Below are 508,642 nucleotides of genomic sequence, written 5' to 3'. Positions count from 1 at the left end.
GTTGGCATGTGTTCAGTGAGGGAACCATCAACAGAGGAAAAGCAATCTGCGTTTTAGCTACGGTGAGGTCAGTCATTACCAGAGACCTGACACTGCCTTTTTACATATGCTGGAGAAACAAGGCAAAAAGAGCCTAGCTCTCAAGATGGAGCACATCACCACTGCGCCAAGGTGGGCTGTGTCACAAACCACACATACACACACCTGGAACTCATTCACGGATGTTAAACATCACATACATATAGGAGCGGGAACACACACAGGCATGGTTGCACACATACACATGTAAACTAACGCATGCACCTCTATATTACACAATTCGTTTTATAGAGATTTATGAGGGAATGTGTTTGTGCTAGACACTACATCAGCTCTGTCAATCACATTTGGGCTTGATCTCGGAAAATCAGGATCATTCATTCATTGAAAATCATTTTGAAAAGGAAAACATGCTTTATGCTGTAAACGATTCAGGAGCCTTTTATGTATAATGGCAAAATTATCCTAATGATGGAATAAATTAAAACAAAGGTCTGCCCTTGGCTGCGTAAATGTTAAATGAAAAATACAATTTAACATTCCTCTAAATAGGTTTATTTATTCTTAGTAACGAACAATGTTGCGGATAAAGTGTGTTTATATTAGAACCAGCATTAATTGATGATTACTTTGGTATATTTGCTTCATGAGCCAAATGAAACTATGAATGTTATTTCAGGTTAACTCTGTTGGCAGAGATTGGCTTTTAAAAAGAGAACAATGACGTTCCAAGGAATTAGCTTATAAATCAATCTGCTTTCTAACATACTTTTTCAAATAAATGGGGAAAAAAAAACTAAACAGAGTGGGTAAAATATTACATGCCATAAAGCTTGCATCTTGCACTTTAAATGCACTCAGGGTTCACTCCATAGTAACAATGATTTTCATGGAGTACTTCAAATGGTTATGAAGTTAAAGGAACTTCTCACCAAGAATGATAATTATATTGCTATCTACAACAACAGGATAATGTTCTATCTGCTACTTTAAATACTCAAGCTCTTTAAAGTTGAGTGAATTCTGATTGGCTGTCAAAGTTTTTATCCTTCCTCAGTAGGAAATCAGTTATTCCAGTCTTATGTCCTGCATGAACCTATATAGGTTTGTAACAAATTTGCATCTCCATGCCTTAAAATAGCTTTAATGTAACTCTAAACCTTTCACTTAGTATACGCGGATATATGAATATGCTAATTAGCCCCGTCTCCACACATTCACACCATCTCACAGAGATTAATTTACTGAGATAAATGCTGCACAATGGTATCGCTCTTTGCAAGTCTGACACATAACGGTAATTATATGATTAGCCTTTTGCTTGACTATGTTATCAAACATCTAATAATGTGTTGCTAATGTTACAAAAACCATGTTCCCTTTCAAGGGAACTCAAGCTGTGTCAAACGCTGTGGGAACGCTCCTGCGTGAGTGCGTCCTGAAGCACGTATGAATCAGTCCAATGGCAAGACGAACGGCATAGGCAGGTGACGTCATCGACCAGGAAACTATAAAGCACCCCAGAATCACAACCGCGTCAGCTTCTGTGCTTTCAGCAAGCGCTCTGTGTGTGAATCATTGTCCCAGTTTTTTGTCTGTCTTTAGTTCTACTAGGCTGGAGTTTTTCTAAAAAAAAAACCCAACTATATATATATAAACATGACGAGTGAACATTCATATAGGAAGTGTGTTCCTCCCTGCACTCGCTATCTTACAGGTGGGGATACACACCAACTATTTGTTGTTTGTTTGGGAGTGCAGCATGCCCAGTCAGCTCTCGGGGGGCTGATTGCGAGCATTGCGAGCGTTTCGCACTAAGAACGCCCTGCTCCCCCCGATCACTCTTTGAGGAGAGTGGTTCGGTTCGTGCTCCCGCGGCTCGGGTCCCGCTTCTGTCGAGGTAGAGCGGCGGCTTCAGTCATGGGGTTCGCAGATGGATCTGACAGAGGGGTTTAAGACGGGCCCCGCCCTATCTCAACCTTCACCTGTCAGATCCAGAGCCTCAGTTCAGGGTTTGGAAGCTTGTCTGCGGTTTCTTCCGCCCAGGCTGAGGCTCCAGTATTGCAACTATTCAGTTCCGAGGAGCTGGATGTTGTTAGAATTGAAACAGGAGATACTAAGGACTTGTCACCTCAGTCTCCTGAGAGTGAGGAGCTTATGGAGGTGCTTACTCGTGCTGTATCAAAGCTGAGCATCGAGTGGCCAGCAGTTAGGCAGGAGTCTAAAGCAAAGAGCAAATTAGATGAACGATTTCTGCCTTCCCGCCTGCAACCTCCAAGCCGGTGCTTGCCGTTTTTTCCGGACCTCCACACCGAGGTGTCGAAGTCCTGGAAGAAACCGGTGTCATACCGTATTTTAAGCCCCCTATTTTAATATCGCTTGGGCTAAATACTATGGTTATGGGGCGATGCCTAAGGCGGAAGAGACCCTTGTGAGCCATCTCTCCTCTGAATCGGCACGTCCTTCAAAGCACCGGCATTACCCTCCAAGCTACTAAGAAACACCTCGGCTTTGGTGTGTAAAGCTTATTTGGAGGCAGGTCAGGCTGTGGCATGCCTGCAAACTATGTACATACTGCATGCATACCAGGCCGACCTACTAAATGACGTGAGCGAGAGTGAGGAGGTCAGCACTGACGTAGTTCGAGAACTGCGTCAGGCAGCAGATTTATCTCTACATGCCACCAAGAAGTCGGCCAAGCTAATGGGCCGTACTATGGCAGCCCTGGTGGCCGCATAGAGACATCTCTGGCTGAACCTCTCAGGGATGAAGGAGAAAGAAAAGACCTTCCTTCTGGATGGCCCGCTTTCCCCTGCTGGTCTATTCGGTGACTCTGTCAATTCAGTCATCGATAGGTTTCAAGAACAGAAAAAGCAGGTGGCGGCGTTCCAGAAATTCCTGCCACTCCGCATTCACGTCCCAGGGGCTGCTGGGCGGGAGCAGTCCCGGTCGTCGACAAGCTCCTCACACAGGGCGCAGCAAAAACAGAGTGTCATGTCCCGCGCTCCCCCACCAAAAGAGTGGGACGCGGCGCGGCACTCTCAGGCGAAGTCTTCTAGCGGTAAAACTGATCTGAGGACAGTTATTATGGCCAAGAAGGCTTCGTCAAAAAAGAAGTCCTGACACCACCACCGTCAGGATGCTGAGGGTAGTCCCCACCCTTGGAGAAAGGAGTTCACCGCATTACACAGTGCCCATTCTCTCTCGGTTCCCTCAGGGGCCCGCTCTGCCAACCATGCCTTTATACCAGGGCGTAGACGGTCCCAGCGAGCGTTTTCCCGAGGGGTGCTCGCTCCCGCTGAGAAGGGATTTAGAGCAGTCAAACGTGTTTGTTGCACAAAATACTCCATAGGCCAGCCTCAAAAGGCTGATATCCTTAGTAGATTTTCTGGCAGAGTGGAAAAGCCTTCCAAAAATATCTCGTTGGGTCCTGCAGTGGTGTGGTGGGCCTGAGCAGGCTCTGGTAATGGAACAGGAGGTGAAAACACTCCTGCAAAAGGAGGCTATAGAATGGGTTCCTCCTCCCAGTCAGGAGTCAGGTTATTACAGCCGATATTTCATCATTCCAAAGAAGGATGGGGGGTTGCGTCCAATTCTAGATCTGCGCCTGTTAAATCACTCAGTAGGGAAGCTCAAGTTCAAGATGCTCACTCTCAAGCAGATTGTGTCACAAATCAGATACGATAACTGCTTTGTCACAATAGATCTGAAGGACTCCTCCCACAACACAGGAAGTTCCTGAGGTTCACTTTTGGGGGCAAAGCATTCCAATATCGTGTTCTTCCGTTCGGTCTAGCTTTATCACCTTGCACATTCACAAAGTGCATGGATGCAGCGTAAGTCCCACTGCGCCTCCAGGGCATTCGTATCCTAAACTATATCGACGATTGGTTGATTCTAGCTCAATCGGAGCATCAGGCGGTTCGGCATCGAGATGTCGTCCTCCCCCACATCAAAAAGTTGGGGTTGAGGCTAAATGCCAAGAAAAGTGTGCTATCTGCATCACAGAGGACCTCTTTTCTAGGCGTTATATGGAATTCGACAATGATGCAGGCACGCTTGTCCCCTGCTCGTATCGCTTCGATCCTCCCAGCCGTGAAACAAGTGAAGCTAGGCCAGTTGCAGTTTCAGAGACTGTTAGGTCTGATGGCAGCAGCGTCCAACATTATACCTTGCGGCCTGCTGTACATGAGACCATTACAGTGGTAGCTCAGGACCAAGGGGTTCTCCCTGAAGGAAAACCCACTCCGCATGATCAAAGTCACGTGGCGCTGCCTTCAAGCTCTGGTCATGTGGAAAGAACCTTGGTTCCTGTCCCAGGGACCCGTATTGGGAGCTCTTTGTTTTCGTGTAACGCTAAGGACAGATGCGTTCCTCACGGGCTGGGGGGTGATCATGAGTGGTCTGTGGCAGGACCCTCATCTCTCGTGGCACATAAATTGTCTAAAAATGTTGGCGGTCTTTCAGGCTCTGAAAAACTTCCTCCCAGACCTGAGGGGCCATCATGGGCGTGTCCGGTCAGACAACACAGCGGTGGTCTCTTATATAAACCAACAAGGGGGTCTGTGTTTGCGCCCGTTATACAAGCTGGCTCACCAGATCCTCCTATGGACCCAGGGGAAGCTTCTTTCATTGAGGGCTATTTATATCCGGGGTATTTAAATCAGGGGGCAGACTTCCTGTCAAGGCAGGGGCCGAGGCCCGGGGAATGGAGACTCCCCGAAGTGGTGGAGCTCCTATGGGAGAGTTTCGGTTTCGCCGAGGTGGACCTATTCGCTTCCAAGGAGACATCACACTGTCGTCTGTGGTTCTCCCTCAGTCATCCAGCCCCACTAGGGCTGGACGCTATGGTGCTCTGCTCCCAGGAGTTCTGAAAAGGGTTCACCGAGATGAGGTCAATCAACTGTTGGTAGCCCCGTACTGGCCAACCCGAGCATGGTTTGCGGACCTAATATCCCTCTTCAAACGGCTCTCCTCTGGAGATTCCGATCAGGAAGGACCTACTCTCTCAGGCGAGTGGGATGATCCTTCACCCCCACCCAGAACTGTGGAAACTGTGGCGTTGGCCTCTGAGGGGGCCCAGCTCATAAATTCAGGTCTCTCAACCGAGGTTGAGACCATCCTCCAATCCAGAGCACCGTCCACAAGGAAGATATATGCCTTTAATTGGAAATTATTCACTTCTTGGTGTGGAGAACACCGGCTGGACCCAGTTAACTGCCCGGTGGGTGCAGTGCTGGAGTTCCTGCAGGAGCGCTTCTCCACAGGGCTATCCCCCTCCACGCTGAAGGTATACTAGCTGCTTACCACGTCCCTTTAAGTGGAGTTTCTTTGGGGAGACACCCACTAATAACACGCTTTCTTTGTGGCACCTTGAGGCTGAGGCCAGCAGTTCGCACGAGGGTGCCGTCCTGGGATCTGGCCACCGTATTAGAAGGTATTAGTGCGTATTAGAAGCCCATTGAAGAAGTTTCTGAGAAGTTTATCACTCTAAAAATCTTTCTTCTTGCAATCTCGTCTCTCAAGAGAATTAGAGACTCGGTTTCTCCCTCGTGCCTGGAATTTTCCACTGGTATCGCAAAGGCTTTTCTCCACCCTAGACCAGGCTATGTTCCTAAGGTCCCTACTAATACTGTTAGACCTATAGTTCTGCAGGCCTTCTGTCCTCCTCCCTTTCTGATGTCGGACAAGGAGAGACTCAATCTGCTCTGCCAAGTGAGGGCCTTAGATGCTTATGTCCACAGAGCTGCCCTGTGGAGGAAATCTGAACAACTGTTTGTCTGTTTCGGGCCACCCAGGAAGGGGTGTCCCGCATCTAAGTAGAGGATGAGCAAGTGGGTGGTCGAGGCTATCTCACTCGCTTACGAGTCGCTGGTCAGCCCTCACCATTGGCTGTTTGAGCTCACTCGTCTAGGAGTATGGCTGCTTTTAAAGCTCTATTATCAGGAGTTTCCCTTCATGATGTTTGAGATGAGGCAGGCTGGTCCTCACCGCACACATTCATTAGGTTTTATGACCTTGACTTCAGCTCCACTCCAGGGGCGCAGGTGCTTTAGTCTGAATGTGCGCTCTGACTTCACACTACGGACACTTGCTCTATAGGCGACGTGGGTATTAGCGTTCCAACAGCATTTGACGCAGCTCGAGTTCCCTTGAAAGGGAACGTCTCGGTTACGTATGTAACCCTAGTTCCCTGATCCCATCCCGCTTCACAAAATGGGTCTACAGGATGACCCAGAAGCTTTCCTCAACCTGTTTGAGAGGACGGCCGAGGCCTGGGGGTGGCCGCGCGTGGACTGGCCAGTGCGGTTGATCCCGTTGTTGTCCGGAGAGGCACAGATCGCCGGACAACAATTGCCAGTCCAGAACCTCCTGGTCTATGGAGATCTCAAGCGCGCCATTCTACAGCGGGTCGGCCGGACCCCGGAACAGAGCAGACAACGATTCCGGACCCTCGAGCTCGGGGAATCTGGCCGGCCCTTCGTCTTCGCGCAACAGCTCCGGGACGCGTGCCGCAAATGGCTGATGACCGAGGGACGCGACGTCATCGACCAGGTGGTACTGGAGCAGTTCGTGGCGCGGCTTCCCCGGAGGACCGCGCAGTGGGTCCTGTGCCACCGCCCGACGTCGCTGAACCAGGCCATCCAATTGGCGGAGGACCAGATGGTGGTGTGCCCAGGGGTCGGCGAAACCCTTCCAGCAGCTTCTCTCTCTCCCTCTCTCCCCATCCCTCTGTTTCTTCTTGGGCGTTTTATCGATCAGTACCAGTGATGGAGGTGGGGATCCTGGTCAGGGTCCCTGACACACCACAGGCCGTCCCCGAATCAAGCTGGGCTGTACCAAATACCAGTGAGTATAAGGGGGGGGGGGGGGTACTTTCAGGCTTTGGTGGATTCAGGCTGTAACCAAACCTCCATCCATCAAAGTCTGATTCAACCTGGGGCATTGGATAATAGCCGCATGGCTAGGGTAAGGTGTGTGCATGGGGAAGTGGTGGATTTTGTCTTGTCGTGAATGTCAGTTGGTAAACCCACGGCCAACCCAAAAGCACCGTTGTGACCTCTTCCTTTAGTGGAGGTCCCCTTCGAGAGAATTGGCATGGACCTCATCGGGCCATTAGAACGATCCGCACGAGGGCATCGCTTTGCATTAGTCCTAGTGGATTATGCAACGTGGTACCCAGAAGCAGTGCCGCTCCGCAATATTTCCGCCTAGAGCGTAGCGAGCGCGCTGTTTCAATTAATCTCCCGGGTGGGAATCCCAAAGGAGATTCTCACCGAGCAAGGCACGGCGTTTATGTCACCCACTATTCGCGAACTTTACGAATTATTGGGCATTAAATCGATTTGCACCAGCGTCTATAACCCACAAACAGAAGGACTGGTGGAACGCTTTAATCGCACGTTGAAATCAATGATTCGGAAGTTCCTGCAGGAAGATGGCAAAAATTGGAATAAATGGCTAGAACCCCTCTTGTTTGCTGTACGCGAGGTCCCCCAAGCCTCCACGGGGTTTTCCCCCTTCGCGCTTCTTTATGGGCGTCAGCCCCGCGGGGTGCTGGACGTGCTTAGGGAAACTTGGGAGGACGGACCTTCGAATAGCAAAAATTATATTCAATATGTCATGGGCCTGAGAACAAAACTCTACACTTTGATGCGGCTTTCTATGGAGAATTTGTTACAGGCCCAGGACAAACAAAGTCGGCTATACAACAGGGGGGCTAGAATATGCGAATTTGCACCGGGGGATAAAGTATTTGCATTACTCCCCACGTCCAGTTCTAAATTACTCGCGAAGTCGCAAGGACCCTTTGAGGTCACACGGCGAGTCGGGGATCTCAACTATGAGGTTATTTGTACGAACAGGGAAGGGGCACATCAGATTTACCACCTCAATCTCCTTAAAAAATGGATTGAGGTGGAATCAGTGATGTTGGCAACGGTAGTGAGTGGGGAGGAGGAGCTGGGCCCAGAAGCGAATTCAAAGTCTCAATCACTCGCTCTAGCCATTGGTGGAGACCACCTCCCACGTAATTTACAAACAGAGCCCTTGCCCGGCCGAACAAACCTCATTCATCACTACGCTGAGACCGAGCCAGGTGCAGTAGTGCGCAGCCGGCCATATCGCTTACCTGCACATAAAAAGAAAGAAGTTCAGGATGAATTAAAGGCTATGCTGGACATTCGGGTAATAGAAGAATCCAACAGTGACTGGGTAAGCCCGATAGTTTTGGTACCAAAAACCGACGGCTCGGTCCGGATCTGTGTGGATTATCGCAAGGTGAATGCTGTGTCGAAATTTGACGCGTATCCAATGCTCGGGTTGACAAGTTACTTGATCGGCTCGGCACTGCTCGATTTTATTCGACACTGGATTTAACGAAGGGATATTGGCAGATCCCCTTAGTTCCAATCTCCAAAGAAAAAAACGCCTTCACAATGCCGTTTGGATTACACCAATTTGTCACTCTTCCTTTTCGGCTTGTTCGGGGCTCCGGTGACCTTTCAGCATCTGATGGACAGAATTCTCTGGCCGCATGCTGCATATGCCGCTGGTTACTTGGATGATAATATCATCTATAGTAATGATTTGCAGCGTCATATGCAGCATTTGCAGGCTGTCCTCGGGGCGCTGCGAGGGGCCGGGCCCACGGCCAACCCAAAGAAATGTGCGATTGGGCGTGTGGAGGTTAGGTATATGGGGTTCCACTTGGGTCATAGACAGGTGTGTCCCAAAAATTGATAAGACGGCAGCAGTTGCGACCTGTCCGAGACCTAAGACCAAAAAGGAGGTAAGACAGTTCCTGGGGCTAGCTGGATATTACAGGAGGTTTGTGCCTAATTATTCGGACCTCGCTAGCCCACTGACTGATCTAACTAAAAAGGATGTCAGCAGATAAAGGCTGCTCTACCCAGATAAAGGCTGCTCTGTGTGGTGGACCGCTCTTACAGGCTCCTAACTTTTCTCTCCCTTTTATTCTGCAGACTGACGCGTCAGACAGGGGGATGGGTGCACACCTGTCCCAGGAGATAGAAGGTGAAGGGCAGCCGGTGCTGTACATTAGTCGTAAGCTCTCTAAGAGAGAGACTAAGCACAGCACCATTGAGAAAGAATGCCTTGCCATCAGACGGGCTGTTCTCACCCTCCGCTATTATCTCTTGGGACGGGAAATCACCCTCTGTTCGGACCATGATCCCCTCCAATGGCTCCACCGCATGAAAGATACCAACGCGCGGATCACCCATTGGTATCTGGCGTTACAACCTTTTAATTTCAGGTGGTCCACAGGCCGGGGGCGCAGATGGCTGTGGCTGACTTCCTCTCAAGGAGGAGGAGGGAGGGGAGGCTTCAGGCCGGATGGCTCCCTGGCCTGAGTCGGGCGGTGGGGGTATGTGATGAGGGGGGCATAGTTTTGCTGAGTTTGCAGCGGGAGAGTGAGGGAGGAGCCGAGCAGTAAGTAAATAGGTCAAGTGCAAAATGACGAACACCTGTGTCTGATTGCAGTAATTGGCGTGGGGAGACCGCATAAAAGCCGGCTGGTGCGAGAGAGCGAGAGAGAGGAGGACTGGGGACTCGTACCAACACCCGCGACTTGCTGGCTGACAAATGGACTGAGTTTACACATCGGGAAGAGTTTTATGAATGGACTGAGTTTACACATCGGGAAGAGTTTGATCAAATTGGACTGAGAGCTGAGTCAGCGGGAAAGAGTGTTTTAGAACTGTGCTGTAGACGTGTCTAAAGGTAAAGGCGCATGTGGCGCACCTTTTCTTTTCCGTTTCTTTATTTTGCATTTAATAAAGTGTACGAGTCCCCGTTACGCCGACCCTTGTCTTCTTTCATCCCCACACAAACTGAACCATCGTTTAAACCACATATATAAACCACATTAAAAACTTAATTCTTGAAAAACTTGAAGATGTACATGCATCTTTTTTTTTTAACGTTAGCCCCAGTGCTGAAACTCTTTTGTATTTTGGAAATTGTGAGTTTCATGAATTTGTGAAAGAAAAAAAAGAAGATAAAAAACAGTGGAAGATGTTGTCATGATCCACAACATTAACTTTAACATGTTGCGCTGTCAGAAAACAACATGGTGGTTTTGGAGCAATTACCTGGCCGCTGCACATCATCAAACGCACTGTACCGCAGGCACTCAGAGACTGACCATAAAAGAGGAAGAAGTGAGTCAGAGGAAAGCCAATTTGTATAATCCTAATTTAAGGGGATGTTGGTTTAGTGTTTCAAGAATGATGCCAGCCTGGGCAGCACACGACAGAGGCCTGTGTCTCCTGGCCCCGTCCCAGTCACCTCGCGCAAAGATAGAAAACAGAAGCCGTGTTTTTGTTGGGAATGATCCTGCAGCGCATAAGCAAGATGGATGTTTTAGCCACGTCTGTTTATTTGTGCAGTCTGAAGGCATAAGAAAGAGTTTCTGTAAGCACGTGGACCTCTGATTTGGACCGTCTATACAATCAACATCTAAACAAGATTAGAAATTATGAATGAGGAATGAACAGGAGAGAGAAATTGCGCAGAATTACACGCCTACAGAAAAGGAAGCTAGTCTTGATTAAGCTGACTACGTCAGGCCGTCTTGTTTATTCTCTTACATCATAGCTCAACTTAAAACGGCCTGGCAACGGAAGCCATCAATCGCACACTTTCTGTTTTGAATTTGCGCTGTAGTCCTAAGCTTGATTTCTGGGCAGCAGGGTTGCTGAATGCTTAATATCATAGTCTGACCATTTATGGGCTGTAATCATATTGAATTGAGAGAGCAAAGGGAATATATTGCTCTTTATGCAATGACAGTCCAAAACATCCAGTGCAAGACTGATGATCTGTGCCTTGGGGTAGTAAGTCTAAAAATAGTGCTGGGGTCCATTTCTTTGTTCTAAGCTTTCAAGAACTGTGAAACCTCACACTCATTACCGTACTGTATCAAGGTCCAAGGACAGGTTCTGTGGCCAAAGAGGCTGAGAAGACAGAAGAACTATAAAAAGAGATTAATTTTTTTTTTCATATAGTATGCCACCCCATGATGTGATACGAGAGAAAGTAGTGCCGGTTTTAGTTGAGAGGACTGATATACTGCGTTCTCAATGGATGGCCAAAATTTAAACACGTTTCTTCACATGAGACCTTTGTCAATGCCAGGGTTCTAATGTTTAGTGCAAGAGCCAACTTAATTTAAGGAGCGACATGGTTACAAAGATCACATGATCAACCAGGCCAGACTAACAAATAATCCAAACAATTAGGCTATTTAGTACAACAGTACCCACACACTTTTTCAGCGGCCTTGGTTCCAGAAGCATTTTATTTATACTGCACATATATATTATATACTGTAAAAAAGTTGCTTCCTTAAATTTTTAAGTACAATCAACTTGGATGCTTAAGTCATTACAACTTAAATTACATTAAACTGATTTAAAAAGTGAGTATGAATCTTGTTTAACTTAAAAAAAAGTAGAAAATTGCTTAACTTATTTTGATGAGTTAAAACGATGTAAAAACACGTTGACAAAATCATATAATTTTTTTACAGTGAAATATATATATATATATAGATTTATATATACATACACACTATACAAATACACACTAAATATACTAAAGTATTTTGAGAACAGATTCTTAATCTACTACCTCATTCGCAGTGCTTCATAGGATTTCTTTTCAGATTCATGAGTATTTTTCAACAGAAATTCCACTGTTAAAAAATGTTGAAATAAAAAATATACTATCAACTAACAACCTTGTATAGATCACAGTAGGTCTGTCTTAAAAAGTTTATTGTTAAAAACCAGTTCCCCTCCGCAGAAAATAAATGGGATTTTTTTTAACTTCCGGAGCTGTTTGCCACAGCTGACCAATAAGAATTTAGTATTCCAGAAACCTGTGTAATAATAAGTACAGAGTAAAAATGTTCTAACTTCTATATAAATAATACTGACTTGATAGCCTACTCAGGCTTGATGGTGGTCTCAAGTAAAAACAGTGCTCTATGTGGGGGTATAATAACACAAACCATTTCATTAAACACAGCAGACACTGCCAGATCATGCATTTGTCTTCATTTGTTGTAACATTTGGGAAGATTTTGAGTGCAGACACGTTGAAATACGAATGACCCTGAGGAACAACAGTGAAAGGAAAATTACTTTGAGACAAATGCTGACAGTGAAGGAGCTATAAATGTAAAACAAGAAAACCATTTGAAAGAAGACATAAAGCACATATGCAAGTGATTTAGAAGTGATGTTGTCTTTCATTCTTTACAAGTCCATTGTGTATGCCTTCTATCAAAATTGTGCCATAGGTACTTCATCCGTCTCTTTTCCTCCATGTCTAGATCAGGTCTAAACACTGAATTATGAAAAAGGATGCAGTGTGGATTTGCAGTGTGTGTGACTCCTCTTTGATGCTGGCTGTAGTGAAATTTGTTCTACATTAAACCGGTGATAATCTGATTATGGACTGCGATCCATTAAGTCTACTGTTAAAATGCACCAGTTTTGAACTCGATACAGGGACGAAACTCGAGAGGCACTGTGGAACATTAAAGGCTCTTTGATGTAATATTTAACCCATCTGCACAAGAGGGGAGAGCTACATAAAATGCGCTAGGGGCCGTGAAAGCTGGCGATGTGAGAAATGGGATGTGTGATTCTCTCTTGTCCGGAGCCGCGCAAAAGAATGAAACAGCAGACTCCGGTGTGACCGTTAGCTCGTCGCACTTCTATCGGAGCAATAAAACTAAATCCATCCAATTGTTTCGCCGGGGACTGGGGATCCCCTTGGAAAAGGAAGCATACTTTCACAAGACAACGAAAAACTAGGAGGGGCGAGCCCGCTGTCGTTTCCTGCGTCAGGTAATAAATTAAAGCCTTTTTCTTTTCAATCTGCTTTCTAGCGATGACCTGGACCGTGTTGCTTTGGTTCAAATTAAATTAAAAGGAGATAATTTTTCAAGAGTAAGTAAAACAATAATCTTTTGACTGTGTGATAGGTTAGCCTACATCACAAAGTTTATGTGTGATATTTTTTTTTTTTTTGTGATTTTATAATAGGCCTACTTTAGGCTATAGGCTATCCTATAGAGACTGTAATTTTAAAGATTCACCTGTAAAGTTAAAACTACACTGTAAAAAAAAAAAAAAAAAAAAACGTAACACTTTATTTTACAGTGTTCTTGTTACATATGTTACATGTAATTACCATAATAATAACAGTAAATTATGCATAATTACATGCAACTAACCCTCAACCAAATCCTAAGCCTACCCTAACCCTATAGTAAGTACATGTAGTTGCGTAATGTTACTCAGTACTTAATAATATAATTACACTGTAACAATGACATCTTAAAATAATGTGTAACCAAAAAAACTATTGTTGGTTTAACAACCTGGTTGCCTTAAATTTGTAATTTCAATGAACTCAAAATGTTGAGTAAATACAATGAGGGATATTGGTTAAATCTACAGAAACTCAAAATATTATGTTATCTGAACTAATTGAATTTTCTAAGTTGATTTGATAAATGAAAAATGTTGTGATAACATATCATGACAATATTTTTTTTTACACTGTAACTGGGTTTACATCCATGTATTTTTATGCAAATATTTGGATATGGCATAAAAAGGCTTAAATGAAACACAGAGATGCAAATTAATTCAACTGAATTGAATCTCAATATTAAAATAAAAACCTACAATTTTAATAATTAAAAAAAACATGCATGTGAACTACAATGGAACCACATTTACTGTTTTTTTTTTTTTGGACGCACATAAAAAAAGTGACTGTGACTGAATCATTTGCTCTTATAATTGGCTACTATTACCTGCCAGATTGTCTTATTGAGATTTGTTCAGAAATCAAATTCGGAACAATGGAAACAGCAGCTGAATCCGAAATCGCATACTCTCTTGACTGGGTACTTATTTTGAATAAGTAATTACTTCAAGACCGCTAAAAATGTATGTTCTATATAGTATTAGTGTCTGTAGTATGAATGTTATCCAGACATACTACATTCGTCATGTTGTCATAATCAAGTGACCTACCAGCATCAGTTGAATGATTTATGAACCTCCATTCTTAAATCATACTTAAAGCAAGTAAAGTAATGTATGTAAAGTAATGTAAACAAATGCTGTCATAACTTTTTGATCATATAATGTTTTACATGTAGTGTATATAGTAGTGAAGTATGCGATTTCGGATGCAGCCACTGAATTTGTAGCGCTAAAATCGGTCAGTTGGAGCCTCCTGACCAACCTGACATAGCTGGGTCAACCAATGGTATGAGTTTGGGGCGGGTCTATCTGATTGTCCAACCAATAATTGATCGGGGATGTTCAGTTGCCAAACAAATCGTACAACTTCATCTTTGAAGGCTTTTAAATGGAAACGGTTAATGTAAAGCAAAGATGAAGATAATAGTATATAAAAAATATACGTTTTTATGATAATGCTCATTTTGTCCAGATTTAATTGAGGCCTATTTAAAAACTACGTACTTACTTGAATTCCTCTTATTGTCACATTCCTCAGTCCTGTCACCACTGCACTACATTTCCCATGATCCTTTCTGGCTCCCACCTGAACACACTAATCAATCATCCACACCTGCCATCATTCACCTTCATCAGCTCGACTCAAGCCTGCTTTACACACACCAAACTTCTAGCTGACTACCCGCCTGTGGATTACCTTCGCAATACTGTCTCATCTTCTGTCTTCTGAGAATCATCCAGTCATCTGATCTTACAGTCTTCTCTCATCTCAGCCTGCAACAGATACGACCTGTCACTTTCATGCCAGTTTCACCATAACGATCTGCCATTCAGAGGCTTCCCTGGTAACATCCTGTGTTTCATTCAATAAACTCTTTTCCGATATTACCTGTGTCTCCATTCTTCTGTTCCATCACATTTATGTGATGGAACAGTTAAGTTCTCAATTCAAATGTATTGTGATAATGGTAGCACTTTATTTTACAGTCCTGTTCCCCTTTACATTCTTATTACAGTAGTTACATTAAATGGGTAATAAGGTACTAACCCTGAACCTACTCTTAAACCTAACCCTAAACTCTGTTACTCTATATTGCCTATACTGTAGTATTTTCTTAGGGAAGTACACATGTATGTGTGTAAAATAAAATGCAACCGTGATGTTTTAACGTTTGTTTAAAAATGATGTAAAAGTGTTTCTTAACTTTTTAATCTTGGATACTCTCATTTGTCACATGCCCTTGTATCACATGCACAAGATGACTTTAGTCTCTTTGGAGGAAAGCTAGAACAAACTTCTGTTTTGAAAATTTTTTGTCTAGATAAATGCTAGTAATTGCATTCTCTGCAGCTGGCGCTCTCTTTACCCGACACATTCTTGAACCTCAGAATGCATAGGCCTACTACATTTTGGACCGGATGATGTTGCAAACAACTGGTCTCAATGGGACTTCTGCAAGGCATTGCTATTCAGGAATGTAATACAACAAAAGGACCCTCATAATCATCCCAAACAGTCCACTCACAGTTCAGACCTAGGCCCCATCCACACTACTACGTTTTAGTTTAGAAACGCAGACCTTTTGCTACGTTTGCACCTCCCGTCCAGACTAAAACGGATAAAACGAAGACCTAAAACGGAGAAGTTTAGAAACGCTGCCGACCCCGTTTTGCGTTTTGAATCTCCGGAGGGCGTTTTAGTGTAGACGGGTCAAAGCGGAGGACTTTAGAAACGATGACGCAGAGGCTCACGCTCGGCTCTCTGATTGGATGTCATACAATGGAAGAAAACGCACAACAACAGCCTGGACTACCAGTTACGTTAGTGCAAGTAAATTCAGCATTTCACAATGCTATAACTGCCTACAAGCGCCGGAGGCAAGCTATTATTCCAGCGATCTCTGACAGTTCCCGTGTGCAGCGGCGGTATCGACCGTACATGGAGCGTCGGTTTTGAGTTAAGCCGGGAAGAACCAGCGCATGGTGGCGCATGGATAATTTTATCAATGAAGTTGTAGTTCCTGAAGAATGGTGCGAAAACTTTTGAATGTCCAGATCGGCACTTATCAACCTCAGCGAAATCTGAGGAATAGTCAATCCGTTTCCTGTTTACACCGGCACGCGCATGCCCAGTGTAGGTGAATGGTGACGTGATGTGTCGTTTTAATGTGGACAGAGATCAGTTCTAATACGCAGCTAAAACGCTGGTGTGGACGGAGATCGTATTCGTTTTAATTCTCCGTTTCTAAACTAAAACGCAGTAGTGTGGATGGGGCCTTAGGCTGGGCTTAAAGTCTTTTCCCCTAAATTTGCCTGGAAATGTAGTGGCATGGATCCGCTATGAGTGAAAAACACAACCATGACATCACTCCAGCCTCAAAAATCTAAACCGTTCCCTTATTAGCATACATTCTCCACCAAGCATTGTGAATAATAATGTTTTCTGTCTCCCGCAGCAGGCAATTGGGCTCTGACACTGACAAACAGCAGCCAAGTTAAATAAAAGTGAGGAGAATGACGGTCGGAGCACCTCAATTAAATGGGTTTGCTCATGTGCTGGACTCGCCAAAAGGACCCAAGCTATAATTTGAATGAAAAAATGTTTTCATTTTGTTTCATGATGTTTCACAAAGCCAAAAAAAAAAAAAAAAAGTATGGAGAAAACGTTGTGGAGTCTGAATGGTGTTGGTTGGGTGAGGAATGTTTAAAAAGTTAGGTTATATTATATAGTTAAGGTAAAAATTTGGGATATAGCTACACTAAACATCAATGATGTGTCTAACTGAAAGGAAGCACAGGAAAATGTGACCATATCAGTGGGCTCATCTAAAGACATTAACACATTCAGAACTGTGCCTGAACAGTCCTTGAAAAAATAGTTTCCAATTGATAAAAACACATTAAGTAAATTTATTTAGTGAATTTTACTCACTTTAACAGCATTCCAAACCCTTATGAGTTTGTTTATTCTGTGGAACATAAGATATTTTCTTTTTCTGTGCAATTAAAATGAATAAGCATAGCTTTCAAGCATAAAAAGGTATATATATATTCTTACAAATAATAGTTCTTTATTTGCAAATGGTTTCATGAATAACCTTTTTAACAGCCATTGAACTTTTCCATTCCACAAAAGGTTCTTTATAGTAGAAAAAGGTTCTTTAGATTTTTTAAATGTTCTTCACACTAGGAAAAGTGGTTCTTTTAATAACTGTTCACTGAAAGGTTATTTAGTACTAAGCCCCTAAAGGGACATGAAGGGAAAAAATTAGATGGAGGAAAACATATTTGTCAATGCTTTTGCGTTCTCTCGCAAATGTTTTGCATACCCTAAGAAATATGCGTTTGCTCTCAAAGAGCTCAAAAGGTTTTGCGAGTGAATGCAAAGTTTATAGGGTGAACGCAAAGGTTTTGTGAGCAAACCAAACTTTATCAGGGGACCGCAAACATTTGCGAGAGAACGCAAAGTATTGGCTGCATCCAAAAACGTATACTTCCCTACCATATAGAAGATGAAAAACAGCATATGGAAAAATGAGAACATGGCAAATGTATTAGGGGCTGGATTACATTCATACTATATAGAACATACCTTTTTAGTGGTTGTGGAGTAATTACTTATTCAGAATAAGTACTTGTTCTAAGACAGTATGTGATTTTGGATGCAGCCTTTGACTTTTCCTCCCATCTCTTATTCTGTCTCTGTACTTTAGGGAACCAAAGAGGGTTTTTTTTTTCACTGTGAAAACTCCTTTTGGAACCTCTATTTCTAAGGAGTGTAAACATATAATGAAAGTATAGGCTACTCTTTAACTAAGCCTAAGTATTCAATGATAATCTTAAAACAGTGAGCTGTTGGCTGGCTGGATCTATTTGAACTGAAGAGTCCGATTCTGATTTGTTAATGAATCAAGTTATTAATAGAAAATATCTGTCTCAATTCAGAGCTTTGGAATTTTGGAGCTTGACTGACCCACATCAGGATCTCCATTAACATTTTTTAATGTTTTTAATTTTTTTTCCCAGATGAAAGAAAGTCATTCAGGTTTGGAACAACATGAGAGTGAGTAAATAATGACAGATTTTTTTTTTTTTTGTCAACTAACCCTTTAATTATTTCTGGACATTGATGCTTGATGTTAAAACCGAAGTATATTGCACAGTGAAGGAGAGCTTGTTATTCATTGCACTCATGGGTATCCAACTGGTTCTCTCTAAGGCCCCAGCATTAACAAATTAGCTTGCCATGTGACATCCACAGCACGACTGAGCTATGAATGATGGTGATTATTTATCATTTATGGACGTGCTGAAGGAACAACATCACTAATACCACCCCTGGGTCCACTATGGGCTTGATGAAGACCTAGCTCCCCGATATTAGAGACTAAGACCTCAGGGCCTACGCAGTAACTGGACCCTTTCCTGCCTGTTGGGTCATTAATGACAGTCCCATAGCACCTGTATACTGCGCAGCACTCCTGTAGGCCTAGTGGTTATTTATGGGGCTTACAGGACCCTGTCGCATTACTTCAGCCCTGTGGGTAGGTTGAGGTCACAAGTAAAATTTTGACTCTTTAGCTGATCGGGGACCAGCGTTCTCAGTCAAACTTAATCTTAGCCAGTCAAAGAGCAAAAGCAGTAGGCTACTCAGATCAGCGACACCTTTGAGCCATGGATTTCACTGGATTTTTTTTTTTTTAAGAAGTAAAAGCTTAAGCTTGTTTTGCAGTGAAACAATCTCCTCAATGTTACAAGAAAGTGCTTTTGTTAGTCCACGGTTAACCAATATCAATACATTCATATTAATGATTGGAAAAAGACCATACAACCAAAACATCAGTAATATCCACAGGGATCAATTTTAGGAATGGCCAGATCAGACTGTGTCTATCTACTAAGACAACATTTTTGGGCATCAAAGAATTAAATAGTTCTAATTCCCAAAAAATGCTGCATGTCTATGATCCCCCCAAATGGCTGGTTTACACTGAATTGCTTATAATGCCCAAATATATGGTGTCCAAGTAGACAGCTCAGTAGTTTTTGAGACACACACGCCGAAATGTAGGAATTGAGACACAGGCGACATGTAGGTATTCCCACCCTTATCCAGAAGATGTCAGTGAATCTTCATGGAACTGATCCTAAAGAGTCCTCTCTTTGTTTTTTAAAGACAGTGCAATGCCCAGACTTAATTATCATAATGACTTCTCTTCAGTAATTAGGCCTACTTTGTCGACGCCAAAAGTTCTTTAGATTCTATTTAAAATCAATAAACACGTGACATGAAAAAACAAAACAAAAATAATCGTTATAACGTCATATCAATAATTTCCAAAAAGCAATATAAATTCGTTTGGATGTCGCTCTCATATTTGGGTTTAGCCTACAGCAACAACAATATAGAATTAAAAAAATAATATTTTGAGCTTTAGAATCATTGGCATAACTATAAGCAAATAAAGAGGTATGTATAGAAAAACATTTATTTAACAGTGGTTTCGGAATTCTGACTCTTATTAAGAAACGGAAAAGCTTGTTTTAAAACATATATTTACACACACACACACACACACACACACACACACACACACACACACACACACACACACACACACACACACACACACACACGTTTATATTAAATGTGTAAGTAAGAAAATATTAATTTTGTCTGAAAGAATATGTTGCATGGAAAACTTTTAATAATAGCCGGATGATGATGACGATGATGATAATAATAATCAATTTACATCTACTTTTAGGCTATATACAGTAAATATCACGCTATAGCCTATGATACAATTAATTTACCATTCATATAAATTCATATAAACAATATTTATGTAATGGTATTGGATTATTCCACAACTGTATTGTCTGTCAGACTAATGAATTTTATGAATGCGTTTGCGGATGCCACATTAAGTAAATGTAAATGTAAAACAAGTAAATGTTTTCACTAAATGCGGATGCAGCAAACCATGTATTTACAGGCATTGCAACGTTACAAAATATAGAGCACATTTTAAGTCGTCTTTATCAGACAATTTCGATACTACGAAATTCAATTCGATACTACGAAATTTAATTCGGATATAATTCAGTTTAGCGCGCTCATCTAAAACTAATATTCCATAAATATTCTGAATAAACAATGTCATTTTTTTGTTGCATTTTATTTATAAATTAGTTTTATTTATTTGCCAAGTTTGTTCAGATGTAGCCTATTCTAAAGGGTTGTCATGCGCTTTAAATCACATTTCCGTGATTTCCGTGTCCGACACATGTCGCATAATAAACGCTGAATTGTTGTATTTCTTTTTTCCCTGTCGGAACAGAAATATGGGGGTTATATGACAGGGAAGTGGTTCGTATGGGGTTATATGACAGGGAAGTGGTTCTTTGTGGTTAGGAGGCCGCGCGGCTCGTCATGTCACCGCCACACACTGAGCGCGCGCCGCATGGGGCACAACTGCAAACGCAGAGGAGACAGCGCGAGCATATCCACGTCTGTAAAGGCAATATTGAATTTCTATAAACATGATTGAGCTTAGTTTAAATGTCCCTCGTAAAAGAAAGTTAAACAAATATGCATAAATTAAACTATATAGCTTATTCGCACTTATAAAAAATATATATATAAGATGTAAAGTTGTGCTTATTGTTATTAAATTAGCCTACCTGTGAATTTTTGCGCAGCTTCGTATTGGCGTTAAGTAGGGTACAATGACCAGAATTGTTCAACATTCGATGCATGTGCTTGTATAGTTTCCATGTGCCAATTTACAGGCCAGAGATGATGTAACAGAATTTGTTTAAACGTGTAACTCAGCGAGTTTTTTGTGTTATGTTGTTGTGTCTCGTTGATAAAATAATCACATTTTTTCTGCTACAAATTAGTTTACAAATCTACAATTTATCCCTAAATGAACGTCAACATACAGAGTGATGTTGTTTACACTCTTGTTTGTTCATAAATTTATATAAATTTGAATTGAATTCAAAATGAATTCAAAACAGCATTTAGCCTGTGTGTGTGTGTGTGTGTGTGTGTGTGTGTGTTATGCCATGCTGATTCAGATATATAGGCTACTATTTCTGTCATTTAACAATCAAAATGATAAAAAAATATTTGTTTTTGTTCTTAAGGTGGAATTTTTTTTACCCTGTAAATGCTTTATCATTCTATCCTCTATAGATTATGTTAAACTTCTGTACCTAAGTCTTCCTGTCTTCTTGACTATAAATAAAAAACACAAATCCCTGTGTATCTATGGTTTTGCCAATAAGATATTTTATCTGACTAAATACACCAGTATTAAACTTCCTATTCATGTTTCTTTAGTGAATTCTTGTTTAATTGCGGTGCAAGAGGAGCTCTCACCTGCCGCTTGACCTGTAAGAGATGGACTAATGCTCATATTTAATGATTTTCACAGAACTCCTGAAGCATGACAGCCGGCCTTAAAATCTGCTCTCACTTCCCCCTCAAACCAAATCAATCAAAAAGGATATTAAAGGCTATGCGTCCCAGTCCTCGTGTTTGTATAAGCTTGATTTTCACAACTGGAAAGTGATAGCCATCTGCTCAGACAGGCTGGAGGGATATCGAGTGCGAGCAGGTAACTGACAGCTATTAAAGCCTCAGTCTGCTTTGTGACTACAGTCACACTCATGATTAAAAGAAGAACTGGACAGGGAAGGGAGGTGAAAAAAGGCTTGAGTCAGCGCAGGCGCCTCGACCGCACAAAAGAAAGGCCTGACAAAAGGAGCGCCATGATGGAGATTGGCAGGTGTCTGTCTCAGCGAACTCTCGAGGATGTGTCTCACGCTGGTTTCAGGTTAGACTTATTTGTGGTCCGGAAAAAAATCCCCCATCACCAAAAGGTAAGGATGACCTTGCGATGACATGTGACCCCATCAACAGCTCTGTCTAAGCCACATCTATCATTTGCACAATGCTAACTCCTATTTTCATCACGCGTAAAGCTTGAAATTACAGGAAAGAGGGGAAGCTTCCCACGTCAAGTTCAATTACGCCGAGACTTTCCCATGTGGGTTCATTGTTTATTTTAAACAAATAGAGATGATTTTAACTACCCTGATTTTGGTTTCTGTCATTGCATTCTTTACTGTGACTTTGTGTGCCAAATTATATATATATATATATGAATATACAGTATGATACACACACACACACACACACACACACACACACACACACACACACACACACACACACACACACACACACACACACACACATTTATAATGATAAATATATAATATACAATGAAGCATATTTTCAATTATACTAATATACTTTTAGTAATATTTTCATATTTGTGACCCTAGATGACAAAACCAGTCTTATGGGTCATTTTTGCGAAATTGAGATTTATACATCACATGAAAGCTGAATAAATAAGCTTTCCATTGATGTATGGTTTGTTAGGATAGGACAATATTTGGCCGATATATGACTATTTGAAAATATGGAATCTGAGGGTGCAGAAAAATTGAAACATTGAGAAAATCGCCTTTAAAGTTGTCCATTTATGTTCCCGATTGTGCTGCATTCACTCACAAAAATAAATGTTTTATACATGTACGGTAGGAAATAATATCCTAATGATTTTTGGCATAAAAGAAAAATTTATAAATTTGACCCATACAATGTATTGTTGGCTATGCCCACAAATATATCCGTGCTCATTAAGACTTGTTTTGTGATCCAGGGTCACATTTGTAGTTTTTGCATTTTAAGTATATTTCAGAATATCTTTACTTTACTATATACATACAGTATATATATATATATATATATATATATATATATATATATATATATATATATATATATATATACACTGTATACATTTCATCTTGAATTTTTGTATTTTGCATATATTTCAGAATATTTTTACTTTACTAAATATAGTAAAGTAAAAATATTCTGAAATGTATGCAAAATGCAAAAATTCTAGATGAAATGTCATGGCCTTATTCATAACATCTGTGTAACATTTGGCGCTTGTAGAAACATATCCAGATGCCACTGTAATTACTCTCGCTTGTACTTTCTTTAAGTTGAGGCACTAAAAACTTTGCCATGTTGACCAAACACAGATTTAAGTGTTAAGTTTCTTTCATTTCTCGATGACATCATCAACAAGCATCAAACAGCCTCTTGAATTTGCTTGTGGAGCAAAATAAATGCTGTGCTGGCGAATTTACACCTTGAGTCTTATTCAAAGTAAATGAAAGGTAAGCAAAATAGACTCTCTTCAGAAAGCTGTTCCACAAAAATTAAACGGTTTTGACGAGTAATAGTATAATTTCTCTTAGGGGGGAAAAATGCCTGAAAAAAACTGATGGCTGTATAATGAGGCCCCAGTTGAGAGAAGATTAACATAAACCTTGGTTTGATATGGCTCTTTTGCTTTGCAGGTCTCCACCAAAACCAGAACTTCCCCATCTGTGCAACACCTAGTGAACCCAGACGGAAGCTATTGAGGTGGAAAATACAGGAGAGGACCTGACAAGATAAAGATATCAGGGGCAGACAAGGGCAAAGTAACATATTGATGGAGCGGGCCTCAGTTGGCTGACACCAGATACTTGCTATTTAAAAACAGTGGTTTCGCTTGCTCATGGATTTGCTGCTGCCTCTGTCGTTCTCTTTCTCTTTCTCTCTAGCTCTCTCTGTCTAAGTCTGGATCTCCATCCCCCCTTGCTATGTAAAGCTGCGACCCCCTTTTACAGTGTGTCAAACAGACAAATACTGTCACCCCTATAACCACTTTTGTGGCCTCCTTCAGGTCTCTTTCCCAGCTTTGTGAATAAGCTCTCCTGCTAATGGAATTTCAGGCTGCACCAGATTATAAGAGGACAATAGAATATTTGTTTGTCCAATTCACTTTTAAGCACTAAGATTCAGTGGAGCATGAGGCACATGGAACCCCAGATAACTCTCACTGGCTGTGCGCCACTTTTTTTTGTTTTTGTTGCATTAATAGCACAGTATAAAACAGCCAGTAGTCTGTGCTCATTTAAACTTAGGCCAACTGAGCAGAGAAAAGCTAACATGGTTAAGGCGCGTTCATATTAGCTACATTTCTGAGAAATATTGCCAACAAAAAAGGTCCATTGTATATTTCAATAGTGTAGCGATGTGTGAAGCACCACTCACATAGAAGTCACTTTCAAACCAAGCAGTTTTCTGTTTGTCTAGCCAACTTAAACCCACAACGAAATCTGAATGTTAAAATCTTTCACCCTCACACGAAATTCCTTATCGCGTGGATTCCGATTGTGTGTGTCCGCACCTTAATGCTAACATTATACCTTGTGACCATGCAGCCTGATCTCTTGAGAAAATGTAAGTATTTTACGAGGTAGTGATTTCGATCGAATTAATTTGTACGATGGGATTCCTATACGGAATCATACGATTTTTTGAAAAAAACATAAGCGTGAAGGTCCAGCCCTAAACCTAACCATAAGTGTGTAAGCAGATGAAAACATTCAAATGAGACTGCAAAAATTAGCCACCATACTCTGCTACCGCATTTACTTACAGGTGCAAGTCTCAAAGTGTCCTGTTCAAACAGCAGCTTACAGTAGCGTCTCAAAACTGTATAGACGTGCAACAGGAGTCAAATGTATTAAGGATTCAAATTCAGAACTGACAACCATATTCTGCTGCTGTGTGAACATAGAAGCTAGAGGTATAGTGGTACTAGGTATACCAATAGTTCACCTATAATGTGTATGAAAGTACACTTTGAAATATACTCTCAGTAAACTACTAGTTTAGTCAAACTGCAAGTATACTTGTAAGTTTTCTTTAAGTGAACCAAAAATTAAAATTCTGTCAGTATTTACTCACCCTCATGTTGTTCCAACCCTGTAAGACCTTCGTTCATCTTCGGAACACGAATTAAGATATTTTTGATTAAATCTGAGAGCTGGATCACTCCTCCATAGGCTTCTAAGGAATTGACACTTGCCAGCCCCGAAAAGTTATTAAAGACATCGTTACAATAGTCCAAGTAACTACAGTGGCTCAATCTTAAGTTTATCAAGCGACGAGAATACTTTTTGTGTGCAAAAACAAACAAAAATAACGACTTTATTTCAACTATTCATTTCCTTCTCTGTGGGCCTCTAGTCAGTTAACGTAATGTGATTGCGTAGAGCTACATCACACGTAGGCTCACTATTGGCCGACGCTGGTCATGTGTGTGATGCGTGTAACGTACAACAACAGAAGCTTACGCTATTATACTAGTGAACTGACTCGAGTAAATACTGACAGAATTTTCATTTTTGGGTGAACTATCCCTTTAACATCATAATTATACGCCCTGTTTCACAGACAAGGCTTAAGCCAATAAATAAAATGCATGTTTGAGCCCAGTTTCAACTGTTTCAGTTTTAACTGAAAGCAACTTGCACTGGCATATCTTTACTATTTATATATTATTTTTGCACAAAGTATACTACAAATCCTATTCAGGTATTTATTGTTATACTTGAAATATACCCTTAACTGTACTTTATCTTTTTCCCCACCATAGTTTTTTTTAAATTATTATTTAAATATACCATATAACAGTGAAAATATTGATTGCTGGACAATTTGGTCAATGGTGGGAAAGCGTTGTGTCATAAATTAGGAAAAAATCTGCCCATGGCCGAGAAAGAATAATGTAGATTTGAAGTAAATTATAATATACGGTACTAGTCTACTAGACTAAAATTCACATACTCAGAATAAGGACCATCTGTATATCAACATCTTGAAGGACATCTCAATTCTCTAACTGCACCGTGAGGAGGCGAGGATCGAGGAGGCTTCCAGAGGAGTCATGAGCAAGGATACACGGGTGTAGGCTACCCTATGCGGAAGAGTTTTGTAGACTAAACGTGATGCACTTAAAAATTCTCCTTCCCCTTACATCGGTCACAATCATTTTAATTTATACTTTACCTTTGCAGTTTATATAAACCACATATCTCACATATTTCAACAGGATATCTTGCTTTGCTATTATTTATTATGAATTTCTTAAATAACCAAACATCAACAACATAAGGGCAGATCCTTTGAGCGCAGCTGATGACGCTGTGAAGTGATGCTCGAGTGATCAAGTATTCCAATTAAACAAAGCTTTCATTCGATTCCTCCATCCTCATTTTCTTTCCTTGCAGCCTTCCCTCGCATCTTACAGGGGTGGAGCTGAGATGCGAGGAAAGGAAGCGAGGACAGGTAACGAGGATGCACAAATAAGAATTGAGAAGCACCCCAAGAAACCAAGGTGTCGATGATGGTGGGAGGAGCCAGGAGCAAGAGTAGCGAGGTGGGGACCCAGAGCGCAGCCAAGATTAAGAAAGTTGATGGAGGAAGGAGCCATGGTTGAGTTTTGGCTGATGGAGGTGAAGCCATTGGCGCAGACGGGGAGCAGATAGAACTGGACAACACCGATACTCATGGAGGCCTGGAGGCAATGACAAGCGTTCGAGGTGGAGCCAGAGTACCTGAGTACTGAGGTGGAGCCATTGAGGCAGAGAACCGAGGCAGAACCAAAGGGAAAGTGGAGACAGACAGAGTGGAAGTGGTGGAGAGATGGAGCGCAGCAGATGGAATGTGAGTCCATGGCGTAGTAAGGGTCCCATCTGACCAAGGCAGAGCAAAAGGGACGAGGGAACCTGGTGAATCCGTAAGGACAATGGTATCTGGTGGAGCCGAGGGAGGAAGGAGCTAAGGCGAAGCCGACAGGTCGACGAACCGAGGTGGAGTGACGGGATCAGCGGCTGGAGGTGAAGCCAGGGGTTCCATTTGCCAGAGCGAAGCTGTAGACCTGAAGACCCTAGGCAAATTCACACAATATTGTGTTGTTAGAGAAGAAAAGGGGCTGAAGAAAACCAATGGAGGCGGGACTAATGTCTGGCTGACTTTTGAAGAGGAAGCGGGAAAGGGAGGCTGGGCAGGAACTCTAGAGATGCAGGAAACTTTGGGCTGGGCGGAACCTGTGGGGAAGCAGGAGATTCAGAACTGGGTGGAACCAGCAGAAGATGGGCTGACAGACTGGCTGACTTTGAAGAGGAGGCGGGAGGGGGAGGCTGGGCAGGAACTTTGGAGATGCAGGAGACTTTGGGCTAGGCAGAACCAGTGGGGACGCAGGAGACTCTGAACTGTGTGAAACCAGGGCTTAAATACAAGGAACAAACAAAGGAAACTAGATGAGCACAGGTGAACAGAATCTAATAATCAGTGATTAACCATAGCAGCAAACTAGAGAGTAAATCAGTAACTAAGGGAACTAATAGGAACAAGCAAACAGGAACAGAGCAAACAGAGAGAAAATTAAACTAAAACAGATCATACATGTTACACTCTCTGCTGATATATATTGGGACACTTTTCTGATGGGGGCCAGTACCTCAGAACTGATAAAAGACTAGAAACATCCCTAATTGGACCATCTTCTAACCTGTATTTAGCTAAGTTTGGAACTGATTATTGGTATAAACTCCACTGAACATGCATGGAATCCTTCTCATCTGTCACTCAACTTTGAGGCTCCGCCCCCGAGTGTCTGCGACTGGCTCCCCTGTCAGGGAAGCCTGGGCCTGATGGATGTTGGGGTCAGTGGTTCAGCTGTGGGGTTCAAGCCTGCAGGCTTGCAGGCTCTCCCTCTCCGCTGCCAGATCAAAACAAGAGGCAGTAACCCAAGCACAGCACTCAGCTGAGAAAACTCATAACTCTGGCCCCTCAGTCCCCTCCTGCCCTCACCTCACCAACACTCAGCGTTAACACTTTCATTCCTCACCCCGCCCTCAAATAGCACCAACTCACAGGCCCACATAAATCAAAAGGTAAGAGCATACTGAGGGGCGGCACATCAACCTCTTGTAGAAACTCCATTATTAGGTTCATCACTGTCTGTCATTGGTGAATAATGGCTTTTGTGATGCCCGCTGGCTGTTTCATTAGACTAAGCACTGGTTGTTTCTTTACCCAGTATGGGCATATTAGTTATGCTAGTTTTCGGGGAAATGTGACCAGTTAGGCACATGTAAATTAAAGGAATCATACAAAATGAAAATCTGTTATCATTTACTCATCGTCATGTTGTTCCAAACCTGAATTACTTTTTTTCTTCTTCTGTGGAACATGGAAGAAGTGAAAGAAGAATCATGTTTCTATTACATTACAAAAGAGGAAAAAAGAATCATAATTATTAGAATATTAGAAGTATAGTGTTATAAATGTACATTAAGAAAAAAAAATGATAATACTAAAAAAATTTAGCTAGATTTGCGATGCTAATAATGCGTCATCACAGTCTGTGAAAAGGGTCCATGGTGATCTTCATGATTTTACAGTTAAAATTGCTTAAATATTGGATTTAACACCAAAACCGATCGGAACATTTGAAAAACATTCAGCAAGCCAGATGTACTTTTTTGTTGACTCTCTTTTGGGTGCTTTATTAAGCATACTGCATTGTATTGAATTCACCCATATATATATATATATATATATATATATATATATATATATATATATATATATATAAAAATGGGCAGTTTTCAAACTATTCATACAGTAGGTGCTTTGGGTGACCCATGTTCGGGTCTCGGCTTGAGGTCCTTTCCTAATCCTGTTATTTTACAGTCTCTCTCTGAAGCTATTGTTCAATTAGGAAAAAATACAAAAACGAAAGACCTAAGCCTGATTAGTACACAATAAAGAAACTGAGCTCGGGTGGAGAAGGTGAGACAGAGAGTAAAATAAGGGGTAAAGCTCAGAATCACAGGGAAGTTTGACACCTTGTAGAAGTTTCCAACCACTACAATTATGAAAATTACTGTCACTCTTGACCATGCCCAGAGAGAAGATGGAAATGGCGGCAATCAGGCCCCATTTTTCTCAAAGTACGGAGCTGAGGGCTGGACACATCCCAGAGACACTCTTTTCCATGAGGACTGAAAACACACACTGTATCTACCCTCTGACAGATGGAGACAAGGCAGCCGGGCCCACAGCAATGTTGCCAAAATTGTGCCGGGATTGCCTAACAATTAAGATATCAAAAGAGATCACTCTAGCTTACTGACAGCTGTTACAATTGTTTGCACCTGTTTCTCTTGTGTTACACATGTGTCTGGAGTGGATTATGTTGACTCGTGCTGGCCACATTTCACCTTTCCACAAGTGATTTACCCCCAAACCATCTTCTTAACCCTGCCTGGTAATGGGAATCAGAATGTGCGACAGCTAACTGCGGCATTAGTCTATTCTCTACACTGACAATTGTCATTCCATGGGAGTGTGACAATGTTTACGTTAGTTTTTGGTGGCTTTAAATAGACGCTCTATTTTGTCAAAACAACCTGCTCCTGTTGTCACAGTCGAGAAGCAATTCATAGGTATCACTTGTGGCATGGCATGCATTGTCATCCACAGGAAATGCTTCTGGGCTCATGACCATTTTGGTTAGCTGGACTGACCGTTGGTCAAAGGAGCCATTTCACACCCTTTTGGACAGTCTGTTTCCTCTTTGCTGGGAATGACACATAAATTCCGCTGGATCCAGTAGAGTGCATGTCTCTTAAAGAGAGAGCTCTATATGTAAAGAGAATAGGAGAGGGGGTTGTTGAATCCCAGGGGTCTTTTTTTACATTTGTGATTGACTTTTCAGCACACTTGCAGAGGATCTTGATAAGCCTGTGAAAGCTGAACTCTCAGAGAAGGCTGGAGAGATAAAAAGACTCATTGTCCTACTGGCTGCCGGTGCCCAATCCCATTGGAAGCCAGTCTAGTTCCTGGATAGATGGGGAAGAAACAAAGTAGAGCTAATAGACCAATCCAAAGCCCAGCACAACAAACCTGTTATTCTCTCTTTTTCCTTCTCACCGAGCGAAACACATGGTCCAAAAGACACCCGGCCAGGTCTGCTGAGCACAAGCAACTATTTGATTATCCTCCAGCATTCCTTTATTGACAAATACAAAGCAGTCAGAACTAATTTAGGCCAGTTGGTCTCTTAGGCCTGATCAGCGATTGGTCAATGGCATATAACAGATCTCAGAGATCTAAAAATAAAGAAAAGGGACAAAATATTTTACATTGAAGGAAACATGTAGTTGTAAACAAGTTCTTATACTTTTGGTATTTATCTTTGTATGTGGTTTCGAGAAACATTTATATTTAAAAATGCATATTTTCCTTACATCTTGAATATATGTATGTGCATCTTAAACATTTTTATCCAACATAATAATGAGTCACATCATTGACCCAGATGGAGAGTCATTGCTATGACTTCTGTCAGTTGTGTTGAAGGTCTGCTAACGGAACAAAGGCAAGCTGACTGTTTGCGTAAGTGAGTGTGCGTATTGTTAATGGACAGGTGGCTAGCATCTTTGCCTTTTGTCCGTGAGCCTCTGTCTATGGGGGAAAGCAGCTCCAGCTGGCCAGAGGACATGATCACCTGGCTGTTAGTCGCTGACCTTAGATCGGACTCGCTTGCTCTCCCTCACCAGCTGTAGGCTCTCGGGACTGCGGTAAACGGTCCCCGGTTGCCTCCTGTCGGCGTGTACAGGATAGAGGGCGGGGGGTGTTGAGACATGAGAATAACAGAGGAACAGAGAGAGAGAGTCCAATTCTTTGGGTTTTTTAGACTTGAAAGTGGGCCAAGAGTCAGAGGGGCAGTTTCCTGAGACCAATAGCTTCCTGTAGGCACCTCATACCTGAGAATGAACTCCAAAGCCATGCTAAAAAACGGAAAGTGAGAACACCAGGATATTGGCAGTGTCAGTGTGAGGGTTGGCGTCCCCGTAAGGTGCTTGTCCTTAGTGCCTGGCTCACTTTTTGCATGCTCCCCCTCAGATGTTATTCTACCCATTATCAATGACTCCATTGCTCAACCTATTAGATGAACTTAACATTGTATAGGCATTTCCCTAGTGGTCTAGATTAAGAGTGTCTTGTGGAAATGCTGATGCTCAATTTAGACTGAATTTCTTTTATTCTTTATTTGCCTCTTATATATGCCTCTTTCCTTACGGAAACCGGATAGTAGAGGAGATGTAAACAGCTTGTATAGTATAGTATAGTTGTCACGATCACCTGTCACCTCCTGCCATCCAGTTTGCATCAATTAACACCTACAACGATAAGGACTGTTATTCTCAGCTAAGTGTTTGCTGCTATTAAATGAATTCAGTCACTCACCTGCTTGCATCGTTTGTTTCCTGCACTTACGTGCCAATAAACACCCTTTGTTAAAGTGCCCTTTGTGCTGTGTTCTGCTGTTTGCTTACAATAGTATGCGGAACATGATTTCACCAAGTACAACATGTTCCTGGATCAACATCTTTGTTGATCCTGAAACAACATTCCAATCAACCATTCAGATTTGAGGGACAAGATTACAGTTTATGTCTAGTTTAGGCTTACAACCAGGGTTAGGTGCTTCTACATCAGTGTTATCCATCTATCATTTCCCTCTGATTTTAGGGATAAGTTATGGGTAGGTTAAGGTTTGGGGTAGGGATAGGGATAGGGATAGGATTAGGACAAAATTTTCAACAGGAATGTTGTTCCAAGATCAACAAAAATGTGTTAACCCAGGAACACGTCTAACTCTGCAAAATAGTATAGTATAGTATAATATAGTATAGTATAGTATATAGTATAGTATAGTATAGTATAGTATATAGTATAGTATAGTATGGTATAGTATAGTATAGTATAGAAGTATGGTACGCATTCTCAAAAGTAGTCCTATTTTTATAGTTTTATATAAAATACATTATTTAAAAAATAAAGAGATAAATAAAAAATTAAACAATATATTCATTTATTTCAAGATATAAGATTCAACAATGTGCTAATAAAGCTAAAAAGCTTTTCCATTATGCTCAAGGATACAAAATGTCTTCTAGGGAAATTGGTGCAAATTTGTGAATATTTTTTATGAAAATAAATATTTGATTAAATGAATTTACATATTAATATAAATTAATTAATATATTTATATACAAATAAAATAAAATAAAGGTTTAGAGTGTGCAGACAAAATGCTCTGGCGAACATAATGTTTGTCAGCAAGTGCAGTAGATGCCGTGTCAGACAGTTCTGGGGGATAATACAGTAGCAGACTTTTTTTAATATATATGTATATTGATCATTTTGTTTGCATTTTATATTACATATTGGTTGTATATTATGATATTTTTATAGGGGCATACAATGTGTCTTCATTATGAACTGTCCATATTATTATAATGACAAGCAACAACGTTAGTGCCATAGCACGTGTCAGCCATTTTCAGGGCCCTTTCCATTGTGCCACATGTCATCTCAGGCTGCTGCTTAGGAATTAATGCTATTAATGGCACGTAGGCCTCCTCAGAAGCCTTCTACTGGATAATTGATCACATAATGACACATGAAGTGGTTCAGGTTTTAGGCTTGGATGGCGTCACTTGGCGATATCCAAATGGGGAGCTTTCCTGAACCAGAACTTGCCTCTAGAGTACTTAAATAATTGAGTTGGAACTGTCACCTGCATTTCTAATCATGAATCATTTCTTAGGTTTGAGCAGTGTGTATAATTATCATGGAAGCCCAGGAGAGGCATGTACAAAATGTATGCCTTCAGAGAGCTCTATAATCTGTTCGTGCGACTATCAACATTAGTACTAATGGAAAGTCCAGCGAGACAAAAAGAGATATGTCAAACATTCACGATAATAATTCTGGAAGTGAAGAAACAAACAGAGTTGGGCAGTAATTATGGCGCTCTGCAGTAACCAATCCAGTAAATGAAAAAAGTAATAAGCATTCTTTGCTGGCATGGCAGTGTTTATAGGAAAGCAACTCGTGCATGTAAAGAGAGAGGAATGGAAGTTTTTGTGGAAGAAAGCCATTTAACGGCCCTTTTCTTCCCTCTGCGAAAAACTTTCCACATGGCGGTCGCTCATCGCCAGGCAACTTGACATTCTGACCTCTAACATTTAATTTATTGATCTTCATTTTATTTGAATGTGAAGAGCCTTTTGCTCCCTTAAATTAATCCAGGTTAATTTGGCCAGGCCTCCATCCCACCCAGTATGAATGGCCCCTCTGTTGGCCTGGGCTGTGGTTGGCCACCCAGTTTTATGAGAATCTGCAGTGAATTAGAAAATCTGTCAATGCGGGAGGAGCGGCCGGACGCGGATATGCCGTGTCATTCCACCTGTAAAAGAAAATGCTCTTTGTCCATTATCTCCCAGGCTTACCTGACATGAGTTAACCCAGAGGTCAATAACATCTGTGGAGCGTTGCGGGAATCGCTGGGCTGGAGAGAGAGGAGGTAAGAGAGAGCTTTGTTTTGGGCTGCATGCATGGATTCCACCCTGCCCACTAACTCTGGTCTGCTGGATGCACAAGTGCCTCGAAGAAATTTCCCTGTCTGAGCGGCGACTTATTCAAATGGCGTCAAAGGGCATTGAGGCAGTGTATACCACTATGGCAAGAAGCTATTTTACCTTTTATTTATGTACACACACAAAAAAAAACAAGTTTTTTTTTTTAAGATTTATGAATTTCAGTTGTATAGTAAAATTCTTACTCATTCTTACAAGATTTCTACTCATTTAAATTTTTTCATTCATAATATGAATATTTAAGGATTATTCAATTCAATTTGAATTTTATTTTACAATTAAACTTTGTAAAACTTAAAAGAAGGCTTAATTTTTTTTTGAGTGATAGATTTTGATGTTATATTTTAGGGAGACAGTTGCAAAACAAGATCAACAAAAACCTTAATATACTTAATATCTGGATCAATTATGTAATGCATAAAAAAATTGCTATTCTTACATACAATACCTTAAAAATACATCTCCTCTATAATGAGCATGTTTTCTATATATTCATAGTATATATTTCTAAATATTTTCTATATTCAAGTATTTTTTACATTTTTTTAAATTAAATTTTTTACATAAAGTTTATATGTAAGTATATATATATATATATAGTCTTTTTAAATATCATGAATTATTAAATAGTAAAAATGCTTGCTTATATATATATATATATAATCAAGCATTTTTACTATTTAATAATACATGATATTTAAAAAATGTGTGATTACATGTATTAGAGTCATTAAAACTTTTAAAACTCTGGAAAGTGTGTGTTTTAAACTAGACCATTAAACATTATTTTCAAACGTCACTGTCCCATCTGTATCTATCCTCACTGTCACTGATCATGGGTGTCAATAGTGGAATGCCAGTCAAGGAGTGGTTATGGGAACGTTAGCAGGAAGTGTGCGTGTGTGTGTGTTCCCGTTTCGTTCGAGCAGCTGTCCGGTGCTGGTCAGATGGCCTGGGAAGGCTGTGATTATGAGCTGGTAATTGAAGGATGGCATAGTGTTACTCTTACTCTCTGTTCTTTTTCACCTAATTACTCTCTTTCAGAGTTTGGGTTTATAGTTAAAATGTTCTTATTTAATTATAAGTGCCTCTGAATTTTGTCCAAACACAGTCTACTACCTCCATGTAGTTACAAAAGTAATGAAAAAATTGTTGGAAAATATTTACTTGGGACTTTTTCCAAGACAATAAGAACAATGTTTTCAATCAGGTACTCGATTTTTTTTAATCCATCTCTTATGAATGAAAAGGAAAGTATTTTGTTTGTGGTCTACAATAATACTTGCAGCGTTGCGTCAAAAGTACAGGGAAACATTTATCATGTATTTTCCTGTACTTTTGACGGAACGGTGCTAGTCAAACAAGCAAGTAACTCAAGCAAAAAAAGAGCTTTAATGATACGGGTATCATTTGTATCACTGGTGTTGTCCACAGTCTTCATTGGCCCCATTAAGAACATAAACAAATGAAGGAACAAACAAAGAACACATTGTGGGATTTTCAGAGTTTTTTTACGTGCCTATATAGATCCAGGCTGATTTGCATAGTAATAGACGGCCATGTAAATGTTCTTTCATGGACAACAGAAAGACTCGCAGGTGCCCTGTTCACGTGAATAGGGAAAATACTTGTGTGTTTATACATTTGTATTTGTTTTTGGGTGTATCTGTGTGTAGTTTGACACATAGTTTCCATTTTTATAAATTGTCAAATAAATGTAAAGCTTTTATCAAAATTGTATGTCCTTTTTCCATGCTTGCCCCATTTCAAATAAGTTATTCCATACAACAAGTGAGAGAGGTGAAAGGATTTGCCTAATTTGAGTGGATATTTCCGAACCATCCAAGCGTATTTCAACAATACCAATCACCCAAGATGGACAGCTTTGCATTCATTCGGCTATACGCAGAGTGTCTATAAACAAAAACTTGGTCATAATTACCCAGCTCTCTGCATCCGTGCCAGTTCAGATGAAGTAAGCCAAAAGCAAAAACAAATGTCTTCAATAAAGTAGGAAAACATGTCGTTCTTGTTTGTGCACCGCAAACACAATGCTAATCAAGTAGTGCTCCATTCTTTTCCACAGCCTTCCTTTTAGTTCCAGTTTTATTGTTATTTGAGCCCCTCATTCCATTTATTTGATTCAAAAATACAGTAAAACAGTAATACTGTAAATATATTAGAGTCTTCTATTGTGATATATCTTAAAACGTAATTTATTCCTGTGCAGGGGCCATTACTCCAGTCTTCAATGTCACATGCTTCTTTAGAAATCTTTCTAATATTCTGGATTGGTGTTTTTTTATTATTATCAATGGTGAAAACAGTTAAAAAATGTTTGTGGAAACTGTGATATAACTCCTTGTTCCTTTTCTTGGAAAACAATGTTGCCGCTACATTCATTAACTGCCACAGGAGAGAAGGAAAGCAGGAGAAAGTGTGTTTGCCAAGCGGATCACCTGTTCTTCAACCAAAATAGGACACAACTTGAGATTCAATTTTAGCTGCCAGAGGGATTGGGACAGTGTGTGTGTGTGTGTGTGTGTGTGTGTGTGTGTGTGTGTGTGTGTGTGTGTGTGTGTGTGTGTGTGTGTGTGTTAGTAAGCACAGGCACATACAGTAACAACTCACACTGAGTGACAGTCACAATCTGCCCCATAATGCTTTGCTCCTGTCCCAGTTTCGTCGTACCTGCCCTGGGGTGCTGGGCCTAATTATAGTTTACCGCAGAAATTTCCACTACTTTTATAACGAGACCTTCCTGTTCTGATTATAGGTCAGGTCAGCTGTCAATCAGTTAATTTCGGCTGAGTAGGGAACATTCATTTTCATAAGACCATCAGTATAATGTAAGAGATGGAAACTGAAACACGCATATTGCTCTTTTTTTCCCGAGAGAACTGAATTATTAAATAGTTTGAGTATCAGTGAGGCAATAAAATTCATCAGCAATATGACATTCCTGATTTTTGCAGTGTATATGGTAATGTAAATGCAACGGCGTACAGTAAAATAAATATTTGTGTTTGTCCCTCTTGAAACGGCAGGACTTTGAAAATAATATGAGCCGGCCGAGAGCTCATAGTAGAGCTGTAAAATACGAAATGACAGGAGAGAAGATGGCTGTTTTCAGAATGCATACATTCTTCAACCTGTGAATCATAGCAGATGGCAGACTCTCTCACCATATGGAAAACATATCCCCTGCTTTCTTCACCCCTTACAGACCTAATCGGTTCTGAAGTCCTGGAGTAATGCGGTTCTCAATTAGGCCTACTCTCATTAAGGAATATTGCCATTACATGAATCAATTTCTCATGGTTGTTTCTTAGGCATCGGCGCTGTCAGGCTGGAGTGAGTGGTGGAATTGGGCTGGAGAGGGAGCCGTGTGTAATTCGAGTACAAACAGGAGAAAGGACGAAACTGCAGATTACAGAAACACACATGATTACAGAGACTGTTCATATTGAAAATGCCATAAAAACAAGGGTGAAATATGAAAAACCTCCTTGAAGTATTCTTTTTATTCATCAAAGAACATTATTTCCCTTTCTTGTCTTGTGCTTGGGGGGAAAATATGCCTGGTTTGATGGGAACAGTTTTAAGTAAAATGCACATAACAGATCTTTAATGTTTATAACAAATATTCAATATTTAATATACAGTAAGATTTGTATGTAAAATCTATAAACCAGTTTCCATAATAAGATTGAAAAATAAATTACATAATTTATAATCATTAATTACTTAATGAATTTTAAGGCATTGAACATGCAGAGTGATGTATGTTATTATAAGTGAAGAAAGTTTAATTGTAAATCTTCCATGCTACGAATCTTCTATCTTAGTCGCTTTCCCTATTTTTTTTACAGTCTATGGTGACTTTGGATAAAATGTTAAAAATAAAACTTCTGTTTAATTGCATAAATGTAAATATAAGTTCCCTTTCAGTCGCTCACGTTCCACGTAGTCGACATGTCGACTGATTGGGATCATGCTAGGGAGCCTCATCTTCGAGTACTGTTAAAACGAGCCAATGCACATTGGCATGCATGAAATGCATCACACACTCCGCCCCCGCGGAGCGGGTATAAATACGGAAGTGGATGCACGCATTAGTTGTCTTTCGCTTCGGAGCCAATCAGTCATTCCCCTGTGTGCTCCGGCACTGGTGACGGGTCCCATTTCCTGAAAGAGCAACACGGGTGCATTTGCGTCTTTTTCAAGATGTCATTCCATCCATGCGTTTCTGGATGCGGTCATTCTCTGTCCCTCTCTGACGGTCACAATGGTTGCATTACATGTAAAAAAATAATAAAAAATAATGTACTTATATATATGTATAAAAAAAAAAAATATATATATATATATATATAAAAATATATTCAGCACGCTGAAGCAGCTTTTGTGGATAGTTCATGTTCTCATCGCGAGAACATGACTATCGTGGTGTTGAGATCGAGACTCGCCTTCATGCGTGAAAGTGGAGTCCCCATTACCACGCCCCGCTACGGCGCCGTGTGGGATGGGTGATCAGAGGATCATAGTGAGGCTTCCCCACCCGGTAACCAATCCCTGTGGGCCCCTCACTCCTCTATCACACCGCAGTCAGTGGAGCCCCCGTTGAGCGCGCTGGTTCTTCTGTAATGGCCGGACCAGTCATTTCATTCGGGGCCCCTCCAGAGGACAGGATGCCGATTGCAGCATCGAAGGGTGAGTGTACCCCTGGGAGTGTAACGTTGCCTGAGCCAGATCCAGAAATGTCAGTTATGCTGAAATGGGCCGCAGAGGCTGTTGGGCTTGAGTGGAATCCTCCATCGTGTCCTGAACAGTTTCGGTTGGATGATTGGTATCTCGGAAAGGGCCGCGCTGGTTCTCAGCTCGTCGCCCCAGTGCCTTTCTTTCCCAAAGGTCATGGAGAACATACCAGGTCGTGGATGGCACCTTTCTCTGCCAGAAATGGCCTGAGTAGCTCCTCCCCCCTCACTATCCTTGACGGAGGAGAGGTGGTAGATTAAAAGGCTATCCCTCCAGTAGAGCGGTCTGTCGTGTCACAGGTGCACCTGTGCCCAGCGGCTGCTGCCTTTTGGACGGAGGATCCTCATCTCCCCCCTAAGGCCTGTGAGTTCTCTTCCGTTCCAACGGGCAGAACTTACTCAGGCCAGGGCACTCATGGACATGCATGAGGGTAGCCCAGAGTGTCACTCGTAGGTGAGCTCCGCACTGCATCCGACCTCACCCTCCGGGGCACGAGCGTTGTGGCATGCGCTATCGGTCTGGCGATGTCCACTTTATTGGTCCAGGAGAGCCATCGTTGGCTCAGCCTGGTTGATATGGCGGATGCGGACAAGGTTCGGTTCCTGGACTCCCTAATTTCCCAGGTTGGGCTGTTCGGCAATGTGGTGGAGAACTGTGCCCAACAGTTCTCTGCCGCCCAAGCGCAGACGGAGGCCATTCGGCACATCCTGCCCTGGTGGTCTGCTGCTGCCTCCACCCAGCCGCCCGTGGCAGTTCCTCCGCCTGCTCGTCGCTGAGGGCGTCCCCCTGCCGCCGCTCGTGCCTTTGCTGGGCCTCCGCAGCAGCCTCCATCCAGCCCTCTGCATGGAGCCAGCCGCAGGCCTGTGTCAGACGCTGCCAATCTAGGTGGTAAGTGTAAGCCCCTGACACAGGCCACCCAGGGATGGGGGAATGAGCCCTTCAGATGGTTACAGTTCCGCCGCTGGCTCCCCGGAGCCCAGCGGTACCTGACACAAAAGAAAGAGCAAATTCCTCTGTTCCTGGGTTACAAGAGGGCCAGACTGGTGGTGTGCGACCCTGTAAAGCCTTGCACCCCTCAGCCCCCTCTTGTTCACCAGCACAGCAGTTCGGTGCGGTTTGAGGACCCGGTCATCCGCCTTCTCACGCATCCCTGGCCATCTCGTGGAGACAGGTAAGTGTTGTACACCACACTCAGACCCTGCTTCGGGCCGCCTTCGGGCCTTCCGAGCCGGGTCCCTGTCCTCCACCTCGCTGCCCCACCTTGTGTACGTCTATAATCACCTGGCCCGGTTCGTGGAAGTCAAAAAAGCTTCCCAACCGGTCCAGATGGCCCCAAACTATACCATCAGACTCGGCTAGCGATTCCTTTTCACTCGGCTTCTGCCCAAGCTCAGTGATATTCATCACACTGAGGTGTTGAGCAAATATTCTACTAAAATTAGTGACTTTAGTCACATCTAAGTGTTGAGCAGTGCTCCTGTTTTGTGTGCGCCGGATTCTATAAGCCCGTACTTCATTGTACCCTAGAGAGGTGTGTCACGAGGTGGGATCTTGGTACTGTGTTTATTGAGACGGGCCCTTTTTCAAAAGCCTCCATTCAATTTGTTACACAGGGATGCATTTCCAAATGCTCCGTCCCCAAGATTGGTCTGCAAGCGTTCGTCCTGAGAGACAAAGACATGTTTGTGCGTTCGAAAGTTGTGAAGTATCAGTACAAAGTCCTACCATTCAAGTACCAATAGCTAGTTGGGTCCTCAGGCCAACTGGGAAAGAGTAAACTCGTCCAAGGGCTGAGGATCTCTTTTTTAGTTTGGAGATGGATTCGGTCCACCACATCTCTGAAAAAGAGTGTGTGGGTAGTTACTGCTGTGTAGAAGTGAGAAAGGGTCCCAATGAAACTCTTCAGAGGCTCCTGGGGCATATGGTAGACGCAGCCGCTTGGCTTCTTCCATATGAAGACCGCTTCAGCACTGACTTCACGGCCGAATCCCGAAGTGGCCATGGCAGAGCGTCATGCTCCGTCTGAAAGCACCCTGATCTACCGCCAAACCCTCAGTCCATAACAGACTTTTGTTTCTCCGTGCCAACGTTCCCTAGAATGAGTGTCCATTGTGGTAGATTTTCCCCTAAACCTAACTATGTACCTGCTACCTGGGCCTCGTCTCCAATCAACGTCCCCCAACGTCTCAAATCGACGCTTAATGCTACATGGGTCAATTGACGTCCCTGAACGTCTCCAATCAATGTTTAATTCTATCACTTGTTCCCCTAACTAACTTATTCGCTTCCCTATCTGACTTGCTTCCTGCGCTGGAATAATCAGGTTTTATAGGAGAAAAGACAGACACATCAAAATAAGATCAACGTGACTAACATGGCACCTTCTATCAATACGATTGGTTCAATTGGTAAAGCAGAAATATCTCGAATCCTCAAAAAACATTGTTTTACGTAATACCAACAAAGTCCAGATCGTTCTGGTACATTGTCCAAAGTTTATCAGAGTGTTAGACCTAGAAGGGGAATTTAGGTTTTGGGTTAGTTAAAAATGTTAGGCCTGGAAGGGGAAGTAAGATTTATTCTGTTATATTGTTAGACCTAGAAGGAGAAAATCAGGTAAGAGTTAGTCATAATATTAGAACCAAAGTGGAAGCCAGGTAAAGGTTTATCATAAGGTTAGATGATCTAAAGTTCAGATTTTTAGAGTCAGAAACATGATTAGTTCCAAAAGACTGTTTACTATCTTATCTATTAAAAATCTATCACACCATCAATACCGGCTGAGGGGCCACGTACAAAGGGCATGCATTGGAATCCATTGTCTCGAGTTGCAACATTGCGACTTTTGCGTTACACTTCCCTCACATGTCGCAACTACCCCCGCCACCACTTCCTGAGAGACAGAAGCTTCTGAGGTTGCTTCATTCCACTTAAAACTTCTGGTCTGCTCAATCGTGCCGCTTACGAGCCTCACGACAGCCTATGGCCAGGGAGAGTGGAGTCTCCGCCCCCGGGCGGTCCAGCTGTTTGGGACCACTTCAGGTCCGCACAGTTACATTTTTTGCCCCTCCGCGGAGGTTCTGGTTACTACCGCAATAATGTTTATGCCGTAGAGACCATCACTTCTGTGAAAGCACCCTCTCAAAAAATGAGGCTTGCTCCCCTTTAGAAGTGGAACCTATTTGTTGAATTGAGTCTTCTCTCCGTGAGGAGATCCCGAAGGTGTTCGATCACTTCAGTGCTGTCTTTTTTGCTAATGGGTTGGAGAGAGGGCTGTCTCCTCCACCTCAAAATGTTGTTGCCTCTGTTTTGACGCACATCAGGATGCAGTGGATATAAATCCGTAGGAAGCACGACTTGATCGTCAGGTTCCTGAGGGGAGCAAGGAGACTGAATCTGCCTTGCGCCCCCTCTTTACCCTCTTGGGACTTATCTCTGGTGCTACTGCACTGCAGAGACCTCCCTTGAGCCCTGCAGGCAGTGAGTTAAAAATCCTGTTTATAGAGAAACAGTTCTCCTGCTTGCTTGGTTTCTATCTAGAGGGTAGGGTCTTGCAATCATTTTCGGTCAACGAATCGTGCCTGGAATACGTGCTGGCTAACTCTCATGAAATCTGAGACCCTGGCCTGTATATGTGCCCATGGTTCCCACCTCTCCTACGGGACCAGGTGGTGAGCCTGCAAGTGCTGCCCCGGAGGAGGCAGACCCAGCCCTGGCTTTTCTCTGTCCGTCTGCTCCATTGCAGTTATTCATGCTCAGAATACAAAGCCTGGACCTCAGACAAGCTCTTGTCTGTTACGGAGACCAGCAGAAGGGAAGGCTGTATCCAAGCAGAGGTTGGCCCTCTACATGTGGTTGCCTTCATCTTAGTGATTTCCCAAGATCCACATGCCCACCTGAGTGGTGAGCTCCTCCTAAATGAGAGTATTGCTCCCTCCTTGGCGTTAACACAGAGTGCCTCGCTGAACAGATGTTAATAGAGTTGGGGGCTGGCCGACACCTATAACGTTCGCTAGAGAACTAGCCTATGTGTCGAACCGCTGCTTCCCGTTGCTCCCTTCACATCAAGCCAGGCAATCCCATATCTGTATTCTTCCACGGTACGGCTCCCTGCTGCGAGCCCATGTCTTCCCTTGGCAGAGCCTGCTCTGCCGTCCCTGTTCGGTTGAGTCTCCCCCGTCATAGGCTGGAGCCACCCCAGTGATATTCCATATGTTGTACTACCCGGTCATCCACCCAGTCCATATGTGTATTCTCCACATGTTACCTCCCTTCGGGCAGGATGTGGCTTCCGCAGCGTATTCCTTTCCAACGAAAGAGAACGCTTTCCCAGTGATCTTGTGGAACAGCAGTGACTTTTGGCCTAAGCCTGCCCCATCTCTGCCTTAAATAATACGGGGGGATCAGAAGGCTTTTGTCTAGGCACTGGAAGGCGGCAGCACTAGTGGCGTTTTAATTGGGATCCCAATCAGTCGACACGTCGACTACGTCGAACGTGAGTGACTGTAAGGGAACGTCTCGGTTACGTATGTTACCCTTGTTCCCTGAAGGAGGGAACGGAGATGTAGTCCCGTCGCCACTATTGCTGGACCACCGCTGACTCCGAGTTACGCTCGGCTCCTCAGCGAAAAACAACTAGTGCGTGCATCCACTTCCGTATTTATACTCGCCCCGCGGGGGCCGAGTGTGTAATGCATTTCATGCACGCAAATGTGCATTGGCTCATTTTAACAGTACTCGATGATGACAGGCTCCTTAAGCGTGATCCCAATCAGTCGACACGTCGACAACGTCTCCATTCCCTCCTTTAGGGAACGAGGGTTACATTCATAACCGAGACGTTTCTCTGCAGCAGGCATTAAATGATCATAACGGTTTCAAGAAAAACGAATGGATCTGTAGACAAAAAAACTGGATGCAAACTACTTGAAACAGGTGAATACATATGTGTGTGTGTGTGTGTACACATATGTTCAAACCTATGTTATTTTAAGATTAAAAAAATACAAAAATACAGTAAAATAACACTGCGAAAAATTATTAACATTTAAAATAACCATTGTCTTTTATAATATTGTGTGTGTGTCTGTGTGTGTGTGTGTGTGTGTGTGTGTGTGTGTGTGTGTGTGTGTGTGTGTGTGTGTGTGTGTGTGTGTGTGTGTGTGTGTGTGTTTGTACATATATGTTCAAACCTGTTATTTTAAGATTTAAAAAAAAAAGTTTTTGAAAGAAATCTCTAATGCTCCCCAATACAGCATTTATTTGATCAAAAGTACAGTAAAATAACAATGTAAAAATTATTAACATTTAAAAGAACCCTTTTTTTTATAATATATCTTAACATTTAATTAATTCTTGTGATGGCAAAGCTGAATTTTTAGTGTCACATGATCCAGAAAATAATGTCTAATATGCTGATTTGGTGCTTAACAAACATTACTTAATAGTATCAATGTTGAAAACATTTGTGCTGCTTTATATTTTTGGAAAACCAATATACTTTTTTACTATTTTAAATAATTGTTTTGAATTTACTCATTCCAAGCCGACACCTTATTATATTTAATTAGGCCTAATTTGGTGAAATATCTGGATTTTTTATATTGGCATTTTAAAGTACAGTATCTATTAATGACAAGATAAGTAATTGGACATTTTTATGTTTTAGATGCACTGCATATTTAGAGACAATTTATGGATATTTAGGTCAATTATTTAGCCTGCCCTAAATGATGCACCTGCCCCTCCTATCAAACACTAGCAGACAGCCACAGGTATGTCTAATGGCTTTCTTATATAACACCACATTGTGTTGAAAGGTCATAGTCACCCTCATAAACAGTGAGTTCTTGTTCAGGTCCCAGCTGCCTGACGCCTGAAGCTCCTCTGACACTGATAGCACAGAGGTTACTCTACAGGTGGGTGAAACGACACTCCACTGTCACCTTTACTTTGTTTCATAGAGCATCCCCACCTTTCACCTGGGGGCTCTTTCCCAGAGCTAGCCTTTTTACACCATGCTTTTACACAATGCTCCCCATGCCCCCCGGATACCAATACACCCCTCGTCTTTGTTACACATCTTTCTTTGCCGCCGTACAGGTGACACGCTGATCGACTGCGAATATTTAGGAGAGTCGCCGATTATGAGCAGAAGTGTACGGCCCTGAGGACAAATGGATGATAAAAGACAGTGAGTGATGGCATTGTGTGGCAGTGCGTTCGCGTGACAATGCTCACAAAAGAGACATTTCGGATTACGTTTCTGAGCGCTGGAAGTGTGGGATAATTACAAACAGATCGACCATTTTGATTGTGTTAGTAAATGTTGCACGTGAACTATATCTTCATGTGACGACCTTATGAAATCAAGCGAAAATGTCATCACATTCACACTGTCATTTCATTTGAAAGTATTTGAATAGTTAAGAACAGAGGAATGATGATAAAGCGGCAGCTTCACAAAGAACGCAATCATTTTGATTAAAATGTTGGAAGGGTGAAATATTGGTCTTTAAAATCAAGACTCCCTCCAAAATGTTGCTTAATCTCAGGCTTTTGGACTTTAATTGGACCATATCTATTTTTTAAGCAACATGATATGAAATATCATGCTTTTGCGCATCTCTTTAATGTAATAATGCTCATAAAGAGGATGTTGCTTGAAGGGCTGTATTGTTGGCTAAGCTCTGGTTTAGATGCATTCATTTTGGCCTGCATATTGGTGTCTCCTTGATGCATTTACATGGATCCGATTCCCCAAAACGGCTTATCCACAACTGGCTCAGACAATGTTCGTGATGACATTCCCCCTCTGAAGTCCAATCACTCAAAGTCCTGTAAACACCGATGTGCTTTTATGTAAGCATAAACTACACAGTGGGTACTGTCTAATAATGCATATCAATTGCTATTGGAAAAATGAGGGAAGATTACAATTTAGTCTCTAACAGGCCAAATAAACAGGATCAGGATGATTAAGGCCAGATGTGCATGCGTGTGTGTCAGATTCAGAACTTTCTAAAAAAAAAGAGTTAGCATGCTAGAGTACGTATTAAAGGGGTAGTTCACACAAAAAAAAATTTATTATAATTTTCTGACACTCATGTTGTGCCAAACCTGTATAACAACAGACATTATATGAAGATATAGAATAAGTTTTTGTTCATACTATAATATCAGGCCATTTGACGCAGTTTGTTGTGGTAATTCGTAAACAACAATGGGTATTGGGTGCAAGAATCGATCGTTTCATAGTGTATATATAGTGCATCATAGAAGATGACAACATAAGCGTATGTAATGTGTTCTGTCACATCTGTGACGTTGACCAATAGGAGCACAGAAGCTCTTCCGTACACAGCTTTCAAACATGGCCAAACGTAAGACAGGCGATGGTATTGGTGCTGCTAGGTGGAATTATGCAATGCAGGAAAAGTTTCTGGAGCTATGGCAACAATACTCCTGCCTTATGACTACCATGAAAGAATGAAAAAAGATAAATGCTGGTGAACGATAGCGGAGGCAAATCGGCAACTCAGTGAGTACTGGAATTAGCAATAAGCTAACACTCCGCTTCGGTAGTTTGTTTATGCTCTTGTTTCCCAGAAGTCAGTCGCTAGTCCCGCTTTCTATATGACATCATGCTCATCATTAAAGACAGCATGCGATTATTGGTGGAGAAGCAATGTGTAATCTGACATGTTTCTTGTCCATGAAACATCAACAATTTAGGAGTCAAAAACTCATAATCGCAAATCAAAGGCAGAGAAGCATGTGAACCATTTGTGTTTTTGGATCTCTTGTGGTGAGTCTTCACTCGCTAATCACTGATCAGAGCCGACAGCATTTGAGTTACTTGCATAATGACATTTGCAATCGGTACAGCAGTTGAAAATTAGAACTCAGGCAAGTAAATTCACTGCAACAATGTGTTATCCATTACAAAGTTATGCAAGAGAGTCCAAAATGCATTGATATCTAAGAAGAATCAAACCAGACTACATTGATGTGGGGAATCTCTCTGAACCAATAGATGACAATCTCATTTGTGTTTTTGTAAATCAGTCTCATCCACAGAAAAATAGAACAAGAGCAATGGCATAAACATGGAAATGTGTTGAGTGAGCAAATAGACACTGTTGTTTTAAGCTATTTAAATGTTGTGCACAATGGCAAACAAACTTGACTGGCTTTTGCTCCCTAATTAGGTGGGTTTGTTCGACGGATGATGCAAAGTCTCACACACAAACATGAACACGAGCTTATGTGCGCACATGCTCCACTTATATCCTCACTCTACTGACAGTTACTCTCAAAACATTCACAAAACAACACAGGGCGGCACAGGAAATCAGAAAAAGGTCTATTCAAGAAAAATGTGTTTGTGTGTGTATTTGGGGTATTTGTGTCTTAGTGATCCAGTAATATTTCTTATTTTAGAGAGAGAGAGAGAGAGAGAGAGAGAGAGAGAGAGAGAGAGAGAGAGAGAGAGAGAGAGAGAGAGAGAGAGAGAGAGAGAGAGAGAGAGAGAGAGAGAGATTATTTCAATCAATCAATCAATCAATCTGTTTGTCTATCTGTCAAAAGTTTGGAATAATTACGATTAATTATTCACCAAAGCTACAGTATTTGATAAAAATACAGTAAAAACAGTAATATTATAAAATATTGTAACAACTTTAGAGCTATTTTCTCTTTTAATATATTATAAAATGTAATTTATTCCTTTGATGACGAAGCTGCATTTTCAGTAATAATTACTCCAGTCTTCAGTGTCACATGATCATTCAAAAAATCATTCTAATATGCTGATATCAGTAATAATCAGGTGTTATTGGTGCTCATTTATTAATAATGGTTTACAAATGTTTATATTTTTATTACAAATGATGAAAACAGTTTTTGGTGCTTAATCATTTTTTGACATTGTTTCAGGGTTATTTGCCAAATAGAAAGCATATAGCACATAGCATTTATAATAGCAAATAATAGCATTTATTTGAAATAGACATAACATTATAATTGTCTTTATTGTAAAATGTAATGCATCCTGCCTGAACAAAGTATTACTTTCTTTTTTTTCTTTAAATCTTACTTACCCCAAACTTTTGAATGGTAGTGGTATATCATGTAATGACAAAAAAAAAAAAAAAAAATTAAGCAGCAAAAACTGTTTCAATATTGATAATAATAAGAAATGTTTCTGGAGCACCGAATCAGCATTTTAGATTGTGATATGATTGCGAAGACACTAAAAAATATATATTTTTTATGATTTCTTATCACAACTTTTTTTCTTTTGTCAAATCAACTAATTAATGTGGTTCAGATAACATAACTAAACAGTTTTATTTCAGTGAACTCAAAATTTTAAGGCAACCAGGTAATTTACTTTTTTTTAAGTTAAACCAACAATAAACAGTGAAGGATCATGCGACACTGAAAACATAAAGCATTTTAAAAAGCAATATTAAAAAAATTAAAACATTAAAAAAGTGTTAAATTTTAAATGAAAGTAAAATATTTTTTACGATAAAAAAAATAAGAAATGAAAAATAGGTTAACCCCATTTTTAAACCCATTAGCTGATAACGTCTTTGTGTAGAGAATGCAACCATTAATTGAGGTAGACGTGTAAATGCAACTGCACATGGAGCCAGTTAAACCATTAGAGACCTGCTTGCTGCTGTATTAATGTGTGTGCGCGCGTGTGTGTGTGTGTGTGTGTGTGTGTGTGTGTGTGTGTGTGTGTGTGTGAGAGAGAGAGAAAGATGCAGTCTGTCTTTTATCAGTCTCCATTAGAGAGGACAGCAGCCTGGCCTCTGATGGCTCATTTGTGTTTGCCACATTAATCTCTGTGAGTAAGCAGCGGCAGCAGGTGGGAATTTCTGCTCACGCTAATCACATGACAACAGAGTCCCTGCACCTGGATGTGACTATGACACCTGGGGCTCTTCCTCTGGGGTCGCTCTTTCTTTCATTCTCCCTATCTGTTTTTATTGGCTGTGTCTAAAAGCTTGGACAGTTGCCTTGTTGCCTCGCTGCCCTATCAGGCAACATTTGTGTACCAAAGTACCCCCCCAAAAAAATTGTGTACCCGAAAGTAAAAAAAATGTGTCACAATAACCATTTCTTATCGAAATCCCATAATTTAATAGGAATCCCTTCGAGCATGAGTTTTGCATGAAAGTTCTTATGCAGATTTTGCTCATGTTCAAGTTGGTCATTCTGTACATTCGCTGTGTTCACCAAAAGAAAGCTGCTTGGTTTGAAAGTTACTTCTGTGTGATCTGTGATTTACACATTGCTGCACTAATAGACAATGGAATTTTTTTGCCTGCAAAAAAAATCAGTCCGTCAGCTGCTTTTTATGCACTGGTCTGAAGAGACAAATCACATGCGAAAATCAATTCATTATTTTATTTTTTAATTTTTTTATGGCGCTTAATCGGCCTGCAGAAACTGATTTCACCAAGTACAACATGTTCCTGGATCAACATCTTTGTTGATCCTGGAACAACATTCCAATCAACCATTCAGATTTGAGGGACAAGTTTACAGTTCCTGTCAAGTTTAGGCTTACCACCAAGGTTAGGTGTTATGGATACGGTTATGGAACCTATGGATACGGTTAGGTTTAGGGGTTGGTATTGTCAGGCTTCTGTCACTTCTGTCTAGTCTATTTCTTGGTTTTGTGACAGAGCCCTGACACTCATGTTTGTCTTGTGTTGTGTAGCACACAGCTTGTGTTTTTACTAGATGTGTGCTATCATGTTGTCATGCTTTCTGTGAACACGTGGCTTATGAGTGTTCTCATTGGCTGCATGTTCATGTCTTGTTTTGTGTGAGCACATGGCGTGTGATTTGTTTTACTGGCCATGTGCTTGTGTTTTAGTCATGTTTGGTGTGAGCACATGGCTTTTCATGCATGTTTCCTTGTGCCATGTGCTCTGCTGTTAATTGTCTAGTCCTTCGTTTGTTCTCCCTATTTAATCTCCTTGTGTTTTCAGTCCTGTGCTGAGTCGAGTCGAGTCGAGTCGAGTCGAGTCTAGTCGAGTCTAGTCTAGTCTAGTCTAGTCTAGTCTAGTCTAGTCTAGTCGAGTCGAGTCGAGTCGAGTCGAGTCTAGTCTAGTCTAGTCTAGTCTAGTCTAGTCTAGTCGAGTCGAGTCTAGTCTAGTCTAGTTTTATAAATAAAAGCCCTTATTCCTCTGCACCTGAGTCCTCGCCTCATCTCCTCTACCCCACACCTGACAGGTATATGGTTAGGATTACATTTTTGGACCGGAATGTTGTTCCAGTATCAACAAAATATTGACCCACGAATCTAACTCGACAAACTGCTCCACCCGTGGTCACTATGAACTATGGTTGTATAGCAAGAGCTACATAACGATTCTAGAAAAAATGCCTAAAGTAGTTTTGTTTTCCATAAATAAATAAGATCACACTGGTTTGGATGAAGGGGTATGATGGTGAGTAAGGACAGAATTTGATTGATTTTTGGGTAATTTTGGTAAACTGTCCCTTTAGATGTCTGTGTTTATATATATATGTGTGTGTGTGTGTGTGTGTGTGTGCAGCCAGTTAACTGTAGGCTTATTTAATATTGCAATGTTTTAGTGATACGCTGATTTAGTAACCCAAGTCACCAATACTCAGAAATATGTCCTTGTCTAGGATATCAATGAGCAATCTGTAACAATGTGCCCAATTGATTGAGGACAATCCATTTCTCATACAGTAAAAATATAAGATGACATTATTGTCTTGAAGGGCATCAACAATTCTTCTCTCCAGGAGCCCTTAAACCCAGAATAGACTCTGGGATCAGATTCAGACAGTCTATTCTCCATGGAAATCATTACTCCCGGGTCAACTTGTGATCTCGGGCCAATCTCTGATGGTTTTTCAGAAAGGAGACATAAAGCTCTCTAAAGCCCACAGGCTCTTTGGCGGTGCTCATCTGGCAGACTGTGGAGATGATTTGGGAAGGAGTTGTTGGAGAGTGACGCTGGCCTGAAATCAGTCGGATCTGACCCAGCAGGATTGAGACACGGCCGGCATGCCACACGCCACAATCTCAGAGGGTCAACGCCATTGAGCCCTGATCATTTGCTTAATTATTTGGGGTTCTGATATCAATCCAAGTAAGGTCAGCCATTCTACTATACCGCCCGGATGTGGTGGTGTGTTGGGGCTAAGAAAAGTGCAGGGAAGAGAATGATAAAGCGAAAGGGAAAAAGAGAGAGAGACATACAGTGGTGTTTATTTTCAGCTAGAGGTGATGTTGGCCCAAAGCAAAGTTACCTAATCAGTAGTGGCAGTTCTCGGAGCTGCGGTCCCCAGGGGCCCGGGCTGGTGGAGGAGCTGTCATCTTAGTAATGATTTCTTTATTTTGCAGGAAAAGCTTCTCGCCAGGGGAAAAGCACCACTTCCGGCCCGGAGGGAAACCTAAACCACCCCAGACCGACCACTCCAGTCCGTGTCTCAAGCTCCATCTTAAGGGACCGCGGCAGCACTTTCATCTGGCCTCTTAGCCATCAATATCACCTCTCTTACTACAGCCATTCAGACCCCCTGAGACTACTCTTTACTTTTCACCAAAGAAAAAAAAAACTAATATTTTGATTTTGTTCTAAAATGGGACAGGGTCCATTTGTTATTTTTTAGGAAGACTTGCATATGATATAAGCCCTGGTGGGTCTTGCCTGAAGATACATATCTTGTAAGCTGCGCGCGTGTGCCAAAAGTCTGTGTTTTTGACCAATGTAACACCTTGAGGTAATGGCTATGACACCTAATTTATCTGGAAGCAATTCGATTTGTGTGTCAAATATTTTTGTATTTGACATTTTCAATGATGACCAAGTAACCAACCTTTTGCTTGCTATGGTGTACAGTTGTGTTTATTCAACTATAAGGACTTTTGGCCATGTTAACTACTCTTAAAACAGATTTTTCACAAGAGAGTTATCATTTTTCTGAAAGTCAAGATAATTTAAACCACATTTCTCAATTGTGTTTAATAGCATTCTGCTGAGAAAATTACATTTTAAAAACAAATTTTCCCCCGGCTGATTTCACAATTAGTATTTTATGTACAATTCAAATGTACAAATTTCAGACTGTAAAAATATACTAATAAGTAATATTTACCTTGAATCTTTCTTTGTTGAAAAAAGCTTTTCAATTATACTGTTGCCTCCTTGGTAAATAAGTACAATAGATGTTTTGTACTTTTTTATTATTATTTATTATGGGATAAAAAAGTGTTCATTGTGGTGGATATTGTATCACAGATTTTCTAAAAATATAAAAAAATCATAATAAAAATATAAATAATTTTGTTGATGTAAATTAACATATTTAAACATATTAACATATTCAAAATTAATACAAGTGAATAAATTTTTTTTTAATTGTTCATAATTATCTCTTTGTTTTATATATACATACAATATTTAAACATTGCATTTAATAATATTAATAAATGTAACTATAGTTAATAACATTATATTTTTAAGATGGATCTTTTTTTTTTTAGATTGCAAGTCTGGGCCTGGGACAATGGTAAAATAATAAAATCCATGCATCAGGAGTTTTGAAAAGTAGCAAAAATAAATAATGAAGAAATTATGAAAAAAATGACTTTCAAACTAAACTAGGAACCCCTTAAAGGGATAGTTCACCCAAAAATTAAAATTCTGTCATCATTTACTCACTCTCAAGATGTTTCAAACCTGTATGAATTTCTTTCTTCTGCTGAACACAAAAGTCTGAATGTCTGTAAATAACCAAACAGCCTAGTTAGGTCTAGTTGTCCTACCTAGCCTAGTAGGAAACAAAATACTATGGAAGTCAATGGGGTCCATCAATTGTCTGGTTACTAGCCTAGTTAGGTCTAGTTGTCCTACCTAGCCTAGTAGGAAACAAAAAACTATGGAAGTCAATGGGGTCCATCAATTGTCTGGTTATTCTTTAAAATATCTTCTCTTGTGTTCAGCTGAAGAAAGAAACCTATACAGGTTTGGGACAACTTGAGAGTGAGTAAATGATGATAGAATTTTCAATTTAAGGTGAACTATCCATTTAAGGGACATGGTGATGTAAAAAAATATATTTCATTTGTGTTTGCCTGGAAACGTCACTAACAAAGAACTAAAAAGGTTTGAGTGAACCCAAAGTTTCTCGGGGGAACGCAAAGCATTTGCGAGAGAATGCAAAAGCATTGACATATAAGTTTCCTCATATCTCATATTTTTTTACATCACCATTATCCTTTAGGGACTCCATAGAATTTTTATTAAAAACAGCCCCTGGGTCAGAAAAGTGCAAAGTTGAAGAAACACCAAAACTGTATTAAATGTAAAAGTTTTGATTTAAATCCGGCAATAGTAAAAATGGGAATAGCAGAGATTACTCTTTGTTTATTTGTTAAATGTGCTTGTGAATAAAGTGAACAGCCCATTAAAATAACATCTCCTAAATGGATATTATAGCCAGACTTTGCTGGATCTGTGTGTTGTGTTAGTAGGATGGTGTAGACCCTCACTGTGCTAATATCTCCACGTTGAGTGAACCTCAGTGAAAACAGACCACTGACAGTGGAAAACAGGCAGTTTGAAGGGTACCACAGGTCCAGTGAGCCCAACAGAAAAGAAACAAGGCCTTGAAGAAAGGCAAAAAAAAAAAAAAAATTCCACTTGAGCTGCAAATAATCAAGACCAGCCTCCAATCACAAAAAACTCAAGCTGAGCAAGAGTCTCTCTCTCTGAGCAATTCTGATTGTTCCAGAAACAACAGATGGAAATTCTGAGCATAAACATGTAAATATTCCAGTCATCAGCATATATTGACATAGACTGATGTTTCAAACAGCAGGAATACTGAAAAAACAGGAGCATATTAGCATCAACCAATAGAAAAAAGAACTACCTAAAACATGAAAAACCCTATTTCTAGAAAATCCCTTTTCACAAACTCACCAAAGATGATGTAACATAATGACATTGAAAATCGAATCAGAAACTGCCCACAGTTCATGATGGTGGATCAGAACATGTGGATTTTAGCAATTGTGTGGAAACGGCTTGGCCTCGAGCAGTTTGATAAAAAAATAATAATTTGAGCTTCTTACACGGGTCTCTATCTAAACAAAGCGACCCTGCTCGTCAGCCTCATTGGGAGGGTGATTGGCTTAAGGAACTCGTTCTTTGATTGTACGTTGTTAGCAGAGGGGCCTCGCTTGGTGCATTTGAGCTCTGGCTAAAATCAGGTCGTATTCACTGCCCTATTCTGACACCGTCGACTCCAGGCCAAGCTTTTCCCTTCTGATTGCTGCAATATGACACAAACCATCATTATAATCACCCACAGTAAATCTCAACAAACCTCATTTAGGCAAATCAGAGATCATGTAGAGAGACTGCAGCACGCCTCTGGAGTTAGCATAGCGCTGCAGGAAAACAAATGCTCGATTCCAGTTGGCAGGAGCTTCGCTCGCAAAAAAATAAATCAGATAGTTAATACATCTCTGATCACGGGCTGATTGCGCATAATTGAAATGCTCACGGCCATGAAACGCTGCTGGGAAGCTGGTTTTTGTACAGCGGTTTTCAACAAATGGCAGTTATATTTCAATGCTAGCTGCACTGTTCCCATTTTTTTTCGCCCTCTGGTCTGACACTACAACAGCTGCTTTTTAGCGTCTTTATAGCTACCCAAGGAATTAACAAACTCGAATGCTGTCCGATGGCAAGTCCAGGGGCACTAAACACCTATGACTGGAAGTTGCAGCGTAGCTGGGTTTAGCAGCTCATGGACTTAAGCCCAGATGGAAAAAGAGAGCGAGAGTGTGTGGCTATGCCCTGTAATTTTCGATTGGCAGGTGGGCGATGGCTCTGATTTAATCTGGGCCTTAGCCTCACCATCCGCATTATTGTTACGGGATTCCCCCAGTCCCTCGCCTCCGGATCTTCTGTCACATTCTGTCATGCCAGCCCTGTGCAGTGCCAGCTGGAGCTGGGGGCACTAGAGACTGCAGATTAAGCATTATCCCCTACCGCCCCCTCCTCTTTCCACATATACACCATCCTGTCGATCATGTGTAGTGGCTTATGGATGTTGGCTTTTGGAATGAGGTTTAAGTGCTGGAGGGTGTGAGATTGGAATTACTACTTCATGTTCAGGGCCTTTGTGGACAAGTCACATATACAATAGAACATGTTGTAAAATTGGATTCTGGTGTTATCAAAACATTTCTCTGTTTGTTTGAGAATCCAGACCAGGCTCAACCAATAGTGAGAGATTGGGGCAAGGCTATCTGATTTTGGCTGACCAATGACAAAATAATGACAAATGAGGGGAGTGTTTGGAAAACCTGCTTGGAAACAAAAATTATTTTTGCAATTCTGCTTTATGCCACCCAAATTACACATTAATTTCAACACAGAATGCAAGACATATTGAAATTTCTTTATCCCAGCAAGAACTTGAATTTTAAAACCTCAAAAGTACTAGCAACTGTTTGCTCTTCAACAGCTCCACAACTATAGTAAGACTCTGCTGTGATAATTTAAACCAAATTTCAGACCTGAGGGCCAGCATTTGTTAAACATATATCATTATCATAATTACGGCTGCTTTGTACCATAAGCAACATGCACAAATTTGACAATGTCATTTGATCACTGGCTGGTGATATGGTGTCCTGCGGTTGTCTCCAGACAAATGCACATCTATGTCTCCTTGCTCGATTTCGATTGTTTCATTGTAGAGGCATTACGCATTTTATTCTGTATTTGGCATCTTTATTTAGTGCCTTTGTTTAGTATGATAACTTAGATTAACCCTTAAATGCATGAATGTTTCGTCAATCATTATTACATTTTCAGGTCTTTAGCGACCCAGATCTAACACGGATGGATCTCTACCTGTCGCGATGATATAAAACTCTCCTGATATATGAGTAATAATAACAGAAGACTAAAATAAAGCATATTTTGTTACCTTATGGAGATTGGAAGGATTCAGCTTGAGCAGCATCTGCATCTGGCTCATATTCACAATCTCAAACATATTCTCAAAACTATAATTTATAACATCCTCAAAATCAATATTTTGATCACTGACAGCTTCTTCAGCAGATCCTCCATCCAGAGACAGTGAAACTATTTGATTGAGTTCAATACTTGCTCTGCAGTAAATCGTTGAGCCATTTCAAGTTTTGCTGAGGATACTTCCTATTCTTTTGTTTTCTGCCTGCAGTAACTATGAGTGAAACGTCACTTCATCATTGTGTATCAGACATTGCCACCTTTTGGAATAAAGGCAAATTGCACTTATTCAGTCATCAAAGATTAAATTATTATTGTACAGAAAAAAAATATACTATATACAATAATACACAGTTACACACCTAGGGTCATTAGGGACCCTATATATAATTGATTAAGGAACACTAAGATGGTTGATGTCTAACTTTAAAAAATGATGAGGAGGAGGGCAGTGAATGACATCCCGGGTAAACTTTTGTCCTTAATTTGATCAGTTTTGCCTAATTCATTTTGATGTTTAGTCAATAATTATTGCTGACAAATCAGTTTGAGACTTTATTTAGATGTGATTTAATTTTTTTTAAACATAATTATAAATTAATATGAAATATAACATATAAAGTTTAAACCCTTTTACTTAGCATTTGTTGAAAAAACAAATCAGGCCCTATTCATGGAAATTGCCATAAACTTTTTTTTGCAAATGCCTTCCACAACGTGTGGCACATTAACATTGATGAGTATTTATTTTTGTTCATAACCACTGTGCTCATGACTCAAGAAAATGTCTTCTCCAAGTTTGTAATGCCAGTACAAATTGTACACAACTCAGTCACCCGCACAGATACTGCAAACCATGAGCAATAAACTCTTCTTGTAAAAGCTAAGTATGAATATAAACTGAGCACAATAAAACAAAGAAAAAAGTCCAGATTTCTACTGAAGAAAAATCTATGCTGCCCCCCTAAAAGCAACGGTTATTTGTTCAGTCATGTTAAGATCCGGAGACAGAGAACATGAAGAGTGGCTTTTATCCGCAGCTCGTGAGTTGAATTGGACTGGTTATGGCTTTGAAGTGAGGCCAGCGTGTTTTGGACGGGAGTGAGAATGGTGATGAATGTGCTCTGGGATTCCTGCGTCTCGCCCGGCCCGCTTGTCTCCCGCTGAACCACATCATTTCTTGTGGCCTTATTACTGAAACCATGGTGTGAAGACCCTGCCACAGGGTTGAGAGACAGGGAAAAAGAGAGAAAGACAGAGGGATTTTCCATCCCTCAGATTCTGTATATTAGAAATGTGGGGTTTCAGATACCCTCCAAATTGTGTGAGCAGTATCAATGCATATGAGACGCAACACATGCCAAAACATACAGCTCTGCAGCAGGGGGCCCGGCCGCTCTCAACACATCTGTCATTTGCAACGCGTAACAGCCATCTGCGTGAAAATCATCAAAATCATGACGCTTTAAGATCATCCCTTACTGACAAACGTAACAAAACATAAGATAAAGTGAATTTAAAAAGAGAAAAGTTTAACTTGACCTTGCCAAGTTCACATCCTGAAAGAATGATGATATAATTATGACAAAGATTTTTTATTGGCAAAAATATCATTTAAAAAAAAAAAAAAAAAAAAAAAAAAAAACATTTTCTCCAATGCCTGAAATTAAAATTTGTTCATAATTTACTCACCCTCAGGTTGTTCTAAACCTGTTTATTGTTTATGAGTTTATTTCTCATACACAAAAGAATATTGATAACCAGACAGTTGACCATTGACTGAATAAAAAAAAAAAAAAACACTATGAAAGTCATGGCTACCGTCAACTTTATGGTTACCAACATTCATCAAAATGAATCGAGAAAAACTTTGCATATTGACTTGACAACCCTGTTTGATAGCTTAAAGAGGTCTTAAAGTTTGAAGGTTTTATAGACCTAAAAGACTGGCTGGAAGAACACTTCTTTTTCCCAGAATGCCATTGCTTATTGTTTTTATTTCCTGTCATTCCAATTCAATTTCCCATGGAGTGTGTTCAGTTAAATTTAAATTCAGCAGATACATTTAAAGGGAATGAATAATAAAAAAAATAAAAAAACTATTGTTGTTATACATTTTAAATACATATATCTAAAAGCATAAAGCCAAAATGCTAGCTAGACAAATGTCTCTATGTGACTGACTTAAAATAAAAACAGTGAGCATGCTGCATTTGCCAGCTCTAACACATAATAACAGGAAAAACATCAATCCAAGTCCAGGTTATATGTACTACTGTTAAACTTCAATCAGTTTTCTACTTTGCAATAAAGTAGCTATTGTACAAAATCAATCAACTTCTCAATTCCATGGTCACTTAAATCAAAAGTGGTCACATTAACCATAACAGCCAAACATATTCTTAGAGTTTAGCTTTACACAGCACCCAGCTGATTTCCAGCAGCCTGATATGAATCCAAATTCATCTACAATCAAATTCCTGATTTATTTAATTCATAAAATCTCCCATCTGATGTTTTTTATGTGCGTTTCACACAAATCTCTGGTGGATGAGGGCTGATTCTCCCTACAGCGTAACCACACTAAAAGAGCCCTCTGTTATTTCTCCTTGCGCGCTGGTAGATGTATCACTTATCTTCCCTAGACTCCAAAATGTCTGCTTTACCTTTCCCCCAATGTTTGTTTAAATAAATATCCTACTCTGGGGCAAGGATCCAACTAGGGGCGCGACTGACAGTAACGTCCAAATTCCTCTTTTACGTCCAAGCCATCTGACAAGAAAAAATGCTGTATGAACTGCCACCTTACACTCATTCGGACGGATGGCCAATAGCAGACTGGCAATAACATTAAATCCAATCGGCCTGCTTGCTGCAAACCATCTTTGCAGATGTTCAATGTAATATGAAAGCCGTTCACCCACTCGCCATGGCTAAGTCCATTACTTCACTGCCTCATGCTTTTCTTTATAGCTTCAACAGGTATTAAAGAAGAAGAAAAGCTATTTGATTTTTCTTTTGTATCCTGGGGAGCAAGTCCAACTACTAAGGCCAAAATTCTTTTCAATTAAGGATTCATCCAGGCAGATGGTATTGGCATTAGAGTTAAAGATGAAAAATAGCCCAGACTCTCAATAAACAGCCCTTTCTTTCTTCATGCAGAGAATATGTAACTCTTTTTTGAAATATAAGAAATATTGAAATATTATTGTTCTATCTATCCAACTCTTTTTTTTAAATATACACTACTGTTCAAATGTTTAGAGTCGGTAAGGTTTCTTAGGTTTTCGAATGAAGTTGCTTATGCTCACCATGGCTGCATTTATTTGATCAAAAAAAAAAGTTAAAACAGTAATATTGTGAACTATTATTACACTATTATGATACATTTTAATTTCATGTTTTTTTGAAGAATAGAAAGTTTAACAACAGCATTTATTTAGTAACAGCATTTATTATAGAACATAACAAAAACAGTCTTTAATTGATCCTACAGGGAACACGCAGAGGATCACATGGAATAATAGTTACACAAACACATAATCCAAAACGACATGGAACAAAGAACAGAGGAAATTAAAGGTTTAAATACAGACAGAGTAATCAACAGAACAGGTGAGAAACTAATGAGTAATATGAAAACTAATAATGACCAGAAACACAGGCAAAACATGGAACGTGCCTTAGATTGCTCGCTGGGTCTAGTATAGTAGAAGACTCAAAGCAAGCGATATGGGTAGTGGGTGAGACATGGCAGATCTAGGAAGTCCTTGGTGTGGTCCTTGAGGTTAAGCTGCTTCTGATCTTAACAGAGCAGGCGATCCGCATGGAAGTCCATTAATTTTTTTGTCGGTTCCGTGTTCTGTCACATATTGTCGCTGTAGAAAGTGTACTACGCAGGAGAAAATAACAAAAACATACAATATAGTACACAACCATGCAAACCAAAGTGACACGGAACAAAGAACAGAGGAAACTAAAGCTGCGTTCACACTACACGCGACTTTGTCACTGCATGTCGCCAGTGGCTGGCGATGAGGTCGCTAGTGGGCGTTCCCACTACTGGTTGCCTTTATGAATGACATCCAATGATGTGGAGAAGGATCATGCTCCTATTGGTTGTCGCTTCCGAAAGTCGCTCTTAATTTGCATAAAGTTAAACAGATCTCAACTTTGTCGCGTCGCCAGACACACCCCATCCGGTAGCCAACGGTTGCGACCGCGCGTGTCATTGAAAATGAATGGTATCGTTCCGCTTGGTCGCGTGTAGTGTGAACGCAGCTTATGGGTTTAAATACACAGACAGAATAATCAACAGAACTAATTGCTTGATAAAGTTTGTCACCGAAAAAAAATAAAAATAATAATTAATTCTACTTCTGCACATTTAAATTTGAATTGCGTCCTGTTTTCAAATTCAATTCAATATTTGGAATTAAATTATGAATGATGCACAACCCTGCCCAGTCATTGATATACATAAAAAAAAACATCCCGCGCAGTCAAGTGCAAGCGCGTCAAATTGGCCGCGGAGGAGTAGATCAATTAAAAGGATTGTGGGGGGTTGAGAGGAGAAGCTTTTGTAAAATGGATGTCCTCCAAGAAAGCCAAGCAGAGTGCGTTTAAAGCGTGAATAATTTATCCCGAAACTCTATCACGCTGTTGTATCGGTTTCCATCATAAAACCTGGCAACGGGAGAGGGAAAATACATCAGCATCTGTGTGACAAGCCTCCGGTGAAGAGGAGAAGGCTTTTTAGGTAGCGGTGGCACAGTGAAAAAAACTTCTAATAAATTAATTCAGCGTCAAGGCTGAGGGACACTGAGGAATGACAGCATATGGCGAGGACCTGTGTGTCACCTCTGGCTGCACAGGGAGCAGACAGCACATGTTCCTGTGATACCACACACACACACACACACACACACACACACACACACACACACACACACACACACACACACACACACACACACACACACACACACACACACACACACACACACACACACACACACACACACACACACACACACACACACACACACACACACACACAGACTGTCTGGGCTTCTGATCCAGGCCTCTGTTTTTTTTTTTTTTTGCCAGCAAGGCGAAGAATGGAAGAAAAACAGGAGAAAGACAGTGTGAGGAGTCTGGCACACTCTTCCAGCATTACATAGCCTCCAGCGACAATTTTAAAACATCATTTCAGATTTGGGGGTGAATATACTATGAAGCAACGTCTCAGCCCATAATGTGTGTTACAGGCTCTGATTGCTTATCAAAGGCTAACGTCGAGCGTGTAGGAGTTTCTCATCACTACCGAGTGAGACCGGGCCTCTTTTTTTGAAATATGAGAGTATATGAGAGAGTCGTGGCCCAGACAGAGAAACTAGGGAATGTGTAGAATGGCTGGAGAATGAGAGAGCACAAGAAACAACAAATACAAAAAAAGACAAGAAAATTTTTTAGTTTCCTTTCTACCAGTTGCTACGGTCTGGGTGAAAAAAAACAAACCCCTCCGGCCAAAAGAATAATCTGTTATGACAGTGGGGGGAAGAAGATGCTGAAAGATTTTGTTTCCTGTTCCTGTACTCCTGATTTTATGCTAATGAATCTCAGATGCCGACTGTTGTGTAAACACTACCTCACAGTTTTGAGTGCAGGGTGGATTTGATATTTAATCAGTGAATTCATCATCTGCCAAAATGCATCTTTACGCTTCGGTTCAGTTGAAGTGCAAAACCACCTAAATACTGAAAAATGTTTTGAGATTGTATTTTGATGTTGTAGAATTCACAGATTCATGCAATCATGCATCATCAAACACTTTTTTTTTCTTAAAAAAGAGAAAGAGAGAAAATTCATCATTTACTCACCCTTATGTCGTTCCAAACCCATATAACTTTTCTTTGCATGTGCAACACAAAAGAAGAATTGCCCCCTTTTGATTCATGAGTTGGAGTGAGCATGAACAGAATTCATGGAAATGCTGGATTACAATTCATACAATTTCTTTAACCCTGCTCCATTGTTAAATATAACATAAAATAAGTGTACATTTCTATAGGTGACTTTTCAAAAAGATCGATCAAGACTTCCTAAACTTCTTTGTATTTTTACACAAGCCATCATTAAAATAAAAACATGTATTGCAAGTATATGTTAAAATTGCATTCTGTTCATTTTAATTTAATTACTCGAATTGCAATTTTCTCAATTAATATTGTCAATTAAATTCTAAATGCCTTAGGCCCCATCCACACTACTGCGTTTTAGTTTAAAAACGGAGACCTTTTGCTACGTTTGCACCTCCCGTCCACACTAAAACGGGAAAAACGAAGACCTAAAACGGAGAAGTTTAGAAACGCTGCAGCTCCGTTTTTCGTTTTGAATATCCGGAGGGCGTTTTAGTGTAGACGGGACAAAACGGAGGAGTTTAGAAACGATGACGTAGAAGGTCACGCTCGGCTCTATGATTGGGTGTCATCACCCATGACGTATCCTTCCCTGATTCGTCAGCCACCCATCACATGTCCCGTCACCGGAAGAAAACAAACAAAAACATCCTGGACTACGTAGCTGATGTTAGTGAGTGCAACATGGATAACGAATTACAAGCGTTACTGACTTTGATATCTTTGTTAGCAGCTGTTGTGCAAGCAAATTCTGCATTTTACAATGCTATAACTGCCTACATGCGCCGGAGGCAAACTATTATTCGAGCGATCTATGACAATTCCTGTGTGCAGCGGCGGTCCATGAAAACAAATCTCTGGTCTTCGACATTTTCTAATCTTTGCAGAGGTAGCTAACGTTACTTGCTTCCTCGTCAAATCTGAGGAATAGTCCATCCGTTTCCTGTTTACACCGGCACGCGCATGCACAGTGTTGGAGAATGGTCACGTGATCCGAGTTTTCAGTCGTTTTAATGTGGACGGAGATCAATTCTAATACGCAGCTAAAACGCTGGTGTGGACGGAGATCGTTTTCGTTTTAATTCTCCGTTTTTAAACGAAAACGCAGTAGTGTGGACGGGGCCTTAGAGCCTGTACTGCGTACTCTTTTCATGCATTTATAATGCTGCTAGAGCTTTTAAAGGTGCAGTAAGTGATTTCTGAGAAACGCTGTTGATATTTGAAATCACTAAAACAAACACGCCCCTACCCTAAAGGATCACACCCTTTTCTTGATAGCTCCGCCCCCAAATTCATGAACACTATGTGCAGCACAGGCACCTCCCCCCTCATGAGTGGACATGCCCCTAACTGCTGATTGGCTACAAGCGTGTTTTTGTGCTCAATGCGATCCACAGAAACAGTGTTTCTCAGAAATCGCTTACTGCACCTTTAAGGTTGACATCATATTCAGCGCCGCCGTTCCCATCACGCGCATCAGGCGCTGTGCGTAGGGCACCAAGTGCTGAGGGGGCACCAAAAAATAGCCTAATGAAAAATCAATCATCATAACATAGTCATAATAATTATAATGCTGATATTATTTCAATATAGAAATATTATTAGGCACTTTTTAGGGATGTATAACAAAACAGGCGGAACAAGAGTATTTAATTGCTCAAAAAAAAAGTAACAATGGTGCCACCGCCGCCTCCGTGTTCCTTTGGATTGCACGTTAAAAATAAAGGAATCATGCTTAGGGCACCAAAATGGCTAGCAGCGGTACTGATCATTTTAATATCTAAAAGTTATATAATTTATATAATAATACCATATAATTGGTATGCTATATTCCAAGTCTTCCGAAGCCATACAAACAATCAGATCAAAATTTAAGTAATTATTCACTGATAATCTTTCCCTCCATTATGCTATTAACCACGATGACTGGATAACTGAATCAGTGAGTTGAGCTTGAGAACTGGATCCGTTTGATTCATGGGTGATTCATTTAAACAGGATCTATGAACCGAATCAACCGACTCATTAATTGCATGAAAAAGGCAACAAACGCAGCTTAAAAAATGTCTTCTTTGGTGTCTGTCACGCCCCCCCCCCCCACCCCATCGAAACACACACACACACACACACACACACACACACACACACACACACACACACACACACACACACACACACACACACACACACACACACACACACACACACACACACACAAGGTTTTGGGATGAAAGTAAATACAAGATGACAGAAATCTACCTTTTGGGTGAACTATCCCTTTAATTACTACACAGTTTAGCCCAGCTGTCTGCAGGGTGATTTGGTACAGATAACTAAATCATACATGATTTACATTCTTTTCATTCAGCAGCCTTGAACACGGGTAAAATCAGAGGGCTACATTTACATTTATGTATGTTTCCAAACTACATAAAAATTACAGAGTATGTATGGCCTACATGACTTCTGCATGCCAATGTTTGCCTTTTTTCCCCCCTCCAGACATTCTCTTGAGGGCTTGTGGGGGGTGAGGGAGGTTTCTAACGTGAAGACTTCCATCTGTTGGTGGCTAATTGTGTCTGAGTTCAGTCTGTAGCCATAATCACAGCACCATCATTTCCATCTGCTGAGAGAGCGAACTCGGCTACCGCACGCTCGCCGTCGCACTTTAAAGTCGGCTGCCAAAGGCCGAGCCTCCCAAAGGAAGGTGAGATTTTCTTCAGAGTGAATGTCCTGTTTCAGCTCCAAAATTAAAAATTCCAGATTGTTAGACCATTTCTCCTGTGGCCTGGGAATCTGAAGGACGGTAGAGGAAATCTAGCATAATTATAGCTGAGCCTTAAAGAATTCAGGCAGTAAGGGACTGGATTCATGTAATGTGCTCAAGACAGGAACAAAGATAACCTGTGCTGCTCAGCCCCTGTTAAGTCTTTATGGGTGAACCCATGTGTTAATGGGAAGTTTTTATAGGCTTTCATCGACTCCCATTCTACATTTTTTTACATTGCGTATATTATAAATGACAAACTGTTTTGACCTGTTTCTACCTCACTGTACTGCTGACAGTAATGGACATTTAATTGTATTTTAGCCTGACATAGAGCAGAAACTGCTGGGGCTAGTTGTCACAATAGCATTGGTTGTATATATTTGTTTCAGAAGCATATAGATATACTCCAAAATTCATTAATATTATATTTTTATAATATCTTTTGGGCATATAAAGGATTTTCATCAAAATGCTGAACTATATTTTTAGAACTATTATTACTCATAAATGTCAGGTAAGGGCAATTTTAACTTAAGGGCTAGGTCCTAATGTGACAATGTGCATCGACTTGTGTTGAATAAACTATGTTTTTATATTCAAAAGCATTTTAAGCAGGTATTTTTTCTAAAATTCATTAAAAAATAAACATAATAATCACTGAATAAAAAGTGTGGCAGCTACCCTGGTCGGCCTTTTGTGAATTGAGTAAACCAACACGTAAATTTACCTCAGAAGTGTCCTAATTACTCACTGTCTAAGGAAAGGAGGGAAAGCCCAGAATGCACTATGACACTATGTTGTTTTGAAAAGAAAACCTGAAGACACTTCTCTGCTCACTTCTCACTCACGGATTTTAACAGTGTCCATTTCCTTTGCATCTATAAATAGAGAACTTCAGTGTTTCCTTTGTGGAGGTGCACACAGATCATATTTGCCTTGTTAAGGAGGTGCTAATCTGCCGCTGGCTAACATTCCCTCAAACAATACATGTTACAGTGAGGGGAAAAAACAGCCTGCAAAATTAGATCATGACTGCACCTATTAGACGTAGCAGCTCTGCAGCTGTGTACACTGTGTTGGTTAGAGTTATGTTTCACGAAGTGAAGAAATGAACATGTATTATTCTCTTCTATCTGCACTAACTCTGAATATTATCTCACATATCACATATACTGGTTTATTTAATTTAAATGTTGTGCTTTGTTGTGCTCTTTTTTTTTCTCTCGCTGTACTCCACAGTTGTTTACACTTATGAAGCTTATTTTTAGTAACATTTAAAAAGAAACTGTAACTATAGTTATGATAAATTATAATACTTGTGGTTACATCTTAAATACAATAAAATAGAAAGCACTGCATTTTATGTAAATATTTGAGGTAGAAAAAGGCTAACAAAAAAGATTGAGAATCCCTTTTTGAACAATTGTGATTACATGTATTTAAAATAACATTTATTATTTATAAAGCATTGTAAATAATATTTGATTCATTCTAAACAGTCATCGAAGTAAGTGTTACCAAAAATTATATAAATGAGAAGATACTACACTTATGGGGGAATTTGTACCACATGAAAATCCTCACAACACATTCATCAAAGTGATACGTTTGACTACTTTTACCTTGTTCTGGCACATTTTACTTCGCTACGTGACTCACGGCCCCCTCATCAGTGCAGACCACCTGTACGGATGACTCAGCGCTGGCCTCAACTTTACCTGCATCAAAAGAGCAAAACCTGTGTAAACCAGAGCACTTCCTCAGGCCTTAAACAACCCGCCTGCGATACCGCTAACAGGTCAGGCTTCCTTCCGAAACACCTACCTCAATCCAGTAAAAAACTCCTAGTCTGGTGCCAACAACATAAAGAAGATGAGACAACTAATATTGTCTTGGCTACCTCTGCATAGCCCGCAGTCACAAGCCCATTGTTGCCATGCTCTTTTGAAGCCTGGGAAAAATATCAAAGTGTTACGGCTTGACAGAGCTTTGAACACTTAGGTACTGGCCCGATGACAATAAAAACCTTAGACAACAGAGAGAAAGAGTGAGGGAGAGGAGAGCGAGAGACATTTCTTTTCCCTCCAGTCCTTTATTTCCCCACGTCACACTGGCCATAGCATTTCTCCAGTTTCAAGCCCTGACTTGATTGTTTCAGGGTTATGTGAATGGCCTGCTCTTAACAGAGAGACGCTGGCTCTGCAGCCCCAGGTAAGGCTCTCCTGCTACATGACAGCTTGACAAGTGATCTTCCATTTACTCTCTCTCAGGAAGTGAGGGCCAGAGTAGCGCACAAGTTCTGGCACATTAAGGCTTGACTCTCTTCTTTCTCAGTCCTCTCCTCACTCTCTCTCTCTCTCTCTCTCTCTCTCTCTCTCTCTCTCTCTCTCTCTCTCTCTCTCTCTCTCTCTTCTCTCTCTCTCTCTCTCTCTCTCTCTCTCTCTCTCTCTCTCTCTCTCTCTCTCTCTCTCTCTCTCTCTCTCCCTCTCTCTCTCTCCCTCTCCCTGTACAGTATGTCTGTCACCCGTATCCCCATATTCACCCTCCCGTTCCCCGCCCCAGTCTTACACACACAGCCATATAGGGACAATTATTTTTTTTTTGTCAGATGATGGTGTATCTCACTCTGCAGCACAAAGAAACGAGGGAATGCCAAATACTTCCAATCATGCCATTTCCACATGGAATGAGCCTGTCAAATTGGTATCTTCCATCTGACAAGCTGACAAGCAATGAGAGGAAGAGAGAAAAAGTGGAGGGAGAGAAAGAAGAAATGAAGAAATAGGATCACATGAGAGAATGCTGTCTAAGTCCTTGATGAAAAATGTTCTTCTTAAAGGAATAGTAATCACCTATATGCTGCTCCAAACCTGTATGTCTTCAGATTAATTTTTAACAAATATACTGGTTGCTGTTTTTATGTTTAATTTGACACAATTACATATTCAAAAACTATGCAAAACACCTACAAAGTATTATAAATCACCACTTGTGCACTATATTCCAAGTCTTGAGAAACACATAAATACATTTCAATTACTATTTATTTTCCCCTCCAATGAGTTGTTATGATTGCAACCAAATCAAGTCAGTGAGTCAAATTCAAGAACTGGAACAGTAAGATTTGTGAGTGAATCATTCAGATTATTTTTGAGAAAAGGATCAATAGATTTAATGAAAAGATTCATCTCAAAAGAACAATTTATGTACAAATCAAACTACTTCTCTCATGTAGCCTACTCCCATGATTGTCCCATCCAGTGAGCTGTTAACCACTGTGACTGGATTACTGAATCATCTGAGAACCAGATCACACTCTTATTCAAATAGGTTGTTCAATCCAATTCATTGACTGAATTTGACTCGTCCATTCGCAAATTGGACATTGCAACTTCTCTCACGAAATCGAAAATAAAGAAGTGAAGATTTTCAGTGAATTGTAAATTTTTGCATCTGTTCTCCACATAAAGCTATCATGCAATTTCAGAAGACTTGGAATATAGTCAATATAAACCATAAACCACTTTTATGGTGAAGCTGGAAGCTTTTTGAAGCATGAAAATTTCAGTCCTCATTGTCAGTGATCTTCAAAAATTTTCTTTCTGTGTTTCATGGAAGAAAGAAAGTCATGTATGGAATAACATGAGTGAGTAAATGACAACATTTTTTTTTTGTATAAACTAATCCTTTAATAGTGTTGGCCAGAGTCAGCATAAGGCATGACTTCTTCTTTTCTCAATAAATAAATGGTAGATGGAAAAATACAAAATGCTGACAAAATAAGTATTTTAAAACATTACTGTCAAGAGTCGTTAAACTCTCTTTAATCTCTTATGGCTTCTGACAGGTTTTTGCAAGTATTTTTGCAGTCAGCTTTTATTTAACCATGAACTCATGGATTAACAGTTACATCAGACATTCTTTGAGGTTTGAGTAATTGTATTGACTGCATGTGCAATCTCTTTCACAGAATTAAGTAGCAAACTGTGAAATGACTGATTCACTCAATAAACAAGATATGAAATGATGATACATCATCTGAAAAGCATTTAGCGATCCATATTCGCTATAAAAGGCTGAGAAGAGGCTGAGAACTTGGAGGAGTTGTTTAAAGAGCATTATTTTGCTACAGCAGGGGTCCCCTCTGTAATATTGGAGCTTGATTGTGTTTGGCTGTGTTCCATCTTCCTTACAGTGAGCCAAACAATATCAGCATATTCGTAAACTATGCTTCATTTGAACATTTTAAGGGGAATTCCACCCAAATACCACCTTCTGGTAAGTCCAAAATCTGTCTGTCTGTTGTTTGGGTAAAAAGGCCCTTTTTTTGGTTCATTTTCTTGACATTTACAGACCTTTTTTTGTATACGAGCCTGTATCGGCAGTTAGACTAATGTTCCCATAAATCTCCAGTCGGTTCAAAACACAGGGTACAATATAACGCATGAGAATATAAACCTACGCTTGGCGTAGGTTGTATTTAGCGCTCTCTATCAGAGTCTGAGTAATCACGCCACATGGTCTGGTACCCCACTGTTTTAAAAGTCTAATAACAAACACCATGTTTTACACCCTGGCAACGAATCAAACACGTTTATATTAAAAAATACCCTGAAACCACATCCAGTAATTACATGAAAATGCGTGACTCCTCCATGACCTGGAAATGTCAAATTTTTAGCTTGTAATCCAAGTTATGGCTTTTGACACGTAATGGAGGGGCTCTAACTTTCCAATCAGTTTTAGAGTAAAGTGGGTTTTTGGTCTCTCTTCCTCAACTCTCTTTTCTAAAGAGCCTGAAATCTCATAAAGCCATATGAAGTGCTGAAGGTGATGTAATGTGCTCTTAACATCAGCAAGAGGGGCGGACTGGTGATTTACTGAGCGAAGAGGGAAGACATGACAGAGACTAATTGCTCTCATTTATCACGTTTGTGCGCATATTCACAGCGTAAACTAATTGAAATCCTCTTACCTGACAGGCAGCCAGGCGGTGTGGAGGAGTGTTGGAGCATGGGTGGATAAAGGATGGAGGAAGAGAGAAAGTGAAGGTCCAGACAGGAAATGAAGCTTTAACTCCAAATAAACCATGTCTTTGTCTAGACAAATCTCCCTGTGAATGGTAATGCCCTCTGAAAACGTGTTAATGTCATGTAAAGTCTTTCTGTGGAGGCAGACTCATGGCCAAAGCCCAGCACAAATGTGGCTCGTGAAGAAAGGCTCTTTTCCGGCATAAAACACCAAATCAAATTATTCAGGCTTATAACAGCTGCCACTGCCGTCTGAGGGAGGCACGTTTGTACTCTAAAACCTCTGTGTGACAGGAACCATTAAAAAGCCTTAACCATGAGGAATAGAGACATCAACATCACCACAGACAATACTGATACTTTTGTAAAAATACTGAGGGCTGGATTCACAAAACAGTATTTTCTGTGCCGTATTTTTAATCACAAATTACTCACAATTTAGTTTAATCAGGCACTAAACACTGCTTTTAATATAAATTAAATAAATGCATAATCAATTCCATGTAACTCAGATACGACTTGTTGACAGAACTTTTTGTCTGACACAATTAACATCATAATTAATAGTATACAGAATTTAATTAGATGTTTGTGATGGGGAATTACAGTTACCTGATTTCAAACAGGTTTCTTAAACCGTCGCCGGTACGCGATTTGTTAAAACAAATAGATTGCCCCACCCCGAACTCACAGCATTGGTTGAGCTGTTGCTATGCTGGGGTGCATTTCCCAAAAGCATCATTAGCCAACGATGGTCGCAAGTTATGTCGTTTTCAGCATAGTTCATTCCCGAAACGTCTCGGTTACGTATGTAACCCTCGTTCCCTGAGTAGGGAACGGAGACGTTCCGTCGTGACGACGAATGGGGTTTCGCTTAGAAAGCCTATCGACTTTGAGTATTACAAAACGAGCCAATGGCAACGAAATGCCATGGGTCTGCGGAATTTGCATGGCGCAACTCCGCCCCACATCGTGGGTATAAAAGGAGGATGCCGGCAACATGCAGATATGTTTCTTCGCTGAGGAGCCAAGAATGAACTCAGGCGATCCCTGCGGTACGGCGGAAGTGGCAGGAAGACGGAATGTCTCCTTTCCCTACTCAGGCAACGAGGATTACATACGTAACCGAGATGTTCCCTTTCATAGTCACTACGAGTTCCGTCGTGACGACGAATGGAGTTCCAGTTTAATCGTGCCACCTTCACAGCTGTCTTCCAGCGCCCTGTGTAAGTCTGAGCTCCCTGTCGTGAGACTGGCATGGATGAAGGACTCCTACTTAACACAGGAATACCAAGGTACACTAGGAAGCATATCACAGGGGAATATGCAATCAGTGCCTGTCCGAAAGGGGGGGACTTACATAATACACACAGAGAACATTGGGGTGTCCAGCCCACAGGGTGGAATATTTCAACCCCAGGGATGGCAAGTTGGCTTACCAAAAAGGTCCTTCCTCAGGGGAATTGGCCAGGGAGGTGCTTTCGCGAGGAGTACAAGTTCGGGGAACCAGGTCCGGGTGGGCCAGCGGGCGCAACCAAAATTACCTGCTCCTCATCCTCCATGATCATGCACAGGGTCTGTGCAAGAAGGCTCACTGGGGGAAATGCATATTTGCGTAGGCCCCGCGGCCAGCTGTGCGCCAGTGCGTCCGTGCCGAGCATGCCCTCGGTCAGGGAGTAAAACAGGGCGCAATGGGTCGAGTAGTGGGAGGCAAAAAGGTCTACCTGTGCGTCCCCGAACTGGACCCAAATTAGTTGAAACGACTGGGGATGGAGTCGCCATTCTCCAGGCAGGGGCTGAAGCTGTGAGAGCTGGTCGGCTGCACAGTTCAGAGCTCCGGGGATATAAATGGCTCAAAGCGACCTCAGATGCTTCTGACTCCATAGGAGGAGGTGGCGGGCGAGTTGCGACATACAGCGGGAGCGTAGACCATCTTGACGGTTGATGTACGCTACTGTGGCGGTATTGTCTGTTCGGACTAGTACGTGTTGACCCTTGAGCAACGCAAGAAAGCGGTGCAGAGCAAGGCGTACTGCCAGCAACTTGAGCCAATTGACATGCCCCAGAGCCTCTGAAATAACTTCAGTGGAACCGCACTCTTGCCCTCGAATTGTCTCAGGCAAGTCAGCAGTGACTGCGCGCACTCGCTCATAAGCTGCGTGGACATGGCGACCGATTCGATTTCCATACCGAGAAAAGAGATCCTCTGCACGGGGCAGAGTTTGCTCTTCTCCCAGTTGACCCGAAGGCCCAGACAAGCTAGGTGCCGGAGCACTAGGTCCCTGTGTTCGCAAACCTGGTCTCGAGAGTGAGCTAGTATCAGCCAGTCGTCTAGATAGTTCAGGACGGGATCCCGGTGTTCCCGTAGAGGAACAAGGGCTGCCTCGACGACCTTCATGAAGACGCGAGGAGACAGGGCTAGCCGAATGGGAGAACCGCGTACTGGTATGCCTGCCCCTCGAAAGCAAACCGCAGGAACAGTCTGTGTCGAGGGAGAATGGATACATGGAAGTAGGCTTCCTTCAGGTTGATCGCTGCAAACCAATCCTGCAGCCACACACATTCGAAGATGCGTTTGGCTGTGAGCATCTTGAACGGCAGCCTGTGAAGGGATCGGTTCAAGACGCGCAGGTCCAGCATTGGCCGTAACCCACCGGATTTCTTCGGGGCAATGAAGTAGGGGCTGTAGAACCCGGACCTCATTTCGGCTGGAGGGACAGTCTCGATCGCACCCTTCGCCAGTAGGGTAGCAACCTCGGCTCTCATGATAAGGGCCTTGCCACCGACCATAGTGGAGCAGACACCCCTGAAGCGGGGAGGAGACTGTTCTAAATGAATCGCATAGCCGAGCCTGATGGTTCGAGCGACTCAGCGGGACAGGTTGGGAAGCTCTAGCCAGGCTCCCAAGAAATGTGCCAGCGGGGTCATGTGAACCACAGACGTCCTCTCGGTGGTGCAGCGAAGCGGAATGACCGGCCCGGACATGGACGGCATAGCGGCCCGGTGTGGGGGCACAGTCATTAACCGCATCCTGACAGAGGAGGCCAGGGAAGGACTAGCGTTCCGCGGGGGCCTGCTCTGCCAGGGGTCTGGCGACAGAGGAGGATGAGAGTGGTGCGGCCCGGAGGCGCCAGTGACGCCTTCATGCGTCTCGACCGTAATGACGCGATGGTCATGTTCCCGCAGAGAGAACATGAGTCATCCACAAACGCTGCTCAAGCGTGATCAATGCCCAAACACGCAGAGCAGAGAATGTGCCCATCAGAGTCGGAAATGAGTGGAACCGCAACCAGAAGTGCACGGGCGAGGCATCTTTAAAAAGACGTGCCACGTGCAAGCTCTTTTGTGAGAGGAAAAAAACTCAGCGGATGTTGAAGCGAGCAGGGAGAAAGACACTCACTGGCAGATACTGCACAGATCAGCAGGTAGTGTGAACTCGCTGGAGATCGCCGTCACACCAACACCGGAGAGTCGATCGTCTCGTACAGTGAAGTCAGAAATGGCTGTGGAGTGAAGATATACTCTTGGCTCCTCAGCGAAAACATATCCGCATGTTGCCGGCGTCCTCCTTTTATACCCACGAGGTGGGGCGGAGTTGCGCCATGCAAATTCCGCAGACCCATGGCATTTCTTTGCCATTGGCTCGTTTTGTAATACTCGAAGTCCATAGGCTTTCTAAGCGAAACCCCACTCGTTGTCACGATGGAACTAGTAATGACTACGAAAGGGAACCATAGTTCCAACGAACATTCGCAAATAGCATCGCAAAGTTGTGTGGTTGGAACGACAGCTCTTGACCTTTAGTTAGAAGCCTAGTTTCTTGTTTGCATGACTTGTGGCTTCAGTAAATCCTAGTCTTGAGCCAAATAAAAAAAATCTATATCTTTTATTTAGAAACAAACATCATTTACGTCATTTAGTTAGTCAAGAGATTTAAAGCGTCGTTTTTGAAGAGTGCACATGTGTGAACATGCTCTAGTACGATCATCCTATGACTGAATCTGGAAATAAAGCAAATTAACTGAGAAAAATGAGAAATAGTCCTCAGATGCCATGTCCATAATTTATAGCAAAACATCTATCATTAATTCGATCTCAAACAGATTCATTAAAAGTAGTTATTACTCCACCACATGCATGACATCATTAACCAACGTGGTTGAACTACCAATTTGCGACACTGTGGTTTCGGGAGACAGTTGTGAATAGCTAGTAGATTTCTTCTACGATGCAACGTACTATGGTAGTTAAGCAGAGAGTTACGTCGTTGTACGGGAAACGCACCCCTGGTCGGAATACTTTCCTCATTACTGTTTTCAAACAGGTTTCTTGAACCCTTGATCATATGCCATTTGTTAATACAAATAGATAGCCCCTCCCCAAACTCACAGCATTTGTTGAGCTGTTGCTATGCTGGGTTGGTTTAAAATGCTCAACCATCTATGTTTTGAAAGTGCCACAGATCCAAAATGTTCTTTTTTTTTCGGAAATAAACCAAAAAATACATTTGAAAAATGTGTCTCAGCATATTAAGCTGGGATATAAAGTTTTTTAATTTTAAAAACACTAAAAACATCGGCCTGAGGCCATGATTATGATTCACCATTATCAAACGACCCCTGTGCCCACTGACCGTGATTTAATAGTTTTCACTGGGCTGTTTTAGGTTTACACCCACTTCTGTTGTTGTGAAAAGGGAAAGAGAGGATAGGAAGGAGCTTTTATACCAGTTAAAGACCAGTGCTTAAAGGAAAGGTGCAGAGGAAAAGCGTAAAAATTTTAATCCCATTCCACCCTCTCCGTCATCCATCAAAAATGTCTTTTGTTTTCTGTCCAGGGTTGTAATTACTCAAAATCGGTAGGTGTACACGAGAATGAGAGGGGAGGAGGACAAGTGCATAAAAGAGAGAGAAAACGGAAGAAAAAAGGAGAAAAGAACTTGTTCTTGTTCACGAGCAGTGGGATTTACCCTCCCCTAAAAAAAAAATCCTCACACAAACAACGCTGTTCGGAGGCTAAATTGAAAGGATAGGTCATTTGTTTTGCCAAGCTCACAGTGTACACCCGTGGCCCGGCAAGGCATTCAGGAGATGCAGGGGACAAATTCAAAAGTGATTGCCGTGTGAAAAGAAATCCTCCTGCCTTGAGAGCGCAGATCGAATTTCGAGGTCAGAGACAATTAGAGAGAGAGGATGGGACCTGGCCTCCGTTGTCATGGAGAGAGAGAGCCCGCTGCAGCTCAACACGCTCACATGCAGTCAGCCAGCCAAGAAGCCACTAAGTCACCCATCCTACACGCACAAAAAAAAATACACACATTTGTGATCCACCCTCCAGTGACCTCTCCTGCTGAGTTGAACTGGCCTTGGGCTACAGGGTGAATGTGTAATTCAAGGTGCAGATATTAATAAATTCCCCCCTGACAAATATTATCTGTTGATCTGGCAAGTGTTAGTCGCTTCCTGAACATCACTTGTCATTGGTGTGGTGTGCTGTGTGGTGAGAGACTGACTTTAGATGTTATCGCGAGTTTAATCTTATTGGGTTACAGCAATTTTTTAAATGCAGTATTCCAGAAGACGAGACTGTATTCACAACGAGTCTTTTATGATCTGTTTTCCCTCTCTCATTGTCAATGCTATGTCTAAGAGTCTGGATGAGTAGATAGTGCTTCAACAAATATTTTATGTCTATGGACGCCAAACCCACACACACACACACACACAACAAGAGTTATATTATATAATAAGGTTTTCATTGTTTTATGCCATATTCTATTTTAGGCAAATGACGACAAGGATGTGAGGGATAAATGTACAGTTCGTTTAATGGGCTGTTCTGTCTTCAAGGTAAAATCTGTATATTTTTTGGTAATACTTCATTTTGAAGGACCCTTTTGAAAATTCTGTAGACTATAACTTTGCAGCTAGACTGTCTGCTTAATATCTGCTAACTCGACTGAGCCATCCGGCTGCTCTCAAATTGCTCTCGCGGTACTTTGATGACATTAGTCACAGTGATGTCGCGTCGGCGCTGTCTCAAGTCGGACACAATTTGTAAGCGGTATTTATCGCTTCAAGTCAGATGGCGATCGGTCTGCGTACCGCCGCATGAAGTTGAACATACACACCTAGCATCTGTTGCCCTGTTCAAGTAATCTTGGAAAGATTATATTAACAAGTTAAATGCACATGAATGTCACAACAAATAACGAGTGATTTTGCGAGTTGGGGGCATGTCAGTGAGAAAACATGGTGGACACAACGAAGTTTAAATTTTCAAAATATGATAGTATTGCACATTTACGATGGAATATATAAAAATTCAGTATACAGATAATTAAATAAAAACTTAAAAGCAAAAACACAAATGAAGCTCATTCTTTATTCATCATTTTGTAGAAGTTAGACCAAAAAAACTTTGACATCGTTTTTGTAGAAAAGGTGTATCGCCATCTTGCTTTTCGACCAAAGTGATTTGAACACACCTGACGTCATAAACACACACTTATAAATACAAACTTTTTAGGAGGACTCGAACGCACCATATGTCCTTTTATTACTTTTGCATGTGAAATAAATGTATCATGGCCGACTGTAAATAGTGCATTTCTACAAATCCGTCTGTGATTAAAAACTAAGGCTACCACTAGATGTCTGTATAAGTCAGATACAAGACGAGTACCACATTGTCCAGTAAAAACAAACCAATAATTTGATTTTATTAAAGCTTTATTGGACAGATATGGCATCTGCCCTGATTAAAATCCATTAACAGACTGTTATGTTATGTTGGAAGACATGGAATTCGAGCTGTCAAACACAGAGGCACAATATCTACCTTCCATACTCATTCCATATTCATTTTATAAGTTAAAAATTCATAATTATTTATAATCATGGCAGTTATGCACAGCAAGACAAACTGGATTTGACAATGGGAGAGTGTTTCTATTACAAATGCAGAGTTTAAATAGCCAGCGAGGGTTCGTATTGACAGAGGGACACTGAGACATCCACAGAGAGTTGCTGGCTGCCCAGAGTCAGGGGTGAGTGAGTGATGCAGGCAGTGTTTCTTTTGCAGAAGTGAGTTTGTGGTTTTAGGACACATTTACACAGACATGTAAGCGCTTACCTGCTCAGAGAGAGAGAGAGAGAGAGAGAGAGAGAGAGAGATAAGGAGAACTGGAAGGGGAGAAAGAACAATAAGGAAGTCCTAGACAAAATACAGGAGGAGTACAATGAGGTTTCAAACAGAGCAGTGCGAACAATTAAGGTGTATATTGTTTTTACGGGGCTATGAATCACTGTTGACTGCAGTTTCAAATTAGTTACACTAATAAGTAATACTGTAAACAGGACCAAATAATTAAATGTGACTTGGTTTTTTGTCACTGCCAGCACATTTAAACCTCTGAAGATCTGTGACTGTAGAATGAACTAATTGAGAAAATGTTTTGGAAATATGTCAGACACAGATGTGTAAAATGCCTCCTTCAGCTCTGTCTTAAAGTCAGCATGAAATCAAAACAGACACTATTTACAGTACTTGCTTAAGTTCCTGGTCTTATTTGAGAACAAACTATTGGTTCATATTATTTTAAAGTTTACATTAAGTGATTATAAAAAAATAAAAATAAAAAGTTCCCATTTAACCACCTGTCCTATAGAGAGCACTTTATATGACATAGAAATGTTGGCCAATGCCAATAATTATGATTATTTATATTTTAAAGTCATTAACCGATATATTGGCCGATATAAGATATCAAATTACATTTGGTAAAAAAAAAATCTGTTCTTATCCCACAAACATCTTATTATAAACCATTGGAAAAAAGATTCGGCCATCTTCATTTTTTTTATTAACTTTAAATGGAAAATATAATTTTCACAAAAACATAACAGCTAATAAATAAATTAAATGCCCGAGTGCCATGGATAAAAAAAAACTTTCATGCTTAAATATACTTTTTAATACAGATAACATTAAAAAGTCACATTTATTAGCAAAAACTATGACTGCCAATATATTCCTAATTCTGATGGATAAAGTCATGCCTCTGCCTCCATTTCTTCTTCTTTACGCATTTGAATATCTTGTTTCGCTTCAAAATGCTACATAAGGAATTAAAAAGGTTGCAAATGGCATTTCATGTTGACTTTAAATTATCGACTTAAACATATATTTTAATTCATCAGATTAATACAGATAACATTAAAAAGTCACCTTTATTGGCAGAAAGTATGATGGCCAATATTTCCTAATATTAATGGATAAAGTCATGCATCTGCCTCCATTTCTTCTTATTTACAAATTTTAATAAAATGTTTCACTTTAAAGTGCTACATTAAGTAAAAAGTTTACAAATGGTATTTCATGTTGACTTTAAGCATGTCTTTGATAACTCTGAACTCTTAATCGAACAAATAAACCCACCCAGAAGCAGACGCTCCCCTGCACAGCTGAGAGGGTATTCATTTCTACCGTGAGCGCTTTTAATGCTTTAAGGTGATGGCTTGGTCAGTGGAGAGATAGAGCGTATGAATTATTGAACAAGGGCAATGGATGGTCCCTGTGTTGCCCAGAGGGATTATAGCGCTCATCCTGGACTCATTAGACAATAATGCAGAAGCATTTTAACACTGGACATTTCTGTGAAATTAATAGATGCGTATAATGTTACTAGTCAAATGATCTTCGAGTTGGATATTGAATGCATTGACTTTTTATAGCACTTGACTAGATTAGTTTGTGCATGTTTTTTGGATACAAGCAGGCACGGTTAGAGGACTGACTGATGTAAAGGAAGTCATTACTAACTTAAAGCCTTCTCGCTAATTGTACTGAATTATAAACTACGTCTGGGCGCTCTCTAACCTGTCTGTGATTAAATATACATGAGCGAGTCATTGTGTGCCCTTGTCCCTAGCGAACCCTGACCCGGCAGTGACTCTGCCAGCTTCCTGTGTCTTGGGGCTGGCTAAGTGGCGGGCAGGGGCCGCTGGCGCAGAATGCCATACTGTATGCACTCTCTGTTGTAGGGCCTTAGGGATGGAGGGATGAAGGTGGGGGGAAAGGCTGTGGTTTCCTGCTCTCTGAATGCTTAGCTCCTGTCTGTACGCAGGTATACAAAGCCTTCCTTCAGCTTACCGGAGGAGCAGCGGTCAGATGAAAAGGACTCGCTGATGGCTAACAGATCTGTCCCCCAAGATTCCCTCCCCCACCCTCACAACACCGTGTTTGTTTACACTCTCCCAGAGCCTTTTTAGCATTTTCAGGCCTGGCCCGGGACTTGGCGGTCCTCCATACTGCTGATTGCCATATTCCCAGACCAGAAATGTCACTTACCACTTTGCTTTCCTTCATCCGCCGGCTTAAAGCCTTTGTAATCCCCTGGCCGAGGGGAGTCACAGAGGAAATCAAATATTTTTGCTTGTCCGAAAAGGCTGATTTGCTGTTTTTTTTTGGGCACTGATAGCAAATGAAGGTTTGAAAAAAAATTTTTTGTCCAACATTAACATTCCTTTAGAAGAAATAAAGAAATACAAGAAAGTGAACACAATGCAGTGAAAAACACATTTTGGGTACACTGATTTTTTTCACTTATTAAAGAGGCAAGATTTGGTAAAGATAATTAAAAATATAAATATATTAAATAAATTTTACATCTGAATTCTTCCTGAAAACAAGTTGTATAGCATATATTTTCAAATGTAGTGTAACAAAGAGTAAATTACAGAAATTAATCTGTTCTCAATTTTGTTCTTAAAAGGTGGCCAGCCTTCCGTGACAGTTGTGCATGTGTTCTTCTAGCATCCTGACAGCCAAAGCTGGATTCCAACATCATATAGTTGAATATGGTGAATAACTCAAATGAGCAGAGCAAGCTGGTACACACACATGGACACAAACCAGGAAATTAAAAAACAAGGGTGCGTAAACTTTTGAACTGGGAAATTTATGTACACTTCATTGTTATCATGCCTTATGGAATATATTGTCAATTTTGTTCATGAATCATTACTACTGGTCACCCTTTACGTCTGTCTGTGGGTTTTTTGCAAATATTTAATCAATGAAAATTATTAAATGAGTTTGTGACTAAACCTCTTAACTCCATTGGATACTCAAACTGTTGGTAAAACCTCATAACTCCACTCGTCCTCTATTGTGAATGAAGTGCTTCATGCAGTTTGGACCGTCTCTGCTTGTTTGCAATGCAAGGGTAAATAAGAACTGGTTCTTTAAATAAGTACAGTGTTTTCTTTACACTATGTATAAAGGCTAATGTTGTATGTATTTGACGAGAAGAGAAGAGTGTCTTAGTCTAGCATTTCCTAACCAATACTGTCTTTAAAAAGCCCATAGCTACAATACACTGTATAACATGTAAGTTGATGAAAACGTAATGCGATGCACTTACTGCCTCAGGCTCAAATGACGGACAAAACACACGTCGGAAATTCTCAGAAATTCACTGGTCAAAAACCTCGAAACTCCATTTGAGCTTGATGGCAAAATGTTAATAATATAATGACACAAGCAAGTGTCTAACCATATATAAAGCCACAATATCAAGTTTGACAACGCAGTGTTTAATTATTTAAAAAATACAGTGTTTTTTCCATTTCCTGAATATCACGGTTTTGGACATACAACCCGACAGCAACGATAATTAAATATCTTATATATCTTCATAAGGGTAGTGCTTTTTATGTTCAAAGAAGTGTATCCGACATGGGAAGCCATCTCTGACCCTTTGAAGAACACATTACCTCAGCTGAAGCCAGAGTAAGTGTGGTGTATCTGTCAGCTACCCGTCAATGACATCAGTCTACATTCACCAGTATAAGAGAGTCAGCACCGCTCAAACATCAATCAACAAACCCAGACAGAAGAGAAAGAAAACTGCACTCCCACTTCACTGGAATCCAAGAAGAAAATGAAGTGTTTTACAAATGTAAAGTTGACTTACTTTAATGCTTTACTGTGGGACCCAATGAGCAGGTCACGATAGAAGAATCAGGCAGTAGGAGGAGATACATTTTTATAGAGAGAGTAAACTATCCATGATTCTCTTCACATGGAGAGTCTTTTAGCCTCCAAAGCATTTCTCTGAAATCGCCCGTGGAGAGAGACGGTGTGCGAGAGAGGAAAATTCGAGAGAGGAAAAATCCCATGACTTATCGAGGAAAAACAAGCCAAGGCGGGACACAATGCTGTTTTATTAACCGGACGACATAAAGTTTATTAAACTCACAGAGAGGTTGGAACGCGGGCCAGCCGAGAAAGGGCTTGGAGCGAATCCGAGCCATAACGGGAGAAAGTCTGACCAATTAACACCAGACCGGGAGGTCTAAGCGCAGCTCGCTGGCCAAATTAAGTCCCGGGAGATGCAGAAGCTCACATCTCAAAGCAGGGGAAGCCGGAGTCATCGGCTCTGTGCTGCCAAAACGAGCCCTGAGCCGTCCATATAACTCACTGCCACTCACTGCTTGGTGGGCCTACAAAAGAGCACTGAGCATGCAGTTTGACCGCAAGTGCAGGTGAAGGTTGCGAACGGGAGAACGGAAAGCCAAAGCCAAGCTCTCTCGCAAATATGACTAACAACTCCTTAATGACTGGGGCCAACCCTCTGCTGCTATAAATCCAGGACCGGCCCATGTGATAGGCTGCAATGTTTACACAGCGGAGGATTTGAAGGACACGTCTTACAAGGCACTACTTTGGTGTTGCACTGAAGATCATCCCTCTAAAATTGGTAATAAATCATAGATACTTTCATTGAGCCAATTGGAGAGACATTTTAACACCTTCAACACAGATATGTTAAATTGCACTTAACTCGAAACATCTATATGGAATAATGTGATAAATGAATGCTTTAGAGCCAAGGTCCACATAAACAGGAGTGCAACGATAAGCATCTGAACACTTTTGGTGTTAAAGTGGAATGACCTCTTCATGATCACTTACTTTGTTCCAAAACCTATTGAGCTTCTTATAGGCAATATTTTATACATTTGTATAATAAACTGCTGTTCCAAAAGGTAGGCAGCAACATTATACTGCCTTCTAAAACAACTAATTTTGGTTAAAGGCATTGTCACATGAATTGTTGTGCAGAAGGCAGTCCCAGAATGCACTGCGACAAGCTCATTGAAAAATCTTATGGCGGACAGACTTTTTGACAGAGACGTTTTAAATAAAATAATTGGTAACACTTTGTAATAATAGTACATGAATAATCATGTACTTATAACTGAATTAATAATTACTTTACTGTGAACTAAAGATGAGTTAAGACATATACTAATGAGGAACTAACCTTAACTACGACATGAGTCATAAGAATTCCTGCATGAATATACCATCTTAACTACACATTAGTACATGCTTGTTAATTAATGCATTAATTCACATTTCGGGGTAAACTAAATCAAACTTGCTCTAAAAAATGGACACATTTTGTGACCCAAAAGAAGAAAACCCTAACTGACTAACATCCAACTGCATTATGATATAAAGACAGTAAACCAATCCATAAAATAACCCACATAAATAATCATCATGTGTGCTAACACTGATTTTAATTTAGCAAATTGCATCTGTTAATGAATATGTTAGTGTAGGTATTTCACTCTTGATGGCAGCAGTGGAATCACTTAAAACAGAATGAGATTAAATTGTTTTTAATGATGAATGCATCATTGTGTGTTCAATGAGTAAGGTTAAATGTAAACATTGCAAGACATCTAGTGTCATTCACTGATGTTTGTGACAGTTGCTGGAGTCAAATTTATGAACAATTTTACATTTTGCCCTTTTAGAACATCTTTCTTCTAATCTAGAGCAAGTTTGATTTAGTTTACCCCGAAATGTGAATTAATGCATTAATTAACAAGCATGTACTAATGTGTAGTTAAGATGGTATATTCATGCAGGAATTCATATGACTCATATCGTAGTTAAGGTTAGTTCTTCATTAGTACATGTCTTAACTCATCATTAGTTCATAGTAAAGTAATTATTAATTCAGGTATTAGTACATGATTATTCATGTACTATTATTTTAAAGCGTTACCAAATTATTAAATAGCCTAATTAAATTAAATAATTAAAAATATGCTCAGTAACATTTCATTCCTCTCTTTATATACATTCCTGAGTAATTTGTTTATTTTATATATAATACTTTGTACTCAAACTATATAACCATACTACTGTCCCGTTAGCGGACGCCTTAGTTTACTTCATTATATTACAATTAAATCCTAATCTGATCATGACGAACTATACATCGTTGGAAAGGTCTAAGACTCCTAAATAGATATTTTAGCACTGTTTTTTTTTCAAATGATGTAGGGAACAGGAATAAATGAATTTATGACAAGAGTGCACCTCAAAAAATCTACATCATACCAGGAGTTCTGACTTTTGTCACAAAAAGTCTAGGCACACACTTTTAATAATTGAAACTTTGGTTTTCATGCTAAAAGTTAATAATAAAACATATAATCTAGTATTTGTCAATAAAAAATTATAAAATAATATTATCCTCTAAAAAGTATAATATATATATATATATATATATATATATATATATATATATTATATATATATATATATTATCCTCTAATATATAAACTTTTTTATTGCTTTTTTATTACATCACATATTTTAGTAGTTGTAATAAATTAGGTATCATTTGAAAGCTTACGAACTCAGAATTCATCCTGTGGAAACCGAAATTGAAATTTTTGAAACTGGAAGTTGCGCTACCATAGAAATGGTAATCTAAATTATTTTATCGGGCTCCCCCCCTTTTGGGCATCATCATGTTTCATAATTTATGATCAAAACCTTTTCTAATCTTGACAAAACACATATTTTCAGAAAGGTCTGAGTCTCAAGGTTCCATATTTTGTGACATAAGTGATATTTGAAAATGTACTGTATCCATTTGTTACGGCAGAATGCATACAATTAAATTCAATGGAATGTATGTCAACCGGTGGCTATTTTTGGTATTACGCTTAAACAAAATCTCATGGGAACTTCAATTTTTGTGATATCAATTTCAAATTTGGAACACAACTTATTTAGATATATGACTTTGATTTTATAGTAATTTTATAGTAAAAATATTTTCAGTAAATATATATATTTTATATAAAAGGAAAAATAGTAAATACAGTATATTTGATTTACTGTAAATTTAAACTTCCATAACCTTTTCATACTTTAATTTTTTTGAAGTGCTTTCACTTCAGCAATAATCTGTTGAGTTTTTTCAAGCATTCTTGAATTACTACTAAGGGCAGTTTGAATAGTGCATTTTAATGTCCCTTCTCAAAAAGGGGGGTGACAGTTCAGGGGTTAAAGAGTATATTTTACTTAGAAACATCAAAGTAAAATACAAAATATATTGCAAAGGAAACTTCAACTAAGTAGAAATTACTCAACCTTTTACTTGCAAGTAAAAATGACTTGTTTTCTTTGTTAATTTTATTTATAGCCCAAGTGCCTTGGAACGCGCAGCTTTGTATAATGTGTTGACGTAATTTCCACTGAAAAAGGAAGAGGATTGAATGGCTCCTCCCACTTTTCAAATAGCCAATAGCGTTTAGTTTACCTCACAGACTACAATTCATACTTGACAGCACAATGGAAGTGAATGCGAGCGCTGATGACACGTTGGATTCAATAGTAGAGGTGTGAATAAATTCTAGCCATTTCATTCTTAACCAACGTACAGTTGGAAAATGAAATAAAACTCGAGCGTTTGAGCAATCGAACACACATCTCCAGCCCATATTGCTCCACGACGTGTCAAAGGTCGCTTTGGCCAGGTGGTATTTATAGCATAGGGGGCGGGACGCTTTAGATTCGAGCATTTGATTGGACAGAAGATGTGATGAAAAGCTGAAATCCGTGGTGATGTCATAAAATCCATGATCCATTTTAGTGGAAATGAAAGCTTTAGCATAAAGTTCTGCCTGGAAGACTTAATTACTACGTCACTTATTACCTTCACATCTATCCAATCACGTCCTTATACTCACTGTATAAAAGATTGTTACTTACACACGTTTGAGTTCGCAGATGCTGACGCGACAACTACATCCACCCTCCTCACCACCACCAGGATGGTCCTGTCCATACCTCCCAGAGGGGTCGGCTGCGCCCCTGCCTTCGTCTTCAATCATTTTGATTTCAGGGGCCTTTAACTTACTTAATTCCATTTGTGAATTTTAGTTATTGTTTTTTTCACTGTACTCTGCAAAAATATCTTTCAGATAAATTTGGTTTGTCTTTCGTCAGCAGAACAATCCAAAAACACATTAAATAACAGTTCAACCCACTGAAGAGATGTATGTCTATCCCTCACAGCTTCGCTTTCATTCCTGTTAAAAATTAAAGATGGCGCTGCTGTGAATAAGGTCTATTGCAACTTTTGTTTCATGCTTACTTTAATCAAGCTTTTGAACTTGAATAAGAACCTGTAAAATGTATTCAGTGCTCCTTTAAATCATTAAATCATACACAAAAATCCAAAAACCAACCAACCAACCAATCAATAAGCCCAGTATGGCAAGGCCCACAGCTGTGATGGCAGGTCAGTCGCTACCCGGGTGAATTGAAGTCTTTACTCTGAGCAGTAAATCGGCCTGTCCAAAACACACCATGAAAAGAGGCAACAATAACTTCAAATATGTTTTTCTTCTCCCAAAGACAAACATCATAATTAAAGACGATGCCAGTAAAATGACAGGCACCACTGACTTATGTAGTTTCATATTGTTACTGTTGGAGGAATGTGAATTTCAAGTGCTTTATTAGAGCCTCTCTCTCTCTTGTCTGCAGTGTAAAGGTGGAGTGAACTCCCTCAGCTTGAAACACATTAGCTACCGCATCTGTGGGGAACAAGGGCCTTTTAATAGACCCTCTGGTTGTAAAGTAACTCATGTGGAACGAGTTTTTAATGTTTGATATGTATGTAATATAATATTAGTTCACTTACGATGCTCCAGGAAGGGCTCTTTCTGTGTGAATCTGCATGAAATAGGTGTCTGGGCTCAGGCAGTAAATCACTCTGGTGCTGTTTGTCAAGGAATTACTCACATAAGAGTGTAAAGTGATTTTCTTTTTCCTTTGCATATAATTTATTCAAATTCTATTTATTTTAGAGGTGTCAAAAACACATAGCATGTACTATATTACTTGTAAATCTATGAATAATCGGTGAGAATAACTTACAACAGAAATATGACGCTGCATGGATAAGTTGGTGTGAGATGATAGATAGATAGATAGATAGATAGATAGATAGATAGATAGATAGATAGATAGATAATTAGATGATAGATCGATTGTAAATTATTAGATAGATAGATAGATAGATAGACAGATAGAACGATAGAAAAGAAAATAATGTCACCAGTAAAAATGCTTCCGTTTTGTTTTTTATATATTTGATCAGTTTTATTATCTTAATTGTTTTTATTATAATTATTAAACAAACAAGTATACAATTATAATGTCAATAGTGAAAATGATTCTATTTTCCTCCCTTTTCAAATTATGTTTCATTGTAAAAATCCCAGTTTTTCCAATGTGGTCTCAGACTTTTGGATCCATTGCATATCAAAGGGAACAAAACCCATTCTGTCCCGATGTGGTAAATGAGACTCAGACAGAATTCTGGCTTCTCCTTCTTTTTCTTCTTCTTTTTTTTTTTGCATTCCAATGATAACAGCCCTATCAGCTCTTCCTGGCAGCCTTTAAATCCCTTGGCATATTGCTTAGATGCCATCTGAAAACATAATTGACTTGAATATTTGTAAAATAAGATTCCATGAATGCTTGATTCTTCTGAGCACTTGCAGGAACGCCTCTATTCCTCTGCCAGTCTCTAGTTACATCTTCATTTTGGCCACCTCATAAAATCAGCCTCATACATATTTTTCATGTGTTATATAAACCAACTCCACTCACAAATGCAAGTGGCCGAACTGTGATTTTTTAGAAAAACACAGAGAAACATTTGTGGAGAGGAGCTGTTATTGGAAGCATTTGGCTGTTCTGCAAAGAGAAATCACAATTAGGTGAGGGTTTCACCTTCAACTATCCCCAAGAATAACACAAACCGCCCGACTGACAAATCGCCGGTGCCTATGTAGCATGATTATAGCCTATTCCCCTCATCTGAATCCAGAAATACAGCTAAAACAGAAAATCAATGCTTCTATCTGTCTCTTTATAAAGAATATCATCAGACAGTATTCATACCAAAATAAAATTTTCTGTCAATTTGTGATCAATTTAAACATCTAGCATTGTTTTTGCATCATATTGGGCCCTATTTTAACGATCTAAGCGCATGGTCTAAAGCGCACAGCGCAAGTGCACTAAGGGGGGGGCCGAATCCACTTTTGCTAGTTTAACGAGGGGAAAAATGGTCGGCGCGCCCAGCACATGGTCTAAAAGGGTTGTCCCTATTCTCTTAATGAGTAATGGGTGTTTAGGGCGTAACGTGCAATAAACCAATCAGAGTCTCATCTCCCATTTCCATTAAAAGCCAGTTGCACTCGTGCCATGGCAGATTCCCTATTTACATGGCGGAATTTACAAGCGGAAAAACGGAACGCTTTTCTAGCGAGTAAACGGATCTTTTCGTGCACGAGGTTAAAAAGCGCAAGCAGACCATCTACGGGACAAAGTGTACGCATGTTGTGGACCCGCCTATAGGCTCACATTACTAACGCGCTCTTTCAATAACAAAAAAATAAATACTGCGCCCTTGACTTTAGATCAGGTTTCAGACGGTCAATGGTGCAGTCCATTTCAGTTGCCTCAAAATAGCAATGCACCTGAACACACCTCGTTTTCAGACCAGCACGCCCATGGGCGCTTAAATGGGTGCAAATGCATTTGCTATTTAAACAATGTGACTCAGGAACGTGAAAAATGTTAACTGCGTCTGGCTGAAACTAGCAAAAAAACCCTTGCGCCGCGCCTGGCGCTGCATTGCACCGATCCTGGCGCTGCATTGCACCGGGTGTATGATAGGGGCCCATAGTCTGGAAGCAAGTCCCTAAAATGAACTGAACATATTGATTTTAAATGTACTTTGAAATCCCACATATTGTTCTAACACTTGCTTTGCACAGAGATGAGAGGAACGGAGAGCTTTATATAACATTACATCAGTTATGATGTTTTAAACAAAAGTGCCATACATGACGTGTTGTCTGAGAATCTGTTGCTGGGGGAAATGCTGAATTGCAGACCACCAAATGACAAAAGAGGCCACACAAATACTACATTCCCAATCCCAATTTAAAAAAATACTTTTATAACGTTATCCTTCTGTGCGTGTGTGTATGTATATGTAAAATGTTAATATAATGATCTCTGGACACGCATCAGTTGCTCATGTGTTCAGAAGACCGCCATTCCAAAACACTTAATTTGGAGGCATTTGATCATAGGACCAAACAGTCAATAAATACAAACTCCATGGCAGAATATTGCAAAGCCACCATTTCAATCACTCGCACAAAGGGGAAATGTGTAACAGTTCACAAATCAGTTTTTATTAATTTAAACACAATCAAATAATAAATGTCAAAAACATCTGTACACATCTTTTTTTGTAGACACAACAAACTGTGTTTCACAATGAGGCCCACATATTGTAAATTATTTCCAGTTTGCATTATGATTGCATCATTTATTTAAAAAAATGCTGTGTTAAATCTAGAAAACATCTACTATTACCATGATCTAGCAGCAAAATGTGATTCCCCGGTAAGGGGGGTGAGGGGGCTGGGTCGGTGGTGGGTGGTGGGCGACGCAATAAGAGGGGTGAAATTGTAAATGTGGTGAGAAAAACTAGGCCAGAGAAGACGACCTCACCTGCAGGAGTCGAACATCATCATGTGCCGGGAGGGAAAATTAGAAACAGATCGAGTTAGCTGGGGAAATTCACAGTCGATAGCACATGTATGTTCTAAACTCCATTGTGAGTGTGTGTGTGTAGGTGTGAGTGAGTAGTGGCTTTCTTTCTTAAAGTCTAAGAGCTAGAGTTTCCAGTCCACAGTTACCTTAGAACTACCAATATGCATCATGAAAATCCGACTACAGTGGACTCAATCAAAATAAAAAGACTACTTCATACAAAAATTACACTTGCTGTACAAGACTTTCTGCTTTAGCGCCAGTACAAAAGATAATAAAACCTATTTAAGCTTAAATGCCCGGTTTAATGTCCAGCTCGGGCAGGAGATAGTACTGGGAGATACAGACATTTACACTTAATTTGAAGCTTGACATTCAGAAGATTATTATTCTTATTATGCTGTTTATGTTCTTCCTTGGGAGTTTAAGCTACCGTTGGGACTTAATTCACTCTATCCGGTATGAAATTCTGACAGAAAGAGTCACATTTCATTGTGGAGAAAGTCTCTACAAGTTCTCACCACCAGAAGCATACAAAGGAGGAAACAAAACATCACTGAAGAAAAATACGAAATTATTGACACTTGACATCCATGCTTTTGGTCATGACAAAACAATTATCACAAAAAAAATCCTTATCTACATTTATTTATTGAATGAAACCTCGAACACGTCAACACTTTCAGGCTTTGCACGAGCTACTGCGGGCAACGCCTTTACGAACTTCCATGAAGCGCTTTCCACAGCATGTACCTTAATCAATATAGGAAAGAATAGTCCAGTGATTACAAATTTACACACAAAAAAATGTCTGTACACGATTGTCTCTGCAATGTAAATAGTGTTTTGTTAAATTTTTTTCCTTAAATTACTTAGAAAATCCTTTTTTTTCTTCAATAAACTTCTTGGTGTAGTGGAATCAAAGTACTTTGTAACACGAAAAGGCACAAGTCTCTTAAACAAAGCGCCTTTTTTGGGGCCGGGGACGGTGCCGCTCCACAAAGTCTCTTGAAGATTATAAATAAGAAGAGCAGGACATCCAGGGCGATGGGGCTGGAGAAACGAGAAAAACGAGGGGGCCATGCCCGACTGTCTTTGTACCATCGATTGAGAAAGATGGAGACATAGAGACAAAAAATTACACCAAGTCGCAGTGGGATCGGAGTCCTGCTGAGTTCCAAAGGCATCGGTAGCTCAGTTTTTGTCACAGGTGTGAACCCTTGCCGAGTCCCCCGTGTAAACAGGGCTGTAAAACATTTTGATGGCTTTGGGAAAAAAAAGCCAATTCACAGTAACCAGGGCCAGCAGCTGCAGTGCCATAAATTCACTCTCCTCCACTTCAAAAAAGGTTTAGGGTTAAGACGAATTGCGGCCATGTGTCAACACGCTGAGAGTGTCGCTCTCTCTACGTTGTGTGTGTGAACGATTTTGTTTTTGGTCTGGTGCTGTTGGAACGCAGACGCTCGGGCGACGATGCAGGCTGACGGTGCTGGGTTTGGGTCTTCAGGGCCCTCGCATGCCCTGGGACAGAGCCATCACAGTGCTACAAGTACTCCAGGTCCAGAGCGTGGTGAAGGGCCATGAGGTCAGAGTGACTAGAGATTCTCCAGAAAGGCATGTTGTGCTGGAAAAGACACAGAGAGCAAGAGTGTTTGAGGGTGAAAGAGAAAATAAAGAAACACAAAACCTGCAATGAACACTTCACTTAGAAAAACAATCACGCCCATGAGTGCCGACTGAACAGCCTTGATGGCCCGTAACATCACGAGACTTGAGAAGAGGAAGGACTTGTAAACTACAACCACTGAAGTGGCACCATACCATTGAGGTCACTCAGTAAATATCAATTTAAATAATAGGCTAATAATAATAAAAATATCATATTTTGACAGTTAGCTTAATGACATATAAGAAAATAAAGCAAAATCTATTTTCTTTTAAGTTCTTAGCCATGTAGCTTTAGTATTCATGATGGTTTCATATGGTTTTACAAAAAACATTTAGACCTTTTAATTTAATGTAAAAAAATGTGGTGTAACCATCAAGTGAAAAAAAAATGTCACCTTGAATAGATGTGTATAGATTTTTAAATATATCTGCACAGATATCACAAATGATTAATTCATAAATATCATAACAATTTTGAGAAGTCGCACCACATGACATTTTACAACCTGAGCTAATTTTGCCTTGTCATAAAAAGATTAAATGATCTGATATTTTAAGAAACTTGGACCTTGACACATAACCATTAAGGTATATAGGGGTCCTGTTTATCATTTTCTTTCTTGCATGTTTCTGAACGATGTTTTGACAGCTTATGTTTAAATATTAATAGGCAGTGAACAATTTAGATATAAAAAATATAATAACATTTTTTTTAAGAATATTTTTTATACATTTTAAAAGTTGTTGAAAAAAATCTAATTCAAAATGTCTTCAGAAATGTTAAATATTTAAAAATATAAAAAATAAGGAGTCCCCATAAACTCCATAATACTCCTTAGGAAAAAGAATCTCCAGGTGGGAAATAAAAACTATTAAATGTACTATATATACAGCACCTGTGCACAAACTTATCCGGACACAACGCTGCAAATGAGGCATTGTTCCTGGGAGAGGCCACAGGGAAATATGATTCTGCCAGAATGAAAGAAGCTTGTCAGCTCAGAGACGTCCACACACAAACCATTACTGAGTCTTATCAAAGGTATAGCCTCTCTCAGGCATATGTTCCGCTTAGAGAAGCTTGCACTGACCCTTAAAAGACTCTTTTCTTTTGTTTTGTAAATTGTCTTTGCTTTTAACTTTAAAAGCCAGAGATGGTATCTCCCTTTGCCTTGGTCGGTTATTAACTAGAGGGGAATTGTTTCTGGGATACGATGGAAAAAAACAAAAGTATACAAAGGTTTGTCTTTGCTTTGGTGGTTTAATACAATGTCACCCTTGACACTAGTGTTGTATCTGACAAAACTGCAGGCTTCTTAAGTGCCAAGGACTTATTAAAATCCCCGGTGTAACATCTAAACACTTTGTTTCAGAGGAAATGGGGACTGACATGTAAAACTTAAACTTGGTATTGACGTCCTACGTTCACATTCCTTCTATGATTAATTGACATTATGGAACTAATCACTTGGCACAATATAATAAAGAATCACACTCATTCATCTGTTTGCAACCTGTCTGAACAACAATCTGCTTTGATAATTACATGATGAATAATTTCAGGTTTTGTGGTTTATAGCTTTGGATTTACATGAAAACTTGGCAGACGTTCTGAATACACAGGCAGCAGGTAACATAAATCTTTTGGTTTGAACAACATGAGTCGTGGAAAACAACACTAAGGTGTTTGGCTGCCCCTCTGACGGCTCTAATGTTCTTCTGAATATCCTCAACTTATCTAACAATGATTTAAGCCTCTCAAACGCATGTTATATTTATGAAACGGGCTCTCTAACATGCCTGAGAGGACTTGTCTAGCATTACAAATGGTGAAACGGCAAAGTCAAATGCAGGGACGTGTAATTATGTCATCTTGCCTCCCTTTACATTTGAGCTGTCAAAAGAATTGAGCTGATTACAATGTGAGATTTATTCTCTCGCTGGTCCAATGACATTTTTCAGAGAATGGATTGAAGGTTTGAAGGAAAAGTGGTGTAGAGTTCTGGGTGTCTTCGTACCTTTTTCGACCCTTGCTCCTCCTCCACACCGTCCCCCACCACCACATAAACAACTTTCCTCCCGAACCTCTGGATTACTCTCTCGAAGCAGCTCTCTTTTCCTGGGGAGAGGAGAAACAGGTTAAGTTTGCTGCGGAAAGCAAGGAAGCAACATCCAAGACCAAGCCCCGGTGAGTGGCTCTTTAAATACGCAATAAGTTACACAGAATTACGCAGTGTAAACACTTTGCCTTGGGTTGGAGATACGATAAGGTCGATGCTAAGATAAAAGTAGTCTGAAAAGCATTAAGTGTGTCTTATTCCTCCCAGAACGTGGGACAAATGGCTAAAACAAGACAAATCAACCTCACATGCAAATGCCGCAGCGAGGGAGGTGCAAGAGCTTTGCGCAAACGAAAGTAAAGGATGGTGTTTATTTTGCATTCGAAAAAGTGCAGAGGCCGAAAAGAAGAAAAAATAATGTCAGTGGAATGACATAAATTTGCCGAAGTGGTTTCATATGTGGACCTAAAAAGGAGAGGCCCAGTTCAGGCTTAGCTCCAAGAAAATAATCCCAGCCTGATTAGACCTCTTCCTGAACATCAACCCTCTCGTGTGTCCGCCACTTCTGCAGCCTAACCCAATCACACGCCATGTGTCCTGCGCTGTTTACACATAATATCGTAGTAATTACGGCCACACTCCAATAGAATCCATTCACACACAGGTAGTTAATACTGAGCTCACACTTACCTATTTTCGTGGCGCTATAAATGTTTTCAATTGGAAATACTACTCCCAGTCCGTACAGAAGGACCTTGGCGAGGGCAGGTATGAGCTGTGTAGTGGTCACTAAGATGTTCACACAGTTTGATCTGTAATTTAAAGGCAAATTATGTCAAGTTAAAGCACACATGGGAGGACAAGTCTAACAGGCGTGTCATTTGTCATCTAAAACACCCCGTGATAAATGGACCTTTAATAGTTGCAAATAATCGGTGCACTAAAATGATATATTTTTTTTCAAAATAATACAGAGAATAAGTGTTCTATGAGGTATTGGGGTATAAAGAGCACCGTTATTCATGCCTCTCCCTGATTTATGTGTATCAGTGATGGGCTCTATATAATTTGCTCGTGCTAAGGCCTACCTTGAGTGGATTAATGTTAGTGCTTTCAGTGCCAGTGTTAACCAGGAGTCAGTCAGGGCTTCAATTTCTGCTCGCAATTGCAACCAGGCTTCCCTTTTGGCCGGGCCAAGCAGACCTGAAATGAACAGAAACATTGTTTAAGTTGGACTGTCCTGCGAATACTTTGAGAAATTTTGAAATTTACCCAGACCAAGTGGTTTCTGCATAAGGGATTATTTGAGAAACTTATGAGTGCTTTTGTTGATGCACCACCCCTCTTCCCCAGCAATTTTAGAAAAGCAGTTTATTGGGGGATTACCTCCGACGTTATTTTTATAGGTGGTGTAAATTTCTTTTACTCGTCTGTAGCGGAAGGCAAGCTTTCTCATCCAGTCCACACCTCCTCGTACGCCGGTGGCCAGGCACAGGTTGGCACTAGTGGCAGCAGCGTGGAATCCGTCTGTGCTAAAATTATATGTACTAAACAGAGAAGAGAGAAAGAGAGAGGGCTTTTGTGCTCAACTCCAGCCAGAGTAAACTATGAAATGGCTAGTATGATGCCAACTCTACCTTAGATCCTGCCCGTTGTCATCTGACGACACATCGTCGATATGGACTTGATCGCACTCCTAGAAACAAGCAAAACAAATGATGGTGAGCCGATTGAAATTAAAATATACTAATTTGATTAATTGTTTTCCTGTGCAAATTGGGTTTGATTTGGCAGCTTGAATCCATGAAGTGAATAATGTCAACAACGGTTGAATTCCCAATTGAAAGCTCTTTCCTAAAAGCTCAAATCAACCCTCAACCACTTTCAGCCCCTAACCCCCCACCTGCTAAATCTTAACACAAATAAACACCACCATCAGGGGACCAGGGATCCAACCCATTTGGCCACTACCACTAGGGGGATCTTTTGATATGCACATCTGCTGGTACGGAAAGTCAATTGGGACGGGATCGGTAGACTATGGGAAGGTAGAGGTGGCCTCTCTGTGTTAGGTCTGCTAGTCCAGAGACTGGTGCCTGAACAAAGAGATAGATGTGGGATAATGAGTGCGTCTGTGCCCCCTTCAGGGTCTCCACTTCTTGGAGAGGCTGAATGATTCTACAGCTCAAAGCTGATTCAGCCAGTGTACACAGTAACACAAACCAGACTTTCTGGTAAATGTAACGTACTAGAAAAATTGAACCTGATGCTAACCGCCAATGAAATTATGACCTCTGATTGCTGCTGAGCCACACACCAACACAGCCTGAGGCCAGCTTTTTGGAGAAAGCAGACTGAAAATCTGTTATTAGTTTTCCATTTATAGTCGTCCTCTCCCACCTCCTTTCGCAAGAGCCCTAGATATTAGTGAGCAGGACCTGAGCATTCAAATCAAAGAAAAATCACATGGAAAGACAGAGTTGGTGGCTTTGGTGTTCCAAAAATCATATAAAGATAAAGAAATACATTTAAAATAATACATATACACACACACACACACACACACACACACACACACACACACACACACACACACACACACACACACACACACACACACACACACACACACACACACACACACAAACACACACACAAACACAAACACAAACACAAACACACATATATATATATATATATATATATATAAATTATCTGACCACCATTCAAATTCAAGTTTATTCTAAAAATTCACTTGGTGGTAGAATTTTAGAAGAGGGTATTTCCTTTTAGCCATTCCTTAGAATTTCCTTTCCGGAACATTAAGCGTTTTAATTAAGTTTCAACTGACTGCTAAGACACACAAATAAAAAAAGGACTTCCTTGTTTTAACTCAATCTGAACGTGGCCAAATGCTGACGTTATTGCATTCCTGTCTAAAGCTACAGAAGGGTAGGGGTAAGCGCTTTAGACCGTAAACCTTTTTTATTTTACTGGTTCCCCTCTGAACAAATTTTTCATCTCTCTGGATTTGTGGGGAGAGGGAGGGGAAAGCAACGTGAAGAGAAACTCAAACCAGCTGTTCTTTAACAGAATTAAAATCTTGACCCCCAACCCCTGCTCTAATGCAGCCATTCTATCGCCAAGCCTCTCCCAGCAAGCCTCGAGATCCAAAGAGGAAAAGACTTTGACCTGGTGCCCTGCTCCTCCTCTCCAGGGCTCCACAGGCTCAGATAAGGGGGAGGGGGCTGGAGGCGGGAGGGTTTGTGAGGGGGGAGTCGGGGTGACCTCACATGGAGAACTCGGAGTGTTGCGAGCTAAAAAAGATGGACTGCCAATTGCAGCCGCGGCTCAGGAACACCTCCAGCTATTTGTGTAATCTGTTTCTAGATAGTCAGCAGTGGATCTGTAATACTTCAGAAGTACCAATTTGTTTTTCAAAGAGGACCTATGGACAGGCCAAAATCATTACAGAAAGCTTGGGCCGCCGCCATGACGTTTAATCCTGAGTATTAACTGTTATGATGACAAATGCGGCATTTCAGATAAATAAAACATGGAGTACTTGAAATTTCCAACTAAGAGTGATTAAAACATCCAAAAACATAAAAACACATTCCAGCAGTTTTACCCTTGTTCAATTGTGTGCAGCTGTCTAGGTCTCTTGAAACGTTACCATCTCCCTTTGACAGAATCACCGCATGTTTACATTGCCTTTTAATTCTCTGGTTATTACGACACACAATTAACAGTCTTGTTGTGGGCTTCCAGACCTCCGGGATAAAAGTGAGGGCAGAGAAAGAATGCACAACCTCTAGCAATTACTGCACACAGCTGGAGCCCACATAAACCACTTGACTGCCACTCTCGTAGCTGCACCCAGACCCTAATGGAGCCGCCCGGTCCTAATGTCTTACAGTAACTCATGAGACTCATTAGGGCAGCTTCTTAAGCGCTCGTAAACACCGTTAAGCCTAACGACCGAGGATGGGCCAGCTTTAAGTGGTTAAATACAGCATGTGGTTGATCTTTAAGGGTGGCTGTCTGAAGGCATCTTCGAGAATTGACTATGTTGAAAGGACGAGATACTGTAAATATTGTGAGGTATAGCACAATTCAGCTTGTAGTAGGAATTCAATTGAGATAACGGAGTCAATGATGTATAAGAGAGTTCATGATCACAGTTTCCAACTGTGATACTTTTATCCAACTGTGATACTTTTATTCTGTGATACATATATTTTTATTTTTATTTATTACTTATAATTTGTAGTATTATGTTTCTTTTTGTATTTGTATTTGTCCACTGGAAGCCTCAGTACCAAAACAAATTCCTTGTGTGTGCAAGCACACTTGGCAAAAAAGCTCTTTCTGATTCTGATTCTGATGATAGCATGTACTGTAAAACTTACTTTTTCTATTCGTGTTGGTTGCATGCTTTTGAAATTTTATACTATTTTATTCAAAAGGAAGGTTTACATTTAATAAACTGTAAATGTCATGTGGTGTAACCATTAAGTAAAAAGTGATAAATATACATATACTGTACATATTTAATAAGAAGTGAAGCAATTGAAAAAAAATTAAAATAAAAGATTATGCAACAATCTCATTCCTTTAATTATTTTTCTGCATTGTAATGTAAAGACATTTATGAATTTTTTGACATTACCGAAAACATAATAAAAAAAACAACTAAACATTAAATTGAAAATTTGAATGAATGTATAAGAAAAAAAATGTCATGTTGACCCTCAGATGGCAATGAAAGTTGAGTGTGATCCAGCGTAAATAGGTCTGTCTTTGCTTCATTGTGAATCTCCTTGTTCACCAAGAAGTGTTTTTTACAAACCTAAAATCACTCCTAACTAACACCAGATGTTCCTACTGTAGGCTGTGTAAAGATCCTCCTCTGCAATCCATACATAATTACGTCTTACACAAACACTTTTTCACTGTTTAATTCATCAATTTTCTGATCCCTTCTATTCGTTACACTATATGACGGCCCTGGCAGACGAAACAAATGTGTAAATGTGTGGGAAAAACTGTGGGAAACTGCAAGAGAAGCCTAACAAACTACAAAATAAACACCTTGAAATCAGCTCTTCTCTATTTCCATTCACTCGCTCTCATTTTCTTTTCAGTTCCTCCTCTGACTATCCAGGCCTAGAAAAACCTTTTCATTTATGCGAACTATCAGAGCCTCCTTTGTTCGGCTGGCATCTGTCATTAAGCAATCAGGCTGGACTGGCTGATTCTTCCTGTTGGCCAGAGGAAGGGCTTTGCTGCCGACTGCACAGAAGCAAATGCTGCAGAACATCAAAAAAGAAAATTATTATTTAAAACTACAAACCTCACTTTCTCTCTCGTCTTGAGCTGGAAACATCCGTATTGCATTACTCTCCCTGGCTACCTCCGTTTCTCTTTTTTCCCCCCTCTTTCTCTTTCTCTCTCTCTGCTCAGGCTTTCATCCCTGGCCATGCCTTTGGGCCAGACCCTAAACTTTGCTGAATCTCATTCTGGAGAAGGAACCAGCTCCCCACACAGGTGAGTGGCCCAGGTAACAAAGGCACAGTGTGAGTGATTACAGCCATCATCACAACATTCCTCCAAGCCTACAAGCTAAGTCCATGTGAAAAAGCCCAATCCATGGTTCGCAGGTTCTCAATGCTGCCACTCTATTGGCAGGGTCTGTCATCCCCCGTCTGTGAGGGGGGTTCATGACCCCAGTGTTTGCCCCCCCCCCCCCTCCCCTTCACTTTCCCACCACAGTTGGCCCACGCAAAGGGTGAGAGAGGTAAAGGGGAAAGAGGGAGGGTGCAGCTTACCTGTGGGTCGGACACAGGATATGGAGAACAAAGAGAGTTCTTCAGACCCACTTCATTCCAATCCACAGTTTGTGCTTGAACAGTCATGGAATTCAAACAGCCGAGTAAAACAAAGCTCTCTGGAAGCGCGACTTTCCTAAAACCGAGGCTTTTCGCACTCTCTCATAAGAAGATAGAAAAATGCAGGGGCCAGATTCATGAGAATCATCTTAAGAAGATTCATTCAGAGAAATTCATAAAAACATTTCTAAGTACAATTTTTAAAAGTTATCTAAAAAGAACATCTTATTCTTTTTCTTAAGAAAAAAATGAAAGGCTTTAATATTATTTCATTGTATGGCAGTTCTTGCCGAAGACAATACACCAAAGGAAGTCTTTTTATGTTGGCTGTAGATTACCATAGTAATCATAAAAATAATGCATTTTTGGTTTGTGTGGTTGATGGGAGTGCAGCACTCAGAATCCCACTTTTTAGGGTGCTTAGGTTAGGGCCATGTATTTTAAATCTTTTTTTAAAGAGTATGTCTCAAGATTGAGCAGAGATGTTGAATTAATTTGCGCTCCGTTATTTTACTATGACTTTTAAGAATTATTTTCAGCAATTCAAATTCTTCTCAAGTTGTGTCTTTAGAACAATCTTAAGGAAAAAAATAGATAATAACAGTCTTAAGAAATGGTTTTGGGAATTAAAATTATTCTTAAATTATATAAAAAAAGAGCAATGAAGAAGATTTTCAGTCTTAAGTATGTTTTGTGTGTAGTAAAGTAAACTTGAGTAAAGTAAGTATGATGGAGAGATGATAATGGAAAATATGGTTTGAATGTGGTCAAACATGGTCTAGTACATCAACACCAAATGTTCCACAGCGTTTCTACCTTATAGATGTGATGCAAGTAAAAAATAAAAAATAAAAAAGGTTTGTCCAAATAGGACCACAAGCAAAACCTGGTCTTTTTAACACCCTAAAGGTTTGAGGATGATATCAAATGATACATTATTTGCAAATTTTGTCTTAATTGAGGGACTTCATTTAAAACACAACCTTGCTTTAATTAAAAAAAACTTCTATTTATACATAAGGGTGAGCAATCAGCTTCTAAACCATCTTTTGTCACCACATTGTTTGTAACACTACATTTTCCACAGATGCATAACCTTTATTGCTTTTAGGCCCCATTACTGAGGGCTCCTGGGTAAGAGAGGGGCCGATGCTGAGAGAAGATAGACAGGCCGACTTTAAAAGCTCTCCTTTCTCTCTTTAGTCATTCCAAAACACATCAGGGCTCCTGCCTGGGGACCTCTGGAGCTCCGACAGCCAAAAGACACTACCTGCGTCTAGACGTGAAAACACATTAAATCCACGAGTCAATCGTGTTCCCGAACACACAACACGTGCAGGGAAAGTTATGATAATGACTTATTTCACTTTCAAAAGAGTCACTCCTCTATTTTGGTTTGCTCCAAAGAGCTCGAGGAATTGTGATGTGGAGCATTTGCTTGTGGTATTGGCCAGAAATACAGTATATCAAATAACAAAGCTATCTACCTAAATGACCGGGAGGACAACTGGAAACTAAGATAGTTGAATTGCACTGGAAAGATGTTAAAGCGCTGTGTTGTTAAATAAAAAAATGTCACAATAATGCATTTGTAAAAAAAAAAAAAAAAAAAAAAAAAAAAAAATTTCACACCTCTACTTGATTCCAGCTGTAAACTGATAAGCGAAGCCCCTCCATCCCGGAGGTGCTAAACCCATCCCGTTTGCAATGTCACCGGGTTGGCCTCAGGTATGCATCGGCCGAGGTACGGCCGGGGATAATTGAAACCGTTCCCACCTCAGCAGAGCCAGGGAGCAGATCTCTGTCCCGCAGACGGCTCTGTGTTGTTTTCTCTCCCAGCGAGCCGTGGCCCTTCCCTGCTGAGATGGAGCACGGCCGGGCCCCCAGAGACGCACATTCCCACACACCAACCCACACTCCACCTCTCACCCAACACACAAGAATGCTTTCATCCCATGAACATCCTCACACTCAGGTACTGCACACAGCATATCTCACAAGCTGGGTAATTGCATACAAGAGTTATGGTATAACCAGTTGTGGTATAACCAAAGAGAACAATACCAACAAGTCTCCGTGTGCATGCTGTACACATGTTAAATGTGTGATTTGTACAGTAAAAATACTACTGTATTTCTTGTGCCTTGTTCTGTCCTAAAAATAACTTGTTACAAAATATTTACATTTCAAATAAATGCTATTCTTTTGATTTCTATTCATCAAAGAATCCTTGAAAAAAAGTATCATGGTTTCCATAAAAATATTAAGCAGCAAAACTGTTATCAACGCTGATGATAAGAATAATCAATGAGCGCAAAATCAGCATATTAGATTATGATTTCTGAAGGATCATGTGACATTGAAGACTGGAGTAATGATGCTGAAAATTCAGCGTTGCCATAACGGCCATACATTACATTTTAAAATATATTCAGATAGAAAAGATTTATTTCAATGTTACTTTTTTTCTGTATTTTAAATAAAATAAAAGCAGCCTTGGTGAGTATAATATACTTATTTTAAAAATGTTTAATATTTTATTGTCCCAAAACTTTTTAATGGTAGTTTACTTGATGTTACATGTAAATAAATTTGATAAAATATAGTGCAGATTGGGTTAAAAATGGTTTTATAAATATCTTTATATTTATAAATGTAAAAAAAAAAAAAAATGGGCATCGAGATTTTTAAGAAAAATATATTTTTAAATATACAATACATTTTTAAGCAATGCATGTTTTGATCAACCATTCAATAAAGTTATTCGTAAAAATGGCACAGAACATTCTGCACACTCTATTTTAGTATAAAACTTGTGGTTCCTGAAATTTTCCTCAGTCATGAAGAAATTTTAATCAATATACTGCAATCAATACAAGGATCATATTGCTGACAAGCATGAAATATATTCTGTCATTGTATAATATTAATAATTAAGTGAGCAAAAAAACAAAAACAAGACAGGGTTTTCTTTTTCCCAAAGACCTCTCTTTATGTGTCTTCTCGGCCACAGAAGTGTGTGTTTGTGTGTAATTTATAACCCTTAAGACCAATACGACATGCCTCATCCTTTTCATTACTTTCCTCTATATCAACATTCATCTGTACTTATTTGAATATATCAAACTCCCATCAAACACAGGTGCAAGAAAGCGGGTGGAACGACAAATAAATAACACAACCATCGACTGTACCGAATAGTGTAACACAACACAATGCAACATGACCCCACACATCCCAACACAGACCGACGCTTTAATCAGACAGGATGTGACCGCGAGAAAATGTATCCATGTGGATTTATACACTAAACACTGATAATTATAGATCATAGTCTTGTTTTATTCCCCAAAATGAGCATTGTAAGTGCTTGGCACAAAGCAAAAGCTGAGAGGCTGATAGTGTATTTCTGGATTGTGCCGGCTGTCCTTTGCACATTTGTCTAAGTTACATAGTTGACAATCACCAATCACCATTAGGCATTTGTATGTGCAAAGCCAGAGGGAAATCCCTTTATGGCTTTGACTAAATTAGACTGAGCATGTGCATTTCTTCAAGGTCTCAAATACATATCTGCTGTGGTATTATTTACAGTTTGAAACTCTCCCACCGATTTTGTGCTGCTTTTTTTTTTTGTTCTGTACTTCTGAACACCCCCTTTAGTTCAAAGAAAACATTCTGTTACGGTCTAAAGTACAGAAAGTGAAGTATTCAGCTATTGCATGCAATTGTCGTTTTAAGAGAAAGGTCCTTAGCTTTAAAGTGTCAAAACGAAATGTAATAATTCCGTTGCTGAGATATAGCAGAAAGGAAAAACTGCACATTGCACAATCAAATCATTTTACAAGATGCCTCGACAGGCGAATCAAACGCAAGCGGTTTAAACACATGAAACGAAATCAAAATACAGGACAGATGTTGTGAAAAAGCCACATTTAAGCTTTGTCACAAAACTGTCATATTTTTTTTTCAAATGACGGGGGGCATATCCATTATATAAAGTGCAGCGGGCACAGTTCAGTGTAGCCAAACATACGGAAATATTTAACAGCCAATTGCTGCCAATTAACTTTGATCAAGATGAGTGCGATTGGAATCTCCCCGTCACTCGAATGTCTCGGGCAGCACAAACATTTTCTTTCTCCCTGGTTCTTGTGGCAGGAAAAGCAGAGCGAGGCCGTTGACTAATGAGACTTGGCAGGCTCGCAACAGTTCTCCTCACACTTAACTATCAAACAAAACATTTCCTCCTCCGCGAGGTCAGCCACGAGCAGGACACGGAGGACGGGTTCTGGGACGAGGGAAAGCGGCTCGCCAGCGGTGTCTGGGATCGGGTGGGTTCAACGGGCTCGGTTAGATCTGGTCTGCAAAGTCTGCTACTTAGGGATAGTTCAGAATTCTTTTATCGTTTATTCACCCTCATGTCGTTTCAAACCGGTATGAATTTTATTCTTTAGTGGAATTCAAAAGGATAAAGTTTGAAGAATGTTCAAGCTGCTATTTTTTTACGCAATTACAATCAATGGCAACTGAAGCTTTTAAGCTTCAAAAAGAGTGGTGTATATGACTCAATTGCTATATTCCAAGTCATACGATTGCTTTGTGTGGGAAACAGACTGAATTTTTCAATTTTGTTATGATTCATTGATAATCTTACACTGCAACCGGATCCATGAATCAGTGAAAAAAAAAAAAACTCAAATTTTTGTCAGATTAAGTTTATTGAACCAAAATATTAGAAAAGAGAAATCTGATTTTTTTTGTTGAGTGTTCAATATATTTATATATTTTTTATGAACAAAGGTCTGTAGTTTTTATTGTGGAAGGTAAAACATATAAGTGAATTCAATGCTGAGAAATGTACACTAAAAAACGTCGCTGCGTTACATTTTTAAGTACAATCAACTTGGATGTTTAAGTCATTTAAACTTAAATTAAACTGACTTTAAAATTTGTTGAATCTTGTATAACTTAAAAAAAGTTGAAAATGTATTAACTTATTTTGATGAGGTAAAGCAATGTAAACACATATGTTGCCAACTTATTGATCATATATTTTAACATGATTTTGGCCAAGACCTGAAGGAGATGCTTTGAGAATTAAATTAAAAGGCCTTTTAAACTATCAATCAAAAGACAGAAGGCATGTAGCAGATTGTGTACAACAGGTTTTGATAATTTAGAGGCCTTAGAAATAGGCATACCAAAATATGATACAGTCAGCTTTATAGGGTTAAGAACTTAAGGGTTAAGGACCAGATCGGTAGATTTGTGAATGAATCATTCATAATAGTTTTATCTGAAATGAATCAACAGATTCATTTAATAGATAAATAACAACTTATAGTTTGGTGGTCTCTTCTAACACAAAGCCATGGTACAACTTCAGAAGACTTGGAATAAGAAAGAAAGTCAGGTGAATAACTGTTAACTGAAATTTTATTTTTGGATGAACTGGCTTTTAAGGGTTTGTTGAATTATTAGCATATTTTTAGACCTGAAGCTATTTTAACAAGCCATAGATGATCTTTTTAAATCACTAAATGATGTGCTAGATCGAGCAACACCAGATCTGGTCAAACTGAATTACACTGCTATGAACACATGGAACGCTGCCAGTCACGAGTAGAAGTGACCCCACCAGTTTCGTTTTCACCCCTCACCAGGCGGGGCAGACAGACACCTAGATACCCTCTCAGTAACTGCCCCCGGGGGCAGATTTTACACTGATCCTACATGAATCAGGCAGAGCGGGCAGAGCAGCCGTTTTCAGACCGTGACTGAGAGTCAGAGACACCGAGCACAAAGCATGACACGCAGACAGTCAGAGCACATACAGAAATATTAGAAGCTGACAAATTGGCCTGGGCGGCAGGGAAGGGAGGGGGACGGTGGTGGGCGCAGGCCGGGGAGACTGACAGCACATGTAAAATTCATAGTGTCCCATGGGCTCCGAGGTAATACTTCACCACTGAGGGACGTTAGCGAGAAATAGGCACCCTGCTATTAAATGGTTGTTGATGCTATGGCTTAAACTTTAATGGACTGCTCTTGTGCTCGTAATGTAATGTATACACTCTGTTGTGACTTATCCACATCTTGGGGCTGGGTTTTAAATATGGCCGCTAAAAAAGCAAGCTGCAGAAGTAATCACAGTATTAGAAGGCTTCCATTAAGCTTCATTGAAGCTAGTGAGAAAAAAATACAAAATAAAAAAAGGAATCCCCAAAGCCACAAAAATTGATGGACCTACTTCCAAGTCGTTGAAGAAGAAATGTGTGTCGGCCAAGTTGAAGATCATCTCTTCCATTCTAAGTCCCAATGACACCGACGTTGGTGGATCCTGAAAAAAAAAAACACAGAAAAAAAAAAACTCTCAATAATTACTTATCCTTTCTACAAAACAATATAAAAAATATATCGGAAGGCCTAATATTCAATCCTAATATGATTCAGCTCATACACGATGATGCTTCAGAATCAGTAATATAGTATCTTTAGCTCTGTTTAACGCATTTCCCCATATTTACTTTGGATGATGTTTATTTAATAAAATGGTATATGGCTTAAAACCAAATAATAGATAAAAACTATCTATCTATCTATCTATCTATCTATCTATCTATCTATCTATCTATCTATCTATCTATCTATCTATCTATCTATCTATCCATCCATCCATCCATCCATCCATCCATCCATCCATCCATCCATCCATCCATCCATCCATCCATCCATCTATCTATCTATCTATCTATCTATCTATCTATCTATCTATCTATCTATCTATCTATCTATCTATCTATCTATCCATCCATCTATCTATCTATCTATCCATCTATCCATCTATCTATAATGCATACTTTAAAAGTAATTAAATAATTAATAAAATATCTATCTATCATGCATACTTTAAAAATAATGAAATAATTAATAAAATACATAATAAAACACATCTCTGTGCGATACTACAAGGCTCAAGAATTAAGAGCTTCATTTTTCTCTAAAAAGAAACCGGGCTTAATTTTATACTCTGTAGGCAGTAAAACCCAGTCTTAGATGTGTTATGCGTTGAAATGAGCTTGAGGTCAAAGTGTCATCATAAATATATCACTGTTCACATACCTCAGAGCCAAGATCATCTTTCTACACATTACTACTGATGCATTTCACCCCATTTCCCCCGAACAATCTTCTAACATCAGATAAAGCATTTTTCCAACTATTTGTAAAAGGCTCAAGTTGGGAATTTAATAGAAACTTCTAGGAACAGGAAGATGCACATTTTCCTACACAAAACAGCGTTAGCAAGTGATGTTTAAACCTGTGCATTGGCAGTAATCAAAATGGATTACTCACTTAAAATATAATGGACTCTTTTTTTAAAATGTATTCAATGTATTCAGTTTCCACGGTAATGCAATACTGGCAGTAATGGTGATCTCATGGTTGTGTTAGAGCTGACACAAAAGATTGGAGTGACCACTCTCTAAATTGTTAATGAACCAGTTGCAGTGTGTTTTTCTCTTTAATACCTAGTCAACACTCATTAAGGAAGCTCATTACAAAATCACACCTTTTCATGATTACAAACTTGTGTTGGTCTAGTTGTTCCATCCATCCGTCAGTCCATCCATCCATCCGTCCATCCATCCATCCATCCATCCATCCATCCATCCATCCGTCCGTCAGTCCATCCATCCATCCATCCATCCATCCATCCATCCATCCATCCATCCATCCATCCATCCATCCATCCGTCAGTCCATCCATCCATCCATCCATCCATCCATCCATCCATCCATCCATCCATCCATCCATCCATCTATCCATGCATGCATCCATCCATCCATCCATCCATCCATGCATCCATCCATACATCCATCCATCTACAGTATATATATATTGGTTGATTACTATCTTAACTAAATTTAGGAGTCAGTGCATTTAAAGTGACAGTACATAGTGTTGAGACAAAGAAACACTGTATTGTAAGACTAAAACAAGGCCACCGGGTTTATTAAATTAACGTTTAGACAAGTATTCAGTTTAAAATCATCTTTTTGTAATCTTCATTCCACATGGGCTTATTTTTCTAATCGGAGGCCACTATCCCATTGTTCATTAAGAGGATAAAACGGGTGTGCAAATGAGAGAGGAAAGCAAAGGAGGGGATTAATTCCAGTGTCTGTATAGCCGTGCTGAGTCAGAGAGCTCTGCTACAGGGATTAGAGCTTAAAGCCACCTGAAGAAACGGCTGAGCTTTTTACTGATTACTTATCACACTCCACAATGAACATGTTTTAACTGCGGACAGTAGGAGGGGAAACCACACAAGGAGAACAGAACCAGCAAATACAATGATGAGGTTTTTAAATTGGTGTTCACACACTTGAGTATCAAGAATTGTGTGTAATAAATATACAAATATGTATATTTTTGATGGTACAGATAATATGGTGGTACAGATAAGTCTCTTATGCTCACTTAATTTATATGATCAAAATTTACAGTAAAATAGTAATAGTGTGAAATATTATTACAATTTTAAAAAAAACTTTTCTTTTTGAATATATTTTAAAATGAAATTTATATCACTGTGATGCAAAGCTGAATTTTCAGCATCATTACTCCAGTCTTCAGTGTCACATGATCCTTCAGAAATCATTCTGATATTCTGATTCAGTGCTTAAGAAACATTGTTTATTATTATTATCAATCTTGAAATCAGTTGAGCTGCTTAAAATTTTTGTGGAAACAATAAAAAACAGAATTGTTTGATAAATAAAAAGTTCAAAGGAACAGCTTTTATTTGAAACTGAAATCTTTTTGTAACATTATAAATATATTTACTGTAATTTTTTGATCAGTTTAGTGCATTCTTGCTGAATAAAATGATTTTTTTTTTTTTACTTACTGATCCCAAATTTTTAATCATGTTCTCCTGAGACTGTGTTTTTGAGACTCCACATGTTATGTACATGTAAATGTAATAAATTAAACCTCTAATTCTTCCATCAAATACTTGTAATATGTTCCTCTGACCAATCAAAAAACAATTAGACAGAAATTATTAAGTGTGAAACATGGCTTTTATATACTATAGTAACAATTGTAACTTCCAATTTGGGGTCGGTTTGATTAGAGAAAAAAAAAAACAGAGAAAAATCCAATAAGACAAATTAAATTGGCTGGAATGCATTTCTACGGTCCTTTTTGCATGTGAAAATCCATTGCAATTATTCTTTGTTTATATCTGAGGTCTCTGAGACTCCAAACTCAAGTAATATATTTCATGGAGGTCGTTGGATGCATGTTAGCAAGTTAAAATTATGTTTATAATCAGTTCTCATGAGTGCAGGAAGTCATCAACCTGATACTTCAACGTTAAGTATGTTTTCTAAGCTATAAAAAGAGTCATGGAGTCTCTCAGACTCCCAAACAGAACATGAGGGTTAATGAAAAAAATGATCAATAATTTATACTGTATACACCGAGCTGCTCTCATTTTACTTTTAATTATGAAAAACACTTTTAAATATACAGCCTAATCTAAAATAGGTCCATTCTTTGTTAAGTGTTGCTTTAAAACAACACGTCTCAATATGCCTCCCCTCCCATCTATTTTGAGCCAGTCAGTGGACTGAATATAAACACCTGTGTATGTATCTGGAAGTTAATAAAAGCAGGTTTGGTAGTGAGCGGTATGCAAAGTGCACTTCTCCGGCCCGTCGAATCCTCTCCAATTAAATCTAAACAATCATTCAGCAGGAGAGTTAAGAATACAAGCAGGCCGGAGTGCCAGAGGGTCTTCTGCTCTCGCTGCCACCTGTCCCCACACATCAGCGCCACCCGACGGGCGCCAAGTCCTCCCCTCTGAAACCCCCTCACCCCACAAGCTTTCCCTCCGGGTCTGACGGCCACACAGCTGGCCCGAACCATCAGCTTTATGGGAGCGAGCTGCCCTGATGCCAATTAGGATAACTGAGAACCACAGCAGCGAGCTCTCCAACACGGCTCTATTTATAGAGCTCTTCCTCAACGGTCTCCCTGGAAGAAATGCATTTCGCTGGGTTTTCTTTCTGTTTATGTCATCTACGCCTCATATCGGAGAAACGTGAGGCACCTTGGTTTTTAATGTAAGGGTTTGAGATGAGTGTGCTGATATGATTTAAGAGAGCATTATGCGGTTTGTGATGTTGCAGGGTAGATGGGAAAAGCATATTTCTGGTAGAAGGGCAACGCGTAATCAGATTTCGAGAGCAGAGAGGAAGAGAAAGAATGACGGGGGCTCGTCGTCACATTATAAATGAAGGTCGGTTAAGGAAAAAGACCTTAAAATCAGAGGAGCTTATTCTTATTTACAATGTTGAAAACGGTTGTGCCGCTTAATATTTTTGTGGAAATACTAAGTAGCAGGATTTCAGGATTCTTTGATGAATAGAAAGTTTAAAAGAACAGCATTTATTTGAAATTTAAATATTTTGTAACAATCTAAATGTCTTTACTGCCAATTTTGATCAATTTAATGCATTCTTTGCTGAATAAAAGTATTCATTTACTTTATAAAACATTCTTACTGACCCCACACTTTTAAACGTTTAAAACTGTGAAAGCACTAACAGAAAATTGTAAATTAAACCTCTAAATTAAATTATTATAATATGTTCATCTGACCAATCAAAATCAGAAATTATTAAGTGTGAAAAAGGCAACTTGTAATCAGATTTCAAGAGCGGAGAGGAAGATAAAGAATGATGGGGGCTCGCCGTCACATTATAAATGAAGGTTATTTTGAGAAAGAGGCCTTAAAATCAGAGGTGCTTATTCTTATTATTATCAATGTTGAAAATAGTTGTGTTGATTCATATTTTTGTGGAAACCGCAACACATTTTTATTGAGGATTCTTTGATGAACAGAAAGTTCAAAATATCAGCTTTTATTTGAAATAGAAATCTTTTCTAACCTCATAAATGTCTTTCAATTTGATGCATTCTTGCTGAGTAAAAGTAGGCTATTAATTACTTTAAAAAAAAATCTAACAGAGCCCAAACTTTTAAAGTTTTCAAATTGGAGTTTAGACTCCAATATGTATATGTCTAAAAGTAATAACATAAAATTGGAAATTAATTCTCTAATTCTCCATTCAAATTCTTGTAATATGTTCCTCTGACCAATCAAATCCCAGTAGACAGAAATTACAACATGTGAAAAGGGCAACTTGTAATCAGATTTTTAGAGCAAAGAGGAAGAGAAGTTCTAATGGGGACTCGCCATCAAATTATAAATGAAGATAGGTTTGGGAAAAAGACCTTAAAATCAGAGGGGTGACCAAAGGCTCGGGTGAGTGTGTGTGTGTGTGTGTGTGTGTGTGTGTGTGTGTGTGTGTGTGTGTGTGTGTGTGAGAGAGAGAGAGAGAGTGGATGCAGTTGAGGCTCTCAGAGTTTTGCTTCTTTACCCAGCATGCTCAGCCAAGATAAAGTAAATAAACAGTGCAGGGTCGAGGGCCAGGGCTCCCTCACCCTTAAAACAAAACACCACCCCCATCAAACACCCTGCCTGAGGAACAAAGAGAACAAACCAGCCGCCGGGCCCCGTTCCACTGACATCCGAGCGCTGCTGTCATCTACACTCACCAAAAAGAAAAAACCCTTCAAGAAGCTCAGCCAGAAAATGCCAAGTCTGTGATTTATTCCCTCAAACAAGGAAGCAGCTTTCTACATTCTTCAGACACAAAGCGGGTTTAAAAACACACACATGTTGAACCCAGACTTTGCGATTTTTGTGAAAATATAATCTGGTGAATTAAACGAGCAGTTGCACAAGTAAAATAAAAGCATGAGATCATTGACGAAGCCTGAGAATTTCAGATCGCCATATTTCCCAAATTGTTTGTTTTGAAAGTTCAAATATAGCTTATGATGGTTCATATAAAAATAACAAATACAATGACCACAGAAGTAAACTAGTTCTTATTGCATGTTCATAACCTTTTTGAACCTGCTAAATTTGTCATTATGTATTAATACAATTATTAGATTTAAAGATAAAAAAAATAGATTTAAAATACCAAATATATATATACATATTTTTGTATTTACATTTTGTATGTATATATGACATGCTTTATATACACTACAAAACGTTTGGGGACAGTAGATTGTTTTTTTAAGAAATTAATACTTTTATTCAGCAAAGACGCCTTAAAATGAAGCATAAGACATAAATAATGTTACAAAAAAAGTATATTTCAAATAAATGCTGAAATTTCTAGTAATTAAAGAATCCTAAAAAAATGTATTACAATTTCCACAAAAATATTAAACGGCACAACTTTTCAGAGCACCATGTTTCTTTAACAGAAAATCAGCATATTAGATTATGATTTCTGAAGGATCATGCGATTCTAAAGACTGGAGTTAAAGATGCTGAAAATTCAGCTTTGCCATCACAGGAATAAAGGACATTTTAATTATATATTTAAACAGAAAACAGTTATACTAGTTAAACTTTCCTCAACTTTGCTATAATACAGTACATTAAGCTCACTTAAAGGGTGGTTTCGGCAAACGCTTAATTAAACCTAACAATGAAACATTTCTGAAGGACAAAAAACCCTTAAGAAGTGTCAATGGACATTCTCGGTGCAACTGGTTTGTAATCCATGCCTGTACCAGCCACATAACTCAGACAGCTGCGGGCCGAGCTGAATGCCTGCGAGGCCTCGACGATCATATTAAAAAAAGAAACAATTACTCTGAACTCTGAGTTCCTCGAAGCTGGACGCTGTACCCAAACAGACCCCTTTTCTGTGTATTTTTCTAAACTTTGCCGCAATATTTGCCTGTGTTTGCATTCAAAATACATCACTCACCCTTCCGAATCTGTTGGCGTAAGATCCTGTGAGCAAGGAATGGAAAACGATGATTGTTTCATCCAAGTCCCAAATGAACACGCGCTGAGAAAAGAAAGAGCAAAATCAATGGCTCACTCAGCATGCAAGATGATCTGATTGTCAATAAGAAGGGTGCATGGATTCATGTGCCCTGGGAATGGTAGATATACAGCCCTGGTGGTCACCATAGCACCCCGCAACTGCGGGAAGAACCACCACCGGACCATCCATCCCCTGCCCCTGATGCATTAACACAATCGATACCAACAAACTAATTAACTAGATTTGTTAACATGCTATGATGTCAGCTTGCTAATGGTGGCCGAAACCTTCCTGAGATTCAGATCATGTTAATGAAAAGACCACGACCTATGATCTGAACTGTGCAACTCAAATATGATCAAGATATAAATAATGCACTTCTACATGATTCAAAACCAAACTGAATTCTAATTTTGAGCTCTAAGTGTTTTTAACCGCACAACTAAATGCTGAAATTTTTTTGAAATCTGCTCATTCTAAAAACGTAGCCATGCAAGAAAACTGTTAACAAGAGATTTGAAATGATCTGTTTTTTTTTTCTAGTCTTCATGTCGAAGCATGTGACGTGCACACTAAATAAACTGACAGAATGCCGATTAAGGTGTTTGCATGCAAAGCGAAGCATGCAAAGCAAAGCTTTCACCAAAAAAAACTCTGTTTAGGCCATTTACATGTTGTAACATGTAAGATTGAGCATGTAAAAGCACACTTTAAACATGTCGATGCGTTGTTTTTAAGGTAAAGCAGTGAGCAGAACAGACACTTCTGGATTATCAAAAGTATCTGGATGGTAATGAATTCTATCACTGCATTTCCAGTCAGATACACTGAGAGAGCGGCAGTGGTACAATACCTCAAGGTCAGAGTCAGGAGGTGGGGATGGGTTATTGTTCCTCCTTCCCCGGCCACGTGACTTTCCATCCGAAGCTCGGCGCAATCGATCTGATTCTGAATCTTTAATGGGCGTTGATGGACTGTGGATTGTACTGTACTCTCCTGCAAGGAAAAAGGAAAGGCAAAAAGTATATCAAAAGATGAAAATAAAAAAGGCTTTCAGCTTCACATTGTGGCTGGATCCGTTTACCTCATCTGTAGCTGCTGCCCACATGCTCTAATATCATGCTGTTTATCTGATCTCCTTATACCCTAGATACCATTTCAGCTTTAGTAATGGCAATGAGGGTGTTATGCACTATATCATCCTTTCTTAATTTTGGGTTACAAGCTTTTAGAAATAAATGCGTAAATTAAATACTGTATAGTTTATAGTAGTTCGGTCCTCGACTTTGATTGGCTGAACATCATTTCAATAGTGCAGATACATAGTCCAACAGCACTGAAATGTTGCATCGTTTGTATCAGACTGTCTGCGTTTGCAGCATTCCAGGGCAAAATAATTTAAAAAATAAAACTAAAATTAAGTATTTTAACTGCTACAAGTGAATTTGGGCATCATTATAATGAATATATATATTATAAAAATACAATTTATTATAAATATATAATATAAATAAAGGATATTTATTTTGAAAGATTTGCTTCACTAAAATGTGCTAAAGATTTGTATTAAATATAAAATGAATATTTCTAACCTTTATAATAATTTATATGTTTACGAAATATAAATGTATACGATTATTTAAGTTAATTTTTAAAAAAAAAATTTCAAAGATTAATTTAGATGACAGCACAGGTAAACTAAATGTACTCACAACAATACTGATATTAAGTACAGAAAATGAATAACTTATCTAAACAATGATAAGCTACAGAAGTGTCACACTGTAAGTAAAAAAACATAGAGAAGTGGAAAAGTACTGGCACTTTTCTGCCAGTATATTTTCTCTTAAATTTACGAACATTTCCTTTAATCCCCGGTTTCATAGACAAGGATTAAGCCTAGTCCCATACTAAAATGCACATTTGAGCTGTCCTAACTGAAAGAAACATGCACTGACACATCTTAAAATATGTCAGTGCCATTGTTTTGTCTCAAAATGCACATTAGTAATGTTTTTTTAAAGGCACATTTATAAAAGCTACTTAAATGCCCTAATTGAACTAAAGCCTAATCCTGGCTTAATCTAAGCCCTGTCTGTGAAACTGGGCCAATGTGTAATTCAAATTACAGGTAAAACTCTTGTGAACAAAACTTTAGGGGAACCCCAATACATTATGGACTTATTTAAGTGCACCACCAGTGTTTACGGTTTCAAAATCAGCCAATCACATCTTGTCTTTGCATAAACTTTTAGGACTTCTTTTTATTCCCTACCTCCTTTTTCCCCAAACTGAACTCTCTTACCTGCCGGTGGCTCTGAGAGGGCCTGGCTGGTGATCGCTGATGGAGGTTCCTGTAGGGTGTAGGTGGCAGTGGTGGAGGGTGTGGTGGGGCTGGTGTTGTTACTGGTCATGTATGGAGAGGTGTAGGGGCTACTATTGTAATACTGCGCATACTGAGTCTGGCCAAAAGCTGGGTAGGAGGGGTAGTCCTACAGAAAGACATCAAGGCGGTAATGTGAGATAGCAGCACACAACGCTGCTACTTTACAGCGCAGATTCCAAAACGTAAATGTGAACATATGTCTCCTGTGTGCTACATCTGGACAGCGATCTGTCTTCACTTTTTTTCCCCTCTGCTCGTGGCATAATTCATACGCGAAAAGAGCAAGAGGTAATCCTTGCGTACAGTGGTCGAAACATTTAGAGTGATTCATATCATGTGAGTAATATGCGAGCGTACACATGTCCTATAAAGACTTACAGGAGGAAGGAAAAAAAAATACTGAGCCCATGTGCCAAATGGAGGAAATAAAATTTCAACATGTGCTACAGACTAGATAGTCAGAGATAGAAATTCAATTACAGCTACCTGTTGTGTACTATTAAATCCAGTTGAGTTTGTGAGGGAATTGCTTCCAGCGTACAGCCCTGAAGTTGTTGTAAAACTGCCTCCTACAAGAGAAAGAGACATAATGGTGAGAAATCACAATGCAAAACACACAGAAAGACTGAATCGAATGAGGCTTTGGCTATGTCTACATTAATCAGGACACATTTGAAAACAGTGTTTTCATTTTAAAACACTCTTTGTCCACTCACGCTTTCCAAAAGTTTCTCGTCCATACTGAAACATCGAAAAACACTTAAAGGGATAGTTCACCTAAAAATTCTGTCATCATTTACTCACTGTCAAGTTGTTCCAAACCTTTATGGATTACTTTCTTCTGCTGAACACAAAATAAGATATTTAGAAGAATATGGGTAACCAAATGGGTAACATAGTATGGGGAAAAAATACTACGGAAGACAATGTGGGCCATCAACTGTTTGGTTACCAACATTGTTCAGAATATCTTCTTTTCTGTTCAACAGATGAAAGAAATTCATACAGGTTTGGAACAACTTGAGGGTGAGTAAATGATGACAATTTTCATTTTATGGTGAACTATCCCTTTAAATCATCTTACTGCGCATGCATAAAACATTATAAAAGCTCACTGAGATGATACAAAGAGACAATAGATAGTAAAGTTCTCTATTCTTTTGGAGTCACTTTATTAGCAAAATATCCCACCACTACCTAATGCGTCAAGGTTGCACTCTATAGCCTTATGGTCTATAATGCAGTTGTGTACATTTACTGCCATATTCGCAGGAATGTTATATGAAGATTGTACAAAGTGACATGTATCTTTAGCAACACTGTGAAAGTAAAAAAAAAACACAGCAGAGACATAAGGTCAATTCACACCGCACAGACAAACTGCAAAAAACACGTTTTTGGGGTTTGTCAGACCCCTGTTGGCATTTGTCTGCGTTTTTTTTTTTTTTTCACCCGACCGAACATGTTCAATGAGAGTTTGCCAGTATCTGTTTGGGCATAGTGAACATGAACATTCATAAAATTCTAAATCCAACGGCCAAATTTTGTTGCCATTTTTTTTGTGCGGTGTGAACTGGCCTATACCGGTACAAGCATAGATATCAATGGGTACAATATGTGCCACATGACTAAGCATGTGTCATCGTTTTTGAATATCGCTGTTTTGCACAATCCACACTACAACATGAAAATGCCGTTTTCAAAGTTATGCACTTGGGAGAGTGTCTTCAAAAAGCATCTTCGTCCTTTGGCAGGACAAAAACGCTGCCTCAGTATGGACGGAGAGACAAAACTTAGAGATAATTATGCTTTTCAAATGTATCCAGATTAGTGTAGACATAGCCTTTGTTTGCAACTGACGTAAGAGACATCATTCAAAATAAACAACATTTTTAAATGGTAGATGGGGGCTGAGCCAAGCATGACCTAAACTACCTCAAAGGCATTTAAGACAAAGCCTTGCAGGTACTATAGGGGCATGAGGGGTTGTGTGTGTGTTGGTGGGTGGGATATAACAGTGGCTCTATCTTTTCTCTCTCCATATCAGTGATTGGATCTTGGCTGATGGTCGGAAAGAAAGAGGAAAGGGGGTTGGGTCTATTATTTCATCCATCGCTACCTTTACAATGACAGACACAGTGCCACTGTTGTGACCGAGGGGGAGGGAGATGGGAGGTCTTTTTTACCTGACATCCTGCCTCAATAAATATGCATATCTGTATGCATATCTGTCTTCTTTTCAAGCTGCTCAAAGAAGCACCTTCTGGGTAATTAAATCTCTCTATGGAGAGATAGCATCTAATGACTTAATAACATACATGACATGAGTTATAGGGGCCGGGACAGCCTGGAGGTACGTCGTGTTTCGATGTGTTTCTTGGAGTCAAAGTGCTCTGGTACTGGTGTAGAGGATTATTCTGGGTTCAGTACAAGCTAAGCTCAATCAACGGAAAATTATTTTGAATTGTCCCTCTGGGTTACAGTGAGGCACTTATAATGGAAGTGAATAGGGCCAATTAGTAAGCATTAAAATACTCACTGTTTCAATAATATAGCCATAAGATGCCAATAATATGTCTTAACGTGATTTCTGTAAATTGCTTACTAACCTTGACAACATAACCCTAAAACCCCAAAATGACCGTAGAACAGTGTTATGCTTTTACTCATCTTTTTTTAAATGTAGCTTTTATTTTTATAATTTCATTTTCAATATATATATATATATATATATATATATATTGCTATGTGATTTTGTCATTTTTATTAGTTTTTTTTATATTTCTATTTTCTTATTTGCAAAGGCAACATCTCTAATTTTCAAGTTTTTGGTTTATTTCATGTTTATTTCAATTAACAAAAACTATTTTATTGGTGCTAGTTTTAGTGAATTATAACAATACTGTATAAATTATAACAACTTTACAGCTGAAAAAATTCACAGGTTTCAACAGAAGAAGTAAAATATTCTTATTTCTTTTAAATCCTCCAGAAACGTGCACCCTTCACTTCCATTGTAAGCCTCTCACTGTAACCTCAATGCTTGCTTCTTTACAGAAATAAAGGGACGATTAAAAACGGTAATCAACATGCTGCTTATCGTGTATTGAACCTGGAATATTCCTTTTAATCCTTTTTAGCACATTTTCCCAGAAGTTTTCTTTTGTAAACTAACATAACCTGGCGATAAACTAATGAAGACAAGAGTAGCTGCTAAGAGTTGTGGGTAACCGTGGAGGCATCAGTTATCTCTTGTACAGCATTCATGAAATGGGCACAAAATTAACTCAATGTGTTTAAATAAAAAGGTAACTGAACAGAAGCTATCAATAACAAAAAAACAAAAACAAAAAAAAACAGAAGCAAAGTCTTTCATCTTCTGGTCTTCTGGAAAATGGGGGGTGGGGGAGGCGGGGGGGGGTGCTTCAGACTGTAACAAACTGTGACAAACAGCTTTACTTGTGGACTACTGTCTGGCTCAACCAGCAAGTTTGTTTCTTTTGTTTCAGTTTTTTTTTCTTCTTGTTTTCTGTTAAATAACAGTAAGATGTGCTCTAAAATCTGTTGACTTCCTCTCCAGACTTAGGCTGTCATTTAAAGCGAGACGCATCAAACTCCCATTGCACAACAAATTAGCTAAATCCACAGTTCAAAAAGTCATAAAAGCCAGAACTCGTAAGAAAGCAGTTGACTCCAGAGAGAGTCCGGAGCCACATAAAAGCCAAGCAAGACCCCCTCCGGTCCCAAAAGAATGACTCCATGCTGGGGAGAGGCCTGGTTTTTCCCAGGGGCAAAAAACACCCCCATTCCTCCCCCTTCTCCGCTCTGTCTTGCTCCAGTTAGTTCACTCAAGACGAGACACTGGCTCTCCTTATGGCCTCACCAATTGGGAGTCCATTTGCTGTGCTTGATCAGTCCTCTTGCCATGGGCTATGTCTATCATCAGTGCACAATATTTGTAGCAGAAGTTTTGTAGGCCTCTCTAGGGAGCAAGCGATCAAGTCCAGATGGGCTTCTTTAAAAAGCAGTCTGCTGCTCCTCTCACACGGTGTGCAGAATGGAGGGAGGCACAATTGTTGCTGTAATTATCATCTTTTAGTGAAAAAATCCGAGAGAGATGCCCCTCTCTCGCTCTACTCTTGCTTTAGAGCCGTTATGTTTATGGAAAAGGAAGTAGTGCTCAAACAAGTGTGAAACTGGAAAATTAAATCCTTTTCTGCTCACCAAGACTGCATTTATTTGATCCAAAATACAGCAAAACAGTAATATTGTGAAATAAAAATTTTTAAAGTTAAAATATATTCTATTTGAATATATTTTAAAATGGAATTTATTCCTGTGATCAAAGCTGCATTTTTTCAGGATTCTTTAATGAACAGAAATTTCAGAAGGACAGCATTTATCTGAAATAGAAATCTTTTGTAACATTATACATGTCTTTAATGTAACTTTTGATCAATTTAATGCATCTTTGCTGAATAAAAGTGTTAATTTCTTTGATATCTTTCTAAAAATAAATATTATCTATTTCAGATAAATGCTGTTCTTTTTAACTTTCTGTTGATCAAAAAATCAACAATGAATGATTTCTTGAATATTAATAAATGTTTCTTGAGCAGCAAATCAGCACATTAGAATGAATTCTGAAGGATAATGTGATCATGTGACTGAAAATTCAGCATTGCATCACATGAATAAATTTCATTTTCAAATATATTTAAATAGAGAACAGTTATTTTAAATTGTAAATTTTTTTTTTTACAATATTACAGTTTTTCCTGTATTTTGGATCAAATAAATGCAGCCTTGGTGAAGAAGAGACTGCTTCTGAAAACATGAAAAAATCTAACTGATCTAAAACTTTTGAACGGTAGTGTACAGTATATATGACATTACTTGATATCCATATTAATGCATCAAAGGAAATAATCACAATATATAGTGAGAAACTCAATGATTATAAAATTTGGGCATACCGTAAAACAATTTAATAGACATCACAAGAAGTAGCTTAAGAAGTCAATATTATTTGTTTTATATCCATAAAATTAAACAAAAGCCTGACCACTGACACTCGAATTTTGATACTGTCAGATTGTTCAGAATTACCATATTATCTCACTATTTTGTGATATTTATGATAATCCCACAAAATCTGACGACTCCAGACCTCACCATTTTAAGCCAGGACGGTTCTTCTGTGTTACATTTCTGGATCGTGATCAGAGATAGCCAGTGCCGTTCCATTAGACATGAAAGAGCACTGTAAAAATATTAATTTAATTGTATTCCCTCTGACAGCTGGGTGCAGGCTCGCTCTACTAGGGTTATGGGACAGCAGTTGGTATATCGTATAGATGGGGGGTCTACATTTGGCTACCGTGTTGAGACTTTTCCTCTGAGTCCAGACCTGCCTAATCGATGAGGCACAGAGAGGAAGCCAATAGAGACAGACTGGCCTGGTTAATGGTCATCTGTCATCTGCTCTTGCAGTTAGTGGCTAATGTGTTTATGGCTGCATGGGCTTTGAAAGGAAGACTGAAGGCACCTCAGTTTCTGATGAACAAAAAACTCAATGCACAGTGGCATTGTTAGATGATAGTTAAAGTGATATTTTATGCAAAAAAATTTTAATTCTGTTACCTGCATTCCAAACCGGCATGCTGGTATGTTTAGTAAAAATGTAATTTTGAAAGACATGGTCTTATTTTTGGAAAAGAGCTGCGTGAAGGTGATCATCAGGTTTGGAATGACATAAGGGTGAACAAATTATGGCGTAATTTTCATTTTTGGGTTAACTATTCTTTTTGAGGACTATTCATACCAAATTTTGGCACAAAAACAACAGAAGTAACAAACAAAATTAACATTTCAACATTTTTAACATGAAAAAAAAAACATCTCTACAAACTCCCAAGTCCAAAATATCCTATTGCGATGAGCATTCAAGTGCTTTTATTTGATAACTAGGTTGATTTTTTTTTATCATCTGGATGCTAAACAAGGTCCTTATTCTCAAAATTATTCAAAAAATGTCTCAGATTTGGTATCAGACACCTTGTGAATAGATTTGATGCACACTTTGGGTTCTATATACTTTCATGACATTTAGTCTTATTGGACTTGAACGGTGTGAACAGGCCTTTACACTTCTGCGGTCGGAACAGGGTAACACTTACAACCCTAGTGTTGAAGCCGCATCAGCAGAAACAGAAAGTTTCTACTTATTAGGAATGGAAAAGAAGCTTCCACAGACCACAAATGTCACATTATTTATTGTGAGATGCTCTGGAGAGATTTCAAAAACATGGAGATGTTTCTTCTGTCACACATTATTTGGAGATTAGAGAGCTCAAACCAGCACTAACTGTTGGAGGCCCGAAGGAAAACACTAGAGGGAGAAAGACGGGAGAAACGGAATGACAGAAAAAAACTGTTGGCTTTGGAGCTGGGACAATGTCTCAGAGAAAAAAGAAAGAAAAAAAAACACTGGGTGGCAGGAAATTTGCTTGATGCACGTTTAATTCCCAGTACGCAAGTGTGACTTCCATGAACTGACCTCAAAGACGAGAGTACTTGAGAATGTACATGGCCAAGTGCGAAGGAGAAAAAGATTGGTCTTAAAGAGGAAAAAGGGATTTTTTCCATCTGTGTTGTTTCTCTTCAGGCCTAATGCAAAAAAGACTGTGTCCAACTACAACCTAATACAACCATCTGCTCGGGGATGTTATGAATTGGTCCGTGTCTGCCATTAATTGTGTCCTCTTTTGAAGGGGGCCTGAGAGGAATCACGGCTCTATTTTGTCACTCCATTGGGAAGAGCAAAAAGGGAAAAGAGAAGAGGGTGATCCTGACCTTGCATCTGGTAACTGTAGGGTGCTTGTCCCGTCTGAGGCGTAGAGAAGCTGGAACTGTAGCTGAGGAAACCGCTCTGGCCTGGAGACTGGGCCTGGGTCAATCCACCCTCTGTCTTGATGCCTGCCCACAATGGACCTAAATCAGTTAGTGACACCAGAGCAGTATGATGCACAATCCTCAGTCTTACACTTTCCACTTCAATCAAGAATGAAAGATAATGGTGGCTTGTTTCACACAGGGCCATGGTTCAAGCAACCTTTGCATTAAAGTGTTTGCGCCAAACCCAGCACAGATTTCCAAGAATTTGATGGTCGGAGTTAAAACAAACCTGTTTTTTGATTAGATTGAATCAGGCCCAATGAAGGTTTGCGTTTTGCTTCCACTCAAACAAACATGTGAACTCTCGGGAGCTATTCGAGATTGTTCTACCTAAACAACATTGTCACTGCACATATTTTCGCAAAGGTTTCACAACGTTCAAAACCCTTGGAAAAACATTTCTAGCTTGAGTTGCGTTCAGTGTGTACACAATGAACTGAAATCTTTATATCTCCCATATCTGTCGAACTAGCATTAAATTAGCAACTGTCAGGAGGAGTCACTGAGTCTGCAAACGCAAAATAAAAGGTCAGCAGAGTCCCAAGTTTCGACTGAAGGTGGGAAAAGGAGCTACTAAGGGCTGAGGTAAGCGTTAGCATAATCTTAGTGATCAGTACATTGTTAGCTAAGTTTTAGAATTAATCTTAAAGCTACATGCTAAATATTGAACTAAATGCTAAACTGTGTCTCATTTTATGATTTTCAGTTCAATTAAATGCATCAATGGAGCCAAGAAACATTAAATATTGGCCTGTTTTCACCAAAAGAAGGAAATATCTGAAAACTGAGGTATGCAAAATAAACCTGGTAGTAAGGTTTAAAAAGGTAGGTAATGTAATGTTAGCTAAGTAGGCTAGACATAATTGACAAAAAAAACATGAAAAAGTTTATAAAGAAGTTCAAATTTCATCACTGTCTGTAAATAAATAAATAAAAATGCATTTTAAAAATGACCAAAATTATGAAACATTTGCACACCTTTTAATAAAGATTCCATCATTCCATATTATTGTATTGTATTGTATTTTTAGAGTATGGCAGAAAATACAGAAATGGGTCCCATATATGGGTCTTTATATTAGGTACCTTTAACTACTATGTACTAACATTTGAATTAATCATTTGACACAATGCACTTATTATGTACATACATCTTTTTACAGAGAATTTATATGATTATAATTACCTGTATTTAATTACATCTGTAATTAATTTCTGTAATTACAGCTATGATTACACCTTTGACCCTTCCTTTCTCTTTTAATCCACCCAACCTTTCCCTAAACTTATCCGTATTCCACCTCAATAGCAGCACAAGTGTTTTGCAGTACAGCATCAATACAATACGTACATTGTAGTTATTTTTGGATGCAAGTACATAGTGGTTAAAGACACCTAATATAAAGTGTGACCCAAAAATGTCTTGTAAGGGTGGGAGTTCATCTGCTTGAGTGAAAAGCAAAGCCCAACCAAAAGCTTTAAAGCATAGAAAAGAATGAAGTGAATCAATTACCATAGGCTGGAATCCCGTAGGGCTGGCCTGGCTGAGAGTATGTGCCATAGGCAGCAGCCTGCTGCATTCCTGTGGTGTATTGCGTCTGTCCGTACGCGGCCATATTTTGGGCGGAAGGAGTCGGAAGAATGTGTGGATAGGGTCTGCTATTTGAGAGCAAAGTAAGAGAAAAGTGAGACGTGTAGTTTTACCCAAAAGCCCATATCGTAAAATTTGCTCAAAGACAAATTCTGTGTGATTCTGCTACTTAATCATAAATATTTGGCCAAGCTGTGAAACGGAGAAAAATCTAGCCATTAAGCAGCTGATATACATTGCGAAAGAAAAATAAATCACAAGGGAAATTTTCGCAAGATAATAATTACAACAGAATTTGGAATATGCAAGCTGCAGACATCAATGAAAACAAAGCAGCCGGAGAGTCCAGAATCTGGCAGAAGGATCTAATTAAAGGCCCAAATGAAGTTGGATGCTGCTTATTTTTTAAAGAAAAAATAAAAGAAGCCTTACTTGGAAGGATAAATCTGGGGAGAGAACTGGTGAGTTTGTCTTGGGCTGAAGCCACTGGTTCCAATGGCTGTGGAGAGTTAAAAAGAAAAGAGGCAAGCACATTCAAACATTAAAAAATAAGGCAAATATTATTCTTTGCCAACAGAACTTCTGGAATCCAAGGAAACAGTAATTACATTGCATTACACTATTTATTTCACTAACCTTATTTTAGGTAGATAAATTAAGGGCAATAACGAAGGAAAATAATCAGGTAATATGGGAGCGTTTTTCTGCTGACTTGTATACATAAAAAAAAAAAAAAAAAAACTACACAGGATGGAAAGGCCTAGTGTCCACAAACACGCACACACCCAGAGCTGGGAATGATGTATAGCTGTGCACACTGGAGGGTCTAAAGTGGACTGTACAATGAGAAATCATCAGGCCTGATTACAGGTAAGTAGTACACATAAGGAGCCTTCATTAGACACATACCGGCCCTGTGGTTCCCAGCCCTTAATGACGGTGTGGAGGGCCATTCAGTTAACTCACACAAACACCACAGAGCAACATGAGATCTTTTGATGTGCCAGTGAATACATGGCTTAAGTCCGAGAACTTGCGCTCAAATTGTAGTGCCCTTAAAAGGTACCTTTCACCTTTCATTATAACTAAATAATTTATTATTATTCCTGTAATGCATTATTATTATTATAGAAGATTATTTTTTATTGTTTAATTTAATACTGTAATATAAGTGATGCTAAAATACAAAAAATATACATAAATAAATATGTAATTTTCTAAATATTTTATTATTAATCATTTACTTTTTTTTTTTTTTTTTAATAATCACTACTAATATTACTAATAATAATATTATTAGGCTGGCTATTGCCTTTTATAGATTGCTATAGATATAAGCCTAGGTCCTTTGTGCATTAACATTTGTAGGGTTTGGATGTCTTTCTTTAGGGTGAAGGTATTACGAATGTTGTGATTCTCTTGCCTTTTGTGAATAATTGGCTGTGACATCTAAAGTAAGGGCTAGTTAAGTAGCTCTTTCTCAAAGTAACTGTATTCTCAGTGCCCTGAAAACGGGTCCTTTTCCCCCACACTTCAGCACCTGGTCTGGGCAAACACCGAACCTCTGCACAACTGCATCCCCTGAGTATAAAACAGTTTCAAATGACTTAATTTCATTCATATTCTCAGAGATAGAAGTACGAGCCATGATTTATATGAGTCTAACATAAAGGTATCAGGTACTTAGTCAAATCGGTAGGGAAATAAGACAAATTAGCAGGAATGTAATACTCCATGAAGAGTTTTTGCATTTGCTTAGTAAGTAATGTGAGGAGTCTATAACATGGAGTAGATCTATCTAAATTTGTATGCACAAGTTTGAAAATAGACCATTGAGAGTATAACGTTTTTTGACACGGTGGAAGCAAGCTGTTTTTTTTAGCTCCAAAATGTTCAGTTAAGTTTCTTAGAAATAGAGTAAAACGGGCACTTAATATCAATCAATTTAGACTTCACGTCTTACAGTTATCGAAATTAAATCTGGTCCAAAGTTCTGTGGTTTAGAAAGGCATTTCACAATGTAGGGGACTTAGTTTTAAAGCATGCATCTAAAAGTGTGAGGGCCACGGGGGACGGGGTGTCACTCGATTAGGGCCGAGAAGGGGGCTGGGAGGGTTATAACTCAACGCCTGTTGGCATGGGAACTGAGACAGAGCCTCATGCTACTAGAGCCCCAGCCACAGGGACAATTCCTGGGTCTCTGCTTATCAGTAACCCAACTCTGGGATCATCTCCCACCAGTCAGCTCTACAGCTTTGAGTGTGTGCGTGTCGTACCTGATCCTGAGAAGCTGTCTAGAGAGCCGTCTGCTACAGAGGTGGCGATTTCACTGCTGCTCATTGGCTCTGTTTTAACTGCAAACAGAAGGAAAGCAGAGTATTTGTGACACAGCACTTGCGGCGTCTGTTGTCAGTCACACTACAGGCAAATGCCTCTCTGCTTGTAAAATCAACATACTTAATCTCAAGGTAATGTGCAAATTTAAAGCATAGCAGAAAAACAAACTTCTGTAAATGTCAAAGTGCTCATCCAGATGGTTTCATTGGCTCACAATGTGGAAGCAAAATTAGGAGGTTGGGTTTTGTAAAGGTGTAATGAACTGCGGTTTCTATTGTGATAATAGAGATTTCAGGTTTCGACAGTTCTGTCCTAGCTAACTCACAGGAGAGGCCAACAATTAAAGCTAATCTTTTCAACAAATAAGACAAGGACAATTCCCTTCCAATACACACAGCTGTGGTGTTGATTTAAGGACAACAGCCATTATAAAAAGTCTTATTTAAATGCATAAACCTCTCCAATCTACTTCTGACAGAATGACATGAAACAATGTTCAAAAGTTTGGGGTCAATACGTTTTCTTTTCTTTCTATTTTTTTTTTTGAAAGAAATTCATACAAAATATTTTTTATTTCCAATTAATGCTGTTCTTTTGAACTTTCTAAAACTTTTATCAAGGTTCCCACAAAATTACTAAGCAGCACAACTGTCTTCAACATAATAATAAAATAATATCATAAAAAACGTTTCTTGTGCAGCAAATCAGCATATTATGTGACACTGAAGACTCGACTAATGGCTGCTGAATATTTAAAAATAGAAAACGGTTATTTAAAATAAATAATATCCCACAATATTACTGTTTTTACTCCATTTTTTATTTTTAAAAAAAGCAGCCTTGGTGAGCATAGGAGACTTACAAACACCAAAATCTTACCAACCCCAAACTTTTGAATGACAGTATGCATATGGTTTATTATTATTATTATTATTATAATTATTAAGAGTTTTACTTTTTCAAAATTGACCTTTAATTTAATTCCAACTGATCTATTCTAAAGGGTTAGTCACTTGGTTTCTTACCGGAAGGATTTTATGTAGCATCAAGGGAAAACAGGCAAAAAAAGGTGGAATTTAATGGCAGGAATAAACTGTGGAATGCATGGACGTGCAGCATAATTGATATGTCAAGGCAATGCATGGTGTATAAAAAAGTGTTTGACCCAACCGCTCAAACTACAATGAGGGCAACCGGGAGACGATTTCACAGCGTTTAGACAGGCCCGGATCTTTTGAAATGAATCCATCTCTGTCTCAGGAGGGGGTGGGGTGCAGGTTTACATTTATGAAAACAAAATTCTCTATGTGGGTACAGAGTCATGCCCACTGAAATCCCTCATGGCTGAGGTAGCCATCAGCTTGTCATGTCGAACATGTTGCAGCTATGCTCTCCCTCAAAGGAACACATGTCGATGGGGAGCGGTTTGAATACGTACCAACGCTCCCCCCACCCCTCCTTCTCGAAGGGATACGGGAAAATAGTGGCACGGCACATGCAGAAACTAGTGCAGTCAAGTCTTATCACATACCACACATAACCATAAAACCGTCCTGCAGAACATCAAATAAAAAAGCTAAACGCACATTACGCGTGCCCACAGCTTTACCATTCATTGACAGAATGGAATCAAAGCCAAAAGTCTCAAACCATGCTTTCAACAGATTCACCATAACACAACACAGAATGCCAAACAAGAGTCCAAATGAAAGGCACAATAGTTGAAGAGATGTGAGCACATCAGATTGCCTTTTCACATTCGTGAATGTAATCAGATTTGATTTGTTAGGATTGCTTCAAGAGTGAAATTACTATAAAGCGTGTGTAGTTTCACATATGACGCCAAGTATTGTCCTTTCATTGTTTCGCCAGAACTGCACAAACCTGCAGCGGACTGTGAACTAGAACTTAACAACCAGTCAGCTGTGGTAAGCATAGTGATGTTATCACCTATAGGGAGAAAGAATGGGACAGGACAAATGACAATCTGCACTGTCACAGGTTGGGGCTTATCACTACAGAAATGGAGAAAAACCACAGTCAAGATTACATTATGTAAACTACTTCAGAGCTGAATACAATTCTTATGGGCTGTAACATGATCTGTGAAAACACAGAAAGATCTACAGTTTATATAGTGCACGTATTCATGTAGTCCTTAAAGTGCACTGTTGCATAAAGAAGAATTTATTTAAAAATTTAGCATTAAAATATTAGAGCAATAAACTTGAGGTCAGGGAAACAGATTAACATATATTCATTATTAAGAATGTTAATGTTTGACCAGATTACAATAGCTAAATTGGAGTATAGCCTATCAGCCTATAAATGGAAAGACATGGTAAGGATATTGCATATCCATCGGAGAAAAAAAATTTGATGTTTAACACAGATCTAACTTTTCCCAAGAGCATAAATGCTATACAAAGGGAATGTGCATGTTAAAAACAGTGTGTTGTAGCACAGTAATGAAGGTATAAGACCAACGGGAGGCTGAGAAGACGTACCTTCAGTGCCATTTGGTGTCATGGAATTGTTATTTATATGTGAGTTGTCGATGTTGGGACCGTTCGGGGACTCACTGCTTCCACTTACTCGGCTGTGTGGACTAGCTAGATCCTGCATTTCCATAGACCTGAGAGGAAGAAACACACAGACAGTCATATGCTATTGAATGACACACGCCCACACACACAGACACGGACAGACACGGACACAGACAAACACACACACACACACACACACACACACACACACACACACACACACACACACACACACACACACACACACACACACACACACACACACACACACACACACACACACACACACACACACACACACACACACACACACTCAAACTATCAACAGGAGATCTGAAATATGAGTACTCACTAAAATAAATATTAATGTATCGCATTTACTAAAAAAACAATTAAATAATACACTTTTAAAATTAAAACATATACAAATATGTCTAACCACATTTTTGGCAATTATTTGTACGTAGCTAGAATATATATTTTTTCCATTTTAGCTACATGTAAAACAATATGTATTCATTATGAACAACATACAATTCCAGAATGACAGCAAATAAGAATGATAATAATAATAATACGAATAATTATTATTATCATTTATAAAAACTACATTAAACAAGAACATTCCTGCAGCTCTCCAGAGAAATACGCTGAACATGGACTTTCCCCTGAGGCACATCAAATGACATTTGACACAAATTTAACAATTAATGAGACATCTGATGATTGATTGACTTTCTCATTTTAAGCATTAAAAATTAACCACCATTGGCCCCTTAGCGCACGCTGCAATTTACATACGTTCATTTCCCCCAGCGATCTCTGATCTGAAGCAGCAAGAGCTGGAGCCGTGTGAGAGTGATGTGTGATTGCGAGGCCTCAAACCTCAACGAGAGCGACTAAGAGTTCACTAAAGCATGCTGTTTGCTCTGGCGAGAGTCTTAATTGTTTCTTTGTTTATGTACTGAGGGCCACGCCACTGAAAACATTATTCTACTGGCTCCATTGCGCACTCGCGGGATTTTATTATGCACAGCAAATGGAAGGTCAGGCCAGTGTGCGTCTGCGGTCGGATGTATGTTACGGGTGTTTGTGTGTGATGTGAGCATGGCCGCAAAACTAAAACACACATCAGTCTTCAGAAAAGCATTATTGCGCTAATTGCGCCAAAAACATAATGCCTTGCGTGCCGCTCTGCCAGAATCAATTAGGAATGGTCGTGTCCCTGCTATCAACAAACATTTGGATTTTTATGAATAACAAAGAGGAGAAAACAAGAAACGTTTTATCAGAGTAGATTATCATACCTCTTTTTCTTGATCGGCTATAAAATATCCGTTACAGCTGGTCGCAGTTAAAACAAGGGAAAAATAATCCATGCCATGGAGATGTTAAAACTTGACATCCTTTTAAAAATAACGCCAGTTTCTGACACAAACCTTATTTGTCAAATTTGTTTTCCTTTTCTGACACTCCTAAATCCTCTGTCCTGTTTTTTTCACAGGTCCAGCAGTTAACAAAAACTTCCAGACACTTTCTCCTGAAGTTCTGAGCGTTTCAAAGCTGAAAACCGGTGCACTTTGCTAAACAAGAGGTTGCTTCTCAGTGATGCTGCTGGCAGCAAATCAACTCCCTCTTACCTGAAACTGGACAAACCTCAACCATCTGTCAAACAGTGTTTTTCCCCCTCCCTCTCTCTTTTTCTTTCTTTTTTCTTTCTTTCTTTCTCTCTTTCCACCTGCCAGGACCCTAAAACCCCTCCTTGTTATTTCAGCTCAGTGTCTCTATGAAGAGCCATCCGTGACCCAATAGACGTTGTCTGAGAAAACATTTTTGTTATTCTCACGCAGGATGGGAAGAGAGAAGTCTGTGGAACAGAGAGGCACATTGTCTGGTAGGCTCAACCCCTCCACCGTTGTTTCCTCCTTCCAGGTCTTCCCTCCTCCCGGCCGAATGACGGAAAGGTGATTCATCATTGGTCTACGACAGCTGCAAACTGGATTAGTCCTCCCCCAATCAACATGCAAAGCGGCTTAGCCAAGGTAAGCAGGAAAGGGGGGGGGGGGGGGTTGTTTTGGGTGAGCAAACTGGGGGCGCCTGCTTGAGGTCGCCGTCGCTGTAGCCTCGAGAAGTGTGTGTGTGTGTGTGTGTGTGCTGTGAAAGATGGGACTTTGTTGAACAGAAGCTAGTCAAGCATGACACCCCTAGTATCTTTCATCTGCAATTGACACTATCTGAAATTCATCTACACTCCCTCTCCAGGCACACTGACAGTTCCTAATGATGGTCAGGGGGATGATTGGGACTTCGCCTGAGGGTTTAGGGAATACCGGACCACTATAGATACCATCCTGTACAATAAATGTGTTAGTGTATTGAGTGCATCTTGTACAATAAGTTGAATTAAAAATTTTGAGTGCATTGCAAGCTATATAAAAACTTTGGATTAACATAAAAAACTAACAAATATTATCTTTATATTGTAATATTATCCTGATATAGTTTTAAGCACAAGTTGTAATTGCTGTCTAACACGTTTGTTGTGTCTGCTTACCTGAAGATATGACATTAACTATTAATATTACATGTAATAAATATTTGTATATTTCTGCTATATGGGCATTACTTTGACACTCATCTCTGGCTGATAACAGAAGCACTGAAAAAAGCATTTTCTGTAAAGCTGCTTTGATACAATATGTATTGTGGAAAGCACTGTAAAAAAGGTGGCTGCCTTACATTTTTTAAGTACAATCAACTTGGATGTTTAAGTAATTTCAACTTAAATTACATTAAATTGACTTAAAAAATGAGTTGGGTCTTGTATAACTTATAAAAAAAGTTGAAAATTGCAGTAACAAAGTAACAAAGCAGTAAAATTGCAGTAAAAAGTAACAAAGAGTTAACGCAATGTAAAAACATATATTGTCATAAATTATTGATTATATATATTTTTTTACAGTGTATAAATAAACTTGAATCGTGTACAATCAGTTGGACTGGGACGTATAGGGCTACATGTTTCATATGACACTTCAAATGCCGCTATTACTCTTTTTCAGTCGACAATTACGTTTCCGTTTCTGTCCACTTCTCCACTGATACCTGCGGCGCTATTTCCCAATATCAGACCGGAGCCGAATTGTTGGATCTAGGTCACAGTGATCTGGCCTTTCCACCAAAAATGTCTGAAAAATCCCTGCATGAATTTTTAATGCTGGGCTGTTTTCATGATGTAGTAACCCGAGCCGTTTGGTCTTGGTGTTTTTTTTTCGCCCCCCCTTCTCACAATGGCCGAGTCGTGATGAATAATGGTCAAGTTTTTCAAATTTCTCTTTCGGTCTTCTTTCTCTTTCTAGTCACATTAACACACTTTCGTGCCCTAAAGTCGTTCCTTACATCACCTGAAGCTTGGGAACATTACTTTGGCTTTCTACAAAAAGTTCAGCACAAGTTGTTTCATTGCAAGAAAAAGGGAGATGAAGGAGGGAGAAATAAAGACCTTGCCACAGCCTGCATTCAGCGCCCTGAGCTTACGAAGCATTACGAAGCATTACGCATGCCGGTCCCACGGCAGAGCCCCTCATCCAGCAGGTGATTTTCACCAGGTGAACAGGGAGGGGCTGGTGGGCTTTTAAAAGCAAAAACAAGCCCTTGTCCTGTACTGCTAAATATTTATTGTTTAAACAGAAAAAAGAAAGAAGTGCATTCAGCATCTTTGATGTGTGCTTGAATTCAACCTGAACTGAGCCGTCTTTGAAGCTCTCAGGAACAAAGAGCTGCGTTGGAAGTGTCATCAAAAAAGCCAAACACGCTTCACTCATGACTGTTTGCACGGCTTTTTGTCTCGCTTTGCTTATTTCAAGCGCTGCGTTTCCATCGGCAAACACCGCCGGGCTTTTAACATTGATCATTATAGAGCACGCGGGCTGTCTGAGCCGATCTGGCATGGACGAGATTCACCTGAAAACTTAAGCTCTGATGTAATAACACATATTTGGTAGCATTTATTATTGCATTTATCTTTTGGTCAAATATATAATGTGTACAGTTTAGGGAATAAGCCAATTATATTTTTCTAATTCAAAAATTCATAATGAAACGGTGTATTCTGCTTGCTTTCCAGCCACGGTTTACAAGATTTTAATTTTATAAGGCAAGACATGCATGTTCCTTTTTGAATTTCATAGATTATGCAAAACATGTGTTGTAAGTTTCTAGTTTTGAAAAAAACAATGCTTTAATCAAAATAACTTTAAAACAACTAATCCCAACTTAAGCTGGTCAGCTGAATCCACATGGTGGCCCAGGAAAAATAAATCCACATGCAAAGAATGTCGATGTAGACAACAATTGAACACAGATGTGACTAGAATTAGACACAGTTAACAAAATGCTACACTTCACTGGACTCTGTGAACATAGAGCAAAGAAATGTGCACCACCAACAAAACACTGATTACCTTAACACTGATATATATATATATATATATATATATATATATATAAATATAAAAAGGACAGAATGAGAAATGTGTGCCTATAATATAAGGCTTCATTTTATTGCAGACATTCTTTCAAGATTTTTTTCCCTCTGTAACTGAATTATGGATTTAAAATTGTGAATGTACTGAAATACTAATAATGCATTAATAAAGTGTGACATAAAAAATATTCACTCAGGATAATCAATATGCATTGATACATGAGGCCCATAATATTAATTATCAAATTACACATTTATGCGCAAACGCAGACTTGGACACATACTTTTAATTTTTAATTTAAACAGACCGTTTAAACTTTTAGAATTTTGTGTAATTAAAATGTAAATTCCGAACACATGCTGTGGTTTGTTGCTGTGCAATTTGTCCCTTCCATTTTGTTCAGTCTGACATGAAGCTCAAGCGATGGACAGCGCAGCTACATTAAATCTGTTAATTCTGAGCTCTTCAACCCTTAAATTATTTCCAGAAGTCCGTCCGCTTTGCGAGTCCATCAGAGAAGATTTAAGGTACTCATCTGATTGAATTTTCCCCACCACAGTCACAGAAAAAAAAAGCGATCACACTGCAAACACGTAAATTGATACTGAAAAACCATTAAATTTTAATGCATCCTTTATTTTATTGTTTTCTCGGCTTTTAATTTTGCATTGTAAAAAGCCTGCTCTACAAATTCATTAAATCTTAAAAAGAAAAAGAGAAAAAAAAACTTGAATAAAAACTGATATTTATTGTTGGGCATTTTCATGTTACAGTATTTATTTATTTATTTTCCGCCCATTTTCTTTTATTCGGTATAGTAAAAACCTGAATCTACACAAACATCCTAAAAGCAAAAAAAAAAAAAGCAAAAAAAAAGACACTCAGGTTTAGCTCATCCTCTGCTCTCCTGCTTAAGTAAACAAACTCCTTGATTACATGTAAACAAACACAAAGGAATTGTGAATGTAGAAGAGCCGTGATCAATTGAGCTTCTCAGCCCTTATTTCCTGCTCCCTGAGCGACGTTTTCCCGAGACCAACAGTGGCATGTTAACAAAATAACATTCTACTGTATTTAGTAAACAGCTAATCGCCACAAACCGTTTCCGCTGTCTCTATCTCATAAACAGTGGAGTGCAGCAGTTTCAATTAACCCTGTGTCTTTCACCGCGCACGGTTTCCAGCTCGGCCGCACACACACGGAACGCATTGGGCCTTCGGCAAACAACGGCACGTCATGAGGCTGAACGCATCAGGGCTTATCGGAGAGAGCTTAATGCAGTCAAACGTATGCCTTATTAAAACAAATACAGTGTGTACACAGCCCAAATCAAGCAGCACATTATGAGCTAATTAGATAAGAAGAGGTTATTGTGCGAAAGGAACACAGAGAGAGGCAACACAGTGCTCACACACTCTGTAAAAAAACCAATGCGAGTCAGGGAAACAGCTGCCGTGGAATGACTTTACAATTATTACAACAAAAAAGCATAATTAAACGCCATTTTTTTGGTGTGTATTTACTGGACAAAAAGTGAAAAAAAACAACCTGTTCTGAGAAATATTTAAGTCCTGCATAATTACGCATTTAACCGTACAAAACAAAATACTGAATTCTCAAAGAAACTGCATCCCCGGATAGAAAACAAGCCTTCCAAAAATGTACGGGTGTCTTGGTTGTGGTGGCCGTCTGCCGATGTCTTACAAGACAGCAATCTGCCTGTCTGTCTGTCTACCCTAAAACATTCCTGCCTGCAGCAGATGGCATTGGATGTCAACTGCTAAAACTCAACTGGTTTTATTTTATTCTGCCAGCTGAATGGAATCTTGGGATTTACTTACTGGATGTAAAATTATGGAAAACTTTATTATCTTAGACCCAAAATGGGGTCATTATTTACAATGGAATCTCTTTTTTCAGTGCCTCGTACACCTGTTTTAAAGTACCAAAATAAGGTAGTTGTCACCTGAGGGCTGAGGAGAGGCAAAAAGGTGAATTTGAAAAGGGTGAAGGTGTGAATCAGGTGCGTAAGAGAGAGACAGAGCCACTGGGGATTTAAATTTGAGCGGCAAACAGCGACATGATGCCTTTAGTGCAGTCTTAAAGACTTTAAACTTAAACGCTGTTGCTGAATTTTACAGGGAGTTATATGTTAATAAAGACTGCGAGTGTATTTATCAGAAAATGTTTAATAAAATTGAAATTTGTAGGAACGTGAACTCAAAATACTATACAAAATATAGCTTTTAAAAAAAATATTAAATATTAGCAATCAACTTTTTTGAACTTTTATAAATATGTTTTGGAAAATGTCAAGTCAAAGTATACTACAGCAATTTTCACTTTTAGACATTGTGCAAATTGCTATTTTAGTCTTTTAAGGAAATTTAACAAAGTTCAAACTATTGAGGTTTTAACAGTAAATTAGGCAAAGATTAAAAACATATATTTGGTAAGAGATAAATGGCTGACAACTTTAATAGAATAATTTGTCAGAGGTTTCAAATGATTTTAATTTTGTCATTTAGAAAACTCCTTAACTGTCTTTCATAAAAATATCAAAAGGTGTGAATTCAAAAAGACATTCAAAAATGTCTCAATATAATTTAGAGCTTGATTATGCAAAGTTAAGACACACAGCTGTATTTAGCCATGTTTAAAACTGACATAAAAGGTTTAGCACGGGACACGTAAAATAACAAACGTGGAAGCAAAGACCGTTAAAAGATAATCAAAATAGAACTCACTACAATTATGGTAGAATCCTTGCACTTTTCTTTTATTCCTCCTTTTTTTGCAATCTTCCGTTGAGTGTCAGTCTGTTCCACAGCAAATAAAGAACAAAAAAAAAAAAAAAGAAACTTCTCTCTGAGTTGACTTTAAATGCGCAGACTAGCGATAAAAGACAACTTTTTTCTTTTTCATTTTAAGGGTGAAAAGTCATGGAGCCCCGTGCTAGATCTCAAGAGACAGACTCCGAGCAAGAACGAGAGTTGTCCGATTACTGCTGCAGGCAGTGACTAGCTAGTGTCTGAGGAAGAGAAAAAAAAAGAGTGAAAGAGAGAGAGAGAGAGAGAGAGAGAGAGAGAGAGAGAGAGAGAGAGAGAGAGAGAGAGAGAGAGAGAGAGAGAGAGAGAGAGAGAGAGAGAGAGAGAGAGAGAGAGAGAGAGAGAGAGAGAGACGGTAGAGAGAGCGAGAGGGAGAGAAAGAGAGAGAGAGGGAGGGAGGGAGCATGTAGTTTGAAAGCGCCGAAAGTTGCTCACTGCTCTCTCTCTCACAGGAAGACTTTAGTTTAGAGGAGGCACTGGGGAGTTTTCTTCACACCAGTCCTCCATATGTCATTCACTCACAGCTTTAAGCAATATAGCCTTCCTTTAGATTGTATCAGTGATCCTAAGACAATGAAACGGCAGATCCTGCATGCATCTCTGCTAGTCTGCTGGATCCCGTGGCTCTGCACACACACAGCCCAGGGGCACAGCTTTTTCATTTTCTCTCCTGTTTATTTTTATTTTCTCCTTTCTACAAACCGGTTCTTTTTTGTGGTTTGTCCCTGACAAAAGGATCCTAGTAGGTATGCATTAAGTAAATATAGTTTGTAAATGATGGAGCTGATTTTATTGGAGCAAACTGGCTCGTCCGATCAGCGTTATAGTGGAAGCCTTCCATCAACAAGTAGACCTCTCACTGCTGTTTGCAAGGTAATGACTGGCGTCTGTCTGCTCCAGCTTATTACTTCATTTGTTTCCAAAATGTAGCTCCATCCCTCAAAACGGACTACTACCAAATGCAAATTACATAAAGAAATACATATATATTAAATATGTATTAAAATTATTTAAAAATCTAAAATCTTAATTTAATATATATATATACACATACCTGCAAACTACAAATGTAAAGTAGTTGTAAACATAAAAAAATATGTACAGTATGTACTACATAAAAAAATGTAAAGTAAAAATTTCAAATGTTTAATATACCTATAGAATTACACATGAAAGTTTACATTTTCATAGGAACACACAATGTGGAGATAATATTGTCAGATTTATAAATTATTTTTTAATAAGTGTCTACAATTCTATAATGAACAAAAGCAGCATGTGCCTTATTTTATAGACATACAGGCCTTTATTAAAAATATATCTTTGCCTTCATCTTTTGATAGGCCCTAAAGACATAGTCCTAAATATCATTCTAAATATAAAAGAATAGCAGAGTCCACACCTCAACAAAAATGATAACGACACAGAGAAATGATATCGTTGGAATCACTTTCAGAACTATATTTTCCAGCTGATGAACCATAAAACCCATTAAAGGGTTAGTTCACCCAAAAATGAAAATTCTGTCAGTATTTACTCACCCTCATGTTGTTCCAACCCCGTAAGACCTTCGTTCATCTTCGGAACACGAATTAAGATATTTTTGATTAAATCTGAGAGCTTGATCACTCCTCCATACTAGTCCATAGACTTCTTGAGGGATTGAACTTGCCGGCCTCGAAAAGTTATTAAAGACATCGTTAAAATAGTCCAAGTGACTACAGTGGCTCAATATTAAGTTTATCAAACGACGAGAATACTTTTTGTGCACAAAAAAAACTAAAATAACGACTTTATTTCAACTATTCATTTCCTTCTCTCTGGGCCTCGAGTCAGGTTACTAGTTTAACAGCGTACGCTTCTGTGTTGTATGTCACACGCATCACACACATGACCAGCGTCGGCCAATAGTGAGCCTACGTGTGACGTAGCTCTACGCAATCATACTAAGTTAACTGACTAGAGGCCCAAAGAGAAGGAAATGAATAGTTGAAATAAAGTTGTTATTTATGTTTGTTTTTGCGCACAAAAAGTATTCTTGTCGCTCGATAAACTTAAGATTGAGCCACTGTAGTCACTTGGACTATTTTAACGATGTCTTTAATAACTTTTCGAGGCCGGCAAGTCTCAATCCCTGAAGAAGCCAATGGTCTAGTATGGAGGAGTGATCCAGCTCTCAGATTTCATCAAAAATATCTTGATTCGTGTTCCGAAGATGAACGAAGGTCTTACGGGGTTGGAACAACATGAGGGTGAGTAAATACTGACAGAATTTTCATTTTTGGGTGAACTATCCCTTTAACAGTCAATCAGAAACCATCCTGCTTTGAAGAGCTTGAGCATTTGAAGTGGCAGACGACAAAACAGTAGCGCACTTATAATAAACAGAACGTTATCATCCACGCTAATATCGCTATCATTATAGTTATCATTGTAGTTATCGTTCTTGGAGTGAACGGCCCTAAAAATAAGCTAAAAAGTGGTCAAAAAGACTAACCAACGCTCACAAACTCATTGTGCACCTTGATGATGTGTGATGTGATGAAATGAAATGGACTTGGCAGCCATATATGGGGCAGCAGGTCAAACCTCTGCCGTCCTCCTCAGTATAAATAGACCCGAGCTTGACTTTTCCTCATAGATGTGGCGCACTACTAAAGCAGTTGTCATGCAAATGCACAGGCGTTTACGCTACAGATGTGCCTACAGGTAAAAGCCGGCGTTTCACATTACAGCCAGAGAAAATTAAATATATTGCATTTTGAAGAGGCTCTTGATAACTCAATAGACTAATAAATGCTGAGGGGATCTCAAGTAACTATTCACCATAGCTGAGGGGTTTATACGCCAATCGAGTTATAACCCCCTCTCTCGCACATAAAATTAACTTTCAATGTAATTTTGCAGTTATTTTAAAATTGCACAGCATAATTATCCCAAGTAGTTTATGTCTCTCAAGAAAACACTTTCATTTTCCCCTAAGCAAAGGCATCATCGTCAACAGAAAGGTATGTTTCACATTACTGTACAATATAACTATAAATAGTACAATATCAGGTGAAAGATTGCTTATAATATTCAATAAGACTGAAATTAAAATTCTGAAAGACTCATTAACATGGATAGTAAAACTGAATTCATATCTTGGGAAAATAAAGAAGTTGATAATTATTTAAAAAAAGTACATTTAAAAAAAAATATATATATATATATGCTAACCCTAATTCTGAGAGCCTAAAGGCTTTAACAGCCTTGTTTTTCCCCTAGACTTAAGCACTTAGCAAAACTGCCCTTTAGAATTAGACAATCAAGCTTGCAATGTTCCTATTATGTGCCCGTGGTGGACTTAACAAAGATGCATTGATAGTCCTAGACTGACATCAGTGCTAAAACATTACTTGCCAAAAACTATATCAAGCTAGAAATATGAGAAGTGGGTAAGATTAAAAGTGAAGCCGTTCTTTATTAAGGATTATCTTGATGGGACCCTGCAGTCTTGGGAGGCTGCAGAGATGCCTGCTTGAAATGTAGACACATGGGGGGATCTACAGTGTCCTGCGTTGCACTGGGGGTTATCATGAAATTATGTCACAAATGCATAATTATGCTATGATTCATGCTTTGCCCACAGCTGAGCCACTAAAAGCAACTGGCTGAAGTTGAGCTACTCATTACTCACTGAAGTAATTCAGCTGAAAAACAATAAATGAATGCCCTGCTGGAATGTCATTATAGGTATTGTATAGCACAATTATACTTCTTTAAACTATGAGCAATACCTGCTCAGAGAAAACGAGAAAATACACAGTGATTGTGATGCTAATAATGCTAATGCTATTAGACAACAAACTAAAATCACAACGTCACCGGTTGTTTGCAATCTGCTACCAAAGTGTTTACACAATGTCACAGTTTGAGGGGATCGAGTTGCTTCTAATAAAAACAACTTTTTATACATTTTACACAATATTTACCTGTGCTTATAACGTGTAGGGGAAAAAATGTAGGCCTTTAAATTCATGTTCCTGATAGGTAGAGGATGGGAGAGTTGGATCTGTGTTGATTTTACCGAGCAGTTGATATTGGATATTTTATTCATTCTTTGAAGGACTTTTGTCATGGTGAGTGTATTTTCTGCTTTGAATAACTGAGCAAAAATAACTTGTCTTAAATGACTGACAATGTAAAAAAAGACAACCAGGTGAAAACTGAAGCGCAATTTTCATGTGCTAAACTGACGCAGAATTGACTAATGATACCTATGGTATAAATCAAAACTTAAAACATTTTCCTATAATACTTCCGATAATTCAACAGTGAGAAGCACTAAGAGTTATGTACAGGTCACAGACAATTTCATGGCATATTTAGCAAGAGTGTATATAGCACATTGTCTTATATATTATTATTCATAACAGCCAATGGCCCTAGTAGTTATTCACCTGTAAATTTAACAGTAAAAAGTAGTAAAAAAAAAAAACTACTTGTGGGCTTGAATAGAATATTCTTTGTGCAGTAATTATTGTATTCAGCAAGGACACATTAAACTAATCAAAAGTGAAAGTAAATACTTTTACAGTGTTACAAAAGATTTCAATTTCAAATAAATGCTGTTCTTTTGAACTAAAGAATCATGGGGAAAAAAACTATCAAGGTTTCTCCAAAAATAGTAAGCAGCACAACTGTTTTCAACATTGATAATATGTTTCTTGAGCACCAAATCAGCAAATTAGAATGATTTCTGAAGGATCATGTGACACCGAAGACTGGAGTAATCAGCTTTGCCATCACAGGAATAAATTACATTTAATAATATACTAAAATAGATACAGTTGCAATAATATTAAACAATATTACTATGTTTACTCTATTTTTTATCAAATAAGTGTAGTGTACCGTATCAACATTAGTTTCATACAGGTTTAGGTATGACAAATAAAAAGGATTCTAATTGTTAATTTGAAAAACTCCATCCAATACAGTTGCATTCAGAAAAAAATAACATTTTATGGATTATACGAGTCCGTCAGTGGGTGTTTTTCTCTCCTCCTGCCTGATCCCACAGACTGCACCATCAATCTCCAAAACTACATTTGCTGATCCAACCTGCAGTGCTTAATTTCACTGATAGAGAGGAGAACCAATCAGATGGAATCTGCTCGACAGAGCACCATCCCCTATTCCAAAACCATCTTTATTTGACTCCGGGGCAATCTTTGATGATGATGACGAATTGTCACCACAATAAAGATTTCGACAGCACAGACAGATAATTTTAAAGCCCTCTAAGGTAAATTAGTAGCAAGCAAAGTGCTTTCAAGTGGTGAATAAAAGCTGCAGTGAAGCTCCATTTCTCTATAAACAAACATCATGTTCATCTGCTGGAAGAACTAATGGAACTGAAGTATGTTCATATTCATGCCTATGAAATACAACTGGATTTCTCCTCAGAATAATTCCGCTGGTTAACCTCAAAAGGACGGTGAATAAATCGAAATTTGCAATCACAGGCAAGATGAACCAAAAAGATGATACATGTGTTTCCTATTACACAGTTAATTACATTTATTCTATTATAAATTCGTCAGTATGAATTTCAAACTACATTCATGTTTGTACTTTTAGAGATGAAAAAACATCAATGCCGACAGAGTGTTTGTTTAAGAGCGGCACAAAGGACACTTCTGCATGAGTGCACGGCAGGCCGCGCTTTATGAGGATTCAAGCACACCTGGTGAAGTTCTATGAGGGCCCTCTGATCCTCAAGAAGGCAGTTTATGACTCTCCAGGGCTCTGAAAAAACAGCAAAACAAGCAAACTACAGAGACCTATTACTCAGAAAGAGACATCACAGAGGATTGTGCTGATATACAGGACATACTCCCTACTAGAGTGTTTATTTAAATGCTGTACTAGGGTCATTGGGTGTTGTTAAATGGAATGAAAAATGGCAAGGACTGAAGCAACTTCAAATGTTTATTTTTTCAATCAAGAGTACATTCTAGAAAGTTTTTTTTTTTTAAATCCACCATTTTGGCAGTGTTGATGTTGACAAACTCAAATGCAAGTCAAATGTAACCCCAGAATGCATCAGTGTAGAAATCAAGTGGCGTCGACATCAACTAAAACAGTGGCATTATGTGCCATAACAAAACTGTTGGTCAGGGGCATAAGCAAAAATACTACTTAAAAATATACATTAATTAAAATTAAAATGTCATATGTGCATATTTTTTTTAAAGAAATGAATACTTTTATTCAGGAAAGATACATTTAATTGATCAAAAGTGACAGTAAAGACTTTTTTATTGTGATAAAAGATATCAATTTCGAATAAATTATGTTATTTCTATTTATCAATGAATCCTGAAAAACACTATCCGTTTCCACGATAATATTAAGTAGCAAAACTTTTTTTTTTTATTTGATATTAATAAGAAATGTTTCTTAAACACCAAATCAGCATATTATATATATATATATATATATATATATATATATATATATATATATATATATATACATACATACATACATACATACATACACACACACAACCTTTTATCCATGGGTAAACCATAACTAAAATCTTAAATTCTGGAATGGTAAAGGCTGCTGAACTCCACTAAATTTAAGTCAGCTGCACCCTTAAATACCAATATGTTTCGTAATAAATTTTCAGGCCCCTTTCTAATGACTCCAAGCAAGCATGCCTGGCGTCCATAGGAACATTTGTCAGCGCTGGCCCAACTGTCTTGGTTTTGGTCAGAAATGTGGCATTCCCAGCCTTCACAGCTGCCTCCCCCAGTTGGGTCCAGGTCAGCAGAGTGCCGGGGCCAGACCGCTGCTCCCTGGCCCCCGGAATGGGCTCTCCCCTGCAGAGAGGACACTTCGGCTCTCAGGCGGAGGGATTAGTTTCAGCCCAGCAGAACTCCCAGTGGGGGAAGAGCACTGAAACTAGAGGTTAGAGCCACTGCTTCCTTCAGGCCGGCTGACATTTGTGAAGCCAGGAGTCCACATAACAAAAACACATTAGGCAAATGTCTGGTTGGGGTTGTCTGTTTAAATTGGCCAGATGAAAGCCACTTTGACTGGGGCATTGCCATTCTGCACAATGGCAGTGGGCAGATCCAGTGAAGGGGAAGGCGCATGGAAGGAATGCAAGAGGGAGAATGCAACTGTGTCTCGGTGTAAGGGAGAAATGGATCCGTGTGTGCCTCAGCGGGTAGTGTAAATGTGCTAGATGATACCAGAGCTTAGAAAAGTGCAGCCTCATTGATATGTAGGCATCACAGGTTAAAGCAACGCAGGCATTGTGAAATATATTTTTAAGAAAAAAAAATGGTTTTGATTTTACCCTGGGAAGTGTCTTCGGCCTCCCAACTCTGAGGAAGCAACTAAACAATCTGTCCTAAAAATATTTCCACACTTGCTCTTCAGGAAGTATAATTAAATCACTCAGGGCTGCTTACCATATATAATGGCAGGGTAGCTATTGGGCAGCGGATTTCATTTTTAACTCTAGTTTAGACATTTAACAGCTGAACTTCCCTGGCTCTTTCTTTCTCCTACGTACATGCATTTAAAATAACGCTCGGATTATATGGATATGGAATGGCGTTCATTTTATAGAACAGGAAGATGCTGCAGCGGCCCCTGAAGTGTGTGAACTATTAGCAGCTTGCTTGGCCAGCGGTTGCCTCCCATCATGCTGGCGTCATATAAAGTGACTTGAAGCATGACCAGAAGTTCAAAAATAACCAAAGGTTAATAACAGTTTAGGACTATGCATGAGAGAGAGAGAGCAAAGACACATGCTAATAGCATCCCCCGATGAGGCCTAACTCTCCGTGACTTTGTACTCGGCTCTGGGTCTCGTCTGCTTAATTGACAAAACTCACAAAGACAGTTGCCTTTAGTTAAAATAAAAATCTATCACCCCTACTTTTTTGCAGAATACTTTTTCAAGGGCAAGTGCACCAAATGCACTTAACATCAAAACACTGCAGAAACAAAGTCAACGATTTTGGACTGACATGCCAACTTTCCATGTTTATTTCCTTTTTGTGCGGTGCTCAGAAGGTGATTTCCTCTTTGAGGAAATGGAAATTGCCTAGTGGGATTTCAGCCTGAACTCTTCAAAAATATGTCAAACCTTGTCTTATATCTAGGCCTCTGAATGATTGACGTGATGGCCAAAAATCCCATCCCAACATCAGTGGGGTGTCGTAGACATACTCAAAAGAGTAACAAACTTAAAAGTAAAGGCTCTATATGCAGATGTTCATTTCCAGATGTATATATCACGTCCAGTCCGTTCTGAACTTTCATCACAAACACATTTCTGAGATCCAAAACCGCAGGGAAAGGATTTTTATTGCTCGGTTGCATGTAGTATACTTGCTCCATGACTTCACTGGGGTGTCTCATATCACCAGGTCTGAATGGGATGTACAGGGTGGATTCCTCGTAATGGATACGCCGGGGAGAAAATTTGTTTCAAAACAGCATTTGAAGTTCACCTGATGACACATCCTCTTTACGGACCCTATCGACCTCTTCGTATACACAGCCTACTGTCAGCTTATGGAAATATGACAAGAAAACACTGACAGGAAGCAGTAATCAAGGCGAAGGGACATCCGTCATTGGTGACGCAATGGTTCTGGATTGAAATGTGTTTCGACGAGCAAAGAACTGAAGTAAAAACAGGCCACGATGGAGGTTCGACCATTGTTAAAAAATGCTTCCATTAAAACACACCAAAAAATGAGTTCACAGAATCCCTGCTGCCCTTCATTTGATTCATATGACTAAAATGTTTATGGGAGACGTTGAGTCACACTTTCATTTTGTGGAAAAAATACACAGGAAAAGAAAAAAAGATTATGCCTGGCCAACTTGAATGCTTTCAGACAGGGTTATAAAATCCTCTGCATCCAATAACATTAGCAGGCTGTCCGTATGCAGAGGGTTTGGCTTTAATAAATGATGATAAACGAAGAAAAGGATGACTAACTTTGCACTCAGATGGCTAACATATGATTCAGTTTACCCACAGCCACAAACACCTAAATAGACGTCCAAGGCATATTGATTTGTCATAAATTTTAACTTTTATAAAAACAAGAGTATTGAGGGACTTTATAAATTGTGTTGTTTTATTCTACTCATAATCTTGCAATGCTGTACTGCATTATCATGGTCAATTCCTTAACAACAAAACAGTGCAAAACACAATTTTTAAAACAAACATTAAGTAAAGCGATATCCAAAGTCTGGTCGTCAAACGTCTGTGGGGTATAACTCACAGCTCACAGCGAGATTGATCTATAAATAGAGAAGCGTACCATGGTAACACTCCCTGCCAAGTCTCGGTTACACGACTCGCAACTTTTTATAGGCCGCAAAACTTCCTGTTGCCGTGGATACAATGCAGAAGAATAGTCCAGGATTTGGATGTGAAACAGGTAGGACTGGTCAGGCCAATTAGAGGAGCCATTTGCTTGAAGGAAAGCTACCAGAGGGACATTCAGGGTAATTGGAGGTTTGTTCATTCACTAGGCTGGAATTGTTCTCCCTCTCGGCCGCACCTGGCTTAGACTCACTAGAAGAATGGAAATGACATCCAGCTTCAATTTTAATGGCTACTCGGCATAGACAGCTGCCATTTCTGTCTTTAGCCGCATATTAGAACAGTGGATTAACGAGACGAGACACGTTTGGAGATCGAAAAATAGAAATAAAAGATTAATCTATCAGTCAAAGACTGTAAAAATGTTATGGCTGCACAATTAATCGAATTTCTAATCGCGATTACGATTACGGATGCCACGATTACGTAATCGTTCAAAGCCGCGATTACAAAAGAAAATCCACTCTGCGTGTGTGTTTAGAGCATAATTATGTTATGAGGCGCGAATCACGACTACTTCAGAAAACACAGCACAATATGACATACCACTCAATGACGTAAGTGTACGCTGAAATAAAAAGACTTTCACCTCAGAAAAACGGACTTTACTGTCCTGTCTCGTTATACTGTGCTCGTAGCGCGCACTCTTCAATTGCACGCGCAAATGCGACGGCGCGCGCTGTGTATCACTCCACTGTATAAAGTGCAAAAGAAACTACGAGCATGCAACGTCGTTACAATGTAAATTAGTAAGCCACGAAATAAAAGTAAAATACCAATAAATCACGTGTTAGCTGAGAAGGATTTGCATGCAGGTATGATTTTCATTCTATTCACCAGGAGCTGTTTCATTAACAGTTCTTGTTAGTATTGTGTATTCACCATAGTAACTGTCCTTTCCATTACCCCAAAATGCCACTTTATTTTCACTTTGTGTTATTTTTTATATTTTTAAATCACTGTGGTGGCTCATATCAACATTGTATTAACAAAAACTAGTTTGGGACTGCTATGTAATTGCTTTAGCATAGTCCTAATGTTTATCTATTAGTAGTCTTTACTATTAGTCATTCTTACAATTGATTTGTATGTTAAGTAAAGGGGGACAGTACTTGTGTGTGTGTTAACAATTTTTGTGTAAACATGTATTATAATACGCCTATATATATTCAATGTAAATTGTGATAATCGTAATTAATAATCGCAATTACAATTTCAAGGGAATAATCGGAAATTATGATTTTTGTGATAATCGTGCAGCTCTAAAAAATGCTATGTTAAAAACCTGTTATGTTACATACAGTGAAAAACATGTTTTTTTTATATATTTATATTTATGTATATATGTACAATGGGTTTTATGTTACATCTTCTGTAAATTCTGGTAAATTACAGTTTATTGCATTATTTTAGAGTTGTGTGCTACCATTATGGTGTTTTTTATTTGTTTGACACTGTGCACCTTCTATATATTAGTATTTACCTCAGCTTGTGGAAAAGCTGATGAACTTTAATCATCACGTGGCTTTCTCTTTAACACAAGTTTTATTTTAGCTCCAGTCCGTAACTTTTTTGGGTTAAAAATGACCTAAAATAAATGTTTGAGCAAGTACATAACCAGCCAGTGTTCAAAACTATCTGCTTGCCTTAGCTCGATTCAAAACGGTAAGCTTGTAATAATGTTTTTAATTCCAGTGGTACTGGTGGTTTTCCGCGGGAAATTTGAGCGTTTCTTTGCGTTATTACATCCCATCTGTACACATAAAGAAGGTGTCTCGGCTAGTAGGCTATATTGCGTCTCATACGCATCCTCACGATGTTGGATGTGGAGATTTATAGCCTTTTCTCACAGCACTTGATATAATTAAACTTATTAATTTGATGGCGGATCCAGAAAGGTTCAATTGATAATCATCAGTGACAACTGGAGATTCACCTGTTGTAAAAGGCAAAAGACTTCGTTCAGACTTCGGAGTGGCTACAGAAAAAAGAGACTGCAACCGGGCCCATGCGAAACAAGGATAATATCGGAAGGGCATAAACGCAATGCTGATGTTGTTAAAATTAACAATTTGAGAACAAAGTATAATTTGCACGGTTTGACGTGATATAACAAGCAATCGAGTTGGGGAATAAGCGAATATTTTTAGTAAAAAAATATTTTTCACTTTTTTTATCACTACAATTTATCTAAAGTGTTCATTTAAGGTGCGAGTTGTTCTGTGCAAACAGACCAAAATTTATGTTGTTATTCCCTGATAAACTACCCACATTATTCTAGATCAGACTGATTTAGTAACAAACCATTCAGACTGCTTTTGAGAACCGAATCAACTGATTCAATGTAAATGCTCAGAAAATTATTCATTCAGAATCTGACATATGCCATTTCTCATATAAATTTTCGGTGAATAACGACTCATATTTCAGGCTGTCGCACAAAACGTATTGTATGAAATAAGATAAAATAGAATATAGTGAACATTTCGTATAGACTTTTTTTTAAAACTTAATAGAAAGCTCTAGTGTCCATTCATTTGTATAACTGCATGGAAAATAATAGCCACTACATTTTTAAAAGTGTCTCTTTTTGTGTTTCACAGTAAGTCATACAGGTTTAGAACAACATAGGGAGTCAATATTTTCGGATGACCTATTCCTTTAAGTAAATTAAGTCTTTGACAAAGTGAAACCTCACCTATTGTCTGTCTCCTGAGGATCTTCTGCATTTACTGGCATGATGAATGACCCATCACATGATGACTATGCTATTTACGAAATTACAAGCTAGCTGAAATTCTGTCTCACCAAACGGCTGCTCTGGGCCTGAATAATTGATCAGATATCGAAAAGCTCTAATAAAAGGAGGCAGCCTGTTATGCAGTCGACATTCTTGTCTTCGGCAGCTATAGACACATCTCTAATATATGAAGGAAAGGGCTGATTAGGCAGAAGAGGGCAAATGTTGTTCCTTATTTTTATCCCTCCAGGAGGGCAGAATTTGAAATACAAGATTAGGTTACCGTGGTGCAATCAGTCATGCTAAGGGAACACGCCCAACCAGAGCCAACACACAACTAGTTAAGAGCTTCCTGCTGCATGAGTAACACGATGAGAACAAAACAGCATATTTATGACATACTGTAAACAGCATAATGCACAGATATAAACAAACTTGTCTCATTTTTTCTAAATGATAAGATGAAAAGATGTATAGTAAAACGATTTTTGTTTTGCCACAAAAGAATAAAGAACACCCAGCCAAATGGATAGACCCCAAAACAAAACAAAAAACACTGAATTAAAGATTACTGAGCCATGCCATCTCATAAAAACAATGCCTGCTAGAGGGCAATGTCTCCTAAAATATCAGATAATTTAACTTGATGATATTACAAGGTTAGGTCAGGTTGGAAAATGTCATGTGGTGTGATGTCAGTAATGTAAATGAACAATGCTTTCTCGTTCACTGTGTTACCTGGACCGAGAAATTCATGTTTATTTGTAAGCAAAAGGCAATTTTTGTATCCCCCCACGGACAGTCGGATCGACAGAGTGTTATTCACAGAACAGTTATTGTAAGGGTTGGTTATCTCTGAAAATTGTATCATACTATGTCTACTATTTAAACAGCATTATGGTAAAAATGGAACACTATGGCAACAGCTTTTTCACTTGTATGAGACGGTGTTATGTGGGGGGTGGGGGAGGGATCTAACAGAACGACAGCCATTTGGCCTAAAACAGTGTGTTAGTGGTCATCCATTTTGAAATGTTGACTACAAACCTGGAGGTTTTTCAGATTTTCCACCACAGTGTTCTCTATATATTTACAAATCTTTGCAGCCTTTAGCCGCTGCCTACAAAGTGCTGGATCCTTCACTGGATACTGAAAGTTCCTCATTCCTGCTAAACGTTTACTCTTTGAATTCTTGCACCTGGGAACAATACAAGTCAACACCATTATAACTAAAAGTTTGCAAAGTAGTATTTTTTTACAAAAGCAAGGCACTTTTTGACTCTGGTAAGCATAAACATAGCATACACAGCAAACCGGTGGGTGTGGCCTTAGATGGCATCATGCCAAGTGGATTATGGGTGTTGAAGTAGCTATTTGGCAAAAGGGAAGACAACAGTCTTTTTTCTTTTATCTCCAGTCAGGTAGCACAAATTAAAAAAAACTATATATATGTATATATATATTTCATATTTTAAATATTTTACAATTAAAAATATTTCAAATATTATGATGTGTACAGGTGCAAGGAAAACAAACAAAAAAGCAAATTTTACTTGATGGTAAACCCTTGGTTTTCAGTGGCATTGCATAGGTTGTAAATGCAACATTTCTGAATTTATCTTTGTTAAATCTTTTACATCACAGACACCAGATGTTTTAACAGGGGTGTGTAGACTTTTTATATATACTGTATAAACTAAATTTTCCTTTCATTGGCACTTGTACATCATTAACCCACAGTTTTGCTTATAAACCATGCAAAGCGACCAATTCCACCTCAATTTGACCTCAAGGGCACCTACTCCCAGCATCCCTGACCCCCAACACCATCAGCTGTGGTCTCTTTAATAAATTGTACCTTTTACCAAAGCGAAAGGTGATGAATTGAAAAAATGTTTAGCAGTACGATCAATTATTTATGCTGTCTTTTACTCAAATCAGCTCTTAATGAATAATTAAAATTAATCTCATTACATGAGATTTCATTAGGAGATAATTTAATTAAATGAAAGCCCAAGGACCTCAGATGTGTGTGAGACTCGCAGTGCTGTCTTAATAGGCTGAAGGGGCACAGAAGTGGGAGGTTACACACATGGGCACATACATGATTTATTGGCTTCTAAATAAAGACAAATCAATAATAAGTTGTCATCTAATCAATATGTTGAAAGCATTCCAGAGCCACGGCATATCAGCTGAGATACTTCACCCCTCTGTCATTTAAAATATAGCAATAGTTTAATTCTTTAAAACGATATACCTATGCATCAGGGCTAAATGCACAGACGCTGACTGAAAAACGACAGCAATGAAAAGAAAAGGCTACTTTTCTATCGAGGTCAAATGTGCCTGTACAAATTATGAAGGGTACAACTTGTACATCTGATCTGAAAAATACATGATATCACGGTCTTGTGGGAGCCATTAGGAAGCTTTCTTTGTGGAGAGATTTTTTGCATGTCTTGTCTTCAGGAGCACTTAAGAAGCCGAGGAATTCCTCTGAGCCTGTGATACACATCTAGGTAATGTTCCGGCTCAAGCCATTTTGTGCCATCCAGATATCAAGTGTTAAAGGTTTTTCACACACTCACACACGCTCGTCCACATCACATTATATCATATCACAGGTGGATTTATTTTGAGTCCCAGAACTGCACATAACTGAAATAGTGGAGGAATGTTTGAATGAGTCACGCGTGACTGTTTGAGAATGTCACGCCATGACACATCACAATACCTGGATTTTGTTACAGGTAATGTTAATCACGTACAGGTTCAAAAGAAAACAACAATGAAAAGGGTATTTGGCCTGGTTTCCTGTTTGAAATTGTATGCTCAAAAGTAAGAAAATATCTTAGCATTATTATTACTCAGCTTCTACAAATATACTGACTGGTCAAATGCTGCGTTCAGGGGTCGAATACTGAATATTTCTGAATACTGACTGTTATCCATGGCAACAGTGTTTAACTGACCGATCCAGGAAACTGGTTTCATATGCAGCTGAGCTCTCCAAGACAATAAAATTATTTCAACTCAAATTAATAATTAGTTTAACATCATGTTTATTTACTTGTAAAATTTACAAATGTCTGACACAAATTGGAGGTTTAGTTCATCTGAGGAAGAGACCTGGAGGAGTATGTGGAGGAACATGTCGGCATCAGATGCTAACGTTGGCATCATCACGCTCATGGCGGAGCTTTGGTTCGGACTTGACAACTAGAGACAGCTGGTGATGCCGTGGGGAAAGTCCTACTGTAAGTTGGCTAAGTACATCAACTTCACCCAATGGGTCAACGGATTATTATACTGAGGGCGATGTAAAAGAGGATCCCAGCGTCCAGCCCAATCCACAATCCGTCACCACCCCAGAGGTAGACCCTGCTCCCACGTCCACTGCGGATAAGGAGCCAGAGTCAACCACAGACTGGGAAACCTAGCTACCGGGAAAGCCTCAGCCAACGCCAAGTAAGGAATCAGAGCCAGAAGCCACAATCGCCCGCAGGAGAAGCCTGAGGTCCCGGTTGACCAGGTGTGTGAGCCTGCCATAACATCCGTGACAGTGGGGGTTTTAGTGGACCTGGATTCAAAGGAATTGATTCAACCTGCCCACAAACCTCTGCTGCTGGTCTGCAAGAACCCCTCTGTCTTCATCATAGGTGCTGGTCCTGTCCAGCCCTAGTTTGTGGTCGACACCAGCCCAGTCCATCACAGTGTGTTTTTCGTCGCCACCACTCCATCCATCACAGAGTGATCTTTATCAACACCATAATTGTCCCAAGCTCTGCCTTATCCCTTGGAGACCTTATTTCCACCTCGGATCATCGACCAATCAGCTCTTCATCCCCTGGGGTCCACCTGGGTCCGTCGTCCCTTTGGCTTCACTGGGCTCCCTCGTCCCACCGACTACACCTTGGTCAGTTGTCTCCCCACCATCGCCACTGACTTCAGGGCTGTCTGCTGCGCTTCATCCCTCCACCCCGTCAGGCTCCGCCATCCCTCAGGCTCCACCGTGGTTCTCACTCACACCGGCGTCATCTCAGTCCTTCGGCTCCCTAGACCCACCTCGACCACTCGTCGCCTGGATTTCGCCGCGGTCTCCCAGTCCTTCGGTGTCACCGGGTATTTTTGCCCCACGGACTCCATCTGGACCTCTACATCTCCAGGCATCATTGCTGTCGGTTGGGCTCTAAGTACCACCTTGGCTCCTCTCTCCATCATGCTGCCGTGGGTCGCCTCCCTCATGGCCGTCTTGCTCTAGGATCTCGTTGGCCGTCTGTTCCTCCCTGGATCCTACCACCACCCACTCCTCCATAGGTCCTTAGTTTTCTTAGTTGAGTTGTCCGGTACTGTTTGGGTGTCATGTCAACACGCTGTTTCAATGCCTTCTTCATACATGTTGATTACCTGAGTTTGTTTTATTTAATAAATACTTTGTTTTGGAACCTTTTGCATCTTTGTCATTTTCAACAGACCAAAATGTTACAGTTGCACTCTTATTTTACAGTAAACACACATCTTAAGTAGTTAGAGCGAGGTCTTGAACGCATTACAGATCCTTATCACTTTGCCAAATTATTGCAGGTATTTCAAAGGTCCTTAAAGCCAACAACAGCAAAAGAACCAAAAACCCAATAAAAGCAAATAAATATAACAAACAATAGGACAAAAGTGACAACCTATTTCTATGTTTTTCCAACTAAATTACCTTTTATTATCTATGGAGAGCACACCCTCTTTCTCCTGCTCTCTCGCTCCCATAAAGACACATACGCACAAACACACGGAAACATTCACATGCATAGAAACTTGTCAGCACTGCCCTGCAACTTCATCAATAAAATAGTTTTGCAACTGAAAAGCTGCAACATTTTCAGTAGCAAGCTAGTAACATTGCTGTTCTTGAAGCAAAAATAACATACAGATTCACTATTATTAGAGATGCTGCTGCTGCACACGGCTGAGAGATGCACAGACTTAGGTAATTCACACATGCTTAAGCAATCTCTCTCTCTCTCTCTCTCTCTCTCTCTCTCTCTCTCTCTCTCTCTAGTAACTAATAACTCCATTAGTCTACATATCAGTGGCTCAAGCCTCAGTTACTAGCTCTAAAATGTTTTGGAATCAGCAACGGAGGCTTGGTATGAGATGCGTAAGAAATTAGTCCTACATAAAAGAGCGTTTTAAGGACAAATATCTGACAAATGTCTTGAAATAAAACATAAACAATGCCTTAAGATGTGGTAGCTGTAGTATAAGTTGAATAATTGACAATAACTTTATATAAAGTTAAATATATACTATATTATTAATGCATAAAGTACAAATGCATTTATTTTATTCCTCATAACAAGGTATTGTAAATGAAAATCCTTGAATGATATGAGACGAAGGACAATAAGCTTTTGAATTTCATTTCAGCATAATGTATATTCAGGCACAGGCTTCAATTTAAAAGAGGAAACCATGACCATAAACATTAGCATTTTGTGCAAACAACTGCGTAATTTGTTTAGCCTCATAATAAGCTGGAGATGGCATACAATGAAAGAAAGCCTTTTGGTTTTAAAATGAATAAAAATTGATTGCGTCCCAATAAAAAACGAATTGGCAGAGTGTTAACTGAATTGCACTCAAACGTCTGTAGCAGTCCCTGGTCGCTTTATTGTGTGCTAATGCAATAGAGCACACTTAGCAATAAATGCATCTTTCTGATGAGCTCGGAGAGGTTTTCCAAAATGGCCTGATGAAATTGTCCAAATTAGATTAGGCTGAGCTGCTAATGACTCTTAAAACAAAGGAAAATCTCCAAATAAAATTAGCCGAGCCTCTTGTTCTCTAAATAAATCATATGTAAATTACTGTCATTGGAAAAAAGATGCCTGCCTGGAGGGTAAAGGTTTCATTATCTCAATGGGTTTGGAACTCTAATAAGGAGGCTCCTCCAAGACAATTAAAACTTGAAAATAAATCACAGGAAATGTATCTAACTCGAAGAAAGCCTCTTTGAATCCTGATACTATATTTATACTCGAAATATTCTGATTTGATACTCCTTGGGCAGTTGCTCTGTGAGACTCCACTTGTTCGCCAAGACGTCTTATTATATCATGATGTGACGGTGTTGAGTTGCCTCTGCTGTTAAATAAACTTTCCAACTCATTCCTTTTCGTTTTATTTGAAATCAGATGAGGTTGTGAAATTATTGAAAATCATTAAAATGTTTGAGTTTATCTGAATAGGTTCCCGTCACTTCTTTGACGCAAATCAAACAGCCTGATATGACAAGTCTGCAGCAATTACTACAGCAAATAAACAGAATGAATGACGTTTGAGAACAGCTTGAGCACGACTCAATACAAACACAGGGATTTCAGTTGCTTAGGTACACGTAACCGCTCTAGTCTTCCTGCCATTCAGGTAATTCTGTGTATTGTTCGCATTGTATTCCTGTTTGACTCGCTAAGCTTTGGTGGAGAAAACGTCACAGAGACCTGAAAACACATCATTACAGGTGTTCTTGAAATAGGCAAGGATTGTGTGGTTGTTTTCTGTGATGCAGATACTGCTAATTCACTAAAAGCTCAATTAGAGAGGAAATAAGGAACAATGACAGACATAAGGAGAATGCGATAAACCACAAGCAGCTGTGTGTCACAGTGACTTTAAACTCTTAACCATGGTAAAATCACTGTAATGTACAACCTTGAGTGGGTTATTGCTTTATTTTTGCGACGGCTTCAAATGTGGCTCATCCAATTATAATTTAGAGTTTTTATTTCCACATTGTTTCTACTTATTTACTGTTTTTTTGATCTGTCTCTAAACAATGAAAATCTCTCAATAAAATGGTTTTCATTTGACCAATCATTATTATACTAAAAACAGTAATATTGTGAAATAATATTACAATTTATATTTTAAAATGTCATTTATTCCTGTGATGGTAAAGCTGAAATTTCAGCATCATTACTCCTGTCTTCAGTGATCCTTGAGAGATCATTATAATCTGATTTGGTGCTAAACATTTCTTATTATTACCAATGCTGAAAACCTTTATATTTATATTTTTAAGCTTTATATTTCTACTATTAAGCTTTATATTTCTATAATATTTCATAAGTAAAATATGTTATATATATATATATATATATATATATATATATATATATATATATATATATATATATATATTTTTTTTTTTTTTTTTTTTTTTTTACAGTGATACAGTTTCAGGATTCTTTGATGAATTCCCAATATCAGAAAGCAGTCAGATAGGCTAAGTCTACGCATTTACCTGAGCTCATTGATACAAGTTGTGATAGACCAAGAATGCTCTTCAATACTATAAATGCTGTTGTGATTCCACCAGCTTGTAATAGTTAGTAGTCAGTAGATATATGTGAAAGCGTTTGTCATTTTTTTGTAGATGAGATGAGTAAAATTAAGACAGAATATCAGGCCTTCTAAATATGATCCTGCTGTTCCTTCAAATTCTAGTGCTATCTTTAGCCAGTTCAATTATGTTTCCTTTTCTTTTCTACACGAGATTGTTAAGCAACTAAAGCCGTCTTGGCCTCTTTGTGATGGCATTCCTCCCTGCCTTTTTAAAGAAGTATTTCATGTGGTGGGCACTGCTTTTCTAGTTTTTATTAATTGCCTGGAATCAGGAAGTGTACCTGATTGTTTAAGCATGCTATTGTTAAACCCTTTTTTAAAAGTTCTAATCTGGATCAAACAATTTTATCTAATTTTAAGTCCACCTCAAATATTTCCTTTTTATGTAACATGAAAGTGGTTCTTCATCAGCTGCAGAGCTTTATGAATGACAATGAGGGTTATTGATGTTTTTCAATCAGGTTTTAGAAAACTTCACTCTACAGAGACAGCACTCTTTTTTATATGATGTTTTAATGGCCATTGACTCAGGTGACTATGTTGTACTAATACTTTTATATTTAAGGGCTGTGTTCGATACAGTTGATCATGAGGTCCTGCTTTCTCAGCTAGATCAAGTTGTGGAAATCAGAGGAACTGCTCTGATTTCAGTCATACAGTGGCTTAAAAATAGAAGCTTTTCGATCAGTATAAGAGAATACCACTTGGGTGTGCTCGCCCTGACTTGTGGAGTGCCCCAAGGCTCTGTTTTGGCCCGCTAATTGTTTTCTTTTTATATGCTTCCTTTAGGGTTTATTATTAAAAAGGAAGGCTTGTATTATCATTGTTATGAAGGCGATACACAACTTTATTTGCCCCTGAAGCACAGAAATGGCTTAGTCTCTCTAAATTTCTGACTTTCCGATGTCAAAGCCTGGATGCCGTCAATTTTTTTTATATCTAAATGAGAGTAAAACTGAAATCAGTGTGTTTGGCTCTTCTGAAGTCCCAAACATTTCTCAATTAAATTCTGGTGTTTTGTCTTCTTTAGTTAAATTGTGTGTAAAAAAAAAAAAAAACTTGGGCGTCTTATTTGATAGTGCACTTAAATTTGATGAGCAAATTAATGTAGTCAAATCAAGTTTTTACCAACTAAGAGCACTGGCAAAAGGGAAGACTTTTCTTCTTTTAAACACTTTGAAACTGTAATTCGTGTTTTTATTTCTTCTAGAACTGACTATTGTAACTCCCTGTATTTGGGAATAAACAATTCTTCCCCATCTAAATTACAAATGGTCCAAAACACGGCTGCAATACTTTTAACCGGTGTTTACAAACATATTACTCCTGTTTTAATGTATTTACATTGGCTACTAGTCTGCTTTACGATTAATTTTAAAGTGATTCTGCTTGTTTTTAAATGGCCTTGCCCCCTTTTACCTTTATAACTTGTTGTGTGTACACCATCCAGTGAGAACTTATAGGTGTGCTAACCAGAGTGTGTTAACAGTTACAAAGTCAAAGTTAAAATCTAGGGGTGATCAAGCTTTTGCCATAGCCGCACCTAAACTCCGGAACAGTTTACATATCCATAGTAGAACTGCACTAACAGTAACAATTTTAAAAAAAAAAATCAAAGTTAAAAACATATCTCTCCACTTTAGCCTATAAGCTTTGATGTCCTTTTTTGTCTGGTGTTGTTTTGTTTTTTATTCATTGTTTTTTTTTATAGGTTTTGGTTTGGTTATTTATAAATCTTTTTAGAACATTATACAGCACATTGGTCAACGGTGGTTGCTTTTATTTGTGCTTTATAAATAATTTAGATGAGATGAAAATAAAAAGTAAAAAACAGCATTTATTTGAAATAGAAAACTTTTGTACCATTATAAATGTCTTTACTGTAACTTTTGATAGATTTTTTTTTGCGATGTTGCTGAAAAAAGTATTGATTTCTTAGATCAAATTATAATATGAAAGTATTAATTTCTTTAAAAAAACACACAGACCCAAAACTTTTAAACAGTAGTGCAGATTTACATAAGAACGTGCTAATTTCATTAACATTTGGCAAATTATAATATAAAGTATGATTGCATCACTTTCATTTAGATAAACAAAATGCACCAATTATACTTCAAACATTTTTGTGTCAGAACATGTCATTTCATTTCAGCAAAAGTAAGGCACATTAATTGCTCCAAGAGTTCTTAAAGGGGCTAGAAAACACATTACCATAATTGAAAGTCCATACTGTGGTAAAAATAACTGTTCTCGTGTTAAGCTAGACCCACTGGTGCCTTTTGCTGTCTGTTGGTGAGAACTAAATATATTTTCTGCATTCTGAATTGCATTCCAATCCAAAGTGTACGTGCCAGTAGTTAACAGTGTATGATCATAAATAGTTTTCTCAGCCAAAGCATTTTCAAGACTGAGATGGGCCTTGAAGAGACGAAGTGCAACTTTCAGAGTTATTAGCGGGTTTTTTCCTCTTGCTAAAAATCACACTTTAGCAAATGTTATAATATCAGAGTATTCATTTGAAATCACTTTCTGGCAACATCATGGTGTTGTAATATTGCAAAGTCTCAACACTGAGCCAGAATTATGTCACTTGGACCACCTGTTCCTGGAAAATGTGATCACCCTTAAGCAGTTCCGACTGGCTTCCAAAAAGTGAACTTCTGAACTGCTGCCTTTGGTACTGATTTGTGAGTAAGCAGGCAGCAACAGCCACTCTAAGTTTGTGAGTGTGGTTAGAGGGGTTCCATAATTTATGGACGGACTCTGCACGTCACTCAACATCAGTGTGCATCAGTAATGTGTATTTGCCCAATTAAATAGCTAATGAGAAGAACACACATGCTTACAGTTAAAATGTGAAACTAATGTGAGCTCCTTAATGTTCTGCATTTGATGCTATCGACCACAGCATTATTCTGAATAGACTCGAAAATGATGTTGGCATTCGTGTAATTGCAATGGCATGGTTCAAATCATACTTGTCTGACCGTTATCAGTTTGTAGAAGTAAACGAAGAGGTGTCATATCGATGATATGTTCAGTATGGAATAATGCAAGGCTCAGTACTAGGACCATTACTTTTTATCCTGTACATAATACCCTTTGGAGATATCATAAGGAAGCATGGCATTAGCTTTCATTGTTACGCTGATGATACTCAGCTCTATATTTCTTCGCGCCCCGGCCCTGTCACTATTAAACATTGCACCCATTTAAAAATCTAGCTAATTACTTACAAGGCATTAAATGATTTAGCTCCCCAGTACTTGAGCGAGCTCTTAACGCATTATACTCCTTCACGTCTATTGTTATCTTAAAATTCTGGCCAGTTGATAATACCTTGAATATCAAAATCAACTGCAGGCGGTAGATCCTAAACTCTGGAACAGTCTTCCTAGTGTTGTTCGGGAAGCAGACACACTCTGTCAGTTTAAATCTAGACTCTAAACACATCTCTTTAACCTGGCATACACATAACACATTATCAATTTCTATAATTCAAATCATTTAAAATGATTATTAGGCTGCATACATTAGGTCAGCTGGAACAGGGAACATCTGATGTACTCGTTACAACCTAAGAAGAAAGGCATCTACGCTAATATTAGTCTCTCTGTTTATCCCGAGGTTTACCAAAGTATGCCGGATCTTGGCCATATACAGATCAGATTAAGGACCTGTGCCTAGACAAGACCACAACGCAGCTCTGAAGCGTCAGCAGAGACTGTGTCAACTGGGCTATCCCCTGCGAAGGCCTCGTTGACACGACAAACGTTTTTTTTTTTCAAAAAAAACAAATAAAAAAAAACACTCCTCTGTACAGATAAAAACATTATCAAAATGATTCCCGTTCACACGGATCCACGGCAATGACTAAAACGCTGTAGTATGCAGGTCAAGTAATTTGGCGATGTCACTTTGTGAAGAAAGACTACGAGCCCATGCACATATGCATTCAAACGCACATGCCTATAGGCTAAAAGCGTAATACGCATGTACATGCTGTCACCGTTTTCACAGATTCACTTTTTAAAAAGTTTACACAGAGATGATAACGGTATCGTTTTCAAAAATCATTTTCAAAATCTTGCACATTGAAATCTATTTCAAAGTGTGTGTTCTCATTCCACCAAAACATCATTGTTGTGTAAGTGAATGGCTAAAACACATTAAAGGTTTTCTGATAACGGTTTTGTGTAAGCGGACCCTAAGTTAATAACTAATTATTTTTAAAATGGAAATGAATCAATCAAAAACTTACTTAAGATGGACAATGACTTTCTTCTAGAGCTGCTGTACAGCCAAAACAATCTTTGTTGCATTAATGTCCTATTATCAATGTAAATCTGCTTTGAAACAATCTGTATTGTAAAAAGTGCTATGTAAATAAAGGTGACTTGACTCCAAATAGTTTAATATTAATGAGGATCTGTTGTCTTGTGAATTTTGAAAGCCTTTCATATCATTTATAGATTTTGAAACAATGGGAAATTAATGATCATATCCCAACAAGTACAACATAAAAGAATAGTACAAATTCTGCCATTATTTACCCATGTCATTCCAAACTATTTTTTAGACACAAGCTTTTGCAGAGTGAATACAAATCAGTTTATAATACATTTGCATATCAGTCATATGACTAGAAATACTATAGAATGACATGAAGGGGTGTAAATAATGACAATTTTTTAATGAACTTTTCCTTCAAAGATGTAGCCTGACGTCGTCATACTCAGATTGTAGTCAGAATGTGAGTCTGATACTGCTCCATTGGGCTGTGATTATGGGGCGTGTGTCAACCGAACCAGGAAATAAAAGGCCTCTGCACTCAATTGGATAGACCTAGAACCAATCAGAGCAACGGAGTAAGTGACGTATGTTGAGTGAGCACATGATTTTTTTCCCCAAAATCACTTCAGTGGAAATCCCACCCTGCAACCGATTCTAAAGTTTTCATTGGTCATGTCAATCACTGTACTGATTCCCTACACCAAACACTGATCCCTAAACCTAACCGTCACTGTAACCTAAACCAATGAAATCGGCTGCAGGGCGGGATTTCCGCTGAAGTGGTTTGGGGAAAAAAAAAAATCACGCTGAGAGATAGATTAAAGTTGATAGATTAATCTTTTTCCGAATCCCGTAGGAAGGACGGCAAAAACATCTTTCCCATTGACAAATGCCTTGATCGGGGTTCTCTGTTCCTCTTTTAAAATTAATGTGCTGTCTATATCTTCTATAACACATGCGATAGCGGAATATACACAACACAATTCTCCAGCAGCAGCCATTAATTCAACCCAAGCGCTCTTTGATGACGTGGATGGTTAAGTTACCGTTGCTCATCTGTCCATCATCGTATAAAGCCCGCCCTGACAATTTGATTGGTCCGAACAATTTTTGTTCGGGCAAAATAGCTCCTCAACGTATCGAGTCCAGACCGAACTTCCCGACCTAAAAATTTTGTGGGCGGGGTTCGGGCTGGCATCCAGGCTATCAAAGATGTATAAAGATAGTCTCTTTCTAAGTTGTGGGTCTCTTTCTAAGCGACCCACAACTTAACCACATTAATATCATGTACAGTATTAATTAAGAGCATACTTTTTGATGGTAATGGGAACATTAGCCAACATTAGCTGCTCACACTCAATTTTATAAAATCAGAAAAAAGTTGAGAAAAAGTTTAAAATATAGTTAAAAAAAAGTTTAAAATATAAAAAGTTGAAATGAAACTAGTGCAATACTTCAAATCCACAGCTTAACAGCTGTAAGTGGTAACATTAAAATAGCATGCACTAATTCACCTTCTGCCTGGTGCTGACTTCAATATACCCACATTTTGTTTGTCCACACTTTGCCGAAAACATTCTGTGTGACTAGATGGAAATTACATTTATTATTTTGGGCAAGCTCCCGTTTTAAAGACTAAATGTAAAGAGAAACACAGTCTTCCAGCCGAGAGAGTCCATGGTGAAATCACTTCACACTTTGAGAGAGGTGCTGACAGTAGGGATCAGGGCTGCGTAAGTTATTCCAGAGGTCCCAGCAGGATAGCAAATGATGTGACCTAAACAAGAAGCCGATAAGCCTGTGACATACAGGGAAACAATCCCTGCTCTACCTCCAGCAATATATTCATCCACACGTGTTGATTGCTTCACGAAAGGCCCCGGGGGCCAGTAGTGGGGGTCATCGGCAGGCCCACACAAAATCTGCAGACTTTTCTTGTATGTTCTATATTAATTCTAATGAAAAGTCTTAGGAATTCTGCAGATAGATAAATCTGATGCTGCGGTAATCCGCACCCACAGATTGTGTATGGCATAAAAACAGTGTTTTTTTAGTATTATCTATATACACTCTTAAAAATTAAGATTCTTTAGTGCCATCTATGTTTCAATGAAGAAGCTTTAACATCTATGGAATCTTTCCATTGTACAAATTGCATATCTCTATATCCATTGATATATGCATATATCTATATCCATTGTAAAAATGTTTGTTATAGTGAAAAAAGGTTCTTTAGATTTTCAAAATGTTCTTACCACTATTTTTTTTTTCTTTTTTTTTAAGAACGGTTCACTGAAAGGTTCTTTGAGGAAACTAAAAATGGTTCTTCTATGCCATCGCTGCAAACCCTCTTGGAACTTTTATTTTTAAAAGTGTACCATTATAGTTTTATTTTTTAAAGAATTATATTTTTATATTTTCAGTTTCCATTTTAATTTTAGTTATTTTGTTATGTGCTTTTGTCATTTTTATTAGTTTTTCTTTTTTAAAATATTTTTCGTGAGATTTATTTTACCTTTATCTAAATTAAAAAATATATTTCTTAATACTTTTAGTTGATGATAATAATCCTGCATACACACTCCATTATAGATCGACTTATCCAGTTGAATAAAAAAGCATTCAGGTAAGATTTTATGTTTATATTTTCAGTATTCATTTTAAATTGAGTTAAAATTTTTAGCAATTTTGTTATGTGCTTTTTTCATTTTTATTAGTTTTTCTTTTTTAAATACTATTTATGTGTAATTTATTCTGATTTTAGTTTTAGTTTTTTTTATTCCCAGTTAGCAATTTTAGTGCTTCAAATTAAACGTATTTCAGTTCGTTTTTCATCTATAATTTATTTATGTACAAATAAATTTTTAATAGTTTTAGTTAATGATAATGATAATAACTCTTGGAGATCAATGTCAATAAAATTTTACAGTGTTCAGGTTACAAATAATCAACAAGGCATTTTAAAGCAAAGCGAAGACACTCCAAAAACTGCTGAAAATGTTTCAACAACTGTCAAAATTACAGAAGTGCAAGTAAACAGCAAGACTGCAGGAGTGTATAGCTTTTTTATAAAGAAAAAAAAAACACATGACATAATGGGCATGAGATTGGAGGCTAGGGGCACTATATCCACATTGACTTTACACACCTATTTAAAAACAGCAGCCCTTCACACCAAGTTTAACAGGAAGAGGCTGTAAAATGAAATGGCCGAGACCTACAGTATTTCATAATTAATAGTTAGCGGCGAGGGAAAGAGGTCTGCAGTGACGTAAAAAGGTCAACAATAAAACGTTGAAAAAATAGTCATCAATCTCTCTTTTTAGATAATTCAAGATAATTACGAACTGGATAAAATCAGTAGTGGCCAGGAGCGAGACACGGTAGCAGTGCTTTGACTGTACACGTTTCCCTGCTAGCAAAGAGTTTCGTCAGTTCCTACGGTGGTCTCTTGCTCAGTAGGAGGCCACACCTGCAAACCGTAGAGTAAATTACTCTGCAGGCCCACTTGCCCTTGTCTGCTACACTGTGCTAACTCTATTGTCAAAAGCTTAATCACCACCACAAGATTTATATCCTAGGGTTGACTCGTGGGAATGACTCAATAAAGCTGCGAGTTATTTGTTCTTTTTATAGTCAATTACATCTCTACGTTTAGAAGGAGCAAAAGAACTTGCAGCGATACACCAACGCCAGGTTCCCACATTGCAAAAGGCACTACATTTAATCTGATTCATTATTTATGCTGAGCTTTATGAAATATGGTTTAGACACTTGGAGAGTAAAACAACTTTATAGCAAAAAAGAGCAGAGAAAAAATTGACACTTACCGATTAAGGGATATTATTTAGCCTCAGCTCTCATTGACTTCGGTAGGGGGTGGAAACTCCTTATAAACCTAGGTGAAACACAGTAAGAGAGCAGTTGAGTCATTTTCATGTGTCCATCATACACGTTTTAAATATTTTCCCGCCACTGACAACGCTTCCTTGCCATTAACAAGTTTTACCAAAATGTCCTGCACCCTGTATTACAATGACATATTGGATTAAATCCAATAAATACACATAATTTTTCTCCAAACACTTTAAGGTTCCCTTTCAAGGGAACTCGAGCTGCGTTGAGACGCGGTGGGAACGCTCTGCATGATTGCGTCGTGAAGCACGTGTATAATCAGTCCAATGGAAGAGCTAGATATCATAGGCGGGTGATGCCATAGACCAGGAAGCTATAAAGCACACCTGAAAACAGACCGCGACAGCTTCTGTGCCTTCAGCAAGCGATCTGTGTATTCTGTCCTTGTCATATTTATTGTTGTCTGTCAAGTTGCAATATATATACAATATATATATATATTATGGCAAAAGAGAGCAAGCAGCTTCGTGTTGTTCCCTGCCCACGTTATATCACGGGTGGGGACACACACATCAGCTTTTTGTTACTATTTGGGAGTGGAGCATGCCACAGTCAGTTCTCGAGTGGGCTGACTGTGAGCAAGCGCGTGAAGCTGTCCGTGAGGACGCTCCGCTCCCGCCGGGCGTTCTTCGAGGTAAACGGTTCGGTTTGCGCTCCCCGCGCGGGTCCCGATGCATGACGGCGACTCGCATTTTGGGGTTCGCAAACGGATCTGACAGTGGGGGTTGGGACGGGTCCCGCCCTATCTCAGCTTTCACCTGCCAGATCCAGTGCTGCCGATTTCCAGTTCCGAGGAATTGGTATCGTTAGTGTTTTGTTTAGAAAAAGAGAACAAACAAATTTTTTTTCTTAAAAAAAAAAGATATTAAGAAAAAGACAGATGTTTGAGTTTTCAGTAATGAATAAATAAGTCAGCTCATAACTCTGTTGAATAAAGAGGAGCTTTAAAAGGAGGTTTATCTAGTGCTGTTGCTAGTTAAATATTTTCTGGCCAGCTGAACATTATGAGAGTGAAAAAGAGAGTTTATTAGATGAAATATATCTAAAAACAGAAAAACTCTGTATCAGCCTCTTCGTCGGGGACTGCCATTTTTTCCCTATCTCCACACCACACTGAGGTATTTTATGTGTTAAACACACTATTTTATGCCCAAACGTCTAAATATAGTAATGCTATGGGTATTAAGTATCATGGTATGACAGTGCCTTGGGTTAAAGAGACGCTTGCTAGCTTTCTCTCTCCCGAGTCGGCATCATCATTTTTAACCCCGACGTTACCCACCAGCCATCTTAAATAAAGAAAAAATTTATTAGGCAGCGCTGGTGGATGAATTATAAAGACATGGATGAATGTGAGGTTGTCAGCACTGACGCTATTCGAGAATTATTATTATAATTATTATAATTAAATATTTCAAAAAACTAAGAAATAAACCATTCAGCAGCGTTCCAGAGGTTTCTTCCTCACCAATCTAATGTTCCTGAGACTGCTGGGCGGAACAGTCTCGCCCTACTAAGCTCCTCGCAGCACAGAGTGCAAAACGAGCATCGCCATTTGGGCTCCTCCACAATCGAGGGGGACTTGGGTGGCGGTAGCAGTCTAGCCAGTTAGAGATATGCAAGATCTGAGGACTATTTTATCTCTAAAAAAGCTTGGACAAATAGGAAGCCCTGGCGCCGAGACTATCAGGCTTCTAAAGGGTGGTCCCCTCCGGAGTAGGGATGGTTTTATGAAATCGTTTCTCCTCGGTGCCCTCTGGGGTGCGACTCTCTGAGGAGGGTCGCAGCGCTGCCAGTTCGGTTGTTCCCTGCCGGTTCGCCGTTCAGGGCACCGAGGTGTCAGCGTCCCCATACGATCCTCCGAGGAGGGTCATAGGAACTAAGTTATTTAGAGGTAGGCAAGATCTGAGGACTGTCGCCATCTCTAATAAAGCTTAGACAGGAAGTCCTGTCGAAAAAACTAGGCTATCAGGCTTCTGAGGGCTCCTCTGGGGCAGGGACGGTTTTGAGAAATCGATTCTCCTCGGCGCCCTCTGGGGTGCGACTCTCTGAGGATGGTCGCAGCGCTGCCAGTTCGGTTGTTCCCTGCCGGTTCGCCGCTTCAGGGCACCGTAGTGACTGTTCAACCAAATCCAGAGGCCAGTCTTGAGAGACTGGTTCCCCTAGTAGAATTTCTGGCAGCGTGGAAACTACTGCCACATATTTCTCGGTGGGTCCTGCACACTATAGAAAAGGGTTCAGAATTCGGTTCTTGTCCGCCCAGATTTCTAGGGGTCCTCCCCACTGTGGTGGACCCCGAGCAGGCTTTGGTTATGGTTTGGTTTAGCACGTATTTCTGCGATTCTCACAGCCATAAAGAATGTAAAACTAGGTCAGTCACTCACTGCAAAACAGTCTCTGAGACTGTTGGGGCTCATGGTAGTTGTGTCCAACGTAGTTACTTTTGGCCTTCTGTACATGAGACCCCTGCAGTGGTGGCTCAGGACCAAGGGGTTTTCTCCGAGGGGAAATCCGTTTTCGCATGATCAAGGTCACGCGGCTATGCCTTTGTGCCTCGGTCATGTGGAAGAACCTTGGTTCCTCGCCCAGGCCCAGTGTTGGGGGCTTCTTGTCGACGCATAATGCTATCGACGGATGCTTCCCTCACAAGTCGGGGGCAATCATGAGTGGTTGCTCGGCGAAGGGTCCGGACAACACACTGATGGTCCCTTATATCAGAGCAGATATCCTGTTGAGGCAGGGGCTGTGGACCGGGGAATGGAGACTTCACCCCGAGGTGGTGGAGCTTCTTAGGGAGAACTTCGGTCAAACTACAAGTCGACCTTTCGCATCGCTTGTACAATGCATTGCCCTTGTGGTTCTCCCTCACGCATCCAGCTCCGCTTGGACTGGATGTGATATAATAGGTGTGGTTGCCTCTACACCTATACGCTTTTCCCGATATCTTTGCTCCTGGGAGCTCTGGAGTTGTGGATACTGTGGGCTCAGCCTCTGAGCGGGCCCAGCTCATAGATTCAGGTCTCTCGACCGAGGTCGTGGAGACCATACTCCAGTCTAGAGCTCCCTCCACGAGAAGACTAAATATGCTGTTCTCTGCCTGGTGCAGAGAACGCCTTCTGAATCTTGTTTCTGCCCCGTTGGTACAGTACTTGATTTCTGTATGAATGTTTCTTTGCTGGGTTATCTCTGAGGAGAGATCCTTAATTTCATCTTCTCCGTGGTACATGAGGCTGAGGCCTGCACGTACTTGGATTTGCACCTGCTATGGTGATAGTATTTCTTCACCCCAGGTCGGGTTGTATTTCTAGGTCTCTACTAAACGTGCAGGTCATTTGTGCAGCAGGCCTTCTGTCCTCCACCTTTAATACCCCAGATCGACTTGCTTCAGGCTTATCAGAAGCTGTCGCGGTCTGTTTTCAGGTGTGCTTTATAGCTTCCTGGTCTATGACGTCACCCGCCTATGATGTCTAGCTCTTCCATTGGACTGATTATACACGTGCTTCACGACGCAATCACGCAGAGCGTTCCCACCGCGTCTCAATGCAGTGTCTCGTTCCCTCTCAGGGAACCAGGGTTACATACGTAACCTGAGACGTTTAGGATGTAGGGTAGATATAGGGATTAGTATTATAGCATTGCGTAGGCAATCAGCATTGTGATTGACATCATGAAATCTTCATCGGCTGCAGGGCAGAGTTTGCACTGAATTTGAAAAAAAAAAAAAAAAAAACATCCACTACATATTGAATTTAATCCAGTATGTCATCATGCTACAGGCTGCAGTGAGGATAGGCAATCCATGTTTTGACTATCATACGGCAGGGGGCGATATTACACATCTTCTGAAATAGTAAAGAATGGCTGCATTCGAAAGCTTAAAAAAGCTGCCTTCGGAGGACACATTCCAAGGTCGGACGGCATCAAGGCACGTCCGATTTCAATGTTAGCTTCACTTCCTGTCTCCTGAGATACCTTCATCTGATCGATTTTTGAATCCAGCAAAGATGTATCCCTAATTACCTTTGATATCCCACAATCCTATGCGTCCCATTCGGTAATTAAATAATTGTTTAGTTCTCACCAAAGCTCGCTCTATTTTGCTGTAGATTGTTCAACTGTTACACTGCCACAGAAGTCTGTCCGAAATCAGTTTTGTGAACAAGGTCCAAAAACAAGCAAAGAAGAAGCAGAAACAAGCGATAGAAAGGCTGTGTCCAAAATCGCTCCCTATACCCTCATTCACTATTCCCAACATTAGTCCAATAATATAATCCACTTTAAAGAGTTGATGAAAATGAAAATGAGCGAGTGAATTCAGACACTGAGTACACCGAAAGCCCTTCCGCTTATGCACAGTTTGTGCTTGCCATTTTTTTTTTTTTAAACTTAGCAAACTGGCAGCTCCAGTAGTAGGCTAAGATGAAAAGATTTATCTTGAACTCTGTCATTTAAACTATGTATAAACTTTAATTAAACAATTTAATAATCAATTAAAAAGGAATTTATACCTGTATGATATTACGCTGAAGCCGCATTGGACTAGCGGTTTGGAAAATGAGTGGATGGATTCTGTGGGCCATCTTCAGGTCAGACACGGGAATTCACTCAGCGAGCAAATCTCACAGTGCATTATGGGTATTATATAGCCATACATCAGTTGTACACTCGTTATTATGGTGCATTGTAGGATTGAACGAGTGCACTCGATAAACTCCACTATGTTTTTGGATACCACTACAAAATGGCTGTGCCCTCAAATAGTGCCCTATTTAAGAGTATAGGGGCGATTTTGGACACAGGCCTGATTGATTACGCACATATAAGCTAATGCAATCCTCAAACATTCAACCGCACATAAATAAAAACTGCGTTACACCAAATGATACGTTGACCCAGGAAGAGGTAATGACTGCACAAGCTTTAGATGATCTACTCAATCTATGTTCTGATTTTGTTTGTCTTTGAAAAAAAACAAGATTTTCTTTTAAATGTCAATTTATTTTATTTTTTTACTTACCATCATTCAAGAAACAGAATTAAGCTACAATATCATCAAAAATGCTGGTGCTAGCTGGCAACTTTTTAAAAAACGCTGGTGGGGAAAGAGTTAATATAGTAGATAAAATATTAAACTCCTTTTTAATATGGGAGTCATTTTAGTTGGTTAACTTTTATCAGAATATCACAGTTAAGTGAGCATGACTTGAGATAATTACATTACTTTGGTTCAAGCGGATGTTGACATTTTTCAATGTCCAATTTCTGACATGAAAAATTTGGCAATTCATAAAGAAATATTCCAGGTCTGATTAATTGATAAAAAAAATATTTTTTGACCTTTCCATCCTGTTAGACTTTCGTAATATCCCTTGCCAGATACTTTGCTTTGACTGCCTTTTTTGAAACTGGATGATAGATTGACATGACAATCATAAAAACATATCAAACATTAACACTGGATGACAGTAATACATAAGGACCAATGTAATAAACAAATAAATAAAGAAAATGATTGAGGAATTCAATAAGAAAATTAAATAATTTTGGGTGGGAAAACAATAGCACAGAAACAAAAGAGCATTAGCAATGGTTTTGATTAATTACGTGTGGAATAAAATTTGGTCAAAAACATTTTTAAACTCTACAGTTCAAAACAGACAGCAAACAAGGAACGAGTTAGTTGCAGATGGCAACTTGGTCATAATGAGTTAATGGAGTTCATTTCAGAGAGTTAATCAGTAGAAGATTAAAACAAGTGACTTAATATTGTATAATCAGTTTGTAAAAGCCCCAGGTTTCAGAGTAGAAATAAAGCTGAAACCTCAGCCAGAGCGTTCATAACCTGTAAGCATCCATCTTAATCATTCACTACATTAATGGCCAAAAGTGTTTGTAACACTCAGTTCATAAAGAGAGTAGAACGCTTAGCTAATTCATCGATGCACTCAAGAATCAGGATCTGTGTAGGAGAGATAGAGAACAGCGATCTGGCTGAAGGGATGTGGTCTGTGTGGAGATGTCAGGAGCATAATGGCCAGCTGAGTCATAGGTTATAAAAAGCTGTCATTAGGGATTTCAACCCACTGCAACTCATGACAGCGGAGTAGTGAATTATTTATTAAGGTGGAAACTTAAGTGCCCCTAACTCAAGGCTGCCTGTTTTTTTGTGTGTGTTTTTTTTCCTTCAGGCTTGTTTAAACCGCTTTGCCAATAATTGTCATGTACGCAAGTTTTAATAGGGATGATTTATTACCATGACATTCGTTGTTATTTCTTTGCTGCCAACTAATTTTGTTACATAAAATAATAAATGAATACATTTAGAAACTATGCCTTTACGTTGCTGGATGTGATTAACATTGAGAGATGTGGGTAAATACAACCAAACATAAAGTAAAATAAACTATTTATTTAAATGAAAAAATGCATTATATTTATTAGATTAAATTACAATTTTCCATAAGTTCTTGGCAGATATTTTCTTACCAAAACAACAGAAAAGTAATGTGTTTGTGAATATTAGAATAAAAGTGTAATACTAATTACAAGACTAATAATAATATATTATTTAATCAGTGCATTATGTAAATGATTTATAATAACAAATAAATACATATAATAATAATTTTACTACTAAATATAATAATAATTGTATTTAATAAATAAATATAATAATTTAAATACAATATATATTTAAGTAAATAAATACATTTTAGAATTTAAATGTAAATGGTGATTAAAATTGCAGCTGCATATCAAAAGATGTTGTTCTTGATCATTCCGGCCCAATTTAACCCATGCAATCCCAAACCCAAATACCCAGTAATCCATTTCCAATTTAACATGTGTGTGATTCATTTCTGTATTGGGGTAAATGCACAATTTTCTCAGATATTCTACCTAGTTATATCTATTATATCTCCACACACAATTTTTTTTATTTTTTTGACAAAACCCCCAAAATATCTCACATTGCTCTCATTGCCTTTTGATTGCCAACTCCACACATATCAGTTAAGGCATTTGATCTTTGTTTTGTCCGTAGTGTATGAAAATGGTTAAAAATCCCATGGGTCAATGAAAATGATCTGTTCATTCCAGTTGCCTGTTTTAAGTCAGTCAAAACATTCCAGACTTCAAAAGGGGGCTTTGCCTTCTTAGGCCATTTCTGTGTCCCCTTCTCAATGGCCCAGGAGGGCTTGGTTATTTGGATAAATTAATTTCTGGAGTCTGCCTGCTATTGCAAAAGCACCAAATGTCTGACAGCAAATTAGTCTCACTGAAACAACAGAGACTTTAAGACTGAAAGAAAACACCACAGAAGGAAGGTGGCACGGACAATACAGCGACTTGAGATATAACACAATATTGAAATGTACATCTGTCGTGTGTATGCGTTTTTTTCCTTATTGAACATTATAATGGTAGTTTGAAGCAATTATGTGTGATCACTGATCACATAGATGCGTTAAGCTACAACTAAGACATGTAATGGATACTGAATTTCTCTTGCTTTGTGCAAATGCTCTGACCTCACCTCAAAAATGCAGAAAACATCACTCGAAAAACATCCAATCGCAATAAACATCTCACACACTCAAAACTTGTACCCTTAAGGCCCGTTCACACCAAGGACATAGTTCTAAAATTCATTCTAGATAAAATAATAGCAAGGTCCACACCACAACTATAATGGCACCGAGAAACTGAATTATTGGAATCACAGAAAAAATTTTTTTCCAGCTGATGAACGATAAAAACATTGACAGCCAATCAGAATCCATCCTGCTTTAAAGAGCTCAAGTTTTTAAAGCAGCAGAGGACAAAACTGCAGCGTGCTTAAAATAAACAGAACATTGTCCTCCGCTGGTTTGGATGCTAATATAGCTATCGTTTTAGTTCTCTAGTAATCGTTCTTGGTGTGAACAGGCCTTTAGGGGTACAACAGCTTGTCACAGGGGTAGTACCTTAAAGGGACACCTATAGACTGAACACGTAAAACACATGTGCATGACGTCAACGTTTTCACAAATTCACGTTTTTGTAGCTTACACAGAAACGATAACGGTGTAGTTTTCAAAAGTTGGCATTTTCAGGCCCCCAAAATGCTGTTGTCGTGTAAATGAATGGCCAAAACGAATAACAGGTTTTCTGATTTTAGTTGAAAAGTGTAGTTCACTACATAACTGTGGGCATCATGTCAGTGCTACTGATCTCTCCGCCATTAATGTGCTCATATCAGTGATATTTACTCAAAAGTCTGAATCATATCAGTTCTTGATGACAGAAGTTGATGAAAATGTCTTCATAACATCGACTCAGACTCAAAGCCACAGACTTAGGGTTGTGCGGAGCAGAGGTCTTTAAGAGCGGAGGCCTAGACCTCAGCCAACACATGAAGACAATTCAAGATAAATGGAGCATGCTATTTTCACAGTACATGAAAGGCTGCCCAAGGACACTGCTCTGAAAGAAAGAACACAGCTAGCCAGTAAAAGCGGAAAAAGAAGAAACTTCAAAGTAGTACCAAAACACATTTTGATTTAGGATAATTCATTTGATGAAATGCTTTGTGGGTCTTGGAATTGATGCATTTACCACTCCAAATGCTTAAAGTGTATCGCTCCGCAACACTAAACTACACACCGTTTGAAAATAACACCATATATTAGCCTTAATGATAATGTAACGTAATGGTGCATAATGCAGATAAAGGGCTGAAAACATAAATTACAGTTGGAAGTGGGTTAAATCTAAATTTAAAACTGGCATGCATTCGCAGATGACACAAAGAATTGAAATGGCTGTATCACTATGAACTGAGCTCTTATGAAGATTATTATATAGTGTGTGACAGTGTCTTACACAACAGGATGCAAAAATGAGTGGAAGCTAAAATAGGTGTATTTTGAGTATATAAACCTGACATGACTAAGCATTGATTAACAGTGTTTTATTCATGTCCATTAGTGGAATGCAGGTAAGTTGTGCCAATTTGTATTCAAGTTTAGTCAAGGAAAAATGAGAGAGAGCCAAAACAATTATGCCTAATTATATTTTAGGATGTCTGACATCTACTGTACTTAAATAAATAGAACACAAAATAGGGTGAGAAAAAAAACATCTCAAATTAATTATAAATAACTAAATATAAGTGGCTCTAAATTAAGCATATTTTCTGGTTTTACACAAACCAGTCAAAAAAAAAATCACCTTAGATATCACTTTAGAAAACATTAAGAAATTTCACATTTCATCTATTAAGGTTGCAGGGAAGTATGAAATTCAATACATAATATAGTGGGGGAAATCTATAATAATATATTTAAAGGTAGATTTCTCTTTTCAGTCATGCTCTGACAAAAATAAAATTTAGTTCCCAGGTTTTCCACCCCTGATTTTTCCAACTATACCAATAAAGGTAATAGTATTTCCTGCAACAGATTGAGTCTTACCCCACATCTTACCCCAAAGCATCTGAAACAATTTACCCCACAGATGCTATTTTATGTCATATTTTATTTAATATTTGACCTTTATACATGATGCCAACACATTTACTGTACATGGTTTTATTCACTGGCAATTCATCAATATGCATGATGCATATATACAGGTCCTTCTCAAAAAATTAGCATATTGTGATAAAGTTCATTATTTTCCATAATGTAATGATAAAAATTTAACTTTCATATATTTTAGATTCATTGCACACCAACTGAAATATTTCAGGTCTTTTATTGTATTAATACTGATGATTTTGGCATACAGCTCATGAAAACCCAAAATTCCTGTCTCAAAAAATTAGCATATTTCATCCGACCAATAAAAGAAGTGTTTTTAATACAAAAAAAAAGTCAACCTTCAAATAATTATGTTCAGTTATGCACCCAATAGTCAATACTTGGTCGGGAATCCTTTTGCAGAAATGACTGCTTCAATGCGGCGTGGAATGGAGGCAATCAGCCTGTGGCACTGCTGAGGTGTTATGGAGGCCCAGGATGCTTCTATAGCGGCCTTAAGCTCATCCAGAGTGTTGGGTCTTGCTTCTCTCAACTTTCTCTTCACAATATCCCACAGATTCTCTATGGGGTTCAGGTCAGGAGAGTTGGCAGGCCAATTGAGCACAGTAATACCATGGTCAGTAAACCATTTATCAGTGGTTTTGGCACTGTGAGCAGGTGGCAGGTCGTGCTGAAAAATGAAATCTTCATCTCCATAAAGCTTTTCAGCAGATGGAAGCATGAAGTGCTCCAAAATCTCCTGATAGCTAGCTGCATTGACCCTGCCCTTGATAAAACACAGTGGACCAACACCAGCCGCTGACATGGCACCCCAGACCATCACTGACTGTAGGTACTTGACATTGGACTTCAGGCATTTTGGCATTTCCTTCTTCCCAGTCTTCCTCCAGACTCTGGCACCTTGATTTCCGAATGACATGCAAAACTGAGCAACAGTCCAGTGCTGCTTCTCTGTAGCCCAGGTCAGGCGCTTCTGCCGCTGTTTCTGGTTCAAAAGTGGCTTGACCTGGGGAATGCGGCACCTGTAGCCCATTTCCTGCACACGCCTGTGCACGGTGGCTCTGGATGTTTCTACTCCAGACTCAGTCCACTGCTTCCGCAGGTCCCCCAAGGTCTGGAATCGGTCCTTCTCCACAATCTTCCTCAGGGTCCGGTCACCTCTTCTCGTTGGGCAGGGTTTTTTTGCCACACTTTTTCCTTCCCACAGACTTCCCACTGAGGTGCCTTGATACAGCACTCTGGGAACAGCCTATTTGTTCAGAAATTTCTTTCTGTCTTACCCTCTTGCTTGAGGGTGTCAATGATGGCCTTCTGGACAGCAGTCAGGTCGGCAGTCTTACCCATGATTGCGGTTTTGAGTAATGAAACAGGCTGGGAGTTTTTAAAAGCCTCAAGAATCTTTTGTAGGTGTTTAGAGTTAATTAGTTGATTCAGATGATTAGGTTAATAGCTTGTTTAGAGACCCTTTTCATCATATGCTAATTTTTTGAGACAAGAATTTTGGGTTTTCATGAGCTGTATGCCAAAATCATCAGTATTAAAACAATAAAAGACCTGAAATATTTCAGTTGGTGTGCAATGAATCTAAAATATATGAAAGTTTAATTTTTATCATTACATTATGGAAAATAATGAACTTTATCACAATATGCTAATTTTTTGAGAAGGACCTGTATATATATATTCTTTAAATTGGATACATTTACTTGGACAGTTTTTTTTTTTGCATTAAAAAATGCTATACTCTATTTTGATGGTCCTCTTTAGACATTCTGTTAACTAACGTTAACGTTGCAACTACATGTCAACTAACTCTCATTAGAGTATTAGTGGAGTATAGACTCTACAGTCTCACTAATACTCTAATGAGAGTTAATTGACATGCAGTTGCAACGTTAAAGTTAGTTAACTATAGACTGTTAGAGTCTGTAGAGTAATAGACTGTCTGTAACAGACTGTTAGGTGTATGGTTTGGGTTAGTAGAATAAGGGGTTAGGGTTAGTAGAATAAGTTGGCATATAATTGCAAAGTTCTCCCAAGTATGTCTGTTGGGGACCATCAAAATAAATTCTTAGGATATTTTAAGCAGACAGTCTACTAAAACTCTAATGAGAGTTAGTTGACATGTAGGACCATCAAAATAAAGTTATCTTTTTTTTTTTACTCTTTTACCAATGGAATGCGTGCAGTCTATTTTGCCTAACATTTGTATTACCAGACAAACCAAAACTGTAAAATGACAAATTTACTGAGCTTGATTGAGTAGAAAACCAGGTCTTTCAGTTTAGATATTACTGCACAAATTCACTTCTACTGCAGCTCAACCTTGAACTCAATGTAATGACACCACTCGGGTAATGAGACCACAGAGCCTTGATGACGCTACACGTCTAACCAGAGGGAGGGCTAGTGTGTCAACCACACACACTACGGTGAGACCAAACCCAATGACCACTGTTACAGTGGCCTAAAACATGTTCAGTTAAACTGATACCACACTCAATACAAACTTCATATGCCATGTCAGTCTAACAGAAGAATCATAATTGCTGATTATGATAATTAAAATGTAATGATAGCAAAATTAAACGTACACAAATTTACCTATATTAAATGCACACTTTGTGCTATATCAATTAAAAATGATTTTAAATATTTAAAAATAGAAAATGTGAATTTATTCTTCAACCAGGCTGAATGGAAAACTCACCCACTATTCACAAATTCAAACAGATAATCTATCATACTAAATACATAATGCAATCTAATATACTCTTCACTTGCAATTTGCACATTTACTTTTTTCATATTTTATACAGAACCATGATTCATAATGCCTGGCTTGTAACTATATTGATAGTATTTTTATTTGTTTTCTACAGATTAATTAAATTAAACTTTTGCCATTAATATTAGTGCTCTTCTGTTTACAGTTTTGTTTATCAGCACTGCCATTTTTTTATTGTAATATTTTACTTTAATATTAGGAGATGTTTTTCTGCAAGCAAAAATGCATTTTCTGTCGCATAGCTGTTGGCAGATGTGATTGCGCCTGTGAAAAGACTTCAAGAATTATTATTTGCTCAGTGCTGGACAAGGTAATGGAGTAAATTTATTTATCATTTTACTACTTGGACTGCCGGGATGCAAATAAGGGAAGGAGTTACAGGTCATATCATTTGGCTACAAGCTGTCTGTCCACTAAATTTAACTACAATAATGATAATAATTAACAACAAAATGATAATAATTAATCTTCACCAAATATCAATATACAGATAAATTGTAGAAGCTTTGTTTATTGCATTGTACATATCTTACTTTTGGGAGCTGGATTAAAGTACACCAAAACAATAAACAATATAGATGACCTACAATGTCAGCTCAAAAAAGCATGGCAGCTGAAAAAGACGAGGGGTATTTAAAAAAAAAATGGTAGGATAATTGTTTCACAACAAGGAATAGTGAATTACCAGGTGGTGGTACACAGAAAATGTGCCTCACAAAATCAGAATCTCTATTAGTCCCTTTATTAATCTTTAGTCCTTATTAATCTTTAGTTATAAGATAAATGTTATTAGTTTAAGTATACAAGTTACAATGTCTAATAATTTGCTTAAGGCTTTGTATCTTTATGCATCTGTACTATCATTTTAATTCACATTTTTTTGACTGTTTTTATTCAAATCTTTAATCAAATACAGACACATTGGTGTGTCATTTTAAAATGAATTAAGTGCACCAATTTCAACTTATTTGCTTGTGTGAAGCTTTGGAAATAAATAGATATTCCTCCATTCCTGTTCCCCACACAACAGTAACAAAATGCAATTTTATTTAGGCCGTAATGAAATCAAAACATTGCAAAAACAGCTACTGACAAACACTGCTTATCTTCAGGTTACAGAATAGCAACACACACTGCAAGGTCACCCTCCACCAGTCTTAGACTATATTTACTCTTATTAAATACTGAATGGAATGTGCCCTCTAGAGGATGTTCCTTCCAAACACTTTTCACCTTTTGTAACAACTCTGACTGCCTCTAAACTGACCTATTTATGTGTACTTATACATTTTTGACATTTATCCAAATTAAATATTTAACCACTGGAAAATAAAATTGGAAGAAACAAACTCATGAGCCTCAAATTCGAATTCCATCCACACAAATCCATCATTGTTTTGTGTTTCTGTCAACGCTCAAACCAGAATTTTTTTGTTTTTTTTTTCAGGCATGAACATTACGACTTGAATTGACCTCATCGGGCTCTAGAAATCGTGCTGCTCAGATGACCTGGCATTAACCCTGCAGTTCCACTCATCTTAATTGTGGATGTAAAACTGTTAATCTATCCCACTTGCCTTCTCCAACTAAAAGTTTTCTTCAATTAATCTCTTGTCGGAAATCAGTTAAAATAGCATTCCTCATCTGTAAGAGGATCACTTCTTTAGGAGGACATATAGGCCGGTACCATCAGAGAGAAAAGCGTCTGCGAGCGAGCCCTGCTTGGCAGGAGCGCATTCTTAATTTCTTCATGCTCCATCTGTTGAAATGATAAAGTGCAGCCATAATGGAACACAACAAGATTAGATTAATTGGGTTTGTCCATTATACTGCAGGCCCTTCCACAGATGATCGCAATTTTCTCGGTTAGGGCCATTATTGTGAGATCTGTTTAGCGGCTGATGCAATTAAAATGGGCTTAATGTAAATTTAACAATACAAATAACACTTTCCCTCCATGTACGTTGGGAGTGGGCGGCCTGCACAAAAGTCCAAAAGCGGAACAAATAAATAGCGCTGCAGCCCATATTTAACTTCAAACAAACCAGCGCTCGATTTGATTAGTCTGAACTCTGTGATCAATAGCTGTGTTATTGATGTGATCAGTGGGCATGTTTTCATGTTCTCAAGGATGTTCGGGGATCCGATTGCACAACGTTCTCGAGTGTTAGATGACTGATCTACTGTGTTTAAATCGCTCGTGGGGCTCAGAGTGTACACTTCTATGTGCTACTATGCGTGTGTTGATATACAGACATGTCAAAGCCAAAAAAGCAGTCGATAGGGAAAACTGACGGGGAACGAAACAGCGAAGTGGAGGAGAAAAGGATAAGAAACTTGTGAATTTCCTTTCATGTCTTTTCCCTCGTCCTTGTCGATCTGATAGGGCTCTTATTGGCGGTTTCCTGCAGCTGTATCAGGTCTCTTCTAAAGGAGGAGAGCAGGAGGAAGTTAAACTGACAGAAGGAGGTCCCTGTGTATCACCCAATGCTCTGACCGCTACTTAAATGGACGACCGGCAGACTGAGCGCTTTTGGTCTCAGCATGTCTATAACTTTTGATTTATATAAAACTGTAAAAATATAACGATGTTATAGCTATTTATTTTCTTTTTTCAGTGGAACGGGCCAGTATTGGCAATACCTTACTTTGTAACATGCATTTTTCATTTTATAATTTGGGGATCTGAAGCGACATCTGTTTTTTGTGACTTTGTTTGCATTTGTATCACAAAGTCCTGAGTTATTGTGGCTAAACACAACACAGCAACACGGCAAGTGTTTTGAATTAGCTTCCTATCATATTTCTGAACATATGAAATAACATGCACCTGGTGAAAAAATGTTTTCTTTCCATAAACAAAAGAGAGGAAATAAACTTCATTAGTAATTAGTTTGTCGTATCAGCACTCCTCATACTCCATCTCTATCATTTCACTTCATCAAACATGACATTTATCATACCAGAATGCCCACTAAAGCATCACAAGGATATGAAGACTTACATACCTTGTGATTTTGCTATCACAGGATGGGATGTAAGATATCGGCAAAGGCAGACAAAATAAAATAATGGTGTTCAGTGATGTTCATTCTCCATATCTCTTTGTAACTCAAGAACTTATAATATAATAGAGTATACAATAAGAACCAAAATAAATAAATAAAAACAGTTGACCTAAATTAAAAAAGAGAAAGAGAACACTTATATGTAAGCCATATCCTTACCTGTAAACACTCATTTCAACATATTTAGAAGTTGTACAATTGCTGAGCATGTAATTCCTATATAAGGAATTTGCTAAAACAAAAAATGTAACATAGAACCTTTGGACGGTTGAGGTTCACTGAGAAATGTTAATAAGCTGCTTTGCCTATCCAAATAGTCTGTTAGTTTGGGTTTTGAGATGTGGTGTAAGGGTTGAGAGCCAAAGTAAATACATTCACAGGTAGGGGAAAAACAGAAGAAAACATACTTTGATTCAGACCTCATCAAGGACCTACTGAAAAAATAATGAGGAGCAAACTCTGACCAGCTATCAATGATGCATATACCAGCAAGATTATCTTAGAATCACATTTGTCTGAATTCTTGTGTGAATATATAGATACGTGTTTATACATATGTAATAGTCTCTAGACATATGTATCCCAATCGATACATATGCAAAAGCCCTATATGAAAATACAATACAAAAATACAAATACAAATTAGACAATGAAAATGGTGGAAACTTACCTGAGAAATGTTCTCCACTAAAGAAAGTCTTTGGTCAGTCAGCAGTGAACTGTGTTTGACCCTCACCATCACCTTTGTTCCTGTTTACCACAATAAACTGATGAAAAAGTCAGCCAGGCGTTGACTGCCAATGTTCATAGGCCCAACCCTTAGCAAACAGTCTCTTGTCTTCATGCCAATGGGTGATCATGTGCCATGATGACCCAACTAAATATTGAAAACAACTAAATTATGTTTGTTCCTTGTCTGCTATGATTTCAAACAATGATTGTAAACTTTTTTTTTTACCTTGAAAATATTCACCCAAAAGGATCTTTACATCTGCTATACACAACATAAGCAAGTAGAAACTCAATATTCTGAAATAAATCAACTAATATACAAATGGTGTAATATTAGAAGGAATTAAACAATAGAAGGCCAATGTGCATGTGTAAATCATGTTTAACTTCTCAATGAGGTTTGCACGACCCAAATGTCTCTACCACGCACCCTCAATCTCACATTTCACTCTGCCAAGTAATTTGCATTATGTGTGTAGAACACAGGAGAAAAAAAAAATGTAAATATGATCCAACTAGAATCACAAAACCTACAGGTGAATTGCTGCCAAAGTGTTACCAAACACGTCACGTACACCTCCCTCAGTCTAAAAACTCCAAAAAAGTAAAAAAAAAATAATAATAAAAAAAAAAATATATATATATATATATATATCTATCCAAGCACATACCATCATGTTTAGTCATTAGACTGGTTCTGGTTCCAGCTAATTTTATGGTGGGCTGTTCTTAGACAACTGACTCATGGGATAGACACAGTACTCAGCTTGATGGAGATGAAACGAGCCCAGTCATAAAACCCAACGCCAGCACACGCTGTGGAACAAACTTGATTGTGACGCTTCTGGATGCACGAGGAGGAATTTAAAAAGACCCTTTCATGTGTCACATGCATTTTTCAAAGCGGGATAACTTATTGTAAAAGTAAATGTACAAATATACCTTCCAGCCATAGGTCAGTAGGTGTGGCTCAAAGACAGTGAGGGATCATGGGAAATATACTAAATTGAGCCATGCGTGCCTCTTGAAATTTGCATTGGCTTCATCTTCCAAAGGCTCAATCTCCCTCTGCATTTGGACAGCTGACTTGGTGAAATAAAAAAGAGATTTTTTAGGGTGGGTGGGGGGTTTGAACGAGAAATTAAGATATAGTGGAGAGAAACAGTAGTCCACAGCCACTGCCTTACTCAATCCATATGTGGGTTTGAACACAGGAAATACCCACCGTTCAATGTAATCAAGCTGGAGGCCATCGAGGAGATCCTTGTGGAACTAACTGAACACCATTAAGACTGTTGCTTCCAAATATGCAGCGCACGCAAAAATAAGCTTTTATGCAATAAAAAAGGAAATCATCGTCATAAGACGCAAAAAAAAAACTCAAGAGCAGTATTTCATTGAGATCTAATCATGATTTCAAGAAAAATGAAAAAATTTAATTTGCGTCCTATCAGTCTTTCCATAAACAAGATTCATACATTTATCTCCCAAAACAGTAATACATCCATTGAGACATAAATTGGCAAACCAAGAGTACAAATCATTCTCATTACAGTGAGTGCGTCGTATATGGAGCTAAATGGATTACAGCTCATTTATGACGTAACTGGATGTCTCAGAACTTAACATCAACCTCTATCAGGCGCAAATGTAAAACATCAAGATTGAAAATTTGATTATTGATTTGTATTGATTGATTATTGGTTTGAAATACAAGTGTAGGTCAAATAGTGGTAAACAAATAGAGCAAGATGAATTGCACTTTGGCAGTTGTAGTTTTTATGTGCAAAAGAGAAGAATATGGATGCAGTCATGGCCAGGGAAAAGAGGCCAACTTGGCATGCCACTTTTGTACATGGAGCTTGAGGTAGTTTTAAGTTTGAGTGGCATGTCACGTTGATCAATACGCCATTTCATGTTGCATTTTTATTGGCTATTCAGTAGACATAGGTCATAGCAGCAAACACACTCTGAGATGATCATGTTAAATTTCTGACACTGTCACAAATTATTGCTAAATACAAGACAATGAAAATGGTGGAAACTTACCTGAGAAATGTTCTCCACTGAAGAAAGTCTTTGGTAAGTCAGCAGTGAACTGTGTTTGACCCTCACCATCACCATCACCTTTGTTCCTATTTACCACAATAAACTGATGAAAAAGTCAGCCAGGCGTTGACTGCCAATGTTCATAGGCCCAACCCTTAGCAAACAGTCTCTTGTCTTCATGCCAATTGGTGATCATGTGCCATGATGACCCAACTAAATATTGAAAACAACTAACGTATGTAAAATGTCAAGATTTGAAAATGTGATTATTGATTCTTATTGATTGATTATTGGAAGTGTAGGTCAAATAGTGGTAAACAAATAGAGCAAGATGAATCGCACTTTGGCAGTTTTTATGTGCAAAAGAGAAGGTCATAGCAGCAAACACACTCTGAGATGATCATGCTAAATTTCTGACACTGTCACAAATTATCGCTGGCTATCTTTGGTCACAAAACCGTAACAACGTCCATCTTTGAACCTCTCTCACTGTATGACGTAGGTTCACCATTTAGGAGCCACAGCCCTAGAAATCGCCACGATTGGTCATCTTTTGTCTGGGACAGCCCAAAATCATTCAATGTGTACAGAGCATTACATGCGTTTTGTTGAAGTAATGATGTCGTCAACGGTTAAAATGCATGCGCAAGTTACTTTACTTCCTGAACAATTGCACACCTGAGACCAAGTTGTATTCACATGAATTGCGCCACAGTTCCAGTGCAACCAAACTCAGACCACCTCCTACAGGTAGTCTTGGGTTCGGTATCTCGGTGTGCTCCCGGGACAATAAGACAGCTTTCACATTACCAATTTTTCATATGAACCGCGCCCCGTTTTGGACTAAACGTTCAGTGTGAAAGCACCCTAAAAGAACCAGCTCAAAAAAATCTTTCGTTTCAGAAAAACTGGCTATACTGGTCACACTGTATGTTTTTTATTCACTGAAAAGAATCAATTTCAGTTTTACACTGGCCGCACTATGTCACTAAAAATAATCAGCTAGGAGTCATTTGTTCAAGAATGAGACTACACTGGTGGAGCTATATGCTTTGGATTCACTTAAAAGAATCAGCAATTAAGAGTCATTCATTTGGGAATCAGATTACACTGGTCACACTTCAAGTTTCTGATTCACTAAAAAAATAATCTGCTCATAAAAATAATCTGCTCATAAGAGTAATTTGTTTGTGAAACAGACTATACATTGGTCGTTCTGTATGTTTTTGATTCACTCAAATGAATCAGCCTAATTAGGAATGAGATTAAACTGGTCAAATTATATGTTATTGATTGACTACAAAGAATCAACATTCAAGAATCATTTATTCATTCTGAGAGTCATTTGTTCAGAAACCAGCTGTGTTTTTGATTTACTTATAATTGAAATAATTGGCTCATTCATTCATTATAAATTATTTTATGTTAATGATTCACTAAAAAGAATCAGCTCATAAAAGTAATTTGTTCAGGAGTAAGTTTATACTGGTCAAAAAAAGTCATGATAAAAGATTGATCTTGAGATTTTAACAATCAATAATAGGATATTTAAGATATATAGATGGTGATTAAATCACAAAATCCACCCAGACCTAGTTCTTAAAATGTAATAAATAAATTAAAATATTTTAAAAAGGAAGATGCCACATGGTGTTTGGTCAGTAGATTGTTTTGTGCTACCATCACAGCAGTACTCAATTACAGTCACAGACAGATGATTTGGGTTTTATAATAGTCCAAACTATTTCAATGTTTGACAACACAGGCAACAATTAAAATCTATTATATGTCCTTGCCTCTTCTTTGAAGCATTATCTCTTTTAATCACTGAGCAGCCCACAATTTTTTACGGGATTAAGTTTGTTTACCCCAGTGTTGGTTGTGGTGGATGGAGTGTGACTGGATGGGCAGTGTGACTTGAAGGCGCAGAATAGATTTTGACAGCTCTGTGAGGCGGTCACCCTCCACATATGCCATTGATTTAGCCAAGGCTTCAATAAAGAGCTGGACGGCCTGGTTAACAGTTAACACACTCTCTTCTCACACACACTTCCACTCCAGAGAGTGAATCCGAGAAGAAGGCTAGGTTCAGAAATCTTTGATTTGTAACCTTCCTGAAAAACCCTGACAAGCCCTCCCACACCCCAGCCGTCCCTCATCTCTCCCCTTCCTCCCACTCCCAGACTCCCACACAACTCCCAGCTCAGCTCTGCTGGTCTTCTGTGACAGCATATGGTTATCCACTCAAACTGTCTCGAGACACTTGTGCATCATAGTCTGCTTATGAACAGCGGGTTGCACTCAAAGCTGAATTGGACCAGTGGCATTTACTGTTCTGGATATGCAGGTGCTGTTTTTCAACATTTAAAAGACCCATGACCAGGCCCAGATGGAATCAGTGGACCTTTTTGCAGTGATTTTGAGTAAAAAATGATTACAAAAAAATGATATAACTGATTAACTGATATAAGAACAATATCAAATTAGCCAATGATTTTACACATTACCAATTAATTTGAAAACCAGTAAGTCGTTAACATATCTTCCAGATCCAGGTCCAGACTTTTTCACTCCATTCAAAAAAGAGTGAAATCATTATTTCAAAAGCTATGGTTTCAAATACTACCAGAGACAATTTATCACCAATCAAAGACATATATGATAATTTCATTTTATTTCAAATTGTAAAAATATTTCACAATATTACTTTTTTTTCTGTATTTTCTATCAATATATGTTCTTGAGCACCAAATTACCATAATTATGGTACATCATGGGACAGCGAAAACTGTAATGGCTTCTGAAATAGAACATTTTATTTCAAATTGTAAAAATATTTCACAATATTACTGTTTTGTTCTGTATTTTCGATCATATGATTATCAGTGAATAGCTAAGACCTTTACTATGCATTATTAAAGACATTCTAAAATATTTTAACATGTTAAACCTTTTTGCTTTTTATTGCTATAGGAGTCTATTTTTAAATCTATCATATATTATAAATAAAGGTATACATAATTAAGTAGCAATTTTTTAAAATGTATGTCCAACCTTTAAATACTTTCACATTAACATTTGCAGTGTAACTTTTCACATTAAGATGCATTGGTAATACAGCGAAAAAGGTACTGTCTCTTTAAGAGAGTGAGAGCAGTTCAGTAAGCATCTCATCAAGGTGTTCCTACAGAAAATAGTTTGGATCAGATCTTCATGGAACAAGTAAAATCTTAAAACACACAGTAACATTATAGACAGCATCCCTAGTAACTGTTAGATTAATTTAAAAATGGGGTCAGACAAGAGCATTGCAATACAGATAAAAAGCATACTGCTTCATTTTTAGTGTGCATCCAAAGAGCTTAGGACTGTATGCAAGTGTGTGAGAGAAATGGGGTGGCAGTGTTGGATGGAGTGATCAGTATAGAGTGATAGCATCCTTAACCGAGCCCCAGGGACAAATAGGGAAGGAAAGAGGAAGGAGAAAGAGGATGGGAGGAAAACTGTTCTGTCTTTCAAGTGAATGTATTAGACGTTGTTCTTTTGACCATCACGACTATGTGTCTGCGGTGTTAAAAGATAATGTCTCTCTGCCTCTCTCTCCCTCTGATTGATTCTCTAGATCAATACATCTCACAATGTGCCCTTAAAGCTCCCTTCAACACATCTATGCATTCACCAGACCCACAGTCAGTCCAGCAGTCAATGAAGGGTGCTCCGCAGAGGAAACTAACATTTTTAGCCCAGAGCAGAGGCCATGTGGAAAGGTGAGGACAGTTTAATGGGTCATCTTCAACAAGATCCCCCTCTGGATCCTACTGCCCCACAAAAGCAATAGACCTAATAGTCATTTTAGGAGATGCAGAAAGAGAAGGATAAATTAGATGTTAACATTAAGCTGTCACTCGACATTATTTAGGCTCTCCGTTAACAGTAAGCTGATTAAAAACAACATTTTATGAATGAAATTTTTAGTCTGGATTGGTTGACATGGTGTTATTAAAGGGATAGTTCACCCACAAAATTCTGTCATCATTTACTCCCCCTCATGTAGTTCCAAAACAGTATGTATTTTTTGTCCATATAATGGAAGTCAATGGTAACTGAAACTGTTTGGATACCAACGTTCTTCAAAATATCTTTTAACAACTACTTCCTCTAAACAACCACTAAGACCCCTAACCCAGAAAATACAGGTACTAGCAACTCCAGAGCAGCAATGCCCTGGAAACCACACAAAGACCTTATCATCACTCAAATTTCATCAGAAAAAGTAAAAACCTAGTTCTGTCATGACAACTCTCGGAGTGATTGGCATGGTAATGGGTATGACAATATTGATATGTTTGGTCTTGGTGGAATAGATCTGCTTAGCTGCTGCGGCAGAGCAAGTACGGAACTTGCTACAGCCAATAAATACATGACACATAGGGCGAGTACTGAATAGTTTAAAATCGCTTGAATGTTTAACTAGGTAAGACTTAAAAAGACGAGTGAATCGTAAACTTAGGTGAGAATAGAATGCTCGCCCGAATATGCAAGTGAATATTCAGTCATGTCCCAGCTCCTAAAAACGAAAGTGTAGTATCGCCGCCTTCAGCGTGTTTGACGCTTGCCTTGAGCAACCAATTTTGAGAGACAGAGAGACAGAAGACGGAGCAAAGTTTCAAAGTTTGCGGGAATTTCCCGCATTATAAGTGGGAGACCTGCGGGAATGATTAGAATAATGCGTAATACTCGCAATCCCGTGCTGAAATTGGAGCCCTGAATTGGCTACAATCAAAAGCACGACAGTATCGAAAACAGCAGTTGCTGTATCGATACGCGCATCGTCAGGAGTTCATGACGATGTATCATCGATTAGATATTCTGAGCACAGCCCTAATGACCCACTGCTGTGAGCAAGTAAGGCTTGCTGCTGCTGCTGTACAATATAGCATACATGAATTACCCGTAGCAGATCTATACAGGTGGAGCTGGGGAAGATGAAGGGTTTCTGAAGCGCGCTGCACTTCTAAGGCAAATGCTACCCAAGCATTTGAAGGTTGAGCACGCAAGCTCATTGGCTACTGATACGGCAGGAACCAATCAGCTACGCCCTAAAGATAACGATGTGATTATGAACAGGTGAGTAAAATGACCTTTTAGCCTGCACCAGAGTTTCACGCCAAACTTTTTATTTCTTTATGATAGTCGAATAGCTTTGGATAATTGATGACAAAATCTGTGACTGCATATTCAAAGTAAATTCTACGATAATATGGCAAGTTGCCTGTCAACTGTAAACATCAAGAATTTAAGTTAATTAGTATTGTTATATACGTGTATAAGGTATTGTTTATTATCATTAATGTTAGATGTATTTATTAATTACGGCCAAGGGCAGAAATGAAGGGCAGCTTGGTGCACTAAATAAATAAATAAATAAATAAACAGAGACAAAGATGCCCCAAATATATTTAATATTGTATTAATTAAATTATTTATTACTAATTATTATATTTTATTTGTTTAAGAATTAAGATTATTTCCTTATATTATATTCTAGCCTGGTTATACATATCACTAAAGTAGCAGTATGGTATCATTATAGTAAGAGATTTGGTTTTATATTTTGAAGAATGTAGTTAACCAACCAGTTTGGGTTCCCATTGACTTTCATTATATGGACAAGAAATACAATGGAAGTCAATGTGAACCAAAACTGCTTGGTAACAGTGGTCGCACATTACAGTGATTTGACCATGTTAGAGGGATTTGAGACACTAGGCATTCATGTTGCGCCCAAATAAACACCCTTAACCATGGTTAACTCTTTGGTTACCAACATTCTTCAAAATATCTTCCTTTATGTTCCACAGAAGAAAGAAAGTCATACAGGTTTGGATCGACATGACGGTTCAAATACTGCTTTTTAACATAAATCTTGAACTCTGACGCTCTTCAATGCATTACTTGAAAACATGCAAAATCTAATTTGAAAGAAACACAACCTTTCATGATAACTTTGTCAACCTTGCATTCCTATTGAATTATCATTAAGATATTTATTAATTGAACATCTTTTTCTCTTCATTTTGAGTTTGCCACCATTTTTTAAATGAGTTCCTCAAGGTCGCACATTACAGTGATTTTACCATGGTAGAGGGCTTTGAGGCACTCAGGATTCATGTTGTGAACTAAAATCCCTGTGATTTACAAAGATGTAAAGTCTGCTTAAATGTAGCTTAAATGTAAAGTCTGTTGCAGTTTTCCCAAAAATTATTTGCGACTATCAATGTCTATGACATCAATTCATCATGACAACATTTATTCATTCACCTAAGAAGCAATATCTATAGTGTACTAAAAGTGTTTTCTGCAGAGTCTATAACAGGGAACTTCGGTCTCTATGAGTGATGAGCCCCTTAGCTGCCATTTCTTCTTAAGTACACACTACTGAGCGTGAAAGAGGAGTGATCATGAAGACAAAAATGTTTTTAAACTGCAATTTATGCATCAGCAAAGGCAACTCCCCCTTCAGGCATTACAATAATGAATGACGTAAAGGTCACCCTTAAGATATGAGTTTGCAATCGCGGCCTGGTAGGAGGCTAAAAGTGTAGAGGTTGGCTCAGCAATGATTACAAATAGTGCTTCAACATCCCGTAGACATCAAAGGAGGTCTGAGGAGGGTTACTCACCCTCAGAAGGGGGTTAGTGAAATATGACCAATAAAGAAAAAGACAGAAACTATATGAGGCTCTCCAAGGACCAACTATTTGTGTTCCTTGTCAAATAATGAAGCCTCAATGCATAAACTATGGCTGTTATGTCTATGTCTTCAGTGCACTTGTGAATATTGATGCAATGCTAAATACTGCCCAATGCAAAACATCACTGAAAAACAAGACTTTTAGATTTAAACAAGGCAGGCTATTTGCACTTAGTGTAAATGACACTTTGTTAAAGTAAATGATGTTCTTCAGAACTTACTATTCATCAAAGTATCCTGAAAAAAATAAATAGAGGTTTTCATAAAATTATTAAGCAGCTCAACTGTTTTAAACTTTAATAATAATAATCATAATATAGATACGAATAATACACATAATATTAGAATGATTTCTGAAGCATCATGTGACACTGAAAACTGAATGGCTGCTGAACATTTAGCTTTGCCATCACATAATTAAATAAATTAAAATAAAATAAAAAAAAGTTATTTTGAATTGTTATTTCATAACATTATTGATTTGATTTTTTATCAAATAAATGCAGTCTTCCAAAAACATTAACCAACTCCAAACTTTTGAACAGTATGTGTATATTGTAGGCTTATTCATACATAATATAAAATAACTAAGATTGATTTTATGTTTTTGTTTTGTTTTTTGTTTTACCAATGGTTAGGGGAAAAGTTCATTACAAAAACACAAAAAACAAATCCAGGATGCAAATATAGCCTCTTAACATCAAACTTTCTGACACTGGTCACTGCATTGTCTGAAAATGCACAAACGCAAAATTGAGAAATTCTAAACTTTCTCATATTGATTTCTGATATTCAGATTGCCCATAACTTAATAAATACATATACAAAACCACTTTCGAATTTAACGTCTGAATCAATTTCCCCTCATTCTGGAGTTCAAGCAGTGCTAGCAAACATAGGTATGCAAGGACGAACGGATTGTTCCAAAAGGCAGGATAAAGGCTTATGATTCTAGGATTTATTCTTTCAAGGCGAAGGTATTTCGGCAGGAAACCTGGGGTTTTCCCACCAGGTATAATAACATTGATTTATGCCAATGACAGCAAAGCTACTTTTAATTTCACGTCAGTGCTGCCCCACCCCGTTAGAAAAGCGTGCGCCTTTCTCTCCGACCAGCGGCCCATTATGCTGTTGTAATACAGATAATGAATACATAGATAAAGCACAAACTCTCCCAAGACAATGGCCTTCCTATTGCAAGTGTGGATAATTTTCCTGAGAAAGGGAGGGCGTGTTTTGGCAAATTGCACCAGATTCATCTATTAGGCATCCCCTTTCATTATCGAGTTTCCGCAGTCCATCTCTGGGGCGGGCTTATCGTGAGGCTGCCTCTCAATAGCCTGAGCCATTGCTAAGATTTCAGGTGCTGGGGGACTGGGCACACTAGAAACAGGTGTTCCCTCTGTTTGTGGGCCGCAGAGGTCCCGGGATGGAAGCATGGGAAAGGGCAGTCACCACCGTAGTTCTACATCAATGGGCAGCTAACAGTGAGCCATTGATTTCATGAATTCAGCTAAATTGGCATACTTAAGTAGAGGCTATAAGTAGTGGTAAGAAAGGGAAAAAAAGAAGTCTTCCATCAGTAGGTTTAGGAAGTGTGTGTTGCTTTTAATGACATACCAAAGCTTTAGTAGAAGGACACAGCACTGATCCCACCCCACCCCACATGATCCCAAGGTCTTTCCAGAGCATCAATTGTCAAGAATTCCAAGTATGATTGTGCAAGTGATTAATGAAATATGATTGAACTTCTACCTATCCAACTTAATGGGCAATTCAAGAAGAACCATTAAACAGCAACACAAATTAGACAAAAATGCCAGCGGGATTCTGATCACATTTGAAGGGTCATTAAAGGCGAGAAAAAAAGGCAGAATTGTGAGATATAAAAAAGCCAAGGTAAAAAAGTCAAGAATTGTGAGATAAAAAGTCGCAATTAACTTTATTTTTTTATTCTGTGGCTGCAACACTAATATGATTATTTCATTACGAGTATACAGCAATGAAGACCTTTTTAAAAAGGGCAGATATGTCTACAGCCGGAGTTCACAGTACATTCATATTCATGAAATGAAATCATTATCGTGCATACTGAGAAAAAAAGACATTTGCAAATGACAAGAACCGAAACTCTCCTTTCCAGTCTGCACATGGGTGATAATATATAGATGGCACTATCATTAAAACAGTTTTGTGCTCCTTGTGGATTCATTTGCGCTGACCCAAAATGCAATATTTTCTTAACACTAGCAGCAGGCCGCTTTGATGTTATCTGCCTGTCCAAACAGCCCGACTGGCGCTCGTGGAGTGCAGCGCCTGCGCCCGATCTGCCGTGGTCGACGGAGGAGCCATATTAATCATCGTGAAGTCTGCGAGAGCGCCGTCATAAATCGCACAGCCCGGTCCTTAACGGAGAGAGTCCCTGGACGCCCTCTCCTCATTTATCAACACGCTCCGACTCCGGATGCAGGGTAAATATAAAGGATGAATATGGGGGTTGCTGGGGCTTGTGATGTTGAGCATATCACAGAGGTCGTAACGGCTTTATACTGCTATGAGTGATGTTCTTTTCCCTCGCTCTAACCTCAGGAACAATAAATAGTCGTCACAACCGGTAACGTTTTCCTCAAGTGGAAAGGCATGAAAGTGAGTGTTTATGCCCCCACAGTGCTGGAGGATGATGGGAAGTCCGATTTATTTGTGCAAATTATTTTCAAAGAACCGATTCAAATGAAAGTTTAAGTGGTTCTTTTAATTGCGTCTTCATCCATCCAATTCATGCTATAAAACATGACGACAAAGAAATATCTAGACATAATGCTGTTTTTACATTTTCTTTCTGACAAAATTTTTATTTTATCGGGGCTTATTGTTCAATTATAGAATTACATAGCTGAAAATGTTTTTGCACGTTTTAATGATATTTATGAAAACCAGCAATGTTTCGTATGTGTGTTGATGGAAATGTAATACATGCTAGTGATGGATGTGGATGTGTGTGGAGTTTTTTTTTTTGCTTTTCATTTATTAATTTAACTTACTTTTCAAATCAGTCAAATTCTCAGTTCACTCCAAATTATTTTACTATCAATTCACTCTTCGATTTCGGTTAATTGCGAATTGGACATGTCCTAGATGTTTCCATTCAGTTGGTTCACTCAGTACAGCACATGACTATGGGATATCACGCTCTCGCGCCATTTGTTGAAGACATCTCCTAAAAGGCCAATGACACATTGACACCTACCTGCCCAAAGCATATACAGTAAATGCGATCCCATGCGTAATTTCCTCCTCATTCTTCAGCTCTTCACCTTGCTGCTTGAACACCACGCCAGATTCACAAGAAAAACCCACGGTGGTGACTCTTGTTGAAACAAGCCATAAAAAGAGAAAGTTTTTTAGCTCAAGTTTAGCTTAGCCAAGAAAGGGCTAAAAAAAATTTTCAAAGAAAATGTCTAAACAAAGGTTCTTGTCGCTGTCCTATGGTATTTGAATATTTACACTCAGAAAAGAATAAACACGAGCACTGCCCGGTGTGTTTGGGGTTTGTCCACGCTAAGCTGGCTCTCTACAACCCCTGGGCATGTGTGCACTGCAAGCAACTCTGTCGTGATTGAGGATACTTTCATTGATCTGTACCGTGCAAACCGTGGTAAGAACACACCTCTGTTGCGGGGGACAAATAAGTTCACAGATTTCTAAATTGTGGGGTATACGGTGTTAGTGTCGGGGCCCCCCAATGTACCATTCGCTAGCTACATACCTGGCGCCTCCTTAAAATAGTGCTGTTACAGGTACCCTAAATCTTCGAATGGATCTGTGCCGGTTCTAGTACAAACAGCTCGGCAGGATTTACAGTGATCAGGCCAGCACGGCTAGAGCACTGAGCACTAAGTCCTTATTGCAGACATACCCTGCTATTTGCTTGAGGTAACTGGGCGAGGTCATGACAGGGGACGGATGTGCTTTTTTTTTGGGGGGGGCACAATGTATTATGTGCAATACATTGCGCGTTAGTGTGATTGATTCATTAGATGGCCAGTATCGTGGTGGCTCAGCGACATCTTTGGTTGACCCTGGCAAATCTGCCTCAGTGCACCGGTCTCCCTGTCCGGCTTGTTTGGTGAGGGTCTTGACTGGTTTCAGGCGCGGTTTGAGGACTCTAAAAAAACAGGCAGAATTTCTGAGGGGTTCAATGCCGGGAAAATACGCATACCAGCGCAGTTGGCTGCACATCCAGGGTTTATGAAGTCTTCGCGACCGCCACCAGCCAAGAGGCCGCCCTCAGCAACAGCATCAAGGCTCAGTACTAGGGGAGCCAATCTGATGCACACACAGCCTAAACATCAGGTGGGGTCTGGAAAAAGGGTCCGCCCCCGGTGAAGGGGAGATGAAGGGGAAGAAGGGGCAGTCAGATCCCTGGGAGGAATGTCAGTCCAGAGGCAGCCGTATTCTTCTCTTTGCACAGAAAGGACCCCTTCAAAATGCTTAATGATTTGACCAATGCATATTTTCGTTATAATACACCCAGTGCACGAGTTTATGTACGAGTTTCAGCTCCTGACATTCGGGCTGTCTCTAGCGCTGCACATACTGTATTAACAAAATGTGCAGAAACAGCATTGACTCCACTGCGTCAGCAGGGCATGAGAGTGTTTGCCTCTTTGGACAACCTACTCCTGACACAGTGGGGAACAAGCAGGCTTACAAACACAACCACTGGTCTCACATTTGCAAGCTCCAGGATTCTTAATAAATGCGTTCAAGCCCTGATCCCCTGAGGAAATACGGATCTGTTGACAGAGGGAATTCCCTTGAACAGGGCTTTGTCACGTATAGTAGTGACTAGAGATGCGCGGATGGGCTATTATTTCATCTGTCCACCATTAATCCGCACCAACGTTTTTGACCAATTTTCAAAACCGCACCCGCCTGCCATCCGCTGATTGGGCGATACAAGGCGCTTCTGATGACAGCCGCGAGACTAGAAACCGCCCGCCACCCGCCCAAATTTAATAAAAAAAAATGTTTTCGTCACGTCATCCGCCCGATCCACAGTTTATCCGCTGGTATAACCGCCAACCGAGCATCTCCAGTAGTGACTATACTCCCTCTCTTCCCCTGTCACAATTGTTATGGACACTCTTGATATGGGGCAGTCAACATTTAGTGCACTCAGGGCAGTGCATGTCCCAGGCCATCTGAATGGGTAGGCAGACCAGATTTTCAGGGGGAGAGCGCAGGTCTGGGAGTCATTTGCATCTTTGGTTAGTGGCACATTTCTGGGATCGGTTTGGCAGGGCCAATTTTGATCTTTTTGCACCTGCGGAAAACACACACTGTTTTTCTCGATCACGGAGAGGGGAGCAGTCCGCTGGGGGTTGACACCCTGTCTCATGTATGGCCCAGGACCCTGCTCCACACATCCCCACCGGTGAAACTGATACAGCCCACCCTGGACAGGGTGCATCTGTAGGGTCTGTCACTGATTTTGGTGGCTTCTTGATGGTATGGTATGAAAGCATCATTTCGTCTTACCCTATACAGGGACCTGCTGTCCCAGGCAAGAAGGAAGATTCGGCACCCTCAACTGGAGCTGTGGTCTCTATGGACTTACTCTCTGAGAGGGACAATCTGATGGCATCTGGGCTCCCAATTAATATCATGGCCAAAATACAGAGTGCTAGTGCACCGTTGACAATGTGGCTTTATGCATTGAAGTGGCACGTGTTTGGCGAAGGTCTTTATCGCTGTGTCAGTGCCCGATTGTGGTGATACTGACTTTATTGAATTGTTAGAGGAAGGTCACTCCCATTTCATGTTGAAAGTTTATTTAATGGCCATTTCGACTTGTCATGAGGGCATCAATGGTGTTGTGCCAAGTGCGCACCTGTTTGCCATTCAATTCTCTTACGAGAGGTTCTCTCGTATTGCGTAAGCTAGCTTACGCTACGGGTAAAGTCATCTTTGCTCGAGATATTGAAGCCAAAAATTATCCTTAATTTTGCATTTATTGTCAATGCAGTGCAGCAGCCAGCAAACCTAGAGCAGGCCATCTTGCGTGCTCATTGGCTGCCCTGCGGCAACTGCTGCAGCCTACCAATGAGCCTCGCGCGTGACATCACGTCCAATGATGGCGCGAAGCCCGCCAAAATGGGGGTGGCTTAGCGTATAAAAGCCAGCCTCGTAGGCTGCGTCACTGATTTCAACATCTTCAGCGAAGTTCTCCACATCGCTGGACTCTGAAAGAAGTCGCCGCCATTGAAACCAGCGACCACCAAGCAGATGAAAGCGCCTGAGGAAGCCGGCCGTCTTCGCCGCCTTCAGCCTTCCGTGCCTTCTACGCCATCCGGCGACGAATATCCTTTTAATGCTATTGCTTTCTGTGTTCACCCGCGGCGACACTCACTTTCTAAAAGAGCGCGAGGCATTTTTCTAAAAATGCCTTGCATTTCCTGTGGCTCGTGCAGAGCCCCGCCCAGCGCCGGAGACCGCCATGTGATCTGCGCTCTCTGCCTGGAGTTCTCTGCCTGGAAATTCTCAAGAGTATAACGTCTGGTTATCCGACTCATGCCGTGGTGCTCTAAGTGTAGCAATGTGCCCACATCTCAGTGTTCACCCCTACACGCAAGCACGTTACCCCCGTGTCTCTCACACTCACAGAGCACACTCTCATAAAGCTGGCAAATGCTGCTCGAGTGTTAGATATAAAGAATGTGCCCACAAATCTGTACTCACACCTACTCGCTGCCTGCTCTGTTACACGGCAACAGCCTCACAGCGGCCATGTTATGAATGTAAGTCACGTGCCCGCTCACGAGCGTTCACGCTTACTGACAAACACTTCGCCCCAGGCTGCGCTCGCGATAAATATCGCCACGAAATGTTCCCCATTCCAGTAATCGTGTCATCTCAAGTGATACAGGCAGTTACAGCTGTCAGCGAGCCGCCGTTTCCGAGATCAGAGGGCGCGCGCGCATGGCTATGAATGCAAGTTACGTGCCCGCTTACGAGCGCTCACGCTTACTGACAAACGCTTCGCCCCAGGCTTTGCTCGCGCACAATATTATCACAAAACGTTCCCCATTCAAAGCAATCGGGACAGCACAAGTGATACAGCCAGCCATTGCTGTCAGCGAGCCGCCGTATTCGAGATCCGAGGGCGCGCGCATTGCTATGAATGTTAGTTACGTGCCCGCTAACGAGCGCTCTCGCTTACTAATAAACGGCCGGCGTTGCTCGCGCGTCACAAAGTTATCTCAAACGTTCCCCGTTCAAGCAATCGGGACGTCACATGTGTAACAGCCAGCCATGGCTGTCAGCGAGCCGCCGTATTCAAGCACTGAGCGCGCCGCGCCCATACTTCCGGTTCAGTTTTCCGAGCCCACGAAATGTGGCGATCGGAACCCGGAGGCTATTCTGCCCGTGGCTATGAATGTAAGTTAGGTGCCTGCTTACGAGCGCTCACACTTACTAATAAACGCCTGGCGCTGCTTAATGCATTATAAGGCTATAATGTCTGGTTATACGGCTCAGGCCGATGGTGTCATAAGTGTAGAAAAGGTGCCCACATCTCCGTGTTCACCCCTACACACAAACACTATACCCATGTCTCTCGCTCTCACACAGCCCACTCTCATAAAGCTGGCAAATGCCGCTCGAGTACTAAATGTAGAGAATGTGCCCACGAACCTGTGCTCACACCTACTCGCTGTCCGCTCTGTTACACGGCAACAGCCTCACAGCGGCCAGGTCATGAATGTAAGTCACTTGCCCTCTCACGAGCGCGCACGCTTACTGACAAACACTTCGCCCCAGGCTCCGCTCGCACCAAATATTTTCACAAAATGTTCCCCATTCCCAGTAATCGGGCCATCTCAAGTGATACAGACAGTCACAACTGTCAGCGAGCCGCCGTTACCGAGATCAGAGGGCGTGAGCCCCGCTGAGCCTCCGGGCCTCCGGTTCAGTTTCCCAAGCCCGCGAAGTGCGGCGAACGGAACCCGGAGCCCATTCTGCCCCTAGCCATACATGTAGAAGCATGGAAGGCTATTCCAGGTGTGTCAGATTGGGTGCTAAGCACAATAAGTCAAGGCTATTCGCTTCAAAGGGGCCATAGAACCAGTACCTCCTTCTCTTAGCTAGTCAGGCTTTTACAGCCGTTATTTTCTCGTACCTAAGAAGGACGGAGCTCTAAGACCTATCTTAGATCTGAGATATTTGAACAAAGCTCTCATGAGACGGCAATTCAAAATGCTCACGACCAGACAAATCCTCGCGCAAATTCGCCCGAGGGACTGGTTTATCTCTCTCGATCTGAAAATTGCATACTTTCAGATCCCGATAGTCCCCCGTCACAGGCCATTCTTGAGATTCGTCTTCGACGGTCGGGCATATCAATACACCGTACTCCCGTTCGGCCTATCCTTAGCGCCCCGTACATTTACGAAGTGCATGGATGCGTCTCTCGCCCCTTTGAGAGTGAAAGGGATGCGAATTCTAAACTATTTGGACAATTGGCTGATTTTAGCCCAGTCAGAGATGGAACTGTTATCTCACAGAGCAGTGCTTCTCAGCCATCTGGAAAGCTTGGGCCTCACGGTCAACTGGACCAAGAGCTCATTGCTGCCCAGTCAGTCAGTTTCCTTTCTAGGAATAGAACTGGACTTTGGCTATGATGTGGCTATGATGGCCCGCTTATCGACACAGCGAGCGCGGCGTGTTCGACACCTGGCCGAGTCTTTCCAGGAGGGCAGCATTACACCTCTGAAGACATTCCAGAGGATGCTAGGCTGTATGGAATCAGCTGTGCTTCAGCTGTGCTTCAGCTGGGCTTGCTGCGCATGCGCCCGCTACAACGCTGGCTGAACACCCAAGTGCTTGGGTTTCAGGCCACAGACAAATCAGAGTGACTCAGAGCTGCGTTTTGGCTCTGCAGCCCTGGTTAGCGGCCGACTGGTACCAGTGGGGAGTGACAATGGGGGCTGTTTCACACCGAATGGTGATCTTGACGGATGCCTCCAACTTAGGTTGAGGTGCCGTTTACGAGGGCAGACCGGTCTTTGGCCTGTGGTCAGACCAAGAGAAACGCTTCCACATAAACTGTCTGGAAATGATAGCGGTCGAGAACGCGCTCAAACACTTCCTCCCGTTCATACAGGACCACCATGTACTAGTCCGCTCGGACAACATGTCGGTGGTGTCCTACATAAACCGTCAGGGCGGCGTCAGATCCAGAAGCCTCTGCCATCTGACAGAATGCCTTCTTGTATGGTCTCAGTGCCGCCTGCACTCACTGAGAGCCGCGCATGTGCCAGGTCATTTGAACGACAGTCCAGACAAACTGTCCAGGAACTACGTTCCCCCAGGGGAATGGTCCCTGCACCCCCAAACAGTCCAGTTACTTTGGCGCCTTTTCGGCAAAGCGAAAGTCGACCTGTTTGCGTCAAAAGACAACGCTCATTGCCCACTGTCCTTTTCAAAGAACAAAGATGCGCTGGCCCAAATCTGGCCCAGCCTTCCACTTTATGCTTTCCCCCCGGTCTCTCTGTTTGCACAGGTAATCAAGAGAATCAGGGAAACGCACCACTCGGTGCTCCTTATAGCCCCGCACTGGGAGAATCAAACCTGGTTCCCGGAGCTGATGTGGCTGTCCCATACAGCCCTTTGGCCGATTCCGGTGTGGAGAGATCTCCTCTCTCAAGCCCGCGGCTCAATCTGGCATCCCCACCCAGAGCGCTGGTCTCTGCACGTATGGATAATCAATGGATTCCCCGTTGTACTGCCAGAAGGAGTGATGAACACATTTACGCAATCCAGAGCTCCCTCTACGAGGCGGCTTTATGCGTCTAAATGGTCGGTGTTCTCCAAATGGTGTGCTGATAGAGATCTAGCCCTAAGAACGTGTGGGGTCCCGGGATTGCTTGGCTTCCTTCAAGAGGTGTTGGATAAGGGCAGGTCCCCATCCACGCTTAAAGTCAATGTGGCGGCCGTTTCAGCGTTCGCTGAGTCGACGCGCGGCCAGTTAGTAGGAAGGAACAAGCTTGTCATCAGCTTCCTTAGAGGACCTAGACGGATGAATTCCCCGCGACCCCCGTCGGTTCCCATGTGGGATCTTTCATTGGTCCTAGAGGCCCTGAAAACTTTCCCCTTTGAACCATTAGACTCCGTGGACCTAAAGTACCTCTCGCTCAAAACCGTTTTTCTGACAGCTCTGTCATCAGTTAAACGTGTGGGGGATTTACACGCACTATCTGTTAGCGTTGCGTGTCTTGAGTTCGGGCCAAATGACTCTAAAGTCATCCTCAAGCCAAGACATGGTTATGTCCCTAAAGTGTTGGGCACCCCCTTCAGAGCACAGGTCATTTCTCTTTCGGCTCTGCCAGCATCTGATAGTGAGGGTGATTTTAATCTCCTCTACCCCGTCAGGAAGCTGAGGGCTCCACCTCTTTCAGGCGTTCGGAACAGCTCTTTGTCTCGTTCGGTGGGCGCACCAAGGGTCTCGCCGCCTCGAAACAGAGCCTGTCCAGATGGATAGTGGAAGCTATCACATCTGCTTATAAGTCTAAAGGTCTGCAACGCCCCTTGGGCATCAGGGCGCATTCCACCAGAGGCGTGGCCTCGTCGTGGGCTTGGTCCAGCGGAATTTCCATTCATGACATTTGTGAGGCAGCAGGCTGGGCCTCTCCATCCACATTTGTTAGGTTTTATAACCTGGAAGTTCCCGCCTTGCAGGCTAGACTTCCGTCAGTGTGAGCGGTGTGTTTGTCCTGCCCAGACCATCATGCGCAGACTACTCTCACGCGACGTTAGCTCTCCTGGTTGAGCTGCACTATATGGTGTATAGTTATATGGACCGGCGACGCCGCTCTGTATACCCTGTATGTGCTTATAACGTGCTGGCCCGCATTCGTGGCCACCTGTTTCCCACTTATCTATGTTCCCCGGGAATCCCTGGGACTCATGAAGTGGAGGCTGGGCGCGCACGGCGTTGACAATGGGTTCCCGTAGCGTAAGCTAGCTTACGCAATACGAGAGCACCTCTCGTAAGAGAACGATACTCGGTTACATACGTAACCTTGGTTTTCTCTAGAAGAGGGAACGAGTATTGCGTAACTCGACCGTGCAGGCACCACGAGCGATTTTCGCTTCAGCTGATGAAAATCATTGACGCAGCCTACGAGCCTGGCTTTTATACGCTAAGCCACCCCCATTTTGGCGGGCTATGACGCGTAAGTGCACGAAGCGCCCTCATTGGACATGATGTCACGCGCGAGGCTCAGTGGTAGGCTGCAGCAGTTGCCGCAGGGCAGCCAATACGTCAGACCACGCAAGATGGCCTGCTCCAGGTTTGCTGGCTGCTGCACTGCGTTGACAAATGCAAAATTAAGGATAATTTTTGGCTTCAGTATCTCGAGCAAAGATAACTTTACCCGTAGCGTAAGCTAGCTTACGCAATACTCGTTCCCTCTTCTAGAGAGAACCGAGGTTACGCATGTAACTGAGTATCATTTGTTGAAGGGGCTCGGCATCTTAGGCCTGTTACAAAATTAATGTTGCTGTCATGGGATTTGATTGTAGTTCGAGAGGCTATGTGTGAACCTCCGTTTGAGCCACTAGAATCATTGAAACTAAGGATGCCGTCTTACAAAACCGGCCTGATGCTGACGCTGGCATCCACGAAAGTTGCTGACCTCCATGCACTGTCAGTGCATCCCTCATGCATCCAATTTGCGTTAAATGGGTCAAAATTGGTGTTGCGTCTTAACGCAGCGTATACTCCCAAAGTCATGTAAGGAGCATATAGTGTGCTCTAGTTCGAGCTGCTGCCTGCCCTGTCAAATGTCTTTATTGACTAAGGAAGACAGGTAAATTCATGCTTTGTGCCCTGTCCGAGTTTTGCACAGATACATTGAGCTTACGCAGGCTGTTCACTCTTTTGACTAGATTTTTTGTATTCTTTGCTAGCCCGGTCCATGGGAAGCCGGCGTATTTTGCATTGGATTTTAGAAGCTATTTCAATAGCATACAAGAATAAATGGTTGGCTCTGCCTGCAGGGGTGCGTGCACACTCTACAAGGGTCATGGCGACATCTCAGGCATCACCGCACAAGCTTGTTCGAATTTACCAGCTTGATGTCACGGCAACGATGATGGTTCAGTCTGTGCTTACCGCAGGGTTTTAAACCAGGGTCTGTTTCTCCCTAGAAAAAGGCACTTTGGCAGTGCTGGTCCCGTACGTATATTTCTGTGGACTTTCTGGGGCGTGAATCTATGTCCGATTGTCATGTGTTGTACCAAGTAAAAGGACTGAATGGGAACGTTGAGTTACGCATATAACTACTGTTCCCAGAATTAGGGAAACAAGGTTACAACACCTCTGAGCCCTGTGCAGTCAGAGGCTCGGTGAAGAGCTAGACTGAAACAGGGGAATGACGCATGAAACCGTATTTATATTCTGTGGGCAGGTAGGTCCGTCCAAATCAGCATGCGTCATTTTCCTTTTAGGCATAAATAAAGATGTGTTCAGCAAATATCCCTTAGTCATATGTTGTGTACAGTACCTCGTTTCCATCATTCTGGGAACAGTAGTTTTTTCAACTCCACAAAGAGACAAAGTGTCATCCATTGCGTTGCCTTGTTTATCTAAATGTGATGTAAGGTGTAGTTTTTCATGTTTTACATGTTATTTGAGTTATTTTTATACAATGTTTTTTTTTTTTTTTTAATGTAATGTTTAATTTTAATTACTTTAATTTTAATTTAATCCAAATGTGTGATTTTAAGTGTGTAATGTGTACAAGTGTGCAAACATAAAAAAATCACTTTTTACATGTTCTGAAGTAAATATGAGTAGATGTTGCAGAACTTGAAGTATATCAGGGCGTTTAACAACCACCTAGCCTAGCATTGTTTCAAGCAAAATCGAAGAACAAACTGCTGTGACGTTCTTGAAAGTTCTTTTGGAGTTTGTTTCAGGATTTTGAAACAGCTTGCAAAAGAAAACTTTCTGGAAACTTTTTTGCATCTCTGGTGATTCAAAATAGTAAATAAACTAGCATATCCTTCTCTTTAGTTTTTGTTGTGATTCTTGTTCTAAATTTTGCATGCAATGGCAGATCCGCTACTTTTCTTCTTATATCCTTCAGTGCTGCCCTCTGATACCCGTTAGCAGGGGGCAAAATGGGGCATTGCCCCCTCAGATCTCAGATTTTCGATCTTTGGCTGGTGCTGAGCCAGAGACAGACGAGCTCAGCGCTTTTCTTATATCACAATTATTCAGTATTTTTAACCACAATGTTTATTTTAGGTGTCAGACATTGAAATTAGTTACTACAAAAAATAAATAAATAAATATATATATATATATATATATATATATATATATATATATATATATATATATATATATGTATATATAGTTAAATACACACTGATGTGAAAATAGCAATAATAATCCTTTCAATTATAATTTGACATTGTGTAGGTAACTATAAAGTTTACTCCAGTGTTTCCCCTACAATGTATTCAGCAGCGGCGCAGCGCCGCCGCTGGATTTTCAGCGCCGCTGTAAAATCTTTCCATGATCAGTAATATCACGACATTCTCTTCATTCACGTACACACCTAAAAACACTGAGACATGGCGACCGGCGGCGCTGCATGCGGTGGCTCTGAATCCACTTGTAAACAAGGAGGAAAGAGCCACATATGGAAATATTTTCGATTAGACTAATGTCACGTTGCCATAAGGGGCCGTTCACATAGCGCGTTTTTTGCGCGTGCAAATTCATTATTTCAAATGCGGCCGGCGCGCTCTTTTTCCCAAGCGCGCCTCTGTTCATGGTTGCATAGCAACGACAGACGCCAAGGGAGAGCAAGCGCTTGTGGAAAGGAGAAAGCGGTACGAACTGCGCTCTCCATGATGACGAGGAAGTATCATCTACTGCTCATAGTCCTGATAGTTAACGTTAAATCATATTTAATTTTTCAGATGAGTCTACTAAACTTGTTGGTGTCCTTCAGAAATCATTCTAATATGATATGTGATGCTCTTTTCTTTTTTTTTCAAAGATCCTTTGATTAATAAAAAGTTAAAAAGAACATCATGTAATAATATTTCACAATATTAGGCTACTGTTTTTTCTGTTTTTTTTTTTAATTAAATAAATGCAGGCTAGATGAGCATAAGACTTCTTGCAAAAACAAAAAATACCCCCACAATCATTCAATTACCAAAGAGCCTTACTGTGCGTTCACACCGGACGCGAATAGCGCGTCAAATTCGCGTCTACCGCGTCTAGTTTGACGCTTGACCACTTTGTGTTAATTCGCGTGTCAAGAGTGAAACTGACGCGCGTAAAAACAAAAGTTTGAAGCGAAATTTACGCGCGTCACGCGCGTCAGAATCGAAACCCGTTGGCGCAACTTGGCGGCCATCTTTTTTATGTTGATCGAGCATTCATCGGAGAGTCATTCGCATCATTAGAGATCTTCTATAAAAAGCCCAGAAAAATTAAGTGCTCACAGATTGGTTGTGGCCTTTTCCATTAACATAAAATTTTCAATAAATTGTAAATAATCTTTTTCTGGGTTGTGTGTTTCATTTTTCCCCTAAACAATTTCTACCAAGCTGAAAATGAACACAAAAGAAAAACATGAATAATCCTGTCTAAAATTATAAAATTAAGGTTTCTGTTTGTGACTGCAGTTCAAGATACGTGCTGCAATAATCATGCCTTGAATCAGTTGATGGTATGTCATATTTGTTTTTCTTAAAATGTCCATTTCTATCCACAAAACTTGCCAGAAGTCATGGTTTAAGGGTTTTTAAAAAAAAAAAAAACTCTTCCAGGGTGCATGCCCCCGGACCCCACCACGCGCGGCTTAGTAACAACCTCGGGCACGTAACAGCACTGCTGCTGGAAAAAATTCTAGGGGAAACACTGTACTCTATTCTTCTCTTAGTTCACCTGCCACTTATTTTTATGTATTTTGGGGAAAAATTTGTGAATTTATGCAATGTTCTTGCTATGAAGTTGCTATGATGTTCTGAGTGGAAAGACATTAAGGAAATAAGAAAGATAATAAAAAGTCTAAAACGTTTTTTAAAGCAAACAAATATCTCGAGGAGTGATTAATCTTGATCTCAATGTTTATAACGTGCACTTTTTTTTCTCCATTGCGGTTACTTGCTACCTTACCCTGTTATCTCGTTTTACCAGGGCAGATGCTACATTGCCCTGAGCAACCCAAAAGAACAGCTCATCCACACTATGAGCCCTTTCATGTTCCTACCTCCAACTCCTAAAATGGCCGTGATTAGGAGTGGCTCATCAGTGCAGTGTGTGAGTGTGTGAGTGATGACTCTCTTAAAGCCCAAGACAATATCCGTGGTCAGGTTACACTATTGGACACCTCCCCAGCACACACATTGTCTGTACGTGGAGTTCACACACATTCAGACACATGCCTCCGGGACATCATTTATGGCAGTGTCACAGATTACAGCCGCTCACTTTCAGTGTATGAGAAATAATTTTAGACAGAATTGTTTTTAAATATGATGATTTCTGATCCTCATCATCATCATCATTTACAGAAGTTTATTGTATCATCCCGCTGGTGTTCTGAGAACTCCTAACCAAAGGGTTTTCAACTGACCGCATATTTGAAGAGAATTAAACATGCGTTGAAAAACGGAGCCACCACCCTCTAATTCGCAGGCCTACGCACAAAAGAATAAACAACACAAGTAGTTTCCCAGGCTCTTGATGAGGACTGGATGAGGATCTCAAGGTTATAACACTGGTTTCCTGTGAGGGACAGGACAGAGGGACAGAGAGTCCATCATCAGAACCGTACTGGACTTGTCCTCACTCTAGCAACCCAACAAAGCCTTCCAAAGACAGATGACAAGCACACAAAGAAAACCCAGGTGGCTATAGACCACCTGGAGAAAAAGAGAGAGATGGAGGGAGAGAAATAGGTGGCTTCCCTTTGAACTTTCGGCTTAGGGGGTAACTTACCCACCTACCCCCAACCTAGTGTTCTGGTCAGAATGCTTTGACAAATATGTCTTTGACTGTCTTCAGTGGTTCTAACAACAGTATAAAAACTTACAAAAAAAAAAAAAATATGATTAGAAATACTATTTGAATATTATCAAAAATTACATACTGCCCAAAATCTTTTTTGATTCTTCGATTGTGATTCACAAAATCCTTTTCTAAATGGACTGCCTTAAGAGGATCCTTCATATTTTAATTAACACCCCAATAGGAAGTAAATCTCATAAAACGCCATTTAAAAATGGTAAAAAAAGATAAAAAGTTTGGGACCAATACGATTCTTCCTTTTTTAAATTAAATTAATACTTTTATTCAGCAAGGTTGTGTTAAATTGATCAGAAATGACAGTAAAAACATTTGTAATGTTACAAAAGATTTATTTTTCCAATAAATACTGTTCTTTTGAACTTTCTATTCATCAAATAATCCTGAAAAGAAATGATCACGGTTTCAACAAAAAACATTGATAATACTAAGAAATGTTTCTTGCACAAAATCAGCATATCAGAATGATTTCTGAAGGATCTGACACTGAAGACTGGATTAATGGGTGCGTTTTTTTAGGGGTTTTTGTCATCACATTAACAAATTACATTTTAAGATATATTAAAATAGAAAACAGTTATTTTAAATTGTAAATAAAATTTCACAATTACATATTTTTATCAAATAAATGCAGCCTTGGTGAAGAGGAGAGACATTAAAACTTAATGTACACTAAAACTGAACATTAACAAATATTACCAACCACAAACCATTGAACAGTAGTGTATTAAAAATGTATTGCAGCCAGGATTATATTAATTGATAGCAGATGCAGCATCTAAAAGCATACACTTTCCATTCTATAGATCTATACACTTTAATCTTAAATCTTGATGTTGAAAGTGAAATAAGCTGTCAGGATGTTTGTTACATAGTGTTTTAGTTTAAGTTAGTATCCATTGCCTAGAGGTTTTGTAGTTCCAGGTTATATTTCATAATAATGTTTCACTGCTGACCCATTCTTTGCCGTGCCTTTGATCAATATTGTTTGATAATTAATGGAGTTGTTACGCTCACTAATCCAATTACATGCTTTGCTCCCTGAAAGGTCTCGGTCTGATCAAGATTAATTTGTAGTGGAGGGCTACTTCTGTATCAACCTTTGAACTGAAAGATATATTCATCCACTGACCTCCATCGATTTCATTCAGCGGAACCCTTTCTGACAATAGCGCAACACTGAGGTCCGACAGTCTTTGTGTGGTGGGAAATTTTCAACCCTATAGATCTTTATTGGAGCATTCAGAGAAGAAAAAGGAATCTGCTTTGGCTTTCAGAGCCATCCCATTTATAAGCTGAACTTAACTCACTCTACATAGACTTTAATGACCTCTGGACCAGATTAGACCCTCTAAATGATGTAACAGGCCAAGCAGTTTCCCAAAGGAAGACTTAAACACCAGGGATACACCAGGTTTAGTACAGGTTAAGCTCAACCGACAGCATTTGTGGCGTAATGTTGATTTTCACAAAAATAATTTTGACTTGTCACTTGTTTTCCTTTAAAAATCAAGGTTACGGTGAGACACATAAAAGCAGAAATGTGAAGCTTAAAATTTTATAAAAACACTTCTGTTAAAACTTGTGTATTGTCTGTTAAGCTGTTCAGCTTATCTCTTTTAAAGTAATTTTAAGGGTTTATGGCGTTACATAATCATTGCAACAGTTGTTAAATGAATTGCAACTTAACAGTTATAGATTAGTTATAAAAGGTTAGTAACTACTGTTTTAAGACATGAACAAGACATTCCGTTTTGTGGCTACATTGAAAAAGTAATTATTTAACGTTAAAAAATTGGTCCCATTTATTTCCATTGTAAGTGACTCACTTTTACCAGGAGTTTTGCTTTTTTAAAGTGAGTGGAGATTAATGTGTAATAAACATTATATGCCACAATTGCTGTCAGTTGAGCTTAGCATCTCCTAAACCCAGAACCTTTTTTCGTTTGTATTGTTTACATTATTATATTGTCTGAATTGGAGATATGCACAATAATATTTTCAATTATTATTACAACAAAATTGAAGCTGCTAATAATCACATTAAGATTGTGTTTCATTTAGACACAGTAGTCTTGTTTTGTTACAACTCTACTTGAGCGGTGAAGTTTATCAAAGTGTGGCAGAACCTCTCCATTCCTCACCTATTGAACCTCCAGGCTTAAATAGGTTTCACCTTTGTGACATTACTGGCATAAATCCTCACATCCCATGAAGGCTGTCTGCAAGTGACTTCAGTGGCCATCATAAAGTGAAACAGACAGTCTTAATTGCCGTTCCAGACTCAAGGAAACGGGACTAAAATATTTGCATAATTTCACGGAAGGCAGAGGAAATTGCTAAAACATGTGAGCCAGAATCGGTGTGCAACCTAATACCTATCCAGTCTGGCTCTTGGGTGCCACCCAGTGCTGAATGTGCCAAGAAGAAGGGCACGTGTATATGTGTATGTGCGTCCAATCAGAAGGAAAAGGTCACGGGCTGATCTTATCTCGCCTCTCTCCCAGAATCCCGAGCGAAAGCCTGTCAAAGCTGCAGCAAAGTCTGCGTATTATATGCACAGAGAGTGTTGCGTTTCTTAGTTTGTGACATTTCAGATATATTGCTGCGATTACGTTGGGTTTCACTCTTTACTCGTTAAAGCTGATGCCCAATGTTTTTTTGGACAACACTCTCTGTTTTTCTAACGTATCTAGCATTTTCTTAAGAACACGGGTGAAACCGAGCAACAATGCATCTAAGATATGCAATCAATCATATTAATTTCATAAACGGTGTTTGTACCACAGTGAAACGGAGACAGTTATGCCATGGCTGTCAGCCCATAGCCTTTCTTTTCCCACACAGACGCAGACAGCCGTGGGCGGAAGGCACAGCTGAGCAGAGTAATTAAGCCCACATCGGACATGTGGAAAAGGCATAGAGACCTAGAGTCCTCACAGGAGCACATATGAACACTTCATATGGATCTATAGGGAGACACAACTCACATAGATACCAGCCACACAGAGATGATGGTAACAGTTTGTCACCTTGTAAAGTGAAGAGAGGACAGTAAGCTGTCATGAATCATGAGGGAATATAGTGTCTTTTTTTTTTTTTTTGCCAGCAGAGGAAAAAAGGCCAGTGAATGAAACAGTGATTTCTCGAGTCTGGGGAACCAGTGAATTGTGGGGTATGAAATAGACTGTGAGGTTTGTTTAAGCCTCTATAGACTGTTGACGTAAATCTTTAGTTTTTAGTTGAGGATTTGGGGTATTACGCTTTAGTCTCAGGTTCGTGGGAATGATTTTTAAAGGAAGTTTTTGATATAGATAGCTTCAGAGAGAACTGAACAAAGGCCAGAATATAAATGATTAAAAGGAAATAGATTAGATAGGAATTAGGCATTTAATGCATTGAAAAACATTTATAGTCTGGAGCTTATATTCTATTTTATTACTTTATTGTATTTTACATGAACAGTGCTGGATCTGAATTTGTTTGTTTGAAAAAAATGATTTATATATATATGTGTGTATATATATATATATATATATATATATATATATATATATATATATATATATATATTTGTCTTTTTCAATTAGTTTAGTTGTCACTTTTTAATTCTATCATTGTTAGTTTTTCAGGTTATTTAGTATTTTTAGGCTGATTAATGGCAAGGTAAGTAAATGTACAAGTTGGTACTATTTTAAAATATTATTTTGTATTCAATGCAGGAGGTTTTAAAGGCTTTAAATTTTATAATATACCACGTATAAAAAGCTAAAACTAAATTTAATTTGTGATTATTTTTATTTTATTTTAGTAATGCTAGTTTTTAGTTTAGTTTCAGTTTTAATGGCAATAACACTGTCTGACAAACACTGTTGCTTCAGCGGAAAATGTATTACACTCTTAAAAGTCAAAGTTCTTTGTTGGCATTGATGGTTCCATGAAGAACCTTTAACATCCATTGGAACCTTTCCATTGCCCAAAAAATTCCTTATAGTGGAAAAAGGTTCTTTAGGTTTCTTAGGGGAACCAAAAATGGTTCTTCAGTGTCACTGCTGCAGAAAAAAAAGAAAAACATTTTGGAACCTTTATTTCTAAAGTGTACATTTAATAATAATAAAAATCCCAGAAATGACGATTTTGTAACCTTGAACATATGATTGGAAGTGCTGCCTTATTCGCGGATTGTTTCTTGATATTCTTATTTTTCTCATTTTGGATGAAAACACTGAGAGAGCTACTGAAGAAAATGCATTCTTGTAATCTAAATCAATCCTCCTGTGTCTGTGTCATGCATGGCTTTCTGGTCCTCTCTGGATTAGCTATCTGTTGGTGTAGGTTCTAAGGCAGCCTTGGACCTTGTTGTTTGTTTCTTTCTGCACCAGTTGCTAGGCAAACAGTCAGTCCTCATCTCTGCTCACTCATCCCCTGACTTAAGCTTTGATCCGAGGACCCCTAAGGGCCCCTAAGGTCCCAAGGTATAGAGGAGGTCAGGGACCTCTGTCCATCCTGCCCTTACCACAACGGCTACAAGCATTACACAGTGCAAACACAAGCACTGCTACTGTTAAAACACATTGCAACATTTCTGCAAAATTATATTTTGCTTCTTGCACGTTTCACAATACTTTCGATTTGAAAAACTTCTGTTAAAACACTGCCTTGACACAACCTAAACCCTCGCCCATCAATTTTTTGCAAACCACACTCTGAAAAATGAAATTATATTGCACGTCTCATCAGGAAAGTTGTGGCCATCATTTGGATGGGGTCCGCTGCACCATGTTTGTGCTTATAGTGGATAAAAGCAAGATGACAACATAACCTTAATTAAACTAAACTATACTTGTTCTATCTCCATGCAGCATATATTATCTGGCCCTGTAGGCATCATTGTCCGAGTCCGGTTCGAACTGAACACTGCTGACAGTTTCTGACATGTGTGAGTGCCCTGTATTGTTGCCATAGAGCTCTTGAAGCTCCGCCCTCTTCTTGAAATGGAATGGGGAGCAGCAGCTCATTTGCATTTAAAGGGACACACAAAAATAATGTAAAATACTCTCTCTAGACTAAAAATAAATTGTATTATAGTAGAGGAAGGATAAAACTATCAAATTAAACATGAGTGTCAATAAATTAAACTCTTAAGTACTACTGCAATTAATTTCTGGACATTGTAATGTTTTTTGGTGCATTTATTATTGCACATTTCTGATATAACCAGCAATTACCAATACATATGGAGCTGATTATGTTGCAAATGTCAAAATGTATTGGTTTGCAAATCATGCACTGTGGTAAAAATGTTGTCACATAGTATTGTAGGTCATAACAGGTATTCTCCAAGGAAGTTGCTGGTGTTCTATTTCCATAGTGTTTATTTCAAATGAACTGGAAACTGCAATGTAAAAAAAAAAAAAATTGTCTTCAACCTTTCTGAAAACACATTTCAGCTGTTTTGCTTGTTGTTATATTAGGTTCACATTAGGATAGATCACCCAAAAATCAAAATACTTACCCATAAGTTGTTGCAAACCTGTATGAGTTTCTTTCTTCTGTTGATAATATTTTTAAGAATGTTGGTAATCAAAAAGTTGATGGTAGCCATTGACTTCCATAGTAGGAAACAAATTACTATGGAAGACAATGGGTCCCGTTAACTATCTGGTTACCAACATTCTTCAAAATATCAACAGAAGAAAGAAAGTCATACAGGTTTGGAACAACTTGAGGGTGAGTAAATTATGACAGAATTTGAATTTTTGGGTGGACTATCCCTTTATAACAGTTTAGGAAACTTTTCACCATGCGTTTCACCAGTTTAAATAAATCAATCATAATTTATATAAAAAGGAATCAAATTTGAGGGTGTTTTTTTGCCACTAGTGTTCATTACAGCTGTAAAATGCAGTGCAGTTTTTTGTAAAGGTTCGCTTTTGCAAAAATGTAGGTAGAAGCATGTTTTTGCAATGAGCCAATTTGTTTTTTTGTCCTACTGTGACTGATTTGTCCCAATCCAGGTGCCTTTCTGATGAAGATGGACGACTTTGGTTGACACCAATGATTCATTGCCAACTTGCAGATGGTGACAAATATCTGAGTGACCAAGTCAGCAGTGAATAATAGGCTAATTGAATCTACATATGGCAATATTCGTGTCACCCCTTAGGTAGAACCCTAATTTTGTGGTTAGCAGCTGTCATCAAATTCCTCTGGTCAGGTTACTACCCTTACCACAAAGACAACGGGATGGGAAAGAGACCATCCCATCCAGTAGGATTATGATGCACTAATCAGGCTAATCCAAACAACTCCTGAATTCCCACACCTATGGCCCATTCACAACAACAGACCTGTCCACACGCAGACGCATGTCATGGGAACACTTGGTCACCCACAGTGACACACTCAAGACATCAGCGCCTGCTCTTTTGAAGTCAGTATAATTAACAGGCCATCCGATACACTATCAGCCCATGAGGCTCCTGGTCTCAGAGGCACGTAGCAGATCCATCAGTGGTTGCTAACTGGCTGCACTGTCAAGCGTTCCCATTATGATCCTTCCAAAGCCCATAGACCCCAGTAGGACATGGTGTCACACCGCTAACCTTTAGGCCCACCGCTTACACAGAGATACATAACGTATTGCAAACAATTTATTTGACGTTATCGTAGTCTCTGATAAGTTATTCATGGCCATGTGTGAATAAAAGATGATGGCCTGCAAACTGGTGCATGTCACACAAATGTTAATGATACAGACGTACAGCTGATGACTCACAATATGCATAATGGAAGACAATGACCGTCTACGCCGAGGTGAGACTGAACTCGATAATATGGCCCACGTATCCAGTCACAGTGTTAACTTTTGACTAAGCACAATAAAGAGTGAAGCAAATATGTCAGATATTTGAAAAGTCACTGTTTATAGTGTGTTTCAGTGTTGGTTTGGATTCCAGAGTATTGCTATGTGGTTGCTAGGGTCTTCTGGTTTTTAGGTGTTTACTTACTGGTCAAAAGAGTTTGTTAATATTTTGGATTATATATGTTTATAGGACTAGATATGACTTGGGTCCCTCCGTCGGCATATTTAATTGAATTTTATTTTACCTCCACCAGAAGTCTGAACTTGTATAGCCTATAGGGGTGTGTTTGACTTCAAACTTTCTATAACAAAACACATTTCAGGAAACTTTTCACTATGCCTTTTCCACAGTTTGTGAAAATATATGTTTTTAATGATTGTATTAGTTTTACTCTCATTCCAAACCCAGATTTCAATGTTAAATTATAAAAAAAGAATACTTTTATGTAGCATGGATACATTAAAAATGTAAATGCTGTTCTTCTGATCGTTCTGTCCACCAAAAAATCCTGGAGAAAAATAAAACATCACGGTTTCCACAAAAATACTAAGCAGCATTTACATTGATAATGAATGTTTATTCTCCAGCAAATCAGCATATTAGATTATGATTTCTAAAGGATCATGTGACACTGAAGACTGGAGTAATGATCCTGAAAATTTTGCATCACAGAAATACATAAAATTACGTCTATGATATTACCGTATTTTCCGGACTATAAGTCGCACTTTTTTTCATACCTTGGCTGGTCCTGCGACTTATAGTCAGGTGCGACTTATATAGCAAAATTACCAAGATTTACTCGTCACAGGATCGCTGACGGCCCCAGATTAGTATTTGCGAGTTGTTGATGTATTTGTCTATGCGCTCTAGACTACAGCTAGTTTTACCGCTGAAAAAATCTCTCTTCAGTGATGTGGAATAAGATCGCGGGAGCTTGGTGAAACTGCTTTACCGATAACTGTTGGACTCGCTGTCTTGTTATGTTTTTTTTTTTTTTTTTTTATCCTATTCAGCCTCTCAGGTATGTTCTTTATGCTATTGTGTAGCTAACTGTTGATGTGTTACGTTAACAACATACCGGACACATATTCAGCCTGTTGTTCTTTGTGCTATTGTGTGTAGCTGAATAACTTAAATGCCTTCTGTTTTAATGAATTAAATTCTGTTTAAATAACTTTTTCTTGGTCTTGGATTTTGTTAAATAAATTTCTAAATAAATGCGACTTATAGTCCAGTGCGACTTTTATATGTTTTTTTCCTCGTCATGACGCATTTTTGGGCTGATGCGACTTATACTCCGGAGCGACTTATATTCCGGAAAATACGGTAGCTATTTTATTTCAAAGGTGGAATAGTTCTTGACTTTTCACAGACTTTTTAGAAGAAAATTTTTTCTAAATTCTTTTGTAATGTGTGCATATCTACTCTTGGGCATTGTTATTAGACACGTTAAATAAACTAGTGAGAGTGTGAAACAGAGTTTTCAGATAGTTTATTTTATAAAATTCCAAAAAGTGCCCAACAGCCCAAAAGTGTCCATAGTTGAAGAAACTCCTAATTATGAAACCGATGATTGTTTATGGTGCAGTAATATAAAGTCAAACATTGAACAGTCTTCTATTTTGCCATGATTCTACTCATTTTTTTCCTGATAGCTCTTAAATGTTGGAATTTTTGCTTTGTCCATTGTACTGATTAAGTTTTAAGTATGTATATATTTTTCTTTCTCTGTTTGTATAGTGAAACTTTAAATCTGAGTCATTTGTTTGACCATTTAAAGAAACGAAATTGAGTAATTATAATTCATTTGTCAAACACAATCTCCTCGGACTACACATTGCACCTGATATCCATGAAATCTCTCTGATGCGGTCACTAAAAGTTCACCGCAGAGAAAAACTCAACGCTGAATTAGTGTCCTAGCACTTTAGACATCTCCATCAAAACCTATGACAGAATATTTCTGTCTTTTGAAGTCATAGCTTATTCCCAACTTGTCAAAATAAGACTGATGGGGAGGAAATTTTTTTTTTTTGTTCTCTGAATGGATTGGCTGGAATTTGCATTGAGGGTGTGTTATAAGAGGAGGTCAGTGTCATTAAATAAAACATCATTCCTTACCAGTCTGACCATTACGTCACCTGAAAACAAATCATTTGAGCGCCCACTGTCACAAATGTCAATAGAATGAATGAAAAGTGTGTAATTGTAATATATAAATGTAATATCTCATTGTAACCAAATGACTACTGAAGAACTCATGACTAGCAAGTTCTTTGTTTGATGTGGTGGACATAGCTAAAGGCTACGGCCCTGAATCTGAGGAAAGACAGGAAAAAAAGAGTTTAATCCACATTCACAGGTGTGTCACACCATTGTTACCTTCTCTGAAGTTCACAACGGACTTCGAGACAAAGGCCAGATCTCCATGTGCCCATTGTAGCCTGGAGAACAATACAGTGACTGTGACTTACTAATCCCTATGGAGCGCTGACAGCTCAGGCCTGAAGCCACACTAGGCCTCATCTTCGCTCAGAGCAAGACGGGAACGGGGAGTATTTATAGTAGCCAGAATCTTGCCAAAAGGGGGGAACCAAAAGCCATTGTGGGAGAAAAATATTATCCCCATTGTCAAAACCGTGGCCATCATTATAGCGTCACTTGATGGATGAGAAAATTTGTGTCTGGAGGGGAAATGGCTCACTGCATGAAAGCTTTTCAGGAGATGTTTGTAATGAAACTGGCCCATAAAGAAGAGAAAGAATTGCAGTTCATATTTCATAAAGCAGGTGTCTGTCAGGTTTGACTCTACTTACCCATCCTGGATGTACCTGTGTCCAAATAAATGACTACAAAAACATCTTGGTTCCAGGGTTGGGCGATTGTTCAAGAGTTAGCATTGGAACTTGAATTGGCAGGCCAAAATACACAGGAAGCAAAACTGTAATTTGATTCGGAATTAAAGGAAGTGGAATTTTACAATTCAGAGAACTTCAGCGGGTATGCATTCTGGGAAATTAAGTGTTTGTCCACCCGGGTCCATAAATTTGATAAGTAAACAAAAATGAAAACTCACTCATTCACATCACTCACCCTCATTGTTCTTCCAAACGTGTATGACTTTCTTCTGTGGAAAACAAAAGAAGATATTCGTCTCAGTGTTTTTTGTTTTTTGTCCTTGAAAGTCATGGTCCAGTGTTTGGTTTTGAACCCCATTGATTTTCATTGTATGGACAAAAGCAGTTGATACATTCCACAAAATATCATCTTTTGTGTTCCACAGAAGAAAGAAAGTCAAATAAGTTTGGAACAAAGCAAATGACGACAGAATTTTCAGTATCTGTCTGTCTGTAAGGTCTATAAAACCTTCAAAGTTCAAGAAACATTTTAGAAATATTTTTAAAACTTTTTTAAAGTCATCAATCAAAGTTTGTCATGACAAACCTTCCTTTTTCTAGTTATACAACACGTATTGCACGTGTACTTATTACGTTTATATTTCTCTGAATTTTAGTTAATTTTACTTCCTTAAATTAAAATTGTCAATTCCACACCACATTTGGGGCTGTAATTTTAAAAGAATCTCAATTCAATTCCAAATGGCAGAATGCAGCATGGTTTGCATTCTGGCACTGTTTGTCCTTAGCATCAGCTATTTTATGTTGTGCCATTTCTGTTGTGAAAACCGACACTTGGAACGTTTTCACAGGTGACATTATTCCCAAACACACCTTAGCCCTGGAGACAAGCGAAATGTGTGGCATTGTGAAAAACAATGCTCTTCAGGAGCTCACCTAAACTCTTTTGTCCGGTCCACAATGGTTGCGGTTCCCACCCTTTTCTTGTACACAGCAAGGAGAGAATAACACATACCTTGCAAGAAAATATGAGTATCCTGAATCACACTCCTAATCAGGCCACTGTATAAAAACGCTCACGGACGCTGCCAGCGCCACCCCTCGAACTTCGAAAATAATGGAAAAGAGAGAAAGAGAGGTCTGAGTGGGGAAAGAATCAATAGGAAGAGGGGGGAATATCTGATGAAATGTTTTCTTGTCAATGCTCAACCTCATCACCCCTCCCTTCCCTGGTTTGACCTTCCTCTGTGAGCACATCCAGCCACAAAGAGGATCTATTCTCTCGGGAGATAGAGCGCCTTGCTCTTGTGCTGAAACTCTATCACCTGCCTAAAAGAAAACTGTGTCATCTCCCCTAGCCCAGCAGGAAGTCTCCAGCCAAGCAGATCACACACCCTGTAATATTCGCAGTGACCTTCAGCGCGCCACCAAACTTTCTCACAGTCTGCCATGTTTCATGACACTACACTTTGGATGTAGTTATGGATTACACTGAGCACAGGGTAGTGACTTGGCACTCTGAAAAGAAAGACATCTTCAAAGGAAGAGAGTGGCAAGGTTTGCTGGTTTGCCAGCGTAAACATACAGTACAACGTTTTATTATGCGGGTCACTGGAGTACTTGATTCTGGTTGGCCAATCAAGCCGTTTGATGTCATTATATTTGCCGTCTTCTGGATCAACACTGTATTGTGATATACACTAAATATGTTATGACAACATATGTTTTTACATCTGTTTTAACTCATCAAAATAAGTTATACGTTATATAAAATTCAACTCATTTTTTAAAGTCAGTTTAAAATAATTTAAGCTGAAATGACTTAAACATCCGAATTGTACTTAAAACATTTAAGAAAGCAACTTTATTTGTTATGATATTTTCATATTCATTAATATTCATAAATTGATATGATACATAATGCTGTAAAATTGTGTTTGTCTTGTTGCTAGAATGATTGTTTTATTTCGTACAGTTTTTCCTTAGCAGAAGCCTACGATAATATGCAGGTAAAATTATAAAATAATTTCAACTTAAATCAATAATTATTGTCAACATATTTATTTAGGGGTAAAAATTTTAACTTAAAGATATTATCATACTTTCCCAGTTTATTCATCTCAGTACATTAATCACAGGACATGGACAATTGTTTTGTCTTGTGCTATGTTTAAATATGCAAATGAGAATTATCTCATTAAAAATTAACACATTTGCATACATTTCCAGAAAAGAAAGCTGTGCATTGGAGGTTCAAAATCCTTGTTTCATTTTGTTGACATATTAGAGTAAAAAAAAAAAAAAAAATTTATATCTTTAGTACTGAAAGAAAATAGCAATAAAATTGTATTTAAATCAGGTGATTGATATATGAACAAGATAGGTAGATAAACTGTAAAGTCTGGTGTATGTTAAAGAGATTTCTGACATGAGAAAAAATATATATTTTGAGAAAACATCCTTTAAAGACATTTATTGTAGGCTAATTAAAATCTATTGTAGAGATGCAAATAGATAAAGTAAAGAAAATAAATACTAAAATGTGTATTATGGATGTCTTTTGGCCTATACTGTGATTATGCATGTTATCGTCAGTTTAGTGATTTGTTTTACAAATGATGGTAATTTTTATGAATTCTTTAAATCAAATGTAGATAAAAAGATTTAGCTAACAAGACACAAGATGAAATGACCTACGTGTGAAACCAAAATTAACCAGATGTTAAACTGATTATCAAAGTAATAGGTCCTTAACATTTCCTTTCTCTTTGGTATTGAGTGAATGGATATTAGATAACAAATAGGCTCAGAATGTCTTTCATAACCTCAAAGACTGTTCTCTGAATCTTGGCCCGTCATGGGTTTGCAGTTAGTGCTTTTGGTTAAACTACAAAGAAACGGTCAGTGAACTGTGCTGTTTGGCTTTGGACCAACAGTTCCTTCCTGTTCATTGAATTTTTGTCTCTGAAATGTGTTTTTGGTACACAAAAACACAGCTCTGTATTAATGAAAATCTGTTCCACCTGAGAGAAGGAAGGAACTTATATTTGCATACAGAGTTTCAAGAATTCAATTAAATCTACTGGACATTTCTGCTTTCAATACAAACACACACCAGTAGATCTACAAACAGGAAGTTTGCGAAGTTTAGCATTGACTGAAATAACTTTTTCAACAGTCACAGTAAACTAGGAAAGCATCAATGTTCAAATGAGATTCAAAAACTTGTGTCTGAGGTGTATTGTGGATCAATGGCGACCTCTGCTGGCTATATAAACTTTAATAAAACTGACGGTAACGTTAGAGGAATAAAATGTGAGCCTTGTCACTTTTTTCTTCGTATTTAAATGTCTATTTATGTATATGTTTTTCAATCTTTTGGTTGGGTTGAGTGAGATATCAGATAGATAGATAGATAGATAGATAGATAGATAGATAGATAGATAGATAGATAGATAGATAGATAGATAGATAGATAGATAGATGTGATTCCAGGCATTTTTCACACAAAGAAAAAATGTTGAGGACTTAATAAAATCAAATATAGCAGTTAGTATTTGTAGCATTTATTATTTTAATATAACTTTAATATAACAACTTTAACATTTTACATATTTAAAGAGGTTATACATGTCAGAATTTTCATGTATTAATCACTTTGTGTTTTTTTGTTTGTTTGTTTGTTTTTTGGCCAATGTGTAAACAACTTATGAAAACCTGTGGAAGACTGATTTTATGTGGACTCGTTTAACGTTACGCGCGCTCTCGGGATATTAAATTAACGTGACATTAATGTTCAAATATAATACGAAAAAGCCATTCTGTACTGTAATGTCAATGTGTCATGCAAAGTAAAAGGGTTGATTCATACATTGTCTCACATAGTCAGCTCTAATCTATAGTCTCATATAGGCTACTTCCAATAATCAAATCAATATTATTGTGCAATAGTAATTACCTCATCTGTCGACATGGTGCAGGTGAGTTGCAGAGCTGGTGCAAATATATCCACATCTCTACGATCAGATGCTTTCTTACCTGCTGTTTTCTCACCGCTGTCAGTTTTGTTGTGTTGTTATTGAGACTCTGAAAGGAAGGCGCGAAGCACATATTTAATAATTCTTCTAAACGTCGCTCTCTGCAGCTCGGGTGCCGTCTGTTCGTTAAAAGTATATTGCTGCAAAAGGTATTTCCAACATCATTTTACTTTTAAGCGAAAACCGAAAAACAACCTCGCAGTGAGTAGGATATCAGGGCCTAGAATCACTCACTTGTATGTTGCGTGCGTGTGCACGTGTGCCAGCAGGCTAATAGCAATAAGTTCCTGGCTGCAGTTCACTTAACGGCCACCGTTGTCGCTAATAACAATGTTTTTAATTTAATTTTTAATTTTTTAATTTACTGAGGTCCCATAGTGCCCCCCTGGTTGAGAACTACTGTGTCACATGTCCAGAATGCTCTGTCACCACTAGATAGAACTATTTTGAATGTGCAGGCTATTACACTATATTCCACTCTTACATTCCAGTGCCATTCTGATGTAATGATGTATTATTGCACCAGGTAGAAGAGGATGACAAATCACACGGGTTTATGAAGTGATGAGTTTTAGCAGTCAGATAATGCTTTCCTCGTTGTAAGCTCAGTGAACCCCAGGGCGCTCATCCTAGCAGCGGTGGAGAACGTGAGAGCCGTTTGTGAGTTGTCCTTGCCTGACAAAGTGCTCCATCTCCTGTGAGACTCCCTCAAGGGACCAGTTCAGCGTTCTGGGAAACTAATGGCCCGACAGCTGCAGACTTCCACAAACGTGATGAAAAGTCAGCTTCCTCTTCAAACTACACACTTTTCTAATGACCGCTGCGCACATGGGCACAACACAAGCTTACATTTGGGTTCAACAATTTGGAAAATATTGTATTTAAAGTTGTGTATTTTATAGTTGATACATTTCTTATCACTTTGTATAAAGTGAAAAGATCAGCAAGTGCCAAGTTTGAGGGCCAGTCGGTTTCCATGCAAAATAAAAAAATTAAGCATGCCAAAAAAGTTGGTATGATAGGAATTAAAACACGTATTTTATGTATTAAGAAACTTCACACACCTTGGACTTTATGAGATTTAATTAGCTAACTAGTACATTGCTCAAAGTATTCCTATTAAGTGACAGTTTATGTGTAATATTGTGTAGTTATCCAAACTGAATCACAGCGTAACTATACCGATGCACAAATGATTCAACACATTAAATGAGATACACTTGATCAACAGGCGTATACTGTGATATAAATGACTTCATCTGGTAGGCTACATAAAAAGATTATTATGCATCAAGGATGTTGATGTAGACAATCATTGAGTGTTTCCACAGGTTAAAAACATTGTCAAAATATGATTTTTAAATGTCTGCTGGATGATTAGAAAAATTGCAATCGCTTTAAAACAGTAAAAGTGATTTTCTGCGCTTCTGACACAAACACAAAGTTATATCGGCTTATGTTTGCTACACATAACATAATCACGCTATAAAGACAAATTTGTGTGCAATGACTTTGCTGTTTAACTACATGTACGTCCCACATGCAGTTTTGTTCACTGCATAATGTCCATTGATGTAAGTTCAAAGGAAGTGCATGAGTACAGACAGTAAAAAGAAAGAGAGAGAGAGATGGAGGGGGATAAAAGACAGAGAGGTGCCAGATGTTTATGCTGTAGCTCCACATAGTCTGACCGCTGTTGAAATGTCTTTGGTGTCCTCTGATCGTGCCGAGACCACAAAAGGCCAGGTCTGTGGAAAACGAATGAACAAGTCAGCCACACATGCTGAATAAATTCCATCAGACACAGATTCATTTACATTATTATTTACATTACATATTACAGTAACAGTAAATAGTTTTATATACAGGCCCAATTGAAAATGTAAATCAAGATTCTGTGATTTGTTCATTCTTTTTAGCCTTTATTTAACTGACAAAAGTACAAAGAATTTTTTTTTCACTGGCCAAATTAATTGTATTTTGCACACTCCAAAACACACTCCGAAAAAATAAAAGTGAAAAGATTATAGAATATCCAAGTTAAACTCTTTTGAAACTCTAAACTCTGTCCACAATTAGCAGTTGAATGAGGGTATCATGATTGGGTACAAAAGGAGCATCTCGGGGTACGTTTACACAAAAACGATATGCCTAAAACTTAGACGTTTTTTCCGCGTACAGACGACACCATTGTCAAAACGATTCCGATTCACACGGATCCGTGAAAACAGCTAAAAGCGTAGTAATCTGCTGCCAGGTCGATAGATGACGATGAAACACCATAAACTGAACACGTAATACGCATGTGCATGACGTCATTGTTTTCAGAAATTTTGCATTTATGTTGTTTACATGAAGACCGTTTTAAAAAACTTGCACTTTGAAACCCGTTTTCAAAGGTTTTCGCTTCCAGGCACCCAAAAATGCCGTTGTCGCATAAATGAACGGCCAAAACGCAGTTTTTATTTGAAAACGGTGTTGTGTAAACAGCATCTCAGTCTTTGCAAACAAAGAAGGGCCATGGCTCACCACTTTGTACCTAATTTCAATTAAAAATGTAATTTCTCAATGCAAGATTGGAAAGTATTCATCTACTATGGGTAATATTGTGAAAAGAAATCCAGAGAAATCTCAGTCCGTGTAGGGAAAGGCAGGAGACCTCTGTAGAATGTGTGTGACCTTTGAACCCTCAGCTGGCATTACATGAGAAGCCATCATACTACTCTGTTAAATATAGCCACATGTTCTCAGGAGTAGCCTACTTTGAAAAACCATTATCACTGAACACAGTCTGCCACTGCATCAAGAAATGCAACTTGAATCTCTGTTACGCAAGGAGAAAACTATACATGTGTTCAATGCAGAGATGCTGCTGAGTTCTCTGGGCCCGAGCTCATCTCAGATGATCCAAAAGACATGGACCATCCAGACTTTCATCAGCAACAGGTGCGAAAGCAAACATCTGTCATGGTGGGGGTCCATCAGTGCAAACGGCATGGGTGACTTTCATATGTGTGCAGGTACCATTGACGTGGAGGGGTATGCTGGGATTGTACAGAGACATATACTGCCATCTTTCCTGGGAAGCAACACAATGCAGGCCTCATTCAGGGTGTCCTACAACAGAGTGGTTTCTTAGACACTATACACCACACAGTGGATGTGCGTGACTACCTGCAGTCCAGATCTTTCTCTTATTGAAAATCTTTGGCCCATGATGGAAAGGAGAATCAGACAACGATGACCATAGACTGTGAGCAGCTGTCTTGAATAAGGCGAGAATGGGCAAATATTCCATATGCAAAACTGCAAAAATTAGTACCCTCAATTCCCAAATGATTAAAAAGTGTAATTAAAAGGAAAGGTGATGTGACAGAGTTGTAAACATGCCTCTGTCCCAACTTTTTTTGAGTGTGTTGCACCCATCAAAATTTTGTTCATATTTACAAAATACAATTAAGTTTGTCAATGAAAACATTGGAAGTCTTTTTTTTCTACTTTTGTCAGTTAAATAAAGGTTAAAGACAATTAACAAATCCCAGTTTCTTGATTTTATTACATTTTACAAAATGTCCCAACTTTCTTTTTAATACAGCATATTTACTGTTACGGTAAGTATGCAAAATAAAAAGGTAATAATTATTTATATTCAGGCATTTGCAATATTTGTTTTAATATTATTATTATTATTATTATTATTATTATTATTATTATTATTATTATTGATATTTAATACAGAATTAAACACTATATATATATATATATATATATATATATATATATATATATATATTAATTTGTTTTATTATTATTTACAAATATTAATTGTTTCTAAGTATTATTTATTTATATTTAATAATATTCTTATATTTAGATGCTATATTTTTTATCTTTAATAGATAATTGTAAACTTATATATATTATCATTATTTATATAATTATTATTATTGGTTTACATATTTAAAAAATGTATATGTAAATAGTATTTTATTATTTAATACAGAATTATAAAAAATTAAATACTATATATATAGGATGTATATATACACACACACATTAATATTTAATATAGTAAACTGTATGTACTTTTAATCAATATCTAAAATATAAAGTTAATTATTAAGTAATGCACTTTAAATTATTATAGTAATTATGAAGTCATCATTACGTTATTATTACGTATTTATTTATGTTTATGACTATTTTATGTTTATTTACACATTGTATCATTGACATTTAATAATAAAAAAATAAAATACTATATACTTTAAACCCCAGTACTTTAGAAAATTATATACATTTCTAAAAAAAAAAAAAAAAAAAGATTTATATATTGTATTATAGATTATAGATTATACATTATACAAGTAATACTTAACTTCTCAACCAGATGGAAGTATATAAAATCAGGTCATAAACTTAGACAACACTCACTCATACCAAGTTTACAGGATGCACAAAGCTGTTCTGGTATCTGTCCTCTTGTAAGAGCTGTCTGAGGTGAGATATATAGCTGGATGCCAGGCGCAGAGTGTCCAGCTTTGACAGTTTGGTGTCTGCCGGTACCCACGGCAGGCTGGTCTTCAGCCGAGAGAACGCTTTACTCAGAACTCTCATGCGTGCCCTCTCTCTGGCATTTGCTGCGTTTCTCTGAGACTGTCTGCCATCCTTTGCCATCTTCATTTGTTGCTTGTTGTTGCTGGCACCAGCTCGAGGTTGTTTGGTCTTTGCTTTCAAACTGTCATCGATACTAAACTCATCTTCTGAGTCTTCCAGAGAACGAGTGTCCATGTGAGTGATTGACAGCTCCTGGAGGTCTTCAGGATCACTCACCGAACCTGTGGACATCACGACTGCACCTGCTTCAGAGCAAAGAACTTATTTGGAAAAAAAACTGCAGTCCTGCGTTTCAATAGTATGTGATATTCAGCGTCCTTGCTGTAGATTTAAAGCAACAGGTGCTGCCTTGATTTCGAATCTCTGTAAAAGAAGCCCAGGAAAAAGGCACATCAAAACAAGGCCATAAGTTAATCACCATTCAAAGTCATTCAGCATTTCCTGAATGTAAAAGATTATTAAAATTGTCATGTAGACAAAGCAGACTGTATCATCTACCCCTTCTCACTTAGCATTTCAGAGCTTGCCCTGCGGTGTACCAAGCACATTTAAGGTTTGGGGTTTGCCCTGGTCATTATGGATCAGGCATTTCTCCTCCCCTTTTCCCCATCTAACTTTTGGCAAGACTGTTTGACATTGTGGCACTGATAGCATATATATATATATATATATATATATATATATATATATATATATATATATGATAAATAAATACATTTAAAAAATATATTAAATCATTTGTATTATTCTTTAAAAATAAAACAAGAATTCAATGTTAAATAAATATTGAACATATTATTATGTCTTATATAATAATATATTCAATATTTATTTAATATTGAATTGTTGTTTTATTTATTTAAAAACATCAATAATACTATTGTTCAATAATAAATAATTGAACACATTTGGATTACAAAGATATACATGCACGTCAAATATTATCTATTATTATCTAATTATTATTATTTATATGATTCAATATGTAATACATATTACATATTATATATATATATATATATATATATATATATATATATATATATATATATATATATATATATATATATATATAATAAAGCCATTAAACAATATATTAATTTTGAAATATTTAATAAATTACCTTTAGTCATGGAATATATATATATATATATATATATATATATTTTAAATCGTTATGTAATATGTTTAATACAATTATTTGCTGACTCTGTCTAGATAGATAGGATTATTCTTTATTAAAGAATAATAAATATTGAATCCAAAGTAATTTAAAAAGGCTCCATAACAACCTGCACCAGTATAAACCCAAACCAACCTAGCGATACTTCAAATAAATAATTCAGTGAAAATATTGTGAAAAACGTTAGTTTCTTATTTCTTCAGTTCAGTGGTCACCCACGGTCCACTTAAATGCTTTTTCCCACATGCTCTTAAGCAAATAGAAATGTATGAAAGGCTTATCAAACGTTCTTAATCCACTGGCCATTTCACAGAGATATTGGGTTTCTGCTTGGTTAGAACGCTCTCACACGCTCGGTGCACATTGGCCACAGCTGTCAGCACTTTACATTACATCTGCAGGATGGGGGGCAATCACTGGGACCCTGTGGGTAAAGGAAAAATACCCATGTTGACATTCTTCACATGATCACACTATGCTCTCATTTGTCTCTCCTATCATATAGAAACGTGTAACCATGAGGTGCGTGGCAGAGGATTGAACTACACATGCCTGGCAAATTAAAATTATTTTTATATATTTTTTCTTGGCAGATGTCAGTTCAGCTGTTAGAGGAAACTTTGTATGACTGCTTCTTCAGTAAACTGTTCTGTATGGCCTGTTCATACTTTTAGAATTGGCAAATAAATGACACATCAAAGGAGGGCATAGCTATTTTGTCATCTGGATGTTTATAATTAATTAATAAATTTTCGTCATTATACAGAATGTATAATTAAGGACTTTTTGAACAACATCAGCCCTTAAAGCAGTGATTACGTCCTTAGCCACAACACATTATATGTATAAAATTACACAATGCAACAAAAATGTGATAAAATATCTTTTATATACCATACATGAAGAGCGACATTTCCTAAACCATAAAACTAAATTTCCCACAGCTGAAATTTTCTCAGCATCTCACAATATCTCTCAGTAAACTCGATATGTATGAGTTTTCATTCCAGCCTAATGAGTGTGAAATTAAGATTTTATATTACAGTGGTCACCCTCAGCCAACAATTATCCAAAAGCATAGCTGACTTGCATGCTCCATTTTTGCAAAAGGTTGTTGCCAAGAGACAGCTTTGAAATAACCTACAATAAACAGTTGATGCTTTTTTACTCTCTGGAATTTAAAATATTCATTCTTACTGTAAGGACCTGTTCACATAGAATGGCTTTTGTGAATTTTCAGTCGTTTTTCTAATGGCTTTTTTTTAGACGGACACCTTTAATTGCCATCTCAATGTTTTTTTTTTAGCATCTTGCTCATGAATACAGTGTTTTTAAGATGCTCAAGTTAAAAGAAGTTATTTATTATTTTCCATTTGTCCGGACCTCGTCTCACATTTGTTCCTCCATCTGGCCAAATGATTCCAGTTGAATTTCCACTTGAACATGGTTCAACAAACCGTTCCAGCTAATTACTTCCCCATGTTCAACCGTGCTGGTGAAACCCTAGTGAAATGGTGATTTTCTAGTATTGTAGACCCAATAGACTTCGAAGAATAAAATCGAAGAATGAACAGGTGTGACATAATTTTTGACAAAATAAGTCAGAAACTATCTAGGTTTGTTTGAAGTTCATTTGGACTTTGTTGTTTGTGGGCGTTCCCATTAAGGGCCTTTCACACTAAAGGTGCGTTTACATGACAACGATATGCTTAAAACTGAGAATTAAAAACGCTGTATTATGCTTCCAGCCCATTAGATGACGATGAAACACTATAGAATGAACACGTAATACGCATGTGCATAACATCATCTTCTTCACAGATTATTGTTTTTGTTGATGCGATAATGCTCTTGAATCGGAAATTGGTTTGTTGATTGGTGGCGTTGTTTTGAAAACCAGAATAAACACTGAAGAGTTCTTGTTCCTGTCTGAGAACAGATTTATTCTCATTTACTTCATATTTCTTTATAGAGAATATAATTTCTATTAATTTTCCACGGAAATGTAACTTTCAGTCCATTAGAAAACACAAATAATGCATGTCTGCCCATTATATAATCAAAATAGCCTACACTTTATATTGCAATCATTACAAGCAGTCGATGATGACTTAAAGTGGGTTTTGAGTAATAATCTCATAAATTGTGAAGAGTAGCTTGATGCTAATTGTTGTTCTAATTATGTTTTATGATGTATCCGTTCAAATGTGCCTGAGACATAATACGTAATACACATGCACATGACGTTTCCACTTTCACAAATTTTTGAAGTTAACACGGAGACAATAACGGTTTGGTTTTCAAAAACCCATTTTCAAAAGTTTGCATTTTCAGGCCCCTGCTGTTGTAGTGTAAATGACCGGCCAAAACGCATACAATTTTTCAGTTTTTAGTTGAAAACAGTGTTAAGTTTTTTATTTTTTTTATTTTGTGCAGTGGACAAGGTTAAAGCCAAATGGAAAAACCTACGAAATACATATATATGGAACAAGGCATTCTTGGTTTGCATTCTCTATTATCGTGAATTAGCTGAAAGCGATCAATTGTTTAGCGTTTGGTGCGAAAGCACCATTTGTCACCGATTCGCTTCATTTTATTATGTGGCATTTCAATGTGTTTACTGGTTGCTAAGTAACGTTTGTGAATGACTTTCCAGAATATTATTCCATGTTGTAGACGAATCTGTCTTCTTGCCACAGAAAACAAACATCCCGAAAGTCCCGAAAACTCCCGAAAGTCGCTCTTCGTTTGCATAAAGTTAAACACATCTCAAATTTGTCACTTTGCTGGATACGCCTACAACCTGTCGCCATAGGTTACTTTCACTCGTGTCACCTGAAATCTGCAGCTCTCCATTGAAATGAATGGTATCATGTCACTTGTCACTGCGTGTCGCTGTCAGTGTGAATCGAGCTTTATGTAAACTCATTAAAATACTGTACTTAAACAAACATATTACTCATAATTTTACTTTTCTATATGATAATCCTCCACAGTGCACTTGCTAGTGTTGCCAACTCTTTCGTCACCAAGGTAACCTACATTCTAAAGTTGTGGTCACATTTATTGGAGTTGGTTTAAAAGTGATATTTGTGAGTGCAGTGCTTCATACATTGCTACACTATTGATGGACAAAGGACATTTTTGCATGCACAATTTTGGTGTGGTCACACTTGTAAATTTTCAGTAGTGTAGGCTAAAGATGTACGCAAAATTGACGATTGCATGGATTCAAACTGAAATTAATGAATTTAGGCAGAGAAAATTCTCTGAACAATGGTAAATGTGAACGCATTTTTGGCCAAATCCTGATTTCGTAGCATTACAGATAAAAACTGGGAAGGTTTCACAATGAGAACGGTTCAGCCTGATTGTGGAAAAGAGGCTTATGAACAATAAGAATCTTTATAAATCTGTAGATGCATACTGCATAAGGTACAGTAGTGAAGTGATCTCCATTTTCTCCCAGGATGAGCAGGATTTCTCACGTATCATAGCACAGGAATGCTCCTTATCCAAGGTTCACATTATTTTTTCGCTCAAGACTCTAGCATGTCTAAACTGTTTTACATGAAAACATCAGTTCATCCGATGGGAACCTGTTGCTCTACTTGCATTGATTTCAACTAATAATAACTGAGTCTCTTTGAGAGAAACTCTGTAGGATCAAGATGCCTAGTAAAAAAAGTCTACGCAAACAAATGTTATTATGTGAATCAGTAACAGAGGCACCTTTCATAGCATTTTAACTCTAATGTTTTTTAACACATAGTGTTTAACACTAACAACTGTGTAAGCACATCTTTCCCAAGCTTCCACATAGGGACTAATTACATGGGAACAATACTGCCCACGTTGTCATGGGTTAGAGCTAACATGAGAAATGTGCAGTTGTCTGTCGATAAGCGTGTTAAGGGTCATAGTGTGGGCAGTGGCTCTTTTCCTTCTTTCTCTCCTTCTGTTTTGTGTGAATGAGTAAGCGAGACAGGTGCAGGACTATGACATCAGCTATGTGCGCTCTCCTCCCCTGGTTCCCATGGTCACCACGCTCTCACAGCTGCAGTGTAAAACAAATGGCATGTAACAGCATCAAAACGGCAATTAGGAAAATCAATACGCCCCCATTTTAGTGAAGCCTCCCCCTGCATTGAAACAAGGACATTTAATTGAATGATAGAAGTGGCTGAAGAGTGAACGATCTATTTGCTTCCATGTCCAACCAGAATTTGATGGGGTGAATCTCATGAAAACTGTCCAAGAAAATACAGATAATATACAATTATCTATCTATCTAAACTAAACATTTCATTAAGGTAATGTTAAAATAGTTTATTTCATCAAATACAATATACGTCAAGCTTTAATTTAGGCTGATTGTAATTGTTAAAAAAATGGTATTCTTGTAATTATTGACATGTTATGATGTCCAATGATGAAGAATGTATAATTAACGAAAGTGTTTGATACATATAATCCAACTACTTGACACACTGTGCCATGCACAAACAATACCGTACAACGAATGAGTGAAGGTGAGGAACTTAAATGCACATGGTGATGAACTAAATTATGTACAGCTGTGATGAATAAATCAATATCCATGGTAACTGACTATGGCAGGAAAAGGAGAACAAAGGAACATAGACAAACAGGTGATTAAACAGACAGATAGAAAACAAAAACAAAACTAAGCATAACTGTGACAGTTACGGTAACGAGAATTTTCTGAAAGAAAAAACAACCTGGTGGAACGAAGGCGGACAAGGGACTGGTGGAAGACGAAGCCCCAGTGGAAGGAACCAGGGTGGTGTTGATGGTGGGAGGAGCCAGGGAGGTGAGGATGCCTTAAAAGGCCTCATTATGCTATTTTAAAAGTTCCTAATTTCGTTTGTGATGTCTACAACAGGTTTACATGCATCAAAGAAAATGCATACATTTCATTTTCTCATAATATACAATGAACATCAACACATTTTTCAATGACTCGATAGTCTCTCTAAACCCCTCCTTTCCGTGAGCTACTCTGCTCTTATTGGCCAGACAGCACAGTCTGTTGTGATTGGTCCACCGCATACAGTGCGTGTCGGAACGGCCATTACCATAAGTGATCTTCAGCTCCATCCGGAGGCTTCATAAAGCTCACCGATTGTACACACTGTAAAGACAGTAATGATGACGTTGATTTTAACATATCAATCTGAGTGCGAGTCTGATGATGAAACATTGGAAGAACTAGTTATTCAACCCGAACCTCCATCGCAAGGACAACTCAAGCAGGACGTTTCTCAGTGATACGCTACTCAGTCTGAAGTACATTATGAGATGTTGCAACTGTAATTCCTCTACATCAGCATTAACAAGAGTATGTCCATCAACAAACCGATGTGTATATCTCTAATCTATTGCGGTGCATGTGGGGAACTGCATCAATAACAGCGCATACAATAGCCATACACTAACGTGAATGACTGATGTAACATTGTAAAACAAATCTTGCTCCATCCTTTATCTTTACTCAAAGTAGAAAGAACAACAGACAATCTGCATAGACACAGTTTTAGGTAATAGTGGCCCACAGCTGCTTAGCAGAAGTATTTCAGTAAGACAGTAATAACGTGAGTTCGCCTGTTCGCCGGAAACTTACACAATATAAAACATAAAACGACGTATTTCGAACACCCGGTAAAAAATATATACATCAATGATTATTTACTTATAGGTTGTGATTCTGAGGAGCAAGCTGATCCAAATAAACTGTGTACTGGCCCATCTCTCAAAAGCAAGCGTTTTGCGAATCCCGAATTGAGCTCCCGCGAGATTTGAGAAGCAGTCGTCAGTAAAAGGACCGGACGGACAATAAGTACAGTAAGTGGGCATTATGTAAATGTTTTTCCAGTGACATAGAACCGTAAAGCAGAAAGATTTGAAACACAAACGACTCGTAAAGGCAGTTCAGAGTCGATTCTTTCTTTTGGGAGACAATAACTTTATTTATTCTGCACTTTTTACTTTACAACTGCATGAGAGGGAATATTCTAAAAAACATAATGCACTTTAATGCATATGCTTTTGTTTTTACACAAACTTTAACTTCTTATTTGTATTTCTTAAAAATAAATATTTTTTAACACACTGTGTCCTGGAATTTGGTTAGAATCACCAAATGCCAAACATTGCAAAATGTCCTGATGTTCCTGTATATTAAGGCCCTCAAGATCGATGAATCTGCTGATCAAATCTGTGACATGGAAAGACACAAATGCTCCCTCACTGAAATCTTTTTATATCTGTCTTGCTGAGATATGAGTGGTGGGTGTGCGAAATTCTGCTTTTGGAGGAGGAAGTGATTTATCTTGGCTCTGTAAACTCCTAATGCTGTGAAGCACTGACCAGATGACAGATGAGAATTGTTGTTTTTCTCTTATTTGTCTCTAAAGCCTAAGCACAGCTGATTTGGCTTCAGTGTCAGAGAAATTAAGACTCAAAAGACTCTGATTGGCTTGAATACATATTGTGGCATTTAATTTATTATCTTCAAAATTTTCTATTTCGTTTTTTCATGCTTCAAGCAAATGTACTCAACAGCAGTAAAGGTACACTGCTTAAAAAAACATAATAATCACTACAATAATGATCCAATCATAGACTCTTAAGCATTTGCCTATTTAAATCCAAACAGCAACTATTTTCTTTGGACGGGCAGTTTATAGTGCTTCAAGTGACCAAATCTAAAACAAATCCATTCCATCTGGATATTGTAATCCTTGTCATCAAATTTACTACATCTCACAATGTGCATGCTAAATCACAAAGTGATTTTACAGTGTTCTGGTCATGCAGGTGCATGTCTTAATCTACTCCCAACATGAGTGACTTTTGCACAAGTCTGTGAAATTACCATTGACAATCTGATCAACAAGTTGGTTTTATGTAATGCAGCTTTCATGGGAATATCATCATGATATAGTGGTGGATACACTAAAAAGGGAGCTCAAACAGATCCGAAATATGAGGGTTACACACTTGTGCTCTCCTTTAACAGAACTACTGTGAAATCAGTGTTATGACAGCGTCCGGGCACAAAGCCAGATGCAATTTACATGCTAATTCTTCTACAAATGTGCGATCAGTGTGATAAATCTATATGTGATGCATCACAGAGTTTGAGTTTGCATTAGGAGCTTGTCAGTGCATTAATTCCAAATGCTTTTCTCAAACCACATCATCTTCAGTACTGGAGCAATGAGATCTTCATTATGCATTAAAGCATTGGATATCATTCAAACACTTCTGTTCGGAGTTCAGTACAAACTTTAAGAGTATTTAATAGACTGACTCACAATATATTCATCAGTGTAACCTTCCAAATACATTATAATCCCATGATTACACATTTACACTTAATCAGATGGGAGCAAAAACTAAAACTAACATCAAAACAGTCAATATGAGTATTGACGGCTGAGTAGTTGGCTTATATTTACATTTTGACGTCATTGTCTCTAATATTATTTCTTTTCCCTGATAGCTTGCATCAGTGGGACCCACTTTGACTTCTGAGATGAGATGGAAGTGGACTGTTTCAGAGCTCTAGGGTTATGTGGGCCATCATATTCATCAGCCTCAGAAGTGATTTCCATCTTCTGAATGATCAGTTTGAGCAGGTCATGCTGTTTCTCCAGCATACAGGACACCACTTTCAACCTGAAGGAAAGAACAGGTCAAATATAGTTCTTACCACTCCATATTGTACAACTGATAAACTCAATTTAAGGGATAGTTCAGTCAAAAATTAAAATTCTTTCATCATTTACTCACTCTTATGTCATTCCAAATCCACAAGACATTCGTTCATCTTCGAAACACAAATGAAGATATTTTTATGCAATCTTAGAGATTTCTGTGCCTCCAATGAAAGTCTATTAACTCAACTTCTCATAAAGAAATTGTAGCAGTTTATTCCAAGTCTTCTGAAGAGACATGATCGCTTTTATATGATAAATAGATTTAATTTAGGCTGAAGATGAAGATGAATTCAGAAGACGAACAAAAGCTTATCTGTTTAAAACTACATGAGGGTGAGTAATTAATGGCAGAATTTTCTATTCTTTTTCTTTTTTTTGAAAAACTATAACTATACTTTAAGTAAACGAAAATAAAAAAGCAAATCTTAAGTGATGCCATCTGGAAAGATGCATCTAAATGCTTGTATTTGTTATGAAACTAAAGCAGAATATATTTAAAGTATTAGTATTACTATATTATTATATAATAAATCACATTATCTGAAACTGACTTAAAAGTGTGGTAGGTGAGGTTTGCAAATCAGAGTCATCCACCATTCACATCTGAATTGAGAAATACCTTTAAATTAAAATGCAATTGAATTTGTGATGTGATTGATGTAGCAAACCAAACTCCAAATTGCAATTTGAATGTCTGGTGGCTGGTGCATTATAGCTGATGAACACTAGGGGCTGCTCTCCTACAAGTCTAAAAGGTTTGTGATATTTATTTTCTAGCACACTGCAAAAGAATATTTGTAAAAAAATAAATGTGAATACCCCAACTATTGAGTTAATTAAATAATAATAATAATAGTAAACTTACATAATACCCTAAAAATACAGGGAAAGGGTAGTAAATTTTAAAAGGTACACTTAATGTATCTTTAGTACATCTTAAAGTACTAATATACATCCTTTAAAGGTAGTTAAGGTGCTCCTAAAGGCACAGTTTTTTTTCTTTTTCTGATTGATGGTTATATAGTCACAATACTGCATATTAAGTCTGATAAACCCTCCCAATAAATAGAGAAATGGAGATTCTCCCTATAAAGTTCACGCACAACAGTTTATTCACTTATAAAATCAGTCCCTATGTTGCCCTGGTTGGTGTTCCCAAAATAGAAGTGGCGGTAAAGAGATCACCTGTTCTTCTGTTTGTGCAGCTCTCTCTCTAGATGCCCTCCCTGCCGTGAGCAGAGGTTCAGACGGGTGCGGACTGTGTTTTGGATCTCACCATCAATGAAGACCTGTATCAGCAATTTCTGTGTAACAAGTCATTGTAAAGTGTTAATATTCCTTCAAATGTCATATATTAATTGAAAAATGTTCGTTTACAGAATTGGATCAAAAGTTTGTGTGACCAGAATAAGAACCTCATTTGTTGATAGACAAACCTTGCATTTATTGGGAAAGACGGTGATGGATGATTTGTCCACTCGCTTCAGGAACCAGTAAGGTAGTTTCTCCTCAAGGACAGTATGAAGATCTATCTGTAATGATTAATATATACTAGATATCATTCTATTTACACTTCTATTAAAAAGTGTTCTCTTTCCCATGTTGACATATTGAAACAGGAAGTTTGAGGTTGGGATAAATAGTTGAAACTTTGCATCACAGCTCTGAGTCCTAATTTTACTAAAATGGTTTCTCATTCTAGTGAAGATTTGATTAGACAAAAGTTTTGGACACACCCCTGAGAATAAGATGAGTCATTTAATATATTTTTATCATAATATTTTCATACTAATAATATAATAATACTATTAATAATCCCAATTATATTCACTTTTTTTATTTCAATAATTTATAAATGCAATGTATTCCTGTGATGGCAAAGCTGAATTTACAGAATCATTACTCCTGTCTTCAGTGTCACATGATCCTTCAGAAATCTTTCTAATATGCTGAATTGCTGTTCAAGAAACATTTCTTATTATTATCATTGTTGAAAACAGTTGTGCAGCTTAACATTTTTCTGGAGACCATGATACATCTAAGACAGCAACATTGTGTCAACCCAGATCCGGCCCGCATCTCATACGTGTGGAATCCACTATGTTGCTGTCTGGGATTTTTTGGGGGGATTCTTTGATGAGAAAAGAACAGCATTTCTTTGAAATAAAATATGTTGTACCATTATAAATGTTCAGTGTCACTTGAATTCAATGCATCCTTGCTAAATAAAAGTATTCATTTTTTTTTAAACGTTCCTGACCCCAAACTTTTAAACAGTATATATACTGTATCTGAGATCACTCTGTCAACTTTGACAAGTACACTTCAAATCTAACAGACATAAAAGTTAGTTTTGAAGTGTACTTGTCAAAGTTGACAGAGTGATGCAAATCTCCAATTGTGAGTTAGTGATGTCTTTAAATCTTACTAAGCTTTTGCAAAACAATTTAGCAAAATATTGTTGAAAACATACATTAATATAGAGGTATAAGCGGTATTGTATCCAGTCTGCTCACCTGCATGGCTATCCGTTTCAACTCTGCATTTCTCTGTACCTCTGCAATGTCTCCTACTGCCAAACCAATCTGGAAACATGATTTAGACAAATAAGTCTGTACATCCTGACAAATTGCAGCTGTCATTAACAACAATAGCTGAATTCTAGCATGCCAGTGTTGAGTGTCCTACCATTAGGTTCATGAGAAGAATAGGCATGAGAAGCACAAAAAGCACAAACACAGAATAGGTGACCCCAGGGAATGCCATGTGGCCTTCTTCATAGGTGTTCAGGAATGTGCTCTGGTAGTTCAGCTCTCCCACTGTCATCACAAATGTCTGGGCAAGTGCAAGGCCAATGGAGTTGAACTCAGCCTGTTGAAAGCAGCAAACAGAAACATCATTATCAAACTCCTCCAATTTGCCAAGACTTGATGGGTCTGTCATGCTGGGTTGATATGATCTCTCTTTTTGGACGTACCCGGTGGAGCATCAAAGCGTAGAAGGCCAATCCAAATGCCAGCAAAAGAAAGATAAAAAGAACCATGATGCACACCAGGGTCCGAACGATTCCACCAAACATCACCACGTAAATTCCAATTCGCTCAAACCTGCAATGTGAAAACGGCATAAGAGTTTCAATGTTATATACAAACATTCTACACTATTTTGTAGAAACAAATAAAAAATAAACTAAATCAATCAAAGTATATGCTAAAAGTAAATTTAGTCATCATGACATTGCATGACATTGTAACATTTAGAATGAAAATGGATATTCCTTTTTAGAATTGCTGAAGATTACATTTAACTGTGTTATTCAATTATTTACATTTCTAAAGATTAACTTTAAGTGAGTGTTACATGATGGCAAAGATACACTACCATTCAATAGTTTTCTACAATAATAATAAGAATAAATGTTTCTTAAGCAGAAAATCAGCATTTCAGAATTAACTCTGAAAGATCGTGTGACACTGGAGTAATAATGCTGTAAATTCAGCTTTGCAATCACAGGAATACATTATATTTTAAGACGTATTAAAATAGACAACGGTTATTTAAAACTGTAGTAATATTTCATTTTTATTGCATTTTTAATTAAATAAATGCAGTGTTTGTGAGCATAAGAGACATCTTTCAAAAACACGTTAAAATCCAAACTTTTGAATGGCGGTGTATTTTAAATGTAAAAATAGGGGAAATGGTCATGCACAATTAAATATCAACTATTAACAGGTTAATTATTAAAATTCTTGAATATTGATAACTAGATTCAATATACAGTATATTATGCATTTCTTACAGTATATACAATGCAATTCATAGTGATTAATCAGCATATGATGTACTGTAATTAATTTGATTAGAAATTAACTGATTGGAATCCCCAGTAAATTTCCTTGAGATAAATTTGTGCAAGCAGAAAAAGTTATTGTTCATACTAAAATGTAAGACACCTACAGGCCATTAAATCTACCTCTGGAAGTAGAGCAGGAAGCCGATCCATGAAGTCAAAATGGCGTAAGCTCCAGCCTGCCATTGCCATGTGTTGTCTACATTGAAGCACATGGGAATGACAAATACTAAAGAGCTAATAGCTGCACTCCAGTCAGCAGGGTTAGAGAAGTCCGTGAAGTAATTTATTCGCTACAATGTGAAAGACATAAGGGGTTGAATAAAATCACCTTTAGGTTGCAAACATAGTGCAATTTGAATACTCTCGCCAGTAGCAAAGACCATAGAATGATGCATGCAAAATCTGAGCTGTGTTTTAATAGGTAAATTACTTGGCTGGAAGGCTTAAAGCACTGCAAGGGAATCCCCACAGCAAAGGCATGTGTATTTAATGTGCATCATGACATTTATGATTAGTGACGGTTTGATTGCCCTCTACTGAGAATCTCTGTAGTATGAGAGGAATTTATAGTGGATGCATCATGGGAAGTGATGACATGATTATTACCTGCTGAGCCAACTGCACCAGCTCTTTGCAAATGGAATACACATTCATGACAAGCACCATGATTATACAGACTGAGATTAAACATTTTTGCTGGATGGAGGGAAAAGAGAGAGAGTATCATTACAGCATTATCACCAAATTAATCACATTAACATAATGAGTGTATCAATTTTAATTCATAACCCAACTAGCATATTATGCTGAATTAAAAATATCTGCTATGGTGTGTGCATGTTCCTCACACTCAAAACTAGATAATATTAATGCCAACATGAGCTTTCTGTGCAATTTTTCAAAAGATAAATAGTAATATGCGTATGAGATTAGACATACTAATTTCATGGAGATAATAACCTTGGAGCTGATGAATAAGTGGGACGCGTTGATAGATGCCATTCAGTTCATAATAACACTCAAAATGTGAGAATGGAGATGCATGTGATTGTAAATCATGGCTTAGATAATTAGCTTGTCAATGCATAACAGATTAGGTCAAATTGACAACAAGAACTTCTGACCCCCATTTAATGATAATATAAATAATATATAAATAATGTATACAATGACAATATTAGTGTACTTTAAGCAACACCAAAGTCCTTTCAAAGGACTAGTTCACCCAAAAAAAAAATAAAAGGCAGCATTAGATGATACTTACACTAAGTGAAAATAGCAGTCTTTTCTTTGCACTCAGTATAAATAGTAGTTATATACAATTTATACTATTTATACTATTTCGAACTTGGGACAGTAGCATAAAAAGTTAACGACTTCTGCCTAACTCTCTCCACGCCACTATCTCAATCAGACAAGGGTGGGCAGAGTTAGTGCAAATAGAATCTGCCAACAAGGTGGGTTATTTGCACTTTATAATTAAAATGTTGTCATCATTTACACACCAAATTGTTTATGTTGTTCCAAACCTTATGTCGTATGACTTACTTTCCTCTGGGGAACATAAGAACATTTTACAGTTCAGTTCCAGTTCCAGTTCAGGTTGGAAAGATGGAACAACATAAGTGTGAATAAATGACAAAATTGTCTGGCATATGACCCGGAGCAGTTATTTTCTATATAAGGAACATATAGCTCATTTGAAAAAAATACTAAAATCTTCAAAACTGTTTGTCAAGAAAATAACAAGCTTGCATTTGGATAATATATTAAATCATCAATGCAATCTTGAAAACAACAATATCATAAATTTAGCTCAACTGGTGCTGAAAAGTCACAAACGGTCAGCCACTGTATTGAGCTCTACAAATTGTCCCATTCATTATCTATGAAGTGGTCTGACTCCTCCCCCTTGTTTTATGTGACAATTTTTAACCATCATCAAAATCTAGAATGTGCCTAAATTCATTTTAAAGTTGGCATGATGTTACAATTCAGCCTATTTATTTCTACGTGCATATTGATTTTATTGTGAATTATTTAACCATGGACGTTAAATTTTTTTTAGCTCATAATTTTGAATGAAGATATCATAACTCGATCTTCCTGCAAAACAACAGACTAATTTTGTCCAATCCTTCAGTCTGCCAATGTCACGTTTCTGTTTTGTGTTTGGACTTCCTCTATGTTCTCTGTGTTCAGTTTCTAGCCACTCCTCCTTCATTAGGTCATCCCGAGCCTGTTTGTTACTATGGTTTCTGTCATTGAGTTAATTTGTCCCAGCTGTGTCTTGTTTCCCTCATCTGCTCTGTGTTTTTAAGCCCTGTGTTTTGTCCTGTTCAGTGTCTGTCGTTGTTAATGTTAAGCTGGTTGTTCTGTCCTGGTTCTTAGTCTACCGAGCATTTCTGTAAGTTTAAATTTATTGTTAATAAAGTCTGCTGCACAGAAATCCTGTTTCCTTGTTGCTGCAACCAGAAACATACCTAACACCCAAAACCCCGTCCCTATATTACAAATGTCTGCAAGTTTGCCTCCATCCAATCAACAACCAAGGTACAGAACCAAGTAGTTTTTTTTTTTAACAACTGTTTCACTCAACTCCTATTTGTATTTTATTTGCAATTGTATTTTTGTTATTTTATTATCATTATTTTCTAGTTGCAAACATTAAAGATATGTTTCGCTAATGTTTTTTTTTCAGCCCCCATTTTGATAAATTTCACAAAACTTGCATGGCCCCCAGAATGTTTTGTTGTATGAATATCTGAATATATAATCTGTCAGAAAGAACAGAGCCTCTGCTTTTAAACAAACAAAAAACATTTTATTCTAGCTTCATGCATTCTTTTTTTTTTTATCAAAACTTGAATTTGGGCAAGTTTCATAAAGAAAGCAACATTTTGAACAAAAAGCTAAGAAAATCGCATTTGTCAACTACAATGCGCTTTAGCAATGCTTTTGTCAATTGTTTCTGCTTCTGTTTTGCCTGTTTTGATCCGGAGATTCTGTACTCTTTCAAAATATGAGCCCTCAACCTTGTAAAAGTGCAAAATATGGAAAGCTGGAAAATTCTGTCTGGGCTGGGAAGCGTTATCTCATAAATGAATGGAAAAAAAGAAAGAAAGAAAAAAAAGATGGATAATTCTGTCAATGGTGGGGAAAGTTAAAAATCAGGTTTCACTTTATTGTGGTGGTCCCTTTAACACATTCTGTTGTCTATACTGTAAGTAGCGCTGCACCTTCATGTCTACTAACTCTCATTAGAGTATTAGTAGAGTATTAGTAGACTGTTAGGGTTAGAATAAGTTGACATGTAGTTGCAAAGTTACTTATAGTCAGTAGAGTGTCTGTTGGAGGAGCATCACAATAAAGAGTTTGCAGATATGAAGCAGATAGTCCACTAATACTCAAATGAGAGTTAGTTGACATGTAGTTGCAAAGTTACTTACCTGTATAGTTAACAGAATGTTCAAAAGGGACCATCAAAATAAAGTGTTAGCAAAAATCATACCGCAAATTAAAACCTAAGCTAAAATTTGAAATAAAAAAATAAACAAGAATTTGTACAATCTTTTTTCTTACAATAAAGTAAAAACCTTGCACTAAATATCTGCCTTTAATGACTTAATGTAAATAGTAACGGGAATTTTCTATTCATAGAAAGAGCTCCCTTAATTGTCTCATAACACACAGACCAACCATGTGTGTTCACACTGTTTATGTGTAGCACCACATTTAGAAGACAGCTGTTAAAATACACATATTACCAATTCTGGAAAAGTTATACAGGTCCTTCTCAAAAAATTAGCATATTGTGATAAAGTTCATTATTTTCCATAATGTAATGATAAAAATTAAACTTTCATATATTTTAGATTCATTGCACACCAACTGAAATATTTCAGGTCTTTTATTGTTTTAATACTGATGATTTTGGCATACAGCTCATGAAAACCAGAAATTCCTATCTCAAAAAATTAGCATATTTCATCCGACCAATAAAATAAGTATTTTTGATACAAAAAAAGTCAACCTTCAAATAATTATGTTCAGTTATGCAGTCATTACTTGGTCGGGAATCCTTTTGCAGAAATGACTGCTTCAATGTGGCGTGGCATGGAGGCAATCAGCCTGTTGCACTGCTGAGGAATTATGGAGGCCCAGGATGCTTCGATAGTGGCCTTAAGCTCATCCAGAGTGTTGGGTCTTGCGTCTCATCTTTGCCAGGTCGTGCTGAAAAATGAAATCTTCATCTCCATAAAGTTTTTCAGCAGATGGAAGCATAAAGTGCTCTAAAATCTCCTGATGGCTAGCTGCATTGACCCTGCCCTTGATAAAACACAGTGGACCAACACCAGCAGCTGACATGGCCCCCCAGACCATCACTGACTGTGGGTACTTGACATTGGACTTCAGGCATTTTGGCATTTCCTTCTCCCCAGTCTTCCTCCAGACTCTGGCACTTTGATTTCCGAATGACATGCAAAATTTGCTTTCATCCGAAAAAAGTGCTTTGGACCACGGAGCAACAGTCCAGTGCTGCTTCTCTGTAGCCCAGGTCAGGCGCTTCTGCCGCTGTTTCTAGTTCAAAAGTGGCTTGACCTCGGGAATGTGGAACCTGTAGCCCATTTCCTGCACACCACTGTGCACGGTGTCTCTGGATGTTTCTACTCCAGACTCAGTCCACTGCTTCCGCAGGTCCCCCAAAGGTCTGGAAAAGGTCTTTTTCCTTCCCACAGACTTCCCACTGAGGTGCCTTGATACAGCACTCTGGGAATAGCCTATTTGTTCAGAAATTTCTTTCTGTGTCTTACCCTCTTGCTTGAGGGTGTCAATGATGGCCTTCTGGACAGCAGTCATGTCGGCAGTCTTACCCATGATTGCGGTTTTGAGTAATGAAATAGGCTGGGAGTTTTTAAAAGCCTCAGGAATCTTTTGCAGGTGTTTAGAGTTAATTAGTTGATTCAGATGATTAGGTTAATAGCTCGTTTAGAGACCCTTTTCATGATATGCTAATTTTTTGAGATAGGAATTTCTGGTTTTCATGAGCTGTATGCCAAAATCATCAGTATTAAAACAATAAAAGACCTGAAATATTTCAGTTGGTGTGCAATGAATCTAAAATATATGAAAGTTTAATTTTTATCATTACATTATGGAAAATAATGAACTTAATCACAATATGCAATTTTTTTGAGAAGGACCTGTATAATAGTTTGCATCTCTCTTAGCATTTATGACTGTGACTTTGAAAAGTTATTCACAATCAATTTGATTGTCATTTAAATTCAACTACTATTATTCTCTTTCACCTTTCCCTTCTCTGCTTGTCACGGATAAGCATCTCCTGCTGTCATTTGTTGCACAAATTACAGAACTCTTTGAGCTCCTTTCTTCCCTACAAGATGCTAGAGAGCTCTGAATAGAGGCGGTCTACCTCACTAAAAGATATGGGCACCATGATGACAGATGTGCCATTGACAGAAATGTCCTGGCTCGGTCTCAGATTGAGGATGAGGTATGTGAGGGGCAACAAGCCAAGCAGGTAGACTGCCAGGTTGAGCAAATGAACCTTGCTTCCATATGCCTTCCTGTCCGAAAAAACACAATATCAGTAGACGATTCAAAAGAGTGCTTATGTAAACCAGTCTATTTGTTTTGAAGTGATGTTGAGACTCTACTGCTGCTGTTTTTAACCATATGCACAAAAGTAAAAAAGAAGTGACTGTAGAAATTAGCATATCAGAAATTGTTTCTCATGGGGACGTCTGTAAAAAATACATTTGCATGGCAGCAACTTCTTGTCACGATCTTGTCTTGTTTAGTTTAATAGTTTCATTAGCATATCCTGTTTTCATGGTTTCCCTGTTCCTGTTTGTTTGAGTTCTCTGTTTGTTGCCATTGTTTTTAACTGAGTTACACACTCAACTGTTTCTTGTTCAGTTGATTATCCCTGTGTGTATTTAAGCCCTGAGTTCTCTCTGTTCATTGTTCAGAACCATGGCTCGTTAAGAGCTGTAGCAGATAAATTCAAGTGAAACATTGTAGTTAAACAAATTCATAATCACAGTACTGAAATTACAGTGACAATTAAGAAATGAAAATAAATGTATAGGCTTTTATATATTAAACTTGTATTATTTGCATCGAATTTAAGCAAAGCAAACGTTACTTTGTGAGCCCAGTTTTTATATAATTAGAAAGCAATGCATGTCAATAGGTTATTTGTCTTAAACTTTGTGTTCGTTTAATTTGTAGTAGATTTTTTGACTGAAACATAGCACTGAAATAAATTAAATGTCTCGGTTACGTATGTAACCCTCGTTCCCTGAGGAGGGAACGGAGACGTTACGTCAGTGACTGACATATGGGGTTTCGCTTAGAAAGCCTATCACCTTCGAGTATTACAAAACGAGCCAAATGAGACTGAACTCAGCCAGTTCCAGCGATACAGCGGAAGTGGCAGGGAGATGTAACGTCTCCGTTCCCTCAGGGAACGAGGGTTACATACATAACCGAGACGTTCCTTTCGTTCAGTCACTCTGAGTTACGTCAGTGACTGACAAATGGGGTTCACAGTCTAATCACACCACCTCGGCTGTCTTCCAGTACCCTGCATAAGTCTGAGCTCCCTTTCGTGAGACTAGCACAGACGAAGGTCTCCTACTTAACACAGGAATACCTAGGTACACTGGGAAGCATATCTCAGTTGAAATATGCAACACAATGCCTGCCCGAGGGGGAGACTTACAGAATACACATATGACCCGTGAGCGGGTAACATATAGAGAACACTGGGGTGGAATCTTTCAACCCCAGGGGTGGCAAGGCGGCTTGCCAAGAGAAAGACACACACTCGGAGAGGCTTACAATGGAAATACACACGTGGGGGTCGCCCAAGGGGGGAAACCATCCACATGGAGGCAGCTAGCCTACACGAAAGGTACTGGAGGAACTCAGGGCTTCTCGGAGAAGCTCACCTTAGGAGAATATCACACGTATAGATACTACCGGCTACTTGAAGCGAGTACACGGGAGGATGCTTGCTCCACTTGGAGATTGTAGAATCTCACAAATGTGTTGGTTGTCGCCCAGCCTGCAGCTCTGCAGATGTCTGTTAGCGAGGCGCCATGGTTTCTCAGTTGACCCGAAGGCCCAATCGGGCTACGTGCCGGAGCACTAGGTCCCTGTGTTCGCAAACTTGGTCTCGAGAGTGAGCTAGAATCAGCCAGTCGTCGAGACAGTTCAGGATGCGAACCCCTTGTTACCATGGCAGCACAATGGCTGCCTTGACGACTTTTGTGAAGACGCGAGGAGACAGGGCTAACCCGAATGGTAAAACCGTGCACTGGTATGCCTGCCCCTGGAAAGCAAACAGCAGGAACGGTCTGTGTCGAGGAAGAATGGAGGCCTCCTTCAGGTCGATCACTGCAATCCAATCCTGTGGCTGAACACATTCGAAAATGCGTTTGACCGTTAGCATCTTGAACGGAAGCCTGTGAAGGGATCGGTTCAAGACGCTCAGGTCCAGGATTGGTCGTAACCCACCAGATTTCTTTGGTACAATGAAGTAGGGGCTGTAGAAGCCGGACTTCATTTCGGCTGGAGGGACAATCTCGACCACACCTTTCACCAGTAAGGTAGCAACCTCCGCACGCATGACAGGGGCACTGCCACCGACCATAGTGTAGCGGACTCCCTGAAAGCGGGGAGGAGCTCTTACAAACTGAATCGCATAGCCGAGCCTGATGGTTCTCGCAAGCTAGCGGGACATGTTGGGAAGCTCTAGCCAGGCTCCCAAAAACTGAACCAGTGGCGTCATGCGAACCACAGACATACTGTGAATGACTGGCCCGGACGTGGGAGGCGGTGTGTCCCGGTGTGGGGGCACGGTCATAAGCCGCGTCCTGAGAGAGGAGACCAGGGAAGGATGTGCGTTCCACTGGGGCCTGCTCTGACAGGGTTCTGGCAACAGAGGGGGACGAGAGTGGCGAGGCTCGTAAGCGGCACACACACACGTCCATGTCCTCTGGGGACTCAGTGATGGGGAAGTCGGGGGGGGGTGGGGTGTCTTGCAGCCCCCGAAGAACCAATCATCCAACCGCGAGCGCTCAGGACAGGGCAGAGGGTTCCACTCTAGTCCGATGCTCGTGGTGGCCCGGGAAAGCATGGCTGTCATTTCCTGGTCGGACTCGGACAATGCAGGCACACCCGAAGCACAGCCGAATCTTCATCCTCAGAAGACTCCAGCCCACCTTGTGATGCGGCGATCGACATCCTCTCATCATCTGGAGCCCTGAATCAGACACGGGGAATGTCTGTAGATGGCCATGCGATCCCACTCGGAAGACTCACGGGTTGCCGTGTGCAAGAGGGGGGTGTGGCCCGAGGAAGCATCGTCCGGGAATTACTCCACTGTAACCCTCAGGTCACCCTGGCCATCAGCCAAAGTATCGTGGAGGGGATAGATTGGGGTGTGGCAGATGGGACTCTACCTCTAGTGAGGTCATGGAGTCTTGACCGCAGCACCGAGATGGTCATGTTCCGCAATGAGAACATGAATCAACGCTGCCTTAACGTGCTCTAAGCCCAAACACGCAAGACAGCGCTCGTGCCCATCAGATGACAACACGGAACGACCGTTTTTTAAAGCTCTTTTGTGAGAGGAAACTCAGCAGCTGTGCTGAAGCGTCCAGGGAGAAACACACACACTGTTGCAGACCACTGCACAGATCATTAGGCAGGAATGTGTAACTCGCTGGAAAACGCTGTCACACCAACAAAGACTGGAGAGCTGCTTGTCTCGTAGAAACTCAAAGTAGACACTCAGAGAAACAGCCTTGCAGGAGTGAAGAGGACCTCTTGGCTCCGAAGCAGAAACATAACTGCATATTGCCAGCGTACTTCCTTATATACCCACGAGGTAGGGCGGGGTCAGCTTCATTGCACCTAATTTTTTTTCACTGACTGCGACATGATGGTCTTGTGGTGTATTTTTTGCTTGGTATAGGCTAGTGCAAGGGGGCCGTGATTAAATCCTGATCAGTGATCGCGCTGCTATTTACAATATTAAATAGACTATTGTTGTCGTCTCTATTTTAAACTTTTGATTCTATTTTTTCGGTTCTAAAAGTTTGTTCTATTCTGTTTAAAATAACTTTTACATGTATTCTTTGCTTTTGTTTACTTTAACCAGTTCTGTAATATTTAAAAAAAAAGTTGTATTTTTTTTCTGTTCTAAAAGTTTGTTCTATTCTGTTTTGTTTGTTTATTTTTTACATATCAGTCTCATTCTTGTTGAAATAATAAAACGTAATAATAATAATAATAATAATAAAGAAGAATATATATATATATATATATATATATATATATATATATATATATATATATATATATATATATATATATATATACATATATACACGCACTCACCAAAAGGATACTATGAACACCATACTAATACTGTGATTGACCCCCTTTTGCCTTCAGAAATGCCTTAATTCTACGTGGCATTGATTCAACAGGGTGCTGAGAGCATTCTTTAGAAATGTTGGCCCATATTGATAGGATAGCATCTATCCCTGGGTGTGCACGAAGCTCCCGTTCCACCACATCCCAAATATGCTCTATTGGGTTGAGATCTGGTGACTGTGGGGGCCATTTTAGTACAGTGAACTCATTGTCATGTTCAAGAAACCAATTTGAAATGATTCGAGCTTTGTGACATGTTGCATTATCCTGCTGGAAGTAGCCATCAGAGGATGGGTACATGGTGGCCATAAAGGGATGGACATGGTCAGAAACAATTCTCAGGTAGGCCGTGGCACATAAACGATGCCCACTGGCACTAAGGGGCCTAAAGTGTGCCAAGAAAACATCCCCCACACCATTACACCACCACCACCAGCCTGAACAGTGGTAATAAGGTATGATGGATCCATGTTCTCATTCTGTTTATGCCAAATTCTGACTCTACCATGTGAATGTCTCAACAGAAATCGAGACTCATCAGACCAGGTAACATTTTTCCAGTCTTCAACTGTCCAATTTTGGTGAGCTCTTGCAAATTATAGCCTCTTTTTCATATTTTTAGTGGAGATGAGTGGTACCCGGTGGGGTCTTCTGCTGTTGTAGCCCATCCGCCTCAAGGTTGTGCGTGTTTTGGCTTTACAAATGCTTTGCTGCATACCTCGGTTGTAACAAGTGGTTATTTCAGTCAAAGTTGCGCTTCTATCAGCTTGAATCAGTCGGCCCATTCTCTTCTGACATCAAGTATCAAAAAGGCATTTTTGCCCCACAGGAGTGCCGCATACTGGATGTTTTTCCCTTTTCACACCATTCTTTGTAAACCCTAGAAATGGTTGTGAGTGAAAATCCCAGTAACTGAGCAGATTGTGAAATACTCAGACTGGCCCGTCTGGCACCAACAACCATGCCACGCTCAAAATTGCTTAAATCACCTTTCTTTCCCATTCTGACATTCAGTTTGGAGTTCAGGAGATTGTCTTGACCAGGACCACACCCCTAAATGCATTGAAGCAACTGCCATGTGATTGGTTGATTAGATAATTGCATTAATGAGAAATTGAACAGGAGTTTCTAATAATCCATTAGGTGAGTGTGTGTGTGTGTATATATATATATATATATATATATATATATATATATATTAGTTGACAGCTCCACTTACATTTTTCTGTTTGAACTAAGAATTTTGGTTGACTACCAACTGTAGGATCACACAAGGGATTTCTCAGATCTGGCGTGCCTGACCCACTATCCCGACCACTCACTGTGCATTTTCTACAACAGGGGCCTCAACGAGTGACCGTGGACATGCTTGCCCGTGGAAGGTCCTCGAGGTAGCCTTGCACAGTATGTGGTGTGGGTGCTGGTTAAATGTGAATCGCCATGAACTGTCTGCCTCGCTGATTAAGACAACACTAGCCCCATTCCAGACCCAGAGCCCAGCTAACCTTCAATCATGTCTGTTATGGATAATAAACCAGAGCCCACCGCAGACTCAGAGCCCAAGCCCACCACGAAGTGAAAGTCAGAGTGTTTGTCAGTGACCAATTTTGTCCAGGAGCCCTAGCACAGAAACGAGTCTGGCCAGGTGCGTAAACCGGCAAACGTGCCCGTCACTAAAAGTATTTTAGTGGAGTACGTTGGCATGGATTGGAGCCCCATACACACTCCCGTTGCTGAGGTGCATGCTATGAGCTGGGTACCTGCTGAATAATTATTGTTTGATTAGCTGGATGATGAAATGTTGTTGATCCTGTCTAGTTCCAAGTCGTCTTCCTCATCGCTGGTTCACTCCAGCACCAAGTCATCTTCTTCATTACTGATCCAGCCCAGTTCCAAGTCGTCTTTGTCACCACTGGTTCTGCCCAGCCCCAAGTCTTCTTCATTGCCTCTGGTTCTACCCAGCCCCAAGTCGTCTTCATTGCCTCTGGTTCTGCCCAGCCCCAAGTCTTCTTCATTGCCTCTGGTTCTGCCCAGCCCCAAGTCTTCTTCATTGCCTCTGGTTCCACCCAGAACCAAGTCTCCTTCATTGTCCACCACCAAGTATCCTTCATCGTCCAGCACCAAGTCTCCTTCATTGTCCAGAAGTAGGCCTCCTTCATTGTCCAGCCCCTAGTATTCTTCGTCGTTCAGCATCAATTCTACTTTGTCGCGATTGGCTCTGGTGGTTCAGCCCACTCCCCAGTTATATTCGTCTCTGCTAGACCCAAGTTGCCTTTGTGGCCACTGGTTCCGCCCAGCCCCAAGTCTTCTTTATTGGTGCTGGTTCAGCCCAGCTTCAGGTTTCCTTCATCGTCCGCCATCAATTCTCCTTCATTGTCCAGAATAAAGTTTCCTTCATCGTCCAGCTCCAAGTGTCTTTCTTTGTGGATGGTCCCGCCCAGCCTACCTCTCCCTCCTCCTCTGACAAAGCTATCCAATTGCCTCGCTTCCGCTGTCTCCATTCAGTCATTCGGATCTCATAGCTCAACCTTGGGCCTCCAAACCCTGTAGTCTACCTCATCACTGCTCTCTCAGCTCCACCATGGTCTGTCATCCCTCAGGCTCCACTGGGCTCCCTCCTTTTACAATTTTTGATCTGGCTTTGCTTCGGACTTATGGATCTCCTTCTGCACCTCGGCCCTCCATCCCTCTGGCCTCCCTCCAGTTCCACCATCATCCTGAGTCACACTGACTCTGCTCTGGTCTGGCAAGCCCATGCCTTCACCTAAGTCGAGTACACCTGCGGCTCCACCTTTGCCCTCCAGGCCTCCAATGTCACCTTAGGTCTTCGTCTTTTTTGTTCCTCCTTGGTTTTCTCCCATCACTACGTCACGTCAGTCGGTCAGGCCCCAGGCTCCATCTTGGCTCATTCCTCCATCAGTTATGCCATGAGCATTCATCCTGACTCTGCTCTGGATCATTCTATAGCTTATCCCATCTCCACCCTGGTCCCCTCTCCTTCTTGTCTACCTTGGTGTTCCCTTCTGCCAGCCAATCTCTGGTCTTGTCCTTTGGCTCTTTATAATGAGGGGGATAGGGGTGCGGAGGGGGCTGGTAAATTTTGGGTGTTATGTCACATAAATAAATGGTATCTTTGAAGATTTCTAATTATTTATCATTATTCTTGTTTTCAGCATTTCACAGAAAACAAATTGTCCATATTTAAAATCCATGCACATTACCGCAAATTGCAACAGTTACTATATAGTGCTAGGCAGTGCTCAAAAACAATTTACACGACTTTTGAATTGACCTCTTCTTGTAAACTTCAGATGGCAATGACATTAGCACATGACCCTGGTGTTGTAAAAAGAAGATCATTTTACGTGGGTGGTCGTAGAAAATGGCACTGGCATTCTGGATTCAAACAGCAGTAGAATCACTGACTAGCCCCTGTAAATGTTAAAATTATCTTACGTCCCCATGAGTAACAATTACCATCCAAATAGGGGGGGGTGAATATAGAATATAGTAAATTAAAATATTACAACCAGAACTGTAGGGACTTTCTGAGAGAATTACAGTACATCTTTAACATACCACTTCATTTCCAGGTATTTTCGGCTAACGGGGTGAGTGAGGAGCTCCAGACGGTTGTACCGCACCATTGCCTAGTGAGGTACAAGAGTTATGATTTATTCTCAAACCATTTTAAGATGCAAAATGAATTAGAAGTTTGTATTTAATAAGAATGTAGACTTACATTCATAGCTGCCAATGGTTGGAAATTCATTGTTTTGTCTGCTTTAGCATACTTCTTCAACTGTATAGGAGCTTGAAGCCAGTGAAAATCGTACCTGATCTGCCAATACCATTAAATAATTGTACTTTATATTAATGATCTTTTTATAGCATTAATGAACTATTAATAGTTCTAATGCAACTTTTTGCACATTTGTGGAAAGCTTACATGATAATCTGGACTGTTGGCGTCATGATCAGACTCAATAATACATCGGTCCAGAAGGTGCTGTTCAGAAGAGAGAGGGGTTTTATGTCAAAGAACTTATCAACAATATCTCAGATGAGATTTTCATTAGGTGTGACGTTAATAGACAGACCTTGAAAGACTCCGGGAGGAATTCTATGATGTCCATCACGACACAGCGGGATTTAGCTTTAAATGACTTTAATGCCTCAGCACACCTACAGTGAATTAATATTTCTTTGTCAACTGTTGGCAAACTAAGAGGAGAAAGATAATATAGGTTTTAAAAAATCTCAACCCATTCTCTAATATTGTTCCATTAAAAATCCTACACTGAAATTGTTTTTGAGATATTTTTTTATTAAAAGGGAACAGGAAACTGGAAAGGAAAGTTTTTATTCTTGTCTCATTTTAGAAAAAAGTGCCCTTTTTTACATAATGGTTAATTACCAAATAAATACATGGATAGTTTGATTGAAATACTGATTTGAGATTAAATTATTTTAATTAGCCTAGAGCAGGGGTGTCCAAACTCAGTCCTGGATTGCCCCTGTCCTGCAGAGTTTAGCTCTGGCCAGACTCAACACACCTGCCTGGAAGTTTCTAGCCTATAAGACCTTGATTAGCTGGTGGTCCAGGTGTGTTTAATTGGGGTTGGAGCTAAACTCTGCAGGACAGTGGCCCTCCAGGACTGAGTTTGGACATCCCTGGCCTAGAGCTTAATTTAAGAAAAGCAGATAATGTCTCGGTTACGTATGTAACCCTCGTTCCCTGCAGGAGGGAGCGGTTAAGTATGACGGAATTGACCTACAAATTGGGGATCACTTTGAGAGACCAATCTACTTTGGGTGTAAACTGAACGAGCCAATGCACATTGGCATGCAATAATTGCATTAACTGCTCTGCCTTGCAGCGCGAGCATGTAATGAGCAGCAGGTGCGTCACATCTTTTTTTTTCCGCTGAGGAGCCAAGTTCAGTAACTGCCGTACAGCGGAGGTACAGTAACTGTGGCGAATGGAAATACGTCTCCATTCCCTCCTTCAGGGAACAAGGGCTACATGCGTAACCAAGACGTTCCCTTTCAGTCGGTCACGTTTTACGTACGTAGGAACTGACCAACGAATTGGGGATATCTTGTGGAGCCTGAGTGTGCTGTGCAACACTTAACTGGTTCCAGGGTGGGGCTGAGGGTACATGAGAAGGCCTGGAGGCGTCCTTGAGCCGCACACTGTTGCCTGCTGGCAATAGAAGAGGGAGAAGGGAGTGGCAAGCTATTTTTATAGCATCGCACACTACCATCCATGCCCTCTTGTGATCCAGAGATAGAGGAAACTGTTTTGTTTTTGTAAATGTGGATTCCACTGGACTCCGGGCGGATCAGAAATAAAATGACAAAGGATTTTCCACCCGTCCCTCCTCCGTGGTCACCATCTCCCGAAGAGCAGATCCTTCGATCTCCGTGTTGCCCATCTCAGGCCCACTTGCTTCTCCTGCCTCCTTCTGCCTAAGTGGAGGCTGCTGCTTAGGTTGAGCATGGACAGAGACGGTCGCAGGGGGGCGCCATCGGTGATGAGCAGGCGTAGGAGCAGCAGCAGATGACTGGGTGGCGGCAGCAGCTGGTCGTCGGTGCAGGATAGGTGTGATCGCCTCCGTCTGCTTCTGTACTGCTAAAAACTGCAGCGAAGTTTTCAACAGCATTGCCAAAGAGGCCGGCCTTGCAGACAGGGGAGTTGAGGAACCGAACTTTGTTGGACTCAAGCATATCTGCCAGGTTTAGCTAAAGATTCCTTGAGCGCTTTGGCCTGGTAGACGTGCAGGAACGCCATGGTATGCTGGGCGAAAGTGGCTTATCCGCAAGCTGTGTAGGCCTTGCCCGCCAGAGAGGACGAGAACTTACATGCCTGGGAGGGGAGATGCGGATTACCCCACCAGGAGATAGTGGTCTTGGGACAAAATTGCATCGCCACAGACCGCTCCATTGGGGGAGCTCCACGTACCCCTTAGCCGCTCCGCCATCGAGGGTAGTGAGGGTGGAAAGGGCAGCAGGCTAGTTTTGGGCAGAAAAAGGTGCCGTCCCTGATCTGGTTACCTTCAGAAAGGAAGGGACTGGGGCACGGCGCTGAGAACCAGAAAGGGCCGCCCCGAGATACCAATCGTCAAGCCGTGAGGGTTCGGGACACGGTGTTGGGTTCCACTATAGAGTTCGACGCTCACAGTGGCCCGGGAAGGCACTGCTGTCAGCTCTGGGTCAGACTCGGGCAACGGTGCCAGACCCGAAGGAGGCAGCACAGCCTAATCTTCATCCCCGGAGGACATTAGCTCACCCTCCGATGCAGCGATCAACATGTTCCACTGCAACACCGTGCTGTAACACCAACACAAGCTTGCAGAGGCGTCCTCCTGAAGAAGCAGACTTGTTTTCTTTTTGAAGTTAAACGCTCTCAAAAAATATCAGAGCAGGAAAAGTAGAACCGCTCTGCCCCGAAGAGAAAAGCAAAGATGCGACACACCTGCTGCTCATTATATGCTCACACTGCGAGGCAGAGCAGCTGATGCAATTATTGCGTGCCAATGTGCATTGGATCGTTTAGTTTACACTCAAAGTTGATTGGTCTCTCAAAGCGATCCTCAATTTGTCGTTCAGTTCTTACGTACATAGAACGTGACTGACTGAAAGGGAACAATCAGAAAAAAATGAACACTACAACAATGTTACAATATTAATTCATATATTAATATTAATCTGCAATCCAAGTTGCTTTTTATATTAAAATGAATACTATCCTCCAATCCTTTTTTTATTCTTTTTTACCCTAGGTATTAGCTGTGGAGTGTCAAAGCAATGCCAGGCTATTAACTTAACCATCTTGAACGTGGATGTCTCCTTACCTCTCACTTTCGATGGTGGCATTCACTACATCTTTTTTCTCATTTCGCACAGCTTCATGCAAAAAAGAGTTGTCAGCATTGTTGAGAGTAATTTCAGCTCCTCTTTCCAATAACAGCAAAACAGCACCTACATGTCCCGCTTGTGCAGCAATGTGGAGGGCTGTGTTCTATTAAAGCAAACATGTTTGGTTAAAAAGCAGTGTTGTTCAAACTTATCATAAATGACAATTGCTTTCATCGATAAATACAGTATAGTAAAAGTATAAAAAATTAAATACTTTTTGAAAATGCTCAACAAGTATAAACTTTTTTGACAACATACAGAAGAACAGTAATATTTTGAAATATTATTACAATGTAAAAAAAAGTTTTCTAATTTAATATATTATAAAATATAATTTATTCTTGGGATGGCAATGCTGAATTTCCAGCATCATTACTCCAGTCTTCAGTGTCACATGATCATTCAGATATCATTCTGATATGCTGATTTGCTGCTCAAGAAACATTTCTTATCAATGTTGAAAGCAGTTTTGCTGCTTACTTAATATTATTATAATTAAAAAGAAAAATTATTTGATGAATAAAAAAAATCAACATTGTAAAATTGTAAATGTTTTATTAATTCATGTTATCTGAATAAAGATATACAATTTCTTCTTTAAAATCTTTCTAACCCAATCACACACACGTTTTATTTTTTTATGACAAATGTAAAATTTAAAGAGAGTATTATGCTTTGTTCTTTGGATCTTCAAAGCTCAGTTTCCTATGGTTTGGTAATTGTATTCTTCAAACTGACTGTGTTCCACGGGTGATAGGGATTGTTACGCTGCTTACCCCATCTTCATTTGTTCCGTCCAGTAGTTTGACATTGGCTGCGAGGAGGATTTTCATTGTCTGTGTGTATCCCTCAGCCGCAGCATGGTGTAAACAGGACCAGCCTTTGTAATCACTAGAGATTACAACAGACCTTATGAGAGAATGTCCAGTTGAATGAACTCACAACCTAACCAAGCATTTTGTGATGCTGGCGCTACCCTAACAAAAAAAAATTAATTTTAGTTTTTGATATTTTCCCCCAATCGTGACCTGGTAGCAGGGTTACTATCAATATCTAAACCATAAAACATTTCCATTACTTAATATAATAAACGTTATCTAATAAAAAATTATATATATATATATATATATATATATATATATATATATATATATATATATATATATATATATATATATATAAAAATTGGTAACCTAAAAATGATAACATTTAAATTAACTTGTTTTATCCCAGTCTGAATTTTTTTTTTACATTTAATTTAATGTTGCTGAATCAACCAATATTAATTTATACCAACAAAATACATCGATTAAAAATCAGCTTTTCAAGGTAACAATTCCAGGTTACCACTTTTTAGAGTGTAGTATCTCAATGATTAAAATAACACTGCCTGGTAGTTATTAGAGTGATGAAGTACTGCTTGTGATGACTTTGAAAAATGCTTTCCCCCCCAAAAAAGTATGGTGTACCTTTGAAACAGCGCTCCCCTCCGGAGCAGCAGCTCCACTACTTGTGTGTGTCCTGCCCTTGAAGCAAGATGAAGGGATGTCAGACCCTTTTCGTCCCAATCATTCAGCATTTTGGAGTCCGTGAGGTTCTCCAGCAGCCTGTGGCATGTGTTTAAACGCCCATATCTGACGGATATTGGAGAAAAAAAAAAGAATGTGAAATGAGAAAGTTTGGAGTTATACTGCATTCATTTGTACAAATTCCAGCAAAATTCTCAAATCAGGAACGATATGTTATTGCAGGTCAAAACTTACTACTTATAAGAAAATAAGCACAAAGATATGGCTTTGATATAGCTCTGACTGCATTACAAATGTTCTCACTCTGCAGCGAAGTGAAGCGCTGATTTCTTCTCCCTTGACTTTTGACCCAAGAAGATATTGAGACCCAGCATATTTTTGACCGAATCGTGAATGCCAAGTTTACAGGCGTAGTGCAGAGGAGTGCAGCCTTCAACATCCTCATCAGACAACATCTCCTTCACAGCATTACTCTGGAGGAGGCAATGGGTTCGTATAACTATATACAGAGCATACGCATGTTCAAAACAATGCATTATGTAATAATCCATAACACAGGGCCAAGTGACTCTTCAGGCTTTCTTTCAAAATGAAAGTGTTCTGCATTTGACAAACTGAACTTGATGTTTAGGAAGATTTTCACACCTGTAAGATTGTCTCAGGAAGATTTTTCAGCCCTTTCGGTTGAAGAATGACAAGGTGGAGGAAGTTGCGACCTGATTTGTCTTTGACTTTGAAATTGGCACCTATTTTCAATAGGACATAATGTTAAATATGCAGAAAAGTGCATGCAAATGATGTTGGAGATAAAATGTGTTGAAAATTCATGAAAATGAATTACCAATTGACAGTAAAAATGCAACAGTTTTCCAAGCACTGCAGTTGGAGGCCATCAGCAGTGGAGACAGTCCCTTGCAATCAATACAGTCAATATCTGCTCCCTTTCCAAGACAAATGAGATCCAAATAACAGTGAATTGCCAGCGTTATCAAAGAACAGAACACACAATAAGATAATGAGATATTGGGTGGTTAAAATTAGTCCTATCAAAAGATCAATCCAAGCAACTCAGTTTGCTGGTTCACAAAGTCCACGTTTAGCAAAATAAAGGTGTGAGTTTGGATGTTTCAGCCACTCACATTCTCACAAAGCAGCCCTTCAAACATTTACCTTTGAAATAAGATATTCAGCCAACTCGACATGATCAAACAACGTGGCTCTATTAGGTAAAGAAAGTCATTGTTAATCATTAAAGCATTGGGAATAAATCCAACAAACCCAGCTGCAAATTGCAATTGGAAAAGCACACTAATGGCATCATCATTATAAATACATTTGTTTTGTCATAGCAAAAGTGCTTTAAAAGCACAAAAAGTGCATTTTTATCGAGACAAACAAGTTGTACAGACAAGAATACATATAACCAAACGTATTAGAAGTAGGCAATATAAAAATACTCACAAAATGACATTAAGCACAGTTTAATTGTTTCAAGTTTTTACTTTCAGGTTTTTACTTTAGATATTGTTTACAAATACATTTTAATGTAAATTTTAAATAATAATTTAACATTAATATTTAAATGGTTTTACTATAAAGTCCAATGGAAAAAAAAACTCAAAAAGTGAATGGACTTTCAATAGGGACATAAATCAGTCCGTTTCATAAAAAATAAAAAATAAACTTAATTTGTGTTTCAACGATGAACAAAAGCCTTATGGATTTGGATTGACATAAGTAATTGAGTAATTGATGAATATTAACTTTTGGGGGAACTGTCCCTTTAACATAAACTGAGATCAGCTCTGATATAAACCAGAAGGCTAGTTCACTTAATAATGACTACTGGAGAGCAGTAAGGCATCACACTGACCTATGTAAGGGGGTCTGATTGGCTCCATCCCTGAGGTTGATGATGTCTTCCACTCTGTTGTAAGAGGAAAGCATGATTTTGATGGCATCCAGAGCACCCTGAGTGCAGGCAAAGTGGAGGGCCGTGGATTTGTCACACTGCAAAACAATAAAGCCACACATACACAGACACAAAGATGGAAGTCAGCTATTAGCCTGACATAAGTAGGAGAGGCAGGGCAAGGTATTGCAAGAGGGGGACAAGCACCAATAACACAAACCATTAATGAGAGAGCACCCTGAATTACAGAATGGTCAAGCTCAGTTATAGAGGTAAGTGGCTGCGATTTGTATCAATTTAACTATCTGAAGCTATTACTGAATGCATTAACATTATAGCCAGACATTAGGCATATTTAACAATTTTGTTATTTCTGTCCCCAAACTTCTTACAGGGCATGGTGTGGTTCCCTTTCGAGAGGTCTCTCCTATTGCGTAAGTTGCTTACGCTATGGGGAAAACTCCTTTTCTCGAGAATATTGAAGTCTTTATGTAAAACGCATTGCAGCTGCACAGCTGACAGCAATGAACGAAGGAAGCTCGGTCATTGGTTGTGCTGCGGCAACTTGCTCGAACCAATGACGGGGCGACTCTGAATGCGCGACCAATGAGCGCGCTTCGCGCCCGCCAAGATGGGCGTGGCCAAGAGCTATTTATTGGGCACCCCGTCATGAGAGTTCATTAGATTTAATCTCCTTCAGCGAACACCTTCTTCGCTGGATCCTCCGGATTATAGAAGCCTTCGCCGCCGTCGAAAAGCATACCAGGGGATTGATACGAGGACGTCGGCACCTTCAGCCGCCTTCGAACGCCATCCTACTGAGCCATCCGGCGTGCCACACACGCAAGTATCTTTACATCTGTTCGCCCCGCGACACTTGTAAAAGAGCAATTTTCTGAGGCGTTTTTTCAAAAGAAAAAGCGCCGCTCACAGAGGCTTCCTGAACCGGTGCTCAGTGACGTCACGCCGAGCCAGTCTCCGCGTGCTTCGCCGCTCTTACCTTCCCCACCGGGGTCTTCAGTTCACCCAGCCGGACCCACACCCCTCTAGCAGAGCGGTGGGCCTTGTGACTTTCGGCGCGTCCGAGGACGATGGGGGAATGGATGAAAGCTTGTCCATCGACGCTGCATCAGACGACTGGCCGGGCTCCACTCTCGACCCCGCCCAGTCGACGCTAGCTAGCACGAGCGGGGGCTTCACCATGGATACGGAGATTATCCGCATCCTCTCGAAGGCCGTAGAGGACCTCGGGCTCGATTGGTCTTCTCCCGAAGAACCAACCCGAAGTCGACTGGATGAGTGGTTTCTGCAGGGGCGGGGGAACGCCGCCCCTCGAGGAGGCCGTGGCCAATCATCTCTGCCCGCCCTCCACCACCGGATGGAAAGCCAAAGCTTCCCACCCCTCGAAGCCCTGCCGCACTACTTCTGCTCTCGCCGGTCGCGCCTACGCCGCCGCCGGCCAAGCTGCATCAGCGCTTCACTCAATGGCGGTACTTCAAGTGTTCCAAGCTAAGCTTCTCCGCTCTATGGACGAGTCTGGCCCCGAACCCGAAGCCTTTAAGGACCTACGCAGCGCAACTGATATAGCTCTGCGAGCCACGAAGGCCACCGCCCAGTCTATTGGCCGCGCCATGGCTAATTTGACTGTTGTCGAGCGCCATCTGTGGCTGACTCTGACGGAGATGAAGGACACGGATAAGGCGCCGTTTCTCGACGCGCCTATCTCCACCAGCGGGCTGTTTGGACCGGCGGTTAAAGGTTTCGCCGAACGCTTCACTGAGGCCCAGAACGCTTCACAAGCTATGCGCCATTTCCTACCCAAGCGCTCCAGCTCATCGCAGAGCAGACAGAGACCGCCACAGCCGCAGCGGGCTAGAACAGCTCCCACCGCCTCTCAGCCCGCGCCTCATGCTGACGCTCGACGCCGCTCGCGCTCCCACAACCGCAAGCCGCCTCCTGAGCGACGGGGTCCTCGGCCCAAGATTGTGCTGAACCCTGAGCCTCGAAAGCCGTCCTAGCCACAGGAATGAGAAGAGAGAGTGCGTGTCTCGCAAAAGCCGGACAACTCTCTCTGCAAAAGCTCAAACATTACCCAGTCCCCTTACAGGCGGCTGGAAATGTCCATACAGCAGTCAATGGGCCAGTCACAGAGCTCGCTCACCTGCAAACAAACGCCGTTTTTACGGCGACGCACAGAAAACACAAAAAGAGTATTTTTCTGCCTGTGTCACTAAGGGTTCACATGTCCACAAAGTGTGCATTCCCAGATACTGTCAAAACAGTGCCAAATTCATTCCCAGCTCAGGCTGCCCGCCCCATGAATGTAGATCACGTGCCTACGGTCATGTACGCACCACTACACACAAGCACTGTTCACACAGTTATGAATTCATCCCCAGTAAAAGCGGGAAACATTATAAAAGTGACGCGTGTGCCTACCACTGTTTATGCACCCCCACTTATAAACACTGTCCTTACAGTGTCAAACACAACCCCAGCTCAGGCTGCGAGTTTTACAGACATAGCGCGCGCTGTTGTAAGCACACACGCGCCCATTCACTCAGCTGCTCAGAGCGCGCCCGCGCCTCTGAGAGCTACGAGCTCAGGCGATTCGCTGGCCGGGTCCCTACGTCACAGCGGCCCGCCCCTAGCCTGTATTCAGCCCATATCTGTACACGCAGCGGCATGGGAAAACATTCCAGATATGCCGAAATGGGTATTGAATATAGTAAAGCACGGATACTCGCTCCAGTTCGCTCGCAGACCACCACGTTTTACGACTGTGGTCGAGACGAAAGTGAGAAAGGAGTGTTCACAGGTTCTACGCACCGAGGTGCGCAAACTAATAGAAAAGGGCGCTGTGGAAACTGTTCCCCCCTCTATGAGCGAGGCAGGTTTTTACAGCCGCTATTTTCTCGTCCCGAAAAAGGATGGTGGTCTCCGCCCCATCCTAGATCTCAGACAACTGAACAAAGCACTAATGATTCGCTCGTTCAGAATGTTAACAACCAAGCATATCCTCGCGCAAGTACGCCCAGGAGATTGGTTTCTCTCAGTGGATCTGAAAGATGCTTACTTTCACATTCCAATAGCGCCTCATCACAGGCCGTTTCTGAGATTTGCTTTCGAGGGACAGTCTTACCAGTACACAGTACTTCCGTTCGGCCTGTCCCTGGCTCCCCGTACATTCACGAAATGTATGGACGCAGCACTTTCCCCCTTGAGACGAAGGGGAGTGCGAATACTGAATTATCTCGACGATTGGCTGATCCTAGCACAATCAGAGAGTCAGTTAATAACACACAGATCTTGGATTATCAGCCATTTAGAATGCCTGGGTCTAAGAATCAATTTTGCAAAAAGCATACTATCTCCCAGCCAGAGGATTTCTTTCCTGGGAATAGTTCTAGACTCGATGCAAATGACAGCGCGTCTCTCATCAGAGCGCGCGCTCACCATCCGGCGCCTTGCAACATCATTCAGGGCGGGCGCGCGCGCCCCCGTCAAGCGGTTTCAGAGGATGCTCGGTCTCATGGCCTCAGCATCGGCCGTACTCCAGCTAGGATTGTTGCATATGCGCCCTCTCCAACGCTGGCTCAAGAGCCGCGTCCCTACTCACGAAAGCGGTCGCTTTGGCTCTCAGAGCCCTGCTTCCACATCTAAAAAACGAACACGTCCTGGTCCCAACGGACAACATGACGGTAGTGTCGTACATAAATCGCCAGGGTGGACTCAGGTCGAGCTCCATGCATTCAATGGCCAGGAGACTCATTTTATGGTCCCAGCACAACTTGCGCTCGCTGAGAGCAGCGCATGTGCCAGGCGCCCTGAACCAGGGGGCAGACATGCTATCCAGAGACAAGATTCTCCCAGGAGAATGGGCTCTCAACCCGCTGACGATTCAATGGTTATGGAAAACCTTTAGCAAAGCGGAGATCGACCTCTTCGCCTCCAAGGAGAACGCGCACTGCTCTCTTTTCTTCACGAAGAGCACGGACGCGCTCGCCCAGAGCTGGCCAAGCCGCCCCTTATATGCCTTTCCCCCGATCGCGATGCTGCCACCTCCTCAGTCAGGCCAGCGGGATGATATTTCATCCCCGCCCCGATCTGTGGGCCCTTCATGCATGGTCCCTCAACGGGTTCCCAGGAACCTCACGAGCGGAGCGCTAAAAACCATCGCTGAGGCGCGGGCGCCCTCCACGAGACGCTTATATGCCCAGAAATGGAAAGTGTTCAGTGACTGGTGTAATGCCAAGGGCCTGAACCCTGAGACATGCGAGATTACGAACGTACTCTCTTTTCTACAAGGGCTTCTGGAGGCGGGCCGCACCCCCTCCACGCTCAAAGTATATGTGGCGGCCATCACAGCGTCACACAACCCTGTAATGGATCGTCCATTGGGAAGAAACGACCTAATTATTCGTTTCCTAAGGGGCGCTAGGAGGATGAACCCTTCACGCCCCCCCTCAGTGCCGATCTGGGACCTAGCTACTGTCCTAGACGCTCTTAAAGGGCCCCCGTTCGAACCACTCCGAACCGTGCACCTTAAACAGATCTCGCTCAAGACTGCGCTCTTGCTGGCACTCGCCTCGGTCAAGAGAGTGGGCGACCTGCACGCGCTTTCGACAAGCGCTGCCTGCCTAGAATTCGGACCTAACGACTGCAGGGTCGTCCTTAGACCGAAACATGGGTATATTCCTAAAGTGCTCACCACTCCCTTCAGAGCACAGGTTATCTCCCTAACTGCGCTATCGTCTCCAGCAGACGAACACGACGCTAATCTACTCTGCCCCGTTAGGGCTCTCAGAGTGTATTTGGAGCGTTCTGCCCTATTCAGACAGACAGAACAACTGTTTGTATGCTTTGGCGGCCGTACGAAAGGTTCCGCCGTTTCAAAGCAGAGAATCTCTCACTGGATAGTTGAGGCTAATGCGCTGGCTTATGAAGCTAAGGGACTTCAATGCCCCTGGGGAGTCAAAGCACACTCCACCAGGAGTGTGGCTTCTTCCTGGGCATGGTCGAGCGGGATACCGATCGAGGATATTTGTGCGGCGGCAGGCTGGGCCTCACCGTCCACATTTATCAGGTTCTACAACCTACAGGTCCCGACATTGCATTCCAATGTACTATCAGCATGATACTAGTTGAACTACGAGTTCGTATCTAGATTATGTATGTGCTTGTGTCACACTGAGCGCCTTCTAGCCGCTCTGTATTTTTCCCACATATAAAGCTCGCCTCTGCCAGCTACTTGGATGATAACTTTGCTTTTCAGCTCAGGCACCAGCCTTTGGCTATCATAAGGCGAAGTTCAGCACGCACGACGTTTTGCATGTTGTTCCCATAGCGTAAGCTACTTACGCAATAGGAGAGACCTCTCGAAAGGGAACGACTCGGTTACTAACGTAACCTCGGTTCCCTGAGAGGAGGGAACGAGTATTGCGTAAGCTGCCGTGCTTGTGCTTGGTTAGTTCGCTTCAGTCGTTTTAACCTAAAGAACTCTCATGACGGGGCGCCCAATAAATAGCTCTTGGCCACGCCCATCTTGGCGGGCTCTGACGCGCGCGGGCGCGAAGCGCGCTCATTGGTCGCGCATTCAGAGTCGCCCTGTCATTGGTTCGAGCAAGTTGCCGCAGCACAGCCAATGACCGAGCTTCCTTCGTTCATTGCTGTCAGCTGTGCAGCTGCAATGCGTTTTACATAAAGACTTCAATATTCTCGAGAAAAGGAGTTTTCCCCATAGCGTAAGCTACTTACGCAATACTCGTTCCCTCCTCTCAGGGAACCGAGGTTACGTTAGTAACAGAGTTGTTTAATGTATCAAAAAGCTTTTAGAAATAAGTCTTGATGATAATGGGTTCATGATTATATTATATAATTTTGCAGAATATCTTATTACAGTTGCAGGAGGAGTATGGTAAAATATGTTTATGACAAAATTCAAATTGGTAGATAATCTAGTCAGCAGACTGGTGGAAACTGAAACCACTGGGTGGTGGTTTCAACTTGCCATGATTTTTTTGTTTCTAGGCCATTCTATTGAAATCCACTACTGCCACACAAGAAAAAAACATGCTCTGGTTAATCATAATTATAACATATACCAAATTTAGACTAAAACATCACAACTCGTGTCATAGCCTGGTCAACGAATTCACATATTGATCAATAATACAAATTATACATGTTATCATAATTATAGTAATTGTAATTGAAGAAATATTTTGTCAGAACAGAGTGTTCTGTTTTAAAAAAAATATAAATTATTTTATAGGGAAGTGTAGTGTTAAATCGTTTAAATAATGCCTCCTCCATAATCATTTCCCTTTGATAAGGTGGGGTCGTGAAGCACCAATATATTTCAAACCAGCTGCCCCCGTGTCCCGACCTTCCAATACTGCATGACGTTCGAAGCTTCAAACGTCATCAATCACGTGGTATTGTCATTTCGATACAAGCATCGGTACAGTGTATTATACAAAAGTGCTTTGAAAACTGCATCGGAGCATCAGAGCCCCGGTCTCAACCATCCCATCACTATGTAACACAAACAACAACCGACAATTACAGAGTGAAGGAGAGGAACTTCAATACACATTGATAATGAGGAGCTGATGAATACATGTGATGATCTGATGAGATCCATGACAAATGATGAGTGGCGGGAAAATCAAAAAAAGGAACACATGTGATGAATGAAAACAAACTGAAAGTCCATGAAAGGGAAGCTAGATGAATAAGTCCAGATAACTGTGACACTAAGGACCAGATCTACTAACAGCCTGTGCCAGCGCAAACCTTCTTTTGGCGTTAAAAACTACTGTCTGGATTTACTAAAGACACTCAGGGCAAAATTAGCCTGGACTGAGTTGTTTTTGCAGCTGACTTTATTACATATGCATTTGTAGGAGTTTCCCTTTCAGATGCAAATATTAATGGGAGGTGAGAAGACATGCAACAAAATGTACTAATGTTTGCGCCATTATTTAACGCTCCAAAAAAGCATGTCTTAACCCATCTTTCGACATGGCTGCAATTGTTGCTGCTAGAAGGAGACACCGCAGAGAACAGAGAGTGCGTGGTAGAAGGGAGAAAATATGCCAGAGGAAGACGTTATCCAAACATGTTGTTTGCCAAGCCATGGTATTTATAATTTGCTGCAGGAAATAAAAAATGACATGGAACCCTCAACTACAAGGAGTCACGCAATACCAGTTGCATCAAGACTTCTTGCAACCCTTAATTGTTTGTCCTCTGGCTCTTTTCAACGTACTGTGGCTTTTTTAGCTGGGATTTCACAGTTCGCATTTTCACCTGTGTTATCCGTGGTCCCAATGCTAATTTGGGCTGCACTTGGTAGATTGTGTTGTTCATTATGTAAATGATTTGACTGCATCTGTGTTCTTTAATTTGCGTGTCAGCAGTAGATCACAAGCAAAACTCGCCACTCCCATCGGCGCATTTGTGGAATTGTGCTCTCACGCTAATTTGCCCCATTTAGTAAATCTGTCCCTAAGAGGGGTTGAAATTAAGAGCCCAAGAAGTAACTTTTTTTTTAAGTCAGTTTTGGCATGAGGATGAACGATATGAGGTTGATGAGTAAATGATGACAGAATTTTCAGTTTTGGGGTAAATATCCCTTTAAGACTCTCCAATTGGCTTTATGCACAGCTTCACTACTTCCTGAACTTCAGCCAGCCCTTTGTTTCCTGTCTGTCATTATTGGACAAACTGATTAATTCAGGTGTGCCTGGCCTCAGTAACAATAATCAGGCACACCTGGACTAATCAGTTTGTCCAATAATGACAGACAGGAAACAAAGGACTGGCTGAAGTTCAGGAAGTAGTGAAGCTGTGCATAAAGCCTATTAGTGTGTCAAAATTACACTATTTTTATTTCCACAATATCATACAGTTATATGGACTGCCACAGACTCTTAATAAACTCTTTCTTTTTCATCATAAGCCTTGGGCCATCGACTCTGTCGAGTTCTTTGATCATTTTAGTTTTACCTGTTAACTTTTATATTATGATGTTATATGAAGAAGGTGTGAAATCATTCCAAACTCATTGGCAAAACATAGTCCAGTGACAGATGATGGAGCACCCCGAAGCTATAAAGGACACTTGGACCAAACATCGTCAGCTTATGTATTTTCAGTAAGTGCTCTGTGTCATGTGAGTCTTATTTGGTGTTGTTTGACCCATTATATTATCATTATGGCAACTAATAAGCAGCAGTTTAAAATGTGTCTCCTGGCCCATACTACATTATAGGAGGTGACACACACGACCTGTATGTGGTCTGCTTGGGAGAGGAGCACAGTCAGATCTCGAGCTTGCAAGCATCTGCTATTCAGAACGCTCCGTTCCCACCTGGCTCTCTTCGAGGAGGGAGGTCAGGCAAACGCACCTGCTCAGATCATGGGTGTCAAAAATCAAATTGACAGATGAGCTTGAGATCGGTTTTTCCCTTTCTCAGCTCTCACCTACCGGTCTCAGTGGCTTCATTCTGGACCCTGAAACATCTCTGTGGTTTCTTCTAGGCTGACTAAGGCAGGGGCATGTCTAGAAGGGGGGCACGGGGTGGCACTGGCCCCCCCTGGATTATGATTGCCCCCCCCCCAACATCATTGTGCTAGATTTACTGTCAACCTGACAATGCCCAACGCCATTGGATCACAGCGCTGTCAATCACTGCTTGATTTGCGATTCGCAAAGCGGAATCACAGGTCCGCGTTTTTCAAACAGTAGGAGAGAGAGACACCTCGACACGTCACTGTTTATGGTATATACACACTCAATTACAGTATATATTTTGAAATATCGCACCATATGTTAGTCTGATTACTTTCATGTGTGACTGATCAAGCCAGTAACGTTAGATTAGCTAACGTAACTTCGGCAGATGACTTATCAGTGTTATTCCGGCAGATGACTTATCAGTGTTATTCCGCGGCAGCGCGTCTATATAAATATAAAATAGATACATGGGTCAATCCTGGTGTGCGGGGACTTTCCTGTCCCAATGATTTATTTACTCATATTTTCTCTAAAATGAGTCACATATTTATAATAAATGGCTTAAATTGTAGATTTAAGTATTCTTTACCATTTAAACAGAGATAATAGACATTAAAAATACTATTTTGTATTTTAGACAATTTTAATTGATGTATGCATTCAATTATATCATGTCCTCAGTGCACAGTAATCAACTTCTGCAAGAAATATAAACCATGAAATGAATTTTTTTTTTTTTTAATTATGTTATAGACTAGGCTAAATTGCCTCTAATCATACATATGGCATGTGGAAATATAGGTATTTTTCTTAAAATTTGCTTCAATTACTGTGTCCCAGAAGTCATCTTCCACCCTGTTAGTATGTACTTTTTTGCCTTCCAAATCCGACTGCAATTTCATTGAGCCCATTTTCAAGAAGTGACTCAATTTCTTTTACCTGCTGGAATTCAACTGTACAAACTGAGGTAAGCTTCAACTCTCACTCCTAACTTAGTTTTTAGTTTTTGAAATGTTATCCTGCTTGTCCCACCCTTAAAGTTCCACCCTGTTAGGCTATGCTATGAAGAATGTTTGTCCTATCAAAAAAATTTAAAAACAAATCCGACATAGTTATAAAAGTTCTGTTCATCTGTAGAAGGTTAGCTAGCTAAATGTTGATCACTCAAAGAGCTATGGCTAACTTAGCTCATAATTTTCCACCCTGTTAGATTCCACCCTGTTAGGTCTATAAACCTAACAGGGTGGAATGTGAAACATATTCTATTCATCAACAATTGTTTTGCTTGTTTCAAGAATAAAAAAAGAATCTAAGATGGCATAAGGGGCATATACTATCCAAGAAAAGCTCATTATTGTTTAACATTTACATTATTAACATGTTGTGATAACTATGTGTACGCTCACCTAAAGGATTATTAGGAACACCATACTAATACTGTGTTTGACCCCCTTTCGCCTTCAGAACTAACTTAATTCTACGTGGCATTGATTCAACAAGGTGCTGAAAGCATTCTTTAGAAATGTTGGCCCATATTGATAGGATAGCATCTTGCAGTTGATGGAGATTTGTGGGATGCACATCCAGGGCACGAAGCACCACATCCCAAAGATGCTCTATTGGGTTGAGAATCTTGTGACTGTGGGGGCCATTTTAGTATTGAGAGTGAGGAGTCACGTGCCGATTTGGGCGGGGTCTGGGCCTGTCGGCCATGATGGTAGGAGATGCTATCGGTTGCCAGGGGCAACGCCTTCAGAACTTCACAGAGGCGCTACTAAACATTCCAGAGCTCTTTAATTTTTGCGCATTTATTATTTTGGCGGGACAGAGACGAGACAGAGAAAAGGGACCTTGCAGGAACAAGCTCACACCAAGCGCAAAACAGCGGTATTTGGAGAAGTAGCATCAAGATATTTGTTCTTTTGCACTAATAACAGTAGGCCTATTATTATTATTACTTATGTTGTCCAAAAAATATTAATTTAGTTCTCAATAAATATTGTTAAGCCATATCAAGTTGTTTCAAGCATTTATTTCAAAGAAATAAAAAAGTAATGAACAAGGCACTCAAACAACACTTTTGCACATGTTCGTTAAGGCACAGCAGACAATCTTATCAAAGGCATCAGCCAACCAAGCAATCCAGCGTCTCGTCAGGTCAGAGACTTGCTTTCCCTGATGCTGTGTCCATTTCGGTAACCTAAAAAACTGTATTCCATTGTTCCTATGTTTTCCGTATGTATCGTGTGAGGTACTGGAGCAGTTTTTAACGCAGCAGTGACGTCCAGGCATGGTAAAACAGTGCGGAATTGCGAGAATCTCCTCTACTACCGAGTTAACAACACACGTAAACAATAATGTTATCATTGTTTTGCCGCGGTAATCCTGCCAACATGGCGGAGAGGGGCTCTGTACAATGACGACAACTCCTCACTCTCAATAGTAAACTCATTGTCATGACAAGAAACCAATTTGAAACGATTCGAGCTTTGTGACATGGTGCATTATCCTACTGGAAGTAGCCATCAGAGGATGGGTACATGGTGGCCATAAAGGGATGGACATGGTCAGAAACAATGCTCAGGTAGGCCGTGGCATTTAACGATGCCCAATTGGCACTAAGGGGCCTAAAGTGTGCCAAGAAAACATCCCACACAGCATTACACCACCACCACCAGCCTGAACAGTGGTAATAAGGCATGATGGATCCATGTTCTCATTCTGTTTACGCCAAATTCTGACTCTACAATCTGAATGTCTCAACAGAAATCGAGACTCATCAGACCAGGCAACATTTTTCCAGTGTTCAACTGTCCAATTTTTATGAGCTCTTGCAAATTGTTGCCTCTTTTTCCTATTTGTAGTGGAGATGAGTGGTACCCGGTGGGGTCATCTGCTTTTGTAGCCCATCCGCCTCAAGGTTGTGCGTGTTGTGGCTTCACAAATGCTTTGCTGCATACCTCGGTTGTAACGAGTGGTTATTTCAGTCAAAGTTGCTCTTCTATCAGCTTGAATCAGTCGGCCCATTCTCCTCTGACCTTTAGCATCAACAAGGCATTTTAGCCCACAGGACTGCCACATACTGGATGTTTTTCCCTTTTCACACCATTCTTTGTAAACCCTAGAAATGGTTGTGCGTGAAAATCCCAGTAACTGAGCAGATTGTGAAATACTCAGACCGGCCCGTCTGGCGCCAACAACCATGCCACGCTCAAAATTGCTTAAATCACCTTTCTTTCCTATTCTGACATTCAGTTTGGAGTTCAGGAGATTATCTTGACTAGGACCACACCCCTAAATGCATTGAAGCAACTGCCATGTGATTGGTTGATTAGATAATTGCATTAATGAGAAATTGAACAGGTGTTCCTAATAATCCTTTAGGTGAGTGTATGTCCCTAACAGGGTGGAATATTTTTATGGACAGTGTCTGAACAATCTACCAATAATTATTATTATAGAGTACCTGAGCTTGACCAATATGTGTTCCTTATAGTTAAACATGTCACTATTTTGATAGAATGCTAAAAACATGAAAATCATGTCCTTTTTTTCCACTTATGAAGCCAAAATGTCACTGCATACCAGGAATGACCCACATATTACTTTATCTTTTGTTTTAAAAAAACTAAAGGCACTATACTATTTTTCCCAAAAAAGCAGAGCCGTGGTAAACATTAAAATGTGAGAACTTTACATGCAACTCTGTGTAATTTATACTGAATGTTTTTTTTTTTTTACATCGTAACAGGACATCCAAGGTTCCCTTTCGTTGTCACTCCGAGTTACGTCGGATGACGACGAATGGGGTTTCGCTTAGAACACCTATTCGACTTCGAGTATTACAAAACGAGCCAATGGCAAAGAAATGCCATGGGTCTGCGGAATTTGCATAGCGTATCTCCGCCTTACCTCGTGGGTATAAAAGGAGGACGCCAGCAACATGCAGATATGTTTTCGCTTCGGAGCCAAGAGTATTTCTTCACTTCACAGCCATCTATGACTTCGCTCTACGAGACGAGCTTCTCTCTCCGGTGTTGGTGTGACGGCAATCTGCAGCGAGCTCACAGTGCCTGCTGATCTGTGCAGTGATCTGCCAGTGTGTGTGTGTCTCCCTGTGCGCTTCAACATCGCGGAGTTTTTTCTCCTCTCATAAAAGAGCTCGCACGCGGCACGTCTTTTTAAAGACGGCTCGCCCGTACATTTCTGGTTGCAGCGGACTGGTCTCGGAATCTGATGGGCACGAGCGCTGTCTAGTGTGTTTGGGCTTTGATCATGCTTGAACAGCGCTCGTGGATGACTCATGTTCTCTTTGGGAACGTGATCATCGCGTCATATATAGGTCGAGACTCGGTGAACTCGCAAGAGTGAGAGTCCCCTCATCCACCACCCGATCTTCGGCTGGTGGCCAGGGTGACCTGAGGGTGTTGGTCTGGAACAAGACGCCGACTCTGTGTCCACGCCCCAGCCCCCCCTCTTTAATGACGGTGCCCGCTAGCGAACTGATGATTCCACGAGTCTACCCTTGGGTGGCCTGTGTGTTTTCATTTGAAGCTACAGAGGATGATGCTGTGTCTGTAGCAGCATCACTAGTTGGGCTTGATTCTTTTGGAAATGATGACTCGTCACAGCTGCCACTTTCTGGTGTGCATACGGCTGTGCCTGAGTCTGATCCGGAGATGACGGCCATGCTTTCCCGGGACGATTGGTTTTTGGGTGAGGCCGCCGATCCGCGTCCACTGCAAACCCCCATCTCCCAGGTCGGCCTCTTCGGCGGTGTGGTTGAGTGCTTCTGCCCAACAGTTCTCAACGGCCTGTGAGCAAATTGAGGTTATTCTGCTCGACGGCCCCGCCGTCCGCTCAGATCCCTCAGTCTTCTCACCGCTGAAGGCGCCCTCCCACGGTTCCAACCCCGCCCGTTCACCCGGGCCTGGCTCTGGAAGACCGTAGGGGGGATGCCACAGCCCTCTCCAGCCCCGCCCCCCACTAAACGCCGGGTTAAGCGGCACTTTTGAGATGGGCTGCTCAGAGATGAGACTCAGTTCTTTCCAGGAGTTGGTAGCAGGGCCACTCCTTTCCCCGGTGGAGGGCTGGGGAAGAATCCTTATTCAGAAAGAGCTGACTCTCTCGTCTCTGAGCATACAGAGTTCTCGGACGACACAGAGCGCCGCCCACAAGCCGTGCTCTCCTCGTCCCCCTCTTTCCCAGAGGCGTTTGACACGTCGTGCCGTCTACGGACCGCTTCGCCCCTGTCCCCCTCTGTCGCCAGGCCCCTGACAGAGCAGGCCCCCGTGGAACGCTGGTCCTTGCCTGGCCTCCTCTGTCAGGGTGCAGTTATGACCTTGCCCCCACACCGGGCCGCTATGCCGTCCACGTCTGTGCCGGTCATTCCGCTTCGCTGCACCACCGGGGGGACGTCTGTGGTTCTTGACGCCGCTGGCACAGTTGGGAGCCTGCCTAGAGCATCCCTATCTGCTCCGCTGGGTCGCGCGAACCATCGGCTCGGCTATGCGATTCAGTTCGCACGGTCTCCTCCCCGCTTCAGGGGAGTCCGCTCCACTTTGGTCGATGGCTATGCTATTATGAGAGCAGAGGTTGCTACCCTACTGGCGAAGGGTGCGATTGAGACTGTCCCTCCAGCTGAAATGAGGTCTGGGTTTACAGCCCCTACCTCACTGTCCCGGAGAAGTCTGGTGGGTTACGGCCAATCCTGGACCTACGCATCTGAACCGCTCCCTTCACAGGCTGCCGTTCAAGATGCTCCTGGCCAAACGCATTTCTGGATGTGTGCGGACACAGGATTGGTTTGCAGCGATCGACCTGAAGGACGCCTACTTTTATGTCTCCGTTCTCCATCGACTCAGACCATACCTACGGTTTGCTGTCAGGGCGGGCGCATGTCAGTACGCTGTTCTCCCATTCTGGCTAGCCCTGTCTCCTCGCGCCTTCACAAGGTTGTTGAGGCAGTATTTGTTCCTCCATGGGAACACGGGGTTCGCATCCTGAACTATCTCGGTGACTGGCTGTCTGAAGCTCACTCCAGAGACCAGGTTTGCGAATACGGGGACCCAGTGCTTCGGCACCTAGCTCGTCTGGGCCTTCGGGTCAACTGGGAAAGGAGTAAACTTTGCCCCGTGCAGAGGAGCTCTTTTCTCGGTATGGACTTGGTTGCCTTCTCCACTCAGCCATTGCTGACATGCCTGAGACTATCAAGCGCAAGAGTGCGGTTCCACTGAAGTTTTTACAGAGGCTCCTGGGGAATATGGCATCTGCAGCCGCGGTACGCCGCTCAGATTGCTTCATATGAGACCGCTTCAGCTTTGGCTTCGCGACCAAGTCCTGAGGTGGGCATGGCAACACGACACCCTCCGAGTACCAGTTACTCCGACCTGCCGTCAGTACTCACCCCGTGGTCGAACCTCAGTTTTCTACGGGTCCGAGTGCCCCTGGAACGAGCTTCCCGGCATGTTGTTGCCTCAACAGATGCCTCCACGGGCTGGGGCGCCATGCGCAATGGAATGTTGTCACATTCTAATGTTGAGCAGAAATGCTCCTGAAAAATTCAGTGAGATTTATCACACCCAGGTGTTGAGCAGAAATGCTCCTGAAGTTCAGTGAATTTCTTCACAATTAGGTGTTGAGCAAGGTTGCTCCTGAAGCTCAGTGATTCTCGCAGGTAGTGTTGAGCAGTCTGGCATGTCTATTGCCTCGAGTTGCTGGCAGTACACCTTGCCCTGCACCGCTTCCGGGCGTTGCTCAGGGGTCAAAACGTACTAGTCCGATCAGACAATACCGCCACAGTAGCGTACAAGCGACTCAAGGTGGCGGTAAAACATCAACCGTCAAGGTGGTCTACGCTCGCGCCGTATGTCGCAACTCGCCAGCCACCTCCTCTTATGGAGTCAAAAGCATCTGAGATCGCTTCGAGACATTTTCATTCCCGGAGTGCTGAACTGTGCAGCCGACGAGCTCTCACGGCTTCAGCCCCTCCCTGGAGAATGGCGACTCCATCCCCAGTCGGTTCAGCTGATTTGGGACCAGTTCAGGGACGCACAGATAGATCTGTTTGCCTCTCACGACTCGACCCATTGCGACCTGTATTATTCCCTGACCGAGGGCACGCTCGGCACGGATGCACTGGCGCACAGCTGGCCGCGGGGCCGCAAATAGGCTTTCCCCCAGTGAGCCTTCTTGCGCAGGTTTTGCGCAAAGTCAAGAAGGTCGAGGTCCAGGTCCTTCTGGTTGCGCCCTACTGGCCCACCTGGACCTGGTTCTCCGAACTCATACTCCTCGCGACAGCACCTCCTTGGCCCATTCCTCTGAGGAAGGACCTTCTTTCTCAGAGACGGGGCACCCTGTGGCACCCTCGTCCCTATCTTTGGAGCCTCCACGTGTGGCTCCTGGGTGGGACCAGGTAGGTTTGAGTACCCTACCACCTGCGGTGGTGGCTACCATCACTTCCGCTAGAGCGTCGTCCTCGAGACACGTCTACGCGTTGAAGTGGAACCTCTTCGTCAGATGGTGCTCTTCTCGCTGAAAAGCCCCCCGGAGATGCTCGGTCGGTGTCGTGCTTTCCTTCCTTCAAGAAGGGTTGGAGCGAAGGCTGTCTCCCTCCACCCTCAAAGTCTATGTTGCCGCTATTGCCGCACTCCATGACTTGGTAGAAGGTAAGTCCTTGGGAAGCACGACCTGATCATCAGGTTCCTGAGAGGAGCGAGGAGACTGAATCCTCCTCGCCCTCCTCTCGTTCCCTCTTGGGACCTCGCGGTGGTTCTAACTGCCCTGCAGAGTGCTCCCTTTGAGCCTTTGCAATCAGTGGAGCTTAAGCTCCTGTCGATGAAGACAGCCCTCCTGGTTGCACTGGCCTCTATCAAGAGGGTAGGGGACCTGCACGCATTCTCCGTTGACGAAGCGTGCCTGGAGTTCGGACCGGCTTACTCTCACGTGATCCTGAGACCCCGGTCTGGATATGTGCCCAAGGTTCCTACCTCTCCCTTCCGGGACCAGGTGGTGAACCTGCAAGCGCTGCCCTCGTAGGAGGCAGACCCAGGCTTGGCACTGCTCTGTCCAGTATGTGCTCTCCGCACCTACGTAGACAGAACGCAGTGTTTCAGGACCTCAGACCAGCTCTTGTCTGTTATGGTGGGAAGCTGAATGGAAAGGCTCTCTCCAAGCAGAGGTTGTCTCACTGGATAGTGGACACCATTGCTTTGGCATACCAGCAGCAAGGTCGACCGTGCCCCCTTGGTGTGACTGCCCACTCCACCCGGAGTGTGGCGTCCTCTTGGGCTCTAGCACATGGCTCCTCGTTAACAGACATCTGCAGAGCTGCAGGCTGGGCGACACCTAACACATTCGCCAGATTCTACAATCTCAGAGTGGAGCCAGTGTCCTCTCATGTACTCGATTCAACCAGCTAGTACTGGACCCGCTCAGGTGTCTTCGCTTGCTCGCCATTCCACTCCACGGACTGGATACGTGCGATATTCTCCTCATGTGAGCGTCTCCGAAAGCCCTGAGTTCCTCCAGCACTCCTGACGTCAGCGCCAGTGTCTATTGCCTGCGCGTCGGCTAGGTGCCTCCCGTGTGCATGGTCCCTCCTCTGAGTGACCCCCACATGTGTATTTCCACTGTAAGCCTCTCTGAGCATGTGTCTTTCCCTTGGCAAGCCACCTTGCCACCCCTGGGGTTGAAATATTCCACCTGAAGGTGGCGTGATTAGACTGGTAACCTCACTCGTCGTCATCCGACGTAACTCGGAGTGACAACGAAAGGGAACGTCTCAGTTACATATGTAACCCTTTTTCCCTGAGTAGAGAACGGAGACGTTACGTCTTCCTGCCACTTTCCGCTGTGCCGCGGGGATCGCCTGAGTTCAGTCTCGGCTCCTCAGCGAAGAAACATATCTGCATTTTGATGGCGTCCTCCTTTTATACCCACGAGGTAAGGCGGATGCAAATACGCTATGCAAATTTCTTTTCCATTGGCTCGTTTTGTAATACTCGAAGTCGATAGGTGTTCTAAGCGAAACCCCATTCGTCGTCATCCGACGTAACGTCTCCGTTCCCTACTCAGGGAACGAGGGTTACATACGGAACCGAGACGTTTCTTTAAGAAGAAACCATGTCATAGACAGATTTCATGCAGAGAATGTTCGCCGACACACAAACACACACACACACACACACACACACACACACACACACACACACACACACACACACACACATGCAATGTTTGTGTTGAGAATAAAGCATGTTAAATGACTAATTAATGCCTAGGTGATTGATGTTTTTTATTTATTAGAATAAAACTGTGTGGTCCAATCCATGTAAAATACAAGATGATTTTCAGGCTCCTTTTCAGTGCCACAATTAATACCATCTATATTAGGTCACTGAGCATTGCAAATATTTTATTAAATCGTGCTTAATATTTTCTAAACAAGTATTTATTTCCATTTGAATTTTCTGATTTCCCATGGGCCCCCCTTGGCTGGATCTTGGTCCCGCCCTGTGCCCCCCCCCCCCCCCCCCCCCCCCCCCCCATTTATAAAATCCTGGAATCGCCCCTGGACTAAGGCCCCAGTGTTGGCTGTATCCAGCTCTGAGAAGTTGGATATTGTTAGCATCGAGGCAGTGGAGTTCAAGGATTCACCATCTCTCTACCCAGCTTATGAGGAAAGTTTGGAGATTTTGAGTCATGATGTTGCTAAATTGATTGGCCAGCAGAGAAGCAGGAAGTGCATCACAGGTAAGTTAGACAAAGCCTTACTGTCAATTAATTCCCCACCTCCACGCCGGACCCTTTCTTTTCTTCTTTAACCTCTCAGGGATAAGAGAGAGGGACAAAACGTTCCTAAGGATGCTCTGTTGCTCCTCCTGGCTTCTTTAGCAACGCAGTTAATACTGTAGTCGAGAGTTTTCTGAAGGCCAAGAAACGGATGGCGACATTCCTGAGTGCATGTCTTTAGGGCTGTTACTAAAGAGCAGCCCCAGCTGAGTACAAGCTCCTCTAGACCTGAACAATAAAAACAGTGTCCCTTCTCGAGCCCCCCTCAGAGAGACTGGGGGTCGAGATGGCTCTCACAGCTGAAGCCTTTCCAGGGGCGGACAGATCTGAAGACCGCCATCCTATCGCAGAAGGTTTCAGGTAAGTCAGGACGTCGAGGGCAGGCCCCTCTGAGGAGAAGTGGCCCACACCAGGGTCAAATGTGCCCATTTCTTCTCTGTGCCCTCGGGAGACCAGTCTGCCAACCCAGCCATCTCCGTTGTTTCGGGCGGAGAAGTTTCAAGTGAGCTTCTGGCCCAGTCTCCATCTTAAAATGTTGTGGAACTGGGATGCTCACTCCATCAGAGGAGGGTGTTGGAGAAATATATTCGGTGGTCCCCTGCCAGCAAGCTGTTTCAGGGCACCGGGCATATTACTCAGTCTACATCAGGTGTCAGTCTCGAGAGACTGATAGCTCTTGCAGACTGTTGGGCAGCATGGCGACTTCTGCCAAATGTGTCTCCATGGGTTTTGCAAATTATAAAAGCAGTGTGTTGCTACTTGCTCGCTCACTCTGAGGAGGATATTGGAGAAGTATGTTTGGTCATTCCCTGCCGGCAAGTCATTTCAGGGCATATTATTCAGGCTTTACCAGAGATCAGATGGCGGTTTCGCATCGCAATGTTGCCCTCACTCACATGAGGTGCTTGGGGTCAAGATTAAACTCCAAGAAGAATGTGCTTTCTCTATTACAGAGAAACACTTTTCTAGGAGTGATATGGGATTTGACTACGATGCAGGCATAGAGTTAGGGTATGTCTCCTGCTTGTATCAAATCGATTCTCTCAGCCGTGGGATAGATCAGGCTAGGTAGGCTGTCACTGTAAAACGATTTCAGGGACTGTTAGGGCTCATGGCAGTTGTGTCCAACATGATGGGCCTTATACACATGAGATTATTGCAGTGGTGACTCAAGACCAATGGGTTTTCCCTGAGAGGGCAAACCAATTCGCATCATCAGGGTTATCATCAGGTATAAATCAGGCTATGTTTCACCAATGAGATTGACGTGATTTCACACGTGCTTCAGATGCAGGTAATGGAGAAACAGGCTCATAGCTTCAACATTTTGACGTAGCATCTCGTTCCCTTCTCAGAGAACCAGGGTTACAATCCTAACTGAGACATTTTATACCTCTTGAAACAGCAGTTACCTGTTGCTGATCCACTCTGGCTCCTTTAATGATGCAAAGTTTGATCACCTCAATGTTGCCCCCACGTACAGCTAGATGGAGGGGGGTGCTTTTGGTCTTATCCAAATAATTAATGTGCACTGAAGTGGAAAGGCCCAGCTCTTCTCCTTCATGATGATGAAAAAGAGAGGAGATGAAATGTTCAGCTTCATTTTTTAATATTTAACAGTTCATACAGATGAAAGAATACGCAAAGGCATATTCAAAAATTTTAATTGTCATCATTTGCTGACCCTCATGTAATTCCAAACCTCCACTTTCTCCTTCAGAACACAAAAGGTCATTTCTTAAGAATATCTTCGCCATTCTTTTCAATATAATGACGTGAATGGGGTCTTGAGCTCCACAATGACAAAGCACCATAATGTTACTATAAAAGGGTTTCATCCAACTCATGCTCTATATTTCAAGACTTCTGGAGACATACAATAGCTAAAACTTGGAATATAGTGCATGAAGCGAACGGGCCCCTTTTATTGGTGCTTTTGCATCTTTTTGAAGCGCCAGTCCCCTTTTTGCATGTTTTTTTGATGCACCAGTCACCATTAATTTTAAATACATGGAAAAAGAGTGACCAGTGGTCTACATTATTTACATTTATTAATTAATCTGCATTCATTTTTATAGGACAAACAAAAAGTAATACAGGGTTGGAATGTCATGAGGGTGAGTAAAGAATGACTGAATTTTAGATTTTTGATGTCACAAACCTCAATCACAATGAAAGCATGACTGCTTTGTTTGGTTACCATGTGACATGCTAGCAAATCAATCTTATAGCACTGAAGGTTGCCAGTCACGTTTGACTTGTTGACCATTCTATCTGTTTTAACTGTTTTGCATTTCAGCATCTAAAAAATATTGAACCGAAATGAAAACTGTGTTATTTGTCTCTAAGCCAAAGGGAACTGTCGGAAAAAGAAAATAAATATTTACAGTATGTCTTGAACACATCATTCCGGAACAGAAGACCACCCATGCATTGTGCTAAATCACAGCGCCTGTCTAAACAGCTTGGTGAATAGGTTGGGAGTGGATTCGTCATGGTGAATTGGTGCAACGAGAATATTAAACTTGCTTACCAATTTTCAAAACCAGCTCCATGGCCTCTTTGGCACCTGCAAAAGCAACTGTATGGATGGCATAGTGACCGAGTTTGTTCTGAAGACACATCTTGGCGCCATGTTTGAACTGTAAAAGAAAAGAAAAAAAATCACATTTATTACACAATATGTGAGATTGTGGATTATGTCTGTCACACTTGACTTCAAATGCCCTTTGTACTCACAAGAGAATGGAGAGCTTGGCAATTATTATTGTTGCAGGCCAGCATCACAGGGGTGTTTCCCAGATCCCCTTCCAAATTGACATCTGTTCTGTCACAGGACAGAAGGACCTATACCAGACATGAGCAAAATGATCATAATTATCTGCAAGGCACTCAATCAGTATAATTCCTCCAACATTTCAGCCCAACAGGAAGCAGATTCTACACGTAAGATGTCCTTATTGTTCCCGCTGAGCTGTCCCTATGCTATCTAATTAATATCTCACAAGCCAGAAAATCAGTATGACTGTGGTTCAACATTAGGCACAAGGACACAGGTAATTACAGTGTGATGATATTTAGATCAAGAGCACAATTACAAGTGTGATATTGCTTCTGTACTTTAGACATTGCTAGTTCAATAAACAAGAAGTTAATACTTAGTAACTTACATTTAAGACACAATATTGCTTTATCTATTTTTACTTCAACCATTGTTATTTTAAAATTATTTATATACTGTAATAGTATTTATTTTTTTATTTTTATATATTTTTAATTAGCTTTTTTATATTTTAATTTTTTAAGTTATCATTTTAGTCATTTTGGGTTTTTTTTTATCATTTTTTGTTTTTTAAAAATATTTCTATTTAGCTTTGAATTATTTTTAGTTCAGCTTTAGTTTTAGTAGTAAGGTAACACTATTTCAATGGTCCACTTTAGACATTCTGCTAACTATAAGTAACTGCACCAACAGGTCAACTACCAATCTTAGATTATTAGTAGTCTGTCTGCTTAATATCTGATAACACTTTATTTTGATGGTCTCAAAAACAGTCTATGTATGGAGCTTATAATATGACAACATGATTTGAATTTGAATTGTGTAAATTTGAATTATAGACAAGTGTAATCTTACAAATTTTATTTTATGTCGAATTTTAAATAGTTCTGAATTTGATTTCTTTAAACGAATATTGAACATTTGAAATTTAACGAATTTAAATGTTTTTATGGCTGAATTTTATAGAATGTATTTTCAAACAGCTAATTTTTTTGTTCTGAATTCTTAGACTGCAAATATTCAAGTTTTCAAGATGAAAAAGAAATTCGGAATTCAAAATGCGGAAAATTCAGATCTTACTGAAAGAAGGTCACAGGTCATCCACAGGGAAGAGCAGAGGATCTCAGAATAGTCGAATGGAGCATTTGGCAGCACTGCAGTCGTTTTCTGGCGCCAACGTGGTGGTGGTTCGAGAGAATCCCTGTATCATTCGTTCGGTCGTTTTTTGATTTAATAAGAGTAGAACAATTAGAAAACAGCTTGAATATTAGATTTCTACTATTCTAATAATAGTCCTCCACTGCTGCTGTTGCACGGAGCTTACGAAACTTAACGCGTTTATTGCAACTAGGCAACCTACCGTAGCGTATTTTCCGGACTGTAAAGTCACGTTTTTTATCATGAAACACGCTGTGATTTATTCCAAAGTGACTCATGCATATATAATGCATTTAACGTCAAATAATCTAAATGTTGACTTTCAAAAGTAGGCACACCAAGAAGGCTATTCACTGAATTTTGGTTCATTTTTGGTGTGCAGCCAGAAAGATCTTCAAGGAGACCGAGACGCGCTAAAGCAGCGCATCATCTTGTTTTATTTATTTTTCAAAGGCATGACATTTTTGTAGTCATTTCGAATGTACACTAATAAAAATATATATTTTACTGTTTCAAATGATGTCATATTACAGTATCTGTATGACTAAATGACAGAGTATTAAGTATTAAGTAAGAGTATTAAACACAGATCTATGCTTTGCATTGGAAAGATTAACTGGTACAGTTGAAAAGAAGCTGGATAAATTTGGGGAGATCATTTACGCATATGGAAGTGAGAGGTTTGGTGTGGAAAAAAGGAAGGAAAAAGTACAAACTACTCCTGGATTGTCTAGACGGCAGCAGAAAATTGAAGGGTTAGTAAGAGAAAGGAGACAGCTGAGGAAAAGAGTGGAACAAAGTCAGAAGGAGGGACTCAATCTCTTACAAAGGGCCATACAAGATAAGCTTGCAACATTACGCAGAGCTGAGTGCCTACAGAAAAACGCTACAAAAAGAAGGAGCGTGCAAGGCTAATTTCTATAAAGATCCATTCAAATTCGTAAAGAAGTTATTCACCAGTGAGAAGAATGGCACTTTAAAAGCATCTAGGGTTGAGCTAGAGAAATATTTGGAGGAAACGCATACAGATGCAAAAAGGCATGAGCCTATGTCAATTCCATCAGACATCCCACCCGTCAATCCACCAGAATACCAAATGGAGGTCTGTGCACCTAAGTGGAAAGAGATAGAGCAGGTTGTGAGAAAGGCAAGGGCTTCATCATCTCCAGGGCCTAATGGAGTTCCATACAGAGTGTACAAGAGTGCTTCAGGAGTTCTACGAATTCTGTGGAAATTGATAAAAGTGGATGGGGAAAAGCAGGTGGTACCTAGAGCATGGCGCCGAGCAGGGGGAGTCTTTATACCCAAAGAAAAAGATGCTACAAGCATCAGTCAGTTTCGCCCTATTTCACTATTAAACGTCGAAGGCAAGATTTTCTTCAGCATTATTGCTCAGAGATTGTCAACCTACCTATTAAAGAATGGCTTCATTGACACTTCAGTTCAAAAAAGCGGGCATTCCAGGATTCTCAGGATGCTTAGAACACATCAGTGTTATCTGGCAACGAATTCAATCAGCTGAAAAGGAGAGGAAGGAGCTCAATGTGACATTCCTGGATTTGGCTAATGCATATGGTTCAGTGCCACATGAGCTTCTTGGGCATCATTTGATTTTTTCAGGGTACCGATGTCGATAACAAATTTAATGAAAACCTATTTTGGAGATTTGCAATTTAGTTTCTCAACTCCAGAATTCAGCACTACATGGCAATGCTTAGAGGTTGGAATAATGGCAGGATGCACCATTTCTCCACTGGCTTTTACCATGGCAATGGGAGTAATCATTAGGGCATCAAAATGGGTAGTAGGAAGAGAGCGCTTGGCTTCTGGGATGCGACTACCACCAATCAGAGCATACATGGATGACATGACAACCATGACTACAACGGTAGCCTGCACTAATCGGTTATTGGGGAAGTTAACAGATAATATTGAATGGGCACGAATGCAATTTAAGCCCTCTAAATCAAGGAGCATCTCAATAATTAAAGGCAAGGTAGTAGATAAAACATTCTTCATTAATGGTGAGGCAATACCAACAGTTTCTCAGAAGCCAGTGAAGAGTCTAGGGAGATGGTATGATGGGGATCTAAAGGACACAGTTCGAGTGGGAGAAGTTAGACGACAAGCAGTGGAAGGGTTGAAGAGCATAAACAGCTGTGCTCTACCAGGCAAACTGAAACTCTGGTGCTTTCAGTTTGGTCTACTGCCAAGGTTGCTGTGGCCACTGACTGTGTACGAGGTTTCTTTGATAAGCTGGAAGCGTTAATAAGTTCATACATCAGGAAATGGTTGGGAGTTCCACGCTGCCCCAGCAGAGTGGGACTTTATAGTAAAGGAATATTGCAGCTGCCAGTCTCTGCTTTAACCGAGGAGTTTTAGTGCGCCAAGTCCAGACTGGAAATGACTTTAGCAGAGTCACGAGACAAATGTGTAAGGGAGGCAGCCCCTGTGGTAAAAACTGGTAGAAAGTGGTCAGCAAAGAAATCTGTAGTAGAGGCAAAGGCTGACCTTCAAATTGGGGATATCGTGGGACAGGTACAGCATGGAAGAGGGGGTTTTGGGCTGAGTTTAGCTCCTCCTAAATGGCACAAGGCAGGCCGAGCTCAAAGGAGGAAGCTGGTAGTCAACGAGGTGCGAAAGCAGGAGGAGAGAATGAGATGTATAAATGCCATTTCCCAGGCCAAGCAGGGAGAGTCGATGAGATGGGAGAGTGTGGAACAACGCAAAATGGGCTGGCAAGACCTTTGGTCAATCGAAGAGAGTAGGATCAGTTTCCTTATTAGGTCAACATATGATGTTCTCCCATCACCGCAGAACCTAAAACTCTGGGTAGGAGAGGATCCGTCTAGTCCTTTGTGTTCATCACCTGCCACATTAAGGCACATTTTGACAGGATGTAAGGTGGCTCTTAGCCAGGGTCGGTTTACTTGGCGCCATGAGCAAGTATTGCGATGTTTGGCTTTAGCATTGGAAGGCAAGCGTAGTATGACCAATAAGTTGCCGCCTGTTCTAGCAAAACATTACACGCAGAAGACAATATTCCTCCACCTAGGCGAGCAACTACCAAGTAAAGGTGCTAACACCAATTCTCGCTCAGGACAACTGGAAGCTGCTAGGGACTGGAAGATGCTGGCTGATCTTGATCAACGGCTTATTTTTCCACCTGAGATTGCCACCACTAACCTACGACCAGATATTGTTTTGTGGTCTGGATCAGCACGCATTGTTCAACTGATAGAGTTGACAGTGCCATGGGAGGATGCGATAGATGAGGCATATGAGAGGAAGAAACTGCGGTATGCTCATCTGGCCACTGAAGCAGAACAGCGAGGATGGAGAGTCCAGGTTTATCCAGTGGAAGTGGGTTGTCGAGGTTTTGTGGCACACTCTACAACCCGGTTCCTCAGAGACGTCGGATTCAGTGGCCAAGAGTTGCGTCGCACAGTAAAGAACTTATCTGAAGCAGCAGAAAGGAGCAGCAACTGGCTGTGGTTGAGACGGAAAGATTCTAGCTGGCTGTGTACAGGCCGCCATGCTACGGTTTAGTAGATTTCTTGAAAACTTGAAGAGTCTGTTGGTTTATTTGTATAGGTTGTATAGTATTTACAGTCATTACGTTCCTGTGTATATTGCGTGAATGACGGGTGGTAGGGCAGATATTGTGTTTTGCGGTAGGTGGTATGCCGTACGGAACCATTACCACTGAAACTGCATATTAACGCACCAGTGGGGCTCGACAGCCTTAGTCAAACGGGTTGGCGCGTATGGTTGGGTTGCGGAGAAATTGTGGTTAGGTCTCAGCAGCAACTGTTGGTTTATTTTTATAGGTTGTGTAGTATTTACAGTCATTACGTTCCTGTGTATATTGCGTGAATGAAGGGTGGTTGGGCAGATATTGTGTTTTGTGGTAGGTGGTATGCCATACGGAACCGTTGCCACTGAAACTGCATATTAACGCACCAGTGGGGCTCGACAGCCTTAGTCAAACGGGTTGGCGCGTATGGTTGGGTTGCGAAGAGATTGTGAGATTGTGGTTAGGTCTCAGCAGCAAGAGTAAGCTGGGCTGAGTTGAGTGAGGGACGGAGGGGGGTGACTCTGGGACGCCAGAGTCACTGTCGAGCCCTCTTGAAGTGTCGTGGGCTAGTCGACGAAACACTGAGGACGGAAGGTGCCCACTTGAAGACCCTAGAGATGTTCCCTACTCCGCTCAATCCAGAGGGTTGTTATGGGGGGACCGCACTGTGGTTACAGCCGTTGTGTGTGCTGACGCGCAAAATACACTGCAGCTATTAACACCAGAAAGAAAGAAGGTGATTCACGTCACCAGAAGGAAAGAAGCGTAAATGGATGGAGAAGCATAGGTTACTGTAAAGCTACATCTTAGTTGGTGATTATTTTGGCGAAAGCCGAGTACAAATCAGCATGAAGTTTTAACACCTACTCTTGTGTAATGGAAATCAGTTATTTCCCCTGCTGTGGAACAAATCCAAGTAATGGCGCTGGCGCATTGCACGCCCACACAACATAGTATCAGTTCTGGCATGGCTATCTTGACATCGCAGCCTGTTCATTATCAAAATAAAACACAGTCAACCAAACATATAAAAAGTTATTCTGCTTAATTTAATTGCTCTGTTGTACAATATAAAGGGCAAGGCTGGGCCGCACAGTCCTACTTGTTATTCCAAACATTTCCCTTGCTGTGAAGACGCTGATTTAACCTATATGTGCATATTGGGCCTCGACTGAAGTATGAAGCTTTCTTTATATTAATAGTTAGCATCCAAATGTTACATTGCAAATATGAAAACTTTGGACCGAATGAGAGAACCACGAAATCAACATCGGTACAGTTTCAGTTTCGATTAAAATAAATTTGTTTAGGCTTGGCATTTAAAATAGGCTATTTTTATAGGCTAGGCTACTATGTATTATTTTATTATATATGGCTACTGCATTCATTTAAGGATTTGTCACAGTAGGGGAAAGTAAAATACACATTGCCTACATGTTAATAGTGTTTATAATGTTAATGTTGTATTTTATTTATCGGACACTATTGCTGAATAGGCTAATAATAAAATGTGTTTTTTACGACGATGTGACGCGTGCATTCTCTCTCAACATGATCCGGTGTGACTTGCACTTAGCTGTGAATTATTTTCTGGCAAATACGGTCAGTTAAATTGTTTTGCTGTATTACAAAATGCATAGAGTGGAGACCATTTAGACAAAGAAAAAAAAAAACTATTTGTGTTTTTGTGTACTATTTGTGTAGATATTGTGTTCATTACCCCCACTCACATTCATTTTGGGCTTAATCACTGGGCTGTTATTATTAGGGGGTCCTTGGAAATTTATTTTGGTGTAGACAAATTCATTATTATTATTATTTTTATAATTATTATTATTAAATTCACTTATTGCTAACTCATGTAAGATTAATATAGGCTAGGCTATTATAAGTGTTAGAGCCATTAGTCTACTTCTTTGGCCTATTTTGTTTAGCTGGCTAATTCTCAAAATCTGTGTGGAAAAGCTGCGGAACGCACTGGTCAGACACCACCGAAGAGAAAGCACAATGGCTTTGCTTTGGAAGTTTTTTGCAATTATTAATTTTTTTTAATTATTATTATTTTTAGAGGTTTAGTTGGCAGAGAAAATAACACACAGATTTGCTTGACATCAATTGATACTCAATATTAATTAAATAAACAAATGTAATGTCAGAGAACGCACAAAGCACATACTTTTGATATATAAATTATAATAAATTTTAATAAAAATAAAACACAAGGCCTACATCATATAACTCAGAAGATTGTGTATTTTTTAATATCTCTGATAGTGAGTCTGAATGACAGTTCATGCGTAAACGTTATAGGCATATTATATACCCGAGTCAATTCATTATTCTTTCCTTTTTATATTAGTGTTTAAAATATTTAATTTACTACTAATTATATTGATTTATATCTTAATTTCTTTTTTAACTTACTGGGTGACCGCAGGCTATGACATCCGTTATTTAGCCTATACCCTGCCATACCCAGCTGATGCAAAGTCTGGTGAATTTATATCTACACAGATGAAAGCCCTGTCTAGGCTCTTCCCCGGTACGGGTTGTGTCGAGCCATTGGTTAGTCCGGTTGTTTGATGAGGAAAAAGATTGAATGTAGCATATAGCTTACATTTTTACTACATAGTTGCAATAAACGCGTTAAGAATCCGTGCAACTGCAGCCGCGGAGGACTATTATTAGAATATTAGAAAACTAATACTAAAGCCATTTTCTAATTTTTGTACTCTTAATATTAAATCAAAAAACAACTGAACGAATGATACACGGATTCTCTTGAACCACCACCGCGTTTGAGACAGAAAAAACAGCAGTGCAGCCAAAATGCCCCGTTTGACTTTTCTGAGATCCTCTACTCTTCCCTGTGGATGACCTGTGACCTACTGTCTGTAAGATCTGAATTTTCCACATTTTGAATTTTAGAAAACTGAATTTGAAGTTCCGAATTTCTTCTTCATCTTGAAAACTTGAATCTGTATTTTTCAAAACTGGATATTTGCAGTCTAAGAATTCGGAACAAAAAACAGTTGTTTGAAAATACATGTCTATAAAATTCAGCCATAAAAACATTTAAAGTCGTTAAATTTCAAATGTTCAATAATCGTTTAAAGAAATCAAATTCAGAACTATTTAAAATTCCACACAATATAACATTTTGTTATATTACATTTGTCAATAATTCAAATTTACACAATTCAAATTCAAATCATTTTGTCATAGGCCTATTATAAGCTCCCTATTTATGCTGCTTAAAAATTATAATTGTTTAGTTTTATGGTTTTTCTCCTTGTTTTTGAAAGAAGTTCGGACTGAAATTTGACAATTTGAAAATTACTGTTTTCCACAAAAATATTAAGAAGCATTATTGTTAATGATGAAAACATTTTTAAAAATTAGCCCGGGCAGACGTTGAGACATGAGCTCGGTAGAAAACGCTGCACCCCAAAGCACACGATGTGGCTGGGTTGGCAGAATGGTCCCCTGAGGGCACCGAGGGGAGGCACTGTATAATGAGGTATAATCCAGTGGTTCTCAACTCCAGTCCTCGGGACCCGCTGCTCTGCACATTTTGTATGTCTCTCTTATCTGACACACTCAGTTCAGATCAAGGAGTCTCTCCTAATGAGCTGGTGATCTAAATCAGGTGTGTTAAATAAGGAGACATAAAAAATGTACAGAGCACATTTCCCGAGGTCCATTTCCCATTGGAGGGGTCTGCCAGTGGTGTCGGACTTCTTCGCTGAAGCTTTGTTAGAGATGATAACAGTCCTCAAATCCATTTTAGCCATTGGAGGCTCCATGACCATACTCCTTCAGCCCCAAGATGTTAGAATAATTAGATGTTTGGGATGAATGAAGACGTGGTAGGAAACTGGTTTCTTCCACACCGTGTGGAGATCGGGAAAAAACTGTAGGCCCAGACGAAGAGGTTGTGAAACGTTGGTCTAATTTACTTTTATGGCGAAATTCCTGTTTTTCGGCCGACCAGTCGATGTTCAGTCTGGCCACGGCACGAGTCACAAACTCCAACAGCTCCTCATTTGCAGGAGTGTGAGGTGCCGATTCCTAAACATCTCACAACATCCAACATCACAGAGATGGAAAGTTGTAGTTCCGGTGCTTAACTCTGAGCATGTTTCCAAATCCTCAGATAAAGCACTGGATCCTGCAGATGTGTTACCACAGCGTCTTCAAAAGGGAATTCAGCTTTGCTATCAAAGATATAAATTATATTTTAAAATATTTTGAAGTAGAAAACAGTTGGTTACACTTTATTTTAAGGTGTCCCAGTTACAGTGTAACTATACTTTTAAGAAGTAATGTTAATTAATAGCATGTACTTACTATATAATAAGGGTTAGGTTTGCGTTTAGGGTTAGTTGCATGTAATTATGCATAATTTAATATTCTTACTAGAGTACATGTAACAAGGACACAAATAAAGTGTTACCAGTGTTCTATAAAATCCTAATATTTCAGAATATTACTGTTTTTACTGTATCTTTTGATCAAATAAATGCATCCTTGCTAAGCATAAGAGACTTCTATCGAAAACATTACAAAATCTTAATTATTCCAAAATTTTTTTAATAAATTAAAATATTTGATAAAGTCTGATGCACATAATGACAAAATATTCAAGAGAATGCATATCTACTGCTGCTCTTGTCATGATTCTGCCCTTGTGTCGTTGATTTTCTCTAGTCTTGAGGCAGGATCATGACAGACCCATGTTTTGTGTGCAAGCACATGGCCTTTTGTTTGGGCCATGTGCTTGTGTTGTCTTGTTACATACCCCGCCCACTTGTTATCCTCGTCTTGTCATTATTGTCTAGTCAGCTTCACCTGTTCTCGTCATTAGTGTCTACCTATATCATCCCCTTGTGTTTGCTGTCCTTGGTCAGTTCATTGTGATTCTTACCTGCGTGTTACCTTACCTGTATCATTCCTTGTGAGTATCCTGTCGAGTGTATTGTCTAGAGAAAGTTCTACTGTTTGTTTTTCATCAAGTAATCAGTCAAGTGTTAGTCTTAGTTTAGTCTCTCCTAGTCTTGTCTGTTTTGCGCACTCGTGGGTTTTGTTTTCCTGTTTTTGTTCCAATAAACCTTGTTCATTGTACACTGTCTGCATTTGGGTTCATCTCCTTGCATCAACATAACAGCTCTTTACCTTGACAGTAACCCAAATAGATTACCAGCAGCATGTGTGTGACTGACCTCTACCAGATGATTGTATCTTTTAGTGACAGCCAGATGCAGAGGGCCCATCAGAGCACTGTTGAGGATGTTGGGGTCAGCACCCAGCTCGAACAGTAATTCACAGCTCTGCTGTTGATCCTTCTCCACAGCCCAGTGCAGAGGAGTTCTGCCCTGGTCATCCTGTACATTCAGCTCTACAAAGCAAAAAACACTCAATATATGCAATGGTTGCGACGTTCAGTAGGACTTTCATTAGGCGTTCAGAGGTGAGCTAGGGTGTCATAGCGATTAGTCAAAATACCTTATTTGGAAAAGCACGAATAAAGACTTCTACACCATTAATTTGGTGATGTGAAGGCATTTAAAATGTGCACGTGTATTTAAAGTTCAAATAGGGTAGCCACTTTGCGGCTCCTTTTATTGTACGCATCTCAGAAATCTAAACTTGTCAAGACTAACATTGAAACAAGAAACTATATCGTACCTATTTTCTACTTGCTTAATGGTCTAAATGAATGTTTTAAACTCTTTTAGCGAGACTGGATCGAGGTGAGGGAGAATGTACTTCAGGGTGAGCTACTAACACTATACTAAGGTTAAGGTTAGAGTTTAGTTAAAGGTTAGGATTTCTTTTAGCATTGTGGGGACACAACCAGACCAAAAGGCAGGAGACACTGCTTGCAGTCAATTCAAAATTTTATTGACTTCAGAAAAATAACAAATCAAAAATAACAGACACTAAACCTCACGGAGGTCCCTCACCAGAACTGACTCGAAGAGACAAAAAATATTTTTTACTGAAAGGTTAAACCATTTCATAATAGGGAATTGAATATGTACAAATACATAAATAAATAAATTAACTTAAATAAAATCATATTCAAAATACATTAACATCAATTTTACAAGGAAAGAAATACAAATAAAAAACAATACATTTCTACATACTATCAAAATAAACACACTAACACAATGAAACAATAAAACCATGACCCCCTTGCTCACACTAGGAAATGAACTATGCCTACACGACCCAGAATGCCTTGGGATGGCATAAAATGAGGAACAGGAAGGCTGCACTTCCTCTTAAACCCCCACCCCTGGGGTGCTTCTCAATATCCCTCCTTGTCTCCTCGCTCCTCTGTCCTCCATCCTATGACCCGGAAACCAATCAAGCACAGCCATCTTGAAGGTGTAATGGGAATTTTAATTCTCATTTGATCAGTAATATACATTACAAAGGATTATAGTATGTTTTCTGCTTATTTGGTGTGATGTTTGAACCAGAGATATATTGGGATTTGTGAACGTGCATTTGTTTGGTTTTCAGAGTGTCTCTTACGCAGTGATATGATGGTTTGATAATTTTTGCCACAACAAAGGACATCTCAATTCTCTAATTGCACCGCGAGGAGTCGAGGATGGAGGAGTGAGGAGGCTTTCAGATGAGTTATGAGCGAGGATACACGGGTATATCCTATGCGGAAGAGTTAACGTGACTAAACTTGACGCACATATAAATTCTCCTCCCCCTTACATCGGTCACAATCATTTTAATTTATACTTTACCTTTGCAGTTTATATAAACCACACATCTCACATATTTCAACAGGGTAGCTTTATTATTATTTATTATGAATTTCTTAAATAAATAAACTTCAACAACATAAGGGCGGATCATTTGAGCGCTGCTGATAACGCTGTGGAGTGACGCTGGAGTGATCAAGTATTCCAATGTATATAAAAAAGCTTTAATTCGATTCCTCCAGCCTCATTTTCTTTCCTTGCGTCCTTCCCTCGCATCCTACAGGGGTGGAGCTGAGACGCGAGGAAAGGAAACGAGGATGCACAAATAAGAATTGAGAAGCACCCCCTGGAAACCATGCTGCAGCCATGAACCCAGAAGTTAAGTTTTGAAAACGGAGATATAAACTAATATAGTTGATCTAAATTCTAAAAAAATGAAAATAAAGAAATAAAACTCTTGGTGTCTTTTGTCATCGGTCTAATGTGCACCTTAGCCTAGAAAAAGTTACCAAACTCATGTTTAACCAAACAATGATAAACAAACAAACATTTATGCAAAAAATATAAACCAAACAAACACAGTGCATTCACCGCAATCTGGGGTAACCCATGACATCACAGGCATTGTGTAGACAATCAGCACTGTGGTTAAAATGACCATTGGAATCTTTAGAATTGGCTGCAGGGGGAGTTTGGGACTGGTTTGAGAAAAAAAGTATTACTATTTAGCTGGTTGGTCAGCTGATCTCCCATCCTAGTCAGCTAACAAGTGTCTTAAACCCATCTAAAATACAGACATCTTAGGCTAGGAGAGCAGCTAACCACCTTGGGCTGGTTAAAGTTGTTTATTTCAGCAGGATATTGCAGTGTAATAGATGTAATTAAGAAGAGAAATGTGCACTCTGAATATCATTTAGTCTTTTGTCTTTGTAGTGAGTGAACCGGTGGCTCTGTTTTGTCAATGATTCATTGAAGTAGTGTTCACAATAAGCAGCCCAGTGACGTAAGTGTGTGATCCCTGAGGAGATTATGTGATAGTTTTATAATCATTAGAACATAATGACACATTGACCTGATGTGATCTGAATAGAAAAAGACTGGGGTGAATAAACAAGGCCTAAGGACAAGGCCTTCAAAACAGATCTATGTTTATATATACAATGCAATTAGTGCAAAGCATAGACTCAAGTGTAATTTCTCCAAATGTGTTGTTTGTTATGAAGGTTAAAATGTAATTTTATGTAGATTATGAAGATGACGTATTTGCTGCCTCAAGAGTCGGAGCTAGTATCTTAATTCCTAGAACTGGATCCTAAACTTTGAAGTTATTTCCTTCCTTTTTGCTGTAGATTGATCTAAAAGTAGTCTTATGATCTTCTACAAAATGTAAGTTATATTTCTTGGTTGTCAAATTTAGGAAGGTTGGAACAGGACATGATAACATGTTAACTTGTTTCAATGTTTTGGCCAACAAAAAAACATCATCCTTGTAGCACTCTATTGTAAAAATGTATTTATGCATGTTTTAAATGTTTTATTTTTCCAGTGAAACAACAGACTTCTCTTTGGTGATGTACAGTATGTTGGACTTAGTCCAGTTAAACTCCGCCCCTATCTTACAATCAACTGCAAGTTCGCATTCAGATCTGCCTCCATCCAATCAACAACTAATGTCAAATTTAATTAAATATGAAAATGTCACATATTTTGCAGTTTGCTGGGCTTATCTGTTTGTCCAACCAATAGCAGAGGAGAGAGCAGCTTATAGTGTAGAAATTACTCACTCAGGTCAGAAAGAAACAGAAATTCTATTTTGATATACATCTTATTGATCTTATAGATACGTTTGTATTATCTATAAGATAAGTTACAATAAGATATTGTAAGTTTGTCCAAGTCCTACTTTTTTTTCTTTGGTTTTTTTGTGCATCACAATATGGAAGTAACGACCTGTCACTAATTCCATTACATTGCGACTTTAAAACCATGTCGAGGAGTAAGTCTTACCCTCAGGACCCACAGTAGAAACAATGAGCCGAATTATGTCCAGGTTTCCTCCGGCTGAGGCATAGTGCAGTACGCTAGCTCCATTCTCATCTCTGAAGCTTAGGCGTTCTGGACTTTTCTGGATCAGGTGGTCGATAGCAGAAGCCTTCCCTTTGAAAGCCAACTGGCAGAGGAACAGATTATATCTTAGTATCTCGCCATGGAAAGGTGAAACACAACACAAGTCCGTTTCAGTTACCTGGTATTTTTTCTGGTTGCTATTGTACTGGATAGAGAAGCAAACATATACACACATGCCAATGGCATCATCTTTTGTAAATATTTGTTCTCCCCTCCGCCCTCAGCTCTCTAAAACACATGTAGGAGAAACAGCACGCACCTCAAACACATCCGCAGAATCCAGGTCTTTTTCCCCTTCATTTATCACACATTTGTAGAAGCTGTTTTGCCTCACAAACTCCTTTCCAAACTGCATTTGGTGAGCTTAGTGAGGATCTTCTGTAAAGACAATTCAATTAATCTGTGATATTAATAATAACCTCAGAATGGCATTGATTGTGTTTTCTTTTAGTGGCTGCTTTAGTGCGCTGAGGTCCAAGGTAAAACTGAGAGCAGCTGATTGGACTTGAGAGTTTATTCACACATCATTGCACTTAAATATCCACAAAAACTGGCATAATTATTGATTTATTCAATCAAAGACAAACATTGATTGTTTAGTAAAAGATTGTGAAAGAGAACTGAGCATAATCTCATTTGACCCAAGTATGACAGAATGTGTTAGTTGCAGGGTTGAAAATGTTGTTGTTCCTATATTACAAGCTACTACACTGAACTACATTGAAGCTATTTAAGGTGATGACATTTTTAAAATATATAACTATAGATAATACAGTTTATTTTCGCCATCAGAGTAGTATTTATCTGAAATAAAAAACATAAAAATAGATACATTTACACTACATTTGACAAATAAAACTCGAAAACAACCATCTTTATATACAATAACTGTATCGAAAACATACTTATTTTGGCTTTTAGTCCATGTGTGTTACCTTTGAGGTAATCTTCACTAAAGTTGGTCTGTAAGATTTGTCTGTAAGGAATGTCACATGAATGATGCGCACAAGAATACTATAATAACAGACTTTAAAAACACTCTTTAACAACCACAGGAGAAAACACAAGAATAAATGTACATAACCACAGACGACATGGAAAAAAATAACTGAATGAACCGAGGGCTAATACACACACAGAGCAAGGAACACCTACATAACTCGATCAGCGACTACAGAGACAAACTAGCAAAGGAAACACTGGAAAACATGAACTGAATATAATGAACCCAAAACCAAAAGCAAGAAGTCTCTTATGCTCACAAAGGCTGCATTTATTTGACGAAAAATACCATTAAAACAGTATATTGTAAAAATATTATTACAATTTAAACCAATTTATTCTTGCCCAAATTCATCCTTGCTTAGTTGATATTAACTTATTTTTAAACTTTAAAAAATAATTATTGACCACAAACCTTTGAATTTTGTACATAGATAGTATCATTTATTTGTGTTATCGGGGCAGCATTTATCTAAACTAAAAACATAAACAGAGAAAAAAACTGATACATTTACACTAAATTTAAACCAGAAAATAATTAACTTTATATACATCAAAAACACACATATTTTGGTTTTTAGTTTGTGTGTTAGCTTTGGGGTCATCTAAATGCTTACATACTGCTAAACCTTGACTAAATTCATTTTTAGCAGATTTATGCATGTAAAATGTAGTATTTTTCCTTTCAGACCGAAACTATTGATGACTCATCCTGCGCTGACTCATTTTGTCCAATCAAATTATCTCTATAAGGTGGTCCCTCCTCCAAATACCACCTAGTTCTGAATAGTAAGTTGCAAGTCATGGCTTGTGACCGTGATGTAACAATAGGCGTCTGTCTATTTAAATAGACCATTCAAATAAAATCAATTTACTAAAAAGATTTTCCAACACGATATGAGAGTAATCACAAAAGTGAGTGAGTTAGCAATCACAATTAACATGAAGAATAAGCTGATGTCATGTTTCACCTAACCACAATGCTTAGTGATGGGTGTGCCGAAGCTGTTAAGCAGGAACATCAAATGCACCAAACAACCGCCTGTCTGATTGAACTACAGAAAAAGCTTAATTCCATTTCGACTACTGTTTACAGTTGTCCACACATGAGCCTCCCAGACTGAGGTGTCAAATTACCGAAGATCCGAACACACGCTGACAACATCCATGTGCTTTTAAATTCAGATCAAGTGCAGTGTGCATCTTTTGTGTGAGATTATTCTTGGAAATTGCCCAATTCGGGAACTTTGGAATAGAACATCTAATTTTCAAGGAAAACACATTATATTATCCTCTGACAGATAAGTGCACTAATTGATGGATTTCCGTCTGTGTAATTTGCAGCAGACACAGTGAACACAGGAAGTCTTTTTATTTTCAAGATGAAGCACTAAAGATGGTTGCCAAGCAGTGAGTAAACACTGCTAAATGAGATAGACCCTGGCTGCTGTAAACGCAACAGTCTGCTCTTGGAATACGGCCCGTCGCACAGGTGTGCTGAGATGCAAATTGTTTTTTTTTTTTTTTTTTTTTTTGCCATCAAATCATTTTTATAGTCTTCTAAGAATTTGCAGAGAAATACACATTGTAGTTCTCCAGAATTGACCCATTATAGACTCGTTAAAGTTCTTCATTAAAAAATGAGAAACAAAAGATAGTACCAGCAACAGTAGAACATAATAATACATTATACTTACTGAAAAATCAAAAGGTAAAAAATATGTGTAAAATTAGAGTTGATAGCCAATAAAAATAGTATTAATAAACATATATTTAGCATGAGACTAGTACCCAGTCATGCACTGGTATTGTACTTAATTTGAATAAAAAAGGCATAATTTGTAATTGTAATTGAATACTTACTAATCATGAATCAATAAGTTAAAATAAACAAAGTTAAATAGTTGTTTATTAGATGACATAAAGAGAAGGAACTTTTTCCTACCTAGATGATGTGTCTGCTGCAGTTGTGCGCTGTGGTCTTGCTCTCTCTCAGTATGAAGTGAGTTATATACTGTGTTGGTTGAAGGAGATCCAGTTACAGTGGCTCTCACTCAGAGGTAATGTCATCTAACGCTATCATTAAAGCCCATGCTAATTTCACATGAGACTTCGGTACTTCAAATGCTGGTAAATGTAAAAGTAATTGTCCAGACAATGGCCTGTGGTTTCATGTATTATTGCTTCCCAGAACTGATAAAATGATTTTTGAAACAAAGCAAAAATTGTGGCTTCCATCAGAGTATTGAAATATTTAAAATATGGATTTTTGGTTTGTCTTTGGTTAAACCTTTGCATTATTTAAAAGGAAAAGTAAGAAAAGTTATAAAAACAATATTTAAAGGATGACGACTTAAAAATAAATAAATAAAATAAGTAAATAAATATATATATTTATATATATATATATTTATTAATCACACACACACTTAATGTTGAATGAATCATGGCATATACATATATATGATTTTATTTGAATAATCATATTTACATAATTAATTAATATGTAAATGTATTTATTCAAATGACTTAGAAACAGGTTACATCTCTTAATTGTGAATACAAAATTGTGAAAATCAGTTAAATGGTATGAGAATGATCAATTAGTTAGAAGATTTAATTAGTTAAAATATCTATGAGATTGGTTTATATTTAATAAAAATGGATTTATTGATGAAAATATATATAAACCTGTAAAAATGTATAAAAACATATTTGGTTTTGTACTAATAAATAAATTAAATTGCATTCTTATTTGTTTAATTTATGTATGACTGACTGTGTAATACAAATGGATGGACATTTTATATGTTACCAAAATACATATATCTTAAATATATAATTTCCTTTAAATTTACTGTAGAAAGAATACAAATTATGTTTAATAACCTGTTTGTTGTCATATATCAGTAAATGACAAAATAATGCTTTGAAAAGGAATTGCATTCCCATGATGGCTGAATCTTTGATCCTATCAGATGCTTTAAAAAAGGATTCTGGCATTGTCAAGCTCACGTTCAAAGAGCTGCCCTCAATATTAATCATATTTTTGAGGCTTGACCTCAAACTGTCCACCCTTTGTCCCTTGAACTTTCTAACATGTCCGAGCGTGATCTGATAAAGCTCACACTCCAATCTGTCTCTAAGATAAATCCTCTTGATATTTTATCACAAAGCAGTCTTTGCTACAAGATCAAATCAAGCTGGACTCAGCTGGACTCCCCAGGCTGTTGATCGCATGGATTATACAATATTCATTTGGGAAAAGAAAGGCTGGAATTAAAAGCAGGCATACTGTTTATCAAAAAGGATTATTTGATAAAATACATCATTAACTAGGGATTATGCCGTATCATGGGGGATATCAAGAATTATTGTATTCTCACTGTAGATGGTGTGCTTGTTTACTACTTGCCTCATACGATTTCAACAGCTGAAGTCATACATTTCCAAATTCATGAATGTTTTGCATAATACACAACTGTTGGTTGCAAGTGTCAGCTGTAGGAAACTAGATAATCAACATGAGGATCTTGCACTCAGCAGTTTGTAAAACTTATCTGCAACTTTCATTACATTGATAGTGCATTAAATACCCTTGAGTGGGCAGAAATATTTATGAGTTTTGAGCAGCTGTTCCTACTTTATGATTATTTATAAACATAAGAGAGAAAGCTAAACACAGAGACATACTCATCTTTTTACCATGTCAGATAAGGACAAACAGATAGTCCTGTATCCATCTGTTCCACTTCAAGTCCATTCAAATGTTTGTATCTCCTTTATCATTTATCATTTCAAATGAGGGATTGTGATTGTTATAATAAACCACACGTGACACATGCAAATATCTGTTGTGTTTATAATGTTTTTTTTTTTCATTTGTCTGGTAACAATGTCATCGCATGAGAATTTTTTCAATAAGTTAACAAATGTCATTTCCACATAACATCCTGTGGTATTTGGTACAAAACTGCTGACTCATTTTGTCTTGCCAATGCTGATTCCAGCTGGTATATTATGCACCATAAAGACAAACTTAATTAATTCATATGTATTAGTGGTGTCAAATCAACAAATCACTTTTAATTGCACCTAACATGAAAGTATGTATGTATGTATGTATGTATGTATGTATAATATATATATATATATATATATATATATATATATATATATATATATATATATATATATATATATATATAACATTATGCAATATAATGTATATACATATATACACATAATAACAATATACAATACCATTTACGAGTGTGGGTCAGTATTTTTTTTTTTTTTAAAGAAATGAATACTTTTATTTAGCAAGGAAGTGTTAAATTGATAAAAAGTGATAGTAGTTTTATATTGTAAGATTTCTATTAGGAATAAATGGTGTTTTTTTAATGTTTTATTTATCAATGAATCCTGAAAAAAGTATCACAGGTTCCAAAAAAATATTAAGCAGCACAACTGTTTCCAACACTAACTGAGTATCAATTCAGCATATTAGAATGATTTCTGAAGGATCATGTGTCACTGAAAACTGGAGTATTGGCTGATGAAAATTCAGCTTTGCAAAGTATATTAAAATAGAATAAATGTAAAAACGATTGTAAATGTAGAATAAATGTAAAAAACGATGACTGAATGTTTGCCTTCCACAAGGTCATATTTCAGTAATTTCCGTAGTTTAATTACTGTACACTAGTAGCCTCTCCACAAAGCAAATAAAATCACAATGGACAACATAAAAAGGTGTAATGTTCCGTTCATATCCAAGAAGTCCATTTTAGACGACAAATAACAATTAAACGTGCCATTTTTCCCAACCATCTGCGGTTGTAATAAATGTATCCAGTTGTCCTTAATAACCCATAGCATATTACTAAGTGCCTTTATACAGCAATAGGCCGATTGGACTGCATGTAATGCTTTTCACAGAACAATGAAACCTGATCTTCACTCTTATGTAGATTGTCAAGGGGGAAACTCCTCCACATCCCCAAAATGTCTTTGAAACTGCTGCTAAAAAGACTCAGGATCTGTGCATTAGCAGCTTTCTATCTACATAACTGTGAATCCCAGGAGAGCAGAGAGCACTCCGTGGAAAGCTTTCTTCTAGTATATTGACACAGACATCCCAAATGGGCAGTTGGTGCGTGGTTACATTAATGATCTGCACCTGCTGTACTTACAGAAATCAAAAGCTATAAGTATTTTATAGATGCAGTGACCTACATGGTAATATTAGATTAATCAAAAGATTTATTGCATCCACATGTATTATGCATGTTTGTCTTGGAGAATTCATAAAACTATAATTTTGTGTCATTAACTTTAAAGTACCTATATATAACACTCTCTACTTTAAGTTCAAGATGTTCCAGAATTCTGCCTTCTGGCTCAACGTCTAATCCTTTACTTCATAAGACCAGACTGAGGTTAAAAGTTGACTTGAAGTTCAGTCTTGTTCGGGAAGAGTTGGGTAAGTACTCTTAGAAAAAAGGTTCACTGGGGTTCTGTAGAACCCTAGGGTTCTTCACTCAATTTGAAAGTGCCCCTTATGCCAAAAAAGTTTCTATATAAGGAGAAATGTCAGTTACACTATTTCTATAGTCCACATTCTACTAATATAAAATTTACACGTACAAGTCATGAGATTATTAGCAGACTGTCTGCTCAATATCTGCTAACACTTTATTTTGATGGTCCATCAACAAACATTCAACCAACTATAAGTAACTTTGCAAGTACTGTACATATCAACTTACTGTCATACATGATTGATGATCATGTCTATCATAGAAGTTCAATATGTGGACAATTGAGTTTATTGAGATACACACACAAACAGAAGTGCTAATAAACAATATATTACAACTGTTTCACTACAGTTGATGTGCTGAGCAGCCATTTTGAATTCTGAAGCCATGTTTTGTTACGCTTCCCCCTAGTTTTTCCAGTTGCAACTCTGACTCTATTGGGGAACCCCATTCTTCGTCACAACGGAACTTGAGTGACTACAAAAGGGAACTGCTGTTCTTTCTCTGCTGATGCAGCATAGTCAACAAATTAATTACTTTATAATGCTATGGCAATATGTACTTTAGTGTTCTGTATTCATACCATTTCGCTGTCGGTATCACATGTTAACGTAAACAATTCAGCCAGTGATAGTTTGTTATTTGTCATCTAGAGGCCGCTCTCGCTCTGAATAATGCCAGCAGTCTCTTCTCAGCGCTCTCGTACTGTGTAATGGCAGCGCACATTCACAGTCGCTCCAGCAACGGACGCAACCCGGAAAAACCATCGACTAGGCTATATGTTTTTGCCGATAACGATAGTTCCACCAATCAACTATCTGCACCGATATATCGGCAAAACTGATGAATCAGTCGACCTCTAGTTAGTAGAAGATCTGAGTATCAAAGTGCAATATCAAAACTAAGTGTTACTGAAATGTTACTGAACATTTTCTAGTGATAAAATATGATTTGATATGATTTTTAATAATTAATTTGATTAAAACTAAATACATAAAATCATACTATGTTGGGAACCCCTACAGGATCTATTTATGAAAACCCAGACAGAACCCTTTAAAATTCTATATAGAACCGTTTCTTCTAAGTGTGTAGTCTGAAATTAACTACAGTGAAGTTACTGTTTTGATTTCAGGTTGGTCTTGTGTTGTTTGACCTGCCACACGTTTGCTCCTGTTTTCTCCTGTTTGGATTATCGTCTTTGTTTTTTGTTATTAATAAATGATATTGTGGCATTTGAACCTTCCTTCTGGTTTTTGCCTGATCCGCCATCACAATGATTGGCTGAGTCATGTTCAAAGTGTTTGTAAAACTCTGTATAAACACACCTGTGAACTTTACATCAGTATTACTGCATCTGTGTTTATCTTTGCAACCGTTCTGCTAAACTGCTGAAGAACTACAATGCTTGGCGGAGGAATTATTATTTGTTATCAATAAATTACTACAATTTTGTTGCTGTGTATTTATTTTATGAAACATTGACACAATAAATGTACTCTAGTAGATGCTCTGTGTTGCGCCCCATTGCTGTTGTAAAACCACTGTAAACCACGGCTTCCTGGGATTTTTATTGCTTTATTTTAAAAGTTGTTTGTCCAAACTAACCGAATTACTAGAATTAATTGATTATTAAATTCCAAATCAGTATGTAAGAGAGGACAGAGAATTAGCATTTCTAGTTACTCCCATAATAGTAAAGTTAGTTACTGCACAATGCAACCACACAGGTGTGGAAATGTGATAGGGTCACAATTATGAACATGCACATATTATAATATAAAATGAAACTGATGAGGATAGAACTGCGAAGGGTGCATTAAATACAGAGAATGAAATATTGGACCAATACAGACCAATAAAATATTGGTCTAATTCACCAATCTGAAAAGGACAAACAATTGAAAGTCAGCAATGTTGGCTGAGCTTACTCATACTTAAACAAGATGCCTCACATCAGGTCGCATCACTCACAAAAAAAGGAAGCCCATTTCTACCACATAAGAAAGAAAAAGCTTTGGTAAATCATAATTATAACATAGTCATGCATGAGATTAAAAATGTCGAAATTATAACTCAACTTTTTATAATTATGCATTATTGTTATAATTATGACTTTTTAATTAATAATTTTGGCTTTTTAATGTAATTTGTATGACCTTTAAAGTCATAATTTCCACTTTTCATCTAACAATTATGACTTAGTATGCTATAATTATGATTTACCAAAGCACAATTTTTTTTTTTATATTATTGTCCCAACCACCAGCTGGAGTGCCTCTTTCCATCTGCTTTACCTCAACATGAACTACATTTCCCATAACCCATTGCCTGGACTAATCATGTTCTGATTACTTCCACCTGTGTGCTATTATCTTGTTTACTCTTGCCTATTTAAGCCCTGTGTTTTCATTCATTCTTGGCAACGTCTTGTATGTTCTTACACTGAATTTCTAAGCATTATCCTGGTTTCCTGTGTCTTTTCAACTTTTTGTAAAATTATATATTCTGTGCCTGTTTTCTGGATTACCCTTTTGCCTGTCTTTCTGCCATTTTGCTTATTTGGATTGTTTGCACATGTGTTTGACCTTTTGCTTGTTACATGAATTCTGGATTGTCACAATAAAAATGCATTTGGATCTTCAACCCAAGTCTCGGAGCAGCCTGAAACACTATGCTGTGCGATCTTAGAAAAATCCTGGGGTGTGTTTACAGTATGCGCATACTCTTCTGATGATGAAATTCACGTCACGTGCACTGTATGCTGACCCTCGAGTATACGTAAAATGTGAAGTATATGTCGCTGGCCTTTAACCACTGTGGTAAAGGGTAATCCCCCAGACTCACAAACACATGAGGCTCAAAAACAGTTTACTCTTTTATTGCACAGTTACGAAAATTTACATAGAAGACTCATGGCAGCCCAACCATAAACATGCAGTCCCATCACAAGCATCCCCAACTGGCAAGTAGAACTAGATTAATAGATGCAGGTAAATAATTTATCTAGGTGAATACGCTATTGTGGCGAGGGACGGCCGAGGGACGTGAGAGAACGGCGCGAGGCCGGTGGTGCAATTGCTAATGAGCAACACCTGTGTAGCACACCGGTCTCGCATCCCTCACGGAGGAGCGGAAGCATAAAGGAGGAGCGACAACGTTGATGATCGAGAGAGGAACAGGCCTGTGTTTTAGTTGTGTTGTGTTTTTGTATTTGTATTTTATTTTAGCCAGCAGTCGTCCGCGAGGGGCTGCTGGAGGTATTTTGGTTTGTTTGTTTTATTTTAAATAAAGTTTATTTAATTTTTGGCCAGTTCCCGCCTCCTTCTGCCCTGAACATTGCTACACTGGTGCCGAAACCCGGGAAGAGGGAGGAACTGTCAGAGAGTCCTAGCCGTTGTGCGGAATCCGCGGTGGCATCGAGCATGGTGCGCGAGTCGCCGCCGCTCGCCGTGGGCCGGAGCCTGCTGCCATCCGCCAGAAGGGGAGGAGCAGGGAGCGGGGGAGGAGCGGCCATGGACGCTCGAGGCGGTGCGCTAGAGTGAGTTGCCAGTTGGACGGTCGAGCTCGCTGCCGGCCGCCTGGGTATTGGAGGGGCGTCTGCCATCTGGGAGGGAGAGGAGGAGTCGCCGCCGCTCGCCGTGGGCCGGAGCCTGCTGCCGTCCACCAGCGAAGGGGAGGAGCAGGGAGGGGGGAGGGGGGGACTCCTGCAGTCTGCCCAAAGCACCTGAGGAGCCGCCGCCGTCCACCGGGCGGCGGAGGAGCGTCGAGCCGTCCTCCGAGGGCCATCCAGCGTCACCGCCAGGCACCACGGAGGAGATCGCCCAGCTGGTGGGGGACCAGATGGCAGCGCGTTGTGGGAACCGGACCAAGTTTTTTTTTCTTTTTTTTTTCTCCTCTCTCCCCTCACTCGATCTGTGGCTCCTCATGCTTCCGTCTCCGTTTCCCTCGGCTTGTCGGTCCATACCCCCCAGGGATCGCCGCCGTCGGGGGGGAGTAGGCACAGGCTCATGGGTGCCCCCCGGCCTGTGAGGGGCGATGGGGGTATGTGGCGAGGGACGGCAGAGGGACGTGAGAGAACGGCGCGAGGCCGGTGGTGCGATTGCTAATGAGCAACACCTGTGTAGCACACCGGTCTCGCATCTCTCACAGAGGAGCGGAAGCATAAAGGAGGAGCGACGATGTTGATGATCGAGAGAGGAACAGGCCTGTGTTTTAGTTTTTGAAATTGTATTTTATTTTAGCCAGCAGTCGTCCGCGAGGGGCTGCTGGCAGTTATATTTATTTTCGGTAGCCAGCAGTCGTCCGCGAGGGGCTGGTGGTGGTATTTTGGTTTGTTTGTTTTATTTTAAATATAGTTTATTTAATTGTTCGCCGGTTCCCGCCTCCTTCTTCCCTGAACATTGCTACAGCTACAAATATACATGTCCACGGCACGTCACACAATGATACATTCAAATACCGAAAGAACACAGCAATTCATGATTAAACAGCACAGCAATTCATAATTAAACCCACACACAATGATCAGATTACACTACACATTATATTCAGTTCAGCTCACCCAACGTTCCTGTCCACTCTGCGTTTACAGCTGGGCCGATGAGTCACGCAGACAACACAAATACAACACATAGAAATAAGTCCGCTGGTCGGCTTCTCGCAAGAATTCAAAAAGAATAATCCAGAGGATGCCCTTCGATGTAGCCGGTAACTGCACCGTCAGCGCTGGGTATTCCGCAACAAGTCCAGATCAGGGCGGATCTTTCCCTGGAATGTACTTCGGAGGATCAGCGGACATCGCTGTCAACGCTGCATCCGGTGGAGTTGATTTACGCTTCCAGCATTCTTCCCGATCACGTTGTTGCCGGCTGATGTAATCCTGCGCTGTAACGGACAACAAACATTCATGAGCCACCCGCCACTTCGTCTTCCCACTTACTAACACATAGCAAGTCAGGCTACAGATATATAACTTCCCTCAACAGGATACTTAGCTTGCAGTGATGGGGGGGCTCTCCGCCGTAGTGCCACTTGGTGTCGCATCTCCCTCTCATAGCCCGCGCCCCCTACAGGTCACCTTGTACGCTCATATGAAGCCCGAGGCCAGGTGAAAACAAGTGGTTAATCAACCAATGTGGCGAACTCCTCCCTCTTCACAGATGCACATAATCATTGTCTATTACAACCCCAGTCCTCTACAGGTGTCCATAGTCAGTCCAATAGACACAGCAACTCTAGAAATCCATTAGCCCCATAAATGACAGCAGATACACAGCAAAAACTGTACATACATAACATGCATACACAACATTTTCCTCCCTTCCCCTTTAATCATGGTCATCCCGACCCATCATCCCTCATCCCTGTACCTTGTGGGCAGGAGCCCCAAGTTGCTCCTCTGGGACCGGCGTGGCCCAGGATCCAGTGGGTGCACCACAACTCCAGCCCCCGGACTCCCTGGCTCTGAGTCGACACTAGCGGCCTCCCCTGGGTCCTGTCCCACTGGCCCTGCCTCTCTCGGTGGACCTGGGTGCACTGGGAAGGAAGTCAGTGTAAGGGGCCAATAACCTGCATTACCTGCCTGTGGAGCGTACCGCTGGGGGCTTCCACCCTCCATCTCCGGAACCTCCGGCTCTTGCATCCATCCGTCAGGGCAGGGGTGCAGGTTATTCCGATGAATGGTTCGCGTCAGACCTCCTCTTCCCTCTGGCCGGATCACATAGACTGGTTGGTGGGGGGCGACTTGGGACACAATGACAAAGGGCTGGGGAATCCAGTATGGGGCCAATTTACCCCGGCTTCTCCTCCGGAAATTACGGAGAAGAACACGCTCCCCAGGGAGCAGAGGAAGGGCCCTAGCTCTACAATTTTAGCGGCCCTGATCCCACCCCTGTCGCTGTTGCGTCCTTTGTCGCACCTGCTTATAGGCCTCTGTCAGGCGCTGGTGATGTCGCTGAACCCATTCATCCACGGTGCTGTGGTCCTGTGGCAGTGACACTTCGAGATGCACGTCTACTGGCATACGCGCGTGCCACCCAAACACAACATAGAAGGGGGCCAGGCCAGTACTACTGTGCGGGTTGTTATTATATGCTTGAACTAAAGCTGGCAACCACTCATTCCACCTCTCCTGATCTGCCTGGCCCAAGGAATTTAGGAGGGACAAGAGGGTTTGATTAAACCTTTCGCAGGCGCCATTCCCTTGAGGGTGATAAGGGGTTGTTCTGCTCTTGGTACAAACATATAGGCCATACAATTGCCTTACCACTTCAGACTCGAATGCGGCCCCCCTATCAGTCATGATAGCTCAGGGCACCCCAAGGGCTGGATCCAATGGGACCACAGGGCCTTCCCCGTCGTCCTGGCCGTCTGATCACGAGTGGGCACCGCCACTGCATATCTGGAAAACAGGTCAGTCATGACTAGGATACATGGGTATGCATCATGTTGCCTTCCAAGTGACAGGTAATCTAGAGCTACCACCTCAAAAGGATACTGACAGACTATCGACTGGAGGGGCGCCCGCATTTCGGACCAGACCGACCCAAGATGCATTCTCGACAATCCATGGACCATTTCCGGGAGTCTTCGGATATTCCTAGCCAGTAGACCCGAGCCTTCAAGGCATCCAAAAGTCTTTGTCACCGAGCGTGCCCTAAGGCCCGATGGTACTCAGCCCAGACCTCCTTCTGGTAGGGAGATGGAATCACTATAGCTGCAGGGACTGGCCCCCGAATGACCCCCTGGCCCCTAGCGCATCAGCTTACCATCTTGAACGGTGAAACGCTCCCATTCTCTCAAAAGCCTCCTTCCAGTCTTGGTGAGCGCCCGTTGGTCGTTGACTGAGGGCTGGACCCCCCTTAACTTCCAACTCCGCAATAACTCTAGGTCCCAGTCTTGAGCCTGGCGTTGGGCCAGGGCCCCACTCTCCAGAATTTCCTGGCCTCCCGAATTCCCGTCCGCCTCCTGGTTCGGTGAAGCCCTGCCCATGGAAACAGTCACCTCTCCCTGCAGCCTAGAAAGGGCATCTGCAAGCTGGTTGGTGGACCCTGGCCGGTGACAGATGGTAAAGTCAAAATTAGCCAATTGAGCAGCCCACCTTTGCTCGGTGGCACAAAGCTTTGCTGTTTGCAGGTGTACAAGGGGTCGATTGTCTGTACTTCTGTACTTGTCCTTGAACTTTTCTGTCATAGCCCATTTAAGCCCCAACAGCTCCAATTTAAACGAGCTGTAATTTTCATCGTTACGCTCTGCTGGGTGCAAGTTCCGGCTTGCATAAGTGATGACACGTTCCCGCCCCCCCTGTACCTGCGCCAACACTGCACCAAGTCCATGTAAACTGGCGTCAGTATAAAGACGAAAGGGCAGACTAAAATCTGCAAACGCCAAGATAGGCGCCTGTAGCAATTCTTGCTTCAGCGCCTGAAAAGCAGTCTCGCATTCTGTAGTCCAGATTACTCGTGCCGTCTTCGCGCCCCCAGTCCCTTGCAACAGGCTGTGTAAGGGTGCAGCTACCTTTGCAAACTTGGGAATAAATCGCCGGTAGTAGCCTGCAAACCCCAAGAAGGAGCGAACCTCACATACCGTAGTTGGAGTGGGCCATTCCTGTACAGCCTCAATCTTCGCAGGGTCTTTGGCCACTCCCTGCTGGCTTACCACATGCCCCAGATATCGAACAGACTTCTGGAACAGCCTGCACTTCTGGGGATGCAACTTTAGCCCATGCTCCTGCAGCTTCTTAAAAACTTGTTCCAGGTGTTTGAGATGGAGGTCAAAAGTTGGTGAATAAACGATCACATCATCCAAATAAATCAAGAGGTAGTCGTGCACCTGGCCGCCCCACGACTGCTGCATAAGGCGCTGGAACGTGGCTGGGGCATTGCACAGGCCAAAGGGCATCCGCTCAAATTCAAAGACGCCCATGGGTGTCACAAATGCTGTCTTCTCCTTATCGTGTGGATCCACCTCAACCTGCCAATACCCGCTAGCCAAGTCCAGTGTTGAGTACCAGGCCGCCTGTTGCAAGCTCGTCAGAGACTCCTCAATGCGTGGCAGCGGAAAGGAGTCCTTGTGTGTTACCGCGTTAAGTTTACGGTAATCAACACAAAACCGCCACGACCCATCTTTCTTGCGGAATAGGACCACCGGGGCTGCCCAGGGGCTGGAACTCTCTTTAACAATCCCCCCATCAAGTATACCCTGTTGGAGTGTCCGGAGCTCTGGGTACAGGCTGGGGGGCACCGGTCGGTACCTCTCACATACTGGGTGCACCTCCCCAGTGGGGATCTGGTGCAGAACTGCCGTGGTCCGGCCATAATCTTCTTCGTGGGTTGCAAACACTCCCGCCCACATCTGCAATAGGGCTGCCAGTCTAGTCTCCTGGTGAGTGGTAAGTCCTTGCAGACCGTTGGCTGCCCATAATGCAAGCCAGAAGATCCCTTCCGTTCCCCTCACTGGCTCATTTTGGAAATGCTTCTGGAATAAGGCCTGGCTAAACAGAGTCACTTGGGAACAAGTGTCCAGGATACATGGGACGGGCTGCCCCAGTACAGTCACTTCAACAACGGGACAGTCTCCAACCAATGCGGGCTTAACGGCGGCTTCAGTCTGAGTCCCCTCCTCAGTCACCTGCCCGATGGTGACTGACGAGGTCAAAAATCTTGAGGACTGGCTTGGGCACGGGAACAACTGCGTTGCATATGGCCAGCACGACCGCACCTGAGACAAATCGGACGTCCCTGTTCGCCCCATTGGGGGCCTCTGCCTACGTGTCTGGGACGCTGCTGCCGGTTCCGCTCTGACCAGCCTGATGCTCTAGAGGTAGTACCCTGGGGGCGGGATGGTTGCAATGGCTGCCCCTCCCTTTGTGACTGTAATTCACTCAGCAGGACATCCTTTGTGGCAGACAGTTGAGAACCCATTTCAGTCAAAATCTCTGTGCGTAGCGAGTCCCGCATCCCCTGGCAGTCGGTAGCCCGTCTTTCCGGGGCTGGTGGACGTGTCGATACTGGAGAGGTATACGCTAGGCATGTACTTGCCTCCAATGTCGCACGGTGCTCCTTCTCCACAGCCTTAGCCTCTTTGCAGATATCCTCAAATGACAGTTCTGGCTCCCTCCGTAGTAGCCTTTACAACTCCGTCTGTATGGGTCCTGGTCGTATTCCCAGCGCTAGCTGGGATTTCAGCATTTCCGCATCTGAAGCTGCTGCTCCTGTCTCCTTAGATCTTCATCTGGAAAGACACTCTCGAAGACGGAGGATGAAAAGCCCCACCCCTTCATCGACCTGTTGCCTGCATGTGAAAAACTGTGTGCGTAATTGGGCTACAGAAGTGCGGTCCCCATACAATTTTTCCAAAACTGCCAAAATGTTCTCTGCTGTATTCCTTTCTACTGCTGCTAAGAGTATCACCTCCCGTCGTGCTTCCCCTTCTAAGGGGAAGCACAAAATCTCAAAATCACAAAATCTACCCTTTGTTCATCATTTAGCTGCTGTGCTCGTAAGAATGTCTCAATTTGATTACGCCATTCATTAAACGGCTTCTGGTTTTCGCTACCACAAAACTTAGGCACCCAGGAGCCACCGAGAAACCATGGCAACATTAGCATGTTAGGCATACCTGCTGGGGGTGCTGCTGCTTCGCCTTCCATGCTGTTTGTAAGTGTGAGGGACCCTGCCGACTGCGCCAAGTAAGATTTCGCTGGCCTTTAACAGCTGTGGTAAAGGGTAATCCCCCAGACTCACAAACACATGAGGCTCAAAAACAGTTTACTCTTTTATTGTACAGTTACTAAAATTTACATAGAAGACTCATGGCAGCCCAACCATAAACATGCAGTCCCATCACAAGCATCCCCAACTGGAAAGCAGAACTAGATTAATAGATGCAGGTAAATAATTTATCTAGGTGAATACTCTATAAATATACGTGTCCACGGCACGTCACACAATGATACATTCAAATACCGAAAGAACACAGCAATTCATGATTAAACCCACACACAATGATCAGATTACACTACACATTATATTCAGTTCAGCTCACCCAACGTTCCTGTCCACTCTGCGTTTACAGCTGGGCCGATGAGTCACGCAGACAACACAAATACAACACAAAGAAATAAGTGCGCTGGTCGGCTTCCCGCAAGCCGACCAGAATTTAAAAAGAATAATCCAGAGGATGCCCTTCGATGTAGCCGGTAACTGCACCGTCGGCACTGGGTATTCCGCAACAAGTCCAGATCAGGGCGGATCCTTCCCTGGAATGTACTTCGGAGGTTCAGCGGACACCGCTATCAACGCTGCATCCGGTGGAGTTGATTAATGCTTCCAGCATTCTTCCAGATCACGTTGTTGCCGGCTGATGTAATCCTGCGCTGCAACGGACAACAAGCATTCATGACCCACCCGCCACTTCGTCTTCCCACTCACTAACACATAGCAAGTCAGGCTACAGAAATGTAACTTCCCTCAACAGGGTACTTAGCTTGCAGTGATGGGTGGGGGGGGGGGGGGGGCTTGCCACTTGATGTCGTGTCTCCCTCTCATAGCTTGCGCCCTTCCGGTCACCTCGTACGCTCATATGATACACAGCAAAAACTGTACATACATAACATGCATACACGACATATACTTTGGCCTTTATGTGGCAGAAATGGGCTTGCATACAAAATAGATCCACAGATCTATAAACTATGTAATCTCAAACAGGGTGAATTGTACTTACAGTATGGACTTCTTTGGCTGGTATAAACTTTTGAATGACTTAATTTTACTATGTGATATTTTTAGTCATATTATATTACATAGCCAATGATCATGCAAATTAGGTGCATGTAATGACTGATCTCATTTGAGTATTCAAAATCTAATTCAAATGGTCAAAAATCCCTAATGCACCAATGTTCTGTGATTTTTTGCTGGTCTGTTTGGGCTATAATAATAATAATTTATTATAAAAAGAAGACCAATAATATTTATAATCTTTGTATTCTTTATTTTAAATCATATTTTTATTTGACAACATCATCCATTGATTGGTAACTGGAAATAATAATGTTAAAGCCCCTGGGCAAAATGTAATAGCTGAGATACCAGGATTATGATAGTCGAAATGGTTCCCATAAAATTATTTTTTAAGTGAAATATATATATTACTTACTTTTTTACCAGCTCTACAGTCTTTACAGATGAGACTAAATCAGTTCCTGTCTGTCTGTCCTCTCTGTCCGTCCGTCCTAAAGTACTGTATTTGTTGTTAACTCACTCATATAGTCATATATACCTTTTCTTAAATTTAGTCTCTTGTCAGTTCTTGTTTGGATTTATGTGGATAGTGTTATTTCTGTTTTTGAGATCTAGTGATTGTTGAGTTTAGGTTAATAAACAGTCAGTTAATAAACTGATTCCTGATATCTCCTGCAGGCTAGCTAACTACTCCTGACAGTATTTGTATGATTTAAAGTACATATTCCATAAGTGTAATTAAAAAAATTATTAACAGCAATAAACCACGGAAAGATAAACACTTGCATCTTTTGCTGTTTTACCAGTACTACTCAGTAAAATCTATAGGATTAGCCTTGTGTGAACTGTAGTTCATTGTCTTTCAGCTGTATCTCTTAAGATGGCTATGCGTGATGGTTAGCAGTTTAAGGAGGATATTCCATTATTTCGGCCGGTACCTTTAGGCTCTAAGTCCTCCTAATTATCCGCAAATCTCTACTTACTGATATAGCTGCAAAAACGCAATTGACAAAACCTACCGGAGTACTACAGGTTAAGTGCATTAGAAATGCATTCATGAATGATCATTTTAATACAATGATGCATATTTGCCCAATGAGTTGAATCCAATCAAGCAGAATCAGTTCGAGCATGGGTTAGGTTGCGCAGTGCTTTTTGTTCCCTTCTTAAACCCCTCCACCGGCTTTAATCTTATTTTCCGGCATGCCACCATATGTCTCCATTTCTCTATCACAGGCCACTTATTGAGAAAAAGCAACAGACAGAGCACCGTTAGACACCATATAACCTCTGCAGATTTGAAGCTATTTGGCAGGAAGGGTATGAATGTATCAGCTCAAGATGCCTCACTGTCAAGTGCGTCGAATAATGAAAGGCATCTTCCTCCCATACCAAGCCAGTCATGAAGGTCAATACCAGAGGTCACGAGGAGTGCACTCAAGCGTATGATTCCTTTCAGGCTTCATAATAAGGAGTGTGGTGTATGGTTTCATGACAGCGGATTGCAATTTGATAGAAAAACACTCCACAGACTTTCCGTACACAACTCTGATTGAAGCTGACTATTTGTATTTCTCTTTCTATAGGAAAAGCATACAGCTGTGCAATTTCCTATGTGTTTCACAAGGAGCAAATATGAATTTAATCATGCAGGAATGGGAATTAAATTGTGTTAATCAAAAACTGACCTTTGGGTGATATTAATATAGGAGACCTTAACATGGCAGAAATAAAAGTAAATAAGCAGTTCTGCTGTTAATTGGTTGAAATTTAAATTTTCTATCTTTATTTTCATTTTTCTATATTGTTGTACCTGAATTAGACTAAATATTTACATTTGTTTGCACAAAATAAAATTCAGCACAAATATACACATTTTTTAATCTTTTTGAAAGAAGTTTCTTGCTGCATTTATTTGATAAAAATAAATTAAATAAATTTATTAAAATTTATTAAAATAAATTTGTTAAATGGTATTACAATTTAAAATAACTTATCAATTTCAATATATTTTAAAATGTAATTTATTTCTGTGATGTTGGATTTTTGGCATTACTCCAGTCTTCAGTGTCACATGATCCTTCAGAAATCATTCTTATGCTGATTTGCTGCTCAAGAAACATTTCTCATTTTTATCAATGTTGAAAATAATTAATATTTTTTGTGGAGATCATGATAGTTTTTTGGCGCTTGTTAAACTTGTTGCATTGGTTCTCTGGATGGATGTTTATATGTTATGACAGTTTGGTGGGCCTATTTTAATGATCTCACCTACAAACTTAGGGGCAGGCCCTAGCATTAACCTTTAAGCTATTGATAAAAAAAAACATTTGAATGTGTTTGTAGATGGCTTATGTTCAGCTAATAGCTAATGAGCACATCTCCACCTTGTGGACATATTTTGACAGGCAGGATTTAATGAGAGTGGAAGAGTTTGAAGTTTAAACTTAAATAGAGTATTTGACAGTCAGAATAATATAGGTTTTATTATGTTTATTTGGTCCCATTAAGTTTTTCTCTGCATAAAAAGCCCTATTTGCATTTCAAATATACCCTAGATCAAAAATAAGTACAGTTTCACAGTGCTGACTCAGTGTTTGTTCCATCTGTGCACTCTTTGAAATTACTGCATGAGCTCATAAACGCACTTGGCATCTTATCATCGGCTGAAAAGTGATCTAATGAGTATTTTTGTGTATTTTTACGTACATTTACTTACGTTTACTTACGTTTTACTTACTTTCAGGTTTGACATATTGACAGCACTAACACATAAATTATTTACGTATGAACAGCTTTTAGACAAATGCGTACGAATCATTTAGCCTATCAATTTTTTAAACCGTGGCATTAATATTTTCATTGTATTTAATAATTGTCGGGTCAATGTCAGTTGCATTTATTAAAAGCCGTTTACTCGTCTACTTTATATGAAATTATAACACAAATGTATTTACCAATCAAGAGAAATGATCCTTTTGCTTTTTTTATCATTATTAAGTTGCCTAGATGAAGTTAAATCTTTGCTGGCCCAATTTTTTTAATTTTTAAATGAAAACAAAACTGAGGTGATCATTTTTGGGCCCACTGTTAATTCTCAGGCTGCTACCTTCGGTCTGGGCAGTCTATCTGCTTTTAGATCTTCACGCATACGGAACCTGGGCGTTTTACTAGATGAGTCTTTAAACTTTGACAAACAAATTTCCTCTGTAATAGGCTCTAGTTTTTATTAACTTCGTCTGCTGTCTTAAGTCAAACCTTTTCTTAATCATAAAACTCTAGAGATGGCTGTTCATGCTTTTATCACCTCACGTTTAGACTACTGCAATTCACTTTACTGCGGGATTTCAAAGTCTCAAATTGCTCATCTTCAATTCACAAGTTCACACTTACATACAATTAGAGGGAGTAAAGTTTAATGCGTATTTGGAGTATACGCCCCCCTCCCCTCCCCCCCCATATCTAAATGGTAAGGACTAGAAGTGTGGAGAAGGAGTGGTGAAGGGATGCTGCGAAACTGTCAACAAATTGAGGTGAGACTGCTGAATATATATATATACACCTCTTATCGTTGATTGCTGAGTGCTCTCCACTCATGTTAATTATCTGCTGCAAGATTCCTTTTTAAAAGCGCCCATATAACCCCAATTCTGAGAACCCCAAATCAATTTCAGAATTGATTTTAAAATCCTTTTATTTGTTTATAAATCTCTACGTAACCAAACCCCCAGTTATCTATCTGAACTGCTGCGAACATATACTCCTTTTAGAAATCTGAGATCAAGCGATAAGAACCTGTTATTAGTCCCACATTCCAGACTCAAACGCAGAGGGGATCGAGCATTTTCCGTGGTCGGGCCACGGTTGAGGAACAATTTGCCGTTAGAAATTAGGATAGCCCGTTCCGTGATCACTTTTTGGTACCACTTTTGACATTTTTCCAATACATAAACTATTGTGATTCCACTTGTCTCTCTATTATGTTTTTCTTTACAACTCTACATATTTCTTAGGAGAGATTAGTATTTAAAATATATTTGTATGGTAAATTGTTACCAAAAGTGTAATTTTACTACAAGTTTCGGTCCACGTTGTATATTTTATTTTTATATTTTCTATAAAATGGTTATGTTTGGGTTTGGGGGTAGGGTTAAGGGATCTACAATTTATCTATAAATGGTGAAAAGGCAATTATACAAATATCTTACTTTATGATATAAAAGATTTGTACTTTTTTTTTTTTTACATTTCTTTAGCTGTAAATGCATAATAATGTATAAAATGTATACAGATGTACGTTTTGCACCTGAAAATGTTATGTATTGATGCCTACGCATTGAAAATGAGACCAGGCTGGCATAAAAGATAATAGGCAAAAGAAAAATGACATAGGACTAACTTCTCAAAGAAAAGTCCTGACACATTTCACTACGGCACTTGGCAAAATAGAAAACAAAAACAAAATATATGAAGGTAATTGGCTTTAAATATGGTTATAAAACAGAAAAGGAGCCAACATCACAACCTTCGTATTTTAAAAGATCAAGTTTGAAGCAAGATGCTGACACAGATCCAAAAACTGTTTGTAGGAGCTTGCATATAAATAATGCCAAAAAATGCCTCCTCAGCACGTTATAAATAATGAACGTGTTTATAGTTTAGGGATATTTACAGCCGCTCATAAGTTGGGCAGTCCTGTGATGGGGGGCATCGTGTTATTACCCCTTTTATCACATAAATAATCACAAGAATGGAAGGAGAAAACCTGACAAGAGATTAGATTGATTGGCTAGCCCTTATACAGAATGTTTATATACTAGATACGCTTCATTTTAGAGTTGTTAAGGATGGTACTCGTCTCATAGTGAGCAGCATCCCACATGCAGAGCCCAGGCAGAGGTTAAGCAGTAGTGTAACGTTAAACGTCCTAGCATAGAATCATTATCCAACCCTGGACAAAAAAGCCCTATAAAATAAAAACTTTAAGAAGAATCAGTTTGACTGTATGTGTACTGTACAAGGAATGTTGAAGACTTTGACCTGTGTGTGGGTATGTTCTTCCTAACGTGGGATGCAGCGCCATGGGAGAAGACATGCCACCCTGACCTTGCAGTAAAGCATGGAATAATTTATTCATTGCTTATCGTACTGGTTTTGCATACGCTGATGCAATGGAAATGTGCTTTTCTCCTCACTTTCTGCCATTTTAATAGTTTCCTTTTGAATTGTTCTTTGACCCGGTGTGAGACCTATTGATTTCATCTCTATCTTTGCTTTAGAGAACTCAGATTCTGATCTTAATTTGCAATCTAATGTATTTGTTTTCAGTGACTTTTTCCTCCATTTTAGATTAAGTGAAAACTGCCTCTCCCCTTTAGCACATACTCATTCCTACCCAAAAGTAAAATCAAAAGTCACCTTTAGATCTAATTATCTAAACTGCTGTGCCTCCTGGAGCCATTAAAATGGCCCTTATCTAAGAACGTCCAGCTGGCAGTGTCAGATAAATGGCATGCCATGAATCGTCTATAATTTTTTTTTTTTACAAAATATAGTTGATGGAATGGGCATGGGCTTTCACAGAATAAAGACAATGTGTAAATTATATAAAATAATAATAGAAAAAATATAGAAAAAAAACACAACTTCCATAAATTATATTAAATAAATTCATCAGTAAAAACGTCTCTGGTTACGTATGTAACCCTAGTTCCCTTTCAGTCGATAACGTCGGACGTAGTCGACGCCGACTGAAATGGGATCTCGCTAGAGAGCCTGTCTTCTTCGAGTACTATTGAACGAGCCAATGTAATTGGCGTGCGTGATTCGCATCACACACTCCGCCCCCGCGGCGCGGGTATAAATACGGAAGTGGATGCACGCACTAGTTGCCTTTCGCTTCGGATCCGATCGTTTGATGTCTCTGAGAGTGCTGTTGTCTACAACGAGCGAGTGTGTCGGTGTTCTTCAGGAAGACTCTCCCAGTGCTGGTGTTCTACAGCGCGAGTGCAGCGGTGATCGCGAGCTTTGAGCTCTCAACTGCTGTTTTAACAGCAACAAATTTCTAAATGTTTGTGTGTGTTGATGGCTGGTTAGAGGGCGGAAAAGTGAGTGCTTCACTGTTTCAGTTCTCTGTTCAGTGTTGCCGCGGTCATTCCCCTGTGTGCTCCGGCACTGGTGACGGTCCTATTTTCTGAAAGAGCAACACGGGTGCATTTGCGTCTTTTTCAAGATGTCATTCCGCCCGTGCGTTTCTGGGTGCGGTCGTTCCCTGTCTCTCTCTGATGGTCACAACTGTTGTGTCACGTGTTTGGCTTACAGCACGCTGAGACAGCTTTTGTGGACAGCTCATGTTTTCACTGTGGGAACATGACTGTCGCAGTGTTGAGGGCAAGACTCGCCTTCGTTCGCGGAGAGCGAGTCCCCATTACCATGCCCCACCCTCGGGTGCTGTGTGGGATGGGTGACCGGAGGATAGTGTTGGATGTCCCGCCCGGTAACCATTCCCTGTGGGCTCCTCACTCCTCCCTTCCACTGCAACCACTGGAGCCTCCTGTGTTGTCTGCTGGTCCATCTGTAATGGGTGGGCCAGCGGTTTCACTCGGGGCTCCCCTGGAGGACAGGACGCCGATTGCAGCATCGGAGGGTGAGCTGACTTCTAGAGATGATGACTCGGCTGCATTGTCTCCCTCCGGGAGTTCAATGTTGCCCGAGCCGGATCCAGAATTATCAGCTATGCTGAAACGGGCCGCCGAGGCTGCCGGGCTCGAGTGGAACCTCCACCGTGTCCCGTTCAGTCTCGGTTGGAATCTGGAGTTTGGTATCTTGGGGCGGGCCGCGCTGGTTCTCAGCTCGCCGCCCCAGTGCCTTTCTTTCCCGAAATGCATGGAGAGCTTATCAGGTGGTGAACAGCATCTTTCTCTGCCAGAAACTGCCTGAATAGCTTTTCCCCCTCATTACCCTTGATGGAGGAACGGTGAAGGGTTGCGAGGTGTCCCTCCATTGGAGCGGTCTGTCGACACAGGTGCACCTGTGTCCGGCGGCCGCTGCCTTTTGGGGGGATCCTCGTCTCCCCCCTAAGGCCTGTGAGTTTCGTCTGTTCCAACGGGCAGAGCTTACAAAGCCTGTGGGCAAGCCCCTTCCTCTTGCGTGCCATGGCGTTGCTGCAGGCTAGGGCACCCATGGCATGCACGAGGGTAATCCAGACCGTGCGCTCATAGGTGAGCACCGCACTGCATCCGACCTCACCCTCCGGGGTACGGGGGTCGTAGCGTGCGTGATCGGTCTGGCGATGTCCACCTTGGTGGTCCAGTAGCGCCTTCGTTGGCTCAGCCTGGTTGGTATGGCAGATGCGGACAAGGTTCGGTTCCTGGTCTCCCCAATTTCCCAGGTTGGGCTGGTCGGCGACGCGGTGGAGAACTGCATCAAACAGTTCTCTGCCGCTCAAGCGCAGACGGAGGTCATCCGGCACATCCTGCCCCGGTGGCCAGCTGCTGCCTCCACCCGCCGCCGGTGGCAGCTCCTCCGCCTGCTCGTCGCCGTGGGCGTTCTCCGGCCGCCGCTCCTGCTGGCCCTCCGCAGCAGCCTCCACCCAGGCCTCAGCATGGAGCCGGCCGCAGTAGAGACGCCCAGCCCGCTCCAGGCGCTGCCAAGCCAGGTGGCAAGCGACAGCGAAAGCATTCCGGAGCGGGCCGCCCAGGAATGGATGAGATGCTCTTGGAGTGGCACGATCACTCCCTCCCCCCGGGTGAGGGCCGGGTGGAGCCTTTGTTTGTGTGTGTGTCTGTTCCGCCGCTGGCTCCCTAAAAAAAAAAAAAAAAAAGAAAAGCGGAGCAAGCGGTACCCACACTTCAAAGAGAGAGCAATTTCATCTGTTCCTGGGTCCCAAGAGGGCCAGTCTGGCGGGTGTGACCCTGTATAGCCTTACACCCCTCAGCTCCCCCTTGGTCGCCAGCAGGCAGCTTGGTGCGTTCGAGGACCCGGTCATCCGCCTTCTCACGCGCCCCCTGCCGCTTGTGGAGACAGGTAAGTGTTGCACAGCACACTAACACCACTCTCTCTACTTTGCTGCCCCACCTCAGGCTCGGCTACCCCGCTCAAGTCAGTGATAGTCATCACATTAGGTGTTGAGCAGACGTGCTCCTGAAAATTCAGTGATATTCATCACACCGAGTGTTGAGCAGTGCTCCTGACTTGTGCGTGCTTATCTTATCCTGCTGGCGAAGGATTTTAATATAGCCGCTCCTCCAGCCGGTACGAAGGCCAGTTGTAAACTCGTTCTTCGTGCTACTAGGTGGTGGGTCGTGACCATCTTGGCCCAAGATTGGTCTGCAGCTTTGACCTGAAGGACACGTAGTGTCCTTCCCCTCGAGTGCTCCAGAGCCCGTTGGGTCTTCAGGTCAACTGGAAGAGAGTAATCTCGCCCACGGGCTGAGTGTCTCTTTTTTCAGTTTTGGAGAGGTACTCGGTCCAACACGTCTCTCCAGTGAGAATGTGTCCAGCTGGTGTTGAAGTGAGAAAGGGTCCCACTGAAAAGATTCAGAGGCTCCTGGGGTATACGATAGCCGCAGCCTTTGGCTTCCTTCGTATGTGACCGCTTCAGCGCTAGCTTTACGATCGAGTCCCGAGGTGACCGTGGCAGAGCAGCTCACCCTGTGTGACTATAGTTCATCCCGGTCTGCTGCCAAACCCTCCTCAGCAGAGGGGCCATGTACAAAGGGCGTGTTTTAACGGGGGCCTGGGCGACCCCCGACTACACGGGCATTCGTGCCTCGAGTTGTTAGACATTGCGGGTGTCACAAACTCTCCCGTCACCTCCTCCTTGGAGTCAGACGCTTCTGAGGGCGCCTTGTTCCACTCCTCCCGCTTACTCAATCGTGCCGCCATCGAGCCTCACGACAGTTATAGCCAGGGCAAGTGGAGACTCCATCCCCTGGGTCCGCTGGGTCTTGACCATTCCGGGGCCGCTCAATTGCCCCCCCGGTTTTATTTTTCCGCCAGTGTTTGGGTAAACCGAGCGGACTACCCTTGGACAAACACTGGGTCTCAGCTGCCCCGGGGGCCCGCAGAATACGTTTAACCCCAGTGAGCCTTCTAAGAAGTGACTGCGACTCAGGGTCGCCTTGCGCCTGCTCAAGTCAGTGAGATCATCACACTTCATGTTGAGCAGAGTTGCTCCTGAAACTCAGTGAAGTTCATCGCACTCAGGTGTTGAGCAGCAATGCTCCTGTAGCTCAGTGAGTCCATCACAGGTAGCTCAGTGAATTCATCACACGCAGTGCTGAGCAGAAATGCTCCTGGTGCTCAGTGAAGTTCCTCGCACTCAAGTGTTGAGCAGAAATGCTCCTGAAGCTCAGTGAGTTTATCACACTCAGGTGTTGAGCAGTAATGCTCCTGAAGCTCAGTGAACTTGTCACACTCAAGTGCTGAGCAGAAATGCTCCTGTCGTTCAGTGAAATTCTTCGCACTCAAGTGTTGAGCAGAAATGCTCCTGAAGCTCAGTGAGTTTATCACACTCAGGTGTTGAGCAGGAATGCTCCTGAAGTTCAGTGAACTTGTCACACTCAAGTGCTGAGCAGAAATGCTCCTGTCGCTCAGTGAGGTTCTTCGTACTCAAGTGTTGAGCAGAAATGCTCCTGAAGCTCGGTGAGTTTATCACACTCAGGTGTTGAGCAGGAATGCTCCTGAAGCTCAGTGAACTTGTCACACCCAAGTGCTGAGCAGAAAATGCTCCTGAAGCCCAGTGATCTTCACATGTTGTGTTGAGCAATGCTCCTGTCTTTTGCGCCCGTCACTTGCACCTACGTGCCAAGTCAGGAGAGGAACAGGTCTTCATAGTTGCCCCTTTTTGGCCCAACTAGACCTGGCTCCCATCAACAGCCTTCCTGACTTCCCCGGAAAACTCTTCGGGGGCGGGGCACGATGGCACACGCGTTCTTCCCCCGGGGATTCCGGGCGGTCTGACATCTGAACGCGGAGGTTCAGGTGGCTATCACAAGAATGTGTGACAGTTACCATCACTTCTGCGAGCACCCCCTAGAATGGGGTAGCGTGCTTACGCCTTTAGAAGTGGAACCTAGTCGTTGAGTGCGTCTTCTCTCCAGAGGAGATCCTGAAAGCTTTCGATCACTTCAGTGCTCTCTTTCCTGCAAAATGGGTTGCAGTAGGCTGTTTTCCTAAATCACCCTCAAAATGATGTTGCCTCGGTGTTTAAACGACGCTCATCGTGTTGCAGAAGTATGCAGAAGCACGTTCTGATCGTCAGGTTCCTGAGGAGCAAGGTCTTGTAAATCCTTGTGTCCCTCTTTATCCTCTTGGGCCTTGTCCCTGGTGCGACTGCACTGCAGAGACCGCCCCTGAGCCACTGCAGGTAGTGAGTTAAAAATTCTGTTATATCAGTTCTCCTGCTCGCGTGGTCTCTACTAGAGGGTAGGGACTTGCTCGCTTTCGGTCAACGTATTGTGCCTGAAGTCTGGGCCGGCTAACTCTCACAAGCTGAGACCCCGGCTCGGATTGTGCCCAAGGTTCCTACCTCTCCCGTAATAGGAGCAGGTGGTGAGCCTGCAAGCGCTGCCCTGGAGGAGGCAGATCCAGCCCTGGCTTCTCTGTCCGTTCGCTTGGACGTGTACAGAATGCAAGTCATAGACCCCACACCAGCTCTTCAAATATCTGTTGGAATTCAGCAGAGAGGGAAGGCTGTTTCCATGCAAAGTTGCACTTAGTGCTTGCCTTCATTTCGGCAAAGATCCGAGATGCAACATGTCCACTTAGGTGTTGAGCTCCTCTACGATGAGTGTAAAGTGCTCCGCCTGGGCGTTGACGATATACTTTGCTAAACAGATTCTAGAGTTGGGGGCTGGACGACACCTAGTTGAACCGCTGCTTCCCGTGGGCTCCCTTCTCATGAAGCCAGTTTTACCGTGAGCCCGGTTCAAGTGTCGGCTTGCTGCGCCATTCCCCTCCTATGGACTGGATACGTGCGCCTTTCTACTCCAGTTGAGTTCCCTTAAAATTGAACCCTGTTGAGTTCCTCCACACCCCTCCGACGTCGGACGTGCGGAACGTCTGGTGTTAGGCCTACCACTCGTAAGCAGTGTGGAACCTGTGTTAGGCTGGGTCCATATGTTGCGGTCCCTTCGGTGACCCCATATGTGTATTCTTCCACGATACGGCTCCCTGCGGTGAGCCCGTGTCTTCCCTCGGCAGAGTCTCTCTGCCGTCACTGTCCGGTGTGTCTCCCCCCGTCTTAGGCTGGAGCCACCCCAGTGACATTCCATATGTTAGACTGCCCGGTTTCCGCCCAGTTCATATGTGTATTCTCCACATTACCTCCCTCGGGTTGGATGTGGCTTCCGCAGCGTCCCTTCCTTCCAACGTACGGGGAACGCTTTCCCAGTGGTCCTGTAAGAACAGCAGTGACTTCCCTGGCCTAAGCCCTGTCCTTCCCCGCCTTAAGTTTTCGGGGGCATCAGGAGGCTTTGGTTTAGGCACTGGAAGGTGGCAGCGTTAGTGGCGTGTTCAATGGTTGATCCCATTTCAGTCGGCGTCGACTACGTCCGACGTTATCGACTGAAAGGGAACGTCCTGGTTGCGTATGCAACCCACCGTTCCCTGAAGGAGGGAACGGAGGACGTAGTCCCCTTGCGACTACCGCTGGACCACCGCTGACCCCGGGTTACTCTCGGCTCCTCAGCGAAAAGCAACTAGTGCGTGCATCCACTTCCGTATTTATACCCGCGCTATAGTACTCGTTCAATAGTACTCGAAGAAGACAGGCTCTCTAGCGAGATCCCATTTCAGTCGGCGTCGACTACGTCCTCCGTTCCCTCCTTCAGGGAACGGTGGGTTGCATACGCAACCAGGACGTTCCCTGAAGGGAACGAGACGCTGCGTGACAACGCTTTGGGAACGCCCCTGCGTGAGTGCGTCATGAAGCACGTATGAAATCAGTCCAATGGCGAGACGGAACGTCATAGGCAGGTGACGTCATCGACCAGGAAACTATATAAGCACCCCAAAACACAAGCGCGTCAGCTTCTGATAAGACTGAAGCACGTGCTCACGGGCATGCTGGGAGTATGGCATAGACACGCAGCGTCTCGTTCCCTTCAGGGAACTAGGGTTACATACGTAACCAGAGACGTTCCCTATCAGGGAACTCGAGCTGCGTGACAACGCTTTGGGAACGCTAATACCAACGTCGCCATACGAGCAAGTGTCCGTCCTGTGAAGTCAGAGCGCACATTCGGACGAAAGCACCTGCGCCCCTGGAGTGGAGCTGAAGTCGAGATGATAAAACTTCACGAATGTGTGCGGTGAGGACCAGCCTGCCGCATCACAAACATCCTGGATTGATACTCCGGACAGGATAGCCTTAGAGGCAGCCATACTCCTGGTTGAATGAGCCCGGACAGCCAAAGGAGAAGGCTCACCGGCAGACTCGTAGGCAAGTGAGATGGCCTCGACCACCCACTTGCTCAACCTCTGCTTAGATACTGGACAGCCCTTCATAGGGGGTCCAAAGCAAACAAATAGCTGTTCACTCTTTCTCCACAGGGCAGCTCTGTGGACGTACGCATCTAGGGCCCTAACAGGGCAAAGCAGATTTAGTTTCTCATGGTCCGATGTCAGAAATGGAGGAGGACAGAAAGCCTGCAGTACAATAGGCCTGACCACATTGGTTGGTACCTTGGGAACGTATCCCGGCCTAGGGAGGAGGAAAGCCTTCACCATGCCTGGTGCAAATTCCAAGCACGAGGGAGAGACCGACAGAGCTTGGATATCTCCTATTCTATTTAATTAAGATATAGCCAGAAGAAAGATAGTTTTAAGAGTGAGGAATTTCTCCGAAACTTCTTCAATGGGCTCGAACGGTGCTAGAGAGAGATCTTCTAGAACAACCGCCAGGTCCCAGGTCGGCACCCTCGTGCGAACTGCTGGCCTCAGCCTCAAAATGCCATGAAGGAAACCGGTTACAAGTGGGTGTCTCCCGAGAGAAGCTCCACTCAAAGGGACGTGGTAAGCAGATAAGGCCGCCACATACACCTTCAGTGTGGAGTGGGATAACCCTGTGGAAAAACGCTCCTGAAGGAATTCCAGCACTGCACCCACCGGGCAGTTAACTGGGTCCAGCTGGTGTTCTATATACCAAGAGGTGAACATTTTCCACCTCAAGGCATATAATTTCCTAGTGGCCGGAGCTCTGGAGTGAGGGATGGTCTCCACGACCTCAGTCGAGAGACCAGATTCTATGAGCTGGGCCCCCTCAGGAGCCAAGCCCACAACCTCCATAGATCTGGGCGGGGGCAAAGTATCGACCAGCTCGCCTGAGAGAGAAGGTCCCTCCTCATCGGAATCTCCAGAGGAGAGCCGTCGAGGAGAGAAATTAGGTCCGAAAACCAAACTCGGGCCAGTATGGGGCTACCAACAGTAGACTGACCCCGTCCTGGCGAACCCTCTCCAGAACTCCTGGGAGCAGAGCAATCGGGGCAAATGCGTACAGGCGTGACCTCGGCCACTCCTGTACCATCGCGTCCAACCCCAGAGGGGCTGGAGGACTTAGGGTAAACCACAGTTGGCAGTGTGATGTTTCCCTGGATGCAAATAGGTCTACCTCGGCACGACCGAAATGTTTCCATAGGAGCTCCACCACCTCGGGGTGGAGTCTCCACTCCCCGGGCCTCGGCCCCTGCCTCGAAAGGATGTCTGCCCCCTGATTCAAATACCCCGGGATATAAATCGCCCTCAGTGAAAGAAGCTTCCCCTGAGCTTCCCCAGTCACTTTGAGACACAGACTGATATATTCACACACAGAGCGCTTGCTGAACACTCAGAAGCTGACGCGCTTGTGTTTTGGGGTGCTTATATAGTTTCCTGGTCGATGACGTCACCCGCCTATGACGTTCCGTCTCGCCATTGGACTGATTTCATACGTGCTTCATGACGCACTCACGCAGGGGCTTTCCCAAAGCGTTGTCACGCAGCTCGAGTTCCCTGATAGGGAACAGTAGTTATGGAGAATTAAAACAAATGTTTTCAGATTACATCTGTCAGGACTCAGGATTGATTAGTTTAGTTTTCTTTCCGTTCCTGTGTTTTTGTTTCTTGAGTTTCATTGTGGTTTAGTCTTGACTACACTGTTGTTAGTTCCCTTTCGAAGTGAAACTTTGACGCTGCATCTTGGTGTTGATGCTATGGGGAAAGACCTCAGAGTAACCGGTATCTGAGCATGTGTAAACACACACCAATCTATTGGCAGATAGCAGTCCATGACATCACATGCAAAGTGCCAGTGCAAAAGTAACACATCATCAGTTTTTTTTTGTTTTTTGGAGCCGATTGTTTGTAGTGCGTGTCAATGGAGAATAAGATTTTCAGGTAGTGAAAATTTCACAATCTCCGGTTGCCAGTTGAAGAGATCTGTTGGATTCGGATGCCCACTCTGTGGTTTCTTCCTAACTAACAGAGAGCATGTTGCTGGTGGCGTCTAGCTGTGTGGTTAGATATATTGGTCGTGTGGCATGATAGTGAAATTACTGAGCCTACTTCCTCCATCAGCCCTGCATATCAGGAGTTGCTTGATGTAATGTCATGCGGAACAGCCAGATTGAATTTGACTGCGAGAAGCAGGAAGCCGATCGCGGCCTATTGGACAAGGTTCTGAATCTATATTAGGGCCTGAGCTCCGATAGTGTGAGGACCCTATTGGAATGGCAAATTGAACCAATTGAAATTGTTTTTTTAATGTTGTTTTTGTATTATTATACGTCTTAACCGTGGTTATGCCAGGATCAATGACTGCGACGTTAGTCGATGGCTGGTAATTAAAAGTCAGTGTTTCCTGATGCACTTTAAATCTTTTGTCGGGAATTATGGGAAATGTAGGTTTTAGGATTAGATTTGTTTAAAAGGATTTTTTTTTTTTGAAAGTGTTGTATAATATACTTTTGTATGTTCTAAGAATATTTATTTTCATTCTTTTTTTATGGAATATACTTTTTCACGTTTTGTGGCCAGCATATTAAAGAGAATTTTACAGTCAATAAAACAAGTCATTTTTGAAAGCTCTACATACACTGTCTCCTGAATGTTGGGAAAGAACCCTCATAGGAGGGATTATGTGAGCAGCAGAGGTATGTGCAAGTCCCCTGTGGAGATGCTGGCTAGCTATCTCTCACAGAGGTATCCTCATTGAGTGCTCCGGTCTTATCATCACAACTATGTCAGATCACCTCGTGGCTCAGAGGTTAGGCATATGCAGATCAGGCTGGCAGTCAAGTCAAGTCAAGTCATCCTCATTTATATAGCGCTTTTAACAATGTAGATTGTTTCAAAGCAGCTTTACAGAGATAAACATATAATTTAAGGTAACAAATTGGTTTAGTTTTATAGTGGTTCTTGAAAAATGTTTTTTCCAGCTAAAGTTAGTTTTGATTGATTCACTTCCGTCTAAATGATCATTTGTTATTAAATTAGGGGCCGCTAAGACGACACTGTTCTCTCTAAACAGACTTTAAACGTGAACCTGTGATAGACGCTGATGGCGTTCACATGCGCATTAAGAATTGATTCTATAGTTATGTGCGCAGGTTTGTAATTCCTTACGAACCATGCCTAAACAAACTACTTGTCTTGTCTATAAATTTTGATGCAGAATTTTATTTTATCTTATCACTTTGGGTAGGTACGCGAACCGAAAAATTCAACAACGCTTTATCTGTAGAGTGGTATAGGGATCCTCCATAGGGAGAGGCTAGTTGGCACTTCAGCACTGCATTGTCATCAGGTCCAGGCGAAAGTCCTTCGTCAGATCTGGAAACGGCCTGGATCCGGCAGGCTGCGGGAAAACCTCGGGATAAACAAAGACACTAAAATTAGCGTAGATGCCATTCTTCTTATGATGTAACGAGTACATCAGGATTTAAGGGAAGTGTTCCCAGTTCCGGCTGACCTAATCTATGCAGCCTAATATTGAAATATAGAAGTCTATAGAGTGTTATGTGAATGCTAGGTCAAAGAGATGTGTTTTTAGTCTAGCTTTGAACTGACAGACTGTGTCTGCTTCCCGGACAATGTTAGGAAGATTGTTCCAAAGTTTTGGTGCTAAATAGGAAAAGGATCTACCGCCAGCAGTCGATTTAGATATTCTAGGTATTATCAACTGGCCAGAACTTTGAGATCGCAATAGACGTGAAAGACTATAATGCGTTAAGAGCTCGCTCAAGTACTGGGGAGCTAAACCATCTAGTGCTTTGTAAGTAATCAGCAATATTTTAAAATTTATACGATGTTTAATAGGGAGCCAATGCAGTGTTGACAGAACCGGGCTAATATGGTCGTACTTCCTGGTTCTGGTAAGAACTCTAGTGGTTGCGTTTTGAAATAGCTGTAGTTTGTTTATTAAGCGTGCAGGGCAACCACCCAGTAGAGCATTATAATAATCTAGCCTTGATGTCATGAACGCATGAACTAGTTGTTCCGCATTTGCAAATGAGAGCATATGACGTAATTTAGATATATTTTTAAGTTGGAAAAATGCGGTTTTACAGACACTAGACACGTGACTTTCAAATTAAAGATTGGTATCAAAGAGCACACCCACACGAAGACTTAACAGAGCAGCCATCAAGTGTTAAACAGTATTCTAGGTTATTACGTGTGGAAGTTTTTTGTCCAATAATTAGAATCTCTGTTTTTTCAGAATTTAGTAGTAGGAAATTACTAGTCATCCAATTTTTTATATCAACTATGCATTCCGATAATTTTGTGAATTGGTGAGTTTCATTAGGTTTGGAAGAAATATAGAGCTGAGTTTCATCAGCATAACAGTGAAAGCTAATTCCATGTTTCCTAATGATATCTCCTAAAGGTAGCATGTACAGAGTGAACAGCAGCGGTCCTAGTACTGAGCCTTGTGGTTCGCCATACTGAACTTGTGATCGATAAGACATCTCTTCATTTACTGCTACAAACCGATAACGGTCAGATAAATATGATTTAAACCATGCTAATGCAATTCCACTAATGCCAACATAGTTTTCTAGTCTATTTAAGAGAATGTTGTGGTCAATGGTGTCAAATGCAGAACTAAGATCAAGCAACACTAATAGAGAGATACAACCACGATCGGATGATAAGAGAAAATAATTTGTGACTCTAATGAGAGCTGTCTCAGTGCTATGGTGCGGTCTAAATCCTGACTGGAAATCCTCGCAGATATAATTTCTTTCAAGAAAGGAACACAGTTGTGAGTATACTGCTTTTTCTAATATCTTTGATAGAAAAGGTAGATTTGAGATCGGCCTGTAATTGACTAATTCTGTAGGATCAAGTTGTGTTTTTTTAACAAGCGGTTTAATCATAGCCAGCTTAAAGGTTTTTGGTACGTATCCTAGAGACAAAGACAAATTAATGATGTTAAGAAGAGTATCTATGACTTCTGGAAGCATCTCATTCAGTAGTTTCGTAGGTATAGGGTCTAACATACTGTACATGTTGTCGATTTAGATGAATTAACGAGTTTGCAAAATTTTTCCTCTCCTATGGCAACAAATGAATCAAATTTTACCTCAGGGAGACTATAATGCACTCCCTGATGCGATGCTGTAGTAGCATATTTGGGTCCCAAAAATATTTAAGTATTTGTATAAATTTTATTTTGAAATTTATATATGTCTATTTCAATTTATCTACAGTATACAGTATATGTTGTATTTAAATTACTTTAATTATAATCAGTTTGCACTGAACAGTTCAGTTGCATTTTCTAAATTCTGAGTGGCAGTTGGGAGTTGAGAGTTCCCATGACAACTGTGGTGCATCCTCAAACAACACAGAGAGGTCCACTGGAATAAAACACAGTTTTGTCTCTCTAACTCTCATTTATCACTAAGGCCGTGTGTCCACCAAAGCGTTTTTTCACGCAGCTGGCGTAAAATTCCAATTGTTTTCAATGGGAGCGCCGTGTTTTTTAAACGCCATGAGCGTAACGAGGTGCTGAGCGAGTATTTAACGCTCAAGCGCTGAGCGCCCGGCGTTTTTCACTGGTCGCCGAGAGTTGAAAAATGTTCAACTTTGGGTAAAACGCTGCGCTCATCACTGTCACTTTTTACACAGCCGTCCAATCACAGTGGTGGAGGGGCGGGACAAAAACCACACGACCAACTGTCACAACATTCTTTCTGTACAACGACGTCAACCAGCAGAGCTAACCGAACAAAATGGATGAAAAATAAATTTTTAGTATGAAACAAAATTATCTAGGAAATCAGTTACAAGTAAACTGGGCTGCGGATATTCTGTATCATAGCAACGAATCGTCTCGACTGAAAAAACGCAGCGCTGCCAAAACGCTCTCAAGCGCCCACAGCTAGGCGTTTTCAGCAGAGCGTCCAGCGTTTACAGCCGGCTAAATACGCTTTGGTGGATACACGGCCTAAAGGTTAGTAAAAGTGGTCAAATTTCAGAAAACAACAGTTATTCAGATGCGTCTAATATATTAGTTCAATTGGGTGTTTGTTTCATTGATTATTTTGGTATAGTTATAATAGAAAAGTCTGTTAGTGTATCATCTGTGTGAAACAACTGTGAGAGAGTCTGAAGTATTGTATTATTATTATTATAGTTGTTGTTTGATTGTGTGTATATTTGTTTACTTATTTATTGAGAGTTCATGGTACTGAAAACTATGATTAAATAAAAAACAAGACAGAGAGGACCACTGGAATAAAACACAGTTTTGTCTCTCTTCCTCTCAGTTGCCGTCTGTATTAATAGTCAACCACGAGTCTTGGCTTTGGTAAACAATGTAAATAAAATTTAATTTCTCATCAGTTCCACTCCAGCATTTTGGCTGGGAGGTGTTGGAGTCATTACAGTCCCTTTTCGGGCTTGTGCTAGTTGGAGCAACAGTTGCCAAGCTAATAGGCACAGAGTTAAGGCCCGTTCACACCAAGCACGATAACTATAAAGATAACGATAAAGATATAATTCTAAAAATCGTTCTCCATATTAAAGAATAACAGAGTTCACACCACAACTATAACGATAAAGATATGAGGAACGATATCGTTGGGATCACTTTCAGAACGATTTTTTTTCCCAGCTATCGAACGATAAAACACTGACAGCCAATCAGAGTCCATTCTAATTTAAAGGTCTCGCGCATTTAAAATGTCAGATGACATTGCAGAGAAGTTAATCGTCGAGGTACAAAAAAATTCTCCACTGTTTGACAAGTCAAACCCCCTTTTCAAGGATACGTTAAAAAAGATGGATATATGGAAAACAATCGGTAGTATCCTGGGAATAAATGGTGAGAAGTATTAACGATGAGATATTATGCAGATTTGCATAGTGTAACAAAATTAAGTTACCTCGGGTACTATCCAGCACTAGTTTTGACAACATGTCTGAAGTTGCAGTAAAAAAGGCATTGTATACATAAAGGTGTTGACTAGGCGATGTTTTTTATTCCATCATTGACTTCGTCAGCTAAATTCACTGTTAGATTAGATCGATTACACTAGACTTGCTAGATTCACTGTTTAGATGCGCTCAGAACATAGCATGCTGGCTGAGGACATCTGCTGGCAAAGACGTGTAAAGGCAATAAGAACAGCAAAAACATATTCAATGACATGTTGTAAACAATTATAATAAAATTTGGATTCTCCCAACTCCCCTCATCTTTTAAGGATATCATGTACCCAAAAGCGCCTGTTTTTCTTTTGATATTTTTTTGTAACGTAAAGCAGCAGCAGGTCATCCATTTTCGCTACTTTGAAACCGCAGCGCGGGCGCGCGCGTGCTTAGAATAAAAATACCATTATCGGTCATTGGTGTGGACGCATATATATTTCTCTTTATTGTTATCTTTATAGTTATCGTGCTTGGTGTGAACAAATCCCTCCCTCTGATTCCCTTAGGGTATAGAGGCTTTCGGTGCAGCTTTAAACAACAAATCGGTTACACTTTATTTCGATAGTCACTTTAGACATTCTACTAACTATAAGTAACTTTTCAACTACATGTCAACTAACTCTCATTAGAGTATTAGTAGGCTGTAGTAGACTGTCAGTAGACTGTTAGGTTATGGTTAGGTGTTAGGGTTCGGGTTAGGAGAATAAGTTGACTTGTAGTTGCTAAGTTACTTATAGTCAGTAGAATATCTTTTGGGGGATCAACAAAATAAAGTGTTAGCAGATATTAAGCAGACCGTCTAAAAATACTCTAATGATAGTTAGTTGACATGTAGTTGCAAAGTTACTTATAGTTAGTAGAATGTCTAAAGTGGACTATCGAAATAAAGTGTTAGCAAAAAATCAAACCAATTTCTCTTGTTTGTCTCCCTCCCTTTATCGATCTATTCATGAGGGGCATTGCTCCCCTTTGGGTTTTGACATTCTGGAGTTTGTAGCCTGCATTTCTTACTAACTACTGAACTACTCCAAATGACCCTCTCAGGCCAGAATATGTTCTTCTTGGGACACTGGCTTTAGGGAAGAAAGCCACTGTACAAGTCACATAGGCTGTGCTTAGGTGCTGACACTCTTTTTGATTCTGGCAAGTTCTGCAGAGTCACTTATTGTGATGCTCGCTCTGTTTGTGCACATTTCCCTACCTAGTGGGTGTGCATAATCTCAGCATGGCGTAGTGGGAATTGTGATCCCCACAGCATCAATACCAAGTTGCAACGTCAAAGTGCCACTTTGAAAGGGAACGTCTTAGGTTGCGTGTACAAACCAGTTCCACGAGAAGGGGAGCGAGACCATACTTAAAGACCTTACTTCAGGGCATGCCTGCAGGGCAAATCTCCTTCAGACAAAAGAGTTGATAATGTGTAAGTTAAGCACCCTTTTAAGTGCAAGGGCACTCCAAGTGTGACATCATGGGTGCTGATTGCAGCAGAGAAGAAACAGGATCTATATATCTATATCTATGTGACCGATCACAGAAACTAGAGACACAAGTCGGCAGCACAACTTTTGAGCAAATGAGAAAGAAGCGTTTTTTTTTTCAAAATTGGTGAATGTCAATTTTTTTGCAGAATCTGTCAGTTGAAATCATGAAGAAGCCTCTCCATGTTTGAGATAGCAGTATTGGTATATTTAAAAGCTTACATTTTGAGGTTGAAATCGGCTTGTTTTCGGAGATACTAGCATGCAGTAGGGGCGTGGCGTGTCATTGTCTGTGTGTATTTCCATACTGAATAAGCCGGCTTTTGCCCCCGCCCTCCAAGTGAACAGCGTGGCTACTTATTATGCTGCGCTCTGGCCGGCTCTATCTGATATCAAAATTCAATGAAGATGGACGCCGCAAAGATTGTCACAGACGAGCTGAACAGTGGCAGTTACACCGAAAATGTTTTGAAGTACTTCTTCGACAAGCCGCGCTGAAATAGCAAATCTTTTGTGCAAAGGGGCCATAGAACCGGCTGTAAAAGCCTGACTCGCTCAGAGAAGGAGGTACCGGTTCTATGGCCCCTTTGCATTCTGATATCCCTGGAATCGCTTCCCATGCTTTTACATGTACAGCTAGGGGCAGAATGGCCTCCGGGTTCCGATCGCCGCACTCCGTGGGCTCGGGAAACTGAACCGGAGGTATGGGCGCGGCGCGCGCGCCCTCTGTGCTTGAATACGGCGACTAGCTGACAGTGTTGGCTGGCTGTTTCATATGCGACGTCCCAATTGCTTTGAATGGGGAACGTTTTGTGAACAGGGAACAGACATAATTGACTGGGAACAATCTCCACAGAACATGAACTGGCACAGAGAATCGAAATAGAGGATGCAGTTAAGACTTTTGCTGTGATGAAGGCCCACCGTGCGCGCTTCTGAAACGTAAGTTAAGCTTCATTTGCTCTTTAGTCGTCATTGACATTAAGATGCTGAAGCTGCTGATGATATAATGTGCTTGCGGACATTTCATTTGTGTGTGTTTTACGCACATAAGAAAGTGGTGTAAAGAGATTTGCAACAGTAATTTGAGGAGGTGAAATGTGATTATTTGGAAAATTCCTGTCATAACTGCTTAAAGAAAAATGCTAGCAGGCATTTGCCTCCTGAATAAACTTTAATATTGTTGACATTTTGGGCACACACGCGTTGCGCACTATTTGCGTTATTTGTAGGCCTATGGCTTATTGGTCTTTGTGTGTTGTTGCTGGTTTTGCGTTATATGAATGGCATATTGGTCTTTGTGTGTTGTTGCTGGTTTTGCGTTATGTATATGGCATATTGGTCTTTGTGTGTTGTTGCTGGTATACGTTGCAAATAGAGGAGTGGCACAATTGTTTTTCGCCTAGAGCGGCAGAAGTGCATTCGACGGTCCTGGGGGTGAGTTTCCATAAACATCAAAGTTTGTCGTTTTGTGTTCATTCTAAGAACACGTACACGTTATGTTTAGTCCATGTTTAGACCTTCCAATACCTACCTATTGTTATTAGCTAGCTCAGGAAAGAAAAAAAAAGCTGTAAAGCACAGGGGGAAGCTTTACAGGGGGTACATTATATTATGCAGCTGTCTTTATTAATCACAAACGAGTTATAAACGAGTTATTAATGAGACTGATTAACAAGACACATATGAACTCAACTAACACAACCAGTACCCATAGAAACAAACAGGGAGAGAACGAAGGAGAACATGGGTCCATTCTTCCTACGTCGCTAACTCAGTTAGCTGTATTTGATTGTTGGCGATTTGGCATGATCTTGGATTGTTTGGTTCTTCGACGCTCATCCAGGACTTGCTGTCATAGCAACAGGTGCGTAAACTTAGACCTGCTCTCGAGCAGACTTATTTCATGTTAACAGGATTAGATCCCGGCTTTATAAGCAGAGGTGATACGGGAAGTCTTTTAGCGCAGCTAAATTAATTAATTAATTAATTATTAATTAATAGATTAATAATCTATTAATCTATTAGATTAATAGATCTAAATAATCTATTATTTAGATAATGTACTTTTTGAGGGATATAATTTTTCTCATGACTCGTGAGGATGTCGTTTACATCATTAATTTGTTGGAAATGCATAAATGTTCGACTCGTCGGAGTCGGGCTTTAATAAAAGCAAAAACTGTGTGCATTGCCCCGAGATTCTTTGCGAGTGGCTCTTTCTTTTACACTATTGGAGATGCGGAGAACTCAGAGAACTTTAGTGCTGTCTGTCGTGCCATTCGCAAAGTTTTCCTGGTGCTCAAGCAGTTTTTAGGTTTTTTTTTGTGGCATTTCCAAGCCACTTTAGACCCAAGGTTGTATAGCAGTATATATATATATATATATATATATATTTTTTTTTTTTTTTTTGCCAACGCAGGTACATTATAATTTTTAATGAAGATCATGTAATCATGACCATGCCAATTAATATGACTTACTGTATGTCGCTCAGGCTACCCTAATGTAATTGGTGCCATAGACTGTTACGGCACAAAGGAAACAAGCAAGGATTCAATAGCAAGTGAACTGGTGTTTATTTAAACACACAAAAAAGGTAGTACAGGTCCAAATGGCAGGCAGGCAGGCAGCAGAAGACTAGGCTAAGCAACGCAGGACTCAGTGGGCAGACAACGAGACAGATCCAACAAATCCACAGTACAGGGCAGAGTCCACAGCGAGGAAAACAGGAACTGGGGCGAGAGAAATGACAAAGAGTCAACATAAACCTCCACAACCATCTGACAAAGACAAGACGAAATGACAAACAATATATAGGACATCCTCATTCAAAACAGCTGGCGCTGATCGGCTCATCAGCCGAGATAACGAGCCGTGCTGATAAGCCGCGCCCATTCACTCAACACGCACACACATAGCGGGAGAGAGTCAATGAATCCATGAACCGTGACAGTAAATGGGCCGCCTTCGAAAACCGGTCCACCACAGTCAAAACTACCGTGTTACCCTGAGAGGGTGGGAGGGCGGTGATAAAATCTAGCGCAATATGGGACCAGGGTCTCGAAGGGACAGGCAGCGGTTGGAGGAGCCCATCTGGGGGTCGATTGGAAGTCTTACCAGTGGCACAAATCGAGCAAGCCAAAACAAAACTGTGAATGTCACGAGCCATACGTGGCCACCAGAACCGTTGCTTGACTAAAAACCTAGTGCGATTAACTCCTGGATGACAAGCTACGTTGGAACAATGCCCCCACTGAATAACGTCGGACCGTTATCCCTCCGGCACAAACAAACGATTCGGTGGGCACCCGGGCAGAGGCGTTACCCCTTCTAAGGCCGACTTGACCTTCGACTCGACCTCCCATGTGAGTGTGGAGACAAATAGGGTCTCGGGTAAAATGCACTCGGGAGTAGACGGGCGTTCGGAACTGTCAAAAATACGAGATAAAGAGTCGGGTTTGATGTTTTTGGAACCCGGGCGGTACGAGAGAGAAAAATCAAAACGTCCGAAAAAAAGGGCCCACCGAGCCTGCCTGGAGTTCAATCTTTTGGCTGTTCTGATATATTCCAGGTTCTTGTGATCGGTCCAGACGATAAAGGGTACCCCCGACCCTTCTAACCAATGACGCCATTCCTCCAACGCTAACTTGACTGCCAACAACTCTCTGTTACCAATGTCGTAATTACGGTCGGCAGGCGATAAATGGCGGGAAAAAACGCGCAAGGATGCATATTGTCGTCTGTTGGAGAACGTTGAGACAGCACTGCTCCTACCCCCACCTCTGACGCATCGACCTCCACCACGAACTGACGTGATGGATCAGTGGCAATAAGAATAGGGGCTGAAACAAAGCGGACCTTTAGTTTAGCAAACACAGCCTCAGCAGTGTCTGACCACCTGAACGTCGTTCTGGGGGAGGTCAAGGCAGTCAGAGGCGCGGCTATTTGGCTGAAATTGCGAATAAAACGCCGGTAGAAGTTAGCGAACCCCAGAAACCTCTGTAGGGCCTTAAGGGAATCTGGACTTGGCCACTCTACCACAGCCTTAACCTTCTCAGGGTCCATCCGCACTCCCTCAGACGAAATTATGTACCCTAGGAAAGGAACAGACTGTGCATGAAAAGCGCATTTCTCCGCCTTGACAAAAAGCCCATTCTCTAGCAACCTCTGAAGCACTCGTCTGACGTGTTGAACGTGCTCCTGGAGAGACGAAGAAAAAATCAATATGTCATTCAGGTAAACATTTATGAACTGATCTACCATGTCTCTCAACACATCATTGACGAGTGCCTGGAAGACCGCTGGGGAGTTGGAAAGCCCGAACGGCATAACCAAATTCGCCGGGCTTGGCCTTGTAAAGGACAGGTGGAGACGAAATGACCAGGCTCTGCACAGTAGAGACACAGACCCCTTGAGCGGCGGTGTTCTCTCTCCTCCCGGGAGAGCCCGTGACATAGACTGCACACATGTTCCCATCAAGCCCTCCATGAAGGGGATTTTGTGAACTGAAAGGGGGATCACAATGCATTGGCTCCCTATTAAACATCGTATACATTTTAAAATATTACTGATTACTTACAAAGCACTAAATGGTTTAGCTCCGCAGTACTTGAGCGAGCTCTTAACCCATTATAGTCCTTCACGTATATTGCGATCTCAAAATTCTGGTCAGTTGATAATACCTAGAATATCAAAATCAACTGCTGGCGGTAGATCCTTTACCTATTTAGCACCAAAACTTTGGAACAATCTTCCTAACATTGTCCGGGAAGCAGACACAGTCTGTCAGTTCAAATCTAGACTAAAAACACATCTCTTTGGCTTAGCATACACATACATCATAAGAAGGATGGCGTCTACGCTAATATTAGTCTCTCTGTTTATCCCAAGGTTTACCGCAGTCCGCCGGATCCAGGCCATATCCAGATCTGATGAAGGATCATCACATGGACACGACGACAACGCATCCCTGAAGTGCCAGCCTCATCAACACTGTGAAGGCCTCATGGACACCTCAACAAACTCATCTCCATACCGGCGTGATGACTTCGACCCATAACCAGATGAACTGGATAAACATTGTGAAAGTTCTGATCCAATCTGACTTCTGACCTATTATGCCACCTAATTCATAATCATACACTGTTGGTTTGTTGGCCAAAGGAGGACTGGCCCCCCGACTGAGCCTGGGTTCTCCCAAGGTTTTTTTTCTCCATTCTGTCACCTGATGGAGTTTTGGTTCCTTGCCACTGTCGCCTTTTTTTCGCCTTCATTCGCCATTGGCTTTTGGCTTGCTTAGTTGGGGACATTTAATATTTAATTTTGAATTTAACAATACTATTACAACTTTACTTTCCTGTTATCTCTGTACAGCTGCTTTGAAACAATTTGTATTGTAAAAGCGCTATATAAATAAAGGTGACTTGACTTGACTTGACAATGTAAATGTTCAGGCAAGTTACTATTGCGATTCTTAATATTCCAGATTAGTATTATAATATCGAATTTAAAAAAAGGCAGTTGACAGACTAAAATCTCTTAGATGGTGTGTGACTATGTTCCATATCACAAATGTGGAAGCAAAATGGCCAGGATCTGTGCATGACTCAAGAATTTTCAGAGATTCACATTTATGCACATTATTTGAACGTGGTAAGGACAAATATAAATATCAAGCTCACAGTATTACATACACTTATGCTGATCCTAACAGAACTGCATTTTTCCATTATACAGGTGATTTCAACAGGATCCTGCTTGGAGACAGGTGTTTTATAACCCCATTCACTGACTCAAACCCCAGACCAGTTACAATGCAGCTCTAGCCAGGACAACCACACACAATGAAATTAACTTTGACCAACTAAAGGGAAGATTTAAGTGTCTGAAAAGCCTGAGGGTTGCACCTGACAGGGCCTGAGACATTGTTGCATGTGCCATATTACACAACATTGCCATCATCAGAAAAAATATAAAACATTTCATTAAATGTTAACGGAGCCCCCCTAGTCCCACTTTGTCAAAAAAAATAATTATAACTATCTTGTGGCCTCAAGATAGTAACTTGTGGCCTCAAGATACAATCTCGTGGCCTCAAGATGGTAATTCGTGGCCTCAAGATAGTAACTTGTGGCCTCAAGATAGTATCTCGTGGCCTCAAGATAGTAACTCGTGGCCTCAAGAAAGTAACTCGTTGCCTCAAGATAGTAACTCGTGGCCTCGATAAGTACATAAAAAAGGAGAATGTACAATGGAGCAGCTTTTCTCCACAAAGCATAAAGTGCATGCTAAAGCTGCCACCCGCTTAAGGCACTTCTTGGTAGGCTAATAGCTATGGATAGAGAGCATTTGATAAAGTTGTATTTTAATTTATGGATGCGTTACCAGGATATACTGAACACACTTGCTTTGCAAGGGATTATTGTCAGTAAAAGGCAGTTAAAGGAACTGTAGATCACTAGCAGTGTTTTATTATGATTATCCTGTTTTTTTATATTTTTATTTCACACTGACTTTTATTTTGACATCATGCTATCTGCAGGGGGGACTATTGTCTCTATGCTCACGCGCTCACTCGTAAAAAGGTAAAGAATACAAGAAGGCACGATATAAGACAATGCATGTTTAGAGTCAGAGGTTGGAAAATATTACTGTAACCTTCAACTAAAGTGTTTTTCCTTTGAAGTGTTATTCCTCTGTTCCCTATTTGTTTGGCAGTAATAGTTTGAGAATAGTTTACGAAGTTGCTAGCTAGCTCTCTAACGTCCAAGTTAATTTAATCGCGGTAGCCTTCCCCTGGATTGCGGTACGGAAACCACTTCATTGTGCAAAAGGCTTTTAGAGACAAGCTCATGAAGTGGCCCAAGGTTGGTACCAGTGATCCTGCTGCACTTCGAGAGTTTGCTGACTTCCTGCAAGGATGTGTTGAAGCGATGCCTCATGTGAAAGGATTGTCCATCTTGGACGACTGTGAAGAGAACCACAAGTTGCTGAGGAAATTACCAGACTGGATCACACGAAGATGGAGCAGAGTCGTCACGTAAAGGTTGGACGAATCCGGGGATTACCCGAGCTTTTCCTGTTTCACAAGGTTCATCCAGAAGGAGGCTCGGATAGACTGTAACTCTGTCGCCTCTTCACTTCTGGTGGCCACAGATGACAAGCAGCCCAAGAGAGCCAGAGCACTTCACACAAACACTAAAGGTGATGATACCTAGGGCAACTTTTTGAGCAATCTTGCCGGGCAATGTTGCTGAGCAATGTTGCTTGGTCACTTTCTCATTTGGAATGGGCAACAAATTTCAATCTGGATACTTTAGATCTGTCGTGGGCAACTTTTTAAGATCCTCCAATTAGAGTGCTAGCAGCCGAACACGTGACCGGCTTGGAGAATTAAAAAAAAAATTCAAACAAGATGTCGGCCTCTCAGCGGCAGTGGAGCGAAGAAAAGGAGCGTCAACTTATATCTTTTTATGCTGGTAAGTTGTCATTTGTCAACCCAAAACAGAAAATTTGCTTAATTTAATGCTTAAAATACCAATAGATGTCCAATTTATTGTGTCCGCCCAGGTTGTAATTTACACAAAGAATATTTTTGACCACCGCTCCATAGACTTTCTATGGGATTTAGCTAACTTGAGGTGAATTTGCTACATAGTTACCTGAAAGTTAACTAACGTTAGATACCCCGACTTCTGTCTTGACAATTCACTTGTAAAAGTGGTTCTCAAACTGGGGTAATGTACTCGCACCACTGCGGGTAACTTAGCCTACGTGAGGTGACAGAGAAGGTACAATTCTACCATACCTTAAAATAACATGTACTTTATATCTAGCAGGTAAAATACCGTAAATACATGACATCCAATCAAAACTGACTGCATCCACAAAAGCAGCGTCCATATGATAGGTTGCGTGCAGAGTCGACTAGCAAATCGCACGAAATACATTACTGCCGTTCTACAATGTACCTTTGTAAAAGTGGGGATTTAGCACTTAACTTACTAGCATGAAGAACAAGTATAAACACAAACCGTGCATAGAGATCGATTTAAGATTCAAACTCTCTTCGATACAAAAACATACATTGTGTGAGTTCTTGTTTTTAATGTTGGTCATTTATTATACAGCAAGAATACAATGTTTCCCGAATATCCACACGATTGCAAATGTGACATTGATTGTATCAGTAATATTAAGTGATGTTCATTTTAAACAGTATTGTAAGTATTTTTTACTCAATTTTTCAACGAAATGATAGTTTCAACAAAAGCCACTGCAGAACTGTTATGCATCTCCAACACAGTGAACGAATCTGCGGCTTTGAACAAATTGTGAGAGTCAATAATTCATTCATAAATACAGTTTGTTTCTATGAATGAATCGTTGGCTCACTCATAAAGACAGGGACTTTTAATTGAATATTTGGAAGTATAATTTCTATATTTAACATGTTTTATTTAAAGCATTATTTATTCTATTAAGGCAAAAAAAAAACACTTGAAAAATGTATTTAAGGGGGCAAATATCGGGGGTACGCAACTCTAAAAAGTTTGAGGACCACTGACTTGTAATAAATGAAGTAATAAATGAAATGCTCATCAATTTTTTTTTTTGTTTATTTTTTTTTTTTTTAAGTTGGAACAGTGTTTGTCTAACATCACCGTCTTGTATTATGTGTCCTTGTAAATACAGAGCACGACTATTTGTGGAACCCAAAAGCAAAGCTGTATAAACACCGGGACCTTAAAACGAGGGACTTCCAGACTCTCTGTCAGCAGCTGTCAGATGAGCAACAAGTTATAACCGGTACATCCTGTTGTGAAAATTGCTTTTTGCATATTTTTTGAACTTCTAATGGCTATTGCAATAATGTTGTTGTAGTAAGGTAGTATTTATCGAACATAGTTTTTACAGCGTTAGTCATGGACAAAGGCTTAAGGACCGATCAAAATAATTTCTGATCTATCACTATGCTCAGAAGGAAAAACGTCTCAGGTTACGTATGTAACCCTGGTTCCCTGAGAGGGAACGAGACGCTGCGTTGAGACGCGGTGGGAACGCTCTGCGTGATTGCGTCGTGAAGCCACCTATATAATCAGTCCAATGGAAGAGCGAGACGTCATAGGCGGGTGACGTCATAGACCAGGAAGCTATAAAGCACACCTGAAAACAGACCGCGACAGCTTCTGAAAAAGCCTGAAGCAAGTCGATCAGGGCATGCAGGAAGTATGGCAGGAGAACGCAGCGTCTTGTTCCCTCTCAGGGAACCAGGGTTACATACGTAACCTGAGACGTTCCCTTTCAGGGGAACTCGAGCTGCGTTGAGACGCGGTGGGAATCCTATACCCACTACGCCATAAAGACAAATGCCCGTTCTGTGTGAAGTCCTTGCGCACACTAAGAAGCAAGCAACCTAGCCCCAGGAGTGGAGAGGTGTAAGTCATAAAATCTGACAATGTATGTGGTGAGGACCAGCCTGCCGCATTACAAATGTACTGAAAGGGAACACCCGAAATTAAAGCCTAGAGGCAGCCATACTCCTGTAGAATGGGCCTGAACAGCCATAGGTGAAGGCTGTCCGGCCGCTTCATAAGCAAGGGAGATAGCATCAACTACCCACTTGCTCATCATCTGTTTAGATGCCGGGCAACCTATCTTAGGTGACCCGAAGCAGACAAATAATTGTTCTGATATACGCCACTGAGCAGCTCTGTGGACATACGCATCCAAAGCCCGGACAGGGCGTAACAGATTAACTTTTTCCTGATCTGGGGTATTAAAGGTGGAGGACAGAAGGCCTGCTGCACAAATGACCCGCACATTTAGTAGGGACCTAGAAATACAACCCGACCTGGGGTGAAGAAATACTATCACCATAGCAGGTGCAAATCCAAGTACATGCAGGCCTCAGCCTCATGTACCACGGAGAAGACAAAATTAAGGATCTCTCCTCAGAGATAACCCAGCAAAGAAACATTCATACAGAAATCAAGAACTGTACCAACGGGGCAGAAACAAGATTCAGAAGGGGTTCTCTGCACCAGGCAGAGAACAGCATATTTAGTCTTCTCGTGGAGGGAGCTCTAGACTGGAGTATGGTCTCCACGACCTCGGTCGAGAGACCTGAATCTATGAGCTGGGCCCCCTCAGAGGCCGAGCCCACAGTATCCACAACTCCAGAGCTCCCAGGAGCAGAGATATCGGGAAAAGCGTATAGGTGTAGCGGCAACCACAACTATTACATCACATCCAGTCCAAGCCCAGCTGGATGCGTGAGGGAGAACCACAAGGGCAATGCATTGTACAAGCGATGTGAAAGGTCGACTTTTAGTTTGACCGAAGTTCTCCCTAAGAAGCTCCACCACCTCGGGGTGAAGTCTCCATTCCCCGGGCCACAGCCCCTGCTTCAACAGGATATCTGCTCTGATATACGAGACCATCAGTGTGTTGTCCGCACCCTTCGCCGAGCAAACACTCATGATTGCCCCAGACTTGTGAGGGAAGCATCCGTCGATAGCATTATGCGTCGACAAGAAGCCCCCAACACTGGGCCTGGGCGAGGAACCAAGGTTCTTCCACATGACCGAGGCACGAAGGCATAGCCGCGTGACCTTGATCATGCGAAAACGGATTTCCCCTCGGAGAAAACCCCTTGGTCCAGAGCCACCACTGCAGGGGTCTCATGTACAGAAGGCCAAAAGTAACTACGTTGGACGCAACTACCGTGAGCCCCAACAGTCTCAGAGACTGTTTTGCAGTGAGTGACTGACCTAATTTTACATTCTTTACAGCTGTGAGAATCGCAGAAATACGTGCAGGAGACAGACGTGCTTGCATTGTTGTCGAATCCCATAATACACCTAGAAAAGTGGTCCTCTGAGCTGGGAGGATTACACTCTTTTGGTGTTGAGCTGCAACCCCAACCCCCTTATGTGGGACAGAATGACATCTCGATGTTGAACTGCCAAAAGCTCGGAATGAGCTAAAAACAACCAATCGTCGATATAATTTAATACGCGAATGCCCTGGAATCTCAGAGGAGCCAGAGCTGCATCCACGCATATTGTAAAGGTGCGGGCTGATAACCTAGGCCGAAAGGAAGAACCCGATACTGGTATGCTTCGCCCCTGAAAGCAAACCTCAGGAATCTCCTGTGATGAGGATGGATAGATAAGTAAGCGTCCTTTAAGTCTATTGTGACAAACCAGTCCTCGGACTGAGTCTGTGACACAATCATATTTAGTGTAAGCATACTTTGAACTTAAGATTCTGAAACCTGCTGTTTAATTGACGCAGGTCTAGAGTAGGACGCAACCCCTCATCCTCTTTTGGAACATTGAGGTAATGGCAATAAAACCCTACAGCTCCTTTTGCAGAAGTGTCAGTACTTCCTGCTCCATAACCAAAGCCTGCTCGGGGTCCACCACAGGGGGGAGGACCCCTAGAAATCTGGGCGGACAAGAACCGAATTCTGAACCCTTTTCTATAGTGTGCAGGACCCACCGAGAAATATGTGGCAGTAGTTTCCACGCCTCCAGAAATTCTACTAGGGTAACCAGTCTCTCAAGACTGGCCTCTGGATTTGGTTGAACAGTCACTACGGTGCCCTGAAAAGGCAGGGAACAACCGAACTGACCGTTCTACGACCCTCCTCGGAGGATCGTATGGGGAAGCTGACACCTCAGTGCCCTGAACGGTGAACCGGCAGGGAACAACTTCAGAGAGTCGCACCCCAGAGGGTGCCGAGGAGAAACGATTTCTCAAAACCGTCCCTGCCCCGGAGGAGCCCTCAGAAGCCTGATAGCCTCGTTTTTACGACAGGACTTCCTGTCTAAGCTTTATTAGAGATGATGACAGTCCTCAGATCTTGCCTACCTCTAAATAACTAGTTCCTACGATCCTCCTCGGAGGACCGTATGGGGACGTTGACACCTCGGTGCCCTGAACGGCGAACCGGCAGGGAACAACCGAACTGGCAGCGCTGCGACCCTCCTCAGAGAGTCGCACCCCAGAGGGCGCCGAGGAGAAACGATTTCTCAAAACCATCCCTACCCCGGAGGGGACCACCCTTTAGAAGCCTGATAGCCTCGGCGTCAAGGCTTCCTATTTGTCCAAGCTTTTTTAGACATAAAATAGTCCTCAGATCTTGCATATCTCTAACTGGCTAGACTGCTACCGCCACCCAAGTCCCCCTCGATTGTGGAGGAGCCCAAATGGCGATGCCCGTTTTGCACTCTGTGCTGCAAGGAGCTTAGTAGACTTTGACTGCTCCGCCCAGCAGTCTCAGGAACATTAGATTGGTGAGGATGAAACCTCTGGAACGCCGCTGAATGGTTTATTTCTTAGTTTTTTGAAAGCGGAGCGTCCAGAAGAACAGACATAATTTTATCTTATTTTTCTTTATTTTTAAATCAGAAATACGTACGTATATATATATATATATACATATACAGTGGTGTGAAAAAGTGTTTGCCCCCTTCCTCATTTCCTGTTCCTTTGCATGTTTGTCACACTTTAGTGTTTCGGAACATCAAACCAATTTAAATAATAGTCAAGGACAACACAAGTAAACACAAAATGCAATTTGTAAATGAAGGTATTTATTATTAAAGGTGAAAAAAAAATCCAAACCATCATGGCCCTGTGTGAAAAAGTGATTGCCCCCTAAACCTAATAACTGGTTGGGCCACCCTTAGCAGCAACAACTGCAACCAAGCGTTTGCGATAACGTGCAATGAGGCTTTTACAGCGTCCTGGAGGAATTTTGGCCCACTCATCTTTGCAGAATTGTCCTAATTCAGTTACATTAGAGGGTTTTCGAGCATGAACGGCCTTTTTAAGGTCATACCACAACATCTCAATAGGATTCAAGTCAGGACTTTGGCTAGGCCACTCCAAAGTCTTCATTTTGTTTTTCTTAGGCCATTCGGTGGTGGACTTGCTGGTGTGTTTAGGATCATTGTCCTGCTGCAGAACCCAAGTTTGTTTCAGCTTGAGTACACGAACAGATGGTCGGACATTCTCCTTCAGGATCTCTTGGTAGACAGCAGAATTCATAGTTCCTTTTATCACGGCAAGTCTTCCAGGTCCTGAAGCAGCAAAACAGCCCCAGACCATCACACTACCACCACCATATTTTACTGTTGGTATAATGTTCTTTTTATGAAATGCAGTGTTCCTTCTACGCCAGATATACTTGGACACACACCTTCCAAAGAGTTCCAATTTTGTCTCATCGGTCCACAGAATGTTGTCCCAAAAGTCTTGGGGATCATCAAGATGTGTTGTGGAGAAATTGAGACGAGCTTTGATGTTCTTTTTGCTCAGCAGTGGTTTTCTCCTTGGAACTCTGCCATGCAGGCCATTTTTGCCCAGTCTTTTCCTGATGGTGGAGGCATGAACGCTGACCTTAACTGAGGCAAGTGAGGCCTGCAGTTCTTTGGACGTTGTTGTGGGGTCTTTTGTGACTTCTTGGATGAGTCGTCGCTGCGCTCTTGGGGTAATTTTGGGCGGCCGGCCACTCCTGGGAAGGTTCACCACTGTTCCATGTCTTTCGCCATTTGTGGATAATGGCTCTCACTGTGGTTCGCTGGATTCCCAAAGCTTTGGAAAGGGCTTTATAACCCTTTCCAGACTGATAGATCTCAATTACTTTCTTTCTCAATTGTTCCTGAATTTCTTTGTGTCTCGGCATGATGTGTAGCTTTTAAGGATCTTCTGGTGGACCTTACTGTGTCAAGCAGCTCCTATTTAAGTGATGCCTTGATTGTGAACAGGTGTGGCAATAATCAGGCCTGGGTGTGGCTAGAGAAATTGAACTCAGGTGTGGACAACCACAGTTATAGTATGTTTTAACAAGGGGGGCAATCACTTTTTCACACAGGGCCATGATGGTTTGGATTTTTTTTCACCTTTAATAATAAACACCTTCATTTACAAATTGCATTTTGTGTTTACTTGTGTTGTCCTTGACTATTGTTTAAATTGGTTTGATGTTCCGAAACACTTAAGTGTGACAAACATGCAAAGGAACAGGAAATGAGGAAGGGGGCAAACACTTTTTCACACCACTGTATATATATCACTCTGTGGCCACCAGCAGGAAAACAACCGAACTGGCCGTGCTGCGACCCTCCTCAGAGAGTCGCCCCCCAGAGGACGCAGAGGAGAAACGATTTCTCGAAACTGTCCCTCCCCAGTATAGTTTATCTGTTTTTGCACGACACAATTCTCGAATAGCGTCAGTGCTGATTTTCTCTTATCATCCTCACATTCATCCATGTCCTTATACTTTACCCACCAGCGCTGCCTAATAAAATGTATTTTATTTAAGATGGCTGGTGGGTAACGTCGGGGTTAAAAACGATGACGCCGACTCGGGAGAGAGAAAGCTCGCAAGTGTCTCTTTAACCCGAGGCACTGTCATACCATGATACTTAATACCCAAAGCATTACTATAGTTAGACGTTTGGGCATTAAACACATAAAATAGAAACTGGCTTATTCCACGATCTCGACACCTCAGTGTGGAGATAGGGAAAAACAGCAGTCCCCGACGAGGAGGCTGAGATACAGAGTTTTTCTCTTTTTAGATATATTTCATCTAATAAACTCTTTTTATTTTCACTCTCATAATGTTCAGCTGGCCAATAAATATTTAACTAGCAACAGCACTAGATAAACCTCCTTGTAAAGCTCTTTATTCAACAGAGTTATGAGCTGACATATTTATTTATTTATTGAAAACTCAAACATCTGCCTTTTTCATAATATCTTTATTTGTTTTGTTCTCTTTTTACTTAACAAAACAATAACGATACCAATTCCTCGGAACTGGAAATCGCCAGCACTGGATCTGACAGGTGAAAGTTGAGATAGGGCGGAGCCCGTCCCAAACCCTGCGGTCAGATCCGTCCCAAAAAGCGAGTCACCGCTGTCCCTCGGCAACCACCGGACCCGCGCGGGGAGCGCGAACCGAACCGTCCTCCTCGAAGAACGCCCGGCGGGAGCGGAGCGTCCTCACGGACAGCTTCTCGCAATGCTCACAGTCCGCCCACTCGAGAACTGACTGTGGCATGCTCCACTCCCAAATAGTAACAAAAAGCTGATGTGTGTGTCCCCACCCGTGATATAACGTGGGCAGGGAACAACACAAAGCTGCTTGCTCTCTTTTGCCATAATATATATTGCAACTTGACAGACAACAATAAATATGACAAGGACAAAATACACAGATCGCTTGCTGAAGGCAACAGAAGCTGTCGCGGTCTGTTTTCAGGTGTGCTTTATAGCTTCCTGGTCTATGACGTCACCCGCCTATGACGTCTCGCTCTTCCATTGGACTGATTATACACGTGCTTCACGACGCAATCACGCAGAGCGTTCCCACCGCGTCTCAACGCAGCTCGAGTTCCCTTGAAAGGGAAAGTACATTTTCTAAGAGCAGTCTTAATTTGTGTCCATGACTGTAATTGCTACAGTTGATTCCACATTGCTTTATAATATAAACTATGCGTATAAACAGTACACATAGTAAAAAAAAAAACTATGTGATATCACCTATATAGTATTTATGTTACAATATTATCTTCCTTTTTTCCTCAGATGAAGATATCAAGAGGAAATTTAAAAACCTTCGTACTGTATTTTCGCGGGAGCACGGCATGGTTCTGAAGAGCAGCAGATCGGGGGCCGGAGCTGAAGGGGTTTACCTCCCCAAGTGGAAGTATTACAACATCCTGTCTTTTCTCCGTGACCCCTGCACCCCTGAAGAAAGTTATGACACTTTGACAACAGTTTTGGCTGCTCCCTCAACATCCCAGTTCCCAGAGAACATCACATCTTCTCCTTCTCCTTCAACATCCACTCCTACAACTCCACCGCAACCCCAACGCCACAAGTCTGTGTCTGAGCCCAAAAAGCAAAAAATTGATAAAGCTACAGCGGCCATGCAGTACGCTATGGGTTTCCTGAAAAGAAAGGCCTCCTCACCACACACTGGCTTTTTACATTACTTAGAAAGTTGCCTAGAAAACCTGCCAGACAACAAGGAGAAGAAGCTGAAAAGGCAGATAATTGAGTTGGCTCGCTCTGTCCAAGATGAGGAGTAGAATGTATAGTAATTAAACAGTAATTTAACTTTCATTGTGTATTTTATATTTTGCATTTGCCAGGTAGCTGAATTGAAAATGAAAAACAAAACATGTATTTGATTGTAACATTTTATTTATTATCTTTTTGTATTCTGCATTTTAAACAAATGGAGTATGTATATTAGTATTGTTACGAATTAAATAATAACTCTACTCAAAGAGAACAAAACCATCCGTAACAATTAACAGGGATCTAATCAACAAGATCCCTGGAGTCCCCGCTCTCACTCCCAAGGCTTCAAAAATCACTGAAAAACTCTTAAAGTACAAAAAGTATATTTATTAACATAAGTAGCTATAGAGCCACAAATTACAGGAGGGGGAAAAGCCAAAACAAATAACAAAACAAAGCTAACTAGGTTAAGAATACTAACCTAGAAATCAGATAAACAACAGATACAAAAAAACGTCCCTCCCTACTTATCAAAAACAGGAGAAAACAAATAATAAAATAAAAGAGCCAACCACCTCCCTACCATGCTCTAAAAAGGTTTAACATAACCAATCACAAATTAACATAAGGTTGTAGTTCACATCAAATGTCTTTAACATGTACTAGAACACAATAACACATCTCTTCATCAAGGAAGCCATGAGAGCGGGGAGCTGTAGATCCATGATCCAGGAGACTTAAATACAGCGCCAAGCACTCCCCATCACCAATCAGGTCACTCGTTAGCAGCTCCACATGTGAGTCATTACAGTGAGAGAAAAACTAGAGAGAAAGAAGCACACCAAGTGCTAAACAACTAAACCAATACAATGTTTTCCCCAACATCACAGGACCAACACACTTCCACGTAACAGTATGTATAATAATCTGTTATTTAACTTAATTAATAGTAATAGTTTGCATTTGCCTGGGTGGCTGAACTGAAAATAAAACAAACAAAATGTTTTTGTAGCATTTCATTCATTATCGTCTTTTTGTATCCTGCATTCTGTATTAAACAGATGGGTAGAGGTTATGGCAGTGTGGAGGAAGAATAAGTAGTAAAGACATTGCGTTCTCTTGCCAGCTTACTGCTCCGTTTGTGTTGAAGTAGCTGCAGTACTCCTCTCTCACTTGTTTTGCCTGCAAAGATGAATTTCTGTCTGAGGAAGCTGCAATAGGGCGCATGCATTCTGGTTCTTCTCTCCAAGCTCCGTGAATAAGTCGACCCGTTTCTGTGTCCTCCTGATCCACCAGATTGGGAGGTGTGTAGGTGTAACGGGTAAGGGATTCAGTTCTTAGGTAATTGTGAAGAACACATGCTGCCTTTGTTATTATTACAGCCTTTGAAGGCTCCAATGCGATTGCTTGGCGAAAAACTCTAAATCTGTTTGCCAAGATTCCAAAAACACTCTCAACACAACGACGTGCACGAGAGAGCCTGTAGTTAAAGTTTCGCTTGTTGTTATCCAGTTGTGTCCTTTGGGTATGGTCTCATCATCCATGGCTTCAAATCAAAGGCCTCATCTGCTACGACAACATAAGGGACAGGGGTTTGACGTCCAGGCAGGTCTTCTATTGATGGTATGTTCAGTGTGTTGTCTTCCAATGCCCGGCTCAGCCCACACTTGGCCCAAACTCCCCCATCGCTAACTCTGCCATTTGTCCCTACATCAATATAAATAAATTTCAGGTCAGCATCTACTAGAGCCATGAGAACTATTGAATTGAAACCTTTGTAGTTATAGTAATGGGACCCTGAATTTGGTGGCGGAAGGATGTTGACATGCTTGCCATCTAAGGCACCAATGCAATGTGGGAAGTTCCACCTCTCCTCAAATCTGATGGAGATGTGTTTCCACTCCTCTTCTGTGGATGGTACTTTGAGGTAATCCTGTTGTAATGCCTTGTAAAGAGCCTCACAGGTCTCGACTACAATCCTGGAAATGCTGTGCCTACTAACCTGGAATGTGTATTCCAGAGAGGAGAAGGTCTGTCCTGTGGCCAAGTACTTCAATGTTATTGCCAGTCTCTCCCCAACAGGTATTGCCTCCCTCATCACTGTGTCTTGCCTTCTTAATGATGGTTCCACCAGGCTCACCAGACTGTTAAATGGGTTTTGCCCCATTCTTAACCAGGAGCATCTTCGTCAGCCAGCTCCCTTAGTAGTTGGCTGTAACACCCCCTCTTCCTCCTGAGCAGCCATCTTCTGGTCCATGTCCTTTTTTCTTTTTTGCTAAAATGAATGAATAATGTTATGACACAGTGATGTGCTATATACTTATATATATATATATATATATATATATATATATATATATATATATATATATATATTTTTTTTTTTTTTTTTTTTTCATAACAAAAATGTAAGTTAGCCTCATTTAATAAAAACTCTTGAGTCATTAATCATATGCTTTATAGGCTACTAGCATTTTGAAAGCAAGAAAAGAAAAGAAAAAAGATGGATTGTATGCATGTAATATGAATTAATTTATGCAATAATAATGGCAAATTATTTTTTAAGTTTTGTGTTAAAAGTGATACTTAAGTAAAATCATTGTTGAAGAAGCCAAGACAACAGTGACAGCTGCAAAAGTTTCAGCATCCATCGTATAAAGAGCGGTATAAAGAACAGTACAAGGCCTTCATGAAAGATATGATAAAGAAAGGCGACTCAGCACCAGCCTCTTCTGCGACAGGACAGCAGACTACGTGGTACATACCACACCACGGGGTGCTCCACCCTAAGAAGCCAGAGAAGCTAAGGGTCGTCTTTGACTGTTCAGCGAAGTTCCGTGGTGTTTCACTGAATGATACGCTACTAACAGGTCCTTACCTGATCAACTCTCTCCTTGGAATGCTCTGTCGTTTCAAGAAAGAGGCTGTAGACATCATATGCGACATCGAGAAAATGCTCCATCAGTTTTACGTGTCTCCTGAACTACGGAACTACTTACGGTTTCTCTGGTGGGAGGATGGAGACCTCGAAGCAGAGCCTCAAGAGTATCAAATGGCTGTGCACCTATTCGGCGCCACTTCGTCAACCGGATATGCCAACTTTGTTCTGAAGTACCTGGCACGCCAACACAGGGAAGAGTATCCATCAGCGTCAGCCTTCATTGAAAATAACTTCTATGTCGATGATAGGCTTATCAGCGCCCCCTCCTTAGAAGAAGCAATGGAGTTGATCGCTGAAGCACGAGAGCTGTGCAAGAGAGGAGGTTTGCGGTCTACATAAGTTCAATTCAAACGAAAGGTCAGTTCTGGACTCTGTGGACCCAACTGAGAGAGCAGTCACATCTGAACCCCTCGATCTGAACCTAAATGCAGCTCCAGCAGAACGTGCTCTTGGTATCCAGTGGTCCCTTGAACATGACACCTTAAGCTTCAATGTAAATCAACAGACCAGGCCCTCCACACGTCGCGGCATCCTATCCGTCACTGCTACTTTGAACGATCCAGTTGGATTTGTGGCTCCGTTTATCTTAACCGGAAAGTGCATCCTCCAGGAGCTGTGCCGTCGAGGCATTGGATGGGATGACCCACTTCCCGAAGACTTAAGTCCACGGTGGGAGAGATGGAAGAGCGACCTACAAAGGCTAAATGAAGTCTCAATACCAAGATGCTACCAACCGCAAGGCTTCTGCAAAACAGTCACGAGGGAACTATACCACTTCTCGGATGCCAGCAATATAGGATATGGCTTGTGTTCCTATCTGAGAAGCAAGAATGAAGATGGTGAAGTTCACTGCAGCCTCGTGATGGCAAAGGCTAGAGTTGCGCCTACAAAACTCACAAGCATTCCAAGATTGGAACTTTCAGCAGCAGTGGTCGCTGCAAGATCAAGTGTCATGCTGAGAAACAAGCTTGAAATACCGATCAATGCAGAATTTTTCTGGACTGACTCTCAAGTTGTCCTGGCTTATCTTAACAATGAAGCCAGAAGGTTCCATGTCTTCGTTGCCAATCGTGTGCAAATGATCAGAGAACACACCAGCCCCCGCCAGCCCCAGCATTTTACTAGTTCACACTTACGAATGATCAGAGAGTAAGGGGGCTTTTCTACTGGGCTCGTTTGCTGCGGTCCGCGCCCGAGCGCGTTTGTTCCCGGCGCCCCCCGCAGCGTTGGTCTGGTTTCACACTCAACTTGATTCTATCGAACTCTGGTGCGTTTGCGTGCATCTTACGTCATTGCAAACGTGCACGGCGCATGAACCCCAACTCTCATGTTACTATAAAAAGAAAAATATGTGTACCAGATAATGGTCTCTGACACACATGGGTCATACTGTTGCTCACAGCACTGTTTGCAGCAGCTTATACACAAATATGTGAATTGGTACAAAACCAGAATTTACTAATGCATGTGCACCGACAGCAACATTAGCCAAAAAGCTAAACCACACCTTTAGGCAGAAGCGCACACACCAAGTGACCTAGCAATAACACATACCCAGGTGGCATAACTGCAGCCTTTAAATCAGCAGGGATTGAGTGCTGATAGGCTGTCACTCCTAACAATCATTTAGTGACCACAAATAGGGAGGGAACTTACCTACCCTGCCACACTTGGTTATTCATTAGTCGCCCCTGTCTCAGTTAGTTACCTGGGTATACTTCCTGTTTCGTTTTCTTATTTTTCGGTTATCATCGTTGATTTGCTGTTTGATATTGATATTTCTCCTGCATGATTTCTTAATTAAAGACGTTTTGTGTCTTGCTTAACAGAATAGATGTGATAGCATCTTGGTTGTATGCATTATGCAACAAAAAAAAAACTTTCTTGGTTTCACATACACTTTCAGGCGACAAGTTTCTTCAATGAATACATTATACTGTTGTTTATTATTTATAGACTGCAGAACATTGACAATCTTTTGTTAAAATACAACCACTACATCTTCTCTGAGTACTGATTGAAGTTTAATGATGCCAGTCTATTGCACACAGAATTGAACACCAAAATAAACATTTGATTAAACATTCAGGGACACGCACTCTGTGTAATTAAACTGTATTAGGTTAATTACCTCTCCCTCGACAGTCTAATTAAGTAGACCGAGCCTGACATCCCTTCAGGTGTGGGTTACACAATTAGGTGTTCTCTTACAATTATGGCAAGAACACAGAGAGGTGAGTCGTAAAGAATATAATCCTCTGAAACTGACCTTGGGGGGAACATTTTCCAGAAACTTCCTCCAGTCACAGGAAGTCCTCATAGAGACACTCACTGCAAGCAAGCACCTCCCCTTTCTAACAACCTCCCCTTTTCAACACAGTTGTCCATCATCTAAAGGCTGATCTGAAGGTAACTTCACAATGAGCACTAAACTAACTGTCTTTGTATGTTTTTTTGTTAGTATTGAACCAGTGGTGTTCAATTTGAGCTTCTAGTTCTAGTGCACGTTGGATTTTTTATCGCCTCAACCTTACTTATAGAAGTGGAAGAAGTATAAAGCACTAGAAACTGAGACTTCTGACACCCATTGCAACTGGATAAGATCAAACAGGTATCATTGCATGTGCTGTAAAAAGGCCATTGATACGTGTCTGTAAGCATGAGCAGCCTGTGCATTTAATCAATATTAATGAGGTGAACATTCAGCTGATTCATTTTAAATGTATTAATGAGATAAGTATTCTGCTGATATATTTAAATTGCTTTACTCATTCTTGAAATTCACTTGGCTACAAGGTATCATTAAAGTTTAATGATGCTTGTTGCAAACAAAGTTAACTGAAAAGACTTGATTGTTAAAGGTGAAGTGTGCATTTTGTTCTACATTAAAATACTTTCTCCTGTTCTGCACTGTGCGAAGACAAAAATTATACAGCTCAAAAGTTTAGGGTTAGGAAGATTTTTTTCCTGTGTTTTCAATTAGTTACCTTGGTTAATCATTGTTTGATTATCGTTTACACCTGATGTTCATTTGGTTAATTAGTTCTGTGTATTTAAGCTCTGTTTCTTTCAGAAACAACCTTCAAAACACTACATTTAGATTCAACACTTATCTTTATTGCAATCAGCTTGCTTATTTGAATGTGTAAAACTGGCATTACTTTCATGTTTTTTTACATACTTTTTTTTAAATATACTTTTATACAAACGCAATTGGTTTCATTTTGTTATGGATTGTACAGAAAATTACCTCAAATTAAGTTTTTAATAATAATATTAACACACATATTTGAGTATTTAAATATTATTAGTACAGTAATGTTGCAGTGTTTGTCTTGTTGCTAGACTGATTTTCATATGCTGTAATGGACTACTTTGATCTAGGCTTTAAGGAATATAAAGATAAAATTATAAATTTAATTCTCAATGTAACCTTATTTATTTAGTCACTTGCTGTGTATTAAGCAGGGTAATTTACAGTCATCAAGTCACTATTACAAAATAAATCCCTTGAATGTGATTCCCTGCACATCATATTCCCTGCACATTATCCCTTACATATCCTTTTATTTGAAGCAATTAAAGCCCTTAGGTATGATGCGATGCTAATGTTGAGCTAGAAACCAGAAACTGATTGCCCTATACCACTTTTGGAATGAACCTTCTGACCTACACAAGCCATTTTCACTCCTCATCACCATCAGATTCAGTCACAATGAGTTTATCAGTAAACAATTGTATCAAACTTGAGGACTTTACAAAATTAGATAAGATTAGATGCACTTATTCTCTCATCCATTTGTAGCTTAAAAAGCTCTTGTCAACCACAGTAATGGCACAAATAAGTCTCTCTGCCTGACCGTTTCCCAGATACTATGGCGCACAGCCTTGGCTGTCTGTACAAATGAAGATTGTCAGCAAAGTGCCACAAAGGTATGGCAGAATGTCAGGAAGTTCTCCATAATTGCGATATGACACCGCTATGGTGGCAAACCGTAAATAACGACCCCTCCTTCATCAGAAACCAGACGGCTGACGTTTTGTTGCCCACTCAAGACTGACCTAAGCAGATACAGTAGGTGAGTTAAAAAGAAATTGGACCCTGATCATTTTTTATGGTCTGAGGTTTTGATAAGTGCAGAGAAAGCATAGCAGAGACTGAATACATGAACAGGGGCGGACTGGCCATATGGAGCACCGGGACTTTTCCCGGTGGGCCGCTGGCCAATGTGGGCCGGCCTGGTACACATATAAAAAAATATATATTCTACCTATATATAAAAAATGACGGAAATCATAAAATTACATTTCTTTTCTAAACAAATGGATGAGGGAATCGATCGCGCGGGCGCGGCCGACAAGGAGTGTGTTTTGTGTGCATGCATGTGAGTGTATTGCCCTCCCTCCCTGTTAAGTTTGGTCCTACTCCATTGCGTATCTTGAAACACGCCCTCTCTTTCACGTTCTGGAAACACAGCAAGCCAACGCCGATGAACTAGAGCAGATGAAAGCCGATTGTGTTGTCGCCTCGCATCGCCTGTGTCGCAGGAAAAAAGCCGCACTTGAACACATAGAGAGAACTACAGCCTACTGTTAGCTAGAATGCCCGTTTCTTCGCCTGGGTGTAAATGAGACAACTGTCTATTTCTGCAGATAAATTTGTCTATATTCGTCATTCAAAAAGAGAAACCGACGCCGCCTGCTGGCGGCTGCAGATACACACCGTAAACAAAGCAATGCGTGCTTACCATTCTGAATGTCAATCCTGCTAAACACTTTCTTTATTCCACTCCTCTCATGTTAATATTTAAATATTCGCCAAGGAACACTCCGGTAATATGACGTAACATTAGAACAGCCTTCTATCTGTGCTGTTTTTACTTCTTTGCTCGCTGTTTTGTTATTATTCTCGTTCAGTGCACCACTGACTCGTTCACTATGCTGAACAACCAATCAGAGTTCCCTCTTTCAACGACATGTCGAACCGGCCGAAAAAAAGCTGACGAGGACCAATTTCAGCCGACAGTTAAAAAAAGCATTAGAGGTAGATGCTGTGAAATGCTTCAAATTAACAGATTATACATTTGGCGCGAAGAGTAGCAGTTCAACAGGCTCTGATGGCTCTAGCTCCCCCTGACTAGCTGATGCTGTCTTGATGATAGTTTTATATTAATAATGTTGTGTGTCTTAATGTTGTTCTGTTTGTTTCCCTTTGGTTTTGCAAATATGACCTAATATATGTTGTGTTACTTAAAATAAATGTTTAAATAGCATTTATTTTTGTATTGTGTTATATTTTTATGCTATAAGTGGTGTTAAAAAATATTCTGCACATTAATGGGCCAATGTGTTATGATTTGGGATGTGGTGGGCTGCTGTGGGCCAGAAAGTCCAGGGACACTTTTTGGTCCCAGTCCGCCCCTGTACATGAATACTGGTGGTGGCACGGTGCATGAAAAAACATCCGAACCGTTCGGTTCGCTTGTCTCGGTTCGGTGCGTTTGTGCGTCGCACGGTTCGACGCATGCGCAATGTAACCTCGTGCCTGTGACCTCAGACAGTGTTTACTTTTCGTGCGAAATAAGAGATGTGTGGACAATGGACATGCATATTAGGCTTGTTCGACTTGAACCGGCGCTGCACAGACCGATCGATGAATAACATCAAAGTACCGCGAGAGCAACGGCTCCGTATGCTTTTCAATCACTCTCGCAGTACTTTGATGTCATAAACCGATCGGTCTGTGCAGCGCCGGTGTTCTGACGATTCATGCTACCCATCGAGATGTGCTACTTACTGGTTATGCGCATTTGCAGACTAATTTTTCTTCTGCTTACCACGCCCATAAATCCATGCATCCTTGCTGTGGAGACTTGTAGGAAACTTTGACAGGTCAAAGATGAATATTTGATGATAATTTTTACTTTTCACACCGTTTTAAAAATAAAAACAGTACAGTATACTGTACTCTTAACTTTGAATTTTATTATAATTATATTTCATATAATAATGTCATTTTTACTTGTTATATCAAAAGTGATAATTGCTATATGAACTATAGTTCATTTAAAACATCAAAATATGCTCCCCATACCCCTACCCTGATTTAAATGAAATAACGATGTCATAATATTGTGAGATTTACACAATTATGGAAACAATGGAGAATGTATCAACATTCTCTGTGATCGATTCGCGCTTGGGTAGCATTTTTTTGCGAAGGCAGCACAAATCGACAGACTCTGCTATCGATTCGCGCTACGGTAGCATTTTTCGACAAGGCAGCACAAATCGTCAGAACACCGGTTCAAGTCGAACAAGCCTATGTCAAAGTGGAGTATGGAGTGCTGCAGGTCTCGTCACGTATAGAAATGGCAAGTGGGAGAGATAAGGAAGGCTAACCGGAGTTGGAGGATGCGCCAGCGTCGTATAGCGAAGTCCGGTGTGTGGGAACATTATGGATTTCATGTTACCTATGATATTTAAATATATACAGTGACACTAAGTTTAGATACGAACTCCAGTCATATGTTTCCAAATACTGCACTTTAATTTCAAGTGAAAAAAATGCATCCTCACTCTCAGGGAATAGAAGCATGTTGATACTGTTTTTGTGTTGAGGTTGAACTTATGTTTCACTTTATGGCTTTGGCCTTTGCTATTGTTATAGCCTCATTATAGGCAATTATGTGTAACATATTTTGACTTATTTAAAAGATAGTGCTTTAAGAGTTCTTCTCTTTTTCTTTTAAAAGATAATCATTTTGTAAGAGCTACACTGAAGTTAACAGTTTGATAAATGCAAGTTCATTTTAATCTTTGTGTGCTAAAAATGCACATAAGTCCCTGTAGAGATAGCAATACACATTCTCCTTTTTTGCCAAATAAACAAAAGCATTTCATCAATGTCTTCTCTCTTGCTGTATCCAAATGTCACCTAGCTTTCCTCAGAGATGTCAATAATGTGCTTAAAGTCAAGCCAAATTCAAGTCAAGTTTGTGCATGATTACATGATATAATTTTTTTTTAATACTGTATCCTAAATTGTGGATAATTAAGCTACAGTATAGCCTATATCATATGGTGAAGTACATTTCTGGAGTGTTAAAGATTAAAAGGAAAAAATAACAACAAGAACCGTACAGAACCGAAAACCGTGACCCTAAAACCGTGATACGAACCGAACCGTGGGTTTTGTGAACCGTGCCACCCCTAATGAATACATAAACTTGGATTCATCCAAGCATTCAAACTAGAGCAAACTAAATTTCATAATACATAGCACAAGGACCCAAGGGAAACAACACAGGGACCCAAGGGAAACAAGCTATAAATCTGTATAGTTTCTATATATAAATCTATATAGTTATAAATCTAAAACTATAACTGTGCTTTCAGAGTAACATGACCTGCAAGTAAATAACCAAATAATAATCAAAAAAATTATAGAATCAACATAAACTTTTATTTTTCTCCTTCTCTCGTGAACTTTTCAATCGACACTTGAGATGTTAAACTCGTCATGAAACGGAAGTAGTGATAGTCTTTTCTATAGGGATGTCCCGCGTGACGTCACACCATTTGGAGCAGCCATCTTGACGGAATAGAAAATGCTATACCGCCGGTTATAATACAGCTCGTCGCGAAATCTATCATGCCCGAGCGATGCTTTGCAGTTGGATGCGATCAGATACGTGATCATACAAAAGGAATATCTTTATACCGTATCCCAAAAGCAACAAAACAGAGAAACAAGTGGTTGGCGGCAATAAACAGGCAAAACGTTGATGGCCGTGTTTGGCTTCCAACTCAACACACGGCTTTGCAGTCTTCATTTTGGATCAGGTAAGTTGTCCCCTTGAAGGCTAATGAATGATTTCTCTGAGTTGGGGATCAAATGTTAAATCCACTGTTGCCATAGAAATACTCAATGTTTGTGTGCACAACCAAGCATTCAGTATAACATAGCGCTTGTCTTAGCCGGACACATCAGGATCCCAATTTGACGATATATAACGTTGTATATATATATATATATATATATATATATATATATATATTTTTTTTTTTTTTTTTTTTTGTGGCTTTAAACAGAAAATCATTTGTTAATCAAATGTTTAGCTGTCACCCTTTATTATAGAACTATTGTGCATTTTTTCACGGTTCTAACGGTGTAACGTAGACTCACTGTATTCCGGACATCACGGTATTCCGGACACTTTAACTTTTCAGCAAATTCTATAAATAAACACTTTCAGGTCATGGCAACTATATATATCCGTGTCATCTTTGCATCCTCCTCTATCGATTCCGACCAACCCTATGTTTCAAGAGCCAGTCGTTTCAAAGAAATCAACGTGAGCTTCTAACGGGTTTTCCGGCAGGACAAAAGGAAGAGGGGAGAAGCATACCTCCGCAGAAAACGGCTCTTAAAACATGATCATCCACTAGAAACAGTATTATAGTAGTAAAGAATAGAGAAGAGAGCTGTGGAACTGCTCAGTTAGCTTCAGAGTCACTGGTAAATGCATTTACCTAACACACTGTAGCCCAATGTCAAAACGTTTTTATGTAATTATATTATTAGTATAATAATATACTAATAATATATATTACCCACGGCAATGGATCTATTATTAGGGGTGGCCCACCCCTAACAAAGAGTATAGAAGAACAACTTTTATACTCTTTGCCCCAAATAATAAATCCATTGCCACTGAGTAGCTGATGGATGTATTCGGTCAAAATGGCTGACACGCGGCTAGGGGTCACGTGACTGGGAGATCCCTATTGTGATTTTTTGTTACAATTGTCAATTTTGATTTTGTCGTGACTTTAAGCATGGCATACTGTATTCTACCTGGGACACCATTCATAAAACTATATTCGTTCCCACTTTACATTAAGTGTCTTTAAGTATTTTGGTACATTGAAAAACATGTACAATGTACTTATTGTGTTCATGTTGTATTGTAAAACACTTTTGCTGCTATTGAGGTGATATGGGTAAGGTTAAGGGCTGGTGTAGTAATATGGGTAGGTTTAAGGGTGGGTTAAGGTGTAAGGGAAGGGTCAATAGTGTAATTACAAATATCATTGCATACATTAAATACTGCTGTAATTACATGCAGGTATTTTTATAATATAAAAGTTCTGCACTTCACATCCAGATATTACAAGTCCAGATATTAACTATATAATTAAAATTCACGTTTGGGTTCCAGTTAATTTCCTTTCTCTTTTATATTTAGCTGTAACGAGGTTAGATGTCACGGGAACATTTAAACAATTTAGTAACAAAACAAGACAAATACAAAATGAAAGTAAAAGACAGCAGCCCCTCATGGACGACTGCTGTCACATATAACAAAACAAACACAACACCAGTCAAGGCCTGGGCTCTCTCCATCTCCTCTGTCGTCGATCCTCCTTTTATACTTCCGCTTCTCCGTGAGAAATACGAGACCGGTGTGTCACGCAGGTGGCGCTCATTAGTAATCATGCCACCGGCCTCGCGCCATTCTCCCACGCCCCTCGGCCTCGTCCTGCTCGCCACATTAGCATACATGTGCTCTTTGATACCAATCTTTCATTTGAAAGTCACGTGTCTAGTGTCTGTAAAACCGCATTTTTCCATCTTAAAAATATATCTAAATTACGTCATATGCTCTCATTGACAAATGCGGAACAACTAGTTCATGCGTTCATGACATCAAGGCTAGATTATTGTAATGCTCTACTGGGTGGTTGCCCTGCACACTTAATAAACAAACTACAGCTAGTTCAAAACGCAGCCGCTAGAGTTCTTACCAGAACCAGGAAGTACAACCATATTAGCCCGGTTCTGTCAACACTGCATTGGCTCCCTATTAAACATCGTATAAATTTTAAAATATTGCTGATTACTTACAAAGCACTAAATGGTTTAGCTCCCCAGTACTTGAGCGAGCTCTTAACGCATTATAGTCCTTCACGTCTATTGCGATCTCAAAGTTCTGGCCAGTTGCTAATACCTAGAATATCTAAATCGACTGCTGGCGGTAGATCCTTTTCCTATTTAGCACCAAAACTTTGGAACAATCTTCATAACATTGTCCGGGAAGGAGACACAGTCTGTCAGTTCAAAGCTAGACTAAAAACACATCTCTTTGACCTAGCATTCACATAACACTCTATAGACTTCTATAATTCAATATTAGGCTGCTTAGATTAGGTCAGCCGGAACTGGGAACACTTCCCTTAAATCCTGATGTACTCGTTACATCATAAGAAGAATGGCATCTACGCTAATTTTAGTGTCTTTGTTTATCCCGAGGTTTTCCCGCAGCCTTCCAGATCCAGGCCGTTTCCAGATCTGGCAAAGGACTTTCGCCTGGACCCGATGACAATGCAGTGCTGAAGTGCCAACTAGCCTCTCCCTATGGAGGATCCCTATACCCCTCTACAGATAAAGCGTTGTGGATTTTTTGGTTTCGCGTACCTACCCGAAGTGATAAGATAAAATCAATCAAAACTAACTTTAGCTGGAAAAAAACATTTTTCAAGAACCACTATAAAACTAAACCAATCTCCGTTACCTTAAATTATATGTTTATCTCTGTAAAGCTGCTTTGAAACAATCTACATTGTTAAAAGCGTTATATAAATGAGGATGACTTGACTTGACTTGACATTAGTATTCAGCCTTTTTCATGTACAGTTTCAGAAATAATCCCATTATTACACAACCTTAATTCTCTAATTAACTTTAATTAGGGGAATCTAATTTCTTTATAGTATAAAGAAATATGCTGATTTTATGTTTAAAAAAATAGCGCTTTCTGTTTATACAAGAATTAAAGTCATTAATTGATGTGCAGAAGAAGGTAACAGTTCAACACATGAGGGAAAATGCAGTGGATCATATATTTCAGGAGTGAGTGATGTTAGTATTCAAAGAAAGTTTGTGTGGGCACATCCATGTGAGAGTCTATCTGTGTGTGGGCCTCTCTTTGTCTGTGTGTGTGTGTGTGTGTGTATGCGTGCGTGCGTGCGTGTGATTGTTAAGGACTCTTGAGAAAGAGAGGAAGATAGAGAGTGATAGCACTACATGTGGCCTTGTTACTACAAACGTGAAACGTTTGAGAATATGCTAGTTGAGCGCACCTGTCTCATACAGCATTTGACAAATCACCTCTTTAAGTTTGTTGCTACAGTAATTATGTGAAGCAGGCCCATATTGCCCATCGGTTTTAGTTGCTATCAACGTCTGTTACATAACATCTGTGCAGATACACATAAAAAGCGTCCAAAATTAACACCCGCCAAGTGCCAATAAAGTGAATAAATCAAGTTACTTCCCAACTGACCAATATAATTTTTTTATTCAATTTATTAATGTTTTATTAAACATAGCATGTTGTTTAAATCACACTTTATAAAAAGGGCTAGCTTCAGTCCTAGTTTGCGTTTTCGCTGTGCTTAGTCCTCAGACATAACCTTTGAAAATCCACCATAAAAATATGAATTATTATGTTTAACATTAATCAGCAAAAGAAATGGTGAAATAAACATAAACCATAAAAAAGTGTAGGTAACACTTTACAATAAGGTTTCATTTGTTAACATTAATGTATTAACTAACATTAACTAACTTTGATCAATACATTTGTTACAGTATTTACTTATCTTTTTAAACGTTAGTTTGAGCTTTGTAAACGTTGCGTGATTGTTGATGAGCGCCCCCTGAGCGCTGCACCGGTCTTGTATCTCTCACAGAGGAGCTTCGGAAGCATAAAAGGAGGACCGGCTATAGTGAAGGACGAGAGAGTACAGGTCATGTACTTTTACATTTGTTATGTATGTTTTGGGTAACGTGTGTGGCTGTCATCCGTGAGGGGGAACTTGTAGACTAGCTCTATCGTGTCCACTATCCAATGGGACAGTCTATGCTTCGTAGCTGGCAGCACCTTAGAGCGGTCTCCGAAGCACACAAAAAACTGTTCCGATTGCCTGAATTGGCTGGAGCGCTCAATGTACACCTTAAGGGCCCGGACCAGGCAGAGTGGGTGTGATGCCTGATCACCCTCAGTGTAGGGGAGACCAGAGAGCAATATAATCTGTGCTTTAAAGGGTGTGGAGAGCTTTAGGCGCATAGCCTCGTTTGGGTTTAAGGACCACCTTACTGTCGTTAGGCCCAAACTCAAGGTAGGAAGAGTCCATTGAGAGAGCCTGCAGATCACCAATTCACTTGACCGATGCCAGAACCAGCAGGAGAGAGGACTTTAGCGAAAGAGGACGAAGGTCAGCTGTCGAGACGGGCTCAAATGGGGGGCCTATGAGTGTCCTTAGAACAATGGACAGGTCCCATCAAGGGCTAAGCAGGTTTAGCCTCCTGGCCCCTCTTGAGAAATTTGACCATTAGGTCGTGTTTCCCGAATGGCCAGCTATAGGGGCATGGTAAGCCGCGATAGCTGCCGTGGATACTTTGAGTGGATACAATGGAGTGCGTCCGTCGTCCAATATCTCCTGGAGAAAAGAGAGAATGGTGTCGATCTTGCAGGCCATGGGGATTATAAGCCGGATAGCCTGCTTTTGACTATAGAGTCGTCTGGTAAAAGGTGCCCTCACCTCAGTGATCGTGTTCATAACCCACCGAGGAAGGCTTAAAGGCTCCATTCGAGAGGCCATAGGTGGAGGCTCCACAGCTTGGGTTGGGGATGCCAGATTGACCCTTTCACTTGGGAAAAGAGGTCCCTTCTAAGAGGGATCGGCCACAGCTGGTTCTGCCATAGTGGTGCCACAAGTAAGATTGAGCATTTGTACTCCCTGATTAGGCTGATGACCTGAGGGAGCAGTGCTGCCGGCGGGAAGCCATAGAAGCGCAAAGGTGGCCAACTGTGGGCCAATGCCTCCTTTTTATTCTAAAAGAATATGGTATTCTCTTCTGATTCAAAGAGATCCACTTCTGCCTGTCTGAAATTACTCCAAATTATGCGGACCATCAGGGGGTGGAGTTTTCATTCCCCTAGAGGCGGTCTGTTTCCGGACAGAATATCTGCTCCGTTGTTCATAGAGCCCGGCACATGCAGAGCTAAAATTGAGCGAAGACTGTCTTGTGCCCACAGGAGGAGGCAGTGTACCAGTCTGTTCAGAAGACAGGACCTGAGACTTCCTTGACAATTTATATAGGCTACCACTGTCATGTTGCCCGACCGGACCAGGACATGGTGCCCCCTTAGCTCCTGTTGAAATTGCTTGAAAGCCAGAAGCACTACCATCATTTCCAGGCAGTTGATGTACCAGCTGGACATTGGCTCTGTCCAAGAGCCAAAGGCCTGCCTTCGCAAAGTCTTGGAGGCTTCTGTTACAACTACCTTCCTTCTGGAGACTGAGCCCAGGTGATACAGATCGGGCGACTTCCAGGGGACCAGGGCTCTAGCACAGCAATGGCTCACACTGAGAATAACACGGTCCTGGTGCCACGCTCAAATTGGGATGCAGGCTTTCAACCAGTGTTGTAGAGGCCGCATGTGTAACAGGCCCAAGGGAACTACTGAGGAGGCTGCTGCCATGAGGCCCAGTAGCTTCTGAAACATTTTTAAAAGGAGGTTGCTCCCCGGTTTGAAAGCCGTCACTAGCTGCTGAATTTTTAGGGAGCTATCCGGCAAGATCCAAATCTGCATGTCAGACGAGTCAAGTACAATGCGTTTGCTGGGTCACAGCAAGCTTTTGCTCTGGTTGGTTCTGAACCCCAAGCATTCTAAGTGGTTGAGGAGCAGAAATATGTGAGCACACAGCTCCTCCTTCATTTGGGCTAAAAGCAGCCAATCGCCGAGGTAATTCAGGAAGCGAATTCGCCTCTGTTTCAGTGGGGAGAGAGCTGCATTATGCATTTTGTAGAAGTGTGCAGAGCCAGAGACAGTCTGAATGGCAGGACTGTATATTGATAAACCCTAAGAATCTCAAGAACTGTCTGTGATGGAGGGCTATCTGCGTTGAGTTGGGCTATAAGCCGTTCAGGGAGACTTATACTGTATAGGCAGTCGGCCCTGCACATCTTCGCGGGCTGAAAGGCCATTTGTCTGAAATTCACAGACGTGAACCAATCAGGCTTCAGTACTCGGAGAAAACTGAATTTTCCAATAGCAATCAGAGAAGATTGCTATTGGGGTGGTGATGGCACAGTGGATAAGACACATGCCTTTGGTGTGAGAGACCCGGGTTCGAATCCACTGTGAAACACCAATGTGTCCCTGAGCAAGACACTTAACCCCTAGTTGCTCCAGAGGCGTGCGACCTCTGAAATATAGCAATTGTAAGTCGCTTTGGATAAAAGCGTCAGCTAAATGAATAAATGTAAATGTAAGATTCTCTGACGCAATGTGAAGTGAAACATGTCAAAAGGGAACTGTTCAACAAGACTTTTTCAAATCATCCACACACTGTAAAAAGTGATTGTCACAGTTATGTTATTAAATTCATTTTCATGGACTTTTAGTTTGTTTATCTTCAGTCACATGTTTCCTTTGTTCTAGTTTCCCAGAACTCTTTAGTTACTATGGTTACAATTCTACCAGAAAGACTCTGAAGGTGAGATGACATGACAATGACATTTATTAATTAATAGACCAGAAAATGAAAACAAAAATATTGGATGGTAAAGTTATTTGGCGCAGTCCGCAGTTCACATTCAGAGGGTGGCAAACTCTGCATATCCTGCCTGAATATGAAGGCAGGGGCACAGCCGAACCCCTAGGGAGGTATGGACAGGGACCATCCTGTTGGTGGTGGGGAGGATGGAGGTGAATGTTTGCGTCATCCTCTGTGAACTCAAACATGTGTAAGTAACAATCTTTTTATACTCCAAGTATTAGATAGTGATTGGATAGACCAGAAAGTAATGAGTGACGTAACATTGAGTCTTCCTGGCAGAACATTATGTTCAGATGTTCATCATTGATCACCTTGTTTGCCTTATTATTTAAGTTGCTGTGTTTTCAGTTCTCTTACGAGAGTATCTCTCATACTGCGTAATATCTTACGCTATGGGGAAAACCTCTTTTCCACGAGATATTGAAGCCAAAAATTATCCTTAATTTTGATTTAATGTAAAACGCTGTGCAGCAGCATGCAGACATAGGCAAGACGGCTCACGCGCCTATTGGCTGCCCTGCGGCAACAGCAGCAGCCTATCGAGAGAGGCCCTGCGGGACGTGATACCCAATGGGGGCGCTTCGCGCCCATTTCGTCACGTCCCGCCAGAATAGGCGTGGCCTTGGCCTATAAATACACTCGACAGGCTGATACAAACCGATTTTCATCTCTTCAGCGAAGCACTACTGCATTGCTGGATCCGGAGTGAGAAGCCGCGCCGTCTGAGTGCAAGCCTACAGCGGGACGTGCCTTCGAGTCTGAAGCCGCTGGCCTTCACCTCGCCGCCTTCAGCCGCCGTACCTGCTACGCTTTCCGGCGTTGATATCCTTTTTCACTGCTAGTGTGTGTTCGCCGCTGCGACTCACACTCTATTGTTCTAAAAGAGCTAGCGTCTTTTTAAAGATGCATAAATCCTGCGGCTCGTGCCAAGCCGCACTCAGCGACGGGGACCGCCATGTCATCTGCGTTTCCTGCCTGGGTGAGGATCATGCAGCTCTCGCTCTCGTCGACGGCGGATGCCCTCACTGTGAGCTGCTGCCTATGGTGACTCTGAGGACTCGCCTGGCATCCTTCTCAGAGCCTGCACTTCAGCCCGCTGTTACGCCGCACCGTAAAAAGCTCAGTGCGCTCCCGAGCCTTCTCCTGCCCGCCAAAGCTCGCCGGTTCGACCGCCAGCTTCGCCGGCATCGCTCGAGTCGCTCACCGACGGACAGCGGCCGCCGTCTGCCACCGCTTCCGCGATTGACAGCCGCCTGGCGTCAGACAGCGAGGATTGGGCGAGCTCTGTGGACCTCCCCCCCGCTGTTCGCGAGCCTTCTGGACGAAGGGCTGGCATTGAGTCAGAGTTGATGCGTCTGCTCTCTCAAGCCGTCGAAAACCTCAGCCTCGACTGGGAGGCGCCCGCGCACGACCTACTGGATGGATGCTTCCTCAAGAAGGACCACGCCCCATCACAGTCCAGACCCGCGCCTTTTCTTCCTTAGCTTCACGAAGAAGTCGCGAGGTCCTGTAACGCCTCTCCTGTGGAAGCAGCGGTAGCAACACATCTCTGCCCGCCCTCTGATGGACGGCGAGCACAGACGGTGTTGCCATCTAAAGCCTGTCGAGTGACGTCAGCCATGCACGGTCGCGCTTACACCGCCGCCGGGCAAGCTGTGTCGGCGCTACAGATAATGGCCATCCTGCAGATCTTCCAGGCCGACCTTCTCCGAAAAATGGACGAGGAAGGCGCGGGATCGATCAGCGTTGCGGATTTAAGGAGCGCTACAGACCTGGCTCTACACGCCGCTAAATCTGCTGCACAGGCCGTTGGGGGGAACATGGCCTCTCTCACCGTGGCTGAGAGACATTTGTGGTTAACGCTGTCTGAGACGACGGACTCGGAGCGCTCTGTGTTTCTCGACGCGCCCATTTCGTCAGCGGGCCTCTTCGGATCTGCCGTCAAAGATTTCGCGGACAGATTCCAGGAGGTTCAAAAGACGTCGCAGGCTATGAAGCACTTCCTCCCGAAGCGCTCTAGCTCCGCAGAAGGTCGCTCGAAACAGCCGTCTGCTCGGAACTCACAGCCACAGCCCGCACCACCCGTCGCCCCTTCTCAGCGCCGCCAGGCCCGAGAACAGAGACCGCGAAGCGGCGCTTTTCCTCCCGAAGCGCTCTAGCTCCGCAGCAGGTCGCTCGAAACAGCTGTCTGCCCGGAACTCACAGCCACAGCCCGCACCACCCGTCGCCGCTTCTCAGCGCCGCCAGGCCCGAGAACAGAGACCGCGCTCTCGCTCTGCTGGTTGCCGCCCCCCTCAGCGCGGGCCCCGGCCGAGGATCGAGATCAAGCTCGAGGTCTCAAAGCCTTCCTAGCCATCCTAGGAAAGCGACGGTGTTCAAATCTCGCTGCGGCCGGATTTTCACTGAAACATTTCGCTATTCCAGTTCCATGCAATGTGACTGTTCCAGCGTATTTAGCAGTCAACAAGCCGGTTCATTTGCCCGCTTGCCTGCACACAAAAGCAGTTTTCACGGCTACCCAGATAAATCCAATAAAGAGTGTATTTTCTGCTGTCCAGGCCAAAGCCGATGGTGTTATGAGTGTTGTAAGAATGCCCACGTCTCAGTGCCCATTCCCACACACAGACATAGCCCGCCACAGTTCAGGGCTAGCACAAATAAAATCGACTCATGTCGATTGTGCAAACGTAGTGAATGTGCCCACGACACAGTGCCCACAAACACTACACATTGCGTGTTCCACGGTTTCTGTAAAAACGAAACCAACACGCATTCAGTCAGCGCAGTAAATGTTTTCAGTGCAGTAAATGTGCCCGCTGTTCCGCGCCCACATTCTCTTACAGACACGCTAAAACCCACGGGTTTTGTCCCACTTGCTCTCTCTCCACAATCTGTCATAGAGAAACCGAGCGCGACCCGGCTGCCCGCCGTGATCGGCGCGCCCCCCGCCTCGCACACTTTAAACACAGTGTTTATGTCTCAGCACACCGAAACTCTGCAGCCACCGCTGTGCCGCGGCCAGAGCCCGGATCGCATTCTACCTCTAGCTATTCACGCAAATGTGTGGGCAATGCTTCCCGGGGTATCGGAATGGGTGTTGAACACTATAAAGAGAGGCTATTCTCTACAGTTCACTCAACGTCCCCGCCGTTACACGGCGCGTGTCGAAACCATGGTAAACAAAGAAGTATCTCATCTACTTCGAGCCGAAATAGCGAAACTGCTGAGCAAAGGGGCCATAGAACCTTTATCTCAGGCTCAGAGCGAAGGGGGGCTATACAGTAGATATTTTCTGGTACCCAACAAAGACGGGTCTCAGACCCATTCTAGATCTGCGGCAATTGAACAAAGCACTTTTGGAGCGCCAGTTCAAAATGCTGTCAACCAGGAAAATCCTTGCGCAAGTTCGCCAGGGAGACTGGTTCATGTCAATAGATCTGAAAGACGCCTATTTCCAAATACAGATTACGTCACGTCACAGGCGATTCTTGAGATTCGCCATCGAGGGCCAGGCATATCAATACACAGTCCTACCGTTCGGCCTGTCCCTAGCACCCCGTACATTTACGAAGTGCATGGACGCGGCTCTCGCACCCCTGAGACTTCGGGGCATGCGAGTTTTGAACTACTTGGACGATTGGCTGATTCTAGCTCGATCACACCCAGAGCTCATAGAACACATGACCACATTACTCGAGCATCTCGAGAGGCTGGGTCTTACAGTCAATTGGGCGAAGAGTTCGCTGTTTCACAGCCAGAAAATTTCTTTTCTGGGAACAGTGCTGGACTCGCTGTCTATGACAGCACGTCTGTCGCCGGAGCGCGGACTGGACATTCAGTGCGCTGCGAAATCCTTCCGTCGCGGCTCTATAGTTCCGCTCAAAAGGTTTCAGAAAATGCTGGGTCTCATGGCCTCAGCATCTTCGGTACTTCAGCTGGGCCTGCTTCGCATGCGCCCACTGCAGTTATGGCTGAAAGCGCGAGTTCCACCCCGGACGTGGACCCCTGGTCTGTTTCGCCTCAGGGTCGACATGAAATGCGTTTCGGCTCTGGAACCGTGGAAAATAGCCGACTGGTATCAGTCAGGCGTGAGTCTGGGGACTCCCTCGAGTGTGACGGTGGTGTCTACGGACGCCTCCCCCTCGGGATGGGGAGCGCTGCTCGAGGGCAGACCGTTCTTTGGCCAGTGGTCGGAACAGGAAAAGCTTCTACACATAAACTGTCTGGAAATGCTGGCAGTCGACAACGCGCTACGGCGTTTTTGTCCCCAGATAAAAGGCCACCACGTCCTGGTCCGGTCGGACAAGATGTCAGTGGTGGCATACATAAATCGCCAGGGTGGCGTCAGGTCCCGAAACCTTTACAGGCTAACGCCTCCTGGTCTGGGGTCAGCACAACCTGCTTTCACTGAAGGCAGTGCATGTGCCTGGTCACCTGAATCTGGGACCAGACAGACTGTCCAGAGACAATGTCCCAGCAGGGGAATGGTCGCTGCACCCGCAGACGATCCAACTGCTGTGGGAGACATTCGGCAGAGCGCAGATGGACCGGTTCGCATCCCAGGAAAACGCTCACTGTCCGGACTTTTTCTCCAAGAGCACGGATGCGCTGGCCCATGTATGGCCCCGCTGCCACTTCTATGCTTTTCCCCCCGTCTCGCTCCTGCCTCAAGTGCTGGAACCAATCAGGGAGAACGGATGCCCAGTGCTGCTTGTGGCTCCGCTCTGGACGAACCAGATTTGGTTCCCAGTCCTGATGCAGCTGACCAGCACTGCTCCATGGCCTATACCGGTGAGGAGAGACCTCCTCTCTCAGGCAAAGGGCTCGATTTGGCATCCTCGCCCGGATTTATGGTCCCTACACGCATGGGCCATCAACGGGTACCCGCTAACCTCCCGGAGGGAGTGCAAAACACGATCACGCAGGCTAAAGCCCCGTCTACTAGACGGCTCTACGCCTCGAAATGGTCGGTGTTCTCTACCTGGTGTCAAGCTCGGGGCTTTTCACCCGTAGACTGCCCTTCAGGAGCTGCTGGATAAGGGTAGAACCCCATCCACGCTCAAAGTATACGTGGCGGCCATAGCTACGTTTGCAAAACCAACGTCTTGCCAGTCACTGGGGAAAAACTACCTGGTCGTACAATTCCTCAAGGGAGCTCGGAGGCTGAATCCTCCCAGACCCCCCTCAGTCCCTGTGTGGGACCTTTCTACGGTTCTGGAAGCCATGAAAGGTGCCCCATTCGAGCCGATCTATTTGTCAGACATGAAACACCTGTCTTTAAAAGCGGTATTTCTTGTGGCTCTTGCTTCAGTGAAGCGCGTATGGGACTTACAAGCGCTTTCAGTAAGCGCGTCATGAATTGAGTTTGGGCCTAATGACTCTAAAGTCATACTCAAACCAAGCTGAGAGCTTATGTGTCCCGCTCGTCTGTCTTCAGACAGACCGAGCAGCTCTTTGTTTTGTTTGACGGGCGCTTGAAGGGACTGGCCGCATCAAAACAGAGCCTATCCAGATGGATAGTTGATGCCATAGCGCTGGCTTACACTTCTAAGGGCCTGCAGTGTCCTCTGGGTGTCAGAGCGCACTCCACGAGAGGCGTGGCCTCGTCGTGGGTGTGGTCTAGCGGGATTCCCTTGCAAGATATCTGTATGGCGGCAGGCTGGGCCTCGCCGTCTACATTTATAAGGTTTTATAACCTAGAGGTATGCTACGCCTTACAGGCCAAGCTGTTGTCGGTCTAGAATTCAGTACTATCTGCCCCGCTGCGCCGGCGCAGAATGCCGAGTTTTGCTTGGGCATCACTCACTGATCGATAGAACAGTTCCATGGGTGTTGAATGACCCGTACTTATACCCAGTTCAGGCTGAACACATTCACCTTGTCTGCGTGAAACACTGTTAACATAACTAGCTCCTTTGGGATGCTATTTCATGGGGAATGATGCTTGTAGCCTCTCTTCTCCGACTCTCTGTGAGTCAACGGTGATTATGCACTATATGAGCCCCGGGCTACTGCCCTTGGGACTTTGGTGTTGGATCCCAATATGCACGGCGTGTTGCATTGTGTTCCCCATAGCGTAAGATATTACGCAGTACGAGAGATACTCTCGTAAGAGAACGTACTCGGTTACTAACATAACCTCGGTTCTCTCTAGAGAGGGAACGAGTACTGCGTATCTTGCCGTGCATACAACAGCGCTGGTTCGCTTCAGCGATGAAAACCAGTTTGTATCAGCCTGTCGAGTATATTTATAGGCCAAGGCCACGCCTATTCTGGCGGGACGTGACGAAATGGGCGCGAAGCGCCCCCATTGGGTATCACGTCCCGCAGGGCCTCTCTCGATAGGCTGCTGCTGTTGCCGCAGGGCAGCCAATAGGCGTGCGAGCCGTCTTGCCTATGTCTGCATGCTGCTGCACAGCGTTTGACATTAAATCAAAATTAAGGATAATTTTTGGCTTCAATATCTCGTGGAAAAGAGGTTTTCCCCATAGCGTAAGATATTACGCAGTACTCGTTCCCTCTCTAGAGAGAACCGAGGTTTAGTTAGTAACCGAGCACGTTCTCATTTGTCTGGTCTCGTTAATGTTAAGTTGTGTTTGCTCGCCTGCTTTTTGGATTGTTTGCTCATATGGATTATGAAAGCCTTTCTGAACCTGATCGAAATCTTCCTGTGCTTCCTACAACCCAACATGACAGTGATCAGTTGACTAAACTTTTTTTTTTAAAGTGAGGAAACCCATTGCCTTAAAGGGTCACTTCACCCATTTGCATTAAGGTTTGTATTGTTAGAAACCCAGTCATATATTATAATGATGGTGGAATTTTGCTTGGTTTTTTTTCTGAGATGGGAGAAAAAAGGATTTAAGTGTTTTACTTCCGTCCTATCGTGACGTAAATATCGTCATTTTGCGTCACGATAGGACGGAAGATAAATTTCATTGCATATTAAGAAAACTACAGCCTTTAGCTCATTATTATTCAAGGGCGTGGGACCCACTCACCCCACCGGCCTATTACAGATCAGTGGGTGGGACTAAACCTGAAGAAACTAAACTATTAATCCACCATCTTGCTTTAAAAAGACAGCAAGCTAAGCTAACAAGCGCTCAAGGAGTTAGATTTACCATAATGCCTGAATTTACGACACACGATATGGAAGACGAGGATTTTGAAAATCTTTTGCTCGAAACTGATGTTCGTGGCTATTTATACGAGCCACAATATAGCGAAGAGCAGCTGAGGCTGATGGAGGAACAAGAGGCGGCGGCGGCGGCTGCTGCAGCGGCCGCCGCAGGAGACCAGCCCGGCGCAGACGAGAAGCCCGGGCTTGCTCACGCTGTAGCGAATTGGTGGTGCTCGTGCTGTAACTGTGCGCCTATGGACACCGAGCTAGAGTCTGTCTGCTGCAAAGAATCTCTAAAATGCCAATTCCTTCTAGAAGAAATGTCAGAGGCAGACACGGACATGGAGTGTTGTGTTGTGAACCATCCGAGTTTCGCACCGCATATGGACAGAGGCGTCCTAGATACTCTCCTACTCTCTCGGTAGGGCATGAAAACTTACTTTTGGACCTTTCCTTGTGGTGACTGAACATCCCGGTACCATACAATAGTTCACCATTTCAAAATAAATAGTAAGAAGGAATAAATCAAGAATGAGATCGCAAATGATTTTCAAACCCAAGTGGTAACTTTAGCTAGCGTAATACATTCTCGTTTAGGCGGGTCACGCATAGGCGGTGTTCTGGATTCGTGGGAGTGGCTTCTGGAGTTGTTCAAACGCGTTGCATTGTGGGAAATGTGGTTTACCAAACTAATGCGCTATAAAGTTACTTTCTGTCATAACTCGGTCAAAAAGGCACCAAATTTGAACATTTTGACAGATTTCGAATACATATATGACCCACTTTCAATGAAGATCAAGGTTCCCAGGGGTGAAATGCTCCTTTAAAATAATTTAGTAAATAAACTGAGTAATTGAAAAAAAAATAGTTATGTGAACTTGAAAATTCACAATAACTTTATTTTTAATTACGCGTGGTTTATTTATTTAATAATTTTACTAACTTTAAGGCAACAGGTTCCCTCACTTTTTTTTAAATTAAGTCAACTGATCACTTTTTACAGGGCCAAAAATGCCCATAGATGACGAAAAATCCATCATGTATGATTGTAGTTTAGAAGTTATGTTTACCGTCATGAATCCAGGACCTAATAGTCTGATATTTTCTTGGTGTTAGAGCACCTAAATAAAAATAAAAAATGTACAAAAAACAAACAAACAATGGATCTCAATGTGAGAAGATATACTTAATGGTGGGACTGGCTATGACATTGCTCTGCAAACATGCAATGGAAAAACAGCTGAAGACATGTTCGAACAGGGAAAGTGTTTCAGTTCTGTTTTCCAGAACTGAGATTTCTCTGTTAGATAATGTCCTTCACCACAGTGGCTTTCTTGAGTGTTGTTTCAGGGCCTAAAAATATCCTAGAAAACAAATGGATGGGTGCCATTGGGTTTTTTCCTGTTGACATCAACCATCTCCTCCTCATCCTGGCCTGACCATGGCTGCTAGTCCAACGGCTGCATCATTAATGCATTTTATTCGCCTTGCGCTTCAGAAATCCATTAATCATTAGAATTGAAAATACATCACTCAAGGTCTCTCACTTAATTTGTAATGTCGTCTGACAGAAGCCTGTTTGGTTGACACCAGAAAACTGACAGAATTTCCTACCTCAGCCATTCTGTGTAGGAATAGGGTGTCAATTTTTCTTATTTTTATCATCCCTTGTGTGACATCACTAAGAAAAAGAATTAGGGTTTACACAGGTTCCATTGTGTGTACATCATTGACCCTATTTTAGCCCACTTCTTTTATGGACACACACACAATTCAATCCAGAGCTGCTTCTATTTTTAGCAAGGGGTCCTACATCGATTGAGAGCTTATTATTATAATTTAACTGAGAGGTCCCTCCCGCCTCTTCTTCCTGCAGACATTCACTTAAATTATAGCCGTCCGCCTCAACCCCCCTCCCCCCCTCCCTTCTCAGCCCTTTGATAACTTAATGCCATGCACATACACAGAGTAAATAAACAGAGCAGCTCACTAGCATCAATTGTCTTGCAAACTCACAGGCTAGCAGCACTGAAATGCTTCAACCGCGTCTATATGGAACCATTAGCCTTTCTGTGTATATGTTATGCTGTTTATTTTGTTTCATAGAAACGGGGCATCTGGCACTGTGTATATTTGGAGGGGTCAGAGGGCCTTTACAACAAATGGGAAGGAACAACTGAGTACCGGTGTGGGCAACTACCTGTTAGATGGTTAAGTTTAAACTATTTCTTAAATCCCACCATAAACACCCCCGCTATAAACACCCACGAACACACAAGCATGCACCAACATTGTCATGCACACATGACACATGCATGAGCTGCATATGCTTAAATATTTTCTTTCGTGAGCACATTCACTTATAAAGGTCCTCATGTTTACTTTATGTACAAAATCAATCAGATATATTGATAGTATCATGAAATTCTAGCTCTGAGACATAACCTTTTTGCTGTGCCAAAATGTTACTTGTGCATGATGCTAGGATTGCCGTTTCTATGGTAACTGCCTACACACACATGCCCACATGATACTGAGTATTAAACATGCATTACATTCCCAAAATGTTTTGTAGTCTTGGTAACATGGAGTGCTTTGACACAATGTTGGCATAAAGTTTGAAATTAAAAATGCAGAAGCTCAGTATCATTTAATATCATTCACATGGGGTCCAGAGGACCTCTAGACAGCAGAAATTCAGCCTTATTTACACTGGTAATACCGATGTCAACATACACCATATATACACTGAACTGCATGACTTTCAGATGGACTAATATCTTAAACAATTATAATTGTAGGTTGCACTTTATTTTACAGTACGTGCACTTATTTGTACAGTCTACTTACCTAAGAAAGTACTTGGTGATATAAAGGAACTACATGGGTTGAGATTATGTTTAGAAGTAGGTTCAGGGTTAGTACCTAGATTTTCCCAGTTACTGTAATTACTATAATAAGTATGGTCACACTTTAGTTTCGGGTTATTTTCGACAGTTATGGCTTATTAGCAATAGATTTCTGCCCACTTTGAATCAGACACAGAGATAAAGTAGAGTGTATAATTACATTTATTTGAGTTAATGAATTATACCATTTATTTGAATTAATTATGGAAATTGAGAGAGAGATGAGAGATGTGTGTGTGAATTATCTGCATCTGTTCAGCATCTCTATCTTTTAACAACGAAGCTGTGTTGATGAATTTCTGTGCTCCTGAGTGTTTGTGTGTGTGGGCAGCGTGATCTCCGCTCTCTGTGTGCGAGTGACGTATGTGTGCGCGAGCTTCAATGAAAACAGTGCATTAATATAGAACGGTGATTAAAATAACTTGGAACTACCTGTGCATTAAACGGTTTTATTGCACACCTTCCAGCTAATCAGAATCAAGTATTCAGAAAGACCATGGTATAATTTAGTATAAAGTTATGAAACTTAAACTTTATTCTTAGCCAAATCGATTTGCTTTGGAAAAACCAAAGGTTGTCCATTTTTGATATACCTTAAACAAGTTACATCTCTTGTTTAACCATCATCATAAAAGCCAGCGACAATATTCCCGAAGGACTGGCCAAAAAAAGCTGTTCTCGGTGGGTACATGAGCTCTGAACGGCCGCTGATGGCCTGGAGCTCACATCTCTGAAAATGTCTAAACAAATTGTCAAATAGGCGATATGTTTATATATAAATAACATTTTTGAGGTCTAAACAACTACATTCTCGCCTAAACAAAACTCATGAAAAAGTATGTGGGTTTGCTTGACCTCTGAAAGACCTCTCAGCCAATCGGATTCGAGGACCAGAAATAACTGTTATATATAATAAAAAATATTATAAAAATAAAAAATAATTTTGACTTTAACCAATGTATTAAACAATTTTTTAAAAATCCAAATTTGGTGTGTGTGTGTGTGTGTGTGTGTGTGTGTGTGTGTGTGTGTGTGTGTGTGTGTGTGTGTGTGTGTGTGTGTGTGTGTGTGTGTGTGTGTGTGTGTGTGCGTGTGTGTGTGTGCGTGCGTGCGTGCGTGCGTGCGTGCGTGCGTGCGTGCGTGCGTGCGTGCGCGCGTGCGCGAAAATGTATAAGAAATTTTGAAATTGTTTAATACATTGCTTAAAGCCAAAATTATTATTATTAAAGAGAAATGCAAACAGAAATCCATGAAGTTTATCATGAAAAATTTTAAATCATTATATTTTTTAAATAATTATAATGACATTTATATACTTGTATATACATTACTGTGTATATAATCATGTTTAATAAGGAAGCCAATAGGAATTTTTGGATTGATGAGAAATGCAAACTATAAGCAGGAACCGTGTGAACTGGTCCTACAGTAGCTGGACAGGCATAGCAGCAGGATGTTTACTTGTTAGGGCAACTAGCATATTTCTATTGACCTGCAGTGGCAGTTAATTACAACTCCTTATTAAATTGTGTCTAGTCCTTTGTCACTATTTCATCTCTTTTTTCCAATAGTCCTTCACCCTCACATTGTGGCTCATAGCAGACTATGCACAGGAGTCAGAAAAATCAATGGAGATGTATTGATCACCCATCATTTGAGGCTAGAACATCAATCACACACACAGTGATGTTTGGTTTCACAAAAATGCCATGGTCAGAGGAAAATCTCAAGTGACAGAAAACATTTGGGTGAACGGCATTTCTCTAAAATACTGTAAAACAACACAATGCGTGAATCAGATTTGTTCATTGTTATTAGTCGTACTAGTCATCTTAAAATTAACGTATATGTAAATATCACCCTTTATTTCTTTTCAAGTATCATTCAATAAATCAATGCCACTGAGCCACACAATAATGTATATTGAAATCAAACTACAGCCCCTTTGATAGGCATAGCATATATTTATAGCACGCACCATTTGTTCCTCAACCACTGTGTCTCCGGTAGTCCTCCTGACATCTCGTGCGTATAGATGGACGGTCTCCAAACTATTGTTTCCTTTCATCTTTTTTTACTTGGCCCTGTTTGAAAGACAAAGCAGACACAGTTTTAGAGGCCTAATTACCGTTATGGAGGGAACTTTAATAGCACAGACCCAAGCATGCAGGTCATTCAACACCAAATGAAACTCAATACAGCTGCTTCATAACTAATAATTGCTGTGACTACATATCCTCACGTAGTGTTATACATTTTAAATCACCTTCATAATGTACACATGGCTCCCCAGGCCTATGTAATAAAAACAAAGACCCGCTGCTGCCACAGAATGGAAACGTGCTAACTGCTAAGGAATTTTACGGTTTCTTATACCCTGTAAAATATTCGCTAGTAATGCAGTACACATACAGTCACATATACTGTATCATGTATTGACTGCTGCCAGTCATAAAAAAAGTCAATATATACAGGATCTTGTTGACAATGGCTGCAGTACAGCTGACACTGCTGGTGTCCACTCATGCCTTGTTTTACAACACTGAGGTTTCAAGTCACACCTTTAATTGGTTATTATTATAGATTTATTCATTATGATCTGTCTTAATCTGTCCTGCGTACAAAAATGTATGTTAGCCTACATAGGCTACTGTAAACTTAAGACTACTTACTATAGCATTCTTTATTATGCTGAGGCTGCAAGGGTTTTATGTTTTATTATAAAAAAAAATATTGTTGATTTTAATGGGAAAATAATACAGTAAAATACAGCACAACAATAAAAATGCTTAAATGGTTAACTGTAAGTCACGTCATACTGCACAAAAAATGAGATTATATATAAAACATGTAGATTTACTGTAAAATATTTTTGAAATGAAGTATGGATTGCCTTATCATTATATTCTATGTAAACAATAATATATATATATATATATATATATATATATATATATATATATATATGGTGGTTAATATGCTATATTTATTGTCTATAGCTACTCATAAATGTACGAAACATAAACTTGATAGAGAGAGAGTTCCTGCCGAAGTTGATCAGCTGCTGCCCTTGCTGATGTACAGACCAATCCAATTAGGTTTCACCTCTAGGCTGTGATGCAGTTCGTGCTTCAGACGATCCATTCCGTTCACACACACAGACACACACGCGCGCTCAGTGTCACTCTGCAGCTTCACACACAGTGCGCGCGCCCTCAGCTTTTACGCGTCCGACATCTGCAGACATCCCTACTAACCGTATCAAGCCATCGATGGAGGTAGCGCTCTTAGCGAGACAAGGGGAGCTCTTTCACTGACAGAAATGTCCCGGTGTACTGTGAGATCTGAACAAAATGTGGAACACATGTCCGGTCCTAACTGAAGCCTCCGTTGGGAGCTGGGAATCTTAAAGGAAACCCGCAGACGTCTTTTCTCTCGTTTGCGCACACAGCGGTTTGTATATGCAAACGGTGGTTCACTTCAGGAAGGTAAGAAATATAGTTGCATTGGCAGAAACATTGTTATGGCAAGTCGTGATGCCTGGACGTTACTTGTTTGAGTGGAACAGCTGAGATGAAGTGAAAGGAGATTTGCTTTAAAGAACAGGTTCATTCTTTTTAAAAAGCAAGGCTGCAAAGTTAAAGGCATCGCATGGCAAAGCAACGGTTTTATTAGACACTGATGACGAATCTTAATGTGAGAAACAGTGATACAGATGGACACACAAGTTGTAAACGTTGATATTTTGCTGATATACCTATATTATTTCATTGAACTTCACTGAATATTATATTAACTTCTAAAATAAAATCTAAAATGGATAGATTACTGGAGTGAAAGTCTAAAATGGAAAGATTACTGGAGTGAAAGTCTGAGTTTGCAGTTTTTGTCTTGTATATGTATGATTTGTAACCTAAAATCTTTCTCAATTATTTAGTTTCATTAGTCAAAAATCATTTTTAATATTAGAAAATAAACTTGACTAACATTACACGAATGAATGTCATTTTTAAGAGATCAGAAATAACATCAAATATTGAATTTTTTTTTAGTTATTTTAACGTCGTGATCGTCATAGTGAATGCAATTAAATTACTTCAATTTGTGCAAAAATGAAGAGGTTCAGAAGCAGCTGAATATTAGTAGTGTACAATAAAACAATGTTTTTTTGCTGTTATTTTATGTTTTATAATTTGTTTAAGAAAAAGGAGAACTGCATGTTCTGCTCACATATCACCTTACATCACACTCCTGAACTTAAACTTGAAATGATAGAAGGCCAGTGATAAATATTGAATGTGGCAACAGGATAATGCTTGTATTAATTAATAATTCTCCTTAGTTTAAAAAAAATATGTGCCACGATTCTCTGCTTAGGCTTTGGTGAAATATACCAGAGCTTACGTTTCTTCTTTGCATACAAGGCACGCTTGGCTCGTGATATGTAAATGGGATCTAATGCTTCCAAATGTACTTTGCAAAACATATAAAGTACAATCTAACATATTCCTAATGGATCTCAGATGAAGGGCATTTCCTAAACAATTATGAGCTGGAATATTGTGCACTGCATGGACAAATTTAATTTCACACAACGTGCAAGGTGGAAACAACAGGTGTCTGTGCATGATCAGAACATTTACTTCAGATATTCCAGCATCCTTTCTCTTGTGTCTGTCTTCGCAGCCATGGAGGGACTCGTCTAAGGAGGACCCAACATAATTGTCTTTTTCCAGTTGTCTTCTGGTTGATTTTCATCCTTACACCTCTTCCTGGCGAGAGTCGCCTGTCTCCACACGCACAATGGCAGAGAAGACTGGTCTGGGGGTTCCGAAACCTGGAGGCAGATCCTCAACTTCGCTTCCACCTGAGCCTATTGAGATCATCCGGACCAAGGCCCGCTCCAGGAGGGTCCGCATCAACGTCGGGGGCCTCAACCACGAGGTCTTATGGCGGACCTTGGACCGGCTTCCCAGAACCAGATTAGGCAAGCTCAGAGACTGTAACACCCACGAGTCACTAATGGAGGTCTGCGACGACTACTGCCTGAATGAGAACGAATACTTCTTCGACAGACACCCCGGCGCGTTCACGTCCATCTTGAACTTTTACAGAACTGGAAAGCTGCACATGATGGAGGAAATGTGCGCTCTGTCTTTCGGGCAAGAGCTCGATTACTGGGGCATCGATGAGATCTACCTGGAGTCGTGCTGCCAGGCTCGCTACCATCAGAAGAAAGAGCAGATGAACGAGGAGCTGAGGAGAGAGGCAGAGACTCTGAGAGAAAGGGAGGGAGAGGGGGAGTTTGATAACACCTGCTGCTCAGACAAGAGGAAGAAACTTTGGGACCTTTTGGAGAAGCCGGGTTCCTCAGTCGCTGCTAAGGTAAGGTGTTGCTGTACACCTTGCGGTACAGTTTGGGCCTTCTGGGGCGTTTGTCAGCTCCCAAATAACCATTTTAAGGCAAAAACACAAGCCCTTCTTTCCCTATTAATGATGAAGTGCAGTTCAACTTCATTGTGTGCTCTGTTTTATCAGTACATTTGGTTGATTCAGAGTAGCTCTGTTCCAGAACCGAGTGAGGTACAGGTTCCTTGCATGTAAGACAGTATTCTTATCTATGATACCTCATAAATGACTGCTTAGGAACAATCTACATTGGCTGTGCACGGGAAATTCAACTTAAGAGTTTGATGTTAGCATGTTGCTAAGTTAACAGCACAATACTTTAATAGGCATAAATACTGTCTTCTGTTTTGTTCTGTTTCAAAACTTAGTGGCTACTTCCGATTTCCGATAAGTGAGGGATTTGGAACAATCTTCATGGGCAGCTCTGCATGTCTCATTTCGAAGGCTGCGTCCTTCGGAGGTCGCATTTGTCATTTGCATATGTCATCTCTTTTCAGAAAATTAACCATTACAAAATTGAGCGTTATTCCTTGTGAAGTACATAATTGTAATTTCTTGATCACTTTGGTATGTAATGGTTATTTTACTGAAATGAGGCAGCCTCATTACAAAACAAAACACAGCTTATTATGAAGTTAGAATTGTTGACGTTAGCGTGTTGCTAAGCTAAAGCACAATGCAGGTGCAGTCAAATACCGCTGTTCAATGAATTTCCGCTGGCAAAATCCAGTCGTGCAATAGGAATCAACACGATTTGGAATTTTGTTTGGTTTGACAGTGACTTCTGTGTGAACTATGCTTCATGCATCACTACACTATTTATAATGGACAATGGACCGCACCTTAATAAGCATAAAACATAATGCACACAAATATTATGTAACCTCTGGGAAGTCTTTGATTGTAAAAAAAAGTTTTGCTTAAACTGTGGACCAACAGTGCTTTAAAATGGTCTCATTAAGTTTTGGAACAGAGCATTTGTGTCTGGATATTACATTGCTCCCGTTAACAGACTTTTTAATTGATTATATTTATGCCTACTGGAAAAAAATGCTGTGCAAACATGTTTGGCAAACTGAGTGTAATGCTAACTTCAATAGGAAGGATGGAACATATTTGTTTGTCCAGAATACAAAGTGTAACAAGTAAAGCATGATTAGAGAGGATGCAAAAATATGCTTTTTTTTTATGCTGCAAGGGTTTTTGTCTGTGGTGGAAGGGCTTAATCACAGACAGTTGGCACCGGTTGGCAGCTAGCTGTTGAATGCAATGTGTGCAAGAGCAGCTCTGCTTGTTGTGTCAGAATAACCATATATCTCGCATTAAAACTTATAAAAATATCCTGCATAATTTTAGATGATATTTAGTGCTTGCAGAATTGTTTTAAATGTCATGTTATTGTTCGAATATATCTTAAAGGCAATTTACTTTTGAAATGGTTCATCTCTCACAATGCTTAATCTATCGGATTACATCCATTTGATCTTTCTTTGTACTTGCTCACAATGCAGGGAGAATGAATGGTTTTATGTCCTGTGTAGCTTCTAATGTGTGCCTGTATCTATGGGCGTACAGTGTGCTCTAAGTCATCCATTGGCTAGGGGGGAACGCTGATGAAATTCAATCACTGATCATTTACGAGGAGTATCCAGCATAGAGCTCAGCGCAGAGAAGGATCATATTTCACGTCTGAGATAGTGTACCATAAAAACATCCCCTTAAAGTATGATAAAAGTACACCGCCATGTGAGACATGATGAAAAAATACAGTTGTTAACATAACCACTTTGGACGTCCTGCAGTGCGTGTTGTTTTTACCACAAATGCAGTGTCATCCGTTTTGTTGGACATTTCCTCCACCTATATGGGAAACACGGCTGATTCAATTTCAGCCTGCCTCCACCCACTTAATTTATGATACAGGCTCATGATGGAAAGAGCAGGAAGATTGTGGTAATATACAGTAGAAGAGGCATGGGCTGTTTCCTGCACTGGGTGTGGATTATAAGAGCTCACTCACTGTGGTCTGGGAAAACTGTGATACTCACAGGCAAGTGAGGGAGAGTCATTTGTGTTTGTCAGTGCTCTGTTAAGGCTTTCTAAACAGCATGCAAAGGCACAAAGAGAGGAAATTACATGCTTGACGTGAATAGAGTGCGCATGTGTGTTCTCAAATGTACGAACAACAGCTTGCTCATAGATCTTTGCCTTAGAGCTTCATGCAGTTTGAATGAGGGAAGCCTCTTTATATTCACAGGAAATCCCTCATATTTGAGCATGACGAAAAACCAATTTAAAGCTGGAGTGTGTCAAAACATGGACAAATTGTAATTCATTTGTTTTTCTTTTTTTGTCAGTTTCTCTTTTCAATGTAGTTTAGTTTTATTATATTTTATAGTTATAATTATATTTTAGTTTTATAATATAACATGTATCAAAAACTAAACTCAAATTAACTAAACATTACAATTATTTTGTGAACATAATTATTTATTTATTTTTCCAGTCATGAAAATTACCTTTTTTTTTATTTCCCGGTTATGCTCTGTTATTATTTTTTATGTATAGTTTTATTTTTTTAATTTCAGTTACTTTCAGAGAATTACAACAAACAAATCATGCCAAAAGCATTGCAACCATGGTGGATATCTAAGTATTTAAGTAGTTTGACTCTTGAGACTGCTCTATTATGTCATTTACAATGCTTTTGGCATGATTTGTTTATTGTAATTCTCTGAAAGTAACTGAAATTAAAAAATACAATTCAAATACAATTTGGTATATTTATTTTTCACTACCATAGTGAAAAATAAATATACCAAATTGTATTTGAAATACATTTATTTTATGCTAAGTATACTAAAAATACATTTACATATTTATGTACTTAATATAAATACCCTGCATTTGTACTTTTGCATTTATTAAACTGATAGACTTAAAGTCTGCTAAATTGGAACAACTAATTTTGTACTATATGTACTTTAGGTTTCCGGAAATAGGAAATAGATGTATAATTAAAAATATACTTAAGTATATTTGATTGTGCTAAAGTGGAACTATTGCAAGTATACTTTAGATTCACTTTAAATATCTTGCATTTAAAGACTGATATTATGCAGAGATCACACTTTCCTTCCTAATAGTGATATTAAAACACAATTTAGGCTTAATATTAAGAAATGTGCATTGTGCAAAAAAGAGAAGTATTTCAAATAAAGTTTAATTCTAATATTTACTATAAAAGTCTCAACTGATATGTCAGTTAATATGTTAATAGTTTGTATGAAATAAATGTATTTTAATGTATGGTATAGTTTTTTTTCACAAGGGCATATTTTGCACTACATACTGTTTCTCTATACATAAACAACATCTTTAGATCAATAGTTTTATATTTGTTCCTTCGTTTTTAATTCAGTTGGGGATTGTCGTTCTTCCGTTCATTAAAGCTGATGCACACATCATGTTCCTTTCTTTTTGTCTGATTTTCAAATATTTTTTTTTGCTTCAAATCAAAATTAGTAATGTGATTAACCTCGTAGTTGTTTGCTTTGATTCATGGTTTATGTTATAACTCTTTAATGAAGACTTCTTGAAATCCCTGTGTGAAAAATGAATGGAAAAATTGGCCACTGAAAAAGTGGATGTGCACTGTTGCATTGTCAAGTTTTTAGAACATTTCCCTGTCTACCATTGCCTACCTGCCTACTCGTTGAACTAATGTTGGTAACGCCCCTTGTCTGCCGTCAGCTGGACAGATAGCCACTCCCAAGACTCGGGAAAACTCATTTTTATTTAAGGTAACTCTCTTATTTTGGGCGTGTTTTATCAGACCAAACTACATTTTTTTTTCTAGAGAGAATTGATAGACAGTTCAAGTATTTGTTGAAATATAAAGTATTTATAAATTATCCCTAATATGACCTATAACAAGTGAAATGGCTTCTGTAATGAGAAAAAATATATAGGGTGGGACTTGATTTCATCCTAAGGAATTGATTGGATCGTAGGAATTTGGGCGTGGCCTACTAAATGGCCTCAGATCTGAATGCCAGTTAACTACATGTTGTGGAGGATATAGTCAAACCCTCTGCTGAGACATTTGTCGTGAAGAGAACAGATGTGGTTTGGAGGGGGAGGGGATGTTACCGTTTTTTGATTAAAGATTTCAAGGGCATGTGAGTTAAAAAAAATAACGATGTGCATGGATAAATCATTTATAATAAACGGCAAGAATCTGTATAAAAATAAGATTTGTGAATTTTGATTTCATAGTGACTTTATGCTACAGAACATTTCAGAGAGATAGAGAGAGAGAAAGAGCAGAAAAAAGAATAAAAACGGTCTATTAGGAAATTATCCGTTCTTTCCCTGGTCAGTAAAGGACCATTACATGCACGAATCCCCCTCCCAACACTGCGACACTGCTTGCACACATGCAGAGATCTCATTACATCTCCTCAGAGGAATCTCCACTAATGTATCCAAACATTACAACACCGAGCAATCATTTACCACACTTCCTTTGCAGTGAAAAGGTTAAAAATGGAAAGGATATGATAGACACGTTGTTTAGGGGGTCCGATCAAAGGTAGAGTTGCATGAGTCCAGTACAGCATGTATTTTGAGAAACTGGTAGACTAGAAAGAGAGAGAGAGAAACTGGTAATCTAAGTGAAACCACAGCATGCGTCTTCTTCTGAATCAGTTCTCTTCAAACATTCACCATGAATAATAAATGTGTTGGTCAGTTCACACTCATGCACAGATTCACATTCACACAAACATGCAGCCAACGCAATATTGTGGTCCTGGCTTACAGCGATAACATTTGCAGAGGAGAGAGAATCATTTGGGAGAGTTGCACCTTGACGCTATACACCTATAAATAGGCAGCTGGCGAATACAACAGTAGCCTTAGGTGAGGGTACAACGTTTTCACTCGCCAGGGGGATTGCACCAAAGGACGAGAGATGTAGGAAGTCCTTCACAGGACAAACTGAGAAGGACTGTTAAAAACAAAACAAGATGCGTTAATCTAAATGAAAGTAATTTATCTTCATAATGACTTTCTCATTCAAAGGTTAAATATAGAATTTAGATGATGCTAGTTTACATCAATAAATCAAGGTGGAGATGACAGAAATGCACTCTCATGTACTGTAGTGGATTGTTTTTGTGGCTTTATATAGGGTCATGCATCATACATTAAACCATATGTTTGTCCACATCTGCAAAAATGTTCCTCCAGGAGCTAAACCACATTGGGTAACATTGGGTATGATATGTCTTCCATTTTATTATAATCAGAGTTGTAAATAAACAAAGTAACTGTAAATACAACATTCTAAGTAATGGTCTGCCACATTCCCATGTTGCTTCAGGTGATCTTAGTGGATGTTTCAATGAGTAATTTAATTTGACATAATTGTCTTTTGAGGCATTTCCTGCAAATCTTATTTTCAGTGCCAATTCCTATGAGATTTCATTACTATTCGTAGTTTTAAAAAAAATCTAGACAATGATACCTTATGTTAAAACATTCTAAACTTCTAAAAAGTTTGAATTCTCAAATGTATGTTATTAATGTAATTAATTTCATTTATTACAGTTAAATTTAGAGTAAATGCATTCATTCCATAAAATCTATATTGTATGATAGGGAGATATTACAATTCTCATCCTTAAACTGATAATTATGTTCATGACTGATAACCGATAAATGGCTGTTATTAAAATTCTATACTCCTATATTATATATTTGACTAAATAAATAAAAACAATTACAAAACTGAAATCTAAAATGAATGGTTTTGAATGCTACAAGTGTATTTAGGCATCACAATATTATTATATACAGTATGAAAATGGATATTAATTTTTGAGAAATGCTAAAGATTACATTTAACATTGTTATTATTAATGTTTAACTTTAAGTGTGCATTAGGTGATGGCAAGGCTAATCAAGATGTAAAAATAGGGGAAATGAGCTTGTAAAATTAAATATACCATGCAATATCGACCAATACCATTTCATGTCCTTATCTACTGTCATAGACGGTCGCAATAACAATGAGAAAACCTGGATCTAATCGCAGCAGTAGTGATGTTTATAACAAGGAACTCAAAACAAAATACTCTTGACTTGAACAGAACGTGAAGAGAACAGACAACTAACTGAAAGAAACGGAGCTTAAATTCACAAACAAACAAATCAACAAAATTAATAACAGGTGCACATGATAATCAATCAATGAGAAACCATGGAAACAAATACAAACCAAGGAAACAGAACTAGAACACGTGCCAAACCAATACAAAACAAACAAACAAGAACTCAGATATCACCCAATGTATCATGCCTCTTTAATCTATGAGCATAAACAGAGGATTTGTAAACATTTGTACATATAAAAAGTTGTTTTAGAAGCTGTCCATATTGATATTGTGCGTATTAATGTCTATCTAAAGGTGAAAAAATGGGCTAGAACTACACATTCGTGTACTTCACCACTTGATAATATGAGTAATGAAATCGCATTCCACAATTAGCCTAAAACTGCCTTGATTCTTCAAAATAAATAGAAATGCACAGTGAGGCCTTGAAGCTAGCTCAATTTTTGGTTGGTTCATAATATGTGATTTATTTATAGTCGCATATGTCTCACATACTCCGCAGTGCCAGTGTATCTTTGTTATTGCAAAGTAACAGCTGTGCCCTGTAGGTTTAAGTGACTGTCGCAGAATTGTAGAGCTCACTCAAACTTAAGTTAATAACCTTACTGAGGATTAATGCTAGAAGTGTCGTTTTTACATATGCACTTAATGCACTTCTCGCCTTGTATTTATGCCCACGTTTCAAACAGAATAATGGGTCTAAAATATGCCACAAATCTCCACCACACTACTGGAGCTCGCACTCGCAGTCTGGTTTAAATTAACTGGTTTGATTTAAAAGAGGGGTACAGGCCCGTTTGATGCCAGGTCTTCGAAGCAACAGTATATTTGCCACAGCCTCAAATGTAGAGGAAGTCTCGTCATGGTAGAGTGTGAATGGATTTAGATTTGGTGGGTCTACTTCAGGAATATTATAGATTTGAAATTTAAAGTCAAGGTTGTATTGTCAAAGTTGATGTTGTGACTCGACGACAAATGTTAGACTAAGGGCGTTTTCACACCTGAAAGTCCGAACCAAGGTCCGAACCAAAGTTCACGTTTTGATACATTTTATAATTTCAGAAAGTTTTGGTTTGGTTTCACACTGCAATTATGTGAGCGTACTAAAGAACTTTACGTGACATACTTGCGTCCTGTCGTCATCAACTATGTGGGCTGCATCTTGACATTGATTGGTTTGTAAATGGACGTGCGTCTGACGTCAGCGTGTTGTCAATTCGGCGGGTAACTTTGACAACATGAATGAACACAGACGCATATCGTTGCTACTATATTGTTATTTTTATGGCATAATTACCTGCAGCACCAACTATACACGAGGCTAGTTCAAATTCGCCAAATGAACGTCCTCGTCGTGCAAACATTTTATCATTGCCGGCAGGAAAGGAGGAGGAATGGTCTGATTTTTTATCAGACCATGATACTTTAATTAAAAACCTCGTCTCCTCTCCCCATGTGCTACCACGGCTCATTTTTCCTGCCACCTTCTGTTTTTTCGGCTATGCGGGAACCACTGCAACTTCCTGTTAAAAGTCTGAAAGTCCGAAACATACAGAAATGCTTTCACACTAGAAACGAACCAAACCTTTGTTCAGTGTGATCCGGACCGAGACTACCTCTTTTCGTCGGACCAAATTTCCTCTGTTTGGTCCGGACCGTGGTCCGGGGTAGGTTTCAATTCACAGCTGTAATTTTGATTCGGACCAAACTGAAAAGTCCGAAAGTTCGGACCAAACAAGGTAGGTGTGAAAGGGCCCTAAAACACTCTTCTCTGCTCCTCAAATACATAAAACATTAGCCTTTATATATAGTGTTTCTAGACGAGTAAAGAAAACACTGTACTTATTTAAAGAACCATTTCTTATTTACACTTACATTGCAAACAAGCCGAGACGGTCCAAACTCCGTGTGGCACTTCATTCACAATAGAAAGTTATGCGGTTTTACAGTCAATTTAAAGAACCGATGGAGTTACAAGGTTGAGTCACAAACTCTTTTTAATACCTTTCATTGGTTATATTTTTGCAAAACCCACATAGAGAAGTAAAGGGTGACCGATAGGAATGATTAATGAAAAAAAAGAAAATGGATATACCAAATATGAAGATACAAGGTTTCCGCCTAATAGTGATGGTATTTTGTTTTTCGTTTTAGTACAGTATTTTTGTGCTGTCAAAGTTAGAATGTTCAATGATCAATTTAAATTGCAACATGCATTTCTCCGGGTTTTCTAGCGATCCCGCTAGCGTGACATTTTCATGTTTAATGAGTGTGGGTTAGAAAATTTTAAACCTTTATAATTAATTTAGTATCAAAATGAGTTGGTTTTGGAGTCATGAACATTAATTTTTGTTCACTTTTTTACGATGCCAAGGTAAGAGTGTGAAATGATTATTTAAATAGAGACATTGCATTTCTCAGGGCTTTCTAGGGTTTTTATTGGCATTTTCTTGTTTGATTAATGTGGGTTACAAAATTTTAAACCTTTACAATAAATGCTGTATCTAAAACTTAAATTAATTTGTGGTCACTTTTATTTTATTTTATTTTAGTTGGTTTTGGAGTCATGAAAATGTAGTAAAATTCACTTCTTATTTAAGTAAGTGTTTTCATGAACAATCTAACACCAGTCTGCAGTTTGAATAGCCAGCTGTGGTCTGTCCCATGAAAGTCTCAGAATTTGACATGGTTCTCCATTATTAGTAGTGGTGAAAAGAAGCAGCTGGTGGATCTAGCGTTTATTACTCACTTTTCTTCCGTGCGAATTGTTTTGTTTAATAAAAAACTTTTTCAGTACATGGATCTTTTCTGATGCTGCTTCCTGCTTTTGAGGAAGCTTTAATTGACGAAGTTGGACTGTACAGTAGTTTTTGTGTTTTGCCAAAAATCATTAATTGTATCAAGACCGAATACTTCATGTATCATTTATCACTTTGCTTGTTTGCTCTGTGGCTGTTTCATCCCACCAAATGTTCAAAGAGCATTATAATAACACCAAACTTGCTTTCAACGGCATGCAGTCCTTAAATTAGAGGACCCCTCGGGTCTAGCTGTCATTTACAGAGCAAAGGCACCCTCTTCTAAACTGTGCTAGTGTAGTTACGTAATACTTTCAAGAGAGACCGAGAGACCTAATCAGCATAGGCTAACATTTAGGTGCCACGTCCTAAATCATCTTTATGCATTCATAATCAGATAAGATTATGGGATCTTTGGATTATGGGTAACAACGGTTCCTCTGACTTTGTATTGCTTGCAGAGAATCATGATTGAAGGGGATGTTCCAGACTTTGCCCTTTGTTTAAAATGTGATCAAAAAAAGCTTTCATTTCATTGTGCTCTTTGTAATGCTTTTGAATGCTTAAGCATTTACATTAACATTCAACTTATTGATATACAGTAATCCAATTTATGTGGTGCTCAGATATCCATTTAATTCGATTTATAGTCATACAGCCTTTATTTTGTCATTATTTACTCATGTTATTTGAAAACCGTATGACTTTCTTTCTTCTGTGGAACTCAAAAGAGATGTTTAACAGAATGTCCAAGCTGCCCTTTTTTTTTTTTTTATACAATAGAAGTGAATGGGGACCACGTATTTTAGTGAACAACTTGTGTCTGTTCTTCGCACAAAGCTGTCATATCTTTTCAGAAGGCTTGACATATAGTGCACAAGTTGAATTAGCCATTATGATGCTTTTTTGCTGATATTTTTTTTTATGTTTTGGAGCTTCACTTTTATAGTACGAAAAAGAGCTGCGGCATACATATTCTTCAAATCTTTATAGTTTTGTGTTCAATAGAATGCAGAAAGTCATGCAGTATCTTACAGTGACTTTATTCATACAGTAATTTTTCGGTTAACTGTCCCTTTCAATACTGAAGCAAAATCACAAATCTTTTTGAATAAATTTATGGACAATCCACTTGCTTCCAAAAAAAAAACTGCATGGGAGACTGTACAGCCATGTGGCCATTTTTCATTTTGTAAAATAAACCCAGCACAGAAAAATCTGAGAACAAGTGATGGAAATATATGAATAATTATGAAATGGTGCTGGGATAACGCTAACCACAACAAAGAGCATGAACGCCAGACACAAACAAATCAGCGTAAATGGCATGGGGATATGATTCAGGAAGCTCAGATTATTTTAGGAGCTTAAGGCATCTGAAGTGATCACATTTGACCATGGACAGGTATTTAAGCCCACAGTGGTGAATAAGGAGCGCAACTGTATTTTACCTGAAGAGCAGGAGTTACTAAACTAGAGAAAGAGAGGAAATGTCACTGGGTAAGAAAACCTAGCAATTGCCTCTTCCTGTTGACTTCATTCATTGATCTGCACCAATGAAATCCTTGGCATTTCTGATTTGCAGTTTTAATTATTTCACAAATAACCCAGAAATCAATGGCCCCAGTAATTACAAAAGCATGGAAGTATTAAAAACCAGAAACAAGAATTTTCACACCAAGCTCAAGACAAATATGCTTCACGCTTAGTGCTTTGTTTTAATGGCCCGGCAAGAGAGCTTGCTGGCGGTAGACATCAGAAATGTTGGCCAGGGGTCATAACTTCCCCATGAGATGCTATGGCATTGCATAGCATGGCTTAATTTTATGTGCTGCTGTGGCTGAAGACAATACAGAGACAAGCATGCGGTGAAAACACAGCATTTACGTCTAATGTTGATGAAAGGCGGTAATTTGATGATTCGGATGCCAAAAATAACTGTGAAGGAATAATTTATTAAGCAATATGTGTAGAGCTCACATCTATAAAAACATAAATCAAAGTCATGTCCAAGAGGGAGGAAAACTTTTAATTAATGGAAAAGTGAACAAAAAAAGTCTGCTATTGCGTGTTGAAGTATCAGAGACACAGAATGAAGATGTCTGGCTCTTCTAAATGAGGTGATGGTCTAGTAGCTCTATCGAAGACCTGAAGAGACCTGGATTCTGAATTGACATAATCCCTCAGTGGAGAATTTTTATCTCTGGTAAGAGCCCTGCCATAAAAAATTCAAAAAAAAATTGTGCTGTAAAGGTACAATATAAAAAAAGGTTTGACAGCATCTCTGAAAACCGTTTGTTCAAAACAGTTGTTGTGAAAGAATACTTTGACCTGACATACTCTACAACTCTCAGCATCTTCATCCTTAAGAGACACAAAGTTTAAGTTCACGGCATAAAACCCTTGTCAGTCTTGTTTTAGAGAGGCAAATGTGGTTATGTTTATGAATATTTTGGTTCTAAACAGAGATATACATTAAATTATGGTTCCAGACAGACAGATTGTCAGTCTGTAAATTAGGCCCTGTTTACACCTGGTTTTTAGATGCATTTTGGTCGATCGGATCACTAGTGGACGCCGCTAAATACAGGTGTAAACGGGAATTGGGCAACTCGTAAAATACTTACAATTGAGTAAAAATCGTACGAATTCATACAAGTAAGGTTGTAAGAATTAATGCGAATTAGCCTACTCGTAAAATACATACAAATTGCTGTGAGATCGGGTTTGACAATTCAAGAGTCCCACCTGTTGTGGTCAATTCCCACTGAACATTATTTGTTAGATCAGGGTTTTTTTTGTCGTGTGGTTTTGTTGGATCAGTGTGTTACACCTGTCGGCATCTGTTGGCATTGGTCGGTGCTTGTTTTTGCCGATTGAACATGTTCAGTCGCTGTTTGACGGGTCGTGGAATGTTTGAGAACTAGTGATGTCCTGTGATTGTCTGCATTGGACAGCATCTGTCAGTACAGTGTGAATTGGCCTTTAGTAAAAAACGGTTGTCAATACCATACATTAAGTGTATAAACATTGTCAAAACACATAGAATGAGATCCTGTCAGACAAACTTTTGTCCTTTTTTCTTTTGAATGATCTAACACATCACGACCAAATGTCAGTCTGTAACTCCGCCCTTGAGCTGTATCTTTCTCGAGGTGTGGGAAGACGTGAAATCTTGTGTGACCTGTTATCTTTTCAGGGATGAGAAGACACTCTGGCATTGACACCTAATGCAACACTTCTATATTTGGTCGGTATTCAATCATGTTTGCGATGCTGTATGTGTTCCTCCAGGTGTCCCTGCCATGATGGGCCACCTGCTGCTGGTCATTGTCAGGGGGCAGAAGGTGTGCCGTGACTACATCCTTCACAAACACTCACAGTGGGAGTGGTGCAGATGATTGATGAACTAATTGACTCTGTAAAAAATGCAGAGATCTCAAAGAACTGTCCCTTTGGTTGTTTCTGTCCTTGCTGGCAGAAGAAAATAGTCGTAACAGCTGAAACGGAAGTGAGAGGGTAGGAAAAGTAGGAATAATAATTAACAAAAAAATTTCACCCCTCTCTGTGAAGAAAGCCCAGTGTTTGCAGTGTTGCCATGGAGATCTGGAAGGTTTGGTGTACGGGTGTGAGTCCGACTGCTATCTTAAACTAATGACTGAGCACAATCTCACTTAGCTTGGAATAAAAATACATGCATTTAGACCAATAATGTACGTAAAACAAAAAGTAAGAGGGGGAATTTGACTGTAATTAGACTTTCATCATTATACCTTATTTGTTTAAGCAAGGGACTATCTTTGTTATTGTTAATGCATTTTTATTCTGGCATAAGCCTGGATTACTGAGCCAACAAAGCAGTACTTGAACAGTTCTGCAGCCTGCTTGATATATATATATATATATATATATATATATATATATATATATATATATATATATATGTGTGTGTATATATAAGAGGATTGTAGAAAGCTTAGGTGTGGATGCAAGGAGATTTTGATTTGCAGCACATTTAGGTATTTTTAAGCCACAAATTTGATCTGAAATGAGGGAAATGTGTACACTGCAAAAATTTTACCTTTCCATACAAAACGCAGCTTTCGTATCCATAACTACCATAAATTGACCATTTTATTAGTGTATATTTTACAGTTAATAACTTTTTTTAACAACAATTTTTAGTTCATTTTAATTGATTTGTTCAATAAGATTTTACATTAAAATTGTCTTTGTCTTGAATTGTCTAAAATGTTTGGAGCAAGGTTCAAAGTTGTGGGAAGAAGGAGGCGGGAACCGGCCAACATTCAAACAATTTAATAATAAAATAAAACAAAAATATAAAAACAAAAAGGATCCGCCAGCAGCCCCTCACGGACGACTGCTGGCCACACAAAACAGAAACAAAACATAACGTAAAATCAGGTCTGTTCCTCTCGCGATCTCCTCTGTCGTCACTCCTCCTTTCATGCTTCCGCTACTCCGTGAGAGATACGAGACCGGTACGTCTCACAGGTGTCATCTATTAACACTCAAACCACCGGCCTTGCGCCGTTCTCTCACGTCCCTCGGCCTCGTCCTGCTCGCCACAATGTTATTGTCTTGTTACACATGTGTACTGTATAGGGCCAGATTTACTAAACAGGGCAAACTAGCATGAGAGCGCAATTAAAAAAAAAGCACCTATTGGAGTGTAAAGCAGCCATCATCATTGTCATCATTATTTCCATAATGACTAATGCAATCTACCAAGATCAACGCAAATTAGGGTCTGGTTTAAAACATGCTTTTTTGGGGGGGCTGTAAATAATGGCGGAAATACCAGTAAATTGACTATTGCAAACCTTGCATGATTAATTTAAACATTCTTCTCCCATAAATTTTGCACCTGAAAGGGAAACTCCTACAAATGCATATGCATAAAGTCAGCCACAAAAATAGTGTCACTGCGTGTCTTTATGTCACATTAAGTGGCACAAGCCACTGTGGGCCAATGCCAATTATGTCTCCACACAGTTTATTTAGTGTGTGCCTGTAGACAGCGCTGTTACTCTCCTGGGTCTTCACTCCTGCTGTGCCCTCAAAGACCTATGCCCTGATCCGGTCCATGATGCTTCTGGCTCTTAATTAGCTTAAAGTCCAGGGTCATGGTCTTGGACCTCACAGAGTCATTCCCAGTGGCCTATCATGGTCAGAATACCATAACCCCTGTTTAACCAACCTTATAATGCATTTTTAGTGCCTGAGGGTCATTGCAAATGTCAGGTAAATAGCACAAGGGAGCAGTATCTTTGTGCTGTGGATGTTTGATGAGCAAAGGTAAACTTGAGTGCTCTTTCTCATGTCCTTCCTGTTTGTCTTGGTAAGTTTCCTCCCACACGCTCAGAGCTGCAGGTGCTATTTTCCCACACATGATTTGGCACAGTAGTAGGCTATTTGTCTAAATTCAGTGACTGCTGGAATATTGCCTTCCTTATTTGTTTGATATTGTGATAAAGCATGGCTGGATCAGCAAAGACCATAGGGCTCAAATAGACCCCCAGACCACTCAATGGCAAAAAGGCTATTGCTTTGACAAGAATTACAGTCATGTAGATAATGAAACTCTCAAAAGCTGTCTCATATTATCCTCTGTGCAGTGAATTAAACCGGTGAATGCCAAAGGATTTTATGTAATGTTTCCCTATTTGATACTGTAAAACAACTTAATTCAAAGTTATTTTTTTTCTTTAAAAAGGACAAGGTTCCAAGGACAAGTTCAAATCTTTGTCCGAGATTAATTCTGAGTTTTGATTACCACTTATGTACTGTATATTGTCAATGTCCTGTGGGATAATACAGATTATAGAAGGCTTTAAAAATGCGGAAGTCAAAAACATTCTCTCATAGTCTATGACTGTCATTATTTCAGTATTTGTTTATTCACATTTACGTGAGTCAGTTTCAAATGGCATTTTCTTTCAATCTGGGCTGCAAACCAGCATGAAGTTGGTATGTTCTGAAAATGACCTTGATATACACTTTCTCCTTGTCACTCAGAGAGATATTAGTTGCTAAGATAATTTCACATTTACAATACACTAATATTATGTTATTGTAAAGGTCATTTTCATTTATTAGTATTGTTATATATATATACTGTTTATTTTTATTTTTTTTACTGTATTAAAAGGATACTTCTTTAAAAAAAAACATACACTGAATCATAGTGTATGAGTGGAGATATTGGGGTCGAGATTGAGCTGTTTTTTGTGGGTGGAGACCCCATCACCACTCACTAATCCTCTTTTGCAGTATTACCGAGTCTTAGTGCAAATAATTCTGCTGTAGTTTGGGGTCATTGTTCCACATTGTTTATCCTGGTCTGGTCTGTCACTCTGTCTGTCACAGAGATCATGAGTTGATGGTGGCAGTTAATCAATTACTGGGTTTCATGCAGCTAATGAAATCTGTGAAACTCGGCTTGTCCGTGTCTCAAGCAAAACCCTAATGAAACTGAATTACCGTGAGACTGCATGTTGCCAGAGATGGCCTTTTATTCCATGTGTCTGAAGGATAAGCTCCAGAGGGATCATGGAGTCTTGAGCACAGCTGAGTTTGTAAGGTTTTAAATGAAGATAAAGGCTCAGTCCTAAAACATAGCTGAGCTGCCTACATAAACAGCATTTTAGACATACAGTAGTAGCAGAAGTAGTTACATTTTAAAAAAACAGACAAAAGTCCAACTAAAACATTTAATTCTAATAATATTACTGGAAACATGTTTGTTCATAACTTTGAGAGAACCTTGCCCGAACATTGGCTAAAGCTCCCTGTTACCTGGGTTGTGTGCACCTTTAAAGATAAAACAATCCCACAATCCACTCTAAGTGGGGATGTTGCTTGTTTCTGTAGATTTTCAAATGTACAATCTATCTGAATGTGATCTAGGAGACAGAAAAACACCTACATTTTAGGTTAGCCTATCCGACAAGCTAAGCAACTGTACATATTTACAAATTTGGACGGAAGTAATAGAAACACACATGTTTACTAATGCTCAAAAATGATCAGGAAATAGGCCCATTTTTTAAGGGTCACAGATTTCTTCTAGTGTTTATGTGCACCGCATATTCATTTGCTTATTGGTGTATTGATTTTGTAACTTTTCTTCATGCCAATGTGAGAGTTAGCTCTGTGCATTATCTCTCTGCAAGGACGTTAATTGCGAGAGTGCCTGCTAACCAAGTTGCCGCCTATATAAAGTGTCTCAAAACAGGTGCTAATGTTCCATTTAGGTAAGTTTAATGTATATGTAGACAGCTGCCTATATAGGAAGTAGACACCAAGTGGGCTCATAGGGTTTTTAGACAGAGCCGCTATAACTATAGGGGGTTTCTAAATGGTTTGAAGTGCAAGAAATGTCTTGTGGTTGTTTGTGGCCAACATGTAAAGCCATTATAACAAAGAGAGAAAAAGTTGCTTGCTTGCTTGTAGGTGTGTGCTCGTTTTTGAGATGATGGTAAATTACTTTTTTATTATCATTTATCTTTAGTTTTATGAAAAATTTTCTTTATTTTCATTAAACAATGCCTTATATTAACTTTCATAATATTTTTCAGAACAGTTGTGACAAGAGGGGGTGTCCAAAGAGGCTGTTGCCTTGCAGGACCTTAATGCATCCTTTATTTCGATACTCGATTATTTGGATAATCAATTAATCTGTTGATTTGTTTTTTTTTTTACAAAAAAAAAACAATTTAAAAAGTTGAAAAATAATACATTTGCTATTACTTTTTTTTTATAAAAATAAATACATTTTAATAATTATTTCCAAGATTGTTATTCCACATCTGGTTTTCCTCCAAATAATGTGTAATTTGAAGGCAATGAAAAACAAATGTTGGCTGCGTCCGAAAATGTAGGCTGCTGGCTTGTTACCTCGCTGCCTTATCAGGTGAAAGTACCTCACAAAACTGATTTCGGACCGACTTCTGAGGCAGCATAACGGTTTAATGATGTACAGCAAAATAAAGCAAGCTTTGGTAATAACTAAGCAAACATTTAATTACTACAATAGTAATGTCTCACTAGAAATGACATCAGAAGTGGAAAATGCTGGTCAAAAACATACATTTACACACAAACTGATCAGCAACCGCAACTTTCAGATGCCATCTTTATTTTTTAGCTCAACTGTCACAGAATGGAATGTACAGAATTGTGGGATATCAAAGGTAGCGAAGGATACATCTACGCTGGATTCAAAAATCGATCAGATAAAGGTATCTCAGGAGACAGGAAGTGAAGCTAACATTGGATTCGGACGTGCATTGGTGCCTTCCTACCTTGGAATACATCCTCCGAAGGCAGCATTTGGACGCAGCCCACATGAACGTATCTATGTGCAAAAAAGAGGTTAAAATGTAGAAGATTATGGACCAGATTTACTAACAGCTTGTGCCAGCGCAAACCCTCTTTTGATGATAAACAGCAACTGTCAGGATTTACTTTACAAAAAAATTAGCGCTGAGAAGGCATGGACACAGTTATTTTTGCGGCTGACCTTATTAGATATGCATTTGTAGGAGTTTCCCTTTCAGATGCAAAATTTATGGGAGGAGAATGTTTAAATGAATCATGCAAGGTTTGCGCTAGTCAATTTACTCATATTTGTGCTATTATTTAACACCATTGTTTAACACTATTATTTAAAATAAAAATTATAATTACTTCTATTACATGTTTTATACATTAATTACATACATTTTAAAATTACATTTACATGTCTAACAAGAAATATTTTGTGCAGTGTAAACAGTAAATAGCACATGCATTCATAAAGCACATGATGGCAAGCCGTGTTAAACAATAGTTTAAAGCCCTTAATATGACATAAAATGACATGACTTGGGGATGTTTTCTGTGAGAAGTCGCAATAAATTGATAATCCAATTCGCTGTCAAGTATTTCCATTATTAATCGATTTTTTTTAAACAATTAGGTGTTGCCTCCATACTTTCTTGTGTTTGATATTTTACCCTTTACTCTCATTTTTATTTTATTTAAATCAGTAGGTTGAAGAGCAATGATTGAAAGTCAAACATAATTGCTTGTCGTTTTTCTTTCCTAAAGTTATATGTTTAGTCCAGCTAAGCCATCAGTGTGGATCTGTCAGCATTTGTATGTTCCATTGAAAGCATCTGGGCACTTTAAACTGAAATATTGATGGGAACGACATTCACTACAAAGCAACAGAGCGCTGCAAGACACAATTTGAAGTTTATGAACAAAAAATGGAAAAAAGAGAATATAGAACTAAAAGCGGAGGAGTACTTTCAAAGAGAAATGTTCAGAGCACAATGACACTGGTTGGTTATGAATGACTCCAGTGGTCAGTCTGTTGGGGTTGCTTTCAAGACATGTTAAATCCCTGTAAGCCCATGTTTAACCCCCTGAGGGATTCCTGTAATAAGGTAATTGGTCACAATAGACATAGATTGCTATATCTTTTCTCTCTACTGGGATCAAAAAAAATTGCCGGCCAGTGTTGTAAGTATGTGATACAAGATTTGTCGGAGGTTTATCTCGACTCTAATCAATGGTGATGTATTATGGGAAGTTAAAAGCCTCCCAGACCGTGCCGGGTACGTTTAAGCACCTTTGGATTTGAAGGTCATGGTTTTGATCCCTGTGCCTGATTGACTCAGATTTAAGCCTGCCATGAGGAGGCCACGACGACCGAAAACCTTCTGCTGACTGGCCTTAAATGCTCTTCCTCTCAAAGATCATTTTAAAGCAAAATTATGTTTCATCTGTCTGGGTTATTGGTCAATATTGGAGTTTTTTATCTTAAAGATTACTGATATTAAAGTTTGTTTTGTTTTTTTTACTTTTAAAACTCTGTATTGGTTGATATTAGGGTGATCAGATGAGATTGGCTGAAATTTGGGATGGGGACGGGGGGACGGGGGGCATTGCTCAATGCCAAAGTATTTTTTGGCACACAGTGCCGCGAAAAATCAATCACTCGTTTACGACTGACTGCCTGCGCATTCATTCACTGAGCTTGCGGCTGCTGCAACTTGCGCTCTCTTCACGACTCCACCTCCACGGACAGTTTTTAATGTTTTATCAGACAATAACTACTCAAGATTTTGCTTTAGTATAATTTTCAGGACGATCAGGGCCGGATTTGGGATTCGGGACAACAGCTTAGATTTTGGGACTGTCCCGAATTTTTTGGGACTCCTGGTCACCCTAGTTGATATTGCATATTTAATTGTGAATTCTCTTTTTTACATGTAGATTACCTTTGCCTAGTGTTATTTTAGTTTTATTCATAGGTAACACTTTAGTTTATGGTCCAATTCTCACTATTGACTAGTTGCTTATTAGCATGCATATTACTAGATTATTGGCTGTTTATCAGTACTTATAAAGCACATATTAATGCCTTATTCTGCATAAACATATTCTACGTCCTTAATTCTACCCAATACCTAAACTTAACAACTAACTTACTATTAATAAACAGTAATTGTGAGTTTATTGAGGCAAAAGTTGTAGTTAATAGTTAGTTAATAGTGAGAATGATATGCTAGTTTAAAGTGTGTGAATATAATATTATGGTATTTATTTGTATTTTTAATTAACTATAATTTTTATGTTTTTAATGTTTTCATTTCAATTTTTGATTAATTTTCTTTTTTAAACTTTCATAAATTTCTATTTGTTTTTAGTTTAGTTTTTAGTCATTTTTCATCTCAAATTTATTTCAGTTAGTTGCCAAGGCAACATTTCTCAGATTTTCATCTAATGTAAAGCTGTTTTTTTTTAATTAACAAAAATAATTTTAATAGTTTTAGTTTACAATGTGCTGTCATCTAACGCTCAATAAAAATGAATCTAAAAAAATTAGCAATTTAATCTTAAGTGAAACTCAAACTGAATATCCATTTTTATACTATACATTATAATGTTGTGATGTTTAAATTCACTTCCATTTGTTTAGGGTTAAATTCTTTTAGACAAAATAGGATGGATGATAGATGGATGTGGATGGATGGATGGATGGATTGATAGATAGATAGATAGATAGATAGATAGATAGATAGATAGATAGATAGATAGATAGATAGATAGATAGATAGATAGATAGATAGATAGTCAAAGAATTCTGTGTCCGCCAAATGCATAAATGTAAAATAATACCGGCTTATTGATATCTGCCAGTATGCATTGCTGCATTCTAAGTTGCTTTAACTTTGTCTTAACTTTTAACTTTTGTAAATAGTCTTGGCTCTGTTTTTAGTTGTCCAAATCTGGCTCCTAATCCAAAACCACTTGAGTAACTGTGTTCTAATACTTCAGTGTTATACTGCCTTTATTAATGTCAGAGGGGCAGACACACTCACAGTATCATTTTCAAATATTGATGTATCTATCATCTACATATTACCTGTCTTTCCGTGTCAGTTCTAAAGATGAATTTCCGTCACCTTAGCATCTCATTGAGTGCTTCTTCATTTTTAAATCTTCCTGCTTGAGGTTATTCTTACCATGCATCTTTCTGCCATGTCTCCCGTCCTCTTTCCACCCACACACCCATCTCCTACAGTATATCCCACAAAAGCACTGCAGCGCTGCCCTCTGAAGTAATGTGGTGATAAGCCCAAGCCTCTGACACACTGCTGAATATCGCATGGTGTCATGTTGTCAAACTTTCACAAAGAAATATGCGAGATAAAACGATTGTGTGTGATGCCTGTATGCTGTGTTAGCTGTTTCAGGTAAACCGGCTGTACTATCATCTCAGTGAATCTCCTGCCTGCCTGTCCTTCAACAACTTCAAGGGAAAAGAATAATCCACACACTCGTGTTTTCAGCATAAAGAGTTTGCGTTTTGTGAAATGGTGTGTTTGGTGTTTGGGTACCTTAGATGTGTTTCTTCACCTCACTGAACTCTGAGAGACAGACTTCCTTCTCACGAGTTCAAGTCACTCAACTCCATCTGACACCACCCTTTAAGACGTCTTAAGCAAATGAGGCAATGAGTGGCGTGCCTGCAGTAATCCTTCTATTTTAAATTAAGTTTCCACTGCAATAAGTCAGAATTAGACGGCTGTAGTAGATGCATTAGATCATTTTTGTTTATCATTTATCACGGTTGAACGCATATAATTAAATTGAAGATCGTAGCGCTGACTGGAAGAAATTTTTATACTGTATGTAGAATGAAGTACTCGAAAACCAGTCACGTATATCCATAGATAGATATAATAATATGATGCGTGGAAAAGAAACTGTCGGCAGTCATAGTGAGTTTAATCATACATTGATAGTTTGTGTTGTTAATTATATGATACAGTGAGCAGTTTAGCACTGCTGCAGCTCATATTACAGTTTCCCCTGCATTGTTGGTTATTGGGGACAAGAAAATTGATTATTTGTCAAATTTGAATGACATTTTAGTAATATTTGACAGTATGGGTGAGTTTAATTCATGATTGTTAATCTGGTTAATGATTGAATGCACTGAGCAGTGCTGTTGTTTACATCACGACAATCTCCAACAGCAGAATGCTACTTTTAATTCTTTGTAATTCCTAGTCAAATTAGAATGAAATTGTAGATTTATATATCATTTGTGATCGCATTTTCGAAAGACATGGCCACACTAAAGATCTATGACGCACACAAAGCATCTTCATAGTACAGAGACTTGCGACAAAGTCGCTGACGGTGTGAAGAGGGCTTAATATGGACAAAGACATCCAGCTATTGCTGTAGCTTAGAGACATATTGACTGATTGGGCAGTTGTGGCCTAATGGTCAGAGAGTCAGACTGGTAACCCAAAGGTTGCGGGTTCGATTGTCAACACTGGCAGGAAATTCCCCTAGTATTGTACCAAAGACTAAATTTTTGTATCGATCCAGTCCTACTAGAATCTTCCTGTTTTTCTAGATTACTTCCAGTAAGCTTTGAGTTAAATTGAAAAAGAAGACAAAGTGACTGCGAGCCATAATGCAAACCCTCTCTTAGCCTTCAACACAATGTGTGTGTCATCTTTTGAGACGTTTATCACTGCATATCTCAAAATGCTCCATTCTCAGCGGAAATGAACACCAGGCAGTTACAGCAGGGCTTTTCCTGCCGAATTTCACTCCACTAGCCGGCGCAGATGATGTCTAATGTGTTCTTCATGGTGCAGCACAATGCGGAAAGAGTCCATTAGCTGGGCACCGCACTGGAATGTCCTTGCTATGTCAGCTTGACAGGGAGGGCAGGATGCTTCTAACGCAAACCAATCTGAAAGGCGTTACCCATGATCCCTGTGCCACCACAAAAGGAATGAGGCTCGTACGGTAAATCTGCTCAATGGAATTAGACTACAGAAGTAATCGGCGCCAAACAGAGCCACGTTTAATAGCAGTTGCCTTTTTGAGCATGTTCTGGACTAGCCGGCCCCTTACACGCACAAATGTAATTAAAGGGCTGATCTGAGATCAGTATGAAAGGTAAGCTGAGCCACTCCAGGCATCCTGATGCTTGTGTGTCAGCTGAATCATCACCTGCTCTTCGCTGTTCACAAAGGGCTTACAAGCAGAAAATAGCAGATAGGTCATCAGACAGGAAGGATTTTAATAGCAATGTGTTGCCTAATCAGATATGATCGGCTCTCCTCTGTAACTAGAGACTTTTGTTACACTCTGTAGTAGTCAGAGAAATGATTGCAGGACAACAAAGGCTAGCAAGAGTTATATTTAATACAATAACAGAACAAACTGTACTTTTGAGAAGAACAAAAACAATTGATTTTTATAGAGTGCTTATTCACTTTGTCAGAATATTTCAGATTTTTAAAAAAAATCTTTCTTTCATCTTTTCTTTAATTTTGGTCAATAAAAAAATACTGTCATTTAAATATGTTCATTTAAAAAACTTCTAAAACTAAATTAGTTAAAAAAAGTAAAGATTCTGAAACTATTGAATGAGATCCCATAATAATTTAATAAAGCTTTACAGTTGTAACAAATAAATATATTTTATTATATATGATTAATATCATAATTTTAAATTATTAAAATAATTTCAGACGCGTATGCATACCGATGCGTTGACTATGTAACGGCCCTAAGGTAGACACCCAATTTGATATGATGTTTACCATCTGAACAAACCATGTCATGTCAACAAATGGGAAAGTCAGGCAGCTGTTTATTATCATGTTAATTATTGTGCCTTTAGCCCTGACAGCATTTTATCCCAAATACCTGAATTGTACATATTCTTCCGTAATTGCAAAACTGTTGCTTTATTTACCTTGAACAAAACTGTAAATCATTAACATGACATTTGTCTCAAAGTATAGACAAATTGTATCGATTCTCATTTGCCATACAACATTTCAAAAAACATTCAATATTAGATCAAATTAGCGCAGAATCAACTTTGCGTTGCTGTCCGCAATCAAGGATCAGTCAAAGTTCCACGAGCATTATCAAAAAGCGGTTATTAGGAAAAGTGCTGAGTTGATTTTTTTGTGCTATTTAGTGGTTTAAAAGATAATAAAATCAAATGTGCCTTTTACCCCTGTGCGCCCTTAGCCCCGTTGTACCCTATGCAGAAATGTTTGGTAAGATAAGGAATTATAAATCATACTAAATGTTTATTATTGTTTTTCAGTATTTAAAATGAAATTGTAATGAGATAAAATGTAAATTATAATCTACAAGTGGCATTTCTCTACCCAAGTCAGCCATTTTAGATTTTTTTCCTTCACTGAGCTCCTCACAGTGCATTCTGGGATTGCCTTCTCTGTGAAGCCTATATCTGATACTGATTCAGGATAATAAATAATGCATAACAAACTTGTCTACCTTTTGAAATAAGCATTGGAGCACATCAACAATGCCGTAAAATGTCAGTAGGCAGCTCTCTAGGTTTTGGGACAGAGCAAATGTTTATGTACAGCTTGTCGTAGAAATGTTTAAACTGCATCCGTAAGGCGCCGGGGGCTCCAAAAAGAACATTTTCTAACATTGGAAAGCTCATATTTGGTTCAGCTGGGAATTTTCCATTCCGTCCCCACTGGTTGTGCTTGTTCTATTCTGTAAATTATTAGGAGAGCGTTTAAGATTTTTCAAAACAAAACCATTGCTGGTGATGTAATGATTTACTTCTTCTGCAGAACACAGTGCGGCCGCCCTCCTCGTTGAGAGCTGGACATTATTTTTAGACATTCTGTATAGGGAAAAAAAGAAGAAGTAACCAAGACAACTGTGAATTCCATCTGCAGGCAGACGTATGCAGTTGGCAGTGTGATCATCTTCAAGTAATTTTCGCAGGAAGTGAAACATCTTTATTTATTACATCACATTGTAGAATGCAGTAGTGTTGTTGTTGAAATTCATGGGGTGCAACACAAAAGTTTAATGGTGCCCTCCCTCTGCAGAGCCCAGCATTTCCTGTTGTCCCTTAGAAAAATGATTGTGTTAAAAGTAATTACATCGAATGTGTAAATCCAGTAATCAACATGTATTTCTTTCTCTCTCTCTCTCTCTCTCTCTCTCTCTCTCTCTCTCTCTCTCTCTCTCTCTCTCTCTCTCTCTCTCTCTCTCTCTCTCTCTCTCTCTCTCTCTCTCTCTCTCTCTCTATTTGACCAAATGGATGGAACCTCCCTTTACATGTATTCTCTCTCTCTCTCTCTCTCTCTCTCTCTCTCTCTCTCCCTCTCTCTCTCTCTCTCTCTCTCTCTATTTGACCAAATGGATGGAACCTCCCTTTACATGTATTTCTCTCTCTCTCTCTCTCTCTCTCTCTCTCTCTCTCTCTCTCTCTCTCTCTCTCTCTCTCTCTCTCTCTCTCTCTCTCTCTCTCTCTCTCTCTCTCTCTCTCTCTCTCTCTCTCTCTCTCTCTCTATTTGACCAAATGGGATGGAACCTCCCTTTACATGTATTTCTCTCTCTCTCTCTCTCTCTCTCTCTCTCTCTCTCTCTCTCTCTCTCTCCCTCTCTCTCTCTCTCTCTCTCTCTCTATTTGACCAAATGGATGGAACCTCCCTTTACATGTATTCTCTCTCTCTCTCTCTCTCTCTCTCTCTCTCTCTCTCTCTCTCTCTCTCTCTCTCTCTCTCTCTCTCTCTCTCTCTCTCTCTATTTGACCAAATGGGATGGAACCTCCCTTTATGCACTGCATAATAAGCAGGCTAATAAGCTTGCGACACTGGACTCCGCATATTTGTTTGTCTCTTGATCGTAGATGAGGGATGAAGGAGATGTGACTAATGGACAGTGTAAAACGGCAGAAAAATATGATTTGGGCCATTGGTTTGATGATTAGAAGAATGTTTTAGAAAGAGTGATTAAACTCAGAGTGACTCAGTGTCATGGAGAGGACGAGATGTAAAGTTCTTGAAGAGTAAAGGACACAGGGGGTTTATGCCTCTGGCCTTTCATAGAGCTCCCTGATCAATGCCAAATCCCCTTATGAGGTGGGACACCTGGCATCTCTTAACGTAAATTGATTTCCACCTGTTGTTATCGCATTTCAGTGGATTTAACAACCTCTAACCAAAATATCTAGTGAGTGTTGCACACAGTGGTTGTGCTTTATTTCTTGATCCTCTAGGCCATGTTCAGATTGACAGCAAAAAACAGATTTTTTCACATTTCCAGATTTTATCCAGATGGGTTTCCGAAAGTCTGCACGGCAAAAAAAAAAAATTTTACTTTTTTTTTTTTTAAATCTGATTCAAATGGAGGTGGTTTGAAATGCAATTCCTATCAGATTTCTCAGTCTGGACACTCTGGCTGCTCAAATCGGATTTCAAACTGTCTCTTAACGCGACACACAACGATAATGTCAAAACTGCTGATGGAAATGCCAGAAGAATTGATACGGTGTTCAAATGGTACGTCCAAAGATTTCGGCTTTTTTTTGTGCAACGAAGGAGTTCACCCCCTCAACTCGACAAAAAATTATTTTCCTGCAGTCTGAACATAGCCTTGAATGCATATAATGTGTCTTGCATTAAATATGAAATACTGAGTAGTTTTAAATGTCTTAATATTTAATAATGATTAATAAAGATGTTATTTAAAAATTATTAAACTAAATATACATTATTTGGTGATAATGACAATGACAGAAACGTGGTAAAAGTATTTTAAATGTACACATTGAAATAATTTATCACATTGAAATAATTGAACAGTCAAAATCTTTGCATATATTCTATTGTTTTAATATTTATATTCACACATTTATATTCACACAATACATATTGAATTTGTTTATTTAGTGCATTGTTTAATACACTGTAGTTTTAAATGTAATAATTCTTATAATGAATTTGCATATTTTATTATTGAAAGTCAGTGAAAAGTGTCGAACAATACAACCTAATACATAAAAGGTATTTAATAGATGAAATATAAAATAATAAATTATTACACTACTGTTCAAAAGTGAAGGGTAACATTTTTTTTATGTTTTTGAAAGAAGTCTCCTATTCTCACCAATTTGATCAAAAATACAGTAATATTGTAAAATACTACAATTTAACAGTTTTCTATTTTAATACATTTAAAAATGTAAGTTATTCCTTTGATGGCAAAGCTGAATTTTCTGCATCATTACTCCAGCTTCAGTGTCACATGATCCTTCGAAAAGTCATTATGATTTGGTGCTTAAAAACATTTATTATTATTATTATTATTATTATTATTATTATTATTATTATTATTATTATTATCAATGTTGAAAACTTAATAATATGCTTAATATTTTAATAAACATTGTTGAAATTGTCTTTGATGAATAGATCATTCAAAAAAACAATTTTGGAAAACTTTTGAAACATTATAAATGTGTGTACTGTAACTTTTGATAAATTAAAAAAAAAGTAATTCCTTCTTTCAAAAAAAGCTTTGGATTTTTGAAGTACCCAAAGTTGAAGATGCATCACATATCCTACTGTATGTAATAATTATTATAATTAATGAGGATCTGACTTGCTCTTTGTTGGTTATGAACACAATCCTACTAGCACTTTCTCACTAAACATTTTCCTGGCACCTCAAGAATATCTGACTGCGTTTAAGATTCACTTGACCTTTTTGATGTGGTTTGACTAGTTCTTGTCCTTGTCCTCATGAACATATCCATTAAAACATGTTGTCCTGCATATAGGTCTGTGTAACCTTACAGCAGGGGCTTGTCCTGTTTAACATTTCAATTCACAGATGTGTCATTATACTCATCTATGAGTCAAACGGGTGAGAAATGCCACCCTGCCGGTCTCAAAAACCTCATCTTCCACATGACCTTTGCTAATAAGCTCAATGTACACAGTGGCGTTTGACAATCACTACAAAGGCAACATCATGATTAAATTAAAGTTTATAGTTATAATTATTTAAAGTTTCTGAAGAGGTGAAATAAAAGGCATTGGTTGTTAAAAGGTATTTCCCTTACTTTACAAAGTCTTGAGGGAGAATTTTTGGTGAGCAGTTTTTGTTCCCGTCCTTGGCCCATCGCAGTCGATCCCCAGTCTGTGTTTGAACTGGATAGTGCAGTGAGCAATGGCTTAATGGCTGTTGATTCTTTATCAAAGACGTCATGCTGGGGGCCTATCACATTGACTTCTGTCAATCCTAACGGCTTATTAAAAGGAGAAAATTGTCAAAGTTAAGCAGAAAAGTGATTTACGTCAGTTTGACGGCTCAGCACACTTTCTGCTGACGGAAATCTGCCAAATACCAAGAGTGCTTGAACGTCCTTGTTGGAGGCAAGAACTACTTTACTCGCTTGACCTGTGTGGTAGTCTTTGAAGAAAATGTGTTAACAGCATTAGTGCTGTTAAAATGTTGTAGTTTTTGGCAGACAAAATAAGTATCTATGCCTGTATTTTTAAAAAAGAATACGACTGATCATCTCTGCTGAAAAAAACAGCTTACCTTGAATTACCATGCTTTACCATTTCCTGCAAATGTTTAGTCAACAGTACCACATCACTACTACAGGACTGTATCTACACTGTAAAAATTTTTATGATCAATAAGTTATGACAATATATGTGTTGACATTGCTTTACATCATCAAAATCAGTTATACAAGGTTCAACTAATTCACCCCCCGGTGAATAGGGTAAAACAAATAACTAATAGACATCAGCATACTTAAACAGCTGATTGATTAAATTAATAATTGCAAACATTTTTTGTATTACAAGTTTTCTAAAATTCTATTTTTAAAAATGAAAATGAGGCGTTATCTAATTAAATATGCACTAATTTGCATACATTTCAAGAATTCAGGTTAAAAAAAATTTTCTAATTCTTTATGGTATATTAGAGTCAGGTTTTTACAGAGGGGATTTTGGATATCTCCAGTTCCCTTTCAGTCGCTCACGTTCGACATGACATCGACGTGACAACGTAATTGAGATCACTTCAGGGAGCCCTATCAACCTCGAGTGTCTACAGAACGAGCCAATGAACGTTGGCGTGCGTGAGAAGCGACACGCGCCCCGCCCCGCAGCACGGGTATAAACAGGAATCGGGCGCACGCACTCATTGTTTTTCGCTGAGGAGCCGAGATTGTGACGCCCGTACAGCGATTGTGTACTGAAGTGGAGATTTCTGGCTCAAAGCTGGGATATGTCCCCTGAAAACTGATGCAGGATTCTTGTGTGCCAAGACATGTTTGCTTACACTGATTGAATACAATTTGTACTGTAGTTAGTGCATTCGAAGTATTCACAGGCGCACTAGATAAAAAACACCACTATTATTTAATTGCACTTTATTTTATTGACCTTCTTAATGTGTGTGTATTATTTCAGCATGTAGTTCCAGGACCACCGTTTAACATAAATACAGCTGACTTTGTAAAGCCCATCACGGATCTCACAAATATTCCAGATATTTCCATCTGTCCCATGCAGACCTCCCCGTGGGTGTTCTGAAACTGTGTTTATCTCGTCGGTCAGCTTTAGCGCGCTGTGTTTTGGAGATGTGAGCAGACTGCGTAATACTTCAAACACCACTCTAGTATTGCACTCGCTCTATCCATATTTTCTCACTTCTTGCTTTTTTCTCTCCCTTTTTTAAACCCATCTCCCCTTCCTCCTCTGACCTAACCTTGACTCATCCCTCCCCGGCGAGCTCCCGTTGTACTTTTATCATTCACTTCCCAATTCCGTGGCATTTCCAACCAAAGTCTTTGTATTGCACTGAATGTCAAGGTAATATGAATACAGCGGGACATAGTGTACCAACATTGTGATGTCATCACTGCGGCCCACACCTTCTCCGAGACTCAGACCGTACGAGTCAACCTTCCCGACATCAGATCGTGCTGCAGGCGTCAATAATGAACAAACATGGAGTTCAGCTGATAAACCGGTGCATCATAGGACGCGCAGAATACATAATGAGCACCAAGGACATGCAGAATAAAAAACTTCAGATCTTGTCGCCCGACTTGGTTGTGCCTTCACATGCCCTGCGGATGTATATCATAGAATGATTTAACACAGGTCCTGGTTATTGTGGCCCAGGTCGTAAAGGGCAATTGACTGTGGCTCCGCCACATCCCAAAATAAAACCACCCGCACACCTTTTTTACATCGTCGTACAGGACTATTCTTTATAAAGCACTAAATGCTGGCGGAGAGTCTCAGCTAGATGGATTACAACAGCCTTTAATGAAGCAAGATAAAGGGTTTTTTACGATAATGACATTGTGCTGTATATTCACGCAAAGGTTAGTTGTAAGTTTCGAGAATAATTGTCCGGCAAGATTCCTCGTAATCAATAACCTGAGGCGGTTAGGTCTGCTGGAGTAAAATCAATGTGGTATGAAATGTAGGGAAGGGTGTGCCGATGGACCTCCGTCACCTGAATCACATGCTATTTAATAAGGTAGTCCATTAAGAACGTCCGGGATGATGAGCTAAGGAGGAGAATAGAAGCGCAGGTCCACTTTTTCGTGCCTAATATTACTTTGACATCATAGTCACGGGGCGGGAGAGTAACTCACACTGACGTGTCTTCTTTTTGCAGTAACCATCATTTTCCAGGTCCATTTGTCAAGCGAGGCACGGAGGACAGCTTGTGATTAATGGACGTTTTATATGAGCGAACACGTGTTCGGTGCCTTTCTCCCTCTCCCGCATAGTGTTCTCGCTCCTCGTGCTGGCATTTGACAGAGACACCTGTGTCTGCTGTGAGTTATGTATTTTTACCTCTTTCCCAGTGACACCTAATACCCAGAGCTTCTTTTGATTTATGCTGTTAATTGTGGCGCTTCTGTCGCATTGGCTGACAGATGCTTAAATTCTGACTGAGGGATTACGAGACTTGATGCGCCCATGATACAGTGTTAATTGATTTTCCTCGAAAAGAAAAAAAACTTGAGATAAAAAGGAAAACCTTGGCTTCTGATGAGATGAGATACCACATGCCTTCCTATCTTTTCCAAAACAAGACCGGAGAGGCTGCGAGCCGCCCAGGAGACCATGTCTCTCTGTTTCATCGCTTACTGTACTGTATGTTCCCGCTTGATTCTCTCAGGCTTTTAAACGCTTGTTCACCACACCCTTTGACATATGTGGTGTAACCGCAGAAGAGATTATGGCAGCAATTATGAGAAACAGAAAAAAGCCAGTGGAGTTTGTAACCAGTATTAAAGTGCAGTTCTGTGATACTTCTGTAAGTGCAACTGAGTTTATAATACTGATGAAGAGACTAACATGATGGGGTAAGGTTGGGCAAAAGGAGGAACACCAGAAGTGCGTTATTAGAATATGTGTTCTATATTTTGTAAATATTACAGCAAAAAAAATGTAATGTTTTAATAATTCCAGTATTTTTATTTATGTATAGTTTATACATCATATATTTTACTGTAGTTCGATTAATTCTAGTGGATCAGTTTGTCCAAATGGTCACCTCTCATATGTAGTTTTGGAAAATTTAATGAATTTATTCAACTGAATTGGCATACTGTTCTGTCTCTCCTGTCATGTGTACTTTTGGAAAGTTAATTTCATTGAAGTGAATCAGTTTGTCCTAAATGGTCCTCTCTCATTTGGAAAATTGTAGGCTATTAATTCCTGTTAATCTGTTCATAAGCACTTGCTCTCTAATATCTTTGGAAGATTCAATTCATTAGTATATCAGTTTGTCCTAAACATTCCTCTCTATCTCTCATATTTAGTGTTTGAAAGTTCTATTCACTCGAGTGAATCTGTTCATCCTAAAGGATCCTCTCCCTCTCTTTCATAGGTAAATTTAGAAAGTCTGATTCAATGTAGTCAACTGGTTCGCCAAAACAATGTTTCTGATGTAGTGTTGGAAACTTTCATTGATTCTATTGAATCGGTTTGTCCTAATAGATCCTCTTTCTCCCGCTTGTAGCACAAGAAAGCTTGATTCATTGTAATTAATTGATTCACCCTAATCATGTCTAACTCTCAATGTAACTCTCAAATGTTGGACATTTTTATTCCTTCTGGTGAATATATGGTCCTCTCTCTCAAATGTAGCATTGTAAAGGTTTCTTCAGTCCAGTGAATCTGTTTGTCCTACAGAAAACAGTACGCTCATATATATTTGAAGGTTGGATTCATTCCAGTCAGTCAGGTGGTGTTGGAAAGTTTTGTTCATTTTAGTGAATCATTTCTCCCTAAAGCATCCTGTCTATTTCTCTTATATGTAGCATTAGAAAGTTTAATTTATTGTAGTGAATCCGTACATCCAAAAATGTTGTTCTAAGGACATTTTCTTTCAACATTATGAGAACATTCATCAAGTACAAATAACATCATACGGATGTTTTCTCTCAGAATGTTATTTAAAGAGTGTTTTATCTTAACATTTACATAATCTTTAAAAAAATAAAAAGACCCCGCCCCTAAACCTAACCGTCACTGGGGTTTAGACAAATCGTACGAATTCGTACAAGTCAGGTCGTACGAATTCGTACGAACAGGCACATTTTACTCAATCGTATGAATTCGTATGAATTGGTCGTGAGATAACGTTGGTTCATCACTATGTTTTTGTGCTGTATATCACTACGTGCTCCATTATAAATATGCTTCCCCAATTCCTGGAACAACATGGGAAATTCGTGCTGGTCTTTTCAGCAAACAAACACAAATCTCTGACAGTCTTCTGTTATTTGAGTGTGGTCGTTGTTTGTACAGGGTAAGCTATGAATATACACGCATCTTCTCAGTATTTACTGTGCTACTGAGCAGTGCAGATGGCCGCACCTGGACTTCCCCGTGTGTGTTTACCATTAAGCCTTGCTCTGTGAACAATCTCATTATCTCCTGCCGTACTGCTATCGGAACACAGCAAACTTGAGAATGCAATAAATGATTTACACCAGAATCCGCGTCTTATGCACTAATGGAGCAAGACTGGCTGCCCAGCGCAAGCAAAACTGCAAATGCATCTGAAACACGCTGCAAAGTGAGAGTCGCTATCAGTTCAGGGCTGCAAAGCTTTCTGTTACATCCTGGTGTTCTTCTGCAGACCAGTTACACCTTGTATCATTGAAGCACATGAACAGTATTGAGTTATATATAGCCTATGCATATATTCCATAAGGAGGCGTTCTCTACATGCCTTCCACCTCCTCATACATGATTCATGGGTTTTATTCCCCATCTTTCCACCTTGCACGAGCCGAACTCCATGTTTTAGATGATAAATCACTTCCCCAAAGACATGTTAACTTTAATTCAGTTTGATGGCCATGCTAGGTCTATTTATTAATCAACTATTTGCATCGTTGTAACTTAAAAGTGCTCAAGCAAACGAAACTGCTGAGTATTTAGAGTTTGAAAGTATGTCTAATATTATGCAATATTAGCATCATAGCTCATGGATGATTAATTCAGTGATTAAATATATAAGAAGCTCCTGCAGTTCTAATAAGAAAATTCTGTGCAATCATCAGGACTCCACTCCATATGTTGAACCACTAAAAACATCTCCATAGTATGAATCAATGTCTCACAGATGCCATTAGCAACATTATGATTAGTGGAGCTGTTTCATGGGGATCTTATTGAACACAGACCATCAAAAAGGGATGAGATGCAGTATATCTATATAATATGTTTGAATATCGTAGAAATTGTATGGATGGATGAATGGATAGAGGGAGGGATGGATGGATGGATGGATGGATGGATGGATGGATGGATGGATGGATGGATCAGATAGGTCAGATGTTCTCTGGAACATTCTCTAATCATGAAATGGAAATTGTACTAAAGAAATGATGAAGATTAAACTTTGAACTTTTAATTGTTACTCTGATAATATAATTAATATAATCAATTAATGAAACATTTTGGGAAATGGGAGCCTTTTGGACCTAATGTGTTTTATTTGGTAATCATTTATGTCTGTTTTAAAGACAGCACTCTGGTCCATTTGTACTTTGGCCCATTGTTAATCTTTCAGTTGCACCTTATAGTAATGGTGTGAGATAAACCACTTCCAAGTAGGGCTGCAACAAACAATTATTTTGATAATCGATTAATCTAACGATTATTAGAACGATTAATCGACTAATCGTCGATTAGTTCACAGACTAATCAGTGAGTTTGGAACGATTATTCAGCTTTTTCAATTACTTAAAACATTTAGTTATACATATTCTTATTATAATATAAAAAATTAAAATCAGTTCAGCTTTTGAAATAGTTGTTTTAATGAACTTTGAGCCAACTAAACAGGTCATTCTCTTTAAGTTTTCAGATTTCGGTCCAACTCAAATCACACACAAATGCTCTCCAAGCATTGTTGAATAGGCCCACTGCTTTTCTTAGAACTGAAACAGAAAAAGGGACATTTACTTCAGGACACAAAGAATGGTAAAATATTAATCTGCAAACCATTATTATAAGTATAAAATTACAACCTTTTTTTTTACATGACAATTGAGCTGACAGAGACGTTCTCATTCACCTTTTAATTTACAGTATGAAAAAGTAACTGCCATGATATTCTTCCTGACATCTCCTTTTGCAAGTCATGATTATGGAACAAAATACAGGCAAGTGATAAGACTATAATACCTAATAGTGTTACAATAATAAAAACAGCCCTGACTCCTAAGCTCGATCAAGTTTTATTTTATGCAAAATAAATCATTACATTACTGTAAATATATTATTATTGATAATATTATTAGTAGTATTGCATTCTCTAATAAAGAAATTTACCGCTAGTTAGTTAGCTCTAGCTGGAGAACACTCAATTCTCCCCGGCTCCTCTTGTGCCGGGATGTTTCCTCTGTAAGTGCTCCAACGTGCATGTTGTGCTCCCGTGAAAAGCAAGTTCCGCCTTGGATGTATTGCACACGATTCGTTTGCACTCCATCATAATTCGCGCTGTTTTTTCTTTTACCAATAGCATTTGTAAGGGCTGCATTACACTCTAGCGCTACAGCGTCGTAGCGGCCAAATCGCGACATTGCACGCCCTTACATTAGGTCACGTGGGATCAAACGACAACAAAGATATTTGTCGACAATTTTTTATTGTCGACATTGTCGACAATGTCGATTAATCGTTTCAGCCCTACTTCCAAGTTCATCATAGCGTTTTATGTAGGCTGTTCGAGGTGCCCGCTCAGGAAATACAACAATGACAGTCTTATTAAGAGACTGTAGTCTTTTGGCACACGTCCCTTCTTTCAATTTGGGAAGAATTCAACTGATTTTAAAAGAGCTTCTGTTCCATGAAGAAGACAAAAAGATAGAGGGGAAAGAAAACTCATATTAATCAGTTGGCATTTCTGTATCTCTCCCACCTCACTCTCGACCACACTACCTCCATATCCTTCCCTCCTGCGGCCCATACATAATTCATATGGTCATTACATGAACTGTACAGTGTCCTCCTCCCTTGATGCGCTGATTAGGCCCCATGTCAATCCGGGTCCCTGAGTTGGCCGCGCCACATGCCCCCGTGTACGGCCCAGTCTAGATTGCGCTGCAGAAAGAGCTATTAAATATGGATGAACCTGTTTTTTATTTGCCTGAGATTCAGCGCAAATGGATACGTTTTTGTTACTGACTTTAAAGGGATACCTTTAAATAAGTACCTTATTGCTTTTATAAAACTGTTACCATACAATACATATATTAAAGCCATGTCAGGGTTTCTGTGGGTCATAAAAAAGTCTTAAAGTCCCCCTGTGGTGAAAATCAAGCTTTTAATGTTGTTTATATGTCTTTTAAGTATTATAAAATATTAAATATAAATATAAGCATAAAATATTAATATGCTTTAAGACAAACCATGTACTAATTCATAAGTCAACACCATTGCTGAGTATTTTCTCCTTAAAACTGCAGTGAACCAAATACAGTCTCAAAAACGCGGTTCGAAATCGCTGGTGTTTCTGATGTCACAAACTACCTTGTAACCAATCACATCAACGTTTGATCGTCAACGAGTGGATCTCTGAGCTGGAGTGAGTGAGTGGAGGCAGGGCTAATTTGCATATTCATAGAACCACGTATACTAAATGAGTTAAGGGTGTAGAGTTACATCCAAGCCATTTTAGGGCATATATGGTTTTTTTCAAGGAAAAAAAATTTAAATATGTAATTTTGGTGATCAAAGATGAGTTTTAAGGGATAGAATTATTGACTACAGGGGGACTTTAAGTCAGAGAGCACAAAGGCTTACATTAAATGTTAATAATATGTTAAATATTAATGTAAAAAGAATAATAATAATATATATATATGTATATATATATATATATATATGTATATATATGTATATATATATATATATATATATATATATATATATATATATATTCCTTAGTATTTGTGACTTGTTTTCTTGTAAAGATATAACTAATCCTAAATAATCCTAAATCCTTATAATCCTAATACTAAACATCCTTAAATCAAGATACATTTACTTGACAAGCAAAGTAAAGATATTGTATTTTTTCTGAGAAAAAATACAATAAGTTTTTGTTTTAATACAATAAGTTTTTGTTTTAATCATAAACGAATCATGAAAGAATCTTTAGATATTTGCACTGGAAAACAAGACAAAAATACTTAGAACAGCAAGAGAGTGATGCTCTTGGTGTTCTTAGTATTTTTGTCTTGTTTTCCAGTGCAAATATCTAAAGATTCTTAAATCAAGATACATTTACTAGAAGAATTGTTATAAGATAAGAAGATCAAAATCAAGTGAGTTTATGATTAAAACAAGAACAAATATCTGTCACTGGTATCAGAAAAATCAACTTAATTCAAAGCTTGATTCAATACCATTAACATATTTGTTTTTCTTATAATTTCTCAGAAAAAAATACAATACCTTTATTTTGCTTGACAAGTAAATGTATACCACAGGAACATTAAATCCAAACTTCTCTGGTTGAACCTTGAAAAGTCCATATATTATTGCACAGGTCTGTATTACTAATAAAATGATGAGTACAGTTAGTCACAAATTCTTGGGATTCACCCTTCTTGGATCTACCTCCCCAAGTAAGAAGCTCTCAACAAGCTTGGCTCTTCAACTGGCACCATCCTGCACTATAAACGGCATAGCACATTTCACATGCCACAGGGATCTTGGATTTTGCAGTATGATCAGAAGGTACAGTTAAAGTTATGTATTCAGATATTAAAGCCTTAAGCTATTTTTTTGTTTTTGTTTGTAAAATTAATTAAAAAGTAATGGATATCTGTAGCTTGGTTGATATCTAAAGTTGTTTCTCCTTATACATTTACATTTAGAGAACAGATTAACATGTTGTGCTCCCTTGACTTTATTCCTTAAATTTTCTTTACTTGGCCTTAAAAAGGTCTTTAAAAAGTCTTAACTCTATCATTGTAAAACCTGCAGAAACCCTGCATGGCATTTATTTTTAACACAATATAAGATATTTTCTCACACACATACATATGCTTATCTCTCAGCATGAGAAAACGTTCGACGCTTCCACACACACGACAACATCAACATATCTCCTGCATGAGAAGATATCCCACTTTGAAAACGAATGACGCAGATATAACGATAGCAGGGATCACTCAGTTCATTAGTTCAGAGTTACTTTAGCTGAAATACACACACGGAATAGTTTTGACAGTATATTGATGTTTATGTTAATGAGTAACTGTACAGTGAAGTGGTCATTGAACACGACAACAGACCAATCAGCATCAAGGACTGGAACTATATCCATTTTATTACATACACTAATTCACACTATACATATGTGCAGCGCCGACAATGTGTGTGCGTTCAACGTGGGCCCTTAATGAGGATTAACACAGGAAATAGGCATGGAGAAACGGTATTCATATCATCTTTCAAGAGGATCCAGCTTCTGTGTGTTTGGGCTTGGCTTTCTGTAAAAGCCATAATCTTGTGTTCCGTCAGGGATTATTGAAAATGCTCACGAATGTTTACCCTCCAAGCATGTCCAATAATGACACCATGTGGGCTGAAATTATGACTTCTACATGAATCTGACATATTCTTTTGTTATTCATGTAAAATGTTGTCTCATTTATCCAGAGCTATCAAACATCCAGAATGTGATTGCAGCTGTCACTGTTTTATGACAGAAAGGCCTCCAGATTTAAAATCACCTCATAAATATACAAATGAAATGTGTTTAGCTTTATGTAACTCTATTAAGTTGAGACGGTATTATCTATAGGATACTGACAAAGGAGTCAATCAATAAGATACCCGTAGTAATCCACGTTTTCAATAAAAGGCTGTCAGGAAATAGTGTCGTCAGTCAATTTAACTGAATTAACTACATATTAATTGCATATATTGATATTTTATGAGAAATGACCTCTAAATCAAGGTAATTCAGGGACATTATACCATTTAAAAGTTTAGGGCCACATTGTTTTTTTAAAGAAATAAAAGCGCTTATTCAGCAAGGATGCATTAATTTGATCAAAAATGACAGTACTAATAATGTTACAAAATATTTCAAACAAATGCTGTTCTTTTAAACTTTCTGGTCATCAAAGAATCCTGGAATAAAAGTCATTTTCCACAAAAATATTAAGCAACACTAATGTTTTCAACTTTGATAATAATAAGAAATGTTTCTTGAGCAACAAATCAGCATATTTGAATATTTTTTGAAAGATCATTGAGTTTCACTAGCCCCTTTTACACATACAGTCTTTACTGGTAAGTTACCGGTAAATTACCGGTAACAGATCATGTGCGAACAACCTTTTCAAATATACCGGTAAATTGGCTCTGGCAATTTACCAGTAAGCCAAGTTGTAACATTACCAGTAAATTACCGGTATATGGACTGTGTGAATGGGGAATGAAGATTACCAGTATTTTGCACGTACGAGGTCAGAACGCAAGGAGTGATTTGGGGCAATTAGAAGCCGTTGAAAGAGCAACGGCTCTTGGTCATTCATAAAATTATGACGCGTTTACTCAGCACTGTTTACAAATGTCTTCAAATTTGAGTGATACCGAAACTAAAGCACTTCTCCTTGTCGAGGCGGATGAAGAGATTTGTCAGCAACAGTTAGATCAAATCTGGCACGTATGATCAAATAATTAGCCTTTTTCATGAACAAGGCATAAACTTCCGTTTAATGGCATCATCACAGAGTTTACTGGTATTTTGGAACTGATGTGTGAATGGTCAGTTACAGGTAAAAAGCCAGAACGCTGTTGATTGTGTGAACAGCACATTTTTTTAATTTACGGGGAAAGTCGTTCTGGCAATTTTACAGTAATTTACCGGGATTTCTGAGTGAAAGAAAAATCTACAGATTTTTACATTTGTACATTTAGAATTTTCTTTTTCTGGGGAACTATAACAGTAGTCGAACTTTGAAATGTGTCTCAAAACCATTTTTGACCTCCATCAAATGTTTTAAATAATAATGTCATAATCCCACTTAATTTACATGTTAAATTGATAACCCTACAGACAAGACTACAGACTACAGATCTGTAGTCACATGTCAGCCTCTCTTTCTGATCGTTCAGGTAATGAAAATCTTTAATGGGCAATCTTGGATGGAGCTGCTGATCAGCACAAGTGCCTGTGAGAGACAGAACGCTCAGGACTCACTTTATTAAGTACTAGTGATTTCCTTGTAATGCACTCAAATCAATTACATCTGGTACGGTGTGCCCTGCTATTGTTGTGTGATGAGATAATATTGCGATCAATCCCTTTAATGCAGGTCAATTCAGATTGAAGAAGTGAGATTAAGTGACAGAAGCTGAGATACTGTAGGAAAACAAAGATGCCAATGTGGCCGATTACCATGACAATCCATGTCATAGACAAATCACTCTGCACATGTGGTAGATATGGAAATGCAGTCAGACCCACAGGGTATACACAGTACATGCCGCAGAGCTCGACCGCAGTGCATTGTGGGAAATATGGTATTACACATGTTTTGTTTTATATGTTGTTCATTCTTATCCATCGTCTCGCAGTTGACAGGTATGAGGAAATGGGATTGTGTTTTTGGATTTATTTTAGTTTCGTTTTGTTATCTTTCTGAAGCTGCACGTCAATGGTTACATAACCCAGGGTTTTACAGAATGAATATTTAATTTGTGGCCCTGTGAAGCATTCACACATGAGAGCATGCAAATGAAGAGGAGAAAGTGGGCGTGGGTCGACGTGCTGTTCCTCTGCCAAGTCCCTTCTCTGCTCCCCTTCAATGCAGGATGAGTAACGCCATTCACTAAACAATATAGAAATATTTACTGATGGCTTTCACGTTATCTGTTAAAACAACAATGCGATACAATTATGATTTCAATGAGTATTGTTTTATTTTTTTAAACTATATCCAAAGACACACACAATACTCAAATATATATCTCAAACTGGCTGTCAAAGTGCAAAATTGCTAAAAAAATGTAACATCAATGCAAGAACAAAATATATGCAACTTAAATTGGATACACAGAGTCATCAAAAATGCATGTGAAAACAGCACATGCAGTGATGAAGCTTGTTTACTGTGAACGGAGCCGCTATGAGACGCGAATCACGAGCTGCTTGCGTAAAACATAGTGCGCTTTGTTCTGAAATCCACCGCAACTTATTTTATTAGATCATAGCCTTTGCCCATTGAAAAGAGCACTAGGCTACAGTATACCGCGATTTTGTTTTCTGTTCGATTTACAGATGCATTGTCAAAGCAATGACGCAAAACACAATGTTAGTGTTCTTTAAGGTTCATCATTACACTGTGGTGGGACAGATTGAACTATCATAAAATCAGAAATAGACATTTGATATAGAGTGCAATAAAGCAGGACAACAATACATTTAAAAAGGCTATTATTCACCTGTGTCCGCTTGAAGTCTTCAACACATACAGTGTTTTAATCTTTGGTCTGGATAATTTACATAGCCTACAAAAGTGTAGCCTTTACTGTACGTCCTGTACATAATCATCAGACTATCTCTTCTCAGTGAACTGTAAAGCCGCAAGATGCTAATGAAACAATAGATGACGCTGCTCTACTTCAATGCATTGCAGGCTCGTCAAAACACGAAACGGAATATAGCTTTTGTTCGCGCTACACCGCTACTTGCTGTAAAAAGTAGTTAGCTACTAAAAAAATCTAAGTTTTAAAAGCAACTGAGCTACTGTCAAGCTAACGAACTAGCTTCACTACTTGTTAGCTACTCCCCCACTACTTGTTAGCTACTCCCCAACTCCCCTATTTTTGGATTTAATTTTTTTGCTTTGGATAACATTTTAGTTATAGTTATGTGCATTGTTATTTTTATTAGTTTTTTAATATTTCTATTTAGGATTAAAGCCATAGTATGTAATTTTAGACCAAATAGAGGTTGCATATTCAAAACGACAACAAATGCGTAGCTTGATGATGCTGTGAAGGAGTGAGGAATAATGGGAGTTGTCGCCTTCACCTCAATCATCAATCCGACTGGACTCATAAATCATGTTCATGTGTGAGGTGGTAATGAAATAAAGTTTTAGAACCATTACGCTTGATTTGATTTCAATCTAATGAATTAGCCGCAAGTAACGTAATGTTTAATGCTAAATTACTACTCATACATGTCACTTTATTTTTCTATTTAAATGGTATGGTAACACAGCACAGTTTTACATGTACAAAACAATCGTACTAAAATGTTCATTTGAACATACCCACAGCATATGTAAAAAAAACATTAAACTGCATTTAATTACACTGCCATAGACTTGCTAATCAAGACTTGTTAAACAGTGTTAGGAAATTCCACACCGATAATGATCCTCGTTTTATTTCTCCTCTTGTCCAAACTCTTCTTGGGTCATTTGATTCACACATACGTTTAAGTTTCTTGGAGTTATCTTTGGCGGCAGAACCTGCTGCAAACGATAACGAATAATTGTGGTCCATGACGACTGTGCGAAACAACAACAGAGTGGCAGAATAGATGATACAACTACTACTTTTGCATTTTTTCATGAGACTCATTGTTACCATGGTTTCTATAGCAGTAAAAACGGAAACCGAGGATAACACAGACATAACGCCATTGACAGGTGACGCAATGAGGAGGGACGTTACACTGGTTAAAATTGCGAATTTCTCTGGATTTAAACATTGTTGGAAACATTTGGGATAATGTAAGTACACAAGTGAACAAAATATATAACAGTGTTAGTGGTTTTTGGACTTTCAGTGCAAAAATCTTACAAATTATGCCATTCGTTTATTTCTATTTTTGCCTTTAAATTATTTAGTTAATTTTTTTTAGTTAGCTGCCAAGGGAACATTTTTCATTTAGTTTTTCATCTAATGCTTATTTTATTTCAGCATTCATTAATTTAACAAAACATTAAAATACTATTAAAATAAAAACAAAACTACTGTATAATAACCTTTGCCTGGAATTCGTTCTACTAAGGCGAAAGTGCTGTGAGGCTGCTAAGTTGGGAACGGCTCAGTGGAACATGCCACACAGCTGTCTGGGGACAGATGAAGTATAGGCTCACAATGCCTCCTTGCGTAAACAATGTGAGGTGATGTATGACCGAGAGCTAGCCTCTAAAATCCTAGATAAACAGATCTGAAACCAAGAGCTTCTGTAATGAAATCGTCAGCTAATATTAAACAAGGCTGTGTTTGCATATGAGGCCATTAATAAAAGTGACAAGCAGCTTGTTTTGGTATTTGGTTTGATCTGTTGATCTTGGGTTGATTATAGACAAGATTAGTTAACAGGTACCCAAGTACTGAAGTACTCAGAAGTGATAAATCATATAAAAAAAAATAGTTGCATGACTTATTTCAACTTCAATACATTTTCGACAGTACCTTGGAGTCTGATATATGAGACCGCAATTTCCGTCAACACCGCTCACGGTCACTTTCTGTCCCGGGCCACGCTTGGCACTCTGGAGAGGATTGGGGGTGTTCGCACAGGACACGTTATTGCTTTATAACAGCTAGAAGAGCGCAATTGAATGGAACAGGGCGCAGGGGGTGTATTGAGAGCTTTTTTTTTGGGAAGGATTTATATAAAAAGACTATTTTTAGCTTGAAATGTGGCAAAAGATAAAGCTAAGAAACAGCAAGAAGCAATATGACGGGCAATTCATTTATCTGTCGAGTACTACATACAAAATGACTAAAACACCCATTCCTAACAAAAAGTGATGCTATTAAAAGTTTCACAGAGGTGTTTCTGATCCCATTATAGATTGGTCTGAGGAAAATACCAAAAGCTCTGGAAAACTGTCACCTACTTTCAATGATCTATTCATAGACTACCCTATTTTATTTTGAAAAAGTAAAACAGCAAAGCCCATTGAGATCTAAATGAACTACTTTCATCCTATATAATAAAACAGCTTAGTCAATAAGTATTCACTCAGGATCATACAAGCTTTCCCCCTAGCACAGTTTTTTTTTTCTCTTTTAAATATAGTCGGCATTCAGTTGTTACTTATGGTCTTTGACAGTTTCAATGGTCCAGGCTTGTAACTGGACTTTCTGTTGATGCTTATAAAGCAACAGAACGCGAAAGTTAGATACAGCCTTTCAAGTTAATGATCTTGCTCTTCAACTCTAGATTTATAGCCTAAAACAAAAACACACACACAAAAATCACTTAAATTATGGCTATGAAGAACAAAAGCTCAAACCTAAATCGACATCATTATATTTTTTTTAGGTCCGGTGTATAGAAAGTATAGTATTTTTTATTTTATTTAAAGAACGTGTTAGTAATGTGTGCCTATAGACGGGTCCACAACGCGTGTACACTCTGCTCCGTTACACACACAGGCACGCGCAGCAGCACACAAAAATAAAAGGATTACAATGTAAAAGATTATTATTGTGTACATAATAGGGATATTGTGGAATCCAGCTTGTCCCATATGGTCTGCTTGCGCTTTTTAACCTTACGCACAAGCAGATCCGTTCAGTTTTTCCGCCATTTTAAGTAAATAGCGAATCCGCCATGGCTTGAGCGCAACTGGCTTTTGAAGGTAATGGGAGTTGAGATTGGTTTATTGTACGTTATGCCCAAAACACACCCATTACTCATTAAGAGAATAGGGTCAACCCTTTTAGACCATGCGCCGGGTGCACCGACCATTTTTCCCGTCGTTAAACTAGCAAAAGTGGATTCGGACACGCCCTAAGTGCACTTGTTCCATGCGGTTTAGACCATGCACTTAGATAGTTAAAATAGGGCCCTAGGTTTTGACGCAAGTTTTGGAAAGAGTGAGTGGTGCTAGGGAATTACAGGAGTAAAGAAAACATCCTGTTGTCTTTGGGTGGCGTGACATCGAGGTTGAAAGGTCACTGTTCTGAACTAATACACCTTTAATTGCCGCTCCCAGGTGAGAGTGTTCTGCGGCAAAGACACAAAGCTATTGATAGCAGCACAGGTGCCCTGGGTCACCCTGCTCGACCAGACCTGCTGTGTGAAAGATGAGGTAGTTAAAGCAGAAGGGGGATTCAAAGGCATCACTGCACTGCGGTTCAAAAGCGCCCCAGTGGACAGAATGAGGCCCACCGCTGTGGCGGATGTGAGGTTTGCACCATTAGATCTTCAACTACTGAATGACACAATAAAGTTGAGTGAGAGAGGATGTGGTAAGGATCATAAAACCTTGAATTTAAATTGAACTGCAGCACTGCAGAATGTATTTTGGGATTCTCCACTAGACCGCTGCAGCTTAGCATTCAATTACTGAATTCATAAAGTCTTCACAGGATATAAGAGATAGTGGTTTTTGATGGTTCTGAAACCAAAGTATGGGTATTCTGTGTTTTATTAAAGGGACATTGTGTAGGAATTTCTCCCATCTAGCGGTGAAATTGTATTTTGCATTCAAACGAATTGTGCTCTCCAGCGCCTCGCTTTTTCAAATGTGTGTTGCATCTACGGTAGCTGTTATGTACCAAAAAGCTATGACAGGATGTCTTCTAATAGCACTTTGTTGAGTTTTACTTCGGGTGAACAGGTTTTCTATTTCAAACAAACTGCAACTTGACACAACGAACAAATGAATGTTACAGTATGAATTACTGACTGACTTGCCGGGGCAGTGACAAGCGCCTCTCACTGCTCTGCTCCTCCGTTTCTGCTGCTTTCAGTTACGTGACCCTGGCTCTGAACGAAAACGCGCTGTGGAAACGCGTTGGCCTAGTACTTTTTGACCCTCTCTGCTGTTATAGTTTTTCAAGATGGCGGAACTACATTGCAAAAGAAAGAAGAGACACGATCACTTGATATAATGAACAGATTTGATTTAGGCTTTTACTTACATATAAACATTGATCAATACACATACATAGAGCACATCAAGTATCGTAAACAGAAGCTCAAATGGATATGTTCGATTAAAGCTTTATATTTATATTTATAGTTATCTATGAGAACATAATGATTAAATGGCACTGACATTTGAAGGTAACTCTTATCACCCCTCTGAGGTTTGTTACCACCAGAGCACACGTTAATTATGTTCAATGGGACAGTATACTTGCAATGCATGGTCTAATTGAGGGGCCATTTACACAACACCGATATCAATTAAAAATGGAAAACATTTTATGCATTTTGGACATTCATTCACATGACAACGGTGTTTTCGGGGCCGGAAAACATGAAAAGGCCTGAAAAGTCACATTGCCAACTACTTGCTTGACGTGCATAAAACAGCATTTTTAATTTTAATTTATTAATTTTGCGGATCTGTGTGAAACGGGATCGTTTTGACAATGTTGTCTGCACATGAAAAACATAAAGGAAAAACCTTTCCGGTTTTAGTACATCGTTGAAGTGTAAATGTACCCTAAACTAAAGTATTTGTTAGGACACAGGGAAGTAAGCAAACATTGGCGAGATCTGAACTCTTTCCCCGCCATTGACAGAAATTTTCAGCTTTTCACTGTTATACGGTAAGGGGCACTATTACACATCTTCTGAAAGAGTACTGAATCTCAGAACACAGGTGAAGAAGAAGCAGAAACAAGTGATAACCTATGTAAGCAGATGCATACAATCATCAACATTAAACAGCATATAAATCAAAACTGTTAAATGTTACTGAAATGAAATGTCGACTCAGGACGAGTTATTAGACTGTGCAACCTTAGGGGGTGATGATGGACTTGATATACACAATATATTGGGGGCCATGAAATATTTGTCAAAATCCTAAAAATATCTGGCGGTGGCTGGCAACTTTTTTTTTTTGTCTGTGAAGTCAACAAATTATTTTCTTGCAAGAGCACTCTCTTTCTTCTTATTTGCTATTTAATACATGTTGTGATTCAAATAATGCTGCACGTTAATTAAAAATCACCTCATTTTACTTGTAATGTGACATGAGTAGTGGTTAATTCATCATAATTTTGTTAATAATTCCTTCATAAAATAATCATTATGTATATTGAGGGGGGTTTCATGTAATTTGATACAATCCCCATCTGAGGAAATTCATTAAAAAAGTTGCAAAGGTTCTTGTGAATGATTTGCTGTGGCCCTTGCTCCAAACTGAGTTATTCTTAGCCCTTGTAGCTCCAGGCAACTGTTGCCATGCATACATATCCATATATACACTCTCAAGGCACAGTATTGTTGGTCCAAACGCAATAAAACCAAACTTTAATTCAATGTTTTTCAGGTGAATGTTTTAAATCGAATGATTGAACCTGATGACTTCCAATCTGACTTCCACTATAAATCTAATTCAAGATTTCATATGTTTATATGCATCACAGTGCCATGAGCATTGTCTCTTTGTCCCTTCATGCGTATTATACTATTACGTGTGTGGGCTTATTTGTGCATGCTTCCATACATGCAACCAGAGTTGCACCAGATGTGCCAGAGAAAAATTGCGGTTGAAGAAGATTTTTAAAAGACGCATTGAAACAATACTTTAAGCTTCTTAAAGCCCTGGTCATATACACAAGATCATATTCTTCCTTTCTTCTAAGAAGCCACACCAAATGATAAGAAACAACAGATCAAGACTTTGTTTTTCTGATCCAAATCAATTGCAACCTGCCTGTGTATAAAATATGCTGGATTAAACTAAAACGTTTTAATCACAGATCACAGATCCTTGTTCTGTAACAGAAAAACTGAACAAGATCTTCTTAGTCACATAAGACCAGGTAGTGTAAGGTATCCTGAATTCGATCTTTCGTTGTATCCTGTCAAGATATACGGTTTCTTCCATATGTTTGCGAGTACCAATCTCTTTTTGGTATAACAAATTATATATAATATTTTTCCATACAACAACCACAGCCTAAAAAAAACAGTGCAAGTACCAAAAATCTTGTCCACATGTTTTTCAAGTCTTCATACGTTTGATGGACAGACTAACATTTAAATGATTATTCGCACGAAAACCAAATTATCCAAATTAACCAGATTATATTATAAATAAATTTCTTATGTACTCAAATCCAAGATAGGCTCTCAACTCATTTTATAGTATTTAGCATTTTGTAGAATTTCACCATATAATATGAAAGCATATTATGTAAAATTTCATAGTAGATTTGACAAGCAAATATGTGGCAATATAAGATATAGTTAACTGCTCATTACCCCATTTTTACTTTTACATTTGCCATCATCTAATGCGCACAAAGTTAATCTTTAAAAACGCTAATAATATCATAGTTTTTTATTTAAAAGATAATATATTTATAAAATTAACCTTTAAAATGTAGTATTTTATCTAATTGCTGTGACACATTTATTTGAAAGATGCATACTGACTTTTATTCTTTTTTTCAGAATATATAATCATTTATATGTTTTTTACACACAGATATCATTTAATTCACAAAACCTGGATCAAACCACATCAGCCATATGAACTAGGACTACTTTTATCGTGTTATGGTGACAGTTATTATATTGGAAAAACTGTTCCTACTTACAATTTCCACAGAATAAAGAAAGTCATACTGGTTTGGAATGACATGAGGATGAAATAATAATAATAATTATGACAGTATCTTCATTTTTTGGATGAACTATCCCTTTAAATCAATGATAGGGATCCCTTTAAGTCAAATAAAGAAGTTGAGTCCGTGTGTTAAATGTATAATGAGATGTCTCAATCACACATGCAGATCCCTCAATAAAACCCTACCTTCAAAACCCTAAGCAAATGCATATTGATTCGCCTTTGTTGGCTTCTGACATGCGTAACCACAAGCTGACATTTCTTCAAACAATCTAAACTGCATTTGAACCCTGCGATGAGTGATTCGGAGGCTTTTCATGTTTCACTTTGACAGCCTGACATCGAGACATATACGGTGGGTCAAACAATTGTGCTGAGATAGGTGATATTGCAGAAATAAAGGTTACGTCAACAGATGGATCTTCTCCTGTGTAACTCGCTCTCCCTCCCAGACATATCGTCCTCACTCTTCCCTGCCTTGCATTCTGGTCTCACTTCAAATTTCTGGCCCGCGTTTGCTCCTACAGCTTCAGTGTCAAATAGCAGGAACAAAGTTTGATGGAAACAGTGTGGCCAGCGAGGCTGGGGAAACTTCTGCTGTCAGCCAAGTTTCTAATTCAACTGCCTATCGATCGGCCCTCATCGATTTCATTATTTATTTTCATGTCACTAAGAGAGGCTCTAGCCATGCCAGAACATCATGGTGCCCTCTATAAAAACAACAGTAAACAGCAGCAATACTATGTTTTGTTTTACATTTCCATTTCATTTGATCAATCTGAGCGGGAAGAAATGTAGCGATTACTGTATGTTCAAGGGATAAAATTAAAACAATAAGCAATGAGAGGACATTACAGTGATTTTACCCTGGTTAAGGGGAGTTGACGTGGAGTAAGGTGGTTGTTTTTTACAAATGCTAAGCAAAGTTGCAATTCATATACTGTACATATAACACAGTGTCTACACCACCATTGCCATTTCACATCACACCGCAACAGCTAGTAGCTGTCTACACTGGACTCGACAAATCGACTGTTGCAAATCCAGTTGTCCTTCCTATGAGAAGTATCAGGAGTGTTTTTAGTATACGTCATAAATATAACGAGCCATCAGTTTACTGTCAGGGATTTGTTCTGTCATGTCACATCGTGCTGTATTCAGTGTAGACAACATCACTGATTATAATGGGTTCTATTGTCGTTTAGACAATAGAACGGTGTAGACACGGTGTAATTCAATTAGCATTCAGTCACATGTATGCACGCAATATATGTTAATGGATTCAAACATGGCTCATCCAATCAGATAAAGATGAAAAATATTTCTAGTGAACACAGTTGTGTGCGTGATTGCAATATATTTGATAGATTACGATGTTTCTTCCACATAATGAAAGTACTTTGTGGTCACAATAGCACATTTTTGGTTTTCTATTGTCAATAGTGTATTGATTTATGCAACACAGTTCACACAGAAGTCACTTTCAAACCAAACACCTTTCTGTTGGTCAGTGCAGCAAATCTGAACCTAAGCCACAGTATATCTTTTCTTTTTATGATTCGTTTGTCTCGTGACATCATGAGGGGAGCAAAATCGATACAGCTTGTTAAAATAACATGGTAAAATGTTGATTTCAGCAAAATGCAGATACCTTACATTTCAGTTACAAACTGGCAAGAAAAATCTTTAACAAGCCTAGGTAAAGTAGAAAATTGGGAATTCCTGTGTGCATGTGCATAGTGAATGATTCGAAAATGTCCCTACCAACTGTTCACTCTTGATTAGATGTGTTTTGTGGCTTGTGACTCGAGCAGTGGAGCAGGATACAGGAAAGGGCCCGCGGCTATTGGAAAGGTCCCACATGGGAGCCGGTGAACAGTCCCGAGGCCTGAGGACTCCTCAAAAAAACCCGCTGTCCTCTGAAGCCTGTCTCTTTTGTAGAGATAACGGCTTAATTTAGTTATATACAGCTCCAATACGACCATTTATTCTCCAAAGTAAGGGTACATCTATTACAAAACAGATTTTAAATAATTTGTTCTTAAGGAAATATTTACCTAAAAATTAAAAGGTTCTCTTGGTTCTTTTGGTCCGGACCAAAAAAAGAAAATGATGAAATGAAGAGAATGATTCAGTGTCATTTTTAACACTGAAACTTAAGATACAAAAAAAACTGGCTTTTATGACGTTTATTTTGCGACGGAACTGACCGATCATCCAAAACAATGCTGTGTGCTGGGCTAAACATTCTCGTCGTATGTGTACATATAATGGTATTTTTGCCAACTGAGAACTCACAAAGAGCTTATAATGTAAAGGAGTCAAAACAGAGCCAGGAATTCCTCCTATACACACATAAATGAAGATCTGCTGCAAGGACGGTGGTTCTGAAACCTGTACTAAACTGTAATGGGCAACCTTAGCTCCTATATGATAAGCAAAACCAGGTATGCTTGAGCCTTGTCCTTTTTAGGGTCACATTTTGTGACATCACATCCTGTTTTTGGTTAGTTTAGATGTCTATTTTGGAAGCCCCTCCTTTTCGGGGGGTCTCAGTCCTTTTGGTGCGCACCAGGATTCGGATGTCAGCGTTCACACTTATTCAAACAAACTGCACTAACAGAGCAACCGCACCAGAGTTTGTTTTAATCTAACCAAACCTGCCAAGAGTGAACACACACTTAAAGCAGCCTGGTTTGTTCTGATATCGTATTTTCTTTGGGCTACATCGGCGTCATTCCCATGCTGTACGCCACCCCTGCAGCCCCCACGGTGGAGGCTGAATCTAGGTGTATTACAGAGGATAAGATCAAGCACTGCTAGGAAGTTATTCACAGATTTCTCACATCTCTATTTCTCTCTTTGACCATCTGCTCTATCTCTTTTTCTCAGTTCTCTTGGTGGCGGTGGACGTGCAGCAGGCACTCATTAGGATGATTGTCCTCTTCCCCCAGAGAGAGTTCAGGATTACGGTCTACAGAAATATACATTCATTACAACCACTGGCCTTCGGTTGCGTTAGTCACGTTTAAAACAACGTACAAGGAAACCAGGGCTAGACAAGTTTGTTGTTTTATTTCTTATTTCTCTATTCCCAAGTCAGGCGTTTATTTTTTAAATCTCTTTTATGGCGACAGATGAGAGTTGAACGCCTGTGTGTTATTTAACGCTATCTGGATCAAAATGCTAAGATGTCCAACAGTGTGACAGCAACGGCTGTCAGAGATGTCACCATGTCATTTGTTTTGTACAAAGGTGGGGTAGGATTTCAAGACTGTTGGTCAATTAACACATGGCTATTCTGCCCTACAAAGGCAAAGCGCAGTAACTACACATTTGGTCAACAATGAGTTAAGACTTATAATGGGCTTTATGACATTTGTTCTGTCTTGTGAAAAAATATTTTGGTTAAATTATGTCCCGTTTCGGAGATGCATTACCAATAATCTACCCATAACATGTTTGACTGGCTGGTATAAAAAACTTTAAAGGCCCTTTTCTCTGTTTCTTTGTTTGTGTAGTTACTGCACTTAGCCTTTGTAGGGCAGTATTCCAAGAGGAACATTTTCTTGGAATGTCATGATAATCATGCTTGGATTAAAACTGCAAAAGAACGTATCCATGTGCTCTAATCCCTTTATGTTAGAGGTGAATTTGTGGGCTTTTCATCTTCACTTAAAAAAAATCTTAGGCTCAACTTAATTCAATTTTGGACAATAGAAAGTTTATCTTTTTCTCATTTGAGTTGAAAACACATAAAATGACCTTTTATTTAAAATTTTACTCTAATCCCCCACCCAGTTTCAGCTAATGCTAACAAAAATGATTCATGAATATTTCCTAAATGCTAAAATTCGCTCCTTGAAATAGATTTTCATGGGCATTTTATATTTTTGCAGGCAGAAGTTTTAATCATATAAAATAAATGCAATGTATTATTTAATGTAGGATACTAGAAAACAATCCATTCATTAACACAAATTCTTAATGATTAGATTAAGAATGAGTTACCATTTACCCCAAAAATCAAATGAACAAAATTAAGGAACTAATTTAAGGACCCACATTTTGAATTTAATTTTTGGTTGCATGTCAGACACCCCTTAATTTCACAAACTAATTAATTCAACTTATTGAAAAATGTAAAAGCATGAGTTAATTTAACTCATTTAGCAACTAAGGTCATATAAAATGTTAAGAACGCTTTGTGAACGGCATGTGTAATTCTGTCATTTGTGTTATTTCTTGACAGAAAGTGTTTCCAAATGAGTTTTTCACAATACGTTAAAGTATCAGCATTTATCAATAATTAGCATTTCCATCAGGTATGTCAGTCATTTTTCTGATGCGCTAAACTTTTTCCGCAAAAAAATCCTTGAATGGAAACTTGACTACTTCGTTCTAACCATGCATGATATGCTAAGTTTCTTTGACAAGTAATGTTATTTCTGTCATGACAACTCTCTGAGTGTTTGGCATGGAAATGGATATGGCAATGTTGATATGTTTGGTCTTGGTGGAATAGATCTGCTTCACTGCTGTTGCTGCTGCTGTTGGTTATTGCTGCTGCAGAGCAAGTATGGGACTTGCTACTGCCAATACATACATGACACACTGCTGTGAGCAAGTAGGACATGCTGCTACTCTTCAGTATAACATACATGAATTACCCGTAGCAGATCTATACAGGTAGACCGGGTAAGGTGGAGGGTTTCTGAAAGTGTGCTGCACTGCTACAGCAAATGCTGACCACATATTTGAAGGTTAAGCAGCGAGTTCATAAGCTACTGATTTAGCAGGAACCAATCAGCTGTGCCCTATAGAGAATGATGTCATTGCAAGCAGATACAGAAATGTAATATATGTAAATATATGTAATTTACATATATAATGTCAGTGCCCATGTATGTCTGCTGCCTATATGAGAATGTATGCAAAATTCATATATATAAAAGACATAGACATATATGAAACATATATTTCAAAATATAGCAAAAATGGCCGTTTTCATGTAAGTGCCATATATTTTCCAGTATATGCACATGAATGTTAAATATATGTAAGACGCATATATGTATATATGCATATATGTACTTATTTCAATGCATCAGTATCACATGCATGTATGTTTAAATACATTTATTAAATATGTGGGAAACAAATATCTATGTCACATATTTATACTTAATGTTGTCCATATATGCGAGAAACCAATGCTATACTGTAATATATGCAGATATTTGGTATCATATATGGATGAACTCAAATATTTTCTTCACATGTTTGGACACATAAATGTTCATATATGTGGCAGGCATATATTGTGTTCTCAGATAAGTCAAATAAATATATAGATATATGTCATGCTATTTAAAATATAAGTACATATATGGCCATATATTACATTTTTGTATGGGCGAGTTAAGGACCTACAGTTTCATGACAGAACTTTGTATTTATCTCATTTGATAAATCCTAGTAACTTGAGTCTTTTGAATCCGTTAAAAGGGAAAAAGATTTGTCCAAATTCATTCACTGATTCATTCAGTAAATATTTCTTCAGATTGAAAGATTGATTCAAAAACAAAACAATACTATATATATCATCACACCAGTCAGCCCGACATGGTAGAAAGTACACTCAATGTTATGCTTTTGATCACTTAAACAAGATTCATATGGTTTTAAATGTTATCTAGAAAGGCAGTGACGTATTTTATATAGATCATATCAAATATGTCAAATTTTATCTGGTGTATTAAAACTTCCTAAACACCATTTATTAAACGGCAGTGGCAATTTTCCTCATATGCAGTTTTATAAGAAGAGGAGGCCACACAGCAGTTGTGTTCCTCTGCCCTGGCAGTTCTACAATTCATTATTTCCAGTTTTATTGGCAGCCGAAAGTAACAAGGGTGTCATAGCCAGAGGGATGGAAACGGTCGCAGGGACTTCATGATTCTGTGACTGAGCAGGAAAACTACAGTGATTTCCCCTTGCACCGTGGAATTAGCCTCATGAGCCCTGAGACCAAATCCGGTCGGTCATATATCTCTCTGGACACCACAGCGAACTGTGACAATGGACAGTGAAGTAGGCAGACGGACATCATAATCTATGGATTAGGTGTGCCATCTTGGAGGCTAGCTGGATTGTGTAAGATTTGGAAAGAACCGAAAGGTTCACACAGATGGGTACAGAGCAAGGACAAACATTTCTCCCCTCATTAGCCACAAGCTCCCTCGTCGGCTGTCACTTCCTGCTCTACAGCCCCAGGGAGCGCCTGAACCCACAACAAAGGCACAACGCTCTTTTTAACAGTTTTCCCTCCAGCATATAGTGTCAAATTACTTGGGACTGTTTGTGTCATGCACCTGTTTTTCTTTTTTCTTTTTTGAGGGGCACCAGTGGCAGTGCTGGCATACGATAATATGTGACCAATTATCTAAAAGAAATTACTTTATGTAGTGTAAGAGGGTATAGCTGTTTGCTTCAATTTTGGGAGACATTGGTTCAATATCCCAACCTGATTTCATTTAGATTTTATTATATATGATTAATTAAATAAATTACATAAAAAGTTAAATACATATCTCTGTCTATCTCTCTCTCTCTCTCTCTCTCTCTCTCTCTCTCTCTCTCTCTCTCTCTCTCTCTCTCTCTCTCTCTCTCTTCTCTCTCTCTCTCTATTTGATCTGTCTGTCTGTCTGTCATCATTATTTATGTTTGATGTCTATCTTTAGATAGATAGACAGACAGACAGACAGACAGACAGACAGATAGATAGATAGATAGATAGATAGATAGATAGATAGATAGATAGATAGATAGATAGATAGATAGATAGATAGATAGATAGATAGATAGATAGATAGATAGATAGATAGATAGATAGATAGATAGATCTGTTGAATTGCCACAAATGGAGATCTGATTATTTTGCAGCTTTTATTCATATACATTTCCCCTGTGCTGTCCTCAAAGAGTGGATGTTCACCACATGGCGCACTTACTTATGCCAAAGGTACAAATCACTACAATTATGACACACCTGAGTTCACAATTGTAGCTATTTGCCTTAAACATCCATGGCATTTTTATTTTTGTTCATACTTCAGAGAAACCAGCTGATGCCTCGTCCAATTGAAGGTTTCTAGCTACATTTACTTTTTGATGAAGTTTCCTTTTATATAATATGTCATTGCTCTAAGAGAAAGCGGCCGTGTGCTCCTCCTGTACCAAAATGTCCTAAAATAAATTGGCCGTTGTTTCCCTAGTATGCTTCTTTAATTATGAAAACAGCCAAGGCCAGGCAGGGGAGTGTGTTTTCGGGTCTAATTGGCTGTTATCTTATTTACCTAGTGGTAGATGACAGAGTGATCAAGCTTTTGCTGAACAGATGGACAATGTAATCTTAAGTCACCTGAAGGGAAGATCCGCCACACAGGATCACCTATTGTGAGGAGAACACGGTACAGGAACCTCTTTGTTCAGTGACACACGGCGCACACAGACCTGCACGCATAGCAGGTGCTGTTAGTAGTTTATCTAATCTTACAGGAGAATAGTTACGTACAGTCATACATTGCACAATACTTGTGTGAAGTACAGTATATTTATCCATCATTTATTTTATACACTACCATTCAGTAATTTTGTGAAATATTACTAAAAATGTACATTTTTATTGTAAAAAATTTTAATATATATTTTTTTAAAAACTACTGGTATCTAGTTATGTAGTTTACCCAGAGCCTTGATCAAGGGTATGATGCTGATAGACGAGCTTATCAACTTTACCTGCAACTTTAATGTCACCATATCATATCCTTAACCACCGGGCTCCAGCTACCTTGTGTGGGTATTTAATTACACTAACAGAATGTTAAGGAACATATTGATGTTAACAAGGCCGTGTTAGTTCAAACTATTAAGAAAGCAAAACAAGGAAAAAAAGCATCTTCTGTGAGGAGAAATGCAGTTCTTACTATTCGCCAGCAGTGTCAGAGAGCATTATGATAAGACCTGGAATCTGTTGTTCCAATATTGAGATGTCCTGAATAAAACTGAGCATCCATCCACTCACTGCTCCCCTGTCTGCACTGTTCAGTGCCCGTTGACCTGAGAGTCTGACACAGAAGTTTGAGGAGGACATTATTCTTCCACTTTCTTGACAGTAAGATTTGTCATAATGTACTTAAAGGGATAGCAGTAACACACTGTGTATTTCTGCTTTGTTTAGTTTTGGTTACACTTTATTTTAAGGTGATGTAGTTAAATTGTATTTACTCAGATAAGTACTGAGTAATATCAATTAACTACATGTGCATAGAGTTACGGTTAGGGTTTGGTTTAGGGTTAGTTACTTGTAATTAAGCATAATTTACTGTTATTATTATGGCAAGTACATGTACAGTAGTAATGTGTAACTACACCTTAAATGAAAGTGTTACCTTGGTTTTTCCTGACTTTGGAATAAGAGTTTAAAATCAGGCCCACATTACAGCTTATTCCAGCCATGAGTCGCCCACTTAGACAGGAAGAGATTGTTTCTTTGACAGGTTAAAGCAAGCAGATGATTCATTTACATCTCTCAGCTAAGAAAAAAAAAGTTTAAAAAATTGTATTTCTTAAAACCAAGCTTGTTCCCTTTCGAGGGAACTCGCGATGCATCAATGACGCTTTGGGAACGCCCCTGCGTGAATGCGTCTGAGCACTTGTGTCAACTAGTCCAATGGCGAGAATGAACGTCACGGGCGGGTGACGTCATGACCACGAAAGGATAAAAGCACATCCGGAATCGCACCGCGCTAGCTTCTGTGCCTCAGCAGCGCTCTGTGTTACTCTGCCTGTCTTATTTATTGTTGTCTGTCACATTACACTAAGCAGCTTCAATATATATGAGAAATGGCATCCAAACAGATATTCAAGCAGTGTGTTCCTCCCTGCCCTCGTTTCCTTACGGGTTGGGATACACACAAGCTGTGTGTAATCTGTTTGCTAGCGGAGCATGCAATGTCAGCCTTCGAGGGGGCTTACTGCGAGCATTGTGAGAGGCTGCCGCTCCGCTCTCACCTGTCACTCTATGAGGAGTGTGTTCAGGTAAGCTTTCCCTATAGTGGAAGAAGAAATGCCAGCTTCTTTCCCCAGCACATGAGGAGCTGGTGGAGGTACTTTCTCGTGCTGTGTCTAAGTTAAATATTGAATGGCCAAACGAGAAGCAATGCACTTGTCCCAAAAGTTTATTAGACAAGCGCTTTCTATCATCCAGCTCTGTACCTCCACCAAGGGGACTTCCTTTTTTCCATGACCTGCACAAAGACTTATCGAGGTCGTGTAATAAACCATATTCCTCCAGAGTATTCAGCCCCCAGGTCCACATCTATTCTGATATTAAGGGCCTGAAGGAATATGGTTATAGGATGATGCCGCCAGCAGAGCAACCACTGGCCAGTTATCTTTCTCCAGCATCGGCATCGTCCTTGAAGTCCCCAATGCTGCCCACTAAACCTTTAAAGACGTCATGTATGTTAGTGGATAAAGCATATATGGCAGCAGGTCAGGCCGGGGCATGTTTGCACACGATGTCCATTCTGCAAGCATACCAGGCTGGCCTACTGAGGGACCTTGAGACTAGCGAGGGGGCGGGGCCCGACGTAATTTGAGAATTGCATCGGGCCACCGATTTATCTCTCAGAGCCAACAAAGAGACCGCACGCGCTATTGGGTGGTCGATGGCAGCGAATGTGGCTACTAAGAGACATTTATGGTTGAATTTATCGTAAATTAAAGATAAGGATAAATTATTCATTTTGGACACCCCGCTATCGCCTTCTGGCCTCTTCTGTGATTCTGTCAACACCGTTGTAGAGAGGTTCCAGGAGGCAAAGAAACAGGCGGAGGCGTTCAAACGGTATCTCCCTCGCCGTCAACAGGCCCCTGGGGCTGCTGGGTGTGAGCAGTCCCAGCCGTTAAGCTCCTCATACCGGGCGCAACAGAAGGAGAGTGTCGCTTCATGCGCTCCACCCCAAAAACCATGGGGCGCAGGACGACACTCTCAGCCGAAGCCTTCTAAGCATCAGACCAATCTGAGGACCGTTTTGTTGGCGAAGAAGGCTTCGGCAAAGAAGAAGTCCTGACGTCTCTGGCGTCAGACTTCTGAGGGCGGAGCAGTGTTCACCTCATCTTACGGTGTATGCGCCATCCCGTTGCCCTCAGGAGGCCGTTCTGCCAAACCCGACACCCTCGGTCCTTCAGGGCGCAGCGGTTTCAGCGAACTTCAGACCCAGCATCTCTGTCACGACGTGGCGTCGGGTTTGCACCCTCTGAGGAGGGTCGAAAGTCATCTCCTGCCAGTATGCTTCAGGCCACCGAAGCGACGACTGTTATTACACCAGAGGCCAGCCTCAAGAGGCTGGTTCCCTTAGTAGAGAGGCTGGTTCCCTTAGTAGAATATTTGTCTGAGTGGAAGATTCTGCCAAACATATCTAAGTGGGTCCTGCACATAGTAGAAAAGGGGTACAGAATCCAGTTTGGTTCTCGTCCACCACACTACAACGGGGTGTTACTCACAGTGGTACATCCAGAGCAGGCTCTGGTAATGGAACAAGAAGTGAAAGCACTGTTAGCGAAAGATGCTATAGAGTTGGTTTCTCCGGCCGACAGGGACTCAGGGTTCTAAAGCCGGTACTTCATTGTTCCAAAAAAGGATGGGTGGTTGCGTCCTATTTAAGATCTTCGTCTTCTCAATCGCTCAGTCAAGAAATTGAAGTTCAAGATTCTGACATTGAAACAGATAGTGACTCAAATCAGATCCGAGGACTGGTTTGTCACAATAGATCTGAAAGACGCTTACTTCCATGTCTCCATCCTCCCACAACACAGGAAGTTCCTAAGGTTCACCTTTGGGGGCAAAGCATACCAGTATCGGGTCCTTCCATTCGGTCTAGCTCTATCACTCCGCGCATTCACGAAATGCGTAGATGCAGCTCTAGCCCCGCTCAGGCTGCAGGGCATACGTATTCTGAATTACATCGATGATTGGCTTATTCTAGCAGAGTCGGAACATTTGGCGGTTCGGCATCGAGATGTCGTTCTCGCGCACATGAAAACTTTGGGGTTGAGGTTGAATGCCAAGAAAAGTGTACTTTCTCCTGCTCAGAGAACCACCTATCTTGGTGTAGTGTGGGATTCAGTGACAATGAGGGCCGTGCTCTCGCCTGCCCGTTTCGCTTTGATCCTCACAGCTCTAAAAGAGATAAAGCTAGGCCAGTCACTCACTGTAAAACAGTTTCAAAGACTGCTGGGTCTGATGGCAGCCGCGTCCAACATTATTCCGTTCGGCCTGCTGTACATGAGGCCCTTACAGTGGTGGCTCAAAACCAAGGGGTTTTCCCCTGGAGGAAACCTTGGTTCCTATCCCAGGGCCCAGTGTTAGGAGCTCTTTGCCATCAAGTTTCACTCTCGACAGATGTTTCGTCGGTGGTCTCCTATATAAATCATCATGGGGGTCTCCGTTCACGTCCACTATACAAACTGGTGCACCAGATTCTCTTGTGGTCCCTAGGGAAGTTTCTCTCCTTGAGAGCCTTCTACGTTCCAGGACATCAGAATGTTGGAGCAGACATCCTGTCGAGACAGGGGCTGAGGCCCGGGAAATGGAGGCTCCACACCGAGGTGGTGAAGCAAATTTGGGGTATTTACTGCCAGGCTCAGATGGATCTGTTCACATCTCAAGATATGACGCACTGTCCACTTTGGTTTTTTCCTTACGACCCAGACCCAACGACGTGGCCAAGGCTACGCCTGTACGCTTTTCCCCCGATTGCTCTGCTCCCAGGAGTTCTGGAGAAGATTCGCCTAGACGGAGTAAGAGTGTTGTTAGTAGCTCCGTACTGGCCAAGCCGAATTTGGTTCTCGAACCTGATTACCCTTCTAGACGGCTCTCCCTTTGAGCTGCCGGTCAGGAGGGACCTTCTATCTCAGACGGGGGGAGAAATCCTCCATCCTCGCCCAGAAACACTCAACCTGTGGGTCTGGCCTCTGAGGGGGCCCGACTCATAGAATCTGGACTCTCAACCGAGGTTGTAGAGACCATTTTAAGCTCCAGAGCTCCGTCCACGAGAAAACTATGTGCCCTGAAATGGAGAGTTTTTACCTCTTGGTGTCATCGACGACAGTGGGATCCAGTTAATTGCACTATCGGTCCAATACTTGAGTTCAAGATCGCTTTACGTCAGGGTTATCCCCTTCCACTCTGAAGGTTTATGTTGCGGCTATCGCTGCTTACCATGACCCCTCTGGGGGGTTCTTCTATTGGAAAATATCCTATTATTACTTGTCTCCTCCATGGTACCTTGAGGCTGAGGCCTGCAGTTCGTACCAGAATTCCAGCCATTGTTCTATCTATTGCTCCTTTTCGAGCCTCATGAGTCTTTCTCACAAACGTTTCTGACCCTCAAAACTGTGTTCCTTCTAGCTATTTCCTCACTAAAAATGCCTTGAGTTTGCACCCGGTATGGTTAAGGTGTTCCTCTATCCTAAGAAAGGTAACGTTCCTAAGGTTCCAACCAATATGCCACGGCCTTGAGGATCTATCTACAGGCATTCTGTCCTCCTCCCTTCAAAGATTCGAACCAGGAAATACTGAACGTCATTTGTCCAGTCAGAGCACTGGACACATATATACACAGATCTTCAAACTGGAGAAAGTCTGAACAGTTGTTGGTGTGCTTTGGACCTCCTAAGAAAGGCCTTCCCGCATCTAAACAGACGGTCAGCAAGTGGATAGTCGAGGCTATTTCTCTTGCATATGAGGTTCTGGGCCAACCTTCACCTTTGCCTACCAGAGCCCAAGGGGTATGGCTGCTTCCAGAGCCCTTATGTCAGGTGTATCTATTCAAGAGGTTTGTGATGCAGCTGGCTGGTCCTCACCCCTTACGTTTGTCAAGTTTTATGACCTGGACATTGATACCCCTAGGTCCAGAGTTCTCATGTCATGACATTGTAACACGACAGGTTCTCGGTTGTATGGTGTTCGGGCATTCTCTTTCCAAAGCGTCATTGACGCATTGCGAGTTCCCTCAGGTTATGACTGTAACCATAGTTCCCTGAGTAGGGAACGAGACGATGCGTCACTTTGCCATACCTCCTACATCCCTGAGATAGACTGCTTCGGCCCTTTTTGAAGCTAGCGCGGTGCGAATCCGGATGTGCTTTTATCATTTCCTGGTCATGACGCCACCCGCCCGTGATGTTCATTCTTGCCATTGGACTAGTTGACACAAGTGCTCAGACGCATTCACGCAGGGGCGTTCCCAAAGCGTCATTGACGCATCGTCTCGTTCACTACTCAGGGAACTATGGTTACAGTCGTAACCTGAGACGTTTTGTTTGTGGTTTAATAAAACAGTCATACAAAAAATTCATAAACATATTTCCAGTGCGTTTTACATTTCTTATATTCTGCCTAGCTTTTTAGAAACTAGTTTTTTGGCCCATCAGTTAAATCTTTGGTTCAATACAAATTCTTAGAGTCCCCCTGTAGTCAATAATTGTTTCCCTTAAAATTCATCTTTGATCACCAAAATGACATATTTAAATGTTTTTTCCTTGAAACCCCATTTCTTCATGCCTTAAAATTGCTTGAATTTAACTCTACCCTTGCATCATTTAGTATATGCGGTTCTATGAATATGCAAATTAGCCCTGCCTCCATCCACTCACATCAGCTAGTCAACGATCACACATGATTGGTTGGTTGGTTAGGTAGTGTGTGACATCAAAAACACCAGCAATTTCAAACCGCGTTTCTGAGACTGTCTTTGGTTCACTGCAGTTTTAAGGAGAAAATACTCAGTAATCATGTTGACTTATGAATGTGTACATGGTTTTTCTTAAAGCATATTAAAAACAACAAATAGACATATAAACAACATTAAAAAATTGATTTTCACCACAGGGGGACTTTAATGGTGTGTTCACATTGACAGAATGTCAGTGAATTAGAATTAAAAGTATTAAAGGTCCATTGTCTATTGCCAATAGTGTGGTGATGTATGAAGCAGAGCTCCACAGTTTTCACTTTCAAACCAACCAGCTTTCTGTTGGTCGAAACTTTCACCCTCACTAGAAATTCCCAATTGTGTGGATTTCTATTGAAATGACTGGATTTTGACTGTGAAGATTCCCAAAACAACAGGAAATGGAAACCGCACCTTTACAGTAATAATCTCACTCGTTGGACCTTGACTCATTACGAATCTCCAAAAGTGACAGTTCTCGGTTTAATGAGTCAGTGAGTTGTTGACTCGGGAACCATCCAGACTGATGGTGCCCAATTCATGAAAAATTCATTCAGGCCATTTTTGTGAACTGATTTGTTTAACAACAACAACAACAACAACAACAAAAACTCAAAAGAACAATTCACTTACAAATAGGACATTGTGACAAAGCATCCTGAGTACATCTTCTAAGCAAACATATTGTTTAATTGTTTGTTTCTTTCAGATTGCAAGCAGATTTAATCTAGACAATTACCGACATTCCAGTTTATTTCCTTCCCAAGTTATTTCTGAGACTAGAAGAAACATTATATTAAGTTAGTTAGTTATATTAAGTTAGTTAGTTTTAGTTATAAGTTATATTCACCCTGTTTTAAGGCATGAAGAAATCTGCTAGCCAATGCTTGTGTTGAGAAGTGTTTCGAAGGAACAATATGTATTTTTATCTAGCTCTGCACATTAAATAATAGCTGAATAATAATGTGTTCAAAGTAACTCTTATCTCTCTGCCAAACCAGCTAAATGTAACTGGCCTGAAGGGAAATGACATAAATCCAAAGTGACCTTAGTCGTCCCATGAACCTGATAAGCAATAATGTGTTTATGTGATTTCTAAGCACTCCATAGAGCTCAAAGAAGCTTACTTATAATCAATACAATCGATCAGATGTCCTGTGTGCTTGTCTGTCAGTCAGGATGGCATGCGCAGTGCCCTGTAAACATAATCTATACGGGGCTTCTACATTTCGAAGAAATACTGTCTATTCCCATTAATGTTTGTGCATTTCTTTTCTCCATTCACACTTCAAGAAATTAGTTTTGTACATTGATTGAAGAAAATTCAATCTGCAAAGAGCACTATCGCAGAAAAGAGAGTATAGATTGTTTTGGGGGCTTTTGTGTATTCAAAGCACTTTCGAGACATCAAAGGCCAGCTTGAAAGATCACCTTTATTGTGAAGTTCTCACCATCATCGCCTCTCATTACTGCGGCATGGGTTTGCCCTCAGGTCTCCCTACTGGAAAACACACTCCCTCTCCATCACATACAAATCAATGCTTCACAGACCACGGATACAATCTATAAACCCAAAGTTCTCAAAGGCAAAATAAAAACAGAGATCAAGCCTAAAGAAGTTATGACATATTCTCTTAGAGGAAGTTGTTGGCTTTGTCTTAATGATTTAATATAATTTAATGAAATTGTGTTGCAGTTTTTCCCTCTTTTGCAAATGACATAAGGCTTGACTAGTTCTCTTGATGTTTGTTTCCTTAATCTTTTCAGAAGAGCAGGAGGAAACCCAGTCAGTCATAGACTAAATGAGCGAATACAAATCTTTCAATCTCTCTTGCAGCCAGATGTTTAAAAACTGCATTGCGACATGGGTCACAAACGGACACATCTGTCATTTGCCATGCGATCTTTCTTTGTCTTTCTTTTACTCAGGTTTTTCTTATTCAGTGAACACTGTCTGTGGTGCAACATGGTGTGTTCACTCATTTCTGGAAAAAAAGCATTATCCTAATAACATTTCAGCAACACTGAAGTTGACTGCAGTGATTTATCAATGTAATTTGATGTCAGAGTGCTTTGTCAATCAATCAGTGTTATAGTGCACAAGACAAGATAAGACGTCACTCTTGTAGCATTCTGGCCAAGCACGCTCTCGTAAGCTGTCCATACTTTTGGGAAAGACTTTTGTGTCTGTGAGAGATCATCTGGTTTTATTGTAATCCATTGTCAGCGTTCTGTTACCCAAGAATAGAAATTGCTCTGTTGTATTAATCTGAGATGACGTCCAGTGCAATCTGATGAATTGCTTTTGAGTTTTATTTCAGGTGAACAGTGATGACATGGACTCTGCCGTTAAAGTCTGATAAAATCCAACCAACCATAAATCAAAAAATCCAACCAAAGTCATCGTGCCTGTTGTTCAGTGGAATAGATATATATTATTATTATGAATACATTTTAGAATAAAATGTTTGGTATTTTAAAAAGAGATTTTAAAAACTGTTTTAGTGTTTTTACCGTATTTTACATTTTACAGTATACATACATACCATTTTAAACATACAGTATATAATTACTACAGTATTTGTATTATATATAATAGATTTATAATAATTTACATAATTTAAAATAATTAATTTTATTTTGTATATAACATGTTTAGCTTTACCTATTTTTCACTCAAAATGTATGGAGGTCTATGATTAAATATAATGCAAATGACAAAATGTTATTAATAAATGAATTAAAAATACATTTCTTTGAAAACAAGACCAAAATACTGATGAAGAAATTTAAATTTATTTTGCAGCGTAGACAGTACTAAGCACTAGAAAGCTTGTCATGGTGCATAAATGATCTCACTTCAAAATGTTTCATCCCATATCTGGATCTGTATTTACAGTGGAACTCAAGTTTATTTCGACGCAGACGTGTGCCCCAAGGAAGCTGTGTGCTTTGAGTACATCCACAAGACCAGTGTTTACTGCTCTGATGCGGGTGTTGACTTACTGTGAGTTTATTGCTTCACTGAATGCATTCGGAAAGAGACTACGGGTGTGCCTTTCTTCCATAAAATAACTTAATGTGACTAAGGCTTGTGGTATGATTAACAGTCATCTTGAACAGTGAGATAATTCAATGGCTTACACTTTCTTAGCTGCCAATGGCATAGTAATCCCTTCCCACAATTCAGCTGGTAAATTTCACCTTTTTTGCCAAGAAGGAATGTCTTCCATGAGACACACAAAGGAGAGCATTTTTAAAAAATGACATGATTGGGGTTTTTATTCTCTTTGAGGCTCTGAAAATTGAGGAGTGAACAAACACAGAATGAGGATGCTTGCTATGGGAAATTGAATATATTTATCCAGCTGAAGGATTGCATATCCCTCTTACTGGCTGCGCGTGCCTTGTGCTAAAATTAAAATGCCTTACCTCACACACACACACACACACACGCACGCACGCACGCACGCACGCACGCACGCACGCACACACACACAGACACACAGACACACACACACACACACACACACACACACTATTATATGTGCACAACCTGAACTTTAATAGAACCTTTTAAGACCTAATAAACTTAATGTGCATTACCATGTATTTTCAGTTGATTCTGTGTTGGTGCAACTGAAAAAAAAGCTTGATAGAACAGTACAATATTTATGCAGGATGATTCATCTCTATATTAGAGGTTGTTTACACTGGTGTCTATGCAGCTGTTCTGTTGGTGGTGGCGATAAGACTTTTCTTGGCTTCTTGCCTGATTTACTGTGAAGGAAAAGGCAGAGACGTCCCATCAAAGAGGTTGCAAGAGGAGCGTTGACGGCTGGAGAATAGATGGAGTGCATCTCCGCTATCCAAACCATCCTGCAAAGGGTTTTTTTTTTCCTTTACCCATGCTGTCGCCTTAGCCTGTAGGCTCATTAACAACAACAAATTTGTTCTTGACACTAATTACTGCTTCCCAGGAAACTGTGAAGCAAGGCTAACGAAAGGCGGCAATCTACTCATGGTTGAGGCATTACATCATTTAACCCGGGCAAACGAACACAATGCCTTTTTTCGTTATTGTATGGCTTGTCGAAGAGATGGAGGTCAGGTTAGGTCGTATTTGTCTTTTGTCTTTATTGGCGTGAAAGATAAGGGATGCAGGAGGTACAAGCTTCGCTCTTTCCCAATACAATCTAATTTGCATTGCTTTTTATAGCAGCTAGGCCACCCTGAGGTATTTGGCATTATGTCTGTGTGCGGTTTGACATTGCATGGTGATCAGCATGCACAGATTTGTTTAGAGAAGTGCAGGCAATCTGCCGCACGCTACTGAACAGGCCATTGGGCCGAACATGTGACGGCCGAGGAGGATGTTATAACGGATTTGCTTACAGGCTGAAGGAAGAGTTGGAGATAAAGGAAGAGAGTGGGTGGACGGGCAATACTCCTCCCTCTGCACCAGATGTCAAGTGTTAGTGTATTATCAGAGGACAACAGCGCAGCCGGTTCTCCCTTCAGGCAAACGCAATGAGTTAGTAGCACTCATTGAGTATCATTACCGAACGTGAGGTTTGTTTTTCCGACAGACTGGCTTCCGTGAAGATTTCCGTGTCTAGATTTGTCTTGAACACCCAAAGGAGTCAAAATGTCTGCTGAAATGAATTATGAATGCAAGATGACAATAATCGCAACGCATTTCGCTGCCAGACTGGGCTGTGTGGAAAACTGCATTTGAATGTTGAAAAAATGCCACCGCAGTATGGCGTTTGTTGTTTTCTGATCAATATGCAGTCCAGAGCTTTGACTGCTGTTTTATTGAACAAATAAATTGAAATTTAATTGTGGTGGAGACAGTGTTAGTGAAGCTACTTTTAAACTAGTTCAGACTACAACAGTCAAGCTTTTAAAAATATAGTTTGCTGCAGTTCAAGCTGCTAAGAAGCTATGCTAACTGGAAGGATGCTACTTATAGTGGCAAGATCTTTTTAAATATACACAACCGTTTAAAAGCTTGGCGTCAGGAAGATTTTTTTAATGTTTAAATGACTTATTCTCACTAAGGCTGCATTTATTTGATAAAAATGACAGTAAAAACAGTAATATTGTAAATGGTATAACAATTTTAAAATAAAAGTTTTCTATTTTTATATATTTTAAAAAGTAATTTATTCCTGTGATGCAAAGCTGACTATTCAGCATCATTACTCCAGTCTTCGGTGTCACATGATCCTTCAGAAATCAATCTATTTTGCTGATTTGGGGCTCAAGAAAAATGTATTATCAATGTTGAAAACAGTTGAGCTGCTTAATATTTTTTTTCAACCAATAATTTTTTTCAGGATTCTTTAAAAAGTTCAAAAGAACCGCATTTATTTGAAATCTTGTAACATAATAAATGTCTTTACTGTCACTTTTGATCAATTTAATGTATCATTGCTGAATAAAAGTATTAATTTTATTAAAATTATTAATGCCTTTTCAGGCACAGAAACAACGAGGGATTTGTTTGCAACAACACTATACTTGTTAGCGGTAACAGTTGGTTTTTGTTGACCCATTTTTTTAAAAAGGTTTCACCACAAACAATATCTTACTTTTTATTATTTATCCGCGGTTCTTCATTTGAGCGGTGTGCGTGACAGACTTCCTTTGGACTTCCTGGTTTCCTGGATTCCAGCACTATTCTGACTTCACAGGTTCCAGATCAGTGTTTTTAAAAGGGCTGTGAAAGTCAGTCTGCTAGAAAACCCCACTCATGTAACCACATTTGTAGAGATCTGAAGATAAGATGGAAACCCAATCTCTAAATGCATGCATGCAGCTTCTCACTCAGTGTAAATGGATGGGCTTCATATTTGCCAGGAAACAGCACTGGATGGGCAAAACATTGACATTTCACCCTTTCAGAGTAGCCTAACTAAAAGCATTAGCCAGACACTGGTTGCTGTGGACTAGTACACCTAAGAGCGTTCATTATATATAGATGAAGCAGTGGGAAATGTTCTCCAAGTCCTGTGACTTGAAACAGGCCTGCTGTATGTCTTTTTGAGAGAGACAGCTGAATATGAAGTAAACTACAGGTTTATTTTGAGAACTTAGTATTATGAAGGGCATGACCAAAATCTAATATCACTGTATGAGTATTTTCAATTGTATTTTAAATTTATTTGGCATTTTTAATAACATATACAGGTCCTTCTCAAAAAATTAGCATATTGTGATAAAGTTAATTATTTTCCATAATGTAATGATAAAAATTAAACTTTCATATATTTTAGATTCATTGCACACCAACTGAAATATTTCTGGTCTTTTATTGTTTTAATACTGATGATTTTGGGCATACAGCTCATGAAAACCCAAAATTCCTGTCTCAAAAAATTAGCATATCATGAAAAGGGTCTCTAAACGAGCTATTAACCTAATCATCTGAATCAACTAATTAATTATAAACACCTGCAAAAGATTCCTGAGAACTCCCAGCTGTTTCATTACTCAAAACCGCAATCATGGGTAAGACTGCCGACCTGACTGCTGTCCAGAAGGCCTTCATTGACACCCTCAAGCAAGAGGGTAAGACAGAAAGAAATTTCTGAACAAATAGGCTGTTCCCAGAGTGCTGTATCAAGGCACCTCAGTGGGAAGTCTGTGGGAAGGAAAAAGTGTGGCAAAAAACACTGCACAACGAGAAGAGGTGAACGGACCCTGAGGAAGATTGTGGAGAAGGACCGATTCCAGACCTTGGGGGACCTGCGGAAGCAGTGGACTGAGTCTGGAGTAGAAACATCCAGAGCCACCGTGCACAGGCGTGTGCAGGAAATGGGCTACAGGTGCCGCATTCCCCAGGTCAAGCCACTTTTGAACCAGAAACAGCGGCAGAAGCGCCTGACCTGGGCTACAGAGAAGCAGCACTGGACTGTTGCTCAGTTTTGCATGTCATTCGGAAATCAAGGTGCCAGAGTCTGGAGGAAGACTGGGGAGAAGGAAATGCCAAAATGCCTGAAGTCCAGTGTCAAGTACCCACAGTCAGTGATGGTCTGGGGTGCCATGTCAGCCGCTGGTGTTAGTGCACTGTGTTTTATCAAGGGCAGGGCCAATGCAGCTAGCTATCAGGAGATTTTGGAGCACTTTATGCTTCCATCTGCTGAAAAGCTTTATGGAGATGAAGATTTCATTTTTCAGCACGACCTGGCACCTGCTCACAGTGCCAAAACCACTGGTAAATGGTTTACTGACCATGGTATTACTGTGCTCAATTGGCCTGCCAACTTTCCTGACCTGAACCCCATAGAGAATCTGTGGGATATTGTGAAAATAAAGTTGAGAGACGCAAGACCCAACACTCTGGATGTGCTTAAGGCCGCTATCGAAGCATCCTGGGCCTCCATAACACCTCAGCAGTGCCACAGGCTGATTGCCTCCATGCCACGCCACATTGAAGCAGTCATTTCTGCAAAAGGATTCCCGACCAAGTATTGACTATTGTGTGCATAACTGAACATAATTATTTGAAGGTTGACTTTTTTTTTTGTATTGAAAACACTTCTTTTATTGGTCGGATGAAATATGCTAATTTTTTGAGACAGGAATTTTGGGTTTTCATGAGCTGTATGCCAAAATCATCAGTATTTAAACAATAAAACACCTGAAATATTTCAGTTGGTGTGCAATGAATCTAAAATATATGAAAGTTTAATTTTTATCATTTCATTATGGAAAATAATGAACTTTATCACAATATGCTAATTTTTTGAGAAGGACCTGTATATTTTTATATTCTTGTTTTTAATGGAAAATTAACCCCAAAATATTGTAATAGCATGTATTAACCATGTGGCAATGGATTTCATTTCATTATTATTTTAATTTCATTTCATAATTTTGTTATAATGTTAGACCAGTTACCAATATTACATTTTTATGTTTTTTTTAATCAAAAATAAAAATAAAAATCTAAAATCAAGTGTTTTAAATGCTAAAGTGAATTTAGGCATCACAGCATAAAAAACTGAAATGAATTTTAAGAGTTGCTAAACATTACATTTAGCAGCGTTATTAAATTATTAGTATGTTTTAGACTTAACTTTAAGTAAAAAAATAGCCAGGGGAAATAAAATTGATTAAATATCTAATTTCTAATGAAACAATCTCTGTAATTAACGTAGTAACGATATATTGTGCATAATGCCTGTTTTAATTAATTAAGTACATGTGAAAGTATCAGTTGATTATTCGATTTTTTTTTATTTAGAACTTAATGGATGCAAACCAAAAGATAAGACTGTTGATGAATCAAAAGACTGCATGGCATTAGTGCAAAAGAAACATTATACAACACTTGAGAAACTCAAAACAGCAGTACATCATGAATATGATAGGTTGAGCCATGTTTGAACCATTGTAAAATGGCCAATATACAAACACCAAACAGTGCGAGTAAATCTAAATGAGAAGGCCAGGCTTTCCCATGGGAAAAGCCTGCAGGAGTGCTGGAAAAGACCTAAGAATCACAGACTCACACTCACACCTGTGAGTGATAGAGAGGAGAGAACAAAGAAAACGACTTCACTCATTAGAACGAGAAGACAGATTTCTACCGTATGTTTGGATTTGGCTTGTGTTGATATGCTGATAAAGAACAGTTCTACTTCTTGGCCTGGTGTAATGCCTTTATTCAGACAGACTTTTTAAACTTTATTCTTCCGGATGTCTGCCAATGTCTTACATTAGAGGCTGAGACTGTAAATGGAGGAGGAGGAGGCAGATCGCTCTTATAAAAATTAATAGGAAGAATCACAGCACTCATGCTGTCTTCAGGTCCTCCTGGGAAGTTCCCAAATGCGAGTTTGGAAATCTGAAAATATGACAATGTGGCAATGTTATGTTCCTCTTTTTCACTTACTGACAAAGACAGATTGCAAGAGAAAACTGATGCTCCATGATACAAAGGGATAGGGACCTAAAATAAAGTGTTACCATCAAGCAAAGTTGAAAATTTTGCTGCAATGCACTCTGAATTTAGCATCCGTTGACTGATGAGAATTTTAGGGCAGGTCCTGTTTTGCTTCTCGCTTTCTTTCAAACTGATATGATTCTTTCCACACCCTCGAAATGTCTTACATACACAAACCATTTCACACAACGAGAGGCATAATAGAAAAGAAATACATAGTAGAAAAGGTTCTGGTGATGAAAGGGAAGAATAAATTATTCTTTTGTCAGCTAAATAAGACACATTTTCTGTCAAGCTTTAAACTATTCATCAAAATTGCATAAAATGGGCCCAGATTTATTTAGTCAAAGTTATATAGTCAAGGGCTACCTAAACTCTAGAATGTTAGAAGATTTAATTCAATTCACATTTATTTGTATGGCGCTTTTCACAATACAATTATAAAATAATTAACTACTATCATTTCAAGTATAGAATTATTTTTAGTTTATATGATATACACTGCCTTACAGAGGTTTGGGGTCAGTAAGATATTTTTAAGAAATTAATACTTGTATTCATCAAGAATGCATTAAATAAAAAGTGAATGATGCTTTTAAGAACTTTCTGTTCATCAAAGAATCTTGAAAAAAATGTATCATGGTTTCACAAAAATCTTAAGCAGCACAACAGTTTTCAACATTGATAATAAGAAATGATTTTTGAGATCTGCATATTAGAATGATTTCTGAAGGATTTTGTGACGCAAAAATCAAATATGGATCAGCCTATAATTTGTATGTATTGATATATTAGTACAATTCTCAATACATATGTTGAATACAAATATATAGTCAATTGTAAACCGTTATTTATTAAATTGTAATAATAATTACTTATTTTACTGAAATTTTGATCAAATATTTTTTTAATAAATATGATCAGACTTCTTTCAAAAACAAAACAAAAATCTCACTGACCCCAGACTTTTGAACGGTACTGTATAAATATCTAAAACTGTTGAAAATATGTTAAAAAAGTCTCATGTTAGAGTTCAATGTAAAACCTGACAAAATCGATTTATCACTGTTTAGCAGAGGTGTCAATTTCAGGGGTCAGAAAGTAAAAGTCCTGCCATATTTTTATTCCACCCATTAACTCAGCCAGCTGATTTCACTAATTAGTTCTATCTCCTGACTGAAAAACTGTGCTAATTAGCAAATCCAGGTGATTGGAACAAAATACTGAGGAGGAATTTTACTTTCTGAACCTGGACTTGACACCTCTGCTGTTTAGTCAAACACAACATCTGATCTTGTAATAATTTTTACCTCCCTGCTTATTATTGTTATATTTTAAGAGCTTGATGTTGCTGAAGTGTTGTTTTGCAGTTAAACATTTTAGTTAGGAATATTTACATTGCTAACATCCTGTATAAACTGCTTTGTAGTATGTTTACTCTTTTGGCACCGCAAAAGTCCAGCCAGTTTCTATTCGTGTACGTTTGTACGTGTGTATGAGTGTGAGAGGGTTGCCCTGCCGGCAACACAGCGATCCAAATATGGCCGTTCACCAGCTCACTCCATTTCACCAAACTAGGCTGTCACATGCTCATATAAACATGTGAAAAGCACAGTGTTTATGTACCTCAAATAGAGGCACATGCTTCACTGTGAGCCATGTCTCCACTGTGCTTATTTATGTGTGTCCATTTTCCTACTGGATTGAGATCTGTTCTGGAACGACATCTAATAGGGTGGCCAAGGTTAAATGTCTGCCGTTCTTGTGACAATTGTTGTCGGACCACTGATGTCAACACGCTCTCCACAAGCATCCGAGGATCTCATTGTGCCTGAGTGTCTGTGAGTGGAGGCATGTTCGATCACATCGTCCTGTTGCAGGTTATGCCACTGTAAGACATTGCACTGCTGCAGACTCTCCCAGAATGCAGCAGGCTTTTTTTATTGATGTGTTTGCGAGAATGAAGGGCACTGGATGGATTTACCGCAGTTGCGTTCCTGCATTCCCGGGACAATCGCCATTGCATGCGATGTGATTATGCCATGGCTATTTGTGTTTCAATGGTGTAATTTATTACTGGGAAGAAGGAACGGAGGGATGGCACTAGGATTTGTGGGGGTTATATTTGAAACCAATCTCCTACAATGCTGTTGTGGAAGACAATTTTTTTGTATTAGGTATCATTCATCAAATGTAAGTAGTGATGTGACTCTTTTAAGCTTAGTAATTGGTACCATACTAAAGGTACATGGAAATCAATTATCTTTAATGATTGTAGATTTGATTTCTTTAGAGCATAGCTCCATTATATTTAATGGTAACATAAATTGCAGTTGATGAATTATCCAATAGTGCCTAGAAAGCCTCCTCTGAAGTACACGCTCACTAATGTTGTTCATTATTAGATACATCACATAATGGCTCTGATCTAAAAGACCTGTGATTTTTATTGACCAATCTCTGTCACAGCTCATTTGTCATGTTTTTTATCCTAACAGAAAGAAATAATTGGAGAAAATGACACACAATGCTAAAAGATGAATGCTCATTTATAGCCTATAATGCTGTTTCTTTACTTTAATAGCTTTTGTATTTTACTTTTATATGAGTATTATCTAATTCCGTGGCTCTCTATTTTGTACTTAGTAATACAATTTTGTATTTAGTAATAAAATAGTAATGTTCTATTTTGCATTGGTCTTTTTTTAATAACAAAGTGTCACGATTTGGTCTTGTCTCTGTCACATTTTGGTTTGTTCATGTCATGTTCCATATCTGTCATGTGATTCCCTGTTTGTCATGTGATCCTGCCATGTGTCTTGTCATTAGGTTAATCGTCTGTTCATTGTTCACAGGTGTCCCTTGTCTTGTCATTAGTCTGTGTATTTAAGCCCTCGTGTTTGCCATGTTTCTTTGTCAAGTATTGTTTCCTGTTGTCCACTGTTTGTGAATCTACGTTCATGTTCATGACTTGATTTTGAGTTTTTTCATGCCACGCCATGTTTTTGTTTCATGTTTGATCTTCTTTGAAATAAACTGCGCTTGTGTTCTCTCGACAACTTGACTCCAGTGGATATTAATATTATTATAAATTGAGTAACTAAGTGACCTACAGTTATTCTAATTTTTTTAACTGTAAAAATGTATCCGATTATAGCCTATGAAACAAAGACACCTAACACTTGAGAACCACTCATGTTATCACAACATGACATTTTAAGTGACTAATAAAAATGAACCCTACAGTAATTCTAATTTGTTTTAGAGTGACAAAAAACTTTTATTGTAGCCGATCGTGTGTGTCTTAACTGCTCTTTTAAGATGGCACTTCCTTTCCTATGTCTGCCATATTGAGTGTTACGATGCTTCAATCAAAAAGCGATTGGTTCTTTTAACTGTAGGGCAGGACTACAGCCACTCTATAGATATATGTTTGAGTGGATCATCTCTGTTTCTGATATAAGACCTATTCATAGATATTATGCTCAGAATGGAAGAATACTGGCAGAGCTCTATGGCTGCTGTGGCCTGTTCGGAATTTGCGTCAGCAACCCCTTTAATATCCGTATAAACAGTGTACTCAGAGCTGCAGGAGAACAAGTGACGTCTGAAATCTTGATGGACTGCAACCTTTTATTTTCAGACATGCAACGGGTGCCATCTTCTTGAATGCCCAATAAATACAGAATGCAGCACACTTCACAGAATCTGTAGTCTGCCAATACATCGTGTTCATGTCTATTTCCTCCTGTAGTTTTATGATGGATTTAAACTAAGACAAGCCTAGTTTCTAAAAATCTCTAAAACAATCACTATCTCTGCAGCACTAATGGGAAATTAACTAGGGGTGCGTTTCCCAAAAGCATCGTTAACAAACTAGTCACAAGTTATATATTTGCCATTTCCCAAAACCATAGTTCCAACAAACAATGGCAAACAGTGCCATAAACTTAGGTGGTTGGAACTAAAGCTCTCGAGCTGTGGTTAGAAGCATACAGTAGTTTCTATTTACAGTGACATTTGGACTTAAACAGATCATCCTCTGGCCACAATAAGCAAGCTTACATTCTCAGTACATTCTATATCTTTCATCACATTTAAATATGCATATATTTAAATCTATACATTTTAGCATCATCAGTCAGCACTGTTTTTGATGAGTGCACATGTGCATAAATATGTGTGACGTATGAGGGAACCCTCGATGAATCAAACAGCAAAAACAGCTAAATGTTTGTTACAGCAGCATATCAGAAAAATTACGTTTTGGAGAAAAAACTGCTGATTGAATGAACCGAATTTATACTGAAGTAAAGTGTACGCCAAATATTGCATGTTAATGTGATTCAAAAATGGTTTCTACATCAATACATAGTACTATTGTGGTTACATATGAGTTACGTCATTGTTCGATAATCGATATCAATATCTTGTTTTGGCCTATACTGATAACAGATGGTTTTATGTTTTGCGCTTTAACCCTTTTAAACTGACATAATACAGAAGTCATGTAAAAGCTTAAAATCTGGAAACTTTTAACTACTTTATTTACTTTATATATAGATTTTATTTTTATATTTATACTGAACAATTAGAAGCATTGAATTTGGTATTTTTTTGTATATGATCATAATAATCTCTTGTATATATGATCATAATAATCTCTAATTCTATTCTATGGTATTATATTGTATTATACAAAGCATAATATATCATAGTCATGTTACAAAAAATGCTCAACAAAATAAATTGCAGTAATTTCACTATTGATATCAGTAATAATTTTTCCCAGCTATCCACAAATAATATCACCAATGAATGTGCTTATTTAGTGAGAATACTCTTTGTACTTAGTGCCAGGCTTCCTTTTTGTTTTCTTCAGAGTAAATTCATGACACAGCATGAGGTCTCAAATTTTACAAAGCATATTAATGACTCCAGGCTATTTCAGTAGCAGTGTTAAAGCTCCAAACACAGCATCCAAATTAAAAATATGCTGTTTAGCATTTAATGGCTACTATTTACTATTTGCATACTAGACAAATTATTAAATGATCACACAGGAAATGTTTAAAGAGGCATCCCTTGTCTGTGGGTTTTATGAGCTAGAATTAAAGTTAAAGGAAAGTGCCATTAAGATGGAGCAGTTAAGACACCAAACGCCTCATGAAGCAAACTTATCCTTGTTATAGGATTTGTTTTTATACTAGCACACAAAACTGACGAACCAAACATCCCTGCGGAGGCACTGGTATTCTATTAATAATGTATCCTTCTCCTTTATCCTTTTTTTATGATTCTTTCTTCCTAAGACTGAATTTTTTGAGTTCTTTGAGATTGTTGGATTATTATATGAGCATTTTAGGGGCCATTCACAGAGAAATCAGAGTCAGTGGAACAATTTTTTAAGTGAAGCGCTGTGTCAAACACGTCCGTCTAGTGCATGTTTGCACAGAATATCAATGAAAAAGCAGTGCTATAATGCGAAAACTTTTTTTCTGCCACATTTACCAAGGTCTACATCATGGTCTACATCTATGGTTATCCACAATAAAGTTAAAGCGATACTTCTGTCATTTTTCACCCTCATCTCCTTTCTAAACCTGCGTAATGTTCTTTTTTTCTGAGGAACACAATGTATATGATCATAATAATCTCTTGTATATATGATCATAATAATCTCTAATTCTATTTTATGGTATTATATTGTATTATACAAAGCATAATATATCATAGTCATGTTACAAAAAATGCTCAACAAAATAAATTGCGGTAAAATAAGATATTTTGAAGAATGTTTTGATCCATATAGTGAAAGTCAATGGTGTCCAAAACAACACTGGTCCCCATTGACTTTCAAAAAAAAAAAAAGTTTTTATTTCAGTAAAAATAAAAGAGGAACTCTTTTCTTTATAACTTTAACAAGTTTACTTTGAAGCCTTGTTGTGAAGGACACAGATAAATGGTCCCACCGCAACCTCCTGCTTTTCAGTGGTTGTTAATTTGCCCTCAAGCAATGCTTAAATCCCTAGATGTTCTCTCCTTGACGCTGACACACAGGTCTGCTTGGCACTAGCCATCCATCGTATTAGTGGTTAAGTAGTTAGACTTATGTAATTTCTGAATGCCTCTGTCAGAGAGATAAAGAGAGTGAGAGAGAGTCACAGTCGACAGAAGCATATATACTGTTAACGTTCTGTGTGAGGACGTTTTGGGATAACTGTAATAGGATTTCTAGTAAGGATATAAGAGTTTATATCCGGTTACTAATTCTTTCCCTACAAGAAGAGCTGTCAAATAATACTTCTTGACCTGCTAGTAGCACAGCATGGAAACTTTTGAGTTTGTCTGATGTCACTTCCTCCTACCCCCTCAGTGCTCAGGAATTACGAGCACTAAAATGACTCTGCATGGGTTTTTAATGCAGTGGATTGTGTTGCTGAAATCTGACAGCACTCCATCATGAAGTGTCCCTCCTAAATGTCCAAATGATTATGTGTGCTCGCGCTCATTTGAATAAATGAAAGTAAATCTCCCGTGAAGAGAGAGGGCATAGCATCCAGCCTCCCTTAAGCCCAGCCGTCCCATCAGCACCTCATAAAGCTACAGACAGCACCCAGCAGCTCTCGTTATTTCTTTCCATTCCTCAAATTTTGGTTAATAATTAATTACAGTTATCTTTTGAAATTTGTGCACATTTGCCTTTTTTAAAAACTGCTGTTAAACAAATTTTCACTTTTTTAATTAAAAGAGAAGTTTCATGTCTATCCTATTATTGTTCAACTGGTTGAGGCTGATATGGGATTTAGAAAGTGGTTTGTAATAAGTGAAGCAATACTTTTTAGAGGGTAATTTCATTTCATTTAATATTATCAGTAAAAATAACTGCATAAATTTCAGTCTGTTCCAGCATATTTTGCATTGTGAAGGAAAGCTATTTCCTGTGAATGCGTACGACTTTTGATTCATTAGCTGCCAAAGGCAAATAACTGGAAGAATAACAGGAAGTTTTGCAGCAAAGAAAACACCCCCTCAGAACAGACCATTGATCTCGCTGAAATAAACATGCGTCTTTTCTATGCAGATCTCTGCCTGTTTCCCTCACAATCCCATCCATGAATGGGAGATCCATTTATCCGTTGTCATGGCGATGGCATACACCATCATCACCACAATGCCGGGGCACCTTTGTCTCAAGAATTCATGTCATTATCTGGCCGTCAGGCTAATGCAAACCAAGAGCTTTTCATTATACGCACGCTTCTACAAGTGGCGTTCATAACCCGTTTCAAGTGAAAAGGACCCTCACCCTCTAATGTCCTCTAGAATATTGCAGATTCTCTGTAAGCTTCATTTAAAACTGTTACAGCTAACTTAGACAGAGGCACTTAAGTGAGCGTGTGAATTGTACTGCCAGATAAGAATCAGCTTGTTTTTCCTGCGTATGTTAATTAATTTGAGACTGACTGCTGAGTTTACAGCTTAATAAATTTATTCATGAGAACATCATTTAAACAGATCCTATTTAAACCTGATTAAAAGTGGCTATACAACTGCTCTTTTCTATTCCCAGTGGACATACAATATTCACCAGCTCAGTAAAATAATGCTTACAGTGCGTCATCCCGGGAAACTCATTTTAAAGATAAAAGGAAGTTCACTCTGATCATATAGGCATACAGTATTTCAGGCATTTTAGGGAGACGTGCTCTGCAAGTAAATATAAAATCATGTGTTGAGTTATCATGCATCTATTTTCTACACTTATTATTTTTCATAAACTAAGTACAACTTTACAGCAAGTATATGGAGGACTATGAGTGGCACTAAAAAATAAAATGTAAAAATTAGGGCTGGGAAAAGATGAATCGCGATTAATCGCATCCAAAATAAAAGTTTGTGTTTGCATAATATATGTGTGTGCACTGTGTATAATTATTTTGTATATATAAATACACACACATGCATGTATAAATATAAGAAAATTTTTTTATTTATATATAAAATATTTATATATAATATAAATTATAAATAAATATATACTGTATATACATGCAAATATTTCTTAAATATATACATGCATGTGTGTGTATTAATATATATATACAAAATAATTATACACAGTGCACACACATATATTATGTAAACACAAACTTTTATTTTGGATGCGATTAATCGCGATTCATCTTTTCCCACCCCTAGTAAAAATGTAAATGGTTACACTTTATTTTGATAGTCCAGTTTAGAAATTCTACTAATAGAGCTGGGTGATATGGCCCAACAAATTGTTAGAATATAACAAACACTGTTTTTGAATTCTTTTCCAGTCATTTTACCTCAACACAATAAATATCTTTAAAATGTGTTTCTTAGTTTTAGCATGTTCTAACGGGTACAAACACAGGTTTGTGTTTCCTGACTTTGATGCGTATCTTCAGCACAGTTTGCAGTGCAGGCTGCAATATTAATAATATTAGGCTACATGTTTTGACAGTAGTATTAGCTTACTAGGATGCAAATGTAAATGTATCTTCGTTAACCAAAATAGTAACATCTGTAAAAATGTTAACCTTATTTTTATATGGTCAAATTGAAATATTCTCACTGTTTGAGTTTTATTAAAATTAACCATTGGTTTTCCACAGTAGCATACATTTAGATCATGATAACCACAGTTAAAACCACGCATATAGCACCTCACTACCATGGTATAATGTAACTATATGGATTCTATGGTATTTGTATGAAAAACAGTAGCCTAAATATATAAACGCACAAATGCTATAGCGCACAAAAAATACTGTAATTGTATTACTTAATTTTTTTAAATACTGTAACAGTCAATGTAGGGAAGAAGAGAGACTGGATCCAAATGCAAGCAGAAATTTTATAAAACCAGATAATCCAAACATGAACAAGCAATCCAGAACACTAGGCAAAACATACGCTACATCCTCACAAAAACAGCAACTGACAAAGACTGACTGAAAGACACGGGCCCAGTCCCAATTCGCCTACTTGTACTACGACCTAAATGTATGTACTCTTTTTGTGAAGAAAAAGTACATACTTTTGAGTGTGTAGCAAAAGAGTAGGCAAGCTTTGGGACATACTATCACGTCATCTTTAACGGACTGATCTGTTGCGTGCATCCTGTCACCATAAACTGCCCTGTCAATCATTTTGTCACAGTTAAAATCCTCCATTCAGTCTAATTTGATTTCCTACCGTTTCGGAGAGCAGGTTCATCTGCCAGTCGTGAGTCTTTCATGCGGAGACTCTCCTCGTGTGTTTGCAATTTGAATATAATGATGCAATTAAAAGTTAATGGCTAAACGTATCTTTACAAAAGTTCACAATGCTGCTGCAGATGCAATATAGACAACGTTGAATAAATACATTTTCATCAGGTTAGATATTGATGATTAATCACTCAAACTTTCTCTGAACCTCTCTTTATCTGAACCTCTCTACATAACCGCCGGACTCGCGCGTCCTCCATGTCTGTAGTTTATTTTTTTTTAACACTTTTCACTCATGTTTGTAGTTCTAACCGAATCCTCATCCAACGCGCGATGGGTTGTGGGCAATATTAGCCGTTAGAGTGCGCATCGATCTGCACTTCGGATTCTGACCAGAAATAGTAGACCATCCGAGTATCTTTGGAACACTCATTTCAACATACTACGATTTGGCACGTACTAATTGTATTTTCGAATACTATTTAGGACGGATAGTGAATTGGGACTGGGCAACACAGCTTTTATAGGCCAGGTTAACAAGTTAATGATGCACAGGTGGAAGTAATCACACAATACTGAGTCCAGGCAAAGGTTTATGGGAAATGTAGTTTGTTATGCAATGGTAAAGGACTAGGGAGAAGTGCCTTCTGGTGGAGATTAAGGGCACTCCAGCTGCTGGATATGACAAATACATTTAATACATGTCTACATTAAAATAATAAAAATATATATGAATATCCCACATTTCTTCCACAATACCATGGTGCAGCTAGTGTTAAATCCATGGTAGATAATGGCAATTTGTAGATTGAAAAGCCTTCTGACTGATTGTTGCGCAGTGTTTCTCCTGTTTCCACTGGTTGTAAACTAGTTTAAATAACAGAGACATTTGTGTTCTTCACTAAATGCATGCGCTTCTCGCTGGATCTCACAACAGTCACATGACTGAGACCGATCAGCGAGTAAACGCTGCGCTGCTGTTTGAGCCGAGAAGATAAATGGTTCGTGTTGCACGGTTAAAATGAGTAGCGCTGTTTCGTTCTACTTTTGGTGCATAAACATTATATCAAACTCTAATTATCATTTATATTGTGATAATTATCATTATCGTTTATCGCCAAGCCCTACTACAAACTATAAGCAACATGTCAACTAACTCTCATTAATTTGTAACTACATGTCAACTAACTCTTAGAGTATTAGTTGATTGTTGGGTTCGGGTTAGTAAAATAAATTGACGTACTTGCAAAGGTACTTATAGTCAGTAGAATGTCTGTTGGGGACCATCAAAATAAAATGTTAGCAGATATTAAGCAGTCTACTAATACTCTAATGACTGATACTTAACATGTAGGTGCAAAATTACTTACACCAGGCATCCGAACGCAAGACGACAAGATAACGTTTATTGCGTTTGTCTGCGCGCTCTGAGGTGCAAGTCATTTATGATGTACTGTAAAAAAAAATTTAAAATTTAAAAGATCCACAGTGGCTGCCTCGATTGCAACAGCGTCCATTTTTATTACAGGTATTTTGCACCAATTTCCCACGAAAGTGACGATTTTTTTATCTTGAACATATGGGATGGAAATGCTGCTTTATTCACAAATGTTTTATGTGATATTCCAATTTTGTGCATAGCTTAAATACTTCTGCATGTTGTGAAAGTGAACAGCCTTTAAAAAAGCCCACTGGTGTACATAACTCCACAAAAAGTGTGACATTCCAGTCATTTTGACAGTATGTGGAGTCACATAAACCTTTGGCCTGGTTTTTTCACACTTATGGATCGAACTGGAAGGTATCCCCAAAGTCAGACAGCTCACTCAAGGCATTTCAACTGTGGCCGCCTCTACCTTGAAGATGTGCTGCCGAGTACGTGAGTTTTCAAATTACTGTACTACCTCAATTTGACAACTGACTGACTCACTCAAGTCTGAAATAACCTGCATAATGCTTGAGGTATGATATCAAAGATGTCAACTTACTGTCAATATTATTATTATTACTGACATTCAATGTTTGCTCTCAAGGAGACTGTTGTGAATGGAGCTAGCATGCCTAAAACAACTTAAATAGAAAATGATGAGACGAGTCGTTCTTCCGTGCAGTGTATTCTCAAAGGGCATACAATCTTCTGCATGCATAATTCAGCCTGAAGGACAGCTACTCAAATAGTGTCATACTGAGAAAGGATAGAGTCAAAGCAAGAACTTAGCTCTTTATCAGAGGGTGCTTTCATTAAACTACCTATTAAGTGGATGAGAGCTTTCTTTTACACACCGGCAGCAAGAGACAAAAGAGTTTGCTAATATAGTGGTTTGGGACAGCTGGGTTTTGAGCTTGTTCTATTGTTCATGAAAATGCATGAACTTTCCTTTGTTTTTATTTATTTCCAATTTCTTATCCCTCCACCCCTTATACTCTAGAAAGGGAATGAGATTCTAAATCCTCTTGACATTAAATGCCTGGATCTGGTATTTGGATATGGAATATCAATAGGAACTTTAGACTAATTGCTATATTAGCTGCAACTACGACAGATAAAATGAAATCACATTTCACAATCAATGCAGACAGTGATCGGAGAACGTGCCCGACTGGGTAGATGCATCCATAAATCTTAGTGCTTAAAATTTATGACTGCATTATTTATTTATTTTTTTGGTATCCAATTACATTTTATATTCCTCAGTGTCTATTCTTCAATGTTCACTTTGCAAAGCACATCTGATCACATTGAGATCACACATGGGATGTTTGGGAAAGAGAGTGAGTAGCCTATACAATATATATGTGTGTGTGTGTGTGTGTGTGTGTGTGTGTGTGTGTGTGTGTGTGTGTGTGTGTGTGCGTGCGTGTGTGTGTGTGTGTGTGTGTGTGTGTGTGTGTGTGTGTGTGTGTGTGTGTGTGTGTGTGTGTGTGTGTGTGTGTGTGTTTGTGAGTGTGTTTGTGAGTGTGTGTGTGTGTGTGTGTGTGTGTGTGTGTGTGTGTGTGTGTGTGTGTGTGTGTGTGTGTGTGTGTGTGTGTGTGTGTGTGTGTGTGTTGTTAATTTTATCAAATATATACATTTCTAATATTATTATTAAATGTCAATATTGTTTTTATTGTTTTTATTTTATTTTATTTGAGTTTATAATATATATATATATATATATATATATATATATATAGGTAGATACTGTGTATATAATATATATATATATATATATATATATATATATATATATATATATATATATATAATCATAATTAGCTTTTTAATTTATTTTTTAGCCATCAGAAGAACATTTTATTTATTTTTTTCAGTCTTTTAGTGTTTGGTTTATTAGGGAGGCTGTTCAAAATCCTCAAAGTGTCACTTACTCTCTGGAAGCAAAAAATGGGCCGTACACAAGTGAAAGTGAAAGGACAATTTAATCGAGACTCGGTTTAATCAATGTTCATATAAAAACCTGCAAGCTCTCGTATTCACCGGCTCATCTGTCATAAATGTCACGAGGACGTTTTGCAACAGTAATCACACAATGATGCGGGGCAGAATTGAGACATATATATGAGAAAGGAGATAAACAGAGCCGGATTCCATTACGGATAATCATGTCATTTCTAGAACTGTCAAACGTCTTAATCGCACATCTCAGGAAAGGGGTGTGAGATTCTCCCTACATGACTTTGCATTTCTCTTCAGCTCCTCTCAAGTTCAGTTTGGCTGTAGAAATAACCTCTCTGTTGGAGGTGTTAAGCATAATTGTAAATGACAGAACTGCACATTAAAATCCATTGATTTTGCCGGAACCGCACACTGATTTACACTTCAAATCTATACTATTTCAGTTGTCTTGTTTTTGCTGCTATTCTTGTGCCGTTATCATAGAGGTATGGTTTCTGGGAGCAGATATATTACACAGAATAAGGTTTCTATTGCAGTCTTACTTAAAGCTCTATACATGCCTAAACTATTAATGAAATGATAATATGATATTTACACACTATACAAAAGTTTGGGGTCGGTAATTATTTAGTGACCATAAGAAGTCTCTTATGCTCTTATGCTGTAAGACATTTTTTATTTCTCTATATTTTAAAATGTAATTTAGTAATGTGATGACAAAGCTGAATTTTCAGTATCATTAACCCAGTCGTAAATCACATGATCCATCAGAAATCATTCTAATATGCTGATTTGCTGCACAAGAAATATTTCTTATTAACTTTTAATTTTGAAATTAATTTTATACATTTTTTATGAATTCTATTAATTTTGAAAACAGCTGTGCTGCAAATATTTTTGTGGAAACTGTTACATCTATCAGAAGTGTTTTATATATATATATATTATATACTTTATTATTATTACTCATTAATGAATTCCAATTTTTTTTGCAAGTGCCCATTTCCAACCCAGAGAGAGTTAATAATTATAATTTGATTTAACATTTAACCATGACATTATACATTTTTTCAGGATTCTTTGATGAATAGAAAGTGCAAAAGTGCGAAATACAAATCTTTCGTAACAATATAAATGTCTTTGTCACATTTCATCACTTTAATGTGTCTTTGCTGAGTAAGAATATTAATTTTCTTTAAAAAAATCTTAAATAATACATGTAATTAATAATTATGTTTCCATTATTATTATTTTAAATATTTTATTATACTAAATATTATTCTCTATGAGTATATTTAGAAATTTAAGAATTTTTTTCACATTTTCTGAGCTGATTTTTTGGGGAAATCTGCATAAAACTGTGGAATGGATTTAAATAGGTGAAATGTGTCTTAAATCACAGAAAGAAAGCTGAAAGCATTAACTGAATTTGCCTAAATATTTAGCAATCATGATTTTGATACTGTGTGGTCCTGCTTATTATTCTTTTGATTACTGTATGCATCACTAATTTTACAGTAATACTGTATTTCCCTAATTAGTTTTCCGGGTCAATAGTCTCTCTCTGTTTTGTTAGCCTTGTGTATTAGTACATATTTACACTAGAATGAGCATGCTTGCTGTAAGTGACATGGTGCTTGCAAGTCATGAGCAAATTAGAAAAAGACAAAATTCAGCAACAGACCTTGAATATGTTCAGAGAACAGATGGCAGACTGCAAGAGATGGTTTTTAAGAGGCTATCATTACTTGGAAAAGCACCAGAGAAGAGTGTGTGGAATGTGAGAGAGGGAAAACTCAAGTCATCCTTCTCTGAAAATGTTTCGCAGTGAGTAGAAACACCAATTAGTTAAAGTTACACGGGCATCTCTTCCCATAATGCAGTAGCTCACAGCTCTAAGCTGCACAACTCTCCGTTTCTGAAATGCTGATAGCCTGCAAAACATTCCAAAGAAAGAAAGAAAGAAAGAAAGAAAGGATGACCAGTGAGGGAGTGGGTGTGAATCTGTTATTCATTACGGTTCCTTTCATGTCCTATCAGCCCACACAGCTGGAGATGCTGCTCATGAACTGAGCTTCACATTTTAAGGTATAGATTGACTGAATCTAGAGAGTGCCGTTGCATAGTTACAAGACAAAAAAAAAGACTCCAAAATGCTGAGTGCCCTCCTTTGAATAAAACTGACTATGTTTAAATGACTGCCAGTAGTAATGGAAGCATGGCATGCATGTTGAAGAGGAAGGATGCTCTGGCCTGTTGTGTGTTTCCCGTTTCTTCAAGGGTATTTTATATGGTCTTTTTTATTTTATATCTGTATAGGTTTATTTTTATTCAGTTTTAGTTTTAGCAATTTTTGTACTTCAACTTCAACCTATTTGTTTCTGTTAGGCAACATTATGAATCTTTTTGTTTATCATCTAATATTTATATTACATTTCATTTTCTTTCAGCTTTGTTTCATTTACCAAAATGTTTATAAATAGTTTTAGTGAATAACAACACTATTTTGCCTTTAACACTTTCAATTTACTTGTGTACTGCAATGGCTATTTGTTTCAAATTATTCCTCTGGGGATTTTTTTTAATTTTTATATTATATTTATTTGTATTTTTATATTTAAAAAAAAACAATTTAAGAGCAAATACATACAAATTGAGATATACTGTATATCAAGTATATATGTATATAATGCTGAACTTTAATTATAATAAAATAATACAATTATAATGGTTTAGGCTATATAACCCAGCCATATCTGCACTAAATTATTCTTATTATATATATATATATTGATTGGATCGTATGGATTGGCAGGTACATTGTGGAAAACTGCTGCTCTATTTCTCCAAACCTGGCTCAGCTTTCAGTGTATGACAGAGAGTGTTTTCTTCCACTCCCCCACACCCATCAATCCGTCACAGAACCTACTGTACAACATTTACAAGGGTATTTACTGGTGCATTCAAAGAATTGTCTCGCATTGAAGCTCAAGGCTGGATTGTTCTCTCTGAGCCTTTGACGAACGGTTTAAGAGAAGCTGTGTCAATAATATTGGCATCTGTCAAAGAGAGAAGGATAGACTTTGAAGAGATGATGTCAAGCGTGAAGATACAGACTCAAGTTTAGAACGAGACTATGGCAGCGGTGCTATGAATGGCTTGGTGAGTCAATGAGAGCTAATAGCTAGCACTTTCAGTCTGATTAGATTTACCCATTGGAAAGTCATTACACTAGAAGCCGTGGCTTCAGGGTTTCCCCTCAACCTTTTACAACAGTGCATCAATTATACATGGCAGTCATTTGTCAAATTGATTTTAAAAACTGGATGTTTTGTTTGCACCTCTGTCTTTTCCTTATGTCTCAAAAGCGATAAGTGATGTCTGTATAAGTGAATTTTAGATTAAGGGCCTCATTTAGAGGAACATTCTGAGTGGTGATGAAATATTCACTAAAGCATGTCGAGACGCATTATTGATCATATTAGGAATGGTTAAAGGTTGTCTTTATTAGCGTCATTAATTGAAAACATCCAGAGCATGACACACAAAGGACTGAATTTAATCAAGTACATCGATGGAATCTTCTTTTATATTCAGGTACTCCACTGTGGGGTTGTTAGAATCTTGAAGAAGTGGTGTAATTTGTAGACCGAGCATTCAGTGAAGCGTATCTCTGCATCATGAAATATCATATGTGGGCCACTTGACACTCCTTACTTGATTTGTCTGTGTTTTTTTTCTCTGCTTTATAGATCAAGCGGTCATTTCTCTTGAAGCTGAGATTGGCTTAGCTCCCAAAGCCCTTAAAACCTTGGAGCTTGTACTACCAAAATTTTTCATAGCCCAGTCAATAAAGACTCCGGGGTCTCAACATATGTGGAGATGAGCCTGGGACCGATCCGAGCAAAGCTGTCTTTAGCCAGTGCCACATCACATCACTCGTATTTGCCATGGCAGTCAAACACGTACTGACCTCCTGAAGCTCAGCAACATTAGCATTTGTTTCATTTTATTCGCCATATTTTAAACAGCCAAAATTCGTTGGGATAAATCAATGCTTAGAAACTATAGTAACTTCAAAGGTTTGGAGCTGGTATCTCATGACTATTATGATAAATAAGAAATAAACTGCATAATAAGAAAACGCTGGTCTCAAAAACACCAAGCATTTCCATTCATGTATGGAAGTATGGAAACTAATTCAATATTAATAATTAAAATTATAAAAAATATATATTTCAATGAGTTTGCTTTCTCTCGCAAAACTTTTGCATTCCCGAGAAGCTTTGCATTTGTTCACAAAATGCTGTAGGAGAACATGCAAAGTTTCTTGAGAGAATGCAATACTTTTTTTTGAGAGCATGCAAAAGTATTCAAATATAATTTTTCCTGTAATATAATTCAAATCTCATTTTTTTCTCCCAACAACATGTCCCCGCTCCGTAGCTGAGCAATAGAACATAATGTGGTAGTATATAACATCTGTAACTTTTAAATGGACTGTACTGACAGAGCTTTCATGAAAAAGTGATGCATATCAATTTGCTGTTGTTGTCTCATCCTACAAATGCTAAAGTTTCATACATTTGATATACAGTTAAGCAATATCACACCAGATGTTCCCAAAGTATCAGCCTAATTGTGAGTGCAATATTGCTTTTAATACAGCAGTTCTATAAACAAGATGTTAATATTGAGTTACTTACATATTAGAGACAATATTGTCAGTTACTTTGTCTATTTTTGATCCAACAGTTCTGAATTAAAGGATCCCCATTCACACGAATATGCAAAAACGATTAAAAAGCTGTATTATGCATATCAGGCCAATAGTTGGCGACGTCACTTAGAAAAACCACGAGCCTATAGACTGAAGATGTAATACGCATGTGCATGATGCCACAAATTCATGTTTTTACAGTTTACACGATGACGATAATGGTATCTTTTTCAAAAACATGCACTTTAAAACCCGTTTTCAAAAGTTTCAGATCCCCAAAACGTTGTCGTCGTGTAAGCGAATGGGCAAAAGGCATAAAATGAGTTCTGTTTTTGGTTGAAAATGGTGTCGTATAAATAAACATTTACTGATGCAATGTAACATTTCATGCCTGGCACTCAACCTGAATACTATATATATTTTTCTCCGTTGATCTTTTGTCTCTATGAAGGAAGCTCCACAATGAGCTCCAAATTTTTCACATTTTCTCCCTGTTGGAACAGCAAGCACCATGTTCCATATATTCCTCTGACTCTCTTAATAACAATATTTGAGTATCACATTGGGTGATCCTTCAGCATTTCCCCAGTCATAACGACAAGAATTAATCTCATACTTAAGAAATAACCCCATCTGTGCACACGTATTGATGACGTGGGACAACAAACTGTCCCACTTCAAGGTGCATCAAGCACGATTATGTACAAAGTGGCCAGTCGATATGGCTTGGCAGAGCTTGCTCTTTGCAGTGTCCATAATGTGATGTGTATTCAATCAATAACCTCTCTAGGTTGACAGAAAGACTGGTGTGGCCCAGGGCATTTTTCTTGCATGCTGTGTAGGTAAGAGCCAACCAGGCCGAGACATGAAATTACACAGCTGTGCCGTGACAGTTGAAAGATCGGAAGTTAGTGTCCCAGTGCAGAACATATCCATAGGTCTGGATGGAAGAGCTGACAGGTGACTAAAACCTTGGGACCATAAAGCAAGAAGATGTTGCATGCTTTAGTGGGTTTGGCCAGATTTAAGTCTTTCAGTATTGAACATCTTTGAATGAAAAGATTTGGAACGAGGAACGATAGGATGTTAAAAGATGCTTGCTCAACTCTCTTGGTTTAGCTGGATGTGGCAAGACCAAAGGCTCTTGAGCTTGTCTGAGTATGACTTATGTCCACATAAGCAGAAGTTGAAGTGGAATTTCTTTTATTTATTTGCTCTCCTCATTCACATTCCGATGACACAAACCGGTCTGAGAAACATCGGCCAGCCTGGGAATACGTCCATAGCCCTTTGATTATTTGCTGCAGTCTTGGATAACTCTTTGTGAATATGCCAGTCATTTTGTCTCGCATACAGTGTTCAATATATATTTTCCATATTGATTTGTCACAGGAGTTTTACCCATATTTTGAATTACGCTTCTCATTGTTTTGTGTTTCAGGGTTAAAAAAACAAATAATGTCCTGGCAGAAAATGAACAGTACCTTTTCAGTTTTTCTATGAATTTTTTCTTACAATATAGTGATAGTTGTCCTTTGACCAATTTTTTCTTTACATTTTGTAAATATTTCATCATGTCATATTTGTGCATTTTAGTTTTAGTTCATTTTACTAAGACTAAAATTGTAAATATTAAAATAGTTTAATTTTGCACTTGTCAATTAAAATGCTACTTGACTTTAAAATGACTTCAAATTAATATGGAAAATGTTTGAATATGTAAAATGCCAGGTCTTTTTAGATATTTTCCCCCCTTTTCGTTGCATTTGTCTTTGCACCACATGCTGGACAAAACATTTAATCTAAAAACTTACGTAACACATTTTATAGATTTATTGGAAGCTGCTGGATGAGCTTTTGTTACAGTCAAAACAACTACAGGCAATGACGTGAACAGAAAATCAGAAGCAAGCGACCTTGCAGACTTGTTCCTGGGTCAGAATGAGAAGACCTTGGGTCCTTCCAAAAGGATTATCCCAATGAACCCATGAAGCAGACATGGATGCACATTGTAATTTATCTCTTTAACAACTCCCACTTCATTTAAGTTAATGCTGGCCACTATAGAATTCACGGAAAAAAGATCAGACACTTTGGTCCGTATTTATTTGACCCCACTCTCTGTAATGTTGCCTGTGGGTATGTGATTTTCAATGTGGCTCCAGCTGTTTGTGAAGTGCAAGCATGTGACCGATTGATAGAAAGTGCTGGGGTGGGAGGATAAATAAAGTTTATGACTTATAGTAGCTAAATGAATTTCACAACACATTGTGTACAAGTAGCTACTGCACATGCAGTACAGATAAAGGACACATTGCTATTGCTGTAATCCGGAATGGGATTGAAGTTGCTCAGGAGAGTAGAAGTGAGACTGCATTTCGTGTCCTTAGAACACCATGACTTCACACTTCTTCAGTAAATCCATGCTTGACTGATGGGACATTCTGCTAATAGGTTTCCACTGAGTGCTCATTATTATACTTCCTGAACCACAAGCGCTCTTGCTTTACAAAATGTAGAACAGCGTGAGCTTTGTGGACTGAGATAAAAGGCATTAGCTCATTTCATGGCCAGTTCTTTGGTCTTGAGCTTATGGTTCAACAATGTATGCGGTCAGCTTGTAATAGTGGACCAATTCAGAGGTTTTAAAAGAGCGGGCACTCAAGCCGCACCCTTTATGACATCATAATCACTTTATTCACTACTGCAGACATGCAGTATAATTAGCATTAATGGTGCAAATTAAAGAGCATTACATTTTAGCAAAAAATAATAAACTAAAAACTAAACTGCTCAATTCAAATGGATTAGTTTTACAATCTCTTTATGAACTTTTTGAAGCTACAAAATGGTAGTCGTGTGGACTGTCAATAGAGGGAGAGAAATCTCTCAAAATTTATTTAAAATATCGTCATTTGTGTTTCGTAGATAAAGATAAATGAAATTCTTACAGGTTTGGAATGAGGGTGAACAAACTCTTTAAGGCCTAGGGCTGTCAATAGAATAAAATAATCATTACTAATCTCATAATTACTAATTCTTTCTTCAAAATAAAAGGAGATTGTGCACTCCTCTGACACGCCAAGGTCAGAGAAAGCTATGTAGCCTTCAGAATCACCCGAACTGCGCTAGAGATGATTGAGAGAACTCTCTTGTAATAAATATCAATCCTCCTCTCATTTATAAAAGGTTCTAAGGCTGCCATGGAAGATTTGATTCATTAGCCCTAATACTCCTGGAGACCTTCTCTCGACCGCCATCAGAATAATAGTCACCTTTCATCTGCTGCAACAAAAGAAGGTCTAACAAAAAATTTTTTATTCATTTACATTTAAACAATATTATTTATTATAATGTGTATTAAATGTTTTTTTATATTACAATTTGATACTTCTGAAGATTCAAAAATATATTCATTAGTCAAGATAAAGAACATTATGACAGTGCGTCAGGTTGTGAGTCCATGTGACGAGTTACATATGACCAAATCCCTCTTTCACTGGATTGCCAGACTTTAAAGGAGAAAAAGCAATTATTGAGAGAACAAAAAATTGCCAGGACTGTTTTTGAAAAAGGCAAAAAGTAATACTTTTGTTGGCTAGACTAGCTTGGTAAGGCCATGACTTCACAAAGTTTGAGGACGGGTGACAATTGGTCCATGTTGAATGAACTACTCTGAGCAGATAGGGTGCAGTGAGAGATACGTGAAGGGACGGCTGTTGTCTTCGACCTGCTCTTACTAGAAAAACTCAGCCTGCAGTTGGTCAATATGGGCAGGAAGGTCTTCTCACGCTTGATCCTCCCACTCATTCATTTACTGAAGCCATTTATGGGAAGAGAGCTGTGTCACTTCATTCATGCCCATGTTTGTTATTCATAGCATATGCTAGCTCATTCATTGAGGTCCATTTTAACACAGGTAATCAAAGAAAATGGGATGCTATATTTTATTTTTATGGTTTCCGGTCCCACCTACGGCACACAAACAGAACAAGCATGGAGACTGAATCTTATCATAGCAAGATGGTTTTTATGTTATTCATTTTTCAGAGCTGTTCTAGGAACAGGGAAATGGGTCTTGATGCTTGAGATGCAAAAAGCACACAAGAACAGGCATGCAAAAAAAAGTTTGATGATTGCTTTTGAGTATGTAAAGGATGAATTCAAGGCAAATCGTGTCACTATTTTTTAAACTTGAATTGGATTCTTGGTGCCAACAATATTTAATTGAACAGCAAGTGCATCCTTAAATAAAAACAAATCAATTTTAGTGGAAAATTAAATAGTATATTGTAAATAATACAAATATAAAAAATATTAAATTGTCCTCTAAAAATGGATTTGTTATTATTTAAGGATTTAAATTAAATTAACACTTAGAGAGAGAAAGAGAGAGAGAGAGAGAGAGAGAGAGAGAGAGAGAGAGAGAGAGAGAGAGAGAAGGGCTTTGTACTTTTATGCCTCTGTCGGTTGCATAAGCGACTACACAATTTAACTAAACATATTGTTTTACTCTAACTTTAACTTTAACTTCAGCAACTCCACAAAATTATTTTCTCTAAAGATTCACTGTACATTTTGCATAATCCAAGAATGTCAAAGAAAATAAAATAAAATAAATCATAACTTAAGCTTCTTTTTTTCTTTCTCTTGCAGATATTGGCCATCATATCAATTCTGTTCATCGTTCTTTCAACAGTTGCACTGTCCCTGAACACCTTACCCGAACTCCAAGTGACAGACGAATTTGGCCAAGCCAATGACAATCCTCAACTCGCTCACGTTGAAGCCGTGTGTATCGCATGGTTTACAATGGAGTATCTCCTGCGCTTCCTGTCATCACCAAACAAGTGGAAATTCTTCAAAGGGCCACTAAATGTCATTGACTTGTTAGCTATATTACCCTACTATGTCACTATTTTTCTGACCGAGTCGAACAAAAGTGTGCTGCAGTTCCAGAACGTGAGGAGGGTGGTGCAGATATTCCGCATCATGAGAATATTGAGGATTCTGAAGTTGGCGAGACATTCGACAGGACTGCAGTCTCTTGGATTCACCCTCAGGCGCAGCTACAATGAGCTTGGCTTACTCATATTGTTCTTAGCCATGGGAATCATGATATTCTCAAGTTTGGTCTTCTTTGCAGAGAAGGATGAGGATGCAACCAAATTTACCAGCATCCCAGCTTCTTTTTGGTGGGCTACAATCACCATGACAACAGTGGGCTATGGAGATATTTACCCACAGACTCTGCTTGGCAAAATAGTCGGTGGACTTTGCTGCATTGCTGGAGTGCTGGTCATTGCCTTACCCATCCCTATTATTGTGAATAACTTCTCCGAGTTCTACAAGGAGCAGAAACGACAGGAGAAAGCCATCAAGAGAAGAGAGGCCTTAGAGCGAGCCAAGAGGAATGGAAGCATTGTCTCAATGAACCTGAAAGATGCCTTCGCACGAAGCATGGAGTTAATGGACGTTGCCGTGGACAAAAATGACGATAAACAGCCAATGGACAACCACCTTTCTCCGAGCCGGTGGGGTATTACACAGCGCACATCCTCGGATACCAGCCTCAGATCCTTTGACAAGAAGTTTCCCGACAGCGGCCAACACGGGTCACGGGAATATGTCAGAACGCCTAGTCCACAACATCTGAATGTTCAGAAACTGGAGGAAATGTATAACCAGATGACAAAGACACAGTCCTTCTCGGATCTCAGCACAACCAACAGCACACAACCTGTGGCCGTGTTAAAACATGAGGTAGAGTTGGAGATGAAGGAAGTCCCGACTGCCAATGAGGTGCCACCCAAGGAAAGAGCCATCACTGAGGTCAGAAGCATATCGAGCGTTGACAGCTTTGCAAGCTGCACTGCTGAATTTGGACAGGGTGAGAAGGCATCTACCCCTTCTTATACAGCAGAGCAGATTCAGCAAATGCAACCGAAAGTACCTCTGAATATTCAACTTGGCCAGCTGACCCCCTCTGAAATAAGTCCCATGGAGAACTCTGGGACTGTCGACCAAGACACTGACCTGCAACCAGATGGTGAGAACTTCAACGAGATTGTAGATAACATCAGAAGCTCCATTCGTGGCACAAATCCAATGAAGACAAAGGGCCTCAAAGTCAACTTCATTGAAACGCCAGAGGATGCTCCTCTGACACCGCCTAACACTTCTTCCCCACAGGATGTCAACAATAGTCTTCTGGAAGATGACTCCCCGGAGGGAGAATGCTCTCCTCTCTGTTCGGATTCGGAGACGCTGGGTAGTATCCCAATAAAAGGCTTGGTTCTTTCTCCGAAGATGCTGGCCGGCAGATACCATCCTGGTGAGACGGCGCTACTTCTGGGGAACCTGGAGGAACAGGAGTACCATGAGGAACAAAACCAAATGGAAGTGGCTTCCGCAGCCATCTCTTCACCCAAACGAGCAGCACAGAACTGCACTGTCGGTGCAGTCAGTGGTAATAAGGAGGAAAAGCCAGACTCCAACCAAACTGAACACAAGATGGAGAACCACATATTTACGCCAGAGATCCATCTAATGCCAGGGGATGGCAATCACTCGCCATCTTGTGAAACCGGGATGTGACTGTGGCCTGACATTTGGACAGAATGGAGCGCACTGGGGGAGAAAAGGCACGCAGATGTGGTCTGAAAGATATTTTTGCATGGCATGAAAAGTCCCTTGTAATTGTGTTATTGTCAATAGCGCAAACGAGACTGCAGTTCTTGCAGATGAGACCTGGAGAATTTGGGTGCAAACTAGAGGCTTGTTTAGAATGTATTTACCAAACAATGAGGACATCGTTGACCTACCTGTACATTTTACCTTTTCACCTGTTTTATCATTTTATAGAGACAGTCAGAACATGAGCATGCATATTAACAAAGCTGTTTTACGGTGCTTAGTTTGCTAAGAGCACTCCACGGTAAATATAGAGACTACAGCAATGAAAATGCACAGAGGGCAAAGTAGATATCAAAAGGGTTTTTAGTTAGCCTTTTATCTGTTTTTAAGAGGGAATTTTTCATCAAAGACTGTGAAAAGTGAGCTGCAAAGTAGCGACGTATTGAAACATATCATGACTTTCTTTAGAAAAGCAAAGTGTACCTATAATGCAGATGTGTTTTGTGTTACGATGTAGGAATGGTCTATAATATCACATATTTATTTGGGGATTTTATTTGATTAATTTAACTATTTTTGGTTTGGTACTCAAATTAGCACCATCAAAATCTTGATTTAATGACCAGATGGATTGCTCCACCTTTTTTTTTTTCTTCTTGATATTAAAGTTGCATAAACGCCTACAGTTGCCAAATTGGAATAGCCATCAGATAATATACAGTAGATGAAAATGCTAATTATTTATTGACTTTTATGTATCGCGATAGCTTCTCAAAAAAACAAGCTTAATAATCTGCTTTTAAGTTCAAACATGCACCGTACAAACACATGATTACAGCAGGTATGTATGTCTTAACTTATCTTTACATACTCAAATATACTATAGCACAGCAAACAGTTGATTTAAGTACAATTAGTAAATGATCAAATCATTAAAACCTCTGGTCATTAAAACCTACAAATATTGTTCACACATTTCCCTTTTAAAACTAAAACCCTCACTCCTCTTGGTTTATCAAAAGGACCAAAACCCAAACTATGTTTTCATTTATACAAAGACATCAAAGTTATTATTTTTTCTATTTGACAACAGTACAGTAGTGTAAATGGCACTACAGTTAATTTTTCACATGAGTTATTTTATTATTATTCATATTTCACGACATCTGTATCATTCAGATGCCTAATCTTTGAATCATTTCTTAACAGAAACTCACATTTGTTCAGTTTTACTGAGTATTGAAGAATATTTATTTCTCCTTTGAGTTATGTATTATCATCTGGCCGAGTTGTTTTATTTTTATTCCTGTCACCTGAAAAATTATTCATTTTATGTTGCCTTTATTTCAAGATTGCTGGAAGTATATGTATATTACTTGCTTTGGCATGGCGGTTGGCTGATTGTTCAAAATGTACATTGAGTTTGGAGAAATCTGAATGGGCCGAATGAAGATTGTGAAAAGACAAGGAGGAGGAACTCAAGACTTTCGCGGTTACCCAATAGTGGAAAGTGCAATACAGCATACTGCAATCTATGCAGGCCAAGAATTGTGGCACTTTATTTACAGTCTAATGGATTTGTAAGTGTACAGGCAGAGACTTCAATTGTATTTTTCAGATGATATATCTTTAATATTTAAAATATCAGTGTTACCACTCAAAAAAGATTTAACGTTTTACAGAAACACTGCGTGGCTGTCAGAATCACTCCGGTTATACTCTTCAAACAAGATTCTCTTGACAAAATCAACCAGGAGGGTCTTTTATAAATGTCTACAAGTAGGTTCATTTGAAATATGAAAAACAAACTTGTGAAATTATTTAATGGGCTCATGAAAAGTATTTTACGTTTTATTAATTAATACTGACAGTGGTTCTATTTTTTCTAAACCAAAATTCTGCACGACCACAATTTCCTGCCATATGGTGGTTTAAATGACACGTGCCTGTTCATAAACATTTATGAGAAGGCTATAAATAAGTTGGCTTTGTTCATATAGCACTGTACAGAAAATTATACTTTTTATAGGGGGAAAAAATCAGGTCTTTAAGTAATAGATATGCGTAATATTAAGTTCTCAGGTTTTCTACGACACTAATTCTTCTAATATGGTGGATGTCTACGTTTTCCTCATTTAAAGAAAGCATCGTCTTGTTTCTTTTGTTGTCGTTGTTTTTAAAAAGAATGTCATCATGTGTTTTGGTTTTGACAGACTGTTGAATAATGGCCCATCTCATGCATTCCCACAGGACGGTCAGCTTCCCTGCTGTGCTTTATATGCCTCATATACAATTGCCCCCAAAAATATTTGGGCAAAATGTATGATATTTTTAACAAAATATCAAATGAAGTGGCATTTATTTTAAAGATATATAGCACAAGCACACTTTTAAAGCAAAACATTTTACAAAAAGACATGTTAAGTTTCAAAATTGGGACACTTTCTGGTTGTCAAATGTTGACGTACAGTATATACTAGAAGGAAAATGTACTCAAAAATTACTCAAATCACTTTGAAAAATCAAGAAAAGTTGATAAGAGCATCATGCAAATGCTTCTTGGTGTGTTATTTTGTATCAAACGCAATGACATTCACACAAGTGTCCAAATATTATGTGGAGATAATTATCGAGGGTACGATGAATGAAATTTTTGTTACCAGTTTTGTGCCTGGCAAGCACTGCCTGTAGGCACCTCTGTTATGATAAATGAATGGAATTTGCAAGATATTTTTTCAGCATGTTAAATCTTCTACAATTTCCTCAGTACCGTATACACATCAACAACTGTTTAAAAGGAATAGTTCAACAAAAAAAATGAAAATTCTGTCATTTATTCACCCCCATGTCTTTCCAAATGTGTGTTACTTCATTTCTTCTGCGGAACATAGAAGATATTTTGTCCTTACAATGAAAGTCAATTGGGTTCAGTGTTGTTTTGGACCCCAATGACTTTCATTATATGGACAGTTGAAACATTCTTCAACATATCTTCTTTTGTGTTCCACAGAGAGAGAGAAAACATGAGGGTGAGTAAATGATGATACCTTCCTTTTTCTTTTCTCTTTTGGATGAACTATCCCTTTAAAGATATCGGATACCATAAACACAAGCAAGATGAAATGCTGTCCCATGTCATATAAGATGCTTGCATATGCTCAGAAATTAAATCCTTGATCATTTGAACATATCATATCTTGTTAATTGGTATCCCAATATACTGTTTTTATCTGTGTATTGCAGTATTTCATGATTGCAGTTCAGATTCAAATATTGCACAAATAAAAGTTTCACACCATTTAGCACCTGTTGAATCAAGGCAAATGAGTGGGGCTCAAAGTCGCTACTGTTAAACTTATGTTTTCTTCATAAATAAAACACCAGGCAATCACCTTCTTTTTTTTACCTGTAGCATGTCATCATATGACTGTAGAAGCATCTCCCATGAGCCTTTATGGGAGCAGTAGATGCAACGGGATTTGTGTCTGTGTGACTGTGCTCATGTGTAAAGGGTAAAATGAACTCTAACAGCTGATGGACTGTGAACAAGCATGTTTCTCATTACATGATCATGTGTGATATATTGTCTTGGCAAGCGTGCGTTTTATTTTATTTTTTGTTTGTTTGTTTGAAAGCGAGGTTAAATATGAATGTGTCATCCATGTGTCATAGCCTGTTCTCCCATGCATAATTGCTACATTGTATTTCTTCCTCTCACTGCCTCTTTTCTGTTTTTGTTTGATTAAATGTTATCTTGTATCTCAATGTCCGTAGACCCCTTTACACTGCAGACTGTTTCTGCACATATCAGCATCTTTGAATGCATGTAGTAGTCTGTACAATTATGTGATCACAGAACACTTTGTCATGGTACATGTAAGTCAGCATTTCTGTAAAATAAACCGCATTGTCTATGTTAAGTCTACTAGCATATGCAGGATATCAAATAAATGTGTAAATAACTCACTTGTGTTCTGCACCTTCCATCTCCTGTCTTTTTTCAAGCCTTTTCCTCTTCATAGTATGGAAAAACTGCAAATGTATACATACAATTGCAAATAACTTAACATGTAAAACAGGAAGACTTTCGAATCGATGTGGTATACATGAAAAAAAAACATCAGTTTCCACAAAAATAATAAGCAGCACAATTGTTTTCAACATTGATAATAATAAGAAATGTTTCTTGAGCACCAAATCAGCATATTAGAATTATTTCTGAAGGATCATGTGATACTGATGACTGGAGTAATGACGCTGAAAATTCAGATTTGCCATCATCACAGGAATAAAAGACATTTTAAAATATATTAAAATAGAAAAAAGTTAATAATATTTCACAATATTAAATAATTACTTTACTTTTGATCAAATAAATGCAGCTTTTGTGAGCATTAAAAAAACTTAATTTAAAAATATCGTATTCATAATAAGATAAAAACATCTTACAGACAGCAAAGTTTTGAACAGAACTGTTCCTGCGGCTCTTCAGATGCCCCCTCTTTCATTGCTCTTGTGTGTATTTTCTGTAGGATGTAGGAAAAACAAAAGACAATAAACATGTTTACTTGACTGACATGTAATCGAACGTAATATCTTGAGAGGTTTCACTGCCTGAGACAAAATAGGTGGTATCATGAATGACAAACTTGCCATATTAAGATCAAATACGTTCTATATTCCACCCGCTTGCTCAAGGGTGCTTTTCCTCTGGGGTATAGGAGGAAAAGTGTAGATTTTTTTAAATATAAATACTATAACTGTTTATTAAATAGAAAATTATTTAGTCGTAATATAATTTACTTGTTCCAAACATTATTTTGGCCTTAAAGATTTTTTGAAGTAATGTTAGAAGTTTTGAAGCAATATTACACAGAACACATTTGCATAAAAGCAAATTACTCTAAGACTTTTATTAAAATGTAATGAAATCTGGCATACAGCAGTTATAGAAGTGAATTCCACACACAGCTGAATTGATTTAGTCATCTAATGCCAGGGTTCAAGATAGCAAGCAACGTGTTCATGAGGTTGAACTAGTCTGACACCTAGTGTTGGTTTATTTGCTACACAGATTTTTCTTTCAGAGAGTAAAGGTGAAATATATTATTTATAAATACTTAGGAGTGAAGGGAATGACTTAGTAGATCATTTTAACTGCACATGTGATGTTAATGTTTTCTTCCAACAGCACTGTCACTCAATTAATTAAAGGATTTTAAAAATTGATTAGGCATTAAAGGGATAGTTCACCCAAAAATGAAAATTCTGTCATTTACTCACCCATATGTTGTTCAAAACCTATACGAGTTTCTTTCTTCTGTTGAACACAAAATAAGATATTTTAAAGAGTGTTGGTAACCAGACAGTTGACAGTAGCCATTGACTGCCATCGTTTTCTTTTTTGTTTGTTTGTTTGTTTGTTTTTCCCAACTATGGCATTCAATGGCTATCGTCAACTGTCTGGTTACCAACATTCTTAAAAATATCTTGTTTTGTTTTCAACAGAAGAAAGAAACTCATTCATGTTTAGAACAACTTGAGGGTGATTAAATTATGACAGAATATTAATTTTTGGGTGAACAATCCCTTATTATTTTGATTTAGTTTATATATTTGTTTGTACAGTATATCAGAGTGTATCCAGGTACATAATGTGTAGTACACTTTGAGTTCTAGCAATGGAAATGATTCTGTTGTCATTTAAGGAAATATAATTGCATTAATTCGTAATTGATTATTTGCACAAAGATAAGACAAATAACATGATAGACATTATTGTATTTATATAATTAACACCATTATATACTTAATAAGATAAGTAGCCAAACCTGACCAATCAGTGAGGAATTTACTGTTAACTTGCATGGTCAATTATTATAAAAAGTTGATCATACCAGTTTCTGTAGTTGTATCAAACAGGATTTAATATTTTAGGTTCAGACAAACCAGCAACCACAACACATCACAGTCACATAATTCATCACACATTGCTAATAGGCTACTTACTGGTGTTATTGCTATTTTTCCTAACAAAATGATGATGATTTGTGTCATGGTGGAAGTTAGTGTGTAGGCCTAACTGGGGACACGGAAAAAAACAGACAAAAAGCAAAGTGCTATAAAATTCACAATAGTGTTAATTTAGTTGTGATATTCTGAGAAAAGAAAGCTGTCAAAAAGTCGCCATTGTTGTTTCTTCCCCGCCGGTAGGGGGGGCTGAGGCCAGAGCTTCTGATAAACTCCGCCCGCACAGCAGTTGGCGCAACTTGGCGGGAAAGTTTGTTATTTTTCTGCATAAACAACATGGATACGGAGTGCGCGTCTCATGAGATCTCGAGCTCAACTGAAAAAACGAATGTAGTTGAAGTCGAAAGTGTTGTTCAGTCATGGATGGTGGACTATTATTTCGCAACACTATGTCGGCACTTCAAGGCAAGATCTGGACCGGAGTTTCATAAAGCTTTAAAAATATTTGAAGGTAACGTTAAGACAATTTTTTTTTGATTCCCCTAAGGAATCCCGATAGTTAATGCTTGGTGCGTTCATTGCTTAACGTTAACGTTAAGCTACTTGTATTATAAATGCCATTAATATTGCATTCTCATATGTTGTATTTTGTTTTCCTCAGCTTTGGTGGATGAGCTCGAGTCATGTTCCCACAGGTCAGGTCATCCCTCTCAGAGAACGATCTGCTGCCTCCTTGCCAGAGTGATAGATGGGGAAGAACTGGGTAATGCAACTATATAATTAGCAATGTATGTGGCAGAACATATTATACATCGGTTTAAATGTTATATATATATATATATATATATATATATATATATATATATATATATTACACAGAGGTGGGCACAAATACATCAAAAACTATTTTGTTACAAAATACAAATACTGGCTCGTGAAATGTAACAAAATAAAATACAAAATACTGATGTGTAATATGCATTTAAATAAAATAAAGTAATTAGTATATTGAAAATAGAAAAATACTCCCACAATAATCTTAAGTCTTTTTTTTATTACTGAAAGGTCAATAACACAAATACTGTAGTAGCAATTACACAAATATGAGAAATGTGTAAATTCAAAATGGCGAAGTAGCAAAATAAAAAAAGTATGGGCATTTCACTAAATCTCTACAGGGCCTGAAATAGCTCCCTCTGAGGTATATCCATGTATAGCTAAGTTCACATCAATGGTGTGGTAGGCTGCCCTTAATGGCAAAACGTGTTTGATGTAAGCTACTTAGCCATAGTATCAACGTTACTCTACTCGTGCCTTAAAGGACAAGTTTGGTATTTTACACTTAAGCCCTGTTTTAAGATCGTTTCTGATGAAATAGAACGGTTAAGATTGAAATTTGGACAAATGCTGCTGTCCCGAGAATTTTTGGTTTCTGTGTTAGCACCCTCCCACCTCCACAATGGGCACTGGAATCATTCATAAAACGCTTTCAACTTTAATTTACAAAGACTAGGGCTGCAGCTATCGATTCTTTTTGTAATCGATTAATCTAGCACTTAATCGATCGATTAATCGAGTAATCGGATATTTTTTTTCGTGTGTGTTTTATTAACAGAATAGTTATATTAAACTTGTGTCTATTTCAGTTAAAGCTGTTATAAGTTATATACTATAAGTTATATAGTATGCAAGTTATAAAGCTATCTCATATGTGAATTTTCCTTTAAGATGTTATAATATAACCACTCTAAGCATCTAAGCATATTTGTGTATTCTGGTAGTTTAACGCTGAAGAAGAGCTGTAACGTGACTTGTTGTTGAACACGCAGTAAAAGCTGACGTACTTTTTGTTCCGTGCGTTTTAACTGGAAAATGAGTACTCCGAATCTTTATTAAAAACCAACAGGCTGGGGACTTTCATTTTTTGTTTTTGTTTGTAACTATTTGGCAGACGTGAAATACAAACCATGTGCAAAGTAAAGACTGCAATACAATATTTGTTCCTCCATCACGTCGCGGTGTGTACAGTGAATGCATGCTGAAATTATTGTTGCGTGGCTACATAAAAGTTTAAGCATATGTGATGCATTGCTGCAATTGGTCTGACGTGCGTGTGCGTGTGCGTGTGCGTGTGCGTGTGCGTGTGTGCGTGTGTGTGTGTGTGTGTGTGTGTGTGTGTGTGTGTGTGTGTGTGTGTGTGTGTGTGTGTGTGTGTGTAGGGGTTCTTTTTTTAGGCTATACTCTTGCAATTGAACGTGATGGTTACGTTTACTACTTAAAAATGTCATCAAAGCTAAAAATCATATCTAGTCAAACCACATCACGGCATTGCTACAAATACAGTATGGGATTAAAATCAGCGAACATCAATAGGCTTCGACTACGTTACCTTGTTTCAGAGAGTTAAGTGTATTAAGTGAATTAAGTGTGTAATGATCCCACACTTTAGACAATTTCTGCCGTTTATTTACATATTTATTCTCAGCCATCGCGCCAACTAAATTCAAAATATATGCTTCCTGAACAGGTCCGTGTGAATAAACGGTCCGTGTGAAACAATCAAATCCCTGCGCCGCACGTAAAGTGCGCGTCATAGGAATTTAACGAGGCTTCGAGGCAGAGTTTTTGCCTCGAGGAATTTTTGTAATCGAGTAACTCGAGTAATCGTTTCAGCCCTAACAAAGACGTGAAACTCACCGAGTGGTCTGGGGTGTTCACTGATATGCTCACACAAAAATCGCTGCAAAAGATGCTTTCCAACAGGTGTTTTACCATTCGTTGTAAAACTGTGGACCTATTTTTCAAACGCCTCACAACCGGACATTATTCCATTGAGAGCTTGAATAATAGACACTCCAGCCCAGTTGGTGGCGATAATGCACCTTTGCCAATGTTTGGATAGCGTAGCCTACGATACCGCGACTGCATAACTACAGAAAGAATACAAACAACCCCATTTCCGTTTCCGTCAGTGGAGTAATACCGTACCTCACAGAACATCCAATACAAGTCAATGGAGTTGGACAAAAACTACGATAAAACCTGTTAGAAAGCATCTTTTGCAGCGATTTTTGTGTGAAAATAACAGACCGAGAATTTTCGTCACAAAATCAAAATTCCATTTTAATCATAATATATATGATTAATCATAATCATAATATTTGTGGGTTTGTTTTACACACGAGACTCTAACTGCCCTGACCGTGTATGCCTTTTCCATTGTAGAATCGCGCTGCGTGCGCAGTTACTGAAAAACCATAGGATTGCTGTTTATTTTATACAAAATCAATATATCTCATATGTAATGCGTTTAAAAACGTGTAAAAACTGCAGATGGATGTTATGTTGTGTTCGCTTGCTTAGCATGGAGATTTCAGTGGAGTTACGACGGACACACTATTTCATAATAGGTAGGGCCTATGATGTCCTTTTTAATTTTATGAATGACAACACAGTGCATTGATCTCATAAGGCACAATTATTTTCTCTATAATGACGTTCAGTGTGCAATATGTGTGTGAAAAATATACAGTCTACACACACAAAACACTTTACCTTAATGCCTTTTTTAAGAGTTCAAAACTCATTTATTTCTTGGATTGAGCCCGGTCTACAGAGTGTCACGAGATTTTCGTGCATCTAACCTGGACATAGCCATTTCCAACATCAGACTGAAAATATGGCAAAAATCATTTACTATGGTGATTTTTCTTAAGTATTTAAGTACTTGAAATACTCCAAATACAGTCCCTCAAAATATTTTCTTACAAACTACATTTTATTTTTTCCACACCTGCAAAATACAAATTACAAAATCCACTAAAGTAATTAAATGCGTATTTAAAATACATTTAATTGAAATACTGCCCATGTCTGTGTGTGTGTGTGTATATGTATATGTGTATATATATATATATATATATATATATATATATATATATATATATATATATATATATATATATATATATATATATATATATAATTGTATTAAAATATAAATTTGACCGTTTATGTTTTCTAAATGTAAAATAAAGTTCATGAAAGATTTGAGTGGGCTGGTCTGAAACTTTCACACTTAACGTTACCCGTCATGTGTTGTGTTTTTAAGATGTCCATTATGATCGCGTTACTCAAATCACTCCATTGATGTCAGCGCTGCCGATTTGGGAGTCATTGAAGGAAGCGTCTGATACAGATCTACACGCTAAGATCAAAACACTATTGATTGTTCAGGTACGTATGCTTAAGAGAGAGTTCTTTAACATTTTAGGGTTTTAATAGGCTTAAAGTCAGCATGAAACAGAAGTTTTGTTCGTCTTTTCTTCCCTTTTGGGACGTATAAGAGTAGGACGGGTTCTTGAACAAGAAAAATGTAAGGCAGGACTTGATTTTGTCCATAGGGAATTGATTGGATTTATGTCTTAAAAATTATGTTTATGGATAAATCCTTTATAATTAATAATATAGGTCGACCGATAGTGGATTTTACCACTAATGATAACTAGGTTGGACCATGCTGGCTGATAACTGATTAATAGTTAGCCTAGTTTTTAAAATGGATACTGAATAAAAACAAACTTTATTATAAAAAATTAAAAAACGTATTGAAGCATGAAAATGTACTGTAAATTAAAAAAAAATATATATATATATATATATATATATTCATTATACCTTGGTCATTAATGTTAGTTCATAGTGCATTAACCAATGTTAAGAGAAAAAAAAATGTAAATCCTGCACACTAATACCATAGTGTGTGGGATTTCCTTGTTTTTTTTATATATTTGACCTGACTTATTTGGTCTATTCTCCCATGCACCTATCACATGCAGGTGTGCAATGGTGATTGCTAAGAGATAAAACTTTAAAATGTAAAAATGTATTAGTAAATGTTGAAGTTGACGATGAACAAAACAATTAACCTTAGTTCCAAATTAGCTCTTGTTGAAAAGTGTTACCATTTCATATAAATCCAAACTACGAGATATCTACCAAAGGCCATAGCATTGAAAATAGAAAATAGAAAACATGTATATTGTATGTATATGCTTTTTAGAACACTTGATTATAAAAATCAAAATATGTATTACAGTGACAATAAAAAAAATCTGATTTGTTTATATATATATATATGTGTGTGTGTGTATCTCCCCCTCCACCTTGCTTGTGTTTGCTCAAACTTACCTGGGTAGCAACTGAAACCGCCTTCAAACTGTATAAATTCTAAGGCATATTTGTTTGATTCGCTTGCATTGATATTCAGATATTTTCTTTTAGCTGCCTTCTCAAACTTTCGCCGCAGCAGCTGTTTATTCTTTTGTAAATGCATTTAATTTCATTATATTTTTTTTTGTGATCTCTTAAGGTCCGAAAATTCTCATCCGAAATTTTCGCATGTTAAAAATTAAATACGACCACACGTAATTCTAATCATGCTTACACACTGCCTCCGAAACTTTCGTCCATCATAAAAAAATTTGGATCGGGTTCGATTTTCTGCATTTTTCACATCCATAGCCAGCCTTTTGATAGGTGTTTTGACAATTCAGAGCTACCGAATGACGAATCCGAAAAAACGCATACGAAAATTTCAGACTCAGTGTGCAAAGACTTCATCTTCAGCAAAGAAGTGAATCAAACTGAAGCTCTCCATGTTTCGTGTGATTGGCTGTTTGCCGCACGTGTCACACTTTCAGGTGCACGCACCTCAATGTTAATCGCAAACTCTGGATTTCACAGAGAATTTCTATACCGAGCACTTGTTGTAAGCCTGTTGAACCTGATCTAAACCAGGTTAGATTTATATGGATTCGTCAACTCTGAAACTCAGAGTTTGTTCAACTAGCTTCATGCAACAGGCATCCGCTCTGTGCATGCGCAGTCTCACCTTTCAAAACAAACACCAGAGGTGTCAGTGAACTTTTTATTTCGCCTCTAGAGGCTGCTCGCGTACTGTATAATAACAGTGGACACTTCTCAGCCGCTACAGCAACCTGGAAAAATCAGTGCTGATTTTTGCCGATAACCTATTGTTCCAGCAAATGGTTTATCGGTGCAAATTAATCAGCTAAACCGATCAATCAGTCGACCTCTATTAAATAACACTGACAAATCTTTCTTTTACTTTTTTCATTAAATATTGCAATTTTGATATCATAGTGCCTTGAAGTAAATGTAACAGTATTTTTCATTGTGTCCAAGTCTGTCGCTGTGTGTGTGAAGAAAGGGAATTCAAAGTTGGCAAAGGAAACCCTGCAGTGGCTGGAAAAAGAGACTGAAATTCCAGAGGTGTGCATTTACCTGTTACAGTTTAACATGCTTTTCTTACAATGCAGCAAATTAACATCATTTTGTGTGTGTCTTAGAAACTACAAGGAAAGCTTACCGCCATTGTGAGTAAGAAAGATGCATATGATCCGCTTCTGATGAACCTCACTTTCAACCAGCTGTTGGAGAACATTGACATGTTCCTTGATGCATTCAGCCTGGAAAGTTCCTCCGTTTTCTTACTCGAAGTATGAGGCCTTTTTTGTTTTGCATACAAAAAACTGATCCACGTTACGACAAACTATCTGATTTGTGTGCTACATCCTGTGGGAAATAGAATCCCAATGCTAATGGGCTTCATTGACTGTGGTTTCAATGTGGTTACCGTACTATGAATTTGCCTAATGATCTCTTAGAATTGTGGTGTTTTTATGGGGGTACTGAAATGTTGCTGTACGCTTCACCCTCAATAACCACTTAAGAAAAGTAAAGGCAACACATTGAATATGCAGTCATGTTGCCGCTAATGGGTTACTTTGACTGTGATTTATTGACCATGTATTTTGCTGCTTATCTGTGTGTGTGTGTGTCTGTCTCTCTTAGGCAGCATCAAAAGTAGTTGAAGCACGTCATGAGAGATCAGAGAAAACCTTACCTGAACAGGACAGAAACGAGAGGATGCCATCCAGCCCAGAGTCAATTCAAACAGAAGAGTAAAATCATCTTTCTCATCTACAACATTTTTAAACTGCAGATGTCTGATTAGAATAAAATTACATTTTATTTGTGTAAATATGAAATAAAATTTTCTAAAATAACATTTCATTTTGTATATATATATATAAACCTTTTTGTTCTAAAGCAAAGTCTTTAATTGTAGTGGATTTTTGTGGATTTTTTTTATTTAATGTGCATTTTAACAGAAAATGTATGTTTGGTTATTGCTTTATTTATTTGGTGCTGGTGTTTCCATACAGAAATGAGGCACAGGTGGATCTACTGGTGCTAAATATGAGGTGAGGGCTTTTAAAGTTATTTTAACAGCGGCATTCATTGTTACAATAATATGAATTTCACACAAAGTCCGTTCACACAAAGAATGATAATAATAATGATAAACAGATACATTTTTCTAACTATAAAAGAATTGCAGAGTCCACAACTATAACAAAAACGGAACAGAGAAAACGACATCGTTGGAATCACTTTCAGAACAATGCCTTCCAGCTGAAGAACGATAAAAACAATGACAGCCAATCAGAATGCTTTCTGTTTTAAAGAGCTCGAGCATTTAAAGCTGGAGACGACAAAACTGCAGCACCCTTAATCTAAACGTATCATCCGCTCGTGTGGACACTAATATAGTCATTGTTACAGTTATATTTAAAGTCATCCGTCTTGGTGTGAATGGGCCTTTGAGTCACCATACTGACTAACACTGTTGCAATTGATTAATTGACTGATCAAGGTTATTCAATCTAATCACATTTGAGATAACTGCAATGGTTGTCAATTTAAAATTTTTAAGTTTTGTCATCCAAATAAGTGAAATTAAATGTGTAAGTAAATTATATAGGCCTATTTTATTATTATGTATTATTCCAAGTAAAAAAAAAAAGGCTTGCACTGTAAGTGGAAAACCACAGGGGGAAAAAATGTAGATTTTAATTATTTGTATGACAAATCATCAATAAGTGGAGCTGGCATATGATGTCACCTTATTTTTTTATCACTCATTCCAACTTGTAGTTGCTTTTATACTAATTGCTTTAATCATTGAAAACAAATTAAAAACATAAAATTGACAATTCTTTATGCGTCACAGACCCAAAAGGAAACTTCTTTCCAAACAAACTCATGACCCGTGGAAACCAGAAACTGCTAAGAAAGAGCGAACCACAGGCAAGAGAACCTCCATCTGTAGTAAGTTCTCAACCAATGGATTTTTTTTTTTTTTTTTTTTTGTGGTTTGATGTATATTGTTTTACTGAATAATTTTGTACTTCTGTATGTTGTTAAAGGGTTAGTTAACCCAAAAATGAAATTTCTGTCATTCATTGAGGGCATGAACGACATGAGGGTGAGTAATTAAGACAGAGTTTACATTTTTGGGTGAACTAACCCTTTAAAGGAGTATTGACAAAAGTTGCTTGCTCTCATGTTGTTCCAAACCTGTTATTTTTCCATAAGAAAGATCTGAAAGACTGTAGATCTTTTCAATGCGGAAGCTCATATTCACCATTTTCACAGATGATTGTAGGTTCTGGTCTTTATAACATCAAAAAAATCATTGATTTTAGTGTCATAAAACATCATGATTATTTACAAATGCGCATTTCATCAAACTTCTCTTTTTGTGTTCCGTAGGAAAAAAAACATCATGCGGGTTTGGAACAACTCATTCCATTTAGAAATCTCTAACATTAATAGATTCTTGTTTTATCCACACAGAGGTTTCTAGGAGAAGTAGTAGCCCTTCGGAATTACAAAGCGATGTTTGTGTGACAAGCAAAACCAGGAGGGTGAGTTACTCTGTGTGTGTGTGGTGTGTGTGCACCTTTAGAGCTGGCTGGCAACTAAAAGAGTTAAGGTTAGGTATTTGTGATGGTTAGTGTAAAGGGCTAGAGATTGCATTATACCAATGAATGGCCTAACAAAGATAGTCTTACAAACGTGTGTGTGTGTATGTACAGCACAAGCATTTGAACATATAACTGGCATCAACGTTTGTTTGTTTCAGAAGTGGACTTTGATAGAAGATCGGAAGCTGAAAGCAGGTGTGAAGAAACATGGGGAAGGCAACTGGAGAATGATCCTGAATGACTTTGAGTTTGACAACCGCACCGGTGTTAATCTGAAGGACAGATGGAGAACCCTGAAGAGTAAGGGAGAGGACTTCTGAGCAGCTGCTGCTTTTTTTTTTTTTATTTAATGTTTTTATTTTATTTTTATGACCTTTAGACTTAAAGTTTTTATTATTTAAGCTGTTCAAATTTCAAAAATACTGTTTGGCAGAACAGTGTTGGTGATGAATAGTATAATAATGTTCAAAGTGTTCTGTTGCTGTTTGCTTATACTTCAAGGCCAACGTTTGTCCAGTAGTGGTTGCAAGCGAGACAAATGAAAGCTTCGTTTTGCCTTTAATTCTGTTCCCAGATTTATTTTTACATAATTTTTTTGTTTTGTTTGAAACAATACTGTACAAAAAAAATGAAAGAGCGTTTAATGTGTGTAAATGTGTGATGTTTTTTTCTTTCATTTAAAATGTGTAATAGAACGTATTGCTTATTTGTGGATTTTAACAAGGAGTTTGAAGAAGCTTTATTTATAGACTGTTTAAATGAAAATGAAACTGTGCACTTGAGGGCAGGAGCAGTGCTTTAGTTTCTGTACTTTCCTCCATGTTCCTCTGCAGCGAGGACTCCCCACCGCCTGCCAGTGTAGAAGCTCATCTCTGCCAAGATAAGAAGAGTCGGTAACACTTTACAATGCTGTTCCGTCATGAATGAGTAACTATACAGGAACAAATGAGTAATACAACATTAATGTATAAATTAATTCTAAAGTGACCCACTAATGACTCAAGTATTCCTTCAGAACAGCATCCTAAAGTGAAAAGCATGATAACTCTTAGTCATTATAAGGTTTTGTATAGTATTTGTTCTGATGGATTTGGTAATACTTTAGTCATTACTAGTGAGTTACAATGATCTTTACTTTACAGTCCAGTCATTTTAAGCCAAAATGGGGGTCACCCTTGAAGAAATTGCAACAGAAGCAAACTCAACTGATTTTGTATCTTCAATATGTCCTGAGTAAGGGGGAAAAAGCCCAGAAGAATCCCATAATGGAAACGTTTTGAAAGACCCAAATATAGCCTATTCATTCTTATTCTCATGTGAATAGGGTAAAAATGTTAACGTTTAGATATCACCTTGAAAATTACTGAGTTGATTACTTGAATCAAAACAAACAAAAAATGTATTAGAAGTTTTTTTGAAATTGTTAACGTGGACAAACGGTGAATAATCTAATTATGTATGTGCTAATTTGCAAACAGATCTAAACATTGGGTATAGCCAGGTGAAAATGTCTTGTTGAATCATGTTGACATATAACAGTAAAAGACTTAATGTTAAGGCCTGAATGGAACCCATTTAGGCTACTCATGAACATTAATACATAAAAGCAGGAAGAAATACTTCAGAAACCAGCCTTTATTCATTATTGTTGCAGAGATGGGGGTTGTTTTTCTTGGTGTAAGTAATCAAATCAGTAATTTTCATGGTGATATCTAAAGGTTAAAAATTTTACCATAAGCCTATATTTGGGTCTTTTTCGAAACGTTCCCCTAATGAAATTTAAAAAATCCTAAGGGACTTTTTTTCCCTTACTCAGGACATATTGAGAGGATATAAAATCAATTGAGTTTGTTTTTTGTTGCAATTTGTTCAACCTTTTTTCATAAAATGACTGGAATATTAGAATATTGATCCAAATGACTAGTAATTCCTTTAGAAGAATGTAGTAGCCTTACACTTAAGTCATTGTAAGCTTTTGATAGTAATGACTTAAGTGATTACTAGGGAGGTATGCTTTTCACTTTAGAATACTGTTCCAAACAACCAGTAATTCCTTCGGAAGGATGGGGTAATACTTAAGCAAAAGTAGGTTAGGCTACTGCATGGTCTTTAGAAGTAATTATACATTGTGCTTTACTCTCATTAATTATGAACCTGTATAGTTCTTAGTTGTCTAGGGGGTGTAAATGGCTTTAATTTTCGAACATGTAAAAGTAATATAATAAAAGCTAATAGACAAAAACAAAACGGTAACGCTTCATTTTACAGTATGTTAACTTGCATGTACTTACAGTGTACTTAAGAAAGTACTGGCTAATAACGCTTCATTTCACAGTACATGTACTTACAGTGTACTTACCTAAGAAAGTACTGGGTAATAACGCTTTATTTTACAGTACGTTAACTTGCATGTACTTACAGTGTACTTACCTAAGAAAGTACTGGGTAATAACGCTTCATTTTACAGTACATTTACTTACAGTGTACTTACCTAAGAATGTACTGGGTAATATAAGGGAAGTACATGGGTTAAGGTTAGGTTTAGGGGTAGGTTCAGGGTTAGTACCTAGTTATTACCCAGTTATTGTAATTACTATAGTATGTACATGGGGAACAGGACTGTAAAATGAAGCGTTACCAACAAAACAATATAAACTTATACTTGTCCAAAAAGGAGTAGGAAGAAGCATAAGCTTATTTAATTTTACCCCTTCACTACGTGTTAATAATCATCAGATTGGCTTCATAGTTAAATCATCTTGATACAGTACATTTACTACATATATTTAAAATCCCCAAAAAATTAATTGTGATGCTTCAGCATTTACTTTGACCTCACAATAAACTTGTAACAGAATGTGATGTTGTTGCTGCATCAGAAACCGGTCCTCTAGTCTAAACAACACTGTGGCACTATGGGTACACTACCTCTCAGCTAGGTTACCATCTCCTTGACAGCCCCGACTGTGGTTACTCATAGCTGGAGGTTGGCAAGCCACGCAAACAGTGTAGCCCTCCCTCAAATACTGCATCCAGCGTGTATTGGGTCTGTTCTCCACCGTGCAATGCGGCGTCAGAGACTCCATCTTGAACTCCATACAGAAACTGGAGCACATCATCATTACATGACTTCAAATCTTTCATTGTGTTTATTGTAAGATAAAGTTATAAGAAACAGTTGCATTGTGAGATTTGCATTGTTTCAGGTCACATACAAAGTTTTACATGGCGCTTCAAGACAAAGTGGCTTTCAATGAAATCTAAATGCTAGCAGCTGAAAGAAGAACTAATTAAGGCATTCATTATTAATACTGTGTATTGCTAATGTTATTAGTTTATTACTTGTCTGTTTTTGTGACTTTAAGTAATGAACTATTTGTTGAAATGAGTAAACAGGCTTCTCCTCACAAATTCTCATCATCAACAGTCTCTTTGTGTTTGTTTAATCTACGGTGATACATACCCAGCATCCATTTGGGCCCCATACAAATCATGTGTTCTGCCTTTGCTGTACTCCATTGTGGTAATAAATGCTGCTCCTGGAATTAATCCAACACAGCCAGTTTAGTTTCAACCTATAAACAGCTAAGTGATCAAGTTGGAAAGTCCCTTGATTTCTGACTGAAGTTCACTGGGTTCTTTAACAACAAAACTCTACTGATATAAGCAAGAAGGCATTTTAAAAGCAATACTCCCTTGTGAAAAAGAAGTGTTCTGAATTGTATTGAATGTACACTTGTGGAGTAGCTACTTCAAATCTTGAAAAAGTATACTGCTAAAAGCTGTAATTGCAAATATATCAATTATAAAAGGCCACTTAAGTGCATTTAAAGAGAATACCTTTCATTATTAACTTCTTAATATTCCTATAACATACTTTTAAAAATAGTGCACTTTGTGATGATGTAAAAATAAAAATGCTACTTTAAAGTACATGTACAAGTTTAATAATCTTTCGTCAGGATTGTAAGAAGTTTACACTTATTTTGATCTGGTGACTAATACATAAGTAGGTCTATTCTTGATCATTTTTAACTGTACAATGTTATTTGAAATTACCTTTTGGCCCAGTTTCACAGACAAAGCTTAACATGCCTTAGAAAAATACATTACTGATGTGCATCTTAAGAACAAAACAATGGCACTGATATATTTAAAGATATATATGTTAGTGCAAGTTGCTTTCAGTTAAAACAGCTCAAACAAGCATTTTAGTCTGGGACTAGTTTAAGCCTAAACCAGGGATTAAGTAAAATTGCAACATCATTACAAATGTTTGTGTAATTACAAGTATTTAAATACATGACATACAAGTTTCAATAGAAATAACATTATATGCCCAGTTTCACAGACTAGGCCTTTTCTTATGGGATCAGACCTTTCTTAAGCTAGTCCCAGACTAAAATGCATGTTTGAGCTGTCTTAACTAAAAAAGCAACTTGCACTGACATCTTAAAGTGTCTAAATCCAGGCATCAAGGTTTTTTCTAAAGCACATTTAAAAAAGCGACTTAAATGTCTTAATTTAAGTCCTCCTGGCTTAATCTAAGCCTTGCCTGTGAAACCAGGCCATAGTTTATCATAATTGCTTTTCGGTGCATCACTTTAACCATAAAGACAATGGAAAAGCACTCTTCGTTTTAACTAATTGCATTTAATATAAATTTTAACTAATAGGCCTATATTTTGATTTAATTGTAAACAATATGCAATTAAGTGTCTGAAAACATTCGCACTTAAGTATATTCCTTTAAAGTGTAGTATTTCTGTAATAATTTCTCTTTTTAAAAGTATGCTGAAGTGTACTTTTTTTTTTTTACGAGGGTTGGCAGTTTCGCAAGAGCTCTTTTAAAAAATCCAAATGTGTTGTCCATGGAAAACTCAACTTTATAATGATTACACTATGGAAGTCACTGTACAGTTGGATCGAAAAGATGTATAAGCCATGTTGACTCAGATTTATACCTTGCGTCTGAAAGCAAAACTGGCCCTGGCGATCCTGATACTCCATGCATCCGGCCTGTTCCTCCAGCCTTGGACAGGCCTGTCCGCTATTTTGAGGCAGTCTCTCAACGCTGCGTCTCCGGACCCGGAATGAGGGCTGGCAGAGCTGTGCGCACACGCTCCAGTGACTCCACTCACTCACTACACACGGCTGGGCTAAAAACACAACCCATGGGTGACAAGTTGCACAAATCTACAGGATATATGTGACCCAGGATCACAAAACCAGTCACAAGTAGCATGGGTATATTTGTGGCAAAAGACAACAATACAGGTCCTTCTCAAAAAATTTGCATATTGTGATAAAGTTCATTATTTTCCATAATGTAATGATACAATTTTAAACTTTCATATATTTTAGATTGATTGCACACCAACTGAAATATTTCAGGTCTTTTATTGTTTTAATACTAATGACTTTGGCATACAGCTCATGAAAACCCAAAATTCCTATCTCAAAAAATTAGCATATCATGAAAAGGTTCTCTAAACGAGCTATTAACCTAATCATCTGAATCAACTAATTAACTCTAAACACCTGCAAAAGATTCCTGAGGCTTTTAAAAACTCCCAGCCGGTTTCATTACTCAAAACCGCATTCATGGGTAAGACTGCCGACCTGACTGCTGTCCAGAAGGCCATCATTGACACCCTCAAACAAGACGGTGAGACACAGAAAGAAATTGCGGCGTGGCATGGAGGCAATCAGCCTGTGGCACTGCTGAGGTGTTATGGAGGCCCAGGATGCTTCGATAGCGGCCTTAAGCTCATCCAGAGTGTTGGGTCTTGCGTCTCTCAACTTTCTCTTCACAATATCCCACAGATTCTCTATGGGGTTCAGGTCAGGAGAGTTGGCAGGCCAATTGAGCACAGTAATACCATGGTCAGCAAACCATTTACCAGTGGTTTTGGCACTGTGAGCAGGTGCCAGGTCGTGCTGAAAAATGAAATCTTCATCTCCATAAAGCTTTTCAGCAGATGGAAGCATGAAGTGCTCCAAAATCTCCTGATAGCTAGCTGCATTGACCCTGCCCTTGATAAAACACAGTGGACCAACATCAGCAGCTGCCATGGCACCCCAGACCATCACTGACTGTGGGTACTCCAGTGCTGCTTATCTGTAGCCCAGGTCAGGCACTTCTGCCGCTGTTTCTGGTTCAAAAGTGGCTTGACCTGGGGAATGCGGCACCTGTAGCCCATTTCCTGCACACGCCTGTGCACGGTGGCTCTGGATGTTTCTACTCCAGACTCAGTTCACTGCTTCCGCAGGTCCCCCAAGGTCTGGAATCGGTCCTTCTCCACAATCTTCCTCAGGGTCCGGTCACCTCTTCTCGTTGTGCAGCGTTTTTTGCCACACTTTTTCCTTCCCACAGACTTCCCACTGAGGTGCCTTGATACAGCACTCTGGGAATAGCCTATTTGTTCAGAAATTTCTTTCCGTCTTACCGTCTTGCTTGAGGCTGTCAATGATGGCCTTCTGGACAGCAGTCAGGTCGGCAGTCTTACCCATGAATTTTGGGTTTTCATGAGCTGTATGCCAAAATCATCAGTATTAAAACAATAAAAGACCTGAAATATTTCAGTTGGTGTGCAATGAATTTGAAAGTTTGATTTTTGTCATTACATTATGGAAAATAATGAACTTTATCACAATATGCTAATTTTTTGAGAAGGACCTGTACATTGTATGGGTCAAAATTATCGATTTTTCTTTTATGCCAAAAATCATTAGGATATTAAATAAAGATCATGTTCCATAAATTTCCTGCCATAAATATATAAAACATTTATTTTTGTGAGTGAATGAAGCACAATTGCGAACATAAATGGCAACTTTAAAGACGAATTTCTCAAAGTTTTGATTTTTTTTTTGGCACCCTAATATTCCAGACTTTCAAATAGCTGTACCAACCAGGTGGCTGGGGCCAATAAGGGGACCCTACAATCTTAAAAGTAAAAGTTCACAAAAAGGGAGTTTTGCGATTGCATAGAGGAACCATTTTGGATTCCCCAAAGAACCTCTCGAGAGCCATAGTTTTCTTATAGTGTGAGGTACATTTTTATAATCTAGAGAACCTTTTTTTTCCACTATAAAGAACATTTTGTTCCAGGAATGTTAAATGTCAATACCAATAAAGAACCTATCTAAAAATCAAGATATTTCTTATTTTAATTGATTCTCCTAAGAACTGTTGAAGAACATCTCGGTTACGTATGTAACCCTAGGGAATGGGAATGGAGACTCTTCCCTCGTGACGACGAATGGGGTTTCACTTAGAAAGCCTATCAACTTCGAGTGTACAAAAAGAGCCAATGGCAAAGAAATGCCATGGGTCTGCGGAATTTGCATGGTGCAACTCCGCCCCACCTCGTGGGTATAAAAGGAGGAAGCCGGCAACATGCAGATATGTTTCTTCGCTGAGGAGCCAAGACTGAACTCAGGCGATCGCCGTGGTAGAGCGGAAGTGGCAGGAAGACGGAACGTCTCCTTTCCCTACTCAGGGAACGAGGGTTACATACGTAACCAAGACGTTCCCTTTCGTTTGTCACTACGAGTTCCGTCTTGACGATGAATGGGGTTCCAGTCTAATCGCGCCACCTTCACAGCTGTCTTTCAGTGACTCTGTCGTGAGACTGCCATGGACGAAGGACTCCTACTTAACACAGGAACACCAAGGTACACTGGGAAGAATATCTTGGTGGGGGGGGGGCTTAAGAATACACATTGACACGGACGGGGATACATATGTAGAACACTGGGGTGTTCAGCCCGCAGGGTGGAATATTTCAACCCCAGGGGTGGCAAGGTGGCTTGCCAAGGGAAAGACAAATGCTAAGAGAGGCTTACAGTGGAAATACACATGTGGGGGTCGCCCCGAGGGCGAGCCAACGCACAGGCAACAGACACTGGCGTCGACGTCAGCAGTGCTGGAGGAACTCAGGGCTTGACAGGGGAAGCTCACCTGAGGAAATGCATCGTGAGCCGTGAGCATCTTGAACGCCAGCCTGTAAAGGGAGCCGTCTCGATCGCACCCTTCGCCAGTAGGGTAGCAACTTCCGCTCTCATGACAGGGGCATTGCCATCGACCATAGTGGAGCGGGCTCCCCTGAAGCGGGGAGGAGACTGTGCGAACTGAATTGCATAGCCGAGACTGATGGTTCATGCGACCCAGCGGGACAGGTTGGGAAGCTCTAGCCAGGCTCCCAAGAACTGTGCCAGCGGGGTCATGCGAACCACAGACGTACCCTTGGTAGTGCAGCGAAGCGGAATGACCGGCCCGGACGTTGACGGCATAACGGCCCGGTGTGGGGGCATTAACCGCATCCTGACAGAGGAGGCCAGGGAAGGACCAGCGTTCCACGGGGGCCTGCTCTGCCAGGGGTCTGGCGACAGAGGAGGATGAGAGTGGTGCGGCCCGGGGGCGGCATACACGGTCGTCCGAGAACTCTGAGACAGATGGGGACGAGAGTGGCGAGGCCCGTGGGTGGCGCGCACTGTCATCCGAGAACTCTGTGTGCTCAGAGACGGGAGAGTCAGTTCTTTCTGAGAATAAAGGATTCTCCCCCATCCCTCCACCGGGGGAAGGAGTGGCCCTGCTACCACCTCCTGGAAAGAACTGAGTCCCATCTCTGAGCAGCCCGTCTCAGGAGCGCTTTTAAATCCTTTTATACCCACGAGGTCGGGCGGAGTTGCGCCTTGCAAATTCCGCAGACCCATGGCATTTCTTTTCCATTGGCTCGTTTTGTATACTCGAAGTTGATAGGCTTTTCTAAGCGAAACCCCATTCGTCGTCACGACGGAACTCGTAGTGACAACGAAAGGGAACTTCTTTTTTTCTCACATTCTCATGGTCTTGAAAAATCTGAATATATAGCCTCATTTTAAATGTGTGATTCCTAGACTTGGAAAAGTCATGTAAACAAATACAATCTCATAACTCAGTTTTATACCTTTTATGAACAGCCTATACATTTTTCTAGTTTTTCCAAGATCTAAAATACTTTCTTTGGTAGAAATTGTGGGGGGAAAAATCCATATTCAGTAAATAACAAACAACTAGAAATATCATGGGGCCATCGAATATTGTTGTGGACAATGGGGGCTGTTGGTATATAAATATTAGTGTAATCACATGCATATGTCATGCTGTCACAGGGCAATAAAAGAAAATGGCTCAGGCCAACATGCAGTTTTTCGAATGGCACTACACTAAGTGTCAGTGTAGATTCATCAGTTTTGGCTGAAAACAGACACTGCCCTGTCAGATAGCATCCAAGATGGAGCTGAATTCTTCTATTTTTCTCCTATTTTTAGTGTTTTAGTGACAGCTCATGCATTGCAATAAATGCTTTGATGCTAAATGCTCCTGTATAAAAGGAAAAAATATCAATTGCTCCACCTGCCCAGCAAAAGCTGGAAGTTTTGTGTGAATAATTTATCCCTTTACACATTGCACATTATACTCTGATGTCATTTACAGTACTATAAAGTGGATTTAAAGTATAATAAAGTTTTTTTGTTACACAGCTTTTTATAATATTTAATTCTGATTTTCTTAATATTCTTATTTCTTAATATTAGCTGTTGTAACAAAAAAATTTCAACATTATACTGCCCACTTATTTATTTGTGTAATAATTGAGATAATGCACAGATGTTGTGTTTTATTTAAATTCAGAGAATCTTATTTTGGTAACATTTCTATTCCTTTAATTTCACATTTCCTGTGTTTAGTTCCTTTATCTATTTTCATGGTTACTGATTAGTATTACCTTTGTCTTGTTTAGTTCCTTGTTTATCAATTTTTATATGGAGGCTGCATCCAAAATCGCATACTCTCTTGAGTAGGTACTTACTTTGAATAAGTAATTACTTTGCGACTGCTACAAAAGTATGTTCTACATTGAATGTAATCCAGACTACTACATTCGCAATGCTATCATTATCATGTGACCTACTAGCATCAATTGCGTAGCTTCACTGCCATTCACAAATCCCATGGCCTCATGGGATAGTAAAATGGCTATTGTATGTATACTTCAGAATCTCGCTGAAAGTAGTAGGTCATCCTGGTACGTTTTTTTTACTCTTAAAATGAGTACTGTGAATTCGGACATACTTCATTATACTGTTTTTCACCTGCTAGGCTATATAGTAGAGAAGTATGTGATTCCGGATGCAGCCATAGCCCTCTTTGTTAGTCTAACATGGTTGGTTATTGCCTTTATTTACCCATGTTAAAGTCAGAATGAAAGTTGTGGTTGTCTTTTCTTCCTTATTGTGATGTAAATTGGATGGAAACACATTCTCAAAAAAGAAAAAAAGTAGACCGGAACTTGATTTTGTCCATCAGGAATTGATTGGATCGTTTAGATTTGCTATTTCTGGAGTAGGGTTAGGCTGCAGACCAGGGGTCTTATTTATAAAAAGTTTATAAAAATGTATAAAAAACCTAAACCTACACATAAATTATCCCTAAAATCAGAGGGAAATTATATGTGAATAACACTGATGTAGAAGCACCTAACCCTGGTTGTAAGCCTAAACTAGACATAAACTGTAAACTCCATCAACTCCATGATTGGTTGATTGGAATGTTGATCCAGGAGCATGTTGTACTTGATGAAATCAGGTTCACCATTTTATTATTTTTTACTTATTTTTATTTTTTAAATCTAAATTTAAAATCCTTTACTGTGTTCAGTAATCAGTTTGTCAACTGCCCAAATATGACTGTACCACTTACCTGGGCACTCAGTTGGGTAGTCAAAGCAACAGTCTTTAGTCTTCACACACCTCTCATCACAATAGCACATCCCATAGAAACGGTCCATCCTCCAGTCTGTGGTGAAACAGGTGAAATCTGTGCCTTGACAGCATCTTCCTGAGCATCCCCCTTCAGAAAAGTGGTGCATCCCAAAAAGAGCAGCCACCACCAGAAGGGAACTCTGATCCATTGACAACAACCCCATAATCTCCAAAAAGAACTGCCTCAATGGTATAAAAAGGCAAAAGTTCTTGTTACCGTCTTCAGTTTCTCTCAAAGTCAATGCAACAGGTCTCATTCCTGTAGAGGAAATGAATCTGTCACAGGTGAAGTCATTCTTGCCGAAGGAATCCTTGTGACCGGGAAATTCATGTGGCCACACAGCTCTTCTGTTTGCCCAAATAAAAACACGTTTCCAGAGAGCTCGGGCTGATAGAAAAGAGCTATTCTGTGAAACTAAATGTCCTCCCCTGATTTTGTCTGTAAAATTTGTCTCTGCCCTAGTTTCAGGACACAAAAGTGGACGATAGAGAAAAATAGAGGTGGGGAAATGCTGTTTGAGTGGAGGGTGTGTGGGAGCTTTCTCTCTCTCTCTCTCTCTCTCTCTCTCTCTCTCTCTCTCTCTCTCTCTCTCTCTCTCTCTCTCTCTCTCTCTCTCTCTCTCTCTCTCTCTCTGTACTGCTCTTTTGGCCACTGTGCACCGGCATACCACATCAAACTGATCTCAGATCAGTGCCCAGGTCATTTCCACCAGGCAGCTGAAGCTTGTACAGCAGGGAAACAGAGGGAGGAATGTGAAGATTTGGCCTGACTCCAGTCTACAGAGCCTGGGGCAGCACACGGCCCTGCTGCTGTCACATCACCATGCTTCTTTTCCAGCCCACAAGCAGACAGTGCATGAGCGCATACACCTCTGCTATGCAAACTCCCAAAGGGACCCTCAATGTTATGTTTGGTAATTAACTGAGGTATGTTTGCAACGTTTCCTCTTTGGAGTGATGGAAATGTTATTAGGTGAGAGAATTGAGTTATTGAATTAGTTCTTGTCTAATCAGTAAATTGGATTGCAGTGTCGTAACTGAAGCAGAGCCAGGATTCACGTGAGGGATTCACGCTCTTGTGTGTAGGACTAATTTATTAAACGTCTCATCCCTAGCCTCCGTTGTTAATTCCAAAACTTCATTTTAGAGCTAGTAATGGAGGCCTCTCTACTAATAGCGAAACTGTAAGTTTATCTGCTTGAAGAACCGCGCTGGTATTACCTTGCTAGTGAGAAATGTTGTGTAGCTTTTAAGTTGTTAAACTATTTTACTGACAACACGTTTCTGTGCAAGTGTGCGTCTGTGCTGTACGTGTGTGCGTTTGTCTTGGAAAGAGAGCGGGAGAAAGATAGTATGTGCTTTCCGTACATAATAAAATGTAATTTCACGGCAAAAACATGGAAATAATTTTTCTTTTTTATCCTTTTGTTTATATATTTTTTGGTTTGGTCAGTGTCATTGTGGGTTTTGGTTCTTTTGCTGTTGTTTAAAAAAAATCCCTATGGGAAAAACGAAGGGAAAAAAATACTTCCGGAACCAGCGCTGCTGAAAAAGGGGGTGGGAACTGTTGAACTCTATTGCACACCTTAGAACGTCCGTCAACCAATCAGATTTAAACATTTAACTGCCCCGTAGTATAAGGCTAGAATATACAACTTTTGCTCAGATTTTTGCCCCCATTTTCAGTCTAAATGAGTCGACAATAGTTGCCGAAAGTCTTCGTCTACAGATTTTGACAAATTTCACAGAAAATTGCGTGGTGTATGATGGGCACAAACTCAGATTTTTAGCTTCAGACTATAATTCCATCCATTCGGAGAATATCAAAACAAGTTTCATATTTTGAGGTGATTTTAGAGCACATATCGTTGTGTATGACACGTCACTACTGAAACCGAAACTGTACTCTATCTACTATTGCAATAAAATACAATACAAATACAATGTCAATACAAAAGAAGAAAACCTTGACAGAAGATTAGCCAAAGTTCTTGGAAAGTTTCCTGTTAGCTAGGAAACATCACCGAAGGCATGAAAATGCTGATGTTTTGACCAGAGCTTTTTTGGTTCAGACTGTTGTGCCCTCCACAGGGAACTCAGACTAATCATGAGAGGAATGGGGGTCTGCTCATGCACAGAGAGCAGGATCAAGGGAAAGACGGGATATTAGTGAGAATTATCCTCTAGGAGATCTGTTGAGACTGTCGGCAGTCTCGACTGCTTTGATTGTTCAGTGTAACAATGGAGCCAGTTCAAGCAAGAGTAACACTTTTTAACATCATCATCAATATCACCATTCCAGTTAGCAAAAATATGTTCTAAGAATGTTTTGCTAACCCTCTGGTGCAGTTTGGTCATTTTTTTACAGATTTTTTTTTTTATTTATTCGTGTTTTGCAACTTGCTGTGTGGACAAAAAAAAAATCATGGACATAATTTGAAAAGGTTAAATGGTCCTGAAAAAAAAAAGTCACACTTGTATTGTTCGCGGTCAAAAACTATTGCATTGGAAATGAACGGGAGACGAATTTCATCTATTGAAAACGTTTGGTACTGCGCACAAACATTGCACAAACAATTCTTACTAAAAGCTCATTTTTTGAGATTTCAAACAAACTCAAATTTGGAACTCAGCTTGTTTAGAATCATGGGTTTGATTTTCTCACAGTTTTAGAGTAAAACGTGTTTTGAACATATATATTTCATATAAATATTGAAAATTATAATTTTTTAAATTTTTCATTACAATAAACGTAAAATTGTATAACTTTTTTCAAGTTATATATATTTATTTTTACATTTTGTTACTTCAGCAATAATCCAAGTGTCATCTTTAAAAAGAGATCAAATTTAAGTCTGTACTCAAATCCATTCAAGATTTATGAATTTCAGATCCATGCTCAAAAAGTGAAAAACTTATTTTTTAACTAGCTACTGCAAAACAATAATTTAGTTCCATAAAATCTTCTAAAATGATAATATAACTAATAATAAAAACCAATCGTCGCTAATTTTTGACCGACATATGAACAGTAAGGTCATTTTTCAAACAATACGGGAATGTGACTTCTGAATGTTCTCTAAACATTCTGAAACTACCATTTAAAGAATGGCCATCTAATGTATAAATTATGTTTTTATTTTTTTAGCATCAGCCATCTATTTTATTTTGGAAATTGCATGCTTGAGAAAACATTGGGAATAAATATCTGCGCAGGTTTCCTTTTAGATACATTTAAAGGGCAGCAAAAGTCCATTATTATTTACCAGAACACTGTATTTATTTGCCTGGATACCCTGCTGTCTCTCGACAAATGTTTGAAAAAGAGTCCGTCTTTAGTTTTGCAGACTCTATGGAGAAATACAGATTCATTCATGTCATTCTTTTGAATGGACTTTTTGCATTAAGGGTGTTTAATTGCATTAAGATGCATTGTGTGTGTAAGAGTGGTTAGTGTTTATTGTGAATAAGTGAAAGAGTGTTATGTGGGGTCATGTCAGTGTTATGCATACCACAGCCTCCTGACAAAACCGTCCTGGAAACAAACTGCCAATGTGGATACCAACCAATGCAAATAAACACTAAATCAAACCTGTCCCATAGCAGTGGTGCCAGAGGAACCCTTAATATGACGACACCTTTGCAAAGATTTCCCCAATGCTAATATAAAGCTGTTTGTACATTTTCATCAACTCTACTGTTCAAAAGATTGTGGTAAGATTTTTTAATGTTTTTGAAAGAGGTTTATGCTCACCAACACTGCATTTATTTGATAAAAAATATAGAAACAGCAATATTTTGTAATATTATTACAATTTAAAATGACTGTTTTATATTTAAATATATTTTAAAATATAATTTATTTCTGTGATGGAGGTTGAATTTTCAGCAGCCACCCATGGGTTCCAATTCGGTGCTCAAGTAACATTTATTATCATCAATTTTTAAAACGCTTGTCATTTTTGTGGAAAATTAGATACTTTTTTCAGGATTATTTGATTACTAGAAAGTTCAAAAGAACAGATTTTTTTTTAAATAGAAATCTTTTGTAACATTATGAATGTCTTTACTGCCACTTTTGATCAATTTAATTCATCCTTGCTGAATAGAAGAATAGAAAAATGTATTGAACCTAAAATTTTGAACATTAGAGTACAAAAAAAACCTTAACTCATACCATGTGATAAAAAATTATATATACAATTTAAAGTCCAATCAATATCATTATGTTTCCTTCACTGTCAAGTTTTCCACAAACCCCCAAACTCTGAAGCCCAGGTTGAAAACCTCTGCATTATATCAGGACTGGTTATTTTCTCTGAACTCAGTTTCGTAAGGCAGTTTCCTTCTGTTACAGTCTGATGGCTTGTTGACTCAGCTCTTAATAATGTAGTGAAGCAGACTCCCGTTTCTGTTTGTCTAAGGTGCAGGTGTGCTCTCATTGTTGACAATGGACAGAACAGAGGGTCTGTTTGTCTTGGACATCTGAACCAGAGTGCATATATAGAAGGTTAAATTGTATGTTTGTATTTCAGTACCGTATTTGTTCAGCCATTTTTAAAGACAGATCGGTGGACCAGTAAACCCTGCTCTCTTGTAATAGTCGACTGTGAAAACATAATTCTTCAGAATCCAGAGTTCTTCGTCATTACTCGTGTGATGTTGTTACTCATCATTATCACATGAGGGAAGCTTGTAAAGTTGTACCGGATGTTCTCTGACCCTGACCAAAACTAGTGATCCAATATCTGCAATGTCATTTGATGAAAAAGATAAATGTGATTAGTCAAATTATGTTTAAATACATAATCTGGATGAGTGCAAGGTCACATCCTCCTACTCAGATTAAGACTTTTAATGGCATTTAATCATTTTTATTTGGAATAAATGACAGATAAAGAATTGAAATGAGGACATAAAAAGTTGAAATTATTAGACAAAAAGTCTGAATTATGACATGTAAAGTGAAAATTAAGACATTAATAAATTAAGATATAAGATTTTTAATGACCTTTAATCCATTTTTATTTGAGTTTAAGATCAGACACTATTGAAAGCCTGTTTCTGCAACATAAGAAAGAAAATGCTTCGGTAAATTTATATATAAATAAAATTATATATTATTATTAACTATACTAAGTCATATATGACATAAATAGTTACAATTATGACAAAAAGTTTAAATTAGGACATACAAATTCATATTTGAGATAAAAAGTGAAAATTTTGATAGTCATAAAGTATGATGTAAAAGTTTGACATTTTTTTAAACCTTTTGTTATAATTTAGAATTTTTATGTCAATTTTGACACCTTTCAGTTTCAAATTCATAAATATGACTTTTATAATTTTGTCCTAATTATGACTTTTTTATTTCATAACTATGATTTACCAATATATCTGTAATGACGTGGCGGACGCAGAAGAAATACATTTGTAAATGTAAATCAGGGGCAGACAGAACAACGGAGATAACCTTAGAGCAGAAGTGGATGACAGGCAAGGGTCGAGGCCGGCGGCAGGAATCACAGTTCAATAAACAATCCGAGTCGAGACAGTGGCGCCATTCCTCCAGGGCTAGTTCTCTTACGAGAGGTTCTCTCGTATTGCGTAAGTTTAGCTTACGCTACGGGAAAGATTCATCTTCTCGAGATACTGAAGCCAAAAAATTATCCTTAATTTTGTATAACTTGTCAACGCAGTGCAGCAGCTAGCAGACCTAGAGCAGGCCATCTCGCGTGCTCATTGGCTGCCCTGCGGGCAACTGCTGCAGCCTACCAGTGCGCCCGGCGTGACGTCACGCCCAATGAAGGGCGCCCGCGCCTTTATAGCGTCACAGCCCACCAGATAGGCGTGGCTTAGCGTATAAAATAGGGGCTGTAGGCTGAATTCTCTGATTTTTCGACTCTTCAGCGAGCTCTTCGCATCGCTGGATTTGAGAAAAGCCACCGCCGCCGTCGAACAGCGAACAGCCAGCTTAGGACAGCGCTGAGGAAGCCGGCCGTCTTCGCCACCTTCAGCCATCCGTGCGAGCTACGCTATCCGGCGACGTATCCTTTTTGCAAATCATTCTAAAAGAGCAGCGAGCGTCTTTTTAAAGATGCCTCGCACTTCCTGCGGCTCGTGTAAAGCCCCGCTCAGCGCCGGAGACCGCCACCTGATCTGCGCTCTCTGCCTGGGCCTGGAACACGCAGAGCTCGCCCTCGCGTCCGGGGGCTGCAAGCTCTGTGAGGAGCTTCCGCTGTCGACCCTGCGGGCTCGACTCGAAGCGTTCAACACCACAGCAGTCACTCCGCCCCCTGTGGGACCGCGCAGAAAGAAGCGCCGTTCCCTGAGACAGCCGGAACCTGTGGCCACAGCGACGCGCTCGCCGGAGAACCTCCCTCGAGCCTCGCTCTCGCCTTCCCCACCTCTCCTCACTGACGCGCAGCTGCCGCTTGCGAGCCTCACTGCCGTCACTTCGGAGGATGAGTCCGTGGGACACGCCACAAAAGACTGCTGCTCTATCCTGGCGTCAGACAGCGAGGAATGGTCGCTTCACTCCGCCTCCTCGTCAATCCAGGAATCCGCCCGTACCCGCGCTGGAGCTGACGCGGAACTTATGCGCCTGCTGACGCAAGCTGTCGACCGTCTCGGGCTCGAGTGGTCGCTGCCGAAGGAACCCGCGCCGAACAGGCTCGAGGGCTGCTTCCTTCAAAGTCGCCGCCGCGCAGTTTCAGAAACCAGGCCCGCTCCATTCCTGCCGGAACTTCATGCGGAGCTGACGAAGTCGTGGAATTCACCTTTTTCTGCTAGACTTCAGTCACAGGCCTCCGCGTCGCTCTCCCGAGTGGACGGCGCCGCCGAGAAAGGGTACACAGCGATTCCCCCTGTGGAAGAGGCGGTCGCAGCGCACCTTTGCCCGCCCTCCGCGAGATGGCGGTCACGGTCAGCCCTCCCGTCTAAAGCCTGCAGAGCCACTTCCGCCTTGGTCGGCCGCGCTTATGCCGCCTCCGGCCAGGCCGCGTCTGCTCTACACTCGATGGCTGTGCTTCAGATCCTGCAAGCCGACCTCCTCCGTGAATGGGATGAGAAGGGCCGGGACCCAGCTGCGGTTACAGATTTGAGAAGCGCGACGGATCTTTCTCTCCGCGCCACCAAAGCTGCAGCCCAGGCCATCGGACGAGCCATGGCCGCGTTAACCGTGACGGAGAGGCACCTCTGGTTAACGCTCGCGGATATGAGGGAAACCGAGCGAGCCACCTTTCTGAACGCGCCGCTTTCCCCCACTGGTCTCTTCGGCCCAGCGGTGAACGGGATTGTTGACCGCTTCTCTATGGTGCAAAAGACCACGCAGGCCATGAACCTCTTCCTGCCGCGACGCTCGAGTTCCGCCACAGGCCGCTCTCGCGAGAGACAAAGCCAGCCTCCTGTGCGAACCAGCACCCAGCGTCCAGCACAGCCTCAGCATCAGCCTTCGCAGCGACGTCAGGGCGGCCGCCCTAGATCGCGCTCAGACAGCCGTCGCAGACCGCCGCCCCCCAGTGGGCCTCGGCAAAGGCTCACGCTGAAGTCTGAGCACGCGAAGCCCTCCTAACAGCGGGAGAGAAAAGACGCGCGTGTCCCGCTGCGGCCGGACCGCCGTCAAAGTTCATTTCCCTGTCAGTCCCCTTCGAACAGGCTACTGCATTGGTTCAACTAGCAGCCAACGAGCCGGTTTATTCACCCTCTCGCCTGCACACAAACGCCGTTTTCACGGCGACCCAGAGAAATCTCAAAAAGAGTATAATGTCTGGTCCGGCTCACGCCGTCAGTGTTTTAAGTGTAGTGAATGTGCCCACGCCCCAGTGTTCACCCCTACACATAAGCACTCAAACTCCCGTGTCACTCACAGAGCACACTCTCATAAAGCGCAGAAAAGCCGCTCGAGTGTTGAATGTAAGAAATGTGTCCACAGGTCTGTGCCCACTATCTGCCCGCTCTGTTACATGATCAAAGAAGCTTATGAACGTAAGTCTCGTGCCCGCCAGAGAGCGCTCACGCTTGCTAACACAAACCTTCCCCCGGGTCCCGCCTGTGCGTTTAAGTGTTATCACGAAACACAGGGCGTTAATAAAACGCTTCCCATCTACTATGATCGGGGCGTCAGATACAGTTGTAAGTCTCGTGCCCGCGTGCGCGCGCTCACGCTTACAGAGAGCTCTCCCGCCCAGAGCGCTGCTCGCGCGTCAAAGTGTGGCAAAAGTATGTTCCCCATCCCTTATGATCGGGACATCTCACATAAGTCAGCCGGTCTCGGCTGTCAGCGAGCGGCCATTGCCCAGAACCGAGAGCGCGCGCGCCGCGCTCTCGGCTCCGGTTCAGTTTCACACACGGTTCAGAACCCGGAGGCCATTCGCCCCCTGGCGGCTCACATAGATGCGTGGGAAACTATCCCAGGGATTTCAGAATGGGTGTTGAGCACAATAAAGCAGGGCTATGCACTTCAATTCGTTCGCCGTCCTCCGCGCTTTCAAGCCCGGACCGCGACGATAGTGAATGCGGAAGTAGCACACCTACTTCACGCAGAAATAGCAAAGCTGCTGTGCAAAGGGGCTATAGAAAAGGTGCCGCCTTCTCTGAGCGAGTCAGGCTTTTACAGCCGATATTTTCTCGTACCCAAGAAGGACGGAGACTTCAGACCTATCCTAGATCTGAGATATTTGAACAAAGTGCTTGTAAAAAGACCGTTCAAAATGCTTACGACCAGAAAAATCCTCGCGCACGTTCGCCCGAGGGACTGGTTTATTTCTCTAGATCTGAAGGATGCCTATTTTCAGATTCAGATAGTACCCCGTCACAGGCAATTTTTGAGATTCGCCTTCGACGGTCAGGCATATCAATACACCGTCCTGCCGTTCGGCCTGTCCCTAGCACCCCGTACATTTACAAAGTGCATGGACGCGGCGCTCGCCCCCCTGAGAAGTCAGGGGCTGCGCATAATGAACTATCTGGACGATTGGCTGATATTGGCACAGTCAGAGACAGAACTACTATCTCACAGAACAGTGCTTCTCAGTCATCTGGAAAGCTTGGGTCTCACGGTCAACTGGACCAAGAGCTCATTACTGCCCAGCCAGTCAATTTCCTTTTTAGGAATAGAACTGGACTCGGTGACCATGACGGCTCGTTTATCGACACAGCGCGCGCGCCGTGTTCGCCACCTAGCCGCATCTTTCCAGAAGGGCAGCTTTCTCCCTTTGAAAACATTTCAAAGGATGTTGGGCTGTATGGCATCAGCTGCAGCGGTGCTCCAGCTGGGCCTACTGCGCATGCGCCCGCTCCAACGCTGGTTGAACGCTCGCGCGCCTCGCCGAGCCTGGGTGTCTGGCGGCCAGAAAATCAGAGTGACTCAGACCTGCATAACAGCTCTGCAGCCCTGGTTAGTGGCCGATTGGTACCAGCATGGAGTAATGATGGGAACCATCTCTTATCGGAAGGTCATCTCGACAGACGCGTCCAACTCGGGTTGGGGCGCGCTGTTCGAGGGCAGACCGGCCTTTGGCCAGTGGTCAGACCAGGAGAAGGGTTTTCACATAAACTGTCTGGAAATGATAGCGGTCGAGAACGCGCTGAAGTGCTTCCTCCCGTTTATACAGGACCAGCATGTTCTTGTCCGCTCGGACAACACATCTGTGGTATCCTATGTAAACCGTCAGGGCGGTGTCAGATCCAGAAATCTCTGCAATCTGACGGAACGCCTCCTTATTTGGTCACAGACGAACCTGCGCTCGCTGAGGGCGGCGCATGTGCCTGGCCATTTGAACGACGGCCCAGACAGACTGTCCAGGGACAATGTTCCCCCAGGGGAATGGTCCCTGCACCCCCAAACGGTCCAGAAACTGTGGCGCCTATTCGGCAGAGCGGAAGTCGACCTGTTTGCGTCAAAAGACAACGCTCAATGCCCGATGTTCTTCTCGAAGGACGAGGACGCGCTGGCCCAGGTTTGGCCCAGCCTCCCGCTATATGCTTTCCCTCCGGTCTCTCTGTTGCCACAGGTGATCAAGAGGATCAGGGAAACGCGCCACTCGGTGCTCCTCATAGCCCCGCGTTGGGAGAATCAGACTTGGTTCCCGGAACTGGCACGGCTGTCACATACAGCTCCGTGGCCGATTCCGGTGAGGGCAGATCTCCTCTCTCAAGCTCGCGGCACGATCTGGCATCCCCATCCAGAGCGCTGGTCTCTGCATGCATGGTTGATCAACGGGTACTCGTTGCCCTGCCAGAAGGAGTGATGAACACGATCACGCAGTCTAGAGCCCCTTCCACGAGAAGGCTCTACGCGTCTAAATGGTCGGTGTTCTCTGGATGGTGCACCGACAGAGGTCTGGACCCGCGGACATGCGGGGTGGCGCATCTGCTCACTTTCCTACAAGAGCTGTTGGATAAGGGAAGATCCCCATCCACGCTCAAAGTTTACGTGGCGGCCGTAGCAGCATTCGCGGAATCGACGCACGGCCAGTCACTGGGAAGACATGAGTTGGTCATCCGCTTCCTTAGAGGAGCTAGAAGGATGAATCCGCCGCGCCCCCCGTCGGTTCCCATGTGGGATCTTTCACTGGTCCTCGAGGCCCTGAAAGCTTTTCCATTTGAACCACTAGACTCCGTGGAGTTGAAATATCTATCACTAAAAGCCGTTTTTCTGACTGCACTGTCGTCAGTAAAACGTGTAGGGGATCTGCACGCGCTGTCTGTCAGCGCATCGTGTCTTGAGTTCGGACCAAATGACTCTAAAGTCATCCTCAGACCTAGACATGGTTATGTCCCTAAAGTGATGGGCACTCCATTCAGAGCGCAAGTTATTTCGCTGTCAGCTCTCCCAGCATCTGACAGCGAAAGTGATGTGAATCTCCTCTGCCCTGTCAGAGCGCTGAGGTTTTACATTACGCGCTCCGCCTCCTTCAGGCGTTCGGAACAGCTTTTCGTTTCGTTTGGTGGGCGCGCCAAGGGGCTTGCCTCCTCGAAACAGAGCCTGTCCAGATGGATAGTGGACGCTATAGCGGCAGCTTACGCGTCAAAAGGCCTGCAATGCCCTCTGGGCATCAGGGCTCATTCCACGAGAGGTGTGGCCTCGTCGTGGGCATGGTCCAGTGGAATTTCTATCCATGACATATGTGTAGCGGCGGGCTGGAGCTCCCCGTCTACCTTTGTCAGGTTTTATAACCTAGAAGTTCCTGCCTTGCAGGCTAAACTGTTGTCAGTCTGAAAAGAGGTGTATTCTGCCCAGATCTCCTGCTCAGATCACGTTCATGACTCAGCTCTCCTGGTTGAGCTGCACTAAGTAGGGTATGTGCCATATGACTATACAGACCGGCGCGCTGCTCTGTATTCCCTATGTGTGCTTATGTACAAGTGATGGCCCGCGTGGCTGGCCACCTTATTTTTTCCACTTATGGGGTTCCCCTTAAGCTCGGGGTCTCATGTGGATGCTTGGCGCGCACGGCGTTGACAAAGTGTTCCCGTAGCGTAAGCTAAACTTACGCAATACGAGAGAACCTCTCGTAAGAGAACGATACTCGGTTACTAACGTAACCTCGGTTCTCTCTAGAGAGGGAACGAGTATTGCGTAACCGGCCGTGCTCACGCCACGAGCGACTTCGCTTCAGTCGTCAAAAAACCAGAGAATTCAGCCTACAGCCCCTATTTTATACGCTAAGCCACGCCTATCTGGTGGGCTGTGACGCTATAAAGGCGCGGGCGCCCTTCATTGGGCGTGACGTCACGCCGGGCGCACTGGTAGGCTGCAGCAGTTGCCCGCAGGGCAGCCAATGAGCACGCGAGATGGCCTGCTCTAGGTCTGCTAGCTGCTGCACTGCGTTGACAAGTTATACAAAATTAAGGATAATTTTTTGGCTTCAGTATCTCGAGAAGATGAATCTCTCCCGTAGCTTAAGCTAAACTTACGCAATACTCGTTCCCTCTCTAGAGAGAACCGAGGTTACGTTAGTAACCGAGTATCGTTTCATAGCAAGCAATTCCCGATTACCCACATCTTAATTACGCTCAGCCGGTGTGAGTTTGCGGGAGAAGAAAGCACACGGGTACATCTTTGCTGGTCTTCTTGTCGCTGGGATAATACAGCCCCAACCCCTGTGCTGGAGGCATCGACTTTACTATGAACTGGCGTTCTTGGATATTGGATGATGCAGAATGGGTGCTGACGTGAAACGAGTTTTCAAATCCTGGAATGCTTGGTTTGCCTCCTCTGACCATCTCAGCCGAGCAGTGTGACGCTTGGTCATGGCAGTTAGTGGAGCGGCAATAATGCTGAAGTTTCTTATAAATCTCCTGTAGAAATTAGTGAAACCCAAGAATTGTTGCATCTCCTTCACGGTTTGAGGTAACGGCCATTCCAGAACTCCCTTGACCTTCCTCTCATCCATGGCTACCCCCTCCTGGCTAATAATGTATCCTAGGAATGACGTGCTAGTCTGGTGGAATTTGCATTTCTCAGCCTTGGCGTAGAGTTGATATTGAATTAGACGTTCCAGGACCAATCTGACCTGACGGACGTGCTCCTCCCTAGAGTTTGAGTAGATCAGTATATCATCGATGTAGACAATCACCCATTTATCTAGCATGTCTCGGAAAAAGTCATTCATGAAAGACTGGAATACTGAAGGACTGTTTGACAGGCCGAAAGGCATGACCAGGTATTCGTAGTGCCCCGTGGTGGTGGAAAAAGCAGTTTTCCACTCGTCTCCCTCACGGATGCGAATCAAATTGTAACCAGGGATGGCCGAGGATGACCGAATGATGAGGGGATTGGATGACGTAAAAACTGATATCCTCGGTGTGTAGTGATCCGACGTTTAGTTTGATATGCTATGTGGTGTTGTGAATTCTCCCTTCTCCAAGAGGTCGGCCATCCAACGCCTCCACTGCCAAGGAAGAGAGACAAGGTTTTTAGTTCCAGGTTGCATTGTACAGCGAATTTGCGAGATATGAAGTTCCCAGCGGCTCCTGAGTCTATTAGAGCAGTGGTGCTGATAATTTTATCCTGAATCACTAGGCGCACTGTTAAAGTGAAACTAGACGTGGTAGTATGGGTATTGGTACGGGAACTCACCGAGCGGGAGTCAGCAGATGGACGAGCTGGGCAGGCGAATCTCATGTGTCCAAGCTGGCCGCAGTACATGCACAAACAGTTCTGCCTCCGGCGTTCTCGTTCCTCTGGGGTTATGTGAGTGAACCCGATCTGCATGGGCTAATGCATGGTGGGCGTGTCCTGAGAATAGTGCAGAGGAATTCGCACAGAGCGTCGAGAACGGATCAGGTTATCCACTTGGATCGCTAGATCG

General features: G+C 39.9%; 6 protein-coding genes across 44 annotated transcripts; 2 read left to right on the top strand and 4 right to left on the bottom strand.

The window, feature by feature from the left end:
* Positions 1-87,640: 87,640 nt before the first annotated feature.
* On the bottom strand, positions 87,641-216,506 carry eya1 (EYA transcriptional coactivator and phosphatase 1). 36 transcript variants are annotated; one of them, XM_077244440.1, is made up of 20 exons: positions 216,280-216,506; positions 161,398-161,465; positions 139,447-139,508; positions 126,362-126,489; positions 125,739-125,804; positions 123,794-123,871; positions 121,950-122,016; positions 121,440-121,585; positions 119,825-119,962; positions 113,456-113,538; positions 112,889-113,075; positions 111,437-111,579; positions 110,521-110,604; positions 103,899-103,988; positions 93,392-93,450; positions 93,141-93,301; positions 92,843-92,957; positions 92,445-92,566; positions 91,713-91,813; positions 87,641-89,650 (listed from the first exon to the last, which is right to left on the bottom strand). In XM_077244440.1, exons 4-20 carry the CDS (start codon positions 126,483-126,485, stop codon positions 89,570-89,572), a joined length of 1,845 nt encoding a protein of 614 aa, XP_077100555.1. In that variant the 5' UTR covers positions 126,486-126,489; positions 139,447-139,508; positions 161,398-161,465; positions 216,280-216,506; the 3' UTR covers positions 87,641-89,569. The 36 variants fall into 36 exon arrangements, with proteins under 36 accessions (XP_077100555.1, XP_077100553.1, XP_077100554.1 ...); XM_077244438.1 differs by lacking the exon at positions 139,447-139,508; XM_077244439.1 differs by lacking the exons at positions 139,447-139,508; positions 216,280-216,506 and adding an exon at positions 216,200-216,251.
* Positions 216,507-217,343: 837 nt separating this feature from the next.
* On the bottom strand, positions 217,344-221,413 carry msc (musculin (activated B-cell factor-1)). The gene is made up of 2 exons (XM_077244050.1): positions 220,719-221,413; positions 217,344-218,026 (listed from the first exon to the last, which is right to left on the bottom strand). Exons 1-2 carry the CDS (start codon positions 221,124-221,126, stop codon positions 217,943-217,945), a joined length of 492 nt encoding a protein of 163 aa, XP_077100165.1. The 5' UTR covers positions 221,127-221,413; the 3' UTR covers positions 217,344-217,942.
* A 7,160-nt stretch (positions 221,414-228,573) lies between these two features.
* On the bottom strand, positions 228,574-372,137 carry trpa1b (transient receptor potential cation channel, subfamily A, member 1b). Of its 4 annotated transcripts, none has more exons than XM_077244416.1 (28): positions 372,032-372,137; positions 288,466-288,584; positions 288,087-288,249; positions 284,571-284,746; positions 274,571-274,678; positions 274,365-274,473; positions 273,244-273,389; positions 253,477-253,613; positions 252,774-252,822; positions 252,445-252,544; positions 252,249-252,349; positions 251,907-252,076; positions 251,544-251,708; positions 250,851-250,965; positions 250,011-250,177; positions 247,254-247,338; positions 247,103-247,162; positions 246,896-246,994; positions 246,733-246,803; positions 239,117-239,270; positions 234,286-234,375; positions 233,800-233,969; positions 232,801-232,930; positions 232,512-232,694; positions 232,340-232,408; positions 231,260-231,355; positions 231,009-231,127; positions 228,574-229,782 (listed from the first exon to the last, which is right to left on the bottom strand). In XM_077244416.1, the coding sequence occupies exons 2-28, from the start codon at positions 288,559-288,561 to the stop codon at positions 229,587-229,589; spliced, it is 3,324 nt and encodes a 1,107-aa protein (XP_077100531.1). In that variant the 5' UTR covers positions 288,562-288,584; positions 372,032-372,137; the 3' UTR covers positions 228,574-229,586. The 4 variants fall into 4 exon arrangements, with proteins under 4 accessions (XP_077100531.1, XP_077100530.1, XP_077100528.1 ...); XM_077244415.1 differs by lacking the exon at positions 372,032-372,137 and adding an exon at positions 304,799-305,019; XM_077244413.1 differs by lacking the exon at positions 372,032-372,137 and adding an exon at positions 291,154-291,264.
* A 1,049-nt stretch (positions 372,138-373,186) lies between these two features.
* Positions 373,187-473,665, top strand: kcnb2b (potassium voltage-gated channel subfamily B member 2b). The gene is made up of 3 exons (XM_077244417.1): positions 373,187-373,541; positions 374,740-375,438; positions 467,707-473,665. The coding sequence occupies exons 2-3, from the start codon at positions 374,857-374,859 to the stop codon at positions 469,645-469,647; spliced, it is 2,523 nt and encodes an 840-aa protein (XP_077100532.1). The 5' UTR covers positions 373,187-373,541; positions 374,740-374,856; the 3' UTR covers positions 469,648-473,665.
* A 2,285-nt stretch (positions 473,666-475,950) lies between these two features.
* Positions 475,951-485,159, top strand: terf1 (telomeric repeat binding factor (NIMA-interacting) 1). Its single transcript, XM_077244421.1, has 10 exons — positions 475,951-476,167; positions 476,318-476,419; positions 479,768-479,892; positions 481,864-481,950; positions 482,028-482,177; positions 482,533-482,642; positions 482,907-482,945; positions 483,755-483,852; positions 484,381-484,451; positions 484,670-485,159. Exons 1-10 carry the CDS (start codon positions 475,993-475,995, stop codon positions 484,829-484,831), a joined length of 1,119 nt encoding a protein of 372 aa, XP_077100536.1. The 5' UTR covers positions 475,951-475,992; the 3' UTR covers positions 484,832-485,159.
* sbspon (somatomedin B and thrombospondin type 1 domain containing) lies at positions 485,062-495,776 on the bottom strand. Its single transcript, XM_077244423.1, has 5 exons — positions 495,262-495,776; positions 489,476-489,670; positions 487,975-488,050; positions 487,440-487,616; positions 485,062-485,383 (listed from the first exon to the last, which is right to left on the bottom strand). Exons 1-5 carry the CDS (start codon positions 495,578-495,580, stop codon positions 485,266-485,268), a joined length of 885 nt encoding a protein of 294 aa, XP_077100538.1. The 5' UTR covers positions 495,581-495,776; the 3' UTR covers positions 485,062-485,265.
* Positions 495,777-508,642: the final 12,866 nt, after the last annotated feature.

This window comes from Siphateles boraxobius, unplaced genomic scaffold (assembly GCF_051911475.1).
Source record: "Siphateles boraxobius isolate OS27281-9 unplaced genomic scaffold, OSU_SipBor_1 26, whole genome shotgun sequence".
Classification (NCBI taxonomy): domain Eukaryota; kingdom Metazoa; phylum Chordata; class Actinopteri; order Cypriniformes; family Leuciscidae; genus Siphateles; species Siphateles boraxobius.
The sequence above is the reverse complement of the archived record's forward strand: the minus strand, read 5'-3'. Positions and strand labels throughout refer to the sequence as shown.

Bases quoted from the DNA above. Each gene is read 5' to 3' on its own strand.
- eya1 (XM_077244427.1), bottom strand. From the start codon at position 216,351: ATGTGCTTCGCGCCTTCCTTTCAGAGTCTCAATAACAACACAACAAAA. The intron at 113,539-119,824 runs GTCAGGATCACC...TTTCTCTTGTAG, and splicing joins CTACAGTTACCAGATGCAAG to GAGGCAGTTTTACAACAACT. The intron at 91,814-92,444 runs GTAAGTGTGAGC...TCCTCTCCCCAG, and splicing joins TTATAGCGCCACGAAAATAG to GAAAAGAGAGCTGCTTCGAG.
- msc (XM_077244050.1), bottom strand. From the start codon at position 221,126: ATGTCCACAGGTTCGGTGAGTGATCCTGAAGACCTCCAGGAGCTGTCA. The intron at 218,027-220,718 runs GTATGAGTGAGT...CGTTTTCCACAG, and splicing joins TTGTGCATCCTGTAAACTTG to ACCTGGCCTTTTGTGGTCTC.
- trpa1b (XM_077244416.1), bottom strand. From the start codon at position 288,561: ATGCAGTTTGGAAAGGAGTTTGTGAGGCAAAACAGCTTCTACAAATGT. The intron at 252,077-252,248 runs GTGTGAAAATCT...TGCCTCCTCCAG, and splicing joins TTCCTGAGACAATCTTACAG to AGTAATGCTGTGAAGGAGAT. The intron at 229,783-231,008 runs GTGATCTCTTTA...TCTTTCCTTCAG, and splicing joins CTGCACAAACAGAAGAACAG to GTTGAAAGTGGTGTCCTGTA.
- kcnb2b (XM_077244417.1), top strand. From the start codon at position 374,857: ATGGCAGAGAAGACTGGTCTGGGGGTTCCGAAACCTGGAGGCAGATCC. The intron at 375,439-467,706 runs GTAAGGTGTTGC...TTTCTCTTGCAG, and splicing joins GTTCCTCAGTCGCTGCTAAG to ATATTGGCCATCATATCAAT.
- terf1 (XM_077244421.1), top strand. From the start codon at position 475,993: ATGGATACGGAGTGCGCGTCTCATGAGATCTCGAGCTCAACTGAAAAA. The intron at 481,951-482,027 runs GTGTGCATTTAC...TGTGTGTCTTAG, and splicing joins AAGAGACTGAAATTCCAGAG to AAACTACAAGGAAAGCTTAC. The intron at 483,853-484,380 runs GTAAGTTCTCAA...TTATCCACACAG, and splicing joins CAAGAGAACCTCCATCTGTA to AGGTTTCTAGGAGAAGTAGT.
- sbspon (XM_077244423.1), bottom strand. From the start codon at position 495,580: ATGAGACCTGTTGCATTGACTTTGAGAGAAACTGAAGACGGTAACAAG. The intron at 489,671-495,261 runs GTAAGTGGTACA...TTGTGTTTTTAG, and splicing joins CTACCCAACTGAGTGCCCAG to CCCAGCCGTGTGTAGTGAGT. The intron at 487,617-487,974 runs GTATGTATCACC...GATGTGCTCCAG, and splicing joins GGGGCCCAAATGGATGCTGG to TTTCTGTATGGAGTTCAAGA.